The sequence below is a fragment of the Bos indicus x Bos taurus genome, chromosome 17 (assembly GCF_003369695.1).
Source record: "Bos indicus x Bos taurus breed Angus x Brahman F1 hybrid chromosome 17, Bos_hybrid_MaternalHap_v2.0, whole genome shotgun sequence".
NCBI classification, from domain to species: domain Eukaryota; kingdom Metazoa; phylum Chordata; class Mammalia; order Artiodactyla; family Bovidae; genus Bos; species Bos indicus x Bos taurus.
Window position 1 is genome coordinate 46,645,947 of NC_040092.1, and position 576,716 is coordinate 47,222,662.

General features: G+C 36.3%; 1 non-coding gene and 1 pseudogene across 1 annotated transcript; both read right to left on the reverse strand.

Moving 5' to 3' along the window:
- Positions 1-252,156: 252,156 nt before the first annotated feature.
- On the reverse strand, positions 252,157-252,638 carry LOC113907746 (annotated as a pseudogene).
- A 102,214-nt stretch (positions 252,639-354,852) lies between these two features.
- On the reverse strand, positions 354,853-354,924 carry TRNAC-GCA. The gene has a single exon. It is a non-coding gene; the product is annotated as a tRNA-Cys (tRNA).
- Between the last annotated feature and the right edge of the window lie 221,792 nt (positions 354,925-576,716).

The window sequence follows — 576,716 nt, forward strand, 5'->3', positions numbered from 1 at the left end:
TAATCATTAACATGTTTCATCATTCAACATACCAATGCCTTTCCTTTGGGCATAGATATCTACCAAATAAAAAGCACAAAATATATTTTATTCTTATTCTTTGGCACAGATTATTGTCTTTGGTTCCTCATTACAGTAATTTCAGAACATAATGATCTTTGAACACTCCTTCCTATTGCAAATCTGAATAAGAGAGGATCAAACTGCATTAATTCTTTAGAGTCCTCTTGGTATAATTTAGTGAATCTATGAGACTTCTTAAACTTGTTTAGATTATACTTAGCATTTCTATTTGAATCCAGAAATCCTTTAAATCCCATGACCTTTTCAGGAAGCTCATAGGCAGTCTTTCTGAAGTGATTTCTCCCTTTTCTGATACCTTTTAGCATTATTCTTGGTATTATTTGGGGGGAAACATACTATGTGTAGCATAAAGATATGATTCATCTATATATAATTTATAAAGTTTGAAATATCAGAAGTATAATTTTAGTTTTTGTTTTTTTTTTCCTCACCAGCTTAGATCCAGTCCAATCATGGGAAATAGATGTGGACAGTGAGAGACTTTATTTTCTTGGGCTCCAAAATCACTTCAGATGGTGACTGCAGCCATGAAATTAAAACTTGCTTGCTCCTTGGAAGAAAAGCTATGACCAAACTAGACAGCATATTAAAAAGCAGAGACATTACTTTGCCAACAAAGGCCCGTCTAGTCAACGGTATGGTTTTTCCAGTAGTCATGTATGGATGTGAGAGTTGGGCTATAAAGACAACTGAGTGCTAAATAATTGATGCTTTTGAACTGTGGTTTTGGAGAAGACTCTTGAGAGTCCCTTGGACTGCAAGGAGATTCAACCAGTCCATCCTAAAGGAAATCAGTCCTGAATATCCATTGGAAGGACTGATACTGAAGCTGAAACTCCATTATTTGGCCACCTGATGTGAAGAACTGACTCACTGAAAAAGACCCTGATGTTGGGAAGGATTGAAGGCGGGAGGAGAACGGGACGGCAGAGGATGAGATGGTTGGATGGCATTACCGACTTGATAGACACGAGTTTGAGCAAGCTCCGGGAGTTGGCAATCGACAGGGAAGCCTGGTGTGCTGCAGTCCCTGGGATCGCAAAGCATCAGACGTGACTGAGCAACTGAACTGAACTGAGCTTAGAACCATATCTCATATTTGGTTACCAGAAGATAGGTTGCAAATAATTTTTTTGTTTTGTCTCATTTCAAAGTTATGGTTTACTGTGATTCATACCTATCAGAACTTTGACATAGTGGTCCCAAAAAGGTCAAGAACATTCTACTACTACTACTACTACTACTAAGTCACTTCAGTTGTGTCGGTCTCTGTGCGACCCCAGAGACGGCAGCCCATCAGGCTCCACCATCCTTGGGATTCTCCAGGCAAGAACCCTGGAGTGGGTTGCCATTTCCTCCTCCAATGCATGAAAGTGAAAAGTGAAAGTGAAGTCGCTCAGTCATGCTGACTCTTAGTGATCCCATGGACTGCAGCCCACCAGGCTCCTCTGTCCATGGGATTCTCCAGGCAAGAGTACTGGAGTGGGGTGCCATTGCCTTCTCTGCAAGAACATTCTATATATTTTAAAAAGCTTAGAGAGAATAAGATAAGCTGCAGGACTATCCTAAAACATGGGAGAAATCACCTGGAATGGTAGAGCCTTATTTTTCATTTAAAATAAAATTTTCATTTAGGAGAGATCAGACTCCTTAGATATGGGGCATAACTAAAAGTATGAAAGTTTGTTCTATCAGGACTTATTGTTAGGTTTCACCATTCATGGATTTTAAAACACATGAGGGCACCCACTATATGACAAATTTAGAAGAAACTTGTTTTGGCAATGGTATGCTAGGGCCTGTTGGTAATATGGAAGAAGGATATGAGAGTAGGTAGACTGAGTTTATTTTATTTTATTTTACTAAACTCTTGTTTCATAAAACAAGAGTTTTATTAAAAAAGCATAAACATGGGCCAGTATTACAGATACAGACCAGTAAAACAGTAAACATGGGAATTTCATAGGTACCTTAGAGAGTTTGGTAGCTAATGTGTAGAAAGAATGAGAAGCAGATGATAATTTCGAAGTAGAAGATAATTCTCACTAGAATAATTTAATATTATTGGTGGCATTAAAGTAATAGAAGCCATAACAAAAAGAAGAGTTAGATTGTAGATTTGTAGAGCTATAGCAAAAACAGCTTTACTTAAAAACTCAAATTAGACTATTAATGTGGATCCTATTAAAAACATAATATAATATTAAAATGTTATAACACTAATAATACATTTTTGAAAACATCATTGTCCACATAGTTTATGTACATAGGTCTACTACAGGCCAGAATGCCGAGAAATGCTCACAAGGTAAATGACCTTTCAGCAGTTGTTTAGTAGAGGTTGTGTAATGCAGATCTAAATTAGAACAAGAGAGAAAGTGAAAATGAAACTGTTAGTTGCTCAGTCGTGTCCAGACTCTTTGTGACCCTATGGACTGTAGCCTGACAGGCTCCCCTGGCCATGCCACTCTCCAGGCAAGAATACTGGAGTGGGTTGCCATTTTCTCCTCTAGGGATTGAACCCATGTTTCCTGCATTCCAGGCAATTTACTTACCATCCGAGCCACTAGGAAGCGAGAACAAGAGAAGAGAAATATTATTACTTTGCTTCTTAGTAAAAGCTAAAAATGAAAAATTTAACCATTCAGATCAAAGAAAATGAAATAAACTAAGTGATTTTATTTATAGCTTGGCCATGTTGCAAAGATTTATAATTTTAAGTTGTTATATGATTTTTTCATAATAGCATCTCAGACAGCATTTGGGATTGAGTATTCGGGCTCTCAAAACCCCAATCTGGCTTCACCACCGACATATTCTCTCTGGTAAATAAAGAGATAACATGTAATAGTATTAGATAAGCTTTATACATTTTAGAAGTTTGGTAATATTCAATAAATTTTAATTTCATTTTCATTACCAGTCACATTTTATGTGATAAAGACTTAAGCAACTTTTCCAGAAGTCAACATTCTGCTTTAATAGGTTAATTCTAGGTGAATGTGTATCCATTGTGCTCAGTTGCTCAGTCACATCTGACTCTTTAAAACCCCATGGACTGTCGCCTGCCAGTCTCCACTGCCATGGGATTTCCCAGACAAGAATACTCGAGTGGGTTGCCATTTTATCTTCCAGGGAATCTTCACAACCCAGGGTTTAAAGCCGTGTCTCCAGTATTGCAGGCAGACTCTTTACCACTGTACCACTTGGTTCTTTCAAAAAAGAGGGACACACACCTCCTGGGCTATATAGTTCTAAGAAAATGAGAATATTATATAGTACAGGAATCAATGTTATGTGTTACATAAAATATACATTAAATAATAATTATAGCTATACCTCTAAAAATATCTTAGAGGTATTGGACAATTTTCAATCATAGAAAATATGCTAAATACTTTAATTGTGTAAACCCAACTTTTATTTCTCTTTTCTACCTTAAAATGTAGATGATGGCGTTAGCCCCTTTAAAAACATAAGCACAGGAAGGGAAGTAATTTGCTTGAGGAAATACTAGAAAACTTACAGAACCAGACATGAACTTAATAAGTACTCTGACTTCATTGCTGTCATTCTTAACCACTATATCGTGGCCTCTTTGCATCCAATTATGGTAACTATATGAATAACAGAATCACTTACTTATTTGTTCAGTGTACAAAGAGGTTTAGATAAAATTTTCTAGGGAAGAGTGAAAGCAAACCAGTAAAAAAGAAATAAAATGTTTACCTACTTCATATTCATTCTTAACTTAAATGGAAAACTTGTGCGATTGAAAAGCAGCAAAATGGAAAATGATACTTCTATTCTAATTAAAAAGCAGCCTACAATGAAAGGCTAATATAGGCTTTTAGGTGATTAGTGAGAAGCAAATAAAGAGTATATGTAATGCAATCAGTTAACATATAGTAAGTGATTATAGAGAGCAAGTGATTTTTGGAATGTTTTCTGAAAAGAACTAAAAATACATAGTGCAAGTGAGTGGAAAGAAATAGAGGGGGATTCATAAGAAAAAAAAGTTGACGCTATAAGCAGCAACATGTGAGCTACTAAGGACGGAACCTTGGAAAATTCTCACCAGTGTTTTATTTTTAAGAGATACAACAATCCGATATTATACAATGAATGAAGAAAAGTCTTAGGAATTAGTCATTCAAACAGGAAAAAAATATTTTTGTATATAGTGTCTACAGATAAATATAAAACTAGTTCAGGTTGGAGAGTTGTAAAAGAAAGAGCTCTATTGGTAAAAAGAAAAGATGGACATAGGAACCTAGAAGAAATAAAGCTTGTCAAAAGACTCTCAGCTGTGTAAGATAGAAAGTAAAATGACCTTAAAATGAATGTGAATGCCATCTGCACGTATCTATAAATATCCCTAAGTGTCTTGCTCATGAGTCTTTTAATTGACATGATAGAGTTTTAGGTGCATAATAATGTGGATTGGTTTACCTGCCATATGCAGCTCAAGAAATCAAATGTAAAAATTGAAGATTTTATTTCAAAGCATCCTCAAACATTTCATTGGGAAATTGTTTAAAGTGGACCCACAATGTTCATGGCAGAACACATTAATTTGCTTGCTTTTGCCAATGATCTGATAAAAATAGACAGCATTATTTGCTCTAGTGAGAATATTTTCATCTCGTTAATGGATATTCCCATGTGATGATATTACATAAAAATAGTCTGTTTATTTACACTTTAGAATATATGTAGCTATTTTTTTAAACTAATAGATTTTGCTTTTTAGAGTAGTTTTACATTTACAGAAAAATCAAGCAAAATGTGTTCAGTTCAGTTCAGTCGCTCCGTCATGTCCAACTCTTTGCGACCCCATGAACTGCAGCATGCCAGGCCTCCCTGTCCATCACCAACTCCCGGAGTTCACTCAGACTCATGTCCATTGAGTCAGTGATGCTATCTAACCGTCTCATCCTCTGTCATCCCCTTCTACTGCCTTCAATCTTTCCTAACATCAGGGTCTTTTCAAATGAGTCAGCCCTTCATATCAGGTGGCCAATATATTGGAGTTTCAGCTTCAACATCAGTCCTTCCAATGAACACCCAGGACTGATCTTTAGGATGGACTGGTTGGATCTCCTTGCAGTCCAAGGAACTCTCAAGAGTCTTCTACAGCACCACAATTCAAAAGCATCAATTCTTTGGCACTCAGCTCTCTTTATAGTCCAACTCTCACATCCATACATGACCACTGGAAAAAACCATACCCTTGACTAGACGGACCTTTGTTGGCAAAGTAATGTCTCTGCTTTTTAACGTGCTGTCTAGGTTGGTTATAACTTTCCTTCCAAGGAGTAAGCATCTTTTAATTTCATGGCTGCAATCACCATCTGCAGTGATTTTGCAGCCCAGAAAAATTAAGTCAGCCACTGTTTCCACTGTTTCCCCATCTATTTGCCTTGAAGTGATGGGACTGGATGCCATGATCTTAGTTTTCTGAATGTTGAGCTTTAAGCCAACTTTTTCACTCTCCTCTTTCACTTTCATCAAGGGGCTTTTTAGTTCTTCTTCACTTTCTGCCATAAGGGTGGTGCCATCTTTATATCTGAAGTTATTGATGTTTCTCCCAGCAATCTTGATTCCAGCTTGTGCTTCATCCAGCCCAGCGTTTCTCATGATGTACCCTGCATAGAAGTTAAATAAACAGGGTGACAATATACAGTCTTGATGTACTCCTTTTCCTATTTGGAACCAGTCTGTTGTTCCATGTCCAGTTCTAACTGTTGCTTCCTGACCTGCCTACAGGTTTCTCAAGAGGCAGGTCAGGTGGTCTGGTATTCCTATCTCTTAAAGAATTTTCCAGTTTATTGTGATCCACACAGTCAAAGGCTTTGGCGTAGACAATAAAGCAGAAATAGATGTTTTTCTGGAACTCTCTTGCTTTTGATGATCCAGCGAATGTTGACAATTTGATCTCCGGTTCCTGAAGCCACAATCACAGACAACTAGCCAATCTGATCACAGCAAACACAGTTTGTCTAACTCAGTGAAACTAAGCCATCCCATGTGGGGCCACCCAAGATGGATGGGTCATGGTGGAGAGTTCTGACAGTATGTGGTCCACTGGAGAAGGGAATGGCAAACCACTTCAGTATTCTTGCCTTGAGAACCCCATGAACAGTATGAATGGTATGAAAAGGCAAGACTTGTAAAGCTCCTGTATATTCCCTTCCCATCTCTCCCAATTTCTCCTATTATTAGCATCTTACATTAGTGTTGTACATTTGTCACAAGTGATGAACCAATATTGATGAGATAATGTTGACACATTATTACTAACGTCGATAGTTTGCATTAGAATTCACTCTGTAGGTACAGTTCTATGGGTTTGACAGATACTTGATGGCATGTATGCACCATTATGGTGCACATAATTGAAACTACACTGAGTAGTTTCAATGCCCTAAAAGTCCTCTCTCCCATCTATTTATCCTTCCCTTCCTTGTCCCAGAACCTCTTGGAGTCACTGACCGTTTACTATTTCTAATAGTTTTGCCTTTTCTATAATGTCATATAGATTGCATAATACAGTATATAGCCTTTTCAGATTGGTTTCTCTCACCTAGAAATTTAAGGTTTCTGGTGACATTCCATGGCTCCATCATGTCTTTACATGGCCTGATAGTTCATATATTTCTTTTTTTTGAAGCAAAAATTTTAATAATAGAGACATTCATTCATCACAGTGACTTCTGCTTAGAGAAGAAATCAAACACTTTTTTTTCTCCTAAAGAAACTAAAAGGAAACTAGAGCTAGGTTTCCTATTTGAAAGATAAACTATACTATGCCATGCTCTTTTGAGCAACTTGTTCATATCGAGGGAAGTGGGATTACTAAGCACTTCAATATGACAACATTAAATTGTCTTATTAGACATTGAATTTTGTTAAATAAACAATGTGAGAGATTGCTTTTTATCATGTTATTGTTATATCTTAACTTATATGAAGTAATATTCATTTTCTGATGGTGTACAGATCTGTGTATCTTCCTTGATACATGTAACTCTCATTTGTTTTCATTTCTATATAGTGCTCCATTTTATTTATAAAAGTGTAAATCCATCCTTTTAAATTAAATTTTTCCTTGTTTACTGTTAAAAAAAGTTTCAACGAACACATATATACATTTTTCCTTGAGAGGATATGAACATATCCCTTGAAGAACAATTGATTTACCAAACATCTTGATGTATTTTTCAACTGCTGCTGCTGTTGCTAAGTCGCTTCAGTCGTGTCCAACTCTATGTGAGCCAATAGACGGTAGCCCATCAGGCTCCCCCATCCCTGGGATTCTCCAGGCAAGAACACTGGAGTGGGTTGCCATTTCCTTCTCCAATGCATGAAAGTGAAAAGTGAAAGTAAAGTCACGCAGTCGTGTCCAACTCTCAGCGACCCCATGGACTGCAGCCCACCAGGCTCCTCAGTCCATGGGATTTTCCAGGCAAGAGTACTGGAGTGGGGTGCCGTTGCCTTCTGGAAGTGTACTATTATATTTCATGACTGCAATTTATGTTTACCTTATCTTTATTTATACTGATAATTTGGATGGCCTCTTTTAGCAATTTTGGGCTCTTATGGGAATTTTAATATGCATTTTTTGTAATGGTTCTTTGTTGTTTTGTGATAATAGACAAGTATCCATCAGATTAAAGAATTTTCTTCTATGTCTAGTTTGCTAAAAGTCTTTCATAAATAAATGGAATTTCTTCATGAGAATTGTTTTGCAATGTGTATAAGACTTAGAGATGATCATCTGGGAGATTAGCTGAATTTTTTGTTTCACACTTTTCTTGCCTGGTTTTGGTCTCATAGTTAAATAGTATCAGGGAAAAAAAAAAAAAAAACTATTGAAGAGAATTTTGTCTCTTTCTTCTCCCAGATTATTTGCTTTTTAAATAGTAACTCCTTGAATTTTTTGAAATCTGTTTTGTTAAATATTTTGGCCTGTCATTTGCCAGTGTGTGTGTGTGAGTTTCAAAGATTCATTTAGTTACATTAATAGTTATATTACTACTTTACTTTTCTACTTTGTCTTTCACCTAGGTAAAAAACATTCTTTGAAAATGTAAGTTTTATGTAAGTTTCCCATTTATTTCCAAATACTGTATATAGTTTTGTATTTATTTTAAAGTTCTTTCTGATTCATATGAAATTCATTTTTATTTTGGAAATTATTTGTGTCTTTTCTTTACTTCTAGTCTATGTTTAGTCTTTGCATAGATAAGCTGTCATTATGTTCTTTCTCTAAATAGTATCATTATAATTATTATTGTTTTCATTTTTATTATTTTCTTTTACAATTATTTTTCATCACTGTCCCTATGATTCTTCAAACTAACTCAAATTAAAATGCATTGAGCTCTGAGATTTTTTCAACATGTTTTTTTCCCTAGTATTTGAATTTTATCTTATTTTTATGCCCTTTGAAATAGACTTTTCAAACAGTTTGTACAGTCACATTGAATTGAAGATTAAGGGTTTTTGTGTCTTATACTTTGGAGATGCAATTTTATTTTTTCCAACTAATATTATTGCCTTTGCAAATTATTAACTAGTATAAGTTTCATTTTTCTTATACCTTTCTCATGTTTCTTCTCTGGGTGCATGTGAGATTTTTTTCCTTGCAGTTCAGTTCAGTAATTCTGTCATATCTAACTTTTTGTGACATCATGGACTGCAGCACACTAGGCTTCCCTATCAACAACTCCCAGAGTTTGCTCCAACTCACATCCATCGAGTCGGTGATGCCATCCAACAATTTCATCCTCTGTCATCCCCTTCTCCTGACTTCAATCTTTCCCAGCATCAGGGTCTTTTCCAATGAGTCAGTTCTTCACATCACTTGAAAAAATATTGGAGCTTCAGCTTTAGCATCTGTCCTTACACTGAATATTCAGGACTGATTTCATTTAGGATGGAATGGTTGGATCTCCTTGCAGTCCAAGAGACTCTCAAGAGTCTTCTCCAACACCACAGTTCGAAAGCATGAGTTCTTCCATGCTCAGCTTTCTTTATAGTCCAATTCTCAATCCATACATGACTACTGGAAAAACCATAGCTTTGACTAGACAGAACTTTATCAATAACGTAATGTCTCTGCTTTCTAATATGCTGTCTAGATTGGTCACAGCTTTTCTTCCAAGGAGCAAGCATCTTTTAATTTCATGGCTGCAGTCACTGCAGTGATTTTGGAGCTGAAGAAAATAATAGTCTGTCACTGTTTCAACTGTTTCCCCATCTATTTGCCATGAAGTGATGGGACTGGATGCGATCATCTTCATTTTTTGAATGTTGCATTTTAAGCCAGCTTTTTCACTCTCCTCTTTCACTTTCATCATGAGGCTCTTTAGTTCTTTGCTTTCTCCCATAGGGTGGTATCATCTGTGTATCTGAGGTTATTGGTATTTCTCCCAGAAATCTTGATTACAGCTCTTCTGCCTTTGTTGTTCTATAATTTTGTAATATTATAGTGAGGTACCATCTATTTTTATTTATACTGTATGATTGCAATACAGTGTTTTGTTTGCTTTAATGCTATCTTAAGTATTAATTTTAAGGTCCTGGCCTGAGGCCAGTCCATGCCCTTGAGCAGTTTATTTAATCTATACTTTAACCTCCTCCATTACTGCAGTTTCATACTCCGGCCAGGATACCACTGCTGTAATCACCAGAAGGGTCAAGTACGGGACAACAGGAGACAGGCCCTGTGCGCCAGGGACCAATAAACTTATTTAAATTAGCCAATTCTATGAGTTCTTACCCTATTTTGATCCTTCCTGCATTTAGAAACCACAAGGAAGGAAGGTTGTTCACAGTTTCTTTCTCTCTCTCTGCTTTGTAGACAATCCCAGTCCTTTCTCTAACTGGGCCCATTTATGTGCTCTGTTCTCCATAGGAAACTCTGAGCAACAAAATTGTAAAACTTGTTCTGGTTTCCATTTTTGACCTGTGTCTGCTCTACCAAGGTATTGTGGTTAAAACAGTGCTCACATAATGATATTAGTAATTGTTATATGTGGAGAATTAACTCCAGAAAGAATGAAGGGATGGAGCCAAAGCAAAAACAATACCCAGGTGTGGATGTGACTGGTGATAGAAACAAGGTTTGATGCTGTAAGAGCAATATTGCATAGGAACCTGGAATGTCAGGTCCATGAATCAAGGCAAATTGGAAGTGGCCAAACAAGAGATGGCAAGCCTGAATGTCAACATTCTAGCAATCAACGAACTAAAATAGACTGGAATGGGTGAATTTAACTCAGAGGACCATTATATCTACTACTGTGGGCAGGAATCCCTCAGAAAAAATGGAGTAGTCATCATGGTCAAAAAAAGAGTCCAAAATGCAGTACTTGGATGCAATCTCAAAAATGACAGAATGATTTGCATTTCTCTGATAATGAGTGATGTTGAGCATCTTTTCATGTGTTTGTTAGCCATCTGTATGTCTTCTTTGGAGAAATGTCTATTTAGTTCTTTGGCCCATTTTTTGATTGGGTCGTTTATTTTTCTGGAGTTGAGCTGTAGGAGTTGCTTGTATATTTTTGAGATTAGTTGTTTGTTGGTTGCTTCATTTGCTATTATTTTCTCCCATTCTGAAGGCTGTCTTTTCACCTTGCTAATAGTTTCCTTTGATGTGCAGAAGCTTTTAAGGTTAATTAGGTCCAATTTGTTTATTTTTGCTTTTATTTCCAATATTCTGGGAGGTGGGTCATAGAGGATCCTGCTGTGATGTATGTCGGAGAGTGTTTTGCCTATGTTCTCCTCTAGGAGTTTTATAGTTTCTGGTCTTACGTTTAGATCTTTAATCCATTTTGAGTTTATTTTTGTGTATGGTGTTAGAAAGTGGTCCAGTTTCATTCTTTTACAAGTGGTTGACCAGATTTCCCAGCACCACTTGTTAAAGAGATTGTCTTTAATCCATTGTATATTCTTGCCTCCTTTGTCAAAGATAAGGTGTCCATATGTGCGTGGATTTATCTCTGGGCTTTCTATTTTATTCCATTGATCTATATTTCTGTCTTTGTGCCAGTACCATACTGTCTTGATAACTGTGGCTTTGTAGTAGAGCCTGAAGTCAGGTAGGTTGATTCCTCCAGTTCCATTCTTCTTTCTCAAGATCGCTTTGGCTATTCGAGGTTTTTTGTATTTCCATACAAATTGTGAAATTATTTGTTCTAGCTCTGTGAAGAATACTGTTGGTAGCTTGATAGGGATTGCGTTGAATCTATAAATTGCTTTGGGTAGTATACTCATTTTCACTATATTGATTCTTCCAATCCATGAACATGGTATATTTCTCCATCTATTAGTGTCCTCTTTGATCCAAAAGTCTACAAATAATAAATGCTGGAGAGGGTGTGGAGAAAAGGGAACCCTCTTACACTGTTGGTGGGAATGCAAACTAGTACAGCCACTATGGAGAACAGTGTGGAGATTCCTTAAAAAACTGGAAATAGAACTGCCTTATGATTCAGCAATCCCACTGCTGGGCATACACACTGAGGAAACCAGAAGGGAAAGAGACACGTGTACCCCAATGTTCATCGCAGCACTGTTTATAATAGCCAAGACATGGAAGCAACCTAGATGTCCATCAGCAGATGAATGGATAAGAAAGTTGTGGTACATATACACAATGGAGTATTACTCAGCCATTAAAAAGAATACATTTGAATCAGTTCTAATGAGGTGGATGAAACTGGAGCCTATTATACAGAGTGAAGTAAGCCAGAAGGAAAAACATAAATACAGTATACTAACGCATATATATGGAATTTAGAAAGAGGGTAACAATAACCCGGTGTACGAGACAGCAAAAGAGACACTGATGTACAGAACAGTCTTATGGACTCTGTGGGAGAGGGAGAAGGTGGGAAGATTTGGGAGAATGGCAATGAAACATGTAAAATATCATGTAGGAAACGAGTTGCCAGTCCAGGTTCGATGCCACGATGCTGGATGCTTGGGGCTGATGCACTAGGACGGCCCAGAGGGATGGTATGGGGAGGGAGGGGGGAGGAGGGTTTGGGATGGGGAACACATGTATACCTGTGGCGGATTCATTTTGATATTTGGCAAAACTAATACAAATATGTACAATTTAAAAATAAAAAAAAAATTAAAAATTAAAAAAAAATGTATTTAAAAACAAAACAAACAAAAAAAATGACAGAATGAATTCTGTCCATTTCCAAGGCAAACCATTCAGTATCACAGTAATCCAGGCCTATGCCCCAATCAGTAACACTGAAGAAGCTGAAGTTGAATGGTTCTATGAAGACCTACAAGACCTTTTAGAACTAACACCCAAAAAATATGTCCTTTTCATTATAGGGGACTGGAATGCAAAAGTAGGAAGTCAAGAAACACCTGGAGTAACAGGCAAATCTGCCTTGGAATACGGAATGAAGCAGGGCAAAGGCTAATGGAGTTTTGCCAAGAGAATGCACTGGTCATAGCAAACACCCTCTTCCAACAACACAAGAGAAGACTCTACACATGGACATCACCAGATGGTCAACACTGAAATCAGATTGATTATATCCTTGAAGGCAAAGATGGAGAAGCTCTATACAGTAGGCAAAAAAAAAAAAAAAGACCAGGAGCTAACTGTGGCTCACATCATAAACTCCTTATTGCCAAATTCAGACTGAAATTGATGAAAGTAGGGAAAATGACTAGACCATTCAGGTATGACCTAAATCAAATTCCTTACAATTATACAGTGGAACTGGGAAATAGAATTCAGGGACTGGATCTGATAGAGTGCCTAATGAACTATGGACCGAGGTCCGTGACATTGTACAGGAGACAGGGATCAAGACCATCGCCATGGAAAAGACATGCAAAAAAAGCAAATGGCTGTCTGGGAAGGCCTTACAAATAGGTGTGAAAAGAAGAGAAATGAAAAGCAAAGGTGAAAAGGAAAGATATAAGCATCTGAATGCAGAGTTCCAAAGAATAGCAAGGAGAGATAAGAAAGCCTTCCTCAGCGATCAATGCAGAGAAATAGCGGAACACAATAGAATGGGAAAGACTAGAGATCTCTTCAAGAAAATTAGAGATACCAAGGGAACATTTCATGCAAAGATGGGCTCCATAAAGGACAGAAATGGTATGGACGTAACAGAAGCAGAAGATATTAAGAAGAGGTGGCAAGAATACACTGAAGAACTGTACAAAAAATATCTTCATGACCAAGATAATCACAATGGTGTGATCACTCGCCTAGAGCCAGACATCGTGGAATGTGAAGTCAAGTGGGCCTTAGAAAGTGTTGATACGAACAAAGCTAGTGCAGGTGATGGAATTTCAGTTGAACTATTTCAAATCCTGAAAGACGATGCTGTGAAAGTGCTGCACTCAAAATGCCAGCAAATTTGGAAAACTCAGCAGTGGCCACAGGACTGGAAAAGGTCAGTTTTCATTTGAATCCCAAAGAAAGGCAATGCCAAAGAATGCTGAAACTACTGCACAATTGCACTCATCTCACACGCTAGTAAAGCAGTGTTCAAAATTCTCCAACCCAGGCTTCAGCAATACATGAACCCTGAACTTGCAGATGTTCAAGCTGGTTTTAGAAAGGGCAGAGGAACCAGAGATCAAATTTCCAACATCTGTTTGATCATCAAAAAAGCAAGAGTGTTTCAGAAAAACATCTATTTCTGCTTTATTGACAATACCAAAGCCTTTGACTTTGTAGATCACAATAAACTGTGGACTATTCTTAAAGAGATGGGAATACCAGACCACTTGACCTGCCTCTTGAGAAACCTGTATGCACGTCAGGAAGCAACAATTAGAACTTGACATGGAACAACAGACTGGTTCCAAATAGGAAAAGGAGTACGTCAAGGCTGTATGTTGTCACCCTGCTTATTTAACTTATATGCAGAGTACATCATGAGAAACTCTGGGCTGGAAGAAGCACAAACTGGAATCAAGGTTGTGAGAGAAATATCAATAACCTCATATATGCAGATGACACCACACTTATGGCAGAAAGTGAAGAGGAACTAAAAAGCCTCTTGAAGAAAGTGAAAGAGGAGAGTGAAAAAGTTGGCTTAAGGCTCAATTTTCAGAAAATGAAGATCATGGCATCTGGTCCATCACTTCGTGGGACATAGATGGGAAAACAGTGGAAACAATGGCTGACTTAATTTTTCTGGGCTCCAAAATCACTGCAGATGGTGATTGCAGCCATGAAATTAAAAGACGCTTACTCCTTGGAAGGAAGCTTATGACCAACCTAGACAGCACATTAAAAAGCAGAGACATTACTTTGCCAACAAAGGTCCGTCTAGTCAAGGCTATGGTTTTTCCTGTGGTCATGAATGGATGTGAGATTTGGACTGTGAAGAAAGCTGAGCACCAAAGAATTGATGCTTTTGAACTGTGGTGTTGGAGAAGACTCTTGAGAGTCCCTTGGACTGCAAGGAGATCTAACAAATCCATTCTAAAAGAGATCAGTCTTTGGTGTTCATTGGAAGGACTGATGATAAAGCTGAAACTCCAATACTTTGGCCACCTCATGCGAAGAGTTGACTCATTGGAAAAGACTCTGATGCTGGGAGGGATTGGGGGCAGGAGGAGAAGGGGACGACAGAGGATGAGATGGCTGGAAGGCATCATCAACTCTATGGACATGAGTTTGAGTGAACTATGGGAGTTGGTGATGGACAGGGAGGCCTGGAGTGGTGTGATTCATGGGTCACAGAGTTGGACACGACTGAGCAACTGAACTGAACTGCTATATCCTGAAATGGTTAAATTTAGAGAAAAAATTTCTGCTGTCTTCCTATCTCTATGTGTAAGTCAGCCAGTCTCTCCTCCCATTAGTCAATTAGGCCTTGGAAGGTCAAGGTTTTATTTTGTAGTCTTGGTTTCAACCTCCTGCATTGATAAACTTCATCTGACTTACTCATATTGTTCTAAATTTCCAAGCCTCTTGGCTACTAAGAAGGCCAAACCCAACATTCAGCCCCATCCATAAACACCTCAACCATCAGCTTCTTAGCTCTAGGTTGTGCTTTGATTCTTGCAGTAATATGGTTGCTGTCAGCTAACCATGTAAGAGAAATTTGTTGTATTTTTAATTGCATCTTCTATATATTGGATATAAAGAAAGATTTCAGGTTGCTCTTCTGAATAATTTCAGAAAGAAATATATCTCATCCACCATTTAAACCACTGAAATTTATCATCGGTTTGCAAACTCCCCCTGGACTGTTCTTGTCAACGTTGCTGTTGATCTCTATAAACATCTTCAAAGAAATGCTTCTAGCTTGTGGTTATTTCATTTTTCCTCCTATCTCATCATTCACTCCATCTCAATTTTGTTTCCCCTATCTTCTCCAAAACATCCTTATTGAACTCTCCTCTCCAACATCCTTGAGCTTTTCTACTCATATTGCTTCTTGCTCTCTTCCTGGATTAAGGAGAGTTTTTTTCTCCCTTTGTCCATGGTGCTGACTATTTATGTCGCTTGGAAAGCTTCGTGTGCAATATTTCATGTGACTGAGTGACCTTATTTACTCTTCAGTTCTTAGAGTATCTGTCAATTCCTCAGAGACTCTCTACCTTAGTGCCCAATCCTAAGCCCTCACCTTCCTCTTCCCTCTTTCTGGTCATCATACACTCCATTGTTATACTTTAGAATCTTAATAAAACCTCCAGTTATATTTTACTATGGCTGTACATTTTTATTAATTTAGTAATCTGGTGAATTTATTTAGACATAAATATTAACTTGGGAGGCTTGGTTTAATTATTCCCATTATTGTTAAGTAAATAAATGTGTCTGAAGACTAAATACTATGATCAAAATCTTCCACTTACAATAATGGATCTGACACTCACAGCCAGGTTGATTTTTTTCAAGCCCACTATTCTTTTTACCATGTCACCTTTCTTATGTGGGATTATACCTTAAACTTTAAAAGATTTACCTAATTAGTAACTGCGATTGCCTACCAAGTATCCTTCACCAAGCATTGGTGTGGATAATTGCAAATTCAATTTATTAGGATTACCATACAGTAAAGTAATTACCATACTCTATGCTAATATTCTACTTTAATTTACCTGAAAAGGCTGTTTCATATTAAATCACCTCTTATTAAAAATTATAAATAAAATTATACCCAGTTAAATATCATGCTTTTAATGGTATCAATATTTAAGGGGATAATAGAAGTCATTATTGCCTTTGACACCAATTAATTCTTATTTAACACCCACAGAGTTCTTGGCACTATACAGAATGCAAAAGAAAAGTCTTGAATAACTTTAGATTTACTCCTTAAAACTAAATGCTATGAAGTGTTAAGTAGTATCATGAAAAGAAAGTGCCATGATTAGTTTAGATCTAGAATTGAAAGAAGGCAAAGTATTTTGAAAAATGCAAATAGTTTTCAAATAGAATTTTTTTCATAGTTCAAACAAATCTTGTGTCAAAATTTGTCATTGGATTATATATATTATGAATGTGAATAGTTAAACAGAGATATCGAACCAGATAAAACATCACCTGTCAACTTTAATGTGCAATTGGTACATGAAAAATTTTATCTTAAGCTAAGAATCATCTATAATAACTATTATATAAAATAATAGCTACTAACTCTGTGAGCCAGATCAAGATTTAAATTACTCTTTACCAATTACTCAATATGCCTTAGTTTCATTTTGCACATTTGTAAAATAATATTCACAATAATACTTATTTCGTATGGCTTCCCAGGTGGCCCTAGTGGCAAAGAACACGCCTGCCAATGCAGGAGGCCTAAGAGAGGCATATTCGACCCCTGGGTTGGGAAGATCTCCTGGAGAAGGGAATAGCAACCCACTCTAGTATTCTTGCCTGGAGAATCCCATGGACAGAGGAGCCTGGCGGGCTATAGTCCATGGGGTCACACAAAGTCTGAAGTGACTTGGCATGCACATATGTATGTTAATCAGATTTAATTATGTATAAAATGGTATTTAGCCATCTCTGTGTGATAATGAGTGACTGTAAACATTACTTATTGTTTTAATTGTCCAAAAACTGTTCAAACTGATTTAAATCAGAAATTATATGTAAAAGAAGTGTATAATATCTCATTAAAATCATTTTAAATGAGCAGAAAGTGATTATAGGTCTATTTTTGTTATTGTTTGTTTTAATTTGTTTTTTTACTTTCTAAGTCACTTTTTATTCAGGTGATATATTTATCTATCAGTTTTTTCTCTTTTTAAGCAATCTAAGAAAAAATGAAACGAATTGCTTTAGTTTCATTTATTATGATTGACACAATATACCTATTTCTAATTCATTGCTTTTAATTTTTGATATTGGCTGCTCATATTTTTCCATATTTTAAATAAATAAATTTATATTAAAAATAAAATAAAATCACCTGTCCTTTGTAAGAAAAAATAAACTGTAGGAGATTTTATTTTTCAAATGTAACTGCATCATTGTATTTTATTCCTTCTTACAATGTAATATTGACACTGCTTTGCTGAGAACTGAGATCTATTCTCCTTCCCAACTGGGCTTGGTGATTTGTTTCTATTGAGTAGGATGTGATGGAAGGTCAAGCCTTGAAAAGAAAGTCAGTTTTCAGCTGACTCGCTTTTAAGTCAAGAAATATTCCCATTATGAGTAAATTTCGCACAGAGTCGGACACGACTGAAATGACTTACCTTACCTTAGTAACAGGGAGAGACCACATGTAGGGGTAGGTGTTCTTCCCAACCAATCAGCTAGAATCAAGTTCAACTTCTGGACATGTGAGTGAGCTAAACTTCACCTGACTTCAGCTTCCAGCCTTTCACATATAAAAGAAAAAGTATGAGGCATAGAAAAGTCATCCCTTCTATACCCTACATGAATTCCTGACCTTTAGAAGCAGCTAGTATATTACTTTTTGACATTTGTGGTAATTCATTATGCATTAGTAACTGGAATAAATGGCTTATAAAATTATTTGACTTTTTTTTCTGTTCAATTGTATTTACAGTGTCTGGTTCTGGTTATGGGATTTTTGTCTGCTAGTTGTTTGTTTCTATTTATGTACATGTATGTATTTAGTCTCTTTCTTGGGGTACTTCAAATTTTTAATTTTTCTGTAGACTCACTTCATACAGTTTTGGAATACATTTAGACCCCCATTTCTTGATTAATCAAATTCAGACATTACTCATAGAAATCCTAACTGAAAAAATGAAATATGCATATTCTCTTGGTAGTAATTATTCATACTCTCCTCTCAATCTTGGTTATTTATATTATTATAAATCTTAAACATTCTGATAGTTCTTTTTATTATTTTCAATAAAACTCTAAAATTAAATTGTATCTATTTACATACTTTATATGCATTTAAGACAGTATTATACAAAGATGACAATGAACTCACTGTACCTTATAGAATTAAATTGCTTTATATTCTAATGCTTCTACCAAAAATATTGGAATAAGACACCATTATAAGTCTCTGAAGAATTTGGATTTCTGACTCTTTTTTCTAGTGTCCAACTCTTTGTGACCCCATGGACTATAGCCACTAGACTCCTCTGTCCATGGAATTCTCTAGGCAAAAATACTGGAGAGGGTTGCCATTTCCTTCTCCAGGGGATCTTCCTGACCCAGGGATTGAAACAGGGTCTCCCTCATTGTAGGCAGACTTTTTACTGACTGAGCCAGGAGGGAAGAGAGGTTTAGATTTCTGTAAAGTCTTCTTAAATTTGTAAACATAAAATGTGTACATTTTATCTTCTAAAATGTAAATGTTACCACTTTTTTTTTTAAAGAGACAAAGACTATGTAGAATACTGTTCTGAATGACAGGAAAGCAAAATTCAGGACTTTTTTTTTTTTTGAAAAGCTATTTTGTGAGTATTATAGAAAAAGCAAGCTTTTCCACAAATAGAATGAATTTTGGGTTCTCTGTGTGGTGAGCATTATGTGTTAATCACAGGGACATTTGTGTGATTTTCTTGTGCTAAAAGATTGTGAAATAAAAGCAGTAGCATTGTTTATAGAAAATGTTTAAAAGCCAGAAAGAGATTCATGCCACTGACAAAAGGTTCTTTCTTTCCATAAAAACACTTGAAACTTCCAAAATGATATACATAAAAAGTGAAAGTTAATATACTTAAAGTATTTCTATTTATGAGACTTTTTAAAAAGTTCTGTTACAATGTTTCCATAAAATGTTATGAAGTGTGAGAAATAATTTCTGAAATGTGATTGATGTAGATACCATGAACTATAAACTGTGTTATATATGTATGATTAAACATACATGAAGAATTTAAATTTAAATAGATTTGTTTGTTCTCTATATTAAAATAATTTATTGGTCGTAAGAGCATATTTTCCTTATAATTTTACCTAAAGTGATATAATAAGACTAGTAGGTTAACAATACTGTAAGACAGGCAATGATTCAAATGAGAAGGCTTTTGCAAAATTACAAAATCCATGATTAAGGAAAATGTACTCATCAAAGAAATCTTAAAGATGGATCACCCTTGTTCAAGATTTCTATCTCTCTTTTGCTTTTGTTATAAAATAAATTTCTGTTAATCATTTTAATTTATCATGTCAAAATTTATTCTCAATTTTTTACTAAACATGTAAAATATAGTATCTTTCAAAGTTTTAAAAGTATACCAGCACTGATTGGTAAAATATTCTGATTGTGTTTTGATCTTTATCAGAGTGAGTTTTTTAAATTAATATATTTATTTTAATTGGATAATTACTTTACAATATTATGATGGTTTTTGCCATACACCGACATGAATCAGCTATGGATATGGTGACTTTTGTCAATTTCAATAATTTAAGTTTTATAAAACACTTCCATAAAAGCTTTCATAAAAAACTACTATCAAATAGACTACTTCTAATTTTAATCAGTAGGAGAATACTGCCTCTAAACAGGAAACATGTTTTCCTATAGCAAGTGTTTGATGTTTATTTCTAATTCCTTTACATCATCATTATTAAATAAAACAACAATAGCATGTAATAAGGGTTTATCTCCTCTAAGCATTCTCATAGGAGGCTGATTAAATTAAATAAAATATTTATGATTATTGTTCCCTGAAAAAGTATAATATAAACAACGCTATGATGGAAATGTGTATATGAGCATGGGTATGCACAATAAAGAAGTTAAGGTTAATCAAATGTTTTTATGAAATGCCAGAGGCTAAATTAATATTATTTTGAAAGAACTAGGTAAGAAATGGACTTCTATGTCAGTCTTGCTCTTCTTATTGGTTGTTGTTTGAACTTTACTTATAAAGAAAAATGACTCCATTTTATTGAGTCAGTAACATAAAACCCTGTATTGTCCCAATGATCAAATCAGATTTGGGAAAATTTTTTTTTCCTAATTAATTAATTTTGGTTGATCTATCTTCTTCTGATTTTACTGATTATTTGTGTTTCCCACTAATGCATTCCTTCTTGACATTATGGTAAGACTCTGACATTTAGTACAAATAATGCTTGTGACTCTGATTTAAGATCTCTGTGATTGTGTCTAATTCCATGTTATAGTTCTGGTTCCTCTCTGGGATACTGAATGGGTTATGGAATTCTTGGGTTGAGGAAAAAAATAGGCTCAGAGTTAAGGTTTGGGTAGTTAACAAACTATGATACAGAAGGACATTGAGAACATGGAAGAGATGGAGTCCTCATTTCCTTGGGAAATGCTAATCTGAAGTAATCAAGTTTTACAGGTATTCTATATATTTTTTTCTATTTTAGACTACAAAAGTAGACTTATATAGAAGGAGTAAAAATAATTCAATGTAAATTTTTATGTTCCTAACAAATGTCCTTGAGAAATTATATAAAGATGATGGTTTCCTAGCATACCTATTATGATTTTTAAGTAGAGAAATGATGGTCAAAATGACAGATTAAAATTTTGAGAGTATTTATTTTTAGAATCATTGAGAGAGATTAGTGATAGGTGGCATTCAATGAAGAGGCTTCCGGGCAACAATATTTTTCTAGGGAAGAAGAGATTTAGGTGGCAGAATATATAGATAAGATTTCTAATATATGGTTATTTTATTTGTTATTTTATGATCAGACAGTGTTTTAAGATAGTGATATCTTGGGGTTAGATTATGGGAAAATATCATAACTTTCATATATATGAGTTATTCATTAAAATTGTAAGTTTTTTTTTTCTTTTTTACTAGTGGTGATAATTCTTGATTTTTATTGTGTCTGCAATGATACATAGATTATTCTTGATATCTTTCTTTTGAAGTTAGTAATAAACAAGAGGCTCAAGGAACAATAAGCCCACCTAAATAATATTTAAAAGTATATATGTCTAAAGGCTTATGAAATGCCTTTCCAGAAGTGGATCCATAAAATTCAGTATATACTAAAAAAGGTTCTGTTTAAAAATTAAACATGGACACATGCTTTAAAGAGTTCCTTAAAAAATTATAATGGAATATTTCTATCTTTAAATCATTTATAAGAAAATTTAAAAGCTTTATAAAGGAAAGAAAATTCATTTGGCCATGCCACATGGCATGTAGAATCTTAGTTCCCTCACCAGGGGTGGAACCTATGCCTCCTGCATTGGGAATGCTAAATACAGGCAAGTTCCAAGAAAGACATATAAGGTTTACCCCAGAAATATAAAAGACATATAATAACAAAATTACAGCTACAAAATGTATCAAAATAGATTTCCAATTCCTGACAGAAATCCAGGAGAAAAGCATGAAAGCTACAGAGAGGGAAACTTGAAAACGAAACTAAACAAGAAGATATCATAACCCAGAGTGTGAAAAACCAAATCAGTTCAAAATTCATTGGGCAAAACTGACAAAATAATAGAAAAAAACATATCAGAGAAAAATTTAACACAAATTTTATAAAAGCTGGTACATGAAGCAAACTAAACAAATAGTGAATATGTAGGATTTTTTATAAGATTATTAGAAAGAATAATCTGTATATGAATGTAATCTTATTTCCATTTATTTTTAAGCCACCTAGAAAATTTGCAGATATTTACAGGATTTTAGCCCTGAAAGAATGAAAAAAAATTTCAAAAAATTGACATCAGACTTATTTTCAGAATACAAGATAAAACACAAAGGTTACGAAGGGAGGGGACATGGGTGTACCTATGGCTGATTCTTGTTGATGTATGACAGAAAACCACAAAATTCTGTAAAGCAATTATCCTTCAATTAAAAAAAATCATATTGAATATTATGATATACTTGTAGCTAAATGAAAAGGATACTACATATTAAAATCCAAAAGGTACAGATATAGTATCACTCAGAGGGGACTTAAAGGCAATTATTGAAGAACACATAGTTTTAAAAATAAATTAGCTAAAGTTTCAAGGAAAAAGTAAAAAAAAAAAAGAAATATTTAAATATGTAAAATAAAGAGATTTTACTTAAGTAAAAGATGAAAAGAAATCAATAGAATTGTGAATAAAACCAATGGTTAATGAAATAAATAATATATTTGACAAATATGCATAGGACAAGAAAGGAACAAAATCAAGGAAGCACTGCTGGGAATGGGTATATAATTGTGATAATCAGAATATGAATATCGGATATGAAGACATCCTAGAAATACCAATGAAAACAAATTGAGATAAAAATTTTTATTAGTCATTTTGTTAAAAGTATTAGTGAGAGAATGAAAAATAATGGGAGTTTAACTTATGCAACCTTTTTTGAGAGAAATCTACAATTAGGAAATGGAAAGTTTATATACCTTAAAACCAGGCATTTGCATTCTGAAGATAATGGAGACCAATGAATATCTAGGAAACATTCTCCCAGGCAAAGCAAGTGGTCAGGTGCATCCCTGTGACCCATACTGTCTTGAGGGTTAAAGTAGATGGCTAGTAGTAAGTTGGTGTGAGCAAAGAGTAATAGGACATGAGTTTAGAGAGGTGGAGAACAGGTGGAGGGGGAGACCCACTAGGCGAGCAAAACATTTGACTTTTATTCCGAGAAAACAAAAAGGCTCTGGAGTGTTTTGAGATGAAAATATTCATTTCAGGTTTAAAAGAAGTTATTCTGGATACTGAGACTACACTTCAGTGAACATGGCTAGAATGAGGGCACCAGTTAAGTTGGAAGCTACTGCATTAGTCCATTGCAAGTTAGTATTGGAATGCACCAAGTTGGTTGTGATAGTCAGATAGTAGATTTGTGGAAAAATCTGAAAAGTGTCGATGTAAAACTGCTAGGAATTCTATAATGTTAAGTATTTAAATTTTAGTGTTTTTAAAATATTTATTTCACATGAATGGAATATAATGAAGTACACCTAGGTATTTACAGATAGTAGGAGTAACCCTAAAATGTATACTATTATACTCTAAAGTGATATATTTCTTTGTAAAGAAAATCTGAAATTTTAAATGTTCAGGAATATATGTTCAATTTAATATACACTCACATATAAGCAAACTGTCAATAATAGGACTGATATGTTCGGTGGCATTAGATTCAAATTATCTTACAACCCATAAAGGCAATTTAGCATGCATCTCAGCAGTGTGAGTTTAAGGGATTAATTTGTATATAAATTGTATATAAAAACAAATACTGTAATCTCTATTAGTGTAACTTCAGTAAATGTAAACAATAGGGGCTTAAGGAGATTTTGGATGAAAATACCTGAAGGAAATATTTACAGGTAGTATTTTATGTATATTTGGGGGCACATAGGAAACTAAAGTCACGATTGGTATAATGAAATACAAAGAGTGATATGTTTGTTAAGAATAAATAATGTTAAGACTTTAAATCAACATTATTCACTATTATTACTCAATACTGGCCAAGCAAAAGAGAATAAAAACCTAGCTTTCCTAAGTTCATCATCTCATCCTTTGTATGGTTAAGAACAAAACAAATATATGGGGGGTTTTCTGCATGTGTAATGGGGTCGACTCTGTACCCCATGGACTGTAGCCCTCCAGGTTATCAGTTCTCTAATTCCTCTTTAAGCCTCTTAGTGAACGTGAAAGTGAAATCGCTCAATTGTGTCTGACTCTTTGCGACCCCGTGGACTGTAGCCTACCAGGCTTCTCCATCCATGGGATTCTCCGTCCATGGGATTGTCCAGGCAAGAATACTGGAGTGGGTTACCATTTCCTTCTCCAGGGGATCTTCCCGACCCAGGGATCGAACCCCGGTCTCCTGCATTGGAGTCAGACGCTTTAACCTCTGAGCCACCAGGGAAGCCCTTAGTGCTACTGCTAAGTCACTTCAGTCGTGTCCGACTCTGTGCGACCCCATAGACGGCAGCCCACCAGGCTCCCCCGTCCCTGGGATTCTCCAGGCAAGAACACTGGAGTGGGTTTGCATTTCCTTCTCCAGTGCATGAAAGTGAAAAGTGAAAGTGAAGTCGCTCAGCCGTGTCCGACTCTTAGCGACCCCATGGACTGCAGCCGACCAGGCTCCTCTGCCCCTGGGATTTTCCAGGCAAGAGTACTGGAGTGGGGTGCCATTGTCTTAGGTGGTCAATATTCGCAGAATTTATATATTAGTAAAGAAAAAATTGCTGAGACTTGACGTTATAGAAATAGTCACAAAAGTACACTTTGATGAATGGTTGTGGTATCTACCACATGGTCAGATAGCGAACAAGAGACAAGAGAGAATTGGACAACAGGCACACCAAGACTCTGAGCATTTCTGTGCATGAGGATAAGAACACAAGCAAAACTCTCCTCCCTAGATGTCCAAACACAGGAGGTGGGTAGAAATCATCAGGAACATACAAGTTTTTTCCCCCCTAGAAAACCTGATATTTACACATACAAGAATAATCTGCTATTTCATTCTCAAGTGTTTCTTTGTGAGACTTGAAGGATCATTGTTGAAATACAGCAGGCACAACTGTGTTACTCTGCAATAATAGAAATGACAAGCATATCTCTAATAAAATTATCACATATTAGCTGAATATGTAACTGAATGCAGGTCACTACAATGCAATTGTGTAATATTGTAACAGTATTTAGAAGTGTGTTTTGCAAATCAACTAGGAAGCTCTTTTACTTCTGTTTGTTTTAGAAAATAATGTGTCAAGTTAAGATCTCATGGTGACTTCTAACACAATGGTATGAAGGTAAAGTGTTCTAAAAAATTATCTTGACAGGTATTTTTTTTTTAATTCAAAATGCAGAAAATTTGATTTGCACAAAGCCCACGTTTGAGAGGGCTTCCCAGATGGTGCTAGAGGTAAAGAACCTGCCTGCCAATGAAGGAGACATAAGAGATGTGGGTTTGATCCCTGGGTCAGGAAGATTCCCTGGAGAAGGGCATGATAATTCACTCCAGTACTCTTGCCTGGAGAATTCCATGGACAGAGGAGCCTGGAGGGCTACACTCCATAGGGTCGCAAAGATTCAGACATGATTGAAGCGGCTTAGCACACACACACATATGTTTGAGTAGTTGTCAGAGTTGAAGTTTTGGAAGTGTGAAAAGGCTTATGTGAAATTAATAAAATTGTCTTTAGTGTTAGAGGTATAAAAAAGATAACACTTTGAAAGTCCTGTGGTCTTAATTTTTTTACCACAGTGGGAAATTTAGGACTGCCTAACCTTTTATTATCTATGGCATAAAGATAATAACAACAAGAAAACAATGGATAGCTGGACTATTGTTGACTTGGTTACTGATGTTATATCCATAACTTTAATTCGTTCTCAGTACAGACACTTTTGTCTTAAAAAATACTGTACTTATCTGCAAAACAAACTCTCCTCCAGAGGATCATCTACATCTGGAAATTCTACATTATAAAATTTTCTCACCTTCATTTAAATTATTTGAGCTTTTCTTATATTAAGATTTTTGGAGCAAAATACCAAACACTGTAAAATTTTAACATACAGTATCCTTAAAGTAGAAGAGTTTTATCTAATTTACATCTAAGTAGTGGGATAATTGGAAATATAAGATCATTTACATTTAGTGCTACATAAAATCTTATGTGCAATTAATTCCCAACTGACAAATTTTAAATGATCTCATCAAAGCTCATTATCTAGTAACTTTTGAAAGGTGGCACTTCATCTAGAGAAACACTTGCAGAGGAAAAAATAATTCATTTTTTTTCTCTTCAATCAATTAATATTTGTTCAGTAAAATATGGATCTCCCTAAGAAACTTATTTTTTCTAATTCCTGTGGCTCAGACCTTGGCAAAAAAAAGAGCCTGAGCTAGAAAGGTAGAGAGCAATGTTCCTTTTGCACCTGCATGATCTCCAAAGAAGGAAATTAGTTTGTGACCGTTCTGAAGTTTGTCATCTCCCTCTTAAAACTATCTTTGTATATATTAATTTTGCTTACAGTATTTTATTACTAATTATTGCCTAATTTTGTGTATTTGTAGGCAGAATTATTCTTCTTTTCACATTATTTATGACTGCTAATTAGTTAACAGAACAGTAACCTTCACCATTCAAGTAACCAGTAGCCTTGAACAGAGTGGCTGGTCTATCATTTAAGAAATCTACCTATTTTTATCTTAGCTTATTTATCTGAAGTCTGATGCTAAATCAAGTAAGAGAAATTGGTTATACTCTTATAATGGAAAAACATTGCTGGCATACCTAAGCATCTCATGGACTAGGAGTGTTTCTACCTACCTACCTACCTACCTATCTATCTATCTATCTATCATCATTTTCATCAATGTCATCATTTATCATCTTTCATCAACTAAGAGACAACACAATCACCTACTTTGCTTCAGTAAGCCAGTATGTCAACTTCCATACTCTATCTCTGATTATCTTTCTACTTCCCTTTTTAAGTACTCATTTTGTTATGAGTACTATATAAATAATGTTGAATCATAAGACTCTTGAATTTAAAAATGTCTTTAGTATTAAACACTTATTTACATGTATTCTTTTAAATACTATTTAAACACATAATAAGTAATTTTTCATATCTAAAAATGAATGTCAACTTATAAAGCTAAGTGTAATAGATCTGCTAAAATAACATAGGGAAAGAACACTTAATATAGAATCATAAAATGAAATTCTTAGTCTATGTAAATCATTTTATACATTCTGGGTTCCACATCGGTGAATATATAAGATGAAAGAGTTGTCACCCATTCCATCAGTGTTCAAATAATAAGAATCCTGCATAATATTCACTTCTGATATTGTGTGTTCCTATTGGGAAGTTATTTGTCTATGTTCATTTCCAACTGCCAAGTGCTCTATATTACATGCATGCATGTGCTCATGCTCAGTTGTGTCTGACTTAGTGGTTCCAGTGAGCCTCAGCCCCCAGGCTCGTCTGTCCATGGCATTTTCCCTGCAAGAGTATTGGATTGAACTGCCATTTCCTAGTCCAGGGAATCACCCTGACCCAGGGATGGGACCCTTGTCTCCTACATCTCCTGCATTGGCAGAAGATTCTTTATCACCTGGGAAGCCCGTATATTACATAAACCTGAATAAATTGTTGCAATAACTTTTGTAAAGTGAATTATGATGCAAAACAGAATCAATTTATCATTAATTTTCTTGTAGAAAAATATTGGAGTCTATTTAAATTTCTAAAATTGCACATATTGTGTGAGAGACATATATTTGTATTTTGTTATAAAAGAAAACTAATGTGTAAATTTGGACTTCCCTTGTGGCTCAGCTGGTAAAGAATCTACCTGCAAGGTGGGAGACCCGGGTTTGATCCCTGGGTTGGGAAGATCCCCTGGAGAAGGGAAAGGCTACCCACTCCAGTATTCTGTCCTGGAGAATTCCATGGACAGTCCATGGTGTCTCAAAAAGTTGGACACAACTGATCCACTTTCACTTTCACTTTCTTTTTTCAATGTGGAAAATTAGTAGTTCAATCAATTTCAATAATGATATATTTTGGCATAAATATAATGATATATTTTGGTAAAACAATATTTTATAAGTTTGCTGAAGTAATTGGGATAAACACAAATAAACATTAGATTCATTCTGAAATTATATGTACATAATATATAAGATCATGGATTCCCAGGTGGCTCTAGTGGTAAAGAACCTTCCTGACACTGCAGGAGGCATAAGAGATGCGGGTTTGATCCCTGGGTCAGGAAGATCCCCTGGAGAAGGGATGGCAGCCCACTCCCGTATTCTTACCTGGAGAATCGCATGGACAGAGGAGCCTGGCAGGCTATAGGCCATAGCATCACAGAGTGAAGCAACTTAGCACACACATACATGTGATTATATATATATATATATGTATGTATGTATGTATGTAGGTATGAGATTTAGGATATGATATTGAGAGGGAAGCTGAATAATACAGTGGTTAAAATTTCTGAGCTCATGCAACTGCTTCCTCTTGGTATTCTGTTTTCCTAATTGTGAGAATTTGGCAAGTAATTTTCTAAATCTGTTTTCTCATATATAAAAGTGAAAAAGTAATCATCTTTACTGGGCTAGGGGTGATAATCAAATTAAACAATCCAATTATTGCTCTGTGTCAGTGCCTGGCATATAGGTCCCAATAAATTATCAGCTATAGTGATTATATTGTATAAATAAGTATAATTCAAATTAATGTGTATATGCAATTAATTTCCTTAATTGCTATACATAAGCATTTATAATGAATGAGGGGTGTAAATATAAATTATCACACTTTATCTTCTAAGTCTATACTCAAATACCTCACACTAATTTAAAAAATATATTTCATTTCTTTTATATAACAAAACTTACGAAGGAGACAAAAGAATTTCAAAATTTTTAGAAAAGAGATTTTGATTTAGCATCATTATAATCAATATGACATTACTTAATAAACATGCTTGTTTCTGATTTAAAGAGATCTGATTCTGCAAATTCTGTTTTACAATGGTTTTACTGTTAGTATTGGTGGGTTAAATCATACATATATATACATATATGTATCATACATATATATATATATATACATACATATAAATCATACAACATCCATGGCACAGGTGGATACAAACTCAGCTGTTATTCATTCTGAATAAACCTTTGTTACTTATAAAGAGCAACCTAAGAAATGTTGGAAGGCTAGAGGGGAATGAGGAAAGTTACATATCAATATAATAGATCACACAGTAATGCTTGCTTCCTGTCCTTTCCTATGCCTGGAAATTATGCCATAATTACAGTATAACAATATTCATGCTGCTTTTCCACCTATTTTTTATAGTAATTGCCCTTCTCAGATATCTAGTCATTTTGGCCTGGTTTGTCTACAACTCTGGTGATGTATATATAGGAAAGTTCCCAAGGATCTCATGACTGCTAGCCCAGGTGAGTTCAAGGAGAAATGTGAAGAGGCTCACACACTACAGAAGAAAAGTGGCCATACCCACAAGAAAGAAAACCTGCATGAGTGTTGGAGCTTCAGCGGGATGAAGAGGGTGATCCTGTGCAGAGGAGATGTGACCTGGGATGTCAGCCCACAGGCAGGATGAGGGAGACACATATTAGGAGAGTGGCCCAGAGCAGTGTGATAAGATCCAGGTGGGGTAACGAGGACCTTTTTCAGAGAAGAGAATCTAGCAAGTGGTTTTGGACGTGGATAGAAAAAAAAATCTACTAGGAAAATTTCAAGATCCCTCTTTTTGTTTTCTGGCCTGAGACTGTATCCCACCAAGACACTCAGTGTCAGTGTGCTGTGTTCACGTCCAAGCTCTTTACATGTCAGAGCTGAAAGAGGAAGTTGTGGCTTAGCTTAACCAATGTGAAGATGGCTTGATCTCCTGTGTTTGTACTCTCCCTAGTTGGAGAGAATGGATCTCAGGCCAGCATTTTAACCTTCCTGTCCTCTATCTTCTCTTACTTTGGTTGAGATCATTTTGTCACACATTTTTTTTGTAGAGAGTTTTCTTACTACTACTCTTGCAATGTTTGAGGTAATAGCTTATACAAAAAAGTAGTCTAGTATTATTTTAAAAAATAATAATTTGAACCACCTAGTACAGAATAGAAATTCATCCTATAAAGAATGTTAAGATTAACTGTGACCATGTCCCTTCACAGCTGTGATTTGTGTGTGTGTGTGTGTGTGTGTGTGTGTGTTCCAGTTTACGTAATCTTTTACATCCATTACATATAGATATTTGAAAACTTTTTTTTTTAATATAGAGTGATACATTCAACAGGTATATAATTTTTCTAAGGTGAAATTCATTTTGTTTTCTAACCAGTTTCCATAATACCACATCAATCAAGGCCCTCAACTCATCAAAATATTTTCTCATACTGAGGGTCACTGTTTTCATATATCTCAGTTTTACTTAATTTTATCATTGAACTTTCAGACTCTTTGTTATACTGCATACCTATAGTACAGAGGTAATATTTGATACATTGTATTTCACTTAAAATTACCACATCATTCTCCATTCCTTCCACCCACTAAAGATTTATTTTTTAATGTACCTTATGGTTGCAGTGACTGGGATGGGTATTAAAAATCAATATTCAATAAATTCTGAGTTCTATATAGTATTCTGACATAACTCACAGACCTCATGGTATAGATTTTTGCAGGTATCTCCCATCTGTCATCCTGATTAAAGGACACAGTGTTATTCCTTTATCTGTCTAACTTCATCAGTTGAAACTCAGGGGAGATAAATTATATTTTTATCCATGGTAATTGACTAATAAATAAGAGTGATAAAGGCCATAACTTGTTTCTTTCATCTCTTTGACTTTATTTTCTAGCAAACTAATCCTCTAAAACTTAAATATATCAAATTCTATATTGATTAGAACACCAGTTCTCCTTACTGGCTGATGCTGTGATCAAGGCTGTAACACTGCTGATGGATACAGAGTTTCTTTGGGTCTACATACAGACTTTTATTCACAGCCAATTTCCTGGAAGAGAGTTCTGATGAGTGATCCTATTTTGATTAGCAAGTCTGCTTTGTTGTTGTTTTTTTTTTTAATCAGGATGATGAGTCTCTGAGAAATATCTGGATCTGCCTGATTCATTCCTGAAGGTATCTGCAGAACACTTGCAGTGACAAACCCAGCACTAATCAAACCAGAATATATGTTGTTGCAGACTGATGGAATGTGTTCAGTTAGGAAAAATGATCTCTACCTAAGATACCATGTGCCATGAAGTTACAACTGGGCATAATCGACACTCAGTAACAAAGTTCTACTTACTGAGGCATAAGGATTTCCATAAATATATTTTGTCAGAATAATCTGTAACGTCACAGTGCTAAGTCTGCCTCTCTCAAGACTGCATTTCCATTTTCCTTAAATGATTTCATCCGCATTCACATCTGACATATTTGAGGGAGCATGTTAAGCTATGATATACCAGGTAGGCTGCAGCAATCTGTTTCCCATCTCACCCAGGCAGCTCTCTTAGCAACACATCATCTTGATTTATGGCCACAGAAAGTACAGAAGATCAGCTCTTCAACTTCTTTTGCCCTATTGATATGAAATATAGTATTTACTTCAGGACATCTTAAAATTAACCAGAAGCATAAGCTAAGTCTATAAACCATGATCTTAGTGATCATTGCAGTCAAGAACCTATAAATTGAGTCATCAGATGGTTCTGTGTCATGTCTTCTTTTAAGGAAGTCTTTAGATATAGCATAAAATCAGCAGGAATCCATTTCTTCCTTAAAACCGGTTTGGAGATTTAACTCAATATTAGCCACTAATACACAATTTTAGCGTGCACACCCTTTGTTTTATCTCCTGTGTAGAGATGATGGCATGGAAATATCATGATTACACCATACTCTGCAGTTGACATAATTTGTGACCATTTTATTCATCTGCTATGATTTATTCCTATTTCCATTAATTATCTGTTTGAATTATATAATATTCCTCCCTGGATCCCACCATGACCATACTTTCTAGCAAAGGTGCTGGCATGAATAGAGCTGTTAATAATAGCAATATCACTAATATTTCTAGTTTGCACCACACCAGGTGGATGTCTTGGGATTAGACAGATAAGTATTCACAGGACGTATAAAAATAAAGAGGGTAATTATTAGAAAATCTACTAATACCATACTAACAATTTGAATTTTTTTGTTTGTTGTGCTCATTTAAAGTTTAAGGGTTATTTGACAAATTCATCATCAGTTACAGATTTACAAATTCAAGTCTCTTCTCTCCCTCTCTCCTCCCTAAATGCCTCTGTTCATCTTCTCTGTCCTTTTCCTTTGTACTCTCCCTCACTCTCACTTATTCTCTTATTCTCTAACTCCCATCCCTCCACCTGTCTATGGATGAACCTCAAATGGAAGGCTAAATGTGGAAATATCAGAATCATAAATCAGGATTAAATCAAATTAAAACAAGTGGGCTCAAAATCACTACTGTTATTCACCAAACATTTATTTTTTTTCTGGAATTAGCAGTAAACTTGAGTATTCAAGAAAAAGAAATCAAGTAAAATAACAGAAATGATACACATTTGTAATTATTTTCTACAATGTTATTTAGTTTTTGGAAAATCAGTACTACAATTAAAGGAAAAAATGAATACCTATGATAATAAAAGTATGTAAAAGTGTTATACTATTTACATACAAATAGCAATGGCTTTTATTTAAATCAACAATAGTTGACCCAAAAATCTAACAAGAGAAAATCTTAGTACAATAACAGTAAAAATGATTAAAATAATCACACACAAAAATCACTAAGCGACAATTAAACCTTTTTAAAAAGTTTAAATTCTATTGATTTAACCAAGTAAAATATATAAATAGAAGAATGTAAGTCAATATTTGAAATATGTCAGTTCTTATACTAATTAATTTAATGTAATTTTTCTTACAAAATTTACTTTTTGTTTTGAACATGAGAAAGCAAACTATAAAACACCTATAAAGGAGTAAAGTACAGGCAAAGATGGAAAATGTAGAAAATGGGATGTAAAAATGAAAGACTAAGCTAATAGTTTTTATTACTGGTTATCAAATATGTAGATTGTTCCAGGAAATAAAATACTGCCTAAAGCAATTCAAATATATGTGAAAATCCAGTGTACATTGAGATGGTATTGTGGGGAAAATATAACCAATAACATTATGACAAATTACAAATCATTTGAAGAATTAAAAACTGAGAAATCTTCCTGATTGCATATATCAAAATTAATTCCAAGTTGATTAAATATTTTAAGTTTTAAAAGTAAAGTTAGTGAAATAAATCATTGGAAACATTTGCTTAATTTTAGAGTGGAACATTTTATTAATAGTTGATTCACAGAAGAAATAGCCAGGTAAAAGTTAAGAAGATTATCATCTTTAGTTGAGTTTATAAGTTAAGGCACAATTACCATATTGGTCTTTTGTATTTACAAATACTTCAAAAACAGGATGATATGAATGATTTGGCTTTGACTGCAGATAAACAGATGATCTTATGCATTGCTTATGCAATGTTTAAGTACTTGAATGTAATACCAACTTTTTAATCCAATATTTCTTTTTGTTAGCTTATTTTTTAATTGAAATCTAGTTGATTTGCAATATTGTTTTAGTTTCAAGGATACAATAAAGTCATTTGGCTATACACACACACACATATATATATTTATACCTAGTACTTATACACACACGCACATATACATACAGTTCTGGTCTTTGGAAACAATCTAAATACTTAAACTTTTAAAGCTGAAGTTTGTCAAGAAGATCTCTCTTATAAAGGATATTTGAGGCAACATCTAAGAGATGCAAAGTAACAGAGCATGTGGGTTTCAGCAGAGAGAATGACAAGTTCAAGGATTATGAGGCATGTTTGTCAAGTTTGGGAAACATTTTAGAAGCCAATGTAATTGGGTTACAGGGAGCTGGCAAGAGATGGTTTAGCAAGTGGATGAGTGGTAGAGGCATTGGACATTATTGGAAGCTTGTGAAGGTAAAAAGGCCACTTTGCCTTTAAGAGAAAGTAGAAGCCACTGCAATGTTTTGAGTGACAGAGTGTTTAAATATACCATTAACCACACTTTCAAGCCTGAAATAAAGTTTTGTTTTCAGACCTTATTATGTGGGTACATATTTCCAAAGAAATAATCTAAATAATTGTAAATGGATGTTTTGGGTTACCATTGCCTTATAAATTTTATTACTTTTAAGTATACAGAAAGCACGATGCATAAAAATTAGTCTTTATGGACAAGGACAAATGTATATATACTTAAATAAATATATATATGTATATAGTTAATTTAATATACACTTATTCACTCAGTGTTATAATAAAAATATAATGAGCTAATGTACAAATGTGACTAGTGTAGAATATTGGTATTCAGTGAATTTATTTGACATTTATTTGGAAGAAAGACTTCATGCTTTAGAATTAAGGATATCTTGATTCAAACTGGGCTTCTCTGGTGGTTCAGACAGTAAGGAATTTGCCTGCCATGGAGAAGACCTGGGTTTGATCCCTGGGTCAGGAAGATCCCCTAGAGAAGGGACTGGCATGCCAGTATTCTTGTCTGGAGAAGTCCATGCACAGAGGAGTCTGGCAGGCTGCAGTCCACGGAGGTTACAAAGAGTCAGACATGACTGATTCACACTGCTGCTTATTATCTTTGGTAATTTATTTAAAGTCTCATGGTCTCAGTTATATAAGGTAGGACACAGAGATAATGAGATCAAATTTGAGGTGTCCTTGTTTAGACTGCAATTGCTAAACTTTCATGTGAAGTTCTTCCAAAGCAGATACCATATAAGATGATATACAATATACAGTATAGTGAGCTTTTGCATTTAATATATATGTCATATTATATATTTGTATTTATCTCATATATATAACACAAAACATATCAAGATGACAAAAAAGAAACTGGCTTTCTATTTCTGAAGCATGCATAGAAAAGCATGATCATGTACATATGCAATGATTTTCAAAAATGCTAAAAATATTGCTAGAGTGGTTGTCATTTTTCTCTAGTTTTCTCTTTTTAGTTTCTTTGTATTATGTTTTGAAACAACTTCTTTTGAGATATGTTTGACAATATTTTAAAAGTATTTTTTCCTAGTAAATGCCAGTGAATGGTATCTTTTAGAAAATTTAATTTCAGAATTTCAACTGAATAGCCAAAAAATAATTCAAGAATACCTAACTGGTAGTTTATTTTTTTAATGACAAAAAGGGGTACAGTTATCATCAACAATTGTTTCTAGTGTTTTGGTGCTGTGCTGCTGCTGCTAAGTCGCTTCAGTTGTGTCCAACTCTGTGCGACCCCATAGACGGCAGCTCACCAGGCTCCCCTGTCCCTAGGATTCTCCAGGCAAGAACACTGGAGTGGGTTGCCATTTCCTTCTCCAATGCATGAAAGTGAAAACTGAAAGTGAAGTCGCTCAGTCGTGTCCGATTCTTAGCGACCCCATGGACTGCAGCCTACCAGGCTCCTCTGTCCATGGGATTTTCCAGGCAAGAGTACTGGAGTGGGGTGCCATTGCCTTCTCCATTTGGAGCTGTAATAAATAACAAAAAAACTTTTGTTTGGCAACCACTCAACTATTTCCCCCTTGACCTGGCTATGGATATATAGTAAATGCTCAATAAAATATGTTGTTGTTGTTTTGTTGATTAGTCATATCCAACTCTGCAACCCCATGGACTGTAGCCCACCAGGCTCCTCTGTTCATTGGATTTCCCAGGCAGGAATACTGAAGTGAGTTGCCATTTCCTTCTCCATGGGATTTCCCGGACCCAGGGATCAAACCCACATGTCCTGCATTGGATGGCAGATTATTTACCACTGACCCACCAGGGAAGCCCAACAAAAGTTGATGAGTTGTAATTTATAAGATGAGATGAAAGAGGGGAATACAGCACTTCTTGGACAAACACACTTGGGCACAGCAACTCACCAACATCAATTATAGTCAGTGTTGCCTGGGTATATTTTCCTCAGCATGAAACCTAGGTAACTGTCTACATTCTCCATAAGAGACAGAGACAAACCAGTAAATGAAGAACCATCAAAATCTGGACTCTTAGCAGACAATAATTTCTGTGACCAAGAAATATTTTTCTACATTAAAATCTCTTCTATCAAGTCTTTCTAATTTTCACTGGAGACAAGTGAAATCTGAAAATGAAAATACCTGTGAGATTTAACCAACTAGTATAAATACTAATTAAACAATAATTAAGGGCATAAAATATTTTCTAGTTTTAGCATTGCAAATGATTATAAGCTAGAAAGAATTGTGTTACTATGGTGGAAGAGAGCATTTCTCTTGATATCTGTCAGAGATAAACTTTGTTATAAACTGTATTATTTTTAGTATATGTTACCATACTCAACAGACAAAGTGTAACCTATTCATAACAATAATTATAATGAATGCATGTTAGTACCCTATGAGCATTACTTAATCATGAGAATATAGCAAATATTTTCAAATCTGTTGAAGTACAAAGAGCTAAGACTATGGATTTAGAAAGATTTTTCTTCCCCTTAACTGTATGTGATCCTCTTAATAATATCTATTCTTAAAGGAACTTAAGATAATTATAAGATGACATTTACTAAATGACATGTTCTTTTACAATATTTTGATTTTAGATAATATTTAAAGGCAGGAGCTAAAATAACTGCATCTTTAAACCTGTTCCTGCTGGTAAATGAGTAAAATGAGAAATTTTATTGTCATATTTGCTAATACTGCCTCATTAATTAGGTTGATTTATTTTTACTTCCTTTGAAGAGTTTATTTTGTTGTGGCTCTCTGAGTATTATCAATGTCATATGTGCCAGTTATTCTAGATTTCTTAACAGCCAATTGTCATTTCATTTTATTTCATTAACTGATCAACCCTGTTATAAGTGGTAATTAATATGGCATATTACCAAATAACTAAAAACATGCTCATTTTAATTGCCAAATAGTAAATAGATTTTGAAACCTTTAGTAATATATCAGAGTTGAGTTCAATATATGGTGCACATTTGATATATATTTCATGGACCACACTTCTTAACACACTGTTTTAGGGAAATGGTCTCCTGATTGCAATGATGATTTTTAAAATGTAACATTAAGTGAATTAAGTGAAATATTAAGGCAATTATAAATTAAATACTTGATAAAATAAGCATATTCAGTCTATAATAACATGCTTATTGTTCTGCTTCAGCATTAGTCCTTCCAATGAATATTCAGGACTGATTTCCTTTAGGATGGACTGGTTGGATGTCCTTGCAGTCCAAGGGACTCTCAAAAGTCTTCTCCAGCACCACACTCCAAAAGCATCAATTCTTAGGTGCTCAGCTTTCTTTATAGCCCAACTCTCATATCCATACATGACTACTGGAAAAACCAAAGCTTTGACTGGATGGATCTTTGTCCAGTGGTTATATCTGTATTTTATTGACTGAAAATACATTTTTCAGAATCTGATATCTACATAAATAATCATGTATTTGATCTATGTGTATATAGAGGGACTTTAACAAGATATTCTTTCCTATTTGAGCTTTTAATGATAAAGAATGGCTGAAAAGTAAAAGAGAAATGTGTCTTTAGCTAAGCTAAGTAATTTTTTAATTCAGTCAATGCATGCATATATAAATCAGAAAATGAGAATATGTCAATATAAGAGGTTTATATTTGTATAGAAAAATGTGCTATATTTTACTTTTAATGTATGAAATACAGTTTCTATCTCTGCAGTGTTTTAAGACAACCTATTCTAATTTGATGAATTTTTTTTTAATTTGGTCAAATAAAATTTTATTAATTTAGCATCCTGTTTCTTTAAGTTTGAATAACATCTGACAATAATCAAATGGAATTTGTTCTATCTATTTTTCTTTAAGAGACTACAACCCTTTTAATAGAACATATCTTGATGGGAAAGTATATTATTTAACATAGGGGGCTATTGTTTTTTTACACAGATTCATAAAAGTACCCAATTCACTAAATGTTCATTTTCTTTTTATATATTTTACACACCTGTGTACTCAGAAACAGATTTGTAAATAGAATTTGACAGCAAGGCAGAAACTATCCAAAGTACACTTCCAGTTACCCCACCATCAGTGGTAATCATAATTATGACCTCTAGCAGTACTGATTATATATGCTTGTCTGGCCACTTTGTACATGTATAATCATATAGTATGTATCTTATGTATGTGATTTGTTTCTCTCATTATGCTTATGGGGTTCAGCAGTTGCTATGTATTATTGTTGTAACTACATGCCATTTTATGACTATATCACAATGTATTTTTCATTCTACCCTTGGATATCTATCTGGGTAGTCTCTAGTTTGGTGCCTGAAGCAGGAAAAGGCTAAAGGAGTCTCACATTTGTATACTCTTGCCACGTCAAGTGTGCTAGTCTATGGCAGTGGTGGTCAGACGAATTTCAATAGGACCTATACTTATTAAAGCCTCTAACCAGAGACTATCAGTCACAAAACCTGCAGTCAAGCAAAGTTGGATATAATGGTTTGTTGTGGAAATGGAGGGTGGGAAAAAGAGACAGTGCGGAGTCAGTGAAGGATACTTCTAGGACATGGAGGACTAGACTTAGCTATATGATTCATTATAATGTGTAAACCAGTAAAGTGATTGACATAATCAGTCCCTTTATTTTCAAAAACATGATTCAGTGCAGAGTTACTGCTAGGCATATCAGTGGTCTTGTATACAGATATAAATGCACTGGTGAGGTGTTTGAGCTTATCTTTCATGTCATATTTGGTATTGTCTGCTTATTTTGCAAGTAGCAGTAACATTTGGAAGGTGGTTGTTTCTGCTTCAGTTTTAAGTTCTGTTATCACAGTCAAGCTGCTAGTAGGTCTTCTTCTTCTTTTTTTTTTTTTTTTGCTAAGATTTATGTCTCTGGAAGAGAATTGAAGCAGGAGACAGAAGCCTGAATGTGCTCATTAGTTTCCTACTACCACAACAATTTAATTTTGATTTTAAAAAGTTATTTTTAAATCAAATATTTACATGCACATGGATATCAACATACCTGACCAAACTTTGTGAGAGAAAATCTGTATATTCAATTTAGAGAAACTTTGGAGAGAAGTGAAGACGTGGAGAACATTATCTTTTCAGACTTTTTTTTTCCAAATCATGTGTCAGTTCAAAAGTTTAGAAGTGATTATGTGTAGGCCAACTAGTTTACCAAAAGACAAATTACTACCACTTACAAGAGAATAGACTGAAAATGGAGTGATTGTAGGGCAATCAAATATAGTGCTTCTCTCTGAGAGTCATGCTGTTTCTCTGTAGGGACTCTGTTGGCTAATAAGAGGGAAAAGATATTTACCAAAAGCTCCTATTCTCTCTAACACAAGCTAGATAAATAATTTGATGGTCTTCATCAACATTTGTACTTACTGAAGTTTATTTTCTAAATTAACCATGGGAAAGGGGACAATATTTATGCTAATCTACATAGGAAATCTGTAGTTCAAATGGTAAAGAATCTGCCTGCAATGCCGGAGACCTGGGTATGATCCCTGGTCAGGAAGATCCCCTGGAGAAGGGCACGATAACCCACTCCAGTATTCTTGCCTGGAGAATCCCACAGACAGAGGAGCCACAGAGGAGCCACATAGACTGGGGCAGGCCACAGTCCATGGGGTCACAAACAGTCAGACACAACTGAGCAACTCACACACACACACACACAGAGGAAAACTAGTTTTTGAGAGCGGAAGTGAATAAACAGCCTGTTGCTACAGCTTTAAAACTCTAAAAATTCTTTGAATTGTAGAAATTAAATAGGGAATGCTGTCAAATAGAATGTTTAGTCATAAACAATTCAAGCAGGTAATAACTAATATCCACTGATTTCAAAGAGGATTCAGTTATCTCCCACTTACATGTTTTGCAGTCTGCAGCTATGTGTTTCACAATCCTCATAATTGCTCAAGCCAAAAACCTCAGAGAAGGTTAAGTTGTTCTCTTTTTATGACATCCTGTACCCAGTTCCCATGAAGGTATTAGGTGTAAAGAAAAAAGTGACAGTTCAGTCCTGAAGTAGCCTAGAAGTCTGAGGGTTTGGCAGGCAATGGGGCCTCTGAGAAAATTAGGAAAAATCCCCCTCTTTCTCAAGATATTCTCAGCTTTGCCCTAGGGGTCAGGGCTTGGAGAGTAGACAGCTTTTCCACTACTGGAGGCCACTGTGTGGATGTCAACCTTCACACACCTAGACCACATCTCAGTATTTAATCCACCAGCAAATCCTGTCATTTTTATCTTCAAAATATATTTAAAAATATAACTCTCGTATACACTCCATTGCTGCCACCATATTCCAAGAAACTGACATTTTCTGTCATCTGCATTAAGTTGTGTCCTACCATATGGTCTTCCTGATCATACAGTTGTGCTCTTATAGCTTATTCTTCATACAATACCTTAAGGGATTATTTCAGTCCTTTTTAACATCCTCCTCCAATACCTTCCCACATCACTCTTTTCTTGAGCTCCAGAATGACTGCAGATGGTGATTGCGGCCATGAAATTAAAAGACTCTTGCTTCTTGAAAGGAAAGCTATGAAAAACCTAGACAGCATATTAAAAAGCAGAGACATCACTTTGCCAACAAAGATCCATATAGTCAAAGCTGTGGTTTTTTTCAGTAGTCATGTATGGATTTGAGAATTGGACCATAAAGATGGCTGAGTGCCAAAAAATTGATGCTTTCAAATTGTGGTGGGCTGAAGAAAACCCATGAGGGTCCCTTGGAGTTCAAGGAGATCAAACTATTCAATCCTAAAGATAATCAACTCTGAATATTCATTGGAAGGACTCGTGCTGAAGCTGAAGCTCCAATCCTTTGGCTACCTGATGTGAAGAGCCAACTCATTAGAAAAGAGCATGATGCTGGGAAAGATTGAAGGCAAGAGAAGGGGGCGGCAGAGGATGTTAGTTGAATGGCATCACTGACTCAATGGACATGAATTTGAGCAACTCCATTAGATAGTGATGAACAGGGAAGCCTGGCATGCTCCAGTTCATGGGGTCGCAAAGAGTCAGACGACTTAGTGACCAAACGACAAAAAATCACTCTAGACAAAACAGAAACCACTTATAGTCATTAGAAACAGCCCATTGACTCTCATCAGTAATCCTGAGAAATACTAACTACAGTTTTGATAACTATAGCCATTTCTGAACTTTTTCCTTTCACTCTTCCTAGAATTATTTATTCTACAAATGAAGATGGCCGCATCTTTGTTTACCTCAGACTATCTACTTAAAATTGCAACCATAGTGGTGAAAAATCTTAGCTGGCACTGACTAGCTGACTAGTTGGCTAAATTTATAACAGCGCTAGCTAGGTCTTTAGAATGTGCCAGTCACACCAACAGCAATGGCAATCTAAACCATCAAAAATGGTGCATCCAACTGCGACACGTATTAAATGCTATATTTTACCTTCACAACAGACTTGAATAATTAATATAGTCCCCAGTTTTAAAAAGTAAACTGAGTTTTATAAGTGTCAAAAAATTTGCCTAAGATTATAGTATTTAAGTCAGAGTAGAAAGTGAACTCCAGGCTGTCCTGAATTAGCATCCTCATGGTTATGAAAAACCTGCTAGTAAACTTCTGTCCTTTACTATTAGAGCTTTCCTGTTATTTGACACATTAGATTTGACACATTCCACCTTGAAACACTGCTCATTCCATCACCAGATAAACAGGAAACAGAAATAAAATATTCTAAAACTGGTTAATTTTGCAGTCACTGTTTTACCTGCTGTGACACCTTAACTGTGGACACTGTCCAATACTTCATACTCATTTCTAGATTTAAAATCCTATTTTTTAAATCCTATTTTTCCTAATTTAATTGTTTCCAAATTACTGAAATAAGACAAAATTAAAATATAATTGTATCTCTCCTGGGTCTCCTCATTTCTGCTGCTTCTAGATAAAGGTGTTCCAACTAAGCATTCTGATGGTCCTCACTTTAGAAATTTGTCACCTCATGAAAATCATCTGTTTTGATTTAAAAAGGGAAGATCATGGCTGAGAGGTCACACATCTTAGATGCTATAGGGCTGAAACTGGATTGTCAGACATCTGCATTTCAATATACTTCTTCTGTCTTATGATCTCATTAAATAGTTCCTCAAATGTTAATTCACAAATGGGCAGTTCTAACTTCTCATTCATGTATAAGTACATATCTTCGATTACACATTTAATCTTGGGTGACTAGCATAATTTCTACTTCAGCAAGTGTGAATTCAGTTTCATATTTTTTAGCAGCCATTTCTAGAAATTCCCCTTCTTAGTTTTCTTTATATTTCAATAGGCACAAATATCTTCCTGGATATACATACTAGACACCTTGAATATTTTTTAATTCCTTTGATCTTTATCCAGCATCATCTGTTCAGCTACAATAATATCCTTTGGATAAAGACTTATACCCTTGTTTACACATTTATTTACTCACTGTTGCTTTACTTTTGGAGAAGGCAATGGCACCCCACTCCAGTACTCTTGCCTGGAAAATCCCATGATGGAGGAGCCTGGTGGGCTACAGTCCATGGGGTCACTGAGAGTCGGACACGACTGAGCGACTTCACTTTCACTTTTCACTCTTATGCATTGGAGAAGGAAATGGCAACCCACTCCAGTGTTCTTGCCTTGAGAATCCCAGGGACAGGGGAGCCTGGTTGGCTGCTGTCTATGGGGTCGCACAGAGTCGGACACTACTGAAGCGACTTAGCAGCAGCAGCAGCAGCTTTACTTTTCCTGAAATCCAATATATAAGTACTGTATTTTTAAAGTAATATTTGCTGGTAATCACAAAAGCTAGATGATAATAAAGTAGAACTTCTACTAGGCTCTTCAAACCTATGGTATTTATTTGGATTAAGAAAAATAGATAATATTTACTTGTAAGGCATTATGTATCAAGGGCTATAATATATTCTTATTCTAACTGATGTGTTTTTAGTCACTTCTCTATATTGCATGCTCTAATTGATATAAACATTATTTATTATTTCTCTTATGTCATGTTTTCATGTCTGTTCCATAATGAGTCCTTGAAAAATGTATAGTGGCAAATCATATTATTCCTATTAATTATATCTATTAGGAACAAACTCATTAGTGTGGAAATACAACTTCTGTCTCCAAAGGATAAAATAAATGACTCATATCAAGATCGATCTTGAGAACAGTTCATCCCACCCAGTTCAATAATGGGTGTCTAATGTTTCAAGATTGGAATAGGAGGGTTGAATTGTTCTATGTGGGAGAATAGGGCTAATGTTTTATTAAGAAATTATTAATGTGATACTTTAAAATTGCAAAGTAGATTTGATAGAAATAGAAGATTTAATCCATCCAAGAGAAGACAAGGAGAAAGTAATTGAACTCAAATAATAAGTGTCATGATTGGCATCTCTCTTGCCCTTCAGCTCCAAAGGAGTTAGGAAAGATACAGAGACACTAGACATCCAAGAGATCTAGGAAGAATGGATTCAGGTGGTGCCCTGGCTCTCACAACTATCAGCCCTAGGATTGAGGTAGAATCTCCCCCTATGATTATAGAATAGTAATGTGATATATCACTAATAATTTTCAAGTTGGAAATTATTGAGATTTTAATTATGCAGCTGCTTTTTATAGGTTTTCCAGAAGAAACAAGACAGGATGCAGAAGTTGCATGCATTCTAAACTGCAGAGATAGAACAAAAGCATGCAAGCACTCCCTTAGTCTTTTAATTTACTACTATTTTTTTTGTCTTAGATTCCTCCATGAAACCACTCACTTAAGTATGTCATGAAATCTAATTTTTTCTCATTGATTTATTTCAAGTCATCTTATAATCAATCAAAGTCATATCACACTCACCTTTATTTTATATTTTAAAAAGTTATATTCTATAGTCAGTCTTCTTATACAATCATCTACTTTCTTTGAAAGTATATTCATCAACCTAAAATATCCTTTTCTGTATTTATAATCTAAGCCATTTTTGCTATTATATGGATATTCTGTCATGTTCATTGGTAATTTCACACATACTTGTGCTTTGTTCTAGAGTATATTTAAAAGACCTGAAAATAAAATATACATCTTATTCTTGTTCCATGTCTCTTCTAGTCATTCTGGTATTTTAGCAAAGCTGAAGATTAATCATTTTAGTTGACTGACATTTTCCCCAAATGTCATCAGTCTGTTTCTGCGTACAAAAGGAAGACTCAGAGTACCCATTTTGTTACTCTTTGACTTAGGTGCATGATTAATATGTATTCTAAGAAGGTATGAAATTATTTTGCATACATATTTTTCCAAAATAGAATCATAGAATTAAAGGTTTAATATTCTTTTTAAGTAAAGTTTTAGAATTCAGTAACTCCTATTTTTTAGTTAAATGCCACTTAAAGCAGAGTGCCCAAAGCAGAGTATATTGGATGATAACTAAGACAAATAGCATTATGATCTGAAAAGAAATAGAAACTAAGCTGTTTTTATTCTCTATAGTGACCAATCATCTATAAATCAAATAAATTATATCTGGGAAAGTGCCACTTTTTCCAGATTAACATCCTGGGTATTTTACAGGTAAAATAAAAACTAATAAAATATGTATAAACATAACTATTTCATTAGATGCTTAATGCACTTTAGTAGTTAAATTGGTGCATAAGATTATATGGATTATCCACTTCCATAAATCAATGTGTTTGCTAACTATAACAGGTACCTTTTTTGTATTATTAGTTGAAAGTATTATAACATTTATAGCAGTAAATTGTCTAGCTATGTGCTTCACATTTGAAGATATAACTATTATCTACTTGACCTGCATACAGATTTCTCAGGAGGCAGATCAGGTGGTCTGGTATTCCAAAAAAGGTCCAAAGCTATGGTTTTCCAGTAGTCATGTATGGGTGTGAGAGTTGGACTATAAAGAAAGCTGAGTGCAGAAGAATTGATGCTTTTGAACTGTGATGTTGGAGAAGACTCTTGAGAGTCCCTAGGACTGCAAGGAGATCCAACCAGTCCATCCTAAGGGAAATCAGTCCTGAATATTCATCGGAAGGATGGATGCTGAAGCTGGAACTCCAATACTTTGGACACCTGATGCGAAGAACTGACTCATTGGAAAATACCCTGATGCTGGGAAAGATTGAAGGCAGGAGGAGAAGGGGATGACAGAAGATGAGGTGGTTGGATGGCATCACTGACGCGATGGATATGAGTTTAAGTAGGTTACAGGAGTTGACTTCCCTCGTGGCTCAGATGGTAAAGCGTCTGTCTACAATTGAACCCGGGTTCAATCCCTGGGTTGGGAAGATCTTCTGGAGAAGGAAACGGCAATCCAGGCTATTGCCTGAAAAATCCCATGGACAGAGGAGCCTAGTAGGCTAGAGTCCATGGGGTCGCAAAGAATCGGACACTACTGAGCGACTTCACTTTCACTTTCAGGAGTTGTTGATGGACAGGGAAGCCTGGTGTGCTGCAGTCCACAGGGTCGCAAAGAGTCAGACATGACTGTGTGGCTGAACTGAACTAAACTGATTATCTACTTACATGAAGAAAGGTGCATTTTTATATTAATGTAAAATTATTTAATTTTACAATAGAAAATCTGGCATTAAACTGGAAAACACTGTGGAAGCAGATTCTATTAATATTATTATCAATTACTAAAATAAAATTAGAAAGACAAGAAACTTTGATATATAGTGTCAAAGGCAGGGAAACCAAGAACACCATGATTAAAAGGATTGGTGCAGATGTCGGCCTGTGTTTTCTGGACTCAAAGAAACTATAGCTATGGACTTAAATCATTTAAGTTCAATGTGGATACTAAAAATGAGTTTCTGTAAAACCATTCCGAAACTGTCAACTCTATATATCAAATTTTACTCAGCTATTAAATTCTGACTATATTGAGGTAGCAGTCACAAATTGGAGGAGATTTGAGGAGAATTCACCACTACAACAATTATAGGTTTCATGTTGCAGCATATTTCAAATGAAATCAAATGTTTTATGAAGTGGAATTCATGATTTTGATCTAGTTCTCTCCTCCCCCCTTTCCCTTTGGTAACCATAAGTTTATTTTCTATGTCTATGAGTCTGTTTATGTTTCATAAATTTATTTGTGTCATAGTTTAGATTTCATATATAAGTGATATCACATGGTATTTGTCTTTATCTTTCTGACTTACTTCACTTAATATAATCATCTCTAGGTCCATCTATGTTGTTTCAAATGGCCTTGCTTCATTATTTTCTGTAACTGAATGATATTCCGTTGTGTATACATATATATACATGTATATATATATATATATATATATATATATATACACACATACGAATATGAACGTGTTAGTCACTCAGTCGTGTCTGACTCTTTGCAAGTCCACGGACTTTAGCCCTCCAAGCCCTTCTGTCCATGGAATTCTCAAGGCAAGGATACTGGAATGGGTTGCATTTCCTTCTCCATGGGATCTTCCCAGCACAGGGACTGAACCTGGGTCTCCCACATTGCAGGCAGATTCTTTACTGTCTGAGCCACCAGAGAAGCTATATATATATATATATGCCACATCTTCTTTATCCATACATCTGTTGATGGACTTTTAGGTTGCTTCCGTGTTTTGGTTATTGCAAACCCTTCTGCTCTGAATATTGGAGTGCATGTATCTCTTCGAATTAGAGGTTTCTCTGGATGCATGCCCAAGAGTAGAATTTTAGGATCATATGGCAACCCTATTTTTAGTTTTTTTAAAGAATCTGCACACTGTTTTCCATAGTCGCTGCACCAATCTACATTCCCACCAACAATTAGGAGGGTCCCATTTTCTTTGCATCTTCTTCAGCACTTGTTATTTGTAGAATTTTTAATGATGGCCAATCTGACTGGTGTGGGGTGTCATCTTATTGTAGCTTTGATTTGCATTTCTCTAATAATTAGCAATTTTGAGCATTCTTTTCATGTACCTATTGGCCATCTGTATGTCTTCTTTGAAGAAATGTCTAATTAGATCTTCTGTCCATTTTTTGATTGGGCTGCTTGGTTTTAATTTTTTTATTAGGTTGTATGAGCTGTTTGTGTATTTTAGAAATTAAGCCCTTGTCAATTGCAGCACTTTAAGTGTTTTCTCCCAGTCCATAGGCTGTCTTTTGTTTTATTCATGGTTCCCTTTGCTGTGCAAAAGCTTTTTTGATTAGCTTCTATTTGCTAATTTTTGCTTTTGTTTCTGTTGTCTTGGGAGACTGACCCAAGAAAAAACATTAGTACAATTTACGTCAGAAAATGTTTTGCCTGCATTCACTTATAGGAGTTTTATCTCCTATAAAGTATCATGTCTTATAAGTCTTTAATCCATTTTGAGTTCATTTTTGTGAATAGTATGAGGGTGTGTTCTAACTTCATTGACTTACATGTGGTGTCCAACTTTCCCAGCACCAGTTGCTGAGGAGACTATATTTCTCTTAATATATAAGCATGCCTCCTTTGTTGAAGGTTAATTGACTGTAGGTGTGTGGGTTTATTTCTAGGCTCTCTATTCTGTTCCATTGATCCATGTGTCCATTTTGTGTGTGCATGTGTGTGTGTGTGTGTGTGTGCCAATACCACACTGTTTTGATTACTATAGCTTTGTTGTGTAGTCTGAAGTCTGGGAGGATTATACTTCCTGCTTTCTTCTTTGCCTTCAGGATTGTTTTGGCAAGTCTGGATCTTTTATGGTCCCATAAAAATTTTAGGATTATTTGTTGAAAATCTCATGGATAACTTGATAGGGTTCACATTAATCTGCAGATGCTGTGGATTTTATGGCCAATTTAATGATATTAATTCTTCCAATCCAAGAGCATGGGACAATTTTCTATTTCTTTGAATCATCTTTAGTTTCCTTCATCAATGTTTTAAAGTTTTCAGTATCTAAGTCTCTGTGGGAAGTAGCAAAATGAATCCATAATGTAATTTAAGTAACATCAGTCATTGTTATTTGAATATATTACTGTATCTGTTATATATTTCATTATAAAGGCATATTTGAATATTCTTAATGTTGACTATTGGAGGTTTAGATATGCTTTGAATGGTATAAGGAGAGAATCTGTAACTTGTGGTCCTGTAAATTTTCTTCACTGTATAACTAAACAGATATTGAGATCAAATATATTTCAGTAGCCAGACACTGAATATAAGTATCAATAGAATCTGTTCTTCTAATAGAGAATACACTTCAATTAATACTAAATTTGACATTGTGTATACCTGAGAACCTTCAATAGCCAACGAAGAAAGATGACTTACTGAAGACAAATCAGACTGAGTTATGAAAGCAATTATCTATAAACGAGAAATGAGAAATCTTAAATCCCTTTTATTCCAATCTCAAGTGGTTAATACATGACTCTGCATAAATCATAAAAATATTCTTTGAATTTCCAAGCTGACCTCATCTGGAAAGCTGAATTTGTCATTTAAATATCCCATCTTCCTGAATATGAAGAAGAACAATAACCAAAAAAACCCCTCACAATGTCTAATGTCCCTTTTACATTTATTCAAAAATTTTACATTAATATATAAAAGCACATGGAAAAATCACAGTTTGAAAACAATGCAAAGTGAGTTAGAATGTGAAGATATTATAAATGTTGCTCTTGTTCTGACTTGTTCTATAGCATACCACTAAATTTTAAAGTACTCAATCTCTGATTTTTTAATATCTAGGGTAAAGGTTTGATTTTAAAGCTTTAATGAAAACTGTTAAATGTTTGTTTTTATGTTTGAAATTATGCACTTAGTTTATGCCATTTCTAAACCTAATTATTCCATGAAGTCTGAAAGAAATTACATTATTTTTCCCTAAAATTTAACTTCTTGACACAGTGCATGTACTTTTCAGTGTGTATTATTGTGAGTATTCCAAAGAGAGAAGAGACTATCCATGTGAATTTTCATGCCACGTGTGGGTGAAATGGAGAAAGATGAAAGGAGGGGTAGGACGTGGGAGAGAAAGGATGGTAAGGATTTGGGAGGGGCTTCATCTCTCAATACATACAAGATTCTCTGTATTTTCAGTTTATTAGATGTTTTCTGTCTAAAAAAAGTGAAATTCAAATTTCAATGGGTGCCCATTAAATAAAATTTTATCGAAATCTTATCTTAGAGAAACTTGGTTAAGAAAATATAAATGATGAAAACAATTTTTCCATTTATTTGTTGTCCATAAATTATTGGCCATCTTCCTAGGCAACAATTTATTACCAATTTAGCAGGAATCTCTTTCACTGTACTCTTACTTGCTAAGATCCTAATGATCTAAATATTATATATTTATACATAGAAACATATATTATTAAAATTACTTTGGGCTTAATGATGCTGCCATATACACTTAAAGAAGTGCGTCAACTGTACATGTACATCTTATTAAATTAAAGTGAACAGACTCACCAAATAAGACATTACTATCAAACTAGAAACCTTCTTACTCCTGTCCCCATTTATCACTTCAGTCCTTCTCCTGAGAAATAAGCTCAATTCTGACATGTAAAATTATAGATTAGTTTAGCTGACTTTGGAAATGTATGCAATGGGAACCATGAAAATATACGATTTTGTAAGTGGCTTAATGTTCTCAATATAATTTGTCGTATATTTTGAATACTGTCTATCACTATTTCTTCAACTAATGCTCTTGCCTCGTGTCTCTTTCTTTTCCATTGAGACCTCAATATCATTTATGTTATACTCATTATATCCCATATTTTAATATCACATGTGCTCTTTTTTTAACCTTATAATTGTCTCTCTGATCTTCAGACTGTGCATTTTCTTCCAATATATCTTCAAGTCAACTAACTCATTTTTCAGCTTTTTAAAATGAATTTTGAGTTTTAATTATTTTATCTCTAGTTTTGGAATTTTGGGTAAATCCCGGGAGTTGGTGATAGACAGGGAGGCCTGGCGCACTGTGGTTCATGGAGTTGCAAAGAGTCGGACACGACTGAGCAACTGAACTAAACTGAACCTTTGGGTTGATTTAATTTTTTCACTTGGCTTAGTGTCAGTTCATATATACAAAACTTATTATTTGGATTATCAGAGCTTTGAATGAAAATGAAGTTATAGTTTGAGGTTTGGGATGCTATCTTACATGGAGATGGTTAGGGTAATTTAACCTTAGATTGTATAGTGGGGACATGCTACCTAGATCTATTTAGGCACTGAACTAGTTTTAAATCTTTAAGAGTTCGTGAAGTGGCTTAATGGTAAAGAATCTGCCTGCCAATACAGGAGACAAGGGTTCAATCCCTGGTCTGGGAAGATCTTACATGTCATGAAGCAACTAAGCCCCTGAGCCACAACTATTGAGCCTATGCTCTAGAGACCGGGAACCACAACTACCGAGCCCACGCACCCTAGAGCCTGTGCTTAGCAAAAGAGAAGCCTGAGCACCGCAACTAGAGAGTAGCCCCCACTCACTGCAACTAGAGAAAAGCACATACAGCAAAAAGACCCAACATACCCAAAAGATAAAAATTAAAATAAAGTTTTTTTTAAGTTTGTGAAGTATTGTCTCAGTCTTGTGTACCTTTATCCCAGAGTCACTTTCTCCATATTTCCCATGCTAAAGCTTCCTTGCAATAGTCTCTTCTCTTTGAAAGACACTACTTTTCAACTTTTCCTCTACTCAGTGAGGCCCCTGAAAACCCTGTATAGCTTTGTAGCATCTTAACAGATTTGGGCTCCATTTTCAGACTTTCAGCTACACTGTTTAATAAATAATGTCTTAAGGAACTAGCAATGCCAAATAATTGGACTGACATTTCTTGGCTTCCCCTATTTCTTTCATTTTGACCCTAAAAGTCTGCATTGATTGACAGCTTTCTAGAGTCATCAAGCATATTTTTAACACTCGAGATTTCAGAGTTTTTTTTTTTTTTTACTAGCATTCTTAGTTCAAAATAACTTATGCCAGAAACAGAACTAATGCATTGTAATATTTATTGCCTGAAGGAATGTGAGATAAGCAATTTACATGTTTTATTACAAATAAATCTTGTAAGAACCTTGTAAGTTGTATAATGTCCACTGTTAAAGGTATTCACATTTATATTATCCAAAAGTCTTTAAATTAGAGGAAAACATATTCTTGAATAATTTGAATGGAAGCATAAAAATGTGACTATATACGAACACATGGCTTCACAGTGGGTTTCAATAGAATGTAATTTGATATGTGTTTACCATCAAAATAGACTTTGAAAAACTTATTTAACGGTTGAATGGCTTATTTTTATGAAACTGTCTGTGATACTTAAAAAATACATTTTTGGTCAAGTATTTACAGTGTTTAGATTCATATTTCAAAGACTGTTTGATTTGATATATGTCTGATTGGGAAAGAAAAGTAACTAAAAGATGACCAATTTTCTCATTTCAGATTTTTTATAGGTAGATGAAAAATTATAGACATAAAGAGGTATGAGTAGCAAACAAATGTAAAAAGTAGGTTATTAAAAATTGAGTTTCTCATTTTATAAATTATAGTGGTTCTCAAATAACACTCTTTAAGCAATAGTAATATAGATAAGGAGGTGATACTTGAAATTAATGATTAAAGATTTTATATATATATATATAGGAATTCTCCTTTTTTTTCAATCCAGAGTGATTAGGTATATGAATGTATATGTGTGTCTCTGGACATGTATTTTGTAAGCCTATGTACATATTACAGATGCTCACATAATCCCATTTGCACAAACTTGTTTTTATGTCTACCATGTAAGAATTTACAATATTGGTAATAGTTCTCCAGAGAAAAATAATCAATAGGATATGTGTTATTTAGTGGCTAAGTTGTGTGAGACTCTTTTGGGACCTCATGGATCGCAGCCTTCCAGGCTCCTCTGTTCATGGGATTTCCCACCCAAGAATCCTGGAGCGAGTTGTGATTTCCTTCCCTACGGGATCTTCTCAACCCAGGGATCAAACCTGTGTCTCTGGCATTGGCAGACACTCTTTACCGGTGAGTTACCTGGGAAACCCTAGGATATGTGGGTTTATAGAAAAACATTTTAAGGAGTTTGGTCACATGACTGTAGGGGTTGCCATCTCTGAAATCTGCAGGGTAGGCTGGCAGGCTGGAGACCCAGGGAAGAACTGACATGGTAGCTCAAGACAAAAGGCAACCTGTAGGCAAAATTCTCAGTTTTTCTCTATTTTGGCCTTCAAGTGGTTGGACCATGCTCACCCACATTATGAAGAGTAATCTGGTTTACTCAAAGTCTATAGATATAAACATTAATCTCCTTTAAAATATTCCTTCACAGCAACATCTGAACTGGTGTTTGAACAGACACCTTTGTACCATGGCATAGTCATATTGATGCATAAAATTAACCAACAGTTCTTAAATCATGACCTTATACATCATAATATTGAACTTCAGTTTTTTCTTTAATTAAGTAATGGAAGTCAAACAGCAAGTTCAGACTGTTCAATGAATTATGAAGTCTAGTGTTTAGAGTAGTCCAAGAGCTTTATGTAAGGAGAGATAAAAAATGTTTGATTTCATGATATTCCCAGATCTTGGCTGAGCAGAAAGAATAGAAGGAAATGATAGGTCTCCTGAACCTTACTAAACATAAAATAGAAATGATTCAAGATGCATATTCTTCTATCAAACCCTGAAAGGGAGATGGCAAGCAGGTTCTCAGAAAGAGATAGAGGCCTTATCAGTAAGGGATCCTCAGAACTCAAGGTATTTGTTCCCATAAAGAGAAGTTGATGAAGAAACTGCAATTATTCAGTAAAAAAGCACAACTGATGCATGTAAATATAAAAAGTCAGTCATCATTATTCATGGATTCTGTATTTGCAAATTTTCCTACTCACTAAAATTGATATGTAATCCTCCAATCAATGTTTCTTGGCCCTTTTGTGTCATTTGCAGACAGGCACAGAGAGATGGAAAATTTGAATCACGTTCACATTTCAATCTAAGGCCAAAAAAGGTGGTTCTAATTTATTGTTTCAGCTCTTATACTATAAATATATCCTTTCCATGATATGTTTAATATCATATTTTTGGGGTTGTTATGCCTTTTGCTGATGATTTCACTGTTTAAAGTGTCCCCGAAGGAAAGTTATGACCAACCTAGATAACATATTCAAAAGTGAGACATTACTTTGCCAGCGAAGGTCCATCTAGTCAAGGCTATGGCTTTTCCAGCGGTCACGTATGGATGTGAGAGTTGGACTGTGAAGAAAGCTGAGTGCCGAAGAATTGATTCTTTTGAACTGTGGTGCTGGAGAAGACTCTTGAGAGTCCCTTGGACTGCAAGGAGATCCAACCAGTCCATCCTAAAGGAGATCAGTCCTGGGTGTTCATTGGAAGGACTGATGCTGAGGCTGAAACTCCAATACTTTGGCCACCTCTTGCGAAGAGTTGACTCATTGGAAAAGACCCTGATTCTGGGAGGGATTGGGGGCAGGAGGAGAAGGGGATGACAGAGGATGAGATGGCTGGATGGCATCACTGACTCGATGGATGTGAGTTTGGGTATACTCCGGGAGTTGGTGATGGACAGGGAGGCCTGGCGTGCTGGAATTCATGGGGTCACAAAGAGTAGGACACGACTGAGCGACTGAACTGAACTGAACTGAACTGAAAGTGTAGTGCTAAATTTCTGTTCAGAGTTCCTAAGCACAAGGTTGTGATATGTCTAAAAAAATTACAAGTGTTAGATAAACTTTATTCAGGCATGAGTTGTAGTACTGTTAGATAATACATATTAAATAATGTGTCTAAAATGCACATAAAAGAAGATTATGTGTTAATCTGCTGATGAAACTGTTTGAGACTGGTGTCATACCTAACTCTACATTTCACTTAGTAGTAAGGTTTTAGTAGTAAGGTCTTTGCTACTTGAGAGTTCCTGGTTCAGTTAAGTTCAGTTCAATCGCTCAGTCATATCTGTTCTTTGCAACCCCATGGACTGCAGCACACCAGGCCTCCCTGTTCATCACCAACTCCCAGAGTTTACTCAGACTCATGTCCATTGAGTCGGTGATGCCATCCAACCGTCTCAGTCTCTGTCATCCCCTTCTCTCACCTTCAATCTTTCCTAGCATCAGGCTCTTTTCAAATGAGTCAGTTCTTCGCATCAGGTGGCCAAATTATTGGACTTTCAGCTTCAGCATCAATCCTTCCAATGAATATTCAGGACTGATTTCCATTAGGATGGACTGGTGGATCTCCTTGCTGTCCAAGGGACTCTCAAGAGTCTTCTCCAATACCACAGTTCTTCAGCGCTCAGCTTTCTTTATAGTCCAACTCTCACATCTATACATGACTACTGGAAAAACCATAGCTTGACTTGATGGACCTTTGTGGGCAAAGTAATGTATGCTTTTTAATATGCTGTCTAGGTCGGTCATAACTTTTCTTCCAAGGATCAAGCGTCTTTTAATTTCATGGCTGCAGTCACCATTTGCAGTGATTTTGGGGCCCCCCAAAACAAACTCTGTCACTGTTTCCACCGTATCCCCATCTATTTCCTATGAATTGATGGGCCTGGATGCCATGATCTTAGTTTTCTGAATGTTGAGCTTTAAGCCAACTTCTTCACTCTTCTCTTTCATTTTCAACAAGAGGCTCTTTAATTCTTCTTTGGTTTCTGCCATAAGGGGGGTGTCATCTGCATATCTAAGCTTATTGATGTTTCTCCCAGCAATTTGATTCATCCAGTCCAACTGTGCTTCATCCAGTCCAGCATTTCTCATGATGTACTCTGCATATAAGTTAAATAAGCAAAGTGACAATACACAGCCTTGATGTACTCCTTTCCCAATTTTTGGAACCAGTCTGTTGTTCCATGTCCCATATCATAATTCTAGCTAAAGTAGAAGAAGTGCAAGAAGCTAAAGTGGATGTAACTCCCAAACATCATCTTTTAATCTAAGTGGTCTACCTGTTGCATTTTGACCTGCATACAGATTTCTCAGGAGGCAGGTAAGGTGTCTGGTATTCCCATCTCTATAAGAATTTTCCACAGTTTGTTTATATCCACACAGTCAAAGGTTTGACATAGTCAATACAGTAGAAGTAGATTTTTTTTTTGGAACTCTCTTGCTTTTTCAAAGATCCAGCTGATGTTGGCAGTTTGATCTGTGGTTCCTCTGCCTTTTCTAAACCTTTCTTTAACATCTGGAAGTTCATGGTTCAGGTACTGTTGAAGCCTGGCTTGGAAAAATTTGAGCATTACTTTGCTAGCATGTGAGATGTGTGCAATTGTGTGGTAGTTTGAGTATTCTATGGTATTCCCTTTCTTTGGGGTTGAAGTGAAAACTGACCTTTTCCAATCCTGTGGCCACTAATGAGTTTTCCAAATTTGCTGGCATATTGAGTGTAGCACTTTTCCGGCATCATCTTTTAGGATTTGAAATAACTCAACTGGAATTCCATCATCTCCACTAGCTTTGTTCATAGTGATGCTTCCTAAGGCCCACTTGACTTTGCATTCCAGGATGTCTGGCTCTAGGTCAGTGATCACACCATCATGATCTTTTTAATATGGTTCTTTTGTGCATTCTTTCCACCACTTCATAATATTTTTTGCTTCTTTTAGGTCCATACCATTTCTCTCCTTTATTGTGCCCATCTTTGCATGAAAATTCCCTTGGTATCTTTAATTTTCTTGATGATATCTCTAGTCTTTCCCATTCTATTGTTTTCCTCTATTACTTTGCATTGAACACTGAGGAAGGCTTTCTCATCTCTCCTTGCTATTCTTTGGAATTCTGCATTCAAATGGGTATATCTTTCCTTTGCTCCTTTGCCTTTCACTTCTCTTATTTTCTCAGATATTTGTAAGGCCTCCTCAGATAACAATTTTACCTTTCTGCATTTCTTTTTCTTGGGATGGGCTTGATCCCTGTCTCCTGTACAGTGTCACGAACCCCTGTCCACAGTTCTTTGGGCACTCTGTCTATCAGATCTCATCCCCTGAATCTATTTGTCACTTCCACTGTATAGTCATAAGCAATTTGATTTAGGTCATACCTGAATGGTCTAGTGGTTTTCCATACATACATCAATGTAAGTCTGAATTTGGCAATAAGGAGTTCATGATCTGCGCCACATTCAGCTCCTGGTCCTGTTTTTGCTGACTGTATAGTGCTTCTCCATCTTTGGCTGCAAAGAATATAATCAATCTGACTTTGGTATTGACCGTCTGGTGATGTCCATGTGTAGAGTCTTCTCTTGTGTTGTTGAAAGAGGGTGTTTGCTGTGACCAGTGTATTTTCTTAGCAAAACTCTGTTAGCCTTTGCCCTGCTTATTTTGTACTCCAAGGCCAAATTTGCCCATTACTCCAGGCATTTCTTGACTTCCAACTTTTGCATTCCAGTCCCCTATAATGAAAAGGACATCTTTTTTGGGTGTTATATCTGGAAGGTCTTGTAGGTGTTCATAGAACTGATCAACTTCAGCTTCTTCAGCATTGTTGGTCGGGGCAAAGACTTGGATTACTGTGATATTGAATGGTTTGCCTTGGAAGTGAACAGAGATCATTCTGTCATTTTTGAGATTGCATCCAAGTACTGCATTTCAGACTCTCTTGTTGACTATGATGGCTACTCCATTTCTTCTAAGGGATTCTTGCTCACAGTAGTAGATGTAATGGTCATTTGAGTTAAATTCACCCATTCCAGTCCATTTTAGTTTGCTGATTCCAAAAATGTAACTGTTCACTCTTGCCATCTCCTGTTTGACCACTTCCAATTTGCCTTGGTTCATGGACCTAACATTCCAGGTTCCTATGCAATATTGCTCTTTACAGGATCAGACCTTGCTTCCATCACCAGTCACATCTACAACTGGGTGTGGTTTTTCCTTTGGCTCCGTTTCTTCTTTCTTTCTGGAATTATTTCCCTACTGATCCGTAGCATATTGGGCACCTACTGACCTGAGGAGTTCATCTTTCAGTGTTCTATGTTTTTGCCTTTTCATACTGTCATGGGGTTCTTAAGGCAAGAATACTGAAGTGGTTTGCCATTCCCTTCTCCAGTGGACCACATTCTGTCAGAACTCTCCACCATGACCTGGTGTTCCTTTTTACTTTACAGTGTACAAGTACTATAGTTAATGAGAATCAACTGCATGTGTGGCTTCAAGTGTGTGTGTGTGTGTGTGTGTTGAGATACCTATCTACAAATATATATACGATTAATTAATGACAGCATTCATCAGCTAAATGTGTGAGCACTTTCACTGAAAATGGAGTTTCAGTTCAAACATAGTGTACTTAATTGCTGATGACTATTATTTCACATCTTCACCTTTGATGCACAGACCTGATATTTGTACAATAAATATTTCAAACTGTATATATAAAATTTTGTTGATGTTTATTGACATTTTAGCCATCAGAGGTACTGTAAGACTAATAGTTATTGGAATTTTAACCATTTCCTCCCTTTTATCTGATGAGTCACTTTTGTTATTTAAACTAAGATCTTCCTAGGGTTGAGGTTTAATCACAGGAAGTGATCACAACTCTAAACTCTCAGTGAGCTCACAGACAAAAATCCTTTCACATTGCTTCCCAAATGGATTATATAAATATTTTATACATGATAAGAATATATTAATATATATTAGTATTGTAATAATACTATAGACAGATATAGCAAGAGATTTCAGGAAAGATTTATTTTAACTTTGGAGTAAGGATTGGTGAATTTAACTTTCAGTGAGTCATTCTCATTACATGATTTCGGAAAAAGTCACATAATTCCTTTAACCCTAGTGTGTCTCAATTATAAATCAATAATAATGATGCAATTTTTAATTAACTTAGGAATAATTTATACTCATTAAAACTTTTAAGTGTACACATCCTTGACTTCTGACAAATATATACACTTGTGTTCCACTCTCAGGTCCAGAGTAGCTGCTCTGCTTATGTGAAACATTTGGTTTTGTCCATCTATGTATATAAACCCTAGCTCTCCCCAGGTGACTTTCAGGGGATCCCATTAACTCCTCGCATAACATTTCTAAGCAGCTCCCTACTTTGGTGTGCTCCTGCAGATGACAAGTAGTCTGCTTCCCTAGACTCTGATCTTGCCTCCTCAGTTTACTGGGACCCCTGTGCTGTATATGAAATTCTGTTCTCTGTGTGGCCATTGGGAAATTTTTCCCATGCATAGATCTGGCCTGATCCATGGAGCTTGCCTTTTTCTTTCTCTCCTCTCAGGGATTACAGTCTTGCATGGTCATTCATCACTATCTTAAAGTAGTTGCTTCAGATATTTCACCCAGTTTTATGGTTTATTGGAAGATAGGCATAACATATATTCTATCATTGATGAAAGCCAGTGTAGATTTTGCAACCGTATTGGAGAGGAGAAATCTGAAGAGGCTTATAAGTTTATTTATTCCTCTTTATTTAGGTAAACATGCTCTATTTATTTTTAGCAACTTTGTTCCCTATTCCCTCTCCCTCTAGAGATTTATGGTGCTTCAGAGGGATCTTACTATAAAACTATTGCTATAACATATCATTTCCCCTTATCTATAAACAAATATTGGAGAACGCAATGGCATCCCAATCCAGTACTCTTGCCTGGAAAATCCCATGGACAGAGGAGCCTGGTAGGCTGCAGTCTACGGGGTTGCTAAGAGTCAGACACGACTGAACGACTTCAGTTTGACTTCACTTTCATGCTTTGGAGAAGGAAATGGCAACCCACTCCAGTATTCTTGCCTAGAGAATCCCAGGGATGGGGGAGGCTGGTGGGCTGCCTTCTATGGGGTCGCACAGAGTCGGACACGACTGACGCGACTTAGCAGCAGCAGTAGCAGTATAAACAAATATTCTGTGAAATAATTAGAAATCAGAGAGGCATTTACTCTCTGCTGATCCTTGGCTTGTAATTCTTGGCTTCCACAATAATATGTAATTTATTTACATTCCATGGAAGGAGTGATAGGTTTACCTACTCCCTTGTCATCATTTGGGCTCTCTGGAAAGGTGAGAGAGATATGGATTTAGGCATACAGAATAGTACTGGTAGTAACACCTGTGAAAAGAAAAGTGGACCAAGAGGACAAGACAGAGTTAACCACATGCTTGGAATGCAAATATGATGGAGCCGAGTTGGGAGGTCTAAAGTATAAATTGTCCATTCGAGGTGTGCCAGTTAGTGTAGAAATCAGAAGGTCATAATACCTCTTTTCAACTTAGTCATTGGCTGGGGCCATACTGAGAAGAGAGTGTTCTCAATAACTACCATCATGCTCATTCATTGGCAGAAGGGCACCTTGAGAATAGCATGTCCTTGGCTTGCCTGGGTCATGATTTTGGAAGGTGTGCTCGAGTGGCAATTTTGAAGAACGGCCATATCTGAACTTTCTGCTGATGTGACAGAAGATTGAACAAATACAGGGGAAACTGAGAAAATAAGTAAATACTTATTGCTGATTGGAGCCAGATTTAACTTAAATAAAATATGTCATGGTATAAATGATAAAGCACTCTATGAGTAATATTACTTAATATATTTTCGTTAGTACAAATTCCTGTCTTCCAGCCTTTTTCTTCCTGGATTTATGTTCATATTAAAGAATTTGGTCTTTGGTATTTCCGTATCAATTTAGTGCTGAATTTAATTTTCATTATACTTCTTTTTGTATTTCTGTTCTTTGAGTTTCTATAATGATTTTGATACAGTAACTTAGTCAAAGTTTACTTGGTGGCTGGGAAAAGTTAATTCAGTTTCTATAAAGTATTTCATTTCCTATCAGTAGCTCTTTTAGGCCCTGGGAGAATCTGCCTTATCTCTATTATTTTCACTCTCTTCAAAGTAAACAGAGGCAGGTATTGTTATCACATCTTAGGAACAGGAAAGTTGAGCCCTGGAAATTTAATAGCTTGCCAAGGTCATTTTCACTTGAAAACACAGCTGAATCCATATTTCATGTATATAATAAAGATTTCTTTAAAAATAATTTAATATAATTATATATTTGGGTATTTGCAAAAGGTTATGATTTTTAAAATAAGCAGAAAAATAAGCTGTGTCTTGGCACCTAGCCAATCAATGCATTGACTATTATGTAGATTTATGTACCACAATGAGGTAGCTAGGCAAGGCTTTAAAACATAAAAAATATACAGTAATTTCTCATTTCCATTTGTGCCATGAACTCATTAGAAAAATGAAGACCTCCTCTGTTTTTACAACTCTCAATCCTACCCTAGTGACATCTATTTGATTGCTTATAAGGCTCTAATACAGGTAACTACTAACCATATTATTGACAACCTAGCTTCCATTAGCCGATTTCATGGAAGACTAATCTATTTGCATTTGCCCGGATAAAATTATTTCTGTATCTGTGCAAATTATACTATTTTGTAATTTATATTACAACTTTTGATTGCCCTGTCAATGTAATTTGTAGTATTTATATTTTAAAGCTTAGATTTTATGTAGATATTTAGATTAGCTAAAATAATCACAAATATAGTATTTTTACAATATTAAAGGTAAACTTTTGAAATTAAAATTTCCATTAAATAGTTTCAAATATTCATTATTATAACATATTTGAAGTTTGAAGTATATCCACATCATTGTTTGATGCCTGCTAGAAAAATTATAAAAAATTTCTGATCTACTTTAAAAGACAGGTTTTTAAGTATATGGATTGTATGGAAAATTAAGAATTGCAGAGAATTATTTCTGTTTACTATTGTGTTTCTATGTAATGGCTATGTGATGTTTGCTGCTGCTAAGTCACTTCAGTCCTGTCCGACTCTGTGTGACCCCATAGACGGCAGCCCACCAGGCTTCCCCCTCCCTGGGATTCTCCAGGCAAGAACACTGGAGTGGGTTGCCATTTCCTTCTCCAATGCATGAAAGTGAAAAGGGAAAGTGAAGTCGCTCAGTTGTGTCCGACTGTTAGCGACCCCATGGATTGCAGCCTACCAGGCTCCTCTTTCCATGGGATTTTCCAGGCAAGAGTACTGGAGTGGGGTGCCATTGCCTTCTCCGATGTGATGTTTAAGAGGTTTCTAAAACCCAGGCATCTCTTTCTATTCCAGTTTTATTTCTTTTTTTTTTTTGTATGTCCTTTTTTTTTAAAATTTTATTTTATTTTTAAACTTTACAATGTTGTATTGGTTTTGCCAAATATCGAAATGAATCCGCCACAGATACATGTGTTCCCCATCCTGAACCCTCCTCCCTCCTCCCTCCCCTACCCTCCCTCTGGGTTGTCCCAGTGCACCAGCCCCAAGCATCCAGTATTGTGCATCGAACCTAGACTGGCGACTCATTTCACACATGATAGTATATATGTTTCAATGCCATTCTCCCAAATCTTCCCACCCTCTCCCTCTCCCACAGAGTCCATAAGACTGTTCTATACATCAGTGTCTCTTTTGCTGTCTCGTATACAGGGTTATTGTTACCATCTTTCTAAATTCCATATATATGTGTTAGTATACTGTATTGGTATTTTTCTTTCTGGCTTACTTCACTCTGTATAATAGGCTCCAGTTTCATCCACCTCATTAGAACTGATTCAAATGTATTCTTTTTAATGGCTGAGTAATACTCCATTATGTATATGTACCACTGCTTTCTTATCCATTCATCTGCTGATGGACATCTAGGTTGCTTCCATGTCCTGGCTATTATAAACAGTGCTGCGATGAACATTGGGGTACACGTGTCTCTTTCCCTTCTGGTTTCCTCAGTGTGTATGCCCAGCAGTGGGATTGCTGGATCATAAGGCAGTTCTACTTTCAGTTTTTTAAGGAATCTCCACACTGTTCTCCATAGTGGCTGTACTAGTTTGCATTCCCACCAACAGTGTAAGAGGTTCCCTTTTCTCCACCCCCTCTCCAGCATTTATTGCTTGTGGATTTTTGGATTGCAGCCATTCTGACTGGCATGAAATTGTACCTCATAGTGGTTTTGATTTGCATTTCTCTGATAATGAGTGATGTTGAGCATCTTTTCATGTGTTTGTTAGCCATCTGTATGTCTTCTTTGGAGAAATGTCTATTTAGTTCTTTGGCCCATTTTTTGATTGGGTTGTTTATTTTTCTGGAATTGAGCTGTAGGAGTTGCTTGTATATTTTTGAGATCAGTTTTATTGACCTTGCAAATGTGATACATCATTGTTTACTTTTTGGGGCTGAAGCATTTTAAAGGACATGCTGGGTCATTTTACAATACATTTTATAAAAATATATCATTTTAATGACCAGCAGTTATCCTCCTTTAATAGTATTCTTTTTCTTTTATGTCAAGATTCTTGGAAATTTCATGATCATAATTAGAAGGAAGAAGCAATTTATTATAAGCAAACAATTAAGTATTTTCTCTTTCCAGAAACAGTAAGTTGAAAAACTTTAAATATGGTAATAAACAACCAAAGAAACAAAACTTAAACTTATATTTATAATGCAATTTTATATTTCTTTTCCCATAAAGTAGATTTTCTTTAATCCCTTTTTCATGTGTCAATTAATTTCTTACCCTCTCACAAATAATCATGAGTTAATGTAACCCAATGTAAAATATAATTCCCTAATTTTATCTTGGAGACAAGTAGCTTATTAGTTCCAACAATTCTATTGTGATCAAAACATAGAAGTATTAACATTCCCTTTTTAAAGCTTCACTTGGTGAAAGCAGATACTTTTACCGAGAACTTGCACTGCTAAATGTTAGATTATATTTTTAAACAAAATTACAAGTGTGTTTAAGGTTCTCCAGAGAAACAACCAATATATGTAGATCATAAATGGATAGACTGAAATAGATATGTTTTCATGGGATAATGAGGATTGACTCACATGATTATGGAGGCTAAGAAGGTTCACAATATGCCATCTGCAGGCTGGAAACCCAAGAAAGCCCATGATGTAGTTCCAGTTTGAGTCTGAGGGCCTGAGAACCAGTAGAACTGATGGTATAAGTCTTGTTCAAGAGCAAGAGAAGACTGATATCCCAGCTTGGCAGTCAGGCAGAGAGAGTGAATTCTCTCTTCCTCCACTTTTTTTTTGTTTTATTCAGACCCTCAGTGGATTAGATGATGCTCACCACCTTGACGGCCTTCTCCTTTACTCAGTCTGTGTATTCAAATGCTAATCTCTTCCTGAAACATCCTCATAGATACACTCACATATATATATATATATATATATATATATATTTTTTTTTTTTTTTTTGGCTAGGAATCCTAATAATTCTGGGAATCATGTGGAAGCTAACACAAAATTAACTACACATTTTCTATATTTCAAAACTTATGTAATTCAAATTGCAGCTCAGCATTCCTCAGTCAGTGCCTTCTGCATAGGATAAATGCTGTCTACATGGTATACACAAAAGTATTTTTATATTTATCTTATAAAAGAAAATTACATTAGAAAAGCATCCAATCAAGAACTTTAATGTAAAATAAAGTTCGACCTTGTAACTCAGGTAATTTTGGCATTCTGTGTTTGCCCCAATTATGTGATTTATTAAGAAATACGGTTCATATAAATATGCCTTCTGTAGAACCAGCAGACAAAATCTAATCATGAGCACATAGAAATACTAACCCTGTTGGCCCAAATTAACTGATCCTATGCTCTAATGAGTGTGAAGCAATCAAGAGAAATTTTATTTTAGCATATTAGTGCAATTGAGGGGCATAAATTTATCATTTTACATATTAATGTTGTTTTATATATAATATTTTATATATAATAAGATCTAATATATAATAAAATCTATCTAATATTAAAAAGCAATATTGCCACGAATATGTTGCAGGAAGGGGGGCACTTTCCAAGGCCCAAGAGTGAGCTCTTGTTAACACTTAGAGAAGAATTTTCTGAGGAGACACACTAGCTGACAAAGCAAGAGTCCTTATTGGAAAGGGGCACTGGGGTGGAGCAGTAGGGTTAAGGGAATCCAGGAGAACTGCTCTGCTATATGGCTTACAGGCTTGGGTTTTATGGTGATGGGATTCGTTTCTGGGTTGTCTTTGGCCAATAATTCTGACTCAGGGTCCTTCCTGGTGGTGCATGCATTGCTCAGCCAAGATGGATGCCAGTGAGAAGGATTCTGGGAGGTGGAAGAACACGTGGTATCTGCTTTTGACCGTTTCCAACCGTTTCCAAACTCTTCCATTTGGTGGTGGTTTGTTCGTTCTGTGACCTTTACCAGGACCTCCTGTTGTAAAATAACTCTTACAAATGGTTACTATCATTCCTGGCCAGGGTGGGTGGTTTCAGTCAGTGTGCTTCCCCTAACAACTAGATATGTTTATTTAAGGTGATAAATCAATTAATAGAAAACTTTGGACGTATGCATTCTTCTCCTTGTTGCTAATACAGTATCTTTTTCCATTTGTTTACTTCTGTAATTCTTCTGACTTGAAATAAAATCTTCACTTGTTTTCCTTACTCCTAAAGTACCACAGCATACAACTCAGTTGGGGTGAATTTTCTACCTCGGGCTTGTTTTCCTGCTCCTCTTAAGAATTTAATTAGCTAATTAGCTTTCTCAGGTGTAAGCAACAGATGCCTTACATCTGTTCGTAATATGTGACTAGCCAGGAGCACTTTTCCCCCCAAATTTGGACTGAAGAAATTCATTATGTCTCTTTAGTTGGCTTTTTCTTACACACATGATTCCAGCTAGTCCTGAAGCTAATATGTTGGTCCTTAATATTATTTCTCCCCAAGGAATCCAGTCTACATTGAATCTTCAGTTGTGCTAAAGAATCAATTACTGTTTCTCTCTATTCCTATCTAGGTCCCTAACTTTTGCCTATGTCTTCTTGCTACTTGCATATAAAGAATGCATTTTTGTTGTTGTTTTGATGTAGTTTAACTTTTACAGAACAGATACTTTCTCACTATCTTTTGGCACATGTGCGGACTTTTTTCCCCACCACAGAGACATACATAATCTATTTATATGACCTGATGTCCTTAAAAGCAAGCAACAAAAATGACTGACTAATCTGAGTCAAAATTATTTTACGGACTTCATATTTTCCTTAGAGAATCATCCAGAAGAATCGAGGGATCTGTTGGGAAATAGAAAACAAAGGGAAGCTGCAAAGTCAGAACTAAGGCAAAATCATAGGACAGAACATTCTGAGTAAAAGTCATCTTCATTGCCCACCAGCACTGCCAGCACTTAAGTCCTGGTGGTTACCCTGATATCTGCAAAATGGATGTTGCTGCTTTTATTGTGGCTATTAACATGGAATCTTCACATTTTTGTCGCTGTAGTTCCTGATTCAACTCTGGTACTGAAGCCATTTGGGCCTAGATCACAAATTCACATGCACTGATTTTTAGCTTCTACAAAAGAAGTTTAAAACCAGAAGTTTACAAGAAGTCTTTCACTGGAAATTAACAGTGGAAGGCAATCCAAATATTAGCAAATAGTAAGGAAGCACACTAACTATACAAATGCAGAAATCTACTACTTCAGTGCAGAAAAATTTATACCATGTAGAATCATAAATTCAAATACCTAAAATCATACAGCATACCTCTGTTTTTGTTAAAAGAACTTCCTAGGGTGATGAAAAACTTGTATATTCTGTCGATAAATGGTAAAGTATTTGCCAAAAATCCATCAAATCCATCAAATATATATGTGTGCATGCACACATATGTTAATAGTGAAAAATTACATTGTGTAAGAATTTCTGTCTGTATAATCCAGTTTGATATATACTACTGAGTATATCTGATATCCCATTTCTAATATACACACCTAATATATAGATCATATAAGCATTATATATTTATTATATATTAGAAATTATATAAGTATAATTCACATGTACATACACATATCCACATACCCCAAGGTACAGATGTTCATGAGAATAAGATCCAATAGAGAGCAAAATCAGAATTTTCAAATATCCTATTTAATGAGTGAAAATGTGTCATTTCTTACTATGATCCACATATATACTTCAAGTACAAATCTATGCTGTACTTAATTATTTTTAATTTCATGTTTTAGAGCCCACTAGATAGTTTTTGTCAATATTTTTGAGCCAAAATGTCTTTATTGTTTCTAAATTTTATTCCTCTTTTTTAAGTTAAAAGCATAAAGGATTTGTCCACAATTTCCAAGATAAAGCAGTAATACTTAGGCTGAGCTCAAGTTTTATCATATCACATTTGTACCACTATAATTAAGAGTCCTCAGGCCTTTCAACTACCCTTTTCTTATATATTTTGTTATTTATAATTATACTTTAAGAAAATCACTGCTCAATTATTCAGAATTGAGGGGAAAAATCAAACCTTATTTTGAGCTAGAATATTCAATAAATTTTTCAAAGGAATGAATAATTTCTTCTTCAAATACTACAGCTATCCGTCTTAACAATACCACCTTAGCTAACAATTATTTTGTTTGACAGTCCTAGTGTTCAAAAACACAGTACAAAAATTACAACTAAATAACAATTTATGATCATTTCCTACACACTGTAGAATAGACAAAAATATCTTTATGCAGATATGAAAATTAATGATTTAATAAAATAAAAATCATCTTAAAACAATGTATCATCACTGAGTTGTATCACATATATAGTATATATATATTCACTTATTTATAAATATGAATTAAAAGTCCATAATTATTTCATAATATTTTTTAGAGTAAGTTAATACAAGGCAGCTGTGGAAGTTCAATACAAAAATGAATGGCAGAGGAGTCAGGAATATATGAAACATTGTGAATCTTTTTCAGATTGAGCCCCTACTCCATCCACAATTGTGTTATATTCCAGCCTGTGCTGAGATTCTTTTTCATCCTTTACCCAAACATTTTCTGTTTTTATACTTGGATCTGAGGCTAGAAATTTTATTTATCAATTCATTGTATGCTTTAAGTAATAAAACGTAGACTTCTCGCTACTTCTTAGAAACTTTAGTTCAATTCAGTAGCTAAGTCATATCCGACTCTTTGTGACCACATGGACTGCAGCACGCCAGGACTCCCTGTCCATCAACAACTCCCGGGGTTTACCCAAACTCATGTCCATTGAGTCAGTGATGCCATCCAACCATCTCATCCTATGTTGTCCCCTTCTCCTCCTGCCTTCCATCTTTCCCAGCATCAGGGTCTTTTCAAATGAGTCAGCTCTTCACATTAGGTGGACAAAGTATTGGAGTGTCAGCTTCATCAGTACTTCCAATGAACACTGAGGACTGATCTCTTTAGGATGGATTGGTTGGATCTCTGTACAGTCCAAGGGACTCTCAAGAGTCTTCTCCAACACCACAGTTAAAAACCTTCAATTCTTTGGTGCTCAGCTTTCTTTATATTCCAACTCTCACATCCATACATGACTAGATGAATGTTTATAGGCAAAGTAATTTCTCTGCTTTTTAATATACTGTCTAGGTTGGTCATAACTTCCCTTCCAAGAGGTAAGAGTCTTTTAATTTCATGGCTGCAATCACCATCTGCAGTGATTTTGGAGGCCCCAAAAATAGAGTCAGCCACTGTTTCCATGGTTTCCCCATCTATTTGCCTTGAAGTGATGGGACAGGATTCCATGATCTTAGTTTTCTGAATGTTGAGTTTTAAGCAAAATTTTTCACTCTCCTCTTCCACTTTAATCAAGAGGCTCTTTAGTTCTTCACTTTCTGCAATAAGGGTGATGTCATCTGCATATCTGAAGTTATCGATATTTCTCCTGGTAATCTTGATTCCAACTTGTGCTTCATCCAGCCCAGCATTTCTCATTATGTAATATAAGTTAAATAAGCAGGGTGACAATATCCAGCCCTGATGTACTCCTTTTCCTATTTGGAACCAGTCTGTTGTTCCATGTCAAGTTTGAACTGTTGCTTCCTGACCTGCATACAGATTTCTCAAGAGGCAGGTCAGGTGGTCTGGTATTCCCATCTCTTTCAGCATTCTCCACAGTTTATTGTGATCCACACAGTCAAAGGCTTTGGAATAGTTAATAAAGCAGAAATAGATGATTTTCTGGGACTCTGCTGCTTTTTTGATGATCCAGTGGATGTTGGCAATTTGATCTCTGGTTCCTCTGCCTTTTATAAAACCAGCTTGAACATCCGAAAGTTCACGGTTCATGTATTGCTAAAGCCTGGCTTGGAGAATTTTGCGTGTGCTGCTGCTGCTGCTAAGTCACTTCAGTTGTGTCCGACTCTATGCGACCCCAGAGACGGCAGCCCACCAGGCTCCCCCGTCCCTGGGATTCTCCAGGCAAGAACACTGGAGTGGGTTGCCATTTCCTTCTCCAATGTATGAAAGTGAAAAGTGAAAGTGAAGTCGCTCAGTCGCGTCCGACTCCTAGCGACCCCATCGACTGCCGCCCACCAGGCCCCTCCGTCCATGGGATTTTCCAGGCAAGAGTACTGGAGTGGGTTGCCATTATGTGAGATGAGTGCAATTGTGCAGTAGTATGAGCATTTTTTGGCATTGGCTTTCTTTGGGATTTGAATGAAAACTGACCTTTTCCAGTCCTGTGGCCACTGCTGAGTTTTCCAAATTTGCTGGCATATTGAGTGGAACACTTTTACAGCATCATCTTTTAGGATTTGAAATAGTTCAACTGGAATTCCATCACCTCCACTAACTTTGTTTGCAGTGATGCTTCCTTAGGCCCACTTGACTTCACATTCCAGGATGTCTGGCTCTATGTGAGTGATCACACAATCGTGATTATCTGGGTCATGAAGATTTTTTTTTGTATAGTTCTTTTATGTATTCTTGCCACCTCTTCTTAATATCTTCTGCTTATGTTAGGTCAATACCATTTCTGTCCTTTATTGAGGCCATCTTTGCATAACATGTTCCCTTGGTATCTCTAATTTTCTTGAAGAGCTCTCTGCTGCTGCTGCTAAGTTGCTCAGTCGTGTCCGACTCTGTGCAGCCCACCAGACTTCTCCATCCCTGGGATTTTCCAGGCAAGAGTACTGGAGTGGGGTGCCATTGCCTCCTCTGGAAGAGCTCTCTAGTCTTTCCCATTCTATTGTTTTCCTCTATTTCTTTGCACTGATCACTGGGGAAGGCTTTTTTTTATCTCTCCTTGCTATTCTTTAGAATTCTGTATTCAAATGGGTATATCTTTCCTTTTCTCCTTTGCTTTTCACTTCTCTTCTTTTTTAATTTATTTATTTAATTAGAGGCTAATTACTCTACAATATTGTATTGGTTTTGCCATACATCAACATGAATCTGCCACAGCACTTCTCTTCTTTTCATAGCTATTTGTAAGGCCTCCTCAGACAGCTATATTGCTTTTTTGCATTTCTTTTTCTTGGGGATGGTATTGCTGCCTGTCTCCTGTACAATGTCATGAACCTCTGTCCATAATTCATCAGGCATTCTGTCTATTAGATCTAGTCCCTTAAATCTATTTCTCACTTCCTCTGTATAATTGTAAGGGATTTGATTTAGATTATACCTGAATGGTTTAGTGGTTTTCCCTACTTTCTTCAATTTAAGTCTTAATTTGGGAATAAGGAGTTTATGATCTGAGCCACAGTCAGCTCCCAGTCTTCCTTTTGCTGACTGTATAGAGCGTCTCCATCTTTGGCTGCAAAGAATATAATCAATCTAATTTTAGTATTGACCAACTGGTGATGTCCATGTGTAGAGTCTTCTTTTGTGTTGTTGGAAGAGGGTGTTTGCTGTGACCAGTGTGTTTTCTTGGCAAAAGTCTATTAGCCTTTGCCCTGCTCATTCTGTATTCCAAGGTCAAATTAGACTGTTACTCCAGGTGATTCTTGACTTTCTACTTTTGCATTCCAGTCGCCTATAATGAAAAGGAATTTTTTGGGGGGGTATTATTTCTAAAAGGTCTTGTAGGTGTTCATAGAACCTTTCAACTTCAGTTTCTTCAGCATTACTAGTTGGGTCATAGACTTGGATTATTTTGATATTGTATGGTTTGCCTTGGAAACGAACAGAGATCATTCTGTCATTTTTGATATTGCATCCAAGTACTGCATTTTGGACTCTTTTGTTGACTATGATGGCTATTCCATTTCTTCTATGGGATTCTTGCCCACAGTAGTAGATATAATGGTCATCTGAGTTAAATTCACCCATTCCAGTCCATATTAGTTCTCTGATTCCAAAAATGTCGTTGTTCACTCTTGCCATCTCCTTTTTGACCACTTCCAATTTGCCTTGATTCATGGATCTAACATTCCAGGTTTCTATGCGGTATTGCTCTTTACAGCATCAGGCTTTGTTTCCATCACCAGTCACATCCACAACTGGGTGTTGTTTTTGCTTTGGCTGTGTCTCGTCATTCTTCCTGGAGTTATTTCTCCACTGATCTCCAGTAGCATTTGGGGCACCTACTGACCTGGGGAGTTCATCTTTCATTGTTCTATCTTTTTGCCTTTTCATACTGCTCATGGGGTTCTCAAAGCAAGAATACTGAAGTGATTTGCCATTCCTTCTCCAGTGGACCACATTTTGTCAGAACTCTCCACCATGACCCATCTATTATGGATGGCCCTACACAGCGTGGCTTAGTTTCACTGAGTGAGTCAAGGCTGTGGTCCATGTGATTAGATTGGTTAGTTTTCTCTGATTGTGGTTTCTGTCTGTCTGCCCTCCAGTGCCCTCTCTCAGCACCTACCATCTTAATGGGGTTTCTCTTAGAAACTAAATGAACCTATAAACCTGAACGGAGAATGAAATTAAAGATTTATTATGTTAGTAGTGGAAACAGTTTGAGATGTGATTTTCATGTTTATCTTTTTGTGTAAAAAAATATGTACTGGGAGGTAGAGATACTGATGAAAACCTTCACTGACAAATTGCTTGTAAGCTGAGCATTATTATAATAGCAACATTCCAAATCAGTTATGAAATATGCTTGCTTTCCTGAAATTTAGATCTTCAAAGAAGTTTTTAGAAAGTTCCTGAAAGGCTTACACTGAGATAACATTTTTTTTTCTAATTTTATTTTATTTTTAAACTTTACATAATTGTATTAGTTTTGTCAAATATCAAAATGAATCCACCACAGGTATACATTAAAATGCTTATTTTTTAAGTAGACATTTTTGTATGACTTTAAATATATGAACTATTTCAAGTTTATTTTCTGGTTTACTGATTAATTAGTAGTCTTATGAAGGACAGTATACAGTCAGATTATTTTTCTTCATTGAAAATTGCACATTGCAATAATTCAAATACATACCAATAAATATCTAATTACTTAGAATTTAAGTTTTTTTCAAATGCAACTAAAGTAAATTTTAAAACTTAATTCAAACTTATTTAGTGTGTGACCAACTGATGAAGTTTTACATTCCTACAACTTGAATATTTGTAGTTATACATCAAACTATCATAAAAAATTGTTTTTATGCTATTGAGTCATCTCTAGGAAGTCAAAAAATCTAGCTAATATATATGAAAAAAATTACTGATTTTTCCAATGATAACTGTTTTGAATTTATTTCATGTTTAATTTATAAACTATAACAATATAAATCTTTATGAAATTATATTAAATAATTTAATTTAAATATAAATCATTTTCTCTTTAGCATATAAGCATAGTCTTTTAAAATAATGTATTATATATTATATATTAATATGGAGAAGGCAATGGCAACCCACTCCAGTACTCTTGCCTGGAAAATCCCATGGGCAGAGGAGCCTGGTAGGCTGCAGTCCATGGGGTCTCGAAGAATCTGACACAACTGAGGGACTTCACTCTCACTTTTCACTTTCATGCATTGGAGAAGGAAATGGCAACCCACTCCAGTGTTCTTGCTCGGAGAATCCCAGGGACAGGGGAGCCTGGTGGGCTGCCGTCTATGGGCTCACACAGAGTCAAACACGACTGAAGTGACTTAGCAGTAGCAGCAGCGTATATTAATTACTAATAATTTAAACTCATCAAAAACAATATGTGCTTTCAGTTCAGTTGCTCAGTCGTGTCCGACTCTGCAACCCCATGAATCGCAGCATGCCAGGCCTCCCTGTCCCTCACCAACTCCCGGAGTTCACTCAGACTCACGTCCATCGAGTCAGTGATGCCATCCAGCCATCTCATCCTCTGTTGTCCCCTTCTCCTCCTGCCCCCAATCCCTCCCAGCATCAGAGTCTTTTCCAATGAGTCAACTCTTCACATAAGGTGGCCAAAGTACTGGCTTACTATTGTTATATTTAAGCAGCATATTTTCAAAACAATATTTTCTTATTATGCATTAAAATTGTACTTAAAATGTGACTGTTGCTATATAATTTTATCATCATTTGACATATGATATAAAAAGAAAGAGTTTCCCTTGTAGCTCAGCTGGTAGAGTCTGCCTGCAATGCCAGAGCTCTGGGTTCAATCCCTGGGTTGGGAAGATTCCCTGGAGAAGGGAATAGCTACCCACTCCAGTATTCTGGCCTGGAGAATTACATGGACTGAGGAGAGTGACAGGCTACAGTCCATGGAGTTGCAAACAGTCAGACACAACTGAGCCACTAAGTACACACCCACATAAAAAGAAAATGATGACTAAAACCTTGCAGTAATGCAAACACACACACACACACCATGAGCTAAAGTATGTTTACCTACTGTAGGTCTTTATTTCCTGAGAAAGCAATAGTCTAATTGTTAGGTTTGGACACATATTTTAAAGAAGGTCACAATACATAAGAATTTCTGAAATTTAGCTATCCAGTATATGCAGATGACACCACCCTTATGGCTGAAAGTGAAGAGGAACTAAGAAGCCTCTTGATGAAAGTAAAGTGAAGAGTGAAAAAGTTGGCTTAAAGCTCAACATACAGAAAACGAAGATCATGGCATCCGGTCCCATCACTTCATGGGCAATAGAAGGGGAAACAGTGGGAACAGTGTCAGACTTTATTTTTTGGGCTCCAAAATCACTGCAGATGGTGACTGCAGCCATGAAATTAAAAGACGCTTACTCCTTGGAAGGAAAGTTATGACCAACCTAGATAGCATATTCAAAAGCAGAGACATTACTTTGCCAACAAAGGTCCATCTAGTCAAAGCTATGGTTTTTCCTGTGGTCATGTATGGATGTAAGAGTTGGACTGTGAAGAAGGCTGAGCACCAAAGAACTGATGCTTTTGCACTGTGGTATTGGAGAAGACTCTTGAGAGTCCCTTGGATTGCAAGGAGATCCAACCAGTCCATTCTGAAGGAGATCAGCCCTGGGATTTCTTTGGAAGGAATGATGCTAAAGCTGAAACTCCAGGACTTTGGCCACCTCATGCGAGGAGTTGACTCATTGGAAAAGACTCTGATGCTGGGAGGGATTGGGGGCAGGAGGAGAAGGAGACTACAGAGGATGAGATGGCTGGATGGCATCACTGACTCGATGGACGTGAGTCTGAGTGAACTCTGGAGTTGGTGATGGACAGGGAGGCCTGGTGTGCTGTGAATCATGGGGTCGCAAAGACTTGGACACGACTGAGTGACTGAACTGAACTGAACTGAACTAAACAAAAATACAAACATATAAGCAAACAGTTTTTGGCATAAAGCATGGACATGGTAATTCTAAGCTGTAAACCAGTAATAAAACAAAGAATAAAAATGTGAAATTACCTCTCTCTTATTGTTCTTTGTGGTGATGAAGTTATTCAGTTTCCATAAAGACAGTTGCTATCCACAGGGAAGCTATGTAGAAATCAGAAAAGAAAATAAACATTTGCACTATAATAAATATTGAAATTATCAGTAGATTTTCTGTTTCAAAGTAGTTTTCTCAATGTAAATGCACATGCAAATATATATTTTAAGGTCTTTAGTAATAATAATAACACAATGCCAAATATGTTCATTGGTAAATAAGTATTGAATTATGAGCTTCTCTACCCAAAGGCAGTAGACTGACAGATTGTATCATCCATACTGTTTCTCTATTTTCTGAAGATTTTTGTTCTTTAATTTATAAATTTATCTCTGTAGAAAAGTAGTACTTTTTATTTACAGGCAAGACAGTTGGATGATTAAATAATTATAGCTCTGTGACAATTCCACTAAGTGAAATGATGAAGTAAAGATTAGAATACTGCAAAGTTTTTGATATCATAGGTTTCTGATTCATAGATTCAGTTTCCTTGCATTGGATAAATTCTCTCATTTTATGGAAAACTTAAAACTCCCTGTGCCAGAACCTTTTACGAAGTCTCAAAATTGTTAGTAAAGCAATTTTATTGACTTTGCATTACCTGTATATGACCCTAAGGATATTTTTAAGGTTTTCTTTTCTCAATATCCAAGCAGGCATATTTAGATTACAGATCACAAACACAAAATGTAAAGTAACATACCTCAATATTTTATTAAAAGTATTTGTTTTCCCACTGGCATCCAAGTTACTATAAGTCTTTTGTGGATAGATTATTACCTTTACTCATTTAAAGAAGAATACAAATAAAGCATTAAAAGAATTCCAATAGTAGAAGCTTAGAAGATTTGCTCTAGCAAATATTAAAACAATAGCTATCAGACTAAGGGTTTCAGGGTGGGATAAATTCTTCTTGATACAGAAAATATATATTATTTTATGATCTCATAAAATGATATATTGTACAGGCAAGTGTGAAAAGAAAAAGAAAGAACTTCTCTTAATAGGAAGAGAACATATAAAATGTTTCAAATAGAACATTCTATAGCACTGAGTATTCATTGAATTTAACTATTTTTTCCTAAAGTTTAGAGGAAGGAGACTGTTAGATTGTTTGTTCATGGATTCAACACATTGATTACATAATATTTATTGGGAGTATTTTAGGTACCAGAGGTGCAATAGATTAAAATCAGAAAACTTCCCTGCTCTCTGGAGAATGCATCTATAGGAGAAAATATAACAGATGAATAAACAGACACACAAAACAGTTTCAGTATAAGTTCTGTGAGTGAAAATCATGCACGCTGAGTGGACTGACTGCTGGTTTAAATTGAAGAGATGATATTTGGCCGGATCAGAATCAAACAAGATCCAGCCATGTTGTGTGCATTAGGAAAGCACATTTCAGGAAGCTGGGGGGAATGAGCGGGGGGCATCCTAAGATTCTTTAACCTCATGCTTGTGTGGAGAGTTTTATGATCAAACTACTGGCTAATGATGAAAAATGGGGGATATAAGGTTAGAACTTTACAGCAGTTAGGTCTTGTTGCAAATTCCATTTCAAGTAAAGAATTCATCCTATATAGGAAAATAATCTAAAAAATAAAGGGTGAATATGTGTGTGTGTGTGTGTATATATATATATATATATATATATATATATATATATGATTCACTGTTCTATACCCAAAACTAAAACAAGAATGTAAATGAACTACACTCAAAGTTTTTTTTCTTTAATAAATTCATTTCATGCAAGTGGAAGAAAAGACTTTCAAATATAAAATTAGAGAAGTGACAAACTGTAGTCTTTTTTTTTTTTCTCTTGGTTTATGGAAAATGAATCAGGAGATTCAATGGGAAACAAGTAAAATCAGAAACAGGGAATAAGTAGTATTTTGCTAGCCTAAGTGTACAATCTTATTTTGTTGGTAATGATTAAAATTTGTTTAGAATGAGGTCATATTTTCAGTATACATCTAAAATAAACTTTTAAATGATTGAAGATGAATTTAAAGACAGAAGATTAAAAGATGATGATTGGGAAATTACACATTCTTTAGCTTCATGTACTTCTATTTTAGCTAGAAGGAGAAGGACATGGGACAGGGAACAACAGACTGGTTTCAAATCAGGAAAGGAGCACACCAAGGCTGTATATTGGCACCTTGCTTATTTAACTTATAGGAAGAGTACATCAGGTGAAATGCCAAGCTGAATGAAGCACATGTTGGAATCAAGATTGCCCAGAGAAATAACAATAACCTTAAATATGCAGATAACACCACCCTTATGGCAGAACGTGAAGAAGAACTAAAGAGCCTCTTGATAAAAGTGAAAGAGGAGAGTGAAAAAGTTGGCTTAAACTCAATATTCAGAAAACTAAGATCATGGCATTCAGTCCCATCTCTTCAAGGCAAATACATGGGGTAACCATGGAAACAGTGACACACTTTATTTTCTTGGGCTCCAAAATCACTGCAGATGGTGACTGCAGCCATGAAATTAAAAAACACTTGCTCCTTGGAAGAAAAGCTGTGACCAATGTAGATAGCATATTAAAAACCAGAGGCATTAGTCCATTTAGTCCAAGGAAATGGCAACCCACTCCAGTATTCTTGCCTGGAAAATCCTGGTAGGCTACAGTCCATGGGGTTGCAATGAGTCGGACACGACTGAGCAACTTTACATTGACTTTGATAGTTTTTACAGTAGTCAGTCATGTATGGATGTGAGAGTTGGACTATAAAGAAAGCTGAGAGCCAAAGAAATGATGCTTTTGAACTGTGGTGTTGGAGAAGACTCTTGAGAGTCCCTTGGACTGCAAGGAGATCCAACCAGTCCATCCTAAAGGAAATCAGTCCTGAATATTCATTGGAAGGACTGATGCTGAAGCTGAAGCTCCAATACTTTGGCCACCTGATGCGAAGAACTGACTCATTGGAAAAGTCCCTGATGTTGGGAAAGATTGAAGATGGGAGGGGAAGGGGATGACAGAGGATGAGATGGTTGGATGGCATCACTGACTCCATGGACATGAGTTTGAGTAATCTCTGGGGGTTGGTGATGAACAGGAAAGCCTGACATGCTGCCGTCCATGCGGTCACATAGAGTCAGAGACGACTGAGTGGCTGAACTGGCTCTAGCTTCTTGAAAATTGCCCTAAAATATCCCTATAGATGTGCTTCCCCCAGTGTCTCAGCAGTAAAGAATCTGCCTGCAATTAGGAGCCACAGGAGACAAGGGTTTGATCCCTGGGTCAGGAAGATCCTCTGGAGAAGGGAATGAAAACCCATTCCAGTATTCTTCCTTGTAGAATCCCACAGGCAGAGGAGCCTGACAGCCTACAATCCATGGGGTCACAAAGACTCAGACATGAATGAAGTGACTCAGCAAGCATGAAGGCATTGCGAAAGACAGTGATTCTCAGCATGTGTGTGGGGTGGGAGAGGAACAGAGTTTCCGTGTCCTATGGATCGTTTGAAGTTTTGCGTTTTGTTGTCCTTATGATTGAAGGGACCCAACTAATACTTATTCCTGTGAACATTTATCTTTGATGTATTAGATGTCCTGGCTTTCAGCAGGTCCCACATAATTGTCCTGTGCCTTGAACAAATTATCAGAACTTTATTCATAGATCCAAACATATTTTAAATAGATTTAATATTCACTGATACTTCCAGAATTGTACCTAATACTCAAAATAAGAAAAATATTTACCAGAAATGCTCACCATTTTGGAAAAAATCATACCATCAATAATAATTCTACTTAGGGCAAATTTGAATCAAGAATACAATAAAGATGTATCAGTTTGCATTTGTATTTGTTGCATACAATTATGTACCAGAAATTTTTGAGGGTTCTTTTAACAGTTTCAAAACCAAAACATTGTGACATTTGAAACATAAAATGAAAGAATCTCTTTGCTGCTGCTGCTGCTGCTAAGTTGCTTCAGTGTATCCGACGCTGTGCGACCCCAGAGACGGCAGCCCACCAGGCTCCCCTGTCCCTGGGATTCTCCAGGTAAGAACACTGGAGTGGGTTGCCATTTCGTTCTCCGATGCATGAAAGTGAAAAGTGAAAGTGAAGTCGCTCAGTCGTGTCTGACTCTTAGCGACCCCATGGACTGTAGCCTACCAGGGTCCTCCATCCATGGGATTTGCCAGGCAAGAGTACTGCAGTGGGATGCCATTGCCTTCTCCGAAGAATCTCTTTAGCTTTTATCAAAAGAGGTTATATTCAAAATGAATTATATAGTTGTCATTTCATATTTACAGTTATAGTAGAGCAATGTTAAGAATGATGTTATAAAATTCTGTATTGAAATTATTTACTTTTTTCTTGCACTGATAAATATTTACCTTGCCCAAAGCAATGAAGAAGACACTTTCCAATATCTTCCTCTGAAAGTTTTACTGTTTTTCCTGACATATTAAGAACAGTCCCTCTGCATTTGACTTATACCATCTCCCACATTGTATTCCTTTCTTACATTTGTATTCTTTTTTTGATCTTTCTTTAAATTTGGATTATTTTTATTTATCTATCTTTAGTGTCAATAATTCCATCCTACCCCATAATCTTTTGCTAACCCTCTTTTTTAAATTTTGATTTTAAATATGTCTTTTTTTGATCTTTCTTTCAATTTGGCTTATTTTTATTTACCTATCTTTAGTGTCAATAATTCCATCCTATCCCATAATCTTTTGCTAACCCTCTTTTTTGAATTTTGACTTTAAATATGTATTTTCAAATCTAGAATTTCCATTTATACTTTTAATGTACTCCTATACTCGATTTTCTCCATATTTTTAACTAGCTTTAAACAGTGGCATGTTCTCTGTTTTATTTACTATATTAACTGTATTTAAAAATCTTGGATGTACATATTTGTGTAATTAGAGAGTATGATGTACAAAATGGGTCATATGACCCTGCTAGCACTTTGAATAATTTTTTATTTTGTGTCAGTCACTTTGGGTAAATCTTCTGGTCCTAGATGAAGTGATCTTCCTCTAGATGTGGTTATTTATTTCCTTTATTAATTAGAGAGATTTGGGAGCTCATTTCCTTAAGTTAATTAGTGATAAAAATGAGCTACATTTAGGTAGATCTCAGAGTTCCAGCTGAGATCGTAGTGTATGCACTTGGGTCATGCCCTTAGGGATGCTCAAGTGTCGTCTTTGCCTTTTCAGGGCTGTAAGCCTGCCAAAGTTCCAGTCAGCTTAGATTTTAGACCTCTATGCTGCATAGAATTTAAAAATGTTTTGAAAAGAAAGCATTTTAACTGCAAGACTTCAAAAATGTCCTTTATTTTTCTCTGTCCCTGCAGGAGTAGTTCTCTGCTTCTACAAAGCGTAAACTCTTGGCCTCTTAGGACCACTTAGAATTGCAGAAGCCACCGGGGACTCTCAGGGTACACATGATTAACTCATCACTGTAATCTTATCCTCCAGAATCATAGCCCTTTTCATCAATCTTGAGTTAGCCATCTCTGATACCTGTAAGCAATTTATTTTGGTATTTTGCATTTTATCTGCTTTTTGTTTATTTGGGTTTGTTTTTGTTTTTTAACCTTTTCTATACCATAGGGAAGAATAAACATATGCCTAGGCATAATTCTCAAAATTACAACATAAATTGGCCACATTACAAGCACGTGTTTTATTAAGAGATACTCTCAAGAAAACTCATAAGTATTACATTGTATTTCATGAAATATCTCTTCAATTTTAACATGAAAGTGATACTTTGCCAAAATTTTGTCTAAAATTAACATTGCAGAAAAATAAACTTCTTTGCCTTTTTCTTTTGCCCACTTCCACTCATCAAACCATTGATTCCTAACTGGGATCTATATGTACCTGTTTGAGAAGCCTAAAATGTGAACAGTATTTGAACATAGTTCAATATGTTTGAAAAATGGGGTAAACTTTTCTGTTTTAAATGTGCTAAAATGGTAAAATAATAAGGTTAAATCCTGAGTAGGGAATTTTAAGCAAGGATTTGAACTGTGATCAGAGTAGATTTTGCATGTGATTCCTGGAAATTGAAACTTTCTTCTCTTTTATGTTAGTTATCTTTGGTCAAAAATAATTGCTTGTTTAATTACATTTCACAATTTTTCCAATAAAAGGGAATATTAATAGATAATTTGTATATATTAAACTATAAGAAAAATGAACACATCTCATTAGTTGTAGCATGATAAACATGTACTACAAAGTCCTGGGTTTACGTTTAAGCCCTGCCATTTCAGTTTTTTGCCACCAACCCTTAGTGTCAACTATTATTTTCATAACAGTTTACAACCTATATTGTGGATTACAAAGACATGTCTCACAATCTTTCAAAAACAAAAGGAAAATTCAAATTGAAATGATATTTTAAAAGGCATCTCTGTTCATATGTAGCGATTATTATCAAAATCATGAAAACATTATATTGATACCTATCACTTACTGTAATGGCTCCCCAAAGATATCTATATCCTAATTTCCAGAAACTGTGAATACATTAAAGTTTATGGCAGAAGAAGAGTATAAGTGCTGTTGTTTTTGTTGTTTAGTCACTAACTTGTTTCCAACTCTTATGAAACCTCACGAACTGTAGCCCACCAGGCTCCTCTGTCCATGGGATTTCCCAAGCAAGAATACTGGAATGTTTTGCCATTTCCTCCTCCAGGGGATCTTCTAGACCCAGGGATCAAACCCACACTTCCTGCAAGTCTCCTGCCTTGCAGGTGGATTCTTTACACACTGAGCCACTGGGGAAGCCCCATAGTGATATAAAAGTAGTAGCTTTACTGATATTTATTGTCCTTCCTATTACCCTACACTGTGTTATATCATTATTTAGTTTAATGCTCAAAAAAAAAAAACCCCTCTGAAATATTGCTCTTTATATCTCAGCATCATAGGTAATGAAGCAGAAGGTGAGGGAGGTTAATTTGCCCAAATATTGGAAACCCCAATGTAAAATAATTGCCAAACAACAAGGCTAACTTTAATAAATTTAAGAATTATTGCTTTCCTGTGTATCCAGTCTTGTACTGTTCTAAATGTTCTTTTGTCTGTACTGGAAGTGTCAGTAAATTGTGGCCATTAAGTCAGAATTCAATTTGAAAGGTCATTCAGAAGAAGAAAAATCAAAAACAAGAAAAAAGAAGGGTATTTCTCAGTATTGTAGAAATACATGTTTTTGACAAAATATTGAGCGTTGATGCCTCAATTCTTACCCCTCCTTTTACAACATTATATCATCTCAAATAGGCTGTCAGTTGAGCTTTAATTTACAAAAACAAATTTTATTTTTCATGATTTTACTTCTCTATTTCTGGTCATCTCAGTAGCTTCTTCAATGGCTTCCCTTACTTCCCATATTCTCACAGACTATGCTCATAGATTAGTTACAGAAATGTTCTTAAAATATAAATTAAATAAAATAATGTACTTCACTTAAAACATGATGACTTCCATGTATAATATGAGTGCAACTGTACCACGTACTTTTTGCCTTTTCATACTGTTCTCAATGCAACAGTATGAAAGGGCAAAAAGATAGGACACTGAAAGAGGAACTCCCCAGGTCGGTAGGTGCCCAAGATGCTACTGGAGATCAGTGCAGAAATAACTCCAGAAAGAATGAAGAGACGGAGACAAAAAAAAAACAACACCCAGTTGTGGATGTGACTGGTGGTGGAAGTAAAGTCCAATGCTGTAAAGAGCAATATTGCATAGGAACCTGGAATATTAGGTCCACAAATCAAGGCAATTTGGAAGTGGTCAAACAGGAGATGGCAAGAGTGAAAAATGACGTTTTCAGAATCAGCAAACTAAAAAGAACTGGAATGGGTGAATTTAACACAGATGACCACTACATCTACTACTGTGGGCAAGAATCCCTTAGAAGAAATGGAATAGCCATCATAGTCAACAAAACAGTCCTAAATGCAGTACTTGGATGCAATCTCAAAAATGACAGAATGATCTCTTTTCACTTCCAAGGCAAACCATTCAGTATCACAGTAATCCAAGTCTGTGCCCCAACCAACAATGCTGAAGAAGCTGAAGTTGATCGGTTCTATGAACACATAAAAGACCTTCTAGAACTAACACCCAAAAAAGATGTCCTTTTCATTATAGGGGAGTGGAATGCAAAAGTTGCAAGTCAAGAAATACCTGGCTGCTGCTGCTGCTAAGTCACTTCAGTCGTGTCCGACTCTGTGTGACCCCATAGACGGGAGCCCACCAGGCTTCCCCGTCCCTGGGATTTTCCAGGCAAGAACACTGGAATGGGTTGCCATTTCCTTCTCCAATGCAGAAAAGTGAAAAGTGAAAGTGAAGTCACTCAGTTGTGTCTGACCCTCAGCAACCCCATGGACTGCAGCCCACCAGGCTCCTCCGTCCATGGGATTTTCCAGGCAAGAGTACTGGAGTGGGGTGCCATTGCCTTCTCCGAGAAATACCTGGAGTAACAGTCTAATTTGGCCTTGGAGTACAGAATGAATAAGGCAAAGGCTAACAGAGTTTTGCCAAGATAACACACTTGTCACAGCAAACACCCTCTTCCAACAACACAATAGAAGACTCTACACATCACTGGACATCACCAGTTGGTCAATACCAAAATCAAATTGATTATATTCTTTGCAGCCAAAGATGGAGAAGCTCTATACAGTCAGCAAAAACAAGACCAGGAGCTGACTGTGGCTCAGATCGTGAACTCCTTATTGCCAAATTCAGACTTAAATTGAAGAAAGTGGGGAAAACCACTAGACCATTCAAGTATGACCTAAATCAAATCCCTTATGACTATACAGTGAAGTGACAAATAGATTCAAGGGATGAGATAGATGGAGTGCCTGAAGAACTATGGACAGAGGTTCATGACATTGTATAGGAGACAGGGAGCAAGGCCATCCCCAACAAAAAGAAATGCAAAATGGCAAAATGGTTGTCTGAGGAGACCTTACAAATAGCTATGAAAAGAAGAGAAGTGAAAGGCAAAAGAGCAAAGGAAAGATATACCACTTGAATGGAGAATTCCAAAGAAAAGCAAGGAAAGATGAGAAAGCCTTCCTCAGTGACCAATGCAAAGAAATAGAGGAAAAAGATTAGAGATCTCAAGAAAATTAGAGTTACCAAGGGAATATTTCATGCAAAGATGGGCACAATAAGGAGAAAAGTGGTATTGACCTAACAGAAGCAGAAGATATTAAGAAGAGGTGCAAGTATGCACAGAAGAGCTATAGAAAAAATATCTTCATGATCTGGCCTAGAGCTAGATATCCTGGAATGCAAAGTCAAACATTACTATGAACAAAGCTATTAAAGGCGATGGAATTCCAGTTGAGCATTTCAAATCCTAAAAGATGATGCTGTGAAAGTGCTGCACTCAATATGCCAACAAATATGGAAAACTCAGCAGTGGCCACCAGACTGGAATAGGTCAGTTTTCATTCCAATCTCAAAGAAAGGCAATGCCAAAGAATGCTCAAACTACCACATAATTGCACTCATCTCACATGTTAGCAAAGTAACGCTCAAAATTCTCCAAGCCAAGCTTCAACAGTATATGAACCATGAACTTCCAGATGTTCAAGCTGGATTTAGAAAAGGCAGCTTAGATTTAATATACCTCTCTTATATGTTTTATATAGCCCTTCAAAATTAAGCAATTTGAAATAAAAATGTTATTGGAGATATTGGATATATAAATTTTTTTTAATCCAGTATTTTACAAAACTACCATATATATCCTTAATTCCTTTCAGTTTAGTTCAGTTCAGGCACTCAGTCGTGTTCGACTCTTTGCGACCCCATGAATCGCAGCACGCCAGCCCTGTCCATCACCAATGCCCAGAGTCCATTCAAACTCACGTCCATCGAGTCAGTGATGCCATCAGCCATCTCATCTTCTGGTGTCCCCTTCTCCTCCTGCCCCCAATCCCTCCCAGCATCAGAGTCTTTTCAAATGAGTCAACTCTTCGCATGAGGTGGCCAAAGTACTGGAGTTTCAGCTTTAGCATCATTCCTTCCAAAGAACACCCAGGGCTGATCTCCTTTAGAATGGACTGGTTGGATTAATTATTATTATACACATAAATATTAAAATAAAAATAAGATTCATATATTCATTCAATATATTCAATAAGAAAATATGGGAGTACATATATATTAATTTGTATTCCCATTGAAAAATCTGAATTTCACATTCTCAGCATCAGTGTAGAACTATATTCAGTTCTCCAGTTTTATTGTAAAACCAGTATGAAACAATTCTAATTTAAAAGCCATGTGGCCTTAAAATCAAACCCTAGCAATGAAATTGCTTCAATATTAAGATAAGCTCCAGGGATGGGTTTTAAATTCCAATCTTTAAAAAATTTTATATGTCTTTGATGAGCCATTTCTCATGTTCATTCCAATGAACAATAAGATCAGAGTAATCAAAAACAAGAATTTCAATTCCAAACATATCCCTAGAGATGACATCAATATAAAAGCAGTTTTATCTGGATAGGTTTTGAATTTTCATTATTTCTAGGGAATTTGTGCTATTTCTTTATTGATGGTAATTGCACAGTAATACTTATTTTGATCCTAAGGCAGATTAATGTATTATGCCACATCATATTAGTTTCATATGCCACTCTAGTGAAGAAAACATGATTTTTAAATCCTTCTTGTCTCTTCATTTATCAGTTTATCACTGTCTACATTTAATATGTGTTTCAACTGATATTTTACTCTATTTTACTCTTTGTTACAGAATAGTTTATGACAGCTTTCATTTATTATGTGTTTATACTGTTCTGAAGACAATGCATGTCTCACTTAATTCTCCAAATAACTCAATAAAGAATCAAGTCATGGAGAGAACATATAGGAACTTCTAGATCAAAGAACAAGTCAGGGTTAGGACAAAGATTTTAGGCTAACAGCCTGAATCTAGAGTCTGTTCTAATCTTAATGAACAAGCTGTAAACAAACTAATTTAGTGACTGTATATATGTGAGTTTGTATTTATACATAATGTGTGACATATTATAATTTTACCATTTAAAAAATTTAAAGAATATCCTTCAATATTTAAGTATATATTTGGCATTTAATTTTTCTCTTCTGTGTCTATGAATACACTTAACTATGAGTATATTGTGTAAAACAGTGCAGAGAAATAATGTCGTTTATCTTCTTGCTTGAATAAGTGAATATTAATAGAAAAGTCAAAGATATCTTTAAGTATTCTTTTAAAAACTTAATAATTCATTTTACTTTTGTAATTTTCTATCTAGGCTTATTCTAATGTAGTTTTAAATAAGAATAACATTATATAAATCAGATAGATTGATAGAGATATACGACAGATCATTGTGACAAGGGGTGGGGAAACTGTAGGACTTTCAAAAGAGAAAGGAAATACACAAAGGAGACCAAAACCCAGAAACAACAAGGATTTAAAAAGTTAGCCAGTTTTGCTTAGTCAGAGTTGATGTTTGTAAAAGGTTCACGAGAAAACTTGATTATTAACAAGAATAGAGTTATCTTTGTATGCCTGGTTTAGTCATATTTGACTGCAATTCCACCAGAGAAAATAAGAAATCATATTAGCGTCACTTATTTCAGAAAAGTGAAACCTACAAAGAGAGAAGGCATAAATGTAAATAAAAGAGATCAGTAGTAGGAAATGGCATAAATGGTAATAAATGAGACTTTCAGCAACATAACATCTCTCTGACAATTGCTTCTTTCTGACCACAGTCAGGAAAGTATATGGTTTTTTAGGAATATATGCGACTGGGTTAAGCTTATCTAAAAAATTCAGGGTTAAATCTTCATCTCAAGGTCCTTAATTTAATCAACCTTGGAAAATTATTTTTGATATTGTGATATTTTTGGTTTATAAGAAATATGTCAATAATAATCTATATTATTGGCCTTGTTTCCTGTTTCTGGCACAAAGCTTCTAAAACTCTTGATTAAATTTCCTAAATGATAGGATAGGGGAGGTATCTTTTGTTAGATAAACATAAGGTGACTTTTGGAAATTCCCTAGTAACACAAGTGCTTCCCTGGTAGTTCAGGTAGTAAAGAATCTCTCTGGGTCAGTAAAATCCCCTGGAGAGGGGAATGGCAACCTACTCCAATATTCTTGCCTGGAAAATTCCATGGACAGAGGAGCCTGGCGGGCTACCATCCATGGGGTCGCAAAGAGTTGGACACTATTGAGCAACTCACACACACACACACACACACACACACACACACACACACACAACCTAAGGATAGGGGCTGGTTGCCTGCAAAGGAAATCCACTTTGTGATTAGAGGGTGGGAACTCAGTCCCACTCCTGGACCTCCAAGGAAGGGAGAATAGATGGAGATTGAATTCACCTGCCTCTGTATTATACCTGATTGAACTCAATCATACCTCTGTAATGCAGGCTCCATAAAATTCCCAAAAGACAAGTTTCTGAGAGCTCTGAGACCCTTCCCAAAGACTTAGCCCTATGCATCTCTCTGTCTAGCTGTTCCTGATTCTATCTTTTTATATTAAATTTCTCAGTTCTGTGAGCTGCTCTAGTAAATGAATTTTATCAAGGAGGGGTTTGTTGGAACATCTGTCCTATAGCCTACAAGTGAGAACAGGTATAACCACAATTTGATATTGGTATCTGAATAGAAGGGGATCAGTCTGGTAGAACTGAACCCTAAACTTGTGGTATCATCTCCTATTAGACAATGTCAGATTTGAATCAAATTGTAGGATGTCCAGTTGGTTTCAGAGAATAGCTTGATTTCTGGGGAAAACTCACACATTGAAATTGCTGTCCGAATTGTAGAAGTATCAGTCAGAATCATAAGCAATATATATTGCCAAGTTCTGAGATTAGAATTGATATCTTAGGGAGCTAATATTCTCCCTACTGATGCTAACTGATGCTGAAGCCGAAGCTCCAATATTTGGCCCCTGATGCAAAGAGCTGACTTGTTGAAAAAGACCCTGATGCTGGGAAAGACTGAGGGCAGAACGAGAATGGGGTGACAAAGGATGATCAGATGGATGGCATTACTGACTCAATGGACATGAGTTTGAAAAAACTCTGGGAGACATAGAAAGACAGGAAAGCCTGGTGTGCTGCAGTCCATGGGGTGGCAAAGCCTTGGACACAACTTAGTGACTCAACAACAGCAACATTCTGCCTATCAAAAGAGTACCTACATTTCGGGAAATTACTGGCAAAAAGATCGCTTTGTTATGATAAATGATTTTGTCTAAACCCTAAAGTGTAGACATTATTATTCCTTTTAAAGTATCTGTAGCATGTATAGTCACACTGTCAAATAAATAAATAGATATTTCATGAAAGCCTATTGTGGGCAACACATTTAGCATTTATATAAGGATATAAGTAGCTTAAGACAAATTAAAATATTTAAGCAGTTATTCTAGACAATTCATCATTTAAGAAAATATACATAATTATTAATTTTGTTTAAAGACTATTCAAACATATCATTTCCTATAGGAACAGGCAAGAAAAATGCATATAATTAGAGTGTGATAATATAGGAGGAGTTAAGGTAGAATTCAGAATGAATCTTGAAGTTTAAATAAATAGTAGGGAGGAGGAAAAATAAACATTGAAAACTATAGGGCAACACTCAACAAAATTCTATAGAAAGATAGAAAGAAGTACATAAATGAAAGTCTAATAGGAAACACTTTCTAGTGAGCAGAGGTTCTCTTCATGTGCTCTAAGAGTTCTGTGTAAATGATACTTAGCATCCAAGTTGTGGGACTTCAAGTTTACCTTCAGTTCCCTTTCATTATCTCCTATGAATCCTCCTGCTGCTGCTGCTTTTCTTTTCATGCAATGTTTGTGCTCATAAATTTATTGATCAGTATCTGATTAGTTTCTTTTATTTCTCATATAATGTACTTGAATCCTTGTTAAGGCTTTATCATTCTAATCTCTTAAATGATGGCACAGTAATTTTAAATTGTGCCATCTAACACAGGCTATTCTCTTTAGGAATAAGTCATGATTATTTGTAACAGGATATATAAATATGGCTTTGACCTCCCGTTTTTTGAGATATTTGAATAACTCTTCAGTTCAGTTCAGTCGCTCAGTCGTGTCCGACTCTTTGCGACCCCATGAATCACAGCATGCCAGGCCTCCCTGTCCATCACCAACTCCCGGAGTTCACTCAGATTCATGTCCATCGAGTCAGTGATGCCATCCAGCCATCTCATCCTCTGTCGTCTCCTTCTCCTCCTGCCCCCAATTCTTCCCAGCATCAGAGTCTTTTCCAATGAGTCAACTCCTTGCATGAGGTGGCCAAAGTACTGGAGTTTCAGCTTTAGCATCATTCCTTCCAAAGAAATCCCAGAGCTGATCTCCTTCAGAATGGATGGGTTGGATCTCCTTGCAGTCCAAGGGACTCTCAAGAGTCTTCTCCATCACCACAGTTCAAAAGCATCAATTCTTCTGCGCACAGCTTTCTTCACAGTCCAACTCTCACATCCATACATGACCACAGGAAAAACCATAGCCTTGACTAGACGGACGTTTGTTGGCAAAGTAATGTCTCTGCTTTTGAATATGCTATCTAGGTTGGTCATAACTTTCTTTTTTTTTTCTAATTTTATTTTATTTTTAAACTTTACATAATTGTATTAGTTTTGCCAAATATCAAAATGAATCCGCCACAGGTATACATGTGTTCCCCATCCTGAACCCTCCTCCCTCCTCCCTCCCCATACCATCCCTCTGGGTCGTCCCAGTGCACTAGCTCCAAGCATCCAGTATTGTGCATTGAACCTGGACTGGCATCTCGTTTCATACATGATATTTTACATGTTTCAATGCCATTCTCCCAAATCTTCCCACCCTCTCCCTCTCCCACAGAGTCCATAAGACTGTTCTATACATCAGTGTCTCTTTTGCTGTCTCGTACGCCGGGTTATTGTTACCATCTTTCTAAATTCCATATATATGCGTTAGTATACTGTATTTATGTTTTTCCTTCTGGCTTACTTCACTCTGTATAATAGGCTCCAGTTTCATCCACCTCATTAGAACTGATTCAAATGGATTCTTTTTAATGGCTGAGTAATACTCCATTGTGTATATGTACCACAGCTTTCTTATCCATTCATCTGCTGATGGACATCTAGGTTGCTTCCATGTCCTGGCTATTATAAACAGTGCTGCGATGAACATAACTTTCCTTCCAAGGAGTAAGCGTCTTTTAATTTCATGGCTCTAGTGTCCAAATATTCTTTCTGAGTCTCTTCTGGTGCCATTGTTTGTTTTGAAACATACCAGCTAGCACCAGTTGTCATTTGCAAATACTCTATAAGGACAAGGCAAGAGAGCCAGCATAGTGTCCTGGGTGATAACCATACTCTGTACTCTGTAGTAAGCCTGTCCAGACTTGGATCCAGGTTAGCTACATATCAGTTTTGTGATCATGGGCAACTTAGACTTCTCAATTCTTCATTTTTCTTATCTGTGAAAAGTGTACAATAATAGCAAGCATTTAATCCAGTTGTCATATGGAATTAAAAAATTAGTATCAGAAAGCAAATTGTGTCAAAAATATGACAGATTCTATATAAATGTTAAATAAATAAAACAAACTTGTCATCTAGTTCAGTAATATGAGCAGTAATATAGTTATTTCCAGGTTGCCAATTTAAAGCTTGCATAATTGATTTTTTTCCTTCATAACAAAGATTTCATTAGTTGATACATATAATAAAGATAACACAGTACTTGTTTCATAGAAAGTACTCAATTCGTTATATATATTATTCATCTTGGTATTATTATAAGACAATAACTTAATTTTATTTAGTGAAAATCAATCCATTTAGCTCATGAAATGTAGCACAAATGAGCACATATGTTTAAAATAATCATATCTTTAAAAAGAAAATATGCTCCTAAGGCTAAAGAAGAAAAGAAGGAAAGAACATTTAAAAACAGGCATTTATAGTAGTTTATAATAGATATGTGAAAAATTTAAAAGAAAAAACTACTAATTTCATTGTAATTTTTTAATATTGTACAGAAAATGGTCAAATGAATTAAAAGACTGAAGATCATGTACAAAATCTATTTTTTATGGCACAGTGAATAAAATAAATGAAATGCTCCAAGCAGTGGAAATTATTTTTAGTTGAAAGTTTATTAGGAGAGAATCCTTTGGCCAATGGAAAATTAGTATCTACCTCGCTTTATTCAAGCATGATTTGGGGAGTTATCAGAGTGAAAGTTGCACAAAGACATGAAGAGCCAACTGGGAACATCAGCTTAAGTGTAATGGGTAGTAGTTACCTAGGAACAGAAATTACCCCTAGACCATTAATAAGAAAAGAAGTTCTTTTGAAATACATAGGCAATGTATTTTAAAAATTGTCCACAAAGTGACAAGCAGAAGATAACTAATAGACTGCTATGCTGAAAAAATTAGGCTGGAAATGTGGTGAAACTGTGTAACATAAGGATATGACATCTTTATATCAAAAGACTATTCATTAATGCATAAATGTCTAGGAAACTACAGGCCAAAATAATTAAGAAACTGACATCTACATGCTGAAAATCTGACAAAGATATAAAAACAATGAGTCTACGTCAATATTTATTTAAGAAGAAAAAAAAAAGCAATAGTAACAGTAATATAAAATCATGGAAAACACAAGGCGAGTTTAATCATAACTTCAGTACCCTAGAAAATTTTTTGCAGACTTCTCTCCCAGGAGGAGCGTTCCTGGTGGCTCAGACGGCAAGTCTGCCTGCGGTGCGGGAGACCAGGGTTCGATCCCTGGGTCGGGAAGATCCCCCGGAGAAGGAAATGGCAACCTACTCCAGGATTCTTGTCTGGAAAATCCCATGGATGGAGAAGCCTGGCAGGCTCCAGTCCATGGGGTCATGAAGAGTCGGACACGACTGAGCGACTTCACTTTCACTATCCCACCTGGCGCTAGTGGTAAGGAACCCGCCTGCCAAAGCAGGAAACTCAAGAGCCCCGGATTGGATCCCTGGGTCAGGAAGATCCCCTGGAGGAGGAAATGGCGACCCAATCCAGTATTCTCGTCTGGAGAACCCCATGGACGGAGGAGTCTGTTGCGCTACAGTCCATAGGATCACGAAGAGTTGGACCTGATTGTGCACACATAATACACAGAGACGTCTGTTTTTAGAATAAAAAAACAATACATAAGAGTCCTGCAGTGTTACATGAAAAGGAGAAACTTTGCTAAATTCCTAAATTTAAAACGTTGGAGATCTCTAGTGTATACTTTTAATATGCTAGTTTATGAAATTCGAATGTACTATCATTTAATAAGATTAATGTATTTTTGAGCCATATGAATGGGCAGCATACAAAAAGAATTTGAGTAATACTTCCCTAGGTGTTCATAAGAATTACATGATTGACACTTTCTTGTAATTTCATCACCTCTCATACTATGTAAAGTCAAGAAAGGAACAAAACAGGCGCTATTTATCTGCTCCAAAAGTTTTTTAAAGCCAGTTGGAGTGACTCATCTTTATAATCAGATGCCTAGCTAAATGACATTGAGTTTCACTCTACTCTTATATTTCTGAGTACAGGAAGGAATTTGTCTTTGATACAAAATAGAAAGCAAAGAGCTCATTTGGGCATTGCACAGAGAATAAAAAAGAAGGGGCTGACCTGGTGAAAATTACGTATTCATGGAATATTTTATATTAAATTGCTCTGTTTCTAAATGCAATCCTATAAGCTTTAAATGGAAAATTTCCTTTGGTTATAGTGAGTTTTTCCTGTATATAGACTACAATATTACATTTTTACTTGTTTGTTAATGATATATGTTGCTCATTTTTCAAAAGCAAGCCATTTTGGAAAATTTATTTGCAAATAACAACATAAAATTAGGCAATATTTTCTTCAAATGGTTATTTTTATAAATAGGTTATAATCTGATTTTTTTACTTGAAAAAATTACAATGGCCAAAGACCACTATTGTTTTCATCATGGTATTCTTAATAACTGAGCAGTATTTTTTAATAATTGTGCATACTGAATCTTTCAATTTAGTGTTTCTCTTACTTCTAGGAAAGAAATAACTGCTGTACTTTTTATTGTAATTAAAATTCATTTAAACTATATATACCAGAAAACGGATGAGTGGAACATGACTGAGCTAATAAGCACATACAAGATAATATTTAAGATTGTGTTGTGTCATAGGATTGGATGTTGCTAAATGTCATGTGAGAGAATCATATATATTCATATATCATCTGTGTGTACATACGGAGAAATAGACTGATAGATTGGATCATAAATATCTGTTCATATGTACATACATGCACATGCAATCATATTAATATATACAGATATATGCATCTGTTTGCACATATATCACTCACTGCATGCAAGCTCAGGCACACCCAGCTCTTTGTGACTCCATGGACTATGGCCTGCCACGGTCCTCTGTCCATGGGATTTGTCAAGCAAGAATATTAAAGTGGATTGCCACATCCTCCTCCAAAGGATCTTCCCGACCCAGGGATCGAACCCATGTCTCCAGTATCTCTTGCATCGTTAAGTGGGTTTTTTACCACTGAACCACTTGGGGAGTCCCATACGCATGTATACCCACTGGCATATTCTAACTCAATTACTTTCACAATATATACATGTATGTATGTATACACACATACACCAGGTCAAAACACCTATGGATCAAATATGTTTTTGAGGTTGAAATTGAAAAGGGTAAATACACATGTAGTGTTTACACACACACACATCACACATATAAATAAATACACATAATGTAATATTTGACATCTGGATTGGAGGAAAATCATTTCTCAGAGACCATCTTGCATTTGATTCTGCTGTTGGCTTTAAATTAAAAAAAAAAATAATAAGGCTAATGTATTAATGAAATCCCTGGAATAATTTTAAAATGTTAATTTCTTTTTAAGATTTTTATATATTTTCAATGTTTAGTTATATTAAAATGACATTAGAATGCAAACTGCCTACCCATAAACTCCCCTGATGGCTCAAATGGTAAAGAATCTGCCTGCAATGCAGGAGACCTGGGTTTGATCCCTGGGTCAGGAATGTCGCCTGGAAAAGGGAATGGCTACCCAATCCAGGATTCTTGCCTGGAGAATTCCAAGGATAAAGGAGCCTGGTTGGCTACTGCCCATAGGGTCGCAAAGAGTCAGAAGCAACTGAGGGTCTAACACTTTCACTTTCAATTTTGGAGAAAAATTTAAATTATATAATTCTCTTAAAAATATTTTGTTTCAGAAAACTTATCTCATGAAATTATTTATTTATATTAAGTAACAAACTTCTTTTCTCTATAACTAGACACTCAGATTAAAAATATTAGCAATTAGATGAAGTGGTAATTTTGTCTAAATCAAAGTGTCCTAGTCTTAGTGTAATGTAACTATTAAACACTTGGTCCTCATATAGCTTTACTTATCAAATAAATGAAATAAACATCTAATTTAGCTGTATTAATGAAGGTAGAAATCAATTATCAAACTTAATATTTGTTAATTTGAAGTTACTCTGAGTACCATTTCATACTAGTTTATGTTATAATATAATAAAAATTCACATGGGATTTTAAACCCTAAACATTTTATTGAATTATGTAATTATGAGATTATGATAGTACCTATACAGAATGTATCCCTTTGTCTGTATTCTAGTAGTCTGAAATATCTCAGCAAAATTTTCCAGTACAGATAATGTGAAATTCCCACAAGTATCTGTCATTTTAAGTAAAAAGAAGACATATATTTTCAAGATTAATAGAAAGTTAATTTATTTTTCTCAAGACACAGTACTGAAGTCCTGCTTTCAGTGTTATTTAGTGAATGACAAAAAAGAATATCATTTGATGAGTACTGACACGTCATAAGTCAGAAAATTCTGTATCTCTGTTTCCAGCCTTACCAAGGAAAACAGGCAAGGCAAATACAACTTAATTTTAAATTCAAATCTATCTCAATCATGTGTTTTAGGTTCATTGGAAGCAAAATTCTAATTAAAATATTCATAAAGAGCCAGCTGCTACTGCTATCGCTTCAGTCATGTCCGACTCTGTGCGACCCCATAGACGGCAGCTCACCAGGCTCCCCTGTCCCTGGGATTCTCCAGGCAAGAACACTGGAGTGGGTTGCCATTTCCTTCTCCAATGCATGAAAGTGAAAAGTGAAAGTGAAGTCGCTCAGTTGTGTCCAATTCTTAGCGACCCCATGGACTGCAGCCCACCAGGCTCCTCCATCCATGGGATTTTCCAGGCAAGAGTACTGGAGTGGGGTGCCATTGCCTTCTCCGTGAAGAGCCAGACTTATATTAAACAAAAATTTATGAAATGAAATTCTTGTTGTAAATTCCTTTTCCTAAGTAAATGTCTTTTAGATTATGCTTTATCTCAGATTCTAATTTTTATTGAAATTATGTGACAAGATTATTTCCTGTTTTTGAATTTGTGTATCTATCTATATCTCTACACCCAACTGGTAGGGTAAATTGACTGAGTTAGACAATGTATTCAGTTTCCTCTGAAAACTACATAGTGTTGTAAAATATGACTTGCAATGTTAATTAATTCCATAACATGAAATTTATTGCTCAATTATGTGCACTAATATAGGAAGTACATATGAATAACACAAATCAATTTGTATTCTCCATAGAGAATGTTTGAATTTTTATTGAAATGTGGATGTATTGAAGATCTGGAAACTCATTTAATACAATATAAATACATGAACAAGAACATGATTAGAGGTTGCTAAGTTGTCAAATATCCTCATTTTTTCCCAATACTCATCTACAGCTTGAAGTCTTTTCTCAGTTGGAAATGCTTTGTTTTCTCAAGTTTTCTTGTAATGTTTTCTTGAAGTGAAGCTTTTAAGCATTTGCAATTTATATTCCCTTTATCCTTGCAAACAAAAACTTTTAAACTGCATATATTCAAAGGCAAACAAATTTGAGGTCTACAAGTGAATATTAATTAGAGTAGCAGTCTCAAAGCAATTGTAATGGAGAAATAAAGCAATGTGCTTTAACAAATCATTTGTATAAAACCTGGAGTGATAATATCAGAGTAGTAAATAATGTTAGAAACATGAATATACATACTAATAATTAACATTAAGAATATATATATATACATTAATTACAAAGAAAAGCAGAAAATACTGGGGAGGATAGATAAATATTAATTTCTATAATAAAACAACCCAGCAGAATATAATATTTTAAAATGCCTCAGAATGTAAGATCAGATCAGATCAGATCAGTTGCTCAGTCGTGTCCGACTCTTTGAGACCCCATGAATCACAGCACGCCAGGCCTCCCTGTCCATCACCAACTCCCGGAGTTCACTCAGACTCATGTCCATTGAGTCAGTGATGCCATCAGAATGTAAATCAAACCTAAAATACCTAGTAGGGAGAAATAAAGTAAACAAAACTAATTGCTGCAATAATATCCAACAGAGATTAGAGACAGAAAGATCAGATTCTTAGCAATTTCACTTGGCAAATTAGCCAGGTAAAACTAATTAACTGACTAGCACTGACTTATTTATTAAAGGAACAATGTAAAACATATTTAAAGATTATTCAATGCAGCATTCATAAAGTATGTATAAAAATATTAGACTACGAGTTTTAAAACCACAGATTTTAAGTCATTACCATCTCAGTTTTTCTTTGTTCTCTTTTAACTCATTAAAATTTTTCAGTCCATGAGATGTTCCTCTATCTCCTTATTCTTTGATTTCTTCCTTTATTCATTGTCTGTGAAATATGGTCTTCCATATTTCACAGACAGGACAAATTCCACTGAGATTATTTTATTTATTCTCTCTGATATCCTTTTTGAACCAATACCTACAGTGAAAATAATCAATTTTGCAATTTTGTTGTTGTTATTGTTCAATCACTAAGTTGTGTCCAACACTTTGAGACCCATGGACTGCAATTTGCCAGTCTCCCCTCTCCTTCACTATCTTCCAAAGTTTGATCAGTTTCATGTCCATTGATTTGGTGATGCTATCTAACCATCTCATCCTTTGCCTCCCCCTTCTCCTTTTGCTTTCAGCCTATCCTAGCATCAAGGTCTTTTCCAGTGAATCAGCTCTTCGAATCAGGTTGCCAAAGTATTGGAACTGCAGCATCAGTCGTTCTGATGAATATTTAGAATTGATTTTTTTAGGATTCACTGGTTTGATCTCCTGGCCATCCAAGGAACTCTCAAGAGTCTTCTCCAGCACCACAATTCGAAAGCATCAGTTCTTCAGCACTCAACCCTCTTTATGGTCCAACCCTCAAATCTGTAGATGACTACTGGAAAAATCATAGCCTTGAATATATGGGCCTTTTTCAGCAAAATGATGTCTCTACTTTTTAATACACTATCTGGATTTGTCATAGCTTTCCTTTCAAGGAACACGTGTCTTTTAATTTCATGGCTTCAGTCACCATCCACAGTTATTTTGGAGTCCAAGAAAATCTGTCACAGCTTCCACTTCTCCCTCTTCTATTTGCCGTGAAGTGATGAGACCAGATGCCATGATCTTAGTTTTGTGAATGTTGAGTTTTAAGACAGCTTTTTCACTCACCTCTTTCCCATTTACTAAGAGGCTCTTTAGTACCTCTTCAGTTTCTGCCATTAGAGTGGTATCATCTGCATATCTTGGGGTTGTTGATATTTCTTCCAGCAGTCTTGATTATAGTAGGTCAGGTAGTGACAGTCCTCTAAATTTATTATTTTCCTTCAATATTATATTGGACTTCATGATCAATCATAAATATTTTGTTGCTCAATTACTCAGTTGCATCCAACTCTTTGCAACCCCACGGACAGCAGCATGACAGGCTTCCCTGTCCTTCACCATCTACTGGAGCTTGCTCAAACTCATGTCCATTAAGTCAGTGATGCTATCAAACCATCTTATCCTCTGTCATCCCCTTCTCCTACACTCTATCTTTCCCAGCATCAGGGTCTTTTCTAATGAGTCAGCTCTTTGCATCAGGTGGCCAAAGTATTGAACTTCAACTTCAGCATCAGTCCTTCCAATGAATATTGGGGGTTAATTTCCTTCAGGATTAATGGGTTTGAGCTCCTTGCTGTCCAAGAGACTCGCAATGGGTTTGAGCTCCTTGCTGTCCAAGAGACTCTCAAGAGTCTTCTCCAACACCACGGTTCAAAAGCATCAATTCTTTGTCACTCAGCCTTCTTTATGGTCCAATTCTCCCATCCATACATGACTACTGGAAAAAGCATAACTTTGATTATATGGGTATTTGTCAGCAAAGTGATGTCTCTGAGTTTTAATACACTGTCCAGGTTTGTCATAGCTTTTCTTCCAAAGAACAAGTGTCTTTTAATTTCATGGCTGCAGTCACCATCTGTAGTGATTTTGGAAACAGGAGAAAATAAAGTCTGTCACTTTTTCCCCATCAATTTGCCATGAAGTGATGGGACCGGATGCTATGATCTTTGTGTTTTGAATGTGGAGATTTAAGTCAGCTTTTTCAGTCTCCTCTTTCACCTTCATTAAGAGGGTCTTTAGTTCCTCTTTGCTTTCTGCTTAAGGGTGGTGTCATTTGCATGTGTGTTAGTCACTCAGTTGTGTCCAACTCTTTGTGACCCCATGGACTATAGCCAGTCAGTTTCCTCTGTCCTTGGATTCTCCAGGCAAGAATACTGGAGTGGGTTGCTATTCCTTTCTCCAGGAGATCTTCCCAACCAAGGGATCAAACCGAGGTCTCCCACACTGCAGGCAGACTCTTTACCTTTTGAGTCACCAGGGAAGCATATGTGAAGTTATTGTTATTTCTCACAGCAATCTTGATTGCATCTTACAGAATTCTTGATTCCATCTTATTTCCACCCAGCACAGCATTTCTCATGATGTACTCTGCATATAAGTTAAATAAGCACGGTGACAATATACAGCCTTGCCGCACTCCTTTCCCAATTTGAAACCAGTCTGTTGTTCCATATCTGGTTCTAACTGTTGCTCCTTGACGTGCATATAGGTTTCTCAGGAGTCAGGTAAGGTAGTCTGGTATTCCCATTTCTTTAAGAATTTTCCACAGTTTGTTGTGATCCACACAGTCAATGGCTTTAGTATAGTCAATGAAGCAGAAGTAGGTGTTTTTCTGGAATTCTCTTGCTTTTTCTATGATCCAATGGATGTTGGCAATTTGATCTCTGGTTCCTCTGCTTTTTGTAAATCCAGCTTGAAAATCTGGGAGTTCTCCGTTCACACACTGTTGAAGACTAGCTAGGAGAAGGTTGCTCATTACTTTGTTAGCATGCAAAATGAGTGCAACTATATGGTGTTTCAACAGTCTCTAGCTCTGCCTTGCTTTGGGACTTAGTGAAAACTTATCTTTTCCAGTCCTTTGGCCACTGCCGAGTTTTCCAAATTTGCTGGCATATTGCGTGCAGCACTTTAGCAGCAGCATCTTTTAGGATTTGAAGTAGCTCAGCTGGAATCCATCACCTCCACTAGCTTTGTTGTAGTGATCTTCCTAAGGCCCACATGACTTAATACTCCTAGATGTCTGGCTCTAGGTGAGTGATCACACCATTGTGGCTATCAGGTCATTAAGATATTTTTTGTATAGTTCTGTGTTATCTTACCACCTCTTCTTAGTGTCTTCTGCTTCTGTTATGTCCATACTGTTTCTGTCGTTTATTGTGCCCATCTTTGTATAAAATGTTCTCTTGGTATCTCTAATTTTCTTGAAGAGATCTCTAGTCTTTCTGATTCCATTGTTTTCCTTTTTTTTTTTTGCATTGTTCACTTAGAAAGGCTTTCTTATCTCTCCTTGCTATTCTTTGGAACTCTGCATTCAGACATTATAAACATAGATGAAGTAAATTTCAGAAAAAAAATCTTAGCAAAGGAATTAAAAGTATCAATACAGAAATAAAAGCTATAATAATGAAGAGTCAAATGGAAATTCTGAAACTGGAAAATACTGTAGGAGAAACAGCTCAATGGGTAGGCTCAATATCAGATGGAAAGAACTGAATTACAAACCAGTGACCTGAAATATAGAGAAAAAAAAATGTCCAATCTAAGCAAGAGAGAAAATAGTGTGAAAAAAAATGTGGCAGAACTCCATGGATTGTTAGGCTATATCATTCATTTAATCATAGTCATTTGCAACTAATAATAATGTAATTTATACTAAAATAATCATAATTTTGTTTTAATTATTCTACATGCCATGAAATATATTTGTTCTAACTTGAAAAGTTTCTTATGGATTATCCTTAGAAAATAAGAGTTATAAGGTGTTATTTATTGATATTTCTCTTTATCTTATCCTGTTTTCAGTGCTTTCAGTAGTTGGCATTTTGACTCTGAGACAACTTGGCAGGAGTTTTGAGTTTCCAGACTTTTGACTTAGTTGCCTTTTCCACCTGTCTAAAATTTGTCAGTCACTATGCTGTGACCCTTTATTAGGACAAACTATTATAATCTATAATATGCAGCAGCTTGTGATTTTTCCTAATTGATGAGCAAAAGGAAAGCAAGCACTGCAAAGTGGGAGCTCTGGGGATTTAGTTACCTTCCCTTAAAAAATTTCAGATTTATTTAAAAAGAAAGAAAAAGAACAACATGAATGACTTCTTACCTTCCCAACTTCAGAAACACAACTTTTGAAAAAATAAATGAATAGTATAGATTATTAGAGTGACATTATTATAAGAGTTGCTTAAGTTGAAGTTGTAAGTTAAAAAATACTTTATAAGACCAGTTCATATTTTTGTTTGTTTTGCAATTCAGATTACTTCTTGTAAACAATGATGAAGTCATAAGAAGCAAAACATAACAGTTGTTACTGCCTGTGTCTAGAATATGACATATATAACATAATGTTTTACTACATACAGCCTAAGAGACTTTGATATCAGTAACAATGTTGAAACTAACTTTTGGTAAATGTTATTTTCAGTTTTCCTTAAAAATGAAAATAGAAATGTCTCAGTTGCTAATACTCTATACAAAGTATTCTGATTTGTTAAACCAGTGTTGAGAGCTGAATCTCTGTATAGTTTTCTTTATAGAAATATACCTGGACAAATACGTTGGGGTTAAAAGAAATGTAGTTACTCATGCTAACTGATGGTGCTGGAATTTTCCAGCCTGATAAGAACACAAGTTCTATACCCAAGGGATAGTTAAATAACAGTATTGGCAACATTTTTATAAATAATGGAAGAAGTTGGTGTGACTTTTACCTTTGACATTTTCTCTTAGTACTTATTAGTCTACTCAATGCATGCTTTATAATACTGTATGGAAACACTTTGACAATTGATTCTGATTCTAATTATATTATAAATCAGGTATTTTTGTTTATTATCAATCTATAGAAATGGCAACCCACTCCAGTGTTCTTGCCTGGAGAATCCCAGGGACGGGGGAGCCTGGTGGGCTGCCATCCATGGGGTCGCACAGAGTCGGACACGACTGAAGTGACTTAGCAGCAGTAGCAGCAGCCATTTTAGAAACAAAGCCATATTTAATTACTACATTGTTGTCTATGATTTTATAATGTTATAATAATTTTTTTTTTTACACAGCAAGTCTATTAAATTAAATCGTGTATTCCTTTTTATCGCATTGTACAGCATCCTCTGAATCTGTACCACACCAAGAAGGCCTGAATTGAGAGTTTTATCACTTTTCAGCCCCCACAATAACTTCATCATGTTTTAAATATCATACAGACACACACAGAGATATACATAAAATACTTTCATTAAAATCTGGAATAAGAAATGAAATATTTACTTAATAGTAATAGATAATTATTTCATATTAAGTGTAGTTATTAAGTTTAAAATAGTTGTTAAATTTAAAACAAAATGCTTTGTAGTTAAAAGCACCCAGGATGGCACCAATTATAATACAAGGACACTATAGGAAAGCTATTACACATTCCATGTGCCAGGTGCAAAAACAATATACCTTTCTGGGAGTAATTAAAAACTGCAATAAATCCTCTATTAATACAATGAATGTTACATATAAAATATTTCCAACTCAATTGCATTTTTATTACCTTTTGTATTCCGCTTGAATACCATCTTCCTGTTCTATTTGAACATTAATTTGTAGGTGGAATGATTCTTAATTTTATATTAAATCAAAACATTTTTTTGAAATATGAAGTTAATTAAACCAGAAAAATACAATGGAAATGTTATGTTACTAAGTCATCTACAATGCCTAATTAAGTAATTAATATTTCACAATACTGCTCTTAAGGAAAACTTGTTAAGAAGGCTGGGTGCATGGAAAGACCCACTGTGCAAACATAATTCCAAGTCTTCTACACAGTTGACCCACAACTTATTTCACAAACATATGGACATGTGCAGGTACATGCATGCACACCCCCCCCACACACACACATACACACTCACTTTTTTTTTTTTTTTCCTCTCCTCTAATCTCTAAAGAAGACTTAGCACCGAAGAATTGATGCTTTTGAACTGTAGTGCTGGAGAAGACTCTTGAGAGTCCCTTGGACAGCAAGGAGATCAAACCAGTCACCCCTAAAGGAAATCAACCCTGAATATTCATTGGAAGGACTGATGCTGAAGCTGAAGCTCCAATACTTTAGCCACCTGATTCGAAGAGCTGACTCATTGGAAAGCCCCTGATGCTGGGAAAGATTGAAGGCAAAAGAAGAGGGCGGCAGAGGATAAGATGGTTAGATAACATCACCAACTCAATGGACATGAATTTTAGGAAACTCCAGTAGATAACAATAAACATGAAAGCTGATGTGCTGCAGTCCATGGGATCACAAAAAGTTGGACATTACTTAGCAGCTGAGCAACAACACAGAGTGTGTACCCAATATAATATAGAAAGCTTCTAGATAATAATCTGACAATGATGATTCAAATGCTCCCTTCATCTTTCTACTTCATAAGTATATTTAAATTGAAAATAACACTTCATAGAATTGAACAAGTAACTAAAGATAAAATCCCCTGTATGCCAGATCAGACTTATTTCTTACTTAATTTTACAAAGCACAAGATCAATATTTCAAGTTAAAAAAAAAAAAACAAACACTTGGGTGGTGATTTTAAAATAGTGTTCTGGTCTCATCTGGTTTTGCCCAGTACTCATGGCCAGTTGTGGGTCAGGTAGGTTGCTCTCTTTGTCTTGGCTGGTCTTTCCTACTTGTTTGGGAAATGGCTGCTGTATATTCTACAGGAAGCCAAGAATGGGGAAAATGAGGTTTCTTTCAAAGAGTGTCACATCTTTCACCAGGCTATTCTGGCTACTTCCTGCAGCAGTGTCATGGTTCCAAGACAGTGTGGTGGTCTCTGAACACCTAGGCTCAAAACTCACAGAAAATCATGTCTACCACATCTCCTTTAGCAAATGCAAGTCACAAGGCTCAGAAAATATGGAATTAGATTTTCTTTTTCAGAGGGTAAGCTGCAAATTCACGTTGACAAGAACACCAGCATAGGGATAAATAATTGTGGGAAGTTTAGCAATTAATCTATTGTAATATCTCTTTAATTGAATGGTCATATTAAATTTCTCATATCAAATAACCCTCCCACCTAAGTATTACCATAGAAAGAAAGAGAAAAAAATACTGCTTCTCTCCGAATCTCCCATATGTCTAATGGGACAAAAATTTTACCAGACAAAGTTAAACAGACAAGGGAGACACTCACAACTATTGCAATTCAACTCCTGTGAAACAAGATATTTGAGTTATTTCTGAGTTTCCAAATGTTTGTTTCTGAGTTTAGGTCACTTGTGTTTGCTGTTTGGCACTCAGGGAAGTTAGGCTTATCCTCCCACAGAGACTAGGCTATCAGGGCTCTACCTTTTTTTAAAAAATTATTTATTTATTTATTACTTTTGATTGTTGCTGGGTCTTCATTGCCGTGAGAGTTTTTCTCTAGTTTTGGCGAGTAGGGTGCTACTCTTCATTGTGGTGTGTGGGCTTCTCATTGTGCTGGCTTCTCTTGTTGCAAAGCATGGTCTCTAGGGTGAGAGAGCTTCGGTAGTTGCAGCACATGGGCTCAATAGCTGCAGCTCCTGGGCCCTAGAGCATGGGTTGTAAGCCTGTGAGCTATGGCTCATGGGCTTAGTTGCTCTACCGGCATGTGGAATCTTCCTGGATCAGAGATCAAACCAATGTCTCCTGTACTGGCAGGTGGATTCTTTACCACTGAGCCGCCAGGGAAACCCAGGGCTCTGTCTTTCTTAAGGATTACCTTTCAAAGGGATGGCTCCCAGGTCCTTAAGAAAGACATTTCTTGGGTCCTAAACCTTGCAAGAGGTAATTTATATACATTTCAAAGAGGAAAAAATTGCAATGGCAAGTCATCTAGTGCCAGTGCTCTAAGAATAGGGTGTTACGGGGCCCATAGTAAGGAAGAAAATGATCTAAAGTTTAGTCAATCTGAGGAGAATAGTAAGGCTCTCTTGGTAATTAAATGTATTTCATTCACCCCATCACCTTCTCTCTCAACTGCCTCCTCTGAAAGTGAAAGTGAAAGTCATTCAGTCGTGTCTGACACTTTGCCACCCCATGGGCTATCAGTCCATGGAATTCCGCAGGCCAGAATACTGTAGTGGGTAGCCTTTCCCTTCTCCAGCGGATGCTCCCAACCCAGGGATCAAACCCAGGTATCCTACATTGTGGTCGGATTCTTTACCAGCTGAGCCACCAGGGACTACCTCCTCTAATTATATGTTAAATTAATTCTATCACTTTAAAAGCAATTAAATTTTTTTCTTTCTAGCTTCATTGGTTATATATATGGTTATATATGTATATATACACATCCTTATTTTTTCAAATCTATTAAGAATATTTTTCTGCATCTATTTTATGGTTAGTTTTACTGTATAAATATCATAGGCAAAGTAAAAATATTTTACTTTTTATAGTTAATTTATTTTATATAAGTAACTTTTGAATTATTTACATATGGAAACAGAAAAACCTACTTTACTTCAATTGGACCTTTTTATCTTGGACTAAATTAGCCAGTACTTTTACAATCACATGCTATTTCTTATAAGTGGAGTAACATTTATCCTCATGAACAAACTTGTGGAAGAAATAAAATTTTGCCATTTAGACTTTGCTCATGAATAAAATGCCTTTAGGGGAAAATAGAAACGACTTTCTTCTTCCCATTTTCTTACCCAAAATAACAGCTCAACTGACATAAGTGAAATTTTATAAAAAGAGACACATTTTGTTTGGAGACAAGTATGAAATATTCCAACCTTAAAGGTGGACTCTTTAGAAAATGGTGAGCAGAGAAAAACAACAATGTTAATGGGAGAGCAGTTATAGGCTCATCTATGTTGTTAACATAAATTGCATTGCCATAAAATTGTACCATCCTTTTCTACACAGAATCAAGAGCATTTTATCATAACAAAAGACTGTTCTTTTCATACTCAGTGGGAGATAGGTAGTAGTGGAATTCTCATTAGAGTGTTCAGTGATAAAGAATTCAGTTCAGCTATGCCTTGTAAATGTACAAGTTAAAAAAACTTTCTTATAAATGGACTGACCTTCAAAAATAGTAATATCATACCTAAAACAATATCTGCTGCTTACATACCTTAGGACTTTAGAGATATATATATATATATATAAACAGGTAAAATACTTATTAGTACAATTTGGTGAAGTGCCATTTTTGAGATTAAAAAAAAGTCTCTAACTTTAGAAAAATACATGGACAAATAATTTTCATCTATGTGTCATCAACTTCCAGGTCTTCAGAGTAATGGTGTTGTCCCTCCTCTTTATGACTCTGATAGTTGAACTTGCCACAGACATCCATCCAGTTTCCTGAGAAGTCTCATCAGTAATCTGTGAACCAGACTTTACATCATATGGCAAGACATGATCAACATCAGTGAGGTAGTGAAATGCAATCAATCCATCAGTATTGATGTCATGTTAGCTGTGACCCAGCTCTACAAGGCTGATCATGTTCAGAAGATGGATGTACTTGGATTACATTAGCAGCTGCTGAAGGTAAGTTAGAGGAAGGTGAATGTGGGCAAAGTGTAGAGAAGTAAAAAAAAAATTGTGACTGGTATCAAAATATCATTTCAGAGTGTAGAGGTATTATTGGCTAAATTACTGAAAATATTTCACTATGAATACTCTTATTTCTTCCTTTTTGCATTTGATAAAATGGTAATGTTGCTGTAGACCCAAGAATAAAACAAATTGCAATCTGGCAATTTTATCCTATTTTATGGTTGTAATAACATTTGCTATATTTTATGGTCATAATAATATTTATGGTATAAAATTTGAGGCAATAGAAGAAAAGAAGGAAGCTTTTTCTAATGTTGCTTGAGTTACTTCAGTTATCAGATGCAGCTCCAAGTACAGTATAACTTCTCTATCATTCAGGTGGTTCTCAATTCTCACATATTCTTATGTGTTGTGTGCGAAAAAACAAACAAAGGCAACCTCTTCTATAAACTATCTACAGTAAGGTAAAATCATTTAAAAAATTGAAGTATAGTTGATTTATAATGTTGTATCAGTTTCTGGTGTACAGAAAAGTAATTAAGTTATATATGTGTGTGTGTATATATATATGTGTGTGTGTGTTTTTCAGATTATTTTCCATTATAAATTATCACAAGATATTGAATATCCTTCGCTATGCTATAAAATAGGACTTTGTTGTTTATCTGTTTTATATAATATCTGTTAATCCCAAACTCCTAATTTATCCCCTGCCATTCCCTTTTGGTATATGTGCATGTTACTTGCTCAGTCCTGTCCGACTCTTTGCGACCCCATGGACTGTAGGCCACCAGGCTTCTCTGCCCATGGGATGGTCCAGGCAAGAATACTAGAGTGTATTGCTGTTCCCTTCTCCAGGGGATCTTTCTGACCTGGGGATCAAACTTGGGTCTCCTGCATTGCAGGCAAACTTTTTACGGTCTGAGCCACCTGAGGCTGTAACTTTCTATGTCTGTGAGTCAGTTTCTGTCTCATAACTACATGGACTTGTATCATTTTTTTAGATTCCATATATGTGGTATCATATGATATTTGTCGTTCTCTGTGTGACTGACTGAATTTAGTTTGATAATCTCTAGGTTCCTCCATGTTGCTGCAAATGGCATTATTCATTCTTTTTATGGCTGAGTAATATTCCAATATTTTGGATATGATAACTTTGAAAGTTGTATGTCTGCAAATTATTTATCTAATCTTTGATTTTACATTAATAATTATGTTCTTAAATGAACAGAATATGCCATACTGATTAACTACTCGTCTTTACATCTATAATTTTTACCGATGAACTTTTTGTATTTGGAGTAGGTATTAATTTTTACATATAGTGCTTGGTCATGAATAACTTTCTTCCATGTCAATATTCACTTGATACCACCTTTTACTGAAAAATGATTCTTGCCAAATGTAAACATTGCTATAAATCAAGTGTATATTTATGTGTTGGTGTAATTTTAGTCTATTTATTCCCCTGTACTGTTCTATTTGTCTTTCTTCATGCCAGTACCACACTGTTCTAATTACCATGTGTATCCTAATTACTTTATCATAAATGTTGATAATGGATCGAATTTGAGTAAGTCCACTAATCCTGTTTTTTGCTTGTTTGTTTGCTTTTGAGAATGTCTTGTTGACATCATCTTAGCCATCTGTGTTACCATGGATAAAACCAACTTTTCACTTGATATTCAAAATCCTGATAGGTTTGTGTTTCAAAATGTACTGAATTTATAGATTAAACGGTGGAACACTCATATCTTTACAACTCTTTTAATACATGAGCATAGTTATGTATTAAAGAGATGTAATTAGATCTCCTTTAATTTCTCTCAATAATGTTTTATAGTTTTTTTGGCACACATAATGCCCATGTTTTTTGGGTTAACTTTGGAATGTAATATGGCATTCCCAAAGTATCAGCACAAAATAACACGCAGTCTTTTACTTCACAATTTTGTGGTTGGTCTGTCAGTCTCTGTGGAGTGATTCTACTGATGTGGGCTTTGCTCAGCTGATTTTAGTTGCATTCCCTTATGGCTCTGTGTATTGTTACTATTTTTTGTAGGTCTATAATTACACTGGATAAAAGGTCAGTGATTCCTGCAACTTTAAATCCTACAGTTAAGACACTGTGAACCCTATCCTGTGTACATCCAGCCAGCTAGTTTTCTGTGATGGACTTAGGAACTGTTTCTTTAAATTTCCCCCTAATGAATGATTCTCAAGCAGGTATAATAATTAGACCATTTTTCACTGCGTGCACTATGATAAAGCTCATATTTTATTTTTAGCATATTGTATCTTGGATATATGGTGAAGGGCCTGAATATATGGACACCTTATATATATTAATAGTATATATGTACCAATTTGAAGATTACTTTAGAGTTTAATTTATTTTTACTTTCTGATATTTGTACATATTTATTAATGAATAGATAATTTAAAAATACAAGTAGTTCAAGGTGAGTCCTGTTTTCCCTTCTCCTAATCCTGCCTGAGGACATGGAGGGAATGCCATAATAATATAATCATGAATGTCAGGAGTCTTTCTAGATGCTAATAGTGGATGACACAGAAAGTCAGAGACAGTCCTGGGATTCAGTTCAGTCCAAAGAATTGAGGTGAGAGGAGGCGGATGAATGGGGAAAAAACATGTTTCTTCAATAACCCTCTGTATCCACATACACACATACTTCTGCAGTTAAAGGGAACAGCTGCATACACTAACAGTACAGTTTACTTTGATTAAAATTTCCCTGGTTGTTCAATATTTTAGAATAAGATTTGTTATCAAATATTTCAGTAACGTTAAATTTTTCAATGAGATATTTTATTCTAATATGTTAATAAGGACAACTTTAGGAGCTTGGTTCTTATACACTTTAACTAGCAAAGGAAACAGGAAAGGAAGCTAATATTCTTTAAACTTGGCATTAAATTAGGTGCTTTTCATATCATGTTGCATTTATGTGTATGTTTGGAAAACCACTGACATCAGTGTTTCAAAATATAAAAATTATATGATATATAATACATATATATGTATGAAAATTGAGCTTTCAAATACAGCTTGGAAAAGTAAACAATACTTTAAAAATTGAAGAGTAACAAGTAACACAAGAATAACAAGTAACAAGCAAAACGAGATGATATCTATTCCAAATTTGAGAGCATTTATTAAAATTCTTATTAAAGAATTTGAAACTGTGACAGAGAAGAGACTTTTTAAGGCAGTGAAACTATTCCATATAATACTACGATGGTTGATATTTGTCATTATACATTTGTCCACAGCTTTAAAATGAACAGCCTCGAGAGTGAACCTAAGGTGAATGATGGACATTTGAGTGATAATGACGTGTCAGTGTAGGTTCATGGATTGTAGCAAAAGTATCACTATGATGTTCAACATTGATGGAGTTATGCACAAGTCAGGGCAGGGAAGATATGGGATTTCTCTATGCTTTCCTCTCAGTTTTGCTGTGAACCTAAAACTTCCTTAAAAATAAAGTTTACTATTAATAAAAAGAAAAATTCATGACATCTAATTAGATGGAGAGAATGTCAAAGCTTATTTAACCTGATTTAACCCATTAACCAGCTCATGCTCCTGATTATTTTCATGGTGACAAATACTGAAAACAAAAAAATCCAAGTATCTGTAGGAATGAAAGAAGATGTGAGAGATGGTATTAAAGGACCAATCTATATTTCTGAATAATAGATACAGAAATAGAATTATGACACTGGAAAATATATGTGATATGAGAATGGAAAAATAAATAAATTCTCTCTTAAATTACGTTGGCTTTCTGATTAAGTAATACATATGAAAAAGAAGAAAATGGTTCCATTGAAATTTAAAATAGTAACAATGTAGAACAAAAGATAAAGTAGAGAAGAGAAAAAGGGAAGAAAGAGACATGAAAAGAAGTTTAGTAGTTATTCTTTAATAACTAATTAAAGTGGTATCCATATTCTTATGTTCTTTTGAAAACATTATAGCTAGTTAGTAGCTGTTATTTTTTCTTCATAGACATGCTGCAAGTACCTTTCAGTCATTTCACAAATTTTCCTCATAAAAAGTAGTATTGCATCAAGGACCCGGTTAGTCATCATCAACCAGGAAAATACAGAATCTCAGTCCAGACTCCGAATCTACTGAATCAGAATCTGCACTTAAAGTCCTCAGGTGGTGTGTGTGTATATTAAAGTTTGAGAAGTGCCCCGGCCACTTACGGCTCAGAAAGTTTTTACAAGATCATGCAGAGAGTAGTTCAGTTCAGTCGTGTCCGACTCTTAGTGACTCCATGGACTGCAGCAAGCCAGGCTTCCCTGTCCATCACCAACACCCAGGGCTTACTCAAACTCATGTGGATTGAGTCAGTGATGCCATCCAACCGTCTCATCCGCTGTCATCCCCTTCTCCTTCTGCCTTCAATCTTTCCCAGCATCAGGGTCTTTTCCAGTGAGTCAACTCTTTGCATCAGGTAGCCAAAGTATTGCAGTTTCAGCTTCAGCATCAGTCCTTCCAATGAACACTCAGGACTGATCTCCTTTAGGATGGACTGGTTGGATCTCCTTGCAGTCCAAGGGACTCTCAAGAGTCTTCTCCAGCACCAGTTCAAAAGCATCAATTTTCTTCGCAGAGTAGAGCAGAATATTAATTTGCCATCCTTTTAACCAAGCTAGTACTACTGGGTATATCACATAGACGTTAAATACAACAATGGGCTCAAAAACTGTGTGGGAAAAAAGTCAAGACTGAGTATGTGTTATATATCTGTACATGTTCTTCCAGAAAAGAGTCTATATCAGAAGCATATCAGTCTCAGTAGACATTATTCTGCCATTGCATTTTATAAGGAATCTTCATGCTTCAAAAGATGAATGAAAATCCATGTAATCTTGATGACCTCTTTTGTACAGTCTCCTAATAGTTAAAATTATCAATTTAAATTTTTAAAAAAATGATGAGATAATGTACCTGGAGAGCCCTCTCAAATACATGGGAAATGTGTTGAGAATGGTACGATGTAAGCACACTATGGTAGTTCCATTTTGTTTATTTCTTATTCAGTATTGACTAAACGGATGTAAAAATGAGTTTCCTGTACTCACAGAAATGTAATGCCTTCTTTAGTTTTTGGATGGATCTATTGAATTTTTTCATTCTCTTATGTCTTTTATTAATGAGTGCCTGCAGATAGTTATTATTTTGAAGAAAAAATAAAATATTCTTTTATTTGAAGAAAAAATAAAGTATTCTATTTTGAATCATGGATGTGATAGTTGAACTATGTACCTGTGATGTGTTGCATGAAGCAAATAGATTTAAAAAAATGTAACTGTATAATTAATTGAGGCATAGGTACTTTTATGTGTCTCTAGTTAGACTGTATTTAGATTTTCATAGTTAAAAGGGCTTTGTTATGTGAATATTATCAAAATTACATTGAGTCTATATGCATATCATATGCTTTAAAAGAGACCATCTGCCTTTTACAGTGTGTTATCATAACATTTACACATAGCTCTGAAAATAACTATTTAAGATTGAAATCTTAAAACACCCATAAAAATTAATTGATTTTTTTACTACCCTTCTGAGTTCATTGCATTATTGGTATGAATATATATTATACTGTATTATCTCTTTTCCATCTCATTACTCCTTTTTGGCACCATAAGAACAGAACATTTTAAAAATAAGAACATTGTAGAATTTCAAACTCTTTGATAGTTCACTTTTACTAAATAAAAAGTGACTATTTTCAAAAATAAGTTAATTTTTCTGGCTCTCCATTGGTATAGCTATTAATCATTGAAAGTTATCTAAATCATGCAAACAACTGACTCTTTGAGACACTTATAAACCAAAAAAACTATTCATACAGTTTCAAATTTAATTTACATATTAATACTTTAAAATGTAAATGCTTCTTTATTGTCAAATCTACTCTATTCAAATATACATTTTATTCCATTTTTATATTTCATATTTTGATACATTTAAAATACATGAGAAGCTAAAGACTGACCAAAATTTTAATAAGACACAGTGGAAGTCATCTTATTTCTGGTGATCTGTGGTTCATTACTTAGGTTCCTCTCATTTTTCAGGTGCATTGATGTAAATTCTCTTAGAACACACTGACCTTTGTACTATTAAGTGAATTAAATGTCTGTTTCATTGGCTCTGGAAAGCTTAATGCTATTCCAAGACTTCTTGTCATTGCTGGAGTTTTATCTCACAATCACCTCTGCCAATGGGTTTATAGACTATTGTCCTAATGATGGTTGCTTCAGTATCAAACCAGTTGCCATCTATTCATTACATCTACAATTACTTTTTCCTGAGCTTTGTCCATTACTTTGCCCATTGAGCCAAGAGAATGCTTGTTACATAAAACTGAGTATTGGACATGTTTCTAAAAATGTTACGTGCCATTTGACACACTCTGCCAACTATATTTTTTATCCTTTTTTTTTTTTTTTTCTCTACAACAGATTTTCTCAACTTATTCTGTTGAAATTTTAGGCTCAATGATTATTTTTTTGGTAGACACCTCTGTTGTACATCACAATGTGTGTAGCAGCATATCCTACCCTCCTACCTTCTAGGAGCCAATGGCAACCCCCACCAACATATGACAACCAAAAATATCTTCTGATATTGTCAAATATCCCTTGAGGGAACCCTCCTTCCCCTGTTGAAAACAATTGCACTAGGAAAACAAAACTTTTTAGTCTTTAATTTTCAAATATATAGAATTAAGCTTTGCCAGCACCTCTTTTCTTTTCTGAAAATTCAAAATGATAATTATTTTGTCAACATGGATCTACCAGAATTTCTATATGGAGGGTTAAGTTCATATTTTTATAAAAATTGAGATAAATGATGGATGTTTATTACATATAACAGCATATTAGTGTACATGTATGTTTATTATATCCAGTAAAAAGTTTCTAAAGTTTATAAAATAGTGAGATAATATCCCCAATAAATAACAATTTTAATAGATGCAATAAATTTTGAATATTCACAGGTATATAAAATGTAGCTAGCATAATTTTTGGAGAAGGTAATGGCACCCCACTCCAGTACTCTCACATGGAAAATCCCATGGACGGAGGAGCCTGGTGGGCTACAGTCCATGGGGTCGCTAAGAGTCGGACACGACTGAGCGACTTCACTTTACTTTTCACTTTCCTGCATTGGAGAAGGAAATGGCAACCCACTCCAGTGTTCTTGCCTGGAGAATCCCAGGGACGGGGGAGTCTTGTTTTTTTTTGTTTTTTTTTTTTAATATTAACTAATATTTATTGCATGCTTACTATGGGCTAGGCACCATGCTAAAATACTTTACATACATTTATCTCATTTAACCCACATAAGAGCTCTGTGGGAAAAGAATGATTATTTACCTCCATTTTAGACACAAAGAAGCTGGGGCTGAGTGAGGTCAAGGTTCCCTGCCTGTGGTCACCCAACCTGTGAGTGACAAACCCAGCACTTGACCCCAGGCCTCTCTAGCTCCAGAACCCAACTGTCCAGCAGTATGCCGTTCAATGTTCAATCTTGTAACTACCCATGGGCAGACTCCCACTGCTGGAGGGAACCTAATCACGGAATCGGGGGGTGCCAAGAGTAATATCCCACGAGAGGTCTCTTGGAACCACGTGTTCTTACCCCAGAAACTGGTAGGAGGTCAGAGACTGGGAGCTTATTCTTCACAGGGGAAGGCATGGATCTGATTTCAGGAAGCATTTGTGCTTCCTGAAGCATGTGCCCTCTATGGGGTTGCACAGAGTCGGACATGACTGAAGTGACTTAGCAGACTTAGCAGCATAATTTTTATTTTGATTTGAAATTTTACCATTAAAATATTTCAATCATGCAAATTAAAGGTAACCAACTGTAGTATTATCTTATATACATATTACATGGTTTTATAAACACACTTTAGGTCAATGAAAAATACATAAATACATCTTTAGAGTAAGAAAATAATTTTAAATGTAAAAACATAATCTTTAATCTTTAAGAATAATTTCTTTAAAATATTTATACAGTGAGTATATATATAGTTGCATGAATATCTTTACTATCAGGCCTGAACTACTGTATAATTATATTAAAAGGCTGGCACTCTGTGATGACCTGGAGGGGTGGGATGGGGAAAGGGAGGGAGGTTCAACTGGGAGGTGATATATGTGTAATTACGGCTGATTTGTTGGAGAAGGAAATGGCAACCCACTCCAGTATTCTTGCCTAGGAAATCCCATGGACAAAATCAGCCTGGTGGGCTACAGTCCATGGGGTCACAAACAGTTGGACATGACTTAGCAACTGAGCACATGGCTGATTTGTATTGTTGTATAAAAGAAACCAATACAAAATTGTAAAGCAATTTTCCTCCAATTAAAAGATAAATTAAAAAGAAGTAAGTGTTAAGAGAACAGCTCTTTGAATCCCCAATTCAAAAAAAAAAAAAAAAAGCATCTTTTCATGTGTTTGTTAGCCATCTGAATGTCTTCTTTGGAGAAATGTCTATTTAGTTCTTTGACCCAATTTTTGATTGGGTCATTTATTTTTCTGGAGTTGAGCCGTAGGAGTTGCTTGTATATTTTTGAGATTAGTTGTTTGTCAGTTGCTTCATTTGCTATTATTTTCTCCCATTCTGAAGGCTGTCTTTTCACCTTGCTAATAGTTTCCTTTGTTGTGCAGAAGCTTTTAAGTTTAATTAGGTCCCATTTGTTTATTTTTGCTTTTATTTCCAATATTCTGGGAGGTGGGTCATAGAGGATCCTGCTGTGATGTATGTCGGAGAGTGTTTTACCTATATTCTCCTCTAGGAGTTTTATAGTTTCTGGCCTTACATTTAGATCTTTAATCCATTTTGAGTTTATTTTTGTGTATGGTGTTAGAAAGTGTTCTAGTTTCATTCTTTTACAAGTGGTTGACCAGTTTTCCCAGCACCACTTGTTAAAGAGATTGTCTTTTCTCCATTGTATATTCTTGCCTCCTTTGTCAAAGATAAGGTGTCCATATGTGTGTGGATTTATCTCTGGGCTTTCTATTTTGTTCCATTGATCTATATTCTGTCTTTGTGCCAGTACCATACTGTCAATGTACAATACTGGATGCTTGGGGCTGGTGCAATGGGACAAGCCGGGGGGATGGTATGGAGAGGGAGGAGGGAGGAGGGTTCAGGATGGGGAACACATGTATACCTGTGGCGGATTCATTTTGATGTATGGCAAAACCAATACAATATTGTAAAGTTAAAAAATAAAATAAAATAATAAAAAAGCACCTCATATAAATTTTTTCATCTTTTTCCATGAATAGTACTCTCCAGATGAAATTTATCATGCTGTATGCTAAAGTAATATGTTACATAGAGAAATATGTTATATTTAATTGAAAAACAACAGCCATTATTCATTGGTGGCTGGTCTGAGGAGGATTTTTAAGGAAAGTGGTTACTCCTACCTTCTAATATATGACTTCACAATATTCTGCTATTACAGAAGGGATATGTCATTTTCATAGAAAAAAAGTAGGATGATGAAGTTGAGTCAACATTACTCAGTTGATGTCTGCATTAAAATAATTATTTAAGAGTTTTTGACAGATAAATAACTGAGAAAAATTTTTCTTGAAGGAGCAATATGTTATTTGCAAGCAATTAAAAAGGAAAAAATCAAATTGCTATATTTTTAAATTCAAATAACAGCATAGGGCTTTAGATACATATATCATTGACTTGTGCTGTGCTGTGCTTAGTTCCTCAGTTGTGTCTGACTCTTTGCAACCACATGGACAGTAGCCCACCAGTTTCCTCTGTCAATGGGGATTCTCCAGGCAAGAATACTGGAATGGGTTGCCATGCCCTTCTCCAGGGGATCTTCCCAACCCAGGGATCAAACCTAGGTCTCCTGCATTGCATGCGAATTCTTTACTGTCTTAGGTACCAGGGAAGCTATCATTGACTTCTATTAGCAGAATCAGAAAATTCATATAATATTAGATGCAAAAAGGTATATAAACTGAAGTCTTATATTGGATGATAGATCTTTTTGCTGTCAAGTAATTTAGGAAATCAATTCACAGCATTGACAGGAGACAAAAGGAAACTGAGCAGGTGAATCCTTTTACTTTCTTTGTTATATTTCTAGAAGTCCTAAGGACCAAGTGACTTTATTAAGTAGTAGTGACAGTAGTGAGGTACCAAATACAATTATTTTGTATTTGGTATATTATTGTTATGACTATTTGGTATATCATTGTTATGACTATTATCATTATTTTAATTCTCATAGCCTGGAATGTGTATTTTCCAATATTAGCACCCTAATTTTTACCTGAGGCTCTGCTTCAAGTGAAAACAATTGGGATTTACAATTAAAACAAAAAGTTTGGAATATAATTTATTTAGGTGCTTTCAGGAGAAGGCAATGGCACCCCACTCCAGTACTCTTGCCTGGAAAATCCCATGGATGGAGGAGCCTGGTAGGCTACAGTCCATGGGGTCGCTATGAGTCAGACACGACTGAGCGACTTCATTTTCACTTTTCACTTTCATGCATTGGAGAAGGAAATGCAACCTACTCCCGTGTTCTTGCCTGGAGAATCCCAGGGACGGGGGAGCCTGGTGGGCTGCCATCTATGGGATTGCACAGAGTCGGACACGACTGACGCGACTTACCAGCAGCAGGTGCTTTCAAGCAGAACTTATTTTGTACTTCTATTTGATATTCAGAAAATATGTTCAGAGGAAAAATGTGTTCAGAGGAAAAACATCTACAAGCAAATTATTTGGCAGGCATTTGTGTAAGAGCTTTTAAATCATACCTTACATGCATGTCAGTTGTGCTTAAAAAATAAGATAGTACACACAGCAAAGAAAAATACACATACTAAGATTAAATCAAGAAAAAGTTAACAATACCCAAGATTAGTATAAGTAAAATATATCAATTCTAAGCACATTTGACTTTCTCTCGTAAATATGTTATTCAAGTTCAGTTTCAAAAATACCAGAATACCTGGTAATATTCTATTTAAGATAACAGTTTCAGTGAGTATATATATAGCTACATGAATATCTTTACTATCAGGCTTGAACTATTAAATATTTATATTAAAAGCCTGGCACTCTGTGATGACCTGGAGGGGCGGGATGGGCAAAGAGAGGGAGGTTCAACTGGGAGGTGACATATGTGTAATTACGGCTGATTTGTTGGAGAAGGAAATGGGTTAACGCTTAATGCCTGTGTACAACGTCATCTCTCTGTCTATGATATCTATCTCTGTCCATCTGTAGTCTGGCACTGGAAATCTTCAATGAGGTCTTGTTATTATATCTCAAAACCTGTGTTATACCCTCAGCTGTTGCAAAACAGTGAAATTGTTAGAAGCACTGACTGTGCAAAGTTAGGACTGGTTTTCATTTGAATTTTTTCTGACTGTATACCATTTGTGGTGTGTGTGTGTCTGTGTGTGTGTGTGCTCAGTCATGTCCAACTCTTTGTGACTCCATCAACTGTAACCCACTAGGCTACTCTGCCCATGGAATTCAATAAACAAGAAAATACTACAGCGGAGAGTACCGTTTCTTCCTAAACAAATTACTTAACCTTTCCAAACTACAGTTTAGTCACCTGAAAAACAGATATGATACTAATTTCCTCATTGTGCTGTTGGGTAAATTCTACAAACATTGTTTGAATATTCCTTTGTTCTCATGAAATCAAGCCATTGTGAAATATATTTCTACAGAAAATATTTTCTATTTTTCTAGATTAGCAAACATATTCATGGCACAGAATGCACCTTTGGATAGAATACATTAACTCTGTGTAATTACAAAGCAGCATTTAGGTCAATGCAAAAATATTTAAATCACCAGAATGCTAAGAAAAGAATACTTATCCTTATTATGCAAATATTTAATTATGTTTTATTCTTGGACAGATAAAATCAATGAACTGTTAAAACTAGAATAAGAACAGTTTCTGACCTTGAGAACGTCTTTAATCACTTAAACAGAGAAAAACTACCTAACTCAGGCTAAGGAAATATTAGCACATGTGTTATACTGTTTTGTGTCAGAACAATGACTCTAATGGTGAAATGACTATCAGGACATTTGAAGGTAAGTTTTTTTCTGTGCAAAGTTTATGTTTATGACTCCTTATTCATAGCATTATTTACCTGGAGATATATATATACCGGAAGAATCAGAAAGCCACTCCAGTATTTTTATCTGGAGAATCCCAGGGACAGAGGAGCCTGGTGGGTTACAGTCCATAGGGTTGCAAAGAGTCAGACACCGCTGAAGAGCAAGCACATGTATGTGCATATATATTTACTATAATTGGCAATATTATGTTCTATCCTATCCTATTCTATATTTTTCCTTATTGTTCTAATTAGTATGTTCTACTAACTGTTGACTAGTACAAGTGACTGATGGCCACATTATCTTACTGCTGCTTTAGTGGTAATTCTTTTAATGTTTTACATAATGTTTGTTTATTATAATGTTTACTTACCATGATATTATTGTGATAATCTTCTAACATACTAGTCATCATATAAAGAAGTTAGTTTTTATTTACATTTTACTTCTTTTGCCAGAATATTCCATGCTTCATATACTTTTTGAGCATCTCCTTTTTAAGCCACAGTTCCATGAATAACAGCTGATGAATATGACCCATAATATTTATTGGAATGGCTCAGTATCAGTATTCCTCATGCAAAGAGGGGTAGTTTCTTTGTAACAGAAGAAGATCCAGGAAGAATTTTCAAATAAAATCTGTACTCTAATCAGTTATTTTAAAACTTACATTAGCTTGTTTATTCAATAAAATTTTACTGTTATTTTGGTAGTACTTTACAACATGTCATTTTTAAATAGAAAATCTCACATGGATTAATTTGTAGGAAAAAAGCAGCATTAAAATTACAGTCAAAATGCACAACTTATAGTATTGGAGAAAATACTTACAAGTCTTATACCTGATAAGGATTCAAAAAGTAGAATATATAAAGAACAGCTCAGTGACAAAGGACAAGTCACTTGAAAAATAGGCAAATAATTTGAATAATTATTTCTTCAAAGAATACATAGAAGGACCAATAAATGCATGAAAAGATGCTCAACAAAATTAGTCATTAGGGAAATTAAAATCAGTGAGTTACCACTCATATTTACTGTAATATTTCTAATATTAATAACTGAAAAAGGTGGAAAATAAGACATGTTGATGGAAATGTGAAAAAATTAGAATGCTTGTGCATTGCTGGTGGAAATATAAGATGGTATAGCTGCTATTGAAACAATTTGATGGTTCCACAAAACATGAAGCATAGGATTGCCATATGATCCAGCAGTTTGACTCCAAATTAAGTATCACTAATACTGAAAATAGAGATTTAAACAGATACTTATATTAAAGTGTTTATTGCAGAACTGTTTACAGTAGCTGAAAGGTTAAAAAACATTAAGTCTTCATCAACTAATGAATGGATAAATAAAATATACTATATGTGTATCTTTCAGACATAAAAAAATAAAGTTCTAATGCATGCTACAATATAGATAAACTTCAAAATGTTATATTAAATAAACAGGATATAAAAGAATAAATGTAATACAATTCCACTTATATGAAATATCTATAATAGGCAAGTTTATACAGACAGGGTGTAGATTAAAGTTTATGAGGGACTAGGAAGGGGGAAATGTTGAGTTGTTGCTTATTCGATATAGAGTTTCTGCTTAATGCAGTGAAGATTTTTCACATAGATAGTGGTGATGATTGCATAATACTGTGATTGTAATTTTGCCATTGAATTGCTCATTTAAAATGGATAGTATAAAATTTTATTCTGTATGTATTTTACTATAATGAGGAAATCTATATGAAAAACATGAATATCAAAGGTGGTGATTTATGTTTACCAATTATAAATGCTTACACAGTAGTTATAAGAGGAAACCAGTTTGAATTTGCAGGAGCTCAGTTGTGGTTCAGTCCCTCTCCTATCCGACTCTTTGTGATCCCACGGACTGCAGCACATCAAGTTGCCCTGTCCCGCACTATCTCCCAGAGTTTGCTCAAACTCATGTCCATTTAGTCGGTGATGCCATCCAACCATCTCACCCTCTGCCCTCCCCTTCTCCTGACTTCAGTCTTTCCCAGCATCAGGGTCTTTTCAAATGAGTTGACTCTTCCCATCAGCTGGCCAAAGTCTTGGAGCTTCAGCATCAGCCCTTCTAATGAATATTCAGGGTTGATTTCCTTTAGGGTTGACAGATTTGATCTCCTTGCAGTCCAAGGGATTCTCAAGAGTATTCTCCAACATCACAGTTCAAAAGCATCAATTCTTTGGTGCTGAGACTTCTTTATGGTCCAACTCTCATATCCGTACATGACTATTGGAAAAACCATAGTATGACTAGACAGAAATTTGTCGGCAAAGTAACGTCTCTGCTTGTTTATTCATTGTCCATGTTTGTCATAGCTTTTCTTCCAAGGAGCAAGAGTCTTTTAATTTGATACCTGCAATCACCATCTGCAGTGATTTTGAAGCCCGAGAAAATAAAGTCTGTAACTGTTTCCATTTTTTCCCCCGTTGATGTGCCATGAAGTGATGGGATCAGATGCCATCATCTTCATTTTTTTGAATGTTGAGTTAAGCCAGCTTTTTCACCCCCTCTTTCACCTCCATTAAGAGGCTCTTCAGTTCATCTTCCCTTTCTGCCGTAAGAGTGGTATCATGTGCATATCTGAAGTTATTGATATTTCTCCTAACAATCTTGATTCTAGTTTGTGCTTCATTCAGTCTGGCATTTCACATGATGTACTCTGCATTGTCACCCTGCTTATTTAACTTATATGCAGAGTACATCATGAGAAATGCTGGGCTGGAGGAAGCCCAAGCTGGAACCAAGATTGCCAGGAGAAATATCAATAACCTCAAATATGCAGATGACACCACCCTTATGGTAGAAAGTGAAGAAGAACTAAAGAGCCTCTTGATGAAAGTGAAAGAGGAGAATGAAAAAGTTGGATTAAAGCTCAACATTCAGAAAACTAAGATCATGGTATCTCGTCCCATCACTTCATGGCAAATAGATGGGGAACAGTGGCTGACTTTATTTTTTTGGGCTCCAAAATCACTGCAGATGGTGATTACAGCCATGAAATTAAAAGACACTTGCTCCTTGGATGGAAAGTTATGACCAACCTAGACAGCATATTAAAAAGCAGAGACATTACTTTGCCAACAAAGGTCCGTCTAGTCAAGGCTATGGTTTTTCCAGTAGTCATGTATGGATGTGAGAGTTGGATTATAAAGAAAGCTGAGCATCAAAGAATTGATGCTTTTGAACTGTGGTGTTGGAGAAGACTCTTGAAAGTTCCTTGGTCTGCAAGGAGATCCAACCAGTACATCCTAAAGTAGATAGGTCCTGGGTGTTCATTGGAGGGCCTGATGTTGAAGCTGAAACTCCAATACTTTGGCCACCTGATGTGGAGAGCTGACTCATTTGAAAAGACCCTGATGCTAGAAAGATTGAGGGCGGGAGGAGAAAGGGACAACAGAGGAAGAGATGGTTGGATGGCGTCACCAACACAATGGACATGAGTTTGGGTGAACTCCAGGAGCTGATGATGGACAGGAAGGCCTGGCGTGCTGCGGTTCGTGGAGTCTCAGAGTCAGACACGACTGAGTGACTAAACTGAACTGAACAGAACTGAACTCTGCATGTAAGTAATATAAGCAGGGAGACAATATCCAGCCTTGTCATACTCCATTACCAATTTGAACCAGTCCATTGTTCCATGTCCAGTTCTAGCTGTTGCTTCCTGACCTGCATACAGTTTCTCAGGAAGCAGGTAAAATGGTCTGATATTCCCATCTCTAAGAATTTTCCAGTTTGTTTTGATCCACATGATCTTCCTTGGTGGCTCAGGTGATAAAGAATCTACCTGCAATATGGGAAACCTGGATTCAATCCTTGGCTTGGAAAGATCCCCTGGAGAAGGGAATAGCTACCCACTCCAGTATTCTAGCTTGGAGAATTCCACGAACTGTATAGTCCATGGGGTCGCAAAGAATTGGACACAACTGAGTAACTTTCACTTTCAGCTTTCTTTTCACACAGTCAGAGGCTTTGCCATAGCTAATGAAGCAGAAGAAGATTTTTTATTTAATTTTTTCCTGAAATTCCCTTGCTTTGTCTATGATCCAGCAGAGCTCAGTAACAAATCAGATAATCAATCTTGGAAAGACAAAGGTAAAACGTATCAGTATTTGAAATGAGAAAGAATTTTCATATTTGCTACATTTTTACTACATTATTAACTAATTCTAAGATTTAAAAAATTTTTAACATAATTCAGAAATAATAATAAATAATAGTAGTGTTCAGTTATGTCTAACTCTATGTGGCCCCATGGACTGTAGTCCACCAAGCTCTCTGTCCACAGAATTTTCCAGGCAGCCCTTTCCTTCTCCAGGGGATCTTCCTGATGCAGGGACTGAACCCACATCTTCTGAGTCTCCTGCATTGGCAGGTGGATTCTTTACCACTGAGCCACCTGGGAAGCCAATAATATTAGTTGAATAACAATAGTGGAATAGTTGAATGGCTGAAAATCAGGATCTCTTTGGCACTAGTGTTAACATGGTATTAGTTCTGTCCCCAGTAGCTCAGTCGTGTCTGATTCTTTGTGACCCCATGGACTGTAGCCTGCTAGGCTCCTCTGTTCAAGGGGATTCTCCAGGCAAGAATACTGGAGTGGGTTGCCACACCCTCCTTCAGGAAATTTTCTTAACCCAGGGATCAAAACCAGGTCTCCTGCATCACAGGTGAATTCTTTACCAACTGAGCCATCAGAGAAGCCGAAGTATACTGGAATAAGTAGCCTATCCCTTCTCCAGGGGAACTTCCTGACCCAGTAATCAAACTGGGGCCTCCTATATTGCAGGCACATTCTGTACCAGCTGAGCTACCAGGGAAGCCTCTATGATTGTTAGATGTCATCAGATTAAGAACAGGCATCACATATGATTATTGTTGATGGTGACCCCTGACCACCAACAACAGGGGTGGTGACCCATGGCGTTAGTTCTCAGACCTTTTAAGTTACTAAACCACTTGCAGCCATGTTTTCTCATATCCATAAAATGAGGGCATTCTAAAAAATAATCTTTGAGGATTCACAAACTAAAATGTACTGTGATGGTATAAAATTTTTCTGTGCATCTTAACAAGTTGATATAAAGGTCATTAAAAACACGAACTGTCATCAAGATAAAACAGTTACTTTAAAACCACTTCTGTGATTATATTGATTCCACCAGTTTCATGGATTATTAGACTTGAGTAAAAATATGGAGACTTTAACACTTAATACAAAAGAAAACTAGCATTATTGGTATATCAACTTGGAAGTGTGCTGTTTTAGTCGTTCTGTAAATAAAGAATTTCTTGTCATGTGAAATAAATGTGGGAAGCTCGATTTCCTTTCTGTGAATAAATGAAACCAGAACTTTCTGATTTCTTGGATGACTGGATTGCTGATCACTTATAAATTGGTTCAGTGGCCTTCACAGAAAGGTTGACTTCCTTTCTGAGTCTTGGACACTCAGAAAAATTCTATAATTATTAAAGTAAGTTTTATTCTTCTTTATAAGAATAATCAAATAAAATATATTTTTTAATATATTTTTTAAAAATGATTAAATTATATGTGTTTAAGGGATTCATATTAATCCTAACAAATGGAAAATATATAAACAGCACTTATTTCAGAGAATAAGCAAGGAATTAAGTATACCTTGAACTTGACTTTCAGATTCATAATCATAGAAAGTTATTTTCCTGTACTAGTTAGGAAAATATGAAGTTTACATGACCGTTTATTAGCATGTGAAGGTGTATAGATCAGGCTCAAGTATTTTCTTATTAATACAATCTCATTAGCAATCAATTTCCATTAAATCATCATATTTAGTTTCAGGAGCTTATGTTCAGAATATCTAAAATTGCTTTTGTATGACATTATTTTGTAGGTGAATTATTTTGCATACTGAGACATCAACTAAATTTGAAAAATTAAGCTAAAAAGTACAGCTTGATTTCAATTATTATTTAAATAAACTCAAGTATTTGGCATTTAAGTTTCAGGCTTCCTGATCCAGATTTTTGTCCTGCTTTCATTTACTGGATCTATTTATAATCCTTTCCCTCTCTCATAGATGTTAGTCACAGCCTGCTGTGAGAAGCTTTCTTTACTCATAGGTTTGCTTTATGGAGGTAAGGGTTAATGGCAGCAGGCAAGACTCCCTGCAGTAATCTGGGTCACTTATATTATACAGATCAGTGATTTCTTTACCCAGAAGAATCTTAAATTACAACCATGAATACACACACATGCACACATACATGCATGCACACATATACTACCCTTTCACTTTGTTCAAGAGTTAATAAGAAAAAATTGCAAATTGAAAAAATGGAAATATATTGAAAAGTAATAGTATGGAGAGAAGGTATATAGCATTATAATTACTATTTGTATGCTTACATTTTCTATGATTTTTCCTGCTTTCAGTAGTCTCATTTATGAAAAGATATATTCTATAAGAGAAGATGAAACCCATGGATATTTCTCATATTTAAAAAATGTTTTAATGTCAATGCATAGGCTCTCTTATCATAACTATCATGGCCAAAGTAACTACTTCAAACATCCATATTAGTTTAGCAATAATGCTGTTGCTAAGTTGCTTCAGTCATGTCTGACTCTGTGCGACCCCATAGACGGCAGCCCACCAGGCTCCCCCGTCCCAGGGATTCTCTAGGCAACAACACTGGAGTGAGGTGCTATTGCCTTCTCCGAGTAATCATACTGAGATATATTACAACTCTACCCACACCTACCACCTCAAAACTATAATTAATGACACATGAATCTGTAATTTCATTTAAGCTGTCTTTTAATAATACCTAAGTGCCGGGGTCCAGCCCTGGCTGATCCAGGGTATTCGAAGTGGGGACGGCGTCGGCGACCTATTTATTTAAATATTTTATAAAAGATATAAAGAGTAATAGGATGAGGATAGCTCAGTAGGAAAATTCAGTGGAGAAAAGAGGCTGAGTAGCTTGGTTTATGCGGGAGACCAATAAAACTTCAAGACAAGAAGCTTGCACCACTTACGTAGGCCGCAGGCGTCCTTCCGTTCTCCCGAAGGAGAGGAGACACTGAGGCCTCCCCGGTCGGATCTTAGAAGCCCAGGCATAATTAGTAAGCATGGTGGGTCCCGCGCTCCAGATGGAGACTCAGCCAGAGTGGGAGAGAGAGCGACATGGGGAGACCTAAGAATTAAAATTCTATTCTTGCGACTAACACTTTCATTTTGTTGGTTATCTGGGCTTCCCTGGTGGCTCAGATGGTAAAGAGTCTGCCTGCAATGTGGGAGACCCAGCTTCAATCCCTGGGTGAGAAGATTCCTCTGGAGAAGGAGATGGCAACCCATTCCAGTATTTTTGCCAGGGAAATCCCATGAACAGAGGAGCCTGGCGCGCCTGGGGTCACAAAGAGTCAGACACAACTAAGTAACTACCACTTTCACTTTCAAGAATGAAAATAATCCATTTATTATTTTAGGTTATTATTTGACTGTAAGCAAATATTCATTCTAAATAAGTAAACCTTCCATATGAATAACAAATCATCAAAGGTAATTCAAATATAAGATACTCTGATGTGTAATAACGATGAATCATTACCACTCTAACAAAACTATGATGTTTAATTTTTTTATTATATTTTTATTTTTATTCGTGATATGCATAAGCAAAGGGATGCTTTTCCTCTCTTTAATTTATGCATTACTACACACATTGTATAAAAATTATTTTATTTTATAAGCTAGAAGTTCACATGTTAAATGTACAATGAGCATCTTTACATTATTAATTTCAAAAGTCTATGATTTTATGATAATTGAATGATTTTTTGATTGACCATCATATAGATGTAATTTAATATTTTTAACCAGTCATTTGTTTTTGGAAATGTTCATTTTTTTTTCATTTTAGTAACCAGTGTGATAACAAATAGACATCAAGTTAAGTATACACATTTTATGGAATAAATTTCTGTATGTGAAAACACAAAACTTTACAGTTTCTGGTGTGTTATGAAATTGTCTTCTAGAATACTGTTCTGAAATACATTCCTACAAGTAATACAATTTCCTGTATTCCCATGATCCTTGGTATCATTTTATACTGCCATTGTTTTAACATTAATAATTAAGTTGACACTGCAACTTTATTTCCTTCATTTCTATGCACACCTTTTTTTCCCTAGAGATTTATTTTCATTTGAAAAGTTTTATTCCTCTCTTTGCAAATATCCTTATTATTGATGTCTTTTAAGAATAATCTGATGTTTGAAAAAATAGCTTTCCAATGTTGATGTTAATCATATTTATACATCAAGTATGTGTTTCCTTTATAAAATCATGGTAACAGTTTAAGGTTATTTATTACAATTATTAAGTCAGTAAAGTAGCTAGCCTTTTTGTACAGATTAGAATTTTGTGGATCAGTTAAGTTCAGTTCAGTTGCTCAGATGTGTCCAACTCTTTGCAACTCCATGAACCACAGCATGCCAGGTTTCCCTGTCCATCACCAACTCCTTGAGTCCACCCAGACCCGTGTCCATTGTGTTGGTGATGCCATCCAATCATCTCATCCTCTGTTGTCCCCTTCTCCTCCTGCCCTCAATTTTTCCCAGAATCAGGGTCTTTTCAAATGAGTCAGCTCTTCACATCAGGTGGTCAAAGTATTGGAGTTTCAGCTTCAACATCAGGCCCTCCAATGAACACCCAGGACTGATCTCCTTTAGAATGGGCTGGTTGGATCTCTGTGCAGTCCAAGGGACTCTCAAGAGTCTTCTTCAACACCACAGTTCAAAAGCATCAATTGTTTGGCACTCAGCTTTCTCAATAGTCCAACTCTCACATCCATACATGACTACTGGAAAATACATAGACTTTACTAGACGGACCTTTGTTGGTAAAGTAATGTCTCTGCTTTTTAATATGCTCTCTAAGTTGGTCATAACTTACCTTCAAAGGAGAAAGAGTCTTTTAATTTCATGGCTGCAATCACCATCAGCAGTGATTTTGGAGCCCAGAAAAATAAAGTCAGCCACTCTTTCCACTGTTTCCCCATCTATTTGCCATGAAGTGATGGGACAGATGCCATGATCTTCGTTTTCTGAATGTTGAGCTTTAATGCAGCTTTTTCCCTCTACTCTTTCACTTTCATCAAGAGGCTCTTTAGTTCTTCACTTTCTACCATAAGGGTGGTGTCATCTGCATATCTGATGTTATTGATACTTCTCCTGGCAATCTTGATTCCAGCTTGGGCTTCATCCAGCCCAGCGTTTCTCATGATGTACTTTGCATAGAAGTTAAATAAGCAGGGTGATAACATACAGCCTTGACGTACTCCTTTTCCTATTTGGAACCAGTCTGTTGTTCCATGTCCAGTTCTAACTGTTGCTTCCTGACCTGCGTATAGATTTCTCAAGAGGCAGGTCAGGTGTTCTGGCATTCCCATCTCTTTCAGAATTTTCCACAGTTTATTGTGATCCACACAGTCAAAGGCTTTGGCATAGTCAATAAAGCAGAAATAGATGTTTTTCTGGAATTCTTTTGCTTTTTCGATGATCCAGTGATGTTGGTAATTTGATCTCTGGTTCCTCTGCCTTTTCTTTCCTTTTTTTTAAAATTTTATTTTATTTTTAAACTTTACATAATTGTATTAGTTTTGCCAAATATCAAAATGAATCCGCCACAGGTATACATGTGTTCCCCATCCTGAACCCTCCTCCCTCCTCCCTCCCCACACTATCCCTCTGGGTCGTCCCAGTGCACTAGCCCCAAGCATCCAGTATCGTGCATCGAACCTGGACTGGCAACTCATTTCATACATGATATTTTACATGTTTCAATGCCATTCTCCCAAATCTTCCCACCCTCTCCCTCTCCCACAGAGTCCATAAGACTGTTCTATACATCAGTGTCTCTTTTGCTGTCTCGTACACAGGGTTATTGTTACCATCTTTCTAAATTCCATATATATGTGTTAGTATACTGTATTGGTGTTTTTCCTTCTGGCTTACTTCACTCTGTATAATAGGCTCCAGTTTCATCCACCTCATTAGAACTGATTCAAATGAATTCTTTTTAATGGCTGAGTAATACTCCACTGTGTATATGTACCACAGCTTTCTTGTCCATTCATCTGCTGATGGACATCTAGGTTGCTTCCATGTCCTGGCTATTATAAACAGTGCTGTGATGAACATTGGGGTGCACGTGTCTCTTTCCCTTCTGGTTTCCTCAGTGTGTATGCCCAGCAGTGGGATTGCTGGATCATAAGGCAGTTCTATTTCCAGTTTTTTAAGGAATCTCCACACTGTTCTCCATAGTGGCTGTACTAGTTTGCATTCCCACCAACAGTGTAAGAGGGTTCCCTTTTCTCCACACCCTCTCCAGCATTTATTAATGAGTATACTACCCAAAGCAATTTATAGATTCAATGCAATCCCTATCAAACTACCAACAGTATTCTTCACAGAGCTAGAACAAATAATTTCACAATTTGTATGGAAATACAAAAAACCTCGAATAGCCAAAGCGATCTTGAGAAAGAAGAATGGAACTGGAGGAATCAACCTACCTGACTTCAGGCTCTACTACAAAGCCACAGTTATCAAGACAGTATGGTACTGGCACAAAGACAGAAATATAGATCAATGGAACAAAATACAAAGCCCAGAGATAAATCCACACACATATGGACACCTTATCTTTGACAAAGGAGGCAAGAATATACAATGGAGAAAAGACAATCTCTTTAACAAGTGGTGCTGGAAATCTGGTCAACCACTTGTAAAAGAATGAAACTAGAACACTTTTCTAACACCATACACAAAAATAAACTAAAAATGGATTAAAGATCTAAATGTAAGGCCAGAAACTATAAAACTCCTAGAGGAGAACATAGGCAAAACACTCTCCGACATACATCACAGCAGGATCCTCTATGACCCACCTCCCAGAATATTGGAAATAAAAGCAAAAATAAACAAATTGGACCTAATTAACCTTAAAAGCTTCTGCACATCAAAGGAAACTATTAGCAAGGTGAAAAGACAGCCTTCAGAATGGGAGAAAATAATAGCAAATGAAGCAACTGACAAACAACTAATCTCAAAAATATACAAGCAACTCCTACAGCTCAACTCCAGAAAAATAAATGATCCTCTGCCTTTTCTAAAACCAACTTGAACATCTGAAAGTTCACGGGTTATGTATTGCTAAAGCCTGGGTTGGAGAACTTCAAGCATTACTTTACTAGTGTGTGAGATGAGTACAATTGTGTGGTAGTTTGAACATTCTTTGGTATTACCTTTCTTTGGGATTGGAATGAAAAGTGACCTCTTCCAGTCCTGTGGCCACTGCCGAGTTTTCCAAATTTGCTGACATATTAAGGGCAGCACTTTCACAGCATCATCTTTTAGGATTTGAAATAGCTCAACCGGAATTCCATCACCTCTACTAGCTTTGTTTGTAGTGATTCTTACTAAGGCCCACCTGACTTCTCATTCCAGGATGTCCAGCTCTAGGTGAGTGTGAGTAATCACACTTTAGTGATTATCTGGGTCGTGAATATCTTTCTTGTACAGTTCTTCTGTATATTCTTGCCACCTCTTCTTAATATCTTCTGCTTCTGTTAGGTCCATACCATTTCTGTCCTTTATTGAGCCCTTCTTTGCATGAAATATTCCCTTGGTATCTCTAATTTTCTTGAAGAGATCTCTAGTCTTGCCCATTCTGTTGTTTTCCTCTATTTCTTTGCATTGATCACCTAGGAAGGCTTTCTTATCTCTCTTTGCTATTCTTTGGAACTCTGCATTCAAATGGGTATATCTTTCCTTTTGTCCTTTGCTTTTCGCTTCTCTTCTTTTCACAGCTATTTGTACGGCCTCCTCAGACAGCCATTTTGCTTTTTTGCATTTCTTCTTTTGGGGGATGGCCTCACTCAGAATCTCCTGTACAATATCACGAACCTCCGTCCATAGTTCATCAGGCACTCTGTCTATCAAATCTAGTCCCTTAAATCTATTTCTCACTTCCACTGTATAATCGTAAGGGACTTGATTTAGGTCATACCTGAATGGTCTAGTGTTTTTCCCCACTTCTTTCAATTTAAGTCTGAATCTGGCAATAAGGAGTTCATGATCTGAGCCACAGTCCACTCCCAGTCTTGTTTTGCTGACTGTATAGGGCTTCTCCATCTTTGGCTGAAAAGATATAATCAATCTGATTTCGGTTTTGACCATCTGGTGATATCCAATGTGTAGAGTCTTCTCTTATGTTGTTGGAAAAGAGTGTTTCCTATGACCAGTGCGTTCTCTTGGCAGCATTCTGTTAGCCTTTGCCCTGCTTCATTTTGTACTCCAAGGCCAATTTTGCCTGTTAATCCAGGTGTTTCTTGACTTCCTACTTTTGCATTCCAGTCCCCTATAATGAAAAGGACATCTTTTTTGGGTATTAGTTCTAGAAGATCTTGTAGGTCTTCATAGAACCGTTCAACTTCAGCTTCTTCAGCATTACTGGTCGTGGCATAGACTTGGATTACCTTGATATTTAATGGTTTGCTTTGGAAATGAACAGAGATCATTCTGTCATTTTCGAGATTCCATCCAAGTACTGCATTTCTGACTCTTTTGTTGACTATGATGGCTATTACATTCTTCTAAGGGATTCCTGCCCACAGTAGTAGATATAATGATCATCTGAGTTAAATTCACCCATTCCAGTCCATCTTAGTTCACTGATTCCTAGAATGTCAGTGTTCACTCTTGCCATCTCCTGTTTGACCACTTCCAATTTGCCTTGATTCATGGACCTAACATTCCAGTTTCCTATGCAATATTGCTCTTTACAGCATCAGACCTTGCTTCTATCACCAGTCCCACCCACAACTGGCTGTTGTTTTTGCTTTGCCTCCATCCCTTCATTCTTTCTGGAGCTATTTCTCCACTGATCTCCAGTAGCACACTGGGCACCTACCGACCTGGGGAGTTCATCTTTTGGTGTCCCATCTTTTTGCCTTTTCATATGGTTCATGGGGTTCTCAAGGCAAGAATACTGAATTGGTTTGCCATTCCCTTGTCCAGTGGATCACATTCTGTCAGATCTCTCCACCATGACCTGTCCATCTTGGGTGGCCCCACACAACATGACTTAGTTTTATTGAGTTAGAAAAGGCTGTGGTCTGTGTGATCAGATTCGCTAGTTGTCTGTGATTGTGGTTTCAGTCTGTCTGTCCTCTGATGCTCTCTCACAGCACCTATTGTCTTTCTTGAGTTTCTCTTACCTTGGACATGGGGTATCTCTTCATGGCCACTCCAGCAAAGCGCAGCCACCGCCCCTAACCTTGGACGTCGGGTACCTCCTCTCACCTGCACTCAGGTGCCGTCAGGTGCCGTCGCAGCTGCCATGCTCATGTGCTGTCGCAGCCTCCGCGAATGTCTCCTAGAAGGAAATAAAAACAACTATGAAATTTTGTCAGATAAGTTCTTTGAATTATCAGTATAAAATCTAATTAATATATGTCTTCACAAATTAAAACATTTAGTAGCAGTACAAGTTTTAGTATGAAAGAGTATACCACTAATTGAATGTGAATTGAACCATATATTCCAATTAGTATCTTTAATACTATATGGGAAATACTGGTGCATTATGAAGTGTAACATTAAAACTTTACTAAGTCAAACTTAAAATCTATTAAAAATAAATATACATGCATTTGTCTCAGTCCCTTCAACAAGCATACAATTTTTATACTATTTTCTTGATTGGATTGCTAAAGCAGGAAATTTTAATAAACTTAAATATTTATTAGATCTAGTCCTTAATTTTAAGTTTTATTCAAAATGGAAGTATATTTGCAGTTTTAATTATTAAGAATAATGGTTATATGTAAAATAATTTTGTGTAGTTTCAAAGTACATATAAAGGGCAAAATCACTCATCATCTTAACACCTAAACATTATAAAATAATTGTATTGGTGTGCATCATTAAAATTTTGATTTAAATATATGTGAAGGTTTATGTATGGATATCTACAATTATTTACAAAATAAGATGACTGTTATCAATATTGCATGGTGACCACAGTACCATATCAAAGGATATGGACATTTTGTAAAACTAGTCCTGCATATTGAAAAGGTACATTCTGAAATGTACATGTTATCACAAAATCTAAAGAGTGAACTGAACCTCACCTCTTGATATGTTACTACTAGTATCCTTTGTCATCATACAAAATAAAATTTCTAAGTTGTAATATTACCTTGCATTGTGTTTCTGTGAATACCAGTAAAATGAAATAACTTGTTTATTTTTTGAAAATTTTTGCAAATTTTCTGAGTATACACGGATGTTTTCCTGCTTTGAGTTATTCATTTATGTATTAATTAATAGAAGGTTTTTTCTCTCTCACTGATATTAAGTTAATATCACATGATACAAATATTTTTCACATTTTGTAATGTTTGAGGTAATTTTTGTGTTGTTTTTATTTCAAATTCCTTGAGTTGTAATGTTTATCTGTATTTTCCTTTAAACAGGGAAATTAAGCTTTCTGTTTCCCTGTTTCCCTATTTTATGTTTGGTGCATAAGTACCCAAATGTACTAAAGCTAGTTAAATATATAGCTTTTCTTGTACTTTATAATTTTATTTTCAATATATACTTTTAATTCACTTATGTTTTATATTAGATATAAAACACATAAAGTGTTATGTAATATTTTATGATAATCATACTCATCTTAAATTTTTATATAATAGACACAATATTGCATGTTATTTGTCTATTATGTAGAGCCATATTATGTTTTATATGTCTACTATATAATATCATTTATTAACAATTAATTTAATAAAATTAATTTTATTTTTGGTTGTGTTCTCTTTAGCAGTATATATAATCCTGTTGCCAAATATTTTTCAGTATTGATGAAAATACATTGCAAATGAGAAAGAGATCAGTAAGGTAAATTAATAGTTTTGAATCTTAATAATACCTTCAGATTTGTTGTCTCTTTTATTTATTAGACCATGGATAGAATATTTGTATGTACAATCTCATTTGATCATCATCTACCTTTATGAAGAATATTATTTTCTTAGCCCCAGTTTACAGCTGAGTAAATATTTATTCAGAGCATAACAATAACCTGATTTACGTCCCAGACAGAACAAGAAAATCTATTCCACCGTGAAGAATCATAAAGACTATTATGTTGCTTAGGTAGTACGGATTAAGAGCTTGTTCTCAACAATAAGAAATACTCAGGCTGCATCTTAGTTGTACAATCTAACATGTTGGCCAAGACAGTGCTGCTGCACGCGTGTGTGCTCAGTCGCTCAGTTGTGTCCGACTCTTTGAAAAACTGTGTTCATGGATCGGAAGACTCCATATAGTGAAAATGAGTATACTACCCAAAGCAATCTATAGATTCAATCCAATCCCTATCAAGCTACCAATGGTATTTTTCACAGAGCTAGAACAAATAATTTCACAATTTGTATGAAAATACAAAACACCTCGAATACCAAAGCAATCTTGAGAAAGAAGAATGGAACTGGAGGAATCAACCTGCCTGACTTCAGGCTCTACTACAAAGCCACAGTTATCAAGACAGTATGGTACAGGCACAAAGACAGAAATATAGATCAATGGAACAAAATAGAAAGCCCAGAGATAAACCCATGCACATATGGACACCTTATCTTTGACAAAGGAGGCAAGAATATACAGTGGAGAAAAGACAATCTCTTTAACAAGTGGTGCTGGGAAAACTGGTCAACCACTTGTAAAAGAATGAAACTAGAACACTTTTTAACACCACAAACAAAAAATAACTCAAAATGGATTAAAGATCTAAACATAAGATCAGAAACTATAAAAATCTTGGAGGAGAACATAGGCAAAACACTCTCCGACATACATCACTGCAGGATCCTCTATGACCCACCTCCCAGAATATTGGAAATAAAAGCAAAAATAAACAAATGGGATCTAATTAAAATTAAAAGCTTCTGCACAACAAAAGAAACTATTAGCAAGGTGAAAAGACAGCCTTCAGAATGGGAGAAAATAATAGCAAATGAAGCAACTGACAAACAACTAATCTCAAAAATACACAAGCAACTCCTACAGCTCAACTCCAGAAAAATAAAGGACCCAATCAAAAAATGGGCCAAAGAACTAAATAGACATTTCTCCAAAGAAGACATACAGATGGCTAACAAACACATGAAAAGATGCTCAACATCACTCATTATTAGAGAAATACAAATCAAAACCACAGTGAGGTACCATTTCATGCCAGTCAGAATGGCTGCGACCCAAAAGTCTATAAGCAATAAATGCTGGAGAGGGTGTGGAGAAAAGGGAACCCTCTTACACTGTTGGTGGGAATGCAAACTAGTACAGCCACTATGGAGAACAGTGTGGAGATTCCTTAAAAAACTGGATATAGAACTGCCTTATGACCCAGCAATCCCACTGCTGGGCATAGACACTGAGGAAACTAGAATTGAAAGAGACACGTGTACCCCAATGTTCACCGCAGCACTGTTTATAATAGCCAGGACATGGAAGCAACCTAGATGTCCATCAGCAGATGAATGGACAAGAAAGCTGTAGTACATATACACAATGGAGTATTACTCAGCCATGAAAAAAAAATACATTTGAATCAGTTCTAATGAGATGGATGAAACTGGAGCCTATTATACAGAGTGAAGTAAGCCAGAAAGAAAAACACCAATACAGTATACTAATGTATATATATGGAATTTAGAAAGATGGTAACAATAACCCTGTATGTGAGACAGCAAAAGAGTCACAGATGTATAGAACAGTCTTTTGGACTCTGTGGGAGAGGGAGGGGGGGATGATTTGGGAGAATGGCATTAAAACATGCATAATATCATATAAGAGACGAATCGCCAGTCCAGGTTCGATGCAGGATACAGGAAGCTTGGGGCTGGTGCACTGGGATGACCCAGAGGGATGGTATGGGAAGGGAAGTGGGAGGGGCGTTCAGGATGGGGAACACGTGTACATCTGTGGCAGATGCATGTTGATGTATGGTAAAACCAATACAATATTGTAAAGTTAAAAAAATAATAAAAAAATAAAAAATAAAGTGAAAAACCATGGACTGTAGCCCCCCAGGCTCCTCTGTCTCTGGGATTATCCCAGCAAGAATACTAGAGTGGGTTGTCATTTCCTCTTCCAGGGAATCTTCCTGACCCAAGGATTGAACTCACATCTCCTGCCTTGGCAGGTGGATTCTTAACCACTGAGTCACCTGGGAAGCCCAGACAGTGCTGCTATTTTTGATAAATTGGGAAATTATGAAACCATGAAAAAGAGAGAAAGTTTGTGTAGTGATATAAATTAAATCAGTCACAAATTAAAATCAATTAGGTACTATGTAATAAGTTAATAGCACACTTATTAATGCAACATTTGTATTTTAAACATAAGCTATTTAAAAAATTTCTACATTATGATTTATTTTAAGGATACTTTATTTTACCAAATCCTGCAGTGAACATCTACTCAGCTTCCATAACATGTGTCAATAAAAGTAATAACAGAAAATATTATATTTGAAGATTCCAATAATGACAGCAGCTAGCTAATACATATTATAGAAAAATAAAATTTATCACAGGTATTCACAGTGCATTTTGTCCCTCCAGCTAAAGTTTATTAATATTTTGAGATACCTCTTCTATTGAAATAGAAAATGAAAAAAGTATTTGAGAAGTTATTGAAGTGACAAAAATGTTATTTTTATATTGAATGCCTTTATTATTTGCAAGAGATATTATATTTTCAAATGAAGTTGTGAACACATTAATAGCAGTTTAATCACATTGTTTTGGAATCTGTTGGTAAAATATCTTGTGTTTTCCAGACAGTGATATTATATTCATACCTACGGACACCTATTCACATATGTGCCTACCTGTATATGCACATACCTATATATGCTAGTATATTTCTTCATTCTGTACTATTGCCTTCTCTTTATGTACTAATTCAAAAACATATCTCAACCTTTGATTGATTTCTTACTATAGAAACTTAAACATAAAAAGGAGGGAACAATTGTAAATATTCTAAGGCCTCATTTATATGTAGGTTTTAGTGGAATAAAAAGAGATTTTAAGGTAAGTTTAAAAACAAATGACATTCTCCTTCCACTTTGCTGGAGGTTGGTAAAGAGGTTAATCAGAAGAGAAATGTGAGGAGACGGAATAAAAGGGGAGCCAGGAAACAACATCACTTTAAGAAATACATTTAGAGAATCCTACTAGTAATATAAATCTGTTTTTAATACTGGTCTTGACAACTGTGTAAACATTTTCTACATAAGTATGAAACTAATGTACTTATATTGCCTGTAAACACAATGTAATATTTAACACTTCTGGCTAAGGATTTCTCTGGCGATTCTTCTTTCATAGGAAACTGATCCAATTCAAGAAAGTTTTACTGCTATAATCAAGCACTTTCCAAAGCCCTCACCCAACCATACCATCATCTTTGGTAGTTAGGACTTAAGCATATGAATTTTTGGTGTCGGGGACAAAGTCTCCAATTTTTAGGACTTAAGCATATGAATTTTTGGTGTCGGGGACAAAGTCTCCAATCATTTATATATATATATGAAATCATATATATATACATATATATGTCTGAAGTTATTTATATATATATCTGAAATCATTTATATATATGAAATCATTTATATATATTATATATATAAAACTACTGAAAAAAGCTTTTTTATTCAGATATTTATAATGCTAAATAGAATGAATCAGGCAATGTTAATGTTTTGTAACCTCAGAAAATTAAGCAGGGCAAGTGAGGTAAATAGCAGATATTAATCAATAAAATCAGTGCAAATAATAAAATAATAAGTTAAAAATTCATAGTGATATCATTTATGGTTGTATTTATTTATTAACTCTTGACTGTGCTGGGTGTTTCTTGCTGTGCAGGCTTTTCTCTGGTTACAGAGACCCAGGGCTACTCTAGTTGCAGTACATGGGCTTTGCATGTGGTGGCGTCTCTTGCGGGAACACAGGTTCTAGGACTCCCGGGCTTCCGTAGTTAAGGTGCGTGGGCTCAGTAGTAGCGGTGCCGGGTCTCTAGAACACGGGCTCAGTAGATGTGGTGCCAGAGCTTAGTTGTCCCGCAGCATGTGGGATCTTCATGTATCAGGGATCAAACCCATGGCTCTTGCATCGGCCTGCATATTCTTTACCACTGAGCCATCAGGGAAACCCAAGATATGACAGTTTTTAAACGAGGTAGTTCTATTGTATATTGTTGTACATATCAGCAAGTTTCATGGGTCTACCTTAAGAGAAATAAAATACGAAAAAAGTTCACATTTGGATAGAAAAGTTGGTCATTTCACTTAAAAACCTCCAAAAGAGAATAATTTAGCATTTGCTCTCTCAAGTCATGAAAAGGAAAAGCTATTTTTAGTAAAACAAATAATTATAGTGATCTATATATTATGATATATAGCAAATAGTGGGCAAAGCATAAGTTAATTCCATTTCATTCAAAGAGTGAGTGAAGTATAACCAAGAATTCTTCTTTCTGTCTCATTTCTGTGGCAACATATTTAAAAATCATAAAATATAAAAATAGGAATAAACAGCAGAAAATTGCTAAATTTTACCATTAGACCCATAGTCCCTTTAAGATACAAACAGCCACATTGTCATTAACTGAATGAGTGATTTCCATCCAAGCATAAATTCCAGCTGTGAAAGTAACTGAAGTCTTCCACTCTGCTGTTTTTTAAGCTAGTTTCAACTTGGAATCAAGTTTTCCAAAAGCTAATTATCCCTATTTTACTCTTTAGCCTAGTTGTTGCATTCCCTTATAATAGTCAGTGTGAGGTTTACAGTTTCTTTTAGAGGTGGCAAAGCTTGCAGGAGGCTTTCAATGAGGCAAATTAGGCCAATCTTTGCTTCTTTCAGAGGAATGAAAAAAGCAAGTTGTGATGCTTTTAGTGCACCTCAAATTATCAAGCTTCCATCATTTTGAATTGGTTTCTGACCACTGGTCTTTTTTTTAATTTTTTAACGTGTAGTGATTCCTCAAGTTTGAGTCTCTGGACTATTATTCTTCCCCATCACCGTCTTCCCCTCTTCCTCCCTCTCTTCCCTTCTCTCCTCCTCTTTCTCCTTCTTCTTTTTCCCCAACTCCGTTATTTATAAGGCTTCAGTTGCTTTGTAATTTTTTTAGCCCACCAAAAGACAAAAAAATACATGACTTGATAAATGTTTTTAAAGTATTTCATTTAATACGAGGAAATGTAGCAAAGAAGCATCAATCAATGGCATGTAATGAGGCAAGGTGGGGTTAGATATTAACAGGATGAAACATTTGGTCAATCACAGGCAAAATGAAGAAGAAAGGATGTAAAACTCCTCTTCTCACAGTTGCACAGAATGGCCAGTCTTTTACCAAGAGCATCAGAGGGTGGCTTAATTAACTGAATGAAGTTGTTTCTAGAATAGGAACACTTAGGTTATCCCTAGGAGGATCTCCTCTCAGTATTTAATCTCCTTTTAGTAGCATAACCACATAAATGTGTTTGTAACTAACATACATTATTGTAGCACAAAGGGAATTTATTTCTTAATTTAAAAAAAAATCAGCAATTTATGTCTTCCAATTCTTTTTTTTCAATAATTTCCCATTTGAAATTTAAATAGGTATCATCCTAATCCTGAATATTATTAATTTCCAGTATTACTCAATGGCCTTGTATTTGTCTAAGCTTATTCTAATATTTCTGTTTTATATATAATACATTCTGCATAGAGATTAATAACTGGCATTGACTATGTGGACTTCTTTTAACTAACTTTCTACCAAAGTACTGATAACAAGAAAATTATTTTAACATACATTTCAGACAATCAGCAGTCTAACAACATACCTACAACCTTATTTCTCCTTTCCCTCTAGGTGTGTTCTCTGTTCCAATAATATTTAGAATAGTTGCAATATTTGTTGTCTAAGTTGATGGTGGAAAACTAATGAAATAAAAATAATTCTATCAAAATATGTTTGTCCTTTATTACAAAAGAGGTACCTACTTAATAAAGTACATTAAAAGCCAATTAGGAACTTATGTAAAAATGATAGGACATAACTGAAATGCACTAAATTAACTTCTGAGTCTTTTAATAATCATTCCTATGTCTTTTATGTGAGGAATTTCCCATTGAATAAGTGGAAATCAGAAAGAATAGGAACATCCTTATTCTTTTCCCTTTCTTCCTGTTCTAATATGCTTTGTGGGGATCAATGTCTAATTCTCCAGTACCTGGATGAGATACAAGACAGGTCTCAAGACTTATCTTTTCAGACAATGACAACACTCTAGTCACTATAGGTTATAAAATAATTATACTTATCATTAAATATCCAGTCCCATTAAATAGTCAAAAATTATTTTAAATGTTTTCAAATAAATAAATGCACTTTAAATATTGAACTTTATTTTAAAATAATGTATCTATCTATAATTTAGAACTACCTCTGGAAGCCTTTAATGGAAATGAGTACCATTGGCTTCTTCATTTTTGTACCTATATTTCTTTCCTTCTCTCTCATTAACTTCTCTTTTTTAACCTTGCAGACCAAGACAGAAAGATTAAGAATCAAAATATGTCTTCTCTTACTGCTTATGTGATCAGTTTGAGTTGGATAGGGGTTGAAAACTGATTATCTTCTGAGATGTCTTTCAGAGGCTATTAAGAACCCCCATCATTTGGCCTCTCTGGACAGCTCTTTCCTCTCTTAGGCTATTGGTTAGCATGACTTGTTTCTGTTGAATTCTACTCACTTCTTTAGGCTGCTATTATCTAAAAGAATGCCAGGCCAATTCTCTCATCTGGTATGATAGAACTACAGTGTTTTGTCTGATTGCAAATGGGTTTGTAGTTTTTTCCAGCCTGCAATGCACAGACCACTTTAATCTCTTGACTTTGAGATTCCTTAGACATAATTTGTATGGTAGTCTCAACATATTCCTCAGGCTTTACAAAACATATTAAATTTTCTAAGGAATATCCTTGAGGTAGAAGAGAAAACATCCCAATCTTCTGCTGCTGCTGCTGCTGCTAAGTCGCTTCAGTCGTGTCCGACTCTGTGCTACTCCACAGAGGGCAGCCCACCAGGCTCCCCCGTCCCTGGGATTTTCCAGGCAAGAACACCGGAGTGGGTTGCCATTTCCTTTTCCAATGCATGGAAGTGAAAAGTGAAAGTGAAGTCGCTCAGTCGTCTCCGACTCTTCGCGACCCCATGGACTGCAGCCCACCAGGCTCCTCTGTCCATAGGATTTTCCAGGCAAGAGTACTGGAGTGGGGTGCCATCGCCTTCTAGGCACTAGTAAAGATGGACTCACAACTTACTTGTAAATAGTGCCCAAAAATATTCCTAATCCAGTGATATTTTTCCTCAAATATTTCAACACCTTTTTAATAGACTGGAGATTGTTGGTTACCTAATTGTCTCTGATTTGACTCTCGGATACCTCTTTTGCAAGTCTTGAAGAGGTAATTTAGAACCTCTGTTTAGAACATGAAAGTAGTTGACATGTTATTGGATCACAGTAAAAACTGATACAAAATCCCAATTTAACATCATGTAACATGTATTTACTCATTCTCTTAGTTACAAATTGATTTTTATTGTGTTCATTTGCATTCTATAGGATCATAAATATTGACCACATAATATGACTTTAGAGACAATCAGATAAGTTGTTAAAAATTTTTACAAAAGGAAAAAATAAACTATAGTGAAAATTACTGAAAGTATGAGGCCATATAAAGATTACTGAGAAGTTGATTTGTGTGGAATCATTTTGATCTCTAAAATGATATTTAATTAATCTGTAATACTTTAAAGAAATGTTTACAGAAATACAGTTGATTTACAATGCTGTGTTAATTTCTATTGCACAGCAAGGTGATTCAGTTATATGTATATATACATATTTTTAATATTCTTCTTAATTTTGGTTTATCACAAGATATTGAATATGGTTCCCCCCACTCCAGTACTCTTGCCTGGAAAATCCCATGGGTGGAAGAGCCTGGTGGGCTACAGTCCATGGGGTCGCTAAGAGTTGGACACGACTGAGCAACTTGATTTTCACTTTTCACTTTCATGCATTGGAGAAGGAAATGGCAACCCACTCCAGTGTTCTTGCCTGGAGAATCCCAGGGATGGGGGAGCCTGGTAGGCTGCCATCTATGGGGTCTCACAGAGTCGGACACGACTGAAGTGACTTAGCAGCAGCAGCTATACAATAGGACCTTATTATTTATCCATTCTATGCATAATAATTTGCATCTGATAACCCAAAATTCCCAATTCATCCTTCTCCCACCCACTTTGGAAACCATAAGTCTATTCTCTATGTCTGTGAATCTGTTTATGTTTTGTAAATATGTTCATTTGTGTCGCATTTCAGATTGCACATATAACTGATACCATATGGCCTTTGTCTTTCTCTTTCTGACTTTCTTCACTTAGTATTATAATATCTTAAATTCATCCATGTTGCTGTAAATGGCATTATTTCTTCTTTTTCATGGCTGAGTTGGGTTTCATTGTATATATACACTACATCTTTTTTATCCATTCACTCACCAAGGGGCATTTAGGTTGCCTCCATGTCTTGGCTATTGTGAGTAGTATTGCTATGAATGCAGGGGTACATGTGTCATTTTGAGTTACAGTTTTGTCCAGATGTATGCCCAGAAGTGGGATTGCTGGATCATATGGCAACTCTATTTTTGTTTTTTTTAAGGAACATCCATAGTGGCTGCATCAACTTACTTCCATCAACGAAGTAGGAGTGTCTCTTCTTTTCCATACCCTCTCCAAACTTTTTGATGATGACCATTCTAACCAGTGTGAGGTGATACCTCACTGTACTTTTGATTTTCATGTCTCTGATAGTTTGTGATATTGAGCATCTTTTCATGTGCCTGTTGGTCATCGATATGTCTTCTTTGGAGAAATGTCTATTTAGGTATTCTGCCCATTTTTCTATTGGATTTTTTTGTTGTTGTTGAGTTGTAAGTGGAGAAGGCAATGACACCCCACTCCAGTACTTTTGCCTGGAAAATCCCATGGATGGAGGAGCCTGGTAGGCTGCAGTCCATGGGGTCGCTAGAGTTGGACATGACTGAGTGACTTCACTTTCACCTTTCACTTTCATGCATTGGAGAAGGAAATGGCAACCCACTCCAGTGTTCTTGCCTGGAGAATCCCAGGGACTGGGAAGCCTGGTGGGCTGTCATCTATGGGGTCGCACAGAGTCAGACACGACTGAAGTGACTTAGCAGCAGAGTTGTATGACCTGTTTGTATGTTTAATGAAAATGTTTAATGGAAATTAAGCCCTTGTTACTCATATGGAAACTGTAGAAATTCTAAAATGAGTAATAACTTGGCACATGTCCATTATAGTAGAAAACTTGATATAACTAAATGTCCATATATATGTATATAGCTTATTAGAATATATATCTGAATTCTATGTCTAGACTAATGAAGTCTTACTATATTCAGGTACACCAAAATGGCCCTAAAACTACATTTAAAAAAATGCTGAGTCTATTCTTATTTATGAATAAGTGTATTTTTCCCATGACTAATTGCAGTTTTCATGAAGTATTTCTGGTAGTTCTTTTCTTTTTCCCTACTCGCTCTCTGAAAACTACCCATTAGCTTTGGACATATCTGGAGCAATCTCCATATATCTCATATTGTCTTTATTATCTTAATCATAGCAAATGCACTTATAAGAAAAATTCATTTCTTTTATTCAGAGTATTAATTATTTTAATATGAATAAAAATGATAGATTTCAGTCAAGGATAATATATATGTGGAGTGAGTAAAAATATAGAAAATAATGGAGTATTAATTTTAATATGACAGTAAAATCAAAGAGCCTGAATACACTATGATTATTTGAGTATAATTTTTATGTTTTGTTGGACTGAACACCAGAAGTCAGTATGATTGTACAGAAAAGAACAGCACAATATTTATGGTAATAGCTTAATGTTATATCATAGAAATGGAATTTAATTCCTGTAATAGAAAAGCAAATATTATCTGGATTTATAGAACTTTTAAAGCATCTTTACTACAAAACTATCACATTTGAGCACAATGTGAAAACTACTTTTACAATTAAGAAAAATGGCACAGATGATTACACAAGAATTGTTATTTTATCATTCTGTCCTTTCAGACTGTGAATAATATATATAATCACCTCATGGATGTTTTAGTTGTTAAGTAGACACTTGCATCAACTGAAGATAGCATATACACTAGGCTATATTTAAAAAAAAAAATAAGTTTTAAAAAATCATTCCCTTTTTCAGGTTGTGCTTTGGATTTGGCTAAGCATATGCGACCTGGAGAAGGAAATGGCAACCCACTCCAGTATTCTTGCCTGGAAAAACCCATGGACAGAGGAGCCTGGCAGGCTACAGTCCATGGAGTTGCAAAGAGTCAGACACAACTGAGTGACTGAGCACACACATATATCTTCATTTATATCTACTAGTAATTATGTAACGTGTAATTTTTCTTTTATTCCTTTTAATATCCCTATTGCAGGCAATATTTGGCATAGGAATTGTTTTAAAATTTGCAATGAGAAATTTTTTTTTCCCCAAGAAAAACAAATTAGTGGACTCCACTTAGTCACTGCCACATCAGAGAGAGTTTTCTTATAGAAATTAGAGCTTATAATCCTGAAGAAAAATTCTGACTAGAATTTTGGTTCAAATTTGCCACCCATTTTTGTATCGCATTTCTCCTACCATGTTATAAAGTGAGAAGTAATCAAAGGCGCCTGTGCTAAGGTAAATATAGAACACTGAACAGACAGGGACATACAAAATAGAAGGACTGGAAAAGGTCAGTTTTTATTCCAATCCCAAAGAAAGGCAAAGCCAAAGGATGCTCAAACTACCACACAATTGCACTCATCTCACACGCTAGTAAAGTAATGCTCAAAATTCTTCAAGCCAGGCTTCAGCAATATGTGAACCGTGAACTTCCAGTTGGTCAAGCTGGCTTTAGAAAAGGCAGAGGAACCAGAGACCAAATTGCCAACATCCGCTGAATCATCAAAAAAGCAAGAGAGTTCCAGAAAAACATATATTTCTGCTTTATTGACTATGCCAAAGCCTTTGACTGTGTGGATCACAATAAACTGTGGAAAATTCTGAAAGAGATGGGAATACCAGACCACCTGATCTGCCTGTTGAGAAACCTGTATGCAGGTCAGGAAGCAACAGTTAGAACTAGATATGGAACAATAGACTGGTTCCAAATAGGAAAAGGAGTATGTCAAGGCTGTATATTGTCATCCTGCTTATTTAACTTATATGCAGAGTAAATCATGAGAAATGCTGGGCTGGAAGAAGCACAAGCTGGAATCAAGATTGCCAGGAGAAATATAAATAACCTCAGATATGCAGATGACACCACGCTTATGGCAGAAAGTGAAGAGGAACTAAAAAGCCTACTGATGAAGGTGAAAGAGGAGAGTGAAAAAGTTGGCTTAAAACTCAACATTCAGAAAATGAAGATCATGGCATCTGGTCCCATCACTTCATGGGAAATAGATGGGGAAACAGTGTCAGACTTTATTTTTGGGGGCTCCAAAAACACTGCAGATAGTGACTGCAGCCATGAAATTAAAAGACGCTTACTCATGGGAAGAAAAGTTATGACCAACCTAGATAGCATATTGAAAAGCAGAGACATTACTTTGCCAACAAAGGTCCGTCTAAGTCAAGGCTATGGTTTTCCCTGTGGTCATGTATGGATGTGAGAGTTGGACTGTGAAGAAGGCTGAGCGCTGAAGAATTGATGCTTTTGAACTGTGGTGTTGGAGAAGACTCTTGAGAGTCCCTTGGACTGCAAGGAGATCCAAACAGTCTATTCTGAAGGAGATCAGCCCTGGGATTTCTTTGGAAGGAATAATGCTAAAGCTGAAACTCCAATACTTTGGCCACCTCATGCGAAGAGTTGACTCATTGGAAAAGACTCTGATGCTGGGAGGGATTGGGGGCAGGAGAAGAAGGGGATGACAGGGGATGAGATGGCTGGATGGCATCACTGACTCGATGGACGTGAGTCTGAGTGAAGTCTGGAAGTTGGTGATGGACAGGGAGGCCTGGCATGCTGCAATTCATGGGGTCACAAAGGGTCGGACATGATTGAGCGACTGAACTGAACTGAACTCATGCATGCTGCAATTCATGGGGTCACAAAGGGTCGGACATGATTGAGCGACTGAACTGAACTGAACTCAGGCTCACACTAGGCTTATACTGTCTATAGGAATGTGTAGCTTCCATTAAACTATATCAGTATTCTTGCTTGGAAAATCTCATAGACAAAGGAGCCTGGCAGGCTACAGTCCATAAGATTGCATAGAGATGGACACAACTGAAATGACTTAGAACACATGCACTCATGCCACTGTATGGAACACAAGTCAGAATTTAAAAATAAAATAAAGTTCCTGCTCTGAGTTCAAAATTCATTTGTTTAAGGAGAGAGTTTGGTGTTGCTGGTGAGATAAAAGGAAATATATTCAGCAATCCAATAGGAGACCTTATATTTTATTTAAGATTTTATGTTGTTTAGTCGCTAAGTCATGTCTGATTCTTTGCCTATGGTATTTCCCAGGCAAGATACAGAAGTGGGTTGCCATTTTCTTCTCCAGGGATCTTCCCAAACCAGGGGTTGAATCAGAGTCACCTGCATTGACAGATGGATTTATTTTACCACTGAGTCACCAGGATACCCAATTAGATTACTAATTAAAATTAAAAATAGAGGAAAAAAAGAAACTCAGGTATTGATTTTTACAAAGGCCACCACATGGAAAGCAACCTTTTTATAATTAGAGTTGGACACAAAGGACTGAATACATTTTTTTTTTTAATTAAACCCCATACAATTTAGCACATACTTATGTGGCAATCAGTTCAGTTCAGTAGCTCAGGCACGTCTGACTCTTTGAGACCTCATGGACTGCAGCATGCCAGGCTTCCCTGTCCATCACCAATTCCAGGAGCTTGCTCAAACTCCTGTCCATCCAGTCAGTGATAACATCCAACCATCTCATCCTCTGTTGTCCCCTTTTCCTACTGCCTTCAATCTTTCCTAGCATCAGAGTCCTCTCCACTGAGTCAGTTCTTCACGTCAGGTGACCAAAGTATTAGCATTAGGTTGATGAAACACATACCAAAATTCTCCAAGCCAGGCTTCAACAGTACATGAACCATGAACTTCCAGATGTTCAAGCTGGTTTTAGAAAAGGCAGAGGAACCAGAAATCAAATTGCCAACATCTGCTACATGATCAAAAAAGCAAGAGAGTTCCAGAAAAACTTCTGCTTTATTGACTATGCCAAAGCCTTTGACTGTGTAGATCACAATAAACTGTGGAAAATTCTGAAAGAGATGGGAATACCAGACCACCTGACCTGCCTCTTGAGAAATCTGTATGCAGGTCAAGAAGGAAAAGTTAGAACTGGACATGGAACAACAGACTGGTTCCAAATTGGGAAAGGAGTCCGTCAAGGCTGTATATTGTCATCCTGCTTATTAACTTATATGCAGAGTACATCATGAGAAACGCTGGGCTGGAAGAAGCACAAGCTGGAATCAAGATTGCTGGGAGAAATATCAATAACCTCAGATATGCAGATGACACCACCCTTATGGCAGAAAGTGAAGAGGAACTAAAAAGCCTCTTGATGAAAGTGAAAGAGGAGAGTGAAGAAGTTGGCTTAAAATTCAACATTCATAAAACGAAGATCATGGCATCTGGTCCCATCACTTCATGGCAAGTAGATGGGAAAACAGTGGAAACGGTGACATATTTTATTTTTGTGGGCTCCAAAATCACTGCAGATGGTGACTTCAGCCATGAAATTAAAAGAAGCTTGCTCCTTGGAAGAGAAGTTATGACCAACCTAGACAGCATATTAAAAAGTAGAGAAGGTCCATCTCATCAAAGCTATAGTTTTTCCAGTAGTTGCGTATGGATGTGAGAGTTGGACTATACAGAAACCTGAGCGCTGAAGAATTGATGCTTTTGAACTGTGGTGTTGGAGAGGACTCTTGAGAGTCCCTTAGACTGTAAGGAGATCCAACCAGTCCATCGTAAAGGAAATCCATCCTGAATATTCATTGGAAGGACTGATGTTGAAGGTAAAACTCCAATACTTTGGCCACCTGTTGTGAAGAGCTGACTCATTGAAAAAGACCGTTATGTTGGGTAAGATTGAAAGCAGGAGGAGAAGGGGATGACAGAGGATGAGATGATTGGGTGGCATCAATGACTCAACGGACATGAGTTTGAGTAAGCTCCGGGAGTTGGTGATGGACAGGGAGGCCTGGTTGCTGCAGTCCATGGGGACGCAAAGAGTCGGACAGGACTGAGAAACTGAACTGAACTGAACTTGTCCTTGTATGTATGTTTTGCCTGCCTTCCCAACAACTAGAAGCTGCCTCAGGGCATTATAATATGTTGATTAAACCATGTGGACTATATATGTGATCAGTTGAGTCTTCTGTGAAGATAAAAGTTTATCCACAAACTTTTAAGATTCAAATGGGTGAATGTAGAGATTTACTTTTTTTGCAGCCACACAAGATGAGACTCCTCTGTTAAGTTCCCTTGCCTATTGGATCTGCCATCTACCATTGTGAAAGGATGTGTCTCTTTCTTTGATCTCTTCTTGCCCTCTGTGTATGCCGGTTTCAGATTTTACCAGGGAATTTTCCAGGATTACAAACTTAACATATACATAATGATTATATATATTAAGATATCTGAAAGCAAAACTTTGGAAGATAAATGGAGGTCAAATATTGAAGTTAAAAATGTTAACAATGAGTATAAAATAAATGCTAAAAAGACACAGCCTAAAAATACAAATATGCATGGATCAGAAAATGTCATATTAGCAATAACCCTAGTTATAGTTTATTATGAGCTGTACATAGGGTGAAAAATTTCACAAGGCTTATTCATATGAAACTACATACATAGGTATGCATTTGCATATATATTTTTATATGACCTAGTTGTATATTTTTTAAAGGTAAGCCAATGTTTATGTGATTTATGTCTTAGAAATGTTGGTCATTTTTTGCTGTAAGTATGTTGATGAAGGTTGAAAAAAGATCCATAGAGAACTGAGAACACAATAAAAAGGTGATTTCCTGGTATCAGAAAACTTCATACTTCTAATATATTAAAGGCTACTAAGTTAACTAAGAAGAAAGCCTAATATGTTGGATTCTAGAAGTTTATAATTGATTTTTCTTCCTGATTTCTATCCTATAAATTAGAATAATTTATAAGGTATATAAACTCTAAAATGGGGTTATATAAGTAGTTTTCCCTTCTATAAATTAAGGATAAAAATTATATATTTTTTTCAGGGAAGATACAGAGGAGCTTAGTCTCAACTCTACAAGTTAACTATACAAGTTATAAAACATAATAAGGAAGGAAGAGTTCTTAGAAATCTAGGAATATAGGACTTCACTGGGATGCATAATCTTAAAGAAGTGTGGGGATTCTATCACATAATAGTAAAAAAAAGTTTCTAACAGGAAGAGAATAAATGTGTAGTAATGATTTAATAATGTATAAAAATAATAAATCATGCTGTAAATCTAAAGCTAATATATTGTATGTTAATTATATCTCAATAATAAGTTTAAAAAGTAAGTTTATTTTGAGTGGGAAGAAAAGCACTCTACTTCTTAAGTGTCAGCAGATCTTAACTCGATAAATATAATTAAGATCCAGGCTTGGAAAGGTGAAGGAAAGGAATACAAGGGATGAATGGATTGTGAGAGGAAAAAAAAAGAGATACACAGAACTTTGCAACTGGGAAGCAGCAGTAAGGTTTTCTACCCCATGGATGGGAAAAAAGCATTAATAGAAATTATCATTAAGCCATTTAAGGTGTTGTATATTTCTTTCAATAAAACAGTATCTGTTTTCGGGACACATGTGGCTTAATGGAAAACAATGGGATAATCAGATAACTAGTAGCTTCACCCAAGCATGCAAGGAAACACTTATCAGTGACTAGGGTAGAAATGAGTGGAGTGTGAATGACCTAGAGAGCCCATACTTCTCCATACTGTAAATAAACTTACCTGGCCAATGGATTTTTAAATAGATGATATTTTTTAAAAGTAAGAATCCTAATTTGTTAATAGTTTCTTAATATTATCTTTGGGAAAGATTTCTTCCATTAAGTTAGGCACACCAGAGTGCTTGGAATGGAGAAAGTAGCAAGTAAAATAAATTATTGGTGAGCAGAAATATATCTTTAAAATGTGTATATATAGAAGTCAAAATTTTTAAAATGATGTAAAATCAAATTGTAAGAAGCTTTAACTAAAATAATTCAGACAGAAGCTAAATAAAAATAAGCCAGTAATATGAAATCTTAATTAACTTATAATATCAACAATAATTTAGGTTATAAGGTTAATTAGATTGGAGAGCAATGTGTTGTGGAAATATAGAGATATTTTAATTATAAAGTGTTTATAATTCAGTGTAACAATACACTATTTACAAATGAGAATAAAAATAGATGCATAATTTTGACTTTGAGTCATGAAATTTATATTTATATTACTGGTTTGATTTCACAATATGTAAATGAATTCACCTCCTGGAATGGAAAGTCAAGTGGGCCTTAGGAAGCATCACTATCAACAAAGTTAGTGGAGGTGATGGAATTCCAATTGAGCTATAAAAGATGATGCTGTGAAAGTGCCACACTCAAAATGCCAGCAAATTTGGAAAACTCAGCAGTGGCCACAGAACTGGAAAAGTTGTTTTCATTCCAATCCCAAAGAAAGGCAATGTCAAAGAATGTTCAAACACATTTGCAAATTGCACACATCTCACACACTAGCAAAGTAATGCTGAAAATTCACCAAGCCCAGCTTCAACAGTACGTGGACCGTGAAGCATCAGATGTTCAAGCTGGATTTAGAAAAGGCAGAGGAACCAGAGATCAAACTGCCAACATCCACTAGATCATTGAAAAAGCAAGATTGTTCCAGAAAAACATCTACTTCTACTTTATTGACCACATCAAAACCCTTGACTATGTGGATCACAACAAACTGTGGAAAATTCTTTAAGAGATGGTTATACCATATGACCTGACCTGCCTCTTGAGAAATGTGCATGCAGGTCAAGACGCAACAGTTAGAACTGGACATGGAACAACAGACTGGTTCCAAATCAGGAAAGGCTGTATGTTGTCACCCTGTTTATTTAACTTATATGCAGAGTACATCATGAGAAATGCCAGGATGGCTGAAGCACAAGCTGGAATCAAGATTTCTGGGAGAAATATCAATAACCACAGATGTGCAGATGACACCACCTTTATGGCAGAAAGCGAAGAAGAACTAAAGAGCCTCTTGATGAAAGTGAAAGAGGAGAGTGAAAAATCTGGCTTAAAACTCAACGTTCAAAAAACTAAGATCATGACATCCAGTTCCATTGCTTCATGGCAAATAGATTACAAAACAATGGAAACAGTGGGAGACCTTTTTTGGAGGGGCTCCAAAATCACTTCAGGTGGTGACTGCAGTCATGAAATTAAGACACTTGCTCCTTGGAAGAAAAGCTATGACCAACCTAGACAGCATATTAAAAACAGAGACGTTACTTTGCCAACAAAGGTCCAAAAGTCTGAGTTCAGGGTACGAGCATGGTCAAGATATGGTGAGAGCCCTCCTCTAGGTTCACATATGGCCATTTCTTGTTCTGTCCCCACACTGTGTAGAGCAGAAAGAGAGAAGCAAGATCTCTTATAACTTATACGAGCACAAGTTCCATTCATAAGAGCTTTACCCTCATGATTTCACCACTCCTAATTACTTACCAAAGACTCCACCTCCTAATACTCTTTTTTTTTAATTTTATTTTTAAACTTTACATAATTGTATTAGTTTTGCCAAATATCAAAATGAGTCCACCACAGGTATACATGTGTTCCCCATCCTGAACCCTCCTCCCTCCTCCCTCCCCATACCATCCCTCTGGGTCGTCCCAGTGCACCAGCCCCAAGCATCCAGTATTGTGCATCGAACCTGGACTGGCAACTCGTTTCATACATGATATTTTACATGTTTCAATGCCATTCTCCCGAATCTTCCCACCCTTTCCCTCTCCCACAGAGTCCATACTCTTAACACAGGAGAGTAGGGTTTAAAAATATGAATGTAGGGGGACACATGCACTCAATTAAAGGAAATCAGTCCTGAATATTCATTGGAAGGACTCGTGCTGAAACTCAAACTCCACTACTTTGGCCACCTAATGGGAAGAGCGAACTAATTGGAAAATATCCTGATGCTGGGAAAGATTGAGAGCAAGAGAAGGGGATGACAGAGGATGAGATGGTTGGATGGCATCACTGACTCAATGAACATGAGTTTGAGCAAACTCCAGGATATAGTGAAAGACTGGGGTACTGTAGTACATGGGGTCACAAAGAATCAGACATGACTTTGCAACTGAACAACAATAAGCACTCAGTTAATACAAATATTCCTCTCTGCCCTTATAAATGATTCAGGAAAAAAATAGGAAAATTTCAAGTGGATTGATAGCTGTTTCAGGCATCACTTTAAATGATATGTATTGAGAAGTACACATTCCTGAATAGTTATTGATATCATCAGCCTTGTCTTCAGACACTTAGGCACATCTGACTCTTTCTGACCCTGTGAACTGTAGCCTGCCAGGCTCCTCTGTCCATGAGATTCTCCAGGCAGGAATGCTGGAGTGTATGGCCATGCCCTCCTCCAGGGAATCTTCTCAACCCAGGAATCAAACCCATGTTTGATGGGTTTGATCCAACCCATCTCCTGCATTGGGAAGTGGATCCTTTATCACTAGCACCACCTGGGAAGCCATTATTAGGCTTACACATATTCTAAGTAGAATGTTTATGTACTGGGAACATATATGATATAGCCTATAATTTGTGAAGTTGAGTGACTGAATGCTAAGACATTTTAATTACCAATGTTGGTATCTCCAAGAAAAGCATATCTAAATCCGCAAAATTTCTTACACCCAAAAACAATGAGGCAGTCACTAGTTCTTCCAACAAATATGTATTTACAGCATTTTTCATGTAGACATATTGTGCAGTCTCATGGCTATAAAGATACAAAGATGATATTGAATCTGTTTTCAAAGAATTCAGAGCCTGTGAATGGGGATAGGAGAAAGGTACTATAATAGATTAAAAATATAACATGCTAAGTTAATTGAATTAACAATTCTAATCCTAACAACTTTCCCTTTTCCATGTCTACATCTTTTGGTATTATTTCGATTTTTAAATAATTGAGTGTATCAAAGATTAATAAAATCCCTAGGTCCAAGGGCTACATATGCTCTTTCCCCCTCATAAATCACAATCATAGCACTATCTTCTTTAAAAAAAATATAAGCATTGTTATAGTTGAAAGTATTGTTCATATTTTTTCTCTCACTTGATTCCCTACTCAGAACATGTAATGAAGGATGATGAAGGAAGATCTTGTCTCTATTCTGTGCCCTGTTCAAGATCTTGTCTATTTTATTCAGCATTTTTCATTGTCTGATGCATAATAGTCCCTCAGTAAATAATTCTTGAATGAACTGCCAATATTTTATTCAAGTCATTTGAAGTCCCCCTTTAGTGATGTTTTTTATCCCTATTTTCCCTTCCAGAGCTTCCCCAAAGGCATATATACAGTTTGCCTACCAACATCATGGACTTTTTTAGAAGACAAAGTCTTCCAGATATTGTAAGTTTAGGAAGGTAAGTTATCTTTTATATAATTTCCCACCATCTTGAAAAGCATAGAGTTTCAAAAAATAGAGTGAATTATCCCACTTCTAAAATATTAAAATTTATGCATTCTGAATAAAGTTAAAATTATGTGTTTTATATTTTTATGTAAAATCAATTAGTAATCATAGTATCTCTACTAAATTTTGTATTCATTAAAACATGACACCCATCTGAACACTACCAGTTCAGGCATTTAAATTAACACTATTAATATTTCCATAATCTCTTAAAGATGAATATGTTCAACTCAATAATCTAATATTTTTGGTATATATAATAAAGTGTTTGATTTAATAGATATTGTACCACACTGTATTTGGCATGAAAAATATGTTTGATTTTTTATGTGGAAGAAGATACATATATTTTTATCATGAATTAATATGTGGTGCTTACTCACCTGAGTTACTCAAATCCCAAAACCCAGAGGGATCTACTCTTTCTTATATATGTATGTAATTTTCTTTATATAATTCTAGAAGTTATGTGCATTTAAAATAAGTTAAACTCTAAAAGTCTAATTTAATACAGAATGTAGTATGATGCATTTTTCCAGGAAAAGAGAACTTAATCAAAATGCCTAATTTTAAGTTATCAAAAATAATTTAACATCCATTGGAGATAATAGGAAAATATTGTAATCTTTCATGTCACTACTGAGAGATTCTTAAGTATACTGTATTTTTACAGAAACATAAATTGAAAGTTATGTGAATGAGGTGTTTCTTTTCACTCAACCAATTAATGAAGAAAAGGCAGAGGACACCCCAATCAACCTTTATATTATTATCATAAAGAAAGTGAACTCTTCTGATGATATGCATGATTACCTCTTTTATAATGATTTCACTATTTTCTTTGAAGTATGGACCTTGTGTGCCTACTAGACAAATCAAAAAGATTTACACTCAGACAAGTAATATATATTTATAATGAAAAAATAATTATTTTCATTAAAATATTTAAATTTCTACTAATGAGTTAATTATCAACTGGGCTGAAAATTAAAATCTTACTTCAAACTGAAGATAAAATATCCACTATGCTTTTATTTTCCTCAATGCAACGCACTTACCACTACAAGATAAGGAGAGAAAAAAATAGAACTTTATTCTAGGATTTTTATAGAAATGAAATATATACATTTCTCAAAAATTACATAAAATGCTAACATTCTAATGTAACGGATTTTATTTTACACTTTGTCTTGAATGTGTACATTGATTTTATAGGATTTGAATATGATTTGTTTTACAAATTTTTCATTACCATTAAAATAGTCCACCATATAGAATAAAGTTTCTTATTCATCCTCTTATTTAGATAGTGTGTCAAATGTAGTTTAATATTTAAATCTTTTAAATTAATTACAAAATAATCAGATATTTGGAAGTAAACATTATATTGCGTTTTTTGAATTTAGTGGAATATACTAATTGTAGAAACGATATAACATACATATATAGTCAAAGTGACTGGTAATTACATTGTTAGAATGCAACTATTGGCAACAATTTGATGGAAAAATCTTTCCATGTATAATTCTAAATTCAAGTGAATATATATTCTATTATAATTGATTTTGGTGCTCAAATGTTTTTGTGCTCTGTTTTGCTTAGTTTCAACTCAACTATTTAAGAATATTTAAGAATTAGATTTTCTTTTCTTTATTAGAGTTCACTTAGAAATTAGAGTTTAAGTTTAGTGTTCAGGGAGTGCTAAATACATGCCAGTCATCTTCTAAAAGCTGGAGCTACAGCAGTGAACAAAAGAAACCGTTTCTGTCCTTGAGAAGTTGATGTGGTAATGAGATTGTTTGTGACAATAGCAGACAAGGGAATCGTGGGGTAAAATCAAACATTATAATAGAGAAAGCTCTGCAGTGCAAAACATCACACCGATAAGATGGTGAAGGGAAACATTATGGAGAAGGTAATGTTTAAGTAGAAACACAAATAAAATGGGAAATTATCAGAATATCTGCAGTAGAGGGTTTTCCAGTGAAGAAAAGAACAAATTTAACAGTTCTGACATGAGAACATGCTTTTCTCTACTCTGATTAAATAGGAGGACCAGTGTGATAGAAACCACTATTGGAAGTTCCTCTGGACAGTTGTGCAGGGACCAGTGGGAGAAGGCAATGGCACCCCACTGCAGTACTCCTGCCTGGCAAATCCCATGGACGGAGGAGCCTGGTAGGCTGCAGGCCATGGGGTCCCTAAGAGTCAGACATGACTGAGTGACTTCACTTTCACGTTCCACTTTCATGCATTGGAGAAGGAAATGGCAACCCACTCCAGTGTTCTTGCCTGGAGAATCCCATGGACGAAGAAGCCTGGTAGGCTGCAGTCCATGGGGTCGCACAGAGTCAGACACTACTGAAGCGACTTGGCGGCAGCGGCGGCGGCAGGGACCAATGCACACTGGCTTTTGTATTCGTAGATAAGATGCTTGAATTTTACCATAAATTTACCGAGAATCCACTAATAAGTCTTTGATGCATTTTGAATGAATAAACTACATTGGCTACCCCATTGTATCATCCTGCCTACCTCAAGGAAACTCCTCTAAATTGGTGATAATCATCTCCTTGCTTTTTGTTTATATAATAATGATCTCTAATAAAAATATGGTAAGAACCAAATATATACATTTTCTAATAGCCAGAAACAGATGAAAGTATTTTCAAAGATATTTTATTTAACCCAATATATCCAAAATATTATCATTACATTTTATAATTTAATGAAATACTCTGTATTCAGTTTATAAATCAGTGATCCATTATTTAATCTGGCCTTAGTGAAAAATTTGAAAATATAAGCACAAAATTATATATATTAATTCAACAAAGAAAATATTAGGCTTATTTTACATTTTACTATTCTGATATTTGTAATGAAATAGTTCCACCATTTAAAATGTATTATTAATGGTTTTGATTTGCATTTCTCTAATAATGAGTGATGTTGAGCATCTTTTCATGTGTTTGTTAGCCATCTGTATGTCTTCTTTGGAGAAATGTTGGTTTAGTTCTTTGGCTCATTTTTTGATTGGGTCATTTATTTTTCTGGAATTGAGCCATAGGAGTTGCTTGTATATTTTTGAGATTAGTTGTTTGTCAGTTGCTTCATTTGCTATTATTTTCTCCCATTCTGAAGGCTGTCTTTTCACCTTGCTTATAGTTTCCTTTGTTGTGCAGGAGCTTTTAAGTTTAATTAGGTCCCATTTGTTATTTTGTTTTTATTTCCAATATTCTGGGTGGTGGGTCATAGAGGATCCTGCTGTGATGTATGTCAGAGAGTGTTTTGCCTATGTTCTCCTCTAGGGGTTTTATAGTTTCTGGTCTTAAGTTTAGATCTTTAATCCATTTTTTTTTAATTTTATTTTATTTTTAAACTTTACAATATTGTATTAGTTTTGCCAAATATCGAAATGAATCCACCACAGGTATACCTGTGTTCCCCATCCTGAACCCTCCTCCCTCCTCCCTCCCCATACCCTCCCTCTGGGTCATCCCAGTGCACCAGCCCCAAGCATCCAGCATCGTACATCGAACCTGGACTGGCGACTCGTTTCATACATGATATTATACATGTTTCAATGCTATTCTCCGAAATCTCCCCACCCTCTCCCTCTCCCACAGAGTCCATAAGACTGATCTATACATCAGTGTCTCTTTTGCTGTCTCGTACACAGGGTTATTGTTACCATCTTTCTTTCTTTCTTTTTTTTTTTTAATTTATTTTATTTTTAAACTTTACATAATTGTATTAGTTTTGCCAAATATCAAAATGAATCTGCCACAGGTATACATGTGTTCCCCATCCTGAACCCTCCTCCCTCCTCCCTCCCCATGCCATCCCTCTGGGTCGTCCCAGTGCACCAGCCCCAAGCATCCAGTATTGTGCATCGAACCTGGACTGGCAACTCGTTTCATACATGATATTTTACATGTTTCAATGCCATTCTCCCAAATCTTCCCACCCTCTCCCTCTCCCACAGAGTCCATAAGACTGTTCTATACATCAGTGTCTCTTTTGCTGTCTCGTACACAGGGTTATTGTTACCATCTTTCTAAATTCCATATATATGCGTTAGTATACTATATTGGTGTTTTTCTTTCTGGCTTACTTCACTCTGTATAATAGGCTCCAGTTTCATCCACCTCATCAGAACTGATTCAAATGGATTCTTTTTAATGGCTGAGTAATACTCCATTGTGTATATGTACCACTGCTTTCTTATCCATTCATCTGCTGATGGACATCTAGGTTGCTTCCATGTCCTGGCTATTATAAACAGTGCTGCGATGAACATTGGGGTACACGTGTCTCTTTCCCTTCTGGTTTCCTCAGTGTGTATGCCCAGCAGTGGGATTGCTGGATCATAAGGCAGTTCTATTTCCAGTTTTTTAAGGAATCTCCACACTGTTCTCCATAGTGGCTGTACTAGTTTGCATTCCCACCAACAGTGTAAGAGGGTTCCCTTTTCTCCACACCCTCTCCAGCATTTATTATTTGTAGACTTTTGGATTGCAGCCATTCTGACTGGTGTGAGATCGTACCTCATAAGTGGTTTTGATTTGCATTTCTCTGATAATGAGTGATGTTGAGCATCTTTTCATGTGTTTGTTAGCCATCTGTATGTCTTCTTTGGAAAAATGTCTGTTTAGTTCTTTGGCCCATTTTTTGATTGGGTCATTTATTTTTCTGGAGTTGAGCTGTAGGAGTTGCTTGTGTATTTTTGAGATTAGTTGTTTGTCAGTTGCTTCATTTGCTATTATTTTCTCCCATTCTGAAGGCTGTCTTTTCACCTTGCTAATAGTTTCCTTTGATGTGCAGAAGCTTTTAAGTTTAATTAGGTCCCATTTGTTTATTTTTGCTTTTATTTCCAATATTCTGGGAGGTGGGTCATAGAGGATCCTGCTGTGATGTATGTCGGAGAGTGTTTTAAGAGACTACTATCAACAATTATATGCCAATAAAATGGGCAACGTGGAAGAAATGGACAAATTCTTAGAAAAGTACAACTTTCCAAAACTGGACCAGGAAGAAATAGAAAATCTTAACAGACCCATCACAAGCACGGAAATTGAAACTGTAATTAAAAATCTTCCAGCAAACAAAAGCCCAGGTCCAGACGGCTTCACAGCTGAATTCTACCAAAAATTTAGAGAAGAGCTAACACCTATCTTGCTCAAACTCTTCCAGAAAATTGCAGAGGAAGGTAAACTTCCAAACTCATTCTATGAGGCCACCATCACCCTAATACCAAAACCTGACAAAGATCCCACAAAAAAAAGAAAACTACAGGCCAATATCACTGATGAACATAGATGCAAAAATCCTTAACAAAATTCTAGCAATCAGAATCCAACAACACTGGTCATACACCATGACCAAGTGGGCTTTATCCCAGGGATGCAAGGATTCTTCAATATCCGCAAATCAATCAATGTAATACACCACATTAACAAATTGAAAAATAAAAACCATATGATTATCTCAATAGATGTAGAGAAAGCCTTTGACAAAATTTAATCCATTTTGAGTTTATTTTTGTGTATGGTGTTAGAAAGTGTTCTACTTTCATTCTTTTACAAGTTGTTGGCCAGTTTTCCCAACACCACTTGTTAAAGAGATTGTCTTTAATCCATTGTATATTCTTGCCTCCTTTGTCAAAGATAAGGTGTCCATATGTGCGTGGATTTATCTCTGGGACGACCCAGAGGGATGGTATGGGGAGGGAGGAGGGAGGAGGGTTCAGAATGGGGAACACATATATACCTGTGGTGGATTCATTTTGATATATTGCAAAACCAATACAATATTGTAAAATTAAAAAATAAAATAAAATTTAAAAAAATATATTATTAAAGTATAAATTTTAGATTTCAAATGTGCCTTCAGTAGTAACTAAGTATATTCTCTGTTAAATTATTTATGACAATGTTATTTTTTAGAATGTAAATATACATAGTTATAGCTGTGTGAATTTAAAATTGGCTTTCTAATATATTATGTACACACTTGTAAAAATATTGTGTAATTCTGTGATAATGTAGTTGCCAAAATGTTTATCTTAATGACACATGTTAATAGTAAATAAAAACGTTTAAGGATTTCAAAATACTTGTGTGACTACCATTTGAACTGTTTTTACTCTATATAACTTTCATTAGTCATTTCATATCAGATACTAAGCCTTTGAAGTTGGGAGTTTATTTTATACTTAAAGCATATCACAGGTCAATCTTGACACCCACCAAAGTGTTCAAGAGCTGTTTGTGGTTAGTAGCTACAGTGTTCGATAGCTTCTCTTTATATTTTATAAAATACATAGATGTGTCTAAAATTACATATATATTTATTTTGCATGCATATTTTTGAGCTTTATAAAAGTTGTGGTACAAATTATGGATTTTAAAAATTTCTGTTCAGTTCAGTCACTCAGTCATGTCCAACTCTTTGCGACACCATGGACTGCAGCATGCCAGGCTTCCCTGTCCATCACCAACTCCTGGAGCTTACTCAAGCTCATGTCCATTGAGTCAGTGGTGGCATCCAACCATCTTATCCTCTGTCGTCACCTTCTCCTCCTGCCTTCAATCTTTCCCAGCATCAGAGTCTTTTCCAATGAGCTGGTTCTTCACATTAGGTGGCCCAAGTATTGGAATTTCAGCATCAGTCCTTCCAATGAATATTCAGGACTGATTTCATTTAGGATTGACTGGTTGGATCTCCTTGCAATCCAAGGAACTCTAGGGAGTATTCTAGAACACCAAAGTTCAAAAGTGTCAATTCTTCAGCACTCAGTTTTATTTATAGTCCAACTGTCACAGCCATACACGACTTCTGGAAAAAACATAGCTTTGACGAGACGGACCTTTGTTGATGAAGTAATGTCTCTGCTTTTTAATATGTTGTCTAGGTTGGTCATAACTTTTCTTCCAAGGAGTAAGAGTCTTTTAATTTCATGACTGCAGTTACCATCTACAGTGATTTTGGAGCCCAAAATATAAAGTCTCTCACCATTTCCATTGTTTCCTCATCTATCTGCCATAAAGTGGTGGGACCAGATGCCATAATCTTAGTTTTTTGAATGTTGAGTTGTAAGTCAACATTTTCACTCTCCTCTTTCACTTTCATCAAAAGGCTCTTTAGTTCTTCTTTGCTTTCTGCCCTAAGGGTGGTGACATCTGTGTATCTGAGTTTATTAATATTTCTCCTGACAATTTGATTCCAGCTTGTGTTTCATCCAGCCTGGCATTTCACATGATGTTCTCTGCATAGAAGTTAAATAAGCAGGGTGACAAAATACAGCCTTGATGTACTCCTTTCCTGATTTGGAACCAGTCTGTTTTTCCACATCCAGTTATAACTGTTGCTTCTTGACCTGCATACAGATTGCTCAGGAGGCAGGTCAGGTGGTCTGGTATTCCCATCTCTTTAAGAATTTTCTACAGTTTGTTGTGATCCACACAGTCAAGGCCTTTGGTGTAGTCAATAAAGCAAAAGTAGATGTTTTTCTAGAACTCTCTTGCTTTTTTGATGATCCAGTGGATATTCACGGCTCACATACTGTTGAAGCCTGGGGATTGTAATTTATTTGTAGTCCTGCCACATTGCTTAGTTGACAATATTCTGTATTATTCAAATAATAAAAATCAACAAATTTGTACAATTCAGTTGCATTGGTATTTTATTGAAATTAGGAATAAATTTTTGTGAATGTTCATTGGGTTCTATGCCCCTTACCTTTCATGTCCATATCATAGTCTTTCCTGTATGTGACAGATATTTTATAATAAAAATTTTAAAATAAATAAAAGAAAAAGGAACACAAGGGGAAAAAAAAAAAAAAAAACTTCTTAGCAGCATCTCCATCCTTATCTCAAGAACAGCTGGGTCCTAAACAACTTCTTTTTACTCCATAGCTGGTGTTGGTGACACTATGTGGTATCTCTTGCTCTGCAGCAGTAATGTCAGTATCTTCAGAGGACAAGTTCTGAGGTGCGGTTGTGCCCCTGGTCAGCAAACCTGGCTACACAGCTGTCACGGTGGTTCTTAAAATGATTAAATTCCTCCCAACAGATTTTATTTCTTCCAATTTATTTTAAAATGTATATGTTTCTTTACTAATGAAACATGCAAATAATAACAATGGGACTCATCAGAAAAAAATATCTTGACCACAAAAAAACATTATATGTAAAATTTATGGAATAGAGATGAAAAAATCCAAAATAAGATAAATACAAAAATTAAATAGCTCAATTAGCACTATTATAAACAACATTTACCAATAAAGAAATATCCTTTCTTATCTGGCAATAAGGTGAGTTCTCAATAAAAATCCAAGTGGATTTAACCCTTATATTATGGAGATTTTTCAAGAAAGAAGATGAAAAGGGGGAAATTACTCAATTCTATGGGCTTCCCTTGTGGCTCAGCTGGTAAAGAATGCAGATATCCACTTGCAATGTAGGAGACCTGAGTTCAATCCCTGGGCTGGGAAGATCCCCTGGAGAGGGAACAGCAACCCATTCCAATATTCTGGCCTGGAGAATCCCACGGACTTTATGGTCCATGGGGTCACAAAGAGTCGGACACGACTGAGCCACTTTCACTCACTCAGTCACTCAATTCTATGAGGTTAGTAGAATTTTGCTATCAACACTTAATAATAGAAGTATGAAGGAGGTTATTGTTACATCTTATTTATATTTGAATATAAATACAAATTCCCTAAGCTAATTACCTAACTACCTTCAACAGTGTATTTTAAAACATTATGTCAGAATCAAGTAGTATATATCCCAGTGGGCAATCATGGTTCAAAATCATTAATATAATTAATTCAATGAGCCATAGGTGTTCACATATTATTCTAGGTACATCTCCGAGGGTTTCTGAATGAGATTAACATTTGAATCAGGAGACGCAGATTGCTCTCCCTAATGTAAGTGGACCTCATCCAATCAGTTGAAGGCCTGAATAGGAAAAAAAGGCTAATCTCAGGAGAGAGAGGGTATTTCCTCCTGCTTGACTACCTTTGAGCTGGGCCATAGATTCTTTCTTGTCTTTGGATTAAAACTGAAAAATCTTCCTGAGTCTCAAGTTTACTAGCCTTCAGAATGGAACTACACCATCATATCACCCAGGTCTCTAGGTTACTGACTATGGATCTGGGATTTTTCAGCCTTATTAATTGTGTAAAACTGTTCTTTATAATAAATGTTTTCTCCATCTCTGTAAATATTTTAATTCTTTTTGTTCTGTTTCTCTGGACAACTCTGACTAATAGAGCTGGTTTTAGTCATATTGCTGTTTTTGTTCAGTCACTGAACTGCAGCACATCAGGCTCCTCTGTCCTCTACTATCTCCCAGAGTTTGCTCAAATTCATGTCCTTTGAGACGGTGATGCCATCTACCCATCTCTCCCTCTGCCACCCCCCCTTCTCCTTTTGCCTTCTTATATTAATAATATACTACATGTATGTCATTTATTATTTTTATATGTGTAGATAACAAATTATTGTTTTCTTTTTCTCCTTCCTTAATCTCTCTCTTCATTTCCTAATATTTGTCCCCATGATCACCTCTCAATTAAACAATCTGTATCTGTACTTTGTTGCAAGTTCTATTTTTAAGGAAATTCAATCTTAAGAATATCATTAACAGGAATGATTGTAAGTAGATGCACATTTAGAGTCTGGAAGAAGAGTTATCATCAGCCTTATGACAAGAAGGGGCATGAAATCAAATGAACTGAGGATAACCCCTATATATTGTAGCATCATAGCAACTATTCACCTGTCCTGAATTAGAACTAAATACAAGGGAAAGTCCCAGGCTATGTAGCACTGTTATCACTGTGTTTCTTGAGTTGTGGACCAAGCCTAAACTGACAGCATCAGCCTTACCAGGAAATTTGTTCAAACTGATATTTCTTAGGTCCAGTTCAGACCTACTAAATAAGAAACTTCGAGATTTAGGGCCCAGGATTTGTATGTTAATAAGCCCTCAAGGGGCACTGATGTTCAACAAGTGTTTATGATTCAATAATCTAGGATTTGGGAGCAATAAGGATCATAAGGATTATAGAGTCAGTAATATTTATTAATGCTTTTTGAGTTTTGAAAATAATGGCAGCCTGTAATTTACAAAACAAAAAAAGACTCACAGACATTGAAAACAAACTTACGGTTACCAAAGAGGAAAGTGGGGGAAAGGATAAATTAGGGCTTCGGCATTAACAGATGTGAACTATTATTTATAAAACAGATAAACAACAAGGAACAACTGTATAGCACAGGGAACTATATTCGATATATTGTAATAAACTATAAAGGAAGAGAATCAAAAAGTATATATACTTTTTCTGGTCTCATCACTTCGTGGCAAATAGATGGAGAAGCAATGGAAACAGTGACACACTTTATTTTCTTGGACTCAAAAATCACTGCAGATGGTGAGTGCAGCCATGAAATTAAAAGACCGTTGCTCCTTGGCAGAAAAGCTATGACAAACCTAGACAGCATATAAAAAGCAGAGGCATTCCTTTGCCGCCAGAGTCCATCTAGTCAAAGCTATGGTTTTTCCAGTAGTCATGTATGGATGTGAGAGTCGGGCTATAAAGAAAGCTGAATGCTGAAGAATTGATGCTTTTGAACTGTGGTGTTGGAGAAGACTCTTGAGAATCCCTTGGAGTATAAGAGATCAAACCAGTCCATCCTAAAGGAAATCAGTCCTAAATATTCATTGGCAGGACTGATGCTGAAGCTGAAAATCCAATACATTGGCCACCCGTGTGAAGAACGGACTCATTGGAAAAGAATGGACTCATTGGAAAAGACCCTGATGCTGGGAAAGATTGAAGGCAGGAGGAGAAGGGGATGACAGAGGATGAGATGGTTGGATGGCATCACTGACTCAATAGACATGAGTTTGAGTAAGCTCCAGGAGTTGGTGATGGACAGGGAAGCCTGGCGTGCTGCAGTGCATGGGGTTGCAAAGAGTTGGACCCAGTTGAACAACTGAACTGAACTATACTTCAGTTAAAAAATTGATAGCCTCAGTTAGCTATATCTTAACTCTGGGTATATCATGAAAGCAAAAGTGATCTATGTTTGGCTTTGTGTGCCAAAGTCAGTGCCTTGATTGGTAATGAGTGAGTCTCTGAGACCCAGGATGACGACATTTGAATGGATGCATATGAGAACTTTTAAAACCAGATTGTCCCAAAACACGTGGGCCAGGATATACAGCCCATTTACACAGGAGAGAGGCCTTTCTCTATCTGGATACCATAAGAAAGAAAGAAAAAGAGAAGGGAGGAAGAAAGAAGGAAAGTGGATAGAAAGAGAGATGGTGGGAATGAGTAAGGAAGGAAGGGGAAGGAGGAAAAAAAGAAAGAGGTAAGGAGGGAGAGAGGAATGAAGGAAACAGAAGGAACCAAACAAAAATCTCATCTCAAGTGGATACTTTACAATGCACTGATGGGTTGATGACTAACCTCCCCAATACCCACCTTCTCTTCTTCTGATTATTTCCATATCTCTAACAAAAGTGAGTTCATATATGGAACTGGATTTGAAGGTATTGGTTCAGGAAGTACAATACAGGGCTGAATAAAGAAAAGATTACTGAAATGGCAGCATGACATGGGATTTAAGACCCTGACAAAAATAATATTAAGTGGTCACACTAGTTCTTTTGGGATGATTCTTTGAAGTTTTACATGTCAGTGGCCTGAGGTTAAAAGAGTAAAGATGCATGAACTGTCCTGTAGAATATGAGAAAGACTTCAGGATGTACAGGAATGTGGTGTGGTCAAAATAAGTGTATTACATAAACCAGGGAGTATACAAATGATTGATGCTCTCCCAAAGGGCTAAGGAGACTTTCACTTTATTATTGCAAAGAAGAAGGCACTTGTGTGGGTGCACCAACATCTCTGAGTAGCTAAGTGTTTGATTTCCTCAGAATGCCAGCACTCACCTTGACAGCCATGAAATCGGCCTCTTTTGTTAATAGGAGTGAGGGGATTCTTGAATAGCGAAGGTCAGAAAGTGACAATAAAAAATCAAATACAAGGCAGAAATAATTATTGAATGACAATTAGGGCTAAGCCACAGCCAAAATCTCTTTATCTAAAGGAATCTGTAGTGATAGCTAATGGGCTTCCCAGTTGACACTATTGGTAAAGAATCTGCATGCCGTGCAAGAGACCTAAGAGATGCAGATTTGATCCCTGGGCTGGAAAGATCCCCTGGAGGAGGAAATGGCACCCCACTCCAGTATTCTTGCCTGGAGAATCCCATGGACAGAGGAGTTTGGCAGGGCATGGGGTCACAAAGAGTTGGATACAACTGAGGGCCTGGGCTCAGTGATGGCTAATAGACCATAGTATCCCAAGACTGAGAAAAGTAACTGGTGATTTGACTGTGGGTGGACTTTTAGAACAGAAAAATCAGGTACAAATTATGTCGTTTCAAAATGGAAAATCATAATTCCTCTTTCAGTTTCCAGATCTAAGCAGTTCTTAAGCCCAGAGCCCGTGAATTGTAATGAAGGTAAGGTTTCTTTGAGAATGACCCTGAAATGTTATTATGAATAAGGACAATAAATATTTCCCCAACTCTTCCAAAATGATTCATAGTTACTTATCACAATGATTTACATGGTTGGAGCAAGGAGGAGAAACACTAAGATCTATTGAGAGTTGTAGAGCAGAAGTTCTGAGACGGCACTGATCCATGGGGATAAGTAATGGCCTTTGTTGGCAGGTACTATGGGGAAAGTAGATCATAAATGCAATCAGAGCACACTTTTGCATTTCAGTAAATAGACCACAAGCACTCATTTTTTTCAATGCCCTGATTTTCAAGTAGCTGCTCAGGAGAGATACATTTAGTACTTGACAGAGCTCTCATTTGGGTCCGCTTTGGTTGTTCAGTCGCTCCATCCTGTCTGACTCTGTGACCCCATGGACTGCAGCACACCAGACTTCCCTGTCCTTCACCATCTCCCAGAGCTCACTGAAACTCATGTCCATTGAGTCAGTGACACCGTCCAAACAGCTCATCCTCTGTCATCCCCTTCTCCTCCTGCCTTTAATCTTTCCCAGCATGAGGGTATTTTCTAATAAGTCAGGTCTTCACATCAGGTGGCCAAAGTATTGGAGCTTTAGCATCAGCATCATTCCTTCCAATGAATATTCAGGGTTGATTTCTTTTAGGATTGTCTGATTTGATCTCCTTGCAGTACAAGGACTCCCAAGAATCTTCTGCAACACCACAGTTCAAAAGCATCAATTCTTTGGCTTTCAGCCTTCTTTATGGTCCAACTCTCACATCCATATATGACTACTGGAAAAACCATAGCTTTGACTAGACAGACCTTTGTTGGCCAAGTAATGTCTTTGCTTTTTAATACGCTACCTAACACTTTCATTCGATAGCCGTTAATGACAGAAAAAGCTTCCCTGGAGGCTCAGATGGTAAGAAATCTGCCTGCAATGAAGGAGACCTCATTGGGTTTGATTCCTGGATCAGGAGATTCCCTGGAGAAGGGAATGGCAACACACTCAGTTTTCTTGCCTGGTGAGTTTCATGGATAGAGGAGCCTGGTGGGCTACAGTCCATGGTGTCACAAAGAGTCAGACACAACTGAGCAACTAATACACACACACACACACACACAATGATAGAAAAGGTGTAATTGGAGTTCTCTGAAATGAAAACCCTCCATCTTTTCCACCTTTAAAGAGTTAAGGGTATAGGAGTAGCGATGTTCATCATATCCACATTTGTATCAGATTTCCATCGTTTGCCATCCAAAGTGGCAAATGATGCCAGAACTCATAACCAAATATAGTAGTCACAATTATAATTCAAACAGTCATCCCCCATCATAGCTTTATGGTATTTGGTCTGGGGGAAAATACATCCTTTGAAAATTTTATAGGTTATTGATTTGGATAGTGCATTCATTTCAATCCCTATCAGTAAGGAAGATAAAAACCAATTCTTGTACACTTAAGAATAGCAATGTACATATATTTTGCACCAGAATTAGTTAACTGTCCTTTTCTGTCTCAACATGGTTCAAAGGGTCCTTGATCATCTTGAGATATCACATAATTCATGGGTGACATCATGCTAATTTCATCTAAATAACAGGAAATAAAACAGACACTAGATGCTCTAATAAGAAACATGCAGATGAAGAAAGTGGGACAACTCAGATTTAAAACAAGCATTCTGTCTCCAGAATTGTACCTATAATCACTGTGTTGTGTTACTTCTGTTTATATATTTATTATTATCACATTTTGGTGTGTAAGTAATATATATTTCACATATATGCATAAGTGAGTGTTAGTCACTCAGTCGCATCCAACTCTTTTGAGACCCCATGTCTATAGCCCACCAGACTTCTCTGTCCATGGGATTCTCCGGGCAAGAATACTAGAGTGGGTTGCCATTTCCTTCTCCAGGGGATATTCCCAACACGGGGATCAAACCTACGTCTCCTGCAGGAGATCCTGCATTGGCAGGCAGGTTCTTTATCACTGAGCCACTTGGGAAGCACATATGCATATGTACACAGGAACAGTTTTAAAAGAACATACACTAAACTGTTGGCAAAGATTTTCTCTGTCAAATAGGATCCAAATTGTTATGATATTATTAAATAGTCATTTCAGGGAATACATTTCATTGTATCATATAGAATATTCTTTATATTGTATTTCACTATAATAAAATTACACAAAAAACAAAAGTTACATTAACAAGTAAAACAAAAAGTTTTAAATGAACAAAAGTAAAAAACAGTGGAATTAATAATTTTAAAAAAACAATTACATAAGAAACATTTTATAACAGAATATTAAGTGAATTAATTGTAAACAATAATTAGCTCCTTATAATATTGTATGTGGTGATTAGTAATGTTTGAGATATATATATATATATATATCTGAATGGATCTACAGTTGAGAGGAGTGAGTCTAGGAGTGAGTAGATATATGTGCACACCTGTGTTTTTGCTTGTCTCTATGTGGGACAGAGATTTGCAAGAGGATTAGATGTTTATGTTTCATAATTATTAATAAAGAGAAAAAAACCCTCACATGAAAATATAAAAAAGTAGAAAAATAATCTTAGTAAACCCTAAAAAAATCTCTATAGGTTCAAAGTCTAAAAGTTTCTTGGGAGCAACAATCTGCATTATTTAGGATATAGTATAGTAATAGCAATAGTGTTTTTGCCTGTAAAATACATATCAGTCACAGACTTAGAATCGTATGCAGCTCACCAGAATACCATAGTGAGACTCTGTTCCTGTGAGGGCGTATGAGATGAGTAGATATATGAGCATATCATCACCAGTGTGGGCTGGGCTAGCAGAGGGTCTACTGGGTCTGCAAATCCATCACATGGCTATTTCCACAGTTCCAAAATATATACTGATTGAAATGGCCATACTAGGTATTAATAATTTGAAAATGTTTCTATTTGTGCCTTGCCTTGCAGGGTAAAAGTTATCATAGTGAAACCCAAGTGAAAGCTTCTAAAACTACCACCTCCTATAGGGAAGGAATTTTCCTACTTTTGCATTGTCAGGACTTTTTGAGCAAAGAAAAGCAATGTGCTACAAAGACAGAGAATGTGCCATTTTCTCCAGAGCTATTTGCTCTTCACATTCTAGGGGTGTTATATCTATAGTTGTGTTATTACATTGTAAAAGTAATAAAACCCTGAAGCATTTGTTTATATTCCAAAAAGCTGTAAAAAACAATTTTTTTTTTTTCCCGTAAGAATTTGCTTACATTTTAAAAAAGGTTTCTTTCCGTTTCTCAGGGGTAGGGGTTTGAGGAGTGGAACAGGGGTGGTGTAAAGGAGTGCCTGTATAAACTCCCAGTCACAATTTCAAGATTTCTTTCCTATAAATGTGCAGATGACACCTGTCTTCATTGTCCAGCCCAAGAGGGATTAAGGCCCAGGCAATCAGTGCTGTTACTGCTATGCTAAATCTAATCTCTAATCCAGAAACCTCATGTTTACTTTCAGAACAAAATAATTAAATATAGATATTAAAAACATACCAGCCCCCAGCCAATGAGATAAATGTAAAAAATATCGAGTCTTATGGGAAAGGGCAGAAATTAGTACAACTCTTAAAGATCTAAAGGATCCAGAGACTCATCATATCTGCATTTTAACCATCTGGCTCAATAAAAAAACAGATGGAACCTAGAGACAGACAGTGGATAACCACAAACCCAACCAGTTAATAAATTGTAGCTCCTCTGCCAGATGTGATGGTCTTTGCTCAAGAAAATTATCATGGACTCTGGTCCATGGTAGGCAGCCACTGATCTGGCAAATTGGTTCTCTTCCATTTCTATCAGAACAAAGGATCTGAAACAATTTGTATTTACTTGGAACAGACCTCAGTGTTCATTTACTAACTTGCCCAGGGCTCTGTTGTTTCTTTTACCTTCTGTCTTCATATCATCCAAAAAGACTAGGGCCAGCTGGACCTGCTACCGCTGTAATATTCTTCCACTGATGAACGAGTCTAAGCCTCAGTGCCAGTGACACCACTGATACAAGCAGCATTGCTACTTGAGAGTCAGGAACCTAGAATAGATGACACGGAGGGAGAGCAAAAGAGGTGATGCGTACCAGTTACAGTCCAGAGCCCAGCTGCAAGTGTGGAAATGCAGTTTGTCCCATTAACCTTCCTATTTTCTGTTGCCCTCCGGAGAATAAGTACACCAGAATCCTGGAACTCATGTAAGGTCAATTTCCAGTAGAGCAAAAAGTGTAAGCTATAGTGATGGATTCCCCAGACTCTCTTTCAGAAATAAAATACTTTGTTCATCACACTCCATTTCTTTGGAGCACTCCTAACAGATGTTTTTAGTTATCAGATCTTGTCTGCATTTGCCTCACCTAAACAAAATCCCTTTATTTAAGGTTCCATTGCCTTTCTGAGGCAACCCACAAACAGTGACTACCTAGATGAAGATGCTGAGGGCTAACCTCCTCACCCCAGTTCGGGGCTGCTCTGAATGGGCCATTCTAGTTTCAGCACTTGGTCCTCTTGCCACCACCTGAGGTTTTTGTTAAGACTCGATCACAACCTAACTTCCACCGTTACCCAATGCTTCTTCTCCTCCTTCCCCTTCAGAGTTTTTTGCCTCAAGAATATCCCCTCATATATTTCTTTTTATAATTTTATGTGTTTCATTAGTTTTGGCTATGCTGAGTCCTTGTTGCTACACAGGCTTTGTTGTGGTGAGCAGTAGCTACTCTCCAGTCGTGTGCTGGTTTCTCGTTATGGTGGCTTTGTTGCTGCGGAGCACAGGCTCCAGGGCACTCAGGCTTCAGCAGTGGGCTCAGGAGTTGTGGCCCTCTGACTCTAGAGCACAGGCTAATAGTTGTGACACACAGGCTTAGTTGCTATGCGATATGTGGGATTTTCCCAGATCCATAATAAAACCCCCTCTCCCGCACTGGCAGGCGGATTCTTTACCATTGAGCCACCAAGGAAACTGCCTCATATATTTCCATATTTTATTCTCCATCTCAGAGTTTGCTACCAATTTTCAGCAATAAGTAAAGGAATGCTTTAGTATCTTGAAATCCTTAGCAAAGTGAGATTATTTTGTGTCTTTTCATAATTAATAGCATTATCACATATTGGAAATGGCAGTACAGTTCTTAATAGATTCCTTTCCATGCAACATTTAGTTCAGCATGAATTTTCAACATTCTCTTGCTTGAAACACTCTGGTGATATGTACTACCAGAGAAGTGAGCATGTGCAGCAATTCCATGTAACCTGTCATCAAAACCAACAATGTGTCAAGCCCAAGGTATTTAACAAGATAGTTCAGTAAAATTATTCATTGTTTTGTTAGCATCACAGTTCTTTTGTTTTACTTCACTCATTTGAGTTTTATGGCCTTTAAAAACAAAATAGCAGTAAACATTCTATTAAAATTGTCTACTTGATAGGGCTTGATATAAAACTGATGTGTTTTTTAAGAAATTTAATAGCTACTGTCATAAAATTTTTTGTCAATTGAAGAGTGAAAGGTTGGCATTTTCCCCTGTGGTATTTTCTCAGTTCTAAAATAAGTGAAGAAAAATATTCCCAATGGATATTTAACACAAAGTACAGTGTCAAATGTATATCAATAAATTACAAATAATTTATGTAAATTTTACCTGATAACTCATAGAAATATATTTTATATTTTATAAAAAATGCTTTGCTATTAGTGCTATGAACTAGGTCATAATTATTTTAAGCAAAAATAGCCTTTCTCACCCTGAGTAATTATGAATTACTTACAAAACATTCTTAGGTAAAACAAAATCAGAATGATCATTTTAAGACTTTCATATATATTTAGTTGAACTTTCTTTTGAATTTACATTTACCTTTATAAAATGGCACTGTTTCCAAACAAATAAGTTCACTGAGGTAAGATCTAAATTTTTTTGTGTGTTTTCTGATTATGAAAAACAATTACGTTCAGATTGTGGGTGTGAGCAAATTGAATAAATTATTTGATTTTGTATACAACAGAGTATTAGTCTTAGATAATTGATTTCATTTAAACATAATGTAGTTTTATACCCTTGAAAATGTATGGTTAAAAGCTTGAATGTTTTATTCTGGGGATCTTTTTCAAAATAGACAATAAGTTATATTTCTTTGGTATCTAGTTAAGCAGCAGTTATCTCTCTTTACTGCAAAACACCCAGTGATAAAAAAAATTAAAGGAATCAAAAAGGCATTAACCCAGAAAGGTGGAGAACACAGTGAAGATAACAGAAAAGTGCTAAAGTAACAACAATAACAACCTCAACAAAACCCAAACACCTTAGAATATTAAAAGCAAGTTGCAGCAGACTCTCTTGGTGACCCATGTATGGCCTTCCAGCCCATATCTAATTTCAATTTCAGCTAGGCAGTCAGTGTTTTGAGGGATCAGATTCACTTTCTGGTACTAAGTTTGCATCATCAATTGTACTTTTGAATTTGGAGTGAACTGTAGTACAGCATGAGTCCAGCCCATTGACTAGAACCAAAAGAATGTACACCCAGGATTAAACCTAGGAATTATCAATTTCAGATTGCTACTGCTTGGAGCAAAGTTTGGGTTCCCAACCAGAGATTGGGCCAGGTCGCAGTGGCAAGGGCACCAGATCCTAGCCACTAGATCAGTGGTCAGCGACAAGGACCTTGGCCCTTCTACTTTGCAGAAAAGGATCCCCACAAATGGAAATAGTGAGGCAAGTGTTTATTAGAAGAAAAAAGGAGCACAGTACATGTGGATAGACACACAGGTGTACTCAGAGAGAGAATTGAGCTCTCATGGTGGTTTGGGTCTCTTTTATGGGGCTTTTCTTCTGAATTTCCTTTGACCAATCATCTTGCTTTGCCTGGTTCTGTAGTTGGTATCTCTCAGGATCCTTCCACACATGAGTGCACATTTCTTAGCCAAGATGGTTTCTAGTGTAGAGGCCAATGGGTAATTGACATCACCTACTATGAGGTGACACCTCTCCTCTTTGACCTTCAAGGAGCCTTTCTACACATGTGCAGTTGGGAAGCTCTCCTTAACTTCAAGAATGAAGAATATGTGGTCTTTTTATCTCTGATCTGGCCAGGGCCAAACCTCCTCTATCACCTTACTTTGATGGAGTTTTCTGCTATTATGGAGTTTCTGTCCACAGGGGAGAAACCATTCAGCTTGAGACCCATCTATTTTCTGCCTCATTTGAGAGAAGGCTCTATTAGATGCTGTCAGCATTGTATCTTAGACCTTTATCACAGCTTCCCTTCCATTGAATATTTTTGTGGTTATACTCAAGAGTATTCTGAGTATTATAAATAACAGCATTTAATTTTCAATACCATAATTTTCATTTTAAATGTTTTCAGATTCAGGATTGATACCACCTAAGATGTTCAAGTTGGTTTTAGAAAAGGCAGAGGAACCAGAGATCAAATTGCCAACATCCACTGGATCATGGAAAAAGCAAGAGTGTTCCAGAAAAACATCTATTTCTGCTTTATTGACTATACCAAAGCCTTTGACTGTGTAGATCACAATAAACTGTGGAAAATTCTGAAAGAGATGGGAATACCAGACCACCTGACCTGCCTCTTGAGAAACCTGTATGCAGGTCAGGAAGCAACAATTAGAACTGGATATGGAACAACAGACTGGTTCCAAATAGGAAAAGAAGTCCATCAAGGCTGTATATTGTCACCCTGCTTATTTAACTTCTATGCAGAGTACATCATGAGAAACGCTGGACTGGAAGAAACACAAGCTGGAATCAAGATTGCCGGGAGAAATATCAATAACCTCAGATATGCAGATGACACCACCCTTATGGCAGAAAGTGAAGAGGAACTAAAAAGCCTCTTGATGAAAGTGAAAGTGGAGAGTGAAAAAGTTGGCTTAAAACTCAACATTCAGAAAACGAAGATCATGGCATCTGGTCCCATCACTTCATGGGAAGTAGATGGGGAAACAGTGGAAACAGTGTCAGCCTTTATCTTTTTGGGCTCCAAAATCACTGTAGATGGTGACTGCAGCCATGAAATTAAAAGACGCTTACTCCTTGGAAGGAAAGTTATGACCAACCTAGATAGCGTATTGAAAAGCAGAGACATTACTTTGCCAACAAAGGTCCGTCAAGTCAAGGCTATGTGCTGGGAGCCACCACGGGAGATCCCACCCATGACAAGGTCATGTGGAAGAGATCTGACGAGCAAGGAGGATCAGAACTCAAGGGACCCCCTGGATCTGCTCGAGCATCTACCCCAAAACCAAAATCTGTCTACTGTTTATTATATTATGCCTTTCACCAACTCTTCTGACATTAGCAGGGGGCTATCCCTGACCACCTTTCTCTGGAAAAAATCAACTTAGGTCTTTAGTTAATAAGTCTCCTGGGCATGATAGGAGTGTTTCAATTCAAACCCCTCTGATGGCTTTCTAGCTTGCCTGACAGGTTTATCTAGACTCTTGCAATTAACACATATGATTGTTCACAGCCTCCCAAGAGACAAGGAAAGCCTAAAACATTCTAAAGATATAGAGCCTTTCAAAGTGTTAAAAACTATTAGAGTAGTGCTGGTGTAGGATTTCATTGTTAAGCCAATGCTTTCTGCCAAGTTCCTGTATCCCTTATCCATTGTGCACCTGGGAGTGCATTGGTTAACATAGTTGGAATATAAGAAAAACAAGTAGCAGCCTTGGAATTAACCACATCAGACCTTTGAGCTAATTGGTTCTTTCTTTTTTGTAACTCACTGCACCTTTGCTCCATGAGAATGTGACTCTGTTTAGCATTTTCTGAGGCTGACATAGATTTAGAAATATAAAGAAAAAACACTTCAAGGGAAAATAAGTTTTCTGGTTGAGCAGCCTTTATCAAAAAAGGGTCATAAAATGTCCACAGGCCTCCAAGGCCAGAAGATAATGTACACAACATTGTTTGTGGGAAAGGTATGCAGGAAAAATCCTGGTTTCGATAAAGACAAAACGGATGTAATGTTTGGGCTGACTCTGTATGACTTTGCATCTTTCATTTCCCTCTATGTACAAGTCAAGGTATAAAAGTTCCTTTTGAAAATAAAGTTATGAGCCTCACTCACCGAATCTTGCTCTCCCCGTGCCATTCTTTTTTCCTTTTCTCTCCTTTTCTCTCTCTGTTCTTCTTTCAGGATGACTCCTTGGGGCACAGGGGCTCTCTGAGTTCACTTTTTTGCCTGGGCTTCTAAGACCCGATTGGGAAAGTGCCCTGCATCTTCACCAAGGAGGGGGCGTCCTGCGTCCTCACTCCACTGAGAGCGTGCCTGTGGCCTCCATGAACAGAGCAAGTTCTGTGCCAGGAGCTTTATTGGCTTTCTGTGTTAACCAAGGAAGGTCAAGCCTCTGTTCTCTCCACTTTGCTATCCTTTTTCCTATGCTGTCATCCTGAGGGCACCTCTGGATCCTGCTGGGGCTGGCCCCCAGCAGCTATGGTTTTTCCAGTGATCATGTATGAATGTGAGAGTTGGACTGTGAAGAAAGCTGAGCACCGAAGAATTGATGCTTTTGAAATGTGGTGTTGAATAAGACTCTTGAGAGTCCCTTGGACTGCAAGGAGATCCAACCAGTCCATTCTGAAGGAGATCAGCCCTGGGATTTCTTTGGAAGGAATGATGCTAAAGCTGAATCTCCAATACTTTGGCCACCTCATGCAAAAAGTTGACTCATTGGAAAAAACTCTGATGCTGGGAGGGATTGGGGGCAGGAGGAGAAAGGGACGACAGAGGATGAGATGGCTGGATGGCATCACTGACTCGATGGACGTGAGTCTGAATGAACTCTCGGAGATGGTGATGGACAAGGAGGCCTGGCGTGCTATGATTCATGGGGTCACAAAGAGTTGGACATGACTGAGCAACTGAACTAAACTGAAGATGCTCAGTATTTCTTAAAATAGTGCAAAATATGTCTTTCATTTTTTCTCTAAGAAAGCATCATAAGTGCATGCTAAGTCACTTTAGTCATGTCCAACTCTGTGCCCCATGGACTGTAGTCCACCAGACTGCTCTGTCCATGGAATTCTCCAGGCAACAATACTGGAGTGGATTGTCATCCCTTCCTCCAAGGGTTCATCCTGACCCAGGGATCGAACCTGTGTCTCTTCTGTCTCCTGCATTGGTAGGCTCATTCTTTAACACCAGTGCCACCTGGGAAGCCCATAAAGCACCCAATAATATGAAAGTAAATAGATTAATAATGGAAGGTAAGCCAGGGCCAGCTTTATGGGTGTACAACCTGTATACCTGAGAAGGCATCCATGCTCAGTCTTGAAATTCTTAATAATTTTTGAACAAGAAACCCTGCAGGTTCATTTTGCTTTAAGCCTGGAAATTATGTAGTTGATATTGTGGATATCAAAATCCTCTAACTCAGAGTACTGATCAGAGTTTTTACTGTTAACAGGGTAATGCGGAAAAATGGGCAGCCTCATGCCAACAACCATTTAAAAAAAAACCTTTGTTTCTTCTCAGTAAAAATGTGATTATAATTGAATGTGACATACGTAGTTTTTACTTAAGAAAATATGATGACATATTTCAATGTCCATTAGTATTCTTATAGTAAATAATTTTAGATAGATACTTGCTGCTTTATTATATAGATGTACTAGTATCTATTTAAATCAATATTCTATCATGGAATATACACTTTCCAATGTTTTGCATTAGAAACAACTCTGAAGGAGGAAATTGTTTGTCCTATAAATTGAACTTCTAGGTTAAATAGTAAAGACAATTCATATAGTATCAACATAACCTCCTTTTCTTTAAAATTGTTAAATTTCTTTTAGTGATGCATGTTTAAAATATATTTGAGTTATGTTTGTTGAAAAGGCATATAACTGGTAATTATTTCTTAAAAATAAGTATTTAGCTCATAAAAAAAGTAAAGTCTACAAAAATAGTCTGTAATTTCATGCATTCTGTTTCAGAAAATAAAATAAATTTAATTAGCTTAATTAACCTTGGATTTAGCATCTTAAATTCACTGCTCCTAAAAGTATATATTTTCTGTCATGCTTGTTTTTTTTTCCCTCTGTTTCATCTATACATAAACATTCACATTACTCATTTGTAAGCACAGCTAGAAACATTATGCTACTCCTTTATTCTTGGAAATTTAATTTTATCTACAGTTTTTCTCTTACTGTTTCACTTTATAAAGGTGGGTAAGTACATAATATCTTCAATACTCTCTAGTAATATATTTTTGAGAGTGAGAAGAAGCGGTCACAGTATTAAAAGAATTTTTGTGGTTCTGAATTTTTGTGATTCTTCAGATTTATTGCTGTACAAAATTTTAAGTAAACTGAAATATTTGATGCACTTATATTGTCTAAGTGTATGAACATCTACACAAGACATTTTCACTTAATTCTTTTCTAAATAAACATATGCAAAGCAGCTTCTCAAAGGCATTTTATTTGACATATCAGTTAAATTGAACTCCTTGCTAAAATGTTGTGATGTATTCTATAACTTTAAGAAATGCTTATCATTTTTTATTTACCCATGTGTTTTGATAATTTTTATAGTGACTTTCTGTAGTGAGAAACAGATCCTTATCTAAAACATTAAAAAATAACTTGGAGTGGAGCAATGTCTATGAAAGAGAACTTTGAGGGGTTAAATCAATGCAGTTTTATTGACAGATTGAATGTGAGGTGGAGAAGAAAAGGTCTTAGGTGTGTTTATATGACTGAATGAATGACCTCACAAATCACCAAAACAGAGATTGTGTTTAAAAGAGCAACAACAATAAATATTTGTTTTGAGCCTGTTACATCCGAGAAGCCTGGGGGATATTCATGTTACAAATACTCTAGAATAGAAAGGACTACGGCTTGTTGAAAATGTCAAGAAAAAAGTTATATTTTTGTGAGCCACCAGAATAACCATGGAATATGTTTTTACGGAGGGAAGAATGTATAGCATGAGAATATAAAAAAGTTGACATAAACTACCCTAGAGTACACATAGATCTAACAGGAGTTTTTTAGCTTTCAATTTTACCGTGGTTAGAAATTCTTTTTTCAAAACTCTTTTTTCAAAGATTAGAGAATAGTAAACATATGTTTAAAAATTCACCAGTATGATCTTCCTAGAACTATATTTTTCCATAACTTGTATTAAAAAAAAATGTTGAACACTGTAGCATTGGGTGTTTCAAATTGAAATGGCTCTTCTTTGAAAAAGGTCCTATTGGCAATTTGTACCTTCGATTTTTTTGATTCATGTTGTGCTGTATGAATCTACCAAAGTTTAAAAACCAGGTATATAATCTGTTCTTCAGAGTCGTGCCAGGATGAATAGGTACACAGTGCAGCATTTGTCAGATGCTTTGTTACGAGGCTCATTTCACTCATTTGGTTGGTTGAGCTACTCTTCCTTTTCTCATTGGTGCATGTTTCTCCCTAATTATCGATGTGTTGAAAAATAGACTTCTGATTCTCAGGGTCATCCTTTCAAGCAGCTATTTCCATTCCAAAGAGTTTGTCTTTTAGTATTTACAGTTCATAAAATAAATATTCTGTGTAACAGTGCTAATTCTAACACTATCATAGAGACGGTTAAATGATTTGTGTAAACTAGGTTGTGAACCTGACTAGACTCAGGATGAATTGTCTTGTCAGTGACCAAGAAAAAAACTACTGCCTCCAAATTCAGGTTTCCCTTCTTTCACTTCTCTTGTTTCATGGTATTTTGGAAGCAATATTTGGTTTTAAAATATTTTAATGACAGAAAATTATGTGATATCTAGAGCCATTATGTTTATAAGAGGCGTCATGATTTCTAAACCATTTACTTGTTCCATTTTAATACAGTAGAATGACAAGTTCATGATAAAAGTAAATATTTTTTGACAGGAGAAGAAATATAACCTGAGGGTGTCCGTAGTGGAATAAATATCGTAAAGGACTTCCATCATGGCTGTTAAATGTGAAATGGCATTTTCAGCTACAGTGCCCAATAAAGGCTTTGTAAACTTTATAGTTTAAAAGCAAACCAAGAATCAACTAGTTCCTTTTTTTTTTTTCATTAATTTGAAGCTGATGTTTTATTACTAAAACAGAAACTTGATCATCTTTTTTAGGTTATAATCCCCAATGATAGGGAGAAATTTATTAAAACTATATTATTATTGCATATTTTCTCAGTAGAAATTATAGTACCTGTGCCAAGCTCAATTTTATGGTATTCTGATCAAGGTCCTAGTGAGTGAAAATTATAACATTATATCTCATTTTGTGTTTAATTTCAATACTTTCAATTACATTCTAAACATACTTATATTTCTTATATATTAATTAATTTGACAAATACTGTTAGAACTTATTATATATAGATTTTACTTTATAGCCACCAATTATTTGTGAATTAGATATAACTGTATCAGCACAATATTTGTATTGTAGCATAGGTACTTATAGTGAAAATATTTTCTTGTTTTGGGAGAAAGTGATGGTTTTCTATAATTGCCTTGAAATTGACTTAATAAAAATATAGTATTATTCTTTTTAACTTATTTCTTACCAAAACATTGGTTTTGCAAATTGCAATTTAAAAGCAAATAATATGTATATAATTTAAAGCTTCATGCACATCTAAAGTTCTAAGAAAAATATATGGGTTTATGAATTTAAAACACCTCTATCTGTGTTCCATTTTTGGTTTTGGTTATTCCATAATTTAAAGCTGATTTTTCTCTAAAGAATTATTCTCTCTTTTCTTTGCTACTTCACACATTTTCTCTTGAATTAGTTCTTCAACTTCAGAGCTTCAAATCTATCTGTGTTTTCTACTTCTTATCCTCAAAGTGATCATTTTACAGAGGCACAGTAGTCCCCCCAAATATCCCAGTGGATGCCTGAAACCTTGGCTAGTGCCACATCCTCAATATACTATTCATTTTCATACGTATATGTATATTGCATGCCTATGCAATGCCCGAAACTACGATAAAGTTTTGGGGCTTCCCTGGTGGCTCAGCTGGTAAAGAATCCACCTGTAATGCCAGAGACCTCAGTTGGATTCCTGGGTCGAGAAGATCCCCTGGGGAAAGGATAGGCTACCCATCCCAGTATGCTTGCCTGGAGAATTCCATGGAAGAGGAGGCTGGCATGCTACAGTCCATGGGGCTGCAAAGAGTCAGACAGGACTGAGTGATTTTTGCTTCACTTCATGATAAAGTTTAATTTGTAAATTAGGCAGGATAAAGGAAGATCCAAATTGCCAGCATCACTACTCTTGTGATTTCAGTCCATTATTAAGAAAAATAAGGATTGCTTGAACACCTGAACTGTGATAGAGCAACAGCTGATCTGATAACCCACATGTGACTAAGTGACTAATGGACAGAATACTCTGGACAAAGGGATGAGTCACTTCTAGGGGGAAGGGCAGACAGAGTGGGGAGGTGTGAGATTTCCTCTTGCTACTTGAATGACATGCAATTTAAAACTTGTAAGTTGTTTATTTCTGGAATTTTCCATTTACTATTTTCAGATTACATTTACCATAGGTAGATGAAACCATGGAATTTGAAACTACAGATAAGAGGGGACTACTGTAGGGTCTACCCTGGTTGTCCAGTGGCTAAGACTCCAAGCTTCCACTGCAGAGGGCTGGTGTTCAATTCCTAGAAAGAAAACTAGATCTCACTTGCCATAACTAAGACCTGGTACAGACAAATAAAGATAAATTAATTAAGATAAATATTAAGAAAAAAACAGGGGACTACTGTACAAAGTCTCTACTTGGAAGTCTCAAACTCACATATAAAACTGAACTCATTTTCTTCTTTTCCTAAACTGTGCTTTCTACTCATGTTTATTTTTTGATGGTGCTAATATCCTCCCAGTCACCCAAGATTAAATTTTTAAAAATAATTCCATTCCTTTTGTTCCCCATGTCTATCTGTAGGCTGCCTCTCCAATATTATTCAGCCCACTGCTTCTTTTTCATTCGATTTCTATTAAAATATAACAACCACACTCAGGCTGTTGTAATATCACTTCACTGTTTCTCTAACTTTCAAACTTTCCCAGTGATTCTAACATCCAGATGCAAAATAATCTCTATACAACACAGTGTAAATTCTGTTTTCCTTTCAATAAGCCTTTAATTACTTTTATTTTACATAATGTGAAAATGCTATCCCACCAGGCTTCTCTGTCCATGGGATTTTCCAGGCAAGAGTACTGGAGTGGGTTGCCATTTCCTTCTCCAGGGGGTCTTCCTGACCCAGGTATTGAACCCATTTTGCAGGCAGATGCTTTGCCCTCTGAGCCACCAGGGAAGCCCCAGAAGTTGCATGAGTGAGTGAGTGAAGTCGCTCAGTCGTGTCCGACTCTTTGCGACCCCGTGGACTGTAGCCCCGCAGACTCCTCCATCCGTAGGATTCTCCAGGCAAGAATACTGGAGTGGGTTGCCATTTCCTTCTCCAAGGGATCTTCCCAACCCAGGGATCGAACCCAGGTCTCCCGCATTGCAGGGAGACGCTTTACCGTCTGAACTGAAGGGTTTAGAGGCCGTCAAATGGACATGACCTATAAAGGTAATTTTGATGGTTTTACATAGAAATGACCTCTAATGGAAGAGAACACAAATGGGAACTATTTGAGATACATTTCTATGTAAAATGTAGTTTGCACATAATTCAGCATTTTAAATGAGCACTCTGTAACCGAGACCAAATATCAAACATCTCTTGAGGTTTTCTACTATGTACCAACATCAAATCTACATAGGAACAAATGTTACTCCTGCTTTTCTCTTCTATATCAAATGTTCTGAAGCCTTTGTGTCTCTCTGGAGCGAGGCTGAGTTTCTGAAGGCACATTCCAGTATAAACATCATCGATGGGGTAGAGAAGGACCTGGTCAGAAGTTGCATACTCTCAACCAAATATCTTTTTAACTTTATTCTTTATTTTATCCAATCAAAATAAAATTGTGTCCCTCCTACAGGACTCAGAATTATCTGTGTGCTCTCACATTAGCCTTCAAAGCCTTCCCAAATCCTCTGCATACTTCAAAGCATGGTTCAAATACTGATTCACCTAGGAAGCCTACCCTAAATATATGAAAATAACATTATGTTTGCCTAAGTCCTCATAACTCTTCTTCCATCAACCCCCTTATGACACATTACTTTTTCAACTCTGGTTACTCCATGGATTTCCCTTCAAAATAGTCTACTTATTTTCATATGCTTCACCCACCACAACAGCACACATTAAATATGTTTACAATAAATCTTTTTTGAATGAATTATAAATATTTACCTTAAAACTTAACTGACTGCAAGGAGATCTAACCAGTCCATTCTGAAGGAGATCAGCCCTGGGATTTCTTTGGAAGGAATGATGCTAAAGCTGAAACTCCAGTACTTTGGCCACCTCATTCAAAGAGTTGACTCATTGGAAAAAACCCTGATACTGGGAGGGATTGGGGGCAGGAGGAGAAGGGGATGACAGAGGATGAGCTGGCTGGATGGATCACTGACTCGATGGATGTGAGTCTGAATGAACTCTGGGAGTTGGTGATGGACAGGGAGGCCTGGCGTGCTGCAATTCATGGGGTCGCAAAGAGTTGGACATGACTGAGCGACTGAACTGAACTGAACTGAACTGAACACAATATTGTAAAACAATTATCTTCCAATCAAAGATAAATAATTTTTTAAAAAAGGATAAATGATAGGGAGTAAATATTAAAGGATCATTTTATTATTGAATGCTAGTTCACAGAATAGAAACAACTGTATCACATGGTTCCATACTAATGTTCAGCAACTATATTGATTGATCTCATTTGTGATTATAAAATGCAAGGGGATCCTTAACCCTGTCCAGAAATCATATTGTACTTCTCTAGTCAAATCATTTTCTGTTTTTTTGTGTGTGTGTGTGTAACATCTCGACAGCTCCTGGCATCCCTACCTCTTGGTTGAGTTCTTTCTTCTCCAGAAAATATAATCAATCAGAGAGAACTACGAACTCTTACAACCACATTCACCCATCTTTTAGCATCCAGATCTGTTTACTCTGCTTTCCTGCTTCTTACAGGACAGACAGAAAAACTTGTCTATACTTCCTCTAAGCCCAACTTATGCACAAATTTAATATATCTCCTCTTCTATTGCCTATGCAAGATAATACTACAGTCAGCTTCTTTCCTCTTTTCAATATCATATTTCTAGTGGACATTTCCCAACAGTGTACAAGGTGCCTTTTTCTTCAGTTATTCTGATTAGAATAATCCTGCCACCCTGTTCCCAGATCCAGTGTATTTTTCTCTTATAGTTTAGAACTGGGTCCAGGAGTATCTAATTTTCTGTTTTTTAAAAAAATTCTGTAGCTACTTAATAATTGGGATGTGCGTGCACACTCAGTTGCTCAGTCGCTCAGTCGTGTCCTACTCTTTGCGACCCCATGGACTACAGTCCTACCAGTCTCCTCTGTCCTTGGGATTCTGCAGGCAAGAAAACTGTAGTGGGTTGCTTCTTTCTCCTCCAGGAGATCTTCCCAACCCAGGAATCATACCCATGTCTCCTGTATCTCCTGCATTGGTAGGCAGATTCTTTACCATTGAGGCAACTGAGAAGCCCAATTATTGGAATATTGACAACTAATTTTGAAAGAGGGATTGAGATTATTCTCACATGTCAAAATTATCTTTATTGCTACATGTACTGCAAGTGGGAAATTGCCTGCCTGGATTTTGAGGAAAAAAAAAATGAAACTCATTTAAGAAAACTATTAGCTACAGATGTCAAAAATACATTAACATTCACTTGCTTCAAGTGTTTGTGGAGTTGGGTGTCCATAGATAGTGACTAACTCAAAGCACAGTCAGAATCGGTGAGAAAGAAATGGTTAGTGGGCCAGAGAAGGAAGGCATCTCTGCATGAAGGGATATTGTATCTTGCCATAATTTGTCATGCATTTTGCTTTCCCAGTGTTATCTCCCATAACCAATCTGGATCTTATTTGTACTGTGATAGATTAATTGAATTTATTGTGTACTGTTTAAATATTTTAAAGCATAGTTCTACCACACCCAGGAAAACCTAAGTCATGAATCAATATTTGTCAGGAAATGTAATTGCAGTGCAAATGTGTCCCTAAGTTACAAAATCCCTATATTTCTGAGAACAAATGTACTTTTAAAATAAATGCTGCTTAAGTATATTCAATACTAAGAACATTGATATTATCTTGAAAAGACAGTATGTTTGAAGTTCTTGACAGATGCTTTAAGGAAGAAATCAGATACAAAAGTATGTTGTGAGAAAGACCATTTTGCAAAAAGAATGGTCAAGGATCAGTTTTACACATTTAAATGCCTTGCTCATATCAAGTGTATGAAATACATTGAGATGAGAAATATTAAGTAGATTTCTTTGAAGAAAGGTACTACTGTGCTGTGACTCCATGTACATATTTGAAAGGACCATGCATCAAAATTCTATTTAAAAATGAATAACAAGCTGACAGTAGAAAAGCAGAACAAGAAACCACAAACTGATCTCATTTCCCTCCACATAATTCAGAAATTTGTCTGGGCATTGTGGTAGCAGGGGAGAAGAAAGTGAAAGCCTTAGTCTTTCAGTCATGTCCAACTCTTTGCAACCCAATGGACTGTAGTCTGCCAGGCTACTCTGTCCATGGGGTTTTCCAGGCAAGAATACTGGACTGTGTTGCCATTTCCTTCTCTAGGGGATCTTCCCAACCCAGGGATTGAACCTGAGTCTCCTGCATTGCAGGCAGAGTCTTTAATGCTTGAGCCACCAAGGAAGCCCAATTTAGCTTTGAAAGAAATTGGAAGTTTGAATATTACAAAACCTAGGTCTAGATTAGTAATCATGTTTGCAATTTCAGGGATAGTAAGATTATGGATTATTAGTTGACAGAGGATCATTGCATTGCTAGAGTTTTCATTCATGCAGAGGAAGGACAGTGAGAAACAAAACAGGTTACTTTTATTACCTATGATCCCTGATTTTCAACTGTGAGATTACGAAAATTTTAGCAAGTTATCTGTCTTCTGACAATAGCCACATTTTATCCATAATTAGGCAAAAGAGAAACTAAAAGTTGATATTTTTTTCTAATAAGACTTGTTTTGTTTTATATTTAGATTAGGATAGTATTTAGCTGTAAGCCTAAAATTTAATTTATCCCTCTTTTCATTGTTAATGATGATTATAATTTCGTTTTTCAGAGTATCAAATTATACTGTTAGAAACTAAGTTATTTTTAATATCTAAAGAACTTAACTTTAGAAATTTTTTTGTTTATATTTCACTACAGTAATAATGTTTCCTTTATTTTTAAAGGAAATAAAATCCTAAATTCTCATTGTATAATTTTGTTTACTGTATTTCATTTTAATCAAACAAGTATGGCATAAGGCTTACAATATCTGGCCTGGAATAAAGTCCATGATAACACAGATTTTTCTGTTTTACAAGTAAAGTAAGCCAGAAAGAAAAACACCAATACAGTATACTAACGCATATATATGGACTTTAGAAAGATGGTAACGATAACCCTGTATGCGAGACAGCAAAAGAGACACAGATGTATAGAACAGTCTTTTGGCCTCTGTGGGAGAGGGCGAGGGTGGGATGATTTGGGAGAATGGCATTGAAACATGTATAATATCATATAAGAAACGAATCACCAGTCCAGGTTCAATGCAGGATACAGGATGCTTGGGGCTGGTGCACTGGGATGACCCAGAGGGATGGTACAGGGAGGGAGGTGGGAGGAGGGTTCAGGATGGGGAACACGTGTACACCCGTGGTGGATTCATGTTGATGTATGGCAAAACCAATACAATATTGTAAAGTAAAAAAAATAAATAAAAATACTTCTGTTAAAAATAAATAAATAAAAATAAAGTTGCTAACCATGCTAAGGAAAAATAACAAGCCAAAGAAAATTTTGATATTTTCAAAAATCACAAACTCAAGTGTTGTATTCTTTTATATAGTAGGCATTTTAATGCAATTTTTAATCTCATCTGAAGTCCTCTGTGGGTTTCCCAGGCAGAGCAGTTGGTAAAGAAGCCCCTTGCCATTGCAGGTGGCACAATAGATGTGGGTTTGATCCCTGGGTCAGGAAAATCTCCTGGTGTCGGAAATGGCAAGCTACTCCAATATTCTTGCCTGGAAAATTCCATAGACAGAGGAGCCTGGCAGGCTTCAGTCCGTGGAGTTGCAAAGAGTCACAGCTGAGCATGTAAACTCACATTTTGGGGGGTGGGAAGGGGAACAGTAATGTATGTAATAAGCAGTGGACTATGACCCCTTGAAAATATTATTTAATCTCTCTGTGCCTCAATTTCTCATTATTAGCAGAAGAATAAGAAGAGAATCTACCCCTTAACATTTTTATGATGAATAAATGAATTTTGGTGAACTGTGAACAATCAGAAATTAGTTGTTGTTGCTGTTTTATATGTGTTTTCTCCTTTAATTTGTATATCAACAATATCGAGTTGGAATACTTTTATCTCCGTTTCCTGATAAGAAAATGGAACTGCAAGAAATTTGAATCTTTTTAACTAAAATCTTATTTAGTTTCCAGGAGTCAAAACAATCTGACTCCCATGCCCTCATATACTATAAAACAAAGAGTTCTGCAGACCGACCAACATAAAAATTAAAAAAAAAAAAAACAGTTGAAGAATTAAATCCTTATTTTTTCCCTTGAATTAAACACACTTTTTAAAATAACATCACTAATTGGCCATCTTCAGTGTACTTAGTGCGTATGCTTAGTGTACTTTTATTTCTACAGATTTTATTCTAATTTTCTACTTGAATGCTGCTTCCATATACCAAGCACTGTTGTCCTCAGAGCAAGGACCGGCTTATAGCAAAATTCCATTGAAGACAAATGATTTTGTCCTTAAATGAGAACTATGCTGCCACATTTTTAAATTGTTGCATCTTTTTGCTCTAACTAGATTATGTTTAGATAATTCTCCCCAATTTGATATGACAGTTTTCTAAATTGTTTTCCACTCAAACCTTAATCTCTGCCAAGAAATTTGAAGTGCCAAAAATAACTGACAGCACATAGAGCCAAATACTACTGGTTTCCATAAAATAGCATTTGCAAATGCATTGTACACAATTATCAGATAATGTTTGCACTGCGTTCTGTGATCCTTAAACATAATTTCCCTTAAATAGGACATACATTCAATTTATACAAAACTATTTCCTCCTTGTGGAAATGTGTTCCAAATGACATTCTGTCACAGGTGCCAAGAATGAATCCATACTGGTTCTATGTGCCGACAGTAAATCATCTGCTAATGAGCTATCGCATTTTTTTATTACCCAAATATTTTGGCAAATAGTGCTTAACTAGAAAAAGCACAGAGAAGGCAATGGCACCCCACTCCCGTACTCTTGCCTGGAAAATCCCATGGACGGGGGATCCTGGTGGGCTGCTGTCTCTGGGGTCTCACAGAGTGGGACATGACTGAAGTGACTTAGCAGCAGCAGCAGCAGAAAAAAAAAACATGAAAGAGCTAGATTACTGTAAGACCAAAGTCAGACATATGTACCATCAAAGAAATTAAGGGAGAATTTACTGTTTTCACTTTTGGAATCCACCTTATTGTATTTTTGTGTTATTTCTAGCCAAGAAGAAAGAGACTTTTTTCCTTCCATATATTGTTTTAAATGTATGTCTAAAATCATATGACCTTATTTCTTTGAAGATGTTTATTTGGATGGTACCAAACTGAGCAATCAAATACATATACAAACACATATACTTATGCATGTGAGTGGGTGGGTGTGTACACTGGAGTGGGTAACCTTTCCTTTCTCCAGGGGATCTTCCCAGCCCAGGGATTAAACCCAGGTCTCCCACATCGCAGGCAGATTCTTTACCAGCTGAGCCACAAGGGAAGTCCATATATACATATGCATAGACATAAACTATGTGTGGAAAGTAGGATAGATAATAGATATATATGTGTACATATATACAGTTATATATGATAGTTGGTTAAATTTATATATACAAATAGATATTTACATATATACATACAAGTATATCTGTGAGTGTATGTGTATGTGTATATTATGTGTATTGTCTTAGTATTTGGATATTTTCAAATTTTTAGATAATCTTCAGATAATAAGTAAGTTAGATATATCCCTAATTCACTTCCATTAAGAGAATAAGAGAAACTTACTGCTATTTCAAATTTTATTGCACAGGGAGGAGAGGTTATTTCTATTACTCCAAATACAAGCAATTATCTTTCAAGTCACTAGATTCAACTAATGAACTGCACAATTTTGGAGTTCAATCTGTAAGTATCTTGTTAATTTTTCTTTCTCTATTAATAGTGCATGCATGGGTGCTCAGCTGCTCAGTCATGTCTAACTCTGTGATCCCATGGACTGTAGCCCTGTCTGTCCATGGAGTTTCCCAGGCAAGAGCACTGGAGTGGGTTGACATTTCCTTCTCCAGGGGATCTTCTCGACCCAGGGATAAAACCAGTGTCTCTTGTATCTCCTCCATTGGCAGGTGGATTCTTTACTGCTACACCACCTGGGAAGCCCCTATTAATAGTATAAAGATTAAATTAAATGCAAGCTAAAACATAATATAATTAAAGTGCAAGATTTAGCATCTTTTCTTTCATACTATTCATCTTTAGTCTTTCCAATTTAACTAAAGGATAATTACTTTTAAAGAGGATCTGAACTGTGAAAAATGATGTAATTCTAAAAATCTGTGGAACAATTTTCATAAAGTTTTTAAGAATTGAAGCAGTGGTTTGTTACTATACAAAATGAATTGTTAATATTTTCTCTTTGTAAGACAGAGTGAATTTTAATATAATAATTTTAAAGGAAAAGCAGCACAATTAAGAAAACCATGAAAACGTATCTATGAACTACATATGAAATATAGTGGCTGATCAGAATACTAGTTGATAGGCCTGTTTTCCTTTTCTTAGAAACATGTAAAAAATCTTAGTTCAAATACTTTGAGCCTAGGAGAGTTCAAGTTCAAAACAGTTTGTGATGTTTTCTGATATAACTTAGAGCTTTGTATCTCCTTTATAAAGTATTACACAGGTTTTATTTCTGCTTTATTTGAGTATGTTAATTTGAATTATGAAAGATAAAAGCACAAAAAAGATTTCAGATATTTTACCAGTTGTCAAAACTTCTTGAGGTTATAAAAGTTGTTTAATTTGTAAGGTTTTAATAAAACTGCGCAAGGAGAATACTTATTATTCAGTTGTTAGTGACTCAATCACTTGTGTGGAAAAAATGGAAGTTGTAAATATCACCTATTAAATATTACCTAGCATTCCTAAATATTTAGCTATTCCACATAGAATTATTAAGCATTTTAATTGTAAATATACAACTCAAGCAACCATACCTAATCTAGTGTAGTGAAGGATTTAAAATAAGAAGGACTTTAAGTATAGAAATTAAGTCATATTTAGGTGATCGTATTATGTTTCGTTTTTACATGATTGGTTGGTTGTCTCTGAGATGGAAAGAGAGTGTTACTGGATGTATACATATATATAATATATTATATTTAATGTTAATTTTATGTTCTCAATTAAGAAGAAATATATTTCTTAATAAAGACCTCAGTTAATTAGACAGTATACTGAGAATTGCTATATACTTTGGTATTTAAAATATATATTAGTATCACTGAAGCCTTCTAAATACCTGTAACATAATGAAGAAGCTATAACAATTTTTGTTAAACTAAAAAAAACATGAAATTTTGTATATTGACTTTTAAAAAATGGTTTAAAATATGACTAGGAAAGTAATCAGGGAATTTCATAACAACACAACTTTTAGGAAGAAAAAACAGTAGCGTTTGCAATAATTTGGTATGAGATGCAGTGGCTCAAATAAATCAGAAATGTAAAATCATGACATTTTTCAACATGCTGAAATAAAGTACTGTGGTAAATACTGTAATCCTTTATTCAAGTGCCTTTATTTATATTCTTTTGAAAAATTTGATCTTCATTTTTTTTGTGTGTGGCTTGAAACCATCTTCTGGTTTTTATTTATTTTTATTATTATTATTTTTTAATATAAATGTATTTATTTTAATTGGAGGTTAATTACTTTACAATATTGTATTGGTTTTGCCATACATCAACATGAATCTGCCACGGGTGTACACGTGCTCCCCATCCTGAACCCCCCTCCCACCTCCCTCCCTGTACCATCCCTCTGGGGCGTCCCAGTGCACCAGCCCCAAGCATCCAGTATCATGCATTGAACTTGGACTGGCGATTCGTTTCATATATGATATTATACATGTTTCAATGCCATTCTCCCAGATTATCCCACCCTCTCCCTCTCCCACAGAGTCCAAAAGACTGTTCTATACATCTGTGTCTCTTTTGCTGTCTCACATACAGGGTTATCATTACCATCTTTCTAAAGTCCATATATATGCATTAGTATACTGTATTGGTGTTTTTCTTTCTGGCTTACTTCACTCTGTATAATTATGATCTAACCAAGGTCATATAACAAAGTGTAAAGAAAACAAAAAACAAAATTCCTTTGAAGTTTGGTCTAGACAAATGGAATAATCAGAAAAGGGTGAAATAAGACAAGAATTGTCCATTATTATTCTTTCTAAGTCAATCTACCTTTGGAAAGTTTGTACCTAATGAGAAAAATTATGTTGAACTAGGTGGAATTAACTGATAGTAAAGATTTCAGTGCTATAATTAATTTTGAGGAAATTAACTTTGAGAATTTAAAATAGCTGATTTTTGAAATTTTATGAGATGCATAAACTATTTTAAAACATAATTTTAGAGTAAATATATATTTATGATAGAAAATTATAAAAGAGTAAAAAATATTATCAAAATTCAACTTATCATGCATACTGATTATTAAGATTTTGTGTAATTATGTATTCTCAAAATATTTCTAACCATCATATGTACATTTCTAAATATTCTATGTACTTTTTACAAAAGCAAAATAATGTATAGTAATGCTATCCAAGGATATACAATAATGTATCTGAAAGATTTGTATGTTGCCATTATAAACATATCTGTTTATATGCATACAAATATGAATTTCAGTTGCTTTTTGGTATTGAGAGTAGGTTAAATTTTTTCAAAATTTCTTCAATTTTATAATGTTTAGATTTAATTTTAGAACTCACTACAATCCCCTGGAGGAGGAAATGGCAACCTATTCCAGTATTCTTGCCTGGAGAATACCATGGACAGAGGAACCTGGAGGACTACAATCCATGGGATCACAGAGTCAAACACAACTTATCAACAGAGCATACACTCATTGATAGTTTATGATAAGCATTTTATGAAAAGACTGTACTAGCTGATAGATGGAAATGCTATTTAAGACTTCAGCAAATATTATACAAATATAATTATGAAATAAAATAACAGCTAAAAATACATAGATGAGAAGGAAATAAAATTAAATAGACATTTGTTCATTAAAGCATGCTCTTTATAGGTTTTAAAATAGAGAGAACTTAATACAAATTAATACAAAGTTATTTGTTTATGCTTGATACATGATTATTTGTTTACAGTTTTAACAGATGGTTCCTAAATTTGGGTATTTTAATCATGTTTGAAGCTTTAAAACTCTTGGTGTCTGTCAAGGAATTCTAAGCATTCACCAATGCTAGGAATTCTAATATAATTCATCTGTCATGTAGCTTGGTTATCTGGATTTTTAAAAAATGTTTCCTAGTGTTTTTAATGAAAAAACCAGAGTTAAGAACCACTCATTTGCATTTCTCAGAACATTAGGAAACTGAATTTTGCAATCTAACATAAGTGTAAAGGAATATCTCTCATGTATCCAGGCATTAGGGTAAAAGTATAGTTTTCTTACATAATTTTCCCTCTTTTCACTAGCATTTTTCAATTGGTAGACTTTTAAAATTTTATTTCTATTCTTCAAGTGAACCGTTAACAGTAGCTTCTTTTCAGAACTCTCATAGGTAATGGTGTGCAAGTGTCTAAATTCCAGTTTAATTTAAAATAATTCTGGCTTTAAATAGTCATTAGAATTTTAAATTCTAAATCTGCTTTCTCTTCAAAGATGCAAAAGATCAAAGGGAAGTTAAAGGTGCTTTCAGGTTAGAAGAAGAAGCGTCTGGAAACAGAAATTTCTCCATGTTAACATACACTAGTTGATCTATATTGGATCTCTTTAACAGAGATGATTTCAGATTTTGCCTATTAAATCTGGAATATTGTTAACACCAGTTTACATATAGAAAATATGTTATACATACACAAGCACATTAACAGAAAATATATATCCACATTAACTAGGCAAATGTATGTCTGAAATTATCTTATTTTTATAAGCCAGATAGCTTTTATTCAAGTAATCAGTCCAGTTCAGTTCAGTTCAGTTGTTGAGTCGTGTCCGACTTTGCAACCCCATGGACTGTAGCACGCCAGGCTTCCCTGTCCATCACCAACTCCCGGAACTTACTCAAACTCATGTCCATAAAGTCAGTGATGCTATCCAACCATCTCATCCTCTGTCGTCCCCTTCTCCTCCTGCCTTCAATCTTTCCCAGCATCAGGGTCTTTTCCAACGAGTCAGTTCTTTGCATCAGATGGACAAAGTACTGGAGTTTCAACTTCAGCATCAGATCTTCCAGTGAATATTCAGGACTGATTTCCTTTAGGATGGACTGGTTGGATCTCCTTGCAGTTCAAGGGACTTTCAAGAGTCTTCTCTAACACCACAGTTCAAAACATCAATTCTTTGGCCCTCAGATTTCTTTATACTCCAATTTTCACATCAGTACATGACTAATGGAAAAACCATAGCTTTGACTAGATGGACCTTTGTCAGCTAAGCAATGTCTCTGCATTTTAATATGCTGTCTACATTGGTCATACCTTTTCTTCCAAGGAGCCAAGTGTCTTTTAATTTCATGGCTGCAGTCACCATCTACAGTGATTTTGGAGCCCAAGAAAATAAAGTCTGTCACTGTTTCCATTGTTTCCCCACCTATTTGTCATGAAGTGATGGGACTCAATACCATGATCTTCATTTTCTGAATGTTGAGTTTTAAGACAACTTTTTCACTCTCCTCTTTTACTTTCATCAAGAGGTTCTTTAGTTCTTCTTTGCTTTCTGCCATAAAGGTGGTATCATGTGCATAAATCTGATACTTTTCTGTGCAGAACTTTATTTCAGTTATAGAAGGAATGATTTCCTCATTAACACTGAATGAAATAATCATATTTAAGAGGATTGAATTTGAAGATATTGTACCATGTATATAATTAATTCTAAAAACAAATCATTTAAATATCCAGTATTAAGCTAAGCTAAAAATGAGAGCTCAGTTGTTTGCTATCAAATGTTCTGCTTTATTATTTCTAAAAAAATGATATATATATATTTTCTGTGCATCAAAGTGTAGTAAAGCCCAAAGGATTTTATTCTCACTCTTAAATATGCACTCTAGGATGGCTTAAGTATCATAAATATTATTAATAATAAGTTCTGTTGTTCATTGGCATATGTTTGGCAAAGAATGGTAGTAAAAGGCTTTGAAGTTGAAATGTATGTTTTCAGAGAGGATCTTTCACAGGTGTTGAAGCTGTATGGGCCTCAGATGTTCTTAAAGATCTGAGACAACAGAATTTCTCTCCAAACCATTAAAGTTTGAAGAGCAACTGAACAGATGTTCATTCTTTCATTTAATATTTCAGACATCTGCATAACAGCTCTGTGTTGTTTTTTCACTTCTTTTTTTAAAAATAATATTTAAAAACTAAACTTGGTTTAAGGTCACTTCTGATGACAGTTTGAACTAGTCTGACAGCTGTTTAAATGTTTTTGACATCTGCTTAGGAAGATGGAATTTCTTTCTTCTGCTTGAATTGATGCTACATTAAAAAAAAATTGTTCTTGAACAAAATCAGCAAAAGTGAAATAATTTTTTTTGAAAGGTGGTATATTTGGGGTGTGCATACTTGGGTATATTCCTTGCCTCTATAATTTGTCATCCCTAAGCAAGAGATAACATAATTCTCCCAGAACTGGTATAGTATAAATGTCTTATCTGTGATTAAAATTAAAAGGGTTTATTTCATTTATACTTTATGAGCTATAAAACATTATTGCTTATAAAAAAGAATTCCCAAATGTTCAATGTCACTTCCCCAAGAGATAGAACAGATGGTGAGCACAGGTATATTAAAGGTAATCGGTGCAATAACCCTGAATACTGATGCAATTATTAGAGATTAATCTGGGTGTTTGCATGAAAGACCTCTGGGATGCCCAGGCCTGGTCTAGCTGGACTCTGCTTTTCCTCATGACTTATTGGTTTTATTTTGGGAACTCAAAAGACGTCTAGAAATGCTTTCAAATCCTCTGCATGCCTGAGTTGGGAAGTTGCCTGTGGGAAATATTTTACACCATATAACAGACAGGAAAAAACAACAACAACAACAACAACAACAACCCTGTAAAAGCTTGAGGTTTTAAACTGATCTTCGGCAGTATTAGCACTGTGTTTTTTCTCATGGTAAGCAAAAATGAACTGTGGGAAAGCTGAATATGACAAAATGTGGTGTAGCTAAGATATATTTCTAGGTGTTTCTCTGAAGAACTTGGAGCTACTTTCTGAAAGTTCTGTGGATAATTTAAATACAGAGCTTGAAAGGATTACCATGAAAATTCATGCTGATGAGTGTAGATCACCTGGCTCCTAGGAGGCCAAGAACTTTATGTGCCTCCATGCTCAGTCACTTGAGTCATCTCTGACTCTTTTCGACCCCATGGGCTCCTCTGTCCATAGAATTCTCCAGGCAAGAATACTAGAGTGGGTTGCCATGCCCTCTTTCAGGGCATCTTCCTAATCCAAGGATCAAACCTTTGTCTCCTGCATTGCAGGCGGATTCTTTACCCACTGAGCCACCTGGTAAGCCAAGAACTTTGTAGATAAATCTAAAGAGAAATAGGGCATTGTTAGAAACTACCCCTGGAAAAGTGCCATAGATGAAAGAAAGCATGTGTTTATATCACATTAAAATAGTTACTGGGATCTATTTTCATGCACGGTAAAATAATTACACATTAGCAGGTAGAATAATATAAGAAAACTAACATTGTTTTATTGAAACTATAGGCAACACAGTTTAGGTCTCATTGTCTCCATAAGAGGAGTATATAAATTTTCAAAATTCTTAATAAACTTATCTAAGATCTTGGAGCTAGTAAGAAGCAAACGGGGGATTCAAGTTCATATTTAGATTATTACAAAGATTATTTTCTTTCCACTAATCATATTATTTTTCCCAATAACTCATTATTCATCAATCATTGCACAATTTTTTAATATTTGGTCTCATAATATGTTGTTGTTGTTATTCATTGAATGGAATCTATTTGCCAAGAACTGTAAATAAAAAAATCAAAATTTTACACACTTAGAATTATAAAGAACCGTAAAAATAATTTAGTCCAAACTACCTGTTTCCTGTTTTATGGATAAACCAAACTGAGGCTAAAGTTGCCTATACAATTAGTTATAATTGGAGGGAGAGATATTAGTGTTTAAGTCTACTTTGTCTTCAAAAAGACAAACTGATGTAATGTTCAAAGTGTAATAAAAATCCAAGATGGTCACTCAGATGGAGAATTTAAGAGGCTGTGTTGAAGCTCTTGGTATTTAGCAAGTTAGTGTTATTCCAGGAGCCTCCCACTCACAGGTCAGCTCGCAGTGGTAACTCTTTTACATTCTCTAGTTCTTACTTTAAACAGAATTTCTTTTAAATAGCAATGTCTTTGGGGCTTTTATTTTTAAGGAAAATACACCAAAATAGGATAACTAAAATTTTTTAAAGGTTTATATTATTTATATTCAACAATCATTTACTTAAGCACCTCACATATGCCAGTCCCCATGCTTAGAGTCAGGGGTTAAAAAGAAAGGAAAGAAAAAGACAAAATTCCTATTCTTAAGGTGCAATCATGAATGTCACATGGGAGAAAAATTTAAGTAAGCAAAATTAAATGAGCTTGTTAATATAGGGTCAAATCAAAATTTATCTTTACAAAACTGTGATAATTTTTAGATTAATAAGCATCAAAAGTTTTTGAAAGAAAGTAGATAATCAGGCTAGGCATTATGCTTGTCTGTTATTGGGTCCAAACATATTTTATCTTTTTTCTTGGTACAATTTTTTATTTTAATTTTATATATGCATTATGAGGGCTTTTTAGGTGACATTAGTGGTAAAGAACCCACCTGCCAATGCAGGAAACATAAGAGACCCAGGTTTGATCCCTGGATAAGTAAGATCCCCTGGAGGAGGACACAGCAACCCACTGTGGTATTCTTGCCTGGAGAATCCCACTGACAGAGGAGCCTGATGAACTACAGTCCATAGGGTCGCAAAGAGCTGGACACAACAGAAGCAATTGAGCACGACCACACATATATTATTTAATCTCCAAGAATGGAACAGTCCCTGCAGTGCCTGCATGCAAGTTAGAAAGTACACTTGCAGCTTAGCCTTTCAGAAAGAATGTTTCAGAACCATGGTCACAGAGGCTTTGGCTCTTCACATATTCACACCCACACTCTAACCTACTGTCATACATGTCAGAAAATTGATCCGTCATTTATGATCTTCCCTCATAGCTCAGTTGGTAAAGAATCTGCCGGCAATGCTCGAGACCCTGGTTGGATTCCTGGGTCGGGAAGATCCCCTGGAGAAGGCATAGGCTAGCCATTCCAGTATTCTTGGGCTTCCCTTGTGGCTCAGCTGGTGAAGAATCCATCTGCAATGTGGGAGATATAGGTTCGATCCCTGGGTTGGGAAGATCCCGTGGAGAACGGAAAGGCTAACCACTCCAGTATTCTGGCCTGGAGAATTCCATGGACTTTATAGTCCATGGGGTTGCAAAGAGCCGGATATGACTTTCACTTTCACTTTATGCTGTTAGTAGTAGAAACAATCCGAATTTTCTGCATCCTGATTGAAGGAAAGTTATTGGATTGATGTTAGCCAAGATAAGAATCAAGAACTGTGAAGTGACAGACTGGAAAAGAAAATGACCTTGGAACTTACTACACCTGGGTCATGGTCAGGATCAACATCCTGTTCGATTCATTGTCTGTTCCATTGAAGAAGTGCATTCATGTGCCATCAGGTGAGTTCACGGCCTTGTGGGTTATGTGCAGGGGGCTCTCTCTGCTGCTCTAAGATCTCTCCAAGGGGCTTGGAATCTGTCATCTGCCCTTTAATCTATCATTTTGTATCTATGATGTGAATTATCTGTTTTAAATGGGACCTTCTGCATTGAACGATCTGTCCTGTATATCTGTACTGTACAGTTCTGAATATAGGAGGGTATTTCATAAATTCATTTGATTATCAGATACACACGGAGAACAGATCAGTCATTGTCAGAGACAGGGAGTAAGGGGTGGGTGAAATGGGTGTGGATGGTTTCAAAATTACACACTTCCAGCTATAAAATAGACAAGTCATAGGGATATACTATACAACAAGGTGACTATTGTTAATAATACTGTATTGTGTATCTGAAAGTTTACTAGGAGAGTAGGTTTTAAAAGTTCCCATCCAGAGGAAAAATACCGTAGCTATATATGGTGATGGATATTAACTAAATTAAGGCTTTATTTTGTAATATATATAAATATTGAATCATTATGTTGTATACCAGGGCTTCCCAGGTGGTTCTAGTGGTAAAGAACCCTCATGCCAATGCAGGAGACATAAGAATGAAGGTTCAGTCCCTGAGTTGGGAAGATCTCCTGGAGAAGGGCATGGCAACTCACTCCAGTATTCTTGCATGGAAAATCCCATGAATAGAGGAACCTGGCGAGCTATAGTCCATGGGGTTGCAAAAGAGTCGGACATGACTGACACTTCAGTCAGTTCAGTTCAGTCGCTCAGTTGTGTCTGACTCTTGGCGACCCCATGAATCGCAGCACGCCAGGCCTCCCTGTCCATCACCAACTCCCGGAGGTCACTCAGACTCATGTCCATCGAGTCAGTGATGCCATCCAGCCATCTCATCCTCTGTCGTCCCCTTCTCCTCCTGCCCCCAATCCCTCCCAGCATCAGAGTCTTTTCCAATGAGTCAACTCTTCGCATAAGGTGGCCAAAGTACTGGAGTTTCAGCTTTAGCATCATTCCTTCCAAAGAAATCCCAGGGCTGATCTCTTTCAGAATGGACTGGTTGGATCTCCTTGCAGTCCAAGGGACTCTCAAGAGTCTTCTCCAACACCACAGTTCAAAAGCATCAATTATTCATCGCTCAGCTTTCTTCACAGTCCAACTCTCACATCCATACATGACCACTGGAAAAACCATAGCCTTGACTAGACGGACCTTTGTTGGCAAAGTAATGTCTCTGCTTTTTAATATGCTATCTAGGTTGGTCATAACTTTCCTTCCAAGGAGTAAGCATCTTTTAATTTCATGGCTGCAGTCACCATCTGCAGTGATTTTGGAGCCCCAAAAAATAAAGTCTGACACTGTTTCCACTGTTTCCCCATCTATTTCTCATGCAGTGATGGGAAATAGTGACACGACTTAGCACACACACATACCTGAAACTATTATAACTTTATATGCTAAATATATCTCAATAAAAATATTGTCCTCCTTCCAGAAACATTTTGGAAGACTTTTCTTTAGAGATAAGCAACTATTAGTAACATATTAAACAAGTATAATATTAAGTTCAGTGAATTTTAGAAGAACTTGAGTTAATCTTCAAAGGCTAATTAAATTAGAGCAAATTATGCCTTTAAAAGCCCAGTAAAACATATAAACATAAGTAATAAAGTTGTTATATAATACTCTTTAGACTGCCAGAGTTACTATTAATATGATGTACAACTTACCATTGATGAATTTATATAACTGTCAACTAGACAAAGGATTCATAGATTTGACATCCAAAGTGCAAACTATAAAAGAAGAGTCAGTAACTAAAGACTTCATCAAAATCAAAAACTCTCTGTAAAGGCTACTGTTAAGAGGATAAAAAGGCAAGCTACAGATTAGGGATAAATATTTTCAAAATCAATATCAGACAGAAAACCTGTGTCCAGAATATATAAAGAACTCTCAAAACAATAATAAGAAAACTGGCAACCCTGTACAAAATGGGCAAAATATTTGAACAGGCACTTCACCAAAGAAGATGAAAGAGATGTAAATAAGCAAAAAAAACACAAAAAACTCATAATTAGTAGTCATTTAGTCATTAAGAAAATGCAAGGTAATAAACACACAGTAAGATATCATACCATGATACACTGATTAGCATAGCTAAATTTTTTTTTACAAAAACAAGGATGCAGAACCAAAAGAAACACACAGACACTGATAGTGGAAATGCAAAATAATGTGGTTTTTCTGAAATATGGTGTGGAAGTTTCTTTAAAACTTAAAAATGCTTACTGAATCACCTGGGATTTGCATTTATTCTAGGTATTTATACTAAAGAAATGAGAACCATGTTCATACAAAAACCTAAACAAAAATGTTTTAAAGCAGCATTATTGATAGTTGCCCAAAACCCAGAAACAGTCTCAATGTCCATTAATAGGTAAGCAGATAAACAGTGTTATATCACTCAATATTACGTAACCACAACATGAAAAATTCTCAAAGGCAATATGCTAAATGAAAGAATTCAGACTCAAAAGGTGACATCCCCTATGATTCAATTTATTTGACATTCTAGAAAAGGCAAAAATGCAGGAACAGCATACAGAACTCTTTGGGTTGTTTGAAATGTCTGTCAATTGACTGTGGTTGTGGTTATTAGAGACCATGCATGCATTAAAATATAAATAAGTGTACATCAAAAAAGTAATTTTCAGCAATCCTCTGGCAGAAGAGTGATTAGGACTCAGCACTTCCACTGCGTCACCTGGGTTCAATCCCTGGTAGGGGAAGTAAGATCCCCTAGCCACATGGTATACCCCCCCAAAAAAATAATAAAGTGATTTTCATAGTATATAAATTAATAATAATAGTAACCAGTGATATTTTATAATATACTTAGATGAGGCTAAAATATGAGTGAAGATTATTTTTAATGATTGCATGTACCTCTCTTCTTTGTTAAATATCTTTTATAAAACAAATATTTCAATATAGTTGATACAGTAATTATTCTGCCATAACTGCGTGTCAACCTAGATAAATATTCAATATTTTTAAAATGTACCTACAAATGAAGAATAAATTTTTCACCCTATTGTGTTCTGAAATTCTTTCTGTCAAGTTTTATGATTCTTTGGAAAATAAAAATTTTTATTTGCCTCTGATACTGTAGAAAATATACTGAAAACTGATAGTAGTGGGTAAGACAGCAGATAATAGAAGTCTTCTTCATCTAATCATGGCCAAATCAATACCAAGTTGAGGTCACCACAGTCAGTAATAAAAGCTGATTCAAAAAGACAAGTACTTACCACGATAGGTGGAATTCAGACAGCTGTGTTGTGATTCTAGAGATGGCTGAACCATTTATAGCAGTTATATTCACACCTTTAAATGAGAAAAGTGAACTCCACAACCTGAGATTTAGAGCATTATGTGGGGGAAAATTGCAACACAGCAACTCTTGATTTACAAATAAAAGGAAAAATAACAGTATATTTTAAATACATCTTTCCAGCTTACTTTAAACTGTTATAGGTAAGAAGAACAAATTTTTGCTCAAATGAGTGTATTTATTCTACATTATTCATAGAAAGCTGCTTTAATTTACTACTGTATTGAAACTACTTAAGGCATAATTAAAGTTATTTCTTTTATATTCATAGACTCAAGTTCAGTGAATTTAAACAATGTTAATATTTTTGATAATATAAATTGTTTAATTAAAAATGGCACAATTTCCCAAGGTCCAGATTACTTAAATTAGGAGTTTAAGTTAAGATTAGCATATACACAGTACTTTATATGAAATATGTAAGCAACAACTCCCAGGTGGTGCTACTGGTAAAGAACCCTCTTGCCAATGCAGAAGACCAGGAAACTTGGGTTTGATCCCTGTGTCCGGAGGATCCTCTGGAGGAGGGGATGGCAATCCACTCCACTATTCATGCCTGGAGAATCACATTGACAGAGGAGCCTGGCAGGCTTCAGTCCTTAGGGTCGCAAAGAATCAGACACTAAAGCGACTTAGCATGCACACATGCAAGCAACAAGGACCTACTGTATAGCACAAAGAACTCTATTCAGATTTCTGTAATAACCTGTAATGGAAAAGAATGTGAAAAAGAATGTGTGTATGTGTATATATATGTGTGTGTGTGTATGTGTGTGTGTGTGTGTGTTTGTATCGCTGAATCACTTTGCTGTATACACTTGAAACACAACAGTGTTAGTTGCTCAGTCATGTCCGATTTTTTGAGACCCCATGGATTGTAGCTTGTCAGGCTCCTCTGTCCTTGAAATTCTCCAGGCAAGAATACTAGAGAGGGTAGCCCTCCATTTCTCCCAGAGATCTACCCCCAACCCAGGGATCAAACCTGGGTCTCCAGCATTTCAGGCAAATTATTTACCATCTAAGCCACCAGGGAAGCCCCTGAAACACAACATTGTAAATTAACTATAACTCAATTTAAAAAAAAAAAACTGGAATAAAAAACAACAAACATTTTTCTAATTTTGTTTTGATAAGATTTGGTTACAAGTAATTTATTTAATTTGCAAATAGCAATAATTTTTCAATAATTATTTATATTATGGGAACATTTGTGACATGAGGAGAATCTAATCTCCCTGTCATTTTCAAATATAATGACTTGTTAATGAATACAAAGTTTGACAACACTGAAATTTGGTAGTGATTTTATTTTATTTATTTATTTTTTTAATTTAATTTTATTTTTAAACTTTACGTAATTGTATTAGTTTTGCCAAACATCAAAATGAATCCTTCACAGGTATACATGTGGTAGTGATTTTAAAAACTAGCACAAATTAATTTTCTTCCCTTCCAGTTTTATGATCTTTGGAGGATTTATTACTTTTAAGACACTAATATTATCTCAACATCTCATTTGAATGATATTTTTCAGCAAATTGTGAAGAATACTTTTCAAGAATTACTCCCCTCCATCCCCATCAAAATTGTATTAGATATACAGTAATTAGATTTGAAATTATTCTGCATTCTATCAAATTCAAACTGCATAGGAGAATTGCTTAGGGTTTTTTTAATGTATATAATGATTTCATAAAATGATTTGGTTATATGTTCCTGTATAAACAAATTTTGTTAACCTTAAGAAAGAGCTCATGTACAGATATTTATGGGAGATAATACCCCCTTAGCACCACTTGTAATCTACCTGTAAAATAATTAAATAAATCGCCTCTTACAATGAATATGAAATAATTATCAAAAATATTCATCTATAATATAAATATAAGTGCCTTACTTGGAAATTTGCCAAAATATAGTACTACAAGATGTTCCATGTTAAATTTAAATTTCCAATGCATTTTTTTGGAAAACACAAATCTTTATTTTTCTATTTTTCATAGAATTCCAATGACTTGTAATTTAAAAGGCTTTTTTTTTTTTTTGCTGCATTTGGAAGTTAATGCTGTATTATTCTGAGAAAAGTCATACCATATGGATTCTGAAGGAGACTAGACTAGAGGAGGTTATTTGGTTATTTCTTCTCTTTTTTGAGGGAAGATAAGCATTAACAACACAGTGATACTGGGGGGAAAAAGGAATAAAAAGTTAGATTTATGAGATATTGGGGAGGTATAATAAATAGAACTTTTGATTAAATAGTTGTTCAGGATGATTAAGAACAATGAGTTCGATGACCACTATGTTTCAGGTTTAATTGACCTGGGAGATGATGCTAACATTCAACAACCAATGGAATACAGGAGGGGACAGACTATGGGGCGGGGCGGAGAATGAGGTTACATTTATATGGGAAGTAAAATTTACCTTTTAATTAATTATGCATTGACTGCATTTGTAATATTATTTCCAAAGAAAGGGTATTAACATTACCTATCATTTTGTGCTGTGAATCCAAATCCACTCATTAAAACCATAGATGGAAAAATTGGAAGTCTTGAACATTTTTAATCAAAAATTTAGTTTCTGCCTACAGAATGCTGCTATCACCAAAATATCACAACAGAAATGACATCACATTCTTTATGAGAGTATTAAAACATTATCTTAAACAAGAATAACATTTCAAAAAAATAAATGTTTTAACCACTATGACATTAGATAGATGACAAATACTGATACTTCCTTCAATATGCTAACCAAAGTTCCAAAGATGAGACAAAATGAGTTCTTAATTCAATACATTTTCCATAAGATTTTATCTTTTTATAGGTATTTAATTCATTTTATATATTAATTTAAACATGTATTTAGAATACAAACCAAAATGTTATAAAATCACATAATTTTGTTAGCTCTAAGAAGATGGTTTAAATGAGAGACGTAAGTGTGTATGTGTGTTAATTATGTTAGAGTGTATTGTAAACAGCATGTTGTGTTTGCTGCTTTTAATGTACTAACTTTAACAAATTCTACTTTGTTTTCAATATGGACTAGTAGTTGCTTAGACATTAAAATAGCCACAAACTATAAGAAAATTGTTGCAAAAGACATATGTGATAAAGGACTGATATCCAAAGCATAAAAAGAAATCTCCACTATAAGAAATCAAATCGCCCTATTTAAAACTGGACTAAAGACTTTAAGACACACCTTACCAAAAAAAAAGATAGCAAATAAGCATATGAAAACATGGTCCACATCATCTATCATCAAGGAAATTCAAATGAAAACAATGATATATGCCTGAACTCCTATGAGAATGATCAAAATCCAGAACACTGACGACATCAAATGCTGGCAAGGATGTGGAGCGACAGAAACGCTCAATTCATTGCCAGTGGGAATACAAAAGAGTACAGCCACTTTGGAAAACAGTTCAGTCATTCCTTATAAAGCTGAACTAATTCTTAAACCTACAATCCAGCAATTGCACCTCTTGGTACTTTCCCAACAAGCTGAAAACATTTCCACACAAAATCCTGCACACAATTACATCACTCTGATAGAAGATATTAATAACAAAGAGGCTGTGTTGGAGGGGCTACACTAGTATATGAGAAATCTCTGTGCTTTCCTCAGTTTTGCCGTGAACCTAAAATTGTTCTAAATACTAAAGTTTTAAAGAAAAAGAACCTTCTTATCTATAGAAGAGTAGCATGAAATTGAACAGCAGAGTATAAAAAAAGGCATAGATCATGAACTTATAATTTATTCTCTTTAGGACACCCCACACTCCATTACACTGTTCCTCCCCTTTTCAGATTCCAAAAGGAGAGCCCTGAAGGAAGGACTGTGTTTGCTCCAGATACATTGTTCTATCCTACTACAATCCTGAAACAAAGACAATAAGTTCAAACTCAGAAAGAGGCTCAAATGCTAGCCCTGCCCAGGGATGCCTCTGATCCCTGAGAGGGAATGTAAACATCCAGCAGGACAGCAAATCTGACAGCCAGCTCAGCCAGGATTGCTTCCTATGTAAAATCCCTCCCATCAACAATATTTGTATTCCCCTCTCCTGGCTCCCAAACATCTGCATGTTTGCTCAGTCATGTCGGACTCTTTGTGACCCTATAGACTGTAGTGCTCCAGGCTCCTTTCCTCTTGGGGTTGTCCAGGCAAGAAAACTGGAGTCATTCCTGTTTCCTACTCAGAGGATCTTCCCTGACCCAGGAATCAAACCTGCATCTCCTGCATTGGCAGGCAGATTCTTTACCACTGTGCCACCTGGGAATTCCTATCCCAAGCATGGGCCCAAGCATGGAGATGCGGTGGGCATTGCAGAAACCTTGCATTTTCCCCTCTTCTGTATTGAAAGCAATTCAGAGTAGAAAATACGATATTTCCACTTTTAAATTTGTAGCAAAACAAGCATCTTGGTGTGAAGATATGCCTCCCTCTTGTTTGCTTCAGGAGCATTTCTTCAGATTCCTAAAGATCCTTTGGAGCCTGAAAAGATAGACAAAGGGGCAGGAGTATAAAGAGACTTGCTTCATACATTTCTGGATGTTTAGAACTTTAAAGGGTCTGAGAGTTTACTACTTTCAAGTTAACAAGTTAGCTTGCAAAACTTGTATAGATACTTGCAAAACACAGGAAACCCCTGGGTCAGAGACAAAATAATGTATTACTCACAACACTACAGGCAGCCTTGACTTGATGTTTTTGTAGGTTTCCATTGCTCCTCCCTAGGGCAACACAGGGAAATTCCAGGAGGAATGTGTTCACGTTACATCTGAGGACCCCCAAGTTTAGAAAAACCCCGTGTCTTATAAGAAGTCTCGCAGCAAATATGCCTCAGAGGAAGACATTATTACCCTAGTCAGGAAACACATCTATCTTCTTTTCCCAAAGGAGACACCCTATATCTTTCAAGATTCTTTCTGATATAAGCATCCTTGAAATGATAGTCTAGGACAAAAACTATCACAAGCTGAGCAGAAGCACCAGAAAATTGTTAGCCATCCCTGAACAACACACAACATGGGGTGTTCTGTTTGGTAAATAACTATCCTTACATTTTTATTTGTTTTGGTTTTGGTTGGGGCACCAATTTATTCAGATCTTGCACCCACCCTGGGGATAATTTGTGTTTTTGCATCTTTTAAAGCTGCATTTGAAACCCAATATCTTTATCTGATATAAATATGGAAATTACATGGCAGAGGAGAATTTCACAAATATCACACTTGAAAAATAGAGAGGTGATTGTATATATAATTCAACGTTGATATAAGCACTGGGTTTATGTATCATTTAGCTAATGCAAGAGAAGTTTAAAAGATCTTTCTACTTTCTATTTATGTTCATTAAGTAAACTCTCAGTAAAATTTTATTAGTCAACTACTTTTGCTTTTCTTTTCTTTCTTCTTTTTTTTTTTTTTTTTTTTAAGTATTTGTTTATTTGGCTGCCTTGGGTCTTAGTTGCACCATACAGAATTTTTTGTTGCAGTGTGTGGACTCTAGTTGTGGTGTCCAGGCTTCGTTGCTCCATGGCATGTGGAACCTTCCTGGACCAGGGATCAAACCTGCGTCCCCTACACAAACAGGTGGATTCTTAATCACTAGACCACTAGGGAAGTCCCATGTACTTCTGCCTTTCATTTAAGGATAATATCATATTGACATTGATAATTTGTTCCCTATTCATCTCACTTTTTCAGTGTTATGAGAGTTCATTATTTTTAATATTTAATAAGCATTTTAATCGGAGAAGGCAATGGCACCCCACTCCAGTACTTTTGCCTAGAAAATCCCATGGATGGAGGAGCCTGGTAGGCTGCAGTCCATGGGGTCCTGAAGAGTCGGACACGACTAAGCAACTTCACTTTCACTTTTCACTTTGATGCACTGGAGAAGGAAACGGCAACCCACTCCAGTGTTCTTGCCTGGAGAATCCCAGGGATGGGGAAGCCTGGTGGGCTGCTGTCTATGGGGTCGCACAGAGTACGACACGACTGAAGCTACTTAACAGCAGCAGCAACAGCAGCAAGCATTTTAATTGGAGGTTGAGAACATGCAGTGACACCTGCTTGCCAAGTAACAGTTTGAATTAGAATATTTTCTTTTAGATTTCCCTTCTCTTCAGAATGTATGGAAATGAAAATCATGTGTTCTTGGTCAGAGCAAACAGATGACTGATTCCTTAACTAATATGTGTCTTATATAATCTCTGTTTACATCCTTTCATCCCTTCAGTGTTTTCCCTCTCTATATTTAGTCTTATTTTCCAACCTCAGCACATCTGTGTATATCCAACCTATTACTCCACTATTGAAAATCCAATACTTTGCTGATTTGATGATCCTTAAGTTTCTTGACTTTATTTAAGGTTGTAGTCTTTATTTCACAATTGCATTAATATATTTACTTCAAACTCTAGATCTAACTGACATGTGTGAATCTTTGAAGATCTCTAGGCATAAATTTCCCTCCCTTGGCCTTGGTTGTCTTTAGTATTTTAAATAGCTTTCCATTCCTTGGTTTCTGCTAAGTTAATCACACTACTTCTATATTTAGTTCACAATTTGTATTCCCAACCTGTTCCAATGAATTTATAAAATTTGAATTCCATATAGCTGGCACTTTTCTACATACAAAATACTTATAAGTTATACAGTTTTCAGAAGACCCCACAAAAACTGAAATTCGTCAGATGTCAATCATACTTTATGATAGAGCCACTGTAAGTGTGGTATAGGTAACATATTAGTTATATTAATATGTGTCCCTGCTAAGTCACTTCAGTCATGTCCAACTCTTTGAGACCCCATAGACTGTAGCCCACCAGACTCCTCTGTCCATGGGATTCTCTAAGCAAAAATATTGTAGTGGGTTGCCATACCCTCCTCCAGGGGATCTTCCCAATCCAGGGATCGAACCCACATCTTTTATGTCTCCTGTGTTGGCAGATGGGTTCTTTACCACTAGCGTCACCCAAACACTCTTAATTTAAGAAATCTTAATTGTTAATAATTTTAGAAAGAGACAGTCTTCTAAAGGTCCTGTGCATTCCTACATGTATGCTAAGAATAGAAACTATGGACTGGTCAGTCTTTATATGTGTCATTTCTCAGGGAAATCTTGATGTAATACTTCCCCTTCAGACAAAGAGCAGGTTTACAACAGAAGTAATAAGTGGCCTCAGCTAGTGCTACTCTCCTATGGCATGACCCTCTGTGTGTGTAGCCCTCCATCTCATCCACCTGTGTTGCCTCTTAGAGACTGGGGACATGAGGGAAGATCACCAACAAGAAATCTTGAGACTTCCCTGGTGCTCCAGTGGTTAAGACTGTGCTTCCAATGCAGGAGACCTGTGTAAGATCCTAGTTGGGGAACTAAGATCCTATTAATACATGCTGCATGGTAAAGCCAAGACAAAAACAAATGAACATAAAAAAAAAAAAAAAAGAAATTTTTGCTACAACTTCTGTGTTGACTAGTAAAGTTATTTGTCTTTGTTCCAGGTATATTGTGTCAGCATACATAAACATTAAACCTACTGGGATTTTTGCTTGTAGTTATGGTAAAATCTTAGAACCTTCACAGTTCTGTATAAAAATATAGAATATCTGTCACCAAAAATAAGTAAGCGCTAACCGTTGGAAGTTTGCATAAATGCCTATATAGCTAATTCAGTTTTACTTAATGAAGTATACAATTTATTTATACATCTATTAATTTAAAGAGAATGTATATATTGCAACCAAGAAATAATTTTTATTAGTTGTTACTAATACAAAATTACAAACATCAGAATGATTATATTCTTTGAAAGCAAAGATGTAGAAACTCTATACTGTCAGGAAAAACAAGACCAGGAGCTGACTGTGGCTCAGATCAGGAACTCCTTACTGCAAAATTCAGACTTAAATTGAAGAATATAAGGAACCACTAGACTATTCAGGTATAACCTAAATCAAACCCCTTACAATTATACACTGAAAGTGACAAATAGATTCAAGGGATTAGATCTGATAGACAGAGTGCCTGAAGAACTAAGGATGGTGGTTCATAACATTGTATAGGACAAGGTGATCAAAACCATTCCCAAGCAAAAGAAATGCAAAAAGGCAAATGGTTGTCTGAGGAGGCTTTACAAGTAGCTGAGAAAAGAAGAGAAGTGAAAGGCAAAGGAGAAAAGGAAAGATATACCCATCTGAATGTAAAATTCCAAAAAATACAAAGGAGAGATAAGAAAGCTTTTCTAAGTGAACAATGCAAAGCAAGAGAGGAAAACAATAGAATTGGAAAGAGTAGAGATCTCTTCAAGAAAAGTAGAGATACCAAGGGAAATTTGCATGCAAAGATGGGCCCAATAAAGAACAGAAAATGTATGGACCTAACAGAAGTGGAAGACACTAAGAAGAGGTTGCAAGAACACACAGAAGACCTATACAAAAAAAGATCTTAATGACCCGGATAACCATGATGGTGTGCTCAATCTCCTGGAATGGGAAGTCAAGTTGGCCTTAGGAAGCATTACTACGAACAAAGCTAGTGGAGGTGATGGAATTCCAGTTGAGCTATTTCAAATCCTAAAACATGATGCTGTGAAAGCACTGCACTCAATATGCCCGAGAATTTGGAAAACTCATCAGTGGCCACAGGACTGGAAAAGGTCAGTTTTCATTCAAATCCCAAATGAAGGAAGAGTCAAAGAAGGTTCAAACTACTGCACAATTGCACTCATTTCACATGCTAGCAAAGTAAAGCTCAAAATTCTCCAAGTTGGATTCAACAGTACGTGAACTGAGGACCTCCAGAATTTCAAACCGGATTTAGAAAAGGCAGAGGAACCAGAGACCAAATTGCCAATATCCAAAGGATCATAGAAAGAGGGAGAGTTCCAGAAACACATCTACATCTGTTTTATTGACCATGCTAAAACCTTTAACTGTGTGGATCAGAAACAAACTGGAAAATTCTTAAAGAGACGGAATTACCAGCCCACCTTACCTGGCTCCTGAGAAATCTGTATGCAGGTCAAGAAGCAGCAGTTAGAACCAGATATGAACCAACAGCTGGTTCCAAATTGGGAAAGGAGTACGTCAAGGCTGTATATTGTCACCTTGCTTATTTAACTTATACGTAGAGGACATCGTGTGAAATGACAGGCTGGATGAAGCACAAGCTGGAATCAAGATTGCGGAGAGAAATATCAACAAACTCAGATATGCAGATGACACCACCCTTGTGGCAGAAAGTGAAAAGGAACTAAAGAGCCGCTTGATGAAGGTGAAAGAGGGAAGTGAAAAAGCTGGCTTAAAACAACATTCAAAAAATGAAGATCATGGCATCTGGTCCCATCACTTCATGGCAAACAGATGGGGGGACAATGGAAACAGTGAGAGACTTTATTTTCTTGGGCTCCAAAATCACTGCGGATGATGACTGCAGCCATGAAAGTAAAAGATGCTTGCTCCTTGGAAGAAACGCTATGCCAAATCTAGACAGCATATTAAAAAGCAGAGGCATTTCTTTGCCAACCAAGGTCCGTCTAGTCAAAGCTATGGTTTTTTCAATAGTCATGTATGGATGTGAGAGTTGGACTATAAAGACGGCTAAAGGAGTGAAAGTGAAAGTTGCTTAATCATGTCTGACTCTTTGCAACCCCATGAACTTTACAGTCCATGGAATTCCCCAGGCCAGAATACTGTAGTGGGTAGCCTTTCTCTTCTCCAGGGGATCTTCCTGACCCAGAAATCAAATTGGGGTTTCCTGCATTGCAGACAGATTCTTACTAACTGAGCTATCAGTGAAGCCCAAAGAAGGCTGAGCATTGAAGAACTGATGCTTTTGAACTGTGGTGCTGGAGAAGACACTTGAGAGTCCTTGGACTGCAAGGAGATCAAACCGGCCAATCCTAAAGGAAATCAATCATGAATATTCATACAGAAGGACTGATGCTGAAGCTGAAGCTCTAATAGTTTGGCCCCTGATGCAAATTGCTAACTCATTAGAATAGACCCTGATACTAGTAACGATTGAAAGCAAAAGAAGGGGACAACTGAGAGTGAAATGGTTGGATGGCATCACTGGCTCAATGGATATGAGTTTAAGCAAACTCTGGGAGATGGTGAAGGACAGGGAAGCCCAGCATGCTGCAGTCCATGGGGCTGCAAAGAATCAGACTCAACTAAGTGACTGAACAACACATTCCAAAACTGGAACAGGAAAACTGTAACAGGGTGTGACCTTTAGAAATATTGAAAGCAGTAAAAATCCAATTATACAAAAAGCTGAATTTCTCAAAATCATGTTAATATATATTACCAGTTGCAAAAGTGGCCTCAATTTCTTTTTTAAGTGGTAAAGTGTAGTTAATTAGTAAAGCAAATGTCTGAATTCAGAATTATATAATGCTTGTGCAGATGGTGAAATTCATGAAATGATAATCAACACTTTGGGCAAAAATGGTTATTTTTATTGTTATAATCTGTAAAGTTATTATAATTCTACATATAAGTTACTTTTTCAATTTTCATATCATTTTTCCCTAGACAATAGTGCTAACATATTAAGCAAGTGAATTTTTTCTGTAAATTTTTTGAATATCAATAGATGAAAAAAATAGATTCACATTTTTAAACTTCTAGAACTGAATCAGATTCCCTAAGAGGCAAACTCATTTTTAGTGCTTTTTTAAAAATAAAATTGTGCTCTGGACTGGTGTCTTATATTTAAATTGCCAATAATGGTATTCATTTTAAAAATAAATAATAATACAACAATATTAAAATGACCTATTGTTCTTGATAATTACCCTGAATAACAAAAACTGGCATAGATTTGATGCATGCAAAAGGTAAGAGTAATCAACCAAATCTTTAAGGTATGAAATAAAAATGAATGTTACCCACAACTTTTTAACCTCACTAACACTTCTCCCCAAATATATTATTGAAAGTATTTTCTTGCTTGTCCATCCAGAAAAATAGTTTTAGCCACTGATATTATTTTTATAATATTGTTCCCAAGCATTAAATTTGTATTGCTTCATTATTTTTAAGACTTCCAGAGTAATTTGTTGTATGAATATAACAAAATTTAATAATCAATCTTTTAATTAACATTTGTTGGTTTTAACCCCTACCCCAAAACACATAGTAAAAACAATGTATATACATATGTTCTCTTACCTGTATATTGATGTAGTTTTGCTAATATACTGGCGGCTTAATTTTTATCAGTGAAATTGTTGGGTAGAGGTTACCTCTGTTTTTTCTAAAAATGTGAACAATTTGTATTACTAGTAGGAGTTCCTATTTTAGCAAAATATGATGGAAAATTTGTGTTGTAACAAATGTCTATACATCTCCTGCTTCTTATATTATTAGAATATATTTAGTCTATTGATCTGTCTATTAATACACTGATCAGATCAGATCAGATCAGTCGCTCAGTCGTGTCCGACTCTTTGCAACCCTTGAGAAGCCTAACAAATGTAAAATATTCTTTTAAATATTTATTAACTAAATGATGTTGGAAAATTAAAGCAACTTGAATATTTTGTGGAATCTATGTGATCAAATTCTTGGTAGCTAGAGTATTTCACAGGAAAAAAAAAAATACTGTTTGATGTGATCTAGAGTCTGTAAAAGATGCCATTGCTGTTGAAACCCTACAATAGAATATATGAACATTCAATCCAAAGTATGGGAAATACATCAACAACATTGTATGTGTCTGGTTGGCCAGAAAGTTTGGTCAGGTTTTTCCATAAGATGGTATGCAAAAACCTAACAAACTATTTGACCAATCCAATATATAGTTATTTTGCAATATTGCTTCTTGAGTTTGCTAGCTCATGTCTCCCTTTGATTTTCACTGAAAGTAAAATTAATATACAAATAAATGTTTAGAGTCAACATGTTATATCCCTGAAATGTAGACTTTCATAAAAATATATTTTACTTACATTAAGAATAAAATTTAAATGCATACATACTACTGTTAAAAAGCCTTATTTGCCTTATATCTGTCTGTTCTTTTTGATGTATTCAGTTCAGTTCAGTTCAGTCGCTCAGTCACGTCCAGCTCTTTGGAACCCCATGAACTGCAGCACACCAGGCCTCCCTGTCCATCACCAACTCCTGGAGTTCACTCAAACTCACGTCCATGGAGTCGGTAATGCCATCCAGCCATCTCATCCTCTGTCGTCCCCTTCTCCTCCTGCCCCCAATCCCTCCCAGCATCAGAGTCTTTTCCAATGAGTCAACTCTTCACATGAGGTGGCCAAAGTACTGGAGTTTCAGTTTTAGCATCATTCCTTCCAAAGAACACCCAGGGCTTATCTCCTTTAATGGACTGGTTAGATCTCCTTGCAATCCAAGAGACTCTCAAGAGTCTTCTCCAACACCACAGTTCAAAAGCATCAATTCTTCGGCACTCAGCTTTCTTCACAGTCCAACTCTCACATCTATACATGACCACAGGAAAAAACATAGCCTTGACTAGACAGACCTTTGTTGGCAAAGTAATGTCTCTGCTTTACAATATGCTATCTAGGTTGGTCATAACTTTTCTTCCAAGGAGTAAGAATCTTTGATGTATTACATTACCATTATTATGTGCATACTGCTTTGAATAGAAGTAACTTTCTTTTTAAGTCTGTATAAATATACCAACCTGATGGTATCTTAAAAACAACCCCTCTGGCCTTGAGTACTACCTAACATGTTACCCCAGTCATATAACATCAGAAGTTTCACAATTCTAATGCTTCAAAAAATAAAACGGTACTTTTCTTTTAGAACATCATTCTGATTTTTATAAAATCTAAGTATTTGTAATATTACCACAGGAATTTTGAAGATAAACTAGCATCTTAAACATTTAAATATGTGTGCATGCATGCTAAATCACCTCAGTTGTGTCCAAGTCTTTGCGACCCCATGGACTGTAGCCTGCCAGGCTCACCTGTCCATGGGATTCTCCAAGCAAGAACACTAGAGTGGGTTGCCATTTCCTTCTCCAATTTAAATATGAATGTGGACCTTATTTGATATTCTCTTTAAATGTAGAGTAACAGAAGGGCCACTGTAACAGACAGTTAGACCTGGAACTTACTGATGAATCTCAGACTGCACTGTCTGTGTGTTAAGACTAGGCCTACTGAGTAGCTCATCTACTTCACACACTGCACAGCTGAACTTGTAATGATAATGTCACCGTGTGTGTGGCAAGCTCTGAGGATGCTGTCCACATCTGAGCACTGTTACTCTACGCTTGAAGAAGTAATTTTAAGTTGATATTTTTGCTAACTTCCCAACCCATGAAGTATTAAATAAGTGTTTGAAACAGGCTGCATTTACTTCATATACATATATAATCAAATGTTTAAATCTGCTTGGTTGTATGATATGAGGTTGCTAAAATTATGAAACAGAAATATATACCTTTGGAACATGCTTATCATTTGCTATGTAATTAAATATATAGACCATTTTGCTTGAGAATATGCATGTGTGAGTACACATGTGCACAGAGGCTTATCCCTAGGCATTTACAAGCTGTTTTATAAAACTAGTTAGTCTGTACATTTTTAATCCTTATCTTTAGCTAACCTTATCTTAGTCATCATTAGTTTTCTGTTGTTGCCCATAACAGGCCAAATGACTCAAAGATTATAAGCAGTAAAAAGTCATGTCATAAGCATCAATTCCCCTAACGAGCAGCTGAATAAAATATAAGTGATGTTCCTTTTAAGACTACAGACTCGGCAGCTTCTAGTTTTGCTTTCACAGTAGCATAGTTTTAAAACTTTTCAAAAACAAGATCAACAGAGCTATCAGATTTGAATTACAGCGTTCCAGTACAATCATCTTCTCTTCATAGGCCCACAAGCATTCACTTGGTTCATCACACAAATATGATCATTTTAGATGTTCAGTCATATGGTGTGGTGAACATAAACTTGAACAACTTTCTAAGCAGTCAAAAACTATTTATGAATATATATTAAATCATATTTTACATTTTACAAACAGCATACAAGCATTTTCTTTCACTGATTTTTTTACAATAATTATACTAAGTAAGCAAGAATTTAAGCATTTGAAATTGAGACTAGGCAGAAGGGAGCTAAAATTTACTGACATCTTTCTAAGTTGCTTTATTTACATTTTTGAAAACTAACTTTGCTTATACATTTCTCCCCACCTTTTTAGAATTGGTTAAGTGATTTGTTCATAGTCTTAGAGTTAAAAAAACTTCATAAATAGAAAGATACTATTTCCACTAAAAAGATAAAGTCACATAAAAGCCAAACCCACCACCACTTTAATGCTGGCAAGAATTAGTCTCTACATAATTTAAAAGCTGTAACTAATATTGGAGGTTTGCTGTAGCAATAATAACAATAATTATAACAATAACAACTTTTTTAATGTCTTATTTATTCTTTTTTTTTTATAGTCTAAACACTTACCTTCCTGTCTTTTGTTTCAGAAAACTTAAGCATCTTAGAAGATAGTCCTAAGGGTAGTGAAAAGTCAGATATTTCTAGATGTGGAATAGGAAGATGGGGGCTGAATTTTCAATACAGATGTTAGAAAGAAGAGAAAATTTCCCTTAAATGAGGAAGGAGACAGTTGGTTCTGTTCTGTGTGCTTAGTGTGTTAGTCACTTAGTCGTGTCTGACTCTTTGCGACCACATGGCCTGTACACCACCAGGCTCCTCTGTCCATGGGATTCTCCAGGCAAGAATACTGGAGTGGATTGTCATTTCCTTCTCCAGAGGATCTTCCTGACCCAGGGATCGAACCAGGGTCTCCTGCATTGGAGGCAGATTCTTTACCATCTGAGCTATCTGTGTGCTTACCTTCCTTTAATTATTCAGGAGAGGTAAGAAATAACTTTGCAGTATCCTCTGGAAGTTTAGACTCCATATATTAATGCTATTCTTATCAAAAGGATACTTGGCTCCTCTATGATAATTCTTAACATAAAAGCACCAGAACTTCAGTATCTACTCTGGATGAAATATCAAAGGAGCTTTCTCTAACTCTACTGTGAAGACCTTTGTACTAACCAGAGAATGGGAATATCCAAGGAGCCCCGCAAATAGCAGATTAATTTGTTGTTAGAAAAGTGGTATGGAGGATTGGGGTCAGACGTATTCTGATTTTTTCCAGATCAATTAATATGGCTGTGTGTCTCATTTTTTGGAGTAATATTAATTACTGATATATGTATACAGAGCAATTTTAAAATAAGAAAGCTATATTTTATATATTTTATCTTGTTCAATAAAAAATTAATATTTGATAAAGGGAGGATATATCTTCCAATCATCTGTTTACAGTTAAATACACTGATACTTGGTGATGTGAAACAATATCGTTGTCTTCCACCCTTCTCTGATTTTATGGTGTGAAAAAGTGATATAACCTCACTGATCCTTTGTACTGGATGAAAGAATAAGGGAGATTTTTTTCTTTTTTGTGCATATGGTTTAACTATTTTTAGTAATGATATCTGTGTCTTGCATCTCTTATGTACTGTTATATTTCTAAACAAAAAACACTGAACACTTTTATATGATCTAAGCTAAGCTTTATAGGCACAAAGATGCATAATTCATTATCTTATTCTCACTGTATATACTTTCATAATTGAACTTTGTATTCCATTACATTTCAGCTAGATTTGTAATTATAAGTAAGTTTGCTCTCCTCAGAGTAGAAAATACATTTATTAACAAAAACATGTGGTAAGTTCATCACTAATTGATGCAATCATATAAAGGTGGTAATAAGGATTAGAAGAACACTAGTTTCAACTCAAAAGAAGTAATATGAATAAATAAAAAGTATTGCTGCTAGGCAGAAGAACTTAGTACTTAGCATCAAAACTTCATTGTCGTTTAGAAAAAAAAGTTTTTAAAGGAATATAAAGCAAAGGAAGATAATATTGGGAAAGGCGTTTTTAATGAATGAGGGAAGTTTGATCTAAGAGGTTGATAAACCAAAAAATTAAATTAAATAAATAAAAGCTCAGAATATTAAAGGAAAATATTATAGATAAAAGACAAGACATATATTTATATTGCTAACATCATTTTTATTTTATATTTGAGAAGGAAACTGCTATGATAATCTGTTGAAAGTTGAGAGGTGCCACAGTAGCTGTTAAGGGCTTTTAGGAAGAGAACAAGAGCAAATTAAAATAAAAGTAAGACATGTAATCTATATATCAGAAGTGAAAGTGAAGTGAAGTCGCTCAGTTGTGTCTGACTCTTTGCGACCCCATGGACTGCAGCCTACCAGGCTGCTCCCTCCATGGGATTCTCCAGGCAAGAGTACTGGAGTGGGTTGCCATTTCCTTCTCCAGAAACCAGTTTTAATTAATTAGGTATGAGAAGGCATAGCATTTGTGTTAATGCCAGCAAGAAATTAATCTCCTTACATATTTTAAATACTAAAACTAATATTGGAGATTCACTATAATAATGACAATAATAATTATAACAATTTTTAAAGCTTTTATTTACTAAGCTTTTTGTATACTCCAGAGACTTACCTTCCTATTTTTTATTTCAGAAAACAAAAGTTAAACACTGAAGATTGAAAATTGTCGTAATAGTAGTGAAAAGTTGGATATTTCAGGATGTGGCATAGGAAGGTGGGAACTGACTTTTCAATGCAGTGTGTTGTTGAAGATAAGCCTGCCTAAACTAAAAGCAGATTGGGGAATATATATTCTTGTCCTCCATATTTTGGAATCAAGTGTTGATGCCAAAATAGCGTGTATTACACAACAGCCTGTTGAGTTTACACTTCCACACTTTCAAGTCTGACTTGATCAAAGCTGCAGCTGGGTTTCTAATCTCTCTGTATGTGGACAATTTATTATGCAAAATTCTCACTCATTCCTCTTTCTTAAACTGCTTTGAGTTTAACCAGGTTTATTTTGCACACAAGATCCAAATCTTCTAATATTTAATTAATTAAAACTATTTTCTGGTACATAGATTACACATCTTATTTTGCTTTTATTTAATCTGTTACTTCTCTTCATAACAAGAAAACATTTACTAACCATCACCTTTGTCCTAAGATTATTTTTCAGTACATGCTGACCTTCTTAGCTGTTTAAGACATTCATTATCAATTCTGGCTACATTTGAGAGAACAGGGGCAGACAGAACTCAAGATTCTGATCTGCTAGCTCTATGAGGATGCTTGAGAATCTGCATTTCTTTTTTTTAAATCTTTGTTGTGATTCCAGTGAACAGTTAAGTTAAAGAAGCACTGGTGGATAGTTATTAATATTCCACAAGTAGCAACTTGGCAGTTATGTTCATTTGCAATTCAGTGCAATTTAAAGGGTTCATCACTTTGTCACTTTCACAAGAGACAAAGAATGCTATACCAAATTGGAGTTAGCTGGGAGGGATTGGGGGCAGGAGGAGAAGGGGACGACAGAGGATGAGATGGCTGGATGGCATCACCGACTTGATGGACGTGAGTTTGAGTAAACTCCGGGAGTTTGTGATGGACAGGGAGGCCTGGCGTGCTGTGATTCATGGGATCGCAAAGAGTCGGACACGACTGAGTGACTGAACTGAACTGAACTTATAAGAGGTTATAAAATGCTATACTAGGTTTTATCATTGTCAGTCTAGTCCAGGCTTCTGAAAGTTAATGTGCAATACAAATCATCACTAGAGAATTTTTGTTTAATGTAAGCAGTTAATGGTTCTTTCCTTTTCCCTCTCTTGTCCAGTAGTTTGTGTTTTTTCACAAAGACTGGATAAGACGAAGGACCTGCAGAGGTCCATGACTATTCTGGTGCTTTTCTTGGGTAGGGGTGGGGTCTCTTCCTGGGGAAGGCCCCACAAGGTTCTCCTTGGCTTCATTTCTAAATATAGGACTGCTGTTTCGTCGCTAAGTCCTGTCTGACTTTTGCAACCCCATGGACCATAACCTGCAAGACTTCTATGTCCATGGGATTTCTCAGGCAAGAATACTGGAGTGGGTTGCCATTTGCTTCTCCAAGGGATCCTCCCTACCCCGTGTCTCCTGCATTAGCAGGCAGATTCTTTACCACTGAGCCACCAGGGAAGCAAGACATAGGATAAAGGTTACCTAATGTATGTCTTCTCTGAGAAAAATATAGTCAGATCAAAATATACCAAAAAGCAGTTTCAAGGTATGTGTTACAGAGAATTCAGAGCATGGACAAACTATGTGAGCATGTGTACATTTTTAAGTCAAGTTCAAATGTCTAACAAGTATACAAAATTTGCTTCTGTATATAACTTCATTTTTTAATTATATTTTTATTGGCAATTATTTCAGTTCAATTTAAAAAATGACAATGCTATGTTGGTTTCTGCCACATAATAATGCAAATCAGCCATAATTGTACATACATCCCCTCTCCCCCAAGCCTCCTTCCCCCTAATTTTACTCTTTTGAAAATCATATTTAAAACTGTGTTTGTCCTTCTAAGAAAAAAATATGAGTTCAATAAGATTGTTTATATAATAATGTTAGTTTGATTTTTAAAGCATCATCTTTTGTCTCTGTTCAATATGTTGATTGTAAAGAGAGTCTTGTTTTAGTCTAATGGAATGTGGGTCAACATCATCTTCCTATAGCACTCATTTTTCTGATGAATGATAAATCTTTATTTTTTCTTATTACCCAAATAAGACTTTCTTTTCTCTTTCTCCTTTCCTTTCTGTAACTAAATGCTGAGCCAAAAGACAAATTCATTTCACTGCTGAGTTTTCCTGCATCCTTATAAAGTATATAGTATGGATGAGACACCCTCTCCACCAGCAAGCTCACCCATCTGTAAACACACATTAAATTCTTACTGTTATTTTCAGTAAGTTAAATTCACAGTTTGGGGAACCATACAAATAAAATTTATGCAAGCTAAATCAACCTCACTGAAAATTATGTCTCATAATGTTTGGTCTTTTTAATTTTGGAAGAATATTCTTTGAAAAATCAGGGTAGCTTTCCACAAGCTGTGTATGTTTTCTCTCTGGAGTGAGGAACCATAGAATTCTGGTCAGCTAATCTGAAAGTTCTTACTGTGAGTATGTTTTTGTTATAATCAAATTTGAAATGTTGAAACATTTTATGATTTAATTAAACTAACCTGCTTGAGATCATGTTGAAAACTACAACATAGTAGTGTAGCTTTTAGACACCTTACTACACTAAGAAACAATTTAGAGCAGTGTTTTAAAGCTTTTTAATAGATCTAGTCTCCATGAAATGCTTAATTCAATTAGATTATGTTTTCCTTTGGAGCAATGATCTTCTCTATAGAGCTCCTTGATCAGTAGAGCTACTTTATTCTTTAACATCAAGAATAATTCATTTATTCATTGATTTATCCAGTGGATACTTATTGAGTCCTTACAGAAATTCTTATCCAATTCTTGTCTTGGGGACTCAAGTGAGATGTTGTCTTTACCCTGAAAGCCACACTGAGATTAAAAAAAAAGAAAGAAAAATTCATTGGAATCAGGATGGTAGATCTAATAAAAGAACTATGAACAAGTCAAAGAAGGGCTGCTGCTGGGATTGCCTCCTCTGCATCACTCTATTACAACTCTGCTGGGAAGAACAAATCTCCAAATCAACCTTAATAGAGGTACAGGAAAATTGGAAAATTGATGCAAAGAAAATATGGGTCTGTTTACCAACGTAGGGATACCATGTGTATGCAAGAGAGGAGCCCCTTTTTGCCTCCTTTTTCCCCTTTGTCTCTTGGGTCAAGTCTCCAAATTTCCAGTGTCCCTGAAAAGTATCAAAAAACTAGTAAGAGGAAGGTGAACCATCTACATCTTCACTGTTTATATTGCAGCTTTAGGAGACCAAGTAATGGTTTAGTATATTAGAGAATAGAAATTCTGTGTCTTTTCAGTGCAATCCCTGACCCCTAACTCCATCTTTAAACCTTTCAACCATGACAGGAAGAAGAGGAAGGTACAGACAACTTCCTGTTAATGGGTAAAATCCAACCAAGGAGCATCCTGGCTGTAGTCTTGTTCACTCTACTGATAACTATACTCAACCCCTCATAGGTAGGGACTGGATGAGAGATCTTTACAGAAATTGTATTTAAAATATTATAAGCAAAATTATTTTAATATAGGGCCTTTACATGATGGTAATTAAGAGTAAATAAGAATTGATACAAAAATGATTGGCTAATGCACACAAAATATTTAAACTATAATATTCACTTGTCTTTATATTTTTAAATCTTCATGTGATGTTAATCATTTTAGTAATATTCATTTTTATCAAGTGCTTTGAAAATATAGCATTATTTTGCTAAGGTTGAAAGCAAGTTTAGAATGAAAGAGTTTAAATAATTAAATAGTAGTTACTAATTATAATCTTAAAGGAATTAGTAGGTTATTTTGTCACTGTTGATTGATCTCACAAAGGAGAAATATATTTTCTGTCCATTCATAATTTTTATTTAAATAAAAAATTTTGTTTTCTATTCTGCCACTTTCTTTTCTTCTCCTTATATCCATGGTATTTAGTGGTTTCCCAAAGTAGTATATATTTTACAGTCACTTAATAAAATAACAGTTCATCCTCCTAATACCCTTTTCAATAAGGTTAATTGTTAACCTGCTGCTCCTGCTGCTGCTGCTAAGTCGCGTCAGTGGTATCCGACTCTGTGCAACCCTATAGACAGCAGCCCACCAGGCTCCTCTGTCTCTGGGATTCTCCAGGCAAGAACACTGGAGTGGGTTTCCATTTCCTTCTTTAATGCATGAAAGTGAAAAGTGAAAGTGAAGTTGCTCAGTCGTGTCCTACTCTTAGCGACCCCATGGACTATAGCCTACCAGACTCCTCTGTCTGTGGGATTTTCCAGGCAAGAGTACTGGAGTGGGGTGCCATTGCCTTCTTCGTGTTAACCTGCTACCTCTTAACAACTTCCTTCTTCAGAAAATATGATCAGTTCAATTCATGTGAACATGTGATGAAAACTCATCAAGTTAGACTGATGAAAATAGACTGACGAAATGGTAGAGACTGGCTAATTCTTAATTTGAAAATAATATTAAGGAATATATTTTTCAAAAAATTACCTGTGAAATGTATTCAAAGTTTCAACTTGTTTGTATAGTCTTCCTTTCCATGGTCAATGTGAATTCATGTACTAATGTAAGATTGGTGAAAAAGATTAAGGATGAGTTTACCACTTAAAGTATGAACCAGACATTAAATGTCTAATTTTTTTGTTTGTTTTTATGATTTTATATAAAATCTTTTACTTGAATTTCTTCTGATGTAATTGTAGAATTACATACAGTTGAAAGAAATAATATAGAGAGAACCTATTGAAACCCTTACTCAGTTTCTCCCAGTGACAAACTATTGCAAAATGTGGTACATCACAACCAGGATGTTCACATGTCTAATATATTGACTACATTAGACATGTATTAAATACACAGAATATTTTCATCACTAAAATGACCTCATATTATCCTTTGAGTGATGTGTAAATTGCATCATCAATTTTCTTTTTGGCACCCTTCAGTGAATTCTTTTACTCCTCATTATCACCTCTGGAAACCACCAATCTGTTCTCTGTAGCTATGAATTTCTGGTTCTTGTTTTTTGTTTGTTTTGATTTTTTTTTTAGATTACACTTATAAGAAAGATTCTCTGTCTGATGTATTTATCTTAGCATAATGCCCTTGAGGTCCATTGTCACAAATATCAAGATTTTATTTTTTATGTCTAGTAATATTTCATTTTGTGTGTGTGTGTGTGTATATATATATATATATATATATATAGGTTTTTCCATATCTTGACTATAGTAAATAATGCTGAAATTAATATAGGGATGCATGTATCTTTTCCAGTTAGAGTCTTTGTTTTCTTTGGATAAATACCAAGGAGTAAACCTGTTGGATCATATGATAGTTCTATTTTTATTTTTTTGTGTGGAAATTCTATACTGTTTTTCATAGTTACTTCACTAAATTGCATTCCCAGCAACAGTAAACAAGTATTCCCTTTTCTCCAAACCCTCACTAGCACTTGTTATTTCTTGTCTACTTTTAAATAGCCATTTTCACAGGCTGTTTGTCAATTTGCTATCAATCAGCATTTCCCTGATTATTAAAGCTGGTGGATTCCTTTTGGCCATATGCATGACTTCTTTCAAAACATATTTATTCATATTTTTGATCCATCTCCAAGAATAATAGAAATAAAAGCAAAAATAAATGAAAGGGACCTACTTAAAAGCTTTTGTACAACAAAGGAAATTATAAACAAAATGAGGAGACAACACACAGATTGGGAGAAAATATTTGCAAATGATATGACCAACAAGGAATTAGTCTCTAAAATTTTACAAACAGTTCATGATGCTTACCAGCATAAAAACAAACAACTCAATCCACAAATGGGCAGAAGACCTAAATAGATATTCCTCCAAAGAAAACATACAGATGGAAAAGAGGTGTATCAAAAGATGTGCCACATTGCTAATTGTTAGAGAAATGCAAATTAAAACAATGAGATACCACCTCACACAAGGCAGAACGCCTATTACCAACAAACCCACAAACAATAAATGCTGGAAAGGGAGTGGAGAGAAGGCAACTCTCCTATCCTATTGATGGAAATGTCAACTGATGCAACCACTTGGGAGAACAGTATGGCAGTTCCTAAAAAAACTAAAAACAGAGCTACCAAGTTGTTGTTCAGTTGCTAATCATATCCAACTCTTTTCATCCCCATGGACTGCAGCATGACACACTTCCCTATCCTACACTATCTCCCAGAGTTTGGTCAAATTCATATCCATTGAGTTGGTGATGCTATCTAACCATCTCATCCTCTGCCACAATTTTCTCCTTTGGCCTTCAATCTTTTCCAGCATCAGAGTATTTTCTAATGAGTCAGCTCTTTGCATTAGGTGGCCAAAGGATTGGAACTTTAGCTTCAGTATCAGTCCTTCCAATGAGTATTCAGGGTTGATTTCCTTTAGGATTGACTAGTTTGATTTTCTTGCAGTCCAAGGAACTTAAGAGTCTTCTCCAGCACCATAATTCAAAAGCATCAGTTCTTCAAGTCTCAACCTCTTTATTGTCCAACTCTCACATCCTTGCATGACTCCTGGAAAAGCCATAGCTTTGACTAGATGGATATTTGTCAGCAAAGTGATGTGTCTGCTTTCCAATACACTGTCTAGGTTTGTCACAGATTTCCTTCCAAGCAGCAAGTGTCATTCCATTTTGTGGCAGCAGTCACAGTCCACATTGATGGTGGAGCCCAGGAAAATGAAATTTGACACTTTTTCCCTTTCTGTTTGCCATGAAGTGATAGAACTGGATGTCATGATCTTAGTTTTTTGAATGTTGATTTTTAAGCCAGGTTTTTCACTCTTCTCTTTCACCCTCACCAAGAGGTTCTTTAGTTACTCTTCACTCTCACCATTTGAGTGGTATCATCTGCATACTGAGCTTGTTGATCTTGGTTCCAGATTGTGATTCATCCAGCCCAACATTTCATGTGATGTATTCAACATATAAATTAAATAAACAGGCTGACAATAAACAGCCTTGTCACACTGCTTTCCCAATTTTGAACCAGTCCATTGTTCTATGGCTGGTTCTAACTGTGCTTCTTGACCTTCATACAGGTTTCTCAAGAGACAAGTTATGTAGTCTGGTATTCCCAGCTCTTTAAAATTTTTCTACAGTTTCTTGTGAGCCACAATAAATCAAAGGTTTTAGCATAGGCAATGAAGCAGAAGTAGATGTTTTTCTGGAACTCCCTTGCTTTTTTAATGATCCAACCAATGTTGGCAATTTGAACTCTGGTTCCTCTGCCTTTTCTAAACCCAGCTTGCACATCTGGAAGTTCTTGGTTCATGTACTGCTGAAGCCTAGCTTGAAAGATATTGAGTATAACCTTACTAGTATGTGAAATGAGCACATTTGTATGCTAGCTTGAGCATTCTTTTGGCATTGCCTTTCTTTGGAATTGAAATGAAAACTGACCTTTTCCAGTCCTGTGACCACTGCTGACTCTTCCAATTTTGCTGGCATATTGAGTGTAGCACTTTCACAACATCATCTTTTAGGATTTGAAATAGCTCTGCTGGAATTCCATCACCTTTACTAGCTTTGTTTGTAGCAGTGCTTCCTGAGGCCCACTTGACTTCCCACTCCAGGATGTGTGGGTCTAGGTTAATGGCAACATTTTTGTATAGTTCTGTGTATCTCTTCTTAATCTCTTCTGCTTCTGTTAGGTTCTTCCTATTTTTGTCCTTTATGATGCCCATACTTGCATGCAATTCTCCCTCGGTATCTCCAATTTTATTGAAGAGATTTCTAGTCTTTCTCTTTCTATAGTTTTCCTTTATTTTTTTCCCACTGTTTATTTAAGAAGGCCTTCTTATCTCTCCTTACTACTCTCTGAAACTCTTCAGTTTCAGTTAGGTATATCTTTCTCCTTTTCCCTTGCCTTTCACTTGTCTTCTTTCCTCAGATATTTGTAAAGCCTCCTCAGACAACTGCTTTGCCTTCTTGTATTTCTTTTTCTTTGGAATGATTTTGGTCACTGCCTCCTATATAATGTTATGAATCTCCATCCATAGTTCTTTAGGCACTCTCTCTACCAGATCTCATCCTTTGAATCTATTTGTCACCTCCACTGTATAATCATAAGGGATTTGATTTAGGTCATACTTGAAGTGGTTTTCCCTACTTTCTGCAATTTAAGTCTGAATTTGGCAATAAGGAGTTCATGATCTGAGCCACAGTCAGCTCCCGGTCTTGTTTTTGCTGACTTTATAGAGCTTCTCAATCTTTGACTGCAAAGAATGTAATCAGGCTGATTTTGGTATTGACCAACTGGTGGTGTCCATGTGTAGAGTCTTCTCTTGTGTTGTTGGATGAGGGTGTTTGCTATGACCAGTGTGTTCTCTTGGCAAAACTGTTAACCTTTGTCCTGCTTCATTTTGTACTCCAAGGCCAAACTTGCCTTTTACTCCAGGTATCTCTGAACTCCCTACTTTGCATTCCATCCCCCTATGATGAAAAGGACATCTGTTTTTGGTCTTCATTCTAGGCGGTCTTGTGTATCTTCATAGAACCATTCAGCTTCAGCTTCTTCAGTGGTTGGGGCATAGACTTGGATTACTCTGATGTTGAATGGTTTGCCTTGGAAGTGAACCTATATCATTTTGTCAATTTTGAGACCTCAGCCAAGTACTGCATTTTGGACTTTTGTTGATTATGAGGGCTACTCTATTTCTTCCAAGGGATTGTTGCCCACAGTAGAAGATATAATGGTCATCCGAATTAAATTAAATGGAATATAATCTATGAAAATATTGAATTACTGTGTTCTTCTCCTGAAACTAATCTAATAATGTAAATCAACTGTATGTGAATACAAATAAATAAACAAAATCATAATTACCTTGTTGGAAAGTCTTTGTTAAATAATGTCGTTTAATCATTAATACTCATAAACTAAAATATTTTTCTTTATTCACTTAAGATTTATATAATGTATTTTAAATGGTAGTCTATACATATATGATATTGTATTTTTGGAAATGTGATTCATGTATAAATTAAATAATATTTAAAGCATGTCAAAATTAGTGGCATTTGATCTTCCTTATTGGTAACATCATATATTAATTCTAATTATACTAGGGTCCTGTCAAACTTTCCTATATGTGCATACACTACTTAGGGTTTATGATATATACACTGTATATGAGATACTTGGGGTTTATTTTTATTTGAATCAAAAGGGAACTTTTGGAGAGGAATTATTAAGTGTAAGAATTAACTATATTAGAATGAGATTAAATGATACATGGATGTAAACACTAAAGAGGGTAAAAAATGCAGATTTAACTCCTGTTTTCTGTGGATTGTACAAAATAACTTGAGTACTGTTTGAAATTATTCTAAATCCATACACTACACTTAGTCTGTTTTGAGCACATTGCTGTCATTTTTCATTGTGTACAATTTGCAAATATACTTCAATAAAAATGATTTAATACTTGTTAAATGCACATTATACAATGTTCATTTAAAGACTTAAGCTTTTATTGTACTTGTCTCGATTTTCAAACAAAAATTTACTTCACAGTACATTAATTTCTATTATGTATTTTTTACTTTGTCATTAACATACTTTCATTATTTTAATAAACAAAACTAAATACAGTATTAGCTGTTTGGCTCTATGCTTCAGTAATTTCACCAAATAGCTGGGAGACAAATGAATGCAGATGACTATTGTTTTAATTATATTTATTGATTCTAGTGTGTTTAAATTCTTATTTATTTTTGAAAAGTAGTGTATTTTTATCTATAAATGGATTATATAAATGAAATGTATAATAGATTGTAATCTTAACCATGAGATAATAGAATCTATAGCTATCTAAGTAATGTGTTCTTTACAAATTACTTAAAGATATCAGGCACAGTACATTCTCCATTTAACAGGACAACTGTTTTGCCAAGGAGTCCTTTTATCAATAGCTGTTCCCAATACTGGTATAGATGTTGGAAATGTAACTATTTCAAATTAGCTGCATCACAAAATATGATTTCCAAATACACAGAACATCTACAAAACAATTCCAAGCTTGAAGTAATACATATGCTCTGATATTGTTTCAGTAACAATAGTTGAAAAACTTACATTGATATTTAACTGTTTGCATAATGTTCACTTATTTTGGAAAGATAGAAATATCTTGCACTGAATAGAAATTTAAAATATTATGTAACTCTCAGATTTTAATGTATGAAGTTTGCAAGTTATAAAATCATTTGATAATGGATATTAAAATCATTATAGCAGTAAAACTGATCTGTTCTTTTTTACTGTCATTTCATGCTACATAAAATTTAAGTATTACTTCAGAAGTTATCTTTTATCTTTATTATCTCATTTTTGTTAAAAATGTAAACAGATATATTTAAGTGCTAATTTGTTTTGTTTTCATAATCCAGCAACTTATTTCTCTCTCAGTAATTTTGGGAATGGTTGGAAAGATAGATAGCTTTCATGAATATATACATGACTATATATATAGTCTATATGTATATATAGTCATTTTCTTGTGGTGGGAGAAAGTAATGCAGCCATTAATTGATTTATTAGGATGAAAAATCTATAATTTTATCGTAATTTGTGACTGCTTTATCATAGATAGTATAATGTATTATTGACATGTGAACTTTCTCATGTAGGAATTGATGTTAGTTGACTGTATATGCTGATATAAAGTGAGTCAGTTTTTTACCCTGAAAAATAAATTTTGAAAAGAAAAAGAGTCTGATGCTACTCAAAATGTTGAAAGCTGTTATTCAAAAGGCAGTAAATAAGTCATCAATAAGTAGTAATTATCAGTAAAGAAAAAAAAAACCTATAAAAGTTACATTTTACTATTATTTTCATTTCAGAGACAATACTTGTTTTGATCACATTAGAATTAAGTGTTACATGATTAGAAGGGAATCTTTTAGAAGTATATATTACTTAAGTAATCTTGATATCAGCCATGTTAGATAGACTCAATACATGATTCTAAGAATAAACTTTAAATGATAATTTTACTCAGAAAAAAGCACACATCATGTCACTTATTTATTCACGCATTTTTATTGTGACATAATGGATGTATGGCATTGTATTAGTTTAAGGTGTGTAACATAATGATTTGATATATGTATATATTATAAAATGTTTACCACAATAAGTTTAAACATCTATCACCTCACATAGTTACAATTTTTTTTCTTGTGATGAGAACTTTCTAGATCTACTATCTTAACAGCTTTCAAACATAAGTATAGTATAGTTAGTTAGGACTTCCCTGGTGGCTCAGAGGTTAAAGCGTCTGCCTGCAATGCGGGAGAACTGGGTTCAATCCCTGGATTGGGAAGATTCCCGGGAGGAGGAAATGGCAACCCACTCCAGTACTCTTGCCTAGAAAATCCCATGGATGGAGGAGACTGGTGTCCATGGGGTCACTAAGAGTCGGACACAACTGAGCAACTTCACTTTCTTTCTTTCACTTTCTATAGTTAGTTATAGTAACCATGCTGTCTATACCTCATATTCCCAGCACTTATTTATCTTATAACTGAAATTTTTTACTTTTTGATCAGCTTCACTCATTTTGCTCAGTCCTGATCCCTTGCCTCTGACAATCACCAATCTGTTCTCTATATTTACGATTTTTTAGATTATATATGTGAGATCATACAAAATGTGATTTTTATCCTTTTGTACTGATTTCTCTTAGCATATTGCTCTCAAAGGATTCTCCTTGTGGCTCAACTGGTAAAGAATCTGCCTGCAATGTGGGAGACCTGGGTTAGATCTCTGAGTTGGGATGATTCCCCTGGAAAAGGGAATGGCTACCCATTCCAGTATTCAGGCCTGGAGAATTCCATGGACTGTATAGTCCATGGTTTCTCAAAGAGATGGACATGACTGAGTGACTTTCACTTCACTTCACTTCATTGCCCTCAAAATCCATCTCTGTTATAATGAACTATCATCATTTATACATGTTGATATTTGAAAAAGCTAAATTACAGCTAATTTTTGTTTCATTTGTTAGAAATATAGCCAAGTAACCATACATTCAGAGAAGGCAATGGCACCCCACTCCAGTACTCTTGCCTGGAAAATCCCATGGATGGAGGAGCCTGGTAGGCTGCAGTCCATGGGGTCGTGAAGAGTCCGACACAACTGGGCAACTTCACTTTCACTTTTCACTTTCATGCATTGGAGAAGGCAATGGCAACCCACTCCAGTGTTCTTGCCTGGAGAATCCCAGGGATGGGGGAGCCTGGTGGGCTGCCGTCTATGGGGTCGCACAGAGTCGGACACGACTGAAGTGACTTAGCAGCAGCAGCAACTATACATTGATACATAAATAATATTTGATACCATGATTTATATATAGATACCTTTAAAGATTTTTCTGTTATCTGAAAGTTTTAGAAATACTCTGTGCTCTTCTAGTATTATCAGACTCTTCATCAATGGGTTTCTTTTTTCCCCAGCTTTATTGAGATATACCTGACACAAAATCTGTGTAAGTGTACTGTGTACAAAGTGTTTGACTTGATATATTTGCATTTTGTACAATAGTTATTACCATGGTGTTAGCTAAACCTACATTCTGTCACATAATTCTTTTGTGGCGTGTGTACATTTAAGATTTAATCTCCTAGCAGCTTTTAACTATATAATGCTGTATTATTAGTTATAATCCCCATGCTGTACTTTAGTTTCCCATAACTTATCCATATTATGACTGGCAGTTTGTACCCTTTGACTAAATCTTCCGTTTCCCTTGCCCTCAAGCTCTTGGAATTCACCATTCTAGTCTCAGTTTCTATGAATTTGGATTCCACATATTCCTGATATCATACAGCATTGGTCTTTGTCAGGTCTATTTCACTGAGCATAATGCCTTCAGGGTCCATATATGTTGTCAAAAATGGCAGAATGTCCTTCTTTTCATGGTCAATGGTACTTAGTTGTTTGTGTGTGTTTTATCCGTATATGGCACCTGTGTACCACTTATTTATCCATTCATCCTTTAAAGGACAGAACCTAGGTGTTTCATAGAGTTACAGGGAACGTGGGAAGGCAAATATCTCTTCAAGATCCTGTTTCCATTTCCTTTGAATTCATATCCAGAACTAGGATTGCTAGACCATCAGTTCAGTTCAGTCACTCAGTGGTGTCTGACTCTTTGTGACCCCATGAACCGCAGCACGCAAGGCCTCCCAGTCCATCACCAACTCCCAGAGTCCACCCAAACCCATGCCCATTGAGTCGGTGATGCCATCCAACTATCTCATCCTCTGTTGTCCCCTTCTCCTCCTGCCCTCAATCTTTCCCAGCATCAGAGTCTTTTCAAATGAGTCAGCTCTTTGCATCAGGTGGCCAAAGTATTGGAGTTTCAGCTTTAGCATCAGTCCTTCCAATGAACACCTAGGACTTATCTCCTTTAGGATGGACTGGTTGTATCTCCTGGCAGGTCAAGGGATTCTCAAGAGTCTTCTCCAACACCACAGTTCAAAAGCATCAATTCTTTGGTGCTCAGCTTTCTTTATAGTCCAACTCTCACATCCATACATGACCACTGGAAAAACCATAGCCTTGACTAGATGGACCTTTGTTGGCAAAGTAATGTCTCTGCTTTTTAATATGCTGTCTAGGTTGGTGATAACTTTCCTTCCAAGGAGTAAGTGTCTTTTATTTTCATGGCTGCAGTCACCATCTGCAGTGATTTTGGAGCCCAAAAGTCAGCCAGTGTTTCCAGTGTTTCCCCATCTATTTCCCATGAAGTGATGGGACCAGATGCCATGATCTTAGTTTTCTGAATGTTGAGCTTTAAGCCAACTTTTTCACTCTCCTCTTTCACTTTCATCAAGAGGCTCTTGAGTTCTTCACTTTCTGCCATAAGGGTGTGTCATCTGCATATCTGAGGTTACTGATATTTCTCCTGGCAATCTTGATTCCAGCTTGTGCTTCATTCAGCCCAGTGTTTCTCATGATGCACTCTGCATATAAGTTAAATAAGCAGGGTGACAATATATAGCCTTGATGTATGCCTTTTCATATTTGGAACTAGTCTGTTGTTCCATGTCCAATTCTAAGTGTTGCTTCCTGACCTGCATATACAGGTTTTCAAAAGGCAGATCAGGTGGTCTGGTATTCCCATCTCTTTCAGAATTGTCCACAATTTATTGTGATCCACACAGTCAAAGGCTTTGTCATAGCCAATACAGCAGAAATAGATGTTTTTCTGGAACTCTCTTGCTTTTTCGATGATCCAGCAGATATTGGCAATTTGATCTCTGGTTCCTCTGCCTTTTCTAAATCAGCTTGAACATCTGGAAGTTCATGGTTCATGTATTGCTGAAGCCTGGCTTGGAGAATTTTGAGCATATGGCAGTTCTATTTGTATTTTTTTGAGGTACTCGCATACTGTTTTCCGTAATGTATTGCACCAATTTACATTCCCACTAACAGCACTCATTCTTACTAACCCTTATTCTTTCTTATCATTTTGATTGTACAAATTCTAAATGTTGTGAAGTGACATCTCATTTTGGGTTTTGATTTACATTTCCCTGATGATTAGTGCTATTGTGCACCTTTTCACATACTTGTTGATCCTCTGTGTATCTTCACTGAAAGAATGTCAGTTCTGTCTCTCTACCCAATTTTTTTTTTTTTTATTCTTCCAATTTTATTTTATTTTTAAACTTTACATAATTGTATTAGTTTTGCCAAATATCAAAATGAATCTGCCACAGGTATACATGTGTTCCCCATCCCGACTTTTTAATCATATTGTTTGTTTTTGTTTTTGAAATGTATGATTTGGATATCGTACCATCTTTGGATATTAAGCTGTTATTAGATAAATGACTTGCATATATTTTCTACCATGTTTCAGGTTGCCTTATCATTCTCTTAATGGTTTCATTTGCTTTACAGCCTCCATGAGTTTTTGATTCTAATTCTTACCTTTGTTCTGTTCTCACACCAGTTTGTACTTTTTTTTTCTTTGAATAGAATGCTATATGACTTTATTCTGAGTAATTCCTTCAATATTTTTAATATTCCTCCAGTTTCAAACAACAATAAATTCACTACAATAATTGAATACTCACCAAGAAGAAGTTGGATCAGAGGGAGAAAAACAGATTTAATTTAGATTTTAATTTAGATAAGATATTGATAATTTTCCCAGACTCTGGGTTACATGACTATCATTTTGAGAGGAAAGAAATCCTTCATTAATTTCCAATGTGATAAACAAACATCACAGTTATTCAAACTGCTTAAAAAAAAAAAAAAAAACTTGCATGCTCTTCTTTTCTAAAAGTACCCAAGTTGAAGAATGCATTGATTTTATGAGTATAGAAATACAAGAAGACCAGAACAAATGAAAAGTTTTGCAAATTTGCACATACCAGATTAAGTAATATAGAATACAATAAAGATCAAATATTAGATAATTTAATTGAATGGAAGATAGTTGTAAATAGCAATGAATAGAAAAAGAAGGCGATTGCATTTAATTTAAAATCTTCAGTCAGGAAATCAAATGGAGTACACTTCCTCCTTTGTTTCCTTTCTTTCTCTTTTTTATCTCCATATCTCTCCCTCTTTTCCCACAGCTTGATAAAGTTTTGACCTTTTTGTCCCACCCAAATTTAGGTTCCGGATGCAAAGTTGTTTAGAAAAAAATCTGTAGACCGTTAAAAAGTTTAGCATCCACTGAATTTCCAATCTTCCCAGAGCCCTCCCTTCCTTAAAATTATTTAAGGTACCCTGTATATTTTTCTTTCATTTTACTTCCTCTTTGAATCTCCCAAATTATAAACAACCAAAATATAAGTTGATAAATATCTTATAAAAATATATTAAATGTAGGAAGCCTGATAATATATTACACAATTTGATGACTGTCTTGAGGAAAAATGTTTTATATGAAAAAGTAATCCCTATATATTAGTATTTCACAGACTAATATTTAAATATGTATTTGTGTATAATTGTATTCTAATGCCATTACATACAGATGTTAGATTTAAGAATGGTAAAATAACAAGATGTCCTAGATTTAATTGATTTAATGCATTAAATACACTTGCAGTTCTAGGGAAGATATAAAAGTTGTTTTCCAGTATTGAGTTAGAGGACAACTAGAAAACTGTGTCAACTGTTATAAATATCTATGGCTATTAAAATTTCCACATTAGTAAAACTTAACATGGAGCTTAGGGATACCACAAAATAGTAATTAACTTTTTCTTGTCAAGAAATATTTCTAAATGAGCATTAAGTCTGTGGGACACAGGAGATACACTGGAAATCTATGACAATAGACCTATAACAAAAATAGATATAACAATGGATATATAGCTGCATAAACTAACACTGTTGTACTTATTAAAAATAGAAATTTGTGAGAATAATATGCTTATATAAAAATACAAATGTTCAAAACACAATATTTTAAATATTTGATTGGAGCCATTGTAACGTGTCTCATTAAGATTAACTGATATCTCTAATTTGGCCATTATTTTAGTTTCCCTTGTATAGTATCCATGAATATTTTTTCTCTAAGAAACTAAAAAGCCCTCAGTGAAGGTGAAAGAGGAAAGTGAAAAAGCTGACTTAAAATTCAGCATTCAAAAGCCTAAGATGATGGCATCTGGTAGCATCACTTCATGGGAAATAGATGGGGAAAAGTGGAAACAGTGACAGATTTTATCTTCTTGGGCTCCAAAATCACTTCAGATGGTGACTGGAGCCACACTATGGAAAGACATTTGCTTCTTGGGAGAAAACAACATGACAAACCTAAACAGTGTATTAAAAAGCAGAAACATCACTTTGCCAACAAAGGTCCATATAGTCAAAGATATAGGTTTTCCAGTAGTCATATATGGATGTGAGGGTTAGACCATAAAGAATGCTGAGCACCAAAGAACTGATGGTTTTGAATTGTGGTGCTGGAGAAGACTCTTGAGAGCCCCTTGGACTGCAAGAAGATCAAACCAGTCAATCCTAAAGGAAATCAGTCCTGAATATTCATTGGAAGGACTGATGCTGAAGGGGAAGCTCCAATACTTCAGTCACCTGATGTGAAGAACTGACTCATTGGAAAAGTTCTGATGCTCAGAGGATTGAGAGCAAAAGGAAAAGGGGACAGCAGAGGAGGAGATGGTTAGATAACATCACTGATTCAAAGAAGGCAAGTTTGAGCAAACTCTGGGAGATAGTGAAGGACAGGGAAGCCTGGCACGCTGCCGTCCACAGGTTCAAAAAGAGTCAAAAATGACTTAACAACTGAGCAACAACAAAGATACCTAAAGCTGGAAAACAGAAGCCTAACGAAAAGGGATTTAAATTATGAAAAAGCATGAACACAAACAAGAAGACGTTCAAATGTATAAGGAGTATCAAATGAGGTTGTTCCTCCTGCCCCTTTTGCTTTCAGTCTAGAAAACACTTTTCTCCTGAAGAGCAACAGATGAGCATGGAGGGTCTGAGGCATTGAGAGGATACAGTTTGATTGATAAGTGGCATGACCCAGATCCTACTGACAAATTTGGGACAAGGGGCCTCTGGCAGTCAGTGCACCCAGGCCATTCTCATCACAGACTCCCCTGCCCTGAGTAGAATTCCCAAGATCCAGAGAGTCTGTATCATTAATTACATCTGTAATCTTTTTTAGCCATTTAAAATAACATTTTCGTAGGCTCTGAGATTTTTGTGGACATGGACATGTTTGTGGAGAGGCTTTAGTCTGACTACTATGCATGGCATTAAGAATGTGTCACAATAGCTTTTAGTCTAATTTCTGGACTTTTTTTTTCCTCCTTTGTACAATGTACTTCACTGTCTAAAGTTCTCAACAGTCTGGGAATTCTTTCACCACTTCTAATCTCCCCTAGTCTCTGAACTGACTGAAAAGTTCTGATAATGTGTGTCCTGTTTAAATCAAGGCCAAGTAGATATCAGCTCTAAAACGATGTTAAACTATCTGTATGCTCTACTTTAACTTATGGCTTTTGTTCTAACCATCTACAAATTCCTGAAATTCTAGACAAGATAATTTAGAAAACAAACAGTAATGATATGCAAAGTTTAAAAGTGTAAAAAGATTTCAGTATGAACTTTCAATACAATATCAGGAGGATAAAAGAAGTAAAACATGCTTTTGACTTCAAATAAAAGTAAGAAAAGTAATCAGAATACTGGCAGAATTCTGTTTATATTTTTTAGTTTTTTTTTTTAGTTTAATCTGAAAAAGTAATCTAGGGTTCTTTCTATTTCACTTGCTTTTTAAAATCAGATTCTTAGTATTATGAACAGGTATATTATCAAAGATATCTCTTACCCAAAAAATGAAACAAAATTTTAAATGCAGAGATGCTTCTACATTTGAAATTAAAATTCAGAGAAGTATTGCCTCCTCATTTTTCTTTCTACATACACAACAAAAGGAAGAAAAAGAGTTAATGATATTCAAAGAAAAGTAAAACTAAATTCAATTGAATATAAGTAATAATAGTAAATTTCTCTTATATTTACAATCCCTTGAGTTCTGCCCAAAGTTTCAGACTGTTTATTCATAGATGAAAATGTTTTATAACATGTTTAAAGATTGCTCTGATTTGACTAAAAACAAGAGTTGTAAACCTATCTCTTTCTTCTATGAATTGATTTATCTCTAGAAAGTAATGTGATGCTCTTATCAGCTACTTTTTTAAACTTTTTGTCACTTCTCTAGTTTGAAAGTAGGATTAATCTTGTCTTGCTTTTGTATAATAGACTTTGACATCTGCTTTTCCATTATATAAAATATAGATTTCTGAGTACCAAGATACATTCTTAATTATACTCTTCCTATGGTATGTTAAAGACTATGTTCCCACAATTGGGTTTAGGCTTAAAAATTCTGATATTAAAATACCAACAGGAGAGATTCATTAAATCTAATCCCTTTACTCCATCACAAGCTCCAAAACATATCTCCAGATTCATCTCCCTTTCACATTTCTAAACTCAAACCAGCAAAAGAGACACTGATGTATAGAACAGTCTTATGGACTCTGTTGGAGAGGGAGAGGGTGGGAAGATTTGGGAGAATGGCATTGAAACATGTATAATATCATGTATGAAACGAGTTGCCAGTCCAGGTTCCATGCACAATACTGGATGCTTGGGGCTGGTGCACTGGGACGACCCAGAGGGATGGTATGGGGAGGGAGGAGGGAGGAGGGTTCAGGATGGGGAACACATGTATACCTGCGGCAGATTCATTTCGATATTTGGCAAAACTAATACAATATTGTAAAGTTTAAAAATAAAATAAAATTTTTAAAAAAATAAAAAAAAAATAAACTCAAACCATAAATAACTTTTCACCTCTCTCTGATCATGTGGAAAATTTCAAAATTGTATACCTTTCTCCATAATATTTATTTACCCTAAGTAACTTTTCTTCTAGTTTCCACATGAAAAAAAGTTTTTAAATAATAATATTCTCCTAATATCCTTCTTGACTCTGATTTCACATCATTCAAGGAAGCATGGAATAGTAAAAAATAATGGGTTGGCTTTGAATTCAACAGAATTGTTTGAAGAACAAATCTTGCCACACTGTAGGCAAAGGCAATGGGAAAGTTATGTAACAGATCCTAGGAATCATATCATTTCATTATTATTATTATTATAAACATCAATAATAGTTTATAAATAAAGTTCCTATAAGTTTTTTTTTTCAATTAAGATACACCACACTTGCCTCAGTGTTTGACTTGATAACAAAAAATATCTTCTTTTTGTACTTTGTAGGAGTGGTTTTGGGGAATAAAAAGAAATAATACTTTGGACATCCTAGCATAGATGATACTCGTAAACGTTAGCTTTTCTGCCTTAACATTACAGAAATAGAAATCAGAGTTGTTTTTTTCACAGTTCACTACAAATTTGTTTAGAGCACTATATTCAACAACCAACATTCCCATTCTTATTCTTGTTTTTGTTTGTTTGTTTTGTTTTTATTTATTTATTAATGTTATTTGATTTTTAAACTTTACAATATTGTATTGGTTTTGCCAAATATTGAAATGAATCCGCCCCAGGTATACATGTGTTCCCCATCCTGAACAACAAGAGCAACATTTACCCTGGTAAACATACTAGAGCATTTGCTAGTAGAAAGATAAGTGGGAGTCCTTGTCTACTAGATGTATTTGGCGGAATGTGCCTAATCTGCCTAGGAAGTTTGTAAATAAACCTGAAATTTATGGACGTGGACAATATACTGGCTGGAGAATATCAGATAGTTTTCTACATTATGGGATTTAATTGAAATTGTGCCACAACAGAAATTTTCTTTATCTTTAAACTATATCCCACACACATTTCTTTAATATTATACGTAAATCCAATCTAAAATTTATGTCCCAAGCAAAAGATAAGACACATGTAACTGAATTGATGTTTCTGGACCTCTCTAAAAGACGACTGTTTGTGGTTTACTCTTGCCTATGTTCTTTGAATTATTAAATACTTCTTTGAATTATTATTAAGAAATAATAAATATTATTAAATTATTATTTATGAGCCTGGCAGGGTGCAATACAGTAGGTTGTAAACAGTTGGATACAACTGAAGCAACTTAGCATGCACACATATTTTTATATATATATATATATATATATAATTTGATGATGAACTGAGGTTCATTACATTTTACAGGACACAGGGATCAAGACCATCCCCATGGAAAAGAAATGTACAATTGCACTCATCTCACACACTAGTAAAGTAATGCTCAAAATTCTCCAAGCCAGGCTTCAGCAATACGTGAACTGTGAACTTCCAGATGTTCAAGCTGGTTTTAGAAAAGGCAGAGGAACCAGAGATCAAATTGCCAACATCCGCTGGATCATGGAAAAAGCAAGAGAGTTCCAGAAAAACATCTATTTCTGCTTTATTGACTATGCCAAAGCCTTTGACTGTGTGGATCATAATAAACTGTGGAAAATTCTGAAAGAGATGGGAATAACAGACCACCTGATCTGCGTCTTGAGAAACCTCTATGCAGGTCAGGAAGCAACAGTTCGAACTGGACATGGAACAACAGACTGGTTCCAAATAGGAAAAGGAGTACATCAAGGCTGTATATTGTCACCCTGCTTATTTAACTTCTATGCAGAGTACATCATGAGAAACGCTGGGCTGGAAGAAACACAAGCTGGAATCAAGATTGCTGGGAGAAATATCAATAACCTCATATATGCAGATGACACCACCTTTATGGCAGAAAGTGAAGAGGAGCTAAAGAGCCTCTTGATGAAAGTGAAAGAGGAGAGTGAAAAAGTTGGCTTAGAGCTCAACATTCAGAAAACGAAGATCATGGCATCCGGTCCCATTACTTCATGGGAAATAGATGCGGAAACAGTGTCAGACTTTATTTTTTGGGGCTCAAAAATCACGGCAGATGGTGACTGCAGCCATGAAATTAAAAGACGCTTACTCCTTGGAAGGAAAGTTATGACCAACCTAGACAGCATATGCAAAAGCAGAAACATTACTTTGCCAACAAAGGTCCGTCTGGTCAAGGCTATTGCTTTTCCAGTGGTCATGTATGGATGTGAGAATTGGACTGTGAAGAAAGATGAGCGCCAAAGAATTGATTGATGCTTTTGAACTGTAAGAAGACTCTTGAGAGTCAATTGGACTGCAAGGAGATCCAACCAGTCCATCCTAAAGGAGATCAGTCATGGGTGTTCATTGGAAGGACAGATTCTGAAGCTGAAACTCCAATATTTTGGCCACCTCACGTGAAAGGTTGACTCATTGGAAAAGACCCTGATGCTGGGAGGGATTGGGGGCAGGAGGAGAAGGGGAAGACAGAGGATGAGATGGCTGGATGGCATCACTGACTTGATGGACATGAGTCTGAGTGAACTCCGGGAGTTGGTGATGGACAGTTAGGCCTGGTGTGCTGTGGTTCATGGGGTCGCAAAGAGTCGGACACGACTGAGTGACTGAACTGAACTGAACTGATATAAAATTGAAAAAAAAAAATATGTCCAGTTCTTTCCCTCTCTAGAATCATGAAAGTATGAAGAATTATCTTTATATAAACCAGAGTTCTAACAAGTAGTGGACTTGTTAGTGGACTACTGATCCAGAGATTTCAGTGTTAAGTACTTTAAGAGTCGAATTAGGGCCATGTAATGCTTTAAAATGTCTATGTGTGAGTGTATCTGGGAGTGTAATGAAATCAGTGGTGAAGATTTTTAACATGTCCTAGATAGAAAAATAAGGGAAAATGTGTATTTAATAGATACCAATAGCTAGAGTATCTGAGTTATGATCTAGTTCCAATTTGCTCTTTTTAGAGATGATAAAACATAGTCTCAAAAACTGATCTTGCCTCAGGTCACACTCCTAGTTAGTTGTTGTTAGGCCAATATACTGCTATGTCAACTCTCATGCCAGTGCTCATCTTCTTGTATGGATTTTTTTAATGTAATTTTTTTTTTTTTTTATGAGAGAAGTCATAATAAGTAGACATCAAATGGAATGACAGCTAGAAAGTGAAACAATCAGTATAGCTTGAAATTCAGATGTACTTTAGATAACAAAGCAAATAAAGGTTTGTGGCTCCAGTGTATATGTTGCCTTGCTTACTGTGTTGTCATATCCTGGAATTAAGCTATCTTATATTTTGTAATTTTTTTTCATGCATAAAAAATATTATCAGAAAAACTTTGTGGAAAAGATGATCCAGTGAGAACAGAATGACCCTTCTTGCTTTTCCTCAAAATAGACCAAAATCCCCTGAATGTAATTAAATATTTAAATATAATAACTGATGTAATGGAGACAAAATTACATATTTGTAGACAACATAAAGTACACATATTTTTTGACTGACACCTCAAGAGTTTCTATGGGAGATTAAAATGGCATTGGAATCTCTATAAATATGCAGTCCTTAAATGTGTGGAATTTATTGTTGTTTCATTCAGTTTAAAAATAGTTTATCAAAATGTATAATGCATGAATATATTTCCCCCCTTAGTACCATGTAAAAAATTTCAGAGTTATCTGGTTCAGTTTAACTTTTACACACTTTTTTCCAAGATTAATTTCACATCATTTAAGGTCCTAATTTATTTATTTTTCAATCTGCATCTGCATCTCAGTGGCATTTCTTAAACATGGTATGGAATGACTGTGTTACTGAATCCATTGTGGTATGGAGATTGGGGGTTCAATTTTCAATAATGTAAAAATGCATTTCACACATACACCCTTACTAATTTAATTAGAACAATTTATGTCAGTGTTCATTTTCCCCATTCATGACAAGTAATTAATAGTTGCCTCGATTTATTATTACAATTCAAAATTACACTTTCAAAATCCACATGGAAAGACTAATGCATGCTTCAGCACAGCTACAGCTGAGAGTAGATATTAAACTAAAATCCACTTCAGGTATATTTGCACCATAAACATTTCATGAAAGCACTTGAAGGAAGATAGGAATGATTCTTCTGTGTCCTGGGCAAGATTGCTCTTCTCAGATAACACCACTATATACAGTATTTATTGGCTTTTATACAGATCAGGAGGGTTGCCAACAAGATGTTGTTATTCCGACTGAATAACTCCAGCTGCAATTGACTATATAATGACTGCTTGAGCAAATGTGACAACGTTTTTTGGAGAACACAATGTTGAAAGCATTTGAGAGATTTAATTTTTAAGGGAAAAATGTGTACCTCATTTTGCTTGGGTTTTCAGGCAGTATACAAAAATTGAAAGTTAATATATGGCTTACATGGAAAAGTGAACCTACCAGAATCTAAAGGAGTCTATTTATATAGATTTATATTGAGGTATTATATTTTTATGTAGAACTTTAATTATTTTCATGATTAATTTTATTTCATATTTATACTATATTAAACTATATTTACACTAGATGCCATAATAGAATTTATATTTTTAGAGCAGTTTTAAGTTCAGAGCAAAACTTAGTGAAAACAGAGACTTCTCCACATAGCCCCTGCCATCATACATGTACTGTCTCCCACAATTAACTCGCCCACCAGGTACATTTGTGACAATTAATAACTCTACATTGATAAATCAAAGTACGAAGTTTAAGGTTACAGTTCACCCTTAGTGTTATATACTCCATGGGTTTGGGCAAATATTTACACAGTCTTAATCATAAGAATTGGAGGCTTCCCTGGTGGCTCAGAGGTTAAAGCGTCTGCCTGCAATGCGGGAGACCCAGGTTTGATCCCTGGATCGGGAAGATCCCCTGGAGAAGGAAATGGCAACCCACTCCAGCACTCTTGTATGGAGAATCCCATGGAGGGAGGAGCCTACCAGGCTACAGTCCACGGGGTCGCAAAGAGTCGGACACGACTGAGTGACTTCACTTTCACTTCAATCATAAGAGTCAACACTGTGACTACATACATACGTCTAAGTGAATGCCCTACACATAGCAGCAATGCATGATGATTACAATCTGGAATTTTACACAGATAAACTTCACAGTATTTTATACTGGCAAAGATTTCCTCATATCTGCAAAGAGGAATATTTTAATTCTGTATTTTTATTAAACAATGTGGAAATAGAGATAAATCCAATAACCATATAAAATTTCCTATATTTCTGATATAAAGAGTAACTTTCCAATAATTGAGTTTATCAAACCATCTCCTTTTGTCATAATTAACTGATTTTATTCATTAACATACTTTTCAAAGCCTTTTCTTGTTTTGTTCAAGAAAATAGACTACATTCTGGAAAAAGCACATTAAGTCTTAAACATGAAGAAAAGTTTAATGAAGATTTTGAAGGCAAAATAATCATATCATTTTAGAGTATATTGAAAGTATGAATTGTAAAATGTTTTTTATTATCTCAATGATGATATTTTCCCCAGAGTCTTTCGTATGTATTCAAGATATCTCAAATTGAAGATAATATCCCTATATTTATATTGTTGTAATATAAAAGGCATAAATTTTAAAATTATAGGTTAAATAACACACTTTGAAAGGTTGTGATAGAAATACTCATGAAATGTACAATAATAAAATTGTTTGGGCTTAATATATTATTCAAAGAAAATTTTTTATAAAAACTTCATTGTAGTTTGAGCTATCATGATGAAATTTAGAAAAGAACTTTGGAAAGCAAAGTAACCTAGAAAGAATTAGAAATCCCCAATGCATAAAAAAAGAAAACATATTTTAGTGCTTTTTAAATTAAGAAACCAAAGAGATTTACATTAAGCATAATATTAGCAAAAAAAAATATTCAGCTTGATGAAGGAAAACGTAAAGAAAATGGCAGTCAAAAGGACATTGCCCTGCTAGATTAAAGTTAGTGAGAATAAAAGTTTAAATAAAGTCTTTAGCAATTAAATAACTTTTCACAAATTATTGAATGTCAAATGTCTCTAGGGTCTCAAATTGGTTAGTTCATACCAGGCTGAGTCAAATACACAATCATATGTATGCTTCCTTGATTGATTAGTTATTAGAATTTATTCTTATAAGTAGAACCAAAGTGCTGGTTTAGTTAAATACATGAGGCAAACAACTATGTTCTATCATGTATCTGTGGCTATGACTGAGTAGTGAACACAAAATGTGGGAGGATAAGAAGAAATATGAGTACATTTTTGGTAGGAATCTTATTTTTCTAAACTACCCTTTATTAGAATGAGGCTATAAAATTCTCACAAGAGTTAATTTTCAGATGTGTTTTAGCTTTCCATTTTAAACTCAGAAAATTTTTGAAAATATGGAACTATATTAGTGAATAGTCCGCATTGTCCTGTGGTGTGTTTTCCTTTTCCATTTTTGATATCATGTAAAAATTAAGATGTATTTTTAATCTTTGATTTGTTTCTTTTTAATTTTTATTATTTTTTAATTGGGAGGATAATTACTTTACAATGTTGTGATCTCTGCCATACATTGTGAATCAGTCATAAATATAGATATATATATATGTATATATATACCACACACACCCCCTCGCTCTAAGAGGTATTCAAATACCTCACAGCTGCATTTCCCCAGTTCTCCATCTGGCCCCTTCCCCTTTTCTATAGCACCTGGCCTCTTTCAGTCTTCCCTCTCAGTCCTTTACCCTCCAGCTAAAGTCTTGGGTGACATGTCTAAGGCAGGTCCTTAGTCAATAAAGCAAAAGTAGATGTTTTTCTAGAACTCTGTAGCTTTTTCAATGATCCAGCAAATGTTGGCAATTTTCTGGAAAAGCTGATTGTTAAAAGGCCTGTAGAAACAATTCTAATTAACAAATGTATGTATTTATTTTGAGAAAGTAAGTGCCAAATATTAGCCATTTTAAAGGGAGTTATGTAAGCCAATAATTTTTATACTTGTATAATTTTTGATGAATTACCAGAAAGTGGCATTGTGGTAACACTATTGTAAACATGTCTTTTAAAGTAATGATTTGTGAGAACTGTTCTCAAAAGTATTGTATATATAAATTTCTTTTACTATTTTTAAGGTTGCTTAAATTTAAAGACTAAAAATAGTTCTGTAATTTCACTCATTCTTTAAAATTTAAAGCATTAAAATTTAGAGAACAAAATATTTGGGCAATCATTGTAGAAAGTGTGAATCTGATAGTTTATTAGAACCTCAAGTAATTTAGAGAAGTAAATAATTTATATAAGCTATGTTAAATTTTATATCATATACTGTCACATATTTAACAAAGATAATTATATACATGCACAATTACTTAAATGTGTGTATATAGGAATATATTCACATTTTATGATTGCTAAATCCTTATTAATAACCAAAGAAAAATGGATATTTCTTTAAATATTTCATGAGTTAATGAAATAACGGATTTCCCTGGTGGTTCATATGGTAAACAATCTGTCTGCAATGCAGCAGACCCAGATTCAGTCCCTGGGTTGGGAAGATCCCCTGAAGAATGGAATGGCTACCCATCCAGTATTCTTGCCTAGAGAATTCCATGGACAGAGGAGCCTAGTGGGCTATGGTATATGGAATTGTAAAGAGTAGGACACAACTGATTGACTAACACTCAATGAAATGATAAATACCAAATCTAATCAAAGTTTTTTATTCAATTCACAATCTGCTGCATTCTACAATCCTTTGTGAAGAAAGATAAAGATAATGAGTTTCAGAGTGAAATGGGTTTTCAATAGGGAGATTAGTCTGGCACTATTAGAAAAAGGGATTTATATTTTGCAAATACGTTGATTTTTACAACTGGTATCTCATGATAGGCATGTTCATTCAGTCAACTCCTATGTTAACTGAGTCACTAAAATGTAAATTAAACAAGCATTTAAACTTTTGAGTTTAAAATAACTGGTAAATACATTAAAAAACATATTTTCTTTAGTAATAAAATTAGACAACAAACTAGTTTGGGTAAAAAAACAAACAAAGTTAATGAGTAATATAGCATAAGCAATGATTTTATTGAAGACATTCTATGCAAAGATAAGTGTCATGTTATAGTTATCTAGTTGATTAAAAGCAGGCTTAACATTTAATATTGAATATTGATATGTCTCAAAATTAAGGTTGGTAACATTTCCTGGAAATCTAATTATTGTTGTAGCAGTTCTTAAAATTATATAAAACTCCTGTCACATAAAGTTTAGTATTGCGGTTGATGCTATTTTCCAATGAATTTTATTCAACCACTGTTTACACAGTGACACTCTTTTTCAATTCATGTTTGAGTTTTCTAAGTTTTGGTCATTTGTCCCTCAGTTGACAGTGTTACTTCAGTGGATTTAGAGGTTTCTCTTCATTGTACTCTTTCTCTGAAATGTTTTGGCTCTCAAAAGGTTTTCCCAGTGGTATTTGTTGAATCAGACGTCATTTTAAAGTTCACAAATAGTCCTTAAGGTGTACTGTGATTAAACAGTGCATAATTGACAGCATAGTTAAAGTAACAAATCTCATATATCTATTTATTGATCTCTTTTTCATACTTCATTTTTAAATTTCTTAACCCTAACATGTATATTCCAAATTTTTCTATCCTCAAAGTGTTTTATGTCCTCAAAGTGTTTTCTTCATCAGGATATATGAATCAGATTTTTTTTTTCCTAATAGGTTCTGATAAACATATTTAGAACAAAACTGAACATTTGCTAACTTCTGGTGATTTCTTTGATCCAGATGATGTACCAATTATGCCTTTACCTTTAGGCACAAAATCTTAAGAGTTAGTTCATAATAAAAAGTTAAGCCAGTGTGCCAGGTGGCACCAATGGTAACGAATCCACCTGTTGATGTAGGAGATGCAAGAGATTTGGGTTCAACCCCTGGTACAGGCTAGATCCTCTGGAGTAGGAAACGGCAACCCACTCCACTGTTTTTGCTGGGAAATTCCATAATAAAAGTTAATTCATAAATTTTATTTGCCAAAGATTTAAATAGCAACTGTCTATATACCAAACTTAGGCTAAGTATTGTATTGGGTTGGCCAAAAAGTTTGTTTGGGCCAATGAACTTTTTGGTCAAACCAATATATATAAATATACACAGCCTAAATATTGACTCTCTTCAAAAAGCAGTCTATTGAGAGAAATAAGTGTAAAGAGATGAGTAGAAAATATTAAACTTTCAGAACACTTATAAATAGTATATTATGTGAGTACCTAAAACCCAAACTTTTGGAATATGTAAAGGAGAATAGTTTTAAAGAGATCAGGATAATAGCTTTAGGAATCACATCTTCACAATTGTTAGGTAGAAACTTGAAGGTGATTGAAATTACCATTCACAGAGATAAAGCGTAGCAAATATTAAAAAGCCTGGACTCTGGTAGGAAGCAACATTGATTTAAATCTTATTGTAAGTCCATTCTGTGAGTAGTAAGTCCATTCTGAAATTTTTCTCAACCTTATGGCCCTTTCATGTACTCACAATAGATTATCAGAAGTGACCTACCAGGCAATCCATAGGGTAGCAAATGACTTATCTGTGCTGTATTGAAAAATCCTTGCCAAACAAAGATAAGGAAAAACTTTAATGAGCAGAAAGACCTCTGTTTCTTCCCAACTGTCAACATGAAATTCAAAAGAAAGTGAGTTGCTCTTAATGTTTTAGTTGCTGTTATGTTTTGATAAGGTGTGGGACTTGGAAAGGACTTCCCAGGTGGCACAGTTGTAAAGAATCGGCCTGCCAGTGCAGGAAATGCAAGAGAAATGGGTTTGATCCCTAGTTCGGGAAGATGCCTTGGCATAGGAAAGGGCACCCGCTTCAGTATTCTTGCCTGGAAAATTCCATGGACAGAGGAGCCTGACAGGCTATATGGGGTCGCAAAGAGTCGGACATGGACTGAGCATGCACACACAGGGCATGGAAATGCAGACAGAAAGTTTCATATAGATGAGGTCTCTAGTAGAAATCCAAGAATTATCTGTTGTGATTGTTATAATTTATTATGTTTATTATTCTTAATACTATTATATTTAATAGGGAAATGGGCTTCCCTGGTGGCTCACAGCTAAAGAATCTGCCTGCCAATGCAGGAGACACAGATTCGATCCCTGTGTCAGGAAGATCCCCTGGAAGGAAACCGCAATCCACACCACTATTCTTGCCTGAGAGGAATCTGGTGGGCTATAGTCCATGGGATCACAAAACAGTTGGACATTACTTAGCAACTAAACAAGAACAAATGCAGTTAAAATAATAATCGATTCTACAGAGCTGTTTTGAATCATGAATAAATTTCCAGTTCCAATCTCCATATGACCCAGTATTTACTATATTAGTGTCTCCTCTCAGACATGATGGTGCACACAGGCCACTTCCCAGTAGGTGTGATTTCCGGCTACTTTTAATAGTTGGCAAAGTTTCGTCTTGTCAAAGAACTTCTTGTTTTCCATTTTAAAAATGTGTATCAGTAAAATAAGCATCCCTTCATCCTTTATTAGCTGAGCAACCAGAAATGCCTAGTGAACACAGGAAAGGGCTTGGTGAAAAGAATGAGGGTTCAAAATGATTATTGAGAGAATATTGAAGACATACACAAATTGAGAAGATATAAATAAATTATTAGATAATGCTATTTTAGTCTATGAATTTCTAGTTCTAGAAAATGTGTTCTTAATTATTGAATGAAATTATGATTTTACTTATTTAATAGTAATTTATATATATTTTCAATATGTAGCAAAACTAATTTCAAGAGAAGTGAATCATGGCTTGACCACCTTCCTGTGTGATAGTCAACATGAGATTTTTACAGTGTTTCAGTAATTTATTGCTGTTCCTGTTTACATCTCTGGAAAATTATTTTATATGTAAACTGATATAGTCACTGCTTGTTTACAGAATACAGAACCAAACTGAAAAGTGATTCTCACTGTGGATATTAACAAAGCAAATTTTCTCTGGATTTTTAAAAGTTAATGGGTAGGAACAAGAAAGTTTTTATTAAGCGTACATCATACATGTACTATCAAAGTGAGGCTATGTAATACTGATTTAACAAATATTTATGAAAATGTATAATACTTCAGAAACTATTGTTGGCTATTGGAATTGTAGTAATACTATTGTATTATCCACTGGTTTGCCAATCTTAAAATAACAAAAAATAATATGTAGGCAATAAGTGGAGGTTCTCCAACTGCAGATACTGATATGCCGATGCTCTGATATCAATCAGAATATTTATACAGTCTAGATTCATAACTTTAACATGTTTCATGTTTAAACACTACCCTTAAATAATGGTTTTACTTTTTTTTTTCCTTTGTTATGTTTTTTCTCCTTAAAAAAAAAAAGAAAAGAAATTTGATTCTCTAAGCTTGTTCATTGATTAGCTTTAGGAAAAATGAGTTTTCTGGTTTTAGGGCAGAGCAGAAGACTCATTTGTTAAATTAGGCATTTACCTAATGGATATAGGAGGATCAGCAAGATTAAGGTCATGGATCTTTTCTTGTTGTCAGATAATGTGTTAAATAAAATCAAAGGGATGATAAACAAGGGTAATTGCAGAGAAAAGCATTCCCTTAGGGTTCAATCAAGAAAACTTCTAAAATGTAAATTTTCAGAGTAAACACAAAATATTCTCTAAGGTAGACAATAAGGGCAAAGGAGAATTATTTTCAAGGAATTAAAATATCTTCAGTATTTTTAAGAAAATGGTAAATGTTATTTATGATAGAATTTTGATCTATGAATACATTTACAGATGATTAGTAAAGCTATTTTGGAAAAAACCAAGCTACTTTTATGACAAACAAAGTAATATCTGTTTTATTAAGACAAATCAAAATGGCATATTAGTATAGAGATATAGAAAAAGTGCAAATTAACAGAACTTAATAAATTTAGAAAGGTGGAAGAAGAAGAAACATAATTCAATCAGATGAAAAACAGATTTGAATTATTTTGTCTTTAAAAACACATAGGTAAGCATACAAAAGAATCCTTAAAATTCTTGCCTAAGTGAAAAACAGAAAGGGTGATGAAGTGTAAGAACTAGAAAATACAAAAAAAAATGTTGCTTTATAGATAATTAGATCAGTATAACAACACTAAGTCAGAACATACAATGTTTTCTGGAGAAAAATTATTTTACTAAGAAATTATAGGTTCAAAATCTAAAATTAAAATCACAAGCAATAAACAAAGATAGACTAAGATTAAAAAGACAAATAAATATTGGCATTTTCATGCAGTGAATTAGTATAATTTGATGTAACAAAAATTGGGGGGTGAGGTTTTAGACCAGAAACTTATTATTATAGTTAAATAAATCCTATTGTAAAAACAGTAAATAAGCTTGTTAATTGTGCTACTTTATTTCTAGATTATAAAGTTGAAATCAAAGGAGGGCAGATAAAAATATTTTTAGAGTAGTTTATAGAATTGAAAAACTAATCATTAAGTTTAAATTTAAGGCTGGGTATGTTATTTTTACTTGCCTTTTATTTTTTGCTCCATTACTCTACAGTTACTTTTTATATATACTGTAGTTTTTTCTTTCCCAAACTGACATTAAAAACTAAGATGTAGTCCCTTATGTCAACAAGGCACAAAAATTTACATTGATTAATATATACTTGATAAACTGGTATTATTTTAATGAGGTTTAATATTATTATTGATCTCTGGTTCCCTGATTCCAATTAAAACCATTAACATAATCAGGAATGAGAGATCAAATTGCCAACATCTATTGGATCATCAAAAAAGCAAGAGACTTCCAGTAAAACATCTAATTCTGATTTATTGACTACACCAAAGCCTTTAATTGTGTGGATCACAACAAACTGTGGAAAACTCTTAAAGAGATGGGGATACCGGACCACCTGACCTGCCTCCTGAGAAATATTCATGCAAGTCAAGAAGTAACAATTAGAACTGAACATGGAACGACAGACTGGTTCCAAATGAGGAAAGGAGTACATCAAGGCTGTATATTGTCACCCTGCATATTTAACTTATATGCAGAATATATCATGTGAAATGCCAGGATTGAAGAAAGACAGGCTGGAATCAAGATAGCCAGGAAAATATCAATAACCTCAGATATGCAGATGACATCACCCTTATGGCAGAAAGCGAAGAGAAACTAAAGAGCTTCTTGATGAAAGTGAAAGAGAGTGAAAAAGTTGGCTTAAAGCTCAACATTCAGAAAATCAAGATCATGGCATCTAGTCCCATCACTTCATGGCAAATAGATGGGGAAACAGTGGAAACAGTGCGAGATTTTATTTTTCTGGGCTCTAAAATCACTGCAGATGGTGATTGCAGCCATGAAATTAACAGATGCTTACTCTTTGGAAGGAAAGTTATGACCAACCTAGACAGCATATTAAAAAGCAGAGACACTACTTTGCCAACAAAGGTCTGTCTAGTCAAGGCTATGGTTTTTCCAGTGGTCATGAATAGATGTGAGAGTTGGACTCAAGAAAGCTGAGCGCCAAAGAATTGATGCTTTAAACTGTGGTATTGGAGAAGACTCTTGAGAGTCCCTCGGACTGCAGGGACATCCAACCAGTCTATTCTAAAGGAGATCAGTCTTGGGTGTTCATTGGAAGGACTGATGTTGAAGCTGAAACTCCAATACTTTGGCCACCTAATGTGAAGAGCTGATTCATTTGAAAAGACCCTGATGCTGGGAAAGATTAAAGAAAGGAGGAGAAGGGGATGACAGAGGATGACATGGTTGGATGGCATCACAGACTCAATGGACATGGGTTTGGGTGGACTCCCAGAGTTTATGATGGACAGGGAGGCCTGGCGTGCTGCGGATCAAGGGGTCACAAAGAGTCAGACATGACTGAGCGACTGAACTGAACTGAAAGATATTAAATGTCTGGGCATACTTGAATATGATTTTCATCATAATACTTTGTAGTAAGATATTTTGTAAATACTTCTATAGTATATCAGTTCAGTTCAGTTCAGTCGCTGAGTCATGTCTGACTCTTTGTGACTGCATGACCGCAGCACACCAGGCTTCCCTGTCCATCATCAACTCCCGGAGTCCACCCAAACCCATGTCCATCGACTCAGAGATGCCATCCAACCATCTCATCTTCCATCATCCCCTTCTCCTCCTGCCCTCAATCTTTCCCAGCATCAGGGTCTTTTCAAATGAGTCAGCTCTTCACATCAGGTGGCCAAAGTATTGGCGTTTCAGCTTCAACATCAGTCCTTCCAATGAACACCCAGGATTGATCACCATTAGGATGGACTGGCTGGATGTCCTTGCAGTCCAAGGGACTCTCAAGAGTCTTCTCCAACACCACAGTTTAAAGCATCAATTCTTTGCTGCTCAGCTTTCTTTATAGTCCAACTCTCACATACATACATGACCACTGGAAAAACCATAGCCTTGACAGGATGGACCTTTGTTGGCAAAGTAATGTCTCTGCTTTTTAATATGCTATATAGGTTGGTCATAACTTTCCTTCAAGGAGCAAGCGTCTTTTAGTTTCATGGCTGCAATCACATCTGCAGTGTTTTTGGAGCCCAGATAAATACAGTCAGCCACTGTTTCCACTGTTTTCTCATCTATTTGCCATGAAATGATGGGACCGGATGCCATGATCTTAGTTTTCTGAATGTTGAGCTTTAAGCCAACTTTTTCACTCTCCTCTTTCACTTTCATCAAGAGGCTCTTTAGTTCTTCTTCACTTTCTGCCATAAGGGTGGTGTCATCTGCATATATGAGGTTATTGAGATTTCTCCCGGCAATCTTGATTCCAGCTTGTGCTTCCTCCAGCCCAGCTTTTCTCATGATGTACTCTGTATATAACTTAAATAAGCAGGGTGACAATATACAGCCTTGACGTACTCCTTTTCCTATTTGGAACCAGTCTGTTCTATGTCCAGTTCTAACTGTTGCTTCCTGACCTGCATACAGGTTTCTCAAGAGGCAAGTCAGGTGGCCTGGTATGCCCATGTCTTTCAGAATTTTCCAATTTATTGTGATCCACACAGTCAAAGGCTTTGACATAGTCAATAAAACAGAAATAGGGTTTTTTTCTGGAGCTCTCTTGCTTTTTTGATGATCCATTGGATGTTGGCAATTTGATCTCTGGTTCCTCTGCCTATTCTAAAACCAGCTTGAACATCTGGTTCTCGGTTCACAGTTCACGTATTGCTGAAGCCTGGCTTGGAGAATTTTGAGCATTACTTTACTAGCATGTGAGATGGGTGCAATTGTGTGGTAGCTTGAGCATTCTTTGGCATTGCCTTTCTTTGGGATTGGAATGAAAACTGACCTTTTCCAGTCCTGTGGCCACTGCTGAGTTTTCCAAATTTGCTGGTATATTGAGTGCAGCACTTTCACAGCATCATCTTTTAGGATTTGAATTAGATCAACTGGAATTCCATCACCTCCACTGGCTTTGTTTGTAGTGATGCTTTCTAAGGCCCACTTGACTTCACATTCCAGGATGTCTGGCTCTAGGTCAGTGATCACACCTTAGTGATTATCTGGGTCATGAAGATCTTTTTTGTACAGTTCTTCTGTGTATTCTTGCCACCTCTTCTTAATATCGTCTGCTTCTGTTATTCCCTCCCGTTTCTGTCCTTTATTGAGCCCATCTTTGCATGAAACATTCCCTTGGTATCTCTAGTATTCTTGAAGAGATCTCTAGTCTTTCCCATTCTATTGTTTTCCTCTATTTCTTTGCATTGGATGCTGAGGAAGGCTTTCTTATATCTCATTTCTATTCTTTGGAACTCTGCATTCAAATGGGTATATCTTTCCTTTTCTCCTTTGCTTTTTGCTTCCCTTCTTTTCGCAGCTATTTGTAAGGCCTCTTCAGACAGCTATTTTGCTTTTTTCCATTTCTTTTTTTTGTATATCCTCCACCCTATATTTGTTGTGACTTTTATTTTTTTTTTCAAGATGGTTTTCCTATTTATTTTTTTTTAAAAGTCCAGAATGGATCAAAAAGAACACTCATCAAGGACACAGGTGCCAGACATAAGGCCAAAGGGTAGCTAGGAAAGTTTGCCTTCAGAAAATTTGGGCGACTTGTGTTTTAAAAGCTGGATCTAACAAATAGTTAGCTCAGTTTTCTTTTGATCTAGCTTTCCCTGCTCCTCCTCCCAACATGGCACAGCTGGCTTGCTTTGCAAGGCCTCAGTCGAGGAATTCCACATACACACAGGCTGGTACAGCAGTACTCAGGTCACTAGAAGGATCTCATCACCTTGTGGTTTCATTCCAGACCCAACTGTCTTCACTGTGTGAGATTTCACCCCTTGAAAATACGGCTGCTGCTGCTGCTAAGTCGCTTCAGTCATGTCTGACTCTGTGCGACCCCATAGACTACTTCAACACAAAACAATGTTACCTCTTTAGAATGATCAATAAATCATCTTTCCAACTTTACATGCAGCTGAAATGAAAAAGAATGACAGGCTAGGGACAGAATACTGTGAATTTTGTACTGCTGGACTTGTTACTCATGAAATGATCATTAGCTAATGGTCACTAAATTTACATATTCAGGAAATTATATATAGAATACTGCAAAAACACAGTAGAAGACTGAAGTTTGCCCGTTTCAGCTCAGGAAATCCCTTCACTCCCAAGCACGTTGTCCTTTCAACTCCAAAGTTTTCTGCTGTTACTGTTTCTCCTCCTTTTGATTGTCCTTTTGCTCCCCAGTGCCAGAGCTTCCAGAGCCTTCTCGCTCTGATGCCATCTTTTTGTATGCCATTTCGAAAAGCTTCAATGATGCTTGCTGAAGGGAAGATGCCGCCTGCCTTATGTTTTAACCTGTTTCACTGTCTTTCTGAACAAGGAGCTCCCTCATTTTGGAGATCTCTTCTTTTAGCTTGTTGCATTCATCAGCAGGCAGTTGGTCCTTGAATTCTTCCATCTTGGTCTCTGTATCATGGATGATTCCTTCAGCCATATTAACTGCTTCAACTCGTTCCTTCTTTTGCCGGTCTTCCTCAGCATACTTCTCTGCATTTTAAACCATATTTTCAATATCATCTTTGCTTAATCCACCAGAAGACTGAATCACAATCTGCTGCTCACGTCCTGTACCTTTATCTTTAGCAGAAACATGTACAATCCCATTGGCATCAATGTCAAATGTAACTTCAATCTGAGGGACTCCACGAGGGGTTGGGACTTTTAAAATGCTTATTTTTAAGGTAAAATTTTGTTTAACATGAAGGTTATTTATTGTGTAGCATATTATTTTTTCTTAATGCTTATACATCATAAAATGAATTAGGGAAAAGTATAAGGAAGAAAATACTTCTGCAGGTTTTTTCCAAATTACCATTATAGTGTGGTTCTTTTCCTAATCTATTTCTTTAATTACATCTGAGTGCCCTCGGGTTCCTGAAGATCTTTAGCAATCACAGTTCATTATGGTGACAGTTTTTATCTTGTGTTGATTATCAGATAATTTTGGCTGTGATGGTATAGTGCCCTTCAGTAATGTTTGCACAACATTTTTATAAATATTAAAAAAACAGAAAATTCTTATATTTTGTACTTGGTTGGAGAGGTTGAAAATATTTCTTCATATTCTTGTTCTCTTCAAAATCTAGGACTATTACATTGAATTTGTTCATATCCAAATTTCACAAATGCTAAACTAATCATCGGTTTCAGACCTCTGTTTAGTAATATAGTGATCAGAAATCCCGTTCATTTGTCAATTTTATTTATGACTACAATAAGAATCTCCAAAATTGCATTTATCTACCCTTTCAGTCTCCAAGTTAGAGGAGTTCCTCTACCAACTAATTTTTTATTCATTTGCTTACTCTGGGAGCTAAAGTGGTCTTATATTTGAAAAGGTGTGCATTATAGGAAAAGAAGCTAAATATTAATAATTTTCTAGCATATTAAAAGAACAATGTCAAAAATCTATGTAGATCCAATTTCTAAATAATAAGTAAGTGAAATGAATGCTTACAGAATTTTTGGTTTCTGTTATCACTTAATTTCCATCAATTAAAAAAATGGTTTCTGTTGACTTTTATTTATCATGAAGTGATAAGTAATAAGTAAAATAAATAAAAGTCTGTCTTTCTGTAGCTATAAGAGACCATGGGGAGTTAATTTTTTAATGTAAATTTTAAAAATGAGAGGGTCTTAAAAGTTATTTATTACTGGATGTAGGTGTTGGTCAACAACAAAGAATAGGTAGTGGTGTTTTAGTGGCTAAATCATGTCTAACTCTTTTGTGACCCCATGGACTGTAGCCTGCCAGGCTCTTTTGTCCAAGAAATTTCCCAGGCAAGAGTATTGGAGTGGTTTGCTATTTCCTTCTCCAGAAGATCTTCCTGAACCAAGGATCTAACCCAAGTCTCCTGCATTGGCAGGAGATCTCCTGCATCTCAAGTGGATTCTTTACTGCTAAGCCACCAGGGAAGCCTATCTTCTATTGGATATAGACTTTCTATGTATGTTATTTAGTAAATTGGTTGAGTGGTACATAAATTAGTACAGAATTAGTATAATCATTGAACTAATATGTACATTTTTAGTTAATGTACCCAATAACAGTAATGGTCTCTATTATAAATTCAGCTTTAAAAACTCCTTTTTATTAAAAGAGTTTAAAGAACACAACTCATGAAGGGCACATCTGAGATTCCAACAAATGTTTACCTGATTTTAAAAATCATAAAATCACAATGTTATCCCACTATATCATACTGCCTTTTGGCAATGAATTTTCCACTTGAATACTGATAGGCAACAAATTTGGACAGTCTCATTGGTTCATTTTCTTTCTCTGACAGCTGAACAGAGAATTGATTCAGAAGGTCCTCGTTAGCTAAACAGGGTGACACCAGCCACCAGGCTTCAGAGGCTCCCCTTCTCTAACAAAGCACTCCATAGCCAGGAGTTTTCATCATTACATGATCACAGAGCTCTTTGTTCCCTTTCTTGCAGATAGATGTATAAAGCCTTACTGGGGATGGGAATGAGGATTAGCCAAAAATAATAAGCCTGGCTCCTTTTATGAGCCAGATCAAGTTATGCCTAGCTGGAAATAATGGGACAATGACTTGTCTCTACTACTTCTCTGCTTGTATATTTTTCCCCAGTTGGACACTTTGTCATGTGGCATTAGAAATGTATGTTTTGGACTCATTTGACTATCAAAAATTTAGGCACATGTCTCAAATGCAGTGCATGATAACTTTCTCAAGTGTATTCCAGATACAATGTATGGTAATGTTCAATAAGAATGATAAAATCTATGAGAATAGATATGCTTACATAGATATCATATTTGTAATTTATTATTTCATTTATTTCCCACATTTTTATCACTGAATTCCCTTGGCCATATAAAGGTAAAATGCATCATTTCTATCTTCACAAGGTTTGCAATCTAGTAAATACACAATATGTACAAACAAAGTAATTTAGTCACAATAATGGAGATAGAAGACGATGGAAATTGGTAGCATCATTGAACATTCATCTTAAGCAGACTATTTTCCTCCTAGATTTCTGGTTTTCAATTGTCTGAATAATAGAGTCCCTGAGACTATGGATCATGAGAGAGAGGGAGTGTGACTGGAATAGAGTAGAGGTGGGAGGGGGTGACCAGTTAACCTTTTATATAACTTTAAGTGACTCTGGACCACTTGAAAATGACTGGCATGACTGAATTGTACGGTTGTACAGGTTATGCAGTTGTTTGGAGATATTAGGGTATAAGTAGTCTAGTTGAAGCTATGTGTATATAGGAAATTGTCCTGGTAGAGAAAAAGCACATGAATATTTCAGAGATAAACTAAGGAAAGTCGTAAAAAAACTAACACGTACAGCCTGACTGTCAAAGATATCAAAAGAGGAAAGTTTCAGTAAAGCAAGAATGGTTAGATATGTTAAGTTCCCCAGGGAGGTCCGTCAAAAAACAAACTGAAATATGTGCATAGTTTTAATAATGTGCATCATGTATTTCACTTTTTTTTTTTCATGGTTTTCTGGGGGTTTTTGCTTGTTTTTGTTTTCCACTAGGATTTATAGGAATATCAGGCCAGTCTGGTGGTATTCTATAGACTGAGGAAGAGTGGAATATCTGTTGTCTCTTTTCATAGTTCATGGAGAGAATGAGCATATGTCAGAAACCATGAGCTGAAAGTAAACCAATATTAAGTGCAGAGGGAACAGTCAAATATGAGGTTGCCATGACAAGACTCTGATCTCTGTAAATATAGGATTCAGTGATACTTATGGAACCCTAGTAAGATTCTTTTTAAAAAAATCTCATAAATCAGCAAATAATAAGCATAAAAAGAAGCAAAGCCTCTTTCAAAATTCATGGGATGACAGATAGGAATCATAGCAGTTTTTAATGAAATATTGACATCAGTTTGTGTCTATATCTTGGGTAAATGGCTAAGAAGTATGATTCACTGAGAAAGAAAGAGAGAGAAAGAGGGAGGGAAGAAGGGTTGGACAGAGAGAAAGAGCTGGATTAACCATTTGGCTCATGAAGTATGGGGGGCTGCTAAGTTTATAGGGCAGGCCAGCAGGCAAGATACTCAGGCAAGATTTCTGTTAACAGTTTTGAGGCAGAATTTCTTCTTCTTTGTGAAAACTCAATTTTTGTCTTTAAGGCCTTCAACTGACTGAATTAAATCCACTGACTTTATTGAAGGTAACTTCCTTTTAATTAAGTCAGCTGATTCCAAATAATCACATCTGTGAAATACCTTCAGAGCAACATCTAGTGTTTAATTAGTGACCACAGTCCAGCCAAGTTGACATGTGAGACTGTCATACTGAGATTTGGTTTTGCTGTTTCATAAATGAAGATCTTGAGCAAGATATCAGCAAGTCTAGGTGTTAATTATATCATCAGTAAAGTAAATATGGAGTAGAACTTTCCTCATGGGGCTACCTTAATTGTGTATATACATAAGGACTTAAATGCTTAGATCAGAATAAGTAATCAATGTTGTCTATCATTCACCTTTACAACTGAAACCATGTTTCCTAAACTAGAACACTGCCCCAAGTAGAGTCGTTGTACATGTCTCTTTGAAACTGGCTATGACTGGACGTGAGTCTGAGTGAACTTCGGGAGTTGGTGATGGACAGGGAGGCCTGGCGTGCTGTGATTCATGGGGTCGCAAAGAGTCGGACACGACTGAGTGACTGATCTGATCTGATGACCAAAGGGATAATTAGACACATGACAGTGTTTAAATATTTTCAACATTAACCCCCAAAAATGAGAATAACCATTTAGTACATGAAATGCCAAAAATTATAGCAATGCAAAAGAAATCAGAAAAACAAATAAATAAGAACAAAAGCAGAAATAAATGAATTTGAAAAGAATAAATAAGAACTGATAAATATAGTAGCTGCCTTTCCAAAAAAAAAGAATAAAATTGTAATGTGTTCATTGTTATTAATTATAGGAAATAGGAATACACAGAAACAAAAATGATGAAAAAGCTGAATACACAGAAGAGAGTGATAAACATTAAAGCGATACATAACTCTATGGTGATAAAATATTCAAATATAATGAAATGGATATTTTTCAAACAGTGCCTAATTTATCAAAATTGTCAAAAAAAAGAGGAGAAAAACTGGAGCTGTCCAATAACCATAAGAGAAACTAAAGCACATTCAACATAAAATAAATTAGTATCAAAAATATGCTGAACTTATAGTGCTATCTCTTTAAAAGACTATTTATAACTCCATTAAAATGTGATTCTCTATTTCCTTAATGATGAAGGAGAGATGTGCCTCACATGTAATCAATAAATTAGCTGGCTCTGAGAACCAATGTGATTATGAATTTGTCAACAGAGAAAGGTTAAAGGTCTTGATGAGCAGAAAGGTTGTTTGATTTGCTTCCTTTACTTTCTATAGATTTGTGTCCCTTAGATGCCATGTAGTTGAAAGGCATACTCATTTTTTAAATGTTTACTAATATTGCTCCATTTTGGTAATTGACAAATGCTTTCAATAATTTTGTGGTTCATTCAGTCATGAACTCCAGTACAATGCTTTTTAGACCAAATTGCTCTAACAGAGATTTTAATAGCTCAACCATTACTTTTAATGGCCATTAAGGTTTGGAATTTTGTCAACAAACTTATCAAGTATACTCAACAATAATATATAATCAATAAGTTCAAGTAGATATTTAGTAAGCCTTTTCTTTACTAAAGTATAATTTTTTAAATTTTCATATGAAGTGTCTCTAAATTTATCTAGTTAAAAGATATTTAAATGTTTGAATTTTGATTATTTAAAATATAATAAAATAAATTAAAAGATTTCTGTAAAATGTGGTCTTTAAAACTTTTACAAAAAGACTTATAAGGCAGTTAAAAGCTACTTCCTGTAAGAGATGGTATTTATCCACATATAGGAAATTATAGAAATAAATCTTTATGAAATAAATCTTCTTGAATTTCCTAAAACAAAGATACTCAATGTCAAACTCAGTCCACATTATTATAATAAAAATATGTTTTATTAAGTGGGTTTTAAATCAACAACTCTGATAAAAATCAACAAAAATGTTAGTGTTATATCCTGGTAATTTATTTAATGATATGTTAACAATCTTCATTCTAATCAACACATATGTAAATAGCATGTATTTTTACACGATAGGCTTTTGTTATACAGTGCCCAAATTGAAATCACTTTTGTAATTTAAATTGCCTTATTCATTGTGTGCAGTTAAATAGAACATTCTCTTTGATCACTCAGAGCCCTTAGAAGGAAGCAGCCAAGCTGATACTGATTTTAGATGTCTAGTATCCAAAACAGCACAATAATAAATTTATCTTGTTTTTTTAAGCCACCAGTTAGTAATACATTGATATGACAATCCTAAGAAACTAAAAACAGTTACTATCATTCAGCTATATATATTATGGAAACATGTGATATGCACCATCTTCTAGGAATATCTCCTTTATGAACTCTAGTTAACTTATTTTTTTAAGGAAAAATTTCCCTCTGTACTTTTGGTCTCATAGCCTTGAAAACTCAAGAGCTGCCCTGAACTATGTTTTAGTTGCTCAAATTATTTGTGTTAGATAAATCATTGTTTATGAGTATATCTAAACATATAATGTATATAAAAGTTAAAAGTTACCTGAGATATATCTTGGTTTCCTAAGAACTTCTGGGAACCCTGATTAAATATAAATATATGATGAACAGCTATGTATTTACACACATAATTAGTTTAAATCTTCTAAATTATTAAGAAATCATGTCAATCTAATTACAAAATTATTGGAGAATTCTAGAATTTAACCATCCTAAATTCTCTAGTTAAACTGAGATAATGTGATTATGTTATTTGGACCTATGTAACACAGTCAAGCTTCAAAATAGAGTCGATTTAATCTGTTTATTTCATATTTTTCTATTTTATCTTTTATTGCATATTTTATATTTCCTTATATTTATCAATGAATGGAGAAGTTTCTCTTCATCAGATATTTATGCATAAATTATTCATGATTTTATTACTTCTTTTCATTATTAATTTGTGCTGAACAAATAAATACTCATATTTTTAGCTGAAACACTATATTATGCAAATATTACCATTCCTGTGATTCAGCATATCAATTGATATGAGAAATGATTCACTGGAACTTTCTGCTTCACTGCTCTTCTATGTTTGTTGAATTTACTATTCTAAGGACAGTATTTGTAATTCAGTTTTTTGTTTGAGTAGATACAAGATATGATTATGTCTAGTCTCAATACTGGGATGTTTCTCTCTGTGACTTTGTAGAGATGTGTAACAGCATGTCATGATCCTGCCATTTCATGTAATACTACTACCACATCAGCCAACTGCTCTGGTAGTTCAAGATAAGTCCAGAGTATAAGGAGCAATTAAGATCAAGGTGCCTTTCTGGTATCAACAGGTGTTTTCTGTCCAATGTGTCTATATGTGGGCATATCCCTTTTGAAATCTATGGCTCTATCACATTAGCAGCACTTCCAAATGAGGTAGTCCTGCCCAGTGTTCTAGCTTCTTCTATAACCCTTGACCCTCCAAATTAGAGAATTGCAGTTTTTATTGCATTTCCATATTAGTTCTTAATATATTACAGCTTCCTTGTTAATGAGTATATTTTTAGTATGTCTAACAGGAATTTATGTTGTATGGTACCATATTCAGGCTTCTTCTGATTGATATCTTCAATATTGTTTTATATATCCCTTTGATCATTTTTATTTGTGTGTGTGTGGAGGAGGGGTACACTTGTGTTTTCCAGGTGAGTGGTGTCAAACACCTGTAAACAGATCACTCTCTTTTCAAATTATAGAAGTGGAATTTTCATCTTCACGCCTGAAAAAATTCTATGAAACTATGAAAAATATGCCCATGTCTAAGCATAGAGAAATGTCCCTGATATAAATTAAAATGTAAAAGTCTATAAATTGTATTATACCATATTTACAATTAAGCACAATATACATAGGGAAAAATAGAAGCATATGTTAACAGTGCTGTTCGAATGACAAAAATATTTTTCCTTTCTTTCCACACTTTCTATATATTATTTACTGATTTTTCAACAAAACTGGAGTGTGAACAAGTAAAATATATTATCACTGTGCCTAGTAATATTGAGTACTTATTATTTACTAAGTGATATATCAGGCATTTTATCTAAATTTTGAAAGGTAAGCATACTAAAAATTCATCAAAGTAGATATGACCTGCTTTTCTTCAGTGAGGTCACTGAGACTTCAAGCTGTTATGTGATACCTGAAATTTATGTAGCTGTTAATTGACAAAACTTGTATTCAAATTCAGAATTTTAGGGTTTTGTGGTTCTTTATCATTCTGTAAAGCAATAGTGTCACTCAAAAGTTCAGGTTTCTACTTTTCATCAAGATACATGTACAGACATAAGTGAAAAGAACTGGTTTTAAAGCTGAAATATATTACTGGTTTTACAATAAAGTAATGTGTTTTAACTTGGTTTCTTAATGATATTGCTTCTTGGTGACATGTGAAATTAGAAATACTTGTTTGTTTTTCAGTGACAGAGCACACAGGAGCCAAAATACAAAGAGAAAGTGGTTTTAACATTGATATTTATTTAATAATATTGTTTTATTCTTGTTCTTTTATCAAGTTGATATTACTGAACTTGATATAATGAAAGTACATAGCTGCTAATAGTTACTAGCATTTCAAGCACTTCAATAACAAAATATTCTTTACTAGAAATATTTAGGATATTTAGAATAGATTAGATATTTAGAATAGAGAAGAGAAACCAGAGCATACTTCCAAATTAAGTGAAAGTTACTAAAAATATGCCAAATACATTTATTAAATGTAAGAATAATTAAAAGAACTATATAATTTGAAACAGAGTTAAGAAAGCCAATCTGAACACATACTTGGGGAACATGTTTTTCATCTACTGAGCATTAAAGTAAAATCTAGTTACCTCTATAACAAGACCATGTGTATTTGCTTTTGAATTACTATCTGATCAACTTGGTATTTTTTGATGCTAATTAGATGCACCAACATTTACCCTATTCGGCCTTAAACAAAACAGAAGACTCATGAGGATGAAATACAAATTTTGCAAATGTTAAAGGAATAAAGCATCTGCAAGATATTTTACATAAGCATCATAGACTATATCCCAAAAGGCATTGCTTGAAACTACGAAAAGGTTTGTTATTCATATCAAAATGAATAGCATACAGTACATTTGGGAGATCAAAACATATTACCTTCTAATTCTTCTTATATGTCCTAGATTTTCATATGAAATGGAAATACAGTTTTCATAGGTCAGCTCCTATTTTGGATCAAGCATAATATTTCTATTTATAACATGATATATTTACTTCACAGATCAAAGAGGTTAATTATCTTATGAAAGTTAGCATAAGATTGTAAATGAGATGGAAGTTCAGGTCTTACAAATATCAGAACAAAGTCCCTTTTATTAAATTATACCTTCTCCTATCTAAATAGAGGCTTTTTCAGGTATGCTGCTGCTAAGTCGCTTCAGTCGTGTCTGACTCTGTGCGACCCCATAGACAGCAGCCCACCAGGCTCCCCCATCCCTGGGATTCTCCAGACAAGAGCACTGGAGTGGGTTGCCATTTCCTTCTTCAATGCATGAAAGTGAAAAGTGAAAGTGAAGTCACTCAGTCATGCCCGACTGTGTGCAACCCCATGGACTTCAGCCTACCAGGCTCCTTCATCCATGGGATTTTCCAGGCAAGAGTACTAGAATGGGGTGCCATTGCCTTCTCCGTTTCAGGTATAAAGGTAATTTTATAGGTACCTATAGGTACAAAGGTAACTATCCAAAACTGTTGTGAACTCGTGTAACTATAAACACACCATTTCCACAAAGGATGTATAAATTCCAAGTAAAAATTATTTTATTTTATTTCACTTTATTATTTTATTAAAATGTAGCTCAGAGTCTATTAATTTCTAACTAAAAGCAGTCATTTTTTTATTAGTCAGAAAAAAAAAGCATTTTACACAAAAATCACTTCATTTTAGAGGAATGGTATGGGGAGGGAGGAGGGAGGAGGGTTCAGGTTGGGGAACACATGTATACCTGTGGAGGATTCATTTTGATATATGGCAAAACCAATACAATATTGTAAAGTTAAAAAATAAAATAAAATTTTAAAAAAAGATAGGATTATTTCCATTACTTACATTTTTAGTATTTTAACATAATGGTACAATATTAACATGGAATTTTAACATTTATTTCTAGTTAGAAAATACAGCTCATAAGAGCTGTCATTTAATGGATACAGTCTACAAACCTAGACAGCATGTTAAAAAGCAGAGACATGACTTTGCTGACAAAGGTCTGTCTAGTCAAAGCTATGGATTTTCTAGTAGTGATGTATGAATGTGAGAGTTGGACCAAAAGAAAACTGAGCACTGAAGAATTGATGCTTTTGAATTGTGGGTTTGGAGAAGACTCTTGAGAGTCCCTTGGACTGCAAGGAGATCCACCCAGTCCATCCTCAAGGAAATCAATCTTGAATATTCATTGGAAGGACTGATGTTAAAGCTGAAGTGCCAGTACTTTGGCTACCTGATGGGAAGAGCAGTTGTTGTTCACTCAGTCGTGACCAACTCTTTGTGACCCAATGGACTGCAGCATGCCAGGCCTCCCTGTCCTTTGCCATCTTCCAGAGCTTGCTCAAACTCATGTCCATTGAGTCAGTAATGCCATCCAACGATTTCATCCTCTTTCATCCCCTTCTCCTGCCTTCACTCTTTCCCAGCATCAGAGTCTATTCCAGTGAGTCAAAAGATTGAGGGCAGGAAGAGAAGGGGACGACAAAGGATTAAATGGTTGGAAGGCATCATCGATTCAATGAACATGAGTTTGAGCAAATTCCAGGAGATAGTGAAGGACAGGAAGCATGGCATGCTGCAGTCCACGGGGTCACAAAGAGTCTGATGTAACTTAACAACTGAACAACAGTAATCATTTTAATAGCTATTATTAACTATTTTAATCAAAATGCAGCTTAGGATATTTGTAAACAAAAGAAATCTAAATGAGTTGAGATTCAACTTAATGTGTTTTATTCTAATACCTTCAGTCATTATTGTCTGATTCCCAGGAACCTAGTTGGGAACTATCAGTCAAATACAACACTGGAGTCCTCCCCCATACAACTGATCCATACTCTCTTTGAAGTTGAGTGTTACTCCAGGGAGCTCAACCTCATGCTCTATGACAACCTAGAGAGATGGGATGGGGTGGGAGGTGGGAGGAGGCTTAAGAAGGAGGGGACATTGTGTGTAACTGATTCATGTTGATATATGGCAGAAACCATACAACATTGTAAAGTAATTATCCTCCATTTAAAAATAACTTTTAAAAGATCACTGTTATTTTTCAAGGGGTTCTGCTGCCACCCGCTCAAAACTGAACCTTGAAAATAGCTTTGGTTTTCAAACTTCTTAATTTGCTTTGATTTTACAGGTCATTATAACAAGCCAGTCCTCAGATCATTGACTCATTCACTCAGGGACCCAATTATGAATCCAGAAAGGGAATTCTATTTTTATTTCTGTTCCTGACCCTATGCAGAGAAAGAAACAAATGAGGTCATCTTTAATGAGCATACCTGCTTAGGTTCTTCTTGAGACCTCTAGAACTCTGAATGTACCAGGGTATCTTAGAAGGTTCAGAGGTGGGACAAATTCACTCAGAAGGGAGAAAATTCTCACATCAGAACTATATTTATGTACTCTGAAGTTTCACTAATTTTTTTTAACAGACAAAACATTGTACTAAAGAAGATATTTCAAGGCATGAAAAATACGGAGTGGGTAAAAGAGCGGGAGCCATATTTGTTCAAATTTATTAATCATCAAGTAATGTCTGAGGATTTCAGTGACCATTATATAGGCTAGTTAGGTAGAAACTGCACTTCACTGGTATGATTTCAAATAGCAAATTGTATCTGAGCTAAACATTAGACATCTCAAAGGCAATGAAAGAAAATGGGGATAAGAAAAATAACAGAACTATAATAGTAAAAAATATCCCAAAGCTGAATGGCATAGGAATTAAAATAGGATTACAGTGTCTAAACAGAATCCATGAAAGAAATGTACACCTTTAAAGAAATATTTAAAATATGTTGAAATATATATTGGTATACAGTTCATATTTATTAGTACACCATTGCAGCAGGTACAGTGAGAATTTCATGGGAAGGAGACGGCCCATCCCCTCCCGGACCTGCTGGGCCCATCCCCACGCATCCCTTAATGTCTCTGCTCCACTTTACTTTGTTAAGAAGGCCTGTTCTGACTGCCCTGTATAAGGAACTGTTCCCTCATAGCTTAGTTGGTAAAGAATCCACCACAATGCCAGAAACCCCAGTTCAATTCCTGGGTTGGTTAGATCCCCTGGAGAAGGGCTAGGCTACCCACTCCAGTATTCTTGGGCTTCACTTGTGGCTCAGCTGGTAAAGAATCTGCTGGCAATGCGGGAGACCTGGGTTCCATCCCTGGGTTTTGGAAGATCCTCTAGAGAAGGGAAAGGCTACCAACTCCAGTATTCTGGCCTGGAGAATTCCATAGATTGGATAGTCCATGGGGTCGCAAAGAGTTGGACACGACTGAGTGACTTACACTACACACAGACACCATTTTATATATATATACATTTTATATATATTGGTATACCATTTGGAGAAGGGCATGGCAGCTCACTTGAGAATTCCATGGACAGAGGAGCCTGGCAGACTACAATCCATGGGTCGCATAGAGTCGGACATGACTGAGTGACTAACACACATGTACCATTTTAAAGATGCAAATAAAAGTTAAAAGTAAAGCAAATAAAAATACATAATAAATCTAATAGAACAAGAATCAAACTGTAGAAAACTTTCTACAGCTTTTGAAAGACAATGGGGAAATTGCTTCAAAATTTAAGGGAAAATTATTTTGAACTGATAATTCTATTTCCATGTATCTCCTTTTGATTTTAACTTTTGGTTCTATAACCCATCCACCTCTCATTGCCACCAGTGGGGCTAAGGAATAAAACAAGAACAAAGACCGAAGCAAAAAGTGAGTCCAACCCAGGACAATAGTAAATACAAGTCCTTTCAAATTATATATGCTGCAAATCTACGGAAGTATGCATTATAATGAAGTAAATGGATGGAATTCACTAGTAAGGCTATCTCTAAGGAAGAAAATGTCCCTATTTCTAAGAATGTTCCTCAAGTGATGCCTGAGCACAAGAGAAATCCTATGCTAACAGTGCTTTCCTCAAAGAATGTACTTTATTAATACATAACCATAGGATTCTTAAATTTAATATTTACTTTCAAAAAGTATAAAAACATAATTGGTAAGTTTGGGAGCTGCAATTTGAGAGGAAAGATAAATGAAAAGTACGGAAGACTAATAACTTTAATATGTAAAATAGGAGTAGAAATACAGTTGTGGGTGATGGAATATGAAATAGAAATACAAATGAACATTTTGAAATGTATAGTTAAACCTTGGAGTGGTGGGAAAGTGTAAAAATTATGTCAAATATGTGCTTATCTATCAAAGGAGGAAGTAAAGAAAATATATATTTAGTTGATTTTTTTAAAAATCTCTTTAAGCCTAATATTTACAGAAGCATTTGTGTATTAGTAAAAACACATGCCAAAATACTATAAAACTTTATAGTGGTTCAGATAAAATAAAGATTTTTTTTCCCTCACTTATCAGTCAAAAGGTAAAAAGGTGTTCCAACCTAGATAAGATGGTTTACTCTAACAACTCTTCCAAAGACCTAGGTTCCTGATATTTTTTCCTCAGTCTTCATGGGACGATATCCAGTCTATTTGATTCAAGCTGACTGGACAGTACCATCCTTCCACATACATGTGGAGAGAGAGAATGAAGAAGCCAAGCAAAATGTTCCTTTTTAAATAGCATGACCTGAGAATTTAACTCACACTCATGTGACAAAATTAATCTCATGGTCATATCTGGGTATCTGAGAATCTGGACAATGTTTTTTCTACCCAGGTGGTTATGTATCTGCTAAAACATGAGTGTTTTTATTAATTTAACAGCGAAGGAAAATGGATATTGAGAACTGTTAGCATCGTCCACAATCCACCCTCCTGCTACTATGTGTCTAAATGTTCTCTCTTTTTTCCTTCAGATCTAACTGGGGAATTATTAAAAATTTATTTATTCTTAACTGGAGAATAATTGCTTTATAATATTGTGCTGGTTTCTGCTATACATCAACATGAATCAGCCACAGGTATATATATCCCCTCCTTCCCTTCTCCCACTCCATCTCAACCCTCTAAGTTGTCACAGAGAACTGGGTTTGAGCTCCCTGAGTCATACAGAAAATTCCCACTGGCTATCTGTTTTACATATTTGTTGTTCAGTGGCTATAATCATCAATCACTGGTTGTCAGAGTAAAACAATGTTGAGTTAGTTTTGTTTTATTATGTATTAGTCTTTTAATGATCCTACATCTCTACCTAGATAAAATACCTTAAAAGTTAAAAAAAAAGAAAAAGAAAAGAAAAAAAGGAAAGGCCAATTTCTGCCCTAAAAAGGACATAGGTTAATTCAGACTCATTCATGTCCTTGAGAAGTATAGTCCTCTCTCCCAGAGCAGCCTATTGTAATTGGGCAGTCAGGTAACATAACTGGCTATACTCTATGATGGTACCCTTTATTCTTATTGCTCTATTTTCCTGCCTGATAGAAGCTGGTTCACTAACACCACATTTGTTTTTTTTCCTGGGAATGAAGAAAGAAAGCCAATAGAAGACTATTATTTTAATTTTTTAAAATTTGTAGCCAGAAGTTACTCTTACACCATTGGCTTTAATTCAGTCACAGGCCACATCTAGCAGTAAAACAGGCTGGGGAGGAAGGTTTCTAGCTTTGTATAGGGTCCTATCGCTAATGGAATAAGGGAAGAATAAGTAATGAGGGAAAATTAGAAGTCTGTCATAGGGGGAAAAAACAGTAAAGACATAGAAATAATTAAAGTTGTCTCTGGATATGTATGCAGAGAGAGGATGATTATGGTGGGAATTCTTCATTTTCATAATTAAACTGAGCTGTAATTATTTGATATTTTTAAAAATCATGTTGCATGTAGTACTTTGATTATATTTTAAAAATTAAACTACAAAAAATATATAATGTTGTGAAATCATGAGGGAAAAATCAACGGAGAGTGCAAAGACATAGCATGAAGACAAAAATAGGTATACCTGGAAACAGTGCTGTAAGAGTTTCTGAAACAAAAGTTAACATTGAGAGCTTTGGATAGTGTTTGTAGGAAGAAATATAGAGATTCCTAAGTTTCCTGAGGTTAGTAAAACAAAAGTTCTCCTCTCTTTTTTTCTAACACCTACAGCATGGCCCCTTAACATTTTTATACCTTGAAGAACTATGAGAGAGAGAACAAGAAAAATGGAAGCAAAATAGATCAAAGGAAAATATATTTTAGCTTTTACTTCAGAATTCTTGCCTTAATCACAAAGCAAAACTGATAGTGAAAGATAGGCTTAGAAGTATGTATTATTCAAAGGCACATGTTTATATTCATGTGGGGTATATGTGTGTGATGTGTGTGTGTGTCTATGAGGTTGGAGAAAGAGGGGACATGGGAGCTTTTTCAAATAATATAATTTCATGTTTTATTTGTGTGAAATGTTACTATTATTAACTAATTTCCTCTTATTTGTGTTAGACACATTGTCTATTTCTAGTCTTTAAATAGTAAAATGAAATTTCAAAATAGAATGACAAAGTAGAAATATATATATATATATATATATATGATTTTAGTCTCTTATTTCTCAATTCTAATACAATATGACATTCATTGACATAAATTATTACAGAAGGACAGACTTAAGAATATAAAAGACTATATATTTCATATATTCCTACACCATTGATCTAAGGCTGAGAAAACTGAAACTCAAATTACATGTCTCATTCAAGATCATTGACTAATTTTTCATTGGATCTGTAAGTAATAGAAGTCTAACTGCTAATGAGAATTATGAGAAGGTGATAGGATTTTGATCATATATGGATAAACCATCAGTCACACATATGCAGACACTATGAAAAGATCTTAAAAAACTTATAAGTGAAAAAAGGTTAGTTTAAAAACGATGACTATATAGTTCAAAATAGAAAGGCATTAAAGGAATATCATATCCTTACTGAAACACACATGTTTAGATTACATAATTACTTTAAATGTAGAATCCAAATTTATTACCTATTTTTATTGCTGAAATAAATCTTTTCAAAAATATATTTTCATGGCATTTACATTGAAATAAAGAAGTTTCTTGAAGCCATGATTTTAATAATTATCAATATTTTAATAGGTAATGTGAGAATGTTATTGCATTTAAATTACTTTTTTAAAGTTAAGACAATATTAGCAGGTAAGAACTATTTTTAACCACAAAAGTACATTAGGTACAGTGAAAATAAATTCACAAAAACATTTAAAATAATATATACATTTGATTAGATTCTATTCCTACTATTAATATGATTTATTGTTTATCTTCTGTACAACACTCTCCATTTTGAAGACATTTCTAAAAAAGTATTTCTCATTTATCTTCTGTAATACCAAAATATTGCTTAATTTGCTCATTAGGAAGACTTGAATTTCAAATATATTTCTAGAAATATTCATGATCATTTCGGTTTCATCATTAACCATGAAGATAGTAACCATTAGTTCTTCAATCTCCTAAAATCATCATGAAAGTCATCATTATGCAGCTTCTCTGTTGTCTCCTGATTATAAAACTGGCCACGCACCAAAGACAACCGTGCCCTGGAATTAGTGATAAAGACCAAGTGCACCCAGCAATGCTTCTACTTATGCAGCTGTTGCTGCTCTGCCACCCAGCAGAAACCTTATGAAATTCTATGTTAGCTGCTTCACCGCTTTTGATATCTGAGAAACCATTCTTCCTTTAAAGCTATTATAAATAAGTGGGTGAAAGAAAAAAATATATATACAAAATACCAGTGGAGTGAAAGAAAAAGTTTATTCCCCACTATGGGTGTATAATCACTGCATATGGCCTTCTGAATATGAAGGGAGTTATTGTTAAATGTAAGGTAATTGTTGCAAATTATAATGACTTCTCGTTAGCAAAGCTTAATATTTTGACTAACTTTTATTTTACTTTTTAGGAATGAGAAGTGTGTTAGATAAATTTTTATTAATACAAAAGATGCATATAACATAGAAGAAAATGTGAAATGAAACTTGATTCCATGGATTTTGAAATATTAATTTAAAAATATCAGTTTATTTTTATTATCTGCTTCAAAAAATAAATCTAATTCTTCACCCCTGGCAGCATGATAAATCATAGTTTTTGAAAACACTAAGCTAAAGTATTTTGACATTTTAGGACATGGTAAATATTTTATGAACCAAGAGGAACCAGTTCAGTTTATTGCATTGGCTAATGCTAAGCACATCATTCCCCCCGCCCCACCCCTGTGGAAATAAGCTAGTCTGAAAAGAAAACTGAGAAAATATTTTAAAACATGATTAAAGTATGTATACAGTGACCATGACATTTAGAACATTGACTTGACCTTACCAGATGTATTATTTGTTAAAGTAGATGTGAAATTCTTACTATTGACTCAACTAAATGTAATTGATGGAAAAGGAGGAGTTTTAATGTTCCCTGGTGAGGAAATTACTTGATAGTAATAGTAAGTCACTTATGAACTGCATCATGCTTTTTAAACTCAATGAATATCAGACTTCATGCTAACAGAATCTACAAAAGACATGCCTGCATTCCATGAAAAAGTTACATTATAAAAACATCAGTTTAAAGGTATAACTTCCTATTCCTCTCAAAGACTGCTTCTCAGAGAATCACTGACAATAGCCTGACCCTGTATCATACGTTCATTATAGAAATTACATATGATTTATTGTAATGTCACCTCCATACCCATGAGATCAAATTATAAGTACTTCATGTTCATGTTAATGAGAAACCAGTTTTAAAAAATTGATTATATTTTGAACTATTGCAATAATTTTATCAACTGTGTTATTATGAAGTATTTATTATAGAAATTGATGAAATGATTGGAAAGTGAATTCAATTACAAGCTGACGCATTTGAAGAAAAAGAAACCATTTGATTTTGATTCAGGAAAATCAACCCTGAATATCCATTGGAAGGACTGGTGCTGAAGCTGCAGCTCCAATACTTTGGCCACCTGATGGGAAGAGCCAACTCATTGGAAAAGACCCTGATGCTGGGAAAGATTGAGAGCAAGAGGAGAAAGCGGAGACAGAGAATGAGATGGTTGGATGGCATCACTGACTCAAGGGACCTGAGTTTGAATAAACTCAGGGAGATAGTGAAGGACAGGGAAGCCTGGCATGCTACAGTTCATGAAGTCAAAATAAAAATCATATGTGACTTAGCAACTGAACAACAACAGCAACAACAAACCATTTGATGAGTACTCCCATCATGGACTGAACTTTGTTCAGTCAAAGAATTGAACTATGACAATTCTCCTCTCATATTAGATTTTAGGCCACACAAGTTAGAAAATAAAATGAACCCCTCCATATTAACTTATTTACATAAACTGTCTTTCCTAAAGCCATGACTTGGACAATCAATCACCTACACAGGTGTTTACTAGGAAGTGAGGCATGCAAATCTGGGGTTGCCCATACTGATATCTCTGTAGAGTTCATGGGGAAAATGTGGGAACTTGTGCTGTTTTCTCACCTTTGTCTATTTTCTACATAAAGGTGCATACATGTTCAGCCCTTCATTAAATTTATCTGAACATGTTTTTATTCCTTCAATACTATTATGTGTTCAATTGCTTCAATCAAGTCCTATTCAAGGACACCTAATTAACAAATATTAGGGTCATGATTAGATTCTAGTCCAGTATATCTCCACTGACTACATCATTAATGACAAAACTATAAGGTTTTTATGCTTTTTGTAAAAAAGAAAGAACTAGAAAAAAGAAAGAATAGAAAAAAATCAGAATAATGCATATTAATATGTGTAGAATTTATACACAGAGCAGTTCACAAAGAAGAGTCATACTAAAAATCAATTGTTAGGGTATTAATCAATGCAATGCATCTTTATCACACACCAAAGTGAAAGTGAAAGTCACTCAGTCGTGTCCAACTTTTTGAGATCCCATGGACTATATAGTCCATGGCATTCTCCAGGCCAGAGTGGGTAGCCTTTCTCTTCTCCGGGGGATTTTCCCAACCCAGGGATCAAACCCAGATCTCCTGCATTGCAGGTGGATTCTTTACCAACTGAGCCAGCAGGGAAGCCCAAAAATACTGGAGTGGGTAGCTTATCCCTTCTCCAGCAGATGTTCCCGGTCCAGGAAGAAAACCGGGGTCTCCTGTATTGCAGGCAAATTCTTTACCAACTGAGCCACCCGGGAGGCCCTATCACACCCGGCCACTGATTTAAATAAGGTAAGTTGAGAATGTATGTGGTAAGTGAAGACTTCAGAGGGGATATTGTTAAGAACATTTATATAAAAAAGAAGGTGCAATTTCTCCTTCTATCTGTGGCCTGTAAGAGCTTCATGCTCTTTTGCCAGGCTGTTCTTGGTCATCGCCAATTCATTGAGTATTCTAGCTGAATTCTTACCTGGCATCTTGTATCCTTTGCCCTTCTAATACAGAGTTTGCTTCCTATACCTCCCCACAGGAGTCTATGTCTCTTGAGAGTTTGGATTATTTGGTTACTCTGAAATGTCAGACCTCTGATGGGTTCAAGTGAAGTCATGGACCTGACTGGAATTTTGTCTGAATATTTTTCTTTTTCTAAGTGTAGAGTGATGCCCTTTCCAACTTTATATATTCCTGAGATGAAGCCAAAGTAAATGAAAGCCATTTAAGGTCAAGGATTCTTCACTTTAAATCAGAATTTAAAACTTCAACAATCATTCCATTTTCAGTATAGCATTCTCTGGATGCATATTTACATACTAAAAATAAGTACAAGCACTAAATAAAAAAAAATTTCAAAACTGAGACATTAGGAGTCATAATATTGCACCAGGTTCTTTAATCCCTTGGTCAGATATGAAATAATTATATTCTATCATACTTACAGAAAGTAAAAACTTTCCAACTTTAAGAAGTTGCCTTATTTGGCATAGTGCCAAGACCCCAAACTGCATAGTACACAGGCCTAAGAAACAGACCTGATAATGTAAGTTTACATACTAATATAGCCAAGAGATGATTGATGTTAATACTCTACATAAATCTCTGAAAGCCCCTTAAAATAGTGTAGATTATCCTACAAAATTTTAATAATGGAGTATATAGAAAAATTTAGGTAATGGGATTAAAAGAAATAGAAAAATCATAAATAGTGCATCCTATATTCAGAGAGCGATCTAAATATCTAAATAGTATTTTATCTACAGAATATTGGTTTCTCTTTCCACTCACCCATTTTGGGGGCAGGGAATTGTCTTGTGCATAGAAGCAATTATCATTTAGATAGTTTTTAGTCTTTTGAGACCAAGGAGAAATATCTTAATGCAGAAATGGACACTTTATTTGCTCATAAATTGGTTTGCTTTACAGCTTCGTCTTTCACTGACTCACTATATAGAAAAGTTTAAGTATAGGCTTCAATATTTTCCCTAGATCCTTTAACTCAAATTCCTAGAGGTAGTATATATTTCAGACTGTTGTATTCTCAAGAAAACTAATTTTCTTTTAGAAAAGTTTGCTAATTTGTTGATTAGAGTGCCATGTTTTCTTTAAATATTATATCTTTAGGTTTTAGCACAGCCAATCACATCTATGTATTTTGACTTGATAAGCCTGTTAGTTTTTAATGTATAATTTAAATGTATAATAACAAATGGAGAAATATGAGTTTAACTAACCTCCTAAATAAATTTCAGTGGATACTAAGCAAATTTAAAATTAGATATGATATGAAAACCCAGTGCTTATATACAGATTTTAAGGTCTTAGTTAACATATTATGTATTTATATGCATACTAAATTATTTAATTTTTAAATAATCCAATAAGATTAATCAATTAATATCCCCATTTTATAGAAAATGAAATTAGAGTCATGATTTGATTCCATCCATTTATGTCCATTGTCTATATTGTTAACGACAAAACTGTAAGATTTTAATGCTTTTTGTAAAAAATAAAAAAGAAAAAAATATATCTCCTTTTGCATGTAGAATTTTCACACACACAGATAAGTTAACAAATAAGTTATACTAAAAATAAATTCTTAGTAAAGTTAGGGGAAACTTCAAGTTTAATATCTTTTTTATTTAAATGTTCTTAACAATATCTCTTTTGAAATCTCCACTTACCACATACAATTTCAGCTTACTTTACTATTAAGTAAGTGTTGGTATGTGATAAAGATGTATTGATTAGCATCTTTTAAAGCTTAGTCTTCTCTAAAGATCATTTATCTTCAAGGATTATTGAGTCTTGGAGAGATCCAGATATAATACTTAGCCACTGACTCCTCATTTAGGATATAATATTTAGCCACTGACTCCTAATTTAAGTTGCCTTTAGATAAATACATGGACAATACATTCCTACACAGTAGCATTCAATTTCTACTTAACTAAATTTTATTTTAGAAGTAAAAATTCAAATTTCTTATCACTTGAAACATGTCATTCAAAATAATAATTAACCATCATCTAACTGAAGATTTCTAGGCTCAGTGAAGAACCTCAATAATAAGCCACTGATAGTGTCCACCTTCAAAATATTCAGTATAAAGGGAATGGATAATTTCATGAGCAAATAAAATAGAGTATGAAACAATGGTTGAAGATATACAATAGGAGCATATATCTGACATATCTAATATGTTTTGAAAGGAAAGAATGTCCATCATTCTAGAAGAAACACTTGATACAGCACCAAACTGTAAAAAACGCAGTAGTAAACAAATTTTAAAAATTATGAAAATGACAATTATATATACATATGTTAAAATGTAAATTAGGAAGTGATTAAAAATATAAAGATTCTCTGGTGATGTAGATCAACTGAACACATTAATCATCTCAAACTGTTTCCTTTACCCCTTTCTTACCATTCCGCCTTTCACTCTAGATCTTGGAACTTACAGCATGATATTTGTCCTTGTAGTCTGAAAAATTATAGCTCCTTTCGGCTGCTCCTGTTCTGTCGCAACCTGGCACTCTCAGCCGCCACCCCTGACCTCAGACATGGGGTAGCTCCTCTCAGCCGTTTCTGCGCTGTCGGAGCCTGGCACTCTCGGCCACTGCACCTTCAGGGCAGACACACTGAAACCATAATCACAGAAAACTAGTCAATCTAATAACACTAGGACCACAGCCTTGTCTAACTCAATGAAACTCAATGAGAAGCCATGCCGTGTGGGGCCACCCAAGACAGGTGGGTCAAGATGGAGAGGTCTGACAGAATGTGGTCCACTGGAGAAGGAAATGGCAAACCACTTCAGTATTCTTGCCTTGAGAACTCCATGAACAGTATGAAAAGGCAAAATGATAGGATACTGAAAGAGGAACTCCCCAAGTCAGTAGGTGCCCAATATGCTACTGGAGGTGAGTGCAGAAATAACTTCAGAAAGAATGAAGAGATGGAGCCAAAGCAAAAACAATACCCAGTTGTGGATGTGACTGGTGATAGAAGCAAGTAAAGATCCTGTAAAGAGCAATATTGCACAGGAACCTGAAATGTCAGGTCCATGAATCAAGGCAAATTGGAAGTGGTCAAACAGGAGATGGCAAGAGTGAATGTCGACATTCTAGGAATCAGCGAACTAAAATGGACTGGAATGGGTGAATTTAACTCAGATGACCATTATATCTACTACTGTGGGCAGGAATCCCTTAGAAGAAATGGAGTAGCCATCATGGTCAACAAAAAGAGTCCAAAATGCAGTACTTGGATGCAATCTCAAAAACGACAGAATGATCTCTGTTTGTTTCCAAGGCAAACCATTCAATATCACAGTAATCCAAGTCTATGCCCCAACCAGTAACACTGAAGAAGCTGAAGTTGAACAGTTCTATGAAGACCTACAAGACCTATTAGAACTAACACCCAAAAAAGATGTCCTTTTCATTATAGGGGACTGGAATGCAAAAGTAGGAAGTCAAGAAACACCTGGAGTAAAAGGCAAATTTGGCCTTGGAAAAAGGAATGAAGCAGGGAAAAGGCTAACAGAATTTTGCCAAGAGAACGCACTGGTCATAGCAAACACGCTCTTCCAACAACAAAAGAGAAAACTCTACACATGGACATCACCAGATGATCAACACTGAAATCAGATTGATTATATTCTTTGCAGCCAAAGATGGAGAAGCTCTATACAGTCAGCAAGACCGGGAGCTGACTGTGGCTCAGATCATGAGCTCCTTATGGCCAAATTCAGACTTAAAGTGAAGAAAGTAGGGAAAACCACTAGACGATTCAGGTATGACCTAAATCAAATCCCATATGATTATACAGTGAAAGTGAGAAGTAGATTTAAGGGACTAGATCTGATAGAGTGCCTGATGAACTATGGACGGAGGTTCATGACATTGTACAGGAGACAGGGATCAAGACCATCCCCATGGAAAAGAATGCAAAAAAGCAAAATAGCTGTCTGAAGAGGCCTTACAAATAGCTGTGAAAAGAAGGGAAGAGAAAAGCAAAGGAGAAAAGGAAAGATATAAGCATCTGAATGCAGAGTTCCAAAGAATAGCAAGAAGAGATAAGAAAGCCTTCCTCAGCAATCAATGCAAAGAAAGGAAAACAACAGAATGGGAAAGACTAGAGATCCTTCAAGAAAATTAGAGATACAAAGGGAATATTTCATGCAAAGATGGGCTCGATAAAGGACAGAAATGGTATGGACCTAACAGAAGCAGAAAATATTAAGAAGAGGTGGCAAGAATACACAGAAAAACTGTACAAAATGGATCTTCACGACCAAGATAATCACAATAATCACTCACCTAGAGCAAGACATCCTGGAGTGTGAAGTCAAGTGGGCCTTAGAAAGCATCACTACAAACAAAGCTAGTGGAGGTGATGGAATTCCAGTGGAGCTATTTCAAATCCTGAAAGATGATGCTGTGAAAGTGTTGCACTCAATATGCCAGCAAATTTGGAAAACTCAGCAGTGGTCAGAGGACTGGAAAAGGTCAGTTTTCTTTCCAATCCCAGAGAAATGCAATGCCAAAGAATGTTCAAGCTACCGCACAATTGCACTCATCTCACACACTAGTAAAGTAATGCTCAAAATTCTCCAAGCCAGGCTTCAGCAATATGTGAACCGTGAACTTCCTGATGTTCAAGCTGGTTTTAGAAAAGGCAGAGGAACCAGAGATCAAATTGCCAACATCCGCTGGATCATGGAAAAAGCAAGAGACTTCCAGAAAAACATCTGCTTTATTGACTATGCCAAGGCCTTTGACTGTGTGGATCACAATAAACTGTGGAAAATTCTTCAAGAGATGGGAATACCAGACCACCTGACCTGCCTCTTGAGAAAGCTATATGCAGGTCAGCAAGCAACAGTTAGAACTGGACATGGAACAACAGACTGGTTCCAAATAGGAAAAGGAGTATGTCTAGGTCATATGTTGTCACCCTGCTTATTTAACTTCTATGCAGAGTACATCATGAGAAATGCTGGCCTGGAAGAAGCACAAGCTGGAATCAAGATTGCCGGGAGAAATATCAATAACCTCAGATATGCAGATGACACCACCCTTATGGCAGAAAGTGAAGAGGAACTAAAAAGCCTCTTGATGAAAGTGAAAGAGGAGAGTGAAAAATTGGCTTAATGCTCAACATTCAGGAAATGAAGATCATGGCATCTGGTCCCATCACTACATGGGAAATAGATGGGGAAACAGTGTCACACTTTATGTTTTTGGGCTCCAAAATCACTGCAGACGGTGATTGCAGCCATGAAATTATAACATGCTTACTCCTTGGAAGGAAAGTTATGACCAACCTAGATAGCATATTGAAAAGCAGAGACATTACTTTGCCAACAAAGGTCCATCTAGTCAAGTCTATGGTTTTTCCAGTGGTCATGTATGGATGTGAGAGTTGGACTATAAAGAAAGCTGAGCGCCAAAGAATTGATGCTTTTCAACTGTGATGTTGGAGAAGACTCTTGAGAGTCCCTTGGACTGCATGGAGACCCAACCAGTCCATTCTAACGGAGATCAGTCTTGGGTGTTCATTGGAGGTCCTGATGTCGAAGCTAAAAGTCCAGTACTTTGGCCACCTGATGTGAGGTACTGACTCATTTGAAAAGACCCTGATGCTGGGAAAGATTGAGGGTGGGAGGAGAAGGGGACGACAGAGGATGAGATGGTTGGATGGCATCACCGACCACATGGACATGAGTTTGTGTGGACTCGGAGTTGGTGATGGACAGGGAGGCCTGGCGTGCTGTGGTTCATGGGGTTGCAAAGAGTTGGACACGACTGAGTGACTTAACTGAACTGAACTGAACTCTCTGTATAAGTTAAATAAGCAGGGTGACAACATGCAGCCTTGACATACTCCTTTCCCATTTTGGTGCCAGTCCGTTAGTTCCATGTCTGGTTTTAACTGTTTTTTCTTGACCTGCATACAAATTTCTCACGAGACAGGTAAGGATATTGCTTTATATATGGATATCCAATTCTTCCAGCACACTATTTATTGCAAAGAATATCCTTTTAACATTGAATGGCCTTGGACTTAAATGTAAAAAAAAAAAAAATTATTATGTGTGCAAGTGTGTTTGAACCCTCTATTCTATTTCATGGGTCTATATGTCTGTCTTTATGCCAGCACCACACTGTTGTGTTTATTGCAGCTTTTAGATGGCATGTGGCTTTGTTTGGCAATCCTACACCAGGTGGTGCAAGCCTTCCAAATCTGTTCTTTGTTCAGAAATGTTTGGCTACCCAGTGTCCTTTGCCCTTATTCAAATTTAAAACTACCTTGTTAATTTCTATGACCACAAACAGCAAAAAAGAGAATATTCTGATTTTATCTGTATCATGCTATATGTCTAGCTATATAGAACGTATGCTATATGATATATTATATCATGCTATGAATTTGGGAACAGCTACACCCTACAAATTGCTTCTTTGAGTCAGCAAACATCAGATATGACTCAAAGTTAACATTTATGTGGGCTAGCATTCTCTGGGCTAATCTATTGTTTGATTTTTTTTGAAAATTCATTTTGGAATGTTTCAGTCTTCAAGTATTTCCTTAGTATTGTTCTTTCTTCTTTTGGATTGGAAATATGTGGGTGTTACCACAGCTCTTGGATTCTGTGTTCTATTTTGGGTCCTTGGTTTGTTTTTTTTTTTTTTTTTCCCCTCTATCTTCTCTTTAAAAATGATTACTTTGTCTAAGGATAGGCGTTAGACAAAGATTGGCCTATTTTCAAATTCTTTCTTCAGCTGCACCACTGATCTTTTATTATATTTTTCATCTCTCTGCAAAATTATGTACCTCTTTATGTATGCCAAGGGCTTCCCTGGTGGCTAGGATGGTAAAGAATTAGCCTGCAATGTGGGAGACCGGGTTCAATCCCTGGGTCAGAAAGATCCCCTGAACAAGGGAATAGCAACCCACTCCAGTATTCTTGCCTGAGGAATTACACGAATAGAGGAGCCTGGCCCACTGTAGTCCATAGGGTCACATAGAGTCAGACATGACTGAAGGACTAACACTTAATTGTTGTATGCCACATTCTGCATTCGCTATGTCCTTTAACATGTTAATTATTTTATATATTCTTTCTGATATTTCCAACATCTATATCATCCCCAACTCTTGTTTCCATAGTTGCTTTATCCTTCAGTTCAGTCAGTTCAGTGGCTCAGTCCTCTTCTACTCTGTGTGACCCCATGAACTGCAGCACGCCAGGCCTCCCTGTCCATCACCAACTCCCAAAGTTTACCCAAACTCATGTCCATTGAGTCGGTGTTGCCATCCATCCATCTCATCCTCTGTCATCCCCTCCTCCTCCTGCCTTCAATCTTTCCCAGAATCAGAGTCTTTTCAAATGAGTCAGCTCTTCACATCAGGTGGCCAAAGTATTGGAGTTTCAGCTTCAACATCAGTCCTTCCAATGAACATTCAGGACTGATTTCCTTCAGGAAGCACTGGTTGGATCTCCTCACAGTCCAGGGGACTCTCAAGAGTTTTCTCCAACATCACAGTTGAAAAGCATCAATTCTTTGGTGCTCAGCTTTCTTTATGGTCCAACTCTCACATCCATACATGACTACTGGAAAAACCATAGCCTTGACTAGATGGACCTTTGTCGAAAAAGTAATGGCTCTGCTTTTGAATATGCTGTCTAGGTCAGTCCTAACTTTCCTTCCAAGGAGTAAGTGTCTTTTAATCTCATGGCTGTAATCATCATCTGCAGTGATTTTGGAGTCCCAGAAAATAAATCAGCCACTGTTTCCACTGTTTACCCATCTGTTTGCCATGAAGTGATGGGATGGGTTGCCATAATCTTAGTTTTCTGAATGTTGAGCTTTAAGCCAACTTTTTCATTCTCCTCTTTCACTTTCATCAAGAGGCTCTTTAATACTTCTTAATTTTCTGCTATAAGGGTGTAGCCATCTGCATATCTGTGGTTACTGCTATTTTTCCCGGCAATCTTAAATCCAGCTTGTGCTTCTTCCAGCCCAGCGTTTCTCGTGATGTACTCTGCATATAATTTAAATAAGCAGGGGGGCAATATACAGATTGACGTACTCCTTTTCCTATTTGGAACCAGTCTGTTGTTCCATGTCCAGTTCTAACTGTTGCTTCCTGACCTGCATACAGGTTTCATTTTCTTGATTTCTTGGTGCGTTTAACATTTTTTTTAGTTAAATGATTAACGTCATGTGTGGGATAGTAGTAACTGAAACACACTTCTATTTAATCCTAGAAGTGCTTCCTCTATTTGGACATCATTGTGGGCAAATTAGCCAATTTATTCAGGAGTTCATCTGGATTTGGGCTTTGGCGCTGCTATTGTTCATCAAAGCACAGACCTCAGATTTCTACACTGGTGAGCAAAACTGGCTGTGTATTGAGGGTTTGGGATAAGGTCCCAAGAGGTGTTTTCCTCAGTGACTACTCCACAGTCTCAGTTTTCAACAACCTCATATAGCTACACTCCAGATGGGACATTTACCTTGCTCTTCATCCTTCCTCCCCAGGGCCAACTTCTCTCTATTGCATTCCCTTCTAGGCTTGGCATCAAGCTTGTGTGGTGTGGACTCGGTTGGACAGTTTCTGCCTAAATGTCAGGCATACCTCTGCTTTGGGGCCTTGGGAGGGTGAAATTTCTCGGTGCTCTAAACACTGCCTTATGTCTGAGATTGCACCGGAGGGGTGTTTCCTGCCTTCTGGCATCTGATCTCAGGTTGGTGTTAATACAGGAATCAATGCCCGTGACGTTTCCCGGTTGTCTCCCAGCGATAGTTTCTTCTACCCTTCCTCAACGATAAGTTTCTGCCTGTTGTTTAGAATATTTTCTATCTTCTCTCAGAATCTTAAGGATTTTATTTGAAGGAGAGGGGAAGAGCTGGCAATGTTTATCTTCTGTTCATCCCCAGACACTAATAATCGTTCCTTCATTTCTGTTGCACTGAGCAAGACTTCCTCTGGCTTCTTCCTTCCCTGCCCCTGATTTTACTTGTGAGCAAATGATGGGGACCAATGAAAAAAGCCTTGGGTCCAAGGTCACTAGAATTACAGAGTGATATGGTACCCACCCTGGAGGAGGAAATGGCAACCCACTCCAGTATTCTTCCCAGGAAAACTCCACGGATAGAGGAGCCTGGTGGGCCACAGTCCATGGGGTTACAAAGAGTTGAACACAACTGAGAGACTACACATGTGATACCCACACTTTGTCTTTAGTTTTGGATAAGTTTGCCTGGTGAATGGTGCCTCTTTCTTCTGTTCTTTTTTAACATGGGAGACAGTTTGTATCTTCTGTTTCTTCTTCGTGGGACTTTTCTTTCTTTGGAATTCAAGTTGCTTGGTTTTCTTATCCTCTTCTGGTTTCAGAAATTCCTTGCTTGTTCTCTGGTCTCTGATGGACACATGTGAAGTTATAATTTTGTGATTTATTTGGTTTTTTTTTTTTTAAATTGGAGTGATCTTTCCGGTTTGCTGCATCCATAGTAAAAGCAGGAAACTTGTTTTGATTCCTTTGACAAGTCCTTTGAATGGATAATGCCATTGGGAAAGCTGTAGGTCTCAAAATCCCAGGACCAGTTTAAGATACAATCTTTCAGAATCTTCTAGACAATTATTCTTTCTCCTGGTGCTGTAAGCAATGTTCTATAATGATTTTATATTAACACTTGATTGTAGTCTATTAGCATGCCCTCCTTTTTCAGTGGATTCTTTTTCTTGAAAAAGATCAACTGGGGACCATCTCTAATAAAAGCACATACAACAAGAAGTTTTAATCTTGGAAACATGAGTTTAGCTGTTAATAAATTTAATTTTAATTTAGTAATTTTAAATTTGTTTTATTAATATAAACAAGCTTCACTTATGAAGGTAATCTCATAAAAAGCAGCATAAACACAAAACTGTTTCTTGAAAAGGAAAATAGAAATACTTTAAACACAGTTTCACTCTTGAATTCTTCTAAATCTTTAAAGCATGTTCAGAATTATTTTGTGTACATTAATTTAAAGGTATGGAGTATTTCCTTAAATGATTAAAATAAAATAGACTAAATTTCTATAGAATAGCATATTCTCCCAAGCATTTTGTGTTTAACGTATGCATTAAAACTGCCAGCTTTATGATAAATGAGTGTTGTTGTTGTTTAGTTGCTAAGTCATTTCTGACTCTATGACCCCATGGACTGTAGCCCACCAGGCTCCTCTGTCCATGAGATTTCCCTGGCAAGAATCCTGGAGTGGGTTGCCATTTCCTTCTCCAGGGGATCTTCCAGACCCAGGGATTAAACCCACATCAAGTGCATTGGCAAGCAGATTCTTTACTGCTAAGGAACCAGGGAAGCCCATAATAAACGATTACTTCATTTTAATTTATCCTAAACTACATTTTTTTATTATCTGTAAATATCCCCCCAAAGAAAATACATCCCAATTTTCTAATAGTAATTTTGGCCTCACTGTCCACTTAGAGCATTGCTGGAAAATAGCCTGATAGCTCAGGACCTACAATTCCTATGCTGCTGCTGTTGCTGCTGCTAAGTCGCTTCAGTCGTGTCCCACTCTGTGCGACCCCATAGACAGCAGCCCACCAGGCTCCCCTGTCCCTGGGATTCTCCAGGCAAGAACACTGGAGTGAGTTGCCATTTCCTTCTCCAATGCATGAAAGTGAAAAGTTAAAGTGAAGTCGCTCAGTCGTGTCCGACCTTCAGCAACCCCATGGACTGCAGCTCACCAGGCTCCTCCATCCATGGGATTTTCCAGGCAAGAGTACTGGAGTGGGTGCCAATTCCTATAAACCTTACTAAATGGATTTGGGAGCACTTGCTGGCTTTGACATGAAAATTTAGCAACTATCTTAACTTTGGGACATCTTGAGGTGATTAAGATGCAGAAGAAAAAGAAACACTAGAATATTTGTCTTTTTTAAAGAAGTGTAACTTCTTTGCCTCTTTGAGACAATGCTCAATTCAATTAAAATTACTTTATTTCGAATTAAATAGTTTTAATCATAAAGGTTAGTGATGTTGGTTTAATCATTTATATATTCTGAATAGAAGATCTGCCAACTTATGTTATACACTACTTAATAAAGTATAACTGTAATTTGTTTGCCACATCGCTTGCTTGCTGTGCTAAGTCACTTCAGTTGTGTCTGGCTGTTTGCGACCCTATGAATTGTAGGCCACCAGGCTCTTCTGTCCATGGGATTCTCCAGGCAAGAATACTGGAGTGGGTCACCACACCTTCCTCCAGGGGATCTTCCTGACCCAGGGATCAAACCGCCATCTCTTTTATCTCCTGCATTGACAGACAGCTTCTTTACCACTAGCACCACATGGGAAGCCCCATTACAAAGGTAGAAAAAAAATCTGCATTTTGTGTAATTTGGTTAGAACTAGGACTTTGATATTAAAATTACTTTGTGCTCCATTTATGAAATCTGAAGAAATTTATTCATAGAAAGTTAAAATATGAATCAAAATTTACCATGGTTGAAGAACACATTCATTACAGCTATTTACTTTCTTTCTATTGTTCCTCTTTTACATCATTTTTACATACTTATGAATCAAACATATTTCTCCCTTTTTCATACTGAATCAAAATCTCAAGAAAGGCTGTTTTTGTGTTCATGGGGCCGTATTATGAAATAATTTTTAAACTTCAAACTTGTTAAATATGAAGCAGAGATACCAGCCAGGCCCACCAAACCTCTGACCCACTGAACTCTATTATAACAAATTTGTGTTGTATTAAGCTTCTGTATTTGTGGCAAATTGTTATGGTTGCAGTAAACAACTATAAATGTGTGAAAATCCTTATCATTATCTTGTGTTTGGCTATTGTTGTCACTTTAAAACTGCTACTGTCCATCTTATTTCTATTTAATACTTTTAAGTACATGTTAAGGCAGAAAATTTCTGATACTCTTACATTTTATTCATTAACATTTTCAACCAAACTTTCAACACAGGTGTAACACTTTTCCTATCTGTTGTAAAATTTGTCTATCTTTGGTAAATTTAATATATTAACAGTAATCATTTGCTAAGGATTTTATCATTTTGATCTACCTTCCTAAATAGCATAAAAACATATTTTGAAAGTGATCAGGATGAATATTAAATGAATGAAGGGGTGGAAGATTGACAGTTGGTAAGTGGGAGATAAGAGTATATTCCATTTTGAATATAGATGGATAGGAGGAATACATAATAGGTGATAAAACAGGAAGCCTACACTAAACTTTTATTGGCTTCAGTAACAGAAACCATGGAAAAGAAGATATTTATTAAAAGGTATATCAAATTAAATCCTTTTTTCAAATTTGCTCTTTTAGTAGCAGAGAGAGTTTTGGAATGAGAGTTAGGAACTTAGATTTCAATGCCACCTGATTCAGGTGTAAGTCTTAGGTCATTTTCTTTCGTAGGGAAAAGATAGGCTAGTCATAGTTTACTCTAACAAATCTATTGTTACTTTTTGCCTGAGGGTCTTCACACCTTAAAGCATGTTGTGTGTCAAATTAACATTTACTCTTGGCAAGGAAATTTTTATGTAGTAACTGAAAATAAGAAAATATAAGTGTTGCTCTATTCCTGAATATATCTCATTGGGAAAGCAATGGTGATCAAGGAAGAGTTTTTGTTCTTGTTTTGTTTGCTGGGTTTTTGCTTTTATGTGAGAGGACTGTTATGTCTAAAACTTATTCCAACTAGGATAATTACTTTTGTTTCATTATATAATGGTATTTTGTCACTACTTTTATATTGTGGGATTATGAATATACTAAACAATTATCATTCTTTCTCCATAGGAATATTCTGGGTTATTGAGTATTCTTTCAAATACCAACATTGAATAATATCAACTATAATAATTTAAGAAGGATAATGGTTTTTAAAAGATAAACTTCATATGCCACACATTATTCTAAATATTGTAAAATGCCTCCAACTGATAAATATCGTTAAAATCAGGAAATGAGATTTAGTGAGGTTTGGTAGCTTATTTAAACTCAGAGTTAACCAGGAGTAAGTCTGAATTGAAAACCAGGCACCCTAATTATTAGATAAGTTATTACCCAGCATCTAAACTAGTCCTAAGTACTACACAGAAAACCCTTTTATGACACTTTCTTTCAGTTCCAGCTATCTGGCTATTTATCCACTTCAGTGGGCTAGAATAAAGGAGATTACCCAGAGGAAAAAATCTGAAATTCTGAACAAACACTAGGGGATTTCTTTTATTATTTCAAACAGTAGTTCTACAACTTAATTGATCATCAGATTTAGCAAGGATCAAAGTACTTGCTAAAATTAAGAGGCTAAATTAATTAATTTTAAAATAAGAACTTCTGGCCCTACTCTGAAGCTCCAGAAGCAAATTTCATCCTTATAAAAACAAGCTATCCATATTTTTAACAAATATTTTAGGAGTCAATAGCAAGGATAAAAATCTGCTAGTAGATGTCTTTATAATTCCCATTAAGACTCTCTCCTAAATGAACATCTGTTGTGCAATCTCATGAAATTAGCATAGAAATTGAATTTTTCTCAATGAAATTATATCATTTCCATACTGATTTAAATGTTACACCACTGGATGCTTTATCAATATTTCTTGGAATGAGTATATTGGGAATTATCTTGTAGAGCTAAGTATATGTTCCATTATTCTAACAAATAAAATTACAGTATTTGGCCTTGAAACTGAAGCCCACTAAATGCTAGGGGAAGATATATCATCAATATAAGAAAGGACTATATCTGTATTTCTTGCATCTACAGAAAAAACACAATTGTAGATACAGTTCTACGTAATTTAAGCATCCTTGCAAATGCAAATTCTAATACAGTTTGTAGGATACAGGACTTTGAATACCATAAAATGGTATTTAGTTTCTAAGATCTCTGATTTCTTTTAAATGGTTTATCTAAAAGACATATGGCCTATAAGAATATGTAAACTAATAGCTCTGTTTTCTCAGTATGTGTATATTTTAATGTTTTCACATTGAATCATAAGAATATTTTGTCATTCTCTCTTTTGTGATATGTAAGAAGATAGCAAATCTAGGCTAGATTTCTTATTTAAACAAAATTTTGAAGGTATTAGCTCTTATCAATAGACATCCTCAGTGACTTTATATTAGGGATCCCAGTTTTGAAACATCCATTGATGTAATAGAAGAATTTCTTATGTAACTTATTATAGTAAACTAAGAAATTATCCTGGCAACATTTTTAAAACCTGATGATTATCTATATTTCAGGACCTACTCTTGAAAAAATAGAACAAAACACAGAGAGCAAAAAGGAGGGGACTTACTTGTGTGTCCGTAGTAGTTTTATTAAACATTTCATGTCTGTGCAATTTTTGACATAAAAAAGGCAAGAATATCTGGGGTTTGCACCTTTGTAAATGTGAGACCCATGAAATGATTATTTCTGACAGGAGCTCCAGTGAGGGAAAGACAGCTTGACAGATAAATAGAAATTTAACTATAGCACTGAGCAAGTTCCAGCGAATAACTGATACCATTTTTGGTTCTGTGTTAAAAAGGAGTACTACGGAAACCTATAATGAGCTAAATTCTTTTAGGCAAAACATTAAACAAACTTTTAAAATTAGTGTGTCTTTTCAACGTGTTTTTCATATGGATTTTACTGTATTACGAAATCACCATTTTTAATCATATGTTTTAAAGTTAATGAAAATATAGGATATCTACCAGTCTTAACCTTTATCTAATTTATATTTCTAGTAATAATGTTAGATGAAACAGCCCAACTCACCCCAGGATAAAGAAATTAGAATTTAACATAGGATAGTTTAATATAAAACTGTGAATACATGTTATAATTTCTGATAATGTGCCTTTCATTTTGTATTGAATTTCAAAGCACACAGCTTCAAAAACGACAAGTGACACAGAAAAAATATTTCTCATAGTACATGTTTTATTGAAAAATGTATTTTAAAAGAAATATGATATCATTACTGATTTTCCACAAGTTACCAACTACTGGATTCTGTGTGTGTGTGTATAACAATAATTCTTGAATTTATTCTTCAGTAAGTAGGTCTTAGCTAAACAAGGTGAGAGAATTCTCCAAACCACATTACATTTCTTAGCAAACACACACATCTCCACAAATGTGAATCCAGAAGAAACTCAAACTGGAGAATCCAAATATTTTGCAGAGAAAGGAAAAGTGAATGTCTTGTCAGTTTATTAGTTTCGACATTGGAAAGTTTAAGATAGCTAACAAACAGTTAGCCTTCAAAGGCAGTATTAATGAGAAAATGCTCTCTTAATCACTACCAATAGCTCACCAGCCAAAAACTTCAGCAAAAATAGTTGATTTCTTTTATCTCTCCAATGCTGCCAATAAATCAAGAAACTCTATCAACTTAGTGCATTAAACCCTATGAAGTCATTGATATTCAACTCTACTTTACCTAACACACAGCAACTTCAAAGATTCAAATCTCTCCAATCTTCATTCCGTTACAGCTATATTAGTGATTTGTATCAAAATCCATTCTTCCCTGTATTATTGAGATAGCACCCATCCGAATGGTCTCAACACAACTTCTCTGGCATTATCAATACAATAAATACTGGTATAATACAGCCTCTCTCGATTATGATCTGTTTTGCACTCAGATAGTCCCTTTAAAGGTAAAGTTCAACTCACTGTCATGACCTATAAGATAATTAAAACAACCTAGTCCCTGATTGTTTCAGCCTCATGTTCCCTACTCTTTCCCTCCACATTAATTTCAGTGACCAGAACATTTCCTTTAGCTAATTGCTATTTATATTTCAAGTCTTAGTTTATAAGTGATTTCCTCTAGGAAATCCCTTAATACAGGCTCATGAACACTATCCACCATGTGATATCCAGTTCTTATTGCAACAGGGATCACATTGGGCTTATAACTGTTAGATTCATTAGTATCCCCTCAATGATGACCATTTTATGGGCGTGATGGCTTGAAAAATTCACCATTACAATCCAGCACACATTGTTGACACTTAATAGGCAGTTGTATGTGTTAGTAGCTCAGTCTGACTCTTTGTGACCCCGTGGACTGAAGCCCACCAGGCTCCTCTGTCCATGGGAATTCTCCAGGCAAGAATACTGGAGTGGGTAGTCATTCCATTCTCCGGACAACAGGCAGTTAGTAAACAGTAATTTTGTAATTCATTCTTTCACTTCCATATACAAGCTTTTAAGAAAACTCTAAAAATATGTACACAAAAGTAAATCCAGATATTTTGAAAAATCCTAAAGAATCCAAAATTGATTGCTGTGTGTTGTGTTTGTGTGTTTAGTTACTAAGTTGTATCCAACTGCTGTGCATCCCCATGGACTGTAGCCTGTCAGGCTCCACTGTTCATGGAGTTAGAGAGGCAAGAATACTAGATGGGTAACCATTTCCTTCTCCAGGGTATCTTCCAATTCAGGGGTCCAAATCAGATCTCCTGCATTGCAAGCAGATTCTTTACCACTGAGCGTCCTGGGAAGCCCTATTTATTGCTATATATACTGTAATTTCATCTTTAAACAAATATTTATGTATTATCTGCTATGATACAAGCTCTTTTCTCTGCAGAGAAAGAATCTGACTATTTTCTTCCCTCATGGAATTTATATTTCAGTGGGATTGAGTGGGAATTGGGAGTTGAAGAAACAATTGGGTCTGGGCTCTGCAGCATCTTTACGTTCCTTTGCTTCTAAGTCTGCTGCTAAGTTGCTTTAGTCGCATCTGACTCTGTGCGACCCCATAGACGGCCGCCCACCAGGCTTCCCCATCCCTGGGTTTCTCCAGGCAAGAACACTGGAGTGGGTTGCCATTTCCTTCTCCAATGCATGAAAGTAAAAATTGAAAGTGAAGTCGCTCAGTAGTGTCCAACTCTTAGCGACCCCACGGACTGCAGCCTACTAGACTCCTCCATCCATGGATTTTCCAGGCCAGAGTACTGGAGTGGGGTGCCATTGCCTTCTCTGTATGTTCCTTTATATGATATTAAATTTTACAGTACTGAGTCTATATTCACACTCCTGCCTAGTTATAGAGACTTTCCACTGAGAGGCTGGAGGCAGCATGGAGAAAGAGATGAGGAAGGTCAGAAAAGAGACAGTGAGAAGGTGCAGTGAGAGAAGAGATAGGTAAAACTATCATATTCCCCAGCTTATGTTTCTAGGACATTAATGTAGTGAAATTCTAGTACTTTGAATCCCTAATCTTATTTTTTCCTAATCTGATATTACCTATCAACAAAGAGTATGGTCCTTCATTTATGTAAATCACACACCTAAGAGTTTTATGATGCCAAGTTAGTCTTACTGTTCATTACACAATCACTCAGAAGATCAGAAATTCCTTTATTAGAATGTCAGTTTTCTCTTCAGATTACAAAAGTGCCTTCTAAAAATGATAGAGGAGTAAAAAATATGGGGACACATTCACTAAAATGTTACTTCTCAAAGGGAAAGTAGACTTGGTTTGTTATTTTTTTTAATCTAATCTACAAAGTTTGGAAATTAAACTAAATAAATTTCAGTATACAATTAGCATCTTATCCATCACATGGAAATAGCAAGATGTAAAGTGTCACAAATTGTCAGCCTGCTATATATAGGGAGCTCACAAATTGGTGTGTTTGGTGGTCATGTTGATACCCATCAGTGTGTAAAAAAAAGTGATTGCCTAGATTTAAAAGGCAAGAGACTCTAAATGTAGAAGTGTCTATTTTCATCATCCTTTGAAAAATAGGATCTGGCAACACTAAGATCAACTTCTCATTGGCAACCATCAGCTGGCAACACATTATTCTTTTTTGACAGGGCATTTTCTCTTACCAGTTTTCCCAATCTCCACGAAATCCCAATTGTGCTATATTCAGTCTATTTAACTTATTTATATAATCATGGAATGTTTAATAAGCAGTTATAATTGGCCCCATGTTCTACAGTCTGGTGGCATTTTATACAATTACTCTTTTTTGAAGAATAAACTTATATATAGAAAATCATGCTAATAATCATTTCTTAAAGGAATTAACCTGAAATTTATGTGTGACTCAAAATCCCCGGGGTACTTAATGTGCAGATTTTCTGGTATATTCTCAGAAGGAGAGATTAATTGCATGTGATTACATCCCAGGAAATTGGTAATTTTTCAGCCTCCCTCATATAAGTCCCCTTAAGCTAAAATATTTGGTCAGATTTCTTGACTTTGTGAAATAATGATAATAGCCAGGAGGTTTTCAAAATCACCCAAATGTTGAAATATAGATAATACTAAAAAAGGGACTTAATTACTTCTTTCATATGTTTAAAATTACTATATGGAAGTAAATTTAACTTATGACAAATTACTGCTGAAGCATTCATCATTTATTAATATTGTGAGGAATTGTTGCAGGGTAATATCCTTTGTATAAAGTTCATATATTCATGGGCTGAGATTTATTTGTAACTAAAACAAGGGAACCTAACCAAGATTTAAATGCAAATGATTTTTAGTCATTTGAGAAAGGTATCAATTTCATTAATTAAATACTATGGGGAGCCAGTTTTTACAATAAAATATGTAATTTCTTTCCTTAGTAAATATGATTTTTCTTAAGTCATGTTTAAATTAGCGGGAAACTAGAGAAGATGCATAAACGAAGAGAATCATTAACATGGCTATCTTCAAAGTTCCATTATTTTAACCAGTGAATATTGTCCTATCTATGTGAATAGCTGAGATCTCAGTTCATCATATTTGTTCATCTTTATTTTTCCAGGATCTCCTGTTTTCTGGTTTTCACTTATTTTTTTGTTGTTCCTCTTTCCTTTTAGTGGCTACATACCCTATTAGGTTATTTTAAAATTTCATTAAGATAATTTTTTTCATTGTGAAACATTTTTATAGTGCTAAATTGCTTCAATCTTGTCCGACTCTTTGTGACTCTGTGCACTGTAGTCCGCCAGTTTCCTCTAAGGATGGTATTCTCAAGGCAACAATACTGAACTGAGTTGCCACGCCCCCCTCCAGAGAATTTTCATTCCCCAGGGATTGAACCCACGTCTCTCAAATCTCCTGCATTGGCAGGTAGGGTCTTTACCACTAGCTGCACCTGGGAAGCCCAACCGTTTTATAACTTATATTCAAATTCTGTCCCACATTTGGTTGATATGATAGGTACAGAAGTCTAGTTTAGAAGCAAATTCTCTTCAGAACTGTGAAGCTATGTGTTGAGTTTCTGATATTTCTTTTGTGAAGTTCAATGCTGATGTCGTTAATTCTCTGTGTGCCACTTTCATTTTCTGTGAAATCTTGTACTGGCTTTGTTTCCATAGTTACAACATTTCACAACAGTGAAACTCAGGCATATATTTTTGGAGGTTTTGTCAGGGATCAGGTGACCTCTTTCAGTTTGTAAAGTCAATATCCTTCAGTTTTTAAAAGTTTTCTTGAATTATTTCAATGTTTCTATCATTTAAACAGTTCTCTCTCTCTCTCTCTTTTTTTTTTTTTTCCCTTAGAACTCATAGATATGTGTCTGTTGTATTGTATAGAAAATATTGGGTTGGCCAGAAAGTTCATTTTGGTTTTTTCATATGAACTTACAGAAAAACTTGAAAGAACTCTTTTGGCCAACTCATTATGTCTGACTACTGTTTTTTAATACCGTTTTCTGATTACTATCTTTTAATTGAGTGTTTGATTAGATATTTATTGTTATGTTTCACTCCGTGCTTTTTTTAAATTTCTGTTACATATTTTTGTTTTCTAAGAAAACTAATTTGTTAATTTGATCCTCCTTTTTTTTAGCGTACTGCTATTTATTCATGGGTACATTGCCTTCTCTCTGGAAATATTATCCCTCAGAAAATATCATCATCATTTTCTACATGGTTCCAACAGACATTTTCAATGCTTTATGTGTTTAAAATGATTAATTTCAAGTATAAGAGAAAAGAAATAGTAAATAGTAAGTTTTTTAAAAAGGGTAAAGCAAAAGGATAGTTAGAAAAGGAGAGTACATTTTTGAAGTAATTTTAATAATAGATTAAACATGTAAATCTTTTAATGTTAATACATTTTGGTATGCAGACATTTTAAAAGATAAAAAAATACTCTTAACACTCTTTCGGGAAAACTGGCTTAGATTAGGTTTTTATCCCAAAACATTATATCAGGAAGTTCTTCCTTTCAAGTTACTAACTGCATAAGAATACATTTTTCTTTTTTGTCTTTAGAAATATTCTCTTTTGTCTTTTATTCATTTGTGAAGTTGGGAAAAATCAAGTAAGATATCATCATCTAGTGACTAACAGTCTAAGGTTTCATTTTTATGATAAACTTTATCATCATAATCAGTCTAGAGTATAATTAGTCTCTCTGAAGTTAACTTCTGATTTATCTAATAATTGTGAAATATAATCCTCTGTCAATTTTCTTCTTTTCACTATCAAAGACCAAACATGAAAAATCTTACTTCTCACTTTTGTTTAAAGAAATCAAAAAGCACACTGCAGAGATGGATTCCTTACTTTTCTCTTTTATTTTCCAAGAGATGATAAAAAATCCTTTACAGTGTCAAAACAAAACAGAATAATTTATTTCACTACTGCATAATCATTCTATATGATTCCAAATTTCTTTTCTTTTTTAAAAATTATTTGAATCTTCAGTTGGGGAAAATTGATAAGAAATGAATAATTCATAGATTAATGAAATAGTGAAATACTTTGTTATAAGAAAATGACTACTAAGATTCTGTACTATATGGTAGAAAAGTTTCAAATGGAACTATGTGGTAACTGAAAGAATCAGTTTTTAAAAATAACATAATGTCTCTCTTTCTTGATACACTTCTAAGAGAGACAAAGTTCTGATATATATTAATGGTGCCATATAATAAGAAATACTCAAATTTTTTTCATTTTTCCAAATAGAATTCCTCAAACATATAATTAGATTTAATTGATCTAAATTGTATGCAAAGGGTATTTGATATTTATTTGGTACAAGTAGTCACTGTATAAGTAAAATTTTTTATTATTTTTTATCTCTTTCAGATTAGATGATTTTCACAGATAATCTTTGGTTAGTTCAGTTCAGTCACTTAGACGTGTCTGATCTTTGCAACTGCATAGACTGCAGCACACAGGCCTCCCTGTCCATCACCAACTCCCACAGTTTACTCAAAGTCATGTCCATTGAGTTGGTGATTCCATCCAATCATCTCATCCTTTGTCATCCCCTTCTTCTCTTGCCTTCAATCTTTCCCAGCATAAGGGTCTTTTCAAATGAGTCAGTTCTTCACATCAGGTGACCAAAGTACTGGAGTTTCAGCTTTAGCATCAGTCTTTCCAATTAATATTCAGGACTGATTTCCTTTAGGTTGGACTGGTTGGATTTCCTTGCAGTCCAAGGGACTCTCAAGAGTCTTCTCCAACACCACAGTTCAAAAGCATCAATTCTTCGGTGTTCAGCTTTCTTTATAGTCCAACTCTCATATCCATACATGACTGCTGGAAAAACTATAGCTTTGACTAGATGGACCTTTGTTGTCAAAGTAATATCTTTGCTTTTTGATATGCTCTTTAATATGTGGTCTAGGTTGGTTTCTTTCAAGGAGCAAGCGTCTTTTAATTTCATGTCTGCAGTCACCATCTGCCGTGATTTTGGAGCCCCAAAAAAATAAACTCTGTCATTATTTCACCATCTGTTTGCCACACAGTGATGGGACCAGATGCTATGATCTTAGTTCTCTGAATGTTGAGTTTTAAGCCAACTTTTTCAGTCTCCTCTTTCACTTTCATCAAGAGGCTTTTTAGTTCTTCTTCACTTTCTGCCACAAGGGTGGTGTCATCTACATATCTGAGGTTATTGATATTTCTCCGGGCAATCTTGATTTCAGCTTGTGCTTCATCCAGCCCAGCGTTTCTCATGATGTTCTCTGCATATAAGTTAAATAAGCAGGGTGACAATATACAGCCTTGACATTCTCCTTTTCCTATTTGGAACCAGTCTGTTGTTCCTTGTCCAATTCTAACTGTTGCTTCCTGACCTGCATACAGATATCTCAGGAGGCAGGTCAGGTGGCCTGGTTTTCCCATCTCTTTAAGAATTTTCTACAGATTGTGATCCACACAGTCAAAGGCTTTGGCATAGTCAGTAAAGCAGAAATAGATGTTTTTTCTGGAGCTCTCTTGCTTTTTCAATGATCCAACAGATGTTGACATTTTGATCTCTGGTTCCTCTGCCTTTTCTAAATCCTGCTTGAACATTTGTGGTTCATTGTTCACATACTGTTGAAGCCTGGCTTGGAGAATTTTGAGCATTATGTTGCTAGCATGAGATGAGTGCAGCTGTGCAGTAGTTTGAGCCTTCTTTGGCATTGCCTTTCTTTGGGATTGGAAATGAAAACTGACCTTTTCCAGTCCTGTGGCCACTGTTGAGTTTTCCAAATTTGCTGGCATATTGAGTGCAACACTTTCACAGCATCATTTTTAAGGATCTGAAATAGCTCAACTGGAATTCCATCACCTCCACTAGCTTTGTTCATAGTGATGCTTCCTAAGGCCCGCTTAACTTCTCATTCCAGAATGTCTGCCTCTAGGTGAGTGACCACACCATTGTGATTATCTGGGTTGTGAAGATCTCTTTCGTATAATTCTTCTGTGTATTCTTGCCACCTCTTCTTAATATCATCTGCTTCTGTTGGAAGCATTTCTCTCCTTTATTGTGCCCATCTTTGCATGAAATGTTCGCTTGGTATCTCGAATTTTCTTGAAGAGATCTCTAGTCTTTCCCATTCTATTTTTTTCCTCTATTTGTTTGCATTGATCACTGAAGAAGGCTTTTTTATCTCTTCTTGCTATTCTTTGGAACTCTGCATTCAAATGGGTATACCTGTCCTTTTCTCTTTTGCCTTTCACTTCACTTCTTTTCATAGCTATTTGTAAGGCCTCCTCATACAACCATTTTGCCTTTTTGCATTTCTTTTCCTTGAGGGTGGTCTTGATCAATACCTCCTGTACAATGTCACGAACCTCCGTCCATAGTTCTTCAGGTGCTCTTTCAGATCTAATTCCTTGAATCTGTTTGTCACTTCCACTGTATAATTATAAAGGATTTGATTTTGGTCATACCTGAATGGTCTATTGGTTTTCCTTACTTTCTTCAATTTAAGTCTGAATTAGGCAATTAGGAGTTCATGATCTGAGCCACAGTCAGCTCCTGGTCTTATTTTTGCTGACTGTATAGAGCTACTCCATCTTTGGCTGCAAATAATATAATCACTCTGATTTTGGTATTGACCATCTGGTGATGTCCATGTGTAGAGTAATCTTTGGTTACCTGTTCATAATTAAGAATTCCTGAATAAAAAGATGCATGGAAGCTCCATTAGAAGGTAATGCTTAATAAATGTGGGCTATCTTCTGGATTTTCTAGATGGCTGGTTTCTTTGAGAATATGTGTTGATAGCATCTCTTTTCCAATCCTATGGGAATGGTTGGATTAAAAAAAATAAAATTACCCACACACCACCACATCATACCTGGATGTCAGTGTTCTATGATTCAGCATGCTAGGATCAGAATAGTAGAAGAGGGCTGCTGTGCTCAAATGTAAGTTGTTATCTCTATGTTTTAAGCTCTGAAAAATAAGCTTTATCTTTGCAGTTTTGTTCTGCAATTAGAGACAGATGATGATTTTTTTTTAACCCCAAAACGTGAGAAATCACACCTAGATAATCTGTTTGCATTAAAAAATGTATCTTAAAAAAAAAAAAATGTATCTTATTTTAGTGACATTTATAAAATATATCTTTATTTAGTCCATTGTGCCTTTGCTTTCAGATGGAATTCAACTCAAAATAATAATTGAGGGGTTCTACGTGAGTCTGAGTGAACTCCGGGAGTTGGTCATGGACAGGGAGGCCTGGTGTGCTGCGATTCATGGGGTCGTAAAGAGTCAGACATGACTGAGCGACTGAACTGAACTGAACTGAAGTTTAAGTCACATGAGTCTCTTTATTGTCTGCTTAGAATTTATCATTCTTTGGTCTGCTGCTCAGTTACCATTTACCAATTTACTCTAAACACTCCAATACTTAGTTGGCTATTTTCTCCTCTTTTGTTTGCTTCATCTTTATGGGCTTGTGATCTAAAAATCTAATCAATTCTTTTTATTAAGTATTTTGGAAGGAAGCAAAAATATATGTTTACTATGTCATTTTTACCCAGATTTTCCCATTTTATTTTTGATATTTTCTAAGCCAAAAATTTTAAAATATATACATTTGGGGATGCATGTATTATAGGGCTTATAAACTATCATTAAAAAAAAAAGAATGTGAATCTTTCCAGTTCTTCTCTAATTTTTGTGAACTTACAATTATAATAGGAATATACCACAAACACATTCAAATTCATTACAGCTATACTGAAGTGACACTAAATGGGAATTTAGATTCATTTTCACTGCATTTATATTCCTCAGGGCCTAGAGGATGTCATCAATAATTTTAAAATATAGATTATGAGAATTGACATGATTTTATACATTTTGATTTTAAATTTGTTGCCATTGTTTTACATAAAACCAATGCAAAAAATCACATTTCAAGACAATATAAAACCGTAGAATTGGAAAATTCTTTATAGCTCCAAAAGTCACACTTCTCTGAATTTTACATTGATTTGCTTTTATTTAAATACAAAGTTATTTTACTGCCTAATTCAAGATTTTCTGGAAAGGTAGGTAAAAATAGGAGTGTCCCAACCCAATCAACATACTATTCCTCTAGAAAGTAATGCCTCCTTTCCTTTGCATAAGTGCTCTACTTCAATTGCTGTTCAAATACTAGAAAGGTTGAATTTAAGTTTTAAGACAAGGGGATTAATCATCAAGTATTTAAAGTTTGAGGGTTTTTTTTTTTTTCTTAAGCTTAGTAGGTTTTAGTATCTTAAGGGAATTAATTGGTTTTTGAGAGTGATTTTTATATCAACATGCTTCAGAGCTTTTGTAGGTTTTAGGCAACCATTTTAAAGATATTTTGTTCAAATAATGGACTTGTTTTATTCTCAGATAAGTCACCAATAATCCCTTGCTTAGAAGCTTATAGCTGCTGTAGCCAAGGTTAATTAATTAGAAGTATTAAAGCTTGGATTAACACTTGGACCTGATTCACAAATCATTTGCTTGAAAGTATTTAAGTTGGCCAGTAAAATTATTTTTATAAACTTAATGCCATACCAGAGAAGAGTAAAAATTTTAAAGACTTCATAGAGTATCAGGTAAACTATACAAAACTAAAATGGAAAAAAAAAAAAAACAGTTTTCTATCTGGTTTCCCACCAGCCAAACTGCCTTAAGCTATACTTACTTGCAACTATTTCTGTAAATTATTATCAAGCCATTTTTCTGTATATGGCTTATTTTTTTTAGAAAATAGAAAAATAATTATCTAAATAACTGAAGAGCAAATGTACATGATCAAATAGATGTGGCATTTTATATTGAAAAGTAACCTATGTAATTTCTAAGGTACTTTAAAGGAGCTGTTATATAACCATGGAGGATGGGATAAATACATGCTAGGAGTCTAAAATAATCCATGAGCTGAGGTTGTCATTTTGACATAATTTTTGAGGATAGGTTTTCCAACAAATGGCTCAGCTGGTAAAGAATCCACCCACAATATGGGAGACTAGGTTCAATCCCTGGGTTGGGAAGATCCCCTGGAGAAGGAAAAGGCTACCCACTCCAGTATTCTGGTCTGAAGAATTCCATGGACTGTATAGTCCATGGAGTCGCAAAGAGTTGGACACCACTGAGTGACTTTCACCTTCCTACAAATTAGAAATTCTGGATTTTTAAAAGGTAAGCCTTAAGGGATGCTATTTATAGAGAGGGACTATCTGAAGTCTAATTGCCAATGTATAGCCAAAGAAAATAGAAATGCAGATATACCTTTTGAGCTTTTGCTGGTAGGAAAAAAAATCAAGTTCAAGTATAGAATGCTTCTTCAGAGAATTTTTTAAAATGTTTTTGTAAATTAATTTATTTATTTTAATTGGAAGCTAATTAGTTTACAATACTGTGGTGGTTTTTGCCATACATTCACATGAATCAGCCATGGGTGTACATGTGTCCTCCATCCTGAACCCCCTTCCCACCTCCCCCCATCCCATTCCTCAGGGTTATCCCAGTGCACCAGCCCTGGGTGCCCTGTCTCATGCATCAAACCTGGACTAGTGATCTGTTTCATATATGGTAATGTACATGTTTCAATGCTATTCTCTCAGATCATCCCACCCTCGCATTCTCCCACAGAGTCCAAAACTCTGTTCTTTACATCTGTGTCTCTTTTGCTGTCTCACATATAGGGTCATTGTTACCATCTTTCTAAATTCCATATATATGCATTAATATACTGTATTGGTGTTTTTCTTTCTGACTTACTTCACTCTGTATAATAGATTCCAGTTTCATCCACCTCATTGGAACTAATTCAAATGCATTCTTTTTTAATAGCTGAGTAATATTCCATTGTGTATATGTACCACAGCTTTCTTATCCATTCATCTGCTGATGGACATTTTGTAAAGTAAAAGTTTTATTTTTGAAAAAGTTTCAGAATATAATCCATGTTGTTTTGAGTCAAAAAACAAAGTCAATAATCCAATAACTCATTTGTCAACATTTTATGTATGACCAGACAGTAAATCTGTTAGACTTTCAGGGTCATATAATATCTGTTACTCAATTCCAACACTGTAGTGTAAAATAAGTCACAGAAAAGTATGTGACAATTGAGTGTGGCTACATTTAAGTAAGACTTTTTTCTGATCACAGAAATTTGAATTTTGTGCAATATTCACATGTCATGATTCTCTTTTTCTTGATGTTTTTGAACATTCAGAAATGTTGAAAGCATGCTTAGCTCATATCCAACAGTGAAACAGCTGGCAGACTAAATGTGGTTCAAAGGATGTGATCCGTCCACATCTCCTTTAGTATCATGACATCATCTGCTTAATTCTGAATTAAAGAAGATCAGGGCTAATGAACATGGCACAAAGGTTAGCTCATTGCATTTGCCCAGTAAATATATTCTGAAAGAATTCCTGATTTAAATAATTAACTTCTCAAGGTCTGTTTCTCCAATGGGTATTATTTACAGAGGAAAGAATGATATTAAAAGATATAGTTGTCTAACATCTACTCTGCATTGATCAGTGAGGAAGGGTTTCTTATCTCTTCTTGCTATTCTTTGGAACTCTGCATTCAGATGCCCCTTGAGAAACCTATATGCAGTTCAGGAAACAACAGTTAGAACTGGACATGGAACAACAGACTGGTTCCAAATAGGAAAAGTAGTATGTCAAGGCTGTATATTATCACCCTGCTTATGTAACTTATACGCAGAGTACATCATGAGAAATGCTGGGCTAGAAGAAGCACAAGTTGGAATCAAGGTTGCCGGGAGAAATATCAATAACCTCAGATATGCAGATGACACCACCCTTATGGCAGAAAGTGAAGAGGAACTAAAAAGCCTCTTGATGAAAGTGAAAGTGGAGTGTGAAAAAAGTTGGCTTAAAGCTCAACATTCAGAAAACTAAGATCATGGCATCTGGTCCCATCACTTCATGGGAAATAGATGAGGAAACAGTGGAAACAGTGTCAGACTTTATTTTTGGGGCTCCAAAATCACTGCAGATGGTGACTGCAGCCATGAAATTAAAAGACGCTTGCTCCTTGGAAGAAAAGTTATGAGCAACATAGATAGCATATTGAAATGCAGAGACATTACTTTGCCAAATAAAGGTCCGTCTAGTCAAGGCTATGGTTTTTCCTGTGGTCATGTATGGATGTGAGAGTTGGACTGTGAAAAAAGCTGAGCGCCGAAGAATTGATGTTTTTGAACTGTGGTTTTGGAGAAGACTCTTGAGAGTCCCTTGGACTGCAAGGAGATCCAACCAGTCCATTCTGAAGGAGATCAGCCCTGGGATTTCTTTGGAAGGAATGATGCTAAAGCTGAAACTCCAGTACTTTAGCCACCTCATACGAAGTGTTGACTCATTGGAAAAGACTCTGATGCTGGAAAGGATTGGGGGCAGGAGGAGAAGGGGACGACAGAGGATAAGATGGATGGATGGTGTCACTGACTTGATGGACATGAGTCTGAGTGAACTCCGAGAGTTGGTGATGGACAGGGAGGCTTGATGTGCTGTGATTCATGGGGTCACAAAGAGTTGGACACGACTGAGCGACTGGATTGAACTGAACATCTCCTTTGTTTTATTACAATTATACTGGAAAGGATAAATTTTAATATTTTACAGTTTAAGAATTGAAGACTTTATATTTAGAAGAATACATCTGCATTCCTTTTTCCAGGGATGGAAAACTACTTTAACTAATTAACCTTCAAAAAAGAACATAAAAGTCTAATCTTTCTTTCTCTCCTTCTCTAATAATAGATGTCTAGAAATTTTTTAAATGAAATTGAAAAGCTACCAAGGTATCAGTATCTTGAGAAAACAAAATCCTAAAAAGAAAAGGCAGGAAAGAGTGTGTGACATTCAGTACTACTTTCTCTTTAAGTCATGTACTCATTCAAAATTAAAATAAAAAAAAAAGAAATCAAGGAAGCAAGCAAACTAACCCTGCATGGAAACTGCTTCTGAGAGGTTGAGAATTAAATAAAATTTATGTCAGTATTTTAGGGTTCGGTGTGTAAATATTTGAGTTCAGAACTCACCAAGGAGTGGAGACATTGATACACACTAGTTTTCTACTTGAGATACCATAGAAGTTGCTAGTATGGAAATGAGGGTGAATCAGAGAAATATAGCAGTCATTAAACTTGAAGCCTGGTTTTGAATATGTTAACAATCTAATGTGATCTCATCTCCCTCTAGCTCCCTTCCCAGAATCAAATCCAAATCCTATCTGAAGAAAGAATAACATTATTCATAACCTCAAATTCTATTTTTCTGTAGCTTGTATTGTATTGTAAAATCAAATTAAATAATCAGACATACTGACTGATATGTTGACATGACTGAAAAACAAGAAAGAAGAAAAAGTAATAAAAATAGATGAAGACAGAATATACTGGAACCACATAGTAGAGTTTTCAGAGTAAAGATTTTAAAATAATTGTCATCAGTAATATATTAAAATGACATGATGAGGGACTTTCCTGGGGGTCCAGTGGCTGACTCTGCATTCCCAATGCAGGGGGCCCAGGTTCGATGCCTGGCCAGGGAACTAGATCTCACATGCCACAGTGAAGATCAAAGATCCTACAAGCTACAAGTAAGACCCAGCATAACTGAATAAATAAATAATTTTTTAAATGAGATGATGAGAGAAATTTTCAGGAGATAACTGAAGAATTTTAAAAAATCAAGTAAAATTTTCTTATGTGATAAATGCAATTGAAATTATGAGCTCAAAATATTTGTTTAATAATGGGCTTCCCAGGTGGCTCAGATGGTAAAGAAGCCGTCTGCAATGCAGGAGACCCAGGTTCCATCGTTAGATCAGACAGATTCCCTGGAGGAGGGAATGACAACCCACTCCAGTATTCTTGAGGGGTAAAAATAGTTTACAAATAAGTATAGAGATTTGAATAGAAACTATGTAGAAGAGCATTATATACCTTTGACCAATGACATAGAACTTAAAAAGTTCTAACATAAGAGGTAAGTGAAATCCTATAAGAAAATCTTAGAGTATAAAGTAAAATATGATGGGTAAAAGTTAAATACATAATACATAGTTAAATACATAATGACTGAAAATTTAAAAAATTAGAAAATGATATCAGTACACATTATTAAGAAGCACTATGAATGTGTCATTGCAATAAAATACATCTGTACAATAGAACCTGTGATTTCATGCCACAGAACAACCAAGAAAAGAAGATCTTTAGTTAGAGGAAGAATGCTCTATCTTCATGAATAGGAAAAAAAGGATTTACAGATGAATTCTTAACAGAAGTGCTGGAGACTAGAAGACAAACGGAATAATTTTGCAAAATACAAAAAGATAGTAACTGGCAAATCAGGTTTTGATACCCAATGATAATATTCCTCAAGAATGAAGAAGAAATTAAGGTATTTTCTGACAAACAGTAATTGAAAGAATGATTTCACAAAAGTCCTGTGCCAAAGTAAAATTCATAACAAAGTAAAACTGCACACATGAAATTATGGCATTGCAGGAAGTGAAGAAAAACAAAGGGAATGTGAGTCTATAAATATAGAAATGTGAGTATAAATATAGTTATATTCTATATCTATAGAAATATAGTCTAAATATAGGGTGTGCAATATAAATATATGCAAATAATTAATATGTACAACAGCAATATCACAAAATATTTCATCTTCTAAAGTGGATAACATTTACTGATGCAATAAATTGAGATGTATTTGTGTAATCTTTGGGACAAGGCATATAGTTAAAATAAATGAAAGGGTGTATTAATTTCCTATGACTGTTGTAACAAATTACCACAAACATAGTGGTGAAATCTACAGCTCACAATTATGAAGACAGACACCCTAAATCAGAATCACTGGCAGATAATCTGTGTCTTGCTTTCTCCAGCTTCAGGTGACTGCCAACATTTCTTGATTTGCGGTCAAATCACTTTGCCTCTGTGGTCACATCAAAAGTGAATGCGCAGTCTTATTTCAATATATGTTAAAATAGGACATGCCTAATGAATTAACCATACTTAGGATATTTATTGACAAATTATGAAACATTCTATTATCAAGCGATCTCAGCCAAGTCAACAAGTCAGATTGAATTTATGTGAATAATATAGGAAGCTAGGTGCTACCCAGGTGATGCCTGGCAAGGCAAGAGACATATGTTCCATCCTTGGTTGGGAAGATCCTCTGGAGTAGAAAATGACAACATGCTCCAGTATTCTTACTTGTAGAATTCAATGGCAGAGAAGCTTGGCAGGCTACAGTGCATGGGACCGCAAAGAGTCGCACATGACTGAGAAACTGAGCACACAGAGTATAGGAAGGGATAAAGTATGAAGTGACGTGCATAAAACCTATGCATTCAAAATTTCATCAGGTCAACCCCAGGACATTTCTTTTGACTTAAAGTTTCACTTGAAATTTAGATAATATATGGAAACATAGGTAGCGAATAAGGAACAATATAGCTTCAATAATTGAAAGTATTTAAGTATTTAAAAAATACTTAATACTTTTAAAGTGTTTAAGTATTTAAACATTGATAGCTGGCAGCTGGCGTTATCAATCATTAACAGATAGATAGCTGGATGACACTAAAGAAGTGGGAGAAAAATTCCGAAAGTGAAGTCTGTTTATGTATACATGGTAGAGGAGAGGAATCCCACATAGTTTAACAGGTTCTGATATTATCATAAAATTTCAATTGTGAGTTATCACTTGATAGAGTATGGTTTTGATGAGACAAACTCAAATTTGCTTCTAAAACACATTTTCTTTTTACCTCCAAAAAAGATTACTGCCTCTCTTTCCATACCTGTAAAATGAGGATGGTATTGATACCTACCTCAAAGGGTTGTCAAAATTGTATAAACCACTACATGTGAGCACTCTTAAAGTGATCTCCATGTACATGACAAATGCTACAATTTACATTACTGTTACAATATCTCAGAATAATGCTGTGTATCACATAAGAATCAGCATAATATATGTCTATTACAATAAAGAGAATAATATAGTAGAAAATATGAGTACATGGTATAGAAATTTTGAAAATTTTATCTTCTAAGAAATAAATTTCAAGTATTTGGAGATAGGGAGACACAGAAGACATAGGTTCGGTACTTGGTTTGGGAAGATCCCTGGAGGAGGAAACGGTAACCCTCTCCAGTTGCCTGGAAAATCCCATGGACGGAGTAGCATGGTGGGCTCCATAGGGCCACAAGCATCGGACCCGGACAGGACTGAGTGAGCGAGCATGCACACTCAGAGGCACAATCACACATCCAGAAAGCTTCTTGCTTCAATAAGCTTCAATGAAATATGTTTGCTTAAATATATTTTTTCCACCACAATAACCAAAAAACTTTGATTCAAGAGCCACCTTCCTTTCCTTAAATAGAAGAAAAAGTATCATTCAGTAATGTAAAACCAGTTATATGAAGAATATGTAAAATGAACATGGATTTTAAATTTGGAAGACTACAGTATACCTTGATCCTCAACAAGAAAATTTAAATTGTCAAAAATAAATAGGTATTTCCATCTTATTTAGGTACAGTTTAGATTTGAACACAACCAATTTGAAACTCATGTGCTGTCATCTTAATCTTTAAATAACAATAGTATGATTCAGCTGACTACTGAACTACAAATATTTAGCAGAGTAAAAAATTTCAACATATAAAGCATTTGAAAAAATAATAAAATGTAAAAGCACATAAGAAGAGCTTTCTACTTTTCTATTTTTATGATAAAAAGTATAAACAGTATCTTCAAAATATAAATGTTATCAATCCAATAAATCTAATCTAACATTTAATCTAGTCACATAGTATATCACTCTAATATTTAAATGTACATATATTAAACCATATGTACATATATCACTGGTGGCTCAGATGGTAAAGAATCTGCCTGTAATGCAATTCGCTCAGTCGTGTCCGACTTTTGCAGCCCCATGGACTGTAGCCCACCAGGCTCCTCCGTCCATGGGATTCTCCAGGCAAGAATACTGGAGTGGGTTGCTATTTCCTTCTCCAGGGGATCTTCCTGGCCCAGGGATTGAACCCAGGTCTCCTGCATTGCAGGCAGACGCTTTAACCGCTGAGCCACCAAGGAAGCCCCATGTACATATATCACTCGTGGCTCAGATGGTAAAGAATCTGCCTGTAATGCAGAAGACCCAGGATGGATACCTGGGTTGGGAAGATCCCCTGTAGGAGGAAATGGCAACTCACTCCAGTATTCTTGCCTGGAGAATTCCATGGAAAAGGAGCTTGGCAGGCTACAGTCCATGGGGTCACAAAGAGTTGGACATGACAGAGCAACTAACACTTTCACTTTATTTAATTTTTAGGCCATGAGATAGAATACATGAATTAATATAAGAAAATGACTTAGTTTGGGACTATAGCATTTGGCGTGCATGCTAAGTTGCTGCAGTCTTGTCAGACTCTTTGTGACTGTATGGACTGTAACCTGCCAGGCTCCTCTGTCCATGACATTCTCCAGGCAAGAACAATGGAGTGGGTTCTCATGCCTTTCTCCAGGGAATCGTTCTGACCCAGGAATTGAAACTGTGTCTCCTGCAGCTCCTGCATTGAAGGCAGATTCTTTACTGCTGAGCCACCAGGGAAGCCCACTTTGGGACTATACTCTAGACAAACAGTATAAAAGAAAAAGTGTTCATTGCTTGGTATTATGGTAACCATGAAATTATAAATTTTGCCTCGTGTGTTAGGTTTATGTCTCCTCGTAGCATGAATTACTTTTTCATATTAATGAAAGGAAGATAATTTGGAGGTTCTCATCTCCCTTAAGCTTTCATTCACTTTATATGTAATACCAGCCAGAACACTGCTGTCATCTCTTTTGTACTGAAGATCAGATCAAATGAATCAAAACTTAGAAGAAATAAGAGGGACTCATTGTTTTGGAATAAATGCCAATTCAAAATAGGAAGGATGGAAAAGAGTAAGAGTTTCTTTAGAGTTTCTGTGGTGTTGGAGCTCATCAAGAATGGTAAAGAGACAAACTAATTTGTCATGATCTGTTCTGAGAGACAGCAGTACCCTGTAGTGAACTTGACAAACACATTATTAATTGAAGAGGTCCCAGAATTACAGTGCTTCCAAATATGACAAAAGAATTCAGCATTGTTTTGAATCACAGACTGTGCAAATAAAAGCAAAAATATTGAATCTTCTTTGATCAATGCAAGAATGTTCTCTCAATAAGTATGTTAGACAGTGACTCATTGCAAATTTAATTATCAACTAATTTTTAAGCTATGAATAGAAAAATATAAATCAAATTGCCAACATCCATTGGATCATAGAAAAAGCAAAGGAATTCCAGAAAAACATCTACTTCTGCTTCATTGACTACACTAAAGTCTTTGACTGTGTGGATCACAACAAACTGTGGAAAATTCTGAAAGAGATGGGAATACTGGGCCATCTTACCTGCCTCCTGAGAAATCTGTATGCAGAAGTCAAGAAGCAACAGTTTGAAATGGACAAGGAACAAAGGACTGGTTCTAAACTGGGAAAGGAGTACATCTAGCCTGTATATTTTCACTCTGCTTATTTATCTCATATGCAGAGTACCTCATGTAAAATGCCAGGCTGGATGAAGCACAAGCTGGAGTCAAGTTTACAGGGAGAAATATCAATAACCTCAGATATGGAGATGATACCACCCTAATGGCAGAAAGTGAAGAGGAACTAGAAAGCCTCTTGAGGAGGGTGAAAGAGGAGGGGGAAAGAGCTGGCTTAAAACTCAACATTCAAAAAATGAAGATCATGGCATCCAGTCCCATCATGTCATGGCAAACAGGAAAAAAATGGAAACAGTGGGAGACTTTATTTCCTTGGGCTCCAAAATCACTGCAGACAGTGATTGCAGCAATGAAATTAAGAGACACTTGCTCCTTGGAAGACAAATTATGATGAACCTAGATAGCATATTAAAAAGCAGAGACATCACACTAAAAACAAAGGTCTATATAGTCAAAGCTATGGTTTTTCTAGTAGTCATTTACAGATATGAGAGTTGGACCATGAAGGCTGAGTGCAAAAGAATTAATGCTTTTCAACTGTGGTGTTGGAGAAGACTCTTGAGACACTCTTGGGCTACAAGGAGATCAAACCAGTCAATCCTAAAGGAAATCAGTCCTGAATATTCATTGGAAGGACTGATGCTGAACTTCTTTGGCCACCTGATTCAAAGAGCCAACTCACTGGAAAAGACCTTGATTCTTGGAAAGATTGAGAGCAAGAGGAGAAGACGATGATAGAGGGCAAGATGGTTGGATGGCATCATTGACTCAATGGACAAGAGTATAAGAAAATTCTGCAAAATAGTGAAGGACAGGCAACCCTGGCATTCTGTAGTCTATGGGGTCACCAAGAGTCAGACATAACTGAGCCACTGAGCAACAACATATATTTATGCATGCATATGTGTGTAGATAGATACTTACTCCCTATAGTTAAAACTAGAAAACCAGGCTATGTGGATTCCTTGTTTTATATGGGGATAGAAACAATTTCCTCTTCTTCTCAAAAATAGGTATTAAAAGATTTTAGGGAAAGTAAATGGAGAAGGAAGTGGCAACCCACTCCAGTGTTCTTGCCTGGAGAATCCCAGGGACGGCGGAGCCTGATGGGCTGCCATCTATGGGGTCACACAGAGTCGGACACAACTGAAGCGACTTAGCAGCAGCAGGAAAAGTAAAAGATGTAGAAAATGACGTGGTGATTTAGTCAATCCTTTCTATAACTTGAAGTCATATTTTTATGATTAGGGCCTCTATTGAGCCTCTTGATCAGGCCCTAACAGAAATGCCCACCTACTTAGAAAGATAGGAAAAAGGGAAAAATTATCAAACCTAAAATTGTGAAATAAGTATCTTCCTAGTAAGAAGTATGATCTTTACCCAGCAGATATAATTTTTTACCATTAACATCCAACAGGTGTTTTGAGTATCCTACAGTCTTCAACAATTTCCATAAATTTCTCTGTGAAGAGTGTGTAACTCACTGTGCATGCATGCTAAGTCACTTCATTCTTGTCCAACTCTTTGCAACCCGAGAGACTGTAGCCCACCAGGCTCCTCTTTACATGGGACTTTGCAGGCATGAATACTGGAGTGGGTCACCATTTCTTCCTGCAGGGAAGAATTCCCAACCCAGGGATTGAACCAACATCTCCTGCACTGACAGGTGGATTCTTTACCACAGAGCCACTGAGGGAGCCTGTACCTCACTGTATTTCATTATTATACAACTGGGCATTACAGGTTCAGATTTGCCTGTCGTAAATAATGTATTTTCTCTTTTGTATGCCATGGTAGAAAAACACAATTTTAATTAAAATACTTTGCTGTGTGATAAAATCCATATTCCCTTTTCCTCTCATTGATAATTCTTAATTTAATAGATTAATATTTATAATTTTTTCATCTTTCCATAAAAAATAATTTTTCTGGTTTTAAATTGTCTAAAACAGAGAATAAGATTACTCTTATACAACCCTTATTCAGCACCAGTTGAGAGTCAAGGGTGGATGTGGAAAGAATAAAATTCATAAGCATCCCTTGTGAGCCATTCACTCTTGAGACTCTTCAAGGATGTAATCATTAATTCAGGTTTGCCTCTTTCAATTTCTGTTTCTATCAGGATGTAAGGTTATATTCTTTCATAAAACAATTTACATAATGATTCAAACTAAAGTTTCCAGGCTAAATTTTGTGGCACCCAGATAATCAGAAAAAAAGTTCTAAAGGGATTAAGTAGATGTCTGAATAGCTAAGTTGCTGATGACATCAGGAAATTAAAAATTATAATAAGGAACCAACTTCTTACACTGTCCAGCCTCCCACTTTCATTCAAGTTTTAAAATCCAACTTACCCCAAGAAGAAAATTGACTTTTTAGTGCTACATCATGTTAAAAGTGATGTGAAGTTTCAAAAGCAATTTAGTAAGTATAAGAATGAACTGTTCATTTAGAACTTAATTAAATTCTAACAACACAGTAGGTTCCCAGTAAATGTGTTCACTATTTCACATAGGATATCAGACAATATCCTACTTTGACTACCTGATGCGAAGAGCTGACTAATTGGAAAAGACCCTTATTCTGGGAAAGATTGAAGGAGGGAGAAGAAGGGGACAACAGAGGATGAGATGGTTGGATGGCATCACCGACTCAATGGACATGAGTTTGGGTAAACTCCAGGAGTTGGTGATGCACAGAGAGGCCTGTCTTGCTGAAGTCCATGGGATCACAAAGAGTCGGACACGACTGAGTGACTGAACTGAACTGAACTGAACTGATCACTATAAACCAAAAATTGTTCTGAATATGGTATTAGAAGTATCATGTCAAACACTTCAAAATATTAAGTGCATTCATTAATGTCAAGTTTGAGTGTATTCAACATTTATTTTAAGTAACATAATGTTTCACATGATTGTTAATATTATGGTTGTAAACTTTTGGTAACTACCAAGTGTTCAGAGCTTAAGTATATACCCTATGGTTTTCAGTTCTTGGCCATATTTTCTTATTCTTTGCTTATATATCTCTAACCCTGTTCAAGCTGCTACTGCTGCTACTAAGTCACTTCAGTTGTGTCCAACTCTGTGCGACCCCATAGACGGCAGCCCACCAAGCTCCCCCGTCCCTGGGATTCTCCAGGCAAGAACACTGGAGTGGGGTGCCATTTCCTTCTCCAATGCATAAAAGTGAAAAGTGAAAGTGAAATCGTTCAGTCGTTTCCGACTCTTTGCAACCCCATGGACTGCAGCCCACCAGGCTCCTCTGTCCATGGGATTTTCCAGGCAAGAGTACTGGGGTGGGGTGCCATTGCCTTCTCTGAACCCTGTTCAAGACATTGTTTTAAATTCCATGTCTGGAAAAAAAAATAAAATAAATAAATTTCGTGTCTGAAAACTCCATCAACTGGATCGCTTTGGAGTCTCTTTCTGTTGTCCAATGAGCATATTAAGTGCTCAGATTTTGTTTTCTAATACCATTCCCCAATAAAAATAATGAAGATCTCTTGGAGAAATGATTGCTTTTAGAGCTGGAGCAAGAAATATGGAAGATGAGGCTGGAGTATCTTGTCATGCCAGAATGCAAAGAATTACTTCAAACCAACCAACCTATGGACAAACTTACGTGAGAGTACATTACAGTTGCAGAGGAGCCAAATAAATTCCCAAAGGCCAAAGGTAAAACAGTTTAAGTAGAAAATAAAGAGCTACTCGATTATAACCCAAAGTATAAAATATTCTTTAGTACATGCTGACATAAATAAATGATTGAATGAATCAATAAATAAGAAACAGAAGACCAATATAGGGAAGAATTCTGCTCTATGTAGACTCCACCCTAAATGCAGAAGAGAGTAACATCACACTTCTTTAGTGTGTCCTGAGCACGGTGACTCAACTTTCAAAACATACAATCCAGAAGAAAAGAAAAATTAAAGATACTAACCAAGGAGGGGTGTCCAATATTATTTCTTCTAGATATATCATTTTATGAGTTAATTTCAAAGTAAAAAATGCACTATTTTACTGAAGATATAGTGTAGGATGTGCAATCATGAATCTGAAAATCTCAGTGGCAAAATGTCTGTTTTGGGGACAGGTTTTGCTCTATACAGAGTGACTGGCATAGTATTTATTAATGGACTTAAATTCATTTGTATTAAAAATCAAATGATAATTATTTGAAGTAAGTCATAAAAATGGATGTCTTGTTTCAGAACATGTAAGAAGCTAAAATAATTCAAAATTCACAAAGCTTTTCCAAAATATCACAAAAGGGAACTAATGACTTGAAAGAATTGAGAAATATGAAAAGAACCTGCAAGAATTAGATTTTTTACATCTTAAGTAACATTTGAAAGTCTTGACGATTAAAATTCTGATTGGGAGCCATGTGTCACTGACAGGATGCCTTCCTCAAGCAAACTTTAATCATGTTCCCCTGAATGGAATTCTCAGCTAGTTCTCTACCTTTGAATGTCTGGGTTCATCTTTGCATCACCCAGTTTTGATAAAAATCCTGCCAAGTTAGTTTAGCAAGACTCCCCACCCTCCATATCTGATCACATTTCTCACTCTCTAATTTTGATGTCAGTTCACCTTGTTCTGCCCTCAGCATAAATCCTGTTCCAGTCAGTGTAACCTGAGTCCCTTTTCACCTCTGATGCTTTCTCTCAGTAATTGTCCATCCACTGATGCCCACCCTGCTCCTTGGTTATAAATCATCTTTGGCCTTGCTATATTTGAAAATGGCTGCAGTTCTAGGCAGATGTCTCTTTTCCCCATAATAATACCATTTTTACTATTTCTATTACCATCTGGATATATTTTTTCTTTGATAATACTACCAACAAAGATAAAATTGATGTGTTTGTAAATAAAATAATAACAATAATACAAATTCTCTAATTACACCTGGAATAGACAACCAAAAACTACAATCTGAGAAAGCAAAGAAGCATCATACAGTTTGTCTTTTTTGTTGTTATATTTTATGTCCAGATAGAGAAACCAGCTTCACTGAAGCAAAATATGAGTTTTGAAAATGAAATCTCAGTTCAGTTCAGTTCAGTTACTCAGTCATGTCCAACTCTTTGCGACCCCATGAACCGCAGCACGCTAGGCCTCCCTGTCCATCACCAACTCCCAGAGTCCACCCAAACCCATGTCCATAGAGTCAGTGATGCCATCCAACCATCTCATCCTCTGTCGTCCCCTTCTCCTTCTGCCCTCAATCTTTTCAAGCATCAGGGTCTTTTCAAATGAGTCAGCTCTTCAGATGAGGTGGCCAAAGTATTGGAGTTTCAGCTTCAACATCAGTCCGTCCAGTGAACACCCAGAACTGATCTCCTTTAGAATGGACTGGTTGGATCTCCTTGCAGTCCAAGGGACTCTCAAGAGTCTTCTCCAACACCACAGTTCAAAAGCATCAATTCTTCAGCACTCAGCTTTCTTTTTATTCCAACTCTCACATCCATACATGACCACTGGAAAAACCATAGCCTTGACTAGATGGACCTTTGTTGACAAAGTAATGTCTCTGCTTTTTAATATGCTGTCTAGGTTGGTCATAACTTTCCTTCCAAGGAGTAAGTGTCGAAAATGAAATCTAGGTATAAGCAATTTTATACCAACTTGAAGACGTGTCTTGCCAGAAGTTATTGAAGCCAAAAAAAAAAAAGCATTATTCTTGTAAAATAGTTTCTCAATAAATATACATGGACATCTGAACTTGAGTCACCTGGAATAGTAACTTAAAAGAAGCATTTCTAGGACTCCCCAGTGTGGTCCAGTGCTTAGGACTCCACTTCCCAATTCAGGGAATGTGGGTCCAGTCCCTGGTCAGGGAACTATAATCCCATATGCCACAGCATAATCAGAAAAATAAATAAATAAATAAACATTTCTGAACTCCATAGTAGTCAATTGATCAAGAATAGCTGAGGTCATTTCTTTTGTACTTGAGTTAGGAACTACTTTTCAAGGGCCACCAAATTGCTAACCTTAAAAAAAAAAATATTCCACTTTGATAGTTACTATTATAACAAAGAGGTGACCTTGAAATAGGGATTTTTGTAAAGAATAATAGCATGTTTGACTGACTATTCTGATTAAATTCAGAGACCAATTATTCACCTTTTTATTTAGAATTTTCTGTACACAATTTAAGTGCAAATTTTCTGTCTGATAGAATGACCTATCCTTTATTTTAATACTTTGTTGCTCTCTTTGTATCCTTTTCTCCCCTATATTAATTATCTAGTCATACCTCCATGAACTAATAATAGCAATTGAAGGCATTTAGGTTTTGAAGCAGTAGCTGTAATTATATTACTTTTCCTATAAATAACATAAGGATTGATGCCTTTATGATGAAAATGAACCCAAGTGATTGAATATTTATGAATTGGAATCTTTTTGGAAGAGACTATGACAGCATTGAAAACATGCAATTACCAGAAATACGTACAGTGATTAAAATGTTAATTAATGACAGTTTCTTTTATTAGCATAAACAGAATCATACCACATATAGAAAAAATGAAATTCTCTTATAATTTCTAAAACTTAGATTTATTCAATAATTGAATAAAATTTATTTTCAAATCAAATATGCTAAGGAAGTGAAATTATCTTTTTAATTAACTTCCAGACATCAAGTATATAAAACTCATCATCGAATACTCATATATCAGATCTACCTAAATACACACAAATTAATAAAAAACATTTTAAAGTTCCTGAAAAGTTGATTCTTGTTATTCCTCATTATTAAAGCCAAAATACTTTGGAATAATTCAACAGCAACATTCAACACCAATACTAAATTTATTCTAAAATTTTGCATGAGAATCAGTCTTCTAGACTAGAAAATATTTTTGTTCCAATTAATTCAATATACTAACTCAATACAATTTTCTATTTATTTTTATTGTTCCTTCTGTTATGTTTTTGTTTCTTGTTTTGTTTATTCAATCACAGTTGAAGGCTTTAATCTGACTAGCGAGTGTTTTTTTAAATGTATGTCAAAAATTAGAGGTTTTTATAGTTGAGAGAATAGGTTCAATTATTCTAATATTTTACTACATAGTTGTTTCTCTTTAGGTTAAAATAATTTTGATATAGTGAGATATTATTTTAACATTATAAACTCAAACTGCTATGGGCACATATGATATAAACCTTACTTGTTTGTACTCCAATGTTCATAGCAACACTGTATAGAATTGCCAAGATATGGAAGCAACTTAAGTATCCAGCAACAGATGAAAATACAAAGAAGATGTGGTGTGTGTGTGTGTGTGTGTGTGTGTGTATATATATATATATATATATCCCAATGGAATACTTCTTAGTCATACAAAATAATAAAATTTTGCCATTTGCAGCAACGTAAATGGACTTAGAGGGTATTATGCTAATTGAAATGTGTCAGAGAGACAAATACTCTATGATATCACTTATACATGGAATATAAAAAATGGAACAAACTAGTGAATATAACAAAAAAGAAGCAGACTCCAAGATATAGAGAACAAATCAGTGATTACTAGTGGGGTTGGGGGGGTGCACAATATAGGGTTTGGGAAATGAGAGGTACAAGCTATTGGGTGAAGACAGATTCAAGGATGTACAATACAGGGAATATATTTTGTAATAACTATAATTTGGAAACAACCTTTCAAATTTGTATAAAATATTTTTAAAAATTCATGGCTCAATAATGACTAGATATTTAATGCAATGCTTATTTATTTAGTAAAAGTTTTTTATCTTTTTATTTTATTTTTTTTAAATTTTATTCTATTTTTAAACTTTACAATATTGTATTAGTTTTGCCAAATATCGAAATGGAATCTTCTTATTATGGTATAGTCAATTCATGATTTGAGAATCATTATATATGTATGTCTATATATCACTATAGTTCATATTGAAAGTGTCATATTCTGATTTATATTTAGTCTATCTCAAAATCTAGCATGTCCTTAACTTTTATTTTTCTCCAGTTTATATTCCAGGGTCTATCAGGTATATTAATTCCTGACACACATCTTCAAACTCTTCACTTTTACCTAAAGCCTTACCAGAATTTTTACTTGTAGTTCTTATCCTCTCTTTCCTTGTTTCACTTCACTGCAGATATTAATAACTATTATTATGAGACTGTTACCTTATTGCTGACCTAGTGGCTCAGATGGTATAGAATCTGCCTGCAATGTGGGAGACATTGGTTCAATCCTTCGTCCAGGAAGATCCCCTGGAGAAGTAAATGGCAATCCAATCCAGTATTCCATGGACAGAGGAACCTGACGGGCTACAGTCCACGGGGTCTCAAAGAGTCAGACACAACTGAGCGACTAACACACACACACACATAAGCAAAGACCTTTACATACAGTGTACTTCTCCTTGATCTTCCTACTGTCTGGAAACCTGTTTCCTGGTTTGTTCACCCATCTCCTTCAGATCTCTGATCATGTGTCACCTTTAAAAGTAAGGTCTTCTGTGAAAATAATATTTAAAAAGCAATAATAGCCTTATTCAGGCATTCTCTGTCTCCCCTTATTTTTCTCCAAGGCCCTTATTACCTGGCTTACTATCTATTCTTAACATTATGTGTTTATTATTAGTGCCCTTCTATGTGAATTCAAGCAGTTAGAAACAAAGAAGATTGTAGATTTATTTATGTTTGATACTTGAGCTATAACATTCTGTTTGCATTCTAAAAAAAATTGTCAAATGGATTAATCAAGATTTCATTCATTAGCAGTTTCCCCTCTCAAGAAACCAGGGATACAAGATTACTAACAAATTGTTTTAAGCCAAAAGATATTTTATTCAGTTCCTCTGGTTTTCAATGGTTGAACTACACTTGTATTTCAAAAATAAACTTGTCAATAATAACTACTGAAATGTTATGTGAAACCACAGATACATTATTTAGCCTCTGAGTCTTCTTATGCATACAGTAAAAGAACTAGATGTTCTTTCAATTTTCATTCATTTTAAATATTGCTGAACAATATTTTAAAATCTGGTACATTCCTTTGTAGGGCATATTTTATGAGTGACATGGATGGAAATCTTAATATTCACTAATGTTAGCTTATATACCCCTTCTTCCAGGAACTCTGCCTTAATCTTCAAAGCTTTGTCTTCTTTAATATTATATATCCTCTAAACCATTTTCTGTTTACTTCTCCTTATTACATTCTAGGATATCAGTACTTTTTAGGAGCACTTGCCATTAATTGTGTTAGTTGTTTTATCAATAGTACCTTTCATAGAACACCAAACATAATATAAAATTGATAAGTATGTATTAGTAACAGCTAACATTTATTAAGCCTTTACTGTAAGTCAAGTACTGTTCTGTTTCACATACATGAATTCATTTAACACTCATAAAACCCTGCAGGTTTATTGCTGAATTAATAAAAAGAAGATTTGACACAGGGTTTGATAAACTTTCAACTTATGAAATAGGTTGAGAACAAAATTATTGTACAAGAAATAATGTAATCTTGGAAGCTGAAGGAGATGAACAGAGTAGACCAGAAATCAAGAAGGCCTTGAAATTCACTGCTAAAACAAGGAATCTAACCTTAAAGAGAAAACTAGGATGATAGGCTAAGAAGATTTCTGTCTGTTTTAGTTTGTATGAGGACATAGAATTGGCTGAAGGAAAAAGTTTCCTTGTGGAGAACTAAGAGAAGTTTAGGACAGTTATAATATTTCCAGAGGGGCTTCCCTGGTGGCTCAGTACTAAAGCATCTGCCTACCAAGTGGGAGATGCAGGTTCCATCCCTGGGTCAGGAAGATCCCTGGGAGAAGGGAATAGCAACCCACTCCAGTATTCTTGACGAAGAATCCCATGGAAGAGGGCCCTGGTGGGCTACTGTCCATGGGGTCACAAAGAGACAGACACGACTTAGGGACTAAACAACAGCAGCAATGTTTTCAGACAAATAAATATACACATGCTGTGCTGTGTTTAGTCATTCAGTCATGTCCAGTCTTTGTAACCCCATGGACCGTAGCCCACCAGTCTCCTCGGTCCACGGGATTCTCCAGGCAAGAATACTGGAGTGGGTTGCCATTCCCTTCTCCAGGGAATCTTCCTGACCCAGGGACTGAACCCATGTCTTCTGCATTGGTAGGTGGATTCTGCACCACTGAGCTATCAGGGAAGGCCAATTATTCATATATAGTTAAACAAATCAAATTAGAGCTATTTATCAATTACACATTATCACAACAATAAAACTGATAGTTTAGCAATCATTCGGAAGTCATCATGAGCAGTAACAATTTGTAACTAAGATTTGTTGGAAAAGTGGTGGATATCTTGCTAACAATTTGTATAATCTTCACACTTGCTGTGCAGAGAGGTCACATTTAGTTACTGAGGTCACATCACTTCAGTAATGACTTCAGTAATGAGGTCACATGACACACATGACTTCAGTATTGAGTGTGTGTGTGTGTGTGTGTGTGCTTAGTTGCTTAGTTGTCTGACTCTTGTGACACCATAGACTTTATGTAACCTGCCGGGCTCCTTTGTCCATGGGATTCTCCAGGAATCACTGTATTAAATGTGCCTTGAGCTGACTCCTGTCCACTGCTTGCAAGAGATATGTGCGTATTTCTTCTTAGCTCTTCATTCAGTGGCCGTGTTGGTAGAAAGAAATCAGTTGCTGTGGGTGAAAATATATCACGAAAATGGCAAACCCTACAAACCAGTGCTGTTTTCCAAGAGAGCCAATTAACATTTTCCAGCACACCCATGCACTCTGGTGTGTTCTAAAAAAGAAAAAAAGAAAGGCTGCATTATGTTTCTTTATCTTGCTTTAGAATATCTCGCTTTAGGAACACCTTCTCTTTGACATGTGAAAGAAACCCTGATGTTAGAAATTGCCATTGCATAGATTTCTGACAATGGACTACACTGGATTGGGTTTTTTATACAAATCCAAAAGTTTTGGGTTGCAAGATAATACGGTATTCTATAAACTGATGTGAAATCAGCATTATATTTCATTTTCACTAACTTTTCAACATGATTGATGTAGACTCTTAATGTTGTTAATTTTACAGAACAAATTCATATTTAAATAGATACGCTTGTTAAGAAAGTGAAATGGCATCAAGGCAACTTAAATGAATGCCTGAAATAGCACTAGACAACCTGAGTTATTGGTCTGCATAATGTTTGATTCTTTTATAGATTTGCTTAGAAGCTCAAATATTCAAGAGCAAAAATAACCAGTTACAACTTAAGGAGCAATTGATAAAAATATGTGTATGTTTTTTATGAGTCACAGAATATGAACCTGTATATTTAACCTTCACTTTGGTTTATTTCAGTAAGCACCATTCAAATCTGAAGCTATTAACTTTCAGCAATACAATAAACTAATACCTTATATTTAAATCTTGAATTCAGTCAATCTTGTAGATATGTCAGCCTTCTATTCATACTTTTAGGCCAAAATTTAGGTGGCAGGTTTAGAATTTAAAGTAATTATTATTTCATTGTCTTCATTCAACATAGTAAATTGTCAATAAATTTCTACTGTCAATAAAAGCTAAAAAACAGTGCATTTTTAGTGTATACCAAGTAGTCTTTTAAGTGTTTTGCATATATCATGTAGTTCAATATGAAAACCAAATAAGGCAGAATTGTTTCTCAATTTTAGTGGTGAAAGATTGTGACAGAGAGGTAACATAATGTGCCTGTTTACATTTCTAGTAGCCAAGAGGATTAAGGTTTGAATTAAATAATAGGTTTATAATTCACTTTGTTTTAACACTACACTATACTACTGTTAACAGAAATAATCAATAAACAGTCTATAATTGGAATAGAAAAGAGTTTTATTTGAGCCAAACTGAGGACTATAGCTGGAGAGAGATTCAGGAAATACTTGAATTGTGTTCAACCAAACTACATAATGGAGGAGGTTTATACAATGAAAAACTGCAAGGTTAAGAGTTGGTTATAAGAGTTGCTTTCCAAGAATTATAATTGGAGCTGGCAAGAAGTAACTGTGCTTGTTAAGGAAGGATTGGTTGAGGTCCAAAATGATTGCATAGTTACACAGGGAGATTTTGAGACTGTTAGGTTGCAGCTGGCAGCTGCTAGACGAGATTGTTTTGAGAAAAGCTGATGGTGTCCTTGAGTTTAACATACAGTTCAGAAAATTCAGGTTCTTGGTGATGCAGGAATTTAATCTGAAACTGCATCTACATTGGTCACCCAGTTCAGTTTTGGGTGCCTGAACCACAGTTACTCCATTTTTATTTTTAAATGCATTTTTTTTTCATAAGTGGTTAAAGCCAATGTAAGCATTTGTTTTGTTGTTGTTGTTGTTTAGTCGCTAAGTCATGTCCGACCTTTTTGTGACCCCATGAACCGTAGGCTGCCAGGCTCCTCTGTCCATGGAATTTCCCAGCAAGACTACTGGAGCAGGTTGCCATTTCCTTCTCAAGGGTATGTTCATGACCCAGGGTGCAAAGCCGGGTCTCCTGCATTGGCAGATGGATTCTTTACCACTGAGCCACCCCGGAAGCTCATGATGCATGTTTAGCAGGCTGTAGGAAAGGCTGTTCTAGTTAGCATACTCTTCAAGCTGAGTCATGTATAAGCCAGAAGGACTCCCCCATAACCCAAGATGTGAAAATTTCTTCCATAAGTTCTTATGAAACCATGTGGTGATTCTCATATTTAAAAGAATGCATGATAGTTTAATAGATGGGGAGATAAAGTAAAGCTATTAATTTACTATTAAATTAGTTAAGAATAAATAAATAAACGGAGTTGTGGCCAACTCTTTGTGACCCCATGGACTACACAGTCCATGGAAATCTCCAGGCCAGAATACTGGAGTGGGTAGCCTTTCCCTTCTTCAGGGGAATCTTCCTAACCCAGGAATCGAACCCAGGTCTTCCACATTGCAGGTGCATTCTTTACCAGCCGAGCCACAAGGGAAGCCCAGGAATACTGGAGTGGATAGCCTATCTCAATCTTCCCAACCCAGGAATCCAGCCAGGGTCTCACACATTGCAGGCAGATTCTTTACCAATTGAATTATCAGGGAAGTCCATAAATAAAGTCTGCCAATCGACACTAAATAATTTACTGCTGCTGCTGCTAAGTCGCTTCAGTCGTGTCAGATTCTGTGCAACCCAATGGATGGCAGCACACCAGGCTCCCCCGTCCCTCAGATTCTCCAGACAAGAACACATTTAAAGTTTAGTAATTAACATTGAATACTTTGTTTTATTTATTTGATTTTGAATTTTCTTTCTTACTTGAAATTTTTCAAAATTTGGCTTTTTGTAATAGAGCATATACATTGAGATTCCAAAATGTATGGGGAATTTCTTACTTTGAAGAACCTGAGACTTGGTAAAGAGAATGGCATGTTACTGAGAGGTGTTATTCCTAGAACTGCTTATACTACCACCTGGATGAGATTTTAGATTTTTCACTTGTTGTGAAGCACGTAAGTGAGCCTTGTATAGATGTAGTTATGTTAAATTGTTTTATTTGAAAGGGAGAATGTAAATCATTGGCTTATTGGCCAAAGGGTCTAAGGTCAAAGGTAGAATCATTGCTGCAACCATTGTATCCCTTCTTCTTTAGGTATATGTGTGTGACTGGTAGGTTGTTATCACAATTCAGAATGTTTCTGTTTTTTTGCCCACATTCAGCCAGGCCTTGTAGCTTGGATTTTCCCTCTCTGAATGATCCTGAGGGAATACGCCCTTGGCCATGCATAGTCTTCAGGACACCCAGGGATGCATGTAATTTTACTTTTAAACCTAGTTTCTTTGAAGTTGCCTCTGAATCAGTATAGCTTATTGTTCAACAAGTGTTTGGTCAGATGTTTTGCTTAACACCCTGGTGCCAGTAAGTTTTCTGCTGTTTTTTGCTAGATTTGTGTGCAGCTTGGGGAATGCTTTCAGTTGGCCCCTGTCTTTCTCTGCCTGTTCTTGAGCAGGTTCAGTCTAGTAGGTACAAGAGTTCCCCAACTTGAGGTTGAACATAATCTCAGGAGGGTGCTCCATGCTGAGTCTTGCTGGTTGTCTGTTAAAAATCTGGATGTTCTGCTATCCTGCTTGTTGCTCTCACTTTCCTGGAGCCTCTAGTACCCTCTTAATTGCTCTCCATCAACATGGAGAATGCTCTCCATTCTTTCAACACTCCTCACAGGTATGACATTGTTCAAGCTGTGTTCCATAGGTCAATCTCTTCAAGTAGATCGGGGAGCTCCTTGCCCTTAGGGCCTGTCTTCCCCATCAGGTAGAATCTGTGCACTAGGAACAGCCCAGGGCTTCTCCCAGATTAACACCCATGGGTGACCAGCTAGTGCTGGGCCAGGAGGTAGCTCCTGGTATTCTCAGCCTGCCCCTCATGGAATGGACACTCTGCTCTGTGAATGGGTGGGGGCTGGGACAGGGGCAGGAGCAGTTGCTGCCTAGTACTTCAGTTTGCTGCTCCTGAGACAGAGTTGCTTCTCTGGGTGTGCAGTTCTGAGTAGGGGGAGGGAGATGGGTTCTTTCAGCTGTACCTGCATAGAATACAGCTTCTCCAACAGGGCCTTGTTTGTGATGAGAAAACGTCTACCTGCTCTTACTGAAGTGAAACTGTAGCCTCAGACTGGGGTTCAGGGTGGAGGGAAAGGAAATCCTTGTCTTCTTGATCACAGCCACCTAGAGTAGAACACAGGAGTGATTTCTGAAACACGGAACAAGCTGTGTGGAGGAACACAGCATTTAATCTTTCCCTCATGGCTCAGATGGTAAAGAATCTGTCTGCAATGCAGGAGCCCCAGGTTTGAACCATGGGTATGGAAGACTCCCCTGAAGAAGGGAATAGCAACCCACTCCAGTATTCTTGCCTGGAGAATTCCATGGACAGAGGAGCCTCGTGGGCTACAATCCATGGGGTTGCAAAGAGTCTGACACAACTGAGCAATTCTCACTTTCACTTTTTGCACTTACACAGAGATTGAGAAACACTAAATTTAAATTTTGATGACCTGAAACTCTGATCTCACTGTAATCAAGACACCTCATTTAATCTCCCTAGGCTTCAATTTTTGATTGAGAAAAAGAAAATTAGATATGATTAATTTTTAATATCACAGATATAACTGCAACTTCTATTATTTTTAGTTACTAATTAAATATCATTCATAATGTTAAAAAATAGCTCTGTTCTATTTCAGATTTATCCATTAATTTGTTCATTCACTTAGAAACAGATTTTGATTGAGTATCTGCTCTGGTCATAGTACAGGCTACAAACACATCTCAAAAACCATTATAGGAAATTACCTTTGGTTTCTGGATAATAATTTTAGATGTGTACACTTAAGCCATAATTATATTACTTAATTTGGTCAAATATTTCTTTGAAATGAAGAACAACAACAGGATCATTTGAAATTGTGGGGGAGGAAGAATCAGGCAGTTTAAATACTAGGAGTTACGGACATTTCACTCTAACCCTGAAAACTAAACGTGTTATTTTATCAATTATTTATTCATTTCATTGAACTGTTGAATTATATTAGACTGTACTTTACATAGTTAAAGTTTTTTCACAGTAAGGAATATTTGGGGATTAAGAATCCTTTATTATTCATAAATGCACATTGAGAAGATTTCAATCACACTGAAACTGTTTGACCCCAAATTCAAAGTGTTCTAATGATTTACAAATTGAATACTAAAATCACTTTAAAAGTTGTGTCTGACTCTTTGTGACCCCATGGACTGTAGTCTGCCAGGCTCCTCTGTCTATGGGATTCTCTAGGCAAGAATACTAGAGCGGATTGCAATTTCCTTCTCCAGGGGATCTTTCCAATCCAGGGATCAAACCCATGTCTCTTATGTCTCCTGCATTGGTAGGTGGGTTCCTTACCACGGGTGCCACCTGGGAAATGGATCCCCGTTTAAACTTAATAGTTTTTGTTATCTGAGTTTGAATATACAGCCTCAGACACTTTGTATGTTTATTCTACTTCCCGTTGTATTTTGTTGCTGAATACTAAAGGTACTGCAGTAAATACTAAAGCCCTTTTAGTTATGGGCAGACCTTAAATATCTGTTGTTATTTTGACAGGATCAAAAGAATATCTTTTAAGGTTAATTCATATTTAGCATTTTATGTTCATAAAACATTTCATACTTTAAATATCTTATTTGCCTATGGTTATATGAGGAAATTGTCCATGATTAAAGGATAAATAAACTGAAAAATTATACATTTCTACAATAGATTTAATTAAAATGTATGCTAGACACTGTAGACATTAAATTAAGATACTGTCTGCTTCCACAGATGCTTTAAATATACAAGACTGCAATATAAACAAAAACACATAAGTGCCCAGTTGGAAATTTAGATTTTAAAATGTTTGAAAAAAAAATAATTCTGGCTGGTCATTAGTTATTTATTCATTTGATTCAATAGATAGATATTGAGAGCCCAGATATTCGTGTCAGTCATTTGAACCAGGAGTTGAAGATGGTCTTAAAATCGCCATTTTTTTGTGTGAAAAAGAAAGACATATTAAACTATATTAAGGAGCAATGGTTGATGGTGTGGTGGTATAGAATGTGCTCGTGCAACTTAGAAGATATAACATGTGAACTCTATTTTAAAGGCTGACTTAGAAGAGTCATCAACATTAGACGACTGAAATGTGTATTCAAAGCAAAAGGAACAGTGCTAACATTGGCAAAGCGTTGTATAAGCTATCTGGATGCTATTAAAAGAAAATTTGGCTTTATTCTGTAAAAATTATGGATCATTGTCAATAATTAACAGATCAATTATTTAAATTGGATAATGAAAAGTTCAGACAAGTTGTTTTCTTTTTCTTTAAATAGCAGCAAAAAGGGGCTTTAAATTTATTTTAATCATCAACATAGCAATCAGTTGTATGCAATTTGCTTTGCTTTACTTGGCAAAATCAACATTCAATGTCACTTTAATAGCTCTTTAGAATAATGAGAAAGATGTTTTATTACCAATTTATTAATAGAATAAAAAAATGTTCTAATCTCAAGCAATGTGCAAAAAATGACAAAATTCAACTCCCTTTCATGATAAAAATATACTCAATAAACTAGAAATAGAACGAAATAACTTCAATATAATAAAGACCATATATTTAAAAACCACACTTATTCAGTGGTAGAAGACTAAATGTTTTTCTCTAAGATCAGCAATAAGACAAGTATTTTTACTTTCACCACTTCTCTTTAACATAGTACTGGAAGTCCTGACTAGAGCAATTAGGTAAACAAAGAAACAAAGAAACAAACAAACAGAAACCCACCAAAATTGGAAACAAGGCTATCTCTCTTCACAGGATAACCCAGTCTTATATGTAGAAAGCCTAAAAGAATCCACACAAATGCATGTGTGCACACACACACCTGTTAGAACTAATAAAGAAATAAAAAACTAATAAAGAACTAGTAAAGAAATTTCAATTCAGTTCAGTTCAGTCACTCAGTTGTGTCTGACTCTTTGCGACCCCATGAACTGCAGCTCACCAGGCCTCCCTGTTCATCACCAGCTCCCGGAGTTCACCCAAACTGATGTCCATTGAGTTGGTTATGCCATCCCACCATCTCATCCTCTGTCATCCCCTTCTCATCCTGCCTCAATCTTTCCCAGCATCACGGTCTTTTCAAGTGAGTCAGCTTTTCGCATCAGGTGGTCAAAGTATTAGAGTCTCAGCTTCAACATCAGTCCTTCCAATGAATACCCAGGACTGATCTCCTTTAGGATGGACTGGTTGGATCTCCTTGCAGTCCAAGGGACTCGCAAGGGTCTTTTCCAACACTACAGTTCAAAAGCATCAATACTTTGGCGTTCAGCTTTCTTCAGAGTCCAACTCTCACATCCATACATAACTACTGGAAAAACCATAGCCTTGACTAGATGGACCTTTGTTGGCAAAGTAATGTCTCTGCTCTTCAATATGCTATCTAGGTTGGTCATAACTTCCCTTCCAAGGAGTAAGCGTCTTTTAATTTCATGGCTGCAATCACCATCTGCAGTGATTTTGGAGCCAAAAAAGATAAAGTCTGCCACTGTTTCCACTGTTTCCCCATCTGTTTCCCATGAAGTGGTGGGAGCAAATGCCATGATCGTCATTTTCTGAATGTTGAGCTTTAAGCCAATTTTTTCACTCTCCTCTTTCACTTTCATCAAGAGGCTTTTTAGTTCCTCTTCACTTTCTGCCATAAGGGTGGTGTCATCTGCATATCTGAGCTTATTAATATTTCTCCCAGCAATCTTGATTCCAGCTTGTGCTTCTTCCAGCCCAGCGTTTCTCATGATGTACTCTGCATAGAAGTTAAATAAGCAGGGTGACAATATACAGACTTGACGTACTCCTTTTTCTATTTGGAACCAGTCTGTTGTTCCATGTCCAGTTCTAACTGCTGCTTCCTGACCTGCATATAGGTTTCTCAAGAAGCAGGTCAGGTGATCTGGTATCCCCATCTCTTTCAGAATTTTCCACAGTTTACTGTGATCCACACAGTCAAAGGCTTTGACATAGTCAATAAAGCAGAAATAGATGTTTTTCTGGAACTCTCTTGCTTTTTTGATGATCCAATGCATGTTGGCAATTTGATCTTTGGTTCCTCTGCTTTTTCTAAAACCAGCTTGAACATGTGGAAGTTCGGAATGAAAATTGACCTTTTCCTTTTCACTGCAGAGTTTTCCAAATTTGCTGATATTTCAGGGTACAAAATTAACATTCAAAAATAATTTATGTTCCCATATACTAACATGGAATGATACAAAAAAAAATTTAACAATCTCACTTACAATAACATGAAGTAGAAGATATAATACTTAAGAATGCATATATAATATATATATACACACAGTATAATATAAAATACTTATTATATTGTATACATTATTATATTATATTATTATATATAATATTTTAATATAAAATATAATTAATACTGCAATCATAATATATTATATTCTATAAATATAATTAATATTGTAATATCATATTATATTATATAAATATAATTATATCTAATATATTATAATATATATTCAGAGAAGGCAATGGCACCCCACTCCAGTACTCTTGCCTGGAAAATCCCATGGACGGAGGAGCCTGGTAGGCTGCAGTCCATGGGGTCGCTAAGTTGAACACGACTAAGTGACTTCACTTTCACTTTTCGCTTTCATGCATTGGAGAAGGAAATGGCAACCCACTCCAGTGTTCTTGCCTGGAGGATCCCAGGGACAGGGAAGTCTGGTGGGCTGCCGTCTGTGGGGTCACACAGAGTCAGACATGACTGAAGTGACTTAGCAATAGCAATAATATATATTATAAAATTATATATAATATAATATATTATATTATAGTAATATATATAGAAATAGTATAAAAATATATAATTATATATAATATGAAAATATAAATGTATAATAATATATTATTAAATATTTACATATAAACATATAGTAATATAATATATAAATATATATTATAAAAGATATAATTGTATATTGCAATTTGAATATATAATATATTGTAATTAATATTATAAAATTAAATAATAGAAAATATAATATATGTTTTATCAATAGTGTATATTTTATTTATATATATAAATACTTATATAATATATACTTATGTGTATATATATATAATATATATATACACACACACACAAGTATAAGATAAAATAATTAAGAATACATATATATATATATATATATATATATACACACACACACACACATATGCATGGGCTTCCCTGGTGGCTCAGTGGTAAAGAGGCTGCCTTTCAATACAGGAGATGTCGGTTTGACCTTTGGGTCAGGAAGATCCTTTGGATAAGGAAATGGCAACCCACTCCAGTAAATTTCATGGACAGAGGAGCTGGTGGGCTATAGTCCATGGAGTGGCAAAACAGAAACAACTGTGCAACTAAACAACAACAAGTATATATATATGTGTGTGTGTGTGTGTGTGTGTATATATATATATAGAGAGAGAGAGAGAGAGAGAGAGAGAGAATGTAGAGCCAAGGAATAAACTTTCTCATATGTTGTCAAATGATTTTTGACATGGGTGCCAATAGGAAAAGAATGATAATTTCAATAAATTATGTTGTTAAACTGGACATCCAGATGAAAAGCAATGAAGTAGGGTTTTACAGTATAACACACAAAAAAATAACTCAAGATGGATCAAAGACCAAAGCCTAAGAACTAAATCTATAAAACTTTAGAAAAAATATTAGGGGGGAGACTTTATTACATTGTATCTGGCAATGGTTTCTTGAGTATGATACCAAAAACACAGGCAACAGAAGAAAAAAATAGTAGTTAGACTATGTAAAAAATTTTAAACTTTTATGCATCAAAGGACACTATGAATAGAATTAAAAGGCAATGCTTGGAGTATGAGAAAATACTTCTGAATCATATAGCTGCTAAGAGATTAATATCCAAAATATATAAAGAGCTTATACAATTTAACAGCAAGAACAATACAATCTGATTTTTAAATGGATAAGGAACTTGAATAAGCATTTTTTAAAAAGTGATATACAGATGGCCAATAACTGCATGAATGATGTTCAACATTAGTAATCACTAAAGATGAGAATCTAAACTATAGTGACAAACCATTTAACATCCATTAGGATTACTCTTGTAAGACAAAAGAAACAAAACAAAGCAAACAAAGAAAAGGTAACTTTTGGTAAAAATATAAAGCAAGCAAAAACAAACAAAGCAAAATGAAAAAACCCAGAAAATAATCATTGCTGAGAATGTAAAGAAATTGGAACCCTTGTGCATTGCTAAGAATGTAAAATGATGCAACTGCTATGGAAAACATAATGGCGTTTCCTCAAAAATTAGCTATAAAATTGCCATATGACTGAGAATTTCCACTTCTGGGAATATAGCCAAAAGAATTAAAAGCAGAGACTCAACCAGATATTTGTGCATTCATGTTCACAGCAACGTTATTCATAATAGCCCTAAGAAGGAAAGAGCCTGAGTGTCAATAGATGGAGAGCTGAATAAGCAAAATGTGTCAAGTACATACAATGGAATATTATTCAGTCTTACAAAAGACAGAAATTCTGACACATACTATAACCGGGATGAAACTTGAAGACATTATGCTAAGTGAACTAAGCCAGTCATAAAAGGACAAATCCTATACAATTCCACTTATATGAGGAATCTAGAAAAGTCAAGCTCTTAGGGTTAAATGCTAGAATGGTGATTGTCACCATTCTAATATTCATATGGAAGGTATGGAGAATTAAGTATTTAATGTGAACAATTTCAATTTGGGAAGAAGAAAAAGTTCTGGAGATGGATGGTGGTGATGTTTGCCAGATGATGTGAGTATAATGAATGCCACAGTCCGTGTGTGTGCATGCTAATTTGCTTCAGTCATGTCTGACTCTTTGCAACCCTATGGACCATAACTCTATCCTCCAGGCCCATCTGTCCATGAAGAATCTCCAGGTAAGAATACTGGAGCAGGTTGCCAGGCCCTCATCCAGGGGATCTTCCCAGCCGAGGGACTGAACTGGTGTCTCCAATGTCTCCTGCATTAGCTGGCGGGTTCTTTACCACTAGCGACACCTGGGAATAAAAAAAGTATCAATATGGCAACTTTTGCATAATCTTTCATGTAGATTATTACTACATATTAAAAAATTAACCATTAATCTGTATACTTCTCTATGTGTTCCAACAGATATATACCTCTAGTTTACCATCCAATCTTCATGGACTATATTAAATTCTAAAAGGTCATACTTTATGGTACTCATTCTCCAAGTAATAAGGAGCTCTTGTTTAATTGAATTTGTAGCAAACTGACAAAAATAAAGCGTCTTTTGTTCAAGATTCTAACATCCATTAGAGGTGGTATAATATCACCTCTCAGTTGGAATTTGACTAATTATGATATTCATCTTTATGCAAATATTACTTGGGAGCAAATCATATAGGCCAGAAAATTAACTGTATTTATATTTAGTCCCTCTTTCCCAAACAAAAACAGCATGTAGTGAAACTTAAAGGCTCCTAAATATTTGGAGGTTATATAAAAATCCCCAATGCCTGTGTTCTAAATGGTCCTAAATATTTGGGGGTTATATAAAGATTCCCATTACCTGTATTCTAAGTGGAAATACATTATCCTATGCTTTGAAGTAAGGAGTTCAGTTCAGTTCACTTCAGTCTCCCAGTCATGTTCAACTCTTTGCAAACCCATGGACTGCAGCACGCCAGGCTTCTCTGTCCATAACCAACTCCGGGAGTTTACTCAAAGTCATGTCCACTGAGTCGGTGATGCCATCCAGCCATCTCATCCTCTGTCATCCCCTTCTCCTCCTGCCCCTAATCCCTCCCAGCATCAGAGTCTTTTCCAATGAGTCAGCTCTTCACATCAGGTGGCCAAAGAATTGGAGTTTCAGCTTCATCAGTCCTTCCAATGAACACCCAGGACTGATCTCCTTTAGGATGGACTGGTTGGATCTCCTTGCAGTCCAAGGGACTCTCAAGAGTCTTCTCCAACACCACAGTTCAAAAGCATCAATTCTTCTGTGCTCAGCTTTCTATATAGTCCAACTCTCACATCCATACATGATCACTGGAAGAACCATAGCTTTAACTACATGGACCTTTGTTGCCACAGAGGCAGAGGATCTGGGTGCAGCAGACCTGGGTATGGCATAAGCCCTCTTGAAAGAGCTTGACATTAACCCCACCATAAAGCCAACAGAGCTTACACAGGACTGGGGAAATAGACTCTTGGAGGGCACAAACAAAACCTTGTGTGCACCAGGACCCAGGAGAAAGGAGCAATGACCCCACAAGAGACTGACCCAGACATGCCCATGAGTGGCCAAAAGTCTCCAGCAGAGGCATGGGTCAGTGGTGGCCTGCTCCAGGGTTCGGGGGCATGGAGTGCAGCAGTGTGTGCATGGGACCTTTTGAAGGAGGTCACCATTATCTTTATTACCTCCACCTCAGGAAAAGCAACAAGGAGTTCATTTAGGTACAATTTAATAAAACTAATAAAAGTGTGGCTGTTCTTTTACCACTCAAATATGGAACACATCGTGTTGAAAAATATCCCAAAGGAATAATTATCATATGATAACCATATCCTCTCTTCTTACTGTTAATTAAATTAATTAATTAATGGTCTTTCCCCATGTGGACTTGATTTAATGTGCCAAATATAATTACCAGTTCAAGAAGTAGAGATGAGGTGATTTTATTCATGGTTACACAAAGCCAGGATCCAATGAACTTTGTAATAATGCAACTGGAGAGAAAGAGATTTTGATTTTTTTAGAGAAATGTTATTTGTTGAAGAGAAAGATAACACAGGAAGAGAATATTATTGGTTGAAGTCTATTAAACATATATAATTAATATTAAAGCTGTTTGAAACAATAGAAGCTGTTTGGGAAATAAAGTGGAATCCATATATTAATATTCATGGAATGCATTTTACCCATTGATGGGTAACATATCTTTATGGTTGAGTGCACCAACTCTGGGACCACAACATACCTCCTCAATTTCAGCTTTGCTACATAATGGTTGGATGATCTTTGGAAATATACATTGCTTACATAAGAGTAAGTTTCTGCAAATATGGATAACAGTAATGCCTACATAATGGGGCTAATGTGAAAGGTTCAAAGAGTAAAGTGTGTAAAACAGTAAAACCATGTACCTGGAACATTATAACAATTAATGGTTTTCATTATAAATAATTATATCATTATATCATCCTATTTTTACCACTCAAATATTTACAGAATCGTATATATACATGTAGAAAATGAGTCATGGGCACATACATCAAACTCTTGACCAATAACCAGATAGGTAAATATCAGGGAAAACAGCAGGAAAAAAAAGTCACCAGAAGATATCTCTTATTTTCTAGAGAAAAATAAACAGTATTTATCTAGTTTCTATTAGATATCTTAAAATTGTTTCTCTTTTTAAATGGTCAGCATATGCATAAAAGAAAATGTGATTTTTCTCCTTATACCTGGTAAGTAAATTTGAACATGTGTATACAAAACAAGAACAAATCAATATGGTAAATAAAGTAAAACTAATATTGGTGTTGCTCTTTAATAAACTCATTTAACATTATAGCATAACCACTAGTTTTAGAAGACACTTAAAGATAATTTGGATTAAACGTTTCAATTTATATTCCTCTCTTTGCTAGAGCAGGCGTGAAGAGATACCCCACATCCAAGGTAAGAGAAACCCAAGTAAGATGGTAGGTGTTGCGAGAGGCATCAGAGGGCAGACACACAAACCATAATCACAGAAATCTAGTCAATCTAATCACACAGACCACAGCCTTGTTTAACTCAATGAAACTAAGCCATGCCATGTGGGGCCACCCAAGACGGGCAGGTCATGGTGGAGAAGTCTGACAGAATGTGGTCCACTGGAGAAGGGAATGGCAAACCACTTCAGTATTCTTGCCTTGAGAACCCCATGAACAGTATGAAAAGGCAGAATGATAGGATACTGAAAGAGGAACTCCCCAGGTCAGTAGGTGCCCAAATTGCTACTGGAGATCAGTGGAGAAATAACTCCAGAAAGAATGAAGAGATGGAGCTAAAGCAAAAACAATACCCAGTTGTGGATGTGACTGGTGATAGAAGCAAGGTCCGATGCTGTAAAGAGCAATATTGAATAGGAAGCTGGAATGTCAGGTCCATGAATCAAGGCAAATTGGAAGTGGTCAAACAAGAGATGGCAAGAGTGAACATCGACATTCTAGGAATCAGCGAACTAAAATGGACTGGAATGGGTGAATTTAACTCAGATGACCATTCTATCTACTACTGCAGGCAGGAATCCCTTAGAAGAAATGGAGTAGCCATTATGGTCAACAAAAGAGTCTGAAATGCAGTACTTGGATGCAATCTCAAAAACGACAGAATGATCTCTGTTCGTTTCCAAGGCAAACCATTCATTATTACAGTAATCCAAGTCTATGCCCCAACCAGTAATGCTGAAGAAGCTGAAGTTGAACGGTTCTATGAAGACCTCCAAGACCTTTTAGAACTAACACCCCAAAAAGATATCCTTTTCATTATAGGGGAGGAATGCAAAAGTAGGAAGTCAAGAAACACCTAGGGTAACAGGCAAATTTGGCCTTGGAATATGGAATAAAGCAGGGTAAGCCTAATAGAGTTTTGCCAAGAGAACACACTGGTCATAGCAAACACCCTCTTCCAACAGCACAAGAGAAGACTCTACACATGGACATCACCAGATGGTCAACACCGAATGCAGATGGATTATATTATTTGCAGCCAAAGATGGAGAAGCTCTATACAGTCAACAAAAACAAGACCGGGAGCTGACTGTGGCTCAGATCATGAACTTCTTATTGCCAAATTCAGACTTAAGTTGAAGAAAGTAGGGAAAACCACTAGACCATTCATGTATGACCTAATCAAATCCCTTATGATTATACAGTGGAAGTGAGAAATAGATTTAAGGGACTATATCTGATAGATAGAGTGCCTGATGAACTATGGACGGAGCTTCGTGACACTGTACAGGAGACGGGGATCAAGACCATCCCCCTGGAAAAGAAATGCAAAAAAGCAAAATGACTGTCTGGGGAGGCCTTACAAATAGCTGTGAAAAGAAGAGAAGCGAAAAGCAAAGGAGAAAAGGAAAGATATAAGCATCTGAATGCAGAGTTCCAAAGAATAGCAAGAAGAGATAAGAAAGCCTTCCTCAGTGATCAATTCAAAGAAATAGAGGAAAACAACAGCATGGGAAAGACTAGAGATCTCTTCAAGAAAATTAGAGATACCAAGGGAATATTTCATGCAAAGATGGGCTCGATAAAGGACAGAAATGGTATGGACCTAACAGAAACAGAAGATATTAAGAAGAGGTGGCAAGAATACACAGAAGAACTGTACAAAAAAGATCTTCACGACCCAGATAATCACGATGGTGTGATCACTGACCTAGAGCCAGACATGCTGGAATGTGAAGTCAAGTGGGCCTTAGAAAGCATCACTACGAACAAAGCTAGTGGAGGTGATGGAATTCCAGTTGAGCTATTTCAAATCCTGAAAGATGATGCTGTGAAAGTGCTGCACTCAATATGCCAGCAAATTTGGAAAACTCAGCAGTGGCCACAGGACTGGAAAAGGTCAGTTTTCATTCCAATCCCAAAGAAAGGCAATGCCAAAGAAGGCTCAAACTATCACACAATTGCACTCATCTCACACGCTAGTAAAATAATGCTCAAAGTTCTCCTAGCCAGGCTTAAGCAATATGTGAACCGTGAACTTCCAGATGTTCAAGCTGGTTTTGGAAAAGGCAGAGGGACCAGAGATCAAATTGCCAACATCCATTAGTGTTGGGGGCCAGAGTGAGGTACTCCGCCTGTGACAAAGTCATGAGGAAGGAGGCTCAACATACGCAAAGGCGGGATCGAGCCTCAGGAGTTCCCCTGGAAATCCTCGAGCATCTACCCCCATAACCAGACCCTGCCTACTTTACTACTTTGTGCTCATCTACACCTCTGACTTTACGGGGGGCTGTCCCCCACCACCTCTTTTGGAGAAGGAATTAATTTAGAGCTCCAGTTAATAAAAACTCCTGGGCGTGACAAGAGTGTTTTAACCTACAAACTCCTCTGAGGGTTCTCTGGCCTGCCTGACAGGCTTGTCCGGCCACATGTGATCACTCACAGCCTCCCAACCGTGAGAGGCACGAGATGCTTTAAACCTTCTAAAAACAGGTTCCTTAGAAAAGTTAGAAAACTATTAGTATAAGTATAATGGGCTGATTAGAAATTGAAACATGTAGAATATCATGTAAGAAACGAGTTGCCAGTCCAGGTTCGATGCGCGATACTGGATGCTTGGGGCTGGTGCACTGGGACGACCCAGAGGGATGGTGTGGGGAGGGAGGAGGGAGGAGGGTTCAGGATGGGGAACACATGTATGCCTGTGGCGGATTCATTTTGATATTTGGCAAAACTAATACAATTATGTAAAGTTTAAAAATAAAATAAAATTAAAAAAAAAAAAAAGAAATTGTATTGGTGAAGGGTTTTTCATCTGTTGAGCCAATGTTTGTTGCTAAGTCTCCACATCCCCTGCCCTTACACACATTAATGAATATATAGAAGAAATAAGTATTAACCTTTGATATTAATCATGTTAGACCTTAGGCTAAGTAAATGCTTTCCTTAACTAAAACCCACTATACCCTCACCCTATAGGAATGTAACTTTATTTGGGTGGCGTCTGTTTTAAGAATAATCACCCCTGGAGAAATAAGTGTTGACTGACCGCTGTCACAAGGAGAGGGTCGTAAATTGTCAGCAGGCCCCCCTGGCCAGAAGATGATGTAACACCCCTAAGACCTCTGTATACATTTGTGTGAAGCACCTGACTTTAATAAAAGTCAGGACTGCTGTCCCCGCGTGACTTTTGTATAACATCTCTGTGTATAAAAACAGACTCTGGAAAATGAAGAATTGGCATCAGTTCCTCGAAATACTGGTCTCCCCATGTCTTTCTCCCTCTTAAACTCTGGTTGAGTCTCCATCTGGAGCTCAGAACCCACCATGCTTACTAATTATGCCTGGGCTTCTAAGATCTGACCTGGGAGGCCTCAGTGTCTCCTCTCCTTCGGGAGAACGGAAGGACGCCTGTGGCCTACGTAAGTGGTGCAAACTTCTTGTCTTGAAGTTTTATTGGTCTCCCGCGTAAACCAAGCTACTCAGCCTCTTTTCTCCACTGAATTTTCCTACTGAGCTATCCTTATTCTATTACTCTTTATATCTTTAATTAATATCTAATTGAAGCTATTGTATCCTGACCCTCGCCGACGCAGTCGCCGCTTCGAACTCCCTGGATCAGCTGGGGCTGGACCCCGGCACATTAGATCATGGAAAAAGCAAGAGAGTTCCAGAAAAACATATATTTCTGCTTTATTGACTACGTCAAAGCCTTTGACTGTGTGGATCACAAAAAGCTGTGGAAAATTCTGAAAGAGATGGGAATACCAGACCACCTGACCTGCCTCTTGAGAAATCTGTATGCAGGTCAGGAAGCAAGAGTTAGAACTGGATGTGGGACAACAGACTGGTTCCAAATAGCGAAAGGAGTATGTCAAGGCTGTATATTGTCACTTAACTTATTTAACGTATATGCAGAGTACATCATGAGAAACGCTGGGCTGGAAGAAGCACAAGCTGGAATCAAGATTGCCAGGAGAAATATCAATAACCTCAGATATGCAGATGACACCACCCTTATGGCAGAAAGTGAAAAGGAACTAAAAAGCCTCTTGATGAAACTGAAAGAGGAGAGTGAAAAGTTGGCTTAAAGCTCAACATTCAGAAAATGATGATCATGGCATCCAGTCCCATCACTTCATGGGAAATAGATGGGGAAACAGTGGAAACAGTGTCAGACTTTATTTTTTTTTTTGGCTCCAAAATCACTGCAGATGGTGACTGCAGCCATGAAATTAAAAGACACTTACTCCAAGAAAAGTTATGACCAACCTAGATAGCATATTGAAAAGCAGAGACATTACTTTGCCAACAAAGGTCCATCTAGTCAAGGCTATGATTTTTCCAGTGGTCATATATGGATGTGAGAGTTGGACTAAAAAGAAATCTGAGTGCCAAAGAATTGATGCTTTTGAACTATGGTGTTGGAGAAGACTCTTGAGAGTCCCTTGGACTGCAAGGAGATCCAACCAGTCCATTCTAAAGGAGATCAGTCCTGGGTGTTCTTTGGAAGGAATGATGCTAAAGCTGAAACTCCAGTATTTAGGCCACCTCATGCGAAGAGTTGACTCAGTGGAAAAGACTCTGATGCTGGGAGGGATTGGGGACAGGAGGAGAAGGGGACAGCAGAGGATGAGATGGCTGAATGGCATCACTGGTTTGATGACATGTATTTGAGTGATCTCTGGGAGAATGTGATGATCATGGAGGCCTGGGGTGCTGCAGTTCATGGGGTCGCAAAGAGTCAGATATGACTGAGTGACTGAACTGAACTGAACTTTGCACATAGATGAGTATGTGTGCATGCTAAGTCACTTCAGTCATGTCTGACTCTTAGCAACCCTATGAACTGTAGCCCTCCAGGCTTCTCTGTCCATGGGATTCTTCAGGCAAGAATACTGGAGTGGATTGCCATAACCTCTTCCAAGGGATCATCCTCCTTCAAGGGATTGAACCCTCATCTCTTAAAGTCTCTTGCATTGGCAGATGGATTATTATTTTCCATGGATGGGTAAACTTAACACGGATATATATAATAATGTCAACATATTTCAAATGCAACTCTATTTCTGCCTTTTGCAACTTTGGACTTTCCTCTTAGTATTTTAAGTGAAGTTGTTCACTTAAAATACAGATTTCATTTTACCTGTACTTTCCCTCTGGATTCCTATCATCAGTACACTCCACCAGCTCCATTTTTTATCTGATCACTTTCATGTATGTTGCTTTGTCATTCTCATTTCTTCACTTATTCTGACTCTACTTCTAGGTTGCAGAAATTCTGTCTGCTAGTCATCCTATTATCACATCTTTATCCATTGTCATCTATTTGAATATTATCCTTGCTTCACATTTCTAGAAATTTTGTTTATTACCACATTGCCTATTGCATTATATTTTGTATTTATGAATTTTTATCTTTTCCCTATAGTTTATTTTTTTTCTTCAATGGCCCGAATTTACTTTATGTTTTTTTTAAATCTTCTATATGTTTAAATGTGTTACTTCCCTAAATGATACTATCACTTAATGCATAAACAGGTGGAAAGTTTGGTAAGGTGTAAAAAGATGAGGCTAACATCTATTTCCAGCATCTAATCCAAAGACAATTCTTGTTCATACTGGTGTATGTAAATACATGCATGTACATATTATATACCAATGTTATAAATATATAAAACACACAGTAACATTATATATAGTTAGTTAGTTAGTTAGTGTTAGTTGCTCAGTCATGCCTGACTCTTTGGGACCCCATGGACTGCAGCCCACCAGGCTCCTTTTTCCATGAGATTTTCCAGGCAAGGATACTGGAATGGCTTGCCATTTCCTTCTCCAGGGGATCTTCCCAACCCAGGGATTGAATCTGGTTCTCCTGCACTGCAGGCAAATTCTTTACCGACTGAGCTACAAGGGATGTCAGGGTTTCTCTGTGTTTTATTCATATACAATATTTCTATTCAAATTACTCTGCTCTCAAATATTCATAATGGTAAAATCTTCTTAAAATTTTGCTTGACTTTCTTCCTTTCAGTCATTACCTGGGCTAAAAGATTTTGGTACTAGTAGATGTTATGATCAAGGAAGAGAGGCTGGGAATTTAAAAAGGTGTGAAGGCGTGTATGGTCTCAACCCCAAGCACCTTCTATTTCTCTTTGCACTGAGTGACCAAATTTTGTGTTTATATTTTTTGTGTGAACAAGCAAGACTGTTTGGCCTGCAGTTTTATATTTTACTAAGCCAAAACCTATTTAATGCAAAATTATTTCATTTTTCTGAGTCTGCTTCTACATTATTTTTACTCTCTTCAGCCAGTAAAGCATGTCCACTTACAATGTATATGTAAAAAGATATGATATTGTTGATGTAGTCTTAACTACTTTTTAATCTATAATTAAGATTATGTGTGTCATTATTTAACAATACATGTTCACACAGTATACAGATATACAGTAATGATATATCATTTACGTTACTATTCAACCCTCTTCCAGGACAAGTGCACTGTGGAAATTGGTCTGAAGGTCTTTCTGAGCCCACTCAACTCCTCACACCATCCCAAAATAGAGTATATGTTATCTTCACATATCCCCAAAATCACTTTGTCAAGAAGTGGTTCTGAGTCATTATTGTATCCCTTATCTGCTACCCTGCACTATATCTGACAAAGTTTATTATAACAAAGGACAGTGTTCTCTAATCCTCCATAACTAATGCCACATTCACATACTTTATATATCTTCCTGATGTGGAGAACTGGTTAAATGATGTCTTCAAAGCAAAATTCTGAGAAGTTCTGGTTCCCTCAAGTGTCATTCATGTCCAGCTCTTTGAGAACCCATGGGCTCTAGCCTACCAGGCTCTTCTGTCCATGGAATTCTCCAGGCAAGAATACTGGAATGTGTAGCCATTCCCTTCTCCAGGGGGATCTTCCCAACCCAGAGATCGAATTCGGGTCTCCTGCATTGCAGGCAGATTCTTTAAAATTTGAGCCATAAAAATTTGCAAATTTATGGAACAATTGACATGAAGCAGCATTATTGATGATTTTCCTGTGAGAGTTTTAAGTCTTATTTTGTACCATTTGACATAGCATTTAGGATTATTAATTTTACTTTTGAAGTATTTTTTTCTGTTTAAAGACCAGAATTACATCAATGGGCAGATGACATATTTTCTGCACTCATGTTACTGATGGGAAACTTCTTTCCTGGAGCATTTTAAATAAATCTGTTTTTAATAATGTCTGTGCTGTTTGTGTTACATGGCTGGACTGCTCACCCAGATTTATTTCTGGTATTATACTATTTTATCTAAATGATCATCAGTGCCTTTTGCAATTCTGATTACCCAGGGGATTACTTGTCTGACAACCAAACCACCTGCCCAGAAGTAAATTATGCTGCAGCTGTACCAATTGTCAGGATATATTTTCTTAGAATCTTACCATGGTAATATGTGTCCTTTATAATCTCAGCCATTATATTAGTAAGATGTATGTGGAAGGATTAGAATATACATTTATATAAGATCTTAATTTGTGCAACACATCCTTATGTCAGCTCTATATTAAATCCTATAAGCAGATACTCAATCTAGGCATACATTTCTACCAGAATCTAAATCTGTGCATATCTTAAGTAGTGAAACAAAAATAGTATAGTTAAAATCCTTAATAAAATGAAGAATATTAACAAAATTATGGCCAATATACCATGTCAACTGCGTAATAGTTATCTTCAGGAAATTGCAACAAATATGTTCTTTCTGATTGTCAAAAAGGCAAGTGTCGGTAGAGACTTTTTTTTCTACTTAACAACATAAAAACACTAACAAAATCTTTGAAACTACTAATATCAAATTTCATAGTTTATAGGAATTTTCCAGGCCAGAGTACTGGAGTGGGTAGCCTTTCATTTCTCCAGGACGTCTTACCAACCCAGGGATTGAACCTAGGTCTCCTGCCTTGTGGGTCGATTCTTTACTGGCTGAGCCACAAGAGAGGCCCAGTAATACTGGAGTGGGTAGCTTACCCATTCGCCAGCGGATCCGTCCTCCAGGAATCCAACTGGGGTCTCCTGCATTGCAGGCGGATTCTTTACCAACTGAGCTATCAGGGAAGCCAGGTAAAACATTATATTAATAGAATTTAAAATGTTTTATGACATTTCATAGAAATGCTTTCCTCTTTTTTCCTAATATTCATTTATTTGGTTGATTTTAAGGAATATCAATCTATCTATCTATGGGCTTCTGAGGTGGAGCAGTGGTAAAGAAACCACCTGTCAATTCAAGAGACACTGGTTCCATCCCTGGGTCCAGAAGATCCCCTGGAGTAAGAAATGGCAACCCACTCCAGGATTCTTGCCTGGAAAATTCCACCAATAGAGGAGCCTGGTGGGCTAGAGTCCATGGGGTCTCAAAGAGTTGAACATGACTGAGCACCAGCATGCACACACACACACTCATTTTTTCTTAGTGAATTTAATGAAATATATGTATATATTAATTATTGATATTATATATAACAAATATATTAAGTATATTTATATTGGTATATTCCTTAAGGAAATATAAATATATTCATTATTATTATTCCTACAATACTGTGTGTGTGTGTGTGTGTGTGTGCTGTGCTCAGTCATGTCCAATTATTTGCGACCATACAAACTGCAGCCCACCAGATATTCATGGGATTCTCCAGGCAAGAATACTGGAGGAGGTTGTCATTTCCTGCTCCAGGGGATCTTCCCAACCCAGGGATCAAAACCACATCTCTTGTGTCTCCCAGATTGGCAGGTGGATTCTTTACCTCTGAGCCATCTAAAAGGGAACATAATAAAACACTAACTCTCTATATTACTTTACACCTTTTAAGGAGATTAATGTGTATCAACTGGCTAATACTAATAGAAAACTATGATAAATATATGCAGAAGCTGGAAGTGAAAAGAAAAGAGACCTAATTATTAGAACTATAAATACAAATAAAATTATATCTCCCACACCATGCGAACTTTGAAATAAGTACAGAGGTTTAATGATGTCACCAGGAAGCCAGGCTCTTTTGATCTGTTTGCCTTGCTTTCTTTGGGATATGCCTATTACCCTCACTGTCCTGGTCAAGTGAAAGAATCTAGAAACGGGAGCTAAGCTCTGAAACATACAGCGTGTGTGCATCTTCACTGGCAGCTTGCCTTTCTTCATTTAACTATATAGCTTAAAATTTCCAGTAAGTACTCAGACCAGTCTGAGTCTTCAAATGGCTGCAAAAGCCTATTCTGATGTGAAAGGACATTATTTAACATTTTTCTATTATTCATTATTCATAGTTTCTCATCCTTAGCTACTACAAATGATTAATGATTCAGTTCAGTCAGTTCAGTTCAGTCACTCAGTCGTGTCCGACTCTTTGTGACCCCATGAATCACAGCACGCCAGGCCTCCCTGTCTATCACCAACTCCCGGAGTTCACTCAGACTCAAGTCCATCGAGTCAGTGATGCCATCCAGCCATCTCATCCTCTGTCGACCCCTTCTCCTCCTGCCCCCAATCCCTCCCAGCATGAGTCTTTTCCAATGAGTCAACTCTTCGCATGAGGTGGCCAAAGTATTGAAGTTTCAGCTTTAGTATCATTCCTTCCAAAGAAATCTCAGGGCTGATCTCCTTCAGAATGGACTGGTTGGATCTCCTTGCAGTCCAAGGGACTCTCAAAAGTCTTCTCCAACACCACAGTTCAAAAGCATCAATTCTTTGGCGCTCAGCTTTCTTCACAGTCCAACTCTCACATCCATACATGACCACTGGAAAAACCATAGCCTTGACTAGACAGACCTTTGTTGGCAAAGTAATGTCTCTGGTTTTGAATATGCTATCTAGGTTGGTCATAACTTTCCTTCCAAGGAGTAAGCGTCTTTTAATTTCATGTCTGCAGTCACCATCTGCAGTGATTTTGGAGCCCAAAAAAATTAAGTCTGACACTGTTTCCACTGTTTCCCCATCTATTTCCCATGATTAATGACTAAAGACCCGAACTTCTGTTTTTCTGCATATATATAAAGATATCTGCGGGTATTTTTCTTGGAATCTGTGTTGTTTTGAAAACTAATGTGCACATTTGAAAGTGTTGATAAACATTTAAATTGTCACACATGGTCTTTAAAAGTTGACATTTCTACCAATGCTAAAGGGCCAAATTACCAACACGAGTATGTTCTACTTATAACACATTTTTTATTTTTACCAATCTGATAAATGACAGTGTATGAGTATGGCTTTGTTATTTGCCCCAGAAATAGATTCCTGTCTTTTGCTGAAAAAATCCTGAGTACCTGGATCTAGGGTTCCTTATGATTTCTCATTAACTACTGAAGCTTCCCCTTAACCATTCAGTTTTATCTCTGCGTGGGTTCTGTTGCCAGATGCTCAACCTCTACAACCTAGGGTCTTGATGACTTGACGACTTTGCCTTGATGACTCATCTCACTGCTGTGGGTCATTCTGAATCTTTACAGCAGGTCACTGCTAACTTTATGTCAGCATTGCTTCTTCTTATTTTTTTTCATTGAAACTGTTTTTTCTTTTTTTTCAATACTTAAAACTCTGTATATCATTTAGCAATTAAAAAAACTCTCTAAAATTGTGGGCTGGATGTAAATGAAGTGTCAAATCAGACAAAATAATCTTATAAACTCCAGCTGTAAGTGCATATGGTGCTGCCCTCATATTCTGCTGTGTAATGTTCATCACTACACAGTGATGGGGAGTCCTTTCTCCCCACCATTACTTTCATAACAAACTCATCCACTATGAAACAGACATGCCCTCAAATATGAGGGCAATTTGATACTGTTTGTGAACTACTTTTTAGAATTTGGGCAACTGATATTTCCCCTCTTTCAGACATGCCAATTTTTAAGAATCTATTTCTTGACAGTCTGGTGCAAAACTTTCAACATTCAGTCAAATTATCATACATAATTCATACAAATAATCATTTTATGGAAGTATCCATAAAGTGGATTTTTGTATTTTATCTGTTTATTAAGTGTGCTTGCTTAAATTTTTATTTCACCCTTGGTCAAATAATCAGCTAATGTCACCTTCTCTGGCTCCTTAATTTCACATTTAATACAACATCTATTTTCTATTATTTTTTAGATGCTGTCATTTGAATGAGGAAAGAAGCTAAGAAGTATCAGGGAGTAGTACCAAGTGTAAGGATGTGACCATAACTGCTTTACACTAAACCAAGCATTGCTCTGAAACCACTTGCCCAAGTTGATTTCTCACAGTATAACAAGAGCACAACTCTATGGCAACAGGCAAAATAGTTAATTGATTCAAAATAAGCCTCACGTTGCTACTTGCTCTGAAATAGAAGCCTGAATCACAACAGAAAACCAGCCTAGTGGCACCTTTCTTTGATCCAAATGATTTCTGGAAGCAAATAGATATAAGAAGACATCTTTTACAGCATCATGCCAGGAAGGTTAACTACTTTTTATGCTTCAAAGTCACTCTCACTGTCTAGAGAACATCATGCCTAAATTGGAAAGGGCACATCTTTTTTGCTTTAGCTGTTGTTGTCTGATTAATACAGGAAGTCAAACTTGTTGTTTTTACTTTTAACCATTGATGGTTTATCATCATATATTGTATATCTTCAGAGGAGCAACTGCATCCACGTGGTTCATATACTTTTCATATAAATGAAAGTCAGGATATAAGCTACTAGACTTTATAACACAGTAGACATTCATTTGAAGTATTACATGTAAAAAGAATCTACATGCTTTATTATTCCACCTTTATGGGAAGAGGGGAGAGATAGATTGACAGCCTTTTAATTTGCATTATGTTACATTCAAGGAAAAAAATGAGATACTTATTGGTATTAAGAGGTAGGGTTCCTTATGTGGGTGGTTGGAAGATGAGGTCCTTTTGTTCCTTTTGCATTCAAACCTTTCCCACCTTCCACCCCAGTATATCCAACCCACTTCTTTGGACTGAATGGAACTGGGAGCTAGTAGGTAGGTCTATTGAAGGTACTGTGGTAGTCTCTTCAGTGAGGCTGCTGCTGGCATTATCAGATGAGCTTAAAAAAGGAGATGTTCTGCTTCATTCAAGGCATAGCCCTCAAATCCTGGACATTTGTACTCATTCTGTATTAATTTTCCTAGTGCCAGTATTCAGCCAAGATCCTGATGGCTTTGTAACATAGTCATTTTTTGTTACAATCACAGAAAGAAACAAATGTTTCTGAAGGCTACCTCACATTAGAAATTATCCAGTTCTTAGATGTCCATGGAGAAATATTCCATGATCTTCAATAGGTCCTGGATGCATTTATGCTGCTGCTGCTGCTACGTCGCTTCAGTCGTGTCCGACTCTGTGTGACCCCATAGACGGCAGCCCACCAGGCTACCCGTCCCTGGGATTCTCCAGGCAAGAACACTGGAGTGGGTTGCCATTTCCTTCTCCAATGCATGAAAGTGAAAAGTGAAAGTGAAGTTGCTCAGTCGTGTCCGACTCCAGCGACCCCATGGCCTGCAGCCCACCAGGCTCCTCTGTCCATGGGATTTTCCAGGCAAGAGGACTGGAGTGGGATGCCATTGCCTTCTCCGGGATGCATTTATTTTTTTTATTTTTTTCTTTTTAAAAGAAAATCCATCCTGAACCCTCCTCCCTCCTCCCTCCCCATACCATCCCTCTGGGTCGTCCCAGTGCACCAGTCCCAAGCATCCAGCATCGTGCATTGAACCTGGACTGGCATCTCGTTTCATACATGACATTTCGCATGTTTCAATGCCATTCTCCCAAATCTTCCCACCCTCTCCCTCTCCCACAGAGTCCATAAGCCTGTTCTATACATCAGTGTCTCTTTTGCTGTCTCGTATACAGGGTTATCATTACCATCTTTCTAAATTCCATATATATGCGTTAGTATACTGTATTGGTGTTTTTCCTTCTGGCTTACTTCACTCTGTATAATAGGCTCCAGTTTCATCCACCTCATTAGAACTGATTCAAATGTATTCTTTTTAATGGCTGAGTAATACTCCATTGTGTATATGTACCACAGCTTTCTTATCCATTCATCTGCTGATGGACATCTAGGTTGCTTCCATGTCCTGGCTATTATAAACAGTGCTGCGATGAACATTGGGGTACACGTGTCTCTTTCCCTTCTGGTTTCCTCAGTGTCCGGGATGCATTTATAGAAGTGTATTAATTTGCTATTGCAGCATAAAATTGACTGCACATTGCATCTTAAAACACTATCCATTTATTAGCTTACAGTTCTGTAAGTCTGAAGTCTGAATGAGTTTAACTGGGATCTCCTCCTATGATCACACATGACCCAAGTCAAACCATCAACCAGTATGGGCTGTTACCTAGAAGCTCTGAGAAAGAAGCTTTCTCCAACCTCATTCAGGCTGTCGGTCAAATTCAGTCCCTTAAGGTTGTGCAAGTCTCTGATAGTTGTCAGCCCACAGTTCACTTTAGCTTCTAAAGACTGCCCGCCCACATTTTTTGACACATGGCTTGCTCTAACTGCAGAACCAGCGATGGCATCTCAAATATTTCCAAACTTGTGCTTTGAATCTGACCTCTTCTTAACCTCTCTAATACCAGAATATGTTATAATCACCTCAATTCTTTCTTTTATGTCAAGAATTTCTAGAAATGGAGTATGTTTTATACTAAACTGAAGAGCAAATGCACCTCAATTAATCTCCCCTTGACATTTAAAACATGACAACTTTCACTGCCCACTTGTTATACGGAAGGTATCATAACAATGGTCTTCATAAATGCATCTTCCAGAACCTGATGAGCCTCAGAAGATTCTGAGAGACCCTTGAGGTTCTAAGTGTTCTGCAATATTCTGGGTATATCTTGTCTCTGACTTCCACAGAGGATATCTTCCTGGGCTGTTACAACTTTACAGTAATTAAAGACCTAGAGGTTAAAAAACAAGGTAAGTGGATTTTTCATGTACCCTCTTAGGAACAAATACCTCTGGGATAGGAGTGCAGATATTTGCGCTTTTCCCAAATATTCAGTAGTAATGACATTTTGAGGGCCATTGTCCCAAATACTATAAATCTATACTATGACAGTTGTTAAGGAGAAAGTGTCTATGATTCTAATTTAAAGATAATTATTGGGATTGTTACTTCATAATCACAGGTTTGGCTAAAACATATATTACCCTTTTGTACTGAAAAAATGTGTCATATTTGTAAAATGATGCTGTTAAAAACTTTTGGAGGAAAAGGACAAAACACACATTTTGAAAAATTGTTTATCATAGCAAATCATCTTATGATTTTAGCATTAATTTTTAATGCACGTACATTATATACATACATTCTTTAAAATTCTAGTTTACCTTTGGCTGTTTATATTAACATGTGATTTTCTTTCCATGATGAAGTATTTGATCTCACTTATCCTTCTATTTTTGATAATAAAAATACAAAAGTGCAATAAGTCAAGGTGACTTTTTTTCAACTATTCACAAAATTATTTGAAACCCACATGTATTAGTTTCACTTTCGTTTCTCATCCAGTTTTAGTCAATGTAAAACTATTAATTTAATATTGTGTGGGTCAACATTTCCCTCAGTAATATTGGAGAAATGGATGTCTGACTCACCACATCCTAACGGGAGGATAGACAACTTCATTTCAGGAGCTTCATGCGTATCATAACTCTCTTGGTGAGCTATTTATTACCCTGTAGAATCATAAGTTATTTTTATATTATGTAAAATGCAGCATGCATCAAAGGTGACAGATGCCATTTGCAGGCTTTATTATAGTTCACCTAACAAATTGTAAGGACAGTCAAGTCAAAATGAGATTTCAGAATGCAAAATAGCATTCATACTAGTGGCTGCTTTCCTGTTATATTCTTATCCTGTCCTGTTGTGGGAATGCCTCTTTTAAGAAATGTATGAAATGTATCACTGTTTTTCTCTTTAAGTACCACCTGTACATTTGTGATTCTGTAATCTCATTTTAAGTATCTCTTACAAATTGAATCAGGTTCTATGAGGACAGATACTGTCATCAGCAAAAAAAATACATGGTTAACCACAAGCTATATTCCTCACATAAGAGTAAGTATATTTTCTAATACATTCAGTGAAAATAGATGTTTCTTCTCTATAAGACTTCATTTTTTATGTATTTTACACATATAGTCAAGAGTAAAACTACTTCTTTCTTACCTTAGCAAGGGGACAGATTAAATTTAAAATGGTGGTTTCATGCACACACTGAACTATGCCCATATATTTAAAAATGACAGCCCTAAAGAAAATTTTTCTTGTTATTTGAAAACAAATGTGTGGTTACCAAAGGGGAAACATGTGGGAGAGAGATAAATTAGGAGCTCAGGATTAACATACACACACTACTATATATAAAATACATATTCAACAAGGAACAGCTGTATATCATAGGAAACTCTACTCAATATTCTGTAAAACCTTATATGGGTAAAGAATCTGAAAAAGAATGAATATATATATATGTATAACTGAATCATGTTGCTGTACATCTGAAACTAACATGACATTGTAAATGAACTACCATGCTGTGCTTAGTTGCTCAGTCATGTCCAACTCTTTGTGACTCCATGGACTGTAGCCCAGCAGGCTCCTCTGTCCATGTGAATTCTCCAGGCAAGAATAGTGGAATGGGCTGCCATGTCCTCCTCCAGGGGATCTTCCCAACCTAGGGATCAAACCCAGGTCTCCCACATTGCAGGCGGATTGTTTACTATCTGAGCCACCAGGAAAGCCTTCCAATAATTTTTTTTTTAAACATGCTATTATGCACGTTTGAACAATTCATTGTGTTTAATTAAAATAACATATATCATATTATTCATATATAACATTTAAGTTATATATGGACATGAATATAATGGACATGAATCTGAGCAAATCTGGGGAGATAGTGGATGATAGAGGACTCTGGCATGCTGCAGTCCGTGGGGTTGCAAAGGGTTGGACACAATTTAGTAACTGAACAATAACAAAGTTATGTATATTATATATTATTTATGTCTATAGTATATGTATATAATCATCAAGTAACAGGATGAAAACCTATACTAGTGAAATTACAAAGTAAATAAAGAGTGAGAGAAAATAGTTCTCATTCTTATGAAACTCATATCTGAAGGATAAAAGCAAATACATATTGCATTTAAATCAAGAAAACTGAAATGACTGCACCACCCCAAAAATGAAAATTTTTATCAGCTATTTACTTAGGAGTAAATTCAGGAGGTGAAGAATGTAAACATAAGTATAGAAGGATTTTATCCAGAGAATTCTGAACTGCTTAGAACTGAAATGTATTCAATCAGTTAATGTCAAAAAACAAAGAGAAAAATTAGATTTTCCAAGAACTGGAATACAATCATATATAACCACCGTCTGAGTTACCATTTTCCTCAGGATCAATGTGATTCATTCCACAATATCCCAGCTCCATCTATTGAAGTCTGCAGTTTGTGATTGTACATTAACCAATAAGAACCCATACTCACTAGGTTCTCTAATATCAAGGCATTAAGTCCCCAGTGCATTTTACTGGATTCAATGTTTTCCATATTCATAACAAAACTGACAAGAGAAATGATGTCTTTGGTACCTGGCTCATTTTTTTTGGTGTCATGACTCACTTCTGAAGCAATGATTTATGGTTAGAAAGAATGTGATAACCTACAGGAATCATATTCTACTTTGTTAACTCCTTCAACAGTTAGTGTAGGTAATTGCTCATAAAAGTGGCTATGAATAAGAAAGCAATGTGTGAATGTGCTACTACAGATAGTTGGAAGGAAAATTGGAACGAGCTTATTTTTGTGAGTTTTGGGGTGAATGTAGTGGAGAGATTACTTTCTTGGTTGGGAAAATGTCCATTGTTTGATGATTTGTAAGTTGATAGACTTTAAAATGGTCTAATGGTTTTCCCTACTCTCTTCAGTTTAAGTGGTCACTCACCTCAACAACAACTCATGATGTTGTTACAGACATCATGGAGTGTGAAGTCAACTAAGCCTTAGGAAGCATCACTATGAAAAAAGCTAGTGAAGGTGATGGAATTTCATCTGAGCTATTTCAAATCCTAAAAGATGCTTCTGCTAAAGTGCTACACTCAATATGCCAGCAAATTTGGAAAACTCGGCAGTGGCCAAAGGAATGGAAAAGGTCAGTTTTCATTTCAATCCCAAAGAAAGGCAATGCCAAAGAATGCTAGAACTACCACACAATTGCACTCATCTCACACGCTAGTAAAGTAATGCTCAAAATTCTCGAAGCTAGGCTTCAGCAATACGTGAACCGAGAACTTCCACATGTTCAAGTTGGATTTAGAAGAGGCAGATGAGCCAGAGAACAAATTGCCAACACCTGTAGGATCATAGAAAAAGCAAGAGAATTTTAAAAAGTCTACTTCTTCTTTGATGTGTTAAAGGCTTTGATGTGTAGACCACAACAAACTGTGGAAATTCTTGTAGAGATGGGAATACCAGAGACCTCCTTACCTGCCTCCTGAGAAATCTGTATGCAGGTCAAGAAGCAACAGTTGGAACAGGACATGGACTAATGGACTGGTTCCAAACTGAGAAAGGAGTACATCAAGTCTGCATATTGTCACCCTGCTTATTTAATTTCTATACAGAGTACATCATAAGAAATGGTGGGCTGAATGAAGAACAAGCTGGAATCAATATCAATTCAACTCAATTCAAATCAATATTGCTGGGAGAAACATCAATAACTGCAGATATGCAGATGACACCACCTTCATGGCAGAAAGAAAAGAGGAACTAAACATCCTCTTTATGAAGGTGAAAGAGGAAAGTGAAAAAGCTGGCTTAAAAATTCAACATTCAAAAAACGAAGATCATGGCATCTGTTCCCATCACTTAATGGTAAATAGATGGGGAAACAATGGAAATAGTGACAGACTTTATTTCCCTGGGCTCCCAAATCAATACAGATAGTGACTGCAGCCATGAAATTAAAAGATGCTTGCTCCTTGAAAGTAAAGCTATGACCAACCTAGACAGCATATTAAAAAGCAGAGATGTTACTTTGCCAACAAAGGTCCCTCTAGTGAAAGCTATGGTTTTTCCAGTAGTCATGTATGAATGTGAGAGTTGGACTGTGAAGAAAGCTGAGCACTGAAGAACTGATGCTTTTGAACTGTCGTACTGGAGAAGACTTGAGAGTCCCTTGGAGTGCAAGGAGATCCAATTAGTCAATCCTAAAGGATATCAGTCCTGAATATTCATTGGAAGAACTGAAGCTAAAGCTTCAATACTTTGGCCACCTGATATGAAGAACTGACTCATTGGAAAAGACCCTGATACTGGGAAAGACTGAAGGCAGGAGGAGAAGGGGATGACAGAGGATAAGATGGTTGGATGGCATCACTGACTCAAAGGACATGAGTTTGAGCAAGCTCTGGGAGTTGGTAATGGACAGGGAAGACTGGCGTGCTGCAGTCCATGGGGTCACAAAGAGTTAGACATGATGAGAGACTGAACTGAACTGAGCTGATACTTTAAAACAGGCTTCCCAGGTTACTTAGCGGCTAAAGAATCTACCTCCAATGCAGGAGACACAGAAGATGCAGGTTTGACCCCTTGGTAGGGAAGATCCTCTGGAGGAGGAGATGGCAACCCTCTCCAGTATTCTTGCCTGCAGAATCCCATGGACAGAGGAGATTTATGGGCTACAGTCCATAGAGTCCAAAGAATCGGATACCACTGAGCACTCTTGAACACATTCTTTAAAATGCATGTGTGTGATACTGAATTGGTTAAACAAACTGAATTCATAAGAAGAAAATATGGGACTTCCCAGGTGGCCCAGTGGTTAAGAACTGGCCTGCCAGGTCTTCCCTGGTGGCTCAGTAGTAAAGAATCCACCTCACAATGCAGGAGACATGGATTCAATCCCTGATCTGGGAAGATCCCACAGTTCACAGAGCAGCTGAGCCTGTGTGCCATCCTTGTTAAGCTTGTGCTGTAGAGTCCAGGAACCGCAACTACTGAAGCCTACATGCCCTATAGCCTGTGCTCCACAATAAGAGAAGCCACGGCAATGAGAAGTCTGTGCACTGCACCTAGAGAGTAGCCCCTGCTCACCGCAACTAGAGAAAAGTCGGCACAGCAATGGATTCAGAACACCCAGAAAAAAAGAAAATAAATGTATAAATTAAAAAAAAAGGAATCTGCCTGCCGGTGCAGCAGACACAGGTTCAATCCCTCATCTGGGAGGATTCCATATGCCACGGTGCACCTAGGCCTCTGCTGCACAACCACTGAAGCCTGCGTTCTATTGCCTGTGCTCTGCCATGAGAGAAGCTCCCACTCGCCACAGCTAGAGAAAGCCCACAGAGCAACAAAGACCCTGTGCACCCAAAAATGAATAAATATATAACATTTTTTTTTTAAAGGAATTAAATATGGTGCTGTGAAAAGAAAAAAAAAAAGAAAGTGTCTTGTGAATAAAATTTCTGTATCTCAGGAACCAGAGTTAAATTGGGGCTTGGAAGCCAATTATTTTATTAAAAAAAGAACATATAAATAATGCATTGTAAGTTTTGATTTTTGTTTAATTTTCCTGGCAAGAATATTAGAGTTAGGTGCCATTTCCTACTCCAGGGGATCTTCCTGACCCAGTGACTGAACCCTAGTCTCTTGTGTCTCCTTCACTGGCAGGCAGATTCTTTACCACTAGTGCCACCTGGGAAGCCCTAGATAATGCACTGCTGCAGAGTGGGTTTTGATTTTTGTTTTGTTTTAGATATTTTTGGTGGGGTGATTTCAGAAGAAGATAAAAGAGAAGGGAGAAAAAATAAAAGATAATTTCCAAAAAGTAATTTGGGGCAAGGTAAATATATCTTATGACATTTTTCATTTATAGCACAATTTCACATTTTAGTACCTGGATCATCTAATTATTTTAGAAGAATTTCAGTTGTACAGATAAAATAAAACCAAGCATGCTTTTATATTTCATTATAAAGCTTAAGTAACATGGTTGGACCACTCCAAGCATCAGCTCTAAAATATCATAGTTACTTCTAAGAAGACTATGTCACAGAATAACTATCCTCACCTGTCAACAACCTCCTGCCCTCATCCATCAGTTTATTTCTGTAATAGACATTTGTCACAACCTGAAGTGCTCTGCATTCATAGACGGCGAACAGAGCAGAATCTCAAAGAATTTCATGTCAATTGGTTGTAATCACCAAAATGAACCCTTGACAGCTACATGTCTGTTCAAATGCACTCTTACCCTTATACCTTTGCTAATATCTTGCAGATCAAAAGGAGCTTTGATTTATCAGAGGTCTGTGACTAATTCACTGTGTATGGAAGGGCAGGAGAACATCCAACTTTGCTTTAATACAACACTTCTTCGGATAAGTGTGTCCAGAGTTCATTCTCATCCCTCATCCTTGAAAAGATCCATGTAATAAAATGTGACAATTTTGATAATATATTTTTAAATTTCATACTTCCAAAGCTTCACATACTATGAACGATAGGTGTTTTGATATCTAGGGAGGAAAAAATGAAAGTGAAAACTTGAGGACTAGGCAGGACAGTGGAAAGAAAATTAAAAACAAAACTAGAAATATTTCAGAGCTGTTTCCTGGGCTCTTTTTAAAGATTTGTTTTGATAACGTCATTTTGAAGAAAGACGCAAGTAAAGGGGTGATAATTTTGCCTGCTCTTGAAATATGTAATTGTAACCTCTAAAAGATTCAGACTTTTAAACCTTACAACTCAAGTTCCAATGACAGATATATAAATGGGAAAACTTTTTTCAATACAAAAATCTGATAATACCAGCCCATCTGTAGTCATAACCATGGAGTCAGTTTTCAAATTATAAACACCAGAGTACTCTGCCACCTCAAATTAAACACAACTTGAGCTAAGTGTTCAATATGGTATTCCATTTGAACTAGAGTACCATCAGCTGCCTCTTCATCCACAGAGGACAGAAAGCCAGATTGTATAAATTTCCATTGATACATAGATGCATTTATTTGTAATAGCAGCCCATGAAACTCGTAAAAGTCCTCTATATCCTATACCCATCTAGGGAAAGTGTGTTAATGCGTATTAGAGTGAGTTTAACTTTTGAGTTTATCTTAAATTTAGAATAAGAAACAAGTAGATAAAGTAGGAAAATATCTAAATTCCTAAACTCAACAGATTATAGTTGAATGCTTGCTAGAACTTGAGAATTTGACTACTGGCTTAAATTAAGAATAGAAAAATCACACTTTTTACCTCAGCCTTTTGACCATAATGGAACATAAATCTAGTTCTGGGTCTAAAAGCATAGACAGTGGTGGGGGTCAGTCCTGAAGAGCATCAGCAGTGCCTTGGAAGGCAACTATTCCAGGAGAGTCCTTTACAAGTTTCTCAGGCAAAAGAAGACTAAACTCTTCAGGCATGGATGACAGAGCAAAGAATAGTTGTCAGAATTTAGGGGATTGATGCCTCCAGCTTCATCAGGATCACCCCATATATTATTAGTCCAATCATCAGGATCCTATTTCTTCCCAATCATGCCCTCAGAAATTTCTGTTGTCTTTCAGCCACTCAAAGAATGAATTTCTGTGTTTGGTTTTCAGAAATATTGGACTGAAGCTACAGGACATTAAGGCTGTCAGGGTGAATAAAGAAAGCTTCAGGTAGTATATGTGGAGTTTGAGATTAAAATTTGGATCCCTGAGGTCATCCTTTTCTTTCCCCACTTTGTTATTGTAGCAAGAAGCAGCCAAATTAATATTCTTTTTGACTAAAACATTCTGCGAAAATATATGGTGACTCAAAATCTTTCTGTCTATAGGTATTCGATTAGGATTATCCAATGGCAATATTTTGAGCTTTTCAACTACCATAACACACCATGAATTCTATGTTTCCTTTTTACTACTAGAAATAGACTGTGTTATGGAAATGCATGTCCAAATTAACTAAAATAAGTTTCCTTACTTCAAGTTGACTTTCTTAAAATCAGTTGATTATGGACTTTAATCACATGTAGAAAATACCTTCACAGCAACACCTAGATTTGAAATTTCAACCAAGTAGCAAAATAGAAAATAATGCCAAGTTTTATTTTTATTGTATTTTACTCTGATAAAAATGTAAGTAAAATATAGTGAGGTTTTGGGGGGTAAGCATCTTAACTTCAATATGATTTGGGTTAAAAAGCTTTACCTCTTTGACTCCTGGTTTGTATTTACCTTCATTATCTAGATCCATGAACTAAACTGTCTCACTGCTTTGTTGCCTTTGTTTAACAACCAATAGGCCCATGGTTACTTGTCCTTATCATATTCATTCTTGGGTTTGCACTTTTCTGCATTGTTGCTCTTTTTTTTTTTTTTTGTATAACTTTATTTCTCTTACCCATCCTTTACCCATATCAGTTTCAGAGTGTTCTGTGTTTTCTGCTGCTGCTGCTGCTAAGTCATTTCAGTCGTGTCCGACTCTGTGCGACCCCATAGACGGCAGCCCACCAGGCTCCCCCGTCCCTGGGATTCTCCAGGCAAGAACACTGCAGTGGGTTGCCATTTCCTTCTCCAGTGCATGAAAGTGAAAAGTGAAAGTGAAGTCGCTCAGTCATGTCCGACTCTTTGCGATCCCATGGACTGCCGCCTACCAGGCTCCTCCGTCCATGGATTTTCCAGGCAAGAATACTGGAGTGGGTTGCCATCGCCTTCTCCTCTGCGTTCTCTAATGCCTCTGAAATGTATTAATTTCTCTCATTGGAGTATATCTTGATTTACAAGTTAATACTTTCTTACATTCTAAATATCAATACTTCCTATAAATAATTCTCATTCATTGAAAAATTTTGTTTTCCTTTTCCAGATCTAATAAGAGTACTTCAAAATATTATTCAATCTTGTGCTAGACACAGCACAATGCCTAAGACTAAAGCAATATCAGGTTCTAGTGAAGGCAAATTAAACAAAACCATATTACTTTCATAAGACTAGTGCATCTACCTTCTAACTTCTGAAAATTGCTAACTGAAATTTTTCTCCCCCAGAGGTTTTGCCCACTTATGTTAGACTATACTTACCACTTCCATAAGGCTGAAAATTCATCTATATGCTAAATTTGTCTTTTAAAGTAATTTTCAAAAAGACTGGTTTATCTATTGACAGAGCTGAGGAATTATAAATGATTAACACTGTGTGATCTTAAAATGTGTTAATTTAAAATAAAATTTCTTTTCTACTATTACATTTGCTTAATATTTTTGTCATTCAATTTTTCTTTTATGAATAGGAGTAATAGAAGTTTTATATTAGAAATTATCCTCAAATAAGCCAATGATTTAAAAATTTTGGAATAATCATTCCTATTGTATATTCCAGTGTTTCTTTTATGAAAATATTGTATAGATGAGAATGAATATTCCAACAGAATTTTAGTTATATTTTATCAATAATGAGTGTACATTCTCCTCTTTTATTTCTCCACAAATCAATCTATTTTACAATAAAGATTTAAGGAAATTATTTAAAATACAGAAATTAATTCTAATTATCATGATCTAGCTGATATTTTTATGCCAACATTTTTTACCCTTCCCTGCTTTAATAAAACTATTTGGGTAATAAGAAAAATTAATTTGCAAATATTAAATAGATGTTTTTAATATTTTCAAGCTTTTTCAGCCTTTGAAAGTGAAAGTTTTAGTTGCTCAAACACATGTCCAACACTTTGTGACTCCATGAACTGTAGCCCACCAGGTTCCTCTGTCCATGGAATTATTCAGTCAAGAATACTGGAATGTGTTGCCATTCCCTTCTCCAGGGGATCTTCCCAACTGGGTCTTCCCGCATTGCAAGCAGCTTCTTTACTGGCTGAACCACCAGGGAAGCCCTTTTCAGGGCTTCCTTTAATGTGCTTTTTAATTATATTGTTTTGTTCTTATATATGTAATGCACGTCTGTATTAAGGATAAGTACTAAGTACTAGTTGCTCAGTCGTGTCCGACTCTTTGCGACCCCATGGACTGTAGCCTATCAGGCTCCTGTGTCCATGGGATTTTCCAGGCAAGAGTGCTGAAGTGGATTGCCATTTCCTTCTCCAGGGGATCTTCCCGACCCAGGAATCGAACCTGGGTCTCCTGCATTGCAGGCAGACACTTTACCCTCTGAGCCACCAGGGAAGCCTGTTATGTATTAAGGATACTTGCCCAAATTTAGTATCAATAGTATTACTATCAAGTTACATAAAGACAAATGCTAGATAAGCTTACAATATTTTTTTATTCTTCTGAGAATTTGGCACAAATCCAGAGAGTGCTAAGGCTCTTAATACGAATGATTTTAAGTTTAATATATCAGTTTTGTCAAAGTTCTTATATTTTCATCTGTAGTTATTGAAGAGAAATATACAGAATTAAACAAGCATTTGATCTAGCTTTCACTGATGTTACAAATTTAATAAAAAGAAAAGAAAACAGAATGTAACCCTCTGAAACAAATATCTGAATTCCAATGAGTAATGAATAAAAAGCTATTTAACAAGTCCCTAAATCTTTTTAAGTTAAGTGTCTAATTGAATACCAACTCATCAGCATTTACTATGACAGAAAATTAAAGTAAGATAAATCTCTTTTTTATAGTATTCTGTAATTTTTATTAACCTTTTTAGATTCCCAAGTAATCATTTTTTAATTAATTTATTTTTTTAATTGAAGGATAATTGCTTTACAGAATTTTGTTGTTTTCTGTCAAACCTCAATATGAATCAAGCACAGGTATACATATATCTCCTTCCTTTTGAACCTCCTTCCCATCTCCCTCCCCATCCCACCCCTCTAGGTTGATACAGAGCCCCTGTTTAAGTTTCCTGAGCCATACAGCAAATTCCCATTGGCTTTCTATTTTACATACTATAATTTAAGTTTCCATGTCACTCTTTGCATACATCTCACCCTCTCCTCCCCTCTCCCCATGTCCATAAGTCTATTCTCTTTGTCTGTTTCACCATTGCTGCCCTGTAAATAAATTCTTCAGTACCATTTTTCTAGATTCTGTATATATGTGTTAGAATGCAATATTTCTCTTTCCCTTTCTGACATACTTCACTCTGTATAATAGGTTCTAGGCTCATCCACCTCCTTAGAACTAACTCAAATGCATTCCTTTTTATGGCTGAGTAATATTCCATCGTGTATATGTAGCACAATTTCTTTATCCATTCATCTGTCAATGGACATCTAGGTTGCTTCCATGTTATAGCTATTATAAATATTGCTGCAGTGAACAATGGGATATATATGTCTTTTTCAGTTTTGGTCTCCTCAGGGTATATGCCTAGGAGTGGATTGCTGGGTCATATGGTGCTTTTATGCCTAGTTTTTTAAGGAAACTCCATACTGTCTTCCATAGTGACTGTATCAATTTACATTCCCACTGACAGTGCAAGAGCATTCCCTTTTTTCCACAGCCTCTCCAGCATCTACTATTTGTAGACTTTTTGATGAGGCCCATTCTGACCAGTGGGAGGTGATATCTCATTGTAGTTTTGATATGCATTTCTCTAATAATGAACAATGTTGAGCATCTTTTCATGTGTTTATTAGCCATTTGTATGTCTTCTTTGGAGAAATGTCTGTTTAGGTCTTTTTCCCACCTTTTGATTGGGTTGTTTGTCTTTTTGATATTGAGTTGTATGAGCTGCTTGTATATTTTGGAAATTAATCCTTTGACAGTTGTTTCACTTGCTGTTCGGAGCAGGTGATAGCACCCTACTCCAGTACTCTTGCCTGGAAAATCCCATTATTTTCTCCCATTCTGAGGGTGATCTTTTCACCTTGCTTATAGTTTCCTTTGCTGTGCAAAAGCTTTTAAGTTTAATCAGATCCCACTTGTTTACTTTTGTTTTTATTTCTGTTTCCATAGGAGGTGGATCACAGAGGACCTTGATTTGATTTATATCATTGAGTGTTCTGCCTGTTTTCCTCTAACAGTTTTATAGTTTCTGGTCTTACATTTAGATCTTTAATCCATTTTGATTTTATCTTTGTGTATGGTGTTAGGAAGTGTTTTATAGGTTTAACATTATCAACTACATTTGCAAATAATATCTTGCTGCATTCTCTCTCTTTAAATATATATGTGTATATATATGTATATAGTATATAAGCACATACATATATGTATATATTTATAATATAAATATACATGTGTATATATACACACATATTTTCTATAGAACCTTTCCCCACAGGTATTAGCAAACCCCAATCTACTGTATTGATAAGGATATGAGAAGATGCCTAATTTAATAATTATTATTAAGACTTCCAATATAGCTCATTTAATTAGTTTGATGATGATGATAAGAGGCATAAGGGAGGTTGTGATGTGTTTGGTACTGTTTATTTTCTTAAAGTGAGTAATGGTTACAGGAGTAACCATAAATGCACACTAAAGAATTGAGCTGCAATTTGATCTTTGGCTATGATTGATAAGTTCCAGTTTAGTAAATGAATGCATTATCATATGTAAATTGTATAATTTAACGTATTATTTAGTAACTACCCCTTACATGCTTCCTGACTAAGGGAAAAAAAAAAAAAAGAGTGTTTTCTTTTACAAAGCCACAGCTAGCTCCTTCTAGATTCCCAGTCATTACCCTCTTCCAGAAGGTAGTTAATTCTCTTCCATCTTATAGCCATTGTCATATTTGAAAATAACTTATATATACCTCTGAGTCTCTTCTTAAAATGAAAATTTGTGGTGTCTCTCATTAATTGCTGCATATAAAATACTTAATTTTCTTGCAGTCTGGTCACTCTGTTCTGAGCATATTTTTGTCCTTTTCCCATGCATTTATGTTAAATTATGTTGTCAAATTTTGAAGCCAAATTTGAAGCCAACTTCCAAGTTTTGAAACCTATGCACTTAAGCGTATGTTTAAGATGACTAGAAAAAAAAATGACTAATCAGTTCTATATTACAGGCTATCAACACTACGATGTATTAGAACTTTTTGTTCATATTTTTAAGTACTCTATTTATTTACTTAGTAACAGTGAAAACAGTTTGTGTTTTGTGTGTATGGAATATTCTCTTCCTAACTGGCATCTACCAAATATGTAAAGTTTGTTCTTTAAATCATGATAAATGACATTGTTTTGCATGTTAAAATTAGGAATTGTGCCCAGCTATTGGACAAATACATGGGATGAACTTCCTTAAATAAATTAGGAGCATATTTTCTCTTTCAGATAGGTAAATTCTGAGTTTGGATGGAGATCTGGTGGCAACAGATTCACAGTGGTATCCAGGTTTGGGGTTGCATTTTGCTGCTGCAGCTTCTTTAACATGTTTCAGAGGCTCCATTCTCAAGTCTGCCTCTTGGTAAAAAGATAACTGCCCTGTAAGTGCCTGGTAAAGGACAGGGACGCCTGATGTGCTGCAGTTCAGGCGGTTGCAAAGATTAGGACACGACTTAGCAACTGAACAACAGCAACAACAATAAAAAATGGTAACTGCAGAAGCTACTGTGAAAATGTGCATGCGTGTGTGCTAAGTCGCTTCAGTCATGTCTGATTCTGTGTGACCCTATGAACTATAGCCCGCCAGGGTCCTCTATTCATGGGATTCTCTAGGCAAGAACACTGGAGTTGGTTGCCATGCCCTCCTCCAGGGGATCTTCCTGACTCAGGACAGAGCCCATGTCTTCTACGTGTCCTGCATTGGCAGGCAGTTTCTTTACCACTGGTGCCACCTGGGAAGCACCCCTGTCCTAAATGGCATTAAGAAATAAGCAAATATTTAAGGGCTGAATTCAGCTGAGTCAACACCCCCTTTTAATGCATTTTCTTTGAAGTATCCCCCAAATCTAATAGCCCGGATGTTCACATCATTGCTGGCCTTCTCTTCAAGATTAAATAGAAAATATTCTCATTCTTCCTCCAACAACATTTTTTTTATAAACAAGAAAGGGAAAGTAGATATTGGTTAGACAGTTAGTAACCTCTTGTGCTAGATTAGGAATTTAGCATCCAGAATCTTTGCTATTCCTCCCACTCACAAGTTTGGAAGCTCATTTTCTGTTTTCAGTGTCAGTCATTTGTAAAAATGTTTAATGAGAGTAGTCTAAAAATAAAACTCCTTATTACATAACACTACAAGCAAATATTCTTCCTTGCTCCAATTCACTAATCAACTACTTTTTATGTAGCCTTCAATCAATTAATATTTACACAATTTACACAGCACCCAACTAATATTTGTTTTTTTCCCCAAGGACAAGGTCTGGGGTGGGTATAGTATATGTTTTTGTGATTCCAGAAAGCTGTAAACACCAGATAAAATACTGGGTGTGACATTGGAAAAGGATACTTTGCATTGGAATTGCCAGGGAAATAGACACACTGAGAGAAACATATACAGAAAATAATGACCCTGTGATAAGAATGCATTTTAAAATGTCTCTTTTTGTATGATACTAAATATATTTTCTGTTAAGTGATTCTGTATTGAACACCTGCTCTTCTCCAAGCAGCATTTTCAAACTAAGTGCTTTGCTAGGTGAGTGTAAATGAGGGATGTACCATCATACAACACATAAAAGACATCATTGATTCATTAGTTGTTTTAAAAGACTGTCCTAATTTGACTTGATTTTACATAACATTATTTCCTTAAAATCATCTTAATGTGAAATTAGTTCCCCAAACTTTCTTTAGCTAACTCTGCTTAACTGTTTCACATATGTGTTCCCTTACAAGTAAGGACACTTCTGATTAGAGTAGCTTGTAGTCTCTGACTCTGCAGACTTTGATAAATGAGTGCATTCGATATTCTCCACAGCTGATGAAATTCCTTAACTCTGTTCAGATTATATCAAAGGTGCCCCACATAAGAAAAAAAAGGATCCTCATTTATGATTACAGTGCTCAATAATACACATCTTCACTGATATTTAATAGATAACTTACTTAACACCGTGGGAGCCTATCTCTTTAATGCAACAGATGTTGAGTTTACACAAAACAGAAATAAAGCCAGGACTCTATACTTAGAATGCCCATCTAATTTTAAAGATTTCCAGTGGCAGATGGCACTCCACACAGTCCTGTGAGATAGAAAAAAAATGATTGCCTTAATACTGTAAATTAACAGATTGAACACATGGATTAATACATTTGAATCTGTTTTTATAAAGTTAGAAAATTCCCACACATGGCTATATGATAATTATTAAGCATATCATTCTAATCCTTAAATTGAAACACCAATACAAATTCACATATGTCACTAAATATGGATTTATGTCCTTGGATTTAGTTGAAATTAATTAACAATAAATCTGACCTTTCTGGGGAGATGTTTATCCTTTTTAAGTATGCCAATTTTGCAGCTGATCCTGATACAAACATGTGTGGTGTCACACTGTAAATTTCTTTTATCACAATACAGAAGAAATCTAGAAAAAAGTATTTTGGTCACAGAATTATACTCAATTTATAAAAACCGGTTACTCAAACAGTTTTGTAGTAGTTTAGAGTAAGAGATATGCAGAACTCTGAAGTCAATGTTCTTTCTGTTATATTACACAGCTTATTTTCCCATTAGAAAATGATTTGCTTTAAGTATGAGAAAATATAGAACTTTATTTCCATTCATTTTCACCATCAAAGGGGTTCAGTCTGTTATTTTTCAACAGTTTAATGTATATCCTTAAGTATTTCCTTAAGTTATCAAGACCATATTGTAAAAGCGTACCTTTAAATAGGAAAATTAGGCAATTAGATTAAAAAAAAAATTATACTCTTCAAAATAAAATCTTCTTCCCCTAATTTGCAATAGCAAGGATATTATCATTGCTAAAATTTGTTTCATGTAAACTTATATATTATTTAACCAAGCCTCAACACATCAGGGCTGAGTTTATCTAACAGGTACTATTAAGCAATGGCTTTTTTTATACTCACTTGCAATAACTTTAACACAAAGCATTTAACACCTCCTTATCATTCTTAATTTCATTAATGAAGACTTACAGTCGTTTCAGTATATTACTGTGTTATCTTCCCAATAATTTCAGATTATCTCACAAAGTGATTGTACTATAAATAATATCACTTTATGTAATATAAATTATTTTTAGAATTGATTGTTATATTAAATTCGTTTTGCATTATGAATATCCATACTGCTTTCACAAAGAATAATGGTATTTACTTTGATCCAAAATGACAAGACAAATGTTAGGTGGATTTAAAAGTAGAGGAAGGAGCTAACAAAGCCACAGAGTTGACATATAGCTGAGAAATCTGACTGAAATGGGTGTAATTGATCTGGACTTGATTCCCTTTTTGGGTTCAACTGATATCTTGAAAAAGCATTATCAAAGAGCATAATCAAAGCACAGCTTAAGTTTGTCTCTTCTCTTCTCTTTATGCTTAATCAGTGGAATGCTTTCCTCTAGCCAAGATGAAGAATGGAACAATTTTAGGACTTTTTAGATTACATTCATTTAATAAACTACCATAGTTTCTTCAAGTCTCAAACATAGACTTAATAAACTGACAGATTTTAACAGGAGAAAGTTTCATGCTAATTCTCACTTGCTTATAACATTTGCAAATATACTTTCTAAACCATCTCTATAAGAATACAGAGACTGGAAAAAAAAAGGAAAGGAAATAAAGTAAGTCTAATTCTAACTACTAATCAAAGCAGATAATAAGCCCACTTTTCCTGGCCTCTCAACTTGGGGGTTTGGTTTTACTAACAAATCCACTCACTTCCCAGTGCAGACAGACTTAATGTATACAGACAAAAATATCATGGACACCTTCACCCCTAGACTTAGGGTCAAGTCATGGGTCTTTACAATAGGCCAAGAGCTCTCACCCGAGTATTATCTTTATTGGCTGTCTTTCCATTTCCTTTCTCAACTTTTCATAATTTTAATTCTCATCAAGTTAGGTTTGAGCCCCAAACATTGTGAAATCAATTATAGCACCTATTCAGAAATTTATATTTTGTTTTGCCATCTCTCTTTATCCTATCTTAATGCATTGGACATTACTCAAATAGGTATTTATACAGTTTCCATTATCTATTTTTTTTCTTTTCATTAATTACTAACCATTGATTTCAGAATCTTAGATTCATGTTTAGGTCCTGAATACATATTCCTCATCTTTATCCATTCATCTGTTGATAGGCATCTAGGTTGTTTCTATATATTGGTTATTGTAAATATCATTCTGTGACCACTGGGGTGCATATGTCATTTTAAATCAGTGTTTTTTATTTTCTTCAGATATATACCCAACAGTGGGATTTCTGGATGATATTGTAGTTCTATTTTCATTTTGAAGAACCCCCACAGTGTTTTCCATCTAGGGTTTCCTTTTCTTCAAATCACCAGCATTTATTATAGTGGTCTTTTGATGATAGTCTGAAAGGTGTGAGGTGATATTGTTGTATTGATGTGCATTTCCCTGATTATTAGCAATATTTAGGATATTTTCATGTACCTGTTGACCTCTGTATGTCTTCTTTGCAAAAAGATCTATTCAGGTCTTCTGCCCATTTTTTAATTGAGTTCTTTAGCTTTTTGTTATTGAATGATATGAACTGTTTATACATTTTGGATATTAACCCCTTATCAGTCATATCATTTGTAAATATTTTCTCCCATTTAGTAGATTGTGTTTCCTTTTTTTCAGTGGTTTCTTTTGCTTTGCAAAAAGCTTTTAAGTTTAATTGTCACATTTGTTTATTTTCTGATTTTATTTCTTTTGTCTTAGGAGACAAATCCAAAAAGTATTGCTACAATTTATGTCAAAGAGTGTTCTGCTTACTTAGAAGACAGTTTGCTGGTTTCTTGCAAAAGTAAACAAAATCTTACCATATGATTCTGCAGTTGTCTTTCTTGGTATTTACCCAAAGGAGCTGAAACTTTTGTCTACTTGAAACTTGCACATGGATGTTTATAGCAGCATTGTACATAATTGCCAAAACTCGAGAGCAACCAAGATATCCTTCATTAGGTGAATGAGTAATTAAGCTGTGGTATATTCAGACAATGTACTTCAAAAATAAATTGGCTATCAAGCCATGAAAAACATGGAAGGAAACTTTAAATGCATATTATTAAGCAAAAGAAGCTAATATGAAAAGGCTGCCTATGGTATAATTCCAACTATATAACATACTTAAAAAGGCAAAACTGTGGAGACAGGAAGAAAATCAGTGGTTTCTGCCAGACAGTGGGCACCAGGAGGAGAAATAAATAGGAGGAGCAAAGAGAACTTTTCATGAAATGAGAGTTCAGTTCATTTCAGTTCAGTTGCTCAGTCGTGGCCAACTCTTTGCGACCCCATGAATCGCAGCATGCCAGGCCTCCCTGTCCATCACCAACTCCCCGAGTTCACTCAGACTCACGTCCATCAAGTAGTGATGCCATCCAGCCATCTCATCCTCTGTCATCCCCTTCTCCTCCTGCCCCCAATCCCTCCCAGCATCAGGGTCTTTTCCAATGAGTCAACTCTTCACATGAGGTGGCCAAAGTACTGGAGTTTCAGCTTTAGCATCAGTCCTTCCAAAGAACACCCAGGACTGATCTCCTTTAGAATGGACTGGTTGGATCTCCTTGCAGTCCAAGGGACTCTCAAGAGTCTTCTCCAACACCACAGTTTAAAAGCATCGATTCTTCGGCACTCAGCTTTCTTCACAGTCCAACTCTCACATCCATACATGACCACTGGAAAAACCATAGCCTTGACTAGACAAACCTTTGTTGGCAAAGTAATGTCTCTGCTTTTGAATACGCTATCTAGGTTGGTCACTACTTTCCTTTTAAGAAGTGAGAGTACTGTATATGATATCATAATGTTGAAGGTATTGCATACATATTTGTCTAAATCCATAGAGTGTACATTAGGAATTACTCATAATGTGAACTATGAACTTTGGATATAATTATTATGTGTTAATGTAGGTTCATCAATTATCAAAAATTTACCTCTGATAAGGGATTTAATAACGAAGGAATTTCTGTGCTTGTGGAGACATGGTGTTATGGGTTATATCCCTACCTTCCACTTGTTTTTGTTCTGAACCCAAAACTTTGCCAGAAGATGTATATAAAAGTTTTTTAAAAGGTATAAAAGCTTTTTTTTGACAGTTATTATCTGTAAACTGTACCTAAATCACTACCAAAGAAAAGGGACATCTGTAATTGAGATGCTTTGGAGTGAAAAATATCAATAATTAAGCAACAGAAAGTTTAATCACTTCTGTTCTTATATGAAAAGCCATTTCTCTCACTTTCTTAGTTCAACCCAACAAAAGATTGTATTTGAAAAACAAATGATACAAACATCTATTTTTCTTTTGTCATGTGTTTCCTTGAATGGGTAAATAACGCAAAATAAAACCCATTCCTCGGTGGCTTAACTGGTAAAGAATCGGCCTGTGATGCAGGAGATGCAAGAGACATGGGTTCAATCCCAGAGTCAGGAAAATCACCTGGAGAGGGGAATGGTGACCCACTTCTGTATTCTTGCCTTGGATATCTCATGAACAGAGAAGCCAGGCAGGCTACAGTCCATAGGTCATAAAGAGTCAGATACGACTGAATGACGTTCACTTACAGTAGAGTATAAGTATTTTCCAATGATGCCTATACTTATTATATGTTATAGAAAATTAACAAAGTGTCCTTGCTCTTTTAGATGACTTTAAAGGCTGAACAACCATCTGATGCTTTATATCGGCCTAGGTAATATGAGATGCCCACATGGCATGAAGAATTTGTCAGAGAAAATTAGATTATGTGAAAATTCAAAGGGCACACACAGTAGTTCCATCTTTCTCCTCCAAATAATATGTTTTTTGAGACCTGTAACTAGAAACAGGCATTTGTCTCAACTTCTAGTTCACCCTTATGTAATATCAATCCAAGTTAACTTCATTTATTTTATTTGCCTAGAGCTATACCCGAAGACATTCCTGTAAATGATGTGGAATCAGGTAAATGATTAAATGGCTTCAATCCATTTAATGTGGAGTCGTTCAGACCCCAGGATACAAATTTACCAAAAGAGAAGGTGCTTATGCAGTCTTTCTAAGGTATTTGAATAAATTTTGCCTTAATAAATTAGAAAACAATAAGGCAGGCTCAATATATATCAAATGGAAAAATAAATTGCCAGTAATTGGGTTTTTTTTATCATATTTATTTTTCTGGCAATAAACTTTAACTCAGCCTATTCAGATTGATTTTGAGAAGTGGGAAAACAGAAATGGAAAACTGAAGCTTGGTGAGCAGAGCAGTCACATGGCACACATTCTGAAGCAGCCTCGCTGAAAAGAGCTTCAGTGAAGGGTATTCACACAGGCATTGACAATGAAGTAAAGAGTATCTTAGGAAAATGTGGTTTGACAACAACAGAAATATTAAGTTGAGTAGCTTACTAATTGTCTTGGTTCGTTTCAATCACATAGCTTTAATATCCTCCCTTTCCACCATGTCTATGTATTTACCACCAACTCAAGTGAAATGTGACAAATAGAAAAACTTAAAAATTTTCTGAATATTTCACATGCCAAATTCTAATGTAAAATATCATTTTCATCTATGATGAAACAAATTGTCCACCCACTGCCTTTTTAATTTTTTTCAGGACATGGCAAGGTTTCTAATGGAAAATCAACCTATTAGCATCTTTTACAGCTTAGATTAAAATAAAGTAGGAAAGTACAGCCCTATTTGCATGTTTTTCTAATTTAGAAGGAAAAAATATTTTTAAAAAAATTGAAGTCTATACTGCTACAACTAGGTAAATTATCAAGGATTAGGGATAACAGTTCTCCAGCTTGATACTGCTGGTGTCAGGAGAAACCCCCTGGAGAGGGCTTTCCTAGCCACTCTCTATCAAAGATAGATGGCATGCTGACATTAAAAACTGAGTTGGTCATATGAAACGATGTAGCTGTTGGGACCTGACACATACTCTTTTCCATGCAGACATTGAAAGTATTATTCCAGAACACTCCACCAGTTGTGAGTTGTCTGGACAATTTATTCAAATTTGGAAAAAATAATATTTTGTAGTTAAAATGAAAAAATTAATATTTACCTCCTTAGTAAGTTCTCAATAATGAGCACCACTATTATTTTAACTTACTACCAATAATAACATTAAATAATAAATATTTCAAAATAAAATCTGCTATTATTATTTAATTTTAAGAGTAAATAATTTGAGCAGCATACTTATATTTTTCAATGCATAGAATTCTGAGCATAGTTGTTATGCCATGAGACCCTTGATTTAATAAATATATTAGTTGAATCCAGGTTTTCAAATAAAAAGAAAGCTAGCCTGCATTTTCTAACCTTGTAAAGACACAAAACAGAAAGAACAGCAATGTCAGAAGATCTTACAAACACCTTTAGGTGAATAACTGTTCATTTCTTTAGAATTTGGAGCAAACCTCTTCTGTCTTCTGTAGGTAAGTGATTCCTTTTGAGTAAAAGCTTATGGATTGTTCTAGGTTCCTAGTAGAGGCTGAATTATTTTCCACAAACACAAAGTGTTATTAGTGCCTAACCTTGTCTCTCAGTATTTCATTTAAGAGGTTCGAAGCAAAGAGTGACTCAGCTGGAAAAGACATGAACAAGACCCAAAGATGGATAAAGTGACAAACCTTTTGGGAGGGAATGTTAGCGTGTGTTTGGATGCATGAGCGATAGTTATATTAGGGAAAAGCATTATATTAATAATTTCTCATATCAAAGTTATACATTTAAAAGAAATGTCTAGAATGGGCTTCCCTTGTAGCTAAGCTGGTAAAGAATCTGCCTGCAATGCAGGAGACTGGGCTTGATCCCTGGGTTGGGAAGATCTCCTAGAGAAGGGTCAGGCTACCCACTCTAATATTTTGACCTGGAGAGTTGCGTGGACTATATAGTCCATGGAGCCAGAAAAAGTTGGACATGACTGAGCCACTTTCAGAATGCCACTTACTTTCAGAAATATAGTTAAAATATTGTGAGTGAAGAATAAGATTTATAAAGATGTAGGAAAATGTAAAGTTGACTAAGAATATACTGTGCTCTGCCTCTTTGGTTAAGCTGGCAACTACACTTCATAGATCACCTTGCCCTGTCTTTTCTTAAGCAGTGTTGGGAAAAATAGAAATGTAGGCAAAATTTGGAGGTCATTAATCAGACAAGTGGGTTTCCCAGGTGGCCCACTGAGCCTGAACCTGCCTGCCAATGCAGGAAAGGTGGTTAGATCCCTGGGTTGGGAAGATCCCTTGGAGGAGGATATAGCAACCCACTCCAGTATTCTTGCCTGGGAACTCCCATGGACAGAGGAGCCTGGTGGGCTACGATCCATGGAAACCCAAAGAGTCAGACATGATAGTGACTAAACAACAACAGCAGACTAATGTGGTGACAGAAAGAACAGTGCCTAGTTAGTTCAGGCTTCTACTTTTATACTTGTCCAAATCTACCAGGAAGCTGAAACTGCAGCAACCAGAAGGGGTCTGAGGCTCACCAACATGGAACCAGAATGGCAGGAGTAAAACCATTCCCCATCGGCCCCTCCACAGTTGAGTTCAGTTCAGTCACTCAGTCGTGTCCGACTCTTTGTGACCCCATGAATCGCAGGACGCCAGGCCTCCCTGTCCATCACCAACTCCCAGAGTTCACTCAGACTCATGTCCATCGAGTCGGCGATGCCATCCAGCCATCTCATCCTCTGTCGTCCCCTTCTCCTCTTGCCCCCAATCCCTCCCAGCATCAGAGTCTTTTCCAATGAGTCAACTCTTCGCATGAGGTGGCCAAAGTACTGGAGTTTCAGCTTTAGCATCATTCCTTCCAAAGAAATCCCAGGGCTGATCTCCTTCAGAATGGACTGGTTGAATCTCCTTGCAGTCCAAGGGACTCTCAAGAGTCTTCTCCAACACCCCAGTTCAAAAGCATCAATTCTTCAGCCTCAGCTTTCTTCACAGTCCAACTCTCACATCCATACATGACCACAGGAAAAACCATAGCCTTGACTGGATGGACCTTTGTTGGCAAAGTGATGTCTCTGCTTTTCAATATGCTATCCAGGTTGGTCATAACTTTCCTTCCAAGGAGTAAGCGTCTTTTAATTTCATGGCTGCAATCACCATCTGCAGTGATTTTGGAGCCCCCCAAAATAAAGTCTGACACTATTTCCACTGTTTCCCCATCTATTTCCCATGAAGTGATGGGACCAGATGCCATGATCTTCATTTTCTGAATGTTGAGTTTTAAGCCAACTTTTTCACTCTCCTCTTTCACTTTCATCAAGAGGCTTTTTAGTTCCTCTTCACTTTCTGCCATAAGGGTGGTGTCATCTGCATATCTGAGGTTATTGATATTTCTCCCAGCAATCTTGATTCCAGCTTGTGCTTCTTCCAGCCCCTCCACAAGCTTCACACAAATAATCTTACCTCCTCCTCCTCATTCTCTTTCTTCTCCTTCTAACTTTTTCTTTCTGCGTTTAAAAGGGATTGTGATATTTAATTAAGATGGAGAGCTCCCTAGCATTATTCAGTTGAGTGCTACTGCTCTCAAGGGTGAATCTTAGGCTCTAGAAAGAGACAGCACTAAACAATGCAGAAAGAACTTTTCAAGACTGTGATATCAAGGGAGGTTTGAGTCTGAAACCTGTCCAAAGGTCCTGGCACCACTACATGTTGTAGATTTAAAGTGACAAGGTTTAGCTTCTCTCTATGTTCAAATAATTCTGGAGAACCATTTAAGGGGGCAAGAGGAAGATTTTATAAATTAAAGGAAAAAAAAGAGAGAGAGAGAAATTCCTGGGGATGTAAAGTCTCTCCAGAACTACTGAATATATATAGTGACTTAAACTTGGAGTGCAGAATCAAGGCTTGAGGAATGATAACCCTAGATTAGAGGGTAGATTTTAATTCCTTATTTCCTCACTTCAGTACTTTTCACCTATCACAGTGTGCTACGATAACCTCAGGCTGTCATTTTGGATGTGATGCTACCTGTCAGCAAGGTCTCAGAGTGTGCTGATGTGATGCAAACAGATGAAGGATGATCTGCCATTCTCTGGCATTCACATCTCCAAGTGTTCTCTCTCCAAAACCAGAGGGATTTGCAAGTAAAATGACTGCCTCCTCCCAGTTCGTTGCTTCTTAGGAATTTAAAGGAAAAACCCAAATCAGAGTTGATTTTTGGTTCAGGGACAGCAAAATGGAGAAGATGGGACTGTCTAACTTCAACATTTTCTGTTGCTTTTGAAACCCTGTACAAGCCCTTGTGTTCATTGTCTTTCGAAGTAGAATGCTGACTCAGGAGTTAATGATCGGAAAATGTGAAAGGGCAGGAACAAAGAATAACTGTTGGCCTGGGGAACTGGTAACAATTGAGACTGTAATTCTGCCACATAGCAGAATCACCAAACTCCCAGTTGTCTGAAAGATTTGAATAAAGGCCTACCACACATTCCTCAGTTGTTTTTATAGAAAGCAGACACCTCCAGATAAAAACCACTGACCACAAGAGCATGATCCTAGGCTGGTTGAAACCAGAAGGCTGACAATGTTTGAAACTTCACCTGGAGGCCAGCCAATCCAAGGACTGTCCACACGTGGGTCATACCCTGCTCCTTGAACACTATAGAACTCCTCACTACCCCCTCTAGGGTGGGTCACACAGTCTCGAGGGCGTTGGCCCCCTTCGTCTGGCAAAGCAATAACAGCTACTCTTTTCTATTTCACCCAAAACTCTGTCTCCACGTCTCTATTTGGAATAGAGGCCAAATTTTATCAACACTTTCTCAAAATGTATCTGGATATATAAAACTAAGGAAAGGTTCATATTAATCAGGCTCCATGGAATATCTCAAGCCATCTGAATGAAGCAAACCTTTCCAGAAAACGGAACAACACATAATAACTAAAATGAATGAGATAGTTGTATAGTTAAAAATAAGCATGATACATATGAGGGGTCCAGCTGCTTAAAATAAAAACAAACAAAAAACCTAGATGTGATTTTTTGTGCCGAGTCACAGAAATTACATTGACTTTAAATAACTGGCGGGCCTCATTAGGGCAAATCTGTCCCCTCCCCATACCAGGCTTGGGGTGCAATCAGTGCTTTGCAGGCTCAGAAGGGAGCTGCAGTCAAGGACTCAGGCCCATCTGTGTAGTCCTGCTGTTACACACCTTTGCATTCCCAGGCAGTCTTCAGCCATGGCCTTCTTCTGTGCCTCTGTGAGACCCTCTTTTGTATATATGTTTGAGAAGGCAGGGACAAAAGGGAAACTTGAGGATACTTTCTCTGGACTTTGGCAGCCTATCCCTCTCCTTCACCACAGCCTGAATATCTATGTGGAATGTAACTACAAAACACACAATGAAAATACAAAAACAAACAAACAAACAAAAAACATTTTGTCAAGATATCAAGTATTAACAGAACAAGAAGCACAAAATAGCAAGATGTTGAGTCTATCAGACAGGGATGTCAATGTAGCTACCGTTAATATGATACAATGTCTAGCAGCAAGGGTGAACATATATGGTGGGCATTTCCAGTAGAGATGTGGAAGATATATAGAAAGGCAAGCAAAATGTTTAAAATCTATAAATACATGATACCAGAGAGGAAGAATTTTCTCAAACTACTCAGCAGATAGAACCACAGAAAATGAATCAGTGATCTTGAATATAATTCAGTACAAATGTTCTATGTTGAAATAAGGAATTAAAAAAAGGAAATGTAAAAGATAATAGTATTGAAGAGCTATTTAAAAAATCAAATAGCCTAATGTATGTATTTGAAGTCACAGAAAAAGAAGAGAATAAGTCTAAACTTATATTTGAATATATAGGATGAAATTTTCAAAAAATAATGAGAAACAACAAACAATTGATCCCAAAAGGCATAAAACTCTAAACACCCTCAATAGATGCAAAAAAAAAAAAAAAATGGATAAACTTTATTTACTCATGATAAACAAAATATAAAACTTTCAGCAAACTCGGAATAGATGGAATCTCCTTAAAATGAGAAAAAGCATCTATAAAAACCTATATCCAATATTATACTTAACAGTAGTCTGCTCTTGTCAGTTCTATTCAATATGAAATGGATATCCTAGTCATTGCAACAAGATGAAAATAAGAAATAAGGGATATACAGTTTTGAAAGGGAGAATTAAATGCCTTTCTGTGATGTGATTGTGTATCCTAGAGAATCTACCAAAAAAATAAACTTAGAAAATCTGCAAAATAAGCTACTAAAACTAAGGAATGCCTTAGGTAAGTCTGCAACATACAAATTAAAATACTAAAATTAAATTTATTTCTTACTTGTTAATTTTATTAATGAATTATGTGGTATGTTATGACCACATAATTAGAAATTGAAAGTGAATGAAAAATAGCACTTACAATGTCATTTGTTTGTGGAATACTATAAAACATTGCTGAAATAAATCAAAGAAACATATACAAATGGAGAGACACATTGTGTGTGTGGATCAGAAGGTGATACCTTTAAGATGTCAACTCTGTCTGAATTAATTTATTGCAGTTTTTATCAAAAGCATATCAGCTTCACTTTTGTCAGTGAAGTTTACAGTTACCTCTTTTTTCCTCATCTTCTTTGACCTAATTCCATTCATTCTCTAAACTTCACCTTAAGCAATATCTTTTGTAAGCATCAAATCCATTAGAGCAACTCCATATAAAACACTTCAGCAGTTTCTCGTTGTCCTTATGTTGGAGACAAAATTTCAAAGATGTATTGGACATGTGCCCAAATCATGCAATATTACTGCAGTCACTTCCTTGGCTTCTTAATTGCATAATTTTCTCTTATGCCACAGAGGTATCTGTCTATTTAGTCCTTACAATACATTTACTTTTCCAATTAATATAAATGAACAATTTTTTAAAATGCATTTACTTTATAATGGCTCACATAAATAACAAATGTTGAAATTATATAAAATATATGTATAGTTTACATGTGTAATTTATATACATACAAATATATTAACATTTAAAGTGCTATTTGCCAAATAAAAGTTTCTTTATATTTGAGGACTTAATAGGGTGCTTTATATGACTATAATGGCAGAACATAAAGAAAGAGAGAGGTAAATCTTGTGTATATACTGCCTACCATGTGCTTTTATAGACAGAATATGTGTGTCCCTGGAAAATTCACATGTTGAAACCCTAATCCCAATGTGATGGTACATGGAAGTGGAGCCATTGGAAGAGAATTAGGTCATGAGGGTGGAGTTCTCCTGAATAGTAACGGTGACCTTCAGAGAGTTCAGAGTTAGCTAGTTCTTTTTCTCCACACAGTAAGAATATGGTCATCTGTAAACTGAGAAAAGCGCTCTCACCAAGAGCTGAACCATATAATCATCCCCATCTAGACTTCCAGCCTCTAGAACTGTAAGAAATAAGTATTTATATTTAAGCTATGCACCCTACAATAATTTGTTACAGAAGGCTGATCTGAGACATGTGCAAGTAGCTTGATTTTCAGTTCAGTTCAATTGCTCAGTCAAGTCCGACTGTTTGCCACCCTATGGACTGCAGCACGCCAGGCCACCCTGTCCATCACCAACTCCCAGAGCTTACACAAACTCATGTCTATCGATTCAGTGATGCCACCCAACCATTTCATACTCTGCCGCCCCTTTATCCTCCTACCTTCAATCTTTTGATCATACACATAAAAGTATTGAACTTTAATTTGAATATAAGTAGGAAATTTGGAAAACTCAGCAGTGGTCACAGGACTGGAAAAGGTCAGTTTTCATTCCAATCCCAAAGAAAGGCAATGCCAAAGAAGGCTCAAACTACGAATAATTGCACTCATTTCACATGCTAGTAAAGTAGTGCTCACAATTCTCCAAGCCAGGCTTCAGCAATTCGTGAACCGTGAACTTCCTGATGTTCAAGCTGGTTTTAGAAAAGGCAGAGGAACCAGAGATCAAATTGCCAACATCTGCTGGATCATGGAAAAAGCAAGAGAGTTCCAGAAAGACATCTATTTCTGCTTTATTGACTATGCCAAAGCCTTTGACTGTGTGGATCATAATAAACTGTGGAAAATTCTGAAAGAGATGCAAATACCAGACCACCTGACCTGCCTCTTGAGAAATCTGTATGCAGGTCAGGAAGCAACAGTTAGAACTGGACATGGAACAACAGACTGGTTCCAAATAGGAAAAGGAGTACGTCAAGGCTGTATATTGTCACCCTGCTTATTTAACTTCTATGCATACATCATGAGAAACACTGGACTGGAAGAAACCCAAGCTAGAATCAAGATTGCCGGGAGAAATATCAATAACCTCAGATATGCAGATGACACCACCCTTATGGCAGAAAATGAAGAGGAACTAAAAAGCCTCTTGATGAAAGTGAAAGAGGAGAGTGAAAAAGTTGGCTTAAAGCTCAACATTCAGAAAATGAAGATCATGGCATCCGGTCCCATCACTTCATGGGAAATAGATGGGGAAACAGTGGAAACAGTGTCAGACTTTATTTTGGGGGGCTCCAAAATCACTGCAGATGGTGACTGCAGCCATGAAATTAAAAGATGCTTACTCCTTGGAAGGAAAGTTATTGACCAACCTAGATAGCATATTCAAAAGCAGAGACATTACTTTGCCAACAAAGGTTCGTCTAGTCAAGGCTATGGTTTTTCCTGTGGTCATGTATGAATATGAGAGTTGGACTGTGAAGAAGGCTGAGCACCAAAGAATTGATGCTTTCGAACTGTGGTGTGGGTGAAAACTCTTGAGAATCCCTTGGATGGCGAGGACATCCAACTAGTCCATTCTGAAGGAGATCAGCCCTGGGATTTCTTTGGAAGGAATGATGCTAAAGCTGAAACTCCAGTACTTTGGCCACCTCATGTGAAGAGTTGACTCATTGGAAAAGACCCTGATACTGGGAGGGCTTGGGGGCAGGAGGAGAAGGGGATGACAGGATGAGATGGCTGGATGGCATCACTACTTGATGGACGTGAGTCTGAGTGAACTCTGGGAGTTGGTGATGGACAGGGAGGCCTGGCATGCTGCGATTCATGGGTCACAAAGAGTCGGACAGGATTGAGTGACTGAACTGAACTGAGGATCATAAATGGTCTTCATTATATAGAGAGTGGGTTTATATATATGTATGTGAGCCTGTGTGTGTGTATATATATATATATATATATATATATATGGTGTTTATTCATTAATTTATAGTAACTCTTCCTTTCTGAGATCAAATCTTACCAACTTCTTCATCATGCGACTTTTTTCTATAGCACTTAATTACTAATTATTGAGTTGTAATTTTACATTGATAATATGATCATTTGAAATTTGTTTCACTACACTGTAAATTCCATAATGTCAATCAATATTTGTACTTGCCAATGCAACCTCAGTGCTGGACAAGTTACAAGTAGTCAGTATTTGGATGGGTAAATGATTGAATACTGAATAAATGATGTAGCTTTCAGTAAATTAAAGAATATACATTTGTTAATTGACAGGCAACAATTGATTTCTGCAGTTGGAGTATAGAGAAAAATTATCATCAGAGATTTATTTTCAATGTACTCTAATCAATGAAGCTTTAATACACCATTTTTTCTACTATTAAATGTGTAATATTATATTAAATATATCTCCTAATTAATTGCACAATAGACAGTTTTTGCTTTAGTGCTTATTTTATATTCATGTTTCTTTTTAGATACTTCCTATATATTGTTACTATAGAAAGGGTATATTATGTTAGCAATACAAACACCACCACACAAATGGAATATTGTCAAGACTATTTATGTTAAATTTATTTCAAAATCTCATACTTACATTTGAATGCAAAGAACTGCATACAAATCTGATCAAATTAACTTTATTTCATATTTGAAATGTTATTTGCAGCTCCTTTTACTAAACAGAAAAGTTATTTGTATAATTAATCATTAGAATGTTCCCCAAAGATTTATTTTTTAGAAAGAAAACTTTTGTGGTTTGCAAGTAATGAAATCGTTTCATCAAGGCTCTGTAGTGATTGATTATCTCAGTTGAGGAGATTTTCTTTATTCCTTGTCTAAACAATTCATTGATTTCTTTCACTTACTTTTGTAATATCTCAAGAATAGCTTTTCGTTATTTATTGGTGACATGTTTCCTCTACAGCATACTATTGTTTTCATATTATTAAAATATATATTTATCCACACAAATATCAGCCTTTAACATTTTACTTTCAGACTTTAAAGAGTAAGCATATAAGGCAATTTACATCCTAAAAAAAAAAGTTTGCTAAGTAGTTCTTTCACAGTGATTTCAGAATGTTGAAAGTTACCCTTTATGTTTGTAAGGGCAGAACATACAGAGAGGTATATATTTAATATGTTTAATAAATATTTTGCATTGTGCCCAGATTATATTGCTTTCAGCATTTCCTAACATGATATTCAGCAGTCAATATGAAGGAAAATGAATATTCTTTAATATCAAGAAAATCCAGCTGCTATACCTATCTAGCTTTTTCCAAGAAATAAGTAAACTTAAAAATTATAATCTAAGAAAGTATTACTGGGAAGAAATTTGTAGTTCTTACCTGATACATACATATATACATGCTACTGCTGCTGCTGCTAAGTCGCTTCAGTTGTGTCTGACTCTGTGCGACCTCATAGACCGCAGCCCACCAGGCTCTCCCGTCCCTGGGATTCTCCAGGCAAGAACACTGGAGTGGGTTGCCATTTCCTTTTCCAATGCATGAAAGTGAAAAGTGAAAGTGAAGTTGCTCAGTCATGTCTGACTCTTAGCAACCCCATGGCCTGCAGCCTACCAGGCTCCTCCGTCCATGGGATTTTCCAGGCAAGAGTACTGGAGTGGGGTGCCATTGCCTTCTCCAACATATACACATAAGCATTGCAATAATTAGTATATATAATAATAGGTAGACAAGTACATCATAAACTCTAAAAAAATATTCCTGATAACAAAATTAAGAAAAATATTTATATCATTCTAATAATATTACAATTTAGGAAACTTTCATAATACTACAGAAGGAAAGAAAACAATCCTATCCTCTACCTAAGTTATCTAAAATTTCAAATTAGTTAAAAATTAGGAAAATACTGATCAGGTAACTATTTTTTCATAGATCATTTATGTGGCAACATTAGTCATATGCAGAGAAGGCAATGGCACCCCACTCCAGTACTCTTGCCTGATAGGCTGCAGTCCGTGGGGTCACGAAGAGTCGGACACAACTGAGTGACTTCACTTTCGCTTTTCACTTTCATGCCTTGGAGAAGGAAATGGCAACCCACTCCAGTGTTCTTGCCTGGAGAATCCCAGGGACAGTGGAGCCTGGTGGGCTGCCATCTATGGGGTTGCACAGAGTCGGACACGACTGAAGTGACTTAGCAGCAGCAGCAGCATTAGTCATATGACATGTGCCACTAAAAGTGAATGGAACGATACTGTTTGCTGTCTTGTTTACTGCTGCATCAGGGTAAAACTGTACCATGACTCATAGATACTCAGTAAGTATTCCTTAAATGGAAAATTAATTGAGGCATAAACACGTGATGGTCATTCTCTACTCTGATGGTCAACAACGCAAGTGGGAAATTGCATAGATGTTAGTTATCATGGTGAGAGTCCCTGTGAATCTAGCAACACAAAATAATCCCTAGACTCTGTGATTTTTAGGTCCTAGATTTGATGATAAGTGGTTCCTACCATGGGCTTTTCTAATGGCTCAGCTGTAAAGAATCTGTCTGCAATGCAAGAGACATGGGTTCGATCCCTGGGTTGGGCAACCCACACTAGTATTCTTGCCTGAAACATCCCATGGACAGAGTAGCCTGCCAGGCTACAGTCCATGGGGTTGCAAAGAGTTCGACATGACTAAGTGACTAAATATTTATTGCTTATTTAATATCCATCTTAAATTAAAGCTCAGAGAGATTTAAAGATATTTTTATGCCTAAGACAATGACAACATTTCACTTAGATTTACTAAAAATAGTAACCCGGTGTCCAAAATATAATACTAGCCATGAGTTTACTGCTAGTTTAAAGTCCTATCTAACTTGTTCCATCCCACTTTAGTTAGAACTGGGTATTTCTTTTCATACTTCTTAAAGCCTGAAACTCAACCAGGCTCCCTGCTCCTAGTAGGAATGGTGTTAACATATTTCAAGAGAGCAGCTGAATGGCAGCTTTTCCATAGGTGATCATTTAGAAGGAAGTGAGGGTGTTCATACATTCAAAGGTATTTCATCCCTGGAAGCTCTTCCATTCTGCTATCTGGCCCTTATCACTTTGAGGACTCCATTAGTGCCCTTCTCCATTCAAGTCCCTATCCCCAGTCCTCTCTTCCTTTTCCTTTACTTTTCTTCCTTCTCCCAGCACAATCCTTATCTAATTAAAAATATGATGTTTTCTTTCTAAAAGTTTAAGAATTTCTGTTCCATAGCAGCTTATTTTCTTCTATATATGTATGTATATATATATATATATATATATATATATATATGTCATGGATTCAAAATTAATATACTGAGGTAGAGAGAGTATTCAAATAAAAATGAGTCTTTGATGACATCATTAAGCCACTGAACCAACACTGAGGTCACTAACTCCAGGCTTCTATTAAGTAATTATTCAAAGTTCTTTTTATGTGTAACAGAAAATGAAATTAACTGAACTATGTACTAAATGTCTCTTTTTCTGACTTGCAAGATAGAAAGCTGATTGCTAATGATACCTTTTGATACCACCCAGAAAAAACATCTCTACCTGAAATTTTTCTGTCATTTTTGCAGGAACTGAAACTTTAGTAATTGCAACTTTAGTCTATGGATGATATAAGAAAGAATATTAAAAATACCTATTTCAGGCCTTATTTTGAGGTTTTGTATTTGTGTTGCAATTCAGGGAGACATAGCGTTAAATAATTCCTAGTCCTTGACAGAATGGATGAATAACGGTGGGTGGACCCTAGAAGTGAGAAATGTTTCCTTTTGGAAAAAGCAATGATTAGAAAATAACTGACCACTCAACAGCTGACATGCCTTGAAAGAGAAATGCAGTGCATTTTTATGCAAGGTGAGGAATTAGAGGTTGCAATGGCTTCAACTCTTAGTTTGTAGAAAATCTAGGGCAGTCATTCATGTAGCATAAATGTCACCATAAGCTACAGAAGCGGATAGTACCAAAATGAATGCTAGAGTTTCAGTGACAAATCCAGATATGCTCTCTGTTGGTGATGAACTACCACTGGAATGAAGGAGATTCATGGATGTTTGAGAGGAAAAGTCTAGTACAAATAAGGCGATTAGAACAAGGAGGAACAGGGTGAGATCAAGGTTTCTGTGCCGGCCATACGGGAACAGATGAGAAAGGCAGTGCATGCCATCGTGACTAATGGATTGCAGCAGTGTTGAGACCCATTCTTGGAATTTTTTTTTTCTTTCATTACAGGTGGAAATGACTTCATAAACCATAGACCCAGCAAGAATGTCTGAACCAGTGCCTTCTGATAGAGACTTACCTACAAACCAGAGTGGATAGAAAACAGTGGTGAGCAGTCTCTTTCTGAGTTGGCTTAGCAACCTTCTGTGTATAACTGTGTATTGTCTATAACTGGATATTTCTATACACAACTGGCAAGATAGATGCAGAATATATCAACCACTTTCCTAACTCAAATTCACAAGTACTCTTATATTGTTTTTTTCTCAAAGAAGTCCTTCCTAAGAAAATACATTCTTTTATAACATGATCACTATTGCTGTTAGGTGATTTGGTGTTCTGTATTAAAGTATGCATTTAAAACAGTCCAAAATAAACAATTAAATATTTCAATCACAGACCACTAGAACTAGTTAGAAAAACTGGACATAAAAGGAAAAGATGTAAATTATAATCTAAGTGAATCCCAAAATAGAAGACCAGAGTGTATTTATACTGTATACCTATTGTTGAGAAAAAAATATACTTGTGTGATTTTTCTTCCAGTTCAATTTGACTTCCATTTGAAATTTCAAAATTCTTTTGTATTCCTGTATTGAATGGTAAATGCTTTGTATAAGAGAGTTCTTTTATTCAGAAAGTATGGTATTATTTGATATTTTTGAGATTTCCCTCATGCTTTTAGGCAGATACCAGACATACTAAAACATTTGAGTTTTAAAATAACTGGTATTACAAGGCATAGGCACAAATAGTATCTAAAATGTTTCATCATTATTTTTGCTGTGAATAGAATCAGCTTTATAAACTCAGAACCAGTTTCTTTTGGGCAATTATCATGAATACACATGAATTGTATTCATTTTCCATTTATGCTGCAAATGGTCGATACTAGAACTGCAGCATAACAACTTAATCAACACACCTTAATGCTCTTCATTCTCCCTGTCTAGATTTTCCAAGGCCAAAAGGATTTACATGCTTTATATCAAAATTAAATGTGCAATAATGTGAAACTCTTTCTGATGTTTTCTTTTATTGTAAGTACAAAACTAAATATTGGAATCCTCTAACTTACAAACAGGTCATGTTCCACACAGTCATTCTGAAGTCAGGTGGGAGGGAATAAGAATGCATTTTCTTACAAAAATAGCAGTTAAGCATCATAGTTGATTTGAGGAGATTAAAGAAAGTGCAATTTCTAGCACACCAGGATTTATGATCAAAAATGTATACTGTCTCAGTAAAAAAAGGTTTCCTCTGTCCACCGTTCTCATATTTTCTACTATTCAGCAATGTACTTCTGCCTCTTCCAATCATCAAGATGGTTGAACACAGTTGGGAGGTGGGGTGATATGTAGGCTCTCTCCTTCAAGTAGATTCAGGACATAGATTCTTTCAGCTAATTAGGTTGAATTGGACAATGGGTCCAGTCGTTAATAGGTACAATTAGTTCTCATAGAGATCAAATTCTACTTAACTGAGATAGACAATAAATAAAAATATAATAAATTAGCAGATCATGATAGAAATATAGCAGAGTGTTAGGGCATAGAGCTCTTAGGCGAGTTCTTCAAATTGTGTAGTGAGGAAAGACCTTCCCAGGGAATGACATTTCACCTTGATCCAGGAGGACATGGATTTGACTGAGTAGAGATGAAATATGTGTATCTTAAAGACTGGTGGCTTAAACCTAGTGACATGTGGTGAAGTGGTGATATCAGGAAGAAGCACATTCTGAATAAATTTGCAAGCCAGGCTGTAGGGTTTGGATTTTATCTTAAGTGCCCTAGGAAGCAAGTGAAGATTTTAAGGTAAATAATGTTACATTAACATTTGAAAAGTTGACTGGCTTTAGCCCAGTAAAATAAGCCTATTCCCTTTCTATTTTTTCCTTTGTGATTTCTTTCATTTATCCTTCTTTTCTGTGTTTCTCTTTTCTTTATATTTCTAAACACAGCAGATTTTAGAATTAAATTTGTTAATGTGACATATGAACAAGCTGTAATTGCATTTCTCAAGCTTAAAATATTCCCAAACACATGTAACCATTCATTTATTTAACAATATATATTGTATGTGTTCTTTATGTGAAGACTAACCTTTATGTGAAGATACCAGGTATAGAGCAGCTCTCAGAAGGAAATAGATGATAAATATATATGAAAAACCTAATTAACTAAAATACATAGTGAATAAAGGAGCTATAAATATGAGGAAGGAAAATAAAGCACAGAAGAGAGATTTGAAATGTTGGGAGTGGAAGGAAGTTTTCAATTTTTTACAACATTCTCAAAAGTGCTTTACTGAGAAGATGATGTTTAAGTAAGAACTAAACGATGAGCAAGTGTACCTTGTTTAATCTTGGGATAAGAAACGTTCAGGTAAGCAAAAGTACACATGCTCTGAGCTATAAACATGATTTCTGGGTTTAAGAATACCAAGAAGGCAACACATATATAAGATACAAGATCTCATGAAGTCTTGAAAAGCCTTGCAAGAATTTTGCTTTCACATTGAGAAAATGAAAAACTTCAACAGTTCACTCAGTCATTTGGATCTGTCTTAAATACAACAGGATCACCCTAACTGCTTTGTGAAAATAAATTTAAAAGAAGGGCAAAACTTACATCAAAGAGATCAGCTTCACCAAAATATAAAATAAAAAAAAATTATAATAAACATTGGTTAAGAGATATTAAACAATAAAAGCGAGAGATAAAGGTTGGTTAGAAACAGCAATAGCTCAAAACAGAGAAGTAGCAGATCCTAGGTGTATTTTGGAGGAAAAGAATTTGCACAGGAACTGGATGTGAGAAAAAGAAAACAATCAATAATTCCAATTTTCAGTCTAAGCAATAGAGGGAAAGAGTTGGCTTTGATGAAGCAAAGGAACCTGACAGAGGCAGCTTTATTTATTCAGAGTAAGGTTTGGAGGTAGACTAGAAACTGATTTGAAACATGTTAAGTTTGAATATTAGATATCTAAGTAGAGATGAAATTCGGGCAGTTAGATGAGTGAGCAAAAGAGAAGTAGCTACGTAGATGGTATTTGGAGTCATGATAGAAGTTGAAGTCAGTAAGAAAGTAAAGAGATTTCTCTACAGTGAAAAAGATTCAGGAATAGATCCTTCAGACACTACAATTTTAAGATCTAGAGATGAGCAGTAAGCTTTGCAATTGAAACAGAAAATGATCCAAAGAAAACAGCAAGAATATTGTGTTTAAGAACAAAAGCCAGGAGAACATAATTAACTGTGTCATTTACTACAATAGGTCAGGACTAATTTAAACTAATAATTGAAAGTTGGAGTTTGAGACACAGAAAAGGACATATTAAAGGAATATGAGAATTAAAAGAATGCTTGCAGATGATTCAACAGCAAATCAGAAGATAACTGATTATATATACTATATATAACATTGACTGATTATATATACCAACTGTATACATGTTATTACTATTATTCAACCGTCGAATATATATATATATATATATATATATATATATAATAGACTGATTATATATAACATCGACTATATACCTCTCTTGAGGTATCTTTGCTCTCCCTAAAAGAAAGGAAAATAATCTGTGAAGGATGAATGAACTGTAAGAGACAGCCTTTTTGATTTTAGTCTTTAGTGAAAAATAGAAATATTTTTGTAATCATGGGAACAATCTGTGAGGTAAAGAACGGAGTAACAGAGGAGATAAGCTAAAATAATGTCCATAATCTCATAAGGAAGGATGAAAACTCTCAGAAAACGCACAGAAAACTCCCCCAGAGTAACAGGAGGGAATCCAGAATCAGGTAAGTAGGGAAGCTGCGATGGTGAGAAGTTGTGGGAATTCTCTTCATTGATTGAATTTTTTTTTTCTCAGTTAAATATGAAACAAGGCCATTCACCGGAGACTGAGGAGGGTGAGGAGAATTGCAGAAAGAATAGAGGTATAGAATTATTATCTAGGAGAGTGGGGAGGGGTAACTAGAATAGGAAAATACACAATGAGCGCTGAGAGCTACTTTAAGTCAGTGATCATTAATTTTAAAGTGTGCTCTTCTCAGTCATTTTCACCTTATAAATGAAGCTTTGATAGTTTTGTATTGAACGTTTTCTATTCTTCCACTAACCAAGAAGATGTATTTTCTTTGCTGTATCTGGACTTTCTCTTATACAACGTGTATTTAGTATTTTGTTCAACACTTGTTTCCTAACCTTTAAACATGAAATTAAAAGACGCATACTCCTTGGAAGGAAAGTTATGACCAACCTAGATAGCATATTCAAAACCAGAGACATTACTTTGCCACCAAAGTCCGTCTAGTCAAGGCTATGGTTTTTCCTGTGGTCATGTATGGATGTGAGAGTTGGACTGTGAAGAAGGCTGAGCGCCGAAGAATTGATGCTTTTAAACTGTGGTGTTGGAGAAGACTCTTGAGAGTCCCGTGGACTGAAAGGAGATCCAACCAGTCCATTCTGAAGGAGATCAGCCCTGGGATTTCTTTGGAGGGAATGATGCTGAAGCTGAAACTGCAATACTTTGGCCACCTCATGCAAAGAGTTGACTCATTGGAAAAGACTCTGATGCTGGGAGGGATTGGGGGAAGGAGGAGAAAGGGTCAACAGAGGATGAGATGGCTGGATGGCATCACTGACTCGATGGATGTGAGTCTGAGTGAACTCCAGGAGTTGGTGATAGACAGGGAGGCCTGGTGTGCTGCAGTTCATGGGGTCACAAAGAGTCGGACATGACTGAGTGACTGAACTGAACTGACACCTCATCAGTTGCTCACTGAAAAAAACACTGTTACACCATGTTTTTCGTCACAGTGACTATAATTTGGCTTATTATATTTAAGTAAAAATAAAGCCCACCTGAAAAAAGCCCTCATAAACTCAACTTAAAGATCAATAAACAATATTTTAAGATTAATGACTTTTTTGGGCTTCCCTAGTGGTTCAGATGGTAAAGAATCTGCCTGCAGTGCAGGAGACCTGGGTTTGATCCCCGGGTTGGGAGGATCCCCTGGAGAAGGAAGTGGCTACCCACTCCAATATTCTTGCCTAGAGGATCCCATGGACAGAGGGGCCTGGCAGGCTACAATGGGGCTGCAAAGAGTCAGACATGGCTAAGTGACTAACACTTTAAATTTCAATGACTTTTTATTGCAAAATAATTGCTAAATGAACATATATTTAAAATTTGTAGAGTTATGATGAGTATGTATTTAGTGAATTTTAATATTTTCAAAATATTGTACAATGGTTATTACCTTGTCTAGCATATAATCACAAAGCAGTGCTAGCTTATATTATTAGCAGTACTGATGTTATTACTATTATTATTAATAACATATTTATCCTGAAATCTATTTATTTACATATGATTTCAAGTATACCAACTTGGTCGGGTATTATCTTTGTCAACTCCTCCGTTTCCTCACTAAAATGTCATTACATTAATTACCTCCTTTTTACTCTATTTTCAGAATGTTGATTTTTGGACCTGCAACTACAATATAGTCCTTTCATTACTATGACCATCTGAGTTTCAACTTCTTCAGTTATGCTAGCACTGACTGATCAGAGTTATATTAATAAACCAGGAATATATATGATATTTACTTATTGAATGTTTTGGGGTGGCTGCCTATAAACTCCAGAATGTCCTATAGTGTCCTGTGTGTCTATTTGCTATCAACTCTCAAAATGATCTCGTTTGTATCCCACAGTTAGCAATAACAAATGATCCAAAGATGCTGTAATTTGTTTCTGGGGCTTCCCTGGTGGGGTCTCAGCAGTTATGAATCTGCCTGCAATGCAGAAGACTTGCAGGAGAGTCAGATTTCATCCCTGGGTCAGTAAGCTGTCCTGGAGTATGAAATGGCAATCTACCCAGTATTCTTGCCCGGGAAATCCCATGGACAGAGGAGCTTGGCAGTCTACACTCCAGGGCGTCACAGAAACTTGGACAAAACAGAGCAACTAAACAACATCACAATAACTCTAAATTAAGATCAAGAGTTACCTCTTTAAGGCAATCTTCCTTAATCACAGGCAGTTAATGCTCCTTTACAATCAAAACATAACTCATGTTTACCTTTATTTAATAATTAGCTGATTCTGAGCTCTTTGAGAGAAGAAATCATATGGTGTTTATTTCTGATTCTCTGTACTAAAATCAACACTGGCAATATTGAAGAGGTACAATAAACAACTGTGAAATGAGTAAATTAATTAATGAACTTGTTAATCGGCAATGGAATCTTCCTCTAAATAGTAAAATAAACAAATACAGAAGCAATGAAAAGAAAGACTGCTCTCAAAAAATAATCCAAAAAGTTATTTTTTAAAAAGGGTAAAGAAGATTTAAAATCAAATCTGTAAATAGCTTAATTTTATTCAATTTTGGATAACACTTTAATTTTATTAATGGGGAAACTTTCTGTTAAAGAAGTAGAAACAATAGAGCAGCACATTTTAATAGACATGTTAATTAGGATACTGCACACAATTAGCAAGTTGAAAAACTAGCTGACTTAGCTAATGACTTTAGTAGCATTTAATTCAACATGTGAATAAGGTAAATAGTCCCCGAAGTATAAATATGATGGATTATAAAATGGCCTGATTAGGCTTAGCAAATACTCTAATCTTGACCTACCACTGAACTTCCAGAGCTAGTCAACAGATCCTTAATTATCAGTTTAAATACTTCTAAATTTATGCAGAGTTAATTGCTATTTTAATAAGTATTTTCAGACTAACAGGTCATTTTACCCATTTGGATTGATTCGTTTAGGAAATAACACCTTTGAGAATAACAACATAGTGATTTTGGAAATGAATAAATGCAAAAGTTACTTAGAATCATGAGGAGAAATAGATTCTTATAATATTTTATTTTTCTTAGATTAATTTTAAAGAGAAGATAGATGAGAAGACTCTACTGCCCTTTAACGGAAAAATAAAATATTATAAGAATCTATTTCTCCTCATGATTCTAAGTAACTTTTGCATTTATTCATTTCCAAAATCACCAACCTAGATAGCATATTCAAAAGCAGAGACATTACTTTGCCAACAACGGTTCGTCTAGTCAAGGCTATGGTTTTTCCTGTGGTCATGTATGGATGTGAGGGTTGGACTGTGAAGAAGGCTGAGCACCAAAGAATTGATGCTTTTGAACTGTGGTGTTGGAGAAGACTCTTGAGAGTCCCTTGGACTGCAAGGAGATCCAACCAGCCCATTCTGAAGGAGATCAGCCCTGGGATTTCTTTGGAAGGAATGATGCTAAAGCTGAAACTCCAGTACTTTGGCCACCTCATGCAAAGAGTTGACTCATTGGAAAAGACTCTGATGCTGGTAGGGATTGGGGGCAAGAGGAGAAGGGGACGACAGAGGATGAGATGGCTGGATGGCATCACCGACTCGATGGATGTGAGTCTCAGTGAACTCCGTGAGTTGGTGATGGACAGGGAGGCCTGGTGTGCTGCTATTCATGGGGTCGAAAAGAGTCGGACACGACTGAGCGACTGATCTGATATATATATATATATATATATATATATATATATATATTATCACAATTGAGTGCAGCGTGGTTTCTTGCTTCTTTGCCCAGGGCACCATTTTTAGAAAGTCCTCCAAACAGTTTTTCAAGAAGAAAATATCTTTTTTTTCCTCCTCTTCGATGTTGTCTCTTTTCATTTCTTATCTCTTCATTTCTATGAGTAACTTTCACTCAACTCCTTGAGAAGAAATAGACTTCACTAAGTATGATGGATTTTTTTTTCTCCTCCCCACTCATTCTCTCCAAAAGGGAAAATACAATTTACTTGGTTTTAAATACTTTTACATTTCTATTATTTTGTAGTTTATTCAAATTCATGGAAGTATCTCTTGTACGTGCATTTATTTGAGAAAGTAAAGGTGTATAATTAATTTTAATTAGATGTTAATAATTTTTTTATTTTCTATGTGTTCTCATTTTACAAAAATTGTATGTGTATGTCCTGTATTAGCTTCCTAGTACTGCTCTAACAAAGTACCACACACCCAGGTGGCTAAGAAAACAACAAACATTTATTTTCTCACGGTTCTGGAGGTTAGAAGTGCCAAAGGCTATCCATGGAACTACGTCTCATCTGGAACTGTAGGGAGAGGTTTCCTTTATTCCACCTAACTGCTGGTGCCTACGTGTGTGCTTAGTCGCTCAGTCATGTCCGACTCTTTGTGACCCCATAGACTGTAGCCCACCAGGCTCCTCTCCATGGAATTTTCCAAGCAACGATACTGGAGTGGGTTGCCATTTCCTACTCCAGGGGATCTTCCTGACCCAGAGATCAAGCCCACATCTCCTGCACTGACAAGCGGAATCTTTTCCACTGCGCCACCTGGTGGTAATCGTCAATCCTTGACATTTCTTGGTTTGCAGTTCAGCACTTCAATCTCGGTATCCCTGGTAGCTCAGCTGGCAAAGAATCCACCTGCAATGCAGCAAACTCCGGTTGGATCCCTAGGTCGGAAAGAACAGCTGGAAAAGGTATAGGTTACCCACTCAGTATTCATGGGCTTTCCTGGTAAAGAATCTGCCTGCAATGTGGGAGACCTGGTTCGATCCCTGGGTTGGGAAGATACCCTGGAGAAAGAAAGTTACCCACTCCAGTATTCTGGCTTGGAGAATAGTCCATGGGATCACAAAGAGTCAGACACGACTGAGCAACTTTCACTTTCACTTCAGTCTCTGCCCTTGTCATCACATGGTGGAACCTCTGGTGTTTCTGGGTTTTCAGGTCACTTTACTCCGGTGTGACAGTGCTGCACTCAATATGCCAGCAAATTTGGAAAACTCAGCAGTGGCCACAGGACTGGAAAAGGTCAGTTTTCATTCCAATCCCAAAGAAAGGCAATGCCAAAGAAGGCTCAAACTACCGCACAATTGCACTCATCTCACATGCTAGTAAAGTAATGCTCAAAATTCTCCAAGCCAGGCTTCAGCAATATGTGAACTGTGAACTTCCAGATGTTCAAGCTGGTTTTATAAAAGGCAGAGGAACCAGAGACCAAATTGCCAACATCTGCTGGATCATGGAAAAAGCAAGAGAGTTCCAGAAAAACATCTATTTCTGCTTTATTGACTATGCCAAAGCCTTTGACTGTGTGGATCCCAATAAACTGTGGAAAATTCTGAAAGAGATGGGAATACCAGACCACCTGACCTACCTTTTGAGAACTTGACATGGAACAACAGGCTGGTTCCAAATAGGAAAAGGAGTACGTCAAGGCTGTATATTGTCACCCTGCTTATTTAACTTCTATGCAGAGTACATCATAAGAAACGCTGGGCTGGAAGAAGCACAAGCTGGAATCAGGATTGCTGGGAGAAATATCAATAACCTCACATATGTAGATGACACCACCCTTATGGCAGAAAGTGAAGAGAAACTAAAAAGCCTCTTGATGAAGGTGAAAGAGGAGAGTGAAAAAGTTGGCTTAAAACTCAACATTCAGAAAACAAAGATCATGGCATCTTGTCCCATCACTTCATAGGAAATAGATGGGGAAACAGTAGAAACAGTGTCAGACTTTATTTTTGGGGGCTCCAAAATCACTGCAGATGGTGACTGCAGCCATGAAATTAAAAGACGCTTACTCCTTGGAAGGAAAGTTATGACCAACCTAGATAGCATATTCAAAAGCAGAGACATGACTTTGCCAACAAAGGTCTGTCCTGTCAAGGCTATGGTTTTTCCAGTGGTCATGTATGGATGTGAGAGTTGGACTATGAAGAAAGCTGAGTGCCGAAGAATCAATGCCTTTGAACTGTGGTTTTGGAGAAGACTCTTGAAAGTCCCTTGGACTTCAAGGAGATCCAATCAGTCCATTCCAGCCCTGGGATTTCTTGGAAGGAATGATGCTAAAGCTGAAAGTCCAGTACTTTGGCCACCTCAAGTGAAGAGTTGACTCATAGGAAAAGACTCTGATGCTGGGAGGGATTGGGGGCAGGAGGAGCAGGGGACGACAGAGGATGAGATGGCTGGATGGCATCACTGACTCAATGGACATGAGTCTGAGTGAACTCTGGGAGTTGGTGATGGACAGGGAGGCCTGGTGTGCTGCGATTCATGGGGTTGCAAAGAGTCGGACACGACTGAGCGACTGATCTGAACTGAACTTACTCCTAAGGACACCAGACATATTGGGTTAAGGGCCATGTTATCTCAGTATGACCTCCTCATAACTAATTATATTTTAATGATCCTATTTCCAAATAAGGTCACATTTCAGAGATTAGGGGGCTTCCCTGGTGGCTTAGATGGTAAAGAATCAGCTGCAGTGCGGGAGAAGTGGGTTCAGTCCCTTGGTTGGGAAGACACCCTGCAGGAGGCCATGACAACCCACTTCAGTATTCTTGCCTGGAGAATCCCCATGGACAGAGGAGTCTGGTACATCTATTCAGGGAACACAACTGAACCCGTAATAAGCACCATGAGCTTCCTTTGTGGTTATTGCACTTTTTGCATTGTGCAATTGCATTTATAAAGAACTCCTTGTTTTGGATGGGCTCCCCAGGTGATGCAGTGATAAAGAATCCATCTGTCAATGCAGGAGAGGCAAGAGACCGTGGGTTTGATCAGTGGGTTGGGAAGATACCCTGAAGTAGGAAATGGCTGCCCACTCCAGTATTCTTGCCTGGAAAATCCCATGGACAGAGGAGCCTGGATGACTTCAGTCCATGGGGTCACAAAGACTTGGACATGACTGAGCATGCACACATTTCCTTGTTTTAGGGATAAACAGGATTTATAAACTTTGAGCTTTTTTATTTGTGTTTTAGTTTTAGCTTTCAACTTCAATCTTAAGCACACTTTAGACAAAACTACAAGTTTTGTGTGGCTTGGAAGGATTTGTTCTCCCTTTATTTTCAACAACATTCAAAATGATGTGGTGGCTGAAAGCAAGCCCATTCAAAGTCAGTGCTTTACGATTACACTGCTTCCTGCCTCTCCCCGCTTCTCATCAAATAGTTTGCCTTTGCTAAGAGCTTGGGTGAGTGATAATAAAACAGCAACTAAACCCCATGCCTCTTCAGCCTGTTGAATATGATCTCTACAATAAATTCTTAGTTTATTCCTTCTGGATATCATCACTCTAATCAAAAGATCATTTGGAATGGCTTATCAGTATTATAAAAATCTGTGTTTAGAAAAATCTCTGCTCTCAGATTTTGAAGAACCAGATGCCAATTTTTATCAACTACTTTTACTTCCTCCTACATTTCACAGTATCTGACAATCATGCCTCAGAGTTTGCCAGGATTGGTGATGTCACTGAGGATTTTCTCTGTTTTTTTTTTTTTTTTGGAGATTGACTTTTGAGTAAGTGGATTAAATATGTTCTTTACTTGCGTGTTTGTATCGAGTTCTTTATAGATTTTATTAATTAAAGATGTTTTATCTGAAATGGATCTGCTTTGAAAATAATACTGAAAAACAACACCATTCATGATTTATGTAGCCACTGTAAAATAGAACAGTTAGTGATATATTTTTGGGTGTTGTTAGTGACAAGTAGACATTACTTAGAAGTCACATTTGATTAATGAAAATGCTATTAATGGTAATATGGAATTAATAGTAAAAAATGTGAGACATATGATATTTCTCAAAAAATAAAAATAGACCAGTTGCATATTATTGATGCATGACTGTATTATAATTAATCAGGAAAACAACCTACATAATGAGCATATTTGCCTAAGAGAACAGTGTAGTTAAGTATTTAAACTGCTTCTTAAATTTTATAATAATCACTCTTACTATAAATATAATGACATGTATTCACAGGATATACACTACTTAATTTTGGCATTTTGTAAACAGCAAGAAATTTTAATAAAGTTAAATATCCATCAGGAAATTTTAATACATCAATATAATTTTTAAAACTATGTAAGGGTAAATTTTGTATTTTATTAGAATATTTAATAACAGAAATTTTAAAATGACTTAGTAAGTATAAAAATCAATTGAAATCAAAATGCCAATAGTGATTCTTTTCTGGGGATTGGGGACTATGGGGAACTTTTATTTTTTACTTTATGCTTTTATGTATTTCTAGTTGTTAGCAATAAACATGTATAGCTTGTAAAATTAGGAATAAATCAATAATTATCATTAACAATTAAAAAGCAATTAAAAATATTATAAATGATATTCCCTAAATTTAAAATTTATGAACCTTAATAAATATTTTCTATAAGTTTTATTTGTAAAGATTATTAAATTTTTTAATTTAAATTTTTATTTAAAGATTATTTGAATAAATTAAAAATTTTAATTTAAAGGTTATTAAAATAGTCTTTCTACTGCTTTATTTTTTAGATAAGCTGTAGGTTCAGAGAAGAATTGAATGGAAGACAGAGATTTCCCATTTACTAATGTCTCCAATATTGAATTATCTTTTCCATTATCAACATCTCCCACCAGAGTGACATATTTGTTACAATTGAGGAACTGACATTAACACACTCAGATTTGGTGATTTTTTTCTATTTTACAGTATAACAGAAAGGCTATTAGTTGGCTTTTTAACTTAATTTGAGGAATATGTTTGGGCTACATGCTGTATAAGTTAGATAGCCTAGTTTGTGCTCTGATGACCAATTAAATCTTAAAGCTCATTGACCCAATGCAGGAAAAATGTATTTATCACTCATTCCATATATTCCATTCTGCTGGATGGGTGGATGCAGGAGGTGCCATTCTACTTCACGGGATTCTCTCAGAGATTCAGGGCACTGTATAAATCCTCTGACAATTTAAAAGATGATCTGTGTTCACTGGTGCAGAGATAAGAGATCTGTAGGAAGCACATCTGTTGTTCAAGTGTGATTTTATTCCATTTGCTATATTAGTCACATGGAATGCTAGAGAATGTCACCCTGCTCTATACCCAAGAAGAGGAAAACATGGTGAATACACAGTATTATCTCTGTGACACATAGACTATTTGAAATTTACATCAGTGATGGATTCAGAGAGACAGAAGATATGTTTAATGAAGTAACAATCCAAAGCATGATATTCTTTTGTGATTGCTGACCTCATGAGGCAGGTTATATATTTTAAGATGACATTAAAAGAACCAAATAAGTTAATTATATGATCACTATATTTCAAAGTATATTAACCATTGCTTTTAATTGTAGCCCTTTATTTTTTTATCTATTTGCTTCTTACATGAACATTATTTAGTCATTAGTTACTAAACTAACAGTTCAGTAGTGATAGAAATTCATTTAACATTTGTTAGATGGATTTTTTCATTTCTCATGTGTGTTTTTTCTTCCTTTCTGTCCCTATTTCTCTAATGTTGCCATGTATCTATAGATTTAAGACTAAAAATGGAGACACCAAAGTAGTCAAAAAAGAATCTTGATGCTTTTCTGTAACTTTACAAATAAAATACAAATTCATTGTATTAATTGTAATTCAGAGAAAAATCACTAAAAGTAAATTTTAGACGTGACTATTTTATATCATATCAGTTATAATTATACATATATCCCTTCCCTCTTTGACCACCCCCTCTCCCAATCCTACCCATCTAGGTTATCACAGACACCAGGCTGAGCTCCCCATGCTATACAGCAGGTTCCCACTAGCTATCTGTTTTACACATGGTAATGTATATGTCAATCCCAATCTCTCAGTTCATTTTAACACCTGTCTCTTTGAGTACATCATCAATGTGAATTTCATATATACTAAGTGTGGCAGAGACAAAAATGATACCCTCAGACATTTCCTCTTCCTTCCCCTGCCTTCCATGTGACTGATCTGGCAAATGGGAAAATTTGTAAAGTGAAGTGTGTTGTTTTTAACCTGAAGAAATGTTGGAGTATTTTAGGAATCAAGACAATATCCTCAAAACTTGGTTTTAAGACTTGGATAAAAACATAAATGAATTGCATTATATAAGTCTCTAGCCTACAAATATGAATATATTTGGCCTCATAAAAGAGGCATAACAAAGTAAACCAAATATCTTTCTTAAAACAGGCATTACATGGAAGTAAATTGGATGTTAATGTGACAGAATTGTCAATGATATGAGTTCTTTTTACTTAAATTGTTATGAATATTATCTGATTCTATTTTGTTTAACTTATATGCAGAGTACATCATGAGAAACGCTGGACTGGAAGAAACACAAGCTGAAATCAAGATTGCTGGGAGAAATATCAATAAGCTCAGATATGCAGATGACACCACCCTTATGGCAGAAAATGAAGAGGAACTAAAAAGCCTCTTGGTGAACGTGAAAGAGGAGAGTGAAAAAGTTGGCTTAAAACTCAACATTCAGAAAATGAAGATCATGGCATCTGGTCCCATCACTTCATGGGAAATAGATGGGGAAACAGTGGAAACACTGTCAGACTTTATTTTGGGGGGCTCCAAAATCACTGCAGATGGTGACTGCAGCCATGAAATTAAAAGACACTTACTCCTTGGAAGGAAAGTTATGACCAACCTAGATAGCATATTCAAAAGCAGAGACATTATTTTGCCCACAAGGTCCGTTTAGTCAAAGCTATGGTTTATCCTGTGGTCATGTATGGATGTGAGAGTTGGACTGTGAAGAAAGCTGAGCGCCGAAGAACTGATGCTTTTAAACTGTGGTGTTGAAGAAGACTCTTGAGAGTCCCTTGGACTGCAAGGAGATCCAACCAGTCCACCCTAAAGAAGATCAGTCCTGGGTGTTCATTGGAAGGACTGATGCTGAAACTGAAACTCCAATACTTTGACCACCTCATGCAAAGAGCTGACTCATTTGAAAAGACCCTGATGCTGGGAGGGATTAGGGACAGGAGGAGAAAGGGACGATAGAGGATGAGATGGTTGGATGGCATCACCAACTCGATGGATATGAGTTTGGGTAAACTCTGAGAGTTGGTAATGGACAGGGAGGCCTGGCGTGCTGCATTTCATGGGATCGCAAAGAGTTGGACATGACTGAGTGACTGAACTGAACTGAACTGATTTTGTTTTTATTAATTGAATTTAATCCACTTGTGATATATTGATTATTAAGCAGAGCTATGAATGATTCTTTTGACCTTTATTTGAGAAGCACAGAAGCAAGGGAAAAAATATAAAGACATTTAAAGTATAAAAATTAATAAGAAGAGCAAAACTCACCTTCTATTAATTTATTTTGTTTCCAAAGAAGTAAAAAAAAACGCCTTTACACATAAGTATAGTGCATTTTATTCTCATATATTCTTTTAAGATAGCTAGAGAGTATTAGAATACCTTTGAGCCCATTAAAGCTAGTTATTTTCTAGCAAAATATTTCTGGCTTGCTTTATGAAGAAAACTAAGTTTACATTTAAAATACAAGTAGGAAAATAATTTTTTATTTGATCAAAAATTTTAAATCCTGACAAACTTTAGCCATCATTTGAAGTAATTCACACACACTCACAGTTTTGATTTTTTTTATGTAAATCAGTAAGACCTACTCTTATTTGTGGCATATACAATGATTGTGCTAAAGTTCTTGTAAGAAAAATGACATTAATACATTGAGAAATTCATTCTATCTTTGCCTAGTATTCTTTTCAAATTTAGCATCTAATACCTGGGAAATTTTAGCCTTCTAATAAATGAAGTATAAAATATATCAATCACATAGTACAAAATAATTAACCTTTCAGATTCTAGGACCAAAAGTTTTATAAGTGACTCTTCTCCTCAAAAGAAAGATTGAATCAAGAGTGGTGAGTTTTTCATAGACCAGGGAGTGGAGCAGAAAAGGGCTATCAGGTAACCAAGAGAAAAATAGAATACTTAATGCCCTAGAATCTACACAGACTGGAATTTTGACACCTGAGGGGAAAAATCGTCTAATTTTATGACCTATCAGTCTTTTGCTATTTTGCCTTTTAACTTTAAAGTATCTGCTAAATATTCTCAAAAAATAAAATAAATCAATCTTAGCTATACTCTGGCTGTTTAACTCTCAGCCACAATATTTGCATAGCTTTATACATTTTTTAAGGAGAAGGCAATGGCACCCCACTCCAGTACTCTTGCCTGGAAAATCCCATGGACGGAGAAGCCTGGTAGGCTGCAGTCCATGGGGTCGCTAAGAGTCGGGCACGACTGAGCGACTTCCCTTTCACTTTTCACTTTCATTCATTGGAGAAGGAAATGGCAACCCGCTCCAGTGTTCTTGCCTGGAGAATCCCAGGGACAGAGGAGCCTAGTGGGCTGCCGTCTATGGGGTCGCACAGAGTCGGACACGACTGAAGGGACTTAGCAGCAGCAGCATACATTTTTTAAGTCATGATCTTTCAAAAGTGACTATTTTTATCCATGGCAGAAATTTAGAAACCTGAGTTTTTTATAAATTTAGAAGTTATCTAAGAAATCTACTGAGAAATGTATAGAAGAGTTGCCTTCCCCGACATTAGAAATAGCGATCATTAAAGAAAAAAACTAATCAAAAATTACTCATCACTTTATTATTTTACAGCTACTTTAGAAAATACCTGAATCCCCTGTATAAACAATATGTGCCATTTAGTAAAAGACTAAAAACTTTTTAAAGAATATAATCTTAAAGCCAAACAGCATTTTACAGACTCTAGAATTATTCTATATGTGAACATTTAAATCTTCTTGCTGTGACAAAAATAACCAAAACGTTTCAACACACACACAGACTTCTCTCATCAAAAGTGTATGAAAACTAAGTCCAACGAAAAACTCTTATCCTAGAAAAGAGAATGGCAATAATCTTCTAGAAGATAATACCCCTCCCTTCTCCACTTTTGTTCTAATACCTTTTTGAGGGCAGACTCAGTTATATCTTACTGTGCTAAGCCACTCACCCTAATGGAAAAGAAATGCAAGTCTCCTAAAGCACAACTGAAAAATTCAGTAAATCTGTAATGTGTCATGCTCTCTTCTAATGTCATTTTAAAGAAGTATTAAAGTCAAAGTGGAAAGCACCTGATTTCTCCTACAGTGTCATTTCCCGCCCCCACCCCCACCCTCAGTGAAATCCCTAACCACCAAGTGACAATTTTGATCTTATACCTAGAAAAACACTCCAAACCTAGTTTCATATCTCTTTGAAAAATCATTTTCCCATTGTAAATTAATCTCATTTGGAAATGATTTTTTAAATTTGATTTATGCAAAACAAATCCCAGTGCCCAGAAGAACCTGCATTTGTGGTCGTTATGCCGCAGCTAGAAGTGAAATTACTGATCAGTGAGCTGTTTCAGAATGGCGACGTGAACTGCCGCCTGGATTAAGCAATCTGATGAAGCATAACCTACCATGAAAGAAATAAAAACATTTTATAGGACTCATGGGCATTACTGACAGGTTTCTACTGCTTTTTCAATAGGATTCTGTTTAGCAGGAGATCTCATTTATTCAGAACCCTTTTGTTTAAACATAATAAAATGCCCCATTACATTATGGGAAACATGAAATGTTTTCTCCTTAATATAGTTTTGTGTAGGGAATCGTCATTATAAAAATCTTTTGAAATACTTTTTGAAACACTTTTTGGCTTGTTACATTAAATGTTAAATAAAGAAACAAGATAGATATGTTTTAGATTAAGTAGAGTTTATTTAAATTTGTACGTCAATTAAGCATTTGCACCAACCTAGTTTTAGGATGACACATTTCTTCAATTAAGAAAAAAGTAATACTTCTTTTGTTAAATCAATATCACTGTAGCAAAGCTGCTATTTCAATAAATAAATACTGTCTTAAGAATCCAGTTCTTAAATTCTCCATTTATTTAAAATAAAGGTTTACTATATGATCTTGTAATGGCAACATGGCCCAGCCATACCTGTTTTCCAAAATGATTTATGTCTCCTTGTAAATGAGGAAAGTTACATAAGGAAAATTCACTTGATTTCAAGTGAATTTGAAAGAAAATACTTTCTTTTAAGAATTAATGCATGTCACTTTTCTTTGTCTCTGGTTTTCTATCTCCCCCACACATCAAAATCATCCAAAGAGATAGTAGACACCATTAGATTCCATATGCACAGATTCTGTTTCTGGTTATTAGGGGTGGAGCTCGGGTATTGGTTTATTTAAAGAGCATCCCAAGGGATTCCAATGCAACTGAGTGTTGATGCAACTGCTCTAAACAAAGAGGAAAAAAAAAAAAACGAATGTGAACAGGGCTCCTGTGTATGATTATAATTCCATAATTATACTCTTTAAAACCAGAATTTTTTTTCAGATGAAGTTAAAATTTTGCTAAGGGTCTAGGGATAAACTGTCTTGATATTAGTAATTTTCTTTTAATTTAACAATCACAACTGATATTGAAGCTGAAACTCCAATACTTCGGCCACCTGATGCAAAGAGCTGACTCATTGGGAAAGACCCTGATGCTGGGAAAGATTGAGGGCAGGAGGAGAAGGGGACAACAGAGGATGAGATAGCTGGATGGCATCACTGACTCAATGGACATGGGTTTGGGTGGACTCTGGGAGTTGGTGATGGACAGGGAGGCCTGGCGTGCTGTAGTTCATGGGGTCGCAAAGAGTCAGACATGACTGAGCCACTGAACTGAACTGAATGCAAAAATTGTCAGATGAAATCATAATTTTAATATCAATGATAAGTTTGGGAGATATTTTTAACTCTTTACATGAGTTAAAATATGTAAAATTTTTACATACATGAAGTAAAATACATACATGAAGGTCAACTTTTAAAAGGCATTTTCAATTAACACAAGAGATGATATTTCTAATACAAAGCAACAAAAGAATCACTTGTGCAAGCTGACTTGATAATTACCTTAGTTGCTCTCTTACGAAAATGTTCTAAACACCTATATCTTTCAGTCACCGTTCTGATACATTTCACAGCTGCTATATGAAGAAGCAGTTCATAAGACCCAAAGTGTAGAGTAGCAAATGAATACGTGAGAGTTTGCATCCAGTATACCTTATACAAAATGTTGCTATAAAATTCTAAATATAACAAATTTCTTTCTAAAATGCAATATCCAACTTTAAAAACTAGTAAGTTAAACAATGCAAGATGGTAAGTAGTTGAGGTTTATGTCTAGGCCTTTGCACTGCATACTCTTGTTTTACACTATATACAGCCAGAGGCACTGCAGCTTATATTCAGCCAAATATTGACATTGAAAATAATGCTCTTCTGCTATGTCATCATCCTCTTCCACACCTGTTTCCTCCAGTTTGTCATCATTGTCATCTTATGCCATGCCTTTTTTTTCATGAGGTAGAATATGACTCATGAAACTAGATTTTCATTTAAAAAGTACTCCAATAGCTAATTAACAACTATTTGAACCCTTGAAAGAAATACATATTAGCCTTTTATCCTCAGGAGTTAACTGGAACACAAAAGCAGTTTGCAAGAGCATTCTACTTGCTCTTTTTATAGCTTAATGATTTTCATAGTGCCACTCTTTCTTTGCTATCAATATACCTGCCTCCCCACCATGACATCTATTATTTCTAGCCTTTGGGAAAAGTAGGTATTTGATCTGACTTGGCCTCATTTTCAATGTTTTTATTAACATCTCATTTGGGAAATAACAACAAATTAAAAAAGAAATTATAGTGTAAAACACATAAGCTTGACAACATTTAAGAAGTTGGACATCTTTCAAGAGTTTGGGAATAGGCATTCACATTTGAATAGGAATATTCAAATATTCCAAGTCACATATTTGAGCATATTAACATTCTTAAAATAGTCAATAAACAATAAGGAACACATTCTGGGTAGCTTTTTATTTCATGTTTTATTTTCCTCAACCTTGCATTTCCTCAGAAATTACCCTCCAACCATTTTTTTTTTTACATTCATATTTTCTAGACTCATAAATTGAATTGATAACATAATATCTCTTTCCAAAAAGAGCTGGACAGAACCCAGTGTTCCCTATTAAGATTAACTTTTTTAGAGTGTTTGACTTTTACCTGTACAATTTCTTCTTGAAGGTTATTAGGGCAATAATTTATCACTTATCAACTTCCAGTAAGTGCCCAATGTAGCTTAAAGATGCTCCAGTATATTGGCACATCTTTGTAAAGGAGTTTCAAAAAACTGAAGAATTGTCTCTCTTTTAACAGTTGCTTCTTTCTCAACTTCCCCCAGAACAAATCAGCCTCCTCATTTCCTGCAGCATTTTCCATCCTTGTTGCTGGCATAGTCCACATGCTTCTTGGTCTAGAGGTTTGTTTGTATTTGTAGCACCATGATTATCTTCCTCATTCTCTTTGAAGCCAAACTAAAATGGCATCCTGTAATTATGGGTCTGTAAGTACTTTGGGAACAAGATGTATCTGTCTGTCTGCATTGTTTTGTAATTGTTTTGTAAGTGGATTTATGTTTGTACCAGGATTTGGATGTGCCCGGGGGTTGGGCAGGGAATTTTAAGATTAAATCTGCCTGTGTAGCTAAAATGCACCTATGCACAGCCCATTGTGAGCACTCTATCTCCTGCTGACTCTGAGTTTCCTCATGGTGAGGTGCTTTGTCCTAATGCTGGTGGTGTCTAAAGACTTAGAGACAAAGGCAGCGTGGTAACAAAAAGATCATTCCTGAACTCTCAGGTTCCCTTGTAATGTATATCCTTACTCCATTGTCGAAATCTATGCTTTGATTGTAATAACTCTATTCCAGGTGTATAATCTGGTGAAGTTCTGGAGTCTATCATTTGATTACTTAATTTGATCCAAGTTTAATTAACAATGAATGCACTTCTCATAGAAGACTATCTGTACACTAACCCCGATAATTTTCCTCTGAAACTGTAACTGTAACACCATAATTTCTCTTTATGAGGACTTTGTACAGATAAAATTTGCAAATTTTAATTTTTACTGTTGATTTTTCCTACTGCATAGATTCCATGAAGATAAAAGCCATCTCTTGGAAACATGACAGAGAGCTCAAAAGCTATGTGTTGACTGGCTCAAGAATCATGGGTTGAAACAGAATCTTAAAGATGTAAGGAAAACTGAATATATTTAGGTCATTGTGAAGCAACCAATAAAGAAGAGTAAGTGAAAGTCATTCAGTGGTGTCGGACTCTTTGCAACCCCATGGACTGTGTCCATGGAATTCTCCAGGCCAGAATACTGGAGTGGATAGCCTTTCCCTTCTTCAGGGGATTTTCCCAACCCAGGGATTGATCCCAGGTCTCCTGCATTGCAGGCAGATTCTTTACCAGCTGAGTCACAATGGAAGCCCAAAGAAGAGTAAAGTTATGACTGCATATAGTTAAACTACAGAGTATAGTTGTATATTCTGGAATACATGGAAGAAATGTTATAATATTGGGATAATGGATGAAATGTTTTCAAAAGTACAAAAAAAGCAAAATTTTACTCATTGAAGACAACTCTAATAAGACAAAAGGAAAGGAAAATAGTTTAGAAGATATATCAGGACTCATATATAACAAATTTATTTTCTTTCTGAAGTCAGAAGTGAGATTTTCTTACTGAGTGAGGAAAGAGGTATTAAAGTTTGAAGCTGGACATCGCTGGAGAAAATCTGAAGCAAAAGCCATAAAGAATAGGAACTGAGCCAAATAAATGGCACCATTTACTAATGTTGCCTAGGCCTTTGCAGGAGGAATTGTTATAGGAAGTGTGGTACTTATGACACAGAACAGAACTCTGTGGGGCTTCTGGGCAGAAAAGCCTTTCTGTGCCCCCCATTTCTTGATTAGAGGAAATAGCCTTCATTAAGCTCCATAACCTTCCCAGAACTCCAAGGGGCAGGTTCAAATAGATGTTAATTAAGGAAGGGAGGGGATATTGAGATAATGGAGGAATAGTCAAGAAACCAGAGAAGGAAATGGCAACCCATTCCAGTATTCTTGCCTAGAGAATCCTGTGGACAGAGGATCCTGGTGGGCTGCTGTCCATGGGGTCACACAGAGTCAGACACAACTGAAGCAACTTAGCAGCAGCAGCAGCAGTCAAGAAACAATAGAGCAGCCTTGGGGTGGAGTCATAATTTCCCTTCAAGGGATATACATAGCAATATCTTTGAGCTGTTTTGCATTTAATGAAACTCCCACGTGGTGAAAAAAATTAATGGTATGCTGTTCATAAGCATGGAGACCCCAAATAGAACCGGAAATGATATCATAAACTGATGCTACTGACTCCAACTTACCTCGTGACCAACCAATCAGAGGAATATCCATGAGCTGATCACGCCCTCTTTGAACCAAGACTTTGCTTTACTCTACTTTACTCCTCACAACCCCCTCCAGGTCAGAACACATAGCATTGAGGACATTAGTCTGCCGTGACCCCCTTTGCTTGGTGTGTGTGCTAAGTCGCTTCAGTCACGTCCAACTCTTCGCTACCCTGTGGACTGTAGTCCACCAAGCTCCTCCGTCCATGGGATTCTCCAGGCAAGAATACTGAAGTGGGTTGTCATTTCCTTTTCTAGGTGACCTTCCCGATCCAAGGATCGAACGTGCACATCTTATGTCTCCTGAATTGGCAGGTGTGTACTTTACCACTAACATCACCTGGGAAGCCCTTGGCAAGGCAATAAAGTTATTTTCTACTTCATCCAAAACTGTCTCCAAAATTTGATTCGGTATTGGGGTACAGAGGCCAAATTCAACTTCACGTAGAGTAATAAGGTTGTTGCATTGTGTTTAACAAAATCAGAAAGGACTTGTTGCAAACTGCAGTTTTCATCATATTAATACAAAGAAGTACATAGTGAATTTCCAATAGAAAAATGTTACATCCAGTATTTGCTATGTTTACTTAAGACCATATTTACTAAAATTTATGTGCATGTAAACATTTTTAGTTAAAATTGTTAGGTAGAATAAGAAAGTGAAAGTGAAGTCGCTCAGTCGTGTCTGACTCTTTGCGACTCCATAGACTGTAGTCTAGCAGGCTCCTCTGTCCATGGGATTTTCCAGGCAATAGTACTGGAGTGGGTTGTCATTTCCTTCTCCAGGGGATCTTCCCAACCAGGGCTTGAACCCGGGTCTCCCGCATTGTAGACAGACGCTTTACCGTCTGAGCCACCAGGGAAGTCCTAGAATAGGAAAAGGGAGTCCAAAATGGCGGTGGCTGAAAGATAAAGAAGGGGAAAGCCCATGAATAAAACAAAGAAAGATCTGAGGACTGGAGTAAGAACCTCAGGTAAAACAAACAGCCCTCCTGGCTAGCACAATTTACATAAGACAGACTCAGGGGGAGAAAAAAAAAAACATAAAAAGAGGAGCCAAAATTGAGCCAGAGGCTTCTCTTCAGACTTTTGGGTGGTCAGCCTGCCCTCACGCCTTGAGGATGTATGTTCCTTTGCTTCCGAAATAAAACTGAGCTGTAACACGGAGCTGTAACATTGGTACATCTGTTCTCCAAGTTTTTGCTGCAGCGAGCCAGAGCCAAGGAAATTACACACTCCCTCAACGAAATGAAAAGAAAACAGAGAAACCCATTAAAACAATAAAGTTCTATTTTAAAAAGTAGAAAGAAGATAATCGAATGATGAATACTGCATTCAGAAAAATGTTAACTTCATTGAGAGGAAGCCAGGTGGATGGAATAAGAGCAGCGATATATTTACATAAGTTATTATCAAGGTCTCACATTGATTTGTGTGGTAGGTTTGTGGGTGCTTTTTGCATTTAGATAAATGAGTTAAAAAAAAACTGACTAAAAAAACTAATACATTAAAAAAAAAACAGGCATGGATCAATGAATACACTGTGTCATGAAAGAAAGATTAAGAATTACTCAAATATATGTACATAAAGTAAAATTAATAAAGTAAGAAAAAATTTTGTTTCCAGAATTATGTGCATGTGCACTATGATCAAATCATCTTAAGTGAAAGTGTTAGTCATTCAGTCATGTCTGACTCTTTGTGGCTATAGCCCACCAGTCTCCTCTGTCCATGGAATTCTCTAGGCAAGAATACTGGAATGGGTAGCCATTTCCTTCACAAGGGGATCTTCCTGACACAGAAATCGAACCCAGGTCTCCTGCACTGCAGGCAGATTCTTTACCATCTGAGCCACCAGGGAAGCCCTTAAAGATTTTGTCAAATGTGCCATTTATTTCTTCCAGCAATTCTAAATTCTAGCTTACTCATTGATGTATTTGCCATATGTCTTCTGCCTATGGAGGAGCCTCTTTATATGTGTCCTCATTATTATTTTTTATATTTCATTGACGGTTAGTATTGGCAGTTGGTCTACATTATGTGCTACATGCCTGGTAATTAACAGAGGGCAAAATTTTGACTATGGTTGATCCTTGATAAAGCAGCACTGAAGCTAAATGCTACCTTGCTAATGGACCACAATGAAAGCTTCCTGTTTCCTGGTTATTACACCCTCCTTTCTTCAGGCTTTTGTCAACTTGTATCAATCCTTTAGCTCTGTCTCAACATTAGAAGCAAAGAAAAGCAAGAACTCTCCCAGAGGTCTCATATCAATTTTACAAATGGAAGTTTTTAGATTTTTGTTTCTCAAACTCTTCCTGGAATCAGCATTCCAAGACTCTGATGCTTTCTGGTGCTGGTCTCCCAGCTCTTGCATATCGCTCAGGGAAGAAAAGCTCCAATGGCTCTCCCCACTAAAGCTCATCAAGAGTTTTATTTCAACCCAACTGCTCTCTAAGCCCAGAGCCACAAAGGTAGACGATTTGCTGGATGATGAGTGTATCACTCATGAAATACTCTGCTTATATGTCCTGCCTCAGAGAACATAGGAGACTGACAGCTCCAGATATGGCCCTTCTGAATCTACTACTACTTTACTACAGGCCACAGTTCCCTTTTCAACCCCAATCTCCAGTCTGCTCCTACCAAATGAATTGGCATAGCTGAGGGTACTAGCCTGGGCTCACTGCTTCAGTAACAGGTCTTCTCTAATCAGCCAATTATATATACACAGAGGTTCTTCCTATGTGTTCTCAAGTATCAGACCTTCCTTGTGGTGTGAAGGTTTCTCATGCCTACTCTTGCACCTACCATCTTTATTCTTCATAAAGCATTTCATTCAATAAATCTTGTGCAAATTTAAGCCTGTCTTGGCAACCAGTTCTCAAATGTCTCAAACTAAGACAATGCAGATGCAAGATGTACATGCAATACCATTTTCTCAGAATCTTTGCCACTGCTATAATATTACAATGTATCAAAATATATGATAACAAATTAGGGTTTATTCCAAGAATGCAAGAAAGTAAATGAGCTATGATATGCTCACATGAATAGATACTGAAATGCATTTGATAAAATTTCTAAACCATTTCTAATAAAAGCACAGAATGGAAAGAGATTACATAAATATATAATCTATTTCCTGAAAGACAAGAGCAGATATTATTCTAAATAGCAAAGCATGGAAAAGAATCCAATTAAAAATATAAATTTGCATTGAATGCCTATTATGACTATTAACATTTATGGGTGACTCAGAAGTGACTGACAGAAATGTTTACAGGAATAGTTGAATGCATAATGCATACTAGGGACTTCAGGTATGACATGGCAGTTCTGTAGATTATTATCTTTCTCCTCTTCTTCTAGAAATTATGTAAATCTTTCTAATTAAAAAATTACATTCTCCATGTTTTACAGAAACTTGGAGTCAGATGTGATTTACAGATTCAAGCGTGCAAAGTTTGAGTCCGTGCAGATGTCATGCAAAAATAAGTGTAAAGTTTATTTTATTGGCCCAGAGGTGGCAGATTCCAGTATGCACCACAAAAATATACTTCCCACAGATAAAGGAATTATCCTGAGGGGCAAACAGTGTATCTTTTTCTAATAAGCAGGTAAGTAACTTTAATACATTATACCAGGTTTAACATGTTCCCAGAAAGACAGAAAGCAAGAGAGTGGAAAATATCAAAGGACCTCAGCAGGAAATGATTTTTAGCGTCAGAAAAGTGCATGTCCTAAATTTAATGTGTTTACCAGGAGTTAAAGTTATTTTATTTTGTAGTTGCTTTTGATAAAGCCAAGAAGTTTAGGGTTGGCAGCAAAAGTCCTCTAGATTCAACTTTGTACAAAGAAACACTGGAGATGGATTTACAAAGAAGGCATAAACAAGGTTTATTTGTAAGAAGCTATCTGTCTCTAGGTGAGAAGAATAAGTAAAAGCTTTGACCTTTTCACCCAAAACAAGAAATTTCTGGAAACAAATAGTCTAATAAAAATGATTATGTTCAGTAATGAATAATAACATAAGAAATGTTAGTACATTGTTATACTATTTTTATTAGAATACTCTGGAGATGAGAAGCAAAATTTTCATAATGTTAAATAATTATATAGATAGAAAAGACTTTTCAGAGCTACGGCTACTGCTAAGCCACTTCAGTCATGTCCGACTCTGTGTGACCCCATAGACAGCAGCCCACCAGGCTCCACCGTCCCTGGGATTCTCCAGGCAAGAATAGTGGAGTGGGTTGCTATTTCCTTCTCCAATGCAGGAAAGTGAAGTGAAACTGAAGTCGCTCTGTCATGTCCGACTCCTAGCGACCCCATGGACTGCAGCCCACCAGGCTCCTCCATCCATGGAATTTTCCAGGCCAAAGTACTGGAGTGAGAGCTAGTGGTAAGTAAATATTCTGTCACAAATTAATGAACAGACACACACACATACACTAAAGTTTGCAACCAGTCTTATGAAGGGCAATCACAGAGTTGAAGTATAAAAAGTTAGAGAAGATATAAGAGAACATATGATACATGAGTTTGTAGGATCTACATAACAGTTGAAGGAAAATACAAAATTATAAGATAAAGGAAGATGAAATTCAAAGTGATACCAGGGAGAATCCATCAAAGAAAATACAGAAGTGACTTGGAGAATAGAAATGAGAAAACTGACACAAACATAGTCAAAATCAACTTGCAAAAAATTTGTTGATGGAGATCCATTTTTAAGAGATTTGGGGGAAGGCACATTCTGTATTGTGCTTGATAGGAATACAGATTACTACACCACCTATGGAGAGCAATATCATATACAGTCAACCTTTGAATAATTTGGATTTGAACCATACGATCTACTTATATGTGGATTTTTTTTTTTTTTTTTAAGTAGAAATGCTGCAGTACCACTCAGTCCATGGTTGGTTGAATCCACGGATTGGAACTCCAGAGACACAGGAACCCATGATGTACTCTGGATGGTTGACTCTAAGTTGTATAAAGATTTTCAATTGCTTGGAAGGTGGGTGCCTCTAATCCCACCTGAGTTCAAGGGCCACCATATATGTAATCTCTAAGTTGCAAAAGAATATAACCTTAGAGTTTTCTTCAAAGAATTTTTCATACAGATATACTTGTATGAATGCTATTCATTACCTCCTTGTTTGTACTACCAGTTTTAAACAATTAAATGAATGAATTAATTAAATTTTAATTTAATTAATTAAATTTTTATACATCCAAACAATAGAAAATGTTATAGAAAAGGGTGGATTAATGTCTCTAGGTCCTGAAGTAGAAATGCTTTTGACATATTTTGGAAGGGAAAGGAAAAGTAAGGCAGTGAACTACATATAAACTTATTTGTCAGAAAATAGGGAAGGAATCTGGAGAAGGGCATGGCAACCCACTCCAGTACACTTGCCTGGAGAATCTCATAGACAGAGGAGCCTGTCATGCTACAGTCTGCTGCTGCTGCTAAGTCGCTTCAGTTGTGTCCGATTCTGTGCAACCCCATAGGCAGCAGCCCACCAGGCTCCACCGTCCCTGGGATTCTCCAGGCAAGAACACTGGAGTGGGTTGCCATTTCCTTCTCCAATGCATAAAAGTGAAAAGTGAAAGTGAAGTCGCTCAGTCATGTCCAACCCTCAGCAACCCCATGGACTGCAGCCTACCACGCTCCTCCGTCCATGGGATTTTCCAGGCAAGAGTACTGGAGTGGGGTGCCATTGCCTTCTCCATGCTACAGTCTATAGGGTGGCAAAGAGTTGAATACAACTGAGCTACTGAGCAGAGCACAGCACAGGGAAAGTATCAGAATCTCTACTGTTGTTTATTTGAAAATACATAAAGCAAATTTGGACAGATTGACAATCCAGGAGGGCATGCGGACAGACAACTGGGGAGAAATGTGGTAAGACTCAATATTGATTATTTAGCATTTTTAACATTTAATTTTGACTTATATGATTGCAGTATGTATATTAAAAGAAGCTAACAAAATACAAGGGTTTCCCATGGCACAGTAGTAAAAAAATTCATCTGCCAAAGCAGGAGATGCAAGAGATGTGGATTTGATCCCTGGGTCAGGAAGATCCCCTGGAGAAGGAAATGGCAACCCTTACTCTAGTATTCTAACCTGGAAAATCCCATGGACAGAGGAGCTTGGCGGACTACAGTCCACAGGATCGCAAAGAGTCAGACACAACTGAGTACACACTCACATACACACACCCAGATAAAACAAAATATAAAGCTAATAAAATACAATATATTATGGTTGTGGTTTAAGCAGTTCTGTGACATAATCTGTACTTTGAATACAAACTGACTTTAGAGAGACAATAAATCTAAAAGAAAGAGGATGAATTTAGGATAAATCTTGAGGGACAAGCTATAGGAATTCTGGATTTATTCCTTTAACAAATATTTATTGAGTACTTGGTATATGTCAAGCCTGTTTAAAGGCACTGGTCATTAGATGTTAGCAGTGTTGTGAAAAGGGAAAAATCAAGGGTGACATAAAGGGCATTAGAGTAAACTCCTAAAAACAATGGAAGTGCCATATACTGATGAGAAGTGTTGGTACAGGAAGAAACTTGAGGACAGTGTTTCTCCTCAATCAAATCCAATTTGAAGATTTACATTAGAGATGTCTTTTTGACATTTAGGTGGGGATGTTAAAGAAGGTATATTAGTACGTGATTTTTTTCATATTTTGAAAATCTGATTTCTCAGATACTTGTTTTCAAAAATATGGTGAGGCATACTATGTTTCTGTATAGGAAAACTCAATGTTTTTAAAATGATAGCTCTACCCCCAATTGAACTATATATAATGCTGCCCCAATTAAAATTCTAGAGAGTTTTTTTTAAAGGAACTTTAAATGTTTATTCTAAGCTGAATCTGGGCTTCCCTGGTGTCTCAGCAGTAAAGAATCTGCCTGCCAAGCAGGAGACATGGCTTTCATCCCTGGGTCAGGAATATTCCATGGAGAAGGAAAAAGGCAACCCACTTCAGTATTCTTGCCTGAAAAATCCCACGGACAGAGGAGCCTGGTGGGCTACAGTATGTAGTGTAGCAAAGAGTCAGACATGGCTGAAGTGACTGAGCACTCACACACAAGCTTAATCTAGAAAGAAAAATGTGTAAAATGGTTCATTCTTTTTAAAAAATGGAATTTTTATCACAACAGATATCAAATGTTACAAAATTGCATTTTTTGCAGCACCTTGCGTTTGGTACAGAAATGATCAAAAAATGATTTTATTGGTAATGTTATTTCACAGTCTTTAGTCAAACAGTGTGAATTTTGAGGAAATTGGGTAGGCGGTGAGTAGTATAAGCAATTAATCTTTTCTCTGAAACAGTCTTTTTTTTTTCTCTCTCTCTTTGTTAAAACTGCCTTTGCTGGGAAAATCCTCAAAATATCCCTCTTTCTGGCAGTGTACAATCTCATTTTGGCTGATGCTACTTGCCGCATTAAGGGTATAACTCTAGCATCATGTCAGGTTTCTCTTGCTGTAGCTCCTGGCATTGGACATGAATGGTGTAATTCCCTGGTGCTGCTCCTTCCAAATTCCCCAGGACCCACACAGACAAAATTGATTCCAAATGACATGTGACTATCTGCTTCATGGTTCACCTTTTGCCTCCAGATTCTATCTTCTAGCTTGGAGGATATCTATAATCTTGCCAACTTGTCTTGTTCATCCTGTCTGCTACTTTCAGCAGTTCATTTTTTCACAAATTCCTGAAGAGGTTTGTGGTATGTATATGAAATTCTTAAGCAAACTAAACAGATTGAAGCAGTACACTATTTTTAGTAGTAATAGCTGGTTTTAAAATTTTTTGAGAAGGCAGTGACATCTCTTTTAAAGCTACCATGTCAGTGACATTTTCCCCTTACATCTTTTTCAGTAAAAAAACTAAAATAAAAAAAATAAAAATAAAATAAAAAGCCCCCACACACAAATATTATTTTCCTGACTTTTATTATGCTACTTCAATTTCTTTGAAATAAGATATATTATCTAAATAGATAAATTGATAAATTATCATTGATACAGTGTTTTTATAAATAATGGGCCTTTATGGCACTTAAATAATAAAATGTTTATTTTATTATGAATTATAATATGTAAACTAGTGAAGGTTTTCTCTCCAGATGTACTCAGCTTTCAGGGCCTAGGGATGTTTCTGATCACTATGTTTCAATTGCTCAGGCTTGGTTAAGGAGCTATGTACACTCAGTGAAGACTGTATTTGCCTCCATAGTAAAGAAATATACAGAAATATAAGGCCCATATTAATAATTATTATAAACTAGACATACATTTCACAACTTGCAGTCTAGAAATGGTGTTGACAGAACTCCAGGATCCCAGGTTCCTTTCCATGTCATAATTCCCTCACATTTTTCTGGTTTTTATTATAATCATTTTCTGCACATATTATAGTTATACCATTCCCCTTGTAACTTTAATTATAACTTTTTTTACCAATATATAAATTTTATATTAATTGGAGTGCACAATGCCTTTCTTGAATGTGGATCTGCTAAAGATAAATCCTCTCAATTCTTGCTTACATGAATAGTATATTTAATTCATCTTTATTTTTGAGGGATATTCTCCCATGTTACACAAGTCTACATTTGTTAATCCTTTATCCTTTTGAAAGTGTGATTCCACTGACACTAGCTTCTACTGTTTCAGATCAGATATCATTAATTATTTTTTTTTATTGTTGTTCTCTGAATTTGATATGCCCTCCTCACATCTGTTTTCAAGATTCTCCTTTTGTCTTTGATTTTCAAAGGTTTTCTTTGATATGCCTAAGTCTGATTTTCTTTGTTTTTATCTTACTTAAGGTGTGTTGAACTCCTTGGAACTGAGAATAGACATCCATCAGTTTAGAACAGTCTCTGTCATTATTTCCTCAAGTATTTCTTCTGCCCCATTTTACTGTCCTTGAAATAGAGTAGTATGCTAAGATATTTGATATTATCTCACAGATCTTGGTCAATTTTAATTTAATTTTTTTTTCTCATTGTGTTTTTGGATGATACCTATTATTCTGTTTTCATGATCACTTATTCTTTCTCCAGGTATAGCCAGATCATCAAATGACCTCTTCATTTCCAACAACATACCTTATAATTTATATTTGATTTCTATGTGACTCTTGCTTGGAGTTTCTAGATTTCTGCTAAAATTCCCTATCTATTGATAAATCAGTTTTCTTTGTTCCACTAAATTATCTTGTTAGCTTAAATTTGCTAGCTTATTTATTAGCTTATATAAGTTAGCTTATTTGTTCATTTCAACATATCATCAATATATATTCCTCTACTAGCTGCTTTTATCTTAATTATGGTTCATAGATTTCTACTTCTTTCAAATTATATTTTTATTATATGGCAGATCATTTGTACAAAAGAACATATAATAGAAATTGAAATTAACAATATTTAACCCAAACACGTGTATGGACCTATATTTGTTATGCCATTAGGATGAAAGTGTACTGAGTCAGTCTAGTCTTGAGTTGAGCTGGTTTTGATCTCTGTTTCAGTTTTAGTTAGATTCAGCTTACTACTGATTTCAAATGTTTTAAAGTCAAGATAACACAGCCTCTTCATCAGACTAAGCATAGCACTGCCCAGTAATGAGATGCTACTGAGTTATTTCTCTCAGGGCTTACCCTCAGTTTTCTTTTCCTAGTGATGTCTCTTACCATCAGGGATATTTCTTTCTTTCACCACTGATTCATCAGCCTTGGTGGGAGAGCTTTTGCACATTCACTGAATGCATTTGCCTCCATGATATCTCTCTCCCCTTAGTCCTCCATACCTGTCCCGAACTTTCAGCACACTGATATATTCTTAGACAAAGACATATAGGAAAGAAATAGCAGATGGGTACAGACTTACTCTATAACTAAGGACCCTGGGTTATCAAATGCATCATATCACCCACATGTAGCCATCAAAATCTGTTTTACGTTTGGGTGCTTTCTCCCTAACCTCAGCTAGGGATAGTTCTTTTGCTTTTATGCCAGATATGAAACCTCTGAAGTCTCTCTTTGTGAAAACAGTTGATTTGCCTGCATCCCTCTCCACCAAAAAAGAGTTGGCTCTATGGAATTGTGTGAATGGAGTCCCTTTGAGTCACTCAGATCTCACAGAATTCTTTCATGACAACCTACCTAAAGTGGACTCTTCTCTCATCTTCCTCCCTATCACATTGATGCCAAAATCTCAGCTTCTGTGCACTGGTGCCAAGTAGAATCTGTGTATAAGGCTTCCCTGGTGGCTGAGATGATAAAGAATTCATCTGCAATGCAGGAGACCCAGGCTCAAGCCCTGGGTCAGGAAGATCCCTGGAGGAAATGGCGAAGCACTCAAGGATTCTTGCCTGAAGAATTCCATGGACAGAGGAGCCTGGGGTAGCCCGCCAGTGGTCATGAGTTAGCAAAGAGTCTGACAGGACTGAGCGACTAACACTTTTTTCAGAAAAGAATAGGATGCTTATTGCTTTGCTAGGCAAAATGGAACACAGTGAGCTCCTTCCCTGGAAAACTTTGTGTCCCAATCTGGGAGGATTTGATGAGGAATTTGACTTCCCTGGTGGCTCAGACAGTAAAGCGTCTGTCTACAATGCAGGGGACCCAGGTTCGATCCCTGGGTCGAAAAGATCCCCTGGTAAAGGAAATGGGTATCTGCTCCAGTACTATTGCCTGGAAAATCCCATGGATGGAGGCGCCTGGTAAACTACAGTCTGTGGGATCACAAAGAGTCAGACACGACTGAGCGACTCCACTTTCTTTTCTTTTATAGCAATAGTTCAAGGATGAGCTTGCTGACAAGATTAGGGTGTATGCAGCATTCTTAGTGGTCTAATCTTGATGAGTTTCTCTGAGTCCTTTAATACAGCCTCAGGTGATTTCTTGCCTGCTCCTTTCTTGATTAGCAATTGTTCACATCTGCCCATTGGAATTCAGGGAAGGTCATCAAAGCTAGAGTCTTGCCTAGCAGAAATTGAGGACAAAAAGACCTCTGTGTCTGGGAGCCTTATAGAGCCCTGTCAGTTTCAACATGAACTTATAACAGACTTTCCTGGTGGCTCAGACGGTAAAGCGTCTGCCTGCAATGCAGGAGACCCGGGTTCGATTTCTGGGTCGGGAAGATCCCCTGGAGAAGGAAATGGCAATCCACTCCAGCACTCTTGCCTGGAAAATCCCATGGACACAGGAGCCTGATAGGCTATAGTCCATGGGGTCGCAGAGTCGGACACGACTGAGCAACTAGTATTTACTTATCACCACTTTCCAAGTTTCTTTTGAGTTATGAAAACTCCAGCTCCAGGAGAGTATAAAATCTTTTTTCAAAAGAAATAGTCTCATTATCAAGAATGTTATCTGCATGTATATATGTATACACTCTATATGTAATACAAATATATAAAATATATGCAATGAAGAGTTTAGAATAAATGCATAAGAAAATAGTATATAGAAGAGAACTGGTTAACTTAAGAATGAGAAATGATAGAAATTTAGAATCAAATTTTGCAAAAAATAAAATTGAAGAAACTTTCAGTTTTAAATTAAACATTGGTTCAAAAGGCAAGATAAGAAGAATTAAGATTCAATCAAAGAAATACAGGATTTTTTAGAAAGGAGATTTACATATTATGGTATGCAAAATAATGGCTTTACAGACAAGTCCACATTCCTATACCCAGAATTTGTGAATAGATTACCTTATATGGCAAAAGAGAGGGCTTCCCTGGTGGCTCAGATGGTAAAGAATCTGCCTGAAATGCAGGAAGGAGACCTGAGTTCGATCCCTGGGTTGGGTTGGGAAATCTTCTGGAGGAGGAAATGGCAACCCATCCAAGGTTCTTGCCTGGAGAATCCCATGGACAGAGGACCCTGGTGGGATACAGGCTCTATGGGGTTGCAATGAGTCAGACAAGACTTAGGGACTAATACACACACACACACACACACATGCGTGGCAAAAGAGACTTCATAAAAATGACTAAATTAAGAATTTTAAAATACAGCGATTATGCTTGTTTTCTCTGCATCCCCAATGTAATCATGAGGATCATAAGAGGGAAAAGAGACAGAAAGGGAACACAACCATTGTTTCAACACAACGATTGAAACAACCATCAAAGTGATGTGATAACTGATGAAAGGTGTTGTGCAGTAAAGGATTAACTCAGCAGACCTGAGTAGAACAACCTGTCTTCAGGACTGCCTGTTGGATGACTTCTGGGAAATGAGGTCTAAGCCCTTGAATATTGTGCTTAATGTGATTGGACTCAGATGCCTGAAGCTTTAGTCCAAGAGATAGCAATTTGATCTGAGAGTTAATGTGATTTAGAGTGCACACCTATTTTACTCTGGACTGTTGGAGTATGAGAAGCCAATGTCAGTCACATTGTGCTGTGCTGCATGCCTGCATGATTGATCCCAATAAATACCCTTGAGCTTAGGTGAGCTTTTCTGGTTGACAGTACTCCACACTTGTCATACATATTGTTAGCAGAAGTAAATTCCTCCATGTGACTCTACTGAGATTAGACACTTATCTCTACTGAGATAAGATACATGTTCCTTGTTTTTCTTGGATTTACATCATTCACCTTTCACTTTGGAGACTTAAGTCTGTATCTTCTCATTGTAATTAACTATAACCATTAATGTAAGTTGTAAAGAAACTTCTTGCAAATCATAGCAACTATGAATGGTCATGAGATCTTTCAACCCAATGTAAATTTTGTTCCTGTGTTATTTACTAAACAAAATAATTCTAATGTATATAAGACTACCAAGGCTGTTTTCAAAATCAGTTATTACTAAAAAGGTAATTTCCATAAATTAAAAATATAACAAAAAGTAGCTAGCATCTGAGGGAATTATGTTTTCTAAGCACCATGACAAGAGCTTTACATGATAAAGGGCTCTTTATTCTATGAGGTTAAAATCCATAATGTGATGGTTCGATTTTATAAATTGAGAAAATTTAATCAATCCCTGAAAAAAAAAGTATTATTTGGCAAAACCGACTCCCCATTCTTTACTTTCAGTAATTATTCTACACTGTATTTAGTATAATGTACCTCAGAATATTGATTATAATGAGGTCAATGAATTTAAATTGTGAAATATACTTTTCAATGATAGCTAGTGTTTACTTCTGTCCTATGAATACCTAGTTATCAAATTTTAATTTTGTTCATGCACTTTATAACTACTATGTATGTATTATAGATCATTTGGTGGCCATGCCTTCAGCCATGATTTGGAAAGAGTAATGTAGCAGTAATAGCTAGGATATTATGAGTGAACAGAAAATAACAAGTAGTGGCCTATTTTTGAAGTAAATTTATTAATGGAATTCATATTTTATTATAAACTGGCATAGGTATACTTTCAAACAATTAAATGACTACAATCTGGTTTATGTACATTTTAAATGAAATCTTGTATTTATTTATGCAATACTAAACATGAAGTCAAGAAACACCTGGAGTAACAGGCAAATTTGGCCTTGGAATACGGAATAAAGCAGGGCAAAGACTAATAGAGTTTTACCAAGAAAATGCACTGATCATAACAAACACCCTCTTCCAACAACACAAGAGAAGACTCTATACATGGACATCAACAGATGGTCAACACTGAAATCAGATTGATTATATTCTTTGCAGCCAAAGATGGAGAAGCTCAATACAGTCAGCAAAAACAAGACTGGGAGCTGACTGTGGCTCAGATCATGAACTCCTTATTGCCAAATTCAGACTTAAATTGAAGAAAGTAGGGAAAACCACTAGGCCATTCAGGTATGACCTAAATCAAATCCCTTAAGATTATACAGTGGAAGGGAGAAATACTCTTGCCTGGAAAATCCCATGGACACAGGAGCCTGATAGGCTACAGTCCAAGGGGTTGCAAAGAGTCTGACATGTCTGAGCAACTAGTACTTAGATCTGATAGATAGGGTTCCTGATGAACTATGGAATGAGGTTCATGACATTGTACAGGAGACAAGGATCAAGACCATCCCCATGGGAAAGAAATGAAAAAAAGCAAAATGGCTGTCTGGGGAGGCCTTACAAATAGCTGTGAAAAGAAGAGAAGAGAAAAGCAAAGGAAAAAAGGAAAGATATAAGCATCTGAATGCAGAGTTCCAAAGAATAGCAAGAAGAGATAAGAAAGCCTTCCTCAGCGATCAGTGCAAAGAAATAGAGGAAAACAACAGAATGGGAAAGACTAGAGATCTCTTCAAGAAAATTAGAGATACCAAGGGAACATTTCATGCAAAGATGGGCTCGGTAAAGGACAGAAATGGTATGGGCCTAACAGAAGCAAAAGATATTGAGAAGAGGTGGCAAGAATATACAGAAGAACTGTATAAAAAAGATCTTAATGACCCAGATAATCACGATGGTGTGATCACTGACCTAGAGCCAGACATCCTGGAATGTGAAGTCAAGTGGGCCTTAGAAAGCATCACTATGAACAAAGCTAGTGGAGGTGATGGAATTCCAGTTGAGCTATTTCAAATCCTGAAAGATGATGCTGTGAAAGTGTTGCACTCAATATGCCAGCAAATTGGGAAAACTCAGCAGTGGCCACAGGACTGGAAAAGGTCAGTTTTCATTCCAATCCCAAAGAAAGGCAATGCCAAAGAATGCTCAAACTACCGCACAATTGCACTCATCTCACACGCTAGGAAAGTAATGCTCAAAATTCTCCAAACCAGGCTTCAGCAATATGTGAACTGTGAACTTCCAGATGTTCAAGCCCGTTTTAGAAAAGGCAGAGGAACCAGAGATCAAATTGCCAACATCCGCTGGATCAAGGAAAAAGCAAGAGAGTTCCAGAAAAACATCTATTTCTGCTTTATTGATGATGCCAAAGCCTTTGACTGTGTGGATCACATAAACTGTGGAAAATTCTGAAAGAGATGCAAATACCAGACCACCTGACCTGCCTTTGGAGAAATTTATATGCAGGTCACGAAGCAACAGTTAGAACTGGACATGGAACAACAGACTGGTTCCAAATAGGAAAAGGAGTTCGTCAAGGCTGTATATTGTCACCCTGTTTATTTAACTTATATGCAGAGTACATCATGAAAACGCTGGACTGGAAGAAACACAAGCTGGAATCAAGATTGCTGGGAGAAATATCAATAACCTCAGATAAGCAGATGACACCACCCTTATGGCAGAAAGTGAAGAGGAACTAAAAAGCCTCTTGATGAAAGTGAAAGAGGAGAGTAAAAAAGTTGGCGTAAAGCTCAACATTCAGAAAACGAAGATCATGGCATCTGGGCCCATCACTTCATGGGAAATAGATGGGGAAACAGTGAAAACAGTGTCAGACTTTATTTTTTTGGGCTCCAAAATCACTGCAGATGGTGACTGCAGCCATGAAATTAAAAGACACTTACTCCTTGGAAGGAAAGTTATGACCAACCTAGATAGCATATTCAAAAGCAAAGACATTACTTTGTCAAAAAGTTTCGTCTAGTCAAGGCTATGGTTTTTCCTGTGGTCATGTATGGATGTGAGATTTGGACTGTGAAGAAGGCTGAGCGCCAAAGAATTGATGCTTTTGAACTGTGGTGTTGGAGAAGACTCTTGAGAGTCCCTTGGGCTGCAAGGAGATCCAACCAGTCCATTCTAAAGATTAGCCCTGGGATTTCTTTGGAAGGACTGATGCTAAAGCTGAAACTCCAGTACTTTGGCCACCTCATGCGAAGAGTTGATTCATTGGAAAAGACTCTGATGCTGGGAGGGATTGGGGGAAGGAGGAGAAGGGGACGACAGAGGATGAGATGGCTGGATGGCATCACTGATTCGATGGATCTGAGTCTGGGTAAACTCCGTGAGTTGGTGATGAACAGGGAGGCCTGGCGTGCTGGGATTCATGGGGTCGCAAAGAGTCGGACACGACTGAGCGACTGAACTGAACTGAAACACTTGTTTGGAGAAGGCAATGGCACCCCACTCCAGTACTCTTGCCTGGAAAATCCCATGGACGCAAGAGCCTGGTAGTCTGCAGTCCATGGGGTCACTAAGAGTCCGACACGATGGAGCGGCTTCACTTTCACTTTTCACTTTCATGCATTGGAGAAGGAAATGGCAACCCACTCCAGTGTTCTTGCCTGGAGAATCCCAGGGACGGGGGAGCCTGGTGGCCTGCTCTCTATGGGGTCGCACAGAGTCGGACACGACTGAAGCGACTTAGCAGCAGCAGCAGCAGCAAACACTTGTTTGGAGAAGTCAGTGGCACCCCACTCCAGTACTCTTACCTGGAAATTCCCATGGACGGAGGAGCCTGGTACGCTGCAGTCCATGGGGTCGCTAGTAGTCGGACACAACTGAGTGACTTCACTTTGACTTTTCACTTTCATGCATTGGAGAAGGAAATGGCAACCCACTCCAGTGTTCTTGCCTGGAGAAATCAGGGACTGGGGAGCCTGGTGGGCTGCTGTCTATGGGGTCTCACAGAGCCGGACATGACTGAAGCAACTTAGCAGCAGCAGCAAATACTTGTTTTATATTTATTCATTAGAATAACCAATTTTTTATAACCTCATAGCAGAAAGTTAGAGACTTTTAAGCCTCAAACAATTACTTCCTTGCCCCCGAAATACTATGACTCAGATAAGCTTTACAAAAAATATAAGTGCTAGTCCAGGTTTTCTTTGGTAACTCTTGCCTTGTTTTTGTTTCAAAAGGTGATTCAGACCATTTCTAGAAGGAATTCTGGAAGAGAGTTTTCTGAGGCATTAGAATGCTTAGAAAATCATGCTTCAAATAAGAGGAGTGGTTTTTTGTTTGTTTGTTTTGTGTTTGTATATTTGCATGCTGGAAAGCACACTCTCAAAATCTCTAAAGCCAAAATAACTTTAAAAAATAATGATTTTGATTTCATTATGTTATTATACATTGATCTCCTCCTGTGTTACGTAAAACTGATAGTTGAATTTTCATGATATCTTTAACAAGCTAAAGTGAAACTGGTGGCAGTTCAGCTTCTCTTGATACTAAATAGAATTATTTTTAAAAAGTAGAGATGAGACTAAGGTTATTTTCTTTCCCTGTGCTTGACGCTCTACTGCCACTACTTAATTTTCAATTTCCTACTCCCAGTAAGTTGCCAAAAAACAAAATTACCCTGCACGAAAAGCTGTCACCATGTTAATTAAAAATTATTACCAAAAAATTACCTTTTCAGTTGCCTATGTTCAAGCTATTGCAAATCTGTTAGTGACTATTTTAAGTTATCATTATATTATACAATACTAAACATAAAAAAACATGTCTCATCATTCTTTTTTTTTTAATGTAAAAAAAAGTTCTCAAAGATATATAGCCCATCTAATGGTATTATTTAAAATCCTCACCAGTAAAATTTAATGTTTTCTATAATGTATTAGTATAAGCAATTAGATATTAAAAAAGTTTAAATCTAGATAATGTTTCCTGCATAAATATAAGAAGTAATTAGAATTTACTAAAAATTATTTATTCTAATTAATTTAATAAAAATTCAAATAGTGCACTAAAATGACACTGAACCAGTATGTATTAAAATTTGGGGAAGGAAAATCTAATACTGTGATTATCTAATTGTTACTACAGCATAAATTTAAATAAGCAAATTAGATATAAATTTAAAAATATAAAGAAAGAATATAGCCAATTTTAAAGCATTTTCCACAACTGAAAAAGGTTAGTGATATTGATAACTTTTATAATCGCCTATCAGGTCAGTTTTTTTCCCCCTCTGTTCTTGTCATAGCAAAAAGTTGAAATGATAGGTGAGGACAGTTCAAGCAGGCAGGATTATTAAGCAAGCAGCATATAGCATACAGTACACAGAGATGTGACAGCGAACCAACCCCCATGGAAGTGGTCCCTCCGCGTTTTAGGTTTCCCTTTTTATGTCCTTTGTTCCCATCCTTAAGTGGTCCCTGGAGCCTAGTTGGCTATTCCCTATGCAAAATAGGGCTTGTATGGAGAGCAGTCAGGAGAGGGGGCATGTTGGGCACGTTTTCCTGCCAGAGATTCTCACTCCAGCTTTCCCTTTCCTTGTTTGTCCTGCCCATGGTCCTTTCAGTCACCACATCCTCTGATTGCTATCTTGGACCCATTTTTCCTATTCTAACTGCATAATATATCTTTCCATTTAATAACTGTATATTAAAGCCTATGTAAAAGATACTGGTGGTCCCAAAGATGTCCATGAATTCTCTATGGACAAAAGGTCTTTACCTGCAAATTGATTAAAATAGACTAGAATACTTCTTCTCAAATGTTAATGTGAAAACATTTAACCCATGCAGCATCCTGGGTGGGAAGAGATTTGGGGGGAGAATGGATACATATATATGTATGGCTGAGTCCTTTTGTTGTTCACCTGAAACTATCAGAACATTGCTAATTGGCTATACCTTAAAACAAAATCGAGTTTTTTATAAAAGAAAACATGTAACTCAATTGTCTTGTTAAAATACATTTTCTGATTTAGTGGGTCTGGGATGGAGTTTGAGAAACTGTATTTCCAGCAGAACTCCAGGTAATATCAATGGTCTCAGTGTGAAGCCCGCAGTTTGAATAGCAAGAGTTAGATGACCCTGCTGTTTATTTACTTTTTGACTCTTCAGATCTAGTTACAGATTGGCAGGAAAGAATGAAATAATAAAGCTATTATATGACAGAATACTATTTTAATAGCAGATGTAAAAATAACTTGGTTTCTTGTCTAAGAAGAGATTTGAGTTGATTTTGAATGTGGGTATGGGAAAGTTCTGCATAGAAAAAATTAATTTTGTTTTTAGTATTGAAAGATGGGCAAGATTTAAGGATGCAGAGAATGGAAAGAAAAGATTTGTTTGAAGAGGAAACAAGAATCAGAGTGAGCAAGGAACTATGAAAAATTTGGGGGACTGTCATATGGTCAAGTGGCTTAGAATGGCTGGTAGAGTACAAGAAAAATAAAGATATAAAGTTCTTCGTGCCATGTTTTGTCAGTCTTGTAGGTCAATCTAAGAAATTAAAAATAGTGATCTGGTGCATTTTGTGTAGTAACTGTTTATATGCTTATTTATGTATTTTTAAAATCAAAGGACAGAAAGTTCAATGTAGTAGCATTTATTTGCTCTTTATAATATTTCCTAGAGCTTGTGCTAGTTCCATATTGCATGAAAACAACTTCTGGATCATTTCTCAATACTTTCAGACCCCCTGTTTCCTCTTTACAATAAATACATTTAGAATTCCATTTACTACACTGAAATGAGACGCATAGATCACCTAAGAACATTCAAGCATTTTAAATCAGAAGGATGCACTAATTTTGATGTAAAAGAAAAATAAATAAGAGATGAGTTATATTTCAATGTATGAATGCCTGCACTAAACTACATAAATAATATAATAAAGTAGTCAGGTGCTTGTACCTATATGTGGATTAACTCTAAACATAAAAGCTACAAATGCAGCCAAATAAAGGCATCTTTGGGCTTCTCAGGTAGCACTAGTGGTGAAGAAACCACCAGCCAATGCAGGAGACATAAGAGACATGAGATCAGTCCCTGGGTTGGGAAGATCCCCTGGAGGAGGGCATGGAAATCCATTTCAGTATTCTTGCTTAGAGAATTCCATGGACAGAGGAGCCTGGCAGGCTATAGTCCATAGGATCACAAACAGTAGGACACGACTGAAGCAACTTAGCATGCACACACGCAAAGACATTTTCCTGGTAATTCAAACACCACAAACAGTATGATCTGGGATCATATGTTAAATAATGAATAATCTTGGTAACACTGCCAACAAAGTTAAGAATAGTCTTCCTTAAATTTATATAGGACTTAATTCCTGGATAATTTTATTTACATGAAAAGCATGCACAAAATACTTTATGTGTTATTTTGTATTTATATATGAATCAGAATGATGTCCCAGGTGAAGATAATTAATAGCTAATTTTCATACACATGAATGACTTAAAGGTTATAGAAACCATATGCAGGATGGGAAGCAAATCTTCATGGGTGACTCACTACACGAGAGGATATCAGGTATCTCTGATATCAGTGGTACAAACTTGGTGACTGTGAATGTCAAAAAGACCCTATGAATTTCAACCTGCCTGAATGGTTTCTCAAATGATGAAGTCACAAATGATATTTTCAAGCTTGTTATCTGCCATATTGTTCAAATACATTGTGAATTAGTTTGTTAATACAAGTTCACAATTGAGGAACATTTATTGTATCAGAAATGCAAATCTGAGAATAAAGAGCTTTTAATTTCATTTAAAAGTGACTTTAAATGTTTTATCAAATTTTTCTTTCCTGATAAGAGTTTTTAGCTAAGATGGCGGAGGAATAGGATGGAGAGACCACTTTGTCCCCCACAAATTCATTGAAAGAACATTTGAGCACCAAGCAAATTCCACAGAACAACTTCTGAATGCTGGCAGAGGACATCAGGCACCCAGAAAAGCAGCCCATTGTCTTCGAAAGGAAGTAGGACAAAATATAAAAGATAAAAAGAGAGACAAAAGAGGTAGGGTCCATCCCGGGAAGGGAGTCTTAAAAAAGAAAGAAGTTTCCAAACACCAGGAAACAGTCTCTCCAGCGGGTCTGTGGCGAGCCTTGGAATCTCAGAGGGCAAAATAACCAGGAGGAAAAATAAATAAATAATTAAACCCCACAGATTATGTGCTCAACACCAACCCCCAGCGGTGCAACAGCCCAGACGATCGCATCCCCCACTAGCAAGCAGGGGAGGGACAGGGAGGAGCGGGCAGTATTGCTTAGGATAAGGACCAGACCTGAATGCCCTGAGGGCAATCTGAGGGAACTAGCTTGAGACAGCAACTCAGACTGTGGGATAGCTATCCTGCGATCCCCGAAAAGCCCTAACCACCACCAGGCACGCTCAAAGGACAAAAGACTGAGCAGAGCTAGCCAGCTGTGGATGGCCCATCCCCTGCCAGAGATAGGCAGCCAAGGGCAGCCAGAGTGGGAAGGGGGCAATTGCAGCCCCAGAGAGGCATCCTATACCAAACTGCAAGCAGACTTCGTTGCTAACCAAGATTTCTTGGGATTCTGGACTGTCGACATCCACCTGGAGGGTTGCAGCCAGAGATCAGCTTCCCAGAAGAGAGAAGGCGCTCCCGTTGTACAGCCAGAAAACCGAGCGGCTGGACGGGGGAAGGGATAAGTCACAGCCTTCAACAGGGGACAACTATGCATGCCAATGACCTGGTCACCTGAGCTGCTCGGACCTGGTATGGGTGCAAAACGCAGGCCCAACCAAGTCTGCACCTTTGTGGAATACCCGAGAACATGAACCTGAGCGGCTTACCTGGGAAGTGCATGCAAACCAGGGCCCGCATCAGACAGTTCCCGGTAGAGCAACCTAGAGTCTGAGCAGTGTAGACTGGAAAGCATACACGCCTTGAGTGGGGGCAAACCCAGTGTGGCTGAATCACTGTGAACACACAACAGTGACATTTGTTTGCAGTGTTCCTCCCTCCCCAAAGCACGACTAAACAAGCAAGCCTAAAAAAAAGTGACTACCACCATGCCCCTTGTGTCAGGGTGCAAATTAGACACCAAAGAGACCAGCAAACAGAAGAAGCTAACATCAACAGAGGAAACTGCTTTCGAAGTGACAGGTGCTGTAGATTAAAACCCTGTAGTTAGCACCAACTGCATAGGAAGGGGCCTATAGTCTGTGAGAAGTACAAGCCGGATCAAGGAACTATCTGAAAATGAATTGACCCCACCCTGCCCACGACAGCTCCAGAGAAAGTCTTAGATATATTTTTACTATTATCATTTTTTAATTTAAAAAATTGTATTATATTTTTTTATTTTTAAGTCCTCGTTACTCCTTTAATTTTCATTTTTATAACCTACTATTATCTTGCAAAAAAAAAAAAAGAAAGACTCTATTTTTAAAGCAAATTTCATATATATATGTTTTATAATTTCTGTAACTTTGTGGGGTTTTTTTGTTTGTTTGTTTGCTTGTTTGTTTCTTAATATTATATTTTTGAGACTCTAACCTCTACTCACGATTGTGTGATCACTGACCTAGAGCCAGACATCCTGGAATGTGAAGTCAAGTGGGCCTTAGAAAGCATCACTATGAACAAAGCTAGTGGAGGTGATGGAATTCCAGTTGAGTTATTCCAAATCCTGAAAGATGATGCCATGAAATTGCTGCACACAATATGCCAGCAAATTTGGAAAACTCAGTGGTGGCCACAGGACTGGAAAAGGTCAGTTTTCATTCCAATCCCAAAGAAAGGCAATGCCAAAGAATGCTCAGACTACCACACAATTGCACTCATCTCACATGCTAGTAAGTAATGCTCAAAATTCTCCAAGCCAGGCTTCAGCAATATGTGAACTGTGAAATTCCAGATGTTCAAGCTGGTTTTAGAAAAGGCAGAGGAACCAGAGATCAAATTGCCAACATCCGCTGGATCAAGGAAAAAGCAAGAGAGTTCCAGAAGAACATCTATATCTGCTTTATTGACTATGCCAAAGCCTTTGACTGTGTGGATCCCAATAAACTGTGGAAAATTCTGAAAGAGATGGGAATACCAGACCACCTGACCTGCCTTTTGAGAAATTTGTATGCAGGTCAGGAAGCAACAGTTAAAACCGGACATGGAACAACAGACTGGTTCTAAATAGGAAAAGGAGTACGTCAAGGCTGTATATTGTCACCCTGTTTATTTACCTTATATGCAGAGTACATCATGAGAAACGCTGGACTGGAAGAAACACAAGCTGGAATCAAGATTGCTGGGAGAAATATCAATAACCTCAGATATGCAGATGACACCACCCTTATGGCAGAAAGTGAAGAGGAACTAACAAGCCTGATGAAAGTCAAAGTGGAGAGTGAAAAAGTTGGCTTAAAGCTCAACATTCAGAAAACGAAGATCATGGCATCCGGTCCCATCACTTCATGGGAAATAGATGGGGAAACAGTGGAAACAGTGTCAGACTTTATTTTGGGGGGCTCCAAAATCACTGCAGATGGTGACTGCAGCCATGAAATTAAAAGACACTTACTCCTTGGAAAGAAAGTTATGACCAACCTAGATAGCATATTCAAAAGCAAAGACATTACTTTGCCAACAAAGGTTCGTCTAGTCAAGGCTATGGTTTTTCCAGTGGTCATGTATGGATGTAAGAGTTGGACTGTGAAGAAGGCTGAGTGCCGAAGAATTGATGCTTTTGAACTGTGGTGTTGGAGAAGACTCTTGAAAGTCCCTTGGACTGCAAGGAGATCCAACCAGTCCATTCTGAAGGAGATCAGCCCTGGGATTTCTTTGGAAGGAGTGATGCTAAAGCTGCAAGTCCAGGACTTTGGCCACGTCATGCGAAGAGTTGACTCATAGGAAAAGACTCTGATGCTGGGAGGGATTGGGGGCAGGAGGAGAAGGGGTAGACAGAGATGAGATGGCTGGATGGCATCACTGACTCAATGGACGTGAGTCTGAGTGAACTCTGGGAGTTGGTGATGGACAGGGAGGCCTGGAGTGCTGCGATTCATGGGGTTGCAAAGAGTCGGACGGGACTGAGCGACTGATCTGATCTGATCTGAACCTCTACTCAAGATTTTTAGTCTTTGCTTTTTGGTATTTGTTATCACCTTTGTCCCTTTAAGAACCCAATCTTCAGTACCCATTTTGACTTGGGAGAGAGATCACTGGCCTGATTGCTCTCTCCCTCTTTTGACTCTCCTTTTTCTCCACGAGGTCGCCTCTATCGCCTCTCTCCCCCTTTTCTTCTCTACCCAACTAGGTGAATCTGTTTGTGTGTTCTGGGCTGTGGAGAACACTTAGGGAACTGATAACAGGTTGGATCTGTCTCTCTCCTTTTGATTCCCCCTTTTATCCTCCTGGCCACCTGTCTCCTCTTCCCTCTTCTCTTCTCTGTGTAACTCCGTGAACATCTCTGAGGGATCCAGTCTGTGGAGAGCACATAGGGAAGAGATTACTGGCTAGCCTGATCTCTCCATTTTGCTTCCTCCTCTTCTCCTCCTGGTCACGTCTATCTCCCTTCTCCTTCTTCTCTTCTCCATGTACCTCTGTGTACCTCTCTGGGAGTCCCTCAATGGGGAGAAACTTTTCCTCATTAACCTAGATGTTTTACCATCAGTGCTGTATAGATGGAGAAGACTTGAGGCTACTGTTAAGAATAAGACTGAAAACCAGAGGCAGGAGGCTTAAGTCAAAATCCTGAGAACACCAGAGGACTGCTGAATCCAGGGAACATTAATTGATAGGAGCTCATCAAATGCCTGCATACCTACACTGAAACCAAGCACCATTCAAGGGCCAACAAGCTCCAGAACAAGACATACCACACAAATTCTCCAGCAACAGAGGAACATTACCCTGAGCCTCAATATACAGGCTGACCAAAGTCACACCAAACCCACTGACATCTCAAAACTTATTACTGGACACTTCATTGCACTCCAGAAAGAAGAAATCAAGCCCCACCAACCAGAACACTGACACAAGCTTCCCTAACCAGAAAACCTTGACAAGCCACCTGTTCAGCCCCACCCACAGTGAGGAACCTCCACAATAAAGAGAAACCACCAACGGCCAGAATACAGAAAGCCACCCCAAACACAGCAGTATAAACACGATGAAACGACAAAGAAATACCAAGCAGGTAAAGGAACAGGATAGTTCAGTTCAGTGCAGTTCAGTTGCTCAGTTGTGTCTGACTCTTTGTGACCCCATGAAACGCAGCACGCCAGGCCTCCCTGTCCATCACCAACTCCCGGAGTTCACACAAACTCATGTCCTTCGAGTCGGTGATGCCATCGAGCCATCTCATCCTCTGTCGTCCCCTTCTCCTTCTGCCCCCAATCCCTCCCAGCATCAGAGTCTTTTCCAATGAGACAACTCTTCACATGAGGTGGCCAAAGTACTGGAGTTTCAGCTTTAGCATCATTCTTTCCAAAGAACACCCAGGGCTGATCTCCTTTAGAATAGACTGGTTGGATCTCCTTGCAGTCCAAGGGACTCTCAAGAGTCTTCTCAAACACCACAGTTCAAAAGAATTAATTCTTCGGCGCTTAGCCTTCTTCACAGTCCAACTCTCACATCCATACATGACCACTGGAAAAACCATAGCCTTGACTAGACGAACCTTTGTTGGCAAAGTAATGTCTCTGCTTTTCAATATGCTATCTAGGTTGGTCATAACTTTCCTTCCAAGGAGTAAGCATCTTTTAAATTCATGCTGCGATCACCATCTGCAGTGATTTTGAAGCCCCCAAAACTGAAGTCTGACACTGTTTCCACTGTTTCCCCATCTATTTCTCATGAAGTGATGGCACCAGATGCCATGATCTTCGTTTTCTGAATGTTGAGCTTTAAGCCAACTTTTCCACTCTCCTCTTTCACTTTCATCAAGAGGCTTTTTAGTTCCTCTTCACTTTCTGCCATAAGGGTGGTGTCATCTGCATATCTGAGGTTATTGATATTTCTCCCAGCAATCTTGATTCCAGTTTGTGCTTCTTCCAGCCTAGCATTTCTCATGATGTGCTCTGCATATAAGTTAAATAAGCAGGGTGACAATATACAGCCTTGACGTACTCCTTTTCCTATTTGGAACCAGTCTGTTTTTCCCTGTCCAGTTCTAACTGTTGCTTCCTGACCTGCATATAGGTTTCTCAAGAGGCAGGTAAGGTGGTCCGGTATTCCCATCTCTTTCAGAATTTTCCACAGTTTCTTGTGATCCACACAGTCAAAGGCTTTGGCATAGTCAATAAAGCAGAAATAGATGTTTTTCTGAAACTCTCAGAACAGGATAAATGCCCACCAAACCATACAAAAGAGGCAGAGATAGGGAATCTACCTGATAAAGAATTCCAAATAATGATAGTGAAAATGATCCAAAATCTTGAAAACAAATTGGAGTTACAGATAAATAGCCTGGAGACAAGGATTGAGAAAATGCAAGAAAGGTTTAACAAGGACCTAGAAAAATAAAAAAGTCAATATATAATGAATAATGCAATACATGAGATCAAAAATATTCTGGAGGGAACCAACAGTACATTCAATGCAATCCCTATCAAGCTACCAACAGTATTCTTCACAGAGCTAGAACAAATAATTTCACAATTTGTATGGAAATACAAAAAACCTCGAATAGCCAAAGCGATCTTGAGAAAGAAAAATGGAACTGGAGGAATCAACCTACCTGACTTCAGGCTCTACTACAAAGCCACAGTTATCAAGACAGTATGGTACTGGCACAAAGCCAGAAATATAGATCAATGGAACAAAATAGAAAGCCCAGAGATAAATCCACGCACATATGGACACCTTATCTTTGACAAAGGAGGCAAGAATATACAATGGATAAAGACAATCTCTTTAACAAGTGGTGCTGGGAAATCTGGTCAACCACTTGTAAAAGAATGAAACTAGAACACTTTCTAACACCATATACAAAAATAAACTCAAAATGGATTAAAGATCTAAATGCAAGACCAGAAACTATAAAACTCCTAGAGGAGAACATAGGCAAAACACTCTCTGACATATATCACAGCAGTATCCTCTATGACCCACCTCCAAGAATATTGGAAATAAAAGCAAAAATAAACAAATGGGACCTAATTAAACTTAAAAGCTTCTGCACATCAAAGGAAACTATTAGCAAGGTGAAAAGACAGCCTTCAGAATGGGAGAAAATAATAGCAAATGAAGCAACCGACAAACAACTAATCTCAAAAATATACAAGCAACTCCTACAGCTCAACTCCAGAAAAATAAACGACCCAATCAAAAAATGGGCCAAAGATCTAAATAGACATTTCTCCAAAGAAGACATACAGATGGCTAACAAACACATGAAAAGATGCTCAACATCACTCATTATCAGAGAAATGCAAATCAAAACCACTATGAGGTACCATTTCACACCAGTCAGAATGGCTGCGATCCAAAAGTCTACAAATAATAAATGCTGGAGAGGGTGTGGAGAAAAGGGAACCCTCTTACACTGTTGGTGGGAATGCAAACTAGTACAGCCACTATGGAGAACAGTGTGGAGATTCCTTAAAAAACTGGAAATAAAACTGCCTTATGATCCAGCAATCCCACTGCTGGGCATACACACTGAAGAAACCAGAAGGGAAAGAGACACGTGTACCCCAATGTTCATCGCAGCACTGTTTATAATAGCCAGGACATGGAAGCAACCTAGATGTCCATCAGCAGATGAATGGATAAGAAAGCAGTGGTACATATACACAATGGAGTATTAAGCAGCCATTAAAAAGAAAACATTTGAATCAGTTCTAATGAGGTGGATGAAACTGGAGCCTATTATACAGAGTGAAGTAAGCCAGAAGGAAAAACACCAATACAGTATACTAACGCATATATATGGAATTTAGAAAGATGGTAACGATAACCCTGTATACAAGACAGCAAAAGAGACACTGATGTATAGAACAGGCTTATGGACTCTGTGGGAGAGGGAGAGGGTGGGAAGATTTGGGAGAATGGCATTGAAACATGTGAAATGTCATGTATGAAAAAAAAAAAAAAGAAAAAAAAAAAAAGAATACATTTGAATCAGTTCTAATGAGGTGGATGAAACTGAAGCCTATTATAAAGAGTGAAGTAAGCCAGAAAGAAAAACACCAATATAGTATGCTGCTGCTGCTGCTAAATCGCTTCAGTCATGTCCAACTCTGTGTGACCCCATGGACTGCAGCCTACCAGGCTTCTCCATCCATGGGATTCTCCAGGCAAGAACACTAGAGTGGGTTGTCATTTCCTTCTCCAGGAGATCTTCCAGACCCAGGGATTGAACCTGGTATACTAACGCATATATATGGATTTAGAAAGAAGGTAACAATAACCCTGTATGTGAGACAATAAAAGAGACACACATGTATTGAACAGTCTTTTGGACTCTGTGGGAGAGGGAGAGGTGGATGATATGAGAGAATGGCATTGAAACATGTGAAATATCATATATGAAATGAATAGTCAGTCCAGATTTGATGCACGATACAGGGTGCTCGGGGCTGGTGCACTGGGATGACCCAGAGGGTTGGAATGGGGAGGGAGGTGGGAGGGGGGTTCAGGATGGGAAACACATGTACACTCATAGCGGATTCAAGTCAACGTATGGCAAAACCAATACAATATTGTAAAGTAAAATAAACTAATTAATTAATCTTTTTAAAAAGTTTTAAAAATGTAATTATCCTCTTAGATATCTATTTTGGAGATTTCTAATAGTATATATGCAATCCATATTATCTGTTACAAAACATCACTTATAAAAGGACAATTTAATATATCTTAACTATAAATGTTTTTTACTGTCTTTTAGATCCTTTTGTCAAGTTATATATTTAAGTCAAAAATTTCAGTATAAACTTAATGACATTAATATTCATTAATGGTGCTTATTAGTAAAATTGTGCATCATTAATGGATTAGCATAGTAGAATAATACTGTGCTAGCTCATTTTGAACCGAAAATTCAGTTTCTCCTGTAAGTATAAAAAGAAAGCATTTAAATAATTTCATAAGGTATTTCAATGTATTAGTAAGTATTTCTGCTTTATTGACTATGCCAAAGTCTTTGACTGTGTGTATCACAATAAACTGTGGAAAATTCTGAAAGAGATGGGAATACCAGACCACCTGACCTGCCTCTTGAGAAAATATATGCAGGTCAGGAAGCAACAGTTAGAATCGGACATGGGACAACAGACTGGTTCCAAATAGGAAAAGGAGTACGTCAAGGCTGTATATTGTCACCCTGCTTATTTAACTTATATGCAGAGTACATAATGAGAAACGCTGGGCTGGAAGAGGCACAAGCTGGAATCAAGATTGCTGGGAGAAATATCAATAACCTCAGATATGCAGATGACACCACCCTTATGGCAGAAAGTGAAAAGGAACTAAAAAACCTCTTGATAAAAGTGAAAGAGGAGAGTGAAAAAGTTTTCTTAAAGCTCAACATTCAGAAAATGAAGATCATGGCATCCGGGCCCATCATTTCATGGGAAATAGATGGGGAAACAGTGGAAACAATGTCAGACTTTATTTTGGGGGGCTCCAAAATCACTGCAGATGGTGATTGCAGCCATGAAATTAAAAGACGCTTACTCCTTGGAAGGAAAGTTATGACCAACCTAGATAGCATATTCAAAAGCAGAGATATTACTTTGCCAACAAAGGTCCATGTAGTCAAGGTTATGGTTTTTCCTGTGGTCATGTATGGATGTGAGAGTTGGACTGTGAAGAAAGCTGAGCGCCGAAGAATTGAGTTTTGAACTGTGTTGTTGGAGAAGACTCTTGAGAGTCCCTTGGACTGCAAGGAGATCCAACCAGTTCATCCTAAAGGAGATCAGCCCTGAGTGTTCTTTGGAAGCACTGATGCTAAAGCTGAAACTCCAGTACTTTGGCCACCTCATGCGAAGAGCTGACTTATTGGAAAAGACTCTGATGCTGGGAGGGATTGGAGGCAGGAGGAGAAGGGGTCAACAGAGGATGAGATGGCTGGATGGAATCACCAGCTTGATGGACATGAGTTTGGGTGAACTCTGGGGGTTGGTGATGGACAGGGAGGCCTGGCGTGCTGCGATTCATGGGGTCACAAAGAGTCGAAAATGACTGAGCAACTGAACTGAACTGAACTGAGTAAGTATCTGCAATTTATTCTAAATATAGAAAATATTAGATAAAAAATCTTTTACAACACCAGAGGCTTCATCAACAGCTTTTTATGAGAATGTGCTATCAAGGCAATATATTGTCACTTTTTAAGGAAGAAAATAAAAATTTAAAGACAGCTGTGAGGTTTTATATTATTATACAACATAAAAAAATAAAGTGCAGTAATTCTTCAAGTTGACTCACCTTCAAAACATGTCAGCTAAAAATATCTATCTCCATTAATTATCCAACTCCATTAATTAAAAATATCTAACTCCATGGGGTTACAAAGAGTCAGACATGACTGAGCGACTGAACTGAACTGAACTCCATTAATCCCTCAGCACTCACTTGGTTCATTTCCATGTCTTGGCTATTGTAAATAATGCTGTTATTACATGGTGGTGGGGAGGGGGAGGGGAGGGCGGGGTTTGCTGACATCTCTTTATAACATAATGTTTTTGATTCCTTCAGATACAGTCCCTGAAGTGGAATTGCTCTATTATAAGGTAGTTCTATTTTTATAATTTTAAAATAAACCTCCATATTGTTTTCCATAGTGAGATTTTCTCCACATCCTTTCCAGTACTTGTTCTCTTGACTTTTTCATGATAGCCATCTTAACAGGCATGAGGCAAAGTCTCATTGTTGAATATGAGTGTGTTAGTTGTTCAGTCATGTCTGACTCTTTGTGACCCTACGTACTGTTGCCTGTCAGTCTTCTCTGTCCATGAGATTCTCTGGCAAGACACTGGAGTGAGTTGCTGCTTCATCTTCCAGGAGATCTTCCCAACCCAGGGATCAAACCTGGGCCTCATTTACTGCAGGCAGATTATTTACCATCTGAGCCACCAAAGAAGCCCACTGTGGAATATATATATATATATATATATATATATATATTCATGAATTTTAGTCATAATAAAGAAGGAAATTTGCAACAACATGGGCAGACCTTGAAGGCATTATCTATCAATATATAGCATCTAATTAACTCTGGATATCTGTTCTAGTTTATTAGAAATTTCTGCTCAAAAAATCTTAATATTCTCTTTCTCTAGAGTCCTGAAGTAACCATAATTTTCTGACTTCTTTATTGTCTTTCACCTCAGTAATCCATCTACCACAGACTGATTTTCCTTACTGGTTTTGTCACTGGAGTCCAAATATGTCTTTTGAAAACCTTTCACATAAGCTGAATGGTGTTATGAGGTTGAGGACAGAAGAAGACTAATGCTTAAGACTTAAGAAGGACAATGATAGAATACAGACATGAGTTTCATGCCAATGGGGATTTTATAGTAGAAATTTGAGGATATTTTATATGATAACTTGAACTTTCTTCATGATAATGGTTTACTTGGTTGCCTTATGACCAGCTCTCTGGTGGATTCAAGAAAATACATACTTATATATTTTATCTTATTTCTTTCATTGTTAGATTGAGAGCAGAAATCTTTGTAGATCACTATATCGTAAGTAGAAAGAGATCCTCTCTATTACTCTGGATAATTTAATGGTTAAATTAGAACTTTCATTTCACTAGGCTAGAGAACTGAGTGCTGAGGGGTTTTGACATCCCTATTTAAATTTAGCCAAACCTGCAGTGTGCAACCAGTAGGTGATTTCTCTGTATTTTTTAGAAAACTTGCTAGAGCTTGGGTCACTGGGGTAGGTTCTGCTATCTAGTGCCTCCACCTATTCACTATCTTTTTCAGCCTTCAAAGTCCTTTGGACTTCAGAGGACAGGAATCTGTGAACTTCTAGAATGCCTTCTCTTGGCACTTCTGCTTCAATCTCCAATTTCTTTTCTTTTTTCCAAGTGAAAGCCTGGAATTTCTCTCATCTACTTTTCTCAGCTCTCTTGCTTTTCCTGGTTGCATTCTGAGAATAGTTACCTTGCTTGTGATGGATAGATTATCTATAACACATGGAGACACTCAACTCCCATTCTATGCTGCAGCTTTTGGCATATTCCACTGAACAGTTAGCAAACACCTGCATAAGAGGTAGCTGGTGGGTGTAGATTCACTTGGTGTCTGGACTCTGGGATTATAATTTTTCTGGCCTGCCCCAGAGCAAATACCTGGTCTCTTGAGTTCTGTTGCTTTCACAGAATTTTATCATAGTGGCCTTGGGTTATCTACTCACTGTTCTGCAATTACAAACAAAGCTCTCATATGACAAGTTTTTCTCTTTCTGGAATTTATTTTAGTTAGGTTTCTTTGAGTCTTCAACTTTTTCTCATTTTAAGAAAAGCTATAATTTTATATATTACTTAGATTGTCATGTTTTTGTAAGTGTGAACACTTAGTCTTGCAGATTTTCATATTTAAACTGGAAGCAGAATATGTTTTCAATTATTTTAAATTTAATTTTTTGATGGTATGTTTGGATCTGTAATTTTTTTTTTTTTAATTCACTAGACAAAGTTAACTGTAAGTGAACTACACATACTCATAGTATTTTTCAATGAGAGTGTCTAAGTGAAGTGAAGTTCTCAGTCATGTCTGGCTCTTTGTGACCCCATGGACTGTAGCCTACCAGGCTCCTCTGTGCATGGGATTTTCCAGGCAAGAATACGGTAGTGGGCTACCATTTCCTTCTCCAGGAGATCTTCCCAACCCAGAGATTGAACCTGGGTCTCTCACATTGTAGGCAGACACTTTACCTCTGAGCCACCAAGGAACTGAAATGCTATTTCAAACACTGACTTAGGGGATTTGCTTTTGCAAACATATTAGCAAAGAAATAAGTGGGGGAAATGATGCTCCTATCAAAATAGCAGTGAGTTGTCTTCACTATCAAACAGTTTCATCATGTTAGTCTTTTCAATCATACACATCAATTCAGTTCAGTTGCTGAGTCATGTCCGACTCTTTGCGATCCCATGGACTGCAGCACGCCAGCCTTCCCTGTCCATCACCAACTCCCAGAGCTTGCTCAAACTCATGTCCATCAAATCAATGATGCCATCCAACCATCTCATTGTCTGTCATTCCCTTTTCCTTCTGCTTTCAATCTTTCTCAGCATCAGGGTCTTTTACAGTAAGTCAGTTCTTCACATCAGGTGGCCAAAGTTTTGGAGTTTCAGCTTCAGCATCAGTCCTTTCAATGAATATTCAGGACTGATTTCCTTTAGGATTGACTGGTTGGATCTCCTTGCAGTCCAAGGGACTCTCAAGAGTCTTCTCCAACACCACTGTTCAAAAGCATCAATTCTTTGGCAGTCAGATTTTTTTATGGTCCAACTCTCACATCCATACATGACTACTGGAAAAACCATGGCTTTGACTAGACAGATCTTTGTTGGTAAAGTAATGTCTTTGCTTTTTAATATGCTGTCTACGTTGGTCATACTTTTTCTTCCAAGGAGCCAGCATCTTTTTATTTCAAATTTGCATTCAGCATCTGCAGTGATTTTGGAGCCCAAGAAAATAAAGTCTCTCACTGTTTCCTTTGTTTCCCCATCTATTTCCCATGAAGTGATGGGACCAGATGCCATGATCTTAGTTTTTTTTGAAAGATATTTAGGAAGAGAAATTCTCTCTCCAGATTGAGTCCTAAGGAAACATTCACTTCTTATTTGGAGATCAATCAAAAGAAGCAGTAGTTACATTCTAAAACTTTGCCTCTGCAGGCTATTTTTAGGTCACTTAAACTTTTATTATTTCACCTTAATCTCTTATTCTCCACACCTGCACTATGTTATTAACCCCTAAGCTGGCCTCTCTTGTTCTAGTGTGTGTTCAATCAGATATGCTTCAACAAACATAGTGAACAACCAAAAATACAATGCTCATCATATTAATTCTCTTTTAAAAAAATCAATGTCCACTTTACATGGTATAAGGATGTTAAAACAAGAGTGGAAATATGGAGGCATTTTAAATAATTAAATGTACATTTTATATTAGAAAATATTGCAATACTAAGACTATATTAGCTTATAATCAATAATATTATTGATTGCTCATTTCATGCTAGGTACAATTCTAAGTTCATTATGATAGATTGGCTCAATTAATTCCTACAAAAACTGTATGATATGAGTAATATTATTACCATATCCTCTGTTTTACAGATAAAGAAAGAGCACAGACAGATTGAAGAAGTTGCCCAAGGTACCAAGTTAGTTATTTTCCTTCCCTAGAACCTAAAGTGTAACCAATATATTATTACCTCAGTTGATAAAATCATTTAGAAATATTAATAGAATGTAAACTATATGTCTTATATAATAATTTATTTTTTTATTAAGTTAAAATTTTTTACTGTTTCACTTATGACTTTTCTTACATTAATACTTTCTTTTTTTTTTTTTTTACTTAATTTTATTTTATTTTTTAACTTTACAATATTGTATTGGTTTTGCCATATATCAAAATGAATCTGCCACAGGTATACATATGTTTCCCATCCTGAACCCTCCTCCCTCCTCCCTCCTCCCTCCTCCCTCCTCATACCATCCCTCTGGGTCGTTCCAGTGCATCAGCCCTAAGCACCCAGTATCGTGCATCAAACCTGGACTGGCACTCATTTCATATATGATATTATACATGCTTAAATGCTATTCTCCCAAATCATCCCACCCTCTCCCTCTCCCACAGAGTCCAATAGACTGTTCTATACATCAGTGTCTCTTTTGCTGTCTCGTACACAGGGTTATTGTTACCATCTTTCTAAATTCCATATATATGTGTTAGTATACTGTATTGGTGTCTTTCTTTCTGGCTTACTTCACTCTGTATAATAGGCTCCAGTTTCATCCACCTCATTAGAACTGATTCAAATGTTTTCTTTTTAATGGCTGCTTAATACTCCATTGTGTATATGTACCATTGCTTTCTTATCCATTCCTCTGCTGATGGACATCTAGGTTGTTTCCATGTCCTGACTATTATAAACAGTGCTGCGATGAACATTGGGGTACACGTGTCTCTTTCCCTTCTGGCTTCCTCAGCGTGTATGCCCAGCAGTGGGATTGCTGGATCATAAGGCAGTTTTATTTCCAGTTTTTTAAGGAATCTCCACACTGTTCTCCATAGTGGCTGTACTAGTTTGCATTCCCACCAACAGGGTAAGAGGGTTCCCTTTTCTCCACACCCTCTCCAGCATTTATTGCTTGTAGACTTTTGGATCACAGCCATTCTGACTGGTGTGAAATGGTACCTCATAGTGGTTTTGATTTGTATTTCTCTGATAGAGTGATGTTGAGCATCTTTTCATGTGTTTGCTAGCCATCTGTATGTCTTCTTTGGAGAAATGTCTATTTAGTTCTTTGGCCCATTTTTTGATTGAGTCATTTATTTTTCTGGAATTGAGCTGTAGGAGTTGCTTGTATGTTTTTGAGATTAGTTGTTTGTCAGTTGCTTCATTTGCTATTATTTTCTCCCATTCTGAAGGCTGTCTTTTCACCTTGCTAATAGTTTCCTTTGTTGTGCAGAAGCTTTTAAATTTAATTAGGTCCCATTTGTTTATTTTTGCTTTTATTTCCAATATTCTGGCAGGTGGGTCATAGAGGATCCTGCTGTGATGTATGTCAGAGAGTGTTTTGCCTATGTTCTCCTCTAGGAGTTTTATAGTTTCTGGTCTTACGTTGAGATCTTTAATCCATTTTGAGTTTATTTTTGTATATGGTGTTAGAAAGTGTTCTAGTTTCATTCTTTTACAAGTGGTTGACCAGATTTCCCAGCACCACTTGTTAAAGAGATTGTCTTTATCCATTGTATATTCTTGCCTCCTTTGTCAAAGATAAGGTGTCCATATGTGCGTGGATTTATCTCTGGGCTTTCTATTTTGTTCCATTGATCTATATTTCTGTCTTTGTGCCAGTACCATACTGTCTTGATGACTGTGGCTTTGTAGTAGAGCCTGAAGTCAGGCAGGTTGATTCCTCCAGTTCCATTTTTATTTCTCAAGATTGCTTTGGCTATTCGAGGTATTTTGTATTTCCATACAAATTGTGAAATTATTTGTTCTAGCTCTGTGAAGAATACTGTTGGTAGCTTGATAGGGATTGCATTGAATCTATAAATTGCTTTGGGTAGTATACTCATTTTCACTATATTGATTCTTCCAATCCATGAACATGGTATATTTCTCCATCTATTAGTGTCCTCTTTGATTTCTTTCACCAGTGTTTTATAGTTTTCTATATATAGGTCTTTAGTTTCTTTAGGTAGATATATTCCTAAGTATTTTATTCTTTCCATTGCAATGGTGAATGGAATTGTTTCCTTAATTTCTCTTTCTGTTTTCTCATTATTAGTGTATAGGAATGCAAGGGATTTCTGTGTGTTGATTTTATATCCTGCAACTTTACTATATTCAAACCTAACTCTACACCTAAAACAACTAGAAAAGGAAGAAATGAAGAACCCCAGGGTTAGTAGAAGGAAAGAAATCTTAAAAATTAGGGCAGAAATAAATGCAAAAGAAACAAAAGAGACCATAGTAAAAATCAACAAAACCAAAAGCTGCTTCTTTGAAAGGGTAAATAAAATTGACAAACCATTAGCCAGACTTATCAAGAAACAAAGGGAGAAAAATCAAATCAATAAAACTAGAAATGAAAATGGAGAGATCATAACAGACAACAAAGAAATACAAAGGATCATAAGAGACTACTATCAACAATTATATGCCAATAAAATGGGCAACGTGGAAGAAATGGACAAATTCTTAGAAAAGTACAACTTTCCAAAAATGGACCAAGAAGAAATAGAAAATCTTAACAGACCCATCACAAGCACGGAAATGGAAACTGTAATCAGAAATCTTCCAGCAAACAAAAGCCCAGGTCCAGATGACTTCACAGCTGAATTCTACCAAAAATTTAGAGAAGAGCTAACACCATCCTACTCAAACTCTTCCAGAAAATTGCAGAGGAAGGTAAACTTCCAAACTCATTCTATGAGGCCACCATCACCCTAATACCAAAACCTGACAAAGATGCCACAAAAAAAGAAAACTACAGGCCAATATCACTGATGAACATAGATGCAAAAATCCTAAACAAAATTCTAGCAATCAGAATCCAACAACACATTAAAAAGATCATACACCATGACCAAGTGGGCTTTATCCCAGGGATGCAAGGATTCTTCAATATCCGCAAATCAATCAATGTAATACACCACCTTAACAAATTTAAAAATAAAAACCGTATGATTATCTCAATAGATGCAGAGAAAGCCTTTGACAAAATTCAACATCCATTTATGATAAAAACTCTCCAGAAATCAGGAATAGAAGGAACATACCTCAACATAATAAAAGCTATATATGACAAACCCACAGCAAACATTATCCTCAATGGTGAAAAATTGAAAGCATTTCCTCTAAAGTCAGGAACAAGACAAGGGTGCCCACTTTCACCATTAGTATTCAGCATAGTTTTGGAAGTTTTGGCCACAGCAATCAGAGCAGAAAAAGAAATAAAAGGAATCCAAATTGGAAAAGAAGAAGTAAAACTCTCACTGTTTGCAGATGACATGATCCTCTACATAGAAAACCCTAAACACTCCACCAGAAAATTACTAGAACTAATATAATAATTTAAAGGAGGTGGCAAAATATCATTTGCTTCATTATAAAATCATATTTTTTAAAAAAAAATTTAGGTTAATTTTGGTTTGTTAGTTTAATTAAGGACTTGAATTGTACTTGCTGGGAACACTTATCTTTAGAAGATCAAAGAGCAAGATCAATTCAATATTATGATCTATATGCTGATGGAAACCTGATCCATTATTAAAAGCAACTGGAACAGATATATCATTATTCTACCTGGAAAGTGGTTTGGGAGTGGAGGGGTAGGGGTAACTTTAGTAGCCAAAGTTACTCAGTAAGTCAAAGCAGTGAGGGGGGACAAATGGTGTTCCTAACAAAATTTAGCTCAATAAACATTCATTCAATTCCTGGCCTAGAAAGTTTTGATAACAACAATAATAATTAACAAGTAAGCTATACTTCTTAAGTGTTAGTTGTTACCCTAATAGGACATAATTATTGAAAGATATTTTTCTATCCAAACTTCTTTTCTATCCAAACTTAGAAAGGATGAAATCTATAAATAATAAGTATTCTGAAAATCACTACCAGCTAGTAAATACATAGGCTTATGCTATAATAGAAAAGCAAATACATGATTTGACATTTCCAAATATCTGGATCTGTGGAGACAACATGCAAGGGTAACTTACTGAATACAAGGACTCTTCCTCTGAGGAGGACAAGACAGATTTGGAAAACTGGGCTTTTTCCATCTTGAACTGGGCATCCCAGGTGGGGTAGTGGTAAAAAAAAAAAAAAAAAAAAATCCTCCTGCCAATGCAGGAGAAGCAGGGGTTGTGGGTTCAATCCCCGGGTTGGAAATATTCCCTGGAGGAGGGCATGGCAACCCACTCCAGTATTCTTGCCTGGAGAATCCCATGGATGGAGGAGCCTGGATGACTACAGTCCATGAGGCCACAAAGAGCTGGACACCACTTAGTGACTGAGCATGCATGCACACCCATCTGGAACTGTAAGACCCTTCCTCCAATCACTACTGATAGATTCTCATAATAAGCACAATACCCTATATCTAATAGTCATTCAATCTAAATATATTGAATTGTTAAATAAAATTAGTTCTAGGACACATGGTAAAAATTGCTAATACCATAATGAAAATTATGGTATTTTAACTATACCTTTCTAAAATAAAAGGGATAGTTTTATAGTTTGAAGTTATAAATTTTGTATATTAGCCCCAGTCCTGTAACCAACTCTCAAATAGAACTTGTGTAAGTAATTAACCTTTGTGTGACCAGGTTCTCTCATCTATAAAGCAAATACAATAATTATTATCGCCTACCCTGTGCACATAGTGTGAGGATTAATGAAGTACTTTCTAAAAGCTAGTTGCTTGAACAGAACTTTATATTTACAACATCTTACATCTGGGGAGGCCTTACAAATAGCTGTGAAAAGAAGAGAAGCGAAAAGCAAAGGAGAAAAGGAAAGATATAAGCATCTGAATGCACAGTTCCAAAGAATAGCAAGAAGAGATAAGAAAGCCTTTCTCAGTGATCAATGCAAAGAAATAGAGGAAAACAACAGAATGGGAAAGACTAGAGATCTCTTCAAGAAAATTAGAGATACCAAGGGAACATTTCATGAAAAGATGGTCTCGATAAAGGACAGAAATGTTATGGACCTAACAGAAGCAGAAGATATTAAGAAGAGGTGGCAAGAATACACAGAAGAACTGTACAAAAAAGATCTTCACGATCCAGATAATCACGATGGTATGATTACTGACCTAGAGCCAGACATCCTGGAATGTGAAGTCAAGTGGACCTTAGAAAGCATCACTACAAACAAAGCTAGTGGAGGTGATGGAATTCCAATTGAGCTATTTCAAATCCTGAAAGATGATGCTGTGAAAGTGTTGCACTCAATATGCCAGCAAATTTGGAAAACTCAGCAGTGGCCACAGGACTGGAAAAGGTCAGTGTTCATTCCAATCCCAAAGAAAGGCAATGCCAAAGAATGCTTAAACTACTGCACAATTGCACTCATCTATATATAGGTCTTTAGTTTCTTAAAGTAATGCTCAAAATTCTCCAATCCAGGCTTCAGCAATATGTGAACTGTGAAATTCCAGATGTTCAAGCTGATTTTAGAAAAGGCAAAGGAACCAGAGACCAAATTGCCAACATCTATTGGATCATTGAAAAAGCCAGAGAGTTCCAGAAAAACATCTATTTCTGCTTTATTGAGTATGCCAAAGCCTTTGACCGTGGATCACAATAAACTGTGGAAAATTCTGAAAGAGATGGCAATACCAGACCACCTGACCTGCCTCTTGAGAAACATATATGCAGGTCAGGAAGCAACAGTTAGAACTGGACAGGGAAAAGCAGACTGGTTCCAAATAGGAAAAGGAGTATGTCAAGGCTGTATATTGTCACCCTGCTTATTTAACTTCTATGCAGAGTACATCATGAGAAACGCTGGGCTGGAAGAAGCACAAGCTGGAATCAAGATTGCCGGGAGAAATATAAATAACCTCAGATATGCAGATGACACCACCCTTATGGCAGAACGTGAAGAGGAACTAAAAAGCCTCTTGATGAAAGTGAAAGAGGAGAGTGAAAAAGTTTTCTTAAAGCTCCACATTCAGAAAACGAAGATCATGGCATCTGGTCCCATCACTTCATGGGAAATAGATGGGGAAACAGTGGAAACAGTGTCAGACTTTATTTTCTGGGGCTCCAAAATCACTGCAGATGGTGACTGCAGCCATGAAATTAAAAGACGCTTACTCATAGGAAGGAAAGTTATGACCAACCTAGATAGCATATTCAAAAGCAGAGATATTACTTTGCCAACAAAGGTCCGTCTTGTCAAGGCTATGGTTTTTCCTGTGGTCATGTATGGATGTGAGAGTTAGACTGTGAAGAAAGCTGAGTGCCAAAGAATTGATGCTTTTGAACTGTGGTATTGGAGAAGACTCTTGAGAGTCACTTGGACTGCACGAAATCCAACCAGTCCATCCTAAAGGAGATCAGTCCTGGGTGTTCATTGGAAGGACTGATGCTAAAGCTGAAACTCCAATACTTTGGCCACCTCATGCAAAGATTTGACTCATTTGAAAAGACCCTGATGCTGGGAGGGATTGGGGGCAGGAGGAGAAGTAGATGACAGAGGATGAGATGGCATCACTGACTCAATGGACGTGAGTTTGAATGAACTCTGGGAGTTGGTGATGGACAGGGAGACCTGGTGAGCTGCGATTCATGGGGTCGCAAAGAGTGGGACACAACTGAGAGACTGAACTGAACTAAAATGCCCCAGGCTATTTGTTTTATTTTCATCATGTACATCCAAAGTCTAAATGTTTCACAAAGTAATATTTTTTCTTTTAAATTTAAGTTGATCAATTATGACTAACAGAGACCTGATAGTTCAATGAGAGTTGAAATGTGGTAATAATGAAATTTTGATATTTCTATAGTTTTTCTTTAATTGGCTATAATTTTGTGTTGAATAATATATTCTTGTAGTTTTTTGTTTTTTTTTTTGCTCACCACACTGCACAGTATGCAGGATATTAATTCTCCTACCAGGGATTAAACCTGAGCCTCCTGTAGTGGAAGTGCAGAGCAGTAACCACTGGACCTTCAGGGAATTCCCTTTGTAGTGTTTCATGTGTGTATTTTATTTTATTTATTTATTTTTAGAATTTTTCACCACACCCCATGGGATGTGGGATCTTAGTTCCTCAACTAGGGATCAAACCTGCACCCCCCTGCATTGGTAGGCAGAGTGATAACCACTGTACCAACAGGGAACCCCTGTATGTCTATTTTAAATTGAACATTCTTTTGGATGAGTGATCTTGTTTTCTAAAAGTTCAAAATTTTCTTGCTACTTTTTTAAATCCAATAGTTAAATACGAAAAGTTGCTATGATCTATCTAGAAGGTAGATTGAGAAGGGTTCCCCCACCTCAGCACTCCTGGAATAGTTTATCTAGACTCATTTGTTTTGGGGGGACTGTCTTGTGCGCTGTATGCTTGGACTTCACTCACTAGATGTCATCATAAACCCCCACTGCTGACATTCAGAAATGTCTAGTTTTGACATTACCAGTTGTCCCCTGCAGGGAAAAATTACATTCACTTGATAACTACTGCCCTAAGGGCATTAAATAGGGTCATGGCTTGTCCAGACTGTGGTACAATCAATTTAAACAATGTTAACACTGGGGGAATGCACACACAGAGATACACACACACACACACACACACACACACACACACACTTCTAAGAGGACCAAACAGCTTAGTTTGCTTGGTATAGTTTTGATTTACCCTTGATACCTTAGCATCCCATAATGATTTGTACTGGGTTTTCTATTTTGTAATGGAGTTTTATTATTAATCCATGTAACAAAATAAACACATGAGGATCTCACTGACCTACCATCTGTACTTCTAGTTTCTTCCTTTTTATTTATTTTATTTATTTATTTTGTCTTACTGAGTATAGGATCGGAGTGCAGTGAAGATAATTTTCACTTTAAGACCTCACTAATATGAAAAATGCACTCATATTTATTCTGCCCATTCCTGAGACAATGAAACTAAAGCTTCCTTCTAGAGCCAGTACATGGAGCAGTGTGGAGAGAAGGAGCTTCAACTGCTAGCTAGCCTTCCCTTCAGAAAGGACACAGAAGCGGGATCATTCTCTCTGCCCCTGCCAATAGCTGGATGTCTCAGTTACTCTTGTCTTGGCTGGTGCATGGGGCCTCAAGGTGGTGAGTCAGTGGTGATCAGTGGGAAAGGCAGGAACTTATAGACTGACTATTCACAAAATCTATACAGAAAGTAGAAACTAAGAAAGCCCACTTCAGAATATACATCCTTGCTGTGGTTGTTTTTAAATGTATTATGTGGTGGAAATTTATAAATAATGTATGTCAAGGGAGTTTGTAATTTCCTCAGTTCTGTCTTGCCGCAGCAAGAATTTGAAGTGATGGACAGATCAAGTGTTACAGCTCAGTGTTACAGCTCAGTTTTACTTAGCAAGCAAAGGAAAATACATCCTGGAGGCGTGAGGGTGGGCCTACCCAAAAGACTGAAGAGAAGAGAAGCCCCTGGCTCAATTTTGACTCTTCTTTTTATGTTTTTTCTCCTCCCCCTGAGCCTGCCCTATGTAAACTGGGTTAGCTAGGAGGGCTTTTTGTTTTACCCGAGGTCCTCCCTCCAGTCCTTGGACCTTCCTTTGTTCTGTTTTTGTGGGCTTTTCCCTTCTTTGTCTTTCAGCCACCGCCATTTTGGACTCCTTTTTCTTATTCTAATTACCTAACACTCATACCTGAATATGCCTACTTAAAATATAACTGTTACTCTTAAAATATTATAAATCATTTCCAAAGTACACATGTGTTCTAAAGAATATACTACTGTGCCCAGAGACATTGTTTTGTATAGGTCTCAGACTAGATAGTGGTGCTACCAGGTAGAGATGCAGGGGAGAGGGAATTCCTCAGGACTCATACTACTTGTGGTAAATTCCCAAAGGACCTCCACCCCACCCCACACAGCCATCCACAAGAGCCCATTTTGCTGCTGAACTGGTTCTTATTGTGACTATAATACATGCCTTATCAACCACTATTGGGGAACTTTGAAAAAGAAGCTTTATTGCTCACAGGTCATGAACTTGCAGGCCCCAAGGGAGGTTTTGGGTAGAGTGAGAGAGAAAGCCTGGACCTGAGTTCTGCCTTTCTTAGGGTCAAGGTTGGGGTGCCTGAGATTTCCGGGGTTCACTGTTTACTGGTAAATTTAAAACATAAGAGAAGAAATTAACATGCAGAAAGGAAATACCAAGACAAGTTATCTAGGTCAACCATGGGCTTCTACAAGGGGAACTTCACGATTCGGGCAGCCTGGCTCTTTATCTAGTTGAACTGGCAATGTGTTTATTCAGGGTGGTGTCTCTGAAGCCTGTGCCTAGGCAAACAAAAGCCTAAGGTTGGACACTTGCATTACAATAAAACTGCTAATTGCCAGGCACTTTACACTAAAGATATTTTCAAAAAAAAATATTTAATCTAGATTACAAATGCTTTAAAGCAATTGAAATTATTACTGAAAACCTTCCCATTTTTGTATGGTATTTTATTCCTTCCATCAAAGTGACATATGTTTCATTTTCACATTTCTAACGACCAATAAACAAATGAATCAGTTTTACTTGTAGGTTTTCTCATTGTCTTTGTTCAGGCTGCTATAACAAAGTACCATAGACCAGAGAACTTAAAGCAACAGAAATTTCTTTCTCACACTTCTGGAGACTGTAAGGCCAAGATCAGGATGCTGGCATTGTCTGGCTCTGCTGAGAGCCTTTTTCTGGGTAGCAGACTGCATTCTTTTTAGTGTCTCTTCCTGTGGCAGAAAGACAGTGAGAGATCTCTCGGAAGTCCCTTTTATCAGGGAACTAATCCTTTTCATGAGGATTCCACCATGTCACAACCTGGGTTAGAATTTCAACATATTATATTCTTTACCATCTGCGCTAACATGGAAGCCATTAGTCGCTCAGTCATGTCCAATTCTTGCAACCCCAAGGACTGAAACCCACCAGGCTCCTCTCTCCATGGAATTTTCCAGGCCAGAACACTGAAGTGGGGTGCCATTCCCTTCTTCAGGGGATCTTCCCAACCCAGGGGTCAAACCTGCATTTCAAGCCAATTCCTTACTGTCTGAGCCACCGGGGAAGCCCAATAAATTGGAAAGGGACATATAAACATTTTGTCCATATCCCTTATGTTCTGCTATATTTTCAAATTGAACACATTTGGCCTTTAAAAATTTTTCACTTTTAATTATTTGAGAGAAAAATTCATGAACAAAAATTGTAGGCTATGCAATCATTTTCATGTTTAAATAGCTTGCTCTGTAGATGTGGTATGCAAAGCTGACCTTTTAGGTAGTATATTTTTCAAAGTGGTTGTGTGTTACTATAATAGCCATTTACATGTAACAACTGCTGTGAAGTAATCCTTTTCTGCATTTTAATTTGGAAATTTTAATCTGTAGTATTATATATTCATTTTCCTCCAAAGTTGAGATAATGCAAAGGTACTCTGATATAAAAGTTGGCAATACTAAGATTATACTTTAGTTGGATATTATAAAACTGAGAAAAGTGGTAGAGAATAATCATTGATTTACCAGGCAAAAATCTTCTTAATTTGTATACCAGCTAAGGATAAGTGTAAAGAAAATTCCAGTGCGAGGCTAAGGATGTATAAATACCTCTTGCTGAGTGATGCATGTCAGGTAAAAGAAATTGGAGCAATTAGAGCAAAGAGGAAAATTAATGTGACATGATGTTAGAGAGGAAAGAAAGGAAGCAGTGTTATGGAATTTTGTCTTTTTTTTCTTAAGGCCATTGTGTAGCAGTTGCAGAATTTTAAACCTGGAGATTGGTGTATTTATGTAATATGAACATTCAAGTGTGACATAAACAGATTTCAGCCTTATAAACAGCATGCTGATTTCAGTGTGGAGAATGAATTTGAGTGAGAGAAGAATGAATCTCTGTGTATCAATTAGGCTTTTATGGGTCACAGCTATGAATTGTGGCAAGATGGTAATTTGGTTTAGGATTGTGATAACTGAAATGGAGAAAAGAGGAACTTAAAAAACATTTAGAAGATTAGGATGGCAGAATGTCATGATGAAGAATTGAATATGTGGAGGAAGAGAGGTAATGGAGCAGAGAACCTCTGCTAGAATTCTGATTTAAATGACTCAATTGGAATGGAATAGAAGAAGACCAAATTTGGAGACATCTATGACATTTTTTAGGTCCAAAATACTTAGGAAGATTTTTCATATAAGAAGTTGGATATAGGGATGTAGAGCTTGGAGGAGACATCTATAATGAGGATAACTGACCCATGATTCATGTATATAGATGGTCGTAAGAGTCATGGACACAAATAACACCACCTACAAGGGGAAGACAGAATGATAAGGGGACTGCTATTAAACCTTTAGGGATATAAACATTTATCTGATACACGAAATAAGGCTACAAAGGAACTGAGAAGGACGATGAATCAGCAAAAAGGTAGGGGGAAAAACCAGGCGAGTGCAAAGTCATAGAAAACACAGAAGGAAAATAGTTCACTAAATAAAAGAGTGGCTACAAGTGTCAATATTGAGAGGTATAACAGGAATCAATCAAACAGAGTCTCATAGGATTTTTCAATTTGAACACAATTGCAAACTTTAGAGAGCTGTTTTGTGAGCAATATTGAGGTTAAATTCAGATTGCCATGGGCATAATCACAAGGAAGCACTTAAATATGAAGAGGAAGAGACTGGAGAGGATGGAGAGTAATAGCATCATTAAGAAAATATTTTTTTCATGAACCACCCAAAGCATTAGTCTATTAAAATTATCTTATAAAGTTCAGTTTCATCCTTATCCTATTAGGAAATATTGCTGTGGTCTCAGGTCAGTGAAACTATTTTCATTTGATGTCATTATAACTTGATATTAAAATGTGCTATATTTGAAACCAGATATACCACTGCATACTTATTAGAAAATTTACAGAGTTCTATGAACTTTCTCCAGAATAATGTATAATTTTATTATGATACTATATATAACATTCTCTTTCACCCTCATCAATTTGGACATGAGCTTGAGCAAACTCTGGGAGATAGTGAAGGACAGAGAAGCCTGGCATGCTGCAATTCATGGGGTTGCAAAGAGTTAGAGACCAGTGAGCGACTGAACAACAATAGAACATCAATAACTCAGTCCTAGACTATATATGAGATATTTATCTTATATACAGTATATGTTAAATGTTGGGTGAGATCATACATGTGTACATGTAATAAAATATTGATTAAATATGACATAAACACTTTTCATTTCAAGTTTAAAAAGTATACTTTTATTTAGTTCTAGAAGAATAAATATATTTATTATGCACTTAAGCTCTTTAAAATAAATTCACCAATGATTTTAATGTTTATTAGTTTATGATACATTGTAAACTGAAATGAAAGCTGATTATTATTTAGCTTCATTTTGATACTTGCAAATACCCCAAGAATACTAACTGTAGTAAGCCAGTAACCAGCATAACATTGTGGCCTAGGTATTTAGTTGCTTTATGTTTCCCTTACCCAAATGCATAGAGCTTTTATTACCAGAGTTGTCCTTAGAAAAAAATTACATAGGTTTATATTTTTAGAAGGCCAAAAAGATAGAATGAGAATAGGACTTCCACAGAAAGAGAGGAAAATTTAGGACATTTATTAAAAAATTAAATTATCGAAGGGAAATACATTTCTTCTGATAAAATTAGTTGGAATATCTATTAATATTTTCACACTTATAGGGAAAAAAATGTTTCTTAGAGAAAAAGCAAAGAACAATTAAGAAAATAATGCTTTATTCAATTGTCAGCCAAACCTTAGGGCTGAGTGGCCTTGTTGGAAAGGACAATGGTATGGTGTATCTCTGGATGGGAATGCAAGGAGCCAGTTTAGTCCCTAAATTCAACAGACGCCCAATAAATATCAGTGCCTCAGGTGTGCAGATCTTTAGATTCTGGCAGAATAAAAAATCTGGATTAGGACAATGGATAACTGCTTATTGTTATTGGCAATAGACTTGCTTCAATACCTCAGTTTCCTGCGTCTATTTGAATCAGTAAAATGGATGCTTAAATATGATATTTTGTAAAGTAAACAAATAAAAATCCTGACTATTAGATGATTGTAGTCAGGTGGCCTCAATTCCTTATTCACCATTCTCGGTGTTTTCTTTTTTCCCTGAGCAGTATAGCCTGCCTTTTGATCATTTGATTTGTCAGAAGCTTATATCACTTTATTCACTGTAATGACTGATGTTTGATTATGGATAGTAGGAGTAGCAATGCCATAACAGTGTCAATTTTCCAAAGTCAAAACTGGTAACTTCTGAGTCATTAAGCCCTTCATAGTAAAAAACAGAATTGAAACAAACACAAAACACAAAACAAAATATAAAAGAACTCTCTCCTTCCCTTTATGTTCCAGTTCTGGCTAGAAACACTATGCTGTGAAAATGTCTACTATATCAGGTACTACTTTAAGTCACTGTGAAATCTCCAAAAGTAGTTAGTTGTATTTGGATAATAATTTGTCACACTTTCATTCATATCCAGAGCACTTTAAAACAGAAAGCTGAATATAAAAACTTCCCAAGAAAGTGGATGAAACATATCAGCCTCCTCAGATACCTATAGTTGCAGACACAAATTTTTACATAACTTCAAGATGATATAGTTAAGTTCTTTTTAGTTTAGAGATGTAGATTACTTAGAGCAAGAATGAAGAGAAAATCTTTCGTAGACTTCCGTAGCTGTGAAATCCTTGAGGGACTTTCAGTATCTGTAACCCTGAGAATTGGGTATAGGAAATTACAGAAAACAGAAATGTATGTGTGCATGGAAGTTGTGGCAGTGGCTACTAGTTGCCTAAGAAATATCCACTCTCTCCTTCTTTAAAAATGGAGCTCTAGGCTTCCCATGTGGCTCAACTGGTAAAGAATCCACCTGCAATGCAGGAGACCTGGGTTCAATTCCAGGGTTTGGAAGATCCCCTGGAAAAGGGAAAGGCTACCCACTCCAGTATTCTGGCCTGTAGAGTTCCAAGGACTGTATAGTCCATGGGGTCGCAAAGAGTTGGACACAACTGAGTGACTTTGGGCTTCCCTGTAACTCAGTTGGTAAAGAATCCACCTGCAATGCAGAAGACCCCAGTTCAATTCCTGGGTTGGGAAGACCCACTGGAGAAGGGATAGGCTACCACTCCAGTATTCTTGGGCTTTCCTTGTGGCTCAGCTGATAAATAATCTTCCCATGATGAGGGAGACCTGGGTTTGATCCCTGGGTTGGGAAGATCCCCTGGAGAAGGGAAAGGCTACCCGCTCCAGTATTCTGGCCTGGAGAATTCCATGGACTGTATGGTCCATGGGACTGCAAAGAGTCAAACACAACTGAGCGACTTTCACTTTCCAACTTTATACCAGGAAGCCAAGTGGCAAAATTAAGGGTTTTACCTTGCAGCCTCCATTGCAACCAGGATGAGTCTTATTGTAACATCATTTACATGTGATCTGACTCAGCTGAAAGGACATTATTTTCATGACCTCTCTTTATTTTTCTGCCAAGTCTGTGGACAAGTCTGAGGCAATCTTGATTTGAGTCTCATGCCCTTCAAGGTAGTGTATAATTAAAAGACATGATTTCTCCTGTGCATAGAGCTACCACACTGACCTTGTGTTTCTCTCTCTGATTTGTGTGTGAGAAAAAAAGCAAACTTGGTTTAAATATTCTTTTTATTATTTCTCACTTGTACACAGCCAAGTCAAGCCTAATTGATTCAATTTTTGTTTGGAGGTGTGCAGATGGAAGTAAAGTCATTCCAACAAGAAAAAATGCACAGTCCAGCAATAGCACACAGAGTGCAAAAAGCAGGAAAAAGGATGGATTGGTGTTTCTCATTGGCAGCTACTGACCTGTGTTATTAAAACCAGTGTATCAACTTAAAAAAAAAGACATTTTGTGCATTCAGGTGGAACATATACTCTCTAGTCACCTTTGCAACCTCTAACATTTATTTTGCTCACCTAAGCTCTGAAGGCATTTTAGTACCACATTTAAGAGCATAATAAGTACTCAATTAAATCTGAATAAAGTGCATAAGGGAAAAATATCAAAATACTTTCAACAGAATAACAGTGGAATATAGACTCTTTAATGGTAGATCCTCTCCATCCCACCATATGAAGACATACAGACCAAATTGTGACAGACAAAACTAAACAGGTTCTCTTGTGAGATGAGGAGTGGGTGTTTCTCATGTTTGGAGTGAAGATGGGACTGTATTTAATAGCTCTCAGTAAGAAATAAAATGAAAAATTGTAGGCTGTGGTCAGAGACTGAAATTCTCAAGTTTAAGCTTTTAGAAGTGATAAGAATGAGTAATGCACAGTCACATGAAGGTTTGAGAAACAGCTATTTACAGAATGAGTATAGCAAGCTCTGGTGTGGCTGGTTTCTAACAGTAAATGACTCCTGAGAGCCATGGCCACTCTTGCCAAAGTGATTTCTAAATAGATGGTTACAGATTTACTGGGTAGACTGCCATTGGAAAAAAAGAAATCATGTGTTAAAGGTATTAAAGTGTGATATGTCTATTAATGTTTCTATTAAAGTGTGATATGTCTATTAACGATGATGGTAAAGAACAAGATGTTCTCAATGAAAAGTCTATTTCAGGTTCTACAGGAAATTGGAAAAATACAATTCCAATTGTCTGTGGATAAATTTAAATCTTTAATTCTAAATATCAAAATATATTTTTTGTGGTTAACATTATTATTACAGATAAAATGAAAATTCATGTTAAGACATTCACCAAAGACATTTTTCAAATTGATTGTCCAAAGTAACTAAAAAATACAAAACTTGTCAAGGATTCTATTTCATTCTTAACATCAAAACCTGTATCTCACTCAAATGTAATTTACTGAATCGTCTTTCTATTGGATTCAGAGAATTCATTCCTGCATTCTCCCATTAGGTTAAGTTTATCATATTAAATGAATTTCAAATGAAATCAAAGCATATTCTAAGTGTATTGAAACTAAGACATGATTTTCTAATTTTCAAGGATAGCTAGTGTATTTTATTTATGAGGATTTAAAGATGCATCTATCAATTAAAATACTTAATTCATAAAATACAGAATGTATTTTACAATTTTAGTTATATTACATTGAAAACAAAAATTTACCCTCATTTTCCATTAAGTATTCAATCTCTGTTTTTCTACAAATATAGGCTGTTACTTTCTAACACTATTTGTTTCCTTGTTAATTCTATAAATTATTTCAGGTACATTTTAATGCTTGAAATTACACTTGAATGAAAATTTTCCATTTCAGTTACTTGTAGTGCAGGAAACTTAAAATTACTTAACAATGTCTGTGGAGATAATAGAATGTTAGGGAAATGAAAGATGTGCATTAATGTGAAGCATATTATTTTATTAAGTTAGTAAAATGATGTTTTACAAAATATAGTTTATAAAATATTTACATATGATTTTTCCTTAAATAAACTAATGCTGAAATACACTTACAACCATGACTAGGTCTAATAGTAATAGGTTAGGTGATAATTACTTCTAAGTGCAATAAATAATGGTAGGTTGTAATAAATATTGATGATAAAAATTACTTTAAATACGATCAAGATTTTGGAGAGTTACATAAAGAGAAATGAGCTATTTTTCTTGGATACACATTGCAATTTTTTCAGATACAACCTATGCATTTTCTGAATGTTGCTTCTATACTTTTAAAGTGACAAAAATGGAAAAGCTGTAAAGAGACTTCTTTAAATGTAGATTAGATAAATTGTGTGGCCTCATAAGAATTGTTATAGGTCTGCTATACTCTAACTATTAGAGTCCAATCATTTGTGATATGCTACGGTGCAAGGGAACAATTTTTCAGCAGTTATCAGCACTTTTTTCCCCCAGGAAGCGAAGTCTCTAACTTACATTTTCTGCACGCTGGCTGTTTAGGCCTCCTTCTCAGGAATGTGTCTGTAATAGGCTCTTCTTACTTGGGAAGAGATCCAAGTTCATAGGTTCTCTACAACCACCATTGATTCATATTAAAATTGTCAACCCCTGTTATCTGTGTACTCTCACTAAAACCAACAAAACTGAAGAAGAGCAATTTACCTACGAGGGAGAGAGAGCAAAATAAAAAGTAAACATATGAAACAGGAAGAAAAATTGTTTGTCATATATCACATATGAAATTACATATAACTCTACGATTGAAAACACTATATAGTATTTATGCCAAGTAAGCAAATTGCAACAGAAGAGGAGGAAAAAGAAAGAAAGAGGCTAAAATAGACTGACAAATAGATGAAAATCCCATTTATAAGAGAGGAGAGAGTGATCAACTTTGGGCAGACAGTGAATACTTCTGGGGGAAAGGATGTGTATACATGTAATAAATATTACTGATGTTCTCTATAGATTTCCAGACGTCTCCACATTGGGCATAGACAGGATATTGAGTGTGACTGAATGGAGCTGGAAGCACTTAGCTGTAGTAGAAAACCCCCACTAACTTCTCCCCATAAGCTTCAAACCAAAAGCTTTTTCTTTCTACTGGTAACTGAGAATGACACAGTATCAAACAGACTGCTTGAATGTTAGGCAATCTGAGTTTTGTGATCCCATTCTACCAATAGCTAGCTGATCTCAATTTAAGTCTGAATTTTGCAATAAAGAGTTCATGATCTGAGCCATGTTAGCTCTTGTTTTTCATGATTGTGTAGCACTTCTCCATCTTTAATTGCAAAGAATATAATCAATCTGATTTCAGTATTGACCATATGGTGATGTCCATGTGTAGAGTGCTCTCTTCCGTTGCTGGAAGAGGGTGTTTGCTATGATAAGTGCATTCTCTTGCCAATACTCTGTTAGGCTTTGCACTGCTTCATTCTGTACTCCAAGGCCAAATTTGCCTGTTACTCCAGGTATCTCTTGACTTCCTACTTTTGCATTCCAGTCCCCTATAATGAAAAGGACATTTTTTTGGTGTTAGTTCTAGAAGGTCTTGTAGGTCTTCATAGAACCGTCCAACTTCAACTTCTTCAGCATTACTGGTTGGGGCATAGACTTGGATTACTATAATATTGAATGGTTTGCCTTGGAAATGAACAGAGATCATTTTGTCGTTTTTGAGATTGTATCCAAGTGAGAAAACTATATGCAGATCAAGAAGCAACAGTTAGAACTGGACAGGGAACGACAGACTGGTTCCAAATAGGAAAAGGAGTACGTCAAGGCTGTATATTGTCACCCTGCTTATTTAACTTCTATGCAGAGTACATCATGAGAAACGCTGGGCTGGAAGAAGCACAAGCTGGAATCAAGATTGCCGGGAGAAATATAAATAACCTCAGATATGCAGATGACACCACCCTTATGGCAGAAAGTGAAGAGGAACTAAAAAGCCTCTTGATGAAAGTGAAAGAGGAGAGTGAAAAAGTTGCTTAAAGCTCAACATTCAGAAAAATAAGATGACGGCATCTGGTCTCATCACTGCATGGGGAAAAGGGGAAAAGGACCTTTTGGGGGTGAAAATGACCTAGAAGGTCCTGTAGATCTTCACAGAACCATTCAACGTGAGCTTCTTCAGCATTACTGATTGGGGCATAGACTTGGGTTACTGTGATATTGAATGATTTGCCTTGGAAATGAACAGAGATCATTCTGTCATTTTTGAGACTGCATCCAAGTACTGCATTTCAGACTCTTTTTTGACTATGATGGCTACTCCATTTCTTCTAAGGGATTCTTGCCCACAGTAGTAGATATAATGGTCATCTGAGTTAAATTCACCCATTCCAGTCCATTTCAGTTCACTGATACCTAAAATGTCAATGTTCACTCTTGCCATCTTCTGTTTGACCACTTCCAATTTGCCTTGATTCATGGACATAACATTCCAGGTTCCTATGCAATATTGCTCTTACATATCAGACCTTGCTTCCATCAACAGTCACATCCACAACTGGGTGCTGTTTTTGCTTTGGCTCTGTCTCTTCATTCTTTCTAGAGTTATTTCTCCACACTTCTCCAGTAGCATATTGGGCATCTACCAAACTGGGGAGTTCATTTTTCACTGTCATATCTTGAAGAAAGTCAGGAAAACCACTAGACGATTCAGGTATGATCTAAATCAAATCCCTTATGATTATACAGTGGAAGAGACAAATAGATTCAAAGGACTAGATCTGATAGACAGAGTGCCTGAAGAACTATGGATGGAGGTTCGTGACATTGTACAGGAGGCAGTGATCAAGACCATCCCCAAGTAAAAGAAATGCTAAATGGCAAAATGGTTGTCTGAGGAGGACATACAAATAGTTATGAAAAGAAGAGAAGCTAAACACAAAGGAGAGAAGGAAAGATACACCCATTTGAGTGAAGAGTTCCAAAGAATAGTAAGAAGAGATAAGAAAGCCTTCCTCAGCGATCAATGCAAAGAAATAGAGGGAAACATTGGAATGGGAAAAACTAGAGACCTCTTCAAGAAAATTAGAGATACCAAGGGAACATTTCATGAAAAGATGGACACAATAAAGGATAGAAATGGTATGGACCTAACAGAAGCAGAAGATATTAAGAAGAGGTAGCAAGAATGCACAAGAGAACTACACAAAAAAGATCTTCAGGATCCACATAACCACAATGGTGTGGTCACTCACCTAGAGCCAGACATCTTGGAATGTGAAGTCAAGTGGGCCTTAGGAAGCATCACTATGAACAAAGCTAGTAGAGGCGATAGAATTCCAGCTGAGCAATTTCAAATCCTAAAAGATGATGCTGTGAAAGTGCTATACTCAATATGCCAAAAAATTTGGAAAATAGCCGTGGCCACAGGACTGGAAAAGGTCAGTTTTCATTCCAATCCCAAAGAAAGGCAATGCCAAAGAATGCTCAAACTACCACACAATTGCAGTGATCTCACACGCTAGTAAAATAATGCTCAAAATTCTCCAAGCCAGGCTTCAACAGTACATGACCCATGAACTTCCAGATGTTCAAGCTGAATTTAGAAAAGGCAGAGAAACCAGAGATAAAATTGCTGAAATCCATTGGATCATCAAAAAGCAAGAGAGTTCCAGAAAAACATCTATTTCTGCTTTATTACTATGCCAAAGCCTTTGATTGTGTGGATCACAAGAGCCTGTGGAAAATTCTGAAATAGATGGGAATACCAAACCACCTTATCTTCCTCCAGAGAAACCTGTATGCAGGTCAAGTAGAAACAGTTAGAACTGGACATGGAAGAGCAGACTTGTTCCAAATTGGGAAAGGAGCACCTCAAGGCTGTATCGCGTCACTCTGCTTATTTAACTTATATGCAGAGTACATCATGCGAAATGCTGGGTTGGATGAAGCACAAGCTGGAATCAAGTTTGCTGGGAGAAATATCCATAACCTTGGATGTACAGATGACAGCACCCTTATGGCAGAAAATGAAGAAGAACTAAAGAGCCTCTTGATGAAAGTGGAAGAGAAGAGTGAAAAAGTTGGCTTAAAACTCAACATTCAGAAAACTAAGATCATGGCATCCAGTCCCATCACTTCATGGCAAATAGATGGGGAAGCAATGGAGACAGTGGCAGACTTATTTAGGGTGGCTCCAAAATCACTGCAGATAGTGACTGCAGCCATAAAATTAAAAGACGATTGCTCCTTGGGAAAAAAGATATGACCAATCTATTTTGCATATTAAAAAGCAGAGACATTATTTGTCGACAAAATTCCATCTAGTCAAAGTTATGGTTTTTCTAGTAGTCGTGTATAGATGTGAAACTTGGATTATAAAGAAAGCTGAGCACCAAAGATTTGATGCTTTTGAACTGTTGGAGAAGACTTTTGAGAGTCCCTTGGCCTGCAAGGAGATCCAACCAGCCAATCCTAAAGGAAATCAGTCCTGAATATTCATTGGAAGGACTGATGCTGTAGCTGAAACTTCAATACTTTGGCTACCTGATGCGAAGAACTGACTCATTGGAAAAAAGACCCTGCCACTGGGAAAGATTGAAGGTATGAGAAGGGGATGACAGAGGATGAGATGGTTGGATGACATCACCATCTTGTGACATGAGTTTGTCCATCCGGACAATTCCAGCAGTCGGTGCCGGACAGAGAAACCTGATTTGCTGCAGTCTGTGAGGTCGCAAAGAGTGAGAGTCGACTGAGTGATTGAACTGAACTTTACTGCTGCTGCTAAGTCGTTTCAGTCCTGTCCTTAATTGCTGAAAATGTATCTGTGGAGAGTCCCAGCGCCCTCTGCAGGTGGAGGAGCCTTTAGACAGGTTCTAAATTGAGTTCTGATTCTGCAGCTGGCCTGAAGGAGCTGAAGGTAGCCTCTCCCATTTCCAACCAGCTCTTTACTAGGTAATTTGAGATATGCTGCCCTCGTGTTGTTTTCTGGAGCTAATGCTTATGGTCATAATCAGAAAGAAAGAGGGGCAAAAGGCAGAAATTGGAAGAAGAAATTGAAAATGCATGTAATAAATGTCAGTATTAATATGTGAAGAAACAATAGATCAAGAAAATAGAGTAGAAATGATTAAAAATATTTGGAAATGATGAACCTATATTAGCAATCTTGGTGCAAAAATTGAAACTATTAGGTCAACACTAATTAAAAGCCTTATAACATGTACTAGACAGGGAACAAACTGATAAATTGCTAACAATTACATAAATCGTAACTACCTTCAGAAGAGATTACTGTTATCCCATAAAACAGAAGATATACATATCTTCTAACTTAAAAATTTGTACATATGCACGAAGGGACATATATGAGAATGTTCATAGAAGCTTTGATTGTATTAACCAAGAAACTAGAAATAATTAAAATGTATATCAAAAAGTAAAATGGAGAAATATTTAGTTTCTACATTAACATAAAGGAATGAACTATGGCAAGATATACCAGAACCTTAGGAACTCGATATTGAGGATAAAGGAAGGCATAGAATGTTATTTACATAAAAATAAATGAATAATATAAAAAACTAAGCAGTGTATTGTTAGGGATAGAAGTTTGTGAACAAACATAAGGAAGTTCATTGAAATAGTAACCATAAAATCACAAAAATGGTTGTATCTTCAGTACAGAAGGATAGTGTAATTTGGTCAGACACCTCCATTTTTAAAAGACTGTAATACATTAAAACACAACTAATTTGTATTTTGTTCATGAATAATAAAATATATTGATGTTTTCAATAGAATTTTGTTTCCTTCATTATGATTTAAACACTTTCAGAAATATTCATGCCTGCCTTGTGGATATATAAGAAAATAAATTACACTGTATTATTAAACTAAAATATTATATATTTTAGATGTGATACAAAAAATGTAACAACATTCTACTGCATCAGAATTTGGAAAAAATGTAGCTAAATGATGTTTCCTTTTTTATTTTTAATAATTGACCATTTAGTAATTCTGCCTACACTATAAGAACTGTCAAAATAAATTATTTATAAGCCTTTTTTATATATACTTCCTGGTTATTTTAGACAGACTAGAAATGAACAAGTATTATGAAGATGACTGTGAAAATCTGACATCTGGTGGAAGTAACCTGAACTACAATTTAAAAATTATATATATATATATACACATATACATATATATATATATATATACATATATATATTTCTTTTCCCTTCTGGATATTTCCATATCACTCCCAAAAGAAGTGGGAAATGGAAAAAGAGGGTGTTTGCTTGTTCGTTTATGTCACAAACACTTAAAAATTATTTTGAACAAGTTATAAAATCTGGTGATTGCAGCCATGAAATTAAAAGACGCTTACTCCTTGGAAGGAAAGTTATGACCAACCTAGATAGCATATTCAAAAGCAGAGACATTACTTTGCCAACAAAGGTCTAGTCAAGGCTATGGTTTTTCCTGTGGTCATGTATGGATGTGAGAGTTGGACTGTGAAGAAAGCTGAGTGCCAAAGAATTGATACTTTTGAACTGTGGTGTTGGAGAAGACTCTTGAGAGTCCCTTGAACTGCAAGGAGATCCAACCAGTCCATTCTAAAGGAGATCAGCCCTGGGATTTCTTTGGATGGAATGATGCTAAAGCTGAAACTTTGGCCACCTCATGCGAAGCGTTGACTCAATGGAAAATACTCTGATGCTGGGAGGGTTTGGAGGCAGTAGGAGAAGGGGACGACAGAGGATGAGATGGCTGGATGGCATCACTGACTCGATGGACGTGAGTCTGGGTGAACTCCAGGAGTTGGTAATGGACAGGGAGGCCTGGCGTGCTGCGATTCATGGGGTCCCAAAGAGTCGGACACGACTGAGTGACTGAACTGAACTGAACTGTGCGTTTTATGAGAAAAATACGATAACAGAGAAAAATAAATGTTCTGTTTATATTATTATTATTTTCACTAAAAATAGACTCTAATAGTCTTTAGTTCAGTTCAGTCGCTCAGTCGTGTCCAACTCTTTGCGACCCCACGGACACCAAGCTCCTCTGTCCATGGGATTTTCTAGGCAAGAGTACTGGAGTGGGTTGCCATTTCCTTTTCCACGGAACTTCCTGACCCAGGAATCGAACCCACGTCTCCCGCATTGTAGACAGACGCTTTACCGTCTGAGCCAAAAAGCACCACTACTTACTGTCAACATTCTTACCTATATTGAGGAAACAGCTGAAATAACAGTGGTTTAGTGACTACCACAATAATTCAATTAACTATATAAACTCATATGTAAAATAAAGAGTAATGCTGAGAAAATCCCCTAGAGAAGGAAATGGCAACCCACTCCAGTGTTCTTGCCTGGAAAATTCCATGGAGAGAGGAGACTAGTGGGCTATGGTCCATAGGGTAGCAAAGACTGAAGCTACTTAGCATGCATGTGAGTGTCTTGTATCTAGAAAAATTTACTAATCTGAAGTAATGCTATATTTACTTAAAGATCCATAGTATTCCTAAATCAAGAGAACTGAGATATATAACTTGAGATCGGAGAAGGCAATGGCACCCCACTCCAGTATTCCTGCCTGGAAAATCCCATGGACGGAGGAGCCTGGTAGGCTGTAGTCCATGAGGGTCGCTGAGGGTCAGACACGACTGGGCGACTTCACTTTCACTTTTCACTTTCATGTATTGGAGAAGGAAATGGCAACCCACTCCAGTGTTCTTGCCTGGAGAATCCCAGTGATGGGGGAGCCTGGTGGGCTGCCGTCTATGGGGTCACACAGAGTTGGACACGACTGAAGTGACTTAGCAGCAGCAGCAGCAGAGAAAAAACAGGAGATAACATTTTATAGCAAAAGCATATATGAAAAGGAGGTATGGATCTGTATTCAAGTATACCTGGGAAGTCTAATCTCTGTTTCAACTATATCTTTGATTTGAATTGTGGAGCACTTGGCTGAAGAGAGTTCTAAGAACGTGGACTAATCTATAAGGGAGAAAGGGTTTAAAGACATTAACAACCAACTTCTGGGCAGAATAAAAATAATACATGATAATGAATAATGAAAATAACAGATTAAGATAAAAAAATAAGATAAATGACAGATATGTTGTCCCATTAATAAATTTGGTTAGGAGAGATTGGGATTTATTAATGTAACAGTCAAAATAAGAGATAAGGGATTTAGGCTTTGAATCATCCGTTGATGGACTTATCAAACAGAAATGTTAAGATAGCTGCAACAACAATAACAAAAACTTATAAATAGACAAGAAATCAGAAATAAGACTGGAACGTTTTCTTTGGATGTGAGTAGATATCTCTATGTCTTGCAACTTCAGAGAAAAAGTCAACTGCAGTTTTTTGGTTTGTTTGTTTTTTAAAGACAGCTAGAAAAGTTAGAGCACTTGCTATTAGAAGTAATATCAGTAATATCTTTAAGTAGAAAACGAATCTTTGAACAAAAACCTCAGTATAAAACACTAGAAGATGTTACTTTAAGTTTACCAACCAGTATTTATATCATGGTGATGCCATTAACCTATTTAAAGTTGTATAGAAAAAGAGAAAAATTACAGGCTATTCAAGTCTAGACAATCAGAATTGTATGCTGCTGCAGCTGTGTGCAATATTCCTTCTGGTTGTCCACCAACACACGCTCACAAAACCCGTTCATGATGACATATTAATTTGTTGCTACAGATGTAGAAATTTCTCACTGATGCACACTTATTGAGCTTACTACCTGCATTAAGTTTATTGGGTTAAATTAATCTCTCTTTATGAATTTCTGATTTGAACAAAACCTAATATTTTCTACTCTTTATGATGTCACGCTTGCTATAGTTCTTTTTATATTTTAATAATTAAACTGAATACAAACTTGTACTAACTTCTAAGTTCGATTTTCTTCAAAATTCAAATGAGCTTTAAGTCTTTGAGATAGATTTGTGTGTATTTATATGTGCAAACGTGTTTGCTTTTGGAAAGTAGAAAGAGGAAAGTACTTTTCCATGTTAAAATTACATCACCTAACATGGAAATTGATGAGCCTCCTGATTCATTGATCTCAAAGTTCTATGGTTTCCTAAATACAGGAGAACTTCATTCAAATCATATTTTTTCATCTTTCTTGATAGCTATGTCACAGATACCATCATCTCCTAAAACTGCTCCAATAAGGAAGATTTTAATATTAGAGCGTGTGATCTTTCCAACTTTCCCACATCTTTATACTCAGTGATTTCTCTCTACCAGCTTATTGTAAAATTCAGATCCTCACCAATGTATCATTTTCAAAGACTACTAACATTACATCAGAAGTTCTTGACATGTCAAAAGTGGATTCCTATTAATTCATTTGAAAAATGCCCATGAAAATACAGTAAGTCCCCTACATACAAACCTTCAAGTTGCAAACTTTCAAAGATTCAAATGAGTGCCTGTAAATGAGCTGTTATATTGTATTACTGTACTTTTCAAGGTATTGTACTGTAAGATTAAAAATGTTTTCTGTGCTTTTTGGGTTTGTTTTTTATGTATTACTTGTGTGCAAAGTGTTATAAACCTATTATTGGACTGTACTATTATATATAGCCAACTGTGTTAGTTGGGTACCCAGGCTAACATTGTTGGACTTACAAACAAATTGGATTTATGAACCTGCCTTCAGAGTGGAACTTGTTTGTATATAGGGGACTTACTGTAATACAAGATTTTCATGTCTTTTATTTACCTCTGTATCTATTAAGTCAATCTTCAGAGTGGCCCATGAAGACAGTTGTTTAAATTGTCACAACTTTTCATGTTTCAGACATGAACTGTGAGTTGGCAACTACCTAGTAAGGCATTTAACTCTACAATGTTCGTTTCTCAGAAGTCTCACAAATGAAATTAATGTGCAGAAAAAGTTATTTTCATCAAGCTTACATTCTTCCTAAGTGAACAAACATATTAACTCTGCTCCATCACTATTTGTTTTATATTCCCTTTTCCCCAGACCCACCAATCCTGCTCCATGTATTTCAGCTAACCATTAGTCAGCAGTTTCTTTATCCTATGCCCCATAATTTGCAGGATTACTTTATTATTATTTTAAAATCAATGTTAATTATACTATGAACAATAATCATAGCAGAGTATATTTGTATAATGTTTCTACTGAAGGAACTCTTCAATGTAGATCAAGTTAGGCCTGGGGTCTTTGGAACTTTTCTCTCTAATTTGGCGAAGAAATAAACCATTCTGGCTCTCTTAGCTCAGTAAATTTATTTGAAACCTCTATCCCCTGAAAGTATCATCACATCAATGCTGTGCTTAATTATAAACATGAATCAAACTCTGGAATCTTTTGTACCATCTACACTTTCTTAATCTATGTAATACATTAAAATTTTAAAGCGTATATTGTAAATTATACCTTTGCTTATTATGTGTCATTCAGCTTGGCTTTTTTATATAATTCTGATTTCCCTATTCATTTTTATTCTAGTTTTATTGAGATATAATTGGCATACAGAACTATATAAATTTAAGGTGTATGGCATAACGATTTGACTTACATACATCATGAAATGATTATCACAGAAGTTTAGTGGACATTCATCATCTAATATAGATACAGAAAAAAACAGATGAAAAATAATCTTTCCTTGTGCTGAGAATTCTTAAGATTTACTCTCTTAAGAATTTTCATATATAATATATAGCAGTATTAATCAATATTTATCATGTTGTGCACTATATCCCTAGTAGTTATGTATCTTATAACTGGAAGCTTCTATCTTTTGACTACCTTCATCAAATGCCCCCTCACCTCACTCCCTGGCTGAGGTAACCACACATCTGATTTTTTTCCCCTATGATTTTATTTTTGAAGTATAAGTGACCTACAACACTGTTAGTTCCTGTTACATAACATAATGATTCTATATTTCTATACATTTCAAAATGATCACCAGAATAAGTTCAACTACAAGATGTCACCATGCAAATATTGACTCCATTCCCAAAATGGTACATTTCATACCTATGACTCATTTATTTGGCAGCTGCAAATCTGTGCCTCTTATTCTCCCTAGCCTACTTCTCTACTCCTCACTCTTTTTCCCCTATGGAAACCACCTATTTGTCCTGGGTTGTTTTTGTTTGTTTTATCTTGGTTCTTAGGGGTCACAGTGGTAAAGAATCCGCCTGCCAATGCAGGAGACACAGGAGATGAGTGTTCCATCCCTGAGTCAGGAAGATCCCTGGAGTAGGAACTAGAAACCCACTCCAGTATTCTTGCTTGAAAAATTCCATGGACAGAGGAGCCTGGTGGGCTACAGTCCATGGGGTTGCAAAGAGTCTGACATGACTGAGCATGCATACACACAACAATGTGGATAATTATGAGCTATTTATTGATTAAGGGATGTATTTAAATTTTCTTAACCAGTTAGATCTTTCCCCCTCACCACTGGATATGTACATGGCTTGGAGGTTACTATTAAAGTTCCATAAGCTGTGATTTTTTTTTTTTTCAGACAAGAACTAGCAGTTTATACTTCTCCTCTCTAATCACTATTGAGACAACATGTCCTTAGACATTCCTTAAGTCTTCTAGATGGCCAAGGATGAGTATGATTTTATTTATAAGGCTTTATAGGAATTGACTTTATAGGAATTGCTGCTGGGTTAGAGTGGCTTATTACTTAATCAGTAGTTGCTCTGAGATTGTGTTTAAGCCCCCATATAGGTGATACTTTGGCCTTGTATCGATGTGTCTGTGTACAACTTGTTGAAAGGTTTATTTTCAAATTGATGAGAACTATAACAATCACATTAATCATTCTCTCCTGCTTTAGACTTTTCAAAACAAATTAAAAAAAAAGAACATCAGAATATCATTCACTTAAATTGAGCAACTACAGCTAATGGTATATGGAAGAAGTCTTTACTGGAAAGACATGGATTGAAACTTACTTCTCTTTTGTATGGTTTCTTGAATCTTTAATCAAACCGTGTTATTTACTGTTTTCCTAAGTATCTTCCCTTTGCATAAATACATTAATATTATAATTTTTCACAAATAATATTGTCTTTGCCTGTTTTCAGTTCCTAGGGCTGTTCTTACAAAGTACAGCTTAAAGCAATAGAATTGTATTATTTCACAGCCCTGGAAGCTTTAAATCCAAAATTAAGGTATCAACAGGGCCATTCTTCCTCTGAGGTTCCTTCATCTTCCTAATTTCCAACTAGCACCTTGTTATTCCTTGGGTCATATCTTCATGGCTCTAATCTCTGCCTCTGTGGTCACAGGGTTTTTCCCATGTGTCTCTGTATTCACATGCAATTTCCCTCTTCTTATAAGGACATCAGTCATATTGGACTAGATCCCACCGTAATCCAGTGTAATTTTATCCTAACTAATTACATTTGCAATGATTCCATTCCCAAATAAAATTATGTTCAGAGGTACTGGGAGTTAGGAACTCAGAGTATTTTCTTAGGTACATGATTGGTCCTATAATATTGTTTTTCATAAAATTCCAGAAGTATTACTAATGAACCCTTTCTTTCCCTTGGTGAGACTTGTCCAAACCCTTCTTTAATAGGACAGAAAAAAAGGAAAACTTAAAAATAACTTGTACCCAAGCATAGCCCTCATTTGAGTCTTTCTTACCAAAGCTGAAAAATTAGAATTCTTGATTTACTCTATATATTCAATTAAAGATATTGAAATGTTGGGGGAGAGGAGGCCATGTGGCTTCTCTAGAGTCAGAATATTCATAAACAGAGTTGGGACTCTGATTTAGGAATTTTCAAGTTTAAATCATTATTCTTAATGAACTGATGAACTCGAGCTTTCATCTGTATTTGCTTTGGCATCCAAGAATCAGGGACATGGATGAGAGATGTCAGGAATAATTTTAGCTATGGACCTCCATTAAAAGTATCACTTCTGACTTGAAAGGAGCCAGCATCATAAATCTGCATCATAAATTCATGCATGGACTTCGTCATGTGCTGAATGTAATTGCAGTAAAGTTAAATTGCATTTTGAAGCTTACATCAGAATTATAGAAATAAAGAAACCTAGAATAAAAACAAGATTAAGGCAGAATGACCTCCATTTAAATTAGGAAGCACAAGCAAGGTTATTGGCAAAATCCATACTCAAGACTTCTATAGACCCATTTCTTTGCAGCTGTTAGTGTGTCTACAGGAGACACTGGGCTCCATTTATTCCATGTGAGAACAACTAGCAGAGATAAGCACTGTTAGGTAAAACTGTCCATCTTTTCAGATTTCTAAAACTTCATCACTGGTTTCTGATGGCTAAGATCCTCTCTCTAGGCAGAAGTTCCTGAATCCATAATCAAGGGGTGCTCCTTAACTCCTGTTTCCATCAATATTTAACATCTTAAAAAGTTCAAACTATATACCCTATGTTAGATAGGCATCCCTAGGAACAGATCTGGAGCCATTTAACTTTAAGAAGCAGAGATTTTAGTCCCAAGCCCAGACCAAGAGGTTTAGAGACCCACAAAGCAACACAGGAACTGTCAGAAGAGATTTTCCACCTGACTACATTTCTGAAGCCTTGTTATTTCTTGTTTTATAGTCTGATGCATGGCTTTTTCCTAGTGTGTCATATTTTAACCTTCTTTTTCCAGTTTAACATAGTGCCCTTTGGTATTGACAAATGGCATGACTTGGCTTTGGGGAGTAACTTTCCTCTTGACCCTCACATAGTCCCGCTCACATAAACCACTCTTCTAATTGTTGACTACAACCTGCCACTGCAGTAATTCCTTTTGTGCAGACTTTCTGAGGGGTACCAGCTGCTCTGTTACTCTCTGCTTCCCTCCTCCGGCAATAACTAGTCATTGCAGCTAACCTCTCTAATTCTGTTTGAGTGTTTATGTATCAGTCCTAGTTCGTGATTCAGTTTATTAATTTATCTATTCATTCATTTATTCAAGATAAGAAATTTATAGATTAACAATCTAAAAATTTGTAGATTAATAATCAATTGCCAAATATAGACAGGTTGTGAGGATGAAAATTAGTATAAAGTCATATTTTTTCTTAACCTTTGTTGATTTTACAGTATGGTGGGAAAGATAATCATTAATCAAATAATAACCTGCTTATCACTGATATTGTCTTTCTTGATCCCAGTTATTTATGTTTCCTCAATTTCTAGGATTGCTTCTTTTGGATCTCATAATATTAGAATGATTACTTTTTAGTATATTATCTTATTCACTTATTTATCCTTTTACTTGCTCATTCAGCATGAACCTATTAAACTGCTATGCATCAGACTCAAAACACCGGTGATGCAACATGAACATGAAACTTAATCCAGCTTGCCGGAAATACCACCATTTGAGCATGTACTCAGTACAAAGTGTGGATGAATCTAGCATGGAATCTAGCATAAAGATAGCTACTAAGATAAATAATTAAAACAAACTTATCTAGAAGAAATGCAGAGTACAGGAGAAGGAACACTGGAAGTATGTAAGAAGTATTTATTTTCAAATACATATTTGCCACATAATGAGAAAATTATGCCAAATTTTCCTCTAGTGTTTACACAAGATCATATTATCATCTTTGTGTGTTTGTGTGTGTATGCTTTTTGGGGGGAGATGAGGGAGTGCTGTATACTGCATAGTTTGTATAATCTTAGTAAATGTACATATTTTTACAGAAAAGGAAAATGATAAACAAATTTACTGGATTTTCTTAAGACTAAATTGCAAAGGTAACCTTTCAATTCAGAGTTTTTCTGCTGTTATAGCTCTCTCTTCCCAGTATACCAGAAAAATGCTGATAATGGTCATATTCACTTAAAGTACCATCAGGCTTATGCCTACAAATAATTCTTTAACTCATGTTTAAAATTATGCAAACTTTTAATAATATAATATCTGCCTTCTTTCTCATTATTACTTTCATTTTATAGAAACTAAACATTTAGCCCATTGTTGATTTGTTTTGGATTCTATGATATGCCAATGAGCTCTGCCTTCCATGAAAGGTTTGCTCATCTTGCTACCTGGAGTTTTGGTGGTAAAAGTGAATGTGTTAATTGCTCAGTTGTGCCCAACTCTTTGCAACCCCATGGGCTGTAGTCTGCCAGGCTCCTCTGTCCATGGAATTCACCAGGCAAAAATACTGGAGAGGGTTGCCATTCCCTTCTCCAGGGGATCTTCCCAACCCAGAGATCAAACACAGGTCTCCTGCATTGCAGGCAGATTCCTTACTGTATGAGTCACCAGGGAAGTGAACTCCCACTGGTGGCAAAAAGTCTTTAGCTTCTTTGCAGAGATTGTCTCAGCTGAAAAGAGTAATTTCTTTTAGGATCATGCTCTTTCCTGGGGCACCCTACACTCAAACATTGATCGTTTCCAGACAATTTCAATTCAAATGAACAATTTGAAGGACCATTGTAATTCCATAACTTTTGTGGATTTGATGATGGCTATTGGCCCTGCACAGCAGTGTGACATCTCCCTTTGATCAACCTATTTATTTTCTCTCTGTCCCATGAGTATTGATTCCAAGAAAGGGAAATATCTAGTACCCCAAATTTCATCTCAATTTAATAAACATATAGTACATACTAGATATTTACTTCCCTGGTGGCTCAGACGGTAAAGCGTCTGTCTACAATGCGGGAGACCTGGGTTCAATCCCTGAGTCGGGAAGACTCTCTGGAGAAGGAAATGGCAACCCACTCCAGTACTCTTGCCTAGAAAATCCCGTGGACAGAGAAGCCTGTTGTCCATGTGGTCGCAAAGAGTCGGACACGACTGAGTGACTGCACTTTCACTTTCACACTTAGTGAATATCTAGTACACTAACCTTCATCTTCATTTAGTCTTTTCTGTAGGGAATAACCCAAGTGATATTTGCATCGCATGTTGGTTAAGAAAGTAGACCCAGTATATTTCAACTTATTGTTCTGAGAAAATATATGAGGTGACATGAAATGCTGCCAACTTTGAGTGCAACCCAGAACAGAAAAGGACATGAAGCACATCGACTGTGGTCATAGATAATTCTGTCTCATAGACCTTATGAATTAGCAGACTCTTTAGTATTAGAGGAATCAGTGATTAAAAGACATACCTTATAGAAATTGTGGCAACATGTAATGGTAGAATCACAACATAAACCCTTAGCATTCTGAGTATGGTCATGGCATCTGATCAGCAGAAAATCATATCTCTAAATATAGTTCCTGGAGTTCTACTGGGACATCATACTGGGTGGATAAAAAGAATCTAACCATAGGCACCAAATAACCATGTGGCCACAGTTGCCTGTCATAAACTGACTTATATCCATCAAGTTATAAGTACACATGACCCAAACAATAATGCATGATTATTGGGAAGTGATTCATCCTGGATCAAGTACACACAGGGTCAGCAAAAACACTGTGAAAGCTGGCTCCCTGTGATCCATCATTATCGTACCAGCTCCCCTCCCTCAACTCACACTTGTGGAAGAATGCAGGGACTTTTATGACTATGTGGTAGAGGAAGGATAAAAGCAAACTGTGTGTGTGGTTATAAGCCAACAATAAATGGAATTCTCTACAGGATCGCCCAGTGGCAACCTTTAAATATAGCAGCAAGGGAAATTTCTCTTAACAAGCAGAGTTCCTGATTGTCCATTTTGTGTGGAGAGACATATGACCCAAGGTTAGATTTTAGACTTACTCATGAACACTAGAAAAATGGTAGGGGAAAAAAAAAGAAGATAATGGACAAGAAGGTGTGGATTAGAGTAAAAAGTATATATGATAGTGGGCATAAAGTCTGAAGATTTTCACATCACACGTTAATGTCAATCAGAGCCCTTCTACCATGAAACAGGCAATAAACAAGTAGACAAAGAGACTCAATCAATTAACACCAGCCAACTTCTCTTCCTGGCCAACACAGTGCTGGCATAAATGGAAGCCATGTATGAACCCAGAAGAATGGGCTTCTACTCACCAAGGCTCACATAGCTCCTGCTGCTGTCAAAAATGCCCAACCTGGCAGCAAGAAAAACCAACAGTCAGTCCCCATTGTGGCACCATCCCTTGATCATACTAATTGGTTACTTAGGGAAAGCTTTACTTCATGGATCTTCTACCATGGGTCTGGAAACCAAAGAGTTGAAGCAAGAGTGGCCCCACTCACCTTCACTCCTGTAACTCACTCAGGACAGTTTTGCTTCCTATGTCTTGAAATTTAAGTTCTGTAGGTTAGAGGTCTTGGTTCTCAAAAGAGGAAAACTTACATCAGACCCAGGAAACCCATGAAAAATCCCACCTAATATGAGGGAAAGGCCATCACTTTTCATTACAGGATGCTTGTGCCAATGACCATCAGCAAGAAGAGATAGGACAAGTGAAGAGATAATTGGCCTTGATCGTCAAGAGGAGTTAGGATTACTGTGTTATCTGGGCTCAAGGAGGAATCAATTATTTCTAATAAGTTTTTGTAATGATAATTATACTTTCTCTGATATCTATGTAACTTGTTAATCCTCCCCTGAGAGAGAACCTACTACAGAGACAATTTTTTCATGTTTTATCTGAATGTAGATAAATGAAGGAAATTAATTTTTATATTTAATTTGAATTTTTTATAAATACAAGAAAATAAATAATACATATCAATAATACATATCAATAATACGTATTGATATATGCATCAAGTAGACTATGCTGTGCTTAGTTGCTCAGTTGTGTCTGACTCTTTGAGACCCCATGGACTTCAGCCCACCAGGCTCCTCTGTCCATGGGGATTCTTCAAGCAAGATTACCTGAGTGGGTTACCATCCCTCCTCCAGAGGATCTTCCCAACCCAGGAATTGAATCCAGGTCTTCCACATTGCACGTGGATTCTGTATGAGCTGAGCTGCCAGGGAAGCCCACCAAGTAGACTAATCTATTATTAATATTTTACTAATGTCAGATGGAAGCAGAAATTTCATCTCAATTACCACGAAAACTTTGAAATCATGGACTCCATTATGAGCTCCATGTCTCAATTAATGTGGTACTGTGCAAAACAAAGATTGCCTCTGTGTGCATATATGTATGTACTTGTGTGTGTGTGTGTGTGTGTGTGTGTGTGTGTGTTTATATGTACTAATGGAAAGCAAATTGTGAACATCATGACTCTTCACTCTTAGGTTCATCAGTTCACATCTTATAAGAAATACAACAACCACATAACTACAATACAATCATAACCCTTAAAATCTAACACAAAATATGAATTATAATTTATATTTTTTATAAATAGTCTCATGGAATAATGAGTCTGTATTTTAATTTCCCCACTAATTTCTCTTCTCTCAGTCAAGATCCAATCCAACTTTATACACTGTATTTGGTAATAATTTAACTTTTGTCTTTTTAAGTATACATGGTAGATATAAATATAGTTATATAGATATAGATTGAGAGGCAGAGAGAGAGAAATTAAAGTCTTTCATGACCTTTTCCTTTAAGCATCCAGGCCAGTAATCTTTGATGATCTGACATCTGAATTTTGCCTTTCAAATGATTTTTGCCCTTTAAAACAATTTTAGTGTTAGATGCACACAATTATTTCCACTTCTATTGTCATTAATAAAAGATGCCATGCATTCAAGTCAGTTTTTTCATTGGAGCCATTCAGAGTTCTCCCTCCCACTTGCTTTGACATACATGGCACTTTTTCTGACAGCAATCTATTTCTGTGTACTACATATAAAGCCCTTTTATTGAGTAGGAACTGAAATTAATTTTTCTGCTGTTCCCCTAGCAAATGGGAACCGAGGTATTATTAAGATTTTTTGTTCCAAAGGGTAGAGATCAGCATAGGTATTTTTTCTCTCATTTAAACACTGCTCTCTTTCCTATCATTATATTATCTCAAAGAAGAAAGAAAAAATATAGGGCAGTATTAGCAATTCAGTCAGGCCCCAGAATATTATTTTGGGGCATACTATGTCCGAAGAATTTTTTCTTCTTTTGAATGTCTCTAATGTGCTCTCATATTTCCTGGTATTTCTGATGTAACATCACACACATGCAGTCAGCACCTGGATATGTAGGACAGTTTGAGGGGATGGTTATAACCACTCTCATCTGCCTGCACTACAGGGCACGTGTCCTTGGTCATGTGCATCATCTCAGTGACTTTTCTAGCATACATGTAGGGTCAGTATATGCCATATGAATGTACAGAGTATAGATAGGTAGAGGTTTTCCCACATTGGTAAATGTACAATATACAGAGATACACACATAATATGTAGATAAGTTTCATAGAGTGGTTCAGTGGTAAAGAATCCTCCTGCCAATGCAGGAGCTGTAGGCTCAGTCCTTGGGTGGAGAAGATCCCCTAGAGGAGGAAATGGCAACCTACTCCAGTATTCTTGCCTGGTAAATCCCATGAACCTGGCAGGCTACAGGCCATGGGGTTGCATAAGAGTCTGACACAACTTAGTGACTGAGCAACAACAACTTCATACACTCTTGACAGAACTTTGTGTCTTTTAATATGCAACTGTTGACATTTTTCCCTATGCTAAGTTTCTGTTAGGTAAATTTCATAGATCTGGATTCAACATTTCATGATTCGTAGCATCCAACTTGCAAACTTTTTAGGGCACAAACCAAAGCACAGGGGAACACCCTGCGGGTTTGGAGCACTTATCCATGGTAGTTTCTATAAATTAATTGATATCCAATAAACCTTTGTAGTTTCTGTATTTTGTGATAATCGTATAAGCACATCTATGCCTGGTTCCAGCTATTTTTATCTTCTGCATGTGGAATATTTAAAGTCTAAATTTGGAGTAAATGTATCTTCTATGGTTATATGACAAGATTTTATTTTTCTATTTGCTTTTCTGTTCAATTCTCCTGTCTAACCATGTAGAAACTGCTGTTTACATGAATTGTGTCACAAGGCAAGTTTAATAAAATTATAAATACAAAAGGAACATAACTATGACTAAATAAATCAGACATGACTGAGCAACTGAACTGAAATAAATCTAGACCTCATTGCTTTTCCAGGAGTACATATTTATTTACCTCTTCATTGCATCATCTAACTGAAAAGAAAATTATAACATATAAGTCATATTTTTGCCTTTGTCTTGATATAACTGAATGAGACATTTTAAACCATCATGAGAGTCTGTCCTTCTAAATTTGATAGGAAAGGGATCCACTTAATAGAGATGTTTTCCTTCATGTAGGAATGTGAGCAGAACTTAGAAAGTTGCTATAACTTTCAATTCTCATACTCTCTACAGTGCACACAGTGTTACTAAAATCTGGCTTAAATATAAGCAAAGAAAGTGGAAAGTGCTGTGTATTTTTATAGTGACAACAGTGTTTTGGGGTTGGGAGTAATTAATTGTTTGTCTTTACAAAACAGCAGGAGTTCACTTAGACAAATAACCAGCATTTACAAGTACTTGTTCAAAAAAAAAAAAGTAAGATAAACTTACCAGCAACTACTCATCTGAGAACAAAGACCACAATAGTAGCTGTAAACAGTCTTTATCTTCAGACATGCTATCACTAAAATGTTTATTTCTCTACAAACAAGTAAAGCAGCTTTTGGTTAAAAGTTAACTTCTGTGAAAACTGTCACAAAAAGTACTCTACGATAGCAAAGGCGCTTTACTCTATTTCTCAATATGCAATATTAAAAGTTAAAAAATACTGTTTCTCTCACAAATATATTACTACAATATGGATATAATATACTATAAATATCTACATTTGAGTAAATCTTTCTGCACACAGAAGCATTTCTATGTTTCTGTATTAAATTGGCAAATAGATCACTAATATGTTAGGATTTGGTTTTACAACCTCTCAACCAATACATTTCAGTATAATTTAAATATATTTAGATAATATGCCAGGACTTAAATAGAACATCAGTTGAGAAGTAATTTAGAAAACTTATTCATATTCTGGCCTGTTCCAATTAGAAATGTATATATACTTTCAGGAGCCACTCAAATCAGCTCACATTTATCCACTGGCAGTGCCATCAAAAGAAAATATTTGGATTTAACTTAGTTTCCATTTTTTCAAGGTAATGTTCATTTACAATTTCATATTCTTGATAATAACCCAAATATATGTCATTCTTCAGTGATGTCTTAAGCAATTAGGGATGTACTTTAACATTTTGATCTAACAATGCAAAATGATATTTCTCTTGTATTTCAGTTCCTAAGAAGAATTTTCTGTGCCTGAAAATTTGTACCTAAAAGTTTTATTCTAAGGCGTACATAAAGTCTCATGTGGACTAAATACTAGAAACTACCATGGATAAGTGCTCCAAGTATCAGTTATATGATAAAAAATTTTCACTGTAGATTGTTGGTAGAAAAGATTCTGGGAATCTTATCCATGCTTAGTTGATGAAAAATATTTTATCCAGGCAAATGGAGAATGGCTCTTATAAACTTTACAAAATGTGGGAAGGTTGGCTCCTGTCATTGGAAGAATCTAGAAACAGGACAGGTCCTGGTGAAGGGGGTTACTGTGATATCTTCCCTTCTGGAAGCCTGAAGGAACCACAGGAATTCACAGTTAGTCCTCCACAGTGCCCTCCTTGGCCCTGATTATGTAATGGGATTTTAAACTACTGCAATAATAGCTTAAGGAACTTGTGACCCAGTCTTGGCAGTAACAACTTAAAACTAGATCCCGTGTTCTGTAGTACACAAGGAGTCAGCTGCTTTGTAGTTAAACTGCAAGCATATTACTATGTTCCCAGGATCTAAAAGCTCCTGCATATAGAAAGTTTATATTTCCTATAATCAAAATATTTCTTAGCTATACATGCTGGGAAAACGTGAGGACCTCACTGTCCAAATATGTATATCAGTTCACGAGTTCAGTCACTCAGTCGTGTCCAACTCATTGTGACTCCATGGACTGCTGCACATCAGGCTTCCCTGTCCATCACCACCTCCCAGAGCCTACTCAAACTCATGTTCATCAAGTCGGTGATGCCATCCCCCATCTCATTCTCTGTCGTCCCCTTCTCCTCCCCCCACCTTCAACCTTTCCCAGCATCAGGATCTTTTCCAATGAATCAGTTCTTCGCATCAGGTGGTCAAAGTATTGGAGCTTCACCTTGAGCAAAAGTCCTTCCAATGAATATTAAATATAGTTAAACTCATGATTCAGCAACCAGAACACCCTGATTCATCTGTTTCTGTTAAACTCTTATGCTTTTGCTGAGGGACAGGTAACTGAAAACTGTAGACAGTGTCTGGCAAAATCACCCTGATAGGAAATTTTCAAAGATCCAATCTCTCATGAGCTTCAAGATGTTACTAAGCTTGACAATATTTCTTGAGCACTAAAACTGCTACTTAAATTGAAGAAAGTATGGAAAACCAATAGACCATTCAAGTATGACCTAAATAAAATCCCTTATGAGTATACAGTGGAAGTGACAAATAGATTCAAGGGATTAGATCTGATAGACAGAGGGCCTGAACAACTATTGATGGAGGTTCATGACATTGTACATGAGGTAGGGATCAAGACCATCCCCAGAAAAGGAAATGCAAAAAAGCAAAATGGCTGTCTGGGGAGGCCTTACAAATAGCTATGAAAAGAAGAGAAGAGAAAGGCAAAAGAGAAAAGGAAAGATATACCCATTTGAATGCAGAGTTCCAAAGAATAACAAGGGGAGATAAGAAAGCCTTCCTCAGTGATCAATGCAAAGAAATAGAGGAAAACAACAGAATGGGAAAGACTAGAGATCTCTTCAAGAAAATTAGAGATACCAAGGGAACATTTCATGCAAAGATGGGCTCGATAAAGGACAGAAATTGTATGGACCTAACAGAAGCAGAAGATATTAAGAAGATGTGACAAGAATACACAGAAGAACTATACAAAAAAGATCTTCATGACCCAGATAATCATGATGGTATGATCACTGACCTAGAGCCAGACATCCTGGAATGTAAAGTCAACTGGACCTTATGAAGCATCACTATGAACAAAGCTAGTGGAGGTGATGGAATTCCAGTTGAGCTATTTCAAATCCTAAAAGATGATGCTGTGAAAGTGCTGCACTCAATATGCCAGCAAATTTGGAAAACTCAGCAGTGGCCACAGGACTGGAAAAGATTAGTTTTCATTCCAATCCCAAAGAAAGGCAATGCCAAAGAATGCTCAAACTACTGCACAATTAAATTCATCTCACACGCGAGTAAAATAATGCTCAAAATTCTCCAAGCCAGGCTTCAACAGTACATGAACTGTGAACTTCCAGATGTTCAAGCTAGATTTAGAAAAGGCAGAGAACCAGAGATCAAAGTGCCAACATCCACTGGATCATCAAAAAAGCAAGAGAGTTCCAGAAAAGCATTTACTTTTGCTTTATTGACTATGCCAAAGCCTTTGACTGTGGATCACAACAAACTGTGGAAAATTCTTCAAGAGATAGGATTACCAGACCACCTGATCTGCCTCTTCAGAAATCTGTATGCAGGTCAGGAAGCACTCATTAGAACTGGACATGGAACAACAGATTGCTTCCAAATAGGGAAAGGAGTATGTCAAGGCTGTATATTGTCATTCTGCTTATTTACCTTATATGCAGAGTACATCATGTGAAACACTGGGCTGGATGAAGCACAAGCTGGGATCAAGATTTCCAGGACAAATATCAATAACCTCAGATATGCAGATGACACCACCCTTATGGCAGAAAGTGAAGATGAACTTAAGAGCCTCTTGATGAAAGTGAAAGAGGAGAGTGAAAAAGTTGGCTTAAAACTGAACAGTCAGAAAACTAAGATTATGGCATCTGGTCCCATCGCTTCATGGCAAACAGATAGGGGAAACAGTAGAAACAGTGACAGACTTTATTTTTGGGGGTCCAAAATCACTGCAGATGGTGGTCACAGCCATGAAATTAAAAGACGCTTGTTCTTTGGAAGAAAAGTTATGACCAACGTAGATAGCATACTAAAAAGCAGAGACATTACTTTGCCGACAAAGGCCCATCTAGTCAAGGCTATGGTTTTTCCAGTAGTCATGTACGGATGTGAGATTTGGACTATAAAGACAGCTGAGCACCAAAGAATTGATGCTTTTGAACTGTGATGTTGGAGAAGACTCTTGAAAGTCCCTTGGACAGCAAGGAGATCCAACCAGTCCATCCTAAAGAAAATTAGCCCTGAATATTCATTGGAAGGACTGAAGCTGAAGCTCCAATACTTTGGCCACCTGATGCGAAGAACTGACTCATTTGAAAAGACCCTGATGCTGGGAAAGATTGAAGGCAGGAGAAGAAGTGGATTGATAGAGGATGAGATTGTTGGATAGCATCACCAACTCAATGGACATGAGTCTGAGTATACTCCAGGAGTTGGTGATGGACAGTGAGTCCTGGGGTGCTATAGTCCATGGGGTTGCAAAGAGTCAGACACGACTAAGCAACTGAACTGAACTGAACACTGCTACATCCTATCCACCCTTGTTTTGGCTCTTGACAGCTCCTGGATCATTTACCTGTAGGCACTGTAGTCTTCCCTCCCTAGCAGAAGCTTTCAAATGAGAGCAAGGCCATAAGGGATGTAATCACCCTCTTGACTGTGCTGATTCCACAGCCACTGGCAATGTACTGCACATCTGTAGAATTACAGTTCTTTAAACATTAGAAAAACTGTACCCAACTACCCTGGCAAAAACATCTTGCCACACATAGAATTCCAGACCTAAAAGCCACATGGTCGAGATTCACTCAAAGCTTCTCCATATACCTAATGTGCTTTCTTAAAATCCACTCTTATATCTAAATATGTTGTTTTTTGTTGTCTAGTCGCTCATATTTGACTCTTTTGTGACCCCATGAATTGTAACCTGCTGGACTCCTCTGTCCATGGGATTTCTCAGTCAAGAATACTGGAGTGGGTTGTCATTTCCTTCTCCAAGGGATCTTCCCAACCCAGGGAGGACCAGCGTCTCCTGCATCTCGTGCATTTCAGGCAGATTCTTTACCACTGAACTACCTGGGAAGTCCAAATATGTCAAGAAAATGTATTAAATATTGGGGTCTCTGAGGACTCTCAAAGCTAGCATACCTCTTTTCTGCCTCCGATTAGATCAGATCAGTCGCTCAGTCCTGTCCGACTCTTTGCGACCCCATGAATCGCAGCACACCAGGCCTCCCTATCCATTACCAACTCCCGGAGTTCACTGAGACTCACGTCCATCGAGTCAGTGATGCCATCCAGCCATCTCATCCTCTGTCGTCCCCTTCTCCTCCTGCCCCCAATCCCTCCCAGCATCAGAGTCTTTTCCAATGAGTCAACTCTTCACATGAGGTGGCCAAAGTACTGGAGTTTCAGCTTTAGCATCATTCCATCCAAAGAAATCCCAGGGCTGATCTCCTTCAGAATGGACTGGTCTGCCTCAATTCTACTAAAAAAAAAAAAAAATTAGGAATTAAAACTGACATATGGAAACCAAACTGTCATCTTAATACTAATACAGGCTAAACCAAATAGATAATAGTTTCTTGGCAAGACAGATTTATCCATCTAGAGATGACATTAAACTTGGGTAGACCTCCACTTGGTAGGACTTGTCCACAGGAGACCAGTGACATGGATTTGGCAAGAACTTCTTTTCTATGTACACATACTGGGTTCTAGGAAAGGAAAAAAAAGGCTTTGGCTAAATAAGCCCAGTGTGTTTTTCCAAATTCATCATTTAAAAGGGTTGCCTCACTTCCCCAGGTAGCTGTCATTATTTTTATTATCATCATTATTATTATCTTTCTCATGACCATATTTAACACTTGTGCAAAAAGGAAAAGTGATAAAAAAAAATAGCTTCCCATGTAATTTCTAATATAGTAAAAATGTGTAAGTTTCTTATGAGAACTCCTATATCTTTTAGCCAACAATGATAAATTGTTTCATGAATGTGTAGCCACATAAGAGGTTTTGGAATTAACTCAAATTCCACATGGTACTGGCCTTTAGCAATCCGGTGATCACACACAGGAGCAGAGGTCACTTATAGCAGAGTCCTAGGAATGCACTGACTGTGTGACATTCACCAAGTGGAGGAGTCAAGCAACATCCTAATTTGAGCCAGACTCAGTTAACATTTCTTTGACTTTAAGGATCTCAACTGTATTGTAAAAACTCTTCCCAGTTCCACCTTCCTCCTAATACTATGACAGCACGTGGCGCTGGAGGTTTCCAGGGGTTATTTTTCCTGGTGCTTCATCTCTTTGATATCCCTTGCTATCTCATTCACACATTGTCAAAATTTATTACCAGGTAGTGGAAAAACACACACAAGTATTTCTACCTTTCTCATTCTCTACTCTTGACTCCAAATATTCCTCCAGATTGCACCTGAAAAATTCCAAAATCATTAACTGTGGATAAAAGGACTAACAAGAGAACCTTTACTCAAATATATTGACTATATTGCATATATCATGTATCATTCAAATATATTCTGTTTTGAAGAGTAAATATCAGAGTTTTCAAGAAATGTGAGATGAGTTAAACTAAATATTTTTGTTCTGTTTTCTTTGAAAATAGATCACAATACTATAAATAATAGGTTTCCATTGTGTTAGGCATTTTCAGTCTTAATTTGTGCTAATACCCCTTAGAATATGTTAGCGTTTTTTAGCTCATATTTAATGAAAATTGTGATAAAATGAACAACATATTTCTACTAAACAAATCTGTGTGGTCTATTAATCATACCAATTACTAATAAAAACATCAACTCAAGCTCATAATTCTGAGTAAATTATATCCAAGTTAAAATCAAGCTAAGGATGAATTAGAACCCTCATTTTCCAAGGTGTGTTTTGAATAACAGGTGATTACATCTAGTTGTCTGCTTCCTGGCTGGAAGTTTTCAGAGCTGTCTAGATTTACATAACAGTTCCCCTTGCTCATTATTCCCTCCTGGCTAATTGCTTCCTTTCCTTCATTTGTACTAATTAGGCTACATTTTGTTTGACACATTAGCTTGAATTGTGTCACCAAGGTAAAGCAGCTTTAATAAAGCCTTACCATGCAACATTGCTACTAAAATTGCTATTGATTACAAATATATCCTCAAAAATGAAATTAAATGAAAAATAATTAAATTATGTAGAAAGACTTATATTTCAATTTTTTATAAATAAATTCTATTTTGATATCTTTCTTTTACCTCTTTAAAACATTTTCTATGAACTTTGTGATGAAATAGGCAATCTATATTTCTCAGATGTATAAAACTTCTTGTGCTTTTAAAAACAATCAAATTGATTTGTTCACTCTTCCTTATATTTATTAGGTACTGTTGGTTCCAAGGTCATCAAAAAATATAATAGAATTGGATAAGATTGCTGCCATGTTGGCTGCCAGATTGCTTCAAAAATTATAAAAAACTACTGTCCCAATAAGTTCACCTATTGCACAATTTTGCAAGCTGATCTCATGCTGAAGGATTTGTGCCCATATGTGGAGGCTCTACTGGATAAGCAAAGAGGAAGTTTTGCTTCTAGCAAAGAAGTTGAAACTTAGTAACTGTGCTACATCTGCCTGAAAGTCATTTTAGTAATTCTAGAGGGTAAGGGGAGATTCCAATTCCATTATCTGTTGCTATCAAGATGCCAACTGTGTCCTGAGAGACTGCTATCAAACTATTCTCTGGAAGTGGCCATTCAGTAAGAACAGATAATAACAACTGAACCAAGAGTGTATGGGCAACTTCCAGGTTTCAGATAAAAAGAATCATGAGTTTAGCGTTAAAAAGAACTTAAAGAAACACTCTACAAGGGAGGTAAAGTGTACTCAGTAGACCCATGAACAAAGAAAAGACCATAAAACATGGCCCAGTTATGGGTTTATTGTTATTTCCTAACAGGTAAGCTTTCAGGGTTAAGGAGCTTCAATGAGAAAAACTCAATGACAAGTTTTAAAATTGGAAGCATGCAAAGTGACTTTGTGGATTTAAAAAAAAAAAGTAGTAAATTAAGAAAATCACAGCAGCACTACTACAGTGGAATAATTATTTTAAAAATGAATAGTTTAATAACATTGAAGACTAGTGCTTTATTAAATGAAAATATGTTAATCCATAACTCATATTTTTAAATGAAAAACAAGTAAGCACATTGTAAAGAAGTTACAAAAAGGAAGAAATCCAAGAAAATGTACTTGAAAATAGCAAGATATACAGAATTTAGATATCTAAGAATCTGATTTCTACCAATTTATAAAGTCATTTCAGGTTATAGGATAAAATTGAAGATTTCACACTCTAAATGTCACCAATCTGAAAAGAAGTGGGTGATTCTTTTATGTTTGTTTAAAATCATTAACTAATATAGAAAGTTAACATGTATCAGTGATTGAAATAAATCACAAATGTAGGATTTTTACACACTATCATGACAATTTAATAGAAAGATGTCTTGGCAGCCTCAGTCTCATAAGCAGATACATCAGATAACTCAAGAAACTTGAAAGCTAACAGGTCATGCCTCACTGTTGCTCTCTGGATACCATGTCAAATGGCATGGATTCTGTAATTTTATGTTCTTTCTCTCAAAATATATGCAGGTATTTAACAAATCTTGACTCTTAGACTCTCTTATAACACCATTTGTGCAGCCTGCAATAAAGTCAATTATATTATTTCCACTTTCCTTTCTTTGTCTTTGTCATTTCCTGTTGCGGCACAGTCATAGAAAAGTCTTGTGGTTAAACTCATCCTTCCGTGGATTGTTGGGATTACCTGATAACTCAGTTGGTTAAAAATCTGCCTGCAATGCAGGAGACCCTGGTTCAATTCCTGGGTTGAGAAGATCTGCTGGAGAAGGGAAAGGCTACCCAGTCCAGTATTCTGGCCTGGAGAATTCCATGGACTATATAGTCCGTGGAGTCACTAAGAGTTGGACACGACTGAACCACTTTCACTTTCAGTGGATTGCTGGTCATGACTTCTCAGCTCTTTTTCATTTAGCTCTTTCCTCCAGCACTCACATACAGACCTCAGAAATTCTTGTCATTTCTGTTTCCACAATATATCCCAATATATCATCATTCATTTTTCTGCATCTTCACTGCTGTCACCCTTACCTCAATCACTTTCTTCTCCCAGTCTAGCAACTTGTTATTTGACGTTTTTGGCTCTCTATGATCCATTCTGTACAAAGCAATGTACTCTAACTTATAATTCATGGTAAGCCCCAGGTTGAACTTCTTTAACTTTCTAATTCACTTGAAAAAAACTTAAATGCCAAAATTATTTACAAGGGGCTGTATAGTGCATTCTTCTGACCCCGTCTCATGACAGACTCATTAAGTTCCATTTACAAAGGTTCTGATTTTTCATAAGTATACTATGCTAATTTTAATTTCAGGTCTTGGTATCATTAGTAACTCTGCTAGTAATTGTACTTGGCTGGCATCCTTCAAGCCCTCAAATTTCATCCCTTCGAGACATCTTCACTGAAAATGTGATTTAAATTAGTTACATTCTCCAAAATAAAGACAGATCCCTGCTGTTTTATGCACATCTTTCCTTTCATGCAACTAAATAACTATTTGAAATTATTTTATTTATATAAATATTTCCCTTTTATTTCTTCCCCAACTATAACATTACCTCAATAAGAAAAGACTCTTTGACTTTTTTACTTATTCATGTCTCCACTGGGATTGGAACAGCACATACTGAGTAAGTTCCTAATAAATAACTGTCGAATGAATGAAAAGAACTATATTTTCACAAAACATCTGTATACTGAGTTATGTAATGAATGAATCATAATTTCACTATCAGAATTATAATCTATTCCAAAGTTCATTTAGTCAACAAATAAAGCATAATATGATTTTTTTTAAATATCCTGGCCAGTGGACCTGTAACCAATTTTAAATTGAATGATAGGAAATTCTTAGCATCTCAATAACACTTTTTTTACAAAGACAATTTTTGAGAGAAGTGTTAAGTATGTTTGTTATGCTAGTTCCTTCCCTCAGAATTCAATAACTGTAGCTAACAACTGTGGCCCAGTAATATGATGGCAATACTGCTATAACTTTGAAAATTGTACCCATCACAGTTCTAAGTTTTTTTTTTTTAATTCTAGAACCCGTCTTTATTAATACTATATTAATTACTTAATATCTAATATCTAATCTTCCTTCATTCCTTCTTTCTTCTTTCCTTCTTTTTCTTCTTCATTTTTTTTTTTTTGATTGTGAACTAGCATGTAGATCGAAGTTTCTAAATGACTTCTCTGTCTAGTTAAATTTCATCTCATATGGCCCATTATGTCACCCCAGTATACCAAAATCATTTGGGGATTCTAATTCACTCATCTCTAATCTCTATTATTCCATGTCTCTTTCTCTATCCCCCAAATTGGAGCCAGTATTATCCAAGATACTGACTGCATTTGTAAGTAGAATTATAGAGGTGAAAGAGCTAAATATTATGATAAATTTCCCTCTAGTTTGAAATCAATACATAATTTCATACATATTTTCAGGAACACATTATGTATGACATGAGAATTATGCAAATAGATATAACACATTAGGTTCCAATTGCATAAAATAAAATATAGCAAACATTTACTGAACTCATTCAGACTCAGTTCACTCTGTTAGTGATGAAAACCTTTACCCTTGCATCTAATAGCTTTTGATAAAAGCCAACAATCAGCAGCTCCTACAGCCATCCAACTGTTACTCTGGCATCACAGAATGTACATCTATGTAACTGAGCTTCTCTTGGGCTCAAAGCCTCTTTTCTGCTACACAGAAAATCCAAGGCACATGTTCAGGCAGTTCCCAACTCTAAGCTCTGCTTTGAGGGGCTAAGTGCCTAAGATGAAGCTATAAAGCATAACTTTCTCCTCCACAATGCCATCTTGGGTTCAGCCAAAATGGTCCTTGACCAACGGTCCCAAACCTGTAATTGATGTTTGTGAGGTGCTAATCCTCTTCACAGCCTGCTACCTTGATTCACCCTATGACAGTCCACTCCTCTGCTTCATGCAGGAATGAACAAGAAGAAAACTGATAGCAAGGAGAAAGAAGAGGAGCAGAGGATTTTCTTATAAAATAGAAATTGCATGTGACAGAAATAAAATTGTAAGCCTGGCTGGCAAGAAGATACCAAAAGATATTTAGAGGGCTATGTCACACACATACTTAATATTAAATCTGTGATCATATTTTATCTCCTCTAATAGTCTTCAGTTTCTAAAATGGTGAAGAATAACTAAACTTTATGGCAGGAGTTGGACATGGCTGTAATTGATATATGTCTTTTCTTGGGCACCATTTTTATCATAGTCTCATGCTAACAGATTTTGATGTCAAAGGTCTATAAGAACATCAATTTAAACCCCCAGATTTCATACAGTTTCATCCAACTCTTTGCATTCACCATTACACATAAAGACTATTTATTTATTATGTTCTTAGGAAATCAAGGCAATTGAACAAAAGCAGAGATCCAGATTTTTCTGTCTCTTACCATTCAAATCCTCTGCAGTACCCAATGCACTTATTTTAACAATAAGTAAGACATAAAGATATGGTCTCAAGTATGTAATGCACAAATAACAGCTTGAAAAGCACTCTATATCGAGAACGGTATGTATAAGGAACTACAGAAGTAGGTTGATGAGGTAGTTTATGAAATCTAGTACATGGGGCAGAGAAGGAGATGGCACCCCACTCCAGTACTCTTGCCTGGAAAATTCCAAGTGCGGAGGAGCCTCGTGGGCTGCAGTCCATGGGGTTGCGAAGAGTCGGACAGGACTGAGTGACTTCACTTTCACTTTTCACTTTCATGCACTGGAGAAGGAAATGGCAACCCACTCCAGTGTTCTTGCCTGGAGAATCCCAGGGACGGGGCAGCCTGGTGGGCAGCCGTCTATGGGGTCACACAGAGTTGGACACGACTGAAGCGACTTAGCAGCAGCAGCAGCAGTACATGGGGAGGAAACTGCACATCTCTTTCAGCTGTTAGCTAGAATATAGCTTAAACGTTGATTAGGACAAGGATAACTTTTGGAGGCCTAGGCAATTCTTATATAATTCACATCCTTCTTTAATATGCTATCCTTACACGGTCCAACCAGCTCTTTACTACAGCTGTTTTCTATAAATAAATGATCTGTAAGGATTTTGAAAGCATTTTTTAAAGTTTTAAGGATCATTTGTTATGCAAACTGAATATTTTCATTGGAAAATAAATTGAGGCAAATTAAATTTGTACTCTGGAAACATGAATCCATAAAAGAATGAGGTGAGTGAAACTCCCTCCTTCTACTTCTGCTGTTAGAAGAGAGGAATTTGGCTGGATATGGCAAGCAGAATTCTAATCATATCTCCTCAAATTTTTATCTCTTGATCTAGGTACTATTAAAAAGGAACTTGGATGTAATTGGTGTTACTCAGTGGACTTAAAAATTGAGAAATTTGTTTGGGTTATCTGTGTAAGTACAATACAGTTACATAAGCCCATAAAAACAGAAGAAGAAAGCAGGAGAAATGATTCAGAAAAGCAAAAGTATTTTAAAAAGACAAGTATTTTATTTTTATTATATATTAAACAATTATGCAAAAGTCAATGCTTTCATGAATTTGTGTCCCTCATATATTACTAATTATATTCATATTATAATTAAAAATACATGTTCCATATCTTCTTTAATATTCCTTATTTCCTAAACAATAGTATCTCCTATTTAACAGCATGTTTTAAGTTTGAATGAATAATTTCAGTCCAGTCTAGTAAAGATTGTGAACTACTAGATTTCCCTTATTTTAGAGCACTTATCAATTTATTTTCATAGAGTTTTCTAGATCTTAATCTTGACAAAAATCTTTAAAAGTCTAGATTCATTTTACCTCAGGAGCAAAATTTTTTTTTTCTTGCCAATGATAGTAAAATGGGATTCAATTTTAAAGCCATTAGTTGCTAGCACCTTAGTTAAGTGCCTTCCACATTTAATCTTGATATGTTGAAATATTACAACTTTAGGAAAGTAGTAATAAGGATTGTGGATGGAGACAAAAGTATGCATTTCAGATACAGACAGAAGCTGAGATCCAGGTAGGAAAAATACATAAGGGCCCTCAGTTTCACTAAGGATGTATTTGTATAGTTTTTGGCAGAGTCAGCTTTGGGGACCAGGTAGACAAAGCTCAGGCCACAAAAACAAATATGGGCATTCTTACATTTTAAATTTGTAAACACAAAACCATCTTGAAGGCTCTTTTTTTTCCGCCAAACAAAACCAATCTTAAAAATGGCTTTAAACTAAAAATGTATTCAGGATTTTTTTCAAAAACGATCATTGTCTGAAAAAAAATCACTGCTTATTAAATTCATCTTAAAGCATTATTATAAGATTTTTACCGTGCTGTTTTAAAGGAAGCTTTAGAAATTTAATAAACGGAATGTGAAACAACGAAAACAAATGATCATTTATTGACAGTACTATACTTCTAAGCTGGACAACAAACTGCAGCCTTACTGATAGTTTTGAAATTTAATAATTGCTGTAAGAAACAACATAAAAGAAATTCATCATTCATCATTGTCCATCCTTGGAGTTTACAAGAAAATAAAATCACTAGCAACTATTGCTGTCTTGATAGAGTGTAGAAAAAAATGCTTATGAATAATTTTTGGTAAGGTCAATTTTCAAAGGTCAGAATAATCAATCATTTCAAGTTATTAAATTTAAATTATAACTCTTTTAAAATTGTCTGTAGGTTTAAAAATTGTAGTGCAATACCGATAATTCACACTAAAGCAGATTACTAAAAATTAAACATTTTGAATGGGAGAACATAGACTGCATGAATTAAAGGATATAAACCCAATAGCACAACCTTCAAAAGCATCCAGAAATCCTGGAAAAACTGGCACCTATTAAAAACAATACAGCTACAGAGTATTGGAATACATTTTTGTAATATCAAAACACTTAAAAGGGTTAAAAGCAAGTTTAACTATTCTCAAGATAACTCATAGTTATGTTAGGGAATTCAAAGAAATACTTGACTATCTCAAACAGAAGAGGTATCACTTGCTGTCACTAAATCATGTCTGACTCTTTGTGGCCCTGTAGACTGTAACCCACTAGGCTCCTCTGTCCATGGGATTTCCCAGGCAAACATACTGCAGTGGGTTGCCCCTTCCCTCTCCCAGGGGATATTTCGGACCCAGGTCTCCTGCATTGGCAGGCAGAGTTTTTACCACTGTGCCACTTGGGAATCCCATTATAGAAAGTTACTATTTGCTATTATGGCCAAAAAAATCAGAGCTTATTAATCGAGGCATTTACTTTTTGCATCACCTTGTTTGCATCACCTTTATAGAAAGCTAGTAACAGATTTCTATCTATAGACATAAGTAGAGGAAATCAATATATATAAAAAAAAGTAAATTGTCTACATCCTTCTGTATCATCACATTTTTGTTGTCTCAATGAGTCAAAAATAGTAAAATTTTATCAATTATTATAGTAACAACTAACTTTCACTCAATAGTTAGATGCATATAATGCAATGTTCCTTCCAGTTCATTAAAATAATCATGTCAAATTTGTATATAAATGTGTTCTCTTCAAATCTTACCCAAGGCCACCATATTTAATTGTGTAAATGATGCAAAAGCTAAACTAAACCATTTGAAGTACATTAACTCACTATTAGGTCACTAGATAATTTAGAATAAATTTCTTTATAGTAAAGCTCATCATATGCATTTTCCCATCTAAAACTACACTACTTTATTTAAACTGTATACATGTAGTAATGTAGTATTACTACATGTAGTTTTTGGTTAATTTAGTATAGATAATGTCATTTTTGGAGAAGGCAATGGCAACCCACTCCAGTACTCTTGCCTGGAGAATCCCGTGGATGGAGAAGCCTGGTAGGCTACAGTCCATGGGGTCACTAAGAGTCAGACATGACTGAGAGACTTCACTTTCACTTTTCACTTTCATGCATTGGAGAAGGAAATGGCAACCCATTCCAGTATTCTTACCTGGAGAATCCCAGGGACAGAAGAGCCTGTTCGGCTGCCGTCTATGGGGTCGCACAGAGTTGGACACGACTGACGTGACTTAGCAGCAGAAGCAGCAGCAATGTCATTTTAATGGCTTTTAATGGCAGTCATCCACCTCCAACAACAACATATTTGTGTATGTATGAATGTGTATATGTGTGTGTATATACATACACTGTAGTTTAGAAAGCACAACTCAAATGAGAAATAGAGTTATAGTAAAAATTCTTATTAAAATTCAAATAACATGAACACAGATGTGGCATATGAATATCTATTGAGGAGAAGAGGAAATTTTTTGTCTTAAGTTTTTAAATATTTTTGGAGTACTCATATGAAATATAAAATTAAATAATTCACAAAGGTGCCTGAAAACTGAAATACTCTTTTTTCTTTGATTAATTGAAATTATAAACTAAAAATATGAGTGTGAAATTTATTCCTGTGTTTTTATTTTATAAGCTGTTTGAGGAAATAAAAGAAACAGTACTTTTACAAAACTGATAATATTCTGTCTTAGTTTAAAAAAAAAAAATGAGTGCCCAATGAGTTGAGTTACTTTATCCCAAGCCTGTTTCCCAGTTTCCCCACTGCTGATCCACCTTATTTTGCACCAGTTATTGTATTTCTATATTTTTATGATTTGTTTTCCTTTGTGCAGAAGCTGTTTGGTCAGCACTGTTGTCAACAGCATTCTCTGAGATACACAAAGAATCGAACTGTGTAATGAAAAAAAAAATGGTTAGAAAAGAGGAAAAGGAAGAAAAATGTATCTACTTACTTTCTCCAAAACCTCTCTCATAAATTCCTATTCTATACTGTCTCATTACACCTGGAAATGCCAGGGCCACAGTTTTGTTGTTTAGTTGCTCAGTTCCAACTCTTAAAAACTCCTGGACTGTAGCCCACCAGGTTCCTTTGTCCATGGGATTTCCCAGGCAAGAACTGGAGTGGGTTGCCATTTTTATCTCCAGGGAATTCTCCTGACCCAGGGATTAAACCAGTGTCTCCTGCATTGCAGGTGGATTCTTTACCTCTGAGCCACCCGAGAAGCTCAGGGCCACAGTTTAACTTCTTTCCATATATATATATATATATAATGTTTGTAAAAATTCCAATAGTCACAGAAAAACTACCTAGGAACAAAAGTTGATTATGTTTTTTAATTAAATATGTATTAATTGCAAATATAGTACATTATTGCTTCCAATTACTGTTAATTAAAAATGAAAATGTGAGCACAAACAAATCACTTATATGTACAAATCTATTGTATTAGTTAACAAAAATTACCAAAGAGCAAAATAAATAATTACAGCTGCAGTACTTCTTAAAATATTTAATTTCTAACATACTCAGTTTTTTGAGCTATAATTCAAGAAGCTCTAAGCAGGTGTGCTGGATAGGGAAAAGTGTGATAAAGAATGAAGTGAATAAAGAAGAATTTATAAATAGAAAAATACATTCTTCTGATCAACACAGAAATGCAAACTGAACAAATTAATCATACTTTTTGTTGTTCTTGTTGTGCAAAAGTGGTAATAGGTTTGGACCATGAATTTTAAATCATTATAACTAGGTTCAAACACATCTTTATTAATCAAAATAGGAATCTGTATAATCAACACTTTTTAAATTTTTTTTTTTTGCCAATGAGAAATAAGTTTGTTTATTCCTGTAGCATAAAAACTCATGCTCCAGGATTTGACGAACTTTTGGAAAGCATTTTTTCTGTTTCCTGCTTGGAAGCATTTTCCTTGCAAATAGTAGAAGTGGTAATCAGTTGGCTAAAGAAAATGAAAGTGAAGTCGTTCAGTCGTGTCTGACTCTTTGCGACCCCATGGACTGTAGCCTGCCAGGCTCCTCTGTCCATGGGGATTCTCCAGTCAAGAATACTGGAGTGGGTTGCCATTTCCTTCTCCATGGGATTTTCCCAACTCAGGGATCGAATCTGGGTGTCCTGCACTGCAAGCAGACTCTGAACTGTCAGAGCCACCATGGAAGCCCCCATTAATAGTGAAAGTCATGTCCCACTCTTTGTGACTGTGTAGTCCATGGCATTCTCCAGGCCATAATTCTGGAGTGGGTAGCTGTTCCCTTCTCCAGGGGATATTCCCAATCCAGCGATCAAATACAGGTTTTCTGCATTGCTGGCAGATTCTTTACCAGCTGACCCACCAGGGAAGCCCAAGTTGGCTAAAGGTCAGATCAATATTTCAGGTGAGGCAAAACTTAGTAGCCCAATTCATTCAACTTTTGAAGGGTTAGTTGTGCAATGTGCAGTCAGGAATTGTCGCAGAGAATTGTATCCTTTCTGTTGACCAATACTGGCTGCGGGCATTGGAATTTTCAGTACACATAGCCACAAAAGTACCAATGTAAATTTAAAATCACCAACAATTTTAGTGTAATGACATTAACAATCTATTCAATAAGAACTATGTAAAATCAAGATGTGTAGGTTGTACCCTTTTTTAAGAAAATAATACATTTTCTATAAAGTAAAAATTCAATAAATTAAAACCAGAAAAACCCTGTAAGGTGGAATAAAACTTATAATATGTCTGAAGTTGGATTGTTTTGCAATTAAAGTTATATACTAACATATAGGATAGCAATGAATTTAAAAGCATAGACTCTAGGATTGACTGCATAAATTTATATGATGATTTAATTTGTTTTGTTATATATACAAGTTAACTAGCCTGTCAGGTTTCTCACTTGAGGATAAGGATAATAATTCATATATACATAACATATAGCTTTGTTTGAAATTGCATATCATCATTATGCATGGCAGATGGTAAATGTTTAATAGTTGTTAATTTTATTACTTATGTGCCAACTTTTGGAGTCCTTACAAATATCATTAAGAAAGAAATTTTAGAAAAGTGAGTAGAGAGCAGATAAGATAGCAAGTAAGAGATAAGGAAACATAGAAACAAGAAATTCTCTTTGATTAGATTGACAACATTAAAGACTGTAACGTCTATAAGCTTTTTGTAATTTGAACGTTTTCTACTCAATTTCATGCTTGTTATAGGCTTTGACCAGGTAATCATGCTTTTGAGAATCTATTTAGAATTAAATAGATTCTTTCATGGAGAAGGAAATGGCAAGCCACTCCAGTATTCTTGCCTGGAGAATCCCGTGGACAGAGGAGCTAGGCGGGCTACAGTCCACAGGCTCGCAAAGAGTTGGACACGACTGAGCGAGTTCACTTTATAGGCTTTGACCAGGTAATCATGCTTTTAAAAATCTACTTAAAATTAAATATGTCTCCATAAGACATATATTGAAGGATTTTTACTGCAGTCTCTACTGGTGAAAAGAAAAAAAAAGACGAAATAAACTAGAGAGAGAGGGTGGGGGAACAAAACTCAAAAATAACTTGAATGCATGATAATAGAGTAATGATTAGAATAATTATGCATTATTCATGTGTGTCCCATGGTTGGGCTTGACCACGTGCGACTTGGCTGAGTGTCTTTTGTTTGCCCTTTGCTCACATATGAGGACGGTGTAGCTCAGGGACTCAATCTTCAGACTGGGTCACAGAATAAGAACACGCATTGAGCACTAAATGCCAACTGACCTACAGCCTGGAGCAAAACTTCAGTTCTGCTTTTATAGAGGGTGAGTCTGAAATAAGATTTTGTTGTTGTAAGACACAGAGATTCGGTGGTTATTTGCTTTTGTCCTGAAGACTAACAATCCTAAAAGGGCATTTTACAAGCCTATTGAAATAATGAGATATATAGTAACATTTGACAGATGTATGTGTTCACATGTGGGTGTATTTATCATGTGCAATTTATAGAGTACTCTCTAAATTTCCACTTTGCTTTTAAAAATATTTGTATGTATATGTTTTGAATGTGCGTGCTAAGTTGCTTCAGTCATATCTGACTCTCTATATCCCTGTGGACTGTAGCCTACCAAGCTTCTCTGTTCAGGGGGATTCTCCAGGCGAGATACTGGAGTGGGCTGTCATGTCCTCCTCCAGGGGCTCTTCCCGACCCAGGGATTGAACCCATGTTTCTTATGTCTCCTACATTGGCAGGCAGGGTTCTTTACCACTAGTAGCACCTGGGAGTATGAATAATAAGAATTATAGGTTTAGAGAAGAACCAAACTCAAATTTTGGTTGATATGAAAAAGGAAATAGTGGTTAAGGTTGGTCAGAAGAACTGTATTGAAGATAAGATTATTGATTTTTACATAACTTTTATTTATCTGGATAAAACTAACCTTCATTGCTTGTATAATTGTGAACAATAATAAAAATAATAATAACATAGAAAGTGCAATTAAAGTTTGGTATATTTTATACCATTTTATTTCTTTAAAATCATTGCAAATATTCTTACAAGAAATTTTTAAAAGTTTAGAAATACTAACTTCAATTAAAAAGTAAAATGGCCCACACTAACAAATTATTTTTCTAAAACTTAGAAAATTTGGACCAAATCTTAGGTGACAACTGAGATATGATGCAAACTTTCTCAAAATTTGATTTTCAGGTGAATGATCTAGGGAACAGAAATAAAAAAAAGAAACTGTTCTTATAGAGATGCAAAATTGTGCACAGCAAAACTGCAAGAGTGAACTGAAAGACCAAACAATTTTATTGTCTAAGAAGAATACACTCTGAGTATACTGACATTTCTCTATCTGAAGGAAATACAAAAGGAAGAGGAAGCGCTGACCACAACACAATATTGAGGATTCAGATCGAAGGTTTTCTTCTGTGAACTATAATGGTCTACTGAAAAAGGAGAAAATGAGGGAAGTTGGTCCATCTGGATGGGCTTCCCAGGTGGCTCAGTAGTAAAGAATCTGACTGCCAATGCAGAAACAGCAAGAGAAACGGGTTCAATCCTTGGGTCAGGAAGATCCCCTGGAGTAGGAAATGGCAATTCACTCCATTATCCTTGCTTGGAAAATTCCATGAACAGATCAGTCTGGTGGGCTGCAGTCAATAGGGTCACAAATCATTGGATATGACTGTGCAACTGAGCAATCATGCATGGTCTGTCTGGAATGGAGGATGTAATGGTGGGGTCCCTAGTTGGTGAGGCAAAAAATTAAAACTGGTGAAGTTTACTTTCCGGTCTCCTCCATCCACTACACATTAATTACTTTCTTTGATGGACGCTTTAGTACTTAATTTATAAACAACAAAGAAACACCTACTGTATTTCCTGAATTCTGATGTAAAAGGAAGAATCCCACAGATATTTGTTATTAAATAGATATAAAACATATTCACAGCATATTCAAGTTCATAAAGTGTTGCACAAATTCTACAAAAGAGAATATGACACATGACTTTGGTGTCTAGTCAAACTGTCATCCAAATAAAAGCTCATGAAAGCAACTGATTGAAATGTTAAATCATGTAAGATTTTAGGAAATATGTCAGCCTTGAGTCAATCTTAATTTTAATTAAAAAAAGATGTTGACAAAATCCAGCAAAAAAAGAGGGGGATTGTAACAAAAAATATGGAAATGGGGGACCTTATAAAGTTGATTGGTATTGGCACTTAAGACATTTAAATAAACACTAAATATAGAAGACAACTGGGTATACAATATAATTGTTCTGATACTATAAATAACAAAATTATGAGCTAAGAGATGTAAAATAGATACAAGCATTCTTTCTGTACTTATTAAGCAGCAAATTCATTATAATAAAGACAGTCACATATGACAACCAAACTCCCCAAAACCTAACCTTCTGAATGCTTTCATAATCTATTTTTTATATTTGTTACACACTAATACTATCAAAATATTACTGGTCATTGCTCACTGGTACTTAAAATTTAAGTAAGCATCCTAACTGTACTTGGCAATCATTTAGGGGAGGTGTATTTGCTGGAGTTCTAAACATAACAATATAAAATATGATATTGAGTTGCATCCAATTTGGGACAAAAATAGCTGTTAAGAATATTTTTAGAACAATGGGGAAATATGAATATGGATTAGGTTTTGGAAAATGACAATGTGTTGGTGTGAAAAAAAGTGATTGTTAACTAAAAAATGCCAGGTCATAATATGTAAAGTATGATATCAGTTTTGTAAAATATATATCTGTTTTTATATAAATACAGAAAAAGATCTTAAAGAATGAAGTTTTAACAGTAGTTTTCTTTGAGTGTTAGAGAAATGTGGTTAATCAATTTATTTTTGTGCTTTCCTATACTTTGTTTCTATTATAAATAAATACTTTTGTTACTTTATTTTTTGTTCTTTATTTAAAATATTACATCATAAAATAATATGGAGATATATGCCTAGTCTGCTTTTTCTACTAAATTTTTGTAGTGAAACTTAAATTGTTTTAAAAAAAAATTAAGTCTATTAAAAAATAACAGGCAAACTACCATAATTCGTGATTTCATATCTTCACCATAACTGATTTTTAAAACATATGAATAAATTTTCTTCAAGTTAGAAATTTTAGATTATTCATTTTTATCCATGAATTCCTAATTACATTCTTCTGACTTGCAGTATTTAATATAGATCATATATTTTTTGCTAGTCATTTTCTGATCACTGTATCGCATTACTTTATTAAAAATGAGGTAAATTGAAATTTAATATACTTAAATTTTTCCTTGGACTATAAATGGTTGGGAAGACCCTCTGGAGAAGAGGAAGGCTACCTACTCTAGTATTCGGGCCTGGAGAATTCCACGGACTGTATAGTCCATGGGATCGCAAAGAGTTGAACACGACTGAGCAACTTTCACACACACATATAAACTTCGAAGTATAAAACATCCTCAGAATTTAATTTTCATGGCACTTACCTGGTGGTCCAATGGTTAAGACTTCACCTTCCAGTGCAGTGGGTTCAAGTTTGATCCCTGGCCAGGGAGTTTAGATCCCACATACTTCAGGGCCAAAAAACCAAAGCATATAACAGAAGCAACACTGTAACAAATTCAATAAAGACTTTAAAAATGATCCACATTAAAAAAAAAAAGAAAAGAAAACTAAAAAAACAATTGAATTATCATTGTGGATATTACTATTAAAACATAATAGAAATGTAACTATATTACAGGCTGATTAAAATAATAAACCACAGATAAAATTATATGAAAAATATATCAGTAAATGGGCTTGATGGGACTGCTTTCTTTCAAGTATTTAATGTATCCATGAAGAAATTTTACTTGTTACAAGGATTACATTGGTTCACAAAAATTCAGGCCCCAGGGAACAAAAAGTATGTAGTTTCTAGTAAATGTAGGTCATATAGAAAGTAAAGGTTCCAATTTGGTGTGTAAGTTAACCACAGAGGAACATACTCTGTTAGGGCTATGCAGTAAATAACAAGTGAAGAGAGACAGTTGGTGAGTGAAAGCCATTATCATATTTCTTACAATCACACACTATTGATACTCGAGGATTCCCTTCAGGAGCCATTGGAATGTTTTGTAATATTGGAGATTGGGAAAGACAAGATCACTACATGAAACTGATCATAAAACAGTTCCTGCCCCCTTACTCCACCATGTGTGTATACTCAAAGTATCCAAAAATGGGTCAAAATATCCCTTCTCTGATTCCATGTTTCTCTGTTAACAGCTCAGTATAGAACACAGGGAATGAACAATACAGGCCTCACAGTAGTTTATGTTAGCTTTCAAGAGCTGGCTTCTTGACGTTGATATTTAAAACTGTCTCTTTGTTTGATGGTTTCAGTATCAGTTCAGTCGCTCAGTCATATATGACTCTATAACACATGGACTTTAGTGCACCAGGCTTCCCTGTTCACCACCAACTCTGGAGCTTACTCAAACTCATGTACATTGAGTTGGTGATGCCATCCAACCATTCCATCCTCTGTCATCCCCTTCTCCTCCTGCCTTCAATCATTCCCAACATCAGGGTCTTTTCAAATTAGTCCGTTATTTGCATCAGGTGGCCAAAGTGCTGGAGTTTCAGCTTTTGCATCAGTCCTTCCAATTTATATTCAGAGCTAATTTCCTTTCAGATGGACTGATTGGATTTCCTTCCTGTCCAAAGGACTTTCAAGAGTCTTCTCCAACACCACAGTTCAAAATCATCAATTCTTCAGTACTCAGCTTTCTTTATACCAACTCTCACATCCATACATGACTACTGGAAAAACCAAAGCTTTGACTAGATGGTTTACCTCTGAAAATGGTTTGCCTCTTGAGAAATGTATCAGATTAAATCTCAGGAAGAGTGAGAGCAAAGATTTGTTTAGTAAGGTGGAGATAGCATTATTCCTGAGGGCTTGAACAAGCAGAGTGATTTTAGGAAAGAGTAAGTTGAAATAGAAGTTGAAGATTTAAAAAATTGATTTCCTAGAAGCTCTTCATGCTGGGATAAACTCCTTGGAAGGTCTTTTGTACCCCAGGGGTTCTCCCTAACTCAGTTTGAAGAACACTTACAAAGAATGAAATAAGTTTAATTGAAAATGTTGTAACTAGAATCAAAATCTAGTACAGGATAGACCACTAGGTGGAAGAGAATGAAGGAACATGAAAGCATCAAGAATGAACTTTTTTCAAGAATATTGGCTATAAATAGAGGATAGAGAGATATTTCGGTAGCAGGAAGAATAGTACCAGAAGATACTGAGACTACCATTCAGTAACTGACATAGAAAATCACAAAGCTAAGTTTATTGTTTTTACAGTAATAAAGAGCTGTGCTCATAAAGCACAGTCTCTGAGCAGCAAAGGTTTCTGAGTCTATTAATTGGTTATTGGTGATCTTGGCGGCTTTTTCTGAAACCACCTAAGTAGGTATCATCTGGATGAATTTCAGGTGAGACTTCTTGACTGGTTGTCACATACAGCCAGGTTTATTGGTGAAATATAGTTTTGATTGGAGGACATTCAAAGGCAATGGGATACCATAGGTTGAATGACTTGCAAGCTACTCTCCACTTAGACAAGGTGTCCTGGTCACTTAAACTGATTTAAAATAAATTCTGGTGGATATTTGCTATCATGGCCATAGATACAAGTGCCATCCAATTTCTTTGCCTCTTTCCAGCAAAATCTCTCAAAAGGAGTTGCCTATATCTACTGTCTCAAATTCCTCTCTTCCAATTCTGTTTTAAAATTTACTCCATTCATGATTTCCCTATCCCCCAACATAAATGCCTTCATCAAGGTTATGAGACCTCTGTAGTACTTAAATTTAATGATTGTGAGTCCTTATCAGACTAATGAATTAATGGCATTTGCACAGTCACTCTTCCCTTTCTAAATAATTTTATTCACTTTGCTTCCAGATTACCACAGGCTTTAAATTTTCTTCCTAACTTAACATTCCCTACTTCTCAGTCTTCTTTTACACTTTCTCATTTTATTCTTGGAGTTACCTAGTGCTCATTGTTTGAAATATTTTATTAAGGCAACCCACTCCAGTACTCTTGCCTAGAAAATCCCATGGACTGAGAAGCCTGGTAGGCTACAGTCCATAGGGTCGCAAAGAGTTGGACACGGCTGAGCAACTTCACTTTCACTTTCTTTTCACTCACTCCTTTAGTAATCTAATTCAATCTAATTACTTTACATTAGATAGAAGAGAATACAATTAAGAATAGTTAACAATTCTCAATTTATATTTCCCCTGAACATGATACATGTATCATATATTCATGTATTCCAATTACTTAATGAAAATTTCTTCTTAGTGACTAATTAATATCTCAAGATATCCAAAAGTGAACTTATTCAGTTTTACTCCTCACATATTTTTCTGTCACCATCTTCTACATTTTACAACTCTGTATTGAAAATGCTTAGACTTTAAATTTTAGAGTTATCTTTTTCTCACAAATTTCATCAGCAGTTACTTTTCATTGGTGATTCATCAATCAATTATTATTATGTTGGCCACACCATGCATTATGTGGAATCTTAGTTCCCTGACCAGGGGTTGAAACTGTGTCCCCTGCAGCACATAGTCTTAACCACTGGACCACCAGGGAAGTAGCATCAGCCAATTATTTTGATACATCTAAATCTAAACTCCAGTTACTTGCCACTCTCTATCTTTGGTCTCTCTTTTTCATCTTTTGACTGTATTATTATTCAACCCTCATAATTGTTTATATGATTTTCAACACTAGAAATTTTGTTCTCTACACAGAAGCCTAAGTGACCTTTTAAAATATATTTAGACTGTTCTATCCCTTTGCTCAAAAAGTCCATTGATTCCCCATTTCACTCATAGGAAATCCTATCCCCCATTGCTTCCCTGACTTCATTTCCTACATGTCTCTCTTGCCCACTCTTCCTTGCTACACTGATCTCTTTATTATTCTTTTCAAAGATGCTGTTTCTCAAGATCTTTGTACTTGCTAATCCATCCTCTTCCCAAGATATCATCTTGTTTCATTCCCTCACCTTTTAAAGTCTTCTCTCATTATTTTCTTAGTGATACATCCTCAATGATCTCATATAAAAATTACAATCTTCTTCCAGCTTTCTCATTCTCTACTATCATTCACAGCCCATTTTTTCACAATATAACTCATTACCTTCTAAACTGTGACCCAATTAATTTCTTTTTTGCTTCTCTTTTCCAGGAAAGAAGAGATTGTTATTTACTGTGCCAACTGCTGTATATCTCTGATGTATATTATTCTTTGGCAAATAATGACTACCAATAGGCATTATTGGGAGTAAATGAGTATGTGGTCAAGATTTTTGTTGATGTTAATAATTACATTCTTAAAATAATAAGCAAAATGTTATTGAAATGATACCACTAGACTGGAAGAGGATGAAAATAAAGGATATGCTAAGATGTCTGGGAATATGAAAAATTATTACTTGCAGAGGACAGATAGAGAGATAACATCAGAAAGAAGTACCACGCTCCCATTTTAATAAGATGATGGAAAAGGGGTGTTTATGGACAGTGGTGGCTTAGTCCCTAAGTCGTGTCTGACTCTTGATATTCTATGGACTGAAGTTTCCAGGCTCCTCTGTCCATAGGATTTCCCAGGCAAGAATACTAGAGTGGGTTGCTGTTTCCTTCTCCACATTTATGGATATATGTAGTTTATAGTTTTAGGACTTCTCAGGTGGCTCAAAGGTAAAGAATCTACCTTCTAATGCAGGAGATTCAGGTTGGATCCTGGGGTCCAGAAGATCCTCTGGAGGAGGAGATGACATCCCACTCCAGTATTCTTGCCTGGAAAATCACATGGACAGAGGAGCATAGTGTGATACAATACATGGGGTCTAAAAGAGTTTGACACAACTAAGTGACTGAGCACGAGCATAAGTTTATAGATTTAGCAGCTAGACATTGCAGAAATTTATTATTTGAAAGTTTCTTTTGCTTTCTGTTTACAATATAGTGATAACCTTAGAATTAGCTGGGAATTGGAAAATTGAACTTTATTAAGTAAAGGGTAAGATAACTGAAACAGCTCTAGAAAACTGAAAAGAGCTAAATAGGCAAAAGCAGATTTATTGAAAAGTATACAATGATTTACATTATATGTAGTAGACTGGTATGCATTATAATGAACTCAGTTTACTCCTTTGATTGATCCTCTGCAGAAGGGTCAAGTAGTCTGGAATCCTAGCTTATTTATAGTAGGATTTTGTTCAGAATATAAGAATACAATGAGAATCCCAGTGAAATAATAAACATCTTAGTCAAGTGAGAGTTAACAGATTGACCAGGGACTTTGAAATGCAGAGAATGGAACATCAGGCAGAAATGGGGGTGATAGGTGGAAAAAACGTAGTATCACTAGAGACTACTGGTCTAGAAATTATTGAAACTTTCTTCTTTAACTTATGTGCAGAGTACATCATGTGAAACGCTGGGCTGGAGAAGCACAAGCTGAAATCAAGATTGCCCAGAGAAATATCAATAACCTCAGAAATGCAGATGACACCACTCTTATGGCAGAAAGTGAAGAGGAACTAAAGAGCCTCTTGATGAAAGTGAAAGACAAGACTGAAAAAGTGGGCTTAAAACTCAACATTCAGAAAACTAAGATCATTGCATCTGGTCCCATCACTTCATGGCAAATAGATGGGGAAACAATGGAAACATTGAGAAACTTTATTTTGGGGCGTTCCAAAATCACTGCAGATGGTGACTGCAGCCAGGAAATTAAAAGATGATTTCTCCTTGGAGGAAAAAGTATGACCAACCTAAATAACATATTAAAAAGCCGAGACATTACTTTGCCAACAAAAGTCCATCTAGTCAAACTGTGGTTTTTCCAGTAGTCATGTATGGATGTGAGAGTTGAACTATAAAGAAAGCTGAGTGCCGAAGAATTGATGCTTTTGAACTGTGGTGTTGAAGAAGACTCTTGAGAAACCCTTGGACTGCAAGATCAAACCAGTCAATCCCAAAGGAAATCAGTCCTGAATATTCACTGGAAGAACTGATGCTGAAGCTGAAGCTTCAATACTTTGGCCACCTGAGGCAAAGAGCTGACTCATATGAAAAGCGCTGATGCTGGGAAAGACTGAAGGCAGGAGGAGAAGTGGATGACAGAAGATGAGATGATGGGATGGCATCACTGACTCAATGGACATGAGTCAGAGCAATCTCTGGGAGTTGGGTGATGGACTGGGATGCCTGGTGTACTGCAGTCCATGGTCTTGCAAAGAATCAGAGATGACTGAGCCTCTGAACTGAATAGAACTTAGAGGTGTAGCAGTTTGAAGTGATGACTGGGAATTGTAGTAGACATAGAGTGAAAGAAATAAGCAGATCTAGGAAATGATAATCCTAATTCAGGGATTGGTACCTTATACAAATCAGGTCTATAGTTCATGGGTGGAGAAACAGACAGACATTGTGATTCAGATATCAAGATCTTTAATTAATGTCATTGGTAAATTTAAAGATTTTGTTATTAGTAGATAACACAATATTTTTTTTTTAAGTATAGAATAGTAAACTAAATGCCACAAGCCCAACAAGATAATTTTGCTTGGTTACTATCTTATTTAGTTTTTAAAGAAAATAGTGATTAAATTCCCGGCCCGGGGTCATGGGGCAAGGGGAAATGTCTCTGAATGGCAAAGAACTCATCACCATAACCTGAGATCCATTTGTGTGGTAAACTTGACCAATTGTTGGTGTGGCCAAAGGGCAGCCTTTTTTTGTGGAAACAAAGTCCTTAGTGAAAAGCTAGACTTCGTTTTGAGCAAGGAAAGGTTAGAAAAGTAAGTGAGCTTATGCTTTACTAATAAGAATCTTAAGAAAGCATACTGGAGAGAAAGAGAGACTAAGGATTTTGGTCAGAGAAAAAGGAAAAATAAAGTAATTGGAGATCACAGGGGAGAGGATAAGATGATGAGAGTGGAGAGTGAGAGCTTGAAATTTGTGTTGATTCTAAGGAAGTAAGCAAGAAGAGTCTTGATGTATTTAGCTGTTTGTCAGGCTAACACAAATCAGTGACCTCTAGATGGTATAAACAGGTTACTTTGAATTCAGCTGGAGCTCGGATCTCATTTTCCTTCAATCTTCAGGGATGGAAACCAGTAGGCTGTGAAGAATGACTCCGGTGGCTGTGCAGCCAGTCAGGCCTGACAGGGGCTGGGATTTGGCTCTGTCCTTGCTGTTTTGGTGAAGTGTTTGCAAAACTACATGAAGAGTCTTATTTAAGAGTTTTGGACAAATTAAAATTTATGTCGTTCCCAAAGTGTTGGGTGGGAATAAAGTCCCATTTTCTTTGTGGCTAATAAAATGGATTTAAACTCAGGACTTCCCTGGTAGGCCAGGGGATGCGACTCTGGGTTTCCACCTGGTGGGTCATGGTGTTGGGGGAGTATGTAAGTTCCTCGGTTCTGTCTCGCCACAGCAAAAGTTTGAAGGAAAACGTTTTTCCTACTCTAACTACCTAACATTCCTCCCTCAAGACATGGGAGGCCCAGTTCTTTAGGAACAGGGTTGCTGAGGTCCCTCTGGCTACTTCCTGCTGAGCTGGGATGGCGAGGGGCATTGGGCCTCCCATTCTTACTAGTCTCAAGCCTCAGAGTCCTTATAGCTGTGTCCATCTAAGGGTGAGTGCCATTTCCCATGGTCAGCTATAGTTTCAAATATCCTTGTTGAACTGGCATGTTGTAGCTTGTTGACCTGGGCAGAGACAAAACGGGTTAGACAATCAATAATACATGGAACAGCCATAAGCAGCATCAATGTGGTGATAACAAGGGTTAGTAGGGGCATTAGCCACCTCCAAATTTCCCCTCGCCAGGAGAAGGATCCCCAAAGGGAGATTGTAGCCACCCTGAGAACCCTCCAGCTCATTCTTTGAGATCTAGTAGGATCTGAATGTTTTTAGGCTTTCTTTAACTTAGTTGGAGGTATTTACCAAGAAACAAAACATCTCATTCAGGATGGCTCATGTCCCTCCTTGTTCAGGGATCAGAAGATCTATCTCCTGTCTATGGCTCTTCAGAGCTATCCTGAGAAATCTTATCCCCAGAAAATTAATTTTGGGGGTGTTCATTAGAATGGCACTCATTTGCAGTCCTGAATAGGTATCTGAGATCTCCCAGGGGCTCACAGGTGTATTGAGTGTCCTCTTCTGTTTTCTTCCGTGGCTTGACTCATGAGTAGTGAATCTAGGAGTCATGTCCTGGAAACTTGACTACCATGGGGGTAGAAAGTATTACAGGGTAGAGGCCCTTCCATGTGGGCTGGAGTCGAGCTTTTAGGGACCCATCTTTCCAGACTTTAATTAGGATGTGAGTCCCTGGAACATATAATAGTGGCTCTTTAGAGTCTTTTGGTCCTGGCTGATACCTCACAAGCGTATATCCTATTGGAATTGCCCAATAGCCATGGCATAAGACTGGAGGGTCTGAGCCTCTGGATCTAGGAAGAGGTCATTGACATAAACAAAAGGTCTCGCATATAGCATCTCATAAAACTGAGACCAACCTGTTCCTTAGGGGCAATATGGTGTGGAGAGCTATTGGTAAATTTTCCTTCCATCTCAAGGAGGTCTCCTGAGTTATCTTTTTTATCGCTGATTTTAAGAATTGGTTGGCTCTTTCTACTTTTCCTGAAGACTGAGGCCTCCAGGCACAATGGAGGTAATAAGTAATGCCCAATGCTTTAGAGACACCTTAGGTGACCTTAGAAGTAAACGAAGTCCCATTGGCACTTTGTAATGACCTGGGCAGACCAAATCTCTGAATGATTTCATGGAGCAGTTTTTTTTTAAACCACCTCCTCAGCTTTCTCAGTCGGGGTGGGAAAGCCTTCAATCCATCCTGTGAATGTATCTGTCATGACTAATAGGTATTTATACCCTTGGGAAACTGGCATCTGGGTGAAGTTCAACTGCCAGCCCTCTCCTGGGTAGGTTCCATGTCATTGGATGGGCTGTGCTAGCTGGGGTCTTCGAGCTCCTTGGTGGTTGTTTTTTATGGCAAGTGGGACAAGAGGAGACTACTTGCCTTATAGTTGTTTGGAGGCTTGTTCCTCTAAAGGACTGAAAGGTAATCTAGTAATCTTTGGAGGGCCTTTTCACCTAAATGAGTGGTGGCATGTAAGGAGTTAACCAACTTCCATTGGAGGTTCCCAACTAGAAAAAGGAGTCCCTCCTTTTAGAACCATGCTATATGATCTTTTTGAAAGCCCCACTCTTAGCTTTAAGAGTCTCACCTTTAGTATATGAAGGAGATTCTGGCAAATTAGTCTGTGGAACTAAGGTGGCAACCCCTATTAGGTCATTGTTTCATAATGCTACAATCTTACCTGCCTGGTCAGGTGATTGGTTCCCTGATGTCACTTCTGTGCTCCTTTTTTGGTGTCCTTTACAGTGGAAGACTGAAACCTCAGTGGGCAGATGGACTGCCCCCAAGAGCCTAAGGATTTGGTCACCATATTTGACTGGGGACCCTTGGGTGGTCAAGTAGCCTCTTTATTTCCAAATAGCACCATATGCACGTAGCACCAGAAAGGCATAGTTGAAGTCAGTATAAATGGCTACTCATTTTTCTTTTCTCAGGTCTAAAGTTCGAGTCAGGGCTATGAGCTCAGCTAATTGGGCTGAAGTACCTGGTGGCAAAAGTTTAGCCTCTATGGTCTCAAAATTGGAGACTACTGCATATCCTTTTACCATTCAAGACAAAGCTACTTCCATCAGTGTACCAGACTTCCTCAGGATTGGTCAGAGGATCTTCTGACAATCCCTCTCAGAGTTTTGTCCAGTGGTCCAAGGTTTCTAGGCAAGAGTGAGAGGGCAGAGAGCCCTCCGGGGTAGGCAGGAGGGTGGGTGGGTTAAGAACCTCACAAGGGGATATAGTCAGTCCTGGATTTTCCTTCAGCACTACTTGATATCTGAGGATCCTCTGATAAGACATCCATAAATGGCTTCTCTCTTTCAGGAGTTGTTTCTCTTGGTGGCTGGTAAAAATAGTTTGCTCCCAAAAGAGAGTTTTAAAGCATCTTCTATCAGGACTTCAATAGCTGCAAGATTTCAAAGGCAAGGAAAGATCTCTTTCCAATAAGGGAGTAGGACACTCAAGGACCACCAGAAACTGGTGGGAAAATATTTGTCCACCCAGCAAAGAAGTGCTTAGGTGAATATTTTTGTAACTGTTTTTCCTGCATAACCCAAAATAGTACAGGTTTGGAAGGAGAAGTCTATGGAGTAGTCTCAGGAGACTTCTTGTGTCAAGCAAGAAATTCTCAGACCTACATGCCACATCCAGTTGCACCCTTGGCTCCAGCCCCATGATGATTATCTGTGACAGATCGGTTGGCTGGAGTAGGCCACTCCAGTCCTGTTGAACTATTGTGAGGGAAGGCTTGGCACTTGACCTTGAGGTTCTTGTGTTCCCAGGGCAGAGTGCCGCCCAATGTCCCAATTGATCACATTTGTAACAAGCCATTTTAGGAGACTTGTCACAGTTTGGACACTCTTTGGCATAATGTCCCACCTGTCTACAGATTAGGCCTTTGCCTTGTGCCTTGTTCTTCAAGGACTCGGGGTTTGTTGTAGGACTTTTCTGGAGGGCAGCCAGCATCTGGGCATGCTTCTTTCCTTTTCTCCCTCTCCTGGGCCTTGGCCTCCCTCTCCTGTTCTCTGATATAAAAGGTATTGGTGGCCGTATGGACCATCTCATCTAAAGAAGGACCAGGGTCCTGCTGTTGTAGCTGTTGTAACTATTCTGATGTCTGATGCACACTGGGACACGAATTTGTCCTTTAAAATCACCTGTCCCTCATAAGAGTCTAAGTCCAGATTGGTAAATTTCAGAGGGCCTCTTTTGACCTTTCCAGAAAGGCAATGGGGGTTCTCACTGGGCTCCTGAGTTATTGCTGAGATCAGGCACAGTCCCATAACTAATAGGCTTCCTTTTATTTTTATGGATGGACTTCCTTAGGGGTAAGTCTTTCTGAAGCTCATCCTACCCAGTACTGTTGCAACCTGAGAGCCAGGCATCCCCAGGTCACGGTGCAGATCCCCAGGCAGGCTGAGGTGTGACAGTCTCCTGGAGGTTGAATGCCTGGCCAGGTCAAGGCAGGTTGGCCTCCTGACAATTAGGTCCCTGGGCAGGTCAAGGCATGTCGACCTCCTGGAACCCCTGGACTGGCAGATCCCTGACAGGTTGAGGCATGACAATCTTTCAAGGACCAGCTTCCTAGGCAGGTCAAGGCAGGTCGACCTCTTGGGACCCCTGGACTGGTGGATCCCTGGGCAGGTTGAGGCTCAGCCTCTCAGGGACCAGATCCCTAGGCAGATTGAGTCAGGTCGATCTCCTAGGATCATGGGCTGGTGGATCCCCGAGCAAGCTGAGGCATAACAACCTCCTAAGGACGAGATCCCTAGGCAGGTCGAGGCAGGTTGACCTTCTGGGACTCTCAGGCTGGAGTTGGGCATCCCCAAGGTCTCCAGCGTGATCAGTGCTGGGTAGGATTAAGGTATTGTAATCTTAACTCATTGCTAGTTTGTCCACTGCAAATGGGAATAGACATCATGATGTAAAGCAATCCAAGTCTGTACCCTGAGACTTGGAGCCTGGTGAAACAGCCATACACCTTATCCTCTTATTGCTCTGAGGGAATGTAAGTCACTGATTTCCTCCCTTAGTCCTCCATAAGAACAGCTTAGGGTGTTTCCCATGGTAAACAGTTCATTGTCATAGACCCACTTTAGGTAATTACAGAAGTAATGATAAAGGAGCAGGTTATCTAGTCCTGTTAGGGGCATTAGGAGTATTTTAATAATGTGTGGTACTTCATTGTGGTTTTGATTTGCATTTCTCTGATAATGAGTGATGTTGAGCACCTTTTCATGTGTTTGTTAGCCATCTGTATGTCTTCTTTAGAGAAATGTCTGTTTAGTTTTTTGGCCTATTTTTTGATTAGGTCATTTATTTTTCTGGAATTGAGTTGCAGGAGTTGTTTGTATATTTTGAGATTAATTGTTTGTCAGTTGCTTCATTTGCTTTTATTTTCTCCCATTCTGCAGGCTCTCTTTTCACCTTGCTTATAGTTTCCTTCATTTTGCAAAAGTTTTAAGTTTAATTAAAGCTTTTGTTTATTTTTGTTTTTATTTCCATTACTCTGGGAGGTGGGTCATAGAGGATCCTGCTGTGATTTTTATCAGAGAGTGTTTTGCCTATGTTTTCCTCTAGGAGTTTTATAGTTTCTGATCTTACATTTAGATCTTTAATCCATTTTGAGTTTATTTTTGTATATGGTGTTAGAAAGTGTTTTAGTTTCATTCTTTTACAAGTGGTTGACCAGTTTTCACAGCATCACTTTTTAAAGAGATTGCCTTTTCTCCATTGTATATTCTTGCCTCCTTTGTCAAAGATAAGGTGTGTGGGTTTATCTCTGGGCTTTCTATTTTGTTCCATTGATCTATATTTCTGTCTTTGTGCCAGTACCATACTGTCTTGATGACTGTAGCTTTGTAGTATAGCCTGAAGTCAGGTAGGTTGATTCCTCCAGTTCCATTCTTCTTTCTCAAGATTGCTTTGGCTATTTGAGGTTTTTTGTATTTCCATACAAATTGTGAAATTATTTGTTCTAGTTCTGTGAAAAATAACATTGGTAGCTTGATAGGGATTGCATTGAATCTATAGATTGCTTTGGGTAGTATACTCATTTTCACTATATTGATTCTTCCAATCCTTGAACATGGTATATTTCTCCATCTATTTGTATCATCTTTGATTTCTTTCATCAGTGTTTTATAGTTTTCTATATATAGGTCTTTTGTTTCTTTAGGTAGATTTATTCCTAAGTATTTTATTCTTTTCATTGCAATGGCGAATGGAATTGTTTCCTTAATTTCTCTGTTTGCTCATTGTTAGTGTATAGTAATGCAAAGGATTTCTGTGTGTTAATTTTATATCCTGCAACTTTACTATATTCATTGATTAGCTCTAGTAATTTTCTGGTGGAGTCTTTAGGGTTTTATATGTAGAGGATCATGTCATCTGCAAACAGTGAGAGTTTTACTTCATTCCTGTCAGAATGGCTGCTATCCAAAAATCTACAAACAATATATGCTGGAGAGGGTGTGGAGAAAAGGGAACCCTCTTACACTGTTGGTGGGAATGCAAACTAGTACAGACACTATGGAGAACAGTGTGGAGATTCCTTAAAAAGCTGGAAATAGAACTGCCATATGATGCAGCAATCCCACTGCTGGGCATACACACTGAGGAAACCAGAACTGAAAGAAACACATGTACCCCAATGTTCATTGCAGCACTGTTTACAGTAGCCAGGACATGGAAGCAACCTAGATGTCCATAGGCAGATGAATGGATAAGAAAGCTGTGGTTCATATACACAATGGAATATTACTCAGCCATTAAAAAGAATACATTTGAATCAGTTCTAATGAGGTGGATGAAACTGGAGCCTATTATACAGAGTGAAGTAAGTCAGAAAGAAAAACACCAATACAATATACTAACGCATATATATAGAGTTTAAAAAGATGGTAACGATGACTCTGTATGTGAGACAGCAAAAGAGACACAGATGCATAGAACAGTCTTTTGGACTCTGGGAGAAAGCGAGAGTGGGGTGACTTTAGAGAATAGCATTGAAACATGTATATTATCATATGTGAAACAGATCACCAGTCCAGGTCTGATGCATGAGACAGAGTGCTCAGAGCTGGTGCACTGAGATGACCCTGAGGGATGGGATGAGGAGGGAGGTAGGAGAGGGGTTCAGGATGGGGAACACATGTACACCCATGGCTGATTCATGTTAATGTATGGCAAAACCCACTACAATATTGTAAAGTAATTAGCCTATAATTAAAATAAATAAATTAAAAACAAATAATAAGTGTGGTAGAGTGATGTTGCCTACAAGGGGGCAGGGTGCTGGTTGTTGGAGTTAGTAAGTGGCTTAAGAACAAATTGATAAAAGGCAACAAACCAGATGTTCCATAAAAGTGGAGTGAAGATTTGATCCAGGGGTAGGTTTGTAATTTTAGGAGAAGAGTGACAAGGATTTGGGAAACATTCTGTAGGTCTAATTCCCAAAGTGGCAAACATTATCCCCGGAAGTCCGATTGTCCTTGAAGGGATTGCACCAACAGATGGACTTCTAGCAGGCATTGTGTGCCTGTCACCCACCTCAGTGGGTTCACTGAGAGATGCCATTCTTGCACATGTTGTAGGAAACATGGAAGATGAAGGCCTGACTATCTAGAGAGATTGGCTATTATACAGTATTTCTCTCCCAAGGGCCAGCTATTTTCTGGGTTGTCCCTCCAGAATATTGTAGACGCAACATCGTGGACCCAGATGGGGCTCAGAAAAAGAGCATAAAACAGGAGGTAAGGGGGCAGGGCAAAACTTTTGAAAAAATTGACATAGCCCAAGGGCATAACATAAACTGATTAAAGATTAAAATCAGATGGGTCCAAGATGGCAAGTCAAATTTAACTAAATCTTGATCCTCAATCTGCAAGCTAGATGACACACCCAGAGGCGCTAGGACAGTTCCCAGGCACTGTTAAAAGCCCCAGGAGTGGGTGGTTCTCTAATTGTTGGAATGATCCTCCCACTCATTAGCATATGAAATCACCCAGCTTGCAAAAACTAACCACACCACATTCTATGGCCACAGCACTTGCCCTATGTAATGGCTTACACTCTTGGAGTGTGCTCCTCTCTGAATCTGAACAAATCCACCTCCTACCTATCGCTGTGTCTCTCACTGAATTTTTTTCAATGAGACATCAAGAACCTGAGCTTCATTAGGTCCTGAAATCAGGCACCGTGTGTTTTGTCTGGGCTCAAGTCCCAGTCGGATACGACTGAGTGATTAAGCATAGCACAGAGTTCCTGCAATGTGGATTTGAGTCCCAATCATAGGTGAACAGTTTCAAGTACAACGTTCAGAAATAGAAAGATGATGACCTGCCCAATACTTCATAAGTAGTGGCATAGATAGAAAGAAGAGCTGAAGGATGGGAGGAAAAAGCAGTGGGATAAAACGTGCCAAGGAATCCCCTTCTTAACCTGCCAGAAAATACCTGACCTGTGCTCCCAGTTTTCATTGGACTGATCCTTGACACAAAGATTAAGGACAGAAGAACCCCCACCAACTTGGGCAACAGCCACTAGAATGCAGAGGATAGTTGAGCCTTCAGGACCCACTGGGGAGTAGCCTCTTTAGAGTCCCTCAATTCCACCCACTGCTGCTTGCTTGTTCGACGAGGGTTCAAGGAAACAAGAAACAAGAGATTGTAAAGGAATTAAGACAGTGTTAGACATATGTCCTTCCAGACATAGGGGTGAGGACTTCCTACCCCAACTGGAGGTCTTATAGATTCTAAGACTGAGCCCTGTCAGCTTTCTGCCGAGTTTGTTTTTGCTGTCCAATTTCCAGCAAGCTGGGCTTATTGTCACTTCCCCTGCACTGGGTTTTCTTCACATTCAGTTTCCACCGTGGGAGCTTTCATCGAGTTGGGTTTCTGCTGTGCTTGGCCTCCGCCTTGTGGGGGCCGAACCGAGGTTATTCCAGCCAGGTTAAATCAGAGTCATGCCACCATATATGCTGAGGGAGTGTGTAATTTCCTCAGGTCTGTCTTGCTGCAGCAGAAATTTGAAACAACAGATGGGCCAGTGTTATAGCTCAGTTTTATTTAGAAAGCAAAGTAAAATACATCCTTGAAGGGTGAGGGTGGGCTTACCCAAAAGATGGGAAGAGAAGAGAAGCCGGAAGCTCAATTTTGGCATCTCTTTTTATGTTTTTTCTCCTCCCCCTGAGCCTGCCCTATGTAAACTGGGCTAGCCAGGAGGGTTCTTTGCTTTGCCTGACTGAGGTCCTCACTCAGGTGTTTGAACTTTGTTCTATTTTCATGGGCTTTTCCACTCTTTGTCTTTTAGCTACTGCTGTTCTGGACTCCTTTTTCCTATTCTAACTACCTGGCAATGAGAACTAAGATTTTACACGCGGCATGGCCAAAAAACAAACAAAACAAACAAACAAACAAAAATACACCAAATACAACTCTACAGTAAACAAAATATTTTTTTTAATTTTTTAAAAAAGGGATTTTTCACTCACAGAATTTACAGATAATCTACATACAAAAAAGCATGAAGCAACAAACTTAAAAGCATGACAAATGTCTACCTTATTACTTTATTTTAAAGGGAATATATTACAGGAAAACGTTGGGGGAAGATGGTAGTAAATAAATATACTAGGTCTTTTCAACCCAAAACATTTGTTAGTCTTTAGAAAATTTTATTTGAAAAAAATCAATGTTTTTTTATCATCATGGCCTCAAAACATACCTCCCCCCATATATTGGTGTTTAAAAAATTTCAAAGTATAAAATTGTTTAAAATGTAAGTGTAATATATATATAGCTGAGCTCCAAAGAATTGATGCTTTTGAATTGTGGTGCCAGGGAAGACTCTTGAGAGTCCTTGGACAGCAAGGAGATCAGACCAGTCAATCCTAAAGGAAATCAGTCCTGAATATTCATTGGAAGGACTGATGCTGAAGCTGAAGCTCCAATATTCTGGCCACCTGGGGCAAAGAGCTGACTCATTAGAAAAGACCCTGATGCTGGGAAAGACTGAGGGCTGGAAGAGAAGGGGATGACAGAGGATGAGATGGTTGAATGGCATCATTGACTCAATGGACATGAGCTTGAGCAAACTCTGGGAGACAGCAAAGCCTAGCATGCTGTAGTTCATGGAGTTGCAAAGAGTCAGCCATGACTAAGCAACTGAACAACATAAAAGTAAGCAATGTATACAACTAATATATTAAATAGCATTTAATTCTCTATATTTAAATAAATATTAATTATACATTTAATATACTTTTTAATATTCTGTGTTGATTCTTTTCCAGAAGAGTTTTTCTTAAACAACTGAAATCTTTTGGTTTCTTTAAAAAAAAATCTAAATTGATATTATTCCTAGAAAATGTTGAGTGTGGCTGATTTTTTATAAATAAAATAAATGGTAACTGTGTTTAGTAGATAACTTTAAAGTGTGGGATTTTATTTCTTTTCTTTAAAATGACCAGTGTACGCTTTTTGTTTTTGTTCTTTTGCAACAGTGTTAATTAATTTTCAAAAACTTTCTTGTTATTCATTTTAGTTTTTAATTTAGTACTCTTATATGTATCCATTCATCCATGTCTGGGACTTTAGAATAATTATGAAATACTTTATATTACCAATGTGTTTTGTCTATTGAGTATGTTCTGAGTATTAGAATTACATACTATAGAATAAATCATTAGAGTCTAGAAGAAGGATTCAATGGACGAAATGGAAATAAAATGAAAATTTCCTAGGTTCTCTTTTTCTTTCTATTCCTAAAATAATTGTTTGGTATTTGACCTCTGACCAGGAAATAGCCACTCCACTCTGTTCAGAGATGCCTAATAATTCTTTCAGTTCAGTTCAGTCCCTCAGTCATGACTTACTCTTTGTGACTCCGTGGACTGCAGCATGCCAGGCTTCCCTGTCCATCACCAACTCCTGGAGCTTGTTCAAACTCAGGTCCATTGAGTTGGTGATGCCATTCATCCATCTCATCCTGTCTTCCCCTTCTCCTCCTGCCTTCAATTTTTTCCAGCATCAGGTCTTTTCTAATAAGTCGGTTCTTTGCATCAGGTGGCCAAAGTATTGTAGTTTCGGCTTCAACATCAGTCCTTCCAATGAATATTCAGGACTGATTTTCTTTAGGATGGGCTGGTTGGATCTCCTTGCAGTCCAAGGGACTCTCAAGAGTCTTCTCCAACACCATAGTTCAAATGCATCAATTCTTCAGCACTCAGCTTTCTTTATGGTCCAACTCTCACATCCATACATGAATACTGGAAAAACCATAGCTTTGACTAGATAGAACTTTGTCAGCAAAGTAATGTCTTTGCTTTTTAATATGCTGTCTAGGTTGGCCATAGCTTTTCTTCCAAGGAGTAAGCATCTTTTAATTTTATGGCTGCAATCACCATCTGCAGTGATTTTGGAGCCCCCAAGAATAAAGTCTGTCACTGTTTCCATTGTTTCCCCATCTATTTGTCATCACTTTCATCAAGAGACTCTAGTTTCTCTTTACTTTCTGCCATAAGAGTGGTTTTATCTGCATATCTGAGGCTATTGACATTTCTCCCAGCAATCTTGATTCCAGCTTGTGCCTTAGCCAGCCTGGCAATTTGCGTGTTGTACTCTGCATATAAATTAAATAACCAGGGTGACAATATACAGCCTTGACATACTCTTTTCCCAATTTGGAACCAGTCTGTTGTTCCATGTCTGGTTTTAACTGTTGCTTCTTGACCTGAATACAGATTTCTCATGAGGCAGATAAGATGGTCTGGTCTGCCCATCTCTTGAAGAATTTTCCACAGTTTGTTGTGATCCACACAGTCAAAGGCTTTAGCATAGTCTATGAAGCAGAAATTATTCTGACATTCTCTTGCTTTTTCTATGATCCAGTAAGTGTGCTCTTTGTTTAAGACCTACTTGATGTCCAGAAAGCTTGTAGAATCTTTTACTATGAGACTTTCTTGCTATGATTTTCCCAGAAAAGACATGATATTTTTCATGAAAAAGAAAAATCCCAGTCTTCAAAGATTTAACCTCAGTTTCAGACATGGCTCTCACACTGTTTTGGTGAGCTCAAATCTTATTCATGTAGCTTCCTGATGAGAATAATGCTTTTTTATGCTTTTTCTGTTTCTTATGTCACCATGTCAGTAACTCTTAAATCAAAACATTAAAGAAGATTTAAAAGTATGAAAAATTAGATACAATAATGATTTTATAAAGTCTTACTATGAAAGAATTCTCTAAAGTGATTTAGGAAGCTGCATCTATAGAATTTTATTGAAAAAATGTTAATGTGTTGCATTCAAGTTCTTGATCATTTCTGCTCCTGCAATATAATAAAAGTTTAAGTAATTGAAATCTAGACAGTCTAAATTACAAATTAATCTTAAAATTTGGTTATGCTATTCATTCTGTTCTCATTTATGCAGAGGCAAGCTTATAATTAGTTTAGCAAATTTCCCCTTTATATCAGTCTACTTATTAATTACCTCATAGTGTTTCTCCTTTGGAACAACTCACTTTATAATTAGTCAGCAGTAAGAGTTAGAAATATACCAACAATTATTATTACATAAATGTCTATCTTATTTATAACAGTAATAAGGCTATTAATTTCTATGTTTGGCATATACCATTTGCTGGGTCTTGAGCTAAATTTGTTAACTATATTAAGTTATTTGATCCTTACCAAAATCCTATGAATGGAATACTGCTATTATTTTCCTTTTACAGATGTAAAAACTGAGTGTTAGAAAGTTTAAATTGATCGTTCTTAATTTTATGGGACAATATTAGAATTGAAACATAAATTCTGGCATGTTCACTTCAGATAACAAATTCATAAATATTATTCTATCATCTTAAATAGGCCAATAAAGTGACATACAAAAGTGATTTATTAAGTAATGTCTTCATTATATCAGGAGATATTATTTGACTCCTTATTTCTCTTTATTGTATGATATATTGATGAGTTACATATATCTTGGGCTAAATGGTGTGATAGAAAGCATTCAGGTCAGAAATCAGTCTTTTCTGACACTCCTTCATCTTTCCAAGCTTGATTCTTTTTTTGCATCTTTGAAAAATAATATGGATCCTTCAACTATTGGAGAGGATGACATGAGACAATATAATCTATGCATTGTATGTACATACTGATTACTAACATTAAGTAGCTAATCTATATGACATAAAGTCCAAGTTATCTGGAATAAAGAACAGAAAAATGAGAAACATTATATATATTAATAAAATCTTAAAATTTGTTTTCTGACTCATATCTTTACTTTTCATGTTTCTTCAGCCTTATTCTGTAAACTTGCATGAAGAACTAAAATCATTATTATTGATAGTAAATGGCCAGTATGTTGCCTCATCTCCTTGAACATATGAGTGGATGCTTTCCTTATCCTCCTGGGGCTCTGATACTCTACTTGGGGCAACAACATTTTCCCTCATCATTACTAGACATAAGCCAGCCTTGTATTGTCCCAAATCTAGTGATCTTAGGACTTTTTTGCTCAGAAGGAGAATGGAAAGGAAAAAAAGATAAAAGAGACTATCTCCCTAAATACAATTGAATAAATAAATACATAGTTGTGCCTGACTCTGCAACCCCATGGGCTGTAGTCTGCCAGACTCCTCTATCCATGGAACTCTCCAGGTAAGAATACTGGGTAACCATTCCCTTATCCAGGGGATCGATCTTCCCAACCAAGAGACTGCACCTGGGTCTCCTGCATTGCAGACAGATTCTTTACCATCTGAGCCACCAGGGAAGTCCATATAGCTAAAGAAATTCTGGTATATAAACAGGAAGTGATGTGTTTGTTTGCATTAAAGCATGCTTGACTGATAACTCAATACCTTCCTGAAATACCTGCATTTCATCAGAGGAGAAAAACTTTTCTTAAAAAGAAATGAATATCTAACACTGAAGTCCATGAATTAGAAAACTGACAGAACTTTTCTCCAACGAATATATATTCTTTGAAAGGAATTTGTTAGATGTTTGGTATATGTGAACTTCAGGTTTCCTGGACATTAAATCCTTAAGGCAGCCATCTGTTTTCTTACATAAAATATGATTCTGACTAAAAGCCCTATGTCAAGACTTAGGAGTCTGGTGAAATAAGAATTACATACATAAAAGAAGTAAAATACAACACTATTTCAAGATACAATAGTCTATAGGGTTTCAGATAACTATCCTGATATCTAGGCATTGTTCTAAACAATTTACACATACTAATTCAATTTGCATCACAATATTAGGAAATAGGTTACTTTCTCATTATACAAGTGAAGAAACTGAAACACAGATAATATTAAAACTGCTCTCAAGTTGTATACAGCTGGCAGAACCTAGGCACCCAACATTGGTAACCACCACGCAACACTGCTTTTTGGTAAGTCAGCAGACATGCTTATTGTTTTGTGCAGGATCAGAAACTCCTCTGATATCCCAGTATCTTTTAATATTAGCAAAGCAAGCACAAGAAACCTACAGGAATTACCATAAATGGTAGTTTTGTTATCAAACTTTAGAGTTTTCACCCCTGAATCATCAGAAGAGCACTTATCTGTGAACAGAGAAAATAGACCTTTACTTTTATCTGTCCTTTTAAGGTAATAAGTGTGATAACATTTTTTCTTTTTTTCACTAGGGCAGCTTGCTTATTTCTGACTTTCCTTATTTTTTATAGAAAAAGTTAAAACTTGGCAGATGTTTTTCCACTGACAACATAGCGAATTGTATCACTTTTCAGCAGAAAGGTGTGTGAATAGAATGGGTCAACCTAAATAAACTCTGAATAAACAATCCCTTTCTAGACAAAGCTCCTTGTTTAAACTACTTCTGAACCTTTAAATTCTCCAAACCTTTTGATTTTTGAGTTAATTAAATTTTCTGAACTGATTCAGAAAATATTTTTCATTAAAATATAATGAAGAAACATAATGTTTTCATTTATATGTTTTTTTCCCTTTAATGCTCTCAACAATCTCATCTATATTAAATAATATTTTAGTAGACAATGTAACATAAGGAATCAGAATGTATTTTTATTTTAATTTATTATAATATAATATCACTATAATATAATGAATAAAACTATTATGATATAATTATAATATAATATAATTATATACCAGTTTTCTACCTTGTAGTATCCTTGAGAATTTTTTTAACATCTCTATCTATTTTGATTGCATATAAAGGCTTTCATCAGCATCAAAGTGCATTATAAATCCCATTTCTACATAGTAGTAAGCTGTGAAGTTTCAGTGTTTAAGAAAATGTGATAACATCTCTTAAAAAGATAATATTGCTCTTTCTATATTGCATCTCATCAGAGTGTCTCAAGGCAATTAACTATAAATGGGAAGACACTGTTTTCAGGGAAAGTTTTTTCACAGTTAGAAACAGGTACATCCATTTCACAGTTGGAAATATTGGCAACAGAATGAGATTATATAAGTTCCTAGAAGTCTATGTTTTGCTAAGAATAGTCCTTGCATTTTATAGATTTATTCAAGTTCTAATCACTAAACAATTCTTCCTCCTTTTCTGTATAATTCAGTCCACAAACTGATGTTTCTATGCACCATTTTATAGTGCAATACAAAATTTAAGAATATCAGTGCAGTGTAGTCCATTCAGCTGAACCTTGGACAAAGATGTGAGAAAAAGAATTTCTAGTGTTTTCTCAACAATTTTTTAATTATGAAACTCTAAATAAGTATTTTGCATTTTAAAATCTTGATTTGAAACACCAAGTTATTGACTTGATTTCCTTGCCATGGTGAAAGGGTTTTTAGGAAAACAAGCAGAATAAAAGAATACAAATTGAAACCACCATTATTAAATATACACCATAATAATGAATATAATGAATATAACAATGATGATAATAAAGGAAGCAGTATATTTGATAATAACTGACAAATTCCCTTCAATACATAACCATTAAAATGTTGTTTATAATTTGTGGCTATTGTGTTAAAAGCCCAAAGAATCGTTGCATTTTGCTTTTTGTGAACTATATGATGATTCATTCTTCCTGAAACTATATGAAATTTTAGTAAAAACATGGCACCTTTCATTATTTTTGAAACATAAAAGATATTGTAGCATGAACTGAATCCTCTTAATACTTAATAACAATGATTTCTTGATGAAGATATAAAAATGTGTTATGTGTAGACCCATAACATCTCATAATTTTATCATCAATTTCACATAATTTCCCCAGATGGGTTCAGAGTTATTTGGAGTGGAACCATCCATATAAATGTGGTACATGGCTGCCAATAACACCAGCATCATGACTTTTAAGATCTCTGTATGATTATCATGAGTTCAGTTTTCACAGTTTAACCATGGAAAATCTGTCTCTATCCCAAAACCGGTTTAAAAGTAAGTGAGCTAAGTTAAAAGCAGAGATATTACTTTGCCAACAAAGGTCCATATAGTCAAAAGGTCCTACCAGTAGTCATGTATGGATGTGAGAGTTGGACCATAAAGAAAGCTGAGCACCAAAGAATTGATTCTTTTGAACGGTGGTGTTGGAAAAGACTTTTGAGAGTCCCTTGGGCCACAAGGAGATCAAACCAGTCAATTCTAAAGGAAATCAGTCCTGAATATTCACTGGAAGTACTAATGCTGAAGTTGAAGCTCCAATACTTTGGCCACCTGATGTGAAGAAAAGACTCATTAGAAAAGAGCCTGATGTTGGGAAAGATTGAGGGTGGGAGGAGAAGGAGATAACAGAAGATGAGTTGGTAGGATGGCATCACCTGCTCGATGGACATGAGTTTGAGTAAGTTCCAGGAGTTGGTGATACACAGGGAAATCTGGTGTGCTGCAGTCCATGGGGTCACAAAGAGCTGGACACGACTGAGCGACTGAACTGACTAACTGACTGAAGTTGAAAGGAAAAGAAGACAGGGAAGCTTTTTCTTCTCTGCTACATTTTCACTTCTTTTAGCTTAAATATAAAAAAATATTAAACTGAGCTTATAAATGAATCTCAAATTCATTCCTCTCCTTTTCTACTGCCTTTTGATCATTCGCTGTCATGTCCAACTGTGACTCCTTCAGATCAGATCAGTCACTCAGTCGTGTCCGACTCTTTGCGACCCCATGAATCGCAGCACGCCAGGCCTCCCTGTCCATCACCAACTCCTGGAGTTCACTCAGACTCACGCCCATCGAGTCAGTGATGCCATCCAGCCATCTCATCCTCTGTCGTCCCCTTCTCCTCTTGCCCCCAATCCCTCCCAGCATCAGAGTCTTTTCCAATGAGTCAACTCTTTGCATAAAGTGGCCAAAGTACTGGAGTTTCAGCTTCAGCATCAGTCCTTCCAAAGAAATCCCAGGGCTGATCTCCCTCAGAATGGACTAGTTGGATCTCCTTGCAGTCCAAGGGACTCTCAAGAGCCTTCTCCAACACCACAGTTCAAAAGCATCAATTCTTCGGCGCTCAGCCTTCTTCACAGTCCAACTCTCACATCCATACATGACTACTGGAAAAACCATGGACGGACCTTTGTTGGCAAAGTAATGTCTCTGCTTTTGAATATGCTATCTAGGTTGGTCATAACTTTCCTTCCAAGGAGTAAGTGTCTTTTAATTTCATGGCTGCAGTCACCATCGGCAGTGATTTTGGAGCCCAGAAAAATAAAGTCTGACACTGTTTCCACTGTTTCCCCATCTATTTCCCATGAAGTGATGAGACCGGATGCCATGATCTTCGTTTTCTGAATGTTGAGCTGTAAGCCAACTTTTTCACTCTCCACTTTCACCTTCTTCAAGAGGCTTTTGAGCTCCTCTTCACTTTCTGCAATAAAGGTGGTGTCATCTGCATATCTGAGGTTATTGATATTTCTCCCGGCAATCTTGATTCCAGCTTGTGCTTCTTCCAGCCCAGCATTTCTCATGAGGTACTCTGCATAGAAGTTAAATAAACAGGGTGACAATATACAGCCTTGATGTACTCCTTTTCCTATTTGGAACCATTCTGTTGTTTCATGTCCAGTTCTAACTGTTGCTTCCTGACCTGCATATAGGTTTCTCAAGAGGCATGTCAGGTGGTCTGGTATTCCCATCTCTTGAAGAATTTTCCATAGTTGATTGTGATCCACACAGTCAAAGGCTTTGGCCTAGTCAATAAAGCAGAAATAGATGTTTTTCTGGAACTCTCTTGCTTTTTCTATGATCCAGCGGATGTTGGCAATTTGATCTCTGGTTCCTCTGCCATATCTAAAACCAGCTTGAACATCTGGAAGTTCACGGTTCACATATTGCTGAAGCCTGGCTTGGAGAATTTTGAGCATTACTTTACTAGCGTGTGAGATGAGTGCAATTGTGTGGTAGTTTGAGCATTCTTTGGCATTGCCTTTCTTTGGGATTGGAATGAAAACTGACCTTTTCCAGTCCTGTGGCCACTGCTGAGTTTTCCAAATTTGCTGGCATATTGAGTGCAGCACTTTCACAGCATCATCTTTCAGGTTTTGAAATAGCTCAACTGAAATTCTATCACCTCCACTAGCTTTGTTCATAGTGATGCTTTCTAAGGCCCACTTGACTTCACATTCCAGGATGTCTGGCTCTAGAGTGATCACACCATCGTGATTATCTGGGTCATGAAGATCTTTTTTTGTACAGTTCTTCTGTGTATTCTTGCCACTTCTTCTTAATATCTTCTGCTTCTGTTAGGTACATACCATTTCTGTCCTTTATCGAGCCCATCTTTGCATGAAATGTTCCTTTGGTATCTCTGATTTTCTTGAAGAGATCTCTAGTCTTTCCCATTCTGTTGTTTTCCTCTATTTCTTTGCATTGATTGCTGAAGAAGGCTTTCTTATCTCTTCTTGCTATTCTTTGGAACTCTGCATTCAGATGTTTATATCTTTCCTTTCTCCTTTGCTTTTTTGCTTCTCTTCTTTTCACAGCTATTTGTAAGGCCTCCCCAGTGACTCCATGGACTGCAGCATAATAGCCTTCCCTGTCCTTCACTATCTCCCAGAGTTTGCTCAGAGTCATGTTCATTTAATCATGGTGCTATCAACCATCTCATCCTCTGCTGTCCCCCTCTCTTTTTGCCTTCAGTCTTTCCCACCATCAGAATCTTCTCTACTGTCTATACACTCATAATTTAAGATTGTCTTGTATCAAGACAATTGCTAAGTTTATACTTTCTCTCTTGCCATCTTTAAGCCTTAGTCCAGCTTAATCATAAGCTTCATTATGATGAAATATATTTATTTCTTAAATAACAAAAATGACAAAATCTCAACAAATATTTGTATATAAGATAAATATTCTCTGAGAATGTCACTCTTCTCTCAAATTTCTGTAAATTATAAAGTGTTTTTATTTCATGGCACATTTTGTACACTAAATACCTCTCCATCCAAATATTTGCCACTGCACTCCTATTCATTCTGCAGATCTTTACTGAACAGTCAGTTTTTGGACTTCTCTAAACCTTTGTGACAATTGCATGCCAAACAGAACCTCTCTAATTTATTTCAAAGCAATATTTCTTTCCCTATAGCTGCTACCACATTAATTTGTGAAGCTATTATTTAATATTTTTCTTATTTATTTGATTATAAGTTTTTTTTAGAATAGGTCTGGTGAATATATCATGTTCCAGAATATGCTAGTTTTCTTTGGTGAGATGTGAAATTCAATTGGAGACTGAGGAAGAGACATGCAAATTATTCCAAAAAGGGGTTTGAGTGGAACAATAGTGACTCCATGCCATGAACTGAGTAGTATAATTGACAAAAATTTCCGCTTTTCTGTTCCAATTCTATAAATCATTTTTTCAGATCTCAAAGGTGCCTAGAATAAAATTTTTTATATCTACAATTTATGGTATATTAGCATGACCAGAAAGTTGTAAATATAATACTGTAATAATAATTGTAAATAATCTTTTTTGTACAAAACTATATTTTCTCTTTAGTCAACATATTAGACATTTTCTTATGATTCCTCTTTTCTACAGAAAGGCTGTCAACTGTAATGCAAATCAGGACTGAAGGTAGAGAAAACCATGATTTTCCTTTATTTTAGTAGGACTAAAAAGTCTTGTCACAAATTCCTTTTATGCAAATACTAATGACATGCAACATATAGTATATGAGAAAAAGTGGATATTTAAAAACTTTAAAACCAAAAATAAAAGTGTTCATCCACTGTCCTTTATAAAAAAAAGGTATTTCAGTTTGCTTACATTTCTTGGAATTAAAAAAAAAATTATAAATGCTAATAACTTGTAAGACAAATATAATAATTTTATTTTAAGTAACTGGTCTAAGTTCTATTAATAAAATGTTATTTATATAAAGATTAGTTCTACAGATTTAACTTGAAGCTGTAAATGGCTTTTAATTTATGCTATTTGCAACATGAAAATTTACTTACAGTGCTGAAGAGTAAAGCTAATTAAGCTATAAGTTAAAGCAGTTTGAATAAAAGGCTAGCCTATGACACAGTTTTATGTGAAACACTGAACTTTTTTGCTGAATATATGATCAGGTTCAGAAAAGTAAGTCTGTATGAAATTATGATAATATATTTTGGTTTCTTGATTTCTCTTGTAAGATCATATGTGCATAAAAGTACTGACTCGGAAAGTAACAGTAAACAAAAAATTTCTCTATATTGTAAAAAAATCTTCTTGATTTTTTTTCTGTATCTAATTCTGGATCAAACTTGAGAAAAGGACAGACATTTTGCTTACACAAATAGACATATTAAACATTTTTTCATTTTAATTTGATATTCAAATTTCTCTGTATCCTTTTATCTGGTAACTCTACATCTCCTTTGAATGATTAGCCTGCAGCTAATAAAGTTCTTTACTCCACCAAGTTCTTAAGATGAGAAAAAATTCATAGGCGGGGTCCATCTCTCAGATATACCCTTGTGTTATAAGAGGGAAAAATACAGTGATTTGGATAACTTGAATCTTTGCCAGTATCATTTCTTACTTTTAAGCCAAAGCAGCAGTGAAAACATTTTAGTTTTCTATAGCCCGTGTGGTTTTCCAAAGGCTTATTTATGTTTTAAATCAGAGCATTCTGTCACTAGATGTCAAAAACATATTCTTCAGGGTGTTGTAAGTTAAGTAACTCATATATGATTATAGAAAGTCTATTAAAGCAGGCAGGTTTCCATAATCATTATTCATCTTCAAATATTCAGTTGAAATTGGCTTACCGTTACTCAAAAGTCGTCCTGGAATTGTCCTTGAAGCAAAAAATCCTGTTTGAAAACTCTTCTAAGTTACTAGATGGGCTTTCCTGGTGGCATCCCTGGTAAAGAATCTGCCTGCAAGGCAGGAGACCCAGGTTCAATCCCTGGGTCAAGAAGATCCCCTGAAGGGAATGGCTACCCACTCCAGCATTCTTATATGGAGAAATCCATGGACAGAGGAGCCTGGCAGGGGAGCTACAGTCTGTGGGGTTGCAGAGTTGAACATGACTGACCTACTAATGAACGCATACAGGTGGCTCAGTGTCAAGAATCTGCTTGCCAATGAAGGAGACGCAGAGGATGCAGGAGATGCAGGTTTGATCCCTGGGTGGGGAAGATTCCCTTGAAGGGTAAATGGCAACCCACTCCAGTATTTCTTGCCTGGAAAATTCCAGGGACAGAAGGGCCTGGCAGGCTGCAGCCCACGGGGTCACAAAGAGTTGGATACGACTGAGCGACTGAGCATGATCATGAACGTGAGTGACTAACACTTTCACTTTCATATCACAGATTTCCAAGCTTTTTGTTCAGGTTTACTTTCATTAAAAAAAAAAAAAAAGCAAAAAACAGCATTCTTGTGGTTTGTCTAATGAAATTATCCATAGTCTCATCCAGAATTTAATTTATATAAATAGACATACAGATACATATATATTTCCAAGAATGCTGACACCAATTCTCTGTGAAAAAAGTAATTTATTAGTTTATTTTAATGAAAGAACTTTCTTTTTTCCCTCCCTCTCTCCTTTCCTTTCTTCCTCCTCCATGCCTCTCTTTCTTTTGTAGCATAATCTAGCCTTGAGTCAGCCACTGCTGACACAACATAATTACAGATTCTGACCTATTTTCTCTATGATATTTCCTTCCTTTTTCTTTCCTGATATGAAGAAAACAATTTAAATAAACCTCATACTGTTAGTTTTGGACAACTTGCTGCTCTAGGAAAAGTTTTCAATATTTCTTAATATTTATAAATCATACAAATGCTACATTGTAATATTTATTGATGAAATCTCTTGGCTCATCAACCTAAATAAGGGAGCTATTGTTTACTTTATTACTCAAAACTTCTTCAGAATAATGAGACATGTTATTGACACAAACATTTATCATGCTGTTTGAGAGTAGAAACTTTTCATCTTGTCCTCAACTTTTGTTTGCTATAATTTTATATTCTTTATTGTTAGATTCTCACCAACTGTGTGATTTATCTTTTTCTGTGTAATAAGTTCTGCCAATAAATGTGTTTCCTGAGCTGCTTCACTGAATGTGATATTTTTCAACAATGAAGTTACATTTTTTTGATATAATAAAAATAAAATAAAAATTTTTATTTAAAAATAATCAGTACATTTGCTTCTCAAATGACTGAGATTTTAGATAAGTGTATTTTCACTTTTGCAAAATAGAAAATGATAACAGATTCTGAGCATGCATAAAATTCACAAATCATTAGCTTTCATTGTAAAGATCCATTTCTATATGTTCCCCTTTTTGCTCTACAGCAAACTCAGAAGACTAGTTTTTCACCACTGATCGCATCAGAATTTTCTGTAAACTTAGGCTTACAGATAATTAGAATCTTACACTTTTCCTCTTCTAAAATGAATCTCATCTTCAAAAATTGCAACACTGAACCATCAGATGTCTTTTCAAAACACAAAAAGTAATCAAATACAAAGCAGAAGGGCATTAGCATTATATAAAATTAAGTGAGAAAACCACATACATGTAAGAGTTTTAGCCTATAAACATGTCTAACCTCTGCAAGTCACACTTTCCAACATTTATTAACAGCAAAGCACTATGGGAGGGCTGAATTGAGGAACATAAAAAAAGTCACCTTTTACAATGAAACTATATCTTCAATTTTCTATGACCCCAGTAGAGTTTGTTTGCTCTTGTGAGTCAGTTGATGGCAAATAAAAGAGGTCAGGGGAGGTAAATCAGAAGGAAGGGCATGACATCGTCAGCCAATTTGTTTTCCCCTCTGTTCAAGAGAAAGTTTTTTTTGTTTTTGGTTTTTTTTTTTTTTTTAAATCAGCTGCCGTCTCTTTCTCAGGTCAAATTCTGAGAACTGACTCAACAAATGAACATGGTCCCTACTTACTGTGCACTGCCAAAGGAAACTGAAAGACTTCTGTCAAAATTGTTAACAAGCCTGCTTAGTCAAAGTCCACTAGGACAAGCTCTAGCACTTAGTATATAAAACTAAAAATATACATTTTTTTCAGTCATTATCTATCAGAATCTCTAGCTAAAACTCATGTGATTTGTGCAATATCCTCACTGAGAAATCCTACTGTAAATAACAGAGTTTAAAAGGGACTGAATATATTCAGTGAGCAGAAATCTTTCTAATACTCTGAACTGTCTTTGCAGGCACCTCCCATATCCAGATGTAGGAAGGAGAGGTCAGGCTCACTGAATATCTGAACTTGAATGTGTTTCTCTAGGTCACACTATTCACAGAGCAATTGCTCATTAACCCTAAGACTATAACATTTGTAGTTAAGCCCTTCAATTCTCAATTTACCAAGGAATCTATTTATAAAATTATTTCTCATTCCTTTGGCATCAATTTTATTTCTTTCTCAAGACATTATTCCTAATAATATACAAACATATTTTATTTATCTAAGCTCTAATAAGGATTTCCTTTGTAGCTTAGCTGGTAAAGAATCCACCTGTAATGCAGGAGACCCCAGTTTGATTCCTGGGTTGAAAAGGTCCCCTGGAGAAGGGATAGGCTACCCACTCCAGTATTCTTGGGCTTTCCTGGTGGCTCAGACAGTAAAGAATCCACTTTCAATGAGGGAGACCTGGGTTCAATCCCTGGGTTGGGAAGATCCCCCTGGAGGAGAGCATGGCAACCCACTCCAGAATCCCCATGGACAGAGAATCCGCATGGACAGAGGAGCATGGCAGGCTACAGGCCATGGAGTCACAGAGTCCGGCAGGACTGAGCAACTAAGGATAATACACAAGATATAATAAATAATAACAATAATCTCTCTGACCCTATATGCAACTATAGCTACTTTCTAGTTTTCTCCTGAAAAAAAAAAAATCAAACATTTCATACTTCATGACTATGCTTCCTCAAGATTAATTTCAAATTCCAATGCTATATGGTTTACATCTTGATTCTGTCACTGGAAATTGTTTTTGGATCACTAATTATTTCCTTTTTGCTCAAAACAATGCATACTTCTCTGTCGATGTCTTAACTCCCAGTAGTGTTGGAAATGACTGTCTACTCCTTCATCAAGAAATACATATTTTCTCTTGTATTTTGTGGAATCAATCAAAATATTGCATTCTTCCCAATTCACTGGCTATTTATTTTAAACAAATTTGCTGTCTACTCTTAATCTATTCTATCTCAAGATGTATTCTTTGGTGCTCTTCTGTACACTTCTCATTGTTCTCTCTCTTCCTAGAAATCTCTCATTATCATGGTCTGAATACTACCTAAAAAATCAGATGTTTATATTATGTGTTGGGTTTTTTTATATATCCAACTCAATAATACTACTATTCTTTTCTTTGGGTTCAAATTCTATTTCCCAGAATACTTTTCTCTGTATGGCTTTGTGTTAGTTAGCTGATGAGGAAAATTTTTGCAAGTTTTAGAATGTGGAAGTGAAGTATAGGACATCAACATTTTCAGGGTGGCTGGAGTCCCTCGTGTGGGTTGCAGGCTCATGTGAACCATGACATTGCCAACAAAGGCTGCTATGATCTCAAAGATTTCTGGCAACTTCAGAAGGTTCAAGAGAAACCTTGAAAACAACTCTTTTCAGTGCTTCAAGTTGAGATCTTTACTGTCAACTCCTCTGACCATCATAAGCAATTTTAAAATTCTATGAGAATTAATTATAAGCATCATAGAGCCAAAGCCATATTCTTTATAAAGAGTAACCTCTCTCCTTTGTAAAGTAATTCTGCTTCATCGTGAATTTTGGCCTTTCCATCACATTTCATAATGTATATTTCTACAAGAATTATTGCTTCTAACTCTAAAGTTGATCTTCACTCAGTCCAACTGCCTCCATCTAAGGTGGTTACCTTAGTTGAAGATAACTCTAGGTAAACTAAATTCCTTATTTCCTCTTTTGTGTGTGTGTTTAAAACTTCAAAAAAATTTTCTACTATAGTTGTTTTACAATGTTGTCTTAGTTTCTACTGTATAGCAAAGTGAATGAGCTATACTTATACATACATATATGTCCTTTTTATTGGATTTCCTTCCCATTTAGGTCACCACATAGCATTGAGTAGATCCCCTGAACTATACAATAGGTTCTCATTAGGGCGTCCCTTATAGCTCAGGGTAAAGAATCCACCTGCAAAGTGGGAGACCAGGGGTCGATCCCTGGGTTAAGAAGACCCCCTGGAAAAGGGAAAGGATACCCACTCCAGTGTTCTAGCCTGGAGAATTCCATGGACTGTATAGTTAATGGGGTTGCAAAGAGTTGGTAAACATATGATTTTGCTTCATAAATATCTTCTCTCCAATTATTAATTTCTCATCTATTTTATCAGTAATTTTATGTACAAACATGTATTATTTTTGATTACATTGTAGTATAAGTAAATTTTCCATTCATTTCATTTTCACACCTTCATTTAAAAACTCACTTTAACATCATATTTTTTCTTAAAAAAAAAAAAAAGTCATCTGCCTTAACTGCCTCCGATTGTACTTCATCTTCTTTTCTCTGGTTTCTAAGCAGGTGATACTTTTCATAATTCCACTGAAAATTCTCACATTAACCTCATAAATGCCCATGACTTACTTTGAACTTACATCTAACTCAGCCTTTAGTAACCTTGGCATATTTGAATCTCTAGATTCATTATTTTTTATGCTACATTTTCTCCCTAGGATAGCTCATTTTTTACATGTATTAATATATAAGTTTTATACATATTAACTCCAGAATCTCCTTTTAATACTGATATTGACTATAGTACCTGAATTATAAGCTCATATGAAATCTCCTTTCAGACATCTAAAAGGCATCTCAAAGTTAACATGATATGAACAGAGTTTCTATCCAATTCTTTGCCCTATTACTAAATGTTGGATTCATCTAATCCAGTTACCCAGATTTAGATACCATCCTTGTCATTCCCCCCAAAAAAATCATTTCAAAAGATCTTGTCCCACCAATTAAATATGTCCCAACTGAATAAAATAATATATGAAGACTAGAGGAAAAAACACTCTTTCAATGTCACTTATTAAGTTTGATAGTCAGTTATTTTACAAATTTTTAAATTGTGCCACTACTCTCACTTCAATTAAACTATACAAGGATATAGGGAACATATTCAACGGTGAGGTGAATTAGCTTAGTCTGATATTATGTTGATAAGAATAATGTTAAGCACAAATACATGTAAAAGATACCTTTCAAGACTATCCAGTTGAAACTTCGACCAACGTGACCAGTAATTTTTAGCCACTATGGCTTAATGAATGGGCTTAGTGTTAGAGAGCCTTCTAACATTTCATAACGTGCTTGATAAACAGTGGAAAGTAAGTACAAGACTGTCCTTCACAAATATTTTTCAATTTGTAACAAGGCAAATTATACTTCCACTTTTTAAGAGTACTCTGGTAAAATGGAAATATCCAAAATACTGTTATATTTTTAGTCACACTATATAGCAGGGCCATCATGAGAGGAAAGAAAAATCAGGAACAAAGTAATAGACTTGAAAAGAGTTTGAAAAGCCTTTGAGTGTGGCGATGTGGAAGCAAATCTATGGAACAGTCCAAATGGAGAAAAATACAGGAAATAAGATCGGTATGACCTAAATCAAATCCCTTATGATTATACAGTGGAAGTGAGAAGTAGATTTAAGGGACTAGATCTGATAGACACAGTGCCTGATGAACTATGGATGGAGGTTCATGACATTGTACAGGAGACAGGGATCAAGACCATCCCCATGGGAAAGAAATGCAAAAAAGCAAAATGGCTGTTATAAATAGCTGTGAAAAGAAGAGAAGTGAAAAGCAAAGGAGAAAAGGAAAGATATAAACATCTGAATGCAGGGTTCCAAAGAATAGCAAGGAGAGATAAGAAACCCTTCCTCAGCGATCAATGCAAAGAAATAGAGGAAAACAACAGAATGGGAAAGACCAGAGATCTCTTCAAGAAAATTACAGATACCAAGGCAACATTTCATGCAAAGATGGGCTCGATAAAGGACAGAAATGGTATGGACCTAACAGAAGCAGAAGATATTAAGAAGAAGTGGCAAGAATACACAGAAGAACTGTACAAAAAAGATCTTCATGACCCAGATAATCACCATGGTGTGATCACTCTAGAGCCAGACATCCTGGAATGTGAAGTCAAGTGGGCCTTAGAAAGCATCACTACGAACAAAACTAGTGGAGGTGATGAAATTCCAGTTGAGCTATTTCAAATCCTGAAAGATGATGCTGTGAAAGTGCTGCACTCATTATGCCAGCAAATTTGGAAAACTCAGCAGTGGCCACAGGACTGGAAAAGGTCAGTTTTCATTCCAATCCCAAAGAAAGGCAATGCCAAAGAAGGCTCAAACTACTGCACAATTGCACTCATCTCACATGCTAGTAAAGTAATGCTCAAAATTCTCCAAGCCAGGTTTCAGCACTACATGAACCGTGAACTTCCAGATGTTCAACCTGGATTTACAAGAGGCAGAGGAACCAGAGATCAAATTGCCAACATCCACTGGATCATCAAAAAAGCAAGAGAGTTCCAGAAAAACATCTATTTCTGCCTTATTGACTATGCCAAAGCCTTTGACTGTGTGGATCACAAGAAACTGTGGAAAATTCTTCAAGAGATGGGAATACTAGACCACCTGACCTGCCTCTTAAGAAACCTAAATGCAGGTCAGGAAGCAACAGTTAGAACTGGACATGAAACAACAGACTGTTTCCAAATAGGAAAAGGAGTACATCAAGGCTGTATATTGTCACCCTGCTTATTAACTTATATGCAGAGTACATCATTAGAAACACTGGGCTGGAAGAAGCACAAGCTGGAATCAAGATTGCTGGGAAAAATATCAATAACCTCAGATATGCAGATGACACTACCCTTATGGCAGAAAGTGAAGAGGAACTAAAAAGCCTCTTAATGAAAAAGAAAGTGGAGAGTGAAAAAGTTGGCTTAAAGCTCAACATTCAGAAAACAAAGATCCTGGCATTTGGTCCCACCACTTCATGGGAAACAGATGGGGAAACAGTGGAAACAGTGTCAGACTTTATCTTTTTTGGCTCCAAAATCACTGCAGATGGTGACTGTAGCCATGAAATTAAAAGACGCTTACTCCTTGGAAGGAAAGTTATGACCAACCTAGATAGCATATTCAAAAACAGAGACATTACTTTGCCAACAAAGGTCCGTCTAGTCAAGGCCATGGTTTTTCCAGTGGTCATGTGTGGATGTGAGAGCTGGACTGTGAAGAAAGCTGAGCACCGAAGAATTGATGCTTTTGAACTGTGGTGCTGGAGAAGACTCTTGAGAGTCCCTTGGACTGCAAGGAGATCCAATCAGTCCATTCTAAAGGAGATCAGTCCTGGGTGTTGCTTGGAAGGAATGATGCTAAAGCTGAAACTCCAGTACTTTGGCCACCTCATGTGAAGAGTTGACTCATTGGAAAAGACTCTGATGCTGGGAGGGATTGGGGCCAGGAGGAGAAGGGGACAACAGAGGATGAGATGGCTGGATGGCATCACCGACTCCATGGATGTGAGTTTGAGTGAACTCCGGTAGTCGGTGACGGACAGGGAGGCCTGGTGTGCTGCAATTCATGGGATCGCAAAGCGTTGGACACGACTGAGCGACTTAACTGAACTGAACTGAACTGAGGAGATAGGTGCACAAGGCCACCAAAATGAGCTTCCTAACTTCTCAAATGTGTAAAGAGCCTGCCTTGTCTCTCAGTTTATGTTGGTGATTAAATTCATTTCTCTTGTGCCTAGCTGGCATTGTTACATCTGATATTCCTTTCCAGGACTGATTTTTCTTGGAAGAAAACTCAGTGAACTGGTTTTAACTCAAGGTAAGTAACATAATGTAAATAGTAGGAGGCATGCAAAGTTTCCAGGGGTACAGCCCCACTAGAAAGTGTGCCTGTGGATCAGCCCCACCTCCACTGTGCACGGTTGAGGCTGTTACCTCCCCACCCCCTAACCCTGCCCTTTGGCTGGCAGACTATGAATACCTTAACATAGTCTACTTTTATTTATATATTTTTGCACCCTGAAAACTTACCTTTAAAGCATATATATATATATATATATTTTTTTTTTTTTACTTTTCTCTTGCTCATTCCTTACCATTCCAACACCTATATATTCAAACTGCAGATCAAGTCACCTGCCAAAAGAAACTGAGTGTCCACTAAGTTATTATGATGAAAGCAGACATCCCTTATATTTTCTTGTTCTTTTACCCAATAAATTTTAGAGAAAACAGAAATCTGTTTATGAAATCAACTGTGGGGTTAACTCTTGATTAAGTGACCAGAGTTCTCAGTTCATCTTTCAAAATACATGCATTATTATCCTATGCTTCAGGTTTCATGCAATTTTGGGATAGCTATTGATTTATAGTATTGTAAGTCTCTATTCTCAAAAAATTAAAAACATTTTCTGTTTTTAAAGTAAAAACATCTTATTAAAACACAAGTTGTTTTACTTGATGCTGTAGTGACTAAGAATACATTTTTGAATTTGCTTATTAACAGTCAACTTTTTTTTTAGGTTTTACTATTGCTAAACAGCATACTATTTGATCAATGTAAAGCACAGAAATTAGTCACTAATTGCAATGACACTGAGAAAAAGATTTATTTGTTATATACATAGGAATTTACATATAGATGTATGTATATTTATGCATATGCATGTGTTGCTATAGCTACATCTATCCACCTATCTGTATTTATGTGTGCATGCTCATACAGTTGTGTCCAACTCTTGCAACCCCAAGGACTATAGCCCACCAGGCTTCTCTGTCCATGGGATTTTCCAAGCAAGAATACAGGAGTGGGTTGCCATTTCCTACTCCAGGGGATCTTCCTGACCCAGGGATCAAATCTGTGTCTCTTGCATCTTCTGCAAGATACTTTACCACTGAGTCACCTGGGAAGCTCCAATCTATATTTTATTTATATCTATGTATCTATATCTAACTAATCAAATACCTAAATTTATATATCTATGTCTGTTGGTGTCCTCATGGCTCCTGAGTTAGTACAAGGATGACAAGAGGTACACATGCACACACACACACACACACACACACACACAGAAGAAAAACAAAACAAAAAGTAAGCATAGTGCATGCATGTATACTCATTCACTTCAGTCATGTCTGGTTCTTTGCGATCCCATGGACCACACCCTACCAGGCTCCTCTGTCCATGGAATTTTCCTGGCAAGAATGCTAGAGTGGGTTGTCATTGCTCTCCTGCAAGGGCTCTTCCCAACCCAAGGATCAAACCAGTGTTTCCTGCGTTTCCTGCAACAAAGGCAGATTCTTTACCCCTGAGCCACTGAGGAAGCCCCCAAGGCATATTAGACAGCACAAATAAAACTGGAAGATTAATTTTAAGTTACAGCTAATATCTATGTTTCAATATAATATTCTATTTAAAGTATATGTTAATATCTATAGATTAAAGAATGTTAACAATTTGAAGAGAAAACATTTCTATAAATGTAAGTAGTATTTCATTTTTTTTGAGGGAAGTATGATTTTCTAAGGTGTATATGTCCTAGCTCAAGACATAAAAATAAAGAAAAAATCATTTTCTAATTCAAAAAGTGGCACATTCTGTTGTACATAATCATAAAAAGTATTCACATTATACCTGTTTTTGGACTGTATGTCCTGACTTACATTATAACTGTTAATATATAGGGTATTACATAATTTCTAGTTAGCTGTAAATATTTTTCTCTCCTGTTCTTTTTTATTTTTCAAATAGAAAGTACATTAAGTTCAGTGAATCTGATGTCTTTGCATAGGATCAATTTAACTACCTGTTAGTTTTTAGACATGTCTTCATTATTCATGATCCAAAGTAGAAATACAAGACAACAAGTGTTCCAGGACAAGTTATGGCACTGAGATGTGCTTCTGTGACAATTTCTTAGTGTTTTCAAAAAAAGCCAATATATTAGCATATTGATGAAAAATTTTGAATTAATACATTGAAATTTCTGAAGCAATTTTCATGATATCCAGCTAGTTGATAGAGTCTCAGGATAAAACACTGAGAAAATCTTAAATTCAGATTTTAATGATCTATGTTATTGTTTAGTTGCTAAGTTGTGTCTGACTCCTTAGGAATCCCATGGACTATAGCCCACCAGGCTGCTCTTTCCATAGGATTTTCTAGGCAAGAACACTGGAATGTGTTGCCACTTCCCTCTCCAGGGGATCTTCCCAACCCAGGAATCGAACACACATCTCTTGTATTGCAAAGGGAATATTAACTGCTGAGCCACCAGGGAAATCCTTAATGATCTCTGTGTGTGTGCTTGCTAAGTTGCTTTAGTTGTGTCCGCCAGGTTCCTCTGTCCATGGGATTCCCCAGGCTAGAATATTGGAGTGGGTTGCCATGCTTTCCTCCAGGGGATCTTCCTAAACTAGGGATTGAACTTGAGTCTATTATGTCTTGGCAGGCAGGTTTTTTTGTTTGTTTGTTTGTTTTGTTTTTGTTTTTATTTTTTGTTTTATCATTAGAGCCATCTGAGAAGTCCTTAATGATCTATATTTCAGTGTAAAAATTGCTGTATACATGCTGCCAAGTCTCTGTAAACATCTATGCTCCCTAGGTAAGTTACTCCCATTTGATTTTGTGTGTCAAAAGCTCACCCAGTTTAGTGAAATATTTCATTCCTTAATAACAGTCTTTGATTAACATTTGACATCTACATATCATATGCACAAAAGCCTATATTTAAACATTTAAAAAATAAAAGATGGAATAGATCATACAAACAATGATAAACATAGTTCCCTATGTTTATATTTCCCTACATTTAATAAATCCACATTTTAATATAAGGGGCAATTCAGGATGCAAGTAATTTTAGTGATGTGCAAGTGCTACTGAACGTTCAAAGTCGTAAGGGAGAATAAAGACAGAGAATCCAATGTTTTTAAAGACTTGAGAATATTATAATGTTGAATGAAATGTTTCCTAGGCAGCATCCACTCTTCCTCTTTTTCTGTTTCTAACATGCCCAGGTCATCTTTAGCAAAAGTGCTCATTAACTCAGGCTTCCCTGGTGGCTCAGATGGTAAAGAATCTGCCTGCTACACAAGAGACATGGGTTCGATCCCTATGTCGGGAAGATCCCCTGGAGGAGGGAATGACAACCCATTCTAGTATTCTTGCCTGGAGAATTCCTTGGACAAAGGAGTCTGATGGGCTACAGTCCATGAGGTTGCAAAGAGCTGGACATGACTGAGTGACTAAAATACACATTGCTGCTGCTACTGCTAAGTCGTTTCAGTTGTGTCCGACTCTGTGACCCCATAGATGGCAGCCCACCAGGCTCCCCCATCCCTGGGATTCTCCAAGCAAGAATACTGGAGTGGGTTGCCATTTCCTTCTCCAAAGCACACACACACACACAAATTAGTACATAACATTTATAAATTGTCTAAGGTATAGATCCATATCCAGTAATGAAGCCTGACAAGTAAAAGTTACCTGGCAAGATCTCATCTATCCAGTCAAAGCAATTGGTCCAGAGTTTTCCAATCAGAACTTCTGTCTAATAATTGAATTAAAATTTTACCTACCTCTGGAATATAGGACTTGAAAGTTAAATATAAGCTGTCACATATGTATTATATAAATGTAAATTTATATATATTAATAGAACACAATTTTATACAACATAAAGTATATATTATACTATCATATATATATAATGTGTTCTAATTATGCCTGGGATGTCTTAATTTCCCTCTTCATCTAGATATTTATTTTATGCTTTTTTTCTAACCCCATTCATCATTCGCTGATAGATGCCCTCTTGTCCTGCCTATATCAACTGTTCCTCAAAATAACCCAGTCTCTTTAGCCTTTTCTTCTTTGCATTTGTCAAAAATGCAAATTTATAATTTTACATAAAATAGTGTGTTTATTTGATTAGTGGCACCCAGTCACAAAGACAATCATGTCTCAGTCCAGGAATGATATTATTTAAAGATTTCTTTACTGTATACCTGTTATGTAACCCAGAATCATATAGTAGGTGAACTATGAACTAATAGTTAGTTCATAGTTAGTTAGTTCATTAGTAGGTGAACTAATAACTATGAACATTCAGCACATCTAATTTCCTATAGGTAGTATGTACATATGCTTTTCTGTTGCTCTCATGTCATTGTCTTCAATTAGGCAGATACATTTTTCCAGATTTTGAATCTGTTACAGGTCATAGCATTCTTGAGACTCTTTGCAGTTTGTAAAGACTGGGCCAGTAACTACAAACATCTATTTTTCAAACCAAGGCTACAATCTGTGGTATTCCAAATTCTTCACTCATATTTTCTAATGAGAGAAGAACTTCAATTCTTCCTGGGGAAAAAATCTTCACTATGTAAGAATATATGCATAAGTAGAATTTGCTTTGAAACCTGCATATTTTGTAAACATAGTTGCTCATTTGAAAATCTTAATGTGTTCATACAAAGCAATCTCTCTGGAGTGCCTCTCCAAGGAAGAATGAGGATGACAAAAATATGGAACCACAGCTTACAGACCTTGATTATATTATATTATATTATATTATGGCTATCTCTTTCACTATCTAAATGGCAAGGTTATTTTCATCTAAAGAATTTTTTAATATTATAAAGAAACACTTGAAGAGTTCCTAAAAATGTATTCTACAATTCTACAAGTTTTCCAAACTTGATGGCAACAGTTAATGAAAGAATACCACTTTGAAAATACAACTAAGAAAAGAAAGGTTTTCAAAAGAAAACTCTTTGGAAATTGATTCAAATAAATTATTGAAAATAAAAGCATAATGGCATGAATTCTCACCATGACTCTATGTTTAGGAAGTAATTCTTAATATGCAATATTTTTAGAGAAGGTATTTACTATATTTGACACTTTCTGGTCACATGTATGTGAGTTTGGATTGTGTATGCCAATAGCAACAAAATTGTGTTGTTGTTTAGTCACCAAGTCATATCCCACAGTTGTGTACAACTCTTCTGCTACCCAGCGGACTGGTTACACCACCAGGCTCCTCTGTTCATAGGATTTCCCAGGCAAGAATACTGGAGTGGGTTATCACTTTTCTTCTCCAGGGGATCTTCCCGACTCAGAGATTGCACTTGCATCTCCTGCATTGGCAGATGGATTCTTTATTCAGTGAGCCACCAGGAAAGGCCAACAACAAAATTATGGAGTTCACCCATCTTATTTAAACCAGTAGTAGCGCTGCTAGCTAATGAGTGTTTCTCCTTCTGAGTTTTAGCTAGGCATGTGGTTATCAAGCTATCATTACACTTTTCAGGTTTCACTGCAATTTAAGTTCTACCCAATAGGAGGTAAAATTCTGAAATGATGTGTACCACTTTAAGGTAATGAATGTAAAGGCAGATGGATGTTCATTTCTGTTGTTTTACTGCTTGAATGACAACCACAGTAGGCTTCCTGGAGTCAGATAGAAGCTGACTCTCTGTCAGTCCTTTACTTGCATTCTCAGACTCTATGAGACAGAGAAAGATAAACTTTTCTATTTTTAAGTCATTATATTTTGGTGTTTTACTTTCTAATAACAGTTTAGTCAATACTCTAATAAAGCCAAAATCCTCATATTTTTCATATCTAGTAGCATAAAACTGATAATAATCAGAAATACTCTTATTTTTATTTTATAGTGACAGTGAGTGATTTTTGAAAAAAAAGTTACTTTTATTTTCATATGATACTTTAATATATGTTTATAATTTTAATAACAGTTTTTATGCTTATATTCTATAGTTACTCTCATTTTACACCAAAGTATGTTGCTTTTTCCTACATGATGGTGATGTAAAATATTCATAATTAGACTTGGAGTAAAAAGTGGGTCAACATAAATAACAATATTGAATAAATAACTGTATAGATGATACATGAAAAATAGCAAAAATCTTCAAGATGGCAAGCAAATGACACCACAAAAAGCACTTTTAAAATGTTAATGATTTCTAACAAGAAATAGTTTGAAAGAATAAGATCATTAGTCTCTGCCAAGGCTGTGTGATTCTGCACAATTTACTTAGACTCATTTTCTTGGTTTCATTCTATGGGTAATAGTCTCAGATTATTATGCAATGGGTAAGCGTTATAATCATTTCAATCCAATAATAGTGTAATGTGGATACAATTAGATTTGTTCTAAAATTTAAAAAGGGCTTCCAGGTTGCAAAGAGTCTGACACGACTGAGCGACTTCACTTTCATTTTCACTTTTCCAGGTAGTTAAGTAGTAAAGAATCTGCCTGCCTACCAGGAGATGCGAGTTCGACTCCTGGGTCAGGAAGACCCCTGGAAAAGAGAATGGCAACCCATTCCAGTATTCTTGCTTGGAAAATGCCATACACAGACGAGTCTTTAGGGCTGAAGTCCATGGGGTCGCAAAAGGGTCGGATAGGACTTGGCAATTAAATAACAACAAAATTTCACAAAATAGTTTCTGAATAATGAGTATTTACATAGCATGGTGTAGAATAATGTGTTCTGATTACCAAATTTCCGCATAAATTCCGATTCTATTATTTGTGTAATGAAATCACCTCCAACAAAACATTTCTGATGATACAGAGCCCCAATACTATGGTATCATCTTTGATTTGTACACCAGTTATCACTAATTAATCTGTATCACAGCCCTTCACAATTATGTTTGCTCAGGAAATCAAGGGCAATTTCAATAGAATTTGAAAATATATATATAAAACAATGTAATCAATGTAATCGTGATTTGCTCTTTACTACCACTAGCAGCTTCCCTAGTGGCTCAGACTGTAAAGAATCTGCCTGCAATGCAGGAAAGTCGGGTTCAATCCTTGGGTCTGGAAGATCCCCTCTGGAGAAGGAAATGGTTTCCCCACTCCAGTATTCTTGCATGGAGAATTCCATGGGCAGAGGATCCTGGCGGGCTACAGCACTGGAGTCATAAAGAGTTGGACATGACTAGGTAATTAGCGTACACACACACACACACACACTACTCCAAAAGAGCATAAAATTATAGAGAATAAATATAAACTGTCCCTAAAATTTAATTAAAAAAGGTTAAAAAAGAAATTCAATAGAAATTACAAAATCGATTTTAATAGAGAATCAAGATCATTCTGAAGTTGCATGGTGCCACTTGAATATAGATGTTAAAGCAACGAGAATCAAACTGCTAAAAGAGGTTTCTATTAGTTTTTAGTTTAGACACTGTTGGTCTGTTGAAAAAAATAGACTTGCTATAGGTTCCTTACTATTTAATCATTGATGAATTATATTATGTGACTTTATGAGCACGTATCTTTTGCTTTAGCATTTCAGACAAAGTCAATAAAGTTCTGAAATTTGGAGTTTTCTGAGCAGTCTACAGCCACCATCCTTTAGACTTAGGGCTCTCGTTACAAGGCAACACCAGCTATTTGATGGAAACTTGCTTGGACACGTATTGGTTAAGTCAGGCAGCATTGCACATCATAATGTAATTTTACCTTCAACAAAAAGTTAATATTTTTACATTTCTAAATTGCTTTATTTCATTTACTGAGTTTCCCATTCTGCCTACTGTTTTATTTAACAACTTAATAAAACTTCTGAGGTTTTTCCTTTGGATAGGCTTTAGGGAATAATTTATTTGTTCTACTTCCTAAGGAAGAGTTTTATGATCCAATAAGAATTATTGCTAACCTGTATTCATTCTTCAGGGAAAGAGCATATGGTCTGGTTTAATATGAAATTTAATTATTGCTAGCATTAATATGTGATGACCACTAAGAGAATAAGTCATTGAAGAAAAAAAAAAGAAAGTAAAAAAAAACCTATAGGAACATTTCATCTACCTTAAAATAATATGTATACTGAAAGCAGTTGCTCAGGTAAAGTTACTGCATCTATATTATTTTCTTTTCCTAAAACTTTATCCCCTTTGGGTGATGCTGATCTTTTTCTACCTATCTTCTCTTGCTCTAGCTTTATCCTATTATTTCCTAGACCACTTTCTCCATTCCTTTTCTTATACCTTGAAAGTATGCCTTTGAGGATTCAAACTCTAGTTTGATAGAGCATTTAGGTCACTATTCTAAGTTATATTGAATTTAATCACGGGGTCACTGGAACCAAGTAACTTTGCGGTTTCTAATCTACTAACCGCACATTTTCTCTGAGATTGGAAAGGACCAATCCTATTAGGATTTCTGACACAGAAGGTCAATAATTCTTTATTTCATCCATAATTTTATATTTTATTGTCCTACACCTCTCAAAAGTTTCACAGTTTTTGTGGAGAAAATGAAATATCCTATTACTAAACTAGATTGCCATTTTTTGTCTTCTTTATGCTATCATGGGACTTATTTTTTTTCTCCTCAATTTCATTTTCCACTTGGTAACCTGTCTTTTATCTTTTTGTCCCTAATGCTTTATATATAATATTGCACATATAATGCACATTTATTTCCAAAGTTGTATTTATTCATTTAAAAAATCTGATTTAATTAAGTGAACTGAATTTTTTTAATGGTAAGTTGATAAACTACTTATCTAAGATGACTTTTATGTCTTTTTCATATTTTGAAAGTAATGAGCAATGATACTTTGTATTATGTTTTCAGTAATTCTATGAAAATGTAAGTAAATTTAAGTAAAATTAATCCATTATCAATTATTTTTTAAAGTTACATATTGGGAAATTGAAGGAATTCAATTTCTAAAATGTACTTTGAAACAAATGCAGAAGTATTTCCTGCTTTTAATTAGGAAAGTAGCTTTTTATAGAAAAAGCTAGTAAGGCATAGCCTGATATTCTGGCCAGACTGAGATGCTACTTTCTGTGACATTGGGCAAATTGTCAGGCTTAATAATTAATAATATATGCAAGGCATTTTATAGTTTAGAAAGTCTTTCAAGCAATGTACTAGAGCCTCACAAAACACTAAAGAACAAATTGATATTTAGAATGTTAAATAATATGTATAAACATCATAAAACATTTTCTTAGCAAAATATTCAATAGAACTCAGGTCTGGCTTCTTATCCCATGTATTTTCAATTATGGAATGCTGTCTTATTTTAATCAAGTCAGTGACTGCTTCCAAACATATTAAAATTATGTGCCATTAACAAAAACAAACAGCTACTTCATAGTGTTATTATGGGAAAAATATAAAAGAAAAAATGCAAAATTTATTTTAAAATTATAGAACACTACCTCTTCTTATTTTATTTTTATTGTTCCTCTTGCCTTTTTAAAAACAAATGGTCAAAATACACCAATTAAAAACAGGTATTGTGAAGATTATACAATATGAACTAACTATATTTGCTATCCACAGGCAATTTGCTTCAAACACAGTACGATGATACAGGCAATTTGAAAGTAAAGGGATGAAAGAAACATATAAACAGTGATCAAATAGGAAAATGAGTGGAAATATTAATATCAGATCAAGTAGAAACAAAGTAAATATCAGACAGAAATAGATAACATATAATGATATAAGAGTATAGCCATAAAAAAAGACATGGAAATTCTAAATGAATATTCACTAAAAAACAGAGCTGCAAAATATATGAAACAAATGCTTACTGACCTAAAAGAAAGGGACAAATATACAATTATATGGAAGACATCCTTACTCTTCTCTGAAAATTTGCTAGAACAGCTAGACAGAAAATCAGCAAGGATGTGTAAATACAACACCACCATCAAAAAAGAGGATCCAATTGATATGTACAGAATACTTATTTATAAGTATAGAAAATTCCAGTGAAGAGGAGAACACACACACTCATTTCAGTAGCCTATGAAACTTCTCTAGTGGTTCAGATGGTAAAGAATCTGCCTGCAGTGCAGAAGACCTGGTTTCAATTCCTGAGTCAGGAAGATCCATGAAGAAGGGAAAGACAACCCACTTCAGTATTCTTGCCTGGAAAATTCCATGGACAGAGGAATCTGGCAGGCTACAATCCATGGGGATCACAAAGAGTTGTACAACAATGAGCAATTACACATGTATGAAACATGTACCAAGATAAACCATATTCTCAACCATAGAGCAAATCTTGACAAATGTAAAAACAAAATAAAATCATGCAAAGTATGTTGTTCAATTACCATGGAGACAAAGAAATCTGTCATTATAGATAACACAAAAATATTCAAACACATGGGCTCTAAATAATACATATCTACTTAACCTATAGGTCAAAGAAAAGTCTCAGGAATATCAAATAATCCATTGAATGGAATAAAAATGAAAATACAACAGAACAAATTTGTGAGCATAGCTCAACAAATGCTGACAAGAAATGCCAATGTTGGGGAAAAAAAGCAAATAATTGAATCAATAATTGAAGCTCTCACTTCAAGAATCTAAAAAAAGAGGAAGAAAATAAGTCCAAATCAAGCAAAAGGAAAGAAAAAAATAAACGTAAGAGCAGAAATCACCGAAATTGATAACAGAAACACAATAGATAAAAATCTATAAAACAAAGGATCATATTTTTTAAAAGGTTAATAAATTTGAGAAACCTCTAGCAAGACTAACAAATAAAGTAAGAGAGATGACAAATACCTACTATCAGGAAGGAAACAGGGGTATCACCACATACCCTGCATATTTGACAAGAATATGGGGAGGACATAGGGGAGGACAAGATGGTGGAGGAGTAGGTGGACATGGAGTAGTGCATCTCTCTCCATAGATACATCAGGAATACACCTTCAGACACAGAACTGCATGCAGATCACTAGCTGAGAGCAGACAGGAGTACCCGACCAGCGGAAGATAATATATAGAACCATGCAAAACTCGGTAGGATGAAGGAACTAGGGGGGAAAAACAGGAGTGTTAGTAAGACTGGACCAGCCCTTGGCAGGTAGGGGAACTGAAGCAGGGGTCTGATCCCCACATCAGGGCAATTGTCTGAGTCAGAGGAGAAACACTGAAAGCTGAAAGTGAAACAGCTGATCTGTGGCAGCCTAATAAATGCAGTCCTTGCTGCAGCCATACATACGCTGGACAGAGATGCACGTTCCCTGGAAGGTTCAGCAGCTGGGAGCTGGAGTTTGGGGATTGTGGAGCAATCCCAGAGTGAGAGCTGCTATTGACTGCAGAGAGACAGATCGAGGGAATGTGAGGGAGGAGATTGTGGTGGGAAATGCTCATAGAGGAAAGCCAGGCAGTCAGGGAAGCAAGACTATACTGCTGAGTCACGTGTAGGAGGTGGGGCCATCACCATAGCCTCTCTTTCCCCACGTGCCAGCATTGGCAGCTGAACAATAGAGAGGCTGGTCCAACAAAGGCCTCACACACTGAACTATAGAGTAGGACCCCCACCCAGGGTGCTACTTTAAGGGACTGATGCAACGATCTACAGAATAGGTCCCCAGCCAGGGGGTGCTCTCTATGTACCTGATGCACTGAATGATAGAGAAGGACCCTAGGGAAGGGAGCCCTCTAAGTGCCTGAATGGGTGGAGTTACGGAGAAAGACTGGCCAAAGAGGCCTTCTGATCGCCAGCTACAGGAGGCTCAAAAGAAGACTCTGATAGGGCCGTAACTCCTGCGGTGGAGGCATCCATGTCCCTGGACATTTGGAGCCACCAGAGTCCCTGCAAGCCAAGCACCTGCACCACCTTCAAGCTTATTCTCACTGGAGCAGAGCTACCACAGGCAAAAAAGTCTTGCATCTATGTGCACAGGGTCTCTTAGGTCGTGTTCAACTCTGTGACCCGGTAGACTGTGGCCTGGCAGGCTTCTCTGTCAAGGGGATGCTCCAGGCAAGAATACTGGAGTGTATTGGCCAATACTAGTTGCCATATCCTTCTAGAACAATATATTTCCTGCTGCCCTAGCCATCAACTTCCCTGAATACCTGGTGCTGCCAGAACCACTGCAACCCAAGCAGCTGAACCACTTCCACACCTGACCCTCACAGGAGCAAACCCAAATCTTCCAGGGCAGCCTCAGGAGCAAACCCCAGTGGACAACCCACATGCAGAGGTGGAAATAAAACCACAATTGAAACCCAGGGGCAGTGTGGCTAAGAAAGAAGACCAAAGCCTTCCCACCAGCTGTACAAGCTGCAGATTAAATCCACACTATCAACTAGGCAAACTCTGTGTCTATGGAATATATAAAAGGACACTGAGAGCTCTCAAAAGAAAACACACAGTTCTGATAGCTGTGGACATGGGAGGCAAGAACACACAGGAGTAGGACCAGATGAGAATCTGAGCTGCCCCCACACCAGGTCCAGAGATCAGCACAGTGCTGGAGGGCATCCTACGGAGGGGAGGTGGGCTGTGACTCCCAGCAAGGGAAAGGACTCTGACAGCAGTGATGCAAGAAAAACATTTATTATTCTTATGTTTTGAATTGTTCTGTAGATTCTTTTGGATATTTTTTCCCTCCCCCCACCCTCTTTGTTGTAGTTGTTGATTTTATTGGCACTATGAAATCTAATAAAGCTTTTGACCTTTTTTTTTTTTCCCTCAGTCACATGTTTTATTGTTATAAACTTCTGCCTCTATGTTGGGCTTTTGCAGTTCTGTAGCATTTTCCTTCTTTTTTCTCTCTCTCTTTTTTAATTTTTAACTTTTTAAACCTATTATTATTTTTTCTACATTTACTCTTTTTTTTCTTTTCCTACTGTTCTTTTCCCCATGCATTTATTCTTTAATTCATATAAATATTCTTTATCTACTTCTATTTAACTTTGAGTGCCTATTATTTCTTTCTTTTCTTTCTTTCCTTTCCTCACCACATTATTTGTTAGTTTTATTTTCATAGCTGTATTTACCACATGGCAGTTTGCATTAGTTTTGTTTTCCAGTTTGTGCTATTGTTAGTTTTGTTGTTAACTAGTAGATATAATTTTTTATTTCCTTTGTTCACTGGATCAACCTATTGTACTTTATTTGTTGTTGTTGGACTGCTTTGATTTTGTTTATGGGTGTATATGTATATGTGTATATTCAGTCAACCTCTACCTCTATATTGGCCTTTTGCAGTACTATGGAGTTTTCCTCTATTTTTTTTCAACATTTTTTCTTTCTTCTTCCTTTTCTTTTTTTCCTTTTCTCTTTTTTTAATTTTAATTTTTAATTTTTTAAACCTATTATATTTTTTCTACATTTATTCCTTTGTTTGTCTTTCCTACTGTTCATTTCCCCTTTGTAGTTAATCCTTAATGTATATAAATTTTCTTCATGTACCTCTATTTAACTTTGCATATCTATTCTTTCTTTCTTTTCTTTCTTTCCTTTCCTCTCAACATATGTCTTAGTTTTATTTTCTTTGCTTTATTCCCCACTTGGCACCTTGCTTTAGTTTTGTTTTCTAGCTTATGCTTTAGTTAGTTTTGTTCTTAAGTGGTAAATATAATTTTTGAATTCCTTTGTTTGCCAGGTCAATCTACTGTATTTTATTCTTGTTGGACTGTTTCAACTTTGCTTATGGGTGTATATGTATATGTGTATATTCCATTATTTTAATTATTATTTGCCTGATGTTGTAACTTCCATTTGTCTGGTGTTCCTCTTCGGTTTCTTGTTTTGGGGTATTTTTTAAATCTCACTTAATGCCATAACAAACCACTTGTGGAATCTTGGTTTGTCACCAGAGATCAAGCCCTAAGCCTATGGAATGGGATCACTGTCACCAAGACCCTAGACTGTCAGAGAACTAACCCTAGGGAGCATCAAATAGTGAGAACTCACACAAAGGAAACCACTTGAATATAAGATGTGGCGTCACCCAACCACCAGTGGCACCCTGTGCAGGATACCTCATCAAACAACAAACAAAAAACAAATACATACCCAATCATCAGCAGACAGGATTACCACTTCACTCAGCCTTTCCCCTCAGAGAAAAAACAAACAAGCAAAAAACTCAGCACAAATCTCAGCCTATATGAAGCATACATAAATCACTGGACCAAACTTAGGAGGGCAGAAACCAAAAGGAAGAAAGAATTCAACCTTGAAGCTTGGGGAAAAGAGACCTCAAATACAGTAAGTTAAAAAAAATAATGAAAAGGCAGATAAATACTACAAAAATGAAGGAACAAATTAGAAACACAGAAGTCCAAATAACTGAAGAAGAAATATGCAAACTACCTAAAAAAGAATTCAGAATAATGATAGTAAAGACTATCAAAAACCTTGAAAACAAAATGGAGAAAATGCAAGAATCAATTAACAAAGACCTAGAAGAATTAATGGAGAAGGCAATGGCACCCCACTCCAGCACTCTTGCCTGGAAAATCCCATGGATGGAGGAGCCTGGTGGGCCGCAGTCCATGGGGTCGCTAAGAGTCGGACAAGACTGAGTGACTTCACTTTCACTTTTCACTTTCATGCATTGGAGAAGGAAATGGCAACCCACTCCAGTGATCTTGCCTGGAGAATCCCAGGGACGGGGGAGCCTGGTGGGCTGCCATCTATGGGGTCGTACAGAGTTGGACAAGACTGAATCGACTTAGCAGCAGTAGCAGAAGAATTAAAGAATGAACATACAGAGACAATACAGTTAATGAAACTAACAATACTCTAGAAGGAATCAATAGCAGAATATCTGAAGCAGAAGAACAAATCAGTGAGTTGGAAGATAAAATGGTGGAAATAAATTCTGAAGAGCAGAATAAAGTAAAATGAAGGAAAAGAATGGAGGATAATTTCAGAGACCTCTGGGAAAATGTCAAATTCACCAACACTCAAATTATAGGGGTCTCAGAAGAAGAAGAGAAAAAGAAAAGGTACGTGAAAATTTTTGAGGAGATTATAGTTGAACCCACTTCAGACCTAAAGACACGAATAGACTGAAAGTGAGAGGATGGAAAAATATATTCCATGCAAATGGGAAGCAAAAGAAAGCTGGAGTAGCAATCCTCATATCAGACAAATAGACCTTAAAATAAAGAAGATTTCAAGAGATAAGGAAGGACACTACATAATGATCAAGGGATCAATCCAAGAGGAAGACATAACAATTGTAAGGAAGAAAAGGGGATGACAGAGGATGAAATGGCTTGATGGCATCACCAACTTGATGGACATGAGTTTGTGTGAACTCTGGGAGCTGGTGATGGACAGGGAGGCCTGGTATGCTGTGATTCATGGGGTTGCAAAGAGTCGGACATGACTGAGCAATTGAACTGAACTGAACTGATGCACCCAACATAGGAGCACCTCAACACATAAGACAAACACTAACACACATAAAAGGAGAAATTGACAGTAGCACAATAATAGTAGGAGACTTTAACACCCACTCACACCAATCGACAGATCATCAAAACAGAAAATTAATAAGGAAACACAAGTCTTAAATAATACATTAGATGATATCTTCAGGACATTCCAAATGCATAAGAATGCACCTTCTTCTCAAGGGCACATGGGACATTCTCCAGAATAGACTACATCTTGGGTCACAAATCAAACCTCAGTAAAATTTAAGAAAATTGAAATTGTATCAAGCATCTTCTCTGATCACAACACTGTAAGACTAGATATCAATTACAAGAAAAAAAAAAAAAAAACTAAGAAACACAAACACATGGAGACTAAACAATCCACTTCTAAATAACCAACAGATTATTGGAGAAATCAAAAGGGAAATCAAAACACTTCTGGAAACAAATTACAATGAAAACATGACAACTGAAAACCTATGGAATGCAGCAAAAGCAGTTCTAAGAGGGAAGTTTACAGCAATATAATCCTACATCAAGAAACAAGAAAAATATCAAATAGCTTAACTTTGCACCTAAAACAACTGGAAAAAGAAGAACAAAAAACCCCCAAAAGTAGTAGAAGAAATCATAAAGTTCAGAGCAAAAATAAATTTAAAAAGAAATGAAAGAAATTATGGAAAATATTAATAAAAATAAAATCTGATTCTTTGGGAAGACAAACAAAATTGACAAAACTTTAGCCAGACTCATCAAGTAAAAAAGAGAGGAGAATCAAATCAACAAAATTAGAACTGACAAAGGAGAGGTTACAATAGATAATGCAAAAATATAAAGGATTACAAGAGACTATTAAGAACAACTATATGGCAATGAAATGGATAATCTGGAAGAAATGGACAGATTCTTAGAAAAGTTCAAACTTCCAAGACTGAACCAGGAAGGAAGAGAAATGATGGACAACCCAATTACAAGCACTGAAATGAAGCTGTGATCAAAAATGTCCCAAAAAACAAAAGCCCAGGACCAGATGGCTTCACAGGAGAATTCTATCAAACATTTAGAGAAGAGCTAATGCCTATACTTCGAAAACCCTTTCAAAAAATTACAGAGGAAGGAACACTTTCAGACTCATTCTATAAGGCCACTGTCACCCCGATACCAAAACCAGGCAAAGACAACACAAAAAGAAAACTACAGACCTAAATCACTGGTGAATATAGATGCAAAAATCCTCAACAAAATTTTAGCAAACAGAATTCAGCAACACATCATAAAACTTATACACTATAATCAAGTTGGGTTTATTCCAGGGATACAAGGATTCTTCAATATATGGAAATCAATCAATGTGACACACCATATTAATAAATTGAAAGATAAAAAACCATATGATCATCTCAATAGATGCAGAAAAAGCCTTTGACAAAATTCAGCACTCATTTATGTTTAGAACTCTTCAAAAAATGGACATAGAAGGAACCTACCTCAAGATAGTAAAGACCTTATATGATAAACCTACAGCAAACATTATTCTCAATGGTGATAAGCTGAAAGCATTCCCCCTAAGATCAGGAACAAGACAAGGATATCTGCTTTCACCACCATTATTCAACATATTTCTGGAAGTTCTAGCTACAGCAATCAGAGAAGAAAAATAAATAAAAGGAAGCCAGATCGGAAAAGAAGAAGTAAAGCTCTCACTGTTTGCAGATGACATGATACTACACATAGAAAACCCTAAAGATAGTATCAGAAAATTACTAGAGCTAAAGTAATGCTCAAAATTCTCCAAGCCAGGCTTCAGCAATACGTGAACTGTGAACTTCCTGATGTTCAAGCTGGTTTTAGAAAAGGCAGAGGAACCAGAGATCAAATTGCCAATATCCGCTGGATCATAGAAAAAGCAAGAGAGTTCCAGAAAAACATCTATTTCTGCTTTATTGACTAGGCCAAAGCCTTTGACTGTGTGGATCACAATAAACTGTGGAAAATTCTGAAACAGATGGGAATACCAGACCACCTGATCTGCCTCTTGAGAAATTTGTATGCAGGTCAGGAAGCAACAGTTAGAACTGGACATGGAACAACAGACTGTTTCCAAATAGGAAAAGGAGTTTGTCAAGGCTGTATATTGTCACCCTGTTTATTTAACTTCTATGCAGAGTACATCATCAGAAACGCTGGACTGGAAGAAACACAAACTGGAATCAAGATTGCTGGGAGAAATATCAATAACCTCAAATATGCAGGTGACATCACCCTTATGGCAGAAAGTGAAGAGGAACTCAAAGGCCTCTTGATGAAAATGAAAGTGGAGAGTGAAAAAGTGGGCTTAAAGTTCAACATTCAGAAAATGAAGATCATGACATCCGGTCCCAACACTTCATGAGAAATAGATGGGGAAACAGTGGAAACAGTGTCAGACTTCATTTTTCTGGGCTCCAAAATCACTACAGATGGTGACTGCAGCCATGAAATTGAAAGACGCTTACTCCTTGGAAGGAAAGTTATGACCAACCTAGATAGCATATTCAAAAGCAGAGACATTACTTTGCCAACAAAGGTTCGTCTAGTCAAGGCCATGGTTTTTCCAGTGGTCATGTATGGATGTGAGAGTTGGACTGTCAAGAAAGCTGAGCGCTGGAGAATTGATGCTTTTGAACTGTGGTGTTGGAGAAGACTCTTGAGAGTCCCTTGGAGTACAAGGAGATCCAACCAGTCCATTCTGAAGGAGATCAGCCCTGAGATTTCTTTGGAAGGAATGATGCTAAAGCTGAAACTCCAGTACTTTGGCCACCTCATGCAAAGAGTTGACTCATTGGAAAAGACTCTGATGCTGGGAGGGATTGGGGGCAGGAGGAGAAGGGGATTACAGAGGATGAGGTAGCTGGATGGCATCACTGACTCGATGGACATGAGTCTGTGTGAACTCCAGGAGTTGGTCATGGACAGGGAGGCCTGGCGTGCTGCGATTCATGGGGTCGCAAAGAGTCGGACACGACTGAGCAACTGATCTGATCTGATTCAGTGAATTTAGCAAAGTTGCAGGATACAAAATCAATACACACAAATCACTTGCATTTCTATATACTAACAATGAAAAATCAGAAAGAGCAATTAAGGAATCAATCCCATTCACCATTACAACAAAAAATTAAATATCTGGGAATAAACTTACCTAAGGAGACAAAAGAATTGTACACAGAAAATTATAAGACATTAGTGGATATTGTCACCCTGTTTATTTAACTTATATGCAGAATATATCATGAGAAATGCTGGGCTGGAAGAAGCACAAGCTGGAAATAAGATTGCCAGGAGAAATATCAATAACCTCAGATATCCATATGACACCACCCTTATGGCAGAAAGTGAAGAGGAACTAAAAAGCCTCTTGATGAAAGTGAAAGAGGAGAGTGGAAAAGTTGGCTTAAAGCTCAACATTCAGACAATTAAGGTCATTGCATCCAGTTCCATCACTTCATGGCAAATAGATGGGGAAACAATGGAAACATTGGGTGACTTTATTTTTTGGGTCTCCACAATCACTGCAGATGGTGATTGCAGCCATGAAATTAAAAGATGCTTACTCCTTGGAAGGAAAGTTATGACCAACCTAGATAGCATATTCAAAAGCAGAGACATTACTTTCCCAACAAAGTTCTGTCTAGTCAAGGCTATGGTTTTTCACGTGGTCATGTGAGAGTTGGACTGTGAAGAAAGCTGAGTGCTGAAGAATTGATGCTTTTGAACTGTGGTGTTGGAGAAGACTCTTGAGAGTCCCTTGCACTGCAAGGAGATCCAACCAGTCCAACCTAAAGGAGATCAGTCCTGGGCGTTCATTGGAAGGACTGATGCTGAAGCTGAAACTCCAATACTTTGGCCACCTCATGCAAAGAGTTGACTCATTGGAAAAGACTCTGGGGCTGGGAGGGATTGGGGGCAGGAGGAGAAGGGGATGACAGAGGATGAGATGGCTGGATGGCATCACTGACTCAATGGACATGAGTTTGTGCAAACTCTGGGAGTTGGTGATTGACAGGGAGGCCTGGCATGCTGCAATTCATAGGGCCGCAAAGAGTCAGACACGACTGAGTGACTGAACTGAACTGAAATGAAAGTAATCAAAGATGACATAAATAGATGGAGAGATATTCTGTGTGCCTGGGTAGGAAGAATCAATATTGTGAAAATGACTGTACTAACAAAAGCAACCTACAGATTCAATGCAATCCCTATCAAATTACTGATGGCATTTTTCACAGAACTAGAACAAAAAATTTCACAACTATATGGAAACACAAAAGACCCCTAAGCCATAGAAGTCTTGAGAAAGAAGAATGGAGCTGGAGGGATCAACCTTCCTGACTTCAGATTATACTACAAAGCTACAGTCATCAAGACAGTATGATACTGGCAGAAAAAACAGAAATATAGATGAATGTAAAAAGATATGAAGCCCAGAAATAAACCCACACACCTATGGGTACCTTATGTTTGACAAAGGAGGCAAGAATATACAATGGGGCAAAGATAACCTCTTCAATAAATGGTGCTGGGAAAACTGGACAGCTACATGTAAAATAATGAAATTAGAACACTTTTTAACAGCATACACAAACATAAACTCAAAATGGATTAAAAATCTAAATGTAAGACCAGAAACTATAAAACTCTTAGAGGAAAAGATAGGCAGAACACTAGATGACATAAATCAAAGAAAGATCCTCTATGACCCACCTCCTAGAGTAATGGTAATAAAAACAAAAGTATGCAAGTGGGACCTGATTAAACTTAAAGGCTTTTGCACAGGAAAGGAAACTAAGCAAGGTGAAAAGACAACCCTCAGAATGGGAGAAAATAGCAAATGAAACAACTGACTAAGGATTAATTTCCAAAATATACAAGCAGCTTATACAACTCAATACTAGAAAAACAAAGAAACTAATCAAAAAGCGGGGAAAAGACTTACACAAACATTTCTCCAAGAAGACATACAGATGGCTAAGAAACACATGAAAAGATGCTCAAACTCACTCATTATTCAGTTCAGTTCAGTTCTGTCACTCAGTCGTGTCCGACTTCTTGCAACCCCATGAATCGCAGCATGCCAGGCCTCCCTGTCCATCACCAACTCCCAGAGTTCACTCAAACTCACATCCATCGAGTCGGTGATGCCATCCAGCCATCTCATCCTCTGTCGTCCCTTTTCTTCCTGCCTCCAATCCCTCCCAGCATCAGAGTCTTTTCCAATGAGTCAACTCTTCGCATGAGGTGGCCAAAGTACTGGAGTTTCAGCTTTAGCATCAGTCCTTCCAAAGAACACCCAGGGCTGATCTCCTTTAGAATGGATGGGTTGGATCTCCTTGGATTATTAGAGAAATGCAAATCAAAAGTACAATGAGATATCACCTCACACCAGTCAGAATGGCCATCATCAAAAAATCTACAAACAATAAATTCTAGATAAGGTGTGGAGAAAAGGGAAGGCTTTTGCACTGTTGGTGGGAATGTAAATTGATACAGCCACTATGGAAGATGGTATGGAAATTCCTTAAAAAATTAGGAATAAAACCACCATATGACCCAGAAATCCCAGTCCTAGGCATATACCCTGAGGAAACCAAAATTGAAAAAGACTCATGTATCCCATCATTCAGTTCAGTTCAGTCGCTCAGTAGTGTCCGACTCTTTGCAACCCCTACTGCAGCATGCTAGGCTTCCCTGTCCATCACCAACTCCTGGAGCTTGCTCAAACTCATGTCCATTGAGTCGGTGATGCCATCCAACTATCTCATCCTCTGTCGTCCCTTCTCCTCCTGTTTTCAGTCTTTACCAGCATCAGGGTCTTTTCCAATGAGTCAGTTCTTCAAATCAGGTGGCCAACGTATTGGAGTTTCAGCTTCAGCATCAGTACTTCCAATGAATATGCAGGACTGATTTCCTTTAGGATGGACTGGTTGGATCTCCTTGCAATTCAAGGGACTCTCGAGTCTTTTTCAACACCACAGTTAAATTCTTTGGCACTCAGCTTTCTTTATGGTCCAACTCTCACATCCATACATGACTACTAGAAAACCACAGCTTTGACTAGACAGAACTTTGACAGCAAAATAATGTCTTTGCTTTTCAATATGCTGTCTAGGTTAGTCATAGCTTTTCTTCCAAGGAGCAAGTGTCTTTTATTTCATGGCTGCAGTCACTACCAGCAACGATTTTGTAGCCCCCATAACTAAAGTCTGTCACTGTTTCCATTATTTCCCCATCTATTTGCCATGAAGTCAATGGGACCAGAGGTCATGATCTTAGTTTTCTGAATGTTGAGTTTTAAGCCAACTTTTTCATTCTCCTCTTTCACTTTCATCAAGAAGCTCTTTTGTTCTTCTCTGCTTTCTACCATAAGGGTGGTGTCATCTGTGTATTTGAGATTGCTGATATTTCTCCCAGCAATCTTGATTCTAGCTTTGCTTCATCCAGCCCAGCATTTTACATCAGGTACTCTGCATATAAGTTAAATGAGCAGGGTGACAATATACAGCCTTGATGTATTCCTTTCCCAATTTAGAGCCAGTTTCTTGTTTCAAGTCCAACTTTAACTGTTCCCTTTTGATCTGCATACAGATTTCTCTGGAGGGAGGTAAGGTGGTCTGGTATTCTCATCTCTTTAAGAATTTTCCAGAGTCTGTTGTGATCCACGCAAGGATTTGGTGTAATCAATAAAGCCAAAGTAGATGTTTTCCTGGAATTCTCTCTCTTTTTTCAATGAACCAATGGATGTTGGCAATTTGATCTTTGGTTTCTCTGCCTTTTCTAAATCCAGCTTGAATATCTGGAAGTTCACAGTTCACATACTGTTGAAGCCTGGCTTGGAGAGTTTTGAGCATTACTTTGCTAGCATGTGAGATAAGTGCAATTATGCAGTAGTTTTAACATTCTTTGGCATGGCTTTTCTTTGGGAGTGGAATGGAAACTGACCTTTTCCAGTCCTGTGGCCACTGCTGAGTTTTCCAAATTTGCTGGCATATTGAGTGCAGCACTTTCACAGCATCATCTTTTAGGATTTGAAATAGCTCAACTGGAATTCCATCATGTCCACCAGCATCTCATAGTGATGCTTCCTAACGGCCACTTGACTTTGAATTCCATGATGTCTAGCAGCACTATTTACAACAGCTAGAACATGGAAGCAGCCTAGATGTGCATCAATAGATGAATGGATAAAGAAGTTGTAATACATATAAACAATGGAATATTACTCAGCCATAAATGGAATGCATTTGAGTCAGTTCTAATGAGGTAGATGAACATAGAATCTATTATACAGAGTGAAGTAAGTCAGAAAGAGTAAGATAAATATTGTATTTGAATGCATATATACTGAATCTAGAAAAATGGTACTGAAGAATTTATTTACAGGGGAGCAATGGAGAAACAGACATAGAGAATAGACTTTTGGACATGGGGAGAGGGCAAGAGAGGGTGAGATGAATTAAATAGTAACATGGAAACTTACATTACTATATGTAAAATAGATAGCCAATGGGAATTTACTGTATGTCTCAGGAAACTCAAACAGGGGCTCTATATCAACCTAGAGGGGTTGGATGGGGAGGGAGATGGGAGGCAGGTTCAAAAGGGAGGGGATATATGTATACCTATGGCTGATTCATGTTGAGGTTTGACAGAAAATAGAAAAATTCTGTAAAGCAATTATCCTTCAATAAAAAATAAAATTTAAAAAATGCTACATACATGAATGTGATAAATCAAACAAAATGGGGCAACTCTTTGAATACAAACTATCACAATTCACTCAATAAGAAATTGATACAATGAGTAGTCCTACAGCTTTTAATTAAACTGAGTCTTTAATTAAAACAATCCCAATGTCATTTTTAATTAAAAGCACAAAGCCCATATGGTTTTGCAAAAAACTATGAACAAACGTTTAAAGAATTAACATAAATTATACACAAATCCCTTTCACAAAACTGGTGATGAAATATTTCCCACTTTATATTATGATGCTAGCATTATCCTGATATCAAAACCAGACAAAACCACTACAATATCAAACAAAGTCCCCTAATTTTAATATTAAAATAAAGTAAGAAACAAGAGCAAATACTTTTAAATATTAAAATATTTGGAAGTTTAAAAATATATTTCTAAAAACCGTCTCCAATGTCTCTTTTTGATGCTGATGCAGAAAATTCTAAGAAATACTTAAAAATTAACTGTGATTGTATTAAAAATAATAAGTACATTTATAATTATACAAGACGTGTGGTCATTACATAAAAGCCTAATGTAGTCCATAACCAAAAATAAACAATTTTATAATCAAATAAAAACATTTATAACAGCACCATAAATTATAACATTCATATGAATAAATTTAATGATATATGAACAAGTCCTCTCCACTGTAAACTAGAAGTTTCCAATAGAATACAACCTACACTTATAGTCTGATTTAATTATTTCAGTCCTATGTATTTACCTGAACAAAACAAAAAACACCACCATCACTATCACAAAAACAAAACAAAAAGACGTTCTCAGATACATAAAGACCCAAGTTCATGCCAGCAGCCATACGACTGCCTACAAATTCTACTGGGAGAAGTAAACCAGAAACAAGAAATTAATTAAAATAAAATTTTGTGGTAAGAAAATTATAGAGGAACTTACACATGAAGGCCACTGAATCAGTTTAACATATAATTAAGAGAGCAGAACTAGATGTTTTAGGCACAAAACATCATCTGAGTTTTAAAATATTTAAAAACAAAATTTACTCTTTAAAAGATTAACAGCTTTGTTAATTCTATTTAAATTTTAAGTGAATATTGTATAAGATATATATTACCAAAAATGGACATTTTTGAAGGAAATAATCCCAATCTCTTTTCCAACTCTTTACTTTCCTTTATATGTTTTTCTCCAGGGTTTACTTTACACATTTAATTTATTACAATCTTCTTCAGATTTGATTACAGTGAGATATACTAACTTGATTACAATGAGATATAGAAGTGTTACTCCTTTATAACCCTGTTTCCTGTTCTTCCTATCAGGGCAATTTGTGTATACAATCACATATCTAATTATGTTACATATAAAATAACATGCAAATTATCTATGTACCTATACCTGGGTATATATATGTGTACGCTAAGTTGCTTCAGTTTTGTCCTACTCTTTGAGATCCTATGGACTATAGCTCACCAGGCTCCTCTGTCCATGGGATTGTCCAAGCATGAATACAGGAGTAGGTTGCCATGTGTATAAGTATATATGCAACATATTTATATAGTGTATACATTACATCTACATGTTACAATATATTGCTAAAATTTTTTGTTTGTGTATTTTATGTCTAGTAAATCAATTAGAAAAAGAAAGGGAACTAAGCATATATTTATAAATTTTTATATTTACCTTATATCATTTCTGATTTTATTTATTTGTTCTTTTGGGTTCAAAATACCATTCAGTATCTATCATTAGATAGATTATAGTATCCAATTATAATTCTGTCCCATTAACTTCTTTGTGAGTTTAAGTAAATAAGTGTTAGTTGCTCAGTCATGCCCTACTCTTTGTGACCCCATGGACTGCAGCCCACCAGGCTCCTCTGTCCATGAGATTTTCCAGGCAAGTATTCTGGAGTCCTTGCGACCCCATGGACTGCAGCCCACAAGGCTCCTCTGTCCATATGATTTTCCAGGCAAGGATACTGGAGTGGGTTGCCATTTCCTTCTCCAAGGGATCTTCCCAACCCAGGGATCGAACCCGGGTCTCCTGTACTTCAGGCAGATTCTTTATCGACTGAGCTACAAGGGAAGCCCTCTTTGTGAGCTTACTGTCAAATATTATGTTTCCTTTTGTTATAGAACCAAGAATATAGTTCTACACATGTGTTTATCCAATTCTGGTTTATCTAAGATAAGAAAGGGGAGAACAAAAATGCATTTATACTGTGTTTTGTTATGATTATATGATTCCCTTTATAAGAATTCTTTGATTTTTATGTAGATCTGAATTATACCTTGACATACTTGCTAATGGCCTAGGAAACTTCCTTTAGTGCTTTTTGGAAGGCAGGAATCATAGCACCAAATTCTCTCAGTTTTGTTTATCTGTGAATGTATCTATTTTGTATTAATTTTTGAAAAGTGTTTTGCAGTATATAAGAATTTTGGTTTATATGTGTTTTTTCTTTCAGCATTTTATATCATCCCACTGCCTTCTGGCCTCTGTTGTTTCTGATGAAAAGACAGGTTTTAATCTTACTGAGTTTGCCTCATACATGATAAGCTGTTTTCTTCTTGCTCTTTTTTTCTAATTTTCTTTTGACTTGGCTTTTAGAAACTTTATATAACATGTCTGAGTGTGAGTCATTTTGCCTTTATCCTGCTTGGAGTTCACTGAGCTTATTGGATGTGTAAATTAATGTTTTTTATCAGCCATTATTTTTTCTAATAGTTGTTTTTGATTTATTTTTCTCCTCTCCTTCCAGTACTCTCCTTATGTGTATATTGGTGCACTTAAAATTTCCCACGTTTCTCTGAGCTCTGTTTCTATTTCTTCATCCCATTTCTTTCTCTGTATTATATCCCAACTCACATATTCTTTCTTCTGGCAGTCCATGTCCACTAATGGTCCCTCTAATGAATTTTGGAGTCAATTACTAAACTTTTTACTACAGAATTTCCATTTGGGTATATTCCAGTTACTCCAATATGAACATATTTATAATATCAAACTTGAAATTTTGTTTCTGACATCTGGACCCTCTTATTGGCACTTTATTTTGCCTTGTTTTTCCCCTGTATTTTCTTGTTGTTGTTCATTTTTCCTATAATGGATCAGATTGATATTTCTGATATTCCTGATCAGATATTGCATGTCTTATATATTGTTGCTGTTTTTGTTTTGAAAACATTTTACGTAATACACTGTAGGAACTCTTCATACTGATTTCCCTGTGTCATTCTCTGGGGTCTGTTTGTGTTATTGTTTATTTGTTTTGTGACTTAATTAAGCTGTTTTACTTTAGTCTATTTCCCCTATAGTCTGAAGACTTTGATGTGACATCTTAGAGAAAGCAGTCTTGGATATGCTATGACCAACTTGAGATGACAGTGATTTTAACAGGGCAACTTTTATTTTCTCTTTTTCCAATCTCTCTGGTAAACTGTCTATTTTATTTGGCATTACACACCTGCTTTTTAGGCTTTACTAATTACTGCTTATTTCTTTATTGACAATGCCTTAGAACATAAAAAATGCTCAGTAGCCTGATCAAATCATACATGGCAAGAGTACTCCTTGAGGTTTTAACTCCAGAAAGGCTCTTCTCTGTTGTCTCTTCCCCTGGTTTTCAGTGGTGAATTCAATGGCCTATGGTTCAGTGTGTTGCTCTTAATTAATAGGAACTCTGATTTTAAGAGTATTCTTAGGCTATACTTTTCACACTCAATTTCAAATAAACTGAATCCCTTGTAGAGAGCTTCAGCACTTTCATTATATACATGACTTTTTGTCCAGGCACACTATCTGAGTCTCTACTCTGGGTTCTGGGCTGGAGTAGCCTGTGTTCCTCTTGGCTTTCTTCTCCCTGCCTCTCCAGGTGCAGAGCCTCTACCCTGTGAAGGAGCTGGGAAGAGAGCAGTTGAGGCCCCAGTATTCTTGGTCTAGAGCTTCTCAGGTGGCTTGGTGGTTAAGAATCCACCTGCCAATGCAAGAGACACAGGTTAATCCCTATTTGGGAAGATCCCCTGGAGAAGGAAATGGCAACTCACTCCAGTATTCTTGCCTGGAAAATCCCATGGACAGAGGAGGCTGGTGGGCTACAGTCCATGGGGTCACAAAGAGCTGGACATGGAACTCAGCTTACAAAACTTGTTTTTGTTTTTTAATTCTCAAATACATGGCAAAATCAAAACTCAAAAAACCAGAAGCGGTCTTCATCAACTGCAAAATTATTTTGTTGAGAGCCATACCTTTTCAAAGGCTACAAATGCATACTCAGTAGGAGTATCACTGACATGGTTGGTTTTTGCTGCCTTGATAAAATAGGCTTGCTACCTACACAGACTGTATCCTGTTTCTGTATTGATTAAATAACAGTTCTGTGTATTTTAATATGTAAAACATTCCTTTAAGCCTCGTTTTATGAAACACTTTGTCTACTATTCACAACTGATTGTGTGTGTTCACTCAGTCATGTCAGACTCTTTGTGACCCCATAGACTATAGCCGCCAGGAGCCTCTGTCCATGGGTTTTGCCTAATTGAAGCCTAATCTATAAACACATTCCCATTTGGACTCTACACATTCTGCATTGAAAGCACTGTCACACAGATATAAATTCTTTGACTTTAGAAACCACTAATTTGAAAAGGTAAAGGCACCCCAATGTTCATAGTGGATATCTTTCTCTTTTCCTCGTCTTTTAAGGCCAGTAGTCCTACTGAATTGGGGCCCCACTCTTATGAATTTCTGAATCTCAACTACCTCTTAAAACCTACCTCCAAACAGAGTCACACTGAGAGTTAAGGCTTCGACATGTGAATTGTAGGAGAACACAGTTCAATCCATAACATCTTTTCTCTGAATAAATTCTTCTAATATTTCTGACAAGTTAAGTCTACGGAGTGGAGAGGGGAAGCAAGTGAAGAGGAAAGCATTTCACGGTGTGATGATGAAGTTGCAGTGTTTTGATGAGACTCTGCCTTCCCCACCTCACAACTTCTTAGTCCCATTCCCTCCCTGCGGGTGGGACAGGAAGGCTAGAGTTGGTTGGAGTTAGGTACTTGCCTTCTCCCAAGTAAGTTAAACTTTCACAGAACCACAATAGTTTAGACTCTGGTAAAGTAACTTTCTTTCACTGGCAAGTCTTGGTAAGAGAACAGAATGCTCTGGTGTATTTCAAAATGGTTCTTTTTTTCCTCTCCTTCTGCTCTGGAAACTTGCTCTAATAGTCTCTGTGAGAACCAGATTGGGTTTCTAGAGGTAAAACTCACACAATATGGGAGGCCCCCTCTGATTGGCCATTTCTGAGGTTTTTAATCCTCAGAAATTTAGCTTCACTGAGTCTTCAGCATTGCTGAGTTACAGTCCAGCTTTCTCTAACCCAGCAGTTTCCTGCAGAAGTTTCTACTCAGGACTTTGGATTCTCTGTATTCATTTGTCTGCCTTTCCAGATTGCCCTGTAAAGTTACTTACCTGAAGGATCTAGAAGAGTTGTTGGTTTTCTAGTTTGTTCAGTCTTTCATTTTTTGATTGACAGAGTGATGACTTTGAAGCTCTTTATTTTCCAGACTGGAAACAGGAAATCCGGATGTGATTTTAATTAGTGCCAATGGCACATTACTCTTAGTAGGGAGATAATTATATAATAATAATTGAAAGCATGATTGTAGTGCTTAATATTTGAAAAGGTTGTTCTAAGCACCTTGTGTTTCCCAGTAACCCTATAAGGCACTGATGGAAATAATGAGTACACAACACAGAAAAATATGAGGAAAAATAAAAACTTTTCTCTAAAAATGCAGGGTACACAGAAGACAGCATTTAAATTTGAGGCAAGAACCAAAGTTGGAGATGATATTTTAAGTATCTTGAAGGTATTTCATTTAACTGTGATGAGTAGGAGACATTTATTATTGGGGAATTTTATTTTCAAAAAGTAATTTGTCTGACATTAGTATCTAAGGCGTAATATTCACTCTGTCTCTTATGTTCAGTGCTGCCTACATGATTCAAATACAAACAACAGAGAGAAAAAGAAATACTCTACCATGTTACTACCACCACTAATTACTGCTCCACATATACTATTACTATTACAATTACTATTAGTACTAGTACTTTTAATAATAAACATTAGTAAGAAAATGCTTCTTATTTGGAGCCATTGTCTTAGGACTATAGACGTGCTAGGTTATTTTATTCTGCAATGACTTTATTTTATTCTGCAATGACCTCTGGAGCAATATATATGTACTTGAGGAACTTGAAGCATGTAGACAATATATAACTTTCCCAAAGTCACTCAAGAGATAAGTAATGGAGCTGGAATAAAGCAGAAGTTACAATGCATAATTACTTTATAAAAGGAAACTGTCCCTCAGCTGAGTTGAACCTCAGTGAGATGAGGAAAGTTTGTATTTGACCACAAGATCCGTAGCAGCAGTGTCTTCTATGGATCCTGTATTCAGTACATACCAAAATAAACAGTGAATAAAAGAATAAACTCTATATCATATATGCTTATGTCTAACTTTATCGTTTTTAATAATTTTCTCAAGATAAGCCCCTAAGAAAAAAATTAAGAAATTTTCTGTTACTATTGATATATTAGAGTGTAGAAAAAATTTACACTGCCATAAAAAAAAAAAAAAAAAAACACTTAACGGCTTAAAAGCTTAAACATAAGACATGACACCATAAAACTCCTAGAGGAGAACATAGGCAAAACATTCTCTGACATAAAATGTACTAATATCTAGGTCACTCTCCCAAGGCAATAGAAATAAAAACAACAATGAACAAATGGGGGACTTCCCTAATGGTCCATTGGTTAAGACTCCGTGTTTCCATTGCAGAGGGCATGGGTTCGATTCCTGGTCAAGGAACTAGGATCACACAGGCTGCACTGCGTGGCCAAAAAATTAAATAAATAAATGGGACCTAATCAAACTTACAAGGTTTTGTATAGCAAAGCAAATCATAAACAAAATGAGAAGATAACCTACAGACTGGGAGAAAATATTTACAAACAATGTGACTGACAAGGGCTGTATGCAGTTTATACAACTCAACAACAAAAACAATCCAATTGAAAAACAGGCAGAAAATCTAAATAGATATTTTTCCAAGAAGACATACAGATGGCAAATAGGGAAATGAAAAGGTACTCAGCATGGCTAATTATGAGAGAAATGCAAATCAAAACTACAATGAGGCACTACCTTGTTGACTATCATTTTTAAAAAATCTACAAATAACAAATAATGGAAAGAATATGAAGAAAAGGGAATCCCCCTACACCATTGGTAGGAATGTAAATTGTTGCAGCCACTATGGAGAACACTATGGAGGGTCCTTAAAAAAGTAAAAATGCAGTTGCCATATGATCCAACAATCCTACTCCTGGGCATATGTCAGGACAAAACTATAATTCAAAGAGATATATGTGCACCCTAAATATTCATGGCAGCACTATTCACAGTAACCAAGATGTGGAAACAAACTAAATGTCCATCGAAGGAGGAATGGCTAAAGAATATGTGGTATATGTATGCAGTGAAATGCCACTCAGCCATTGAAAAAATGAAGTAATGTAATTTAGAGGAACATAGATGGAACCAGAGATTAAGGTGGAGTAAGCCAGAGAGAGAAAGACAAATATTATATGATATTACTTCTGTGTGTGTATGCTCAGTCACTCAGTCCTGTCTGGCTCTTTTGACTCCAGTGACTGTAACCCACCAGTCTCTGTCCATGGAATTTTCCAGATAAGAACACTGGAGTGGGTTGCCATTTGCTACTCCAGGGGATCTTCTCAACCCAGGGGTTGAGCTTTTGTCTCTTGCATCTCCTGTATTGGCAGGCAGATTATTTACCACTGCTCCACCTGGGAAGCCCCAATATCACTTAAATGTGAAATCTAAAATAGGACACAGACGAACTTACCTATGAAAGAGACTCACATTCATAGTAGAGAATAGACATGTAGTTGCCCCTCAGGAGGCAGGGTGGTAGAGGGATGGAGTGGAAGTTTCGATTAGCAGATGCAAATTATTACATACGAAATGGATAAACAACAGGGTCCTACTGTATAGCACAGGGAGCTGGCTTTTTGTGTTTTCACTGGAAAAGATCCTGATGCTGGGAAAGATCAAAGAAAAAGGAGCAGGGGATGGCAGAGGATAAGATGGTTAGATAGCATCACCAACTCAATAGGCATGATTTTGAGCAAACTTTGTGGGATAGTGGAGGACAGAAGAGTCTGGCATGCTGCAGTCCATAGGGTCACAAAGAGTCAGACAAGATGTAGCGACTGAACAACAACATAGCACAGGGAACTATATTCACTATCCTGTGATAAAAGAATACAAAGAGAATTACTGTGCTGTATATAGCACAGTATAGCTGAATTACTGTGCTGTATAAAATTAACACAACAGAAATTATCACAACATTGTAAATATTTAAGAGTATCTCTTTGCCTATATAATAGGCCACAGTGGTTCTTATGCATTTATCAAATTTTGCCATTTTGAAAGGTAAGCTATCTAATTCAATATATATCACTAAATGCTTTATTAATAGTGAAGTTTTTTCATTACTTTAAATGTTGCTATTGACCAAGTGCATTTATTTCTCTGTGAAATGCCTGCTTATCTGTTTTTCATTTTATAAAGTTTATATAATTAAAGAAATTAATCCCATATTCTTAAAGTACTTGTGATTTGCCATTTCCTTCTTGGCTATACCAATAATAATTTTAGTCTCATATATAAGTTCAAACCAGTCTTATAAAAATCAGCTTTTAAAAATTCTAATAATTGTTTTATTTTTTAAATTTTATTTTATTTTTAAACTTTACATAATTGTATTAGTGTTGCCAAATATCAAAATGAATCCGCCACAGGTATACATGTGTTCCCCATCCTGAACCCTCCACCCTCCTCCCTCCCCATACCATCCCTCTGGGTCGTCCCAGTGCACTAGCCCCAAGCATCCAGTATCGTGCATCGAACCTGGACTGGCATCTCGTTTCATACATGATATTTTACATGTTTCAATGCCATTCTCCCAAATCTTCCCACCCTCTCTCTCTCCCATAGAGTCCATAAGACTGTTCTATACATCAGTGTCTCTTTTGCTGTCTCATACACAGGGTTATTGTTACCATCTTTCTAAATTCCATATATATGTGTTATTATACTGTATTGGTGTTTTTCCTTCTGGCTTACTTCACTCTGTATAATAGGCTCCAGTTTCATCCACTTCATTAGAATGGATTCAAATGTATTCTTTTTAATGGCTGAGTAATACTCCATTGTGTATATGTATCATAGCTTTCTTATCCATTCATTTGCTGATGGACATCTAGGTTGCCTCCATGTCCTGGCTATTATAAACAGTGCTGCGATGAGCATTGGGGTGCACATGTCTCTTTCCCTTCTGGTTTCCTCAGTGTGTATGCCCAGCAGTGGGGTTGCTGGATCATAAGGCAGTTCTACTTCCAGTTTTTTAAGGAATCTCCACACTGTTCTCCATAGTGGCTGTACTAGTTTGCACTCCCACCAACAGTGTAAGAGGGTTCCCTTTTCTCCACACCCTCTCCAGCATTTATTATTTGTAGACTTTTGGATCGCAGCCATTCTGACTGGTGTGAGATGGTACCTCATAGTGGTTTTGATTTGCATTTCTCTGATAATGAGTGATGTTGAGCATCTTTTCATGTGTTTGTTAGCCCTCTGTATGTCTTCTTTGGAGAAATGTCTATTTAGTTCTTTGGCCCATTTTTTGATTGGGTCATTTATTTTTCTGGAGTTGAGCTGTAGGAGTTGCTTGTATATTTTTGAGATTAGTTGTTTGTCAGTTGCTTCATTTGCTATTATTTTCTCCCATTCTGAAGGCTGTCTTTTCACCTTGCTTATAGTTTCCTTTGATGTGCAGAAGCTTTTAAGTTTAATTAGGTCCCATTTGTTTATTTTTGCTTTTATTTCCAATATTCTGGGAGGTGGGTCACAGAGGATCCTGCTGTGATGTATGTCAGAGAGTGTTTTGCCTATGTTCTCCTCTAGGAGTTTTATAGTTTCTGGTCTTACGTTGAGATCTTTAATCCATTTTGAGTCTATTTTTGTGTATGGTGTTAGAAAGTGTTCTACTTTCATTCTTTTACAAGTGGTTGACCAGATTTCCCAGCACCACTTGTTAAAGAGATTGTCTTTAATCCATTGTATATTCTTGCCTCCTTTGTCAAAGATAAGGTGTCCATATGTGCGTGGATTTATCTCTGGGCTTTCTATTTTGTTCCACTGATCTATATTTCTGTCTTTGTGCCAGTACCATACTATCTTGATAACTGTGGCTTTGTAGTAGAGCCTGAAGTCAGGTAGGTTGATTCCTCCAGTTCCATTCTTCTTTCTCAAGATCGCTTTGGCTATTCGAGGTTTTTTGTATTTCCATACAAATTGTGAAATTATTTGTTCTAGCTCTGTGAAGAATACTGTTGGTAGCTTGATAGGGATTGCATTGAATCTATAAATTGCTTTGGGCAGTATACTCATTTTCACTATATTGATTCTTCCAATCCATGAACATGGTATATTTCTCCATCTATTAGTGTCCTCTTTGATTTCTTTCACCAATGTTTTATAATTTTCTATATATAGGTCTTTAGTTTCTTTAGGTAGATATATTCCTAAGTATTTTATTCTTTCCATTGCAATGGTGAATGGAATTGTTTCCTTAATTTCTCTTTTTGTTTTCTCATTATTAGTGTATAGGAGTGTATGGGATTTCTGTGTGTTGATTTTATATCCTGCAACTTCACTATAGTCATTGATTAGTTCTAGTAATTTTCTAGTGGAGTCCTTAGGGTTTTCTATGTGGAGGATCATGTCATCTGCAAATAGTGAGAGTTTTACTTCTTTTCCTATTTGGATTCCTTTTATTTCTTTTTCTGCTCTGATTGCTGTGGCCAAAACTTCCAAAACTATGTTGAATAGTAATGGTGAAAGTGGGCACCCTTGTCTTGTTCCTGACTTTAGAGGAAATGCTTTAAATTTTTCCCCATTGAGGATAATGTTTGCTGTGGGTTTGTCATATATAGCTTTTATTATGTTGAGGTAAGGCTAGTGTACTATGCACATTTTGTGAAAATCATTATTGGATTTCTTATGGCCTACATAAATGGGAAAATTTCTAAATAGTAATTAGACATAATCATAATGAACCCAGTGAAGCACTGTTACAGTATGAAGGAACTCTGAAATAAAAAAAAAAAAAAGAACATCAAAATTCACTTTAATCCATATAAAGAAAAAGCTTTGATACTACTAAACAAACAACAAATAAATCAAGATTCACAGCACTGGGGAAAAGATAGACTAGGATCTTCTAACATAGAGTTTCAATATTATTGCCATTATTAGTCTTTTTCTCACACAGAAATTTTGAATAAAATGCCTTAACTAGGTATCTCTGCCAATAAAATTGACAAAATAGTTACAGAGAAGCTTTCAAATCCATGGCAAAAGCAATTTATATTCAGTTTGCACTCATGTACAGTTAAAAAAATGACATTGGAATTTAGCTTCTTTTAAGTAGTCTTAGAATTAATTTCACCAACATTGACTTAGTCAATAGAGTGAAAGTATATACACTATGATTTTTTTCAAGTGTAGTACATGCTTTATACTACAGTAAGAAAGAAAAAAACACATACCCCTTCTCTTTGGTATTATATGTGAATTAAAAATAAATGGATCCCAATGTAATATGATACCAAAACCCACTAATTTTAATATACACTATTGATATTTATAAACCACATGATTTATGCTTAGGACAACAGGAATCCAGGTTCTCTCACTGCTATAAAGAATACTTTCTCTTTTTTGACTATTTCCATTTTATTGGAAAAAATCTTAAAGAATTCCCTCCATGAGTTTCTGCAGTTTCATTTCTGAAATATGCAAATAATGTCTTCTTGCAGTGGTGTTCACACCACCTTGGAGAATGAGATCAAAGTTGTACTTGGGAGGTAAGAAGTGATTATTAATTCACTCGTTACTTTTAACAGGAAATTGTGTGTTGATCCATCTCAACTAGAAGATAATTGAGCTAATAAAACATCCTGGGGATGGGGGGAATGAAAGGTGATGGAGGACTTAAATGCAGCAAGCATGTGTACTCAGTTGCTTACTTGTGTCTGACATTTTTTGTGACCTCATGGACTATAGCCCACCAGGCTCCCCTGTCCATGGGATTTTCCAGGCAAGAATACTGGAGTGGGTTGCCATTTCCTCCTCTGGAGGATTTCCTGACCCAGGGATCAAACCTGTGTCTCCTGAATCTCCTGCATTGGCAGGCAGATTCTTTACCACTGTGCCACCTGGGAAGCCCCTTGAATGCAGATTACCTATTTATATAGAAGTAAAATCCATATCCTAGTTTAGTCTGTGATATGTAGTAATTTACAAAGAATTTAGATAACAAAGATGATTGAAATGCATACAGCAGTAATGTACAAATATAGGCATAAAACATATCTTTATATTCAAAATATATATATTTACAACTTCTGTATCCATCAAGATTCTCTAGAAAAATAAAACCAATATGATATGTGTACATATTTTGAATTACATATCATTTAAGGAATCGGTTCACTTGATTTTTGGGGCTGGCAAGTCTGAAATTCATAGGACAAATCAGTAAGATGGAAAGCCAGACAAGAGTTGCTATTGTTTTCCTGAGTCTGCAATCTGTAGAGTGAGCAGGAAGGTTGGAAATTCAGACAAGAATTCTACAGTACAGTTGTAAGGCAGAAATCCTTCTCAAAGAAACTTGTTTTTGTGCTTAATGTCTTCCTTCAGCTGACTGAATGAGGTTTACCTATATTACCAAGAATAATCTCCTTTACCTAAAGCAAACTGGTCATAGATATTCATTCCATCTACAAAATACTACCACAACAACCTCTAGTGTTTGACGAAACACAACTAAGTAGAATAGCCTAGCCACACTGACACATAACATTTAACCATCACAACTGTGATATGTGATAACACACATGGAGCTTTGTATAAAGCAGTAATATGTATTAAACGTGATTATTCATTCAGTCATATATAAATGTCATATATTTTAGGTATGGTTGAATATTGAAAGCATTTACATAATACAAATAAGAACAGGAAGGATTTTAACTATCCAATAATTGGAAAATAGTGAATTAAATGGAGATAAAATTTCAATAGATTAAAAGCTCAGAGTAGAAGTGTAAAGAATATTTTTAAATTTGTGTTTTTTCAGATTATAAAATGGCTTTTACTTGGAAAGTCATTTAACAGTTTAAAAAACAAATATAAGTCAATAAAGAGGATTTAATAAAAGCTTAAGAGGTATATAATTAATAAAACTGAAAGGAACCTATAAAGTGAAAAAAAAAACAACCCTTTCCTATGGAGAATATGTTTAGGATCCAAATAAACAATGTACCAAGCATGTAGATTATTTTTTTTTGGAAATTAAATATTCACTAACCTGAGCAATCACTCTAATGGCAGAAAGTGAAGAGGAAATATGAGCCTCTTGATTAGGGTGAAGGAGGAGAGTGAAAGAGCGGATTTAAAATAAAATATTAATAACAGATTTCAACAGTACATGAGCTGTGAACTTCCAGCTGTTCCAGCTGGATTTAGAAAAGGCAGAACCAGCGATCAAATTGCCAACATCCGTTGGATCAATGAAAAAGCAAGAGAATTCCAGGAAAACATCTACTTTTGCTTCATTGATTATGTGAAAGCCTTTGACTGTGTAGATCACAACAAGCAGTGGAAAATTCTTCAAGAGATGGGAATACCAGACCACCTTATCTGCCTCCTAAGAAAGCTGTATGCAGGTTAAGAAGCAACTGTTAGAACCAGACATGGAACAACAGACTGGTTCCAAATTGGGAAAGGAATACATCAAGGCTCTATATTGTCACCCTGCTTATTTAACATTTATGCAGAGTACATCATGCCAAATGCTGACTGGATGAAGCACAAGCTGGAATCACAATTGCTGGGAAAATACCAATAATCTCAGATACACAGATGACACCACCCTCATGGTAGAAAGTGAAGAGGAACTGAAGAGCCTCTTGATGGAAGTGAAAGAGGACAGGGAAAAAGCTGGCTGAAAACTCAACATTCAGAAAATTAAAATCATGGTATCTGGTCCCATCACTTCATGGCAAATAGATGGGGAAACAATGGAAACAGTGAGAAAATTTATTTTCTTGGGCTCCAAAATCACTGCAGATGGTGACTGCAGACATGAAATGAAAAGATGCTTGCTCCTTGGAAGAAAAGCTATGACCAACCCAGAGAGCTATTTTAATGTCTATTAAAATAGACATTACATTGCTGACAAAGGTCCATCTAGTCAAGGCTATGGTTTTACCAGTAGTTATGTATGGATATGAGAGTTGGACTATAAAGAAAGCTGAGTGCTGAAGAATTGATGCTTTTGAACTATGGTGTTGGAGAGGACTCTTGAGAGTCAGTTGGACTGCAAAGAGATCAAACCAATCAATCCTAAAGGAAATCAGTCGTGAATATTCATTGGAAAGACTGATGCTGAAGCTGAAACACCAATACTTTGGCCACCTGATGCGAAGATGCCGAGAAAGATTGAAGGCAGGAGGAGAAGTGGATGAAAGGACCAGATGGTTGAATGGTATCACCAACTTGATGGAGATGAATTTGAGCAAGCTCCGGGAGTTGGTGATGGACAAGGAAGCCTGGTGTGCTGTAGTTCATGGGGTCACAAGGTGTTGGACACAAGTGAGCGATTGAACTAACTAACTGAAGATAATGGTATCCAGCCCGATTACTTCATAGCAAATAGAAGGGGAAATGTGAAAGTAGTAACAGATTTCCTTTTTGTGAGCTCTAAAATCACTGTGGATGGTGATTGCAGTCATGAAATCAGAAGATGATTGCTTCTTGGTAGCAAATCTATGACAAACCTTGACAGTTTGTTAAAAAGCAGAGACATTACTCTGCCAACAAAAGTTCGTATAGTCAAGGCTATGGTCTAACCAGTGGTCATGTACTGTTGTGAAGCCTGGACCGGAAAGAAGTCAGAGCACCAAAGAATTGCTTCCTTCAAACTGTGGTGCTGAAGAAGACTCCTGAGACTCACTTGGACAGCAAGAGGTCAAAGCAGTCAATCTTAAGAGAAATCAACCCTGAATATTCTTTGGAAGGTGCTGAAGCTCCAGCATTCTGGTCACCTGATGTGAACAGTCAACTCATTGGAAAAGTCCCCAATGCTGGGAAAGATTGAGGGCAGAAGAAGAGCTTGTCAGAGGATGAGATGGCTAGATGGCATCACTGATGCAATGGACATGAACTTGGGCAAACTTCAGGAGATGGTGCGGGACAGGGAGGCCTGGTGTGCTGCAATCCATGGGGTTGCAAAGAGTTGGACATGACTGAGCGACTGAACAACAACAACCCGAGTTTACAAAATAAAGGAAGCATAAAATGGGAAAACCACTTATTGAAAAGAAAGTGAAAACAATATTTATTTTTAGTTTGAACAAATAGATTGACTAACTTAACTACCACTGGCTCAGTGGTAAAAATTCCACTTGCAATGCAGGAGATTCAGGCTTGATCCCTGGGTAGGGAGGATCCCATGGAGAAGCAAATGGAAACCAATTCCAGTATTCTTGCCTGGGAAAATCCCATGGATGGAGGATCCTGGGGGAGCAACAGTCCATGGGGTCTCAAAACAGTTGGACATGACTTAGTGACTAAAATGACAAAAAAAAAAAAAAAAAAATCAAGTTCATTATATTATGGGCTTTCCTGGAGGCTCAGATGGTAAAGTATCTGCCTGCAATGCTGGAGACTCAGGTTCAATCCCTGGGTCGGGAAGATCCCCTGGAGAAGAGAATGGTTACTCACACTAGTATTCCTGCCTGGAGAATTTCATGGACAGAGCAGCCTGGCAGACTACAGTCCATGGGGTAGCAAAGAGCTGGACATGACTAAGTGACTAACACTTTCAAGTTATTCTATTTTATACAGTTTTAAAAATTATTGTAACTTACATTTCCATGCTAAATTCTGAGGTGACCTGCTTTTGTTTTAAAACTTTTCAAAAGGTTCTCAAACTCAACCACTCTTTAAATGAGATTGATTAAGAGCGTACTACAATATTTTACATAATTCAGGGGGCATCTTGCACAATGTTCTGTGGAAAATCCGTATTCTGGAAAAACAATAATGATTTCAATAGGAGCAGCAGATTCCAGTTTCTTTTTTTAACAGACTCCATTTATAAGTCAATTAAAAACCTGACACATTTGAGCTGTTAAATACCTACTATGAGGTAGTGTTTATAATTGATTTTGTGTTGGGAAAAAAAAAAACACCTCTCTTTTTTTTCTCTGCTGCATCTTCATCAAACCAGTAACATACAATTTATTTCTCTTTTTCTATTGTTGGTCAGGAACAGTTAGACTGATAACTGAGATTACTTAAGGGACCGGAAGGCATTTCAAGTGGCATTAAAACTTATTATCTTTCAAAAGAACTTAAAAGTATGCTTTATGAATGATGTAAATGTTATTTCAGTTTTAAATTAGATGTTATGATTGCTATAATATTTTCATGAGTGAACACAAAAATCACATCAAAATAAATTAAAACTAGATAAACAGAAAATACCCCACATTTAGAAGCAAACCCTTGGGCTTTTTGTTTTTATTGTTGCTGCAGTTGTTTTTGTACTGTCAACTTTGTACTGAACTTCAGTGTAAATGAAAATCACAATAAATATACCTTTTACCCTTCTCTTTGGTGTCAAGATCTTATATATGTTACTTTTCTCATGATAATTCTAAACTTGTTCCAAAAGAAAGGCGATGGCTGTAATAATGTGTATGCTGTTAAAATGTGTCTTGATATAACAAGACGAAACATGCTATAAAGAAAAGAGGCAGTAACTATTTTGCACATTCAACTATATTTTAAAAATTTTACTATTGACTAGTTTATTTAATGACTATGCGACTTATTTGAGTATACTCTATTTTAAATATGTAATAAATTATATTCCTACTTACATAAACAGTTTACATGCATTTATTTGATTTTAGTAGTGAAACAATGATATGTGTATTGAAATTGACCTTTTTATCCAGAAAAACTTCTACTATTATTGATACATCTTGACTACTTAAAACAAAGCATCAGTGTCTCTTTTGCTTATGGACTCTGTGGGAGAGGGAGAGGGTGGGGAGATTTGGGAGAGCGGCATTGAAACATGTATAATATCATGTATGAAACGAGCTGCCAGTCCAGGTTCGATGCACAATACTGGATGCTTGGGACTGGTGCACTGGGACGACCCAGAGGGAGGGTATGGGGAGGGAGGAGGGAGGAGGGTTCAGGATTGGTAACACAGGTATACCTGTGGCGGATTCATTTCAATATTTGGCAAAACTAACACAATATTGTAAAGTTTAAAAATAAAATAAAATTAAAAAAAAAAAAACAAAGCATCATTTGAATTCAACTGCAAACAGTTTTATATTTTCTTTCTACTTTAATTCTTTTGAAACAACAACAACAACAAAAAAAAAAACCTACTCCCAGAAAGCATTAAACATTAAATTAGCACATAAATTTGTTTTTAAAACAATTTTTGTTACAATATGAATCATACCCCATTTCGAGTTAATAAGAGCATAGCACAGTTACATTAAATGGAATTAAAAACAACACTTCTAGCGAATCCATTCTGTTTTGATTCCACACATTCACTCTTTATCTCAACTTATTCAGGGATCAATATAGCAACATGAAGGGATTTTTAAATCATGATACACATTCCTGGAGGCCAGGAGAATTTCAAAGTATCGCACTGGCACAGAGTTTTGTGGGGTTAACTTTCCAGCTCCTTAACTCCAATCTATACTTTTCCTAAAACTAACTTTCTTGAAAATTAAACAGGAATCTGAGTTCTTATTCATGGGGCCGAAGAATGAATTTCACAAACACACAAACACTCACAGTAACAAGTGGATAGGATTTGTTTTAAAGAGAAAGAAAAGTGCAAACACTCAGCATAGACACTGAGAGGGGGTGAAGAGTCCCCAGAAAGGCAGGGCTTATATGAGTTTATATCCTTACGAGTACTGAACTGTACATTTTTGGTTAGCTTTGTCCTTAAAAATAATTTCTAACCAATGTTTAAATATCACAATGTTTAACTTAACAACTCTATGGCTTCTCTTGATCCCTGGATAAACTTGTCATCCTCTTTCATGCCCCCGGCTGTTTTAAAATGGACCAGTGGCTGCTGCTACTGCTAAATCACTTCAGTCGTGTCCGACTCTGTGCAACCCCATAGACGGCAGCCCATCAGGCTCCCCCATCCCTGGGATTCTCCAGGCAAGAACACTGGAGTGGGTTGCCATTTCCTTCTCCAATGCATGAAAGTGAAAAGTGAAAGTGAAGTTGCTCAGTCGTGTCTGACTCTTAGTGACCCCATGGACTGCAGCCTACCAGGCTCCTCCGTCCGTCCATGGGAGTTTCCAGGCAGGAATACTGGAGTGGGTTGCCAGTGCCTTCTCCAAAAAATGGACCAGAGTATGGCCTAAAGATTAATGATCACCAGTTGTTTTTTTCCCTCAGGCATATGGAACAGAAGTTAATTACTGCCCTTTCCTGGATTTGAGTGGTGAAGACCATTCAGGTATGACCTAAATCAAATCCCTGATGACTATACAGTAGAAGTGAGAAATAGATTTAAGGGACGAGATCTGATAGACAGAGTGCCTGATGAACTATGGAATGAGGTTCGTGACATTGTACAGGAAACAGGGATCAATACCATCCCCATGGAAAAGAAATGCAAAACAGCAAAATGGCTGTCTGGGGAGGCCTTACAAATAGCTGTGAAAAGAAGAGAAGTGAAAAGCAAAGGAGAAGAGGAAAGATATAAGCATCTGAATGCAGAGTTCCAAAGAATAGCAAGAAGAGATAAGAAACCCTTCTTCAGCGATCAATGCAAAGAAATAGAGGAAAACAACAGAATGGGAAAGACTAGAGATATCTTCAAGAAAATTTAAGATACGAAGGGAACATTTCATGCAAATATGGGCTCAATAAAGGACAGAAATGGTATGGACCTAACAGAAGCAGAAGATATTAAGAAGATGTGGCAAGAATACACAGAAGAACGTCACAAAAAAAATCTTCATGACCCAGATAATCATGATGGTGTGATCACTCACCTAGAGCCAGACATCCTGGAATGGGAAGTCAAGTGGGCTTTAGAAAGCATCACTATGAACAAAGCTAGTGGGGGTGATGAAATTCCAGTTGAGCTATTTCAAATCCTAAAAGATGATGCTGTGAAAGTGCTACATCAATATGCCAGCAAATTTGGAAAACTCAGCAGTGGCCACAGGACTGGAAAAGGTCAGTTTTCATTCCAATCCCAAAGAAAGGCAATGCCAAAGAATGCTAAAACTACTACACAATTGCACTCATTTCACATGCTAGTAAAGTAATGCTCAAAATTCTCCAAGTCAGGTTTCAGCAGTATGTGTACCATGAACTTCCAAATGTTCAAGCTGGTTTTAGAAAAGGCAGAGGAACCAGAGATCAAATTGCCAACATTGCTGGATCATCAAAAAAGCAAGAGAGTTCCAGAAAAACATCTATTTCTGCTTTATTGACTATGCCAAAGCTTTTGACTGTGTGGACCACAGCAAACTGTGGAAAATTCTTCAACAGATGGGAATACCAGACCACCTGACCTGCCTCTTGAGAAACTTATATGCAGGTTAGGAAGCAACAGTTAGAAATGGACATGGAACAACAGACTGGTTCCAAATAGGAAAAGGAGTACATGAAGACTATATATTGTCACCTTGCTTATTTAACTTCTATACAGAGTACATCATGAGAAACATTGGGCTGGAAGAAGCACAAGCTGGAATCAGGATTGCTGGGAGAAATATCAATAACCTCACACATGCAGATGACACCACCCTCATGACAGAAAGTGAAGAAGAACTAAAGAGCCTCTTAATAAAAGTGAAAGTGGAGAGTGAAAAAGTTGGCTTAAAGCTCAACATTCAGACAATTAAGGTCGTATCATCCAGTTCCATCACTTGATGGCAAATAGATGGGGAAACAATGGAAATATTGTGTGACTTTATTTTTTGGGTCTCCAAAATCACTGCAGATGGTGATTGCAGTCATGAAATTAAAAGATGCTCTCTCCTTGGAAGTAAAGTTATGACCAACCTAGATAGCATATTAAAAAGCAGAGACATTACTTTGCCAACAAAGGTCCATCTAGTCAAGGCTATGGTTTTTCCAGTATTCATGTATGGATGTGAGAGTTGGACTGTGAAGAAAGCTGAGCGCTGAAGAACTGATGCTTTTGCACTGTGGTGTTGGAGAAGACTCTTGAGAGTCCATTGGACTGCAAGGAGATCCAACCAGTCCATCCTAAAGGAGGTCAGTCCTGGGCGTTCGTTGGAAGGACTGATGTTGAAGCTGAAACTCCAATACTTTGGCCACCTCATGCGAAGAGTTGACTCATTGGAAAAGACCCTGACACTGGGAGGGATTGAGGGCAGGAAGAGAAGGGGACGACAGAGGATGAGATGGCTGGGTGGCATCACCGACTCAATGGACATGAGTTTGGGTAAACTCTAGGAGTTGTTGATGGATAGGAAGGCCTGGTGTGCTGCAGTTCATGGGGTTGCAAAGAGTCAGACATGACTGTGAAACTGAACTGAACTGAATTGAATTTATCAAACCAGGGACACATTCCAAGAATTTGGGACAAATGGTATAGTTTTAGATTGATGGAGTGAGATTTTATTGAAAACCAGACCAAGGTCTCAGAGTTCAACACTGATTGCCTAGCAATTTCTATTTCAAAACTGGGCTTGTACATGAGGTTTATCAGGTATCTCCCTCAATTCCTCCTGTTCTGAGACCTTCTTCCCTGTTACCCTTTCCAACTCTATAAGGAAGACATATCTCTTGTCTGGAATGTTTCTGTGGTGTTGCATGGCATTCAAAAATGCTGGGGTGTCAAACAAAGAATCATTTAAAATATTTATAGCTATGGAGTGACTATACTCCAAAGCTAGTGGAAGTGATAGGAGTCCAGTGAGCTATTTCTAATTCTATAATATGAGGTTGTTAAAGTGTTGCACTCTATATGTCAGCAAATTTGGAAAACAGCAGTGGCTACAGGACTAGAAAAGTTCAGTTTTCATTCCAATCCCAAAGAAAGGCAATGCCAAAGAATGCTAAAACTACTGCACAATTGCACTCATCTCACACGCTAGTAAAGTAATGCTTAAAATTCTTCAAGACTGGCTTCAGCAATACGTGAACCATGAACTTCCAAATATTCAAGCTGGTTTTAGAAAAGGCAGAGGAACCAGATTTCAAATTGCCAACATCGCTGGATCATCAAAAAAGCAAGAGAGTTTCAGAAAAACATCTATTTCTGCTTTATTGACTATGCCAAAGCCTTTGATTGTGTGGACCACAACAAACTGGAAAATTAATTCTGAAGGAGATAGGAATACCAGACCACCTGACCTGCCTCTTGAGAAATTTATATGCAGGTCAGGAAGCAACAATCAGAACTGGACATGGAACAACAGACTGGTTCCAAATAGGAAAAGGAGTACATCAAGACTATATATTGTCACCCTGCTTATTTAATTTATATGCAGAGTACATCATGAGAAATGCTGGGCTGGAAGGAGCACAAGCTGGAATCAAAATTGCCAGGAAAAATATCAATAACCTCACATATGCAGATGACACCACCCTCATGACAGAAAGTGAAGAAGAACTAAAGAGCTTCTTGATGAAAGTGAAAGAGGAGAATGAAAAAGTTGGCGTAAAGCTCAACATTCAGAAAATGAAGATCATGGCATCTGGTTCTATCACTTCATGGCAAATAGATGGGGAAACAGTGGAAACACTGAGTGACTTTATTTTTTGGGTCTCCAAAATCACTGCAGATGGTGATTGTAGCCATGAAATTAAAAGACGCTTACTCCTTGGAACGAAAGTTATGACCAATCTAGACAGCATGTTAAAAAGCAGAGACATTACTTTGCCAACAAAGGTCCATCTAGTCAAGGCTATGTTTTTTTCTGTAGTCATGTATGGATGTGAGAGTTGGACAACAAAGAAAGCTAAGCACTGAAGAATTGATGCTTTTGCACTGTGGTGTTGGAGAAGACTCTTGAGAGTCCCTTGGACTGCAAGGAGATCTACCCAATCCATGCTAAAGGAGATTGGTCCTGGGTATTCATTGAAGGACTGATGTTGAAGCTGAAACTCCAATGCTTTGGCCACCTGATGCGAAGGGCTGACTCATTTGAAAAGACCCTGATGCTGGAAAAGATTGAAGTTAGGAGGAGAAGGGGACAACAGAGGATGAGATGGCTGGATGGCATCACCGACTCAATGGACATGAGTTTGGGTAAACTCTGGGAGTTGGTGATGGATAGGGAGGCCTGGCCTTTGTGTGGATCATGGGGTCGCAAGAAGTCAGACACAACCAAGCGACTGAACTGAACTGAACTGAAAGAATGTTCAAACTACAGTTGTGATCATTTCTCATGCTAGCAAGGAAATGCTCAAAATTCTTCAAACTAGGCTTCAACATTACATGGACAGAGAACTTCCAGATATACAATCTAGATTTAGAAAAGGCAGGGGAACCATAGATCAAATTGCCAACATCCATTGGATCATAGAATAATGCAAAGGGATTCCAAAAAACCCATCTACTTCTGTTTTGTTGACTATGCTAAAACTTTTCACTTTGTGGATGACAAGAAACTATGGAGAATTCTTAAAGAGATGGGATTAACAGACCACCTTACCTGTCTCCTGAGAAACCTGTATGCAGGTCAAGAAGCAACAGTTAGAACTGTACATGGAACAACAGACTGGGTCCAAATTGGGAAACGAGTTATGTGAAAGGTGTATATAGTCACCCTGCTTATTTAACATATATGCAGAGTATATCATATGAAATGCCAGAGTAGATGAAGCACAAGCTGGAATCAAGATGGCTGGGAGAAATATCAATAACCTCAGATATGCAGATGACACCATCCTTATGGCAGAAAGTGAAGAGGAACTAAAGAGCCTCTTGATGATGGTGAAAGAGGAGAGTGAAAAAGCTGGCTTAAACTCAGCATTGAAAAAATGAAGATCATGGCACCCAGTCCCATCATTTCATGGCAAATAGGTGGGGAAACAATGGGAACAGTCACAGACCTTATTTTCTTGGGCTCCAAAGTCATTGAAGATGGTGACTGAAGCCATGAAATTAAAAGACACTTGCTCCTTGGAAGAAAAGCTGAAACCTAGATAGCATATTAAAAAGCATAGACATTACTTTGCTGACAAAGGTCTGTCTAGTCAAAGCTATAGGTTTTCCATTAGTCTTGTATGGATGTGAGAGTTGGACTATAAAGAAGGATGAGCACCAAAGAATTGATGCTTTTGAACTGTGTGTTGTTAAAGACTCTTGAGCATCCCTTGGAAAGCAAGGAGATCAAACCAGTCCACCCTAAAGGAAATCAGTCCTGAATATTCACTGGAAGGACTGATCTGAAGCTGAAGCCACCTGATGTGAAAAATTGACACATTGGAAAAGATCCTGATACTGGTAAAGGTTGAAAGTAGAAGGAGAAGGGGACAACAGAGTATGAGATGGTTGGATGGCATCACCAACTTGATTGATGTGAGTTTGAGCAGGCTCTGGGAGTTAGTAATGAACAGGGAAGCCTGGCGTGCTTTAATCCATGGGGTCACAAAGAGTCAGACACAACTGAGCAACTGAACTGAACTATCTTTTGAATTGATATCTTGGAACAGTCCAACTCTTACATGGTAGGGAGAGGTGAAGAGCACCCTTCCTTGTGTGCCTTGGTTCTTTTCAAGGACACAAAGAAAAATCTGAGGTCTTAACTGTGGCAGAAACAAGTTTATTGAAAAAGAAGAAAATGCATACCTCAAGGGAGAGTTTGGCTAAGCCAGGAGAGGCACTGGTGCTGGAATGTTGAAGTAAGGGTGTTTTCAAGACAGGGTTTTTGCATATTCATCTAGGTAGGCATGGCCTGACAGTTTTGATTGACAATTGCAAGTTACATAACAATAGGCTCTCTTGTGCCTGTCTTTCCCACAATTCAGTCTGTTATAATCAGATGTATGTATGTATAAAATTTTTAATGAACACTTAATGCATTACTTTGCCAACAAAGGTCCGTCTAGTCAAGGCTATGGTTTCTCCAGTGGTCATGAATGGATGCAAGAGTTGTACTGTCAAGAAAACTGAGTGCTGGAGACTTGATGCTTTTGAACTGTGGTGTTGGAGAAGACTCTTGAGAGTCCCCTGGACTGCAAGGAGATCCAACCAGTCCATTCCGAAGGAGATCAGCCCTGGGATTTCTTTGGAAGGAATGATGCTAAAGCTGAAACTCCAGTACTTTGGCCACCTCATGCGAAGAGTTGACTCATTGGAAAAGACTGATGCTGGGAGGGATTGGGGGCAGGAGGAGAAGGGGACGACAGAGGATGATATGGCTGGATGGCATCACTGACTCTATGGACGTGAGTCTGAGTGAACTCCGGGAGATGGTGATGGACAGGGAGGCCTGGTGTGCTGCGATTTATGGGGTCGCAAAGAGTTGGACACGACTGAGCAACTGATCTGATCTGATCTGAATGCAATCCTGACTGCCTAATGTCTCTTGAGGACACAGCTGTTCATCAAGGGCGCATGTGCCGGAGTTGGAGAAGACCCTGTGGTTAGTTTGTAGCAAAGCTGTGAACTCTTTTTGGCTGCACTGGGACACATCTGGGGTAGGGTTTAGAGATTAGCTTGAATCTTTTATGACTAGGCCACTCCTTGTTGCTCATGCCTAACTTCCTACATAACACAACCAGCTGCC